This window comes from Trachypithecus francoisi, unplaced genomic scaffold, assembly GCF_009764315.1.
Source record: "Trachypithecus francoisi isolate TF-2019V2 unplaced genomic scaffold, Tfra_2.0 Lachesis_group13, whole genome shotgun sequence".
Classification (NCBI taxonomy): domain Eukaryota; kingdom Metazoa; phylum Chordata; class Mammalia; order Primates; family Cercopithecidae; genus Trachypithecus; species Trachypithecus francoisi.
The window spans coordinates 32,418,416-32,938,606 of NW_022681458.1; the positions used below are offsets into that span (position 1 = coordinate 32,418,416).

At 38.1% G+C, this 520,191-nt stretch overlaps 3 protein-coding genes and 2 long non-coding RNA genes across 26 annotated transcripts; 3 read left to right on the plus strand and 2 right to left on the minus strand.

Moving 5' to 3' along the window:
- Nucleotides 1–247,461: 247,461 nt before the first annotated feature.
- PTH2R (parathyroid hormone 2 receptor) lies at nt 247,462–392,899 on the minus strand. 5 transcript variants are annotated; one of them, XM_033230469.1, is made up of 14 exons: nt 392,380–392,899; nt 323,245–323,321; nt 312,633–312,735; nt 303,628–303,738; nt 303,394–303,515; nt 298,467–298,564; nt 297,386–297,575; nt 295,628–295,781; nt 290,597–290,657; nt 281,366–281,432; nt 260,209–260,303; nt 253,049–253,187; nt 251,288–251,329; nt 247,462–248,707 (listed from the first exon to the last, which is right to left on the minus strand). In XM_033230469.1, exons 5-14 carry the CDS (start codon nt 303,469–303,471, stop codon nt 248,312–248,314), a joined length of 1,320 nt encoding a protein of 439 aa, XP_033086360.1. In that variant the 5' UTR covers nt 303,472–303,515; nt 303,628–303,738; nt 312,633–312,735; nt 323,245–323,321; nt 392,380–392,899; the 3' UTR covers nt 247,462–248,311. The 5 variants fall into 5 exon arrangements, with proteins under 5 accessions (XP_033086360.1, XP_033086359.1, XP_033086361.1 ...); XM_033230468.1 differs by lacking the exon at nt 323,245–323,321 and adding an exon at nt 324,597–324,663; XM_033230470.1 differs by lacking the exon at nt 323,245–323,321.
- LOC117094590 lies at nt 314,884–336,697 on the plus strand. The gene is made up of 3 exons (XR_004441596.1): nt 314,884–314,894; nt 320,119–320,126; nt 335,746–336,697. It is a non-coding gene; the product is annotated as an uncharacterized LOC117094590 (long non-coding RNA).
- Nucleotides 327,083–335,398, plus strand: LOC117094589. Of its 2 annotated transcripts, XR_004441595.1 has the most exons (3): nt 327,083–327,092; nt 330,063–330,473; nt 335,385–335,398. It is a non-coding gene; the product is annotated as an uncharacterized LOC117094589 (long non-coding RNA). The 2 variants fall into 2 exon arrangements; XR_004441594.1 differs by lacking the exon at nt 335,385–335,398 and having other exon boundaries at nt 330,063–330,649.
- Nucleotides 392,900–393,827: 928 nt separating the features above from the next.
- PIKFYVE (phosphoinositide kinase, FYVE-type zinc finger containing) lies at nt 393,828–487,230 on the minus strand. Of its 16 annotated transcripts, none has more exons than XM_033230474.1 (43): nt 487,115–487,230; nt 481,423–481,603; nt 478,761–478,910; nt 478,442–478,477; nt 475,670–475,788; nt 474,793–474,964; nt 466,554–466,761; nt 463,396–463,485; nt 453,478–453,616; nt 451,168–451,325; nt 449,924–450,035; nt 447,966–448,113; nt 447,271–447,438; nt 439,612–439,671; nt 437,487–437,616; nt 436,540–436,720; nt 435,550–435,624; nt 433,419–433,526; nt 429,635–429,775; nt 428,883–429,009; nt 427,495–428,654; nt 425,621–425,721; nt 424,004–424,075; nt 423,225–423,396; nt 420,370–420,548; nt 418,429–418,542; nt 417,941–418,049; nt 417,671–417,825; nt 416,913–417,003; nt 414,514–414,574; nt 413,523–413,660; nt 412,701–412,821; nt 409,887–409,982; nt 407,649–407,732; nt 406,672–406,769; nt 404,812–404,976; nt 402,494–402,553; nt 401,633–401,809; nt 401,127–401,230; nt 399,801–399,929; nt 398,426–398,687; nt 397,941–398,015; nt 393,828–397,393 (listed from the first exon to the last, which is right to left on the minus strand). In XM_033230474.1, exons 2-43 carry the CDS (start codon nt 481,592–481,594, stop codon nt 397,278–397,280), a joined length of 6,333 nt encoding a protein of 2,110 aa, XP_033086365.1. In that variant the 5' UTR covers nt 481,595–481,603; nt 487,115–487,230; the 3' UTR covers nt 393,828–397,277. The 16 variants fall into 16 exon arrangements, with proteins under 16 accessions (XP_033086365.1, XP_033086366.1, XP_033086368.1 ...); XM_033230475.1 differs by having other exon boundaries at nt 478,442–478,474; nt 486,973–487,121; XM_033230477.1 differs by having other exon boundaries at nt 447,984–448,113; nt 486,973–487,121.
- A 3,916-nt stretch (nt 487,231–491,146) lies between these two features.
- Nucleotides 491,147–509,735, plus strand: IDH1 (isocitrate dehydrogenase (NADP(+)) 1). Of its 2 annotated transcripts, none has more exons than XM_033230490.1 (10): nt 491,147–491,344; nt 492,313–492,383; nt 494,695–494,832; nt 497,613–497,904; nt 501,099–501,204; nt 502,924–503,101; nt 504,055–504,206; nt 506,222–506,362; nt 507,025–507,187; nt 508,799–509,735. In XM_033230490.1, the coding sequence occupies exons 3-10, from the start codon at nt 494,711–494,713 to the stop codon at nt 508,887–508,889; spliced, it is 1,245 nt and encodes a 414-aa protein (XP_033086381.1). In that variant the 5' UTR covers nt 491,147–491,344; nt 492,313–492,383; nt 494,695–494,710; the 3' UTR covers nt 508,890–509,735. The 2 variants fall into 2 exon arrangements, with proteins under 2 accessions (XP_033086381.1, XP_033086382.1); XM_033230491.1 differs by lacking the exon at nt 491,147–491,344 and adding an exon at nt 491,908–491,926 and having other exon boundaries at nt 508,799–509,732.
- The last annotated feature ends 10,456 nt before the right edge of the window (nt 509,736–520,191 follow it).

Consider the following 520,191-nt stretch of genomic DNA (forward strand, 5'->3'; position numbering starts at 1 on the left):
TAAATTAAGAGCTTCTGCACAGCAAAACAATCAACCAAGTAAATAGACAACCTACAGAATGAGAGAAAATATTTGCAAACTATGCATCCTACAAAAGTCTAATACCCAGAATCTAGAAACAACTTAAACATATTAACGAGCAGAAAACAAACAACCCCATTTAAACACGGGCAAAGGACATGAACAGGCACTTCTCAAAAGAAGACATATATGTGACCAACAAGCATATGAAAAAATGCTCAACATCACTAATCATTATAGAAATGCAAATCAAAACCACAATGAGATACCACCTCACACCAGTCAGAATGGCTATTATTAAAAAGTCAAAATATAACAGATGCTGGTGACATTGAAGAGAAAAGGGAATGCTTATATACTACCAGCAGAAATGTAGATTAATTTAACCACCATGGAAAACAGTGTGAAGATTTCTCTAAGAACTTAAAACAAACTACCATTTGATCCCTCAGTCCCATTACTGGGTTTTTTACCTAAAAGAATATAAATTGTTCTACCATAAAGACACATGTATTCATATGTTGATTTTAGCACTATTCACAATAGCAAAGACATGGAATCAACATAAATGCCCACCAATAGTGGACTGAATAAAGAAAATATGGTACATATACACCGTGGACTACTACACAACCACAGAGAGGAATGAAATTATGTCATTTGCAGTAATATGGATGGAACTGGATGCCATTATTCTAAGAAAATTAATACAGGAACCGAAAACAAATACCATATGCTCTCACTTGTAAGTGGAAGTTAAACACTGAGTACATATGGAAACAAGGAGACAAACAACAGACACTGAGACCTACTTGAGATTGGAAAGTAGGAGAAGGGTGAGGGTCGAAAAACTGCCTATCGGGTACCATGCTTATTACCTGGGTGATGAAATAATTTCTACACTAAACCCCACAATACACAATTTACTAATGTAACTGTATCCCCTGAATCTAAACTAAGAGTTGGAAAGATGATAGACAGACAGACAGATAGATGATAGATAGATAGATAGATAGATAGACAGATAATAGATAACAAGAAAAACATAAGTCAAGGATTATGCAACGTTTCTAATTCTGTTATAGAACCTCCAATTCAGGCTTGTGTGCTGAATGCACAGTTGATGCCAAACATGGACACACAGGTGCTTGGAGATAGAGAAAGTTTGGTCAAAGCAAGAAATCAAGAGAGTAAGATCTCTCAAATCTATTTTAACAACAACAACAAAAAAGAAGTGTTTTTTTGTTTTGTTTTTCTGTTTTTTGGTTTTTTTAATTTAGTTAGAGAGTAAGGAAGGAGGAGTTTCAGGGAACCAAGGGAAACAGCCTGTGTTTCTTCAGTCTCAGATAACACCTTGAACAAGTAGACTTCTGGGTGTCAACAGGTGGTCTCAATATACTTAAAGGCATTCATTTCTTCTGCAAAATTTTTTTCATGACCTTCAAATTATCTTCTCCTGCTTGACATAGAAACAGTACCTCAGCAGTTTATCATAGTGTGGGAACAAGGGATGTTGGCTTTTGCACAAGCAAGCAAGTGCCTAATCAGAATTTTCATTAATTCAGTCACTAAAAATGCTAGTGTGCTGAAATCTCAAGGAGCCCAGTTACACTTTTAACCCCCAAATAATTAAAACTTAGAAAATATTGATCTAGCTTGTATACAAGGCGTATCTATAGAGAACTAGATGTTTTAAAGTTGAAAACAATTCCCATCTGAATTGTAGGAAAAGAAGGCAGACAACTGCTTTTGTTGGAAAGAACATAACAGAAAAAAAATAGATGATACCTACGCAAACTATCTATCTTATCAAGGTTGTGAAAGAAGCCTTTGTAATTGTTCAAGTTTATCTTCTCTACATCCGCATTCCTCCCCCTGACTACTTTTCCTTAAAATGGAAGGGTGCTCTCAGCTAGTTATGTAAACCAGCATCTGGTCCTGCATGCTACTCAATTCAGAAAACTTCACCAAACCACGTGGCACTAAACGGCAACCTTAAGCAGACAGAACTCTCTTCCCACTCCAGTTCTTCAGCAGTCTCTGGGGATCCAATTAATAAAAACCACTTTCAGGAAGGCTATGACTGAATATGCTCATTAGAAGGAGAAAGAGAGAGGAGTAGGCGAGAAGAAAATGGTTTGTAACTGAAATGTGATAAGATTTCTGTTCTGTTCACATTTTATATATGAGGACTGATCAAGCTGAATCAGCAGCCCAGGTGCATAAAATCACTCCATACTGAAGGAGGAATTTCTGAGGAGAGGTGGGAGTGTAGACTGGAGTTAAAAAGAGAAGAAAATCTGCTCATTCGAGAAAGTGATCTCTGCTGATTGTCCTTCCTTTTTCTGGACTCAGAAGTAAACTGTTGACTTAGCCATTTATTTGGTGCTGGTACTATCCTAACAAGAAAACAGTAATCAAGTGTCAACATGATTCCATGTCTTTGGGGTAGAAGAAAAAGTGGCACTAAGGTTATTGTGTGAACAGTATATCCACTTACGGGCCCTAAAGTAACGGTTTTGTTTAAAAATAGAAAAGTTACCTGTAAAAAATGTTGTCTTCTTTACAAGTGTAGGAGAGTGAAATAAAATTTTAGCAGCTCAAGTCTGATTCATATATATCTCAGTTTGCTGAGTCAATTGGTAAAGGAGGCTAGACAATGATGCATTTGTAGGGAGGGCTGACGAGTTTTCTTAGAACCCATGGGGTAGAAAGTAGCTTGTCCAAGAACTTTATTTGCCAGAGGGGAGACTCAGTTATAAAAGTCATGCTTGGCTATGGCTCTAGGAGTTGTCTTGTGTGAACCCAGGGACTTATGTCAAAATATGGTGGAGAGCAAAGATGCTGTGAATGAGAAGGAAACAGATGTTCATTAAAAACTCTCTTAGATATTGTATTGCTGGCAGCCATGCTGCAGTTAGCCCACTGACAGAATGTAACTCATCTGTCCAATGGAGTGAGGGACAGCATGGTGGATCAGGGAGGTGCCTGGTTCCACTGGCTGAGAAACGCAGAAAACCAGGGTCCCCACAAGGATTCTCAGAAATGACTGGTAGAGGTGGGAAACTTAAAAGCAGGTCAGTTCTGAGCAGGATGAATTCAATTATTATTTAAATTCATTTGTTGTAATAGGCTAAAGTGCAGAGTATTTGTGTACAGATGCAGGTGGATAGGAGATGTGATGGTGAGAGCCTGTGGAAGTTCTCTTCCACTTGCTTCCATTTCCTCAGGAAGATAGAAAACTAAGTCATCATCTGAGAGAGAATTGCAGGGCTGGAGGAATAACAGAGGAGAAAGTGTAAAATAATCATTTAGAGTAGAAGGGGACTGCGTAGATAAAAGATAATGCAGTCCGATTCCTGGGTACTAAAGACTCACTTGAGGTTAGTGATCATGAATGCAAAGTGAACTTACCAGCGACTTTCAAGTTTCTTTCCACCAACCCTAAAATCCTCTATACCCCTGCTGATGGAAAGCAGAAGAGAGAAGGGGTGGTTCTGAGAAGCACATGGAATTCAGGAATTTCTCTTCATGCCTAATAAGATTCCATAGAAGGGAATTCTATTTGCAGGCATCGACTCAGTGTCTCAAAAATATCATGGCCAGAGTCTGCAATTCTCTTGGTCTCAGTATGGTTGTTTTTCCTAAAGCCCCCACATCCAAGTTCTAGGTAGAAGGAAGGAGAAAAGCAAAGGTAATAAAATGCCCATCCTTCAGTAAAAGTAAAAGGAAGTAATTAATGGAAAAAATGGCATAAGAATCCCTAGATGCAGTAAATGGACTGAAGGGAATGTGTGAGCAACCTTGGGGAAAGTCTTCCAAAAACTATGAATTAGAAGACTTTCACCAAGGGCAGGAAAGTCTCCTAGCACTCACCATCTTATTAGTACCCGCCTCTAAGAGGTCAGGGAGAATAATGACACAGAGCTAATGGTCACCAACAATAAAGAGTTACTGTGATTATCAGGATAGATAAAGAAGTAACCAACTATAAAGACAGTTAGACTGGGAAGAAAGGCATAAGAGAGAAACTGTGATATTCTCCCTCTGCCTCCTTTCAATGTGGATTACTAATGCTGTGGACACAGAACAGGTTAGGTCTAGGTTTTCTCTCATGCACCGGGGAGCAAAGGTGAAGATGACTTCCAGGAAGCTGGTGAAGTGTGTGATAAAGGGAGAATAAACACTGAGTGGTTATTGTTTTTTGTCATGCAGTAAAGGTTGTGTGAAAAAAAAATATTGCACCCAAAATTGAGAGTCATTTGAAAATCTGTTATTAACCTCATGAGAATATAACAGATTCTGGAGCAGAAAAGATAAACTCTGATAAGTAGTTTTAAACAAAATTATGGAAGAAAATATAGCAGAAGCCAAATCTATCAAATATGATTGTGCACAACCCCAGCTGAATATAGAGGAGGAAATACTAGGAATATAACACAAAAAGACAAATACAGAATCCACCCTAAACGAACCAATACACTATGCATTAAGGAGGAATATTTGCCATAAATGCATCATTTGGAGAAAATTAGAAAAAACACTAAAGCTAGGAAAAACTGGATCACAGAAATTAGATAACAGAATGAGATGAGAGGTGAGAATGTAGACACAAAGAAAAAAAAAGCAAATACGGGTATTTTAAAAAGATTGAGTCAAAAGGTAAAACTTAACTACTTGCTGCATACAAGTGCTGCATTTAAAGCCTTAGTAAGATGAAACTTAAAGAAAGTACAAAATATGCCAAGTACAAGCTAATGAAAATAAAGTCCAAATCACCATGAAAATGTCAGGTAAGTTTGACCTCAACTTTAACAAAAGGTGTTTAATAAAAAGTTAAGTGAGTGAAAACCGAAGTAATTGAAGATGATACAAAAAAAAGAGCAATTCACAATGTCAGTGTACCAGTCAGAGATGCTAGCGGATAAAAGAAAAAAGTGCCATAGTAAATGTCAAAATAAATCTCAGAAATAGTAGGAGACTATGTCTCCTTTATTAACCTGTGGCAGATAGAGTAGGAAAAGATTTATATAAATGATGTAGAAAATCTGAATAATGTGATTTTCTGGCTAATCCAACCGATACACAAAGAATGGATCTTTTGAAGGATCCTTGCAGCATTTAGAAAAAAATGATTATATACTAGGTCAAAATGAAAAAAAGTAATTGAATTCAAAAGGCAGAATTATGACAAATTGCACTCTCATATACCAATGCGATAATATGATCAGAATATTTTAAGAAACACTAGAAACAAGTTAGAATTTTGAAAATAATCTCTGAAAATTTGGTTAAATAGTAAAGAAAACAATGTTCAGAATGTCTAGGACATAGACATAAAACTAATTGATGATCTTAAGCCCTTGATTGATAAATGAGTGAAAATATATGAACTAACTATTCATCTCAAAATCTTAAGAATAAAATAAATCTATGGAAAGTGAAAACAAACTAGTAAGGATATATAAAAATAAATAATTTTGTAATTAAAAAGGAACTGGAACAAACATGTGAAGCCAATATCTTGTTTCTGAAATCAAAAAAAGAAAAGAAAAATGTATGAGCTTCAGCCAGCTTCAGGAAGTAAAAAGAGTAAAAGCACAAATACATAAAATCAAAAATGAGAAAAGGGAAATAAGCACATACATCAAGAATATTAAAACAATTAATAAAAGTAACTTGCAAATTGCAATGCAAATTAATATCACCATTTGGATAATGGAAATGATTTCCAAGAATCAATACTGGTAGAAATCAAGAAAATGACTAGAGTTGGCTAAACTTTCCCTATCAACAACAAAAAAAATCTAAAGCTGCAAATTATTTCAAAGGTAAACTTTTCCAAACCTTCATAGTATGGGAACAAGTTATACCCATACTATTTAAACATTTTAGGTATTAGAAAGAAAAAGAAACCTTCCAATATTTTACTAAGCCAGAATAACACAGACACCCACGTCAGAAGACAGCACAAACATCAAACCCTAGAAGTCAATCATGTGTGTGAATGTGGATATAACAAAAATGCATAAAATATTGAGATGGCCCTCCATAATATATTAAAATTAGAATGTAGGATGTAAATCATAATGAAAATAAATTAATTCCTTGGTTCATTAATAATTTTTTAATGTAATTTAACATAATAGTGAATTGTTTGCATACCTAGGAAGTTAAATATAATACCATGAAAAGATTAGAAATAATAAAATATTTCATATCTCTTAATTACAAAAAAAAAATTAATAGTTTTCTTTAACACAAGTAGTGTTAAGAGTTGCTGAAGAAAATATTCCATTACATTTCTATAGCAACATAACAGAAAAATTCTTGGTAATAAAACCTTTAAAAGGTACAAAATATACACAAAGTTTGATGAAGATAATTGATATGATTTGGCTGTGTCCCCACCCAAATCTCATCTTGAATTGTAGTTCTGATAATCCCCACATGTCATGGGATGGACCCAGTGGGAGGTAATTGAATCATGGGGGCAGTTACCTCCATGCTGCTGTTCTTGTGATAGTGAGTGAGTCTTCGTAAGATCTGATTGTTTCATAAGGGGCTTCTCCCTTTTGCTCAGCACCTCTCTTTGCTGCCGCCATGTGAAGAGGGATGTGTTTGCTTCCCCTTCCACCATGATTGTAAATTTCCTGAGGCCTCCCCAGCCATGCTGAAATGTGAGTCAATTAAACCTCCATCCTTTATAAATGACCCAGTCTTGGATATGTCTTTATTAGCAGTGTGAGAACGGACTAATACAATAATTAAACAAATATTTTAGGAAATAAAAAGATATACCTTTTTCTTGAATAGAAAAACTGAATATTTTTACATGTCATACAGTTAAACTGATCTGTAGCATTATTTTATTTCCATTAAGTATAATAATGAGTTTGACCCTGTCAGGGTTGCCTTTTTGTTCAAAGAAAAATAAAAATCTCACCATCAACAACCAATTTGATTTGAACAATCAAATGAGAATATTTAGTAAAATTCTGATTAGGAAGTATAAAGAAGTAGAAATTTGATAAGAAGGGAAAAGAGACTCCAAATATTAAAATTCATTGTGAGGTTTCGATGAGTAAAGTCATATTTCATTTTATTGTTCTTCACCTTATTGCATTTTTTAACAAATTCAAGGTTTTTGGAAACCATACATCAAGGAAGTCTGTCATTAAACTAAAACCTTTTTGTACAGTAAAAGAAACAATTGACATAATGAAAAAGCAACCTATGGTATGAAAGAAAATCTTTGCAAACCATCTATTTGTTAAGAAATAAATATTTCTCATGCCTGTAATCCCAGCACTTTGGGAGGCCGAGGTGGGCAGATCACGAGGTCAGGAGATCGAGACCATCCTGGCTAACACGGTGAAACCCCATCTCTATTAAAAAAAAAAAAAAAAAATTAGCTGGGCACGGTGGCGGGCACCTGTAGTCCCAGCTACTCGGGAGGCTGAGGCAGAATGGCATGAACCCGGGAGGCGGAGCTTGCAGTGAGCTGAGATCCGGCCACTGCACTCCAGCCTGGGCGACAGAGCAAGACTCCATCTCAAAAAATAAATAAATAAATAAATAAATATTTAAAATATATAAGGAACTCCTATAACTCAATGGTGAGGGGTGGGGGAAAACCTAATAGCCTGATTTTAAAATGGGCTGAAGACTGGAAGAGACATTTTTCCAAAAAAAATGCAAATTGGTAACATGTTTATGAAAAACTGCTGAATATCACTAGTTATCAGAGGAATATAGATAAAAACTACAATGAGATATTACCTTATATCTGTTAGAATGGCTCTTATCAAAACAAAAAAAGACAAGTGTTGGCAAGGATGTGGAGGAATTGAAACCCTTTTACGCCGTCAGGGGGAATGCAAAATGGTGTAATTATTAGAGAAATCAGTATGTAAGTTCCCCCCAAAATTAGAAATATAACCAGCATAGGATCCAGCAATCCACTTGTTGGGTGCTATCCAAAATAAGTGAAAACAGGATCTTGAAGACACATTAGCACTCCCATATTCAATGCTGCAATATTTGTAACAGCCAAGATGTGGAAACAACCTAAATGTCTATCAAATGATGAGTAGATAAAGAAAATTTGGTATACACATAAAATGGACTATTATTCAGCCCTAAAAACAAGGAAATGCTACCATTTGTAATATGAATGAACTTTGAGGACATCATTACTAAGTGAATATAAGCCAGTCACAGAAAGAAAAATACTGCATGATTTCACTTGTCAGCTATCTAAAACAGATACATTCATAGAATCCAAGAGCAGAATTGTGTTTATCAGCGGCTGGGGATAGGGGAAAATGGAATATCATAAATAAACAGGCATAAAGTTTTACTTAAGCAAGATGAATAAGCTCTAGAGATCTGCTTACCTATAGTCAGCAATGTATAGTACACTTTAAAAATTTACGACAAAAGATCTCATGTTAAGTATTCCTACCATAATAAAAATACAGGCACACCTCATTTTATTGTGCTTTGCTTTATTGCCTTTCACAGATACTGTACTTTTCCAAATTGAAGGTTAGTGGCAGTGCTGTACCAAGAAAGCCTATAGTGCCATTTGCTCAACAATATGTGCTCACTTTGTGTCTGTCACATTTTGGTAATTGCAACATTTAAAACTTTTTCATCATTTTTATATCTGTTATGGTGATGCTATCAGTGAATCTTAGATGTTACTATTGTAATTGTTTTGAGGGTGCCATGAAGTGTGCCTATATAAAATAGCAAATATAGTTAAGTGTTGTGATTGGTCTGACTATTGTACCAACTAGCCGTTCCCCATTTCTCTCTCTCTCCTTAGGCCTCTCTATTCCCTGAGAAAAACAATATTGAAATCAGGTTAATTAATAACCCTACAATGGCCTCTAAGTGTTCAAGTGAAAGTAGGAATCCCACATCTCTCAGTTTAAGTCAGGAGCTAAAAATTATTAAACTTAGTGAGAAAGGCATGTCAAAAGCCAAAACAGGCTGAAAGCTAGGCCTCTTTCACCAAACAGTTATCTAAGTCGTGAATGCAAAGTAAAAACTTTTTTTTTTCACTAGTGAAACAGCCTTATTGCTGATATGAAGAAAGTTTTAGTGGTCTGGATAGGAGATCAAACCAACCACAACATTCCCTTAAGCCAAAGCCTAATGCAGAGCAAACCCCTCTCTTCAATTCTATGGAAGGCTGAGAGGTGAGGAAGCTGCAGAAGATAAGTCTGAAGCTAGCAGGAGCTGGTTCATGAGGTTTAAGGAAACAAGCTGTCTCCATAACATAAAGTGCAAGGTGAAGCAGCAAGTGCTGATGGAGAAACTGCAAGTTTATCCAGAAGATCTAAAATAATAGATGAAGGTGGCTACATAAACAGATTTTCAATGAAGATCAAACAGTCTGATGTTGGAAGAAGATGCAATCTAGGGCTTTCATAGCTAGGGAGAAGAAATCAATGCCTAGCTTCAATGCTTCAAACAACAGGCTTACTCTCTTGTTAGGGACTAATGTAGCAGCTAACTTGAAGTTCAAGTCAATGCACGTTTACCATTATGAAAATGGTAGGGCCAGCCAGGAATGGTCTCATGCCTGTAATCCCAGCACTTTGGGAGGCTGAGGTGGGTGGATCACTTCAGGTAAGGAGTTCGAGACCAGCCTGGTCAACATGGTGAAATCCCATCTCTACTAAAAATACAAAAAAAATTAGCTGGCATGGTGGTGTGTGCCTGTAATTCCAGCTACTTGGGAGGCTGAGGCAGGAGAATTGCTTGAACTAGGGAGGCGGAAGCTGCAGTGAGCCAAGATCATGCCACTGCACTCCAGACTGGGCAACAGAGGGAGATTCCATCTCAAAAAGAAAAAAGAAAATGGTAGGGCCATTAAGAATGATGCTAACTCTATTCTGCCTGTGCTTTATAAATGAGACAACAAAGCATGGATGACAGCAAATCTGTTTACACCATGGTTTAGTGAATGTTTTAAGCCCACTACTGAGATCTACTCCTCAGGAAAAAAAAGAAAGAAAGAAAAAGAAAAGATTCCTTACAAAATGCTGGTGCTCATTGACAATGCACCTGGCCACCCAACAGTTCTGACAGAGGTGGACAGGAAGATAAATGCTGTTTTCATGCCTACTAATACAACAGTGATTCTGCAGCCTATGGGTCAAGGAGTAATTCCAACTTTCAAGTCTTGTTACTTAAGAAATACATTTTGTAAAGCTACAGTTGCCATAGACAGTGATTCTTGTGATGGATCTTGGAAAAGTGAATTTAAGATCTTTTAGAAAGAATTCACTATTCTAAATATTATTAACAATTGTAGTTCATGGGAGGAGGACAAAATAGCAATATTAACAGGAATTTGGAAGAAGTTTATTCCAACTCTCATGGATGACTTTGAGGGGTTCATGATGTCAGTGGAAGAAGTAACTGCAGATGTGGTACAAATAACAAAAGAACTAGAATTAAAAGTAGAGCCTAAAGATGACTGAATTGCTGCAATCTCATGATTGAACTTGAATGGATGAGGAGTTAATTCTTATGAATGAGCAAAGAAAGTGGTTTCTTGAGATGGAATCTGCTCCTCGTAAAGATGCTTTGAACATTGCTGAAATGACAACAAAGGATTTAGAATATCACATAAGCTTGGTTGATAAGGCACAAGCAAAGTTTGAAAGGATTGACTCCAATTTTGAAAGGAATTCTGCTGAGAATAAAATTATATCAAACAGCATTGCATGCTACAGAGAAATCTTTCATACAAGGAAGAGTCTGTCAATGTGGCAAACTTCACTGTTGTCTTCTTTTTAAAAATTGCCACCCTAAGCTTCAGCAACCACCACCCGGATTAGTCAGCAGCCATCAACATCAAGGCAAGATTCTCCACCAGCAAAAAGATCAGGACTTGCTGAGGGCTCAGAAGATTATTAGCATTAAAATAAAGTATATACATTGTTTTTAGATATGATACTTTTACACACATAATAGGCTTTAGTATGGTGTAAAGTTTGGTATAGTTACATGCACTGGAAAACCAAAAATTTTATGTGACTCACTTGATTGAGCTATTTGCTTTATTGCAGTGGTCTAGAACAAAACCTGCAATATCTCCAAGGTATACCTGTACATACATACATACATACATACATACATAAATGCAGTTCAAAGTATTAGAAAATGCACCTAAGTAAAGGTTGGGTGTTTTATCCTTGCTCTACCTAAGTAAGTTATGAAATCTTTCCCAAAGTCTCCATTGAGACATTTTCTCAGAAGTTTAGTTTCCCAATCTGCAATTAGTATATAGATGTACAAAGCTTTATGACAACAAAACAATACACATGAAAAGCTTTTTTTATTTTACGTTACTTCAAGATGTAGACTTCATAATAGAAAGAAAATATTTGAAGAAAGATTCATGTGTTATTTTTAGCAAATGAAGTTGTGGTTCTCATTCTGTTTAAAACTGCTTTCCAAGGTAGTTTTCTGCATAGATGAATTATTCTTCTTCAGGGAAAATATGTTTAATAACTTGTTACTTAGCATCTGCCTCCTCACTTCCAATATTGACAGCACATTTGTATTCTTTTCTATACCATTTGGTAGAGGGAACAGTGACTTCTTTTTGTGCACTTAATTTCAAATTGTTAACATTACAAACAAATTTCAGTTGTTACTGTTATAAAACAAAGCCTTGAAGTAACAACAGAATACTTTATATATGAAATTGAATATACTTTCACCTCTTGCCCAAACTTAACACTAAATAATATTATCCACAAATGAAATGAAATATTTTAGTAGCTTAAAGGATGTTTTATGAATATACATTATGTTCTTCCACTGTTATCATGGATACTGGTTACTCTGGCCAAATAAACACCTTGCTTTTGTAAAATCATCCTATATTTAGAGCTTGTATTCATATCTTTCAAAACACAGGAGTTGATCAGATTTTACAAACATGCATACTGCTTTGTTCTGCATCAACTCGAGCATGATTTCAAAAAGCAAACTCTGCCAACAGCATTATGAGAGGTGTAGACACTGTACTTTATACAAAAATCAGCCAAAAAGGGAACTTAAGTGTCAAGGGGTCTCTAATGTTGTGGGAAAGAGAAATTAAGACAATCCAAATGTACATATCTCTGTGCTTCATTTCCTTCATCAGTAAAAGTGGATACTAATGTTAAATAACCACTACTAGTGCGTCCTATGCACCAGGCATGGTCGTCAGTGTTTTACTGCATTATTCCATCTAATTCTTCAGCAACCCAGGAGGGTTTAGTAACTTCCCTAAGATCACAGCATCATCTCTCACTGCTGCCTCCTCTGTGCAGCATCAAGTCTGCATCTAACCTTTTGTCCACACAGGTCATATCTTATTGACTCTATTTCTGTTAACATAAAAAGCCTCTTTGCATAAGGTTATTCTCATTGCCACATCCATGCATCTGGAATCATAATCACCCTAGCATAAGACCCTGAGATGTCAGAAGGGTATCTCAGTCACAAACCCACATAAGAACAGTAAGTCCAGATAAGTGTACAAGCCTTAAAGCAGTGTCAAGAATTTTAATTTATTTGACAGGGAGAATGAGACTGCAACAGAATACCGGAGGAGAACAAGTAGGGAAGCTACTTTTACTATAATTTTATAGATAAATTATTTCAGGTATGAAGGAATTATTGTAATGAGATAAGGAAGAAAGTTTAATCCAAGAGATATACAGATAAAGAGTCATGACATACCGACAGACTGGAAGCAAAAGTAAAAGTAAAAGAAAAATCAAAGTTAAGTGCAAGTCCCTGAGTCTAGGGCCCTGGAAAAGCAATTTTGGAGAAGAGAGACAATTTGACTGAGAAAACAAGCTTTGGTGTTGACAGTCTTCATTTTCTATATAGCCTGTGTTCACTTTCTACAAAGAAGAATATTTGATTAATCAAATATCTCATTCCCCAACTATACTAAATACCAAAACCAATATAACACTGTTATCAGAGATAAGTCCTAGAGGCTACCAGGTTTCTTATAAGCTATACATAGTGCTCTAAAATAAGAAATTATTTCAACTTTGTAAAAATTTAAATATATAATTGAGGGGTGTGTGTGGGGGTGTGTGCCTGTGTGTATCAGTGAGTGTAAGGGGAGGGGGAAGGAAGAGAGAAGAAAAATAGAAATAAAAGTAGTTAATCTTGCAATAGTATTGGTTAGAAGAAATACTTTTATTTCAGGGAAGATTTCCCATGGAAGAACATAGATTTTAGGACAGAAGATTGGGCTTCATTCTTAATAAGTGATGAGATAAGTAAACCTTACTTACTTTATTAAATAAATAGAAAGAATAATTCAAATTAATTATTCACTTGCTTCTTGATCCAGTGATAATCTGCCAAAAGTGAAACATAAGGATTTCTCTTAATTAAATTGAAAATAAATAAAAACATTTGTTTAGCTTGACTTTTGTGGAAACTTTTCAAGTATATTGGCCTATCATAATTAATTTATTCTCCCTTCTGGCAAAGCCAAATGTTCTAATTATAAACTAATTGAGAAAATTTTTATCTAATTAAGGCACAACATTTATACTTTTTGAAATAACTAATGCTTGTTGATATTCATTCATTGTTTTGGAAAAATTATATCTCCTTTTTAGGCTCACCATCAAACATGAAAATGTTTATAAAGACATAAAGAATATCACTAAAACATTTATTTAAGCAAGTCAAAAAAATAAATTTTTGTATTGAAAAAATATATGACATACTTATATTTAATCATCCTTCTCTTTCACTTATTTTACTACTTTAGTGATAATGTACTTTAAAAATGTGAGCTGAAAGAAATTACAGGTGAAAAAGTACCTGTCTCTGTTAAAATGCAAAGAGCAACTCTAGGTAACATACGTTGATTTATTCTGTTTAAGTCGAGGTAATAGCTGTTTCCAATTCAGGAGGCGAATGAACAGCAAAGACCTTGTCAGCTCACCCACTCTTTAGTCTTTGGCACTCTGCAGAATAATTGAATTGAGTTTGGCACAGAAGCACCTGCAACATATTTGCCACAAGAAAGAAGTCTGGAATATCAACTGTATCAATGTAAAAGTATATTTTGTGGTGACTTTCCAATCAGTTTGAAATTTTCACAGAAACAAATGGGGGTTGGGGGAAGCCCACATAATTTTAGAGATAAGGTTACTTCTGCTTTTCCACAGCATAAACTGGCACTTTAGGGAAATTTCTGAGATAGTGGCTGATAGACGGAACTGAGGGCTGGTCGTCTTCCCAGTTCCCCAGGCTCTCTTGGGATTAGTTAGGAACAAAGTACACCAGCAATACCACTTGAACTGAAATTGTAGTTGGCAGGACACAGAAGCTTAATGTAGAAGGAAATATTAACATTCCCAAGAAAAAAAAATCTATGTCTGGAAAAAGATAAAATACTGTTATTAGAGTGTCTGTTCAGAATCCTCTTTAGCTGTGAGCTGTGTTTGGGTTGCCTAAGATACTGGGTCTAGGTTCAAACAGGTATTCAGGCCCTTTCTGACATTTCTCTTTAAATTTGAATTATTTGGGGTATGTAAGAGTTTTATGTCTTGAAAAATGGAATGGAAGTATTTACACTTATTTCTTCAGCAAAGGCAGATTTTAAAGGGCAGCGTTCTTTTTGGAAGAGAGTTATTTAAACTCCCAAATTTTATTTGTTCAATTAAAGAGCTCTGTTTTTCCCCCATTATTGAGAAATAAAACACATTTCTGTTCTTTTTCTTCTCTGTACGTCACGGAGATGGGAGCATAGGAAACAACACCTACTCTGGTTGAGTCTCTCTCTGGTAGCAGCAAATAATCTGGGAACTTCTTTGTAGACAAGTATGAAGAAGGATGGAGTGGGTGGAATGGAATTTCACCCACAGGGCTCCTCTAGAGACAGAACTTCCTTAAGGTCTCTAATAACCATCTTTCTGCAGTACAGTTAGTTAACATTTCTGAACTCTGGACTCTATTTCTTTTGCTTCAATTCAACACTTTATTTTAAAGCTACAGACAAACCTAATGACCTCTATAGAGAAGTGATTTATTCGTTACATTCCATTGATTTAGCACTAAGCTTGTGGGGATTTCTTTAAACTTTTATTATAAATATATTTGTTACTTTCCATTTTTGTATTTAATTTTCAAAAAAACACTCTGGTAATTGTGCTAGTGATGATTGTTCTCATTCATTCTTGCCCCTGTGTTGTCTTGTTGCCTTTTAAATTCTGTTCCAAATGCCTTTTAAGTTGTATGCCACTTTGCCCTTCACTTGGACAAATAACAAATAAACTAAAGAGATGCACAGAAGAACTAACGCTAAACTATTTGCTGCAAGCTCTGGAGTGAAAGGAATCAGCAAAAGGATAGAAATTTGACATTTAAAATGAAATCAAAATAGTATCATTTATTATTATGTCATGAAAATAAAGGAATGTGTCTTCTGTTGAAAAAAAATAAAAACCTCATGCTGTAATATTTACATTAGAATTTTCATCCATAACTGGGGGGGGAGAAGACCTATTGAGTGTACTCCCCATCCTTTCAAGAAGGAGATAGATATTTTTGTTTGTTTAACTTGGATATGTGAGATGTAGTTAGTCATAATACAGTGTAAGGAAACTGTATGTTTCAGGAGAAAACTATGCATTGTCTATAGCTCACCTTTCTGTTTTATCTGGCTGTGAGTCTATGGGAGCTATTTTGCAACTCTTGTAAGCTGTCAATAACTGATAGCAATAGAAAATAATTATTGTCTATAGACATGCAAATTTCACCTTCAGGTAGAGGTTCAATTGACTTCCTAATCTATTTTTGCCTGCCTTTGCACTTTCATGTCAACATTCATTTACTCTAAATAATAAGTTTCTGCTCTTTGGATTTTTTTCTTTGAACTGATTGTAACACTTCAGTGGTTTCCTTATTAATAAGTTAAATAAAATCTTTAACTTGTGTTTATTTTTATATCTGTAAAGAGTCATGATTGTACTCACTTTATGAAAATTGTCTTTTAACAATGGTAAACACTAAGTAAATCACACAAAGGGCATAAGAGCTTTCTTTGATGAAATTCAAGCAATGACATTTTGGACTACAACTCGAAAGAAAGAAAGAGAGAAAGAAAGAAAGAAAGAAAGAAAGAAAGAAAGAAAAGAAAGAAAAGAAAAGAAAAGAAAAGAAAAGAAAAGAAAGAAATTAATTCAAGCACAAACAGCCTCATTTAAATGTACATCCCTCCTATACATACTCTTTTTATTTAATAGCATTTACTACATTCTCCCTTATGTTGGAGTTTGGTGCATACTTGACTACTGCTCTCAACCAGGTTTGTATAGTGGACATTTCTTAGTTGCTAACACAGCCTGAGTTAATCCTCCCTTCCTCTTTTTTGATAGCATCCAGATTTTTCTTTAAGAGCACATCCTCCCTCATTGTGGAACAACCATGATATCTAGCTGGGATTGTTTTTACTCAAGAACTTCAGATGTGAGCCCTAATTGGTCTAGACAAGTAATACATTTCCATCACCTTTGCCAGAGCCATTGGTTTACAGATGGACATATGAACCAAAGTTCCTCCATAAAGGTGAAACTCAAGTCTCTATTCAAGCAATTCTGGGAGCTATTGGCAGAAATAGAAGCTGATCCTGGAGAGAAGGCAACCTTACAATGAATCTGACACTACAAGGGGTGAAGTGAAGAGAAAACAAAACACAAAAACAGTTCCCAGATTGTTGGCTTTGCTGAACCACTGTGTCAAGCCACCCTGAAGCACACGTGTCCTATAGGCTTTGCAATCACATGAGAGAACAAATTTTCTTATTTTTTAACCTAGTTTGAGTTGGTTTTCATTTTCTTGCATCAAAATATTTCCTGTATGATACACATTGCAGGTTTTCTGAGATTCGAACCTCTAATACGCTATTTTCTTAATACCTCCCACAGCAAAAAGTAGGCACTCAAAGATGTTTTTAAATTGTATCACACTTTTTTCAAAAAAATTACTTGCATTCTTTCCAATTTTTACACTCCATTCTGTTGCGGGAAGTCAGGGACCCTGAATGGAGGGACCAGCTGAAGCTGAAGCAGAAGAAAATAAATTATGAAGATTTCATGGACATTTATCAGTTCCCCAAATTAATATTTTTATAATTTCTTACACCTGTTTTAATCTCTTAATCCCATCATCTTCATAAGCTGAGGATGTATGTCACCTCATGACCCTGTGATGATTGCATTAACTGTACAAATTGTAAAACGTGTGTTTGAACAATATGAAATCAGTGCACCCTGAAAAAGAACAGAATAACAGCAATTTTCAGGGAGCAAGGAAAGATAACCATAAGGTCTGATTGCCTGCAGGGTCGAGCAGAATACAGCCACATTTTTCTTCTTGCAGAGAGCCTATAGACAGATGTGCATGTAGAAAAATATTGCTGAATTCTTTTCCCAGCAAGGAATAGCCCTGGGGAAGGAATGCATTCCCAGGGGGAGTTCTATGAATGGCCACTCTGGGAGTGTCTGTCTTATGCGGTTGAGATAAGGACTGAAATACACCCTGGTCTCCTGCAGTACCCTCAGGCTTACTAGGTTTGGGAAATTCCAGCCTGGTAAATTCTAGTCAGACCGGTTGTCTACTCTCAAACCCTGTTTCCTGTTAAGATGTTCATCAAGACAATGCATGCACAGTAGGATGTAGAACCTCGTCAGTAATTCTAATTTTGCCTTGTCTTGTGACCTTTATTGCCCTTTGAAGCATGTGATCTTTGTGACTTACTCCCTGTTTGTACACACCCTCCCCTTCTAAAATCCCTAATAAAAACTCGCTGGTTTTACAGCTCGAGGTCACCATCACGGTCCTACCAACATGTGATGACACCCCTGGAGGCCCAGCTGTAAAATTTATCTCTTTGTACTCTTTCTCTTTATTTCTCAGACCAGCCGACACTTAGGGAAAATAGAAAGAACTTACGTTGAAATATTGGGGGATGGTTCCCCTGATATGACTCCATTCCAATTTTTTTTTTTTTTTTTTTTTTTGTATTTTAAAGCCGCTTTATCTCTGGCTTCTATCTTCTTTCTCATTTCCTCCAATACTTATTCCCTTAATTGTGACTAAACTATCTGTTTATTCCTTTGCCTCTTACTTCAGGTATTTCATTTTGTACTATTAGCAAAAATTATGTATATTGTTTCTAACTGGATTATAAAGCCTTCTTACTTCCAAAGCTCTTCCACAGTGGGATAAGACAGAAGAAGCCACCCACGAAATACAAACTAACTGATGTAATCTTTTCATCAGCTTTATGGATGCTCTGTGTGCCCTCGACTTTCTTGTTAAATTATAAATTATCCCATTACATATTAATAAATCGTTAGAATAAGTTGAGCTTTGTCTTCATCAATTGCTATTTTGAAAGAAAAGAACAATCTCAAACACCTATCTAAAATGAAGTTGTACAGTTGCACAATTAGGTAAGTAGAATGACAGTTTTGAGGATACATTAAACATATCTGTTGATTCAACCTCACTAATTGTGAAAGAGGTGGAGATTACACAAAACATATTCATTTCCTCTCCCTTTCTATCAGAAAACATTTTTAAAGTAACAACAAATGCTAGAGAGGGAAAATTAGAAAGATTAATAAAATGCAAGAATATTTTAAAAGATTATGTGTGAACAGTAATCCTGAAAAGACTATTTTTTTAAAGTTATGTAAACCATGCTTGTCTTTGGGTGATAGGAATATAGATAAAATTTCTCTTTTCTCTTTTTTTGTATGCAGAAAAGGCTTTTTTAAAAAAAAAAAAAAGTGCATTTAGAGACAAGCATGGCTTCTCCAATGATCCTTCTTTGCTCTTATCTAAATAACTTCATCTATTTAACTGTTCATTATAGAGTTTTGGGTCCCCTCTTAGCCTTGTGTACATGTGATACAAACTGAATGTAACACTTCATGCCTGAGGTAAAAAGCACACAAACAAACCAACAGAAAAACAACGAAAATCTGGTGAAACCAAAAAAAAAAAATGCCTATCTGTTGATTTAGATATTTATCAAGTTGAAATACTTGCATTTGTTTATAATAGCAAAAACATGCAAAAATATGTAAATGTCCTTGAAAAGGAGAATGGTTTAACATGTTGTATGAGATGCTGAATATACAAACAGACAATTTCCGGATCATACATGACAACAGAACTCTGAGCTATAACATCTGCAACAACCGTTCAGGAAGACAAACGCCCACCTCTCCAAACATCAGCTGAGAATGGTCAGAACTTGGTAAATGATTGCCACCTTCCCTACATTTTATTTCTTCTTCCAACTCAGTATGAAAGAGGGAAAGTAAAATATGCTCTCCAAACCAGCCGTACATATCATGCTTCTAGTGAACAGTTTCCAGTTTCTCCATGCCTACAATTTCCAATCAGAGCATACAGGAGTTCTTCCCTTTGGTTCACTATGAAGTTTTCTCACTTCCCTGCTTGTCCTTGAGTTATTGCCAGATGCAAGATGGTGGCTGACTCCCTTGCTATATAAACATTGACTTAATGGAATGTTTTATAGCCTTTAGAAGGAATCAAAAGACCTATATGATATATTTTAAGAAAAAAAACAAGTTACATGCAATAGGAACTCCCCTATACTTTGGAATATAAATTAGATTAATATGTAGTAAAATTGAAGAAGTGCCTGCCTTATGACACAGTTAGTTCACTCAGGTATAAGCTTTAGAAATTTTTCTTTCATATGAACACTATATATAAAATCTCAATAGCCTCATTTTTGTAAAGGAAAAAATTAAGAAATAATTCAAATGATCACCATCAAATGATTAGACCAACAAATTGTGTAATATTCACATGGTGAGGTTCTATTATGCTTAAAGAATTAATAAGCAAAAGCTGTATGCATTAATAGTGGTGGATTTCTAAACCAAAATGTAGAACAAAGAAACTTAGAAAAATATATGTAGGACGATATAATTTACATGCAGATCAAACCAGACAAAATTAAAATATGCATAATTTTGGTGTGCTGTAAAATAGTAAAGATACAAGGAAAAGCAAAAGAACATTTCAACTACAATTTAAAAGTATTGGAGGAGAAGTATAATTGAGAAGGGCATACAACTTGAAGAGTACTCATAATATTCCATTGCTTAAACAGGTGATTTGAATTTTTCATCATTCTTTAACTCTTACATTTATGCATTATCTATACTACTGTATGCTTGACATATGTCACAATAAAATATTTTTGTTACAAGAAAGTTGCATGTTCTAAAATCTATATGGAAAGGCACAGAACCTAGAACAGCTAAAATAGTTTTGAAAAAGAAGAATAAAATGAGAGAAATAATAACTCTACCTTCTGTCAAGACATATTATTATTAAAATAATAGTAATTATGACAGTGTGGGATTGGCCTTCTACAGACAAAAAATTAACTCCCACCTAAATACCAAATCTTTTACAAATACTAACTCAAATGGATCATGAACTTTGATGTGAAATATAAAATTATAAAACTGTTAGAAAAAATTATAGAGAAAATCTCTTAGAGCTAATGCTAGGCAATCAGTCCTCAGACTTGAAACAAAAAGTGTGAGTCACAAAAGAAAAAAAATTGATACATTGGACCTCATCAAAATTAAAAGCTTTTGATTTGAGAAAACCTCAGTGAAAAGAATGAAAAGACAAGGCAGACTCAGAAAAGATATTTGAAAACCACATATCTGAAAAAGGACTGATATTTAGAACACAAAAAGAACTCTGGAATTCAACAGGAAAAAAAAATCTAATCAGTAAAAGGCAAAGACATGAAGAGATATTTCACCAAAGAGAACATGCAGATGGCAAAAAAGCACATGAAAGAATTTTATTATTAGCCATTAGAAAAATGCAAATTAAAATCACAAGGAGCTATTACTACACACCTAGAATGGCTGAATGCTAATAACATCAAATGCTGGACAGGACGCAGAGAAACTGAATCTCATACACTGCTAGTGGGAATGTAAAATGGCATATTTTTTTGAAACGTTTGAAAAACTTATAAACAGTATGTTAGTATCTTATAAAGTTAAATATACTTACAATATGACCTAGCAATCCCACTGCTCTATGGTTCATTCAGAAATAAAAACATAGTCCATACGAAGACTACCATGTGAGGGTTCACAGCAGCCTTATTTACAAAAGCTGAAATCTTTTTTTTTTTTTCTTTTTTTTTTTTTATTATACTTTAAGTTCTAGGGTACATGTGCATAACGTTTATATCATGTATAACTCCCCAATGCAATCCCTCCCTCCTCCCCCCTCCCCATGATAGGCCCCAGTGTGTGATGTTCCCCTTCCCGAGTCCAAGTGATCTCATTGTTCAGTTCCCACCTATGAGTGAGAACATGCGGTGTTTGGTTTTCTCTTCTTGTGATAGTTTGCTAAGAATGATGGTTTCCAGCTGCATCCATGTCCCTACAAAGGACGCAAACTCATCCTTTTTGATGGCTGCATAGTATTCCATGGTGTATATGTGCCACATTTTCTTAATCCAGTCTGTCACAGATGGACATTTGGGTTGATTCCAAGTCTTTGCTATTGTGAATAGTGCCGCAATAAACATACGTGTGCATGTGTCTTTGTAGTAGAGTAATTTATAATCCTTTGGGTATATACCCAGTAGTGGGATGGCTGGGTCATATGGTACATCTAGTTCTAGATCCTTGAGGAATCGCCATACTGTTTTCCATAATGGTTGAACTAGTTTACAATCCCACCAACAGTGTAAAAGTGTTCCTATTTCTCCACATCCTCTCCAACATCTATTGTTTCCTGACTTCTTAATGATTGCCATTCTAACTGGTGTGAGATGGTATCTCATTGTGGTTTTGATTTGCATTTCTCTGATGGCGAGTGATGACGAGCATTTTTTCATGTGTCTGTTGGCTGTATGGATGTCTTCTTTTGAGAAATGTCTGTTCATATCCTTTGCCCACTTTTTGATGGGGTTGTTTGTTTTTTTCTTGTATATTTGTTTGAGTTCTTTGTAGATTCTGGATATTAGCCCTTTGTCAGATGAGTAGGTTGCAAAAATTTTCTCCCATTCTGTAGGTTGCCTGTTCACTCTGATGGTAGTTTCTTTTGCTGTGCAAAAGCTCTTTAGTTTAATGAGATCCCATTTGTCAATTTTGGCTTTTGCTGCCGTTGCTTTTGGTGTTTTAGACATGAAGTCCTTGCCCATGCCTATGTCCTGAATGGTACTACCTAGATTTTCTTCTAGGGTTTTTATGGTATTAGGTCTAACATTTAAGTCTCTAATCCATCTTGAATTAATTTTCGTATAAGGGGTAAGGAAAGGATCCAGTTTCAGCTTTCTACTTGTGGCTAGCCAATTTTCCCAGCACCATTTATTAAATAGGGAATCCTTTCCCCATTTCTTGTTTTTGTCAGGTTTGTCAAAGATCAGATGGCTGTAGATGTGTGGTATTATTTCTGAGGACTCTGTTCTGTTCCACTGGTCTATTTCTCTGTTGTGGTACCAGTACCATGCTGTTTTGGTTACTGTAGCCTTGTAGTATAGTTTGAAGTCAGGTAGCGTGACGCCTCCAGCTTTGTCCTTTTGACCTAGGATTGTCTTGGCAATGCGGGCTCTTTTTTGGTTCCATATGAACTTTAAAGCAGTTTTTTCCAATTCTGTGAAGAAACTCATTGGTAGCTTGATGGGGATGGCATTGAATCTATAATCACCTTGGGCAGTATGGCCATTTTCACGATATTGATTCTTCCTATCCATGAGCATGGTATGTTCTTCCATTTGTTTGTGTCCTCTTTGATTTCACTGAGCAGTGGTTTGTAGTTCTCCTTGAAGAGGTCCTTTACATCCTTGTAAGCTGGATTCCTAGGTATTTTATTCTCTTTGAAGCAATTGTGAATGGAAGTTCATTCCTGACTTGGCTCTCTGCTTGTCTGTTACTGGTGTATAAGAATGCTTGTGATTTTTGCACATTAATTTTGTATCCTGAGACTTTGCTGAAGTTGCTTATCAGCTTAAGGAGATTTTGGGCTGAGACGATGGGTTTTTCTAAATATACAATCATGTCATCTGCAAACAGGGACAATTTGACTTCTTCTTTTCCTAACTGGATACCCTTGATTTCTTTCTCTTGCCTGATTGCCCTAGCCAGAACTTCCAACACTATGTTGAATAGGAGTGGTGAGAGAGGGCATCCCTGTCTTGTGCCAGTTTTCAAAGGGAATTTTTCCAGTTTTTGCCCATTCAGTATGATATTAGCTGTGGGTTTGTCGTAAATAGCTCTTATTATTTTGAGGTACGTTCCATCAATACCGAATTTATTGAGCGTTTTTAGCATAAAGGGCTGTTGAATTTTGTCAAAAGCCTTTTCTGCATCTATTGAGATAATCATGTGGTTCTTGTCTTTGGTTCTGTTTATATGCTGGATTACGTTTATTGATTTGCGAATGTTGAACCAGCCTTGCATCCCAGGGATGAAGCCCACTTGATCATGGTGGATAAGCTTTTTGATGTGCTGCTGAATCCGGTTTGCCAGTATTTTATTGAGAATTTTTGCATCGATGTTCATCAGGGATATTGGTCTAAAATTCTCTTTTTTTGTTGTGTCTCTGCCAGGCTTTGGTATCAGGATGATGTGGCCTCATAAAATGAGTTAGGGAGGATTCCCTCTTTTTCTATTGATTGGAATAGTTTCAGAAGGAATGGTACCAGCTCCTCCTTGTACCTCTGGTAGAATTCAGCTGTGAATCCATCTGGTCCTGGACTTTTTTTCGTGGGTAGGCTATTAATTGTTGCCTCAATTTCAGAGCCTGTTATTGGTCTATTCAGGGATTCAACTTCTTCCTGGTTCAGTCTTGGGAGAGTGTAAGTGTCCAGGAATTATCCATTTTCTAGATTTTCTAGTCGATTTGCGTAGAGGCATTATAGTATTCTCTGATGGTTGTTTGTATTTCTGTGGGGTCGGTGGTGATATCCCCTTTATCATTTTTTATTGCGTCTATTTGATTCCTCTCTCTTTTCTTCTTTATTAGTCTTGCTAGCGGTCTGTCAATTTTGTTGATCTTTTCAAAAAACCAACTCCTGGATTCATTGATTTTTTGGAGGGTTTTTTGTGACTCTATCTCCTTCAGTTCTGCTCTGATCTTAGTTATTTCTTGCCTTCTGCTAGCTTTTGAATGTGTTGCTCTTGCCTCTCTAGTTCTTTTAATTGTGATGTTAAGTGTCAATTTTAGATCTTTCCTGCTTTCTCTTGTGGGCATTTAGTGCTATAATTTCCCTCTACACACTGCTTTAAATGTGTCCCAGAGATTCTGGTATGTTGTATCTTTGTTCTCATTGGTTTCAAAGAACATCTTTATTTCTGCTTTCATTTCGTTATGTACCCAGTAGTCATTCAGGAGCAGGTTATTCAGTTTCCATGTAGTTGAGCGGTTTTTATTGAGTTTCTTAGTCCTGAGTTCTAGTTTGATTGCACTGTGGTCTGAGAGACAGTTTGTTATAATTTCTGTTCTTGTACATTTGCTGAGGAGTGCTTTACTTCCAATTATGTGGTCAATTTTGGAATAAGTGCGATGTGGTGCTGAGAAGAATGTATATTCTGTTGATTTGGGGTGGAGAGTTCTATAGATGTCTATTAGGTCCACTTGGTGCAGAGATGAGTTCAATTCCTGGATATCCTTGTTAACTTTCTGTCTCGTTGATCTGTCTAATGTTGACAGTGGAGTGTTGAAATCTCCCATTATTATTGCATGGGAGTCTAAGTCTCTTTGTAGGTCTCTAAGGACTTGCTTTATGAATCTGGGTGCTCCTGTATTGGGTGCATATATATTTAGGAGAGTTAGCTCTTCCTGTTGAATTGATCCCTTTACCATTATGTAATGGCCTTCTTTGTCTCTTTTGATCTTTGATGGTTTAAAGTCTGTTTTATCAGAGACTAGGATTGCAACCCCTGCTTTTTTTTGTTCTCCATTTGCTTGGTAGATCTTTCTCCATCCCTTTATTTTGAGCCTATGTATGTCTCTGCATGTGAGATGGGTCTCCTGAATACAGCAGACTGATGGGTCTTGACTCTTTATCCAGTTTGCCAGTCTGTGTCTTTTAATTGGAGCATTTAGTCCATTTACATTTAAGGTTAATATTGTTATGTGTGAACTTGATCCTGTCATTATGATATTAACTGGTTATTTTGCTCATTAGTTGATGCAGTTTCTTCCTAGCCTCGATGGTCTTTACATTTTGGCATGTTTTTGCAATGGCTGGTACCGGTTGTTCCTTTCCATGTTTAGGGCTTCCTTCAGGGTCTCTTGTAAGGCAGGCCTGGTGGTGACAAAATCTCTAAGCATTTGAAAAGCTGAAATCTTGAAGCAACCCAAATACTGATCAATCAATGAATGCATAAACAAATCATGGTATAGTTATGATATAGAATACTACTTAGCAATAAAAAGGGATAAAATGTTAATACATATAACAACATAAGTGAGTCTCAAAAACATGTGAAGTGAAAAAAAATCATACACAAAGGACTACATAATATTTAATTCAATATATAGAACATCTATAAAGGCAAAATTATAGTGACAGAAAGCAGATTGGTGGTTGCCTGGGTTGGGAATCATGAGAGGAAATTCACTGAAGGGCAGAGAAAACTTTCTAGGGTGATAGAACTGCACTATATGTTTGTGGTAGTAGTTTTTACATGATTGCATATGTTATAGGCTGAATTGTGTCCCTGTATTAGTATGTTCTCATATTGCTATAAGGAATTACCTGAAACTGGGTAATTTATGAAGAAAAAAGTTTTAATTCACTCAAAGTTTCACAGGCTATACAGGAAGCATGGCTGGGATGGCCTCAGGAAACTTACAATCATGGAAAAGTGAAGGGGAAGCAGGCACATCTTCACATGGCAGAGCAAGAGAGAGAGAGAGTGAACAAGGAAGTGCTACACACATTTAAACAACCAGATCTCGTAAGAACTCACTCACTATCATGAGAATGGCAAGGGGGAAGTCGGCCACCATGATCCAATCACTTCCTATCAGGTCTCTCCTCCAACATTCAGGATTACAATTTAACATGAGATTTGGGTGGGGCCATGGAGTCAAACCATATCAGTCCCCATTAAAATTTACATGTTGAAGTCCTAACCCCCAGTACCTTAGAACATGACCATATTTGGAGAAAGGGTCTTGAAAGTGGTAACTAAGGTTCTTAGGAGGAACTAAGGTAATTAAGTTAAAATTAGTTCACTAGGGGGGACTTTAATCCAAAATGATTAGTGTCCTTATAAGAAGAGGAAGTTTGGACATAGACATAGATGGAAGACAGTGTGAAGACACAAGGAGAAAAAGGTCATATAAAAAACCAAGAAGAAGAAATCCTTCCCCTACAACCTTCAGAAAACCAACCTGCTTATCCTTGATCTTAAACTTCTAACCTCCAGAACTCTAAGACAATAGATTTCTGTTGTTTAAGCTTCCTAGCCTATGGTAATTTGTTAGGGGAACCCTAGCAAATTAATTCTGCATACAATTATGAAACTGTACACTTATGGTTGGTAAATTTTACTATATGTGAGTTATACCCAGTAAAGCTTATGGGGGGGGCATAAAACAGTCCCATTATCATTAATAATAATAATAATAATAATAATCGTATTATTCCTGAAGTCACTCACTTGACTCAACTTCTCACTTCTAACTGCCTTGAAAGCAGTGATTACTGTTTTTCTACCACTCAGGTAGTAAAAAAGTAAGATCCTTTTCTACTGAATAGCGAAGCAAGACCCTTCTGTCCTGCAGGTTTGAAGTACTGTCAATTTAACAAATCAAATTAGTGATGTATCCCAAGGTACCTGTACACATTTATCTTATTGTGATAACAGAGCTAGTCTGCTCTCTAAAACTGGAAAAGAAAGAATATATGGATGAATAAAATAATGCTACCCGAGGATTAGGGAGCAAGATGGCTGAATAGGAACAGCTCCAGTCTCCAACTCGCAGTGCGAGAGACACAGAAGACCGGTGATTTCTGCATTTTCAACTGAGGTACTGGGGTCATCTCACTAGGGAGTGCCAGACAATCGGTGCTGGTCAGCTGCTGCAGCCTGACCAGCGAGAGCTGAAGCAGGGCGAGGCATCACCTCACCTGGGAAGCGCAAGGGGGAAGGGAATCCCTTTTCCAAGCCAGGGGAACTGAGACACACAACACCTGGAAAATCAGGTAACTCCCACCCCAATACTGCGCTTTAAGCAAATGGGCACACCAGGAGAATATATCCCATATATAGTCTCTAGCAATACTAATAAAGAAGAAAAGAGAGAAGAATCAAATAGACGCAATAAAAAATGATAAAGGGGATATCACCACCGACCCCACAGAAATACAAACTACCATCAGAGAATACTATAAACACCTCTACGCAAATCAACTAGAAAATCTAGAAGAAATGGATAATTTCCTGGACACTTACACTCTCCCAAGACTAAACCAGGAAGAAGTTGAATCCCTGAATAGACCAAAAGCAGGCTCTGAAACTGAGGCAATAATTAATAGCCTACCCACCAAAAAAAGTCCAGGACCAGATGGATTCACAGCTGAATTCTACGAGAGGTACAAGGAGGAGCTGGTACCATTCCTTCTGAAACTATCCCAATCAATAGAAAAAGAGGGAATCCTCCCTAACTCATTTTATGAGGCCAACATCATCCTGATATCAAAGCCTGGCAGAGACACAACAAAAAAAGAAAATTTTAGGCCAATATCCCTGATGAACATCCATGCAAAAATTCTCAATAAAATACTGGCAAACCGGATTCAGCAGCACATCAAAAAGCTTATCCACCATGATCAAGTGGGCTTCATCCCTGGGATGCAAGGCTGGTTCAACATTCGCAAATCAATAAACGTAATCCAGCATATAAACAGAACCAAAGACAAGAACCACATGATTATCTCAATAGATGCAGAAAAGGCTTTTGACAAAATTCAACAGCCCTTCATGCTAAAAACGCTCAATAAATTCGGTATTGATGGAACGTACCTCAAAATAATAAGAGCTATTTATGACAAACCCACAGCTAATATCATACTGAATGGGCAAAAACTGGAAAAATTCCCTTTGAAAACTGGCACAAGACAGGGATGCCCTCTCTCACCACTCCTATTCAACATAGTGTTGGAAGCTCTGGCTAGGGCAATCAGGCAAGAGAAAGAAATCAAGGGTATCCAGTTAGGAAAAGAAGACGTCAAATTGTCCCTATTTGCAGATGACATGATTGTATCTTTAGAAAACCCCATTGTCTCAGCCCAAAATCTCCTTAAGCTGATAAGCAACTTCAGCAAAGTCTCAGGATACAAAATTAATGTGCAAAAATCACAAGCATTCTTATACACCAGTAACAGACAAACAGAAAGCCGAATCATGAATGAACTTCCATTCACAATTGCTTCAAAGAGAATCAAATACCTAGGAATCCAGCTTACAAGGGATATAAAGGACCTCTTCAAGGAGAACTACAAACCACTGCTCAGTGAAATAAAAGAGGACACTAACAAATGGAAGAACATACCATGCTCATGGATAGGAAGAATCAATATCGTGAAAATGGCCATACTGCCCAAGGTGATTTATAGATTCAATGCTATCCCCATCAAGCTACCAATGAGTTTCTTCACAGAATTGGAAAAAACTGCTTTAAAGTTCATATGGAACCAAAAAAGAGCCCGCATTGCCAAGACAATCCTAAGTCAAAAGAACAAAGCTGGAGGCATCACGCTACCTGACTTCAAACTATACTACAAGGCTACAGTAACCAAAACAGCATGATACTGGTACCAAAACAGAGATATAGACCAATGGTACAGAACAGAGTCCTCAGAAATAATACCACACATCTACAGCCATCTGATCTTTGACAAACCTGAGAGAAACAAGAAATGGGGAAAGGATTCCCTATTTAATAAATGGTGCTGGGAAAATTGGCTAGCCATAAGTAGAAAGCTGAAACTGGATCCTTTCCTTACTCCTTATACGAAAATTAATTCAAGATGGATTAGAGACTTAAATGTTAGACCTAATACCATAAAAACCCTAGAAGAAAACCTAGGTAGTACCATTCAGGACATCGGCATGGCAAGGACTTCATGTCTAAAACACCAAAAGCAACGGCAACAAAAGCCAAAATTGACAAATGGGATCTAATTAAACTAAAGAGCTTCTGCACAGCAAAAGAAACTACCATCAGAGTGAACAGGCAACCTACAGAATGGGAGAAAATTTTTGCAATCTACTCATCTGACAAAGGGCTGATATCCAGAACCTACAAAGAACTCAAACAAATTTACAAGAAAAAAACAAACAACCCCATCAAAAAGTGGGGAAAGGATATGAACAGACATTTCTCAAAAGAAGACATTCATACAGCCAACAGACACATGAAAAAATGCTCATCATCACTCACCATCAGAGAAATGCAAATCAAAACCACAATGAGATACCATCTCACACCAGCTAGAATGGCAATCATTCAAAAGTCAGGAAACAACAGGTGTTGGAGAGGATGTGGAGAAATAGGAACACTTTTACACTGTTGGTGGGAATGTAAACTAGTTCAACCATTATGGAAAACAGTATGGCAATTCCTCAAGGATCTAGAACTAGATGTACCATATGACCCAGCCATCCCACTACTGGGTATATACCCAAAGGATTATAAATCATGCTGCTATAAAGACACATGCACACGTATGTTTATTGTAGCACTATTCACAATAGCAAAGACTTGGAATCAACCCAAATGTCCATCTGTGACAGACTGGATTAAGAAAATGTGGCACATATACACCATGGAATATTATGCAGCCATCAAAAAGGATGAGTTTGCGTCCTTTGTAGGGACATGGATGCAGCTGGAAACCATCATTCTTAGCAAACTATCACAAGAACAGAAAACCAAACACCGCATGTTCTCACTCATAGGTGGGAACTGAACAATGAGACCACTTGGACTCGGGAAGGGGAACATCACACATCGGGGCCTATCATGGGGAGGCGGGAGGGGGGAGGGATTGCATTGGGAGTTATACCTGATATAAATGACGAATTGATGGGTGCTGATGAGTTGATGGTTGCAGCACACCAACATGGCACAAGTATACATATGTAACAAACCTGCATGTTATGCACATGTACCCTAGAATTTAAAGTATAATAAAAAAAAAAGAATATATAATAGGCAAGTTTCTTAGGATAACCTTTTTCAAACCCGAAGATGAAAAATGAATAATTTTTCAATACATATCAGGCAATGTCATTTTAAATTAAATTTTTGCCCTTGCGCCTACCTTTCAGTGAAAACAAACAAACAAAGCTTTCTTTGTGAGAGGCAAAGCAATATACCAGAAAGGCTCTCAGGAGATTTCTCAAAACAGCATATCAAATGCACAAAACAAAATAGTACAGAGCAACTGTTCTATAGGAGTTTGTGGTCTTATTTTATTTTCTTTGAAATTTACTTATGATTATGATCTCTCTTTTAGAAAGTAAAATCATGTCATTTTTATGTCATGATGAACAGAGAAGATAGAAAACAGATAATTAATTTCAATAAATATTCCCTAGTATATTCTCTGCATGAAAACAATAAGATGGTAAAATTTGAAGATAATATGTGGTCTTTGTGGCCGGGAGTTCCAATTAAGTGTAATCACATGCAGTTGCCATTGTTGGCTCAAGAAGATTTAACAATTATTGTTGCAGACAGGGTGGGGCATGATAGTAACCCAGGCGATTTTACTTGATTTTATTTTGCTATCCTTTTGAAAGGACTGATGATCTTCTGGGACATCTACAATATCCAGCTCCTCTGAAATTCAAGAAAACACATCACTGCAGTGATCAGGAAAAGAGACAATACTTTGCGTGAGTCAGGATGAAAAATTACTTACACAGATGCCTAAAGCATAGATATTGATGAAGAATGACCAGGAAACTGGAGGAAATCTAGAAATCTTGATCTGAACATTACAAAACTGGAGGCCAGGGTCACTGACATTGGTCTACAAGGTTAGTGGTTTAGAGAAAAGGAGGACTGTACAGAGAGATGAGAGGAAGGCCTGGAAGCAAAATGTTCCAAGTCAGGATTTTTTAAACCCAATTTATGGATTTATCTATGGCAGAAAGTTCTAAGGCGTTTCACACAATTCAAAATCAAAAGTGACAAATGTTTTTCTCTCTGCATCATTTTACTTTCTGCTTGCACATAGAAGTGTAAGCAAAGAGGAATCAATAAAGTGATTTTTTTTTAGGCAAGACATGACCTTGAGAAAACTAGTCACATGCCAGCCAGATTGTTGAAGAAAATTTTAGACATGGCAGATAGATCAGAACCTGAGAGTCAAAAGGATGTGTAACTCTCAGAAAACCAGAAGCCAAGCCTCATCCCACAACCCAGTGTTCGAGGCAACAAATCTCTGTATGCCTTTCACCTCATCTTCAGTTCCGAAAATTTGTCATCTTCACCTGAGGTGAGAATTAATAAGGAACATAGCAAGATTACTCTTTGGAGAAGGCTATTATTATACCAGTGGGTCTTAAAATGTTCTGAAGGAATTGCCAGGTTTGGTGAGAGTTTTTTGGTACTTACTGCACAGAAAATGTGGTCATGATAAATATATTTAATTTGTCTCAGAGCCCAGGGCTTCTGGATATTGCTCTCACATAGCAGTACTCATACAATAATTTTGGAAGGCTTCAGAACTTCAAAACAGTTTGGAAACTTTGTTTTCTATTATTTGGGTCTTTATTAAAGAAAAGTAAGATACTGCTGTTTATAAGACTGTTTGTATTCCGATCTTTAGGTCATAGTGCTATTAGAGTATGAAAGGGTAGGGGAAAATGAGATAAATGTGGGAGAGAGAGGGACGAATTTTGGTGGGTAAAGCATAGAAGAGTTGTCCTACATTTTCACATGATGGAAGCCTTCCTTTTTTTCCTTATTCTGCCTTTCTTCTCATTTTGAAAAATGGCATTTTAAAAAATCTTGGCCGGGTATGGTGGCTCACATCCATAATCCCAGCACTTTGGAAGGCTGAGGTGGGCAGATCATGAGGTCAGGAGATCAAGACCATCCTGGCGAACACGGTGAAACCCCGTCTCTACTAAAAATATTTTTAAAAAAAATTAGCCGGGCGTGGTGGTGGGCACCTGTAGTCCCAGCTCTTTGGGAGACTGAGGCAGGAGAATGACATGAACCGGGGAGGCTGGGTTTGCAGTGAGCTGATTTCATACCACTGCACTCCAGCCTGGGTGACAAAGTGAGACTCCATCTCAAAAAAGAAAGAAAAAATTATTTCTTTTCTGAATTAACCTATTGAAGATAAAATTTGTTTCCTTTAAAAAGTGTCTCTAGTGAGAAAATACAAACTAACCTTTCAGTGGTTTCAATTGACTCCCCATTTGACAAATAAATCAGATGTCTGCCTGACTCAAAAAAAGAAATTGCCTCTTGACCTGAGAAGAGAGATCTGTAAAGTTTGGATCTGCCTAAATATGTTGACAAGTGGGTTTCATCTTAGGAAAAAGCATGTGTAAGCAGTGTTATCCAAGACTGCAAATGCATATAAAAGAAAAACAAGTGCAGAAATAACAGTCTACTCGGAATATTTTCCCCTCTACTCAAAGTGGAGAGCAAATCACATTAACAGCTATTTATTGAAATACCTTCTGTTCTCCCTGACAGTCAATACTAAATAAAACTAACCACAGGGAGAAAATTAGAAAAGTTTAATAACGTGAAAATATAACAATACCATGGGTTACAATAATACATGTATTCATCTCTTAGGGGCTGCCGTAAACTGGGTATCTTAAACAACAAAAATTCACTGTCCCACATTCTGTAGGCTAGAAGTCCAACATCAGTGTGTCTGCAGGGTTAGCTCCTTCTGAAAGTGATGAAAGAATCTTCCCCATGTCTCTCTTCTGGCTTCTAGTGTTTTCCCAGTAATCTTTGGCATTCTTTGGTTTGTGGATGGATCACCCCGATTTCTGCCTTCATCTCTACATGAGTTTCTCCTTATGTATTTGTCTATGTCTGTGTCCAAATTTCTTTTTTTATAAGGACATCAGTCATAGTGGATTAGCACCCACCCTAGTGAACTCATCTTAATTTGATTATCTGCAAGACTCTATTTCTAAATGAGGCCACATTCACAGGTACCAGAGGTGAGGACTTCAATATGTTTGTGGAGGCTATAATTTAACCCATAACAAATATTGTTGCTTATTTGTAGTAAACACTCACTCTGTGAGCTAATTTGCTAATTAGATTAAAATACAGCCATCCCAATGACATCCTTTACAGAACTAGAAAAAAAAATTTTTAATTCATATGAAACCAAAAAAGAGCCTGAATAGCCAAGTCAATTCTAAGCAAAAAGAACAAAGCTGGAGGCATCATGTTACCTGACTTCAAACTATACTATAGGGCTACAGTAACCAAAACAGCATCATACTGGTACAAAAGCAGACACATATACCAATGGAGCAGGATAGAGAGCCCAGAGATAATGCTTTACACCTACAACCATCTGATCTTCAACGAAGCTGACAAAAACAAGCAATAGGGAAAGGACTCCTGTGATGGTTAATATCGAGTGTCAACTTGATTGGATTGAAGGATGCAAACTATCATTCCTGGGTGTGTCTGTGAGGGTGTTGCCAAAGGAGATTAACATTCGAGTCAGTGGACTGGGAAAGGCAGACCCACCCTCAATCTGGGTAGGCACAATCTAATCAGCCACCAGCATAGCCAGAATAAAAGTGAGCAGAAGAACATGCAGACTAGACTGGCTAATTCTTCTGGCTTCCAGCGTTCTCCCATCCTGGATGCTTCTTGCCCTCAAACATCAGACTCCAAGTCCTTCACCTTTTGGAATCTTGGACTTACACCAGTGATTTGCCAGGGACTCTTAGGATTTGGCCACAGACTGAAGCCTGCACTATTGGCTTCCCTACTTTTGAGGTTTTGGGACTAGGACCGGCTTCCTTGATCCTCAGCTTGCAGATGGCCTATTATGGGACTTCACCTTGTGATCATGTGAGTCCATTTTCCTAATAAACTCCCCTTCCTATAAACACCTATCCTATTAGTTCTATCCCTCTGGAGAACCCTGACCAGTACAACCCCCTATTCAATAAATGGTACTGGAATAACTAGCTAACCTTATACAGAAGATTGAAACTGGACCCTTTCCTTATACCATATATAAAAATCAACTCAAGATGGATTCTAGACTTAAATGGAAATCCTAAAATTATAAAAACCTTGGAAGATAACCTAAGAAATATCATTCTGGACGTAGGAACTGGCAAAGATTTCATGAGGAAGACACAAAAAGCAATTACAATAAAAGCAAAAATTGACAAATGGGATCTAATCAAATTAAAGAGCTTCTGCACAGCAAAAAGAAACCAAAACTATCAACAGAATAAACAGAAACCTACAGAGTGGGAGAAAATGTTTGCAAAATATGCATCTGATAAAGATCTATCCAGAATCTATAAGGAACTTAAACAAATTAACAAGCAAAAAACAACCCCATTAAAAAATGGGCAAAGGACATGAACACTTTTCAAAAGAAGACATATACACAGCCACCAAGCGTATGAACAAAATACTCAACATTACTAATAATTAGAGAAATGCAAATCAAAACCACAATGAGATACCGCCTCACACCAATTAGAATGACTATTAATAAAAAGTCAAAAAAATAACAGATGGTGGTGAGTTGTGGGGAATGCTTATATTCTGCTCACGGGAGTGTAAATTAATTCAGGCATTGCAGAAAGCAGTGTCACAAATCCCAAAAGAACAAAAACAGAATTACCATTTGACCCAGCAATCCCCTTATTGAGTATACACCCAAAGAAAGACAAGTCATTCTGCCTTAAAGACACATGCACGTGTATGTTCATTGCAGCACTATTCCCAATAGCAAAGTCATAGGATTAACCTAAATGCCCATCAACTGTAGACTGATAAAGAAAATGTGGTGCATATACATCATGAAATACTTTGTGGCCATAAAACAGAATAATATATTGTCCTTTGCAGCAACACGGTTAGAACTGGAGGCCATTATCCTAAGCAAACTAACACAGGAACAAAAAAAACCAGTATCGCATGTTCCCACTTATAAGTGGGAGCTGAATAATGAGAACACACGGACACATAAAGAGGAACAACAGACAGTGGGGCCTATAGGAGGGTGAGAGGAAGGAGAGGATCTGAAAAAGTACCTATGGGGTACTATGCTTAGTACCTGGGGGACAAAATAATCTGTACACCAAACCTCCACGACACAAGTTTACCTACATAATAAAGCAGCACATGTACCCCTGAACCTTAAATGAAAGTTAAAAGAGAGAAAAAAAAAGATGATTATCTTTCAGCAGACTTCACATGGTCAAGAAGAGAGTCTGGGGCAAGAAGAAGGTTTGACAATAGAAAAGCCCGTCAGCGTTTGGATGCTGAGATCTGTGTCTGCCTCTTTGGGCTACCTTACAGACATGCAAGACAACGGTTTTTCTCTTCAGGAAGCAGCATCAAAGAGGATTCTGAACTCTTAGAAACCACAAGCCCAACACAGCAGACAGACATGTGATGGAGCCCCACATTTGGAAAATGGTTGATTCTATTAGTTATCTGTACTGTGAATAAAAGCTGCTAGAAAAGGCACAAAAACCTGTGTTATTGGGGGGTTTTGTCTATCTTTTTAGATTTTTTTGTTTTAGAAAAAGACTTTGTTCTTCATTTGTCTTAGTTCTTTCTCCAGGAAGGCGATACTAAACATGTCACAAAATACAGATGAGTCAAAAAGAGACTTCTTTTCTGAAGACTGTCAGTAGACCTTTCGTGATGTCTTCCTGACAGGTGACACAGATTTTCGTCATCATCCCCCAACAGGAAACTATTAACAGGTTTTGTCTGTGGCAGTGGTTCTGAAAGTGTGGTCCACAGACCATCAGCATCAGCATCACCTGGGAATTTTTCAGAAGTGCAAAGTCATTGGTCCCATCCCCAGACCTCCCAAATCAGACACTTGGAGGGTGAGGTCAGGCCATCTGTGTAAGCAGTCAAAGAAATTCTGAAGTTCCCTCAAGTGTGAGAATCACTCATCTCCACTAAAGTAAAATATTGCTTTCCAAAACAATTTGAACAAAAACTATCAGACTTTTTCATAATCAGTGTTTATGGTTTGCTTTAAGTAGTATGTTTAATATTAAAGGCTATAGTGCTCCCTGGAATATTTGTTAATAAAATTTTAGAATTATTTTGTTTTAGAAAGCTATACATGTTATGATGTTTTAGTGATGCATGTTCAAACTTACTCTGAGAGGAGAATTATTCTTCCAAAAGCAGCCATTGCCAAAAAGATTTCAGACACAGCAGCTTTGTCCATCTCATTCAGATTAGAAAAGCCTTCTCTTAGGAGCTCTGAAAACTATTTACTTTGAATGTCTTGCTTTAGACAGTTTTTAAAACACAAATGTCATCTTAGACCCGCTGAATCAGAATCTTTGTGGCTAGAGACTCAGGTATTTTCAAAAATATGCACAGATGAAGCAAGGCATACCTTGTTATGAACTACAGAACAGACTTTACAAATTCTATTCTCCCCTTCCTCTAAATAGTGATTATTTTTAAAATGAAAACCATCTGGCCTGCTAAAGTCACTTGAGAGGGTAATTAGCTATCTTTAAATAAATAAATCCCTTTTGCTACTTCTTTTGAAGAATACCGCATGGAGAAAAGGCAAGCCCAGCTGAAGGCAGTGGGAAGGAGCCTAATACAGAGGAAAAGATGCAGTATCCAAAGGGCTTAGCCACATTTTGTAGTAATAATTTTTATTTATTGAGTACCTACCATATACCAGAGATTTAACTTACATTATTTTAATATATATTATCTCTAATACTTTCAACAACCTTAAAAGATAGTTACTGTTAGTTGTATTTTATAGCCTAGAAAACTTAGACACTGTAAAGGAAAGTGACTTGACCACAGGCACAAGGGTGGAAAATTGAATTTGAAGTCAGATCTCTTTAGAGTTCTTCTATTCTTTCTGTAGTGCTGTCATTCAAGGAAGTGTCAGACATTGAGGCTTTGTTTCAAAGAAATAGGCTGACAAAACCTAACAGCAGGAAATCCAGAGGCAAGTATGCAGCTAGAATTAGTGGCATAGGCTAGAAGGTAGCAGAAATCAGATCCCACTAAAACATCCCACAACAGAAGAATGGTGAAAAATAGATTATTTTTTACAGTTAACATTTGTTGAAGTTTTACAGTATGCTAGGCTCTATTCCAAACACTTTCCCTGTTTGAACTGATCCTTGTAAAAAAATTGTGAAGTAAACATTATTATTCTCTCAGTTTTACAGAGAAGTTAAGCAATTTGCCTAAAGTTGCTGGGATTTGACTTAGACCTAGTCTAGTCTCGGAGAATGAGCTCTTACTCATTATGGAAACTACTATGTCTTATTATGATGATATTACCATACAGTCCATAAAATGATAAACATGTAGACTATATCATCACAAATTTTTATAACAAATATGATATACAATTCAAAAACATTGAATAATTAACTTGTTCAGTTGCATGATATAAGTGTAAAAATTAATATATACTTTCTGTATTATGTTCAAGGGGTAGTTTTTTTTTAGGGGTTATAGTTGCTATTTCTTGCCGTGTAACAAACTAACTGAAATTTAGTGGCTTAAAACAACACACACATATCATTTCACAGTTCCTGTGGATTTTGAATCTTGGCGTGGTTTGGGCTATGAAGAAGCTGTTGGCGGATGCTGCAGTCTCCAGTCTGAGGCGGGTCTGATTTCAGGCTCACAACATGGCAGCTGCTTTCTTCAGAGCAAAAGGTTTGGAGAGAAAGAGAGAGAAGGAAAGGAATAGGAAAGCCACAAGGTTTTGGTGATGTAATGAGAGAAGTGATATCCTATCACTTTTGCCATAGTCTGTTTGCCAGAAGTGAGTCCCTAGGTCCAGCCCACACTCACGGGCAAAAGATCACCCAAAGAGAGGCTGAATACCAGGAGGTGGGACCATTGTGGCTGTCTACCATGGCACAGATGTGTTTTATTATTACTATACTGTGATGAACACCTTTCTTCAAGTTATTTTGGGGCACATTTCCCAAAATTAAATACTTTAAGCACAGCTTTTGAAGAGCTTCAAAGCTCTTAAAAACGAATGTAGTAGGCCCTTTGTATCCACAAGTTCCACATTTCTGGTTTTGGCATCTGTGGATTCAACTAACTATGGATCAAAAATATTTTTTAAAATAATTACAAAATTAAAAATACAGTATAACAATTTTGTACATAGCATCCACATTGTATCAGGTATTATAAGTAATCTAGAGATTATTTAAAGTATATGGGAGGATGTGTATTTTATATGCAAATACATCATTTTACATGAGGGACTGGAGCATCCGTGGATGTCGGTATCCACAGGGTTCCTGGAACCAATCACTTGCAGATACTGAGAGGTAACTTTATAATTACGTATAGTTGAAAGACACTTTGCATATGTTATTCTACTTGGTGCTTCAAAGTATTTTTTTGCTTCAAGTCTCACACTGATTTTTTATAAATGTCATCATGCTTTTCTTATTACTTACTATGGAAACACATATAAAAAGAGGGAAAATAAAAGATTTCACAGATTGGCCACAGCACTGAGCCCAGGACCTAATGCAATAGCACAAAGAAATTAAAGATGAAAGGAGGCTTAATGGAATAGGTGGGAAAGGGAGCCAGTTTGAAAGTACAGACATATTTATGAATTCCTATAAGCCTGGTGGATAGTCTAATGAAAATACAGAACTGAAGGCCACGTGAGGGGTTAGGATTAGAGAGCTTTTTCTTACCTTTTAGTTTTTATTACAATAGTAACATACATTCATTGCAAAATATTCAATGTTAAAATACATAAAAACATAAAAATCTTATGGTCACACAACCAAGAGATGTATGCTATTAATATTTTATAAGACACTTCATAGAAATATATACTTGTGCATACAAAAAAAATTGGTATGCAGAGACTGTGACTCTGTCTTCTAAACGGTGTCACATGATTCTCATAGGTGGTGATTATGGGTGGGTTAATCCCTTTAATCTCAGAGACTGGTGAGGGTAGGAGTGGGAAAAGAGGAAAATGTCTCTTTCTCTGCCAGTTCTCCTGTCCTACTAAAGGATAGGCCCTGGGCTGAAGGAAATGTTGTTCAGCAGAGCGTTTTAGAGTCTTTGCATGGGCAAAGGTAGTTCCTGGACCTGAGAAAAGGCCAGGGAGTTAAACTGCTTTGTATTGTAAAGGAAAGGGAATTGTGATTGACCATGAAGCCAAAGAAAACAGTTCTTCAAAATAAAGAAGCAGAAGAGATTGGGGGACACCTAAAGGACTTTCCAAAACATATATATATCTAACATTCATCTTTTGCTTTATTTTGTGATAGTCTCTTTCCTCCAGTTTTCAGTAGAAAATATGTGTAATTATATATGTGTGATTGAAAGGGGTTCCCTTCTATATCTTGGGTGACCTGGTATAGAACAGGGATACAATAAAGAAGTCAAAGAACTAAGGCTTTGAGCATTTAAATAAAATGGCCTAGACAACAGAGCTAGTACTTTGAAAAAATGGATTCAAAAGCAAGAAATCTCTCCCCAAAGACTCTTGTTCAGCAACAATATTGCTTTCCCCAATTCTGTAGTACTACTCAATAAATAGGAGATTACTTTTTAACATTCTTTTTATTTATTTATTTATTTATTTTAATTCTGGAATACATGTGCAGGACTTACAGGTTTGTTACATAGGTAAACGTGTGTCATGTTGGTTTGCTGCACCTAACAACCCATCACCTAGATGTTAAACCCCTCACACACTAGTTATTTATCCAGATGCTCTCCCTTCCCGTGTTCCTTGTTATTCCTTAAATATAATTTTGTATCCTGGATTTTTACTTTACAATATATTCTGAATATGTTTAAATGACAACCAATATGAATTTGTATTACTAGTTATCAAGCCCAACTGTAAACTAAAATCACTGCTTTACATGTGACACATTTTTTTAAAAAATTTGACGTCCAAACCACATCTATAAATTCTGATTTAATTGATGTGAATTAATCACTGGTCCACACGGAGATTCAAATCTGGATGAGTCTAAACAGAACATTCAGAGGAGGTAAAACTATAGAGAGAATATGTCACACCAAAGAGTTTGGAAATATTCACTTTGAGAAAGTGGGCAAATAAATGAAAAAATTTAAAAAGAAAAAAATGCATTACTCTTTTTGTAAGAGATGTAAGAGCTCCAGAAATATTTGGAAAGTCAATAATGTCAAGAATTGTCATTATTAAGATAAAACAAAGGCCCTGGTTTCAGCAAAAAGGGGGTAACACACTGATGGTGTAAATTAGTTCAACCATTGTGGAAGACAGTGTGGTGATTCCTCAAGGATCTAGAACCAGAAATACCATTTGACCCAGGAATTCCTTTACTGGATATATACCCAAAGGATTATAAATCATTCTACTATAAAGACACATGCTCATGTATGTTTATTGCAGCACTGTTCACAATAGCAAAAACTTGGAACCAACCCAAATGCCCATCACAGATAGACTGGATAAAGAAAATGTGGCACATATACACATTGGAGTACTATGCAGCCATAAAAAAGGATGAGTACATGTCCTTTGCAGGGACATGGATAAAACTGGAAACCATCATTCTCATCAAACTAACACAGGAATAGAAAACCAAAACACCACATGTTCTCACTTATAAGTGGCAGTTGAACAATGAGAACACATGGACACAGGGAGGGGAACATCACACACCAGGGCCGGTCAGGGGTTGGGGGGCTAGGGGAAGGATAGCATTAGGATAAATACCTAATATAGATGACGGATTGGTGGGTGCAGCAAACCACCATGGCACCTGTATACCTATGTAACAAGCCTGCATGTTCTGCACATGTATTCCAGAACTTAAAGTATTAAAAAAAAAAAAAAAAAAAGCTTTGTAAAATGCAAAAAGGAAAAATGAGGGGTGACAGATAATCTTAGAATAATAGCAATGTGGTGAGCAGGCTGACATATCAGCTGGAGGTAGGTGGGACACACACTGCAAGAAGAAGTTAAGTAAAAAGACAAATGAATAAGGAATGAAGGTAGTAAGAAAGTGAGAATAACTCCCTAAAAATTAATTAGTAATTATAGAGGAGGGAAAATAGTAACTTCGCTACAGAGAATCTAGAAGGCATCACCAAGTGATTAAAGTTAACCTCACCTTTGGAGGTGAGGATAATGGAACAACCTGACATGTGCTTCCCGATGTGATGCATAGAGAAAGACATATTATGTGATATGTCCTCTGAAAATGCTTGACCTGAATCCAACCATGAGAAAATATCAGAGAAGCCAGGGTTGACCAACATAATCCAAAATTACTTGACAAAACTGTCAAGCTCAAGAAAAAAAAAAGGCTGAAGAATTGTTCCAGATTAAAAGAAACTCAAAAGTGATAAATATAACTCATGATTGAGACTGGGCCAGAATTCCAAAGATGTCCTCCCAAGATTCCCTTTATAATATTCAATCAAACACTAAATTATGTCTGCAAAGAGAGTTCTTCCATGATGACAGATTTGTATAGGGATGTACCATAGAGGGGTGTAGAGTGTTCACAGAGGCCATTGTGAGCCCAGTGGCATAGAAGATGCTATTCAGTCAAAAGTAATACAGAAAAGCAAAAGGACAGATGATGAACACTAAGAAAAGAAACAAAGCTGGCTTTTGGATTCTAGTGTAGGAGAGGACTGTTAAACCTCTTCATTCTTTTCTAGAGAAGTAGAACCATTTTCAGTTTTGAGACTTGACTAAGGAAGTGTTGAAAAGAAAGCCCTGTACAGGGGACACCAAGAAAATCCTTGTGCACTAATAGCAAACATGAGAGTTCCCTAAGGACTGCTGGACCTACTTACAAGAAGCATCAAGTGTCAGTGTTTCTAGAGTTGGGAATGGGATTTACAGACTGGAGTTGTCCCAAAATTGTCAGGGTCCAAATGCAATCAATCCATTTAATGTTTTATTTGTTTTCTGTTACCTAAGAATTAAGTCTCTCAATATAGGTTTCAGCTTCTAATTTAATTAGACTCATTTAACACCAGATCACTCAAGTAGATAAGAAACAACCTGAATACGTTGCTGAACGTGTCAAGGCTACATTACTTTCAATCTAAATGAAAATTTTTCCTTGTATTTTATAGGTTTTATTAATTAATAACACCTGTCTGAACCAAAGAGACCAAATACTGAACAAAATAATTAGTAAGTAGTGTGAAGAAGTGTTCTCAAGCTTTGGTTCACAGACCACTGAGATTCCCAAGACTCTCAGGAAGTTCATAAGGTCAAAGATATTTTTATTATAATACTAAGGTGTTATTTTTGTTCTGCTGTGTCAACATCTGCACTGCTGGTGCAAAAGCAATGATGAGTAAAATTGTAAGTGCTTTGGCATGAGTCAAGGCAGTAAATAAAGAAAAAGAGGAAAGGAAAGAGAAAGAAGTAGCCACTATACTTACAGAATATCTTGGATAAAGTTGAAAAAATTATCAATTTCCTTAAATTTCAATTCTTTTGTCTCTGCATTTGTAATAATTTGCATGATAAAATGGGAAATAGGCATGATGCTCTTCCACTGCATACTGGCAGACAGTGGTCACTGTGGTACGCAGAAGTGTAGTGTTGTTCCCCCAAGATTCTCCTTCTAATATTCAATGAAACACTAATGAAGATACGGCTACGAAGAGAGTTTAAAGACAATAACTCTACCTGGCATTAAAACAGGGAAATTAACAAAGATACAACATACCAGAATCTCTGGGACACATTTAAAGCAGTGTGTAGAGGGAAATTTATAGCACTAAATGCCCACAAGAGAAAGCAAGAGAGATCTAAAATTGACACCCTAGCATCACAAATAAAAGAACTAGAGAAACAAGAGCAAACACATTAAAAAGCTAGCAGAAGGCAAGAAATAACTAAGATCAGAACAGAACTGAAGGAAATAGAGACACAAAAAAACCTTCAAAAAATCAATGAATCCAGGAGCTGGTTTTTTGAAAAAATCAACAAAATTGATAGACTATTAGCAAAACTAATAAAGAAGAAAAGAGAAAAAGCAAATACACACAACAAAAAAATGATAAAGGGGATATCACCACCGACCCCACAGAAATACAAACTAACATGAGAGAATACTATAAACACCTCTACACAAATAAACGAGAAAACCTAGAAGAAATGGATAAATCCTGGAGACATACGCTCTCCCAAGACTAAACCAGAAAGAAGTTGAATCCCTGAATAGACCAATAACAGGCTCTGAAATTGAGGCAATAATTAATAGCCTACCAACCAAAAAAAGTCCAGGACCAGACGGATTCATAGCTGAATTCTACCAGAAGTACAAGGGGGAGCTGGTACCATTCCTTCTGAAACTATTCCAATCAATAGTAAAAGAAGGAATCCTCCCTAACTCATTTGATGAGGCCAACATCATCCTGATATCAAAGTCTGGCAGAGACACAACAGAAAAAGAGAATTTTAGACCAATATCCCTGATGAACATCGATGCAAAAATCCTCAATAAAATACTGGCAAACCGAATCCAGGAGCACATCAAAAAGCTTATCCACCATGGTCAAGTGGGCTTCATCCCTGGGATGCAAGGCTGGTTCAACATATGCAAATCAATAAACATAATCCAGCATATAAACAGAACCAAAGACAAAAACCACATGATTATCTCAATAGATGCAGAAAGGCCTTTGACAAAATTCAAGAGCCCTTCATGCTAAAAACTCTCAATAAATTCGGTATTGATGGAACGTATCTCAAAATAATAAGAGCTATTTATGACAAACTCACAGCCAACATCACACTGAACGGGCAAAAACTGGAAGCATTCCCCTTGAAAACTGGCACAAGACAGGGATGCCCTGTCTCACTACTATTCAACATAGTGTTGGAAGTTCTGGCCAGGGAAACCAGGCAAGAGAAAGAAATAAAGCGCATTCAGTTAGGAAAAGAGGAAGTCAAATTGTCCCTGTTTGCTGATGACATGATTGTATATTTAGAAAACCCCATCATCTCAGCCCAAAATCTCCTTAAGCTGATAAGCAACTTCAGCAAAGTCTCATGATACAAAATCAATGTGCAAAAATCACAAGCATTCTTAGACACCAATAACAAACAGAGAGCCAAATCATGAGTGAACTCCCACTCACAAATGCTTCAAAGAGAATAAAATACCTAGGAATCCAGCTTACCTCCTTGAAGGACCTCTTCAAGGAGAACTACAAACCACTGCTCAATGAAATAAAAGAGGATGCAAACAAATGGAAGAACATTCCACGCTCATTGACAGGAAGAATTAATATCGTGAAAATGGCCATACTGCCCAAGGTTATTTATAGATTCAATGCCATCTCCATTAAACTACCAATGACTTTCTTCATAGAATTGGAAAAAACTACTTTAAAGTTCATATGGAACCAAAAAAGTGCCCGCATTGCCAAGACAATCCTAAGCCAAAAGAACAAAGCTGGAGGCATCACGCTCCCTGATTTCAAAATATACTACAAGGATATAGTAACCAAAACACCATGATACTTGTACCAAAACACAGATATAGACCAATAGAACAGAACAGAGCCCTCAGAAATAATACCACACATCTACAACCATCTGATCTTTGACAAACTGGACAAAAACAAGAAATAGGGAAAGGATTCCCTATTTAATAAATGGTGCTGGGAAAATTGGCTAGCCACATGTAGAAAGCTGAAACTGGATCCCTTCGTTACACCTTATAGAAAAATTAATTCAAAGTGTATTAGAGTCTTAAATGTTAGACCTAAAACCATAAAATCCCTAGAAGAAAACCTAAGCAATACTATTCAGGACATAGGCATGAGCAAGGCCTTCATGTCTAAAACACCAAAAGCAATGGCAAGAAAAGCCAAAATTGACAAATGGAATCTAATTAAACTAAAGAGCTTCTGTACAGCAAAAGAAACTACCATCAGAGTGAACAGGCAACCTACAAAACAGGAGGAAACTTTTGCAATCTACTCATCTGACAAAGGGCTAATATCCAGAACCTACATAGAACTCAAACAAATTTACAAGAAAAAACCAAGCAACCCCATCAAAAAGTGGGCGAAGGATATGAACAGACACTTCTCAGAAGAAGACATTTATGCAGCCAACAGACACATGAAAAAAATGCTCATCATCACTGGCCATCAGAGAAATGCAAATCAAAACCACAATGAGATACCATCTCATACCAATTAGAATGGCAATCATTAAAAAGTCAGGAAACAACAGATGCTGGAGAGGATGTGGAGAAATAGGAACACTTTTACACTGTTGATGGGACTGTAAACTAGTTCAACCATTGTGGAAGACAGTGTGGCGATTCCTCAAGGATCTAGAACTAGAAATACGATTTGACCCAGCCATCCCATTACTGGGTTTATACCCAAAGGATTATAAATCATGCTCCTATAAAGACACATGCACATGTAAGTTTATTGCAGCACTATTCACAATAGCAAAGACTTGGAACCAACCCAAATATCCATCAATGACAGACCGGATTAAGAAAATATGGCATATATACACCATGAAATATTATGTAGCCATAAAAAAGGATGAGTTCATGTCCTTTGTAGGGATATGGATGCAGCTGGAAACCATCATTCTCAGCAAACTATCGCAAGAACAGAAAACCAAATACCGCATCTTCTCACTCATAGGTAGGAATTGAACAATGAGTACACTTGGACACAGGAAGGGGAACATGACAAACTGGAGCCTGTCATGGGGTGCAGGAGGGGGAGGAATAGCATTAGGAGATATACCTAATGTAAATGAAGAGTTAATGTGTGCAGCACACCAACATGGCACATGTATACATATGTAACAAACCTGCACATTGTGCACATGTACCCTAGAACTTAAAGTATAGTAAATAAATAAATAAATAAATAATAGAGAGAGTGTCCCATGTTATTCAGCTGATTGCAATGTAATCACATGAGCCCTTAAAAGGGAGACAGAAGAGCCAGTCAGAGGTGAGGCAGAATCGAGGTCAGAGAGATCAGAGGCATGAGGAGGACTCAACCTGCTGTTATTCGATTTGAAGACAAAGAGAATCACAAGAGAAAAAATGTAGGAAGTAACTGAGAATTATTCCCAGCCCCTGCTAACAAATCTCATTCCTACAGCTAGCTGCATGTCACTGAATTCTGCCAACAATCTGGGTGAATCTGGAAGGGGATTTTCCCCAGGAGCCTCCAGATAAGAGCCTAAGACATCGTAATTCTAGCCTGATGGAACCTATGGCAGAGTACTCAGCCAAGCCCACTGGATTTCTGACCTACAAAACTATAAGACAATAAATGGTTATTATTTTAAGCTGCTAAATTTGTGGTAATTGTTACAGTAGCAATAGGAAACTAACACAGTTGTCCTGATAAAAAGCATCTGTGGGATTGAGTTGGTAGCTGAAATGGCTGATTTTTCCTGGAACACTTCTTTTCCAAAGAATAAATGACTTACCAACTATGAGTATTAGAATTTTTATATTTGGTAGTTTATTTCTTAAAAATGATGAAATTACACTATTGATTCCAAGAAAACAAATGACAGTATTTGTTGCCAATAAAAAATTATAGCTTTTCAATAAATTCGGTATTGATGGAACGTACCTCAAAAGAATAAGAGCTATTTATGACAAACCCACAGCTAATATCATACTGAATGGGCACAAACTGGAAAAATTCCCTTTGAAAACTGGCACAAGACAGGGATGCCCTCTCTCACCACTCCTATTCAACATCGTGTTGGAAGTTCTGGCTAGGGCAATCAGGCAAGAGAAAGAAATCAAGGGTATCCAGTTAGGAAAAGAAGAAGTCAAATTGTCCCTGTTTGCAGATGACATGATTGTATATTTAGAAAACCCCATCGTCTCAGCCCAAAATCTCCTTAAGCTGATAAGCAACTTCAGCAAAGTCTCAGGATACAAAATTAATGTGCAAAAATCACAAGCATTCTTATACACCAGTAACAGACAAGCAGAGAGCCAAATCAGGAATGAACTTCCATTCACAATTGCTTCAAAGAGAATCAAATACCTAGGAATCCAGCTTACAAGAGATGTAAAGGACCTCTTCAAGGAGAACTACAAACCACTGCTCAGTGAAATAAAAGAGGACACAAACAAATGGAAGAACAAACCATGCTCATGGATAGGAAGAATCAATATCGTGAAAATGGCCATACTGCCCAAGGTTATTTATAGATTCAATGCCATCCCCATCAAGCTACCAATGACTTTCTTCACAGAATTGGAAAAAACTGCTTTAAAGTTCATATGGAACCAAAAAAGAGCCCGCATTGCCAAGACAATCCTAAGTCAAAAGGACAAAGCTGGAGGCGTCACGCTACCTGACTTCAAACTATACTACAAGGCTACAGTAACCAAAACAGCATGGTACTGGTACCAAAACAGAGATATAGACCAATGGAACAGAACAGAGTCCTCAGAAATAATACCACACAACTACAGCCATCTGATCTTTGACAAACCTGAGAGAAACAAGAAATGGGGAAAGGATTCCCTATTTAATAAATGGTGCTGGGAAAATTGGCTAGCCATAAGTAGAAAGCTGAAACTGGATCCTTTCCTTACTCCTTATACGAAGATTAATTCAAGATGGATTAGAGACTTAAATGTTAGACCTAATACCATAAAAACCCTAGAAGAAAATCTAGGTAGTACCATTCAGGACATAGGCATGGGCAAGGACTTCATGTCTAAAACACCAAAAGCAATGGCAGCAAAAGCCAAAATTGACAAATGGGATCTAATTAAACTAAAGAGCTTTTGCACAGCCAAAGAAACTACCACCAGAGTGAACAGGCAACCTACAGAATGGGAAAAAATTTTTGCAACCTACTCATCTGACAAAGGGCTAATATCCAGAATCTACAAAGAACTCAAACAAATTTACAAGAAAAAACAAACAACCCCATCAAAAAGTGGGCAAAGGATATGAACAGACATTTCTCAAAAGAAGACATCCATACAGCCAACAGACACATGAAAAAATGCTCATCATCACTTGCCATCAGAGAAATGCAAATCAAAACCACAATGAGATACCATCTCACACCAGTTAGAATGGCAATCATTAAAAGTCAGGAAACAACAGGTGTTGGAGAGGATGTGGAGAAATAGGAACACTTTTACACTGTTGGTGGGATTGTAAACTAGTTCAACCATTATGGAAAACAGTATGGCGATTCCTCAAGGATCTAGAACTAGATGTACCATATGACCCAGCCATCCCACTACTGGGTATATACCCAAAGGATTATAAATTACTCTACTACAAAGACACATGCACACGTATGTTTATTGCGGCACTATTCACAATAGCAAAGACTTGGAATCAACCCAAATGTCCATCTGTGACAGACTGGATTAAGAAAATGTGGCACATATACACCATGGAATATTATGCAGCCATCAAAAAGGATGAGTTTGCGTCCTTTGTAGGGACATGGATGCAGCTGGAAACCATCATTCTTAGCAAACTATCACAAGATGAGAAAACCAAACACCGCATGTTCTCACTCATAGGTGGGAACTGAACAATGAGATCACTTGGACTCGGGAAGGGGAACATCACACACTGGGGCCTATCATGGGGAGGGGGAGGAGGGAGGGATTGCATTGGGGAGTTATACATGATATAAATGATGAATGATGGGTGCTGACGAGTTGATGGGTGCAGCACACCAACATGGCATAAGTATACATATGTAACAAACCTGCACGTTATGCACATGTACCCTAGAACTTAAAGTATAATAAAAAAAAAAAAAAGAAAGAAAGATACAGGCCATCAAGTAATGAAAAAAAAATTATAGCTTTAAAGCAAAAAAATAAGAAATTTGGAAAAATTGCATCTACCATCGTAAGTTTGATAACGTCCCAGTCCTGAAAAACTTTTGTATGAGATTGGTGTTAATATTTTTAAAAGTGTATTTTTAGTAGTGATAATGAAGTTTGACATTTAGAAGATCTTTATAACTCAGAAAACCAAAATTTTCCAAATGACCAATATCTAATGTTTCAAAATCTTACATGGCTAAAAGATCCAATCAAAGTGCAAGATAAATCAATATACTTTAATGTAACAGAGTTCAATAATATGATTTCTGAATTTACAATGAAACTAACCTTTAGGAAACTACCGCTTGCCAAAATTTAGTGTAGTAACAAAGAAGAATATCAAAAATTATCTGAAACACCATTGAAATACAACTCCTTTTTCCAACTACAAGTATCTGTGCAAAGTGAGATTTTCTTCATATTTTTAAATAAAACAGTATGTCACAAAAGATTAAATGAAGAAGTGACTAGAAGAATTCAGCTGTCTTCTACTAGTTCTTTAAGACATTAGAAGGACAAGGGGCAAGATGGCCAATTAGAAGCAGCTGCAATTCGCCACACTCACAGAGAGGGAACGAACACAGGCAAGTGAATTCAACACCTTCAACTGAAATATCCAGGTTCTCACATTGGAACTAAATAGGCAAGCAACTTGGATCATCGAGACAGAAAATTAACAAAGATATTCAGGACCTGAACTCATCTCTGAATCAACTGGACCTGATAGATATCTATAGAACTCTCTAGCCGAAACCAACAGAATATACATTCTTCCCATTGCCACACAATACTTACTCTAAAATTGACCACACAATAGGAAGACACTCCAGCAAATGCAAAAGAACTGAAATAACAACAAACAGTTTCTCAGACCACAGTGCAATAAAATTAGAACTCAAGATTAAGAAATCCACTCAAAACCACACAACTACATGGAAACTGAAGAACCTGCTCCTGAATGACTCTTGGGTAAATAATGAAATTAAGGCAGAAATCAAGAAGTTCTCTGAAACTAATGAGAACAAAGAGACAACATACCCGAATCTGTAGGATGCAGCTAAAGCAGTGTTAAGATGGCACTAAATGCCCACATCAAAAAGCCAGAAAGATCTCAAGTTAACAATCTAACATCCCAACCCAAAGAACTGGAGAACCAAGAGTAAACAAACCCCAAAGCTAGCAGAAGATAAAAAATAACCAAGATCATATCCAAACTGAAGGAGATAGAAACATGAGAAACCCTTCAAAAAAAAAAAAATCAATGAATCTGGGATCTGGTTTATTAAAAAAATAATAAAACAGACCATGAGCTAGACTAATAAAGAAGAGAGAAGAATTAAACACAATCAGAAATGATAAGGGGGATATCATCACTGACCCCACAGAAATACAAACAAGCATCAGATAATACTATAAACACTTCTATTCTCATAAACTAGAAAATATAGAAGAAATGGACAATTTCCTGGACAAATATACCCTTCCAAGACTGAAACAGGAGGAAATTGAATCTCTGAATCAACCAATAATGTGTTCTGAAATTGAGACAGTAATACATAGCCTACCAACCAAAAAAAAAAAGAAAAATCCCAAGACCAGATGGATTTATAACTTAATTCTACTGAAAGTACAAAGAGGAGCTGGTACCATTTCTACTGAAACCATTTCCAAAAAATTCAAAAGGAGGGAATCCTCCCTAACTCATTCTATGAGGACAACATCATCCTGATACCAAAACTTGGCAGAAATACAACAAAAAAATAACACTCCAGGACAATATCCTTGATGAACTTCAATGTAAAAATCCTCAATAAAATACTGGCAAACTGAATTCAGCAACATATCACAAAGCTTATCCACAATGATCAAGTTGGCTTCATCCCTGGGATGCAAGGTTGGTTCAATATATGCAAATCAATAAATGTGATTCATCACATAAACAGAATTAAAGACCAAAAACCACATGATTATCTCAATAGATGCAGAAAAGGCCTTCCATAAAATTCAATGTCCCTTGGTGTTAAAAATGCTCAAAAACTAGGTATTGAAGGAACATACCTCAAAATCATGAGTCATATATGACCAACCCACAGCCAATATCATACTGAATGGGCAAAAGCTGAAAGCATTCCCCTTGAAAACTGGCACAAAACAAGGATGCCCTCTCTCACCACTCCTATTCAACATAGTATTGGAAGTCCTGGCCAGGGGAAGAAATAAAGAGTATTCAAATAGGAAGAGAGGAAGTTAAATCGTCTTTGTTTGCAGGTGACATGATCCTATATCTGGAAAACCCCATCATCTCAGCCCAAAAACTTCTTAAGCTGATAAGTAATTTCAGCAAAGTCTCAGGATATAAAATCAATGGGCAAAATTCACTAGCATTCCTATACACCAACAACAGGCAAGCAGAGAGCCAAATCAGGAATGAACTTCTTTTCACAATTGCTACAAATAGAAAAAATTACCTAGAAGTACAGCTAACAAGGTAAATAAAGGATCTCTTCAAGGAGAACTACAAACCACTGCTCAGAAAAATCATAGAGGAAACAAACAAGTAGAGAAACATTCATGCTCATGGATAGGAAGAATCAATATCATGAAAATGACTATATTGCACAAAGTAATTTATAGGTTCCATGTTAATTCCCATTAAAGTACCACTAACATTCTTCACAGAATCATAAAAAAACTATTTTTAAATTCATACAGAACCAAAAAAGAGGCCAGATAGCCAAGTCAATCCTCAGCAAAAACGCAAAAGCTGGAAACATCACACTACCTGACTTCAAACTATACTGCAAGGCTGCAGTAACCAAAACAGCATGGTACTGGTACAACAGCAGACATATAAACCAATGCAACAGAATAGAGAACTCAGAAATAAGACCAAACACCTACAGCCATCTGATATTTGACAAGCCTCACAAAAGCAAGCAATGGCAGAAGAATTTCCCATTTAATAAATGATGCTGGGAGAACTGGCTACCCACATGCAGATAATTGGAACTGCACCCCTTCCTTACATCACATACAAAAACTAACTCAAGATGGATTAAAGTCTTAAATGTAAAACCCAAAACCATAAAAACCATAGATGAAATTCTAGGCAGTACCATTCAGCATACAGGCATGGGCAAAGATTTCATGATGAAAACATCAAAAGCTGTTGCAACAAAAGCAATAATGGACAAATGGAATTTAATTAAACTAAAGAGCTTCTGCACAGCAAAGAAAACAATCATCAGAGTGAACAGACCACCTACAGAATAGGAGAAAATTTTTGCAACCTGACAAAGGTCTAACAACCTTAATCTACAAGGAACTTAATCAAATTTACAAGAAAAAAAAAACACAAACAACTTCATTAAAAAGTGGGCAAAGGACATGAACAGACACTTCTCAAATGAAGACATACATGAAGCCAACGAATATATGAAAGAAGCTCAACATCACTGACCATTAGAGAAATGCAAATCAAAACCACAATGAGATATCATCTCACTCCAGTCAGAATGGCTACTATTAAAAAGTCAAAAAACAACAGGTGCTAGTGAGGTTGTGGAGAAAAAGGAACACTTACGCTGTTGGTGGGAGTATAAATGAGTTCAACCGTTGTAGAAGAGTGTGGCAATTTCTCAAAGAACCTAGAGGCAGAAATACCATTTGACCCAGCAATCCCATTACTGGGTATATACCCAAAGGAATATAAATCATTCTATTATAAATATATGTGTATGCTCATTGCAGCACTACTTACAATAGCAAAGTCATGGAATCAACTTAAATGCCCATCAGTAGTAGACTAGGTAAAGAAAAATGGTACATATCCACCATGGAATACTATGCAGCCATAAAAAGGAACAAGATCATGCCCTTTGCAGGGACATGGATGGAGTTGTCTATCCTCAGCAAACCAACACAGGAACAGAAAACCAAACACCATATGTTCTCACTTATAAGTAGGAACTGATTGATGAGAACACATGGACACATGGGCAGGGAACAGCACATACTGGGTACTTGTGGGGGTGGGGAGGGAAGGGAGAACATTAGGAAGAATATTTAATGGATGCTGGACTCATAGCTGGATGATGGAATGATCTGTTCACTAAACACCATGGCACATGCTTACCTATGTAACAAACCTGTACATCCTACACATGTATCCCTAATCTTAAAATAAAAGTTGGGGAAAAAAGTAAAAAAACAAAAAGACATTAGAAATTTGCAAACAGTAAATCAATTTCCCTCTTCTCCCTAATTAATTGTATTTGGAAAATAATTTATTTACTTAATATTAACATGTAATTAGATTACCATGTTATTTAAATAAAATAATAATTTTTAACTTCTCAGTTTCCATTTCAAATACTGTAGTGAAAGAGGTACATGAGCAAAAGCTCTTTGGCATCCTTATTAATGTTTAAAAGTATAAAGCCATCCTGAAACTGAAAAAGACATGTTGATTTTATAGGTGTGGTTATATGACTCAACTTTGAGGAGGCGTTCTGAGAAATTTTTAATCTAAATTGATATAGTTGTTTCTGAAGCTGTCTTCTTCCGTTAACTGGCTAGTAACAAAAAGGTGGCTCTATTCATGGGGTTTCTTGAATCATGAGTTGTAAAAACGTATAATTACATCCTGAATTTATGCCTGAAAATCTGCAGCTTTTGAAATTCATCAAATTTATAGAATCTAGTATGCCAACAGTAATTTAATTGAAACATATTTATAATTTTTGTCTTTCAGATTCTCTTAAAAGAGGCTATTTAACATTTGGTTAAAATGCCATTTCTAAATTTCTATTTATTAGAAAGTATCATAATGTAATTATTTGTCTCAGCGAACTCACTTCTTCAGAGAGAAGATAATGGGGATGAGTAGCTATTAGCAACAGCAAAGCAAAATGATGGTAAGAATTTTGTTTTTTGAAAAAACTGTTCCATAGTATTTATAAGGTTTATAGGCACCGGCTTCACAGTGCAACTCACTAGTATAGAAAAAGTCCTATCAATATACATTATTCACCCATAAGCTCAAAATAAAGGGATGGCGAAAAATCTACCGAGCAAACAAACAAGAACAAAACAAAACAAAAAGCAGAGGTTGCCATTCTATTTTCAGACAAAATAGATTTTAAACCAACCGTGATTTAAAAAAAAAAAAAAAAAAAAAAAAGACAAAGAAGACCATTATGTAATGGTAAAGGGTTCAATTCAACAAGAAGATTTAACTATCCTCAATATATATGTACTCAACACAAGAGCACCCAGATTCATAAAACAACTTCTTAGAGATGTATAAAGAGACTTAGATAACCATTACACAATAATAGTTGGGGACCCACTGATAGTATTAGACAGAACATTGAGGCAGAAAACTTACAAAGATATTAGGGACCTGAACGCAACACTTGACCAAATACACCTATTAGACACCTGCTGAAATCCTCACTCAACAACAACAGAATATGCATTCTCATCTTCACACACATGGCACACACTCTAAAACTGACTACACAATCAGCCATAAAACAATTCTCAGAAAATTTTTTTAAAAATCCAAATTCATCCCACACACTCTTGGAACAGAGCAATAAGAATAAAACTCAATAGTAGTGACATCACTCAAAATCATTCAATTACATGGAAACTAAACAAGCCGAATTTACACTTGAAATGACTTTTGGGTAAACAATGAGATTAATGTAGAAATCAATATATTATTCGAAATGAATAAGAACAAAGATATAGCACACCAGAATCTGGTATACAGCTAAAGCCATGTTAAGAGGAAAGTGAATAGCACTAAACACCCACCTCAAAAACTCAGAGAGATCTCAGATTAACCTAAAAAATCTAGAGGAACTAGCAAAGCAAGAGCAAATTAACTCTAAAGTTAGCAAAAGACAAGAAATAACCAAAATCGCAGCTGAACTGAATTATATTGAAACATGAAAATGATACAAAATGATGAATTCAAGAGTTGGTTCTCTGAAAGAATAAACAAGATTGATAGACTGCTAACTAGACTAATAAACAAAAAAAGAGAAGATCAAAATAAGCACAATTAGAAATTACAATGGGAACATTACCACCAGTCCCACAGAAATACAAAAAAAAAAAAAAACCCCTTGAGACTGTTGTGAACTCCTGTGTACACATAAACTAGAAAACTTAGAAAAAATGACGAATTCCTGAAAATATACAACTCCTAAGACTGAATCAGAAAGAAGTTAAAACCCTGAACAGTCCAACAATGAGCTCCAAATTTCGATTGGTAATAAAAACCCTACCAACCAGAAAAAGTCCAGGACCAGATGGACTCATAGCCAAATTCTACCAAATGTATAAAGAGCTAGTACCATTCTCTCTGAAACTATTTCACAAATTTGAGGGGGAGGGACTCCTCCCAAACTCATTCTGTGAGGCTAGTATCATTCTGATACTAAAACCTGCCAGAGACACAATAAAAGCAGAAAACTTCAGGCAATATCCTTGATGAACATAGATGTAAAAATCCTCAACAAAATACTAACAAACTGAATTCAGCAGCACATCAAAAAACTTAATCCACCACAATCAAACAAGCTTTATCCCTGGAATGCAAGGTTGTTTTAACATATGCAAATCAACAAATATGATTCATCACATAAACAAAACTAAAGACAAAAACCACAAGATTATCTTAATAGGTACAGAAAAGGCTTTTGATAAAATGCAATATCCTTTCATGTTTAAAATCTTCAATAAACTAGGTATAGAAGGAACATAATTCAAAATAATAAGAGCCAACAATGAAAAACTTATAACCAAAATTATACTGAATGGACAAAAGCTGGAAGCATTCCCCTCTAAAACCTGCACAAGACAAAGATGCCCTCTCTCACCACTCCTATGCAATGCAATGTTGGAAGTCCTCGACAGAACAATTAAGAAATAGAAAAAAAAGACATCTAAATAGGAAGAGAGGAAGTTAAACTAACTTTGTTTGCAGACAACATGATTCTTTATCTAGAAAACGTCACAGTCTCTACCAAAAGCTCCTTGAGCTGGTAAACAACTTCAGCAAAGTTTCAGGATACAAAATCAACATATAAAAATCAGTAGCATTCCTATACACCAACAATATTGAAGCCAGAAGCCAAATCAGGAATGCAATTCCCTTCACAATTGCTACTAAAAGAATAAAATAGCTAGGAATGCAACTAACCAGGGAAGTGAAAGATCTCTATAATGAAAATTGCAAAACTGCTGAAAGAAATCACCAAACAAATGGAAAAACATTTCAGACTCATGGATAGAAAAACAAATTGTTAAAATTGCCATACTTCCCAAAGCAATTTACAGATTCAATACTATTTCTATGAAACTATCTATGACATTCATCACAGAATTAGAAAAAAAAAAGTTCTAAAATTCATATGGAAACAAAAAAGAGCCCGAATAGCTAAAACAATCCTAAGCAAAAAGAACGAAGTCAGAGGCATCACATTATCCAACTTGGAACTATACAACAAGGCTACAGTAACCCGAGCAGCATGATGGTGATACAATAACAAACACATAGACCAATGGAACATAACAGAGAGCCCAAAAATGAAGGCACAGATTCAAAACCATCTGATCTTTGACAAAGTCAACAAAAGCTAGTAATGAGGAAAGGACCCCCTATTCGATAAATGGTATGGAATAACTGGCTAGCCATGAGCAGAAAATTGGAATCAGACCTCTGCTTTTCACAGTATTGAAAAATCAACTCAAGATGGATTAACAACTTAAACGGAAAATTTTAAACTATAAAAACTTAGGAAATACTATTCTAGACATAGGCCCTGGCAAAGATTTCATGATGAAGATGACAAAAGCAATTGCAACAAAAACAAAAACTGACAAATGGGACCTAATTAAAGAGCTTCTGCACAGCAAAAGAGACAACCAGTAGAGTAAGCAGTCCACAGAATGGGAGAAAATATTTGCAAACTACATATCTGACAAAGTTCTAATATCCCAGAATCTATCAGAAACTTAAATTTACAAGCAAAAAACAATCCCTTTTAAAAGTGGGCAAAGGATTCAGACACTTCTCCAAAAAAGACATACATACAGCCAACAAGCATATGGAAAAAAGCTCCACATCACTGTTCATCAGAGAAGTGCAAATTAAACAACGAGATACCTTCTCACATCAGTCAGAATGGCTGTTACTAAAAGGTCAAAAAATAACAGATGCCAGCAAGGTTACAGAGAAAAGGGAACACTTACACACTGCTAATGGGAATGTAAGTTAGTCAGCCACTGTGGAAAGCAGTGTGGCGATTTCTCAAAGAACTTAAAACAGAATTACCATTTGATTCAGCAATCAGATTATTGGGTATATACCCAAAAGAATGCAAATTGTTCTATCATAAAGACACATGCATGCCTATGTTCATTATTGATAAAGACACATGCATGCCTAAGTTCATTCACAATAGCAAAGACATGGAATTGATCTAAAAGCCCACCAACTGTAAACTGGACAAAGAAAATGTAGTATGTATACACCATGAAATACTATGCAGCCATAAAAAAGAACAAGATTATGTCCTTTGCAGCAACATGGATAGAGCTGGAGACTACTATCCTAAGCAAACTAACACAGGAACAGAAAACCAGATACCACATGTTCTCATGTATAAGTGGGAGCTCAACATTGAGTACACATGGGCACAAAGAAGGGAACAACAGGCACCAGGGCCTACTTGAGGGTGGAGGCAGGGAGGATGGTGAGGGTAGAAAAACGACCTACTGGGTACTGTGCAACATGGTGCAACCCTGTCTCTACAATAAATAAATAAACAAACAAATAAATAAATAAATAAGTACAAAAATCAGATGGGTGTGGTGGTGCCCACCTGTCGTCCCAGCTACTCGGAAGGCTGAGGTGAAAGGATTCCTTAAGCCCAGGAGACAGAGATTGCAGTGAGCCGAAATCATGCCACTGCATTCCAGCCTTGGTGATAGAATGAGACTCTGTCTCAAAAAAAATGTTTTAAGGACGTGTAATTTACTTATTTAACATACTGTACATGTACCCTGAATCTAAAATAAAAGTTAAAAAAATAGTTGTCATTGTAAGTTTTTAAAAATACAAAATATCTTCACTAAAAGAAGAAATTAAGATTGAAGCAGGGGGCTAAGGATGTTTTAAGGCTCTTTATTTTTCTAATCATGAAATTCTATAAATTAGAATGGAAGTGTAGAAGACCTGATTTATCATTTTTATCTATTACAAAGATAGATAAGTATATCTATCTTTTAAGGAAATAAGGAGGTATGGAATAGAATTGAGAGGAATCTCACACTTCTGAAGATCTTACCATGCAATATACTGAATGTTTGGTAGTCAGGCTTAAAAGGTATTATCAGAGGTCAACTGGACATAACTAAGAATAAATACATTTCTTTTCCTCCCATATGATTGTACCAAGGTGAATGTTTCTCGATGGTGGACCACTACTGTCCCTGGCAGTCTTTTAAGATTCATTTTCATTTTGTCATCATTTGATTCACAAAACTTTCCTGCTTCGGTCGAAATAGCTCATCAGTCCTCACCACTGAGCTTTTTATTCTGTAGCAAACATCAATAGAAGTATGCTGCGTGCCTGGTAGAGCATACCAACACCAGTTGGTGTCATTCTGTTCATTATTCTATAAATGGTTTCTTTGTCCAAGTCCTAAACTATTATCTTTTTATGTTTTCTTTATCCTCCTAAAATTATTCAACCAACCACATTTTATCTTTAGTACAGTCTTTTTTATCAAATAGTTAAAGGACATAAATCTATTTTATACATGAAAATTATCCTCACTTTTTAAATTTCACTTCTCAAGATCACCCAAGTCAGCATAACAAAAGAATTTGGGGGCTAGTTCTTTTTGGAAAATAGGTTGTAAACCAGGCCAAGGAGCAACTGGACTTTTAGGCAGGTAAACAAAATCTTTGCACACATTTATTTTCTCTCTCTGATTTTTTGGAATGCTCCCTACTCATCGTCCCAGTGCTAGACTGAACAATGTCCGTAAGTTCTTTTTCCAAAGTTAATAGCATTTCCTGTGAACTGCAGGAGTTAGGAAAATAAAAAGCAGCAATAGCAGCATCTCATAAGCAGCTAAAACTCATTGTAAAATCAGCAAAGAGAAAAGCAAAGGCAATGAGTGATCTCATATGATAAAAATTAATTTCTTTTTAGAGAGGCTAAATCAAGATTTGGGACAAAATAGAATGATGCAGTTGTAGGTCTTAGAAGCTGACTGACTGGAATCCCAGGAAGTAGGAGGTATTCTGTTCTTCCCAGGTACATCACAAGATGTGCACTCCTCTAAATGTGGTCTTCAGACAGGTCCTGGTCTATAAACTGTTATTAATTTGTGAGTCTATAAGGAATCTAGACTACAATATAAATCAACTACAGTACTAAGCACAGAGTTAATTTCAACTGACATTTTCTTCCTCAGGAAGACTTTCTTGATGAAGAAAGTCATGTTGTTATTTATCTTCTCATTTAAGCATCAAGGATTTACTTTCTCATTTAAGCATCAAGCTATTTTGAACAGTGCTGCACTAGACAACATCTCCCAAACTCCTTAGATGTTGTTGGGAGCACGTGACTAGATCTCCTTAATGTAATGTTGTTGCAAGTAGGTAGCTAGTCAGACATAGGCAGTGCCAGGGAAAGTCTCCCAATAGGTAGAAAAACCTGAAACTGGTGATCAGCTTCCCAATAAGATCTCAGGAATTGGGTGAGTGGGCTCAAGCATGTGCATTAAGACGCAAAATGGCAGAGTTTAACTGGTATATGACTTTACAGGAACACTCGACTGGTAAGGGAAGGACGCCTCAAGTGAGTATGTGCACAGTTTCAGTAAACACACTTTGCATGTTGCCCCTCCCAAGTGCTAGCAGGCCATTGTGCATGTGGACAGCCCACCCCAAGGAAAGAATCTGGGTAGAAGTAATGCAACCTCAGAAGCGTGCCAATGTAGAAGACCCCAAGTCAAAGGTCAAACTGTGCACTTGATCTTTCGAGTCGCCTGCATGGCCCTCTTCCAAGTACACTTCAGTTTCTTTTGTTCATGCTCCACAGCTTTTTAATAAATTTTCACTCCTGCTCTAAAACTTGCCTCATTCTTTCACTCTAGCTTATGCCTCTGGGTCAATTTTTTTCTTCTGAGGAGGCAAGAATTGACTGTCACTGCAGACCTGTGCAGATTTGCCACCACTAACATAGTTTGGTACTGTGTGACTCAGATACATACTGCTGCTAACAATGTAAGCAGAAGTAATGTGGATCAACTCCCAGCCAGAATATTTGTAGTGGACACTGCATCATAGCACCCAGATCTTCCTCCTTGGGACTGAAGCACTCATTTCTCTAGCTGTTGTCAATGTTGACAGCTTACAGATCACAGCTGAATATCCCCTTCCAGTGATTGCTTTTGTTTGAAGAGAGTGGACCCTCGCCACATGGGTTATACGTACTTCTTGGAAATAGCTCACATTCAATTATCTATTCATGTATGGGTCCTGGCTCCTTACCCTATATTTTGTACATGAGGAGATCATCTCAACTCCAGAGTTCCCTGTAGTTTGATGGAAGCTTTCTTTTTGACTATGCCTCAGCTCAACTTCTCTCTCTGTCCAGTCATGCTTCCTTCATTTCTCCATAGATTTTGATTCCAAGAGAACTACCCAGAAAACTTCCTAAACACAAATCTTAGAGCATCTTCCCAAGGAACCCATTCTGCCATAATGGTAAAAAGCAGATATTACCTCTTCTAGCTGTTTCTCTTCTCTGGGCTCACAGTCTTATGTAGAAGATTCACTAGAGACCTAGAAAGATAGAGGAGTCACATAACAAATCCTGGGCCCCAAAAGATTCCTTGGAGCCTGAGCTTACCCAGCAGCCAATATTGGACCAGGATACCTTTGCCCTGTTTATTTGTTAAGCATCTGAGATTTATGATCATTTGTTGAAACAGTTAATCTACACAAACTAACATAGAACATACATTACAGATTTATTAGTAACTAAATATTAAGTAGACATTTTTATCTTACTCCAAAGCTGGAGTGTTTTTCCTCCATTCTGTCTCACAGTCAATTGAGTTTGTCAAGTGATCTCACCTCTTCATCTTTATTTTTAGCTCTTCACGTGTGATAATGGTAATTCTTGAAGAAGCTATCCAAATTTTATTTGAAAATTATGAGCAGGTAAAAAGATCTCTTGTTTTGTGGAAATTCTAAGTTACTAAATAAAATTTTAATTGAACAGCTGATATGCTGATCAGGTGCAAAAGTGATATTTACAGTCCCAACCTTAGATTTGAAAATAACTATAAACTGATTATAGTGTAGATTGATGAGATAAGTTGAAATACAATTAAACTGCACTAATATTCCAAACTAATGTTTTTGGGGGAGAAAATGGTGCCTTAAATAAATGACTCTCTGCCATGAAGAAGGAACCAAAGATATAGTACAATGCAAATTACAAAAGGCAAATAAGAATAGACTACAATTAAAAAGAAAAGCCATATGCTTTAGACCCAAAGTACAGAGTTATGCACTATGAGTATGTGCATTTAGTTGGCTCATTAAAATTAGATGCTAAGATACACTCAGGAGTAAATAAACTTTACAAGAACGGCAAACAGTCTGAAATTTACAATTTTATGAATATCATAGAAGACATGAGACTCCTAGGTCAGAGGCAAATAACAGTTTATTATTTACGGCAACAGCAGAAGCCAAATTATCAGCATTTTTGCCCTGATTTCTTGATCCACTTTCCACATAGCAAAGTGAAGAGGGGCAGATGGCCCCTGCATGCACAATAGATCGTATTACAGGAGAGAAACCCAGAGCTTAGGGAACACAAACTATTTATAATGGGCAGTTAGCATGCACATCCTTTGTTCCACAAGGTGATACTAACACTATTTACCAAGACTGTAATCAAATCTTCCTCTGGTTCCTGGGGGAGACACTATCTTCATCATTCGAGGCTGTCTGTTATACAAACATCCTTGAAACAACAGTCTAGGACAAAAGACAGTTAGCCCTCCTGCTCACAAGCTATACAGAACCATGAGAAATTCTGAAAGAATTGTCTCTCAGAAGTCCTTAAAGAGAGACTTTTCTATGTTTGCATATCACACAACAATGTAAAACTATAAAACTCATGTTTTATGTAATTGGTACTTTTATATACTTACATAAAACACAAAAAAGTATAAAGAAAATAAACCACAGTACTTTACTTTTCATATTGTTTTTAACATTAGCTAGACTCATCTTTTAATTTTATGTCTTGAGTCTTTGGAGGACAGAATATATTCCTGTAGCTTTGAATATTTGCAGGGTTTTCCAAACATGCTAAATTTTCCTTTGTTTTATGCCAATTCTGTCTCCCTTGGAATTTTACTCTCATCTCCCAGCTACGGGGAGAGCATTTGCCCTTCTGTTTTTCTCCCTTTGTTACTGATTGGTTCGACCAAGTCTTTATGTTTTGTGCCTGCGAGAGGCTCTCATCTGTCATGATGAATACCCAATTAGTTCCTAGTATTGTCTTCCTGCTATTACTTTTCCCCCAATGCAACCCTGAAGTCACAGTAATTGTTTAATGGACCAAAAAACATCTGATGATAACACAAGACCTCTGGACATCTAGATTGTTGTGAATATCTATGAAGATTCTTTCATTTGGCTTCTGCTGTGGAGCTGGCACTATGAGATAAATAGGCTGACCTAATTAAGGCCACTAATGAGCTATTCTTCCCTTTTAAAAGAATATTTTGTCCAATTTCTTACATATACATAGTACAGCATTGGAAAGGTTCATTTTTCTAGCAGTTTTGCTTTATAATAGCATGGAGTGTCCTGGGAATGATTAAAAGCGTCATCATTGATACACAGACATGTCAGCCACCTGGCCTCTGCAGGCATATGAACTGGAGACCTACTATTTAAAGATAGTAATGAGAAAGAGATAGAAAATTACTAACCTATAATTTTTCATTTATTGATCATGGTAGATATGAAACAAAATCCTGGATAATAGCAGATATTCCTCTTAGGAAAATTTAGAGTAGAAATTTAATGGATGAAAAGATTGTAGGGCATGAGAAAAAAATATATTTCACTTGATTAATCAAATAAAACTGATGATCTGGTATCATTATATTATGAATTAGGAAAGATTACAAAATAGGATGAGTTATTATTATTTCATTTTAATAGTTTGTAACCTATGAAGAGAGAGAAGATAATAAAGATGCAAAGTTACACAGCAAATAAGACAAAAAATAGACAGCAACAATAAAGCACATATCATAAAGAATAGCAGAAAATGACAAGTTACCAAATGGCATAGATTTAAAAGTGTTTTTTGTGTTCACAAGAGGTGGTGGGCACTTGGGATTACCAGAGAAAGCCCTATCTCAACTATGCATAAGAGCTGGTTGTCTATCAGTGTTGAGAATGTATCCCAAGTGAGAAGACAGTGAAAGCGACAATAAACACAGTGACTATCTTCATTTTATACTTCTTTCCTGGACACTTGGAACATATAAATGAGCCTGAATATATTTGGGAGTTACTGCCAATTTTAACCGAGAAATAAAGTAATTATATGAAAACTAGACATTATTCAAGCAGTCTTGATATTAGAATGTATGTCATACTATATAAGTGCAAACTCAATCACATAATAAAGAATACTTTTAGAAATCCAATGTTTAATGCTGAAATTAATATAGAAAAGATTAAGCACAACAGTGGAGAAACAGGAAACCAGAGATTATTAATGGTAATAATCATGGAGTTAAACATCCAAGACAAAGTAACTTTGAAGCAAGAGGCATGTTACTAGGTTTATTAGTGAGACTCTACGACAGTGTTCTTAATATTTTTTTTTAGAAAGATGTATGCCATAATCTAAAATAAGCTTTTGTTTCTTCTCCCTTTTTCAGTATTTCCAAGTTCAGGCACACAACATTTTCATTTAATTTCAGGTGTTCATGTGTCTCCTGAAGCTCATGCACATATTCAAATATAAGGCACCCTACTCATAAAGAACAGTTAGGCCACCACCTACAGCCACAGAGTTCTGTATTGACTATTACATGTCAGCAGTCCTAAGTCCTGCTTTACAAAGTCAGAGATGGGGTATGGGGACAGGTACTAAACACCTTGGTCCTAAACAAAGGTACTAAACACCAGATTCCACTTAAAAAGGAATTTATTGTTAAGCCATTTACAGGCTTATTCTCTATTCTAAAGAAGAGAAAATAAATGCTTATCAGGGAGCACCAATAAAAAATGCCACCTTTGGTTATGCCTTTATTTCTTATGCTCAAAATTTGCCTATTGTACTTTGCACTAATTTCTATAATCATTTAAATCTTCAGTTACCATTGAAGATAATACCTTGAAATAAGTGGCGGTTGGCCTTTCTTCCTTAATTTAGCCATTTTATTCTCCTTCATCTTATCTACCTAATATATATACTTAAACATGTTATTGATCATGCAAGCAGCAGACGGAGAATCCTGCTCTAGTCAATGTTGACAAGATTGAATCTACCTCCAGCACACAGTCCACATATTCAACGTGATTTGTTATTTTACATCTTTGACTTGGTGGCAGGGAGGAAGGTATGATTTTATGCTGCTGGGTGTACAGGCACAGATTTGGAAAGTTGAAGGTTGAATTGGAAGAGAATTTGGCTTCTACAGAGTTAAGTAAAATTAGTCTGTTTTGGCCAGACACGGTGGCTCACACCTGTAATCCCACCACTTTGGGAGGCCAAGGTGGGCAAATAATTTGAGGTCAGGAGTTTGAGATCAGCCTGACCAACATGGTGCAACCCTGTCTCCACTAAAATACAAATATTAGCTGGGCATGGTGGCAGGAGCCTGTAATCTCAGTTACTCGAGAGGCTGAGGCAGGAGAATCACTTGAAGCCAGGAGGCAGAGGTTGCAGTGAGCCAAGATCGCACCAATGCACTCCAGCCTGGGCTACAGAGTAAGACTCCCTCTCTAAAAAACAATAAAATAAAAATAGAAATAGTCTGTTTTAAATGCTGTGACTTCTTTAGCATCAAAACTGCTTTATGTTGATGACTACTCTTAAATGCAAATACTTTCTGTACTGGGGGAAAGTAAATATATTGTGATAAATATCCCAGTGTGTTTTAAGGATGAAATATTATAAAAGGAAATCTCCCCATCCATCTAGAATAGTGTTGAAAGGAGGTTTAATAATTTTGCTTTGAAGATACAATTAAGTGTTAGGAAATGAAAGAAATTTTTTGAACAGCAAAGTCAACGAATTTAAAAATCAATATATAAACATTATTGTCCAAGGCCAGAAGCCAAACTTATTTAAGATTGACAAGGCAAAAGTACCTGAGTACCATAGCAAATAAGGTAGGATGAAGGAGATACAAAGGAGAAAATCATGGTTGTTACTGTCCTGCCATTACAGAGATTTTTAAAAAGTGGAGTGCCATGATTTGAATGTGTCCTCTTCAAAATTCAAGTTTCCAATGTGGTGATATTAAGAGTTAGAACATTTAAGAGGTGATTAGACCACAAGGGCTCCTTCCTCGTTAATGGGATTAAGCCCCTTTTGAAAGACACTTCACACAGCATTTAGTTAGCTTGCTCTTTTGCTCTTGGGCAGTGTAAAAACACAGCATTTATCTCTTTTGCTCTTCTGCCTTCTCTTTGTGAGGATACAGCAAAAAGGCTTTCACTGGACACTAAATGCCAGCATCTTGAACTTGAACTTCCCAGTCTCCAGAACTATGAGCAAATAAATTTCTGTTATGCATAAATTACCGCATCCATAGCATTCTGTTATAACAGCATAAATGAATGAAGACATCAAATTACATAAAATAAAAAGAAATCCTTAGCTGGGACACAACCATTCTTGCTATCTTGGCATAGAGTATTATCATTGTCTTCATAATAAATGGATATAAATGAGTGAGGCAGGCAGTGGTAAGAGTCATGTATCAGCTCACAGGCAGACTTGGAAATGTCCATGACCGTTGCATTTCCAGTGGAAGATGGCCAAAGCCAAATCTCACCAGATATTCAATTACAGATTTACCAGCTGTATTTGCATATGTTCTAAATACAATGAAAACTTAAAACAGTGAGTATCAGAGCTCTAAGAATTAAGGACTTGAAACCATAATTTCACAGAAAAAAATTGGAGCAAATTGTTGTTAAGTTTTGATATGCTTAAGAGCTGATTGATGAGATTGGGAAATTCTGGAGGAACAAAAGCACAGACATCTAATAAAATGTCGTAAGGAGGCTGCTCGCAATGCTCTTGGTAATGTTACAAAAGTATACAAGGGACATGTTGTAAGTACATTGATTAATACCCTTTAGCTTCAACTTCTCCACTAATCGTAACCTTATAGGTAGTCAAAAGCATTCATAGCAGCCCACAATGCCATGCCCTCAGGAATCATCTTTCTGATTTCTATTACCATGGATCAGTTTTGTCTAAATGTCAGATAATGAAGTCATATAGTATGCTTTATTTTGGTTTTTTTTTTTTTTTTTTTTTTTTTTTTGAGACGGAGTCTTGCTCTGACGCCCGGGCTGGAGTGCAGTGGCCAGATCTCAGCTCACTGCAAGCTCCGCCTCTCGGGTTTACGCCATTCTCCTGGCTCAGCCTCCGGAGTAGCTGGGACTACAGGCGCCCGCCACCTCGCCCGGCTAGTTTTTTGTATTTTTAGTAGAGACGGGGTTTCACCGTGTTAGCCAGGATGGTCTCGATCTCCTGACCTCGTGATCCGCCCGTCTCAGCCTCCCAAAGTGCTGGGATTACAGGCTTGAGCCACCGCGCCCGGCCTATTTTGGGTCTTTTTCTAGATTAACCTAATGTTTTAGAGATTCATCCCTATGTTTATTTTAGTAATACATTTCTTTTTATTGCTGAGAAGTATTCTAACAATATATGTGGTATAGGTGAAGATATCACAATTTATTTATTTTCCTGTTGTTGAATATTTTAGATTGTTTCCTGTTTTGGCTATGGTGAGTACAGTGGCAATGAATATCCTTGTACGATTCATTTTGAACATAAGTGTATGTTTGCTTTTACAAGAAACTCAAATAGTTTTCAAAAGTGAATTGCCACTGGTATTCTTACAAGTGATGTATGAGGTCCATTCACTCTAAAGACTCACCATTTGGTGTTTTCGGTCATTTTAGTATAATCAGTTCTAGTGGGTATGTAGTGTTATCTCACTGTGGCTTTAGTTTCATTAGAATTTAGAAGACTAAGTCTGTTAAGCAACTGTTTATGTGCTAAAAGCCAATCTGACTATCTTCTTTTGTGAAATGTATGTTTAATATTTTTATTCACTTTATAAGTGGAGTTGTTAAAGTTCTTAATTTTGGTGAAGTCTACTTTATTTATTTTTATTTATGGCTATGCTTTTTGTGGCCTGAAAAATCTGCCCACTTCAAGGTTACAAAGATGTTCTCTTACGTTTTCTTCTGTATGATTTATAGATTTCCTTATGTTTAATGTTTTTAATCCACATCAAATTAATTTTTGTGTATCATGTGAGGTTCAATTACTTTTTATTATTTTTAAAATAAGTATATAAAGTTATCCCAACACCATTTGTTAAAAATACTTTATTTGCTTGTTATATTTCATGGTAATATTGTTGAAAATATATTGTACATTTCTGAAAATATATTGATCCAGTATGAGTGTGTCTATTGGTTCCACTGATCTGTCTTTATACTGATACCTCACTGATTTAACCTTATGGTAAGTCTGAAGCTCTGGAAACATAAGTATTCCAACTTTGTTCCCTCTTAAAGATAGTTTTGGCTATTCTAGGTCATTTCAATTTCAACATAAATTTTTATAATCAGCTTTTCAACTTCTATTAAAAAATCTATTGGAATTTTCTCTTTTTCTTTTTTTTTATTCTGCTTTAAGTACTGGGGTACATGTGCAGAACATGTAGGTTTGTTACATAGGTATACACGTGCCATGGTGGTTTGCTGCACCCACCAACCCATCATCTACATTAGGTATTTCTCCTAATGCTGTCCCTCCCATAGCCCCCCATCCACCAACAGGTCCCAGTGTATGATGTTCCCCTCCCTGTATTCTCATTGTTCAACTCCCACTTATGAGTGAGAACATGAGGTGTTTGGTTTTCTGTACTTGTGTTAGTTTGCTGAGAATGATGGTTTCCAGCTTTATATATGTCCCTGCAAAGCACATGAACTCATTCTTTTTTATGGCTGCATAGTATTTCATGCTATATATGTGGCACATTTTCTTTATCCAGTCTACCATTGATAGGCATTTGGGTTAGTTCCATGTCTTTGCTATTGTGAACAGTGCTGCAATAAACATATGTGTGCATGTGTCTTCATAGTAGAATGATTTATAATCATTTGGGTATATACTCAGTAATGGGATTGCTGGGGCAAATGGTATTTCTGATTCTAGACCCTTGAGGAGTCACCACAAATGTCTTCCACAATGGTTGAACTAATTTACACTCCCACCAACAGTGTAAAAGCATTCCTATTTCTCCACATCCTCTCCAGCATCTGTTGTTTCCTGACTTTTTAACGATTGCCATTCTAACTGGCGTAAGATGGTATCTCATTTTGGTTTTGATTTGCATTTCTCTAATGACCAATGATGATGAGCTTTTTTTCATATGTTTGTTGGCTGCATAAGATGGCAATGCATGTATAGATCAATTTGTGGAGAACTATTATCTTTAACGATATGAAGTCTTCAAATCTAAGAACACAGTATAACACTCTATTTAATTATATCCATACTTTTATTGTGCTTTAAGTACTCAACAATATCTTTCATCTTTTCTTTAAATTTATTATATATTTGTGCTTGTTAATGAAAATGTTTTTATTTTAATTTTATAATTGTTTCTAGTAGTATACAGGAAGATACTTTCTGTATATTAATCTTGTATCCTACAACTTTGTTAAGTCAATTTTGGTTTTTAGTATGTGTCCTAGGATTTTCTATGCACAGGACAATGTTGCATGACCATATTGTCTACAAATATACTGTTTTTACTCTTTCCTTTTCAAATCTTACATCTTTTCTTCTTTTTCTTTTTTGTTCTTTTTTTAAAAATCATATTTCACTGACCGGTAAAATATTGCATGGAAATGGGCAGAGAGAATATTCTTGTCTTGTACTCTTAGGGGGAAAGCATTCATTAATTCACCATTATGAATAATAATGATGTTAGTGATAGGTCTTTGTAGACGATGCTTATCGGAATGAGGAAACTTCTTCTGTCCCTATTTTGCTGAGAATTTTTTCATGAATAAGTTGAATTGTTTCAAGTGCCTTTTCCACATTTCTTGAGATGATTTTTTAAAAAAATTTCTTATCATGGTGAGTTGCATTTATTTTATTTCAAATGTTAAACTAACCTTGCATTGCAGGGATAAACTCCACGTGGTAATGATGTAGTATTCTTTTTATATATTACTGGGTTTAATCTGCTGATGGTTGATCGAGTAAGATTGCATTACTGAGCTTTATTGTGCCACTAGGTTATACTGGCCTCATTAAACAGATTGATAAATGTAACTTCGCTACTTTCAGAAGGAGTATTTGTATAGAATTGATTATTTATTCCTTAATTTTTTGATATAATTCACTAGTAAAATCATCTTGGTTTGGAGTTCTCCTTGTGTGAAAATTGTGGTTATGAATTCAATTTCCTAAAGACAAAAAGCTATTTATATTTTCCTTTTTTAAAAATGTAACTTGTGTCTATCAAAGACCTTGTTAATTTTCTTCCAGTTGTTAAATGTATTAGCATAAATTTGTTTATAACATTCCTTTATTATCCCTTTATTATTTATGGAATCTACAGTGATGCTTCCTTCTTCTTTCTCTATATTGGTAATTTTCTGTAAGATGTGGTATGAGAACCTACTGATGTGGTTCTCATAACTCTTTCCTATTAAGAACTAGCATTTACCAGCCATTGCAAAAACATGCCAAAATGTAAAGACCATCGAGGCTAGGAAGAAACTGCATCAACTAACGAGCAAAATAACCAGTTAATATCATAATGACAGGATCAAGTTCACACATAACAATATTAACCTTAAATGTCAATGGACTAAATGCTCCAATTAAAACACACAGACTGGCAAACTGGATAAAGAGTCAAGACCCATCAGTCTGTTGTATTCAGGAGACCCATCTCACATGCAGAGACATACATAGGCTCAAAATAAAGGGATGGAGGAAGATCTACCAAGCAAATGGAGAAAAAAAAAAGCAGGGGTTGCAATCCTAGTCTCTGATAAAACAGACTTTAAACCAACAAAGATCAAAAGAGACAAAGAAGGCCATTACATAATGGTAAAGGGATCAATTCAACAGGAAGAGCTAACTCTCCTAAATATCTATGCACCCAATACAAGAGCACCCAGATTCATAAAGCAAGTCCTTAGAGACTTACAAAGAGACTTAGACTCCCATACAATAATAATGGGAGACTTCAACACTCCACTGTCAACATTAGACGGATCAACGAGACAGAAAGTTAACAAGGATATCCAGGAATTGAACTCATCTCTGCACCAAGTGGACCTAATAGACATCTATAGAACTCTCCACCCCAAATCAACAGAATATACATTCTTCTCAGCACCACATCGCACTTATTCCAAAATTGACCACATAATTGGAAGTAAAGCTCTCCTCAGCAAATGTAAAAGAACAGAAATTATAACAAACTGTCTCTCAGACCACAGTGCAATCAAACTAGAACTCAGGACTCAGAAACTCAATCAAAACCGCTCAACTACATGGAAACTGAACAACCTGCTCCTGAATGACTACTGGGTACATAACGAAATGAAGGCAGAAATAAAGATGTTCTTTGAAACCAATGAGAACAAAGATACAACATACAAGAATCTCTGGGACACATTTAAAGCAGTGTGTAGAGGGAAATTTATAGCACTAAATGCCCACAAGAGAAAGCAGGAGAGATGTAAAATTGACACTCTAACATCACAATTAAAAGAACTAGAGAGGCAAGAGCAAACACATTCAAAAGCTAGCAGAAGGCAAGAAATAACTAAGATCAGAGCAGAACTGAAGGAAATAGAGACACAAAAAACCCTCCAAAAAATCAATGGATCCAGGAGTTGCTTTTTTGAAAAGATCAACAAAATTGACAGACCGCTAGCAAGACTACTAAAGAAGAAAAGAGAGAGGAATCAAATAGACGCAATAAAAAATGATAAAGGGGATATCACCACTGACCCCACAGAAATACAAACAACCATCAGAGAATACTATAAATGCCTCTATGCAAATCAACTAGAAAATCTAGAAGAAATGGATAATTTCCTGGACACTTACACTCTCCCAAGACTAAACCAGGAAGAAGTTGAATCCCTGAATAGACCAATAGCAGGCTCTGAAATTGAGGCAACAATTAATAGCCTACCCACCAAAAAAAGTCCAGGACCACATGGATTCACAGCTGAATTCTACCAGAGGTACAAGGAGGAGCTGGTACCATTCCTTCTGAAACTATTCCAATCAATAGAAAAAGAGGGAATCCTCCCTAACTCATTTTATGAGGCCAACATCATCCTGATACCAAAGCCTGGCAGAGACACACAAAAAAAAGAGAATTTTAGACCAGTATCCCTGATGAACATCCATGCAAAAATTCTCAATAAAATACTGGCAAACCGGATTCAGCAGCACATCAAAAAGCTTATCCACCATGATCAAGTGGGCTTCATCCCTGGGATGCAAGGCTGGTTCAACATTCGCAAATCAATAAACGTAATCCAGCATATAAACAGAACCAAAGACAAGAACCACACGATTATCTCAATAGATGCAGAAAAGGCTTTTGACAAAATTCAACAGCCCTTCATGCTAAAAACGCTCAATAAATTCGGTATTGATGGAACGTACCTCAAAAGAATAAGAGCTATTTATGACAAACCCACAGCTAATATCATACTGAATGGGCACAAACTGGAAAAATTCCCTTTGAAAACTGGCACAAGACAGGGATGCCCTCTCTCACCACTCCTATTCAACATCGTGTTGGAAGTTCTGGCTAGGGCAATCAGGCAAGAGAAAGAAATCAAGGGTATCCAGTTAGGAAAAGAAGAAGTCAAATTGTCCCTGTTTGCAGATGACATGATTGTATCTTTAGAAAACCCCATCGTCTCAGCCCAAAATCTCCTTAAGCTGATAAGCAACTTCAGCAAAGTCTCAGGATACAAAATTAATGTGCAAAAATCACAAGCATTCTTATACACCAGTAACAGACAAGCAGAGAGCCAAATCAGGAATGAACTTCCATTCACAATTGCTTCAAAGAGAATCAAATACCTAGGAATCCAGCTTACAAGAGATGTAAAGGACCTCTTCAAGGAGAACTACAAACCACTGCTTAGTGAAATCAAAGAGGACACAAACAAATGGAAGAACATACCATGCTCATGGATAGGAAGAATCAATATCGTGAAAATGGCCATACTGCCCAAGGCTATTTATAGATTCAATGCCATCCCCATCAAGCTACCAATGACTTTCTTCATAGAATTGGAAAAAACTGCTTTAAAGTTCTTATGGAACCAAAAAAGAGCCCGCATTGCCAAGACAATCCTAAGTGAAAAGGACAAAGCTGGAGGCGTCACGCTACCTGACTTCAAACTATACTACAAGGCTACAGTAACCAAAACAGCATGGTACTGGTACCACAACAGAGATATAGACCAATGGAACAGAACAGAGTCCTCAGAAATAATACCACACATCTACAGCCATCTGATCTTTGACAAACCTGAGAGAAACAAGAAATGGGGAAAGGATTCCCTATTTAATAAATGGTGCTGGGAAAATTGGCTAGCCATAAGTAGAAAGCTGAAACTGGATCCTTTCCTTACCCCTTATACGAAGATTAATTCAAGATGGATTAGAGACTTAAATGTTAGACCTAATACCATAAAAACCCTAGAAGAAAATCTAGGTAGTACCATTCAGGACATAGGCATGGGCAAGGACTTCATGTCTAAAACACCAAAAGCAACGGCAGCAAAAGCAAAAATTGACAAATGGGATCTAATTAAACTAAAGAGCTTCTGCACAGCAAAAGAAACTACCATCAGAGTGAACAGGCAACCTACAGAATGGGAGAAAATTTTTGCAACCTACTCATCTGACAAAGGGCTAATATCCAGAATCTACAAAGAACTCCAACAAATATACAAGAAAAAAACAAACAACCCCATCAAAAAGTGGGCAAAGGATATGAACAGACATTTCTCAAAAGAAAACATCCATACAGCCAACAGACACATGAAAAAATGCTCATCATCTCTCGCCATCAGAGAAATGCAAATCAAAACCACAATGAGATACCATCTCACACCAGTCAGAATGGCAATCATTAAGAAGTCAGGAAACAACAGGTGTTGGAGAGGATGTGGAGAAATAGGAACACTTTTACACTGTTGGTGGGATTGTAAACTAGTTCAACCATTATGGAAAACAGTATGGCGATTCCTCAAGGATCTAGAACTAGATGTACCATATGACCCAGCCATCCCACTACTGGGTATATACCCAAAGGATTATAAATTACTCTACTACAAAGATACATGCACACGTATGTTTATTGCGGCACTATTCACAATAGCAAAGACTTGGAATCAACCCAAATGTCCATCTGTGACAGACTGGATTAAGAAAATGTGGCACATATACACCATGGAATACTATGCAGCCATCAAAAAGGATGAGTTTGCGTCCTTTGTAGGGACATGGATGCAGCTGGAAACCATCATTCTTAGCCAACTATCACAAGAAGAGAAAACCAAACACCGCATGTTCTCACTCATAGGTGGGAACTGAACAATGAGATCACTTGGACTGGGGAAGGGGAACATCACACACTGGGGCCTATCATGGGGAGGGGGGCGGAGGGAGGGATTGCATTGGGGAGTTATACATGATATAAATGAATTGATGGGTGCTGACGAGTTGATGGGTGCAGCACACCAACATGGCATAAGTATACATATGTAACAAACCTGCACGTTATGCACATGTACCCTAGAACTTAAAGTATAATTAAAAAAAAAAAAAAAAGAACTAGCATTTCCCTTTTGTGGCCTTTTCATTGTAAAGAATTAGGAGGCCCTTTCAGGATCTGCCTGTACTTAGCTGGCCTGATAAGGGAAGAGAGGAATGAAAATACAAATGAACTAACAAATAAATGTTAGCCAGTATATACTAGCACAGGTTAAGGGAGTACCTGTAGGATTGGATATTTTTGTTGATTAATTAAGGAAGCTGAAACATAAGACTGATAAAGGGAGACTTTATGGGCTTGAAGGCATTTTCTCAGGATGCAATATTGAATATCTTGCAAATATCTCAGTAGATGGTTCCACCTTGCTGCTAGGGTGGTTCCTGAAAGGCTGCATAAAGAGAGGACTCCTTCAGAGTGGTGTTGCAATTGCTTCAATTGCTATAGCAGAAAGTGATGGAAAGAATAAAAGGGTCAGGTAAGGGAGTATGCTGAAGTGGATATATTATGTGAGAACAAAAGACACACCCCAGCGTTATATTACACAGGAAGACCCAGAAGACATACCATTAACCAAAGTCATCCAGAAGGCACTGGCAAGAGAGACATCAGCAACATCAGTGGTGGCTTTTCAGGTCAGGACTGATGATATGAGGAAATTCACAGAGCTTGGCTTATTACTGACAATGGGTACAATGAGACCCCAAACCAGGACAGGAGGGCTAGTGGCTCTCAACTGCCCCAATTTGGGGTGTATGCATCGTTGTAATGACCAGTAAGATCAGTGTGGCACACAAGGAAGCTTGACCTTCAGAGAAATGTGGAAATGGTTAATAGAACACAGCCTCTATAGAAGAAATAGATGGGAAGCCAATAAGGGTACTGCTTAACTTATATAATCAAAAGAAAACCAGAATAGATGAACAGATGGTTGAAGGCAGTTGCTCTTATTTTAAAAATTACAATATTTTTGCACAGTTTTCAGCCTGGAATCAGTTGATAAAGAGGTTGGTTGGTCCCCAGGACAAAAGGTCTCACAACACCGTGATGTGTATACTGTGTGATCTGCATCTTTTCCCCAAAATAGTAAAACATGCTAATTATACTTATTTCTTATTCCTGTTTTCTGTTGATAAATTCCATAAGGAATCTGAGGAGTAGGTTACAGTTAGGAGTCTCTAAAATTGGCTCTCCACTAACAATTAAGCACTCAGAATTCAAATCCCAGTGAGTCTAGAAAGCCTCACCACCTCCTCTCTATATTTTCCCCATTTCTCATTGAGCCAGATACGCACAGTGTACCTTAAAAATAGCTCAGGGTCTTACCCAGCTCTCCTTAGTTGATAAAAACACCATGTTCTGAAAACATCTTTGATTCTATTTACTACAATACTGAAAAAAGTGTCTGTTACATCAGGTTTCTAACACTGGTGCCATAGTTTCATTAGGCTAGTTTAATAATTCTTTTCAAATAATCTCAAATATCTCTTATTACTTTGATAAAAATCTTGTTACAAAACAGTAATACATGGCAAAATTGAAAACGTTTCTCCCCACTTAGAACACTATTTTATTTCTTGGTATATATTTTTTATTCTGTACCTTCCTGTATACAAGAAAATGTGTAATAATCTTATAGATATTAGACATTGAAGGACATGATGGGCTATCAATCAGCTGCTAGGGAAAACTAAGAACAGATAATATGACAGGTTCGCAGTATTTAGACATATCTTATCACAAGGTCAGAAGGGAATCTTATGACAGAAGTAAATATTGTAAGTTACCATGTGCTAATCCTCAAGCAGAAAGTTAATTCCTGAGGGCATGGCATTGTGGGCTGCTATGAATGCTTTTGACTACCTATAAGGTTACGATTAGTGGAGAAGTTGAAGCTAAAGGGTATTAATCGATGTACTTACAACATGTCCCTTGTATACTTTTGTAACATTACCAAGAAGGAGGAGAAGATTAATTAGAAAAAGGCACGGGGGAACTTTCTATGGTGGTGGAAATGTTCTATATCGTGGTCATTGTTTCACATGAGTGTATGCATTTGTAAAAATCCACCAATCAGTACACTTATATTTTGCTCATTTTATACTATATACATTAAATGTCAACAAAATTGAGAAAAAGATGATTTTTCTTTATGCTGATATAACCCAGAATCTTTAATCTCATTATGTTCATCTAAAATATGTCTGAGATATGAAGGTCAGCATAAATTTATAATTTCAACCATAATTCTTGTGTTTATTTTAGATTTAAAGAGTCGTAGTGTCTTTAAAATGCCATGGTCTCTATTTTAATAGTCTATTATAAACAACCAATAAAATTCACCTTGGGTCACTCTGGTTTTGGCATCACTCTCATCATCTCACTCAGCACTAGATATGACTGCTTCTGATTTATGGCTATCAAATTGGTTTCCTCTCTAGTATTTGAAATTTGCATTTTTAAAATTACATATTCAATGATAGTTGCTGCATTAATGGAACCCACTTCCTGAGTACCAATTCTCTCACACACTTACTTATACTCAACAAATATGTCTTCTCTGTTGCATCACTATTTGCCAAATTAGCAGATGAATCAACTTTTAAGTAAAAATGAAAATGTTCGTTTTAGCCAAACATGTAAGTTTGTTCCCCAAATGGAAAATACAATGTAGTTTTTCCCTGATGACTGAAGAGCTGATTGTGTAGGAAAAATATAAACAGTAATGTGCTGAACCCATGTCCATTGTCACACCCTCACTTGAGACAGTGTAAAGCCTTATGTGGCATTGTGCCCTACACTGCCCTCTAGGGGGCCGCTGGCATACACTCCTAGAATCATTCCTGCTGCCTTGGGGTCCTTATCCTATTGTCTTATCCCTTCTGTATTTGCAAGGTCTGTGCCTTTTCCATTCCTTTGGGAGGTACTCACAAGCAAGGAATACATCTAATTCCATTTGGATTTCTTTTCTAATGTCTGCTGGCCCAGTGGTCCCCAACTGGTTATTCAAAATGAATGTTGTATAAAAATCTACTTAAAATGACAAGCACTTGTGCATCTATTACCAAACCAACCTCAGATTTGTTTAGTTCCTTTCACACTGCATCTATCTTTTTATATGAAGGATTTTTTAAATATATTTTGCACAACAAACAAAAAGTAGAATTTCACACGATTTCCAATTGAAGGATTGGGTCCCAAAATCATTGGAGATCACCTCTAAGAAATATCAGGTACACCACTAAACTCTTGAATATAATTTATGGGAAGCCAAATATTACATTTTATTAGAGCCAATGTCTACACTATTTGTAGAAGTGATCTAATAATAAGCATCTATGTCAAAGACTGACAGTTTAAGAGAGATGCTTTGGGGGAATAAAAGTACTATCTTCCATGGATCAACTGAAACTCTGCCACTCCAAATTTTTCTGAAAACAGAGCTTTTCAGTTAAAAAAAAAAATGACTCACCTCATTCACTATAGGTCTATTGAGACTGAATTTGTCATTTTCATACTTGAAAGACTCAAATCAAGTGCCTCTGATATTTTCCTGCAATTAAGAGAGCTTCATGGCATCTTTGGAGATGGTTTACTTGCTGTTGGCATCCATTTAATTAAATCCTAATAGCATAGCTAGCAAAACAAACAAAAATAACATGTGTTAGCTTTAAATATCTGGGGAAAGTGACAAAAACAAAGAAATGCTTTATTAATAAAAGATTATTTTTAATTATAAATGTGTATTTTCTAATTTGCCTTTATTTTCTATGAGAAAAGAGTAATGACAGACTGCTGTAATTACTTTCAAAGTAAAAGAATAATTAGTATTTGGGCATGAACTTCATCTTTGAAGATTATCTTTTCAAATACTATATTATATCTCTTCAAACGCATTTTTTCTTCTGAAATATTTAGTTACCCAGGTGGGGTATTATTGATACAGAATACTCAGAAGAAGTCAGTGAATAAGCTGATATCCTAGAGGAGTTTTCCTAACGAGCTTATGGGCACATCTAGCACATAGGTATTTTAGTCATAATCATAATAACCTTTTTAACTTTTCTTAATCGTGGAATATATCCAGAAAGAAATAGATAAATAGACAGAGGGATGAATTGGTGGATAGATGAACTGATGGATGGAGGGAAGGGGAAAGGAAGAACTGATGGCTGGATCAATAGATTTATACAATAACAATCATTAACGTAATTCCCTGCCACCCTTACCTAAGTTAAGGAACAGGACATCACCAATACATAGAAGCCACCCCCAACTTCCCATCCCTCCTAGATCACATCCCATTTCCTATCCTATAAAGATAACCACTATCCTAACTTCTATTATACTAATTCTTTTGCTTTTCTTGATAGTTTACCATCAATAAATTCATCACTAAACAACATATTTTAATCTTTCTGATTTTGAAATTTGTTTATAAATTCTGACTACGTTTTCCTTTGTAACTTGGTACCTTTGACCAACATTTGTTCATGAGATTAATCTCTGTTAATGTGCAGCTGTAGTTTTATGTCCACTGCCATATAGTATTCTTTTGTATGGATGTACCATAAATTATTTATCTGGTGTGTAGTTGATAGATAAGTTGGTTATTTTCAGCTTGGGACTATTATAAACATTTCAATATATTTTTCTTGGTGCACTTGTACAAAACTTTCTCTAGGATTAAAATTGGTTATAGATTATACACATTTTCAACTTTTCTGGAGAAGGCAAACTCTTTCATGCTGTGGTTGTACCAAGTTCACTCACACCAACACTGTGAGAGAGGTACCTTTGCCGCACATCCCCACCAACACATGGTATTATCAGAATTTAAAATTTTTCTATAACTGGTACATGACTTTAATTTACACTTTTCTAATCATTAGTAAAGTGAGCAATCTTCCCTTATGTTTATGAGCCATTCGGATTTTCTCTTTCATGAAAGATTCACTCAAATCTTTGCCTATTCTTATGATAGATTCTTTTTCTTATCATTTTGTATTGAGTTTATTCTGGATATTAGTTACCTTGCACATCTGTTCTTAGATTTGTTTTTTATCTAAACCTTTATGTTTAATTGACAAATAATAATTGTATACATTTATGGAGCACAATGTGATGTTTTGATATTTGTATACACTGTAGAAAAATTATATCAAATAATTAACATATTCATCACCTCTCATATTTACCATTTTTTGTAGTGAGAATATTTCAAGTCTGTTCTTTCAGCACTTTTGAAATATGTAATATCATAGGTATCATTTTTAATGTTATCTTTTTTAAAAATGCGTTTTTTAACTCTGTTGCTGGTACATAAAAATATGTCATAGGCAACAAATTTTTATAAGTGGATTTTGTATCCAATTGCTTTGTAAAACTGTCTTATTGAATCCAATATTCTATTTTCACATTCTTTTATATTTTGTTTTAGGTACAAAATCATGTTAATATTTTTTATTTTGTTCTATGTACAAAAATCATGTTATCTGGAAATAATGATGGGCTTGTACCTTTCTAATTCTTATACTTTTTATTTCTTTTTTTAAAATCTGGGAGATTGAATAGAAGTGGAAAGCAGAGGTAGCCGACTTCCTTGTCTTGTCCTGACTTCAGAGGAAAAGCTTTCAATGTTTTACATCAACACACTGAATTTTGATTTTTTTAAGATTCATTTCATCATATTAATGAATTTCCTTCTATTTCTAGTTTGCTAAGAGTTTTCATCATAAATGAATATTAGTTCTTTCAAAAACTTTTTATATCTTGCAAAATGATCATGTGGTTTACTCCCCTTATTGGTACCCATGGAAATTGCTTTAATTGTTTATACAATCTATAAATCTATACAACAATCTATACAATCTATACAAACCTACTTTTTTGTTCTTAGAATAAACTTTACTTCATGAAGGCATGTGAATTTTTTATTCAGTGCTGAATCCAGTTCTTAACATCTGTCTAGAGATTTTGAATCTCTATTCTTGGATGATATTGAATTATAGCATTACTTTCTCATTCTTATTTTCAGGTTTTGCAGGCTAGTAAATATATTAGGGAGTATTTCCTCTTCTTCTGTTCTCTGAAAGATATTGTGTAAGATTAAAAGACTATAATAGGCTTCCTTCACCAAATGAACTTTTGATTTCATGAAATACACATTTCTTATTATGATAAAGAACATCCATCAAGAGGATGCAAAATGAAGCTCGCATATTTGGAGTAAATTCTTCCCATCCTTAATGAGGGTCAAATATGAGCCCACACTGAACTAAGATGGCTACCCTAGGCATTCCCTCTTCATCATTGGAAAAGCTGAGGAGGCTCAAGCACTCAGAATTTCAACTATACCAACAGAATTTGATTCACAACCAAGACGCTTGCTATAAGCGCAATCCTTCCCAAGAAGCAAACACAAACACCCTTTGGTTCTACTTTCAAAGCATGTTTAAAATCTATTTCTCACCACTTCTATGCCACCATATGGGTCTGAGCCATCATCTCCTTGTCCCTGAATTATTGCAATTGCTTTCTAACTGCTCTCCCTGGTTCTGCTCGTGCCTTCCCATTCAGTCTATTACGAATATGACCAATAGAGAGATCCTTTTCAAATATAAGTTGAATCTTACTCACTCTCTGCTCAAAATTTTTCAAAGGCTCCATATCTCACTCAGAATAAACACCAAGGTCTTTATGGTAGACTGCAAAGCTGTCACTCCTTGTTCTCTCTCTGGCTCTTTCTCATACAACTCTCCACCTTGCTTTGCTCTGCTCCAGCCCCGATGTTCCTCTTGCCGTTCCTCCAACAAACTAGGCACTCCTGCTATAGGGCCATTGCAAGAACTACTCTCCCCACTGGGCATGCATCTCCCTGCGATGTCCTCTTGACTATTTCTCTGACCTTTGAAATGTTTGCTCAGATGTCTCCTCAATGAAGTCCTCCTTGACCACCCCATTTAAATCTGCAATGGACTTTCCCATTCTGTCTCCCAGCACTCCTGAACACACTCTTTGCTGTGCACTTTCTTTTTTCTAATCAGCTTAACATACTATGTAATACACTCAGCAATTCTGTTTGTTATTTATTGCTTGTCTCCTTCTACTAGAAAATAATATCCTCAAGCACAGTAATCCTCCTTGTGTCCCAGGTATGTAGATCGGTGCCCCGCCCATGGTAGATACTCTAAATATTGGTTGACAATGGACTGACTGATTTATTGAATAAAGTAACTACTACTGAATATTTTTGGGTTTTCATATATTCATAGTCCTTATGAAGGACTATGAGTTTTAATAATATAAGGACAATATTTTAAGTTCTCTTTTGAGTTTTAATAACACAAGGACAATATTTTAAGTTCTCTTTTGAGTTTTAATAACACAAGGACAATATTTTAATTTCTGAGTTTTAAAAACACAAGGACAATATTTTAACTTCTCTTTTGACCTTTGCTATTAAGGAATTTGTAATCATGGTGATTTAATTCTGATACAGATAAATAAGGTACACCTTTTCAGGTTGAAATTATTTAAGAAGGATTGCAAGGCAATACTTGAAAAAATTTTAGACATTAGATATTAACTGTGGTAGAACTTGGGAAGGAAATATTCACAAAGAATAAAATGTTATTCATGGAGCTATCTCATATCCTTGATAGAATAGGCAGGTTAATTATTTTGAGACCCATTAAAATGATACAAAGCTTTTCAAACACATTTTTCTAAGGAACAATACTTTTCTATTAATGCGATTTTCATCATGATGAGTGACCCCTTTGTTAAAATGACAGGAAGTCTGAGAAACATCAACAAGCATAATATATTTGATTTTTGCCCTATTCCATTTTAAAAGACAGTTCATAAAACCACTCTATATTCATATTGATGGCTGATTTTAAATTTTTCTGGTGATAAAGTAAAATAATAAAATATTTATATCTTGAAGATGTTCTTTAACTTTAAATAGATAAAACTCCTCATTTTGTGCAGAGCATTTATGTGAGCTACCTCACATAAGAGTCTAATTTGCTAGAGTCACACAGCAAATTAACAGCAGAACTCCCACCCAAGTGTAGTAAAATGTATTTTAAAATATTCTCTGCCACCACATCCTTGGTACAATAGTACTAATGTTTTATATTATTAAATTTTTGTGCTTTATTTAGATGCTAATTTAACTTTAACCTAAGCTCAGTATTTTTATTTCCCTTCTTTAAAAAGGAGTCTTCTATTTTTGAGAAGCTTGCCTTATGCAATTATTTAACTTATTAAATTTAACATATGAGAGAATCTCAGATAAAAACAAGTTAATTAACTGGCATACATTTTCCCTAGGCCTCAAAAATATTTTAACATTCTCACTGATGCCTGTATCTTGGAGATGACTCTTCTAAGAACATAAATGCCAATAGTTCAAAGAAGTGGAGTGCCCTGTAACAACTTGACTTCCACTGAAATTCTTGCTTTCTCACATTTTTTTTTCTCTTGGGCCTAACTAACTTTATTAAGGATAAAGCCTGTTATAATTAGTTTGTTTTTTATAGCAAAAAAAAAAAAAAATCCAAACTCTACCATTATTAACCCTGTTCCCTGGATTGAGATTTGATTTTATCTTAATTCTGTAAAATGATATGAAATCAGAGAGTTGATATTTGTTACATTTTGATACTTTGGTAAAATAGTTCAGTAAGTGTGAAACAGAATGAAAACTCATATACTTATATTTTAAAAAATTATTCTCAGTCAGGCACAGTGGCTCATGCCTGTAATCCCAGCACTTTGAGAGGCTGAGGCAGGTGGATCACTGGAGGTCAGAAGTTTGGGACCAGCCTGGCCAACATGGTGAAACCCCGTCACTACTAAAAATAAATACAAAAATTAGCTGGGCGTTTGGCAGGCTCCTGTAATCCCAGCTACCTGGGAGGCTGAGAAAAGAGAATCGCTTGAACCAGGGAGGGCAGTGAGTGGAGATGAAGCCCCTGCACTCTAGCCTGGGTGAGAGAGTGAGTCTCAAAAAAAAAAAAAAAAATTCCCCTTTTACCCCATTCTGTATTAATGTCAGAATTTCTTTTTTAAATTTTTATTGATACATAATATGTGTACATATTTATTGGATACTTGTGATATTTTGTTACATGCATAGAATATGCAGTGATCAAGTCAGGATATCACCCATCACCTAGGACATTTATCCATTCTACCTGTTGGGACCATTCCAAGTCCTCACTTCTAGCTATTTTGAAATACGTAGTACACAATGTTGTTAGCGATAGTCACCCTATTCTGCTATCAAACATTAAACTTTTTCCGTTTTACCTAACAGTATGTTCATATCCATCAACTCGACTCTCTTCATTCTTCCCTCTCCACACACACACCCTTCCCAGCCTCATAACCATCATTCCATTCTCTACCTCCATGAGATTGACTTTTTTTTTTTTTTAGTTTCCATGTATGAGTGAGAACATGTGATATTTGTCATTCTGTGTCTGGTTTATGTCACTCAACATAACCACCTCCAGTTCCATTCATGTTGCTGCAAATGTGATGCCAGGACTTCTTTTTGGTGAATGTATTTTCATCACAGCTGCAATTTGTGTTTTCAAAGATTAGAGATCCATATGATCCAGTGCCCTCGTTCTAACATGCATTTTTCAATGTCTTGCAAATAGAAACTTTATTTTTTATTTTTTATTTATTTATTTTTAAACAAAGTGTTGCTTTGTTGCCCGGGCTGGAGCGCAGTGGCAGGATCGCAGCTTACTGCAGCCTTGAACTCCTGGGCTCATGGTATCTTCCCGCCTCAGCCTCCCTAGTAGCTGAGGCACAGCTACTTCCTAGTTAATTTCTTTAACTTTTTATAGAGACATGGTTTCACTTTGTTGCCCAGGCTGGTCTTGAACTCCTGGGCTCAAGTGATCCACTCGCCTTCGAAACCTGATTTTTATTTTCATTATCTTTGTCAGTACATTGATGTGAAGAACAGATGTTTTATATATTTTTGGATACTACATACTTTATAATGTCTATATAAATAAACTCCAACATGTCTATATAAATAAACTCCCACATGAGTTAGACAGAAGGAGAAAGTTTAATGTTTGAAAGCAGAGTAGGGTGAGTATAGCTAACAACAATGTATTGTGTGTTCCAAAATAGCTAGAAGAGACAAATTGGAATGGTCCCAACAGATACAAATGACAAATGTCCTAGGTGATGGGTGATGGGTATCCTTTAAGTGTTTCTCTGCTAGATGCATGAATGCCACAAAAAATACTATCAAAAAAGTCATTCTCTATGTATATTTGCAGGCAGTTCACATAGTCTATACTGAAGAGTTTTATCCATTGGTGATAACAGAAATAATATTTTGTATCATCAAGTTAATATTCATGCTAATGATAACACTACATTTATGTAGTATTAACAACCTAAGCACTTTTCTGTAATCATTGTCTGAGAATTGCTACCTCCTCTTAATAAAATGATCCCACTCACAGAATTATATAGTACAGGTTTTGATTTAGTATAAGCTTTAAATGGGATTTGTTGTCCATTTTTGGTGCTTATGGCTAAGAAAAATTCTAAAATCTTGTTATACGCCATAGCAGTGTTAATACAGAAGTACAAATTCTATAACACACCTCTAATTGACCCCTCTTTGAATCTCGGTTGGCTTGCAACTGCTTCAGCCAACCTAAAATGGCAAATAATAATAACAATGCTTTGTGATTTCTACAGGGAGATGATAAAAGGCCACAAAGCCTCCACTTTGTTCTCTGGAACACTTGCTCTTGGACTGCCTTATCAGCCCTGAAACGACAATGCCGAAGATGTCACATGTAGGTCTTTGGTTTGACTGTCCCAGCTGAGCCCAGTCTTTCATCTATCCTGACAAGGTTCCACAACCTCCAAACCAGTACATTTGCCAGTTGAATATTAACATGTGACAACTGTTGATGCCGTGTGGAATAGAAGAATCACCCAAGCACGACTGCCCAAATTCCTACCGACAAAACAGTGAGCTATAGTAAAATAGATGTTGTTTAAAGCTACTGTGTTTGAGGTGGTTTGTTTTGAAGCTAGCGATGAAGTAGTGAGAGAGTACTAGAATGGAATTTGACACCTGGAAGTGGGACACTTCCATAACACAAAATTAAAACAACATGGCATTGACTTTGTGACTTTGTGACTACCAGCCGTCAGAAGTTGCAAAGCTCTTGAGAAGACTGACAGTAAGAGTTTAAAGACAGTGAGGAATTTATTGTCGTTTAAAAAAAAAAAACTGAAAAAGAAAAGATGACCCTTATTACATAATGACAAAAGTCTTAAAAACACTATAACCTGTAGAGTGTGGACAATATAAAATATATCTGATGAACTTATGGATCTAGTTAAGGAATTTCCCAGGCAGATGACAAACATGCCAAATGGTGTGGCTTCTGACTGGTGGGTGTCCCCTATTTTTTTCTTGAGTGCAGCTCCTAGAAAATAACAACTATGACAACTATGTATAAGAAATTACTTTAAAAAAGAAAAGAAGAAAACCTATTTAGTTTGCTTTCAACCAGAATTTATAGGAAATAGATAGAAACCAGGATGTGTTGGGTTCTAAAATAATGAAACTGTTTTTCATCCACAATCTCTCCAGAAAATAAAATGTTCAAAATAAAGAGTGGCCTCAGGTCAAAAAGGCCACACACACCATAAGAGTGTGGCAAATTGTGTTCCAACAACTGATAAACATCAGGTTCTATTTTATGATTTTAACTTGTTTGATAAGCATTGAAGCTATCTCCGAAAAAATAAATAAATAATAAATTTTCTAACAATAATGTTTTCTCTTGAAACATTCTCAAGGCATCCTGGGGTAAAGAAATTTGATCTTGGGTTTTCGATGATCAAAGACAAAAAAAGAAAGAAAATGGTGGTGTAAAATCATTGTTTTAGTTCACTGTATCTTTGAGAGAAGACAGATTACACCAAATAAATGTTGAAATAAAATGGAATATAAGTATTCAAATTACATATAATCAAGAGTAACTAAAATGTGCTCCCTAGCTTAGATGAAGAAGCAAGGCTGATAAGTTAGAATAAGATAAAACAACAGATAGTTACATTCTGTTCTGTCCTTTTCTGAAGACTGTTTTACTTAACCTAAGTCAAACAGGTCAAATGCCTTCAAGGATTACAAAGGCAATAGAAATTATGAAATCAATAGGTGAAATGTATGAAATTAATAGGGAGAAATATTGCCTGTGACTAACTGAAGAATGCATATACCACTTTAAAATTCTAATTGAAAATTCTTAACTATGCAAGTCATTTTATCTAAATATGAGAGTTGCTAATTGGTCATCTGTGTGTTAAAGAATTCAACATAATCAAGAAAGATGCCTCAGTCACAGAGGCAAGTTTGTGAAAGTTCATATGGAACCAAAAAAGACTCCGTATTGCCAAGACAATCCTAAGCCAAAAGAACAAAGCTGGAGGCATCACGCTCCCTGACTTCGTTTAAGTAAAACAGTAAGGCTACAGTAACCAAAACAGCATTGTACTGGTACCAAACAGAGATATAGACCAATGGAACAGAACAGAGCCCTCAGAAATAATACAACACATCTACAACCATCTGATCTTTGACAAACTGGACAAAAACAAGAAATGAGGAAAGGATTCCCTATTTAATAAATGGTGCTGGAAAAACTGGCTAGCCATATGTAGAAAGCTGAAACAGGATCCCTTCCTTACACCTTATACAAAAATTAATTCAAGATGGATTAGAGACTTAAATGTTAGACCTAAAACCATAAAAACCCTAGAAGAAAACCTAGGCAGTACTATTCAGGACATAGGCATGGGCAAGGACTTCATGTCTAAAACACCAAAAGCAATGGCAACAAAAGCCAAAATTGACAAATGGGATCTAATTAAACTAAAGAGATTCTGCACAGCAAAAGAAACTACCATCAGAGTGAACAGGCAACCTACAGAATGGGAGAAAATTTTTGCAATCTACTCATCTGACAAAGGGCTAATATCCAGAACCTACAAAGAACTCAAACAAATTTACAAGAAAAAAACAAACAACCCCATCAAAAAGTGGGCAAAGGATATGAACAGACACTTCTCAAAAGAAGACATTTACACAGCCAATAGATACATGAAACAAATGCTCATCATCACTGGCCATCAGAGAGATGCAAATCAAAACCACAATGAGATACCATCTCACACCAGTTAGAATGGCAATCATTAAAAAGTCAGGAAACAACAGGTGCTGGAGAGGATGTGGAGAAATAGGAACACTTTTACACTGTTGGTGGGACTGTAAACTAGTTCAACCATTGTGGAAGACAGTGTGGTGATTCCTCAAGGATCTAGAACTAGAAATACCATTTGACCCACCCATCCCATTACTGGGTACATACCCAAATGATTATAAATCATGCTACTATAAAGACATAGGCACACATATGTTTATTGCTGCACTATTCATAATAGCAAAGACTTGTAACCTACCCAAATGTCCATCAATGCTAGACTGGATTAAGAACGTGTGGCACATATACAACATGGAATACTATGCAGTCATAAAAAAAGATGAGTTCATGTCCTTTGTAGAGACATGGATGAAGCTGGAAACCATCATTCTCAGCAAACTATCACAAGGACAAAAAACCAAACACCACATGTTCTCACTCACAGGTGGGAATTAAACAATGAGAACACTTGGACACAGGAAGGGGAACATCATGCACTGGGTGATGTTGTGGGCTGCGGGGAGGAGGGAGGGATAGCATTAGGAGATATACCTAATGTAAATAATGAGTTAATGGATGCAGCACACCAACATGGCACATGTATACACATATAACAAACCTGCACATTGTGCACATGTACCCTAGAACTTAAAGTATAATAAAAAAAACAAATAAATAATAAACAAATAAAAAGTAATATTTTAATGACAACTCAGCTGAAAATAAACATTGAGAAGAAGCTACACAATCTGATAATCATTAGAAGTTTCAATAACATAGTAAGTCAAGAAATCAATTGCAACTGTTTAAGAAAGCTCAATGTCACCTTAATATGAGCCTTCTTGTGGTCTGCTCATTGTACTCCTTCATAACTACAATAAGAAGTCAAATAATGCAGAGTATGATTAGAGACTCCCCAGAACTGATAATTTTCAGCATTTCGGGTCCAGAAGGATAACTTGGCAAACCCTATTGATTGGTCTGACACATCTACAGGCCCTTACCCAGTCCTCAAAATAAATTTCCATTCCAAATGTAGGATGAGAGCAGAGTTCTGCTCCTCAACCCAAACACAGAGTGACTCAAAGAGGAGATGTTTTTCTCCTTAAACAAATGGCAACTTTGATGTTTTCCAGCAACTTCTGTGGTTGGAAGTATTTGTCAAATGTTTGGATGACAGCAGCTCTTTATGAAACTTGAGGTATGACAATCAGGGTTATTTTGGGAAAATCTATGGGCAATTTACTAACATGTTCAGAATAAAACCTGAACTTTTGGGTACTTGGGTTCCTAATAAATAGTTTATTTTTTGAACAAAGTGCTAATATTGTAAAGGCAAAGAAAACAAATGTCAAAAGGAAAACTGTATTTTTTAGATCAGTTTCTGTTTCTAAAACTTCATTTAAGTAGCTTATTTAACAAGATGCAGGCTGTAGAAAGTTGGAGCGTCTTTACTCTGAACATGCAATTATTTCCTCCCTATAACATTTGTACCCCTAGGGAGATGCTGTCAGCCTCACTACTAAAAGAACTCTCCCTCAGCCAAGAAAACTGGAATTTTGATGAGTATTTTTTGAATGCTGCTAAATTGTTTACAGTGCTGGAGATGTAAATAGCTTACCTCTTGGAGACATCACATTACCCTCTGACACAAACTAAATAGTGGAGTTCACTGTCTATTTCATTTCATTTTTTAGTTTTATTTCTATTTGGTCATAGAAAAAAATTAATTAGGCCCTTTTATTTTTCCTTTTCATTATGAAAAACTTCATACATATATGAAAGCAGAGAGAAAAACATAATGAATAGCTTCAACAATATTCATCTCCTGGGCACTTTTGTTTCAGATTTACCCCTATTCAGTATGCCATTGTGTGGATGCACCATAGTTTATGGAATCACTTCACTGTTAATGGACTATTGGGTGGCTTCCTCTTTTGCTAGAAGGCAATAAATAGTGTTCCAATGAATAATTTTATACATATAATTTTTTTCATACGTCTTCTGTGGGTTATAGATGCCTAGACTTAGGATTTCTTTGTCAGAAGTAAAAGTGCTTGCCCTTTTGATATGTGTAGTAGATTATTTGCTAATATGACTGCAACTGTTCTTCTCACTATATTTATATGTCCTTGCCTTGTAACTTTCCAACTCCTCCCATCAACAAATACAGTCCATTTCCCCACTTGTTGAATTAGCCCTGGCCTTGTGACTTGTTTTGGTTAATAGAATATGGCGAAAGTGATCATGTACAACTCTGATACCAGGCCAATGGGAGGTCATGAATTGTGAGGGTCAGTGTTTCTCATGCTATTTTCATGATTGTGAGCAAGTCTCATGAGATCTGATGGTTTTAAAAACAGGAGTTTCCCTGCACAACCTCTCTCCTCTTGTCTGCCACCATGTGAGATGCCTTTACCTTCTGCCATGATTGTGAGGCCTCTGCAGCCACATGGAACTGTAAGTCCATTAAAACCTCTTCTTCTTCCCAGACTTGAGTATGTATTTATCAGCAATGTGAAGACAGACTAATATACCAAGTTACCCAGGAAAGAAAGAAACATGGAAATAATGTGTGCAAGGAAGTACAGTCTATCATACACATGTCCTCCTTTGCTAAGAGCTAATGGCCACAGAGAGGTTGAGCCATGAGCAAATCCATGAACTGGAAATCTGTGTCATCTGCTCCAGAGAAGTCTGGTACATATACATTCCTATCTCTGTGCCCTTCTCCATCTTACCTCTTATCCTAGAAAATGGGAGCCATTTGTTTATCCACCCATCACCTGAAGAGCAGGTGAACAAGCACTGCTCTGCTCATCTAGACATCTCCAGCCTTTAGTCCATTAGCCCAGTACCTGAGATATAATAGATGTCCAATAAATATTTGTTGAACTGAAATAAACTGAAAGGAAATTGTTAGCATCATTAAAACTACCCATCTTAATGACAGTTATTAATATAGAAAGATATTAACATAACTTTCAGAACTTGCCAAAATATTAGTAACAATTGAAATATACTTAAGACATCTTATTAATGTGTCATTCACACAGTAATGCTAAACAAGGCCAGATAGCTTAATACAGTGTAAGGAAGATTCTAGATATTTTATAATTATTATTTCACACTGAAAATGCCGATATTGACATCATGTAAGAGAGGGCAAAGGAGCATGCAGGGAGAAAAATAGATTATTCAGCAGGATCTATACTTAACTATCTTGGCTTTATGAACACAAGCCTGTGGAGCATTTTCTAAACCACTTTTTCCAAACCCACTCTCCCGGCGTATTTACAAGTGGGGAAAGAAGGACCCAATAAGTTTCTCAGTCTATGAATTTACATATGTCTGTCCCATGTTCTTGTCATTAATTGCACTTAGGTGCTTTGCTGTTTTGCAAAATGATATGCAAGGTTCCAATAACTTAGTCCTAATAGCCATAGCGTATTGTAGTCCTATACACTTTAACCCAGTGATTAAGCTTTTGCATGGTATAGAAAGTGGGGCACGGTACCTGGCTTGAAAGTCTTGCTCCTCCACTCAGCCATGTGATCTCGGGCTTACTACCTAACTTCTAAAACTCTAGCTTCCTCATCTAGAAAAATAGGAATTGTGAGATGCTGAATATGAAACTATACATGCTATCCAGCACAGTACCTGGTAAAAACTAGGTATTCAATAACTAGATTACTTGTCCTGTCCTCTCTGAAAATGATTACTCTGTTAACCTGGGAATTCACTGTGAAACACATTTTACTGTGGCAACGGTGTTGGAAAATTTAGCTCAGCAGGTTGTAGGGGGAAAATCACAGGTTTAGAAGATTGACCCTGGTTTGAAACTGAGCAGGTTGCTTCACTTTTTTAAGCCTCTGTTTCCACATTGGTAAAATAAGGATATTGAGAGAAATAAAACCACTTAGCACAGTGTCTGGCACAGAGTAAGTGCCCAATAAATGTTAGGTTAATATCTTTTCTTCATTTAAAATTATTGTACTTGAAATTTATAGCTGACTACATTTGCTTGATAGGACACTTAAAAACTAAAAACTAACTGATTTAGTTGGTTTTTCCTGTGCTGTCATCACTGTCTGATAAAACTTTAAAAAGTAGCTTAGAGCAGAAGTTCTTGGTTCCCTGAATCCTAATAATGCTTCATAACATATTGATAGGATTTCATGCAATGCATTTCTATTTTGCATTTATTAGTAAATTATTTCACAGCTCAGGAAATGCTATCATAATACAATAACCTCAAGGTTTAATATCCACTTATAAAATCTCACTATACTAGTTCTGTTATTTTTTGCCAGAAACAAGATGGGTTAATCAGGAAAAGAAAAAGAGGGAAATCAGCCTAAGGCATTCTCCAGGAGGAGGACAGTGAGCATTTGAACTGAAACCTGGTCTGATCTGAGAAACCAGATTCTGGGTTATTTTGTCTTTTAGCCATAGAGACTATTGCCAGTCAGTATGGTGCAATATGAAGCGACTGCTGGAATCTAATGGAAATCTCCTTTTCAAGATCAGGGAATAAACACTGGAGCAATGTCTGTGCATTGAGCAAGAGGAAATGAAATTTTTTAGGAAAAAAGGTGTGACTGGACACAGAGGAGGTGGTTATTAGGATTCATCCTAAACAATTCACTTCATTTCATAAGATATTGTCAAATTCTGTACCGATGACCTCTCTTAGGAATCACCAAGGTCAGGGGGAAGAAGCAGCAAGTTGAGGAGTAGTTGAAAAGTATAAGTAGATAAGGCCCTGTCTTCTCTTCAAGGTGTGAAATATATGCCTTTTGCCTGATGTGTGTGTGCTGACTCCATAAAGGATCTAAGCCTAAAATGATGATTAATTGAGAGAAAATGATTTAGTCATCATAAAATCAAATAATAATGGCAATAATACATAATTTTAAAGACAACATCCACAGCTTAACACGTTTGAAGTTTAATTTGTTTAAATCCTAGTTAATATTTCTCTTTTCTTTCACAAACGATCAATGTGTCAAATCAGTCTTTGAATCATGTGTCAAATGTGTCAAAACCCTAAGACTGTGTCTTTGCATGCCCTAGGACTCAAAAAAAATAGATACACTAGTGTATTCATATTTGTTTTGAAATTGAAATCTATATGGTCTTTTTTAAGATCAACAAGTCCTAAGTCATCAGAATTTACTAAGGTAAATGTTTAAGCATATTATCAACCAAAAATGGACAGTGAAAAATCTAAATTGTTGTAAGGCTATTTGTTGTCATCCTTCCCATCAGCTGTTCTACTTTCCTCTCTGAATTAATTGGCTGACTGTGGTATTACAATAGTGTAGTGAGTGCTATCGTTGATGAACTTGCATTCATTTCTTCCTTTCTACTCAAAGGACTCAAATTCTGTTGAAGAATTCAATCATCCTCTATGTGGCCTGTATTAGTGAGGGTTCTCCAGGGAAACAGAACCAATAGGAGATGTGTTCAGAGAGAGAGACAGAGATTAATTTTAAGGAATTTTCTCACGTGATTGTGGGGGCTGGCCAGTCTGAAATATGTAGGGCAAATTGGCAAGTTGGAAATTCAGGTAAGAGTTGATGTAGTATTGAGTCTGAAATCTGCAAGGCAAGCCAGCAAGCTGGAAGCCCAGGCAATATTTTATATTGTAGTTTTGAGGTAGAATTGTTTCTTCTTGGGTGTATTAGTTAGGGTTCTCCAGAGAGAGAGAAGCAGTGGAATGAACAGATGATTTATGATAGATAAATAGATGATAGATAGAGACAGATGATAGATAGCTTACATAGATAGATAGATAGATAGATAGATAGATAGATAGATAGATAGATAGATAAGAATTTATTCGGGGAATTGGCTCACATGACTATGGAGCTGAGAAGTCCCATGACAGGTCATCAGCAAGCTGGAGACCCTGGCATGATTGTAGCATGGCTCAGTCCAAGTACACAAGCCTCAGTAACCCTCAGAATCAGGGAAACCAATGGCACAATTGTCAGCCTAAAGCCAAAAGCCTGAGAACCAAACACAGGAGAGATGGGTACTGGTGTAAGCCCTGGAGTTTCAAGGCCAGAGAGCCTATGTTCTTATGTCCAGGGACAGAAGACAAATATGTACCAGAAAAGAATTTTCTCTCTGTGTTTATATTCCATTTGAGCCTTCAGCCAATTGGATGGTGCCTGCATTCATTGAGGGTAGATCTTCCCCCACTTAATCTACTCAACGTCATATGACAATCTCCTCTGGAAACACCTCCACATCTAGACCCCAAAATAATCCTGTACCAGTTCTCCAGGTATTCCTTAATCCAATTAAGTTGACATCTACAATTAACCGTCACATTGAGGAAACCACAGTCTTTGCTCTAAGGCCTGCAACCAATTTGCTAAGGCCCATCTGCATTGTGGAGGGTCATCCGCTTTACACAAAGTCTATTGGCTATAAATGTGAATCACATCTAAAAACTGTCTCTACAGCAACATCTTGACTGGTGTTTGACCAAACAACTGGATACCATAGCCTAGTCAAGTTAACATGTAAAATTAATCCTCACATGGCCCATGAAGCTGATCTCATCATCAGCTCAAGGTTGTAAACTGATTATTCTAACCCAGGCATAGTTATCCCATCTCTTTCCTCAGTGGTTGCTTTAGAAGTCAGGCATAAGCCAAACAGAACATGCCATCCCTCTGCTGGCTCTTGTTTGTTCAGGAATAGTTATGTAAGTGAGCATATGCCCCCACTCAGGAGGTGCTGAGGTTTGAATGTTTGCTCCCTCCATAACTCATGTTGAAATTTAATTGCTATTTTAACAGTATTGGGATGTGAGACTGAGATGGAAGAACTCCTTTGATTCCTTTGCAGGACTCCCCATGAAGGGGGTGACTTGTTTACTCAGCCACTGCATGCTCAAACCCCTTATGGAAGAGGGAGCATGGGGTAGGTGAGCCCGGGCAAGTGCTTTTGGGCTCCAGCCACATGGCAGTGTCTAGAGATGTTACAATGCTCTTTTAGCTTTGCCATCTGCGGATAGCTAAGTGTTACCCAGCTCAGTGAAGAGTCAGGGTGACAGTCTTTTACATCCTGCTGTCTTGGTACGCAGGTCCTTGACTGGCATCCAGGAAGAATCATGTCAACCAGACTGGAAGAATGGTGAATGCAGGGATTTTCTTGAGTGATGGAGGTGGCTTTCAGGAGGGGGTGGATGGGGAACTAGAGTGGGAAGACTAGTGGGAAGACTTCCCAGTGAGAAGATCTTCCCCTGGAGTTTGACCATCCTGTGGCTGATCTCCCCTCGACCTTCAGATGCTTCTTCTCTCCTTCTGTGCTGTGCTGCTCTGCCACTCTGCCAGTGGAGCTTGGGGTTTATACGGTCACAAGTTATGGGTGTAGTGGTCCAGGGTGGTCTTAGAAAAGGCAACATTTTGGTGCAAAAACAGGAATGTCTGCTCCCATTTAGGCCACGGGTTTCCAGACTTGAGGGTGGGGACTTTGCCAGGGAACCACCCTCTTCTACCGAGTATTTACCTGCCTCCTGTCCATATCAGGACCTTTAAGAGGCATTTAGGCCATGAAGACTCTATCTCATTAATCGACTGATGCCATTATCATGAAAGTGGATTTTTATTATGAAAGTGAGTTTGTTATCATGGGAGTGGGTTTGCCCCCTCTTGCGCTCTCTCTCTCTGTTTATGCCCTACCACTATGTGATGCCTGCCATCGTATTATGATGCAGCAAGAGGGCCCTCCCCTAATGCCGGCCTCTTAATCTTGGACTGCCCAGCCTCCAGAACTGTGAGCTAATAAATTTCTGTTCATTATAAATTACCCAGTCTGCGGTGTTACATTATAGCAGCACAAACCAAACAGGCTGAAAGGAATGTCTTTCGTTCCACAATTAGTGGAGAAGTTTTCTCTTTCTAATGCTTGATTTGAACAAAGGGAGCATTTTTGCCTCAGTTGTCACTGTTAGGCATCTTGAAATTTCATGGGAAGTCAGCCTAATAATAAAGGTAACATCGGCAGAATGTCAGAGATATGGATCCAATATTTTATTTGAATCATGTCCGAAACCCACCCATACCTGACTTTCTATTGTATAAGATAAACATCTTTATTTTAAAGCTAAATTTGAGTTAAAGTCTCCCTCACATGCAGTCAAAAGCAACTTAACAGATAAAAGGAAAGACTTTCAGTTCTAGGGGACGCCCTCTTGACCTTAAGTCAGTAATTTTATTGAAACCCCCCCCCCACCATAGTGAGTAGGTCAATATCAGGCACATTAACAGGTATTTAATATGGTTAATGAGATCCAATTCTAAATCTTGAACATTTGAGGAAGTAGACTTTCTTTTTATTTCCCAGTAAATATTAATGACAATGTACACAGTTCCAGTCTTTATTGTCAATCACCTTGGTGTGCCACAAAAGAATCTGCCTAGGCTGGAGTGCAAAGTGCAATGGTGTGATCTCAGCTCACTGCAACCTCCACCTCCTGGGTTCAAGCCATTCTCCTGCCTCAGCCTCCCGAGTAACTGGGATGGCAGGAGCCCACCACCACGCCCTGCTAATTTTGTATTTTTAGTAGAGACAGGGTTTCACCATGTTGGCCAGGCTCTTGAACTCCGGACCTCAGGTGATCCACCCACTTAGCCTCCCCAAGTGCTGGGATTACAGGTGTGAGTCACCGTGCCTGGCCCAGAACTCTTTTAATCTTTCCAAAACTGATACTCTGTCTTCATGAAACACTGACTTCTCATTCTCCCTCACCAGCCCCTGGCACCCTCCCTTCTACTTTCTGTCCCTATGAGCTTGATTACTCTAGGTACCTCGAAAAAGTATTGTACAGTGAAAAAAAAAAAAAAAAAAAAAAAAAAAGAATCTGCCTAGGTTAGCCATGAGAATGCTCTTATATTCTCAGAAACATGCCTGAGAGCCAGCCTCAAGTGCTCACTTTGAGATTCATTTCTGGGCTTGCCCTAACATCTTGCCTCCCAAGGACAGCGTCCCAATGACTGAGTTCCTAAGAGACAGAAAACTCTTGTTAGTTGACTTTAGTTTAAAAATTTCCAAAAAACTTAGTCAACTAAGCTTTCACCTGCACAGCTGCTAGGACACCTTTACTAACCTCACCCCCCCCTCTCCTTTGCAGTACTGGGGTCTAATGGCTCTTTGGACACTCCCAGCTGACTCACTATTTGCTTTCACACAGGCGCTTTTCACTTTTCACCTCTCCTTGTGTGTTTAATCTCATCTTGGTGTCAGCTTCTAAGAATATCTGGACCCTGCTTGAACAAAATCAGGAAATAGAGAGAGGAAAAAAGAAACTGGAACTAGTTACATTGTTTAAATACTGAAGAGGCCTGGCATGGTGGCTCACACCTGTAATTCTAGCACTTTGGGAGGCCAAGGAGGGTGGATCATGAGGTCAGGAGTTCAAGGCCAGCCTGGCCAAGACGGTGAAACCCTGTCTATACTAAAAATATAAAAATTAGCCAAGCATGGTGGCAGGTGCCTGTAATCCCAGCTACTCAGGAGGCTGAGGCAGGAGAATCGCTTGAACGCAGGAGGCAGAGGTTGCAGTGAGCTGAGATAGTACCACTGCACTCTAGCCTGGGTGACAGAGCAAGACTCCGTCTCAAAAAAAAACAAAACCGGAATAAATACTTGACTAAAGTCATATCTCCTCCAAGAATGTTGAATTACATAAGCCAGCAAATTCAATCTAAAACTAATTTGAGTTTTCAGTACCTTGCAACAGGAAGTATTCTAAATGATAGTTATGTCTCTAAACAACACTAGATCTAGTATATTTCAGAGTGAGTTTTCACTGTATGTGAGATCAACATCCTGATGACAACTAGATTTTTAGTTTTACAGGTCATGAAAGCCCAGAAACAACCACTTTTTTTTTTTTTTTTAAAGATGGAGTCTCAGTCTGTCATCCAGGCTACAGTGCAGTGGCATGATAGCTCACTGCAGCCTCTGCTTCCCGAGTTCAAGCAGGTCTCCTGCCTCAGCCTCCTGAACAGCTGGGATTACAGACACCCACCATCATGCCTGGCTAATTTTTGTATTTTCAGTAGAGACAGGTTTTCACCATGTTGGCCACCCTGGTCTCAAACTCCTAACATCAGGTGATCCACCCACCTCAGCCTACCAAAGTGCTGGGATTACAGGCATGAGCCACCATGCCTGGCCGAAATAAACACATTGCTTTTTAAATATTTTAAATTCTACGGTACATGTGCACAATGTGCAGGTTTGTTACATATGTATACATGTGCCATGTTGGTGTGCTGCATCCATTAACTCATCATTTACATTAGGTATATATCCTAATGCTGTCCCTCCCCCCTCCCCCCACCCCACCGCAGGCCCTGGTGCATGATGTTCCCCTTCCTATATCCAAGTGTTCTCATTGTTCAGTTCCCACCTATGAGTGAGAACATGTGGTGTTTGGTTTTCTGTCCTTGCGATAGTTTGCTCAGGATGATAGTTTCCAGCTTCATCCATGTTCCTACAAAGGACATAAACTTATCCTTTTTTATGGCTGCATAGTATTCCATGGTATATATGTGCCACATTTTCTTAATCCAGTCTATCATTGACGGACATTTGCATTGGTTCCAAGTCTTTGCTATTGTGAATAGTGCCGCAATAAACATACGTGTGCTTGTGTCTTTATAGCAGCATGATTTATCATCCTTTGGGTATATACCCAGTAATGGGATGGCTGGGTCAAATGGTATTTCTAGTTCTAGATCCTTGAGGAATCACCACACTGCCTTCCACAGTGGTTGAACTAGTTTACAGTCCCACCAACAGTGGAAAAGTGTTCCTACTTCTCCACATCCTCTCCAGCACCTGTTGCGAAACAACCACATTTTTAAAAGACATCTTCACACAAGAAAATATAAGAGTCTTCATTTAAAATAAGACAAGGCAATGGTCAAAATTATCTCTTCATTTTAAAGTTTTTCATCAAAGTTAAGAAGCGGCTGTAGTCTCTTCTTTGCTTAACTCACAACAGTAAAGGAAGGGACTAGTCAGAGACAAGTATGGAACTGCCCACTGAATTTTCATGAGTCATGGATACAAGCTTCAGAAATTAAGAAATCTGGGTGTGTTTGTCATTTGTTATGTGACCAGGCATAAATGGTCCATTCACTAACTACATTAGAAAAATGACAAAGGTTCATGTCATTAAATCCCTTTCTTTATATAGTAACATCTCAATGTTTTAACAAAATTAGTTTAAAATGTACATGCACTAACTACATTAGAAAAATGACAAAGGTTCATATCATTAAATCCCTTCCTTTATATAGTAACATCTCAATGTTTTACCAGAATTAGTTTAAAATGTACATACTGGCTCTTTCAAAGAAGTCCTGCTAGGAGATTAAACAATGTTTCCAGTGAGGCTACCATTTTCTCAGAAAGGCTTTAAAGTTGTTTTCTCTTGGAAATGCCATCATAGACTTTGACACATTCTTTTTGACTACCGTTCATCTCAACAAATTTTCTACTGAGCTTGGAATCAGTTTATGAAAACAACCCAAATGTATTCTGCACCAACCAAGTCTTTTGAATGAGATGATGATTAAGTTGGATAACACTATTTTTACTCAACAACTGAAAGGAGATTATGAAGAAGCTATGTGGGAGTATTTTTTTTCCTTGTGATTTGAGTTGAGACATGAAGATTATATGGTTCCCATTTTTGAGGGAAAAAAATTCTTTTAATTGAAACAACAAATCAATAATTAAATTTCCTCCACAGTCTATCAGAATGCCAGCTTGCCATGAAAGATATATTTTTTTTAATTTTTGAAAGCTTTTTGGCTTTTAAGAATTTCCCGGGAAAACATATCTGTTTACAGGTGGGTGGTGAAGACAAGTCATCTACTGAATTCTGATACTGTATCAAAGATAACATGGTGGGGAGGTGGGAAGTAGAGGGAATTCGCATACAAAAGGAATTTGTTTGAAAGAAGAGGGGAAAGTTTGTTTAAAAAAATAAACCTTATTTGAAGTTTCACAAACGCTCCTCCCATGTTATAGGAAAGAGTAGATTTTGAGTGTTCCAAGACATGGGGAGAGAGTTCTTCCAAGTAACTGTAAATAATAGAATTGGTTAAAATTTACTTTTATTAACTTAGAAGATTTCTCTTGCTCTCTGCATTCAGAAATAAAGCTTCCTATTATAAACCTTCTTTATACTAGTGTTGATAATTGTACCTTTTAAATACCATACAACATCGGTGTCTTCAGACTTCATTCTCAGAGCACATTATATATTTTCTGGGGCCTAGGGGAAACAAAGAATGATTTCTGTTTGTTTGCTTGCTTTTGACTGACAGAGATCTATAAGCATTTTTCACAGAACTTCCAAAATATTTTTCTAAAAATTTGTGCCGAGTTTCTTTCTGAAAGTATAAGAGCGTCCTTAAAGATTGTACTATAGTAAGATTAAAAAATATATATCTATGGCTAAACTGGACTTGGTCCATTTGACATAAAATAAATACATGAGTAGATTTAAAGTATTGGGGCAGTGATTTTGGCTTTATTGTATAACTTTCACTTTCTGACAAGTACAAGCAGACTTATTTATTTGTATAGAGATTTTTTTCCCCCTAGAGTGAATCTCCAGCAGGAATTTAGCACGGGGGGCCTTTGCTAACAAACTGAAGGACATTGAGCTTTGTATGATCAGCCAGGAGCATGTGCAATAAGAAAAATGACTGAATGCTTTCCTTAGTCAAATAAGGAAACTCTGTGTAGTAACTGAGAATTCCAAAAAAAGCACATTGATCAAAATCAAACAATGCTTCTCAGTATTTTAGTTATATTTCTAAAGTCAGAAAGAGTTCAAGTTTTTCACACTTTCTAATCCAACAAAAATTTGTTCCAGATGATCACATTTTTTTAATTTCTTGCTCTTCAAATTGAATCTTAAATTTGTTCCTTTAGCCTTGATAATGCCAAGAAAATCTACTTTCTAAATAAATAGAAGGCATAGCACATATATAAGTGGCATACACAAGGTTCCACTCAATTTGTAACAGATGTGAGAACAGAGTATATTTTCTGATTTTTTTTCCTGGGACTTGGTTCTAGCAACACCCTCCTTCTGGGTGTTATTGCTAAAAGCCAAGCACTGCATAAAAATGGAGTTTCTTTTTCAAATACATTCTTCTCTATGGAATATGGATTTCTCAGTTAGTGAATTCACTAGATGTTCCTTTCAGATGAGAAAGAGATTCAGAGGACACAGATGGGTTGTGACCTTCCTTTATGTAGAAACAAGATCTATCAATGATTTCTGTCTACCCTCACTGTAGCAGAAAGAATTCTAAAATGACCCCCAAAGTGATCCTTGCCCCTTCTTGTGTAATTTATTCCTCTTGAATTTATGTAGAAAACGTGATTATGTTATTGCTCTGGGGAGTTATGTGTATGTTATTTTCTTAAGTATGGGTGTGTTATATTCTGTGGCATAGTTGACCTTATGATAGGGAAATTATCCAGGTGGGTCTAACATAATCACCTGAGCCCCTTAAAAACAGTTTTCTCTGACTAGTTGCAGAAAAGAATGTTAGAAAGATTAGAAGCATGAGAATTCAATGCATCTTCATTGGCATTAACAATGAAAGGGAACCACGTGGAAAGGACTTAAGAATGATCTCTAGATAAGAGCAGCCCCTGCCCAATAGTTAGAAAAAAAAAAAAAAATCAGAAACCTCAGTTCTAAAGCCACAAGAAACAAAATTCTGACAACATCCAAATGAGCTTGGAAATGAATTTTTCCTCAGATCCTCCAAATAAGAATGTATCTTAGCTAAAGTTTTTATGACAGACTTGTAAGACTCTAAGCAGATAATCCAACCATGTTCGCCTGGACAGTAACCTAGAGAACTGTATAACAGTAAATGTCAATTTAACATGTTGTTAAATGTTAGCCAAAAAAATGTGTTGTTTTAAGCCACTAAGTTTGTGGCAATTTATCATGTTGCAATAGAAACTTAATACACACAATCCATCAGAGACATTGAATTTTGCAACCATATATATATATGGAAATATATATATATATTTCCATGATTCAACTCAAATAATTAGTGGAGAACTTGAAATTCAGAGAAAAACAACTAGCAAATTATAGGAGAGTCCAGATCCCACAGATCGAGAGAATTTGCACCATACTAAATATTTTCTTTTAATATTTGACAAAATATTAACAAGTATATGGAATGTCTGTCTCTAAAATAAGTGCTTAAAACATATTGCTAATCATTTTCTAAAATACTGCATACAAGTCTTCAATATCATATTTCAGAACCTTTGAATTCTTTTCCTTGTTTCTGATACCTACCTATTCAGCAGGAGTCTCCATTCATACGAAGAATGCCCAGAGACCTTTATTAGGTCATCTTAATTTAAATAAACTGGTAAGAGGCAAAGTCTCAAATCTTGTCATTATCTCTGTTGGAAAACCACTAAAGAAAATCTGTTTTAGCAATCTATGAACCAAACTTCTTATTTCCAAAGCCCAGCTATAATTTTCACTGGCTCATGGGAAATTCATTCAAGAACACAGAGCTATATTTCTATTTATTTGTTCATTTTCCAGTTAATTAATGCACTTGGTCATCAACCCACAAGTACAGCACTAGCTGTATTTCCACTGTGTGCCTTCCATGGAGCTAAATGAGATGGCCCATATCTTCCCTTCTATAATCCTAGAGTCGCTCTCATTAACTTCTCTTTTATTTTTAATTCTGGTAAAATATACATAAATAAAATATGTCATCTTAACCATTTTTAAGTGTACAGTTCAGTCATGTTAAGTACATTCACTCACAATGCTGTGTAGCCAATCTCCAGAATTCATTTCATCTTGCAAAACTCTGACTGTATACCTGTTAAACAACTCTCTATTCCTTCCTTCCTGCAGTCCCTGGCTACCACCATTCTAATATTTTTATCTCAATGATTTTGACTACTCTAGGTACTTTGTAGAAGGAGAATCGTACGTTATTGCCCTTTTTGTGACTGGCTTATTTCACTTAGCAATGTCCTTAAGATTCATACATGTTGTTATCCGTGTCAGAATTTCTTCCTTTTTAAGGTTAAGACATCATTGTATGTGCATATGCTTTATTTTGTTTATACATTCATTCTCAAGTTGCTCTCACTTTTGTCTATTGTGAATAATGCTGTTTTCAACATGGCGCATAAATATCTTATTAACTTCTTAGCTGATATTATAAACAGCTGTTTATGTCCTGTCTCACCTGTTGTGATTTCCTTTGACATCGTGTTTAGTGTGTATTTCCATGTTTTAACCCAGCACCTGTTCAATAAACATTTCTTGCAAAAACAAACATCAATTGTTATTGTAGGCAATGGGAATTAGGGTATAAAAGAGAAGGTCATTTGCCATCAAATAGTTCAGTCTCCAAGAATACACAATGCAGGAAGTACATTATTATACATGTGAGAGTGCAACTACAAACAGGATGTATAAAGGGGCACCTGACGTCAAGGAAATAATCAGAAATGGTGAACAAAGGCTGACCAAGTAAAGGAAAGGAACATAAGCATTCAAAGAAGAGGAGATAGCAGGAGCAAGTGAAGGAAATCAAGACATAACTGAGACATTCATAGAAATATATACAGTTCACTATGTCAGGATGGTGGATTGAGGAGTTCTCAGTGAGGGTGAAGGTAGAGATATATGTAGAAGGCAGGTCATAAAAGTTTTAGCAGGCAATGTGGAGGAGCTTGGACCTTGTTCTTAGGATAAGGGGGAGCCAGTGAGAAACTTTTAGTTGGACCTTTACATGAGAATGTTTTCTAGTACCCACAGTGCCAGGCTGCTCAAGTGACTGATGGTTGTGAATTCTGGCAAGAAAGAAGAGAGGCTAATCTGGCAGAAAGACAACTACCATAAGTCAAAGTCAAGAAATATACAGAGACCCAGGCTACATGGCAGGGAAGGTCTGGGGTCTGACAGTTCGGCTCTGTTCAACACTGGGACTACCTCAAGGTCAAGACTATTTCTTAGGAACATTTCAGAAAGCAAAGAAAGATCCCAGTTTGTTCAGAATGAGGCACGGACTCAGGCTCAAAAGAAGATAAACTCCTATCAACCAACCAACATCATTTTTAACAGAATTAGAAAGAACTCTTCTAAAATTCATATGGAACAAAAAAAAATAGCCCAAATAGCCAATGTAATCCTAAGCAAAAAGAACAAAGCAGAGGTATAACACTTCAAATTATAATGTGAAGCTACAGTAATTAAGACAGCATGGTACTGGTACAAAAACAGACATGTAGGTCAATGCAACAGAATAAAGAACCCAGAAATAAAGCCACACACCTACGATCATCTAATCTTAAACATAGTCAACAAAAATAAACAATGGAAAAATGACTTTCCATTTAATAAATGGTGCTAGAATAACCGACCAGCCATATGTAGAAGAATAAAACTGGACCCTTACATTTCAACATATACAAAAATTAACTGAAACTGGATTAAAGATATAAATGTAAGAACTCAAACTGTAAAAATACTAGAAGAAAATCTAGGAAATACTCTTCTCAACATCAGTCTTGGCAAAGAATTTATGGCTAAGTCCTCAAATGCCAGCAACAAAAACAAAAATTGATAAGTGGGACCTAATTAAAACAGCTTTTGCACAGCAAAAGAAACTATCAATAAAGAGGCAACCTAAGGAATTGGAGAAAATATTCACAAACTATGCATTCAACAAAAGTCTAATATCCAGAATCTATAAGAAACAAATTAACAAGCGAAAACCAAACAACCTCACTTTAAAAATGGGAAAAAGAACAGACACTTTCCAAAAGAAGATATGCAAGTGGACAAGAAACATGAAAAAATGCTAATCATCACTAATCATTAGAGAAATGCAAGTCAAAACTACAATGAGATACCATCTCACACCAGTCAGAATGACTATTATTAAAAGGTCAAAAAAATTACAGATATTGGTGACGCTGCAGAGAAAAGGAAACGCTATACACTATTGATGGGAATGTAAATTAGGTCAACCTCTTTCGTTTGGAGATTTCTCAAAGAACTTAAAACAGAACTACCATTCAACCCAGCAATCCCATTACTGGGTCTATATAGCCAAAGGAAAAGAATTATTCTACCAAAAAGATAGATGCAGTGATAGGCTCATTGCAGCAGTATTCACAATAGCAAAGACATGAAATCAACCTAGAGGCCCATCATTGGCAAATTGGATAAAGAAAATGTTGTACATATACAGCATGGAATACTACACAGCCGTAGAAAAGAACAAACTCATGTTGTCTGCAGCAATGTGGATGGTCTGGAAGCCGTTACCTTAATGAATTAATGCAGGAACATAAAATCAAATACTGTGGGTTCTCACTTACAAGTGGGAGCTAAACATTGAGAACACATGGACATAAATATGAGAGTAACGGACACTGGGGACTGCTGGAAGTGGTGTGGGGTGGGGGTGAGGTCTGAGGTACTATCTATTGATTGCTATGCTCACTGCCTGTGTGACAGGATTATCCATATTCCAAACCTCAGCATCATGTAGTGTGCCCATGTGACAGACCTGCACATAAACTCCTAAATCTAAAATATAAGTTCAAATTCTTTTTTAAAAAAGAAGATTAAATTATTGTTGTTATTGTAACTGAAAGGAGCACAATGTGGATAGGGGCGATTTTTCACAGAAACAAAATAGAGCTCATTCACCAGAACATGGTCAGAACTGAATTCCTATCAAAGCTAGGAAATTTAGGAAACCCTGAATCAGGGTTATGTAAATCCTCTAAGTGTATTAGTGAGCTTCTGCTAGGTAACAAAGCATCTCAAAAATTAGTGGCTTAAAAAAACAACCATTTATTTAACTCAGTTCTGTAGGTCAATAACATGTGTTCTCCTGCTGGTCTCACTGTGTTCACTCCTGAGTCTGTGTCAGTTGCCAGCCTGAAAGCTATGCCTCTGGGGTTTGATTGGCTTTTGGTTGGACCATGTGCCTCTCATCATCCAAAAGGCTAGCTCATGCTTATTCTAATGGCAGCTCAGAATTTCAAGAGAGCCAGAAGAAGCATAAAGAGTCTCTTGACGCCCAGGCTCAGAACTCACACAATTTGTTTTCACCTTATAATGACTAAAGAGCTTAAACAAATGGACTAGTCAAAAGACTAGTCCAAATTCAAGGAATCAAGAAACAGACAACAGTTTCTTGATAGAAGACGCTGCAAAGTTTTATTGCAAGGGCATCAAAGTAGGAAAGAGAATTTGTGGTCATTAAAAAAACCTTCCACATTAACTAAGAATTAATCCCAAATGCGCAGCGGAGAGGAGTTTTTAGGTGAGTATAGACAAAGACCAGAGAATCTGACAGTCTAGTCCAGACAATCCTTGCCTGAATCTTGGGCTAGACTAATCCAGAAATGCAGTAAGTAGCCAGCCATACAGTACTAACTGAAGGGGCATTTAGAGTCCTATCTAGACCTAAGTATAGTCCTTCTTGGGCAACTTTAAAGAAGATTTATGGGCTATACATAAAGTATAGAGAACTTTTTTATTATCACCCTAAAAAAAGAGCCTGGTAGAAATGTGATACAGAAAGAAAAATTTGAAGTAGGGGAAAGAAGAACAGGGATGTGGGAAAATGTTATTCTAACCTTGATCCTCAAAGTGTAGTCCACCAGAACAGAAGCATCACAATACATGGAAGTATATTAAAAATGCAGCAGCTCAGGCCCACCCCAGACCTCTTGAGTCAGAATCTGTATTATAACCTGATGCCCAGATAATTAATATGTGTATTAAAGTTTGAATTGCACAGATCTTACGGGATAGCTGACTAGATATTTTCAGTATCCACAATGTACCAAAAGGGCTCAGATTTTATTTAGTGTGAGTATATGCATTAGAGAGAGGACAGAGAGAGAGAGATGGAAACGTGGTTATAAAGCTACCAACAGGAAAGCCAGCTGAATAGCAATGCCAAATCCCCCATTTTACTTAGCAATTTGTACTGATTCTTGATCAGACCACATAATAGTTTACATATTGATTCAAATATTTGGCAGAGTAAAAAGGGCACTGGTTTTGAAGTTAAAAGATTGTATTAGACCATTCTTGCATTGCTATAAAGAAATACCTGAGGCTGGGTAATTCATAAGGAAACATGATTTAATTGGCTCACAGTTCTGCAGCCTGTACAGGAAGCATGGTTCTAGCATCTGCTCAGCTTCTGGAGGGCCTTGGGAAGCATACAACCATGGTGGAAGGTGAAGGGGGAAGCTGGAATTTCACATGGTGAGAGGAAGCAAGAGAAAGAGGGAGGACGTGGGAGGTGCCACATACTTTTAAAGAGCCAGATCTCATGAGAACTCACTATCTTGAAGACAGAATCAAGGGGATGGTGCCATTCATGAGAAATCCACCTCCATCATCCTATCACCTCCTATCAGGCCCCACCTCCAACATTAGGGATTACATTTCAACTTGAGATTTAGGGGGACTAATAACTAAACTATTTCAAAGACCTTATTCTGAATTCCAATCATATTGCCTACCAATTAGATTTTAATTTTCAAAGTCTTCACTTATACATTGAGCTGTATCCATCAGGGTTCACTGAAAAGAAACAGGAACCCCCTCTATGCTCTCAAATATAACTAGACTTATGGGAAATATAATGATTGGCTCTTCACACCTTGGACATGATCTCCTCACTAGCAGATCATATGGGTTGCAACCTTGTGCTTTTCTTCAGGGATTCCTGGATCCATTGTGCTGAACCTTAACCAAACCTAAAAAGAATACACAAACAAATGACTAACATTGCTCTGTGCTAGAGTCCAAAATACACCACAAGGAAGCCTGTGCAAACTTGTCAGTAATGTTCATAGGAAATATTTGATTTGGTGGTTTACATCTGATTTTGATTATATTATCTGAGTTTCTCTTATTCAGCATGATCAGACAGGTTTTAGCGATTGACCAATGGGGTATAAAAGTTCTTCTTCAGATGAAACTGGCTTCTTTGAAATTAAGGTCACTGATATGTATCTTGGTACATTATGATCCAACAGCCAAGTTTATCCTGTGCAACTTGGCCCTCTCAAGTATTTACTTATATATTCTTTCTCTTGCTTCACTATACTATTCACCATTATTAAAGCCTTGCATCACTATATTCTGTAGAGGCTTATAAGTCTTCAATAATTTGAATGCCTATGATGAACACCATTATCATAACCTCTCCACAAATTATGCTTAGCTCTTGAGCTTGGCTGTATGAGTTGCACTGGCCAATGAATGGTATGTAGATAAAAGTAACAATGTACCAGTTCTGCAACAAGAGTTTAAGAGCCCTTGCATATTTCTGTCTGTCTTTTTGTACTTCCACCACTGCCATGAGAAGAATTCCTCTTCAGGTAGCTAGCTGCTATCTCTTTCACAGAGACCCAAGATTGAACATACATGGAGTGGAATTGCCCAAGTCAAGCCTAGCTGGATCAACAGCTTGAAGCAGAACCATATTGCCAAATCCAGCCTAAGTCAGTCAACTCCTGACAATTTGCAGATCTACAAGAATAGGTACATGTTGTTTTAAGCCCATGAGTCTGTGGGCAGGATGGTTTCTTACACAGTGTTTGTGAAAAATGGCTAATTAGTACAAATTCAATTAAAGAAATTAAATGCTTGCAAATTTGTTGGAAGGGCTGAGAAGTCTCTGAGCACTAAGGAATGTTCAGAGAAGATGCAAGCCAAAGATGAGGAAGCTGATGAATATCTAGATGTCAGAAAGCTTCAGGATATTTTTCTGTAACCCAAAATCAGTAACTGATAGGCAAGTAAGGAGATTCATTGCTAAATAAAATTCAGTTCTGCTAAAGTTCATGAATGACGGAGGAAAAACAGCTGCTGCCTCTCTTCCAACTTCCAAATCTTCTTTAACTGCAACTAATTGGCAAACCCTCCTGACAAGAGTTGGGAAAATGTAGTTCTTGTACTTCTGGACGCAATAGAACTAGAGGGTTATAGGAATAAATGTGGAGTGCCTGTGTGCCTTTTCCTGAATAAGTGCTGTAATTATCTTCTCAACAGTATTCTTGTAAGAATTTAATGGACTATATATACATACATATACAAACTTTATAATTTATAATTATGTAACTATAATAGAAGGTAAAAACAAAATGGCACCATTTAAATAGAACCTATCTTAAAACTAATATTCTCATTTTGCCAAATACTGCTTTCAGTTTGGAAAGACCGGTTTTGGAGCATTTTGTTTGAGAGTGAAAGCCCTGGACAAATATGGACATAATAAATAGAATAAAAAGAGAGTTAAATTGCTTGATTTGAGTAAAATAAAACATATTTGTAATTTGATTCATAGGAACTCAAAAAGAAGAAAGTTTCCTTTTTGTTTGCTTCAGAATTTGGAGAAAAGAAATACATAAGAAATGTTCAGTGAGTGGTGGGTGGAGAGAGAGAACAAGAGAGAGAGGCTGAGTCCCAGTATCCAGGCCTTTAAAAAGGAAACAACTGACTTTCTGGGAAGAAACTGAATGGTGCAATTCAGAATGTCTGATATTGTTTTTGTTTCTTTTCTGTGCTTAAGTTCCTCCATTATCTACAAATCTTCAGCAAAAGATTTTTACACAATAGTCTTGTGTATGTGCTACTTTAAGGTATGAAGGTGAAGAGGCACTTGAAGAGCAAAACACAGTGGGACTGCAGCCCTGAGAGGTAGGTGACAGGCAAGAATCACCAACTGAGTTAGGAACATGTATTTAAGACAAGTAGCAGAAAACTACCAAGAAAAAGTAAGTGCTATCCTTAGAATCCTAAAGAGAGAGAGAGAGAGAAGGAGTCTCAGCTTTCCATTTTCGCATGACATGAAGTCTGAGTTATTTCATTTGAACATAAAAGAAAAGGAATGCCCCAGGATACTGGAAGACTTGGGGATTATTAGACTATATAAGCTACTAGTCCATTTATGAATAATTAAAGAGAATAGATTTCAACAGATGAGAAGTGCTTGAGGAAGAGCAGACTGTGTTTTATCCTTTATTTCCTATTATCAAATTACATAGAAAAGAAACAGGCAATAATAAATATTCAAGTAATATTTATCTTAACAATTTAGGCATAAAAAGTGCTCCAAATATCAGAAAATATTTTAAATTTGTCTCATATAGTATCCAAGAGTAACATTATAGATCTTGTCTCTTATAGATATTACTTTAAAAATAAAAAACAAAAGCCCTAATTGCCTTAGAAATAGCTTAAACTGGGAATTGTGGATCTTATAAGATTTCAGATCTTTAAGAACTGAAGAATGTATTTTTGTATAGGGAACAAGGGGAAGAAAGAAGGGCATTTTTAGCCTTCATTAAAAATCTAGGAAATATAGCCAGAGGGATGTGCTATAAGAATAATGACTCATTGTATTGTGACCCTAGATCTTTAGATAATAGACTATAAAGGTCACAACTCATTCAACCCAAAGTGAAAAAGAATAATTCTTCACCCCAGTTTTGAATTTAAAAAATGTCTTTCTTGCTCTTTCCTGAACCAAGAGTAATTTCTTGGAAGCAGATAAAGCAGCTGGGTGATAGCCAGTTTTCTCTGGCTTCCACTCATTGGTATTAAAATTATATTTGGGTTTTGAGTGCACTTTGGGGTTCAAGAAATACTGGTTAGAAATAAAAGGACAAGAAGCCAGAGTGTTCTCAAAATGGATAATAGGCATTCAAGGTAGAAAGGATCTTTCTGGAGAGATCTTTGTCCCATTTATAGTCTTACTTCAATTCGTCTTTGTACTTTTTAATAGCTCAATTCCAAATAAGTTTCTTAATGTCATTTTTTTTTGCAGAGGAAATGAAACTTTCTCGGTTAAAAAACAAAGAAAAGGAAAATGCCCTGTTCAGTCTTCATCTAAGAGTTGATTTTCTAAAAATTGATTTTCCCACACACTGATTTCTCATCTTAGACATCCTCATTGTCTTCTACTTACAGTTGTGTTATTATTGCCTCTTAAAGGCATGAAGCTCTATTTTATCTTTCTTCTTTGCCAGTGTCCACTATGCAGTAAGAACTCAAACAAATTCTGTTGCTCAAAATAATGGACTTTGTTCTGTTGTATCATGACTTTCTGTCTTTTCTTACTCTCATCCTTCTGCCTACTAAAATGTCAAAATTTTCCAAATCCAACATCTTGATCTTCTTTATTTCTCTTAATATGTCTTACTACCTCTGTACTAAAGAAGATGCATTTCTATTTTAGGAACATAGTTTTATTAAAATATGCTAAAGAGAAGTATATGAAATAGTTTTTTCATCGTTGACCTCACCTGTTTTGAGCAATTATGAGAGAAGGCAGAAGAAAAAAACAGGTTATCAAAAAAGAAGCCAGACACTCAGATTTTAGGAGGAGAAAATACTGAATGTCATCATTTTTTTCAAATATTATTTTATTTAGCTATCTATTGTGCACCTATCTCAGACAACTTGACAGTTTGTAATACCAAGTACTTCAGGGTAAACATCAGTGGCTTCTGGTGATTAGAAGAAAGAGGAACCTATGCATTTCCTTTCTCAGTAATCTCTTTGGCATATTATAATGAAAGCAAGTGTTAGAGCAAAGTCGGACACACTTACAGACATTTATTAGCAAACAGACACAAAATAACTATGTAACTGTTCTTTTCTCCTCAGTCACTAAAAATTCTCTATCCATATGTACTCCGACAAGCCCACTGCATGAGATCCTCATTCTAAAGCTTATACAATAATAACCTAACAGGCCATCCAACTTCTTTTGTGTCAGGCAATAGGCAAAATGCAGGGTACACAATATCAAATGAATCTCCAGATCTATAAACTACTCCATAGGTGCTAATGCACCTAGGTTTAATGAACTCTTATGCCACCACCCACAGAATATGATGGTGCCTATACAATTGTTTTAGCCAATCGTGTATCTTGGACTTCACTCATTTAGCCAATGGAAAATTATTTCTAGTATTCCTATGCTAACCAGTGACTCCTGTAGAGAAGATTACTGTAATATTTAAAGAATATATGAAACCATAACTGGAGTAAGAATTACTGATTAAAGTATTTCAAATCCTACTAGCATACTATAGTATATGCTATAATATATGTGATGTTATATATTAAAGTTAATACACTAAACAATTATATTACACAATTTAATGAAGTATTATGAAGTAAATTACCATATAAGCAACGTAATAGTCTTGAATCTTAATCTGACTTTGATCACCTTGAGATAGTAGCCATATTTTTTATTTGTTTAATATTCTCTCTACTGAAGCACTGTTATTCATATATGGATTACAAACTATTTCTGTCTCAAACCACTTTTTTGGTAGTGGACATACAACAAAGTAACAGGACATGATGAATAAGGATATAACAATTGGGCTGAGAAAGAACCAGAGCCTCTCAAGGGCCTACAACAAAGGTTCTCATAACAGCAATTTTGGTTCAATTAACAAGCTTTTCTTGGCAGTGAATATGGTCAACCTTCTCTTGATCCTCTTATATTACTTTATTTTTATGTTTTCATATTGCTTTACTATATATGATTTTTTTTTGCATTTACTGTTTTAAGTAACTTTTGGAAAAAGGGAATAAATTATTTTAAAAATCGATTTTCTGTGAAGTGTCCTATAGGCAGAAACTGTGTATCTGATTTCCCCAATGAAAGCTTTGAGCTGTTTCACCTGTCGTTATTAATACTTAGAATGCCATTCTCTATGCTGACAAACTGTATACTCATCATCTTTCGGTATACATCCTCTGTGATCCTTTTCCAAATTAATACTTCTCAAATGTTTTCTTTTCCTACTCTTCAATCTCAAAGCCAAACTTCTATCTCCTATATTCATTTAGCTGTCTTCCTCAATAAATAATAAGTGCCTCAAGGAAGGTGCATATTTATTACTTTTTGTTTTAATTTACTATTGCAATAATACATACAAAAATGATATTGAATGATATTATCTAAAAGTTATTTGTATTATTTTCTGGCTTTTTAAACAAAGGGTTTGAAATTCATCTTTATATTTATGACTGATTCACACTATGCATACTTATTGAGTGATGTAATAATAACTCATATTATTTTATATTTTATCTTGAAAATAAGGCAATTAGTTTGGCATTATTATCTTTGGAGAAGATAAAGCTTAAAAAGGATAGTTTTCCCTATGTCACAAAGATAGTAAGTGATAGGTCCTTCATTCTAACTCAGGGCTATTTTACTCCAAGGCTCATATTCTTATACTGGGCACTACATAAAAATAGAGTTTAATACTCGGACAAGTACAATTTGTTTCTTACATAAGAGAAATTCAAAAGCACCAAATATAGTTCAAAGAAAACTTGCAAAGAACAAAATTAAATATACTGGAGGCAAAGAGTTAAGACATGATCAAGAATAACAAAAATGGAGGTCAAAAGCCCATGACTCTGCTATCTAAACAGTTATGTAACCATGGGTAAGATACTTAATCTTTGTGTTTCAATTATTTCACCTGTTCGGTAAGGTAGCTGAACTAGATGAACTCTAAAACTCAAAACTTTTTATAACACTGAAAGTCCACAGACTTTTTAAGAACCCAGCTCAAGTATAGAAAATGAAAATGTTTCTTCAATAATTATTGTCAGTAACCATATAGATTCAGCAAAATTATAATGAAGCTATCTTGGGATTTTTGTGTATATTTGTGTAATGTCAAACCTTGATGTTATTATCCAACCTATATTTATGATTTTTATGGTTTAGTTCCTTACTCTGCACTCCTGCTGAGGGACAAACAAAATAACGCTGAAGCTAAAAACACATAATATTTGTCTTTGGTAACACTGATTTTTGAAAACAAGATAATGTCCCTTGGAATTGCTGTGATTGATAAGTTATCAAAAATATCCTCTTGCAATGCTTTATCACACTCACTTAGGCTTTGAAATCTTAAAATAAACTTACATATACATAAATATATCAGAAAAGATTTAAAAACTCTATTTCTCTTTCTGTGGAGTGATTCACATTCTGGAAAAAGGCATTTTATTCAGATTTAAAGAAAAAATACATGTTATTTTAAAGTCTAAAACCACTACAACAACTAAAATAATATCCTTTGCTATAAATAATTATAGCTACAATCACAATAACTTGGTTTTATAAAAAGTCAACCCAAGTTTTAGTTAATAAGATCTCTAAAAATAATGTGTCTATCTTTTAAGTGGATTATTATTTTAAACCTTTAACTCTGCCTGACATTCCTGGTTAAATAATTATTTCCCAATGAACAAGGATGTGTCAATAATATTTTTTAAATAATATGTACTTTCTTCTTGAATTTAAGAAAATTTGTGTAGAGTTTTTAGTTTATTTCAAAAAACATATATTTAATGACCTCAGATGTATATTGTCAAAATGATACTATCATTTAAAGTGGAACTGAATAATACCTGAATTCAACATACAGGTGACATTTTATGCTTCATTAATATCATTGAGAACTGGTTTTTAACAAAGATTTAGATGATGGCATTCTGAGTATGCTCATTACATTTTCACAACCATAACAAACTAGAAACAGGGTAAGAGAAGGCAAGTTGTATATCGTGAAGATATGACGAAAAAGTAAAAATGATATTCTTCAATTAAGAAACACACAGATAAGTCTTGTTTTAAGGAGCTAAAGGTAATAGCAAGAACTGGGTATGTTAGCGAAGTGTCTTAAGATTATTGAAACTTTTATATAGACATATATTGGCACTTATTCTCTCCCTTTCTCCTTCCTCCCTCTGATAAAAAAAAATCAGTCTCAATTAAAACATTAAAAGTTAAAGAAAAATATCAAGATTGGAAAATGGATATCATCAAAATAAGTGTTCGAATCCCCTTTTTGATGGCTGTTAAAAGTAGTATGAATGTTGAAGAGCACTTTGACATGTTATCAATTAGAATTTGGGTTTATTTTTTATGAAGCTAGTTTAATGCATACCATAAAACACCATCTCTGGTGAATGTTTTCAATTGAGTTTTCTTTGTTAAGCCACTCAAACCAAGTGACCTATCACGAACGTATTTTTTAAAGTCATTTCTGTTTCAAGTTTGAAACTTTCAGAAGCTCTTGATTTAATTTATGTTTGGTATAATTCCACAATAGATATCTGGAGTCTGATTTACAGGGATGACTGCTGAAGAGAGTGGAGGAACTCTGGAAGAGAAAGGGTAGAAAAGGTATCCCCAAATTTTATCCACCCACATCTCTAACTGACCCCCTGAACCACATACATGCAGGGAAGAGTCATTTCAATTTCACTAAAGGAAATGTTTTTAAAACAATATTGTAGTCGCGTGTCAAAAAAAAATTCAGTTCAATTCAATCAAGATAATTACTTAAAGAATCTATGTTCATCAGAGAAAAATAACAGAAATCAGGAATTCTACAATTTAGCATTCATAAGACTCAGAACACAGTCTAAAGTGGGGATGGTTAATGGGTACAAAAAGAATAGAAAGAATGAATAAGACCTAGTATTTGACAGCACAACAGAGTGAAAACAGTCAACAATAATTTAATTGTACATTTTACCATAATTAAAAGAATACAATTGGATTGTTTGTAACACAAAAGATAAATACCTGAGGGGATGGATATCCCATTTACCATGATGTGATTATTACACATTGCATGCCAATATCAAAGTATCTCATGTACCACATAAACATATACCTACTATGTACCTAAAAAAATTAAAAATTAAAAAAGATTATATTTAAATAAAGATATAAGAGGCCTGTACATTAAGAACCACAAAATATTGCAAAGGGTAATTAAGATTTAAATAAATGGAAAGATACACCATGCTCATTTACTAAAGACTCTCTATTAAGATGGCTTTTCTCTCCCAAAATTTTTTCATAGATACAATGCGATCATAATCATAATCCTAGCAGGACTTTTTTATTTTTATTTTTTTATTTTTAAATGAATTGATAAAATATTGCTAAAATGTCAATGAAAAAGCAAAAATGCTAGAGTAGCCAAAACAATTTTGAAAAAAAAAAAAAAAAAAGAATGAGCTTCAAGGACTTACTCTGCCTCATGTCAAGGATTATCTTATCTTCAAAGATCTAGAGGTAGAAATACCATTTGACCCAGCAATCCCATTACTGGGTATATACCCAAAGGAATATAAATCACTCTATAATAAAGATACATGCACACATATGTTCGTTGCAGCACTATTCACAATAGCAAAGACATGGAATCAACCCAAATGCCCATCAATGATAGACTAGATATAGAAAATGTCATCACTTTACACCATGGAATACTATGCAGCCATAAAAATAAATGAGATCATGTCCTTTGCAGGAACATGGATGAAGCTGGAAGCCATAATCCTCAGCAATCAAACACAGGAACAGAAAAACAAAACCCACATGTTCTCACTTATATGTGGGAGCTGCATGATGAGAACACATGGATACATGGCAGTGAAAAACACATACTGGGGCCCGTAAGGAGGGCCGGGAGAGGGAGAGAATCAGAAAGACTAGCTGGGCTTAACACCTAGATGATGGGTAGATCCGTGCAGCAAGCCACCATAGCACACATTTACCTATGTAACAAATCTGCACAGCCTGCACATGTGCCCCAAAACTTAAAAGTTGATGAAAAAAATCATGATATATCCATACTGTGGAATATCTAACCACAAGACAAATAAATAAAATATTAATATAAGCAACACTATGAATGAACCTCAAATAAAAGCTAAGTCAAAAAAACATAAAATACTACATAATGCGTGAATCTAAATTTCTATGAAATTATGGCAGACACTAACAGTAGGTGACAGAAAGCAGATCAACAGTTGCCCGAGGCCCAGTTCTGGATCAACTACAAACGAGCAGAAAGAGGGTTTCTAAAGAGACAGAAATGTTCTGTATATTGTATATAACACTAAAGAATAGAGAAATAATTTCAGAAGAGAAAAAATACTATAAAATAAAATAAAAATAAGCAGAAGAAAACGTTAGAACTGAAAATTACAATTTTCAAATTGAAAGGTGAACTCATCTGAAGGCATATCAAAAGACAAATATGGCAGAAAAAAAGTGAAATTAAAGAGGGGTCAACAGAAATTACACACAAAATTTCTTTTAAATGAAAATAAAAAAAGAAAGTGTCAGGATTTGGAGGACAGTATCAAATGGTGTAATAGATGAACAATTGGAGGCACAGAAGGAAAACAGACAAAGAATGGGAAAAAATTAATATTTAAAAACAATAGGCAAGAGTTTGCCAAGATACAAAAGACATCAACCAACAGACTAGAAAATAGCCAAAACCAAAGCAGAATATATATATATGTATATAATTTTAATACATATTCAATATATATTTGGAATAAACATACATATATGTTTAAAAGGCTGTTGTCTGATTTAAAATAAATGTAATAACACTATATTGTGGGGTTTATTACATATAAGTAAATTATTTATTACATTTTACTAAATGTAAGCAAATATGTGACAAGAACACAAAGATCAGGAAGGGAGAAAATGAAGTCATAAAGGTGTAAAGTTCTGACGTTGTGAAACACCTTAAATATTAGTTGAAAATACATGATAAGTTAAAGAAGTACATTTTATTGTCATAACCACAAAAAATAATTCAAGGTTTAGGATCCATCTTTCATAATGAATACTTTGGACAAATCCCAGGCAAAACAAACCCAAATCCAAATATCAATTAAGATTCTAAATCAGCCTTGGTTCACTGAAGTTTATTAAAGCATATGAAAAAAATGTAATTAGTTTTTGAAAATTGACCATCTGCCAGGTACTAAATGAATGTTTAAATGTATTCTCTCATTTAATTTCCATGATTTCATAAAGAAAAAAACTGAAGTACTGAAGTCACATAGCTAATTACTTGGGGATCCAGAATTCAACCCTAGATAGTTTAATTTCAGCCCATGTGCTTTTAGTTACAGGTATGCAACTTCCTAAGTCTATGTAACATTTTATTCCAAGAGAGAAAACTGGGTTAGCACAAGCATATTGCCTGGGCAAAATCATATTGTATTGGGAAACTTTCATTATTTGTCTAATCAGGCACTGAGCAAAGTTTGTTTACCATTATAAAACTTGTATTTGAGTATATAACCCACATATCAATAAACCCCTTCAGCCTGGGGGTAAATGTAATCATAGTAGCTATAATAAACAGTATTTCTGCTTTTTGTTCCTGCTCATTATTTCAAGCCCTCTAGCTCTTTCTAAAGCATTTTGTGATATCTCCAGGGCATTTTTCACATATGTTCACAGATGTGACATTTGTCCCTTTATCCCTCCCCTAATGGGGATCTCCTTGACTATGTGTGCAGCAGAGGATCCTGCTGTCTAGGGTGCTGTGTGAGCCATCTCACTGTGGCCACCGCTCCTGCCACCTGCTGGTGGCTATAGCCCAGATGGCCATATCAAGGGCACAGTCCTTTAACATTCCTAAAGCCATGTGGGGGCCTGCTGTTTCTGGAACTGTCTATCTCTGCTGTATACTGGAAAGCTGGATGCCTGTGTCCCCCAATGTCTAGAGGGTTCCTCTATTTAAGCTCAACTGAGCACTGGAGTCAGGCCCTGTTATCCCAGCTCATAGTACATTTTGCCTGCAGTCTAACAGTAGTGATTCTACATATTATGGTATTAGTGTATCACAAGCACCATAGACCTAGTTCCCACTGGCACCTTGGTAGTGCTGAGGTGTGTTATTGCCAGCACACATGCATGCGTTCACACACACACACACACACACACACACACACACACACACCAGGTTATAGAACCTTGATGTGGGCTGACCTCCTGGGCCCAGGAGCTGTTTGTAGATTAAAAAAAAAAAAAAAAAAAAAAAAAGCAAATGCAATGGTGTCTTTGGAGAAAAGCAGTTGTTTCACAGAAATGCATTTCCTCACAGAAGAATCAAAAAGCATTTGACATGTTGATCTGTAGATAAGAATATTTGGTTAACTCTTTAAATGCCTTGTTTGTCTACCTCTGCAGGAATCAAGTTTTATAAAATTCATTTTAGCTTTAATATAATTAGAATGCTGTCTTTATAGCACTTCTGTTTTAATAACAACATTAATTCTGTGATCAATTAGTGAAAAAAAATAGCTTGGACTATGTTCTCCACTCCATTTTAGCTACTGAAATACTGAATTGAGGAGAGCAATCTCTTGTATCAGAATTCTCATCAATTGTCTTTCCAGCTGCCAGTGGGTATCATTAACTAAAATGCTTATATAGGATATAAGTTAAAAAAAATTCATTTGAGTTCAGCTGAACACTTCCATTTTCATTTATTTGTACAATATAGGCCCTCTGTTCAATATTGGGTAGTCTTTAGTAAAACTTGAACAATAAGAAAAGTGACATAGTTTTTTCATGACAGCATCACATAAGTGAAGTCAGAATTCTAGGTTGGAGAGAAAAGAAGCCTAAGTAAACTGTGTCTTTTATTAAGGTAATCCTAAATTAGGGCATTAGACTGTATATCAAAGAAAACACACTTAGAACCCTGCAAAGGGGGAAAAAAAAAAAAACCCAGGTGCTATGATAGTCATCAGATAATTAACAAAGTCAGGAATTATTTTCTGCACTAATTAGCATTGCATGAAGGGTCACAGCAATGGAAGAATGCAATAAGAGTACCTGATTTCTTTACTCCGTAAGAGGCGCCAATTAGAGATTTCTTTAAACCAAGTTCAGTTAGGCTAAGAGGGTTACAAGGTCATGCCACCTCAACATTTGATGCCTTGCTAACTTGGAACATTAACTGTGCCAATGGAATCAAAGAATGTGCTATGGCTTGTGACACTTTATGGTTTGTTTCATTAATCAGAGTTTAGTTCCAGAAAAAGTAGAAATCCTCTTTCTAGAATTGAAATGCTAACTAGTATTGAAGGAGAGAATGTCTTAAAATACCAGCAAGGCTGCTTGAAGAGAACTAAGCACTGTTAGCGGGACACGGCGGGAGCAAGACTAGCCTCACCACCTGCATGGGAGCTGGGTGAGGCCTATTGCTAGCAGGTTTCCCCCAATTCCCTGGTGACAGAGGCAGCCATAATCCCCTCTGGAACATCACCCCATTGGCCCAAAAACCATTCCCCCCGCCCATCCTCCGCAGTGGCTGCGGCAAGCCCTACCCAAGGAGAGTCTGAGCTCAGACCTGCCTAACCTGCCCCTCCCTGATACCAGGTATTTCTTTACCTGCCCTGGTAGCCAATCACAAAAGACATAAACTGTTGGGAGCTTTATGGCCCCACCCATCAGCTGAGAAACCTGAATACTTATCCTGGCCAACTTAGGGCAAGTTTATATCCCCTTCTACTATCATACCTGGTACTCTCTTAAAAATGCCACCTCCTGGCTGGAGGCCAACAAACTCAGGACATTACAGCAACTCATAACAGATTAATCCTACTCCAAGGAAGGAGAAAACAACAGCTAATTCCACTGCCTGCAACATCCTGGCTAACCAGAGGTCCTGAATCTGTCTGCATGACAACTTCACTGCTAGCATAACCAGCATTCAAGAAAGCCAGCACACTAAAAATATCTATAACCAAGGACAGGACTCTCAGTCTACTTCACTCCCCTGCTACCTCCACCAGAGCAGGTGCTGATATCCATACCTGGGAGACCTGAAGACGGATCACATCACAGGACTCTTTGCAGACATTCCCCAGCACCAGCCTAGAGCCTGGTACCCCTGCTGGGTGTCTAGACCTAGAATAGCAATAACAATCACTGCAGTCCAGCTCTCACAAAGCCCCATTCCTAGGGGAAGGGGGAGCACATCACATCAAGGGATCACCCCATGGGATAATAAAATCTGAACAGCAGATTTTCTACTGAAATAGTCTACCCAAATGAGAAGGAATCAGAAAAGTAACTTTGATAATATGACAAAACAAGTTTCTATGATTCCCCCAAAATATCACACTAGCTCCCCAGCAATGGATCCAAACCAAGAAGAATGGCTCTCCGTGGCTCCAAACCAAAAAGAAATCTCTTAATTGCCAGATAAAGAATTCAGAAGGTTGATTATTGAACTACTCAAGGAGAAACCATACAAACATGAAAAGGAGAAACCACAGAAAGGTGAAAACTAACTTTGAAAAACAAATTGTTTAATACAGGATATGGATGAAAAATGCTCCAGAGAAATAGATATTATACAGATAAAACAATCATAACTTCTGGAAATAAAAGACACTTAGAAAAATAAAAAATGCACTGCAAAATGTCAGCAATAGACTAGAATAAGTAGAAGAAAGAACTTCAGAGCTTGAAGACAAGGCTTTTGAATTAACCCAATCAGAGCAAGACAAAAAAAAAAGAATCAGAAAAATGAACAAAGCAGGGCTGGGTATGGTAGCTCATGCCTGTGATCCCAGCACTTTGGGAGGCCGAGGCAGGTGGATCACTTGAGGTCAGGAGTTTGAGACCAGCCTGGTGAACATGGTGAAATCCCCCTCTCAACTAAAAATACAAAAAAAATTAGCTGGGCGTGGTGGTGCATGCCTGCAGTCCCAGCTATTCAAGAGGCTGAGGCAGAAGAATCACTTGAACCTGGGAGGCAGAGGTTGTAGTGAGCCGAGATCGTGCCACTGCACTCCAGCCTGGGCAACAGAGCAAGACTCCATCTCAAAAAAAAAAAAAAGCCTCCAAGAAATTTGGGGTTAAGTGGCCAAACCTAAGAATAATTGCTCTTCCTGAGGAAGTAGAGAAGTCTAAATGTTTAGAAAACTTACTTGAGGGCCGGGCGCGGTGGCTCAAGCCTGTAATCCCAGCACTTTGGGAGGCCGAGACGGGTGGATCACGAGGTCAGGAGATCGAGACCATCCTGGCTAACACGGTGAAACCCCGTCTCTACTAAAAAAAAATACAAAAAACTAGCCGGGCGAGGTGGCGGGCGCCTGTAGTCCCAGCTACTCGGGAGGCTGAGGCAGGAGAATAGCGGGAACCCGGGAGACGGAGCTTGCAGTGAGCTGAGATCCGGCGACGGCGGTCCAGCCTCGGCGACAGAGCGAGACTCCGTCTCAAAAAAAAAAAAGAAAAAGAAAACTTACTTGAGGAAATACTCGAGGAAAGCTTCCTTGGCCTTGCTAGAGATCTAGACATCCAAATACAAAAAGCTCAAAGAACACCTGGGACATTTATCACAGAAAAAGATCATCACACAGGCACATAATCATCAGGTTATCTGAAGTTAAGATGAAGGAAAGAATTTTAAGAGCTGTGAGACAAAAGCATCAGGTAACCTATAAAGGAAAACCTAGCAGATTAACGGCAGATTTCTCAGCAGAAATCCTACAAGCTATAAGGGATTGGGGTCCTATCTTTAGCCTCCTCAAACAAAATAATTGCCAGTCAAGAATTTGTATCCAGCAAAACTAAGCTTCATAAATGAATGAAAAACAGTCTTTTTCACACAAACATGCTGAATTTGCCACTACCAAACCAGCACTTTAAGAACTGCTAAAAGGAGTTCTAAATCTTGAAACAAAATCTCAAAATACACCAAAATAGAACCTTCTTAAAGCATAAAACCTATAGGGCCTATAAAAAAAACAACACACTGGAAAAAAAACAGAATAGCTATATTGTGTTGCAGAAACAAATCCCTCAAATCCTAGTGACTGAGGAGATTGAATCTTTACTTCTCTAGCATGCTAGATGAACCATAGAAGACAGCAAGGGGTTGCCTCCTCCAAAAGCCTCTCCAGGAACACAGGCTGGAGAAAGCTTTATCACCCTTAGCTGTGTTGTCTGAACATGTGGCCACAGCAGTTGTCGTTGTAGGAGAAGGAAGAATTGCTGTCATGTATAAGTTTTTCACTGCCTCAGTCCGGAAGTGAAATATTGTTTCTGCTCTTGTATATAGTCACATGGCCCCTGGGGGGCTGCTGGGAAAGCCCACGTGGAAAAGCACATGGATTACTTAGGGAGTAACACTATTTTTTGTCACAGACATTTTTTCACACCAGTGAACATTCCTCAGATATATGATATTTAGTGTTAGGGAATGTGCCATTGTTTGTCCAATGTAAGTTTAAATTTACAATGTAACAGCTACCATTCCTATCTGTAAGCAAAACCAAAAATAACCAACCAGGAATGACTCTGTGCCTCTTGCGAATGACAAATAAGTGGCTATTTATTAAAGTCAGTCAAATATTTCATGACAATACAAGAGTCTAGGGAGAAAGGGGCTTGGTTTTCACTTGATGTGTAACAAATTACCAAAACCTTAATAGCTTAAAACAACATTTATTACATCATGGTTTCCTTGGGTTGGGAGTCTCGATACACTTAACTGGATTCTGTACTTCCCAGTTTCACTAACAGCAATCAAGGTATTAGCTGAGGCTGTGTTCTCATCTGGGATCTACTGGGAAAGATCCACTTCCAGTTTGCTGACAGATAGAACTGAGGTCCCTGTGTTATTGCTGGCTGGTGTGCAGGGACCCTCTCAGCTCCTGGTGGCCACCAGCAGTTCCTTGCCATGTGGGTCTCTCTAACGGCCCTCAGAACATGAAGACTCACTTCTCCAGAGCCAGCAAGTGGTGTCTCTAGTCAATCTGCTAAGAGGAAGTCTTATATAATGTAACCTAATACAGGGAGTGACATCCCATTACCTTTGCTGTATTCTATTGGTTAAAAGGAACTCAGAAAAAAAAAAAAAAAAAAAAAAGTCAGAGGTCCTGCCCACACTCCAGCAGAAAGGATTATAGAAAGATATGACTCACTAGGGGTCACCTTAATGTATGTCCACTACAAGAAGCTATAGACACATTCATATAACATATATGCATCATACTCCCTTGGAAAGTCAAGGAAATGCCAACCTGAATGGATACATACACATGGTAACTCTTTACTCTCTTAGAGAAACATCACAAGTTACATTTCCTCTAATACTGTACCCATCTGAATGTGTGTACCGTCTCTCTCTTGCTCTAAATTGCAAGCAGCAACTTGGAAGCTTAACTGTAAATTAATTGTACCAGATGGCAGGTGCTGTTTGCCAGCCACTGTTGTAGCAAAACTAAACACCCAATTGCAGTCTGAGAAATTATTTAATTGCCTCTATGTTAAATATGGTTCATTTATAGTTTGAGACATTTCCCAAACCCCAACCTCACCAAAAAAAAAAAACCTAAGAACTGAGAAATCTAGCACTCATAGAAGCCTGTAAGTTGTAACTTTTAAGAGGATAACAATTCTTACTTTATTGTATGTATCCAAATGTGTTATTGATCTCTGAAAAGAGATATAAGCTCTCTGTTAGGGAAACAGCTGAAGATGACATCCTATGTTGAGAAATCATTTGGTTTCATCAGAAAACCATCTGTTCTGTCTATGACCATTGTAGCCTCATTATCTGAAAGGTCAATAAGCATTTTTATGACCCTATCAACACAGTGTAGTAAAGTCCTTTTTCAGATGCTGAAAAGTAGCTTTAATTTTACCATGTTTAAGTACAATTTTGGATAATCAGAAGTATTCATTCATATCTTTGAGGAGCTTAAAGTAATTTGAAAATTAAAGAGGAGGACTTGAAGAAATAATTTTCAAATGATATGACAGGGAAATTAATATTTGAATCTTCTGTCAAATGACTGGGCTATAACAGCTTGTATACAGTATTGCCTAAGGCTGTGGGAGTAGCTAGATAACTGTTCAGAATTGCTTCTAATCTACACCTTCACAGAATTGAAAAGACTTCATTGACATTTTGATAAGGAATGTTACAAGCCAACATACAAGTTTTCTGCTGTCTTGCATCTATAGCATGACTCTGTTTTTAAAGTTAATGTTCTTAACTTTTCACTTTGAAAAAATTTCAGACTCACATGTAAGTTGTAAAATGGTATAAAGAATTCCTGTATACCCTTCATAAAGATTCCTCAAATATTAGCATCTTATCTAACCATAGCACAATTATCAAATGAGAAAATTAATATTAATGCAATAATAATAGCTAATCTAACACAAAGACTTCACTCAAAGTTTTTTATTTGTCCCACTAATGCCCTTTTCTGTTCCAGTATCTAATCTAGATCCACCTTTATACTATGTGTCGTGTCTCCTGTCTCTCCTCCAATATGAAACAAGTCCTCAGTTTTTCTTTGTCTTTCATGACTTTCACACTTGCGAATGATGCTGGCCAGTCATTTTATAGAATGTCCCTCAATATGAACTTGCCTGCCATTTCATTATTATTACATTCAGGTTATTCATTTTGGGCAAAATCTCACAAATATGATGTTATATCTTTCTCGGTGCATTCGTTGTCAGCAGATAATGTTCCATTATTGGTGATGGTGACTTTGATTACTCATTTAAGGTTTTGTATTAGTTTTCAAGGGCTGATATAACAAAGTACACCAGAGTGAGTCGCTTAAACAACAGAAATGTATTATCTCAGAGCTCTGGAAGCTACACATCTGAGATCAAGGTGTCAGCAAGGTTGGCTCCTTCTAAGGGCTATCAAAAAGAACCTGTCCCATGCCTCTCCCCTAGGTTCCAATGGGGTTTGCTGGCTATCTTTAGTGTTCCTTGGCCTATGGAAGCATCACTCCAATCTTGCCTTCATTTTTGCATGCATTCTCCCCGTACATGCATGCATCCATGTCTAAATTTCCCTGTTATAAGGACACCAATCAGATTAGATTAGTGGCCCACCCTACTCCAGTATGACTTCATCTTAACTAATTACATCTGCAATGACCCTATTTTCAAATAAGGTCACATTGTGAGATTCTGGGAGTTAAAAATTTAACGTATGAATTTAAGAAGGGGAACACTATTCAACCTATTCCAGGTGGAGTCTCTCTGGTTTCTCCATCATAAAATTACTATGTTTACCTTTGTAATTAATACATATGATATAGGGAGAAAAATTGAGACTACATGGTCTCGATATTCTGTTTTCTGTCACACTTTCGGCCACTAATTTTAGCATCCATTGATGACTCTTGCTGAAGCAATTATTAATGTGGTGTTTGCCAAGTGAAAATTTCCTCTTCCCACTATTCTTTTATATTTATTATTTGGGATGTTACTATAAAGAAAAGCTTTCTTTTCTCTCCCTTGACTTTTAAAAATTATTTATATCACTCTTGACTCGGATTTACATTTTATTCAATGGATTATAATCCATTATTATCACTATTTATTTTGTTACTGATTTGGCCATTGAGATTGACTTCAAGTTGGCTCCTATATCCTTTAACACAGGGGTTCCGACCTCCATGCCATGAACTGGTACCCACCCGTGGTCTCTTAGGAGCTGGGCTGCACAGCAGGAGGCTAGCGGCTAGCAAGCAGGTGAAGCTTCATCTGTATTTGCAACTGCTCCCCATTGCTCGCATTACTGCCTAAGCTCCACCTCTGTCAGATCAGCAACGGCATTAGATTCCCATAGGAGCACAAATCCTGTTGTAAACTGCATACACAAGGGATCTAGGTTATGGGCTCCTTAAGAGACTCCAATGCCTGATGATCTATTACTGTCTTCCATCACCCCCAGATGGGACCATCTAGTTGCAGGGAAAAAAGCTCAGGGCTCCCACTGATTCTACATTACAATGAGTTGTATAATTATTTCATTATATTTTACAGTGTAATAATAATAGAAATAAAGTGCACATGAATATAATGCACTTGAATCATCCCAAAACCATCCCCTAAACACATACCTTGTTCATGGAAAAATTGTCTTCCACAGAACTGGTCCCTGGTGCCAAAAAGGTTGGCGATCGCTGCTTTAACATGTCTCCACCATGTTTTAGCACTTTTTTATTTTTTGGCACCAGAATACGTTCCAGATCAATCTTGTTCTTTCCTTATTCAAGCCCTAAAATCAACCATTTGTCCAAGGAGTTCTGGTTCCTTTCATTAGAGAGTGGTATTTAGAACCAAGAGCTGGGTGCTAACTGCTCATTGATCCTCGGGTTTTATTGCTTTAAGTCCTGCTCAGTCCATAGGCTAGAATATATATAAATGCATATACACACATACTCAAATATGTTCCTGTATCTCTCTGCTTGAACATTTATCTTTATGTCCAACTGTTTGAAAAGCCATCAGAGCATACTGATACCTCAACTTCTAATCCAACACCACAGGGTTTCTTTTGGACCTACCCTGCTTCCTTAATTTGTAACCCTTTCTCTGACAATGAGAAACCTGAGTGAAAGGCAGCTCCACTGAAACCTGGGAGAAATGTTTCCCTTAAGTCAATCTTGTGCTCTTAATGCAATCTGTTGTGGTACTTTGCAAAGGTTTTTATTTCAATACATATATAGCAAATGACAAAATTCGGTATTATGCTGGTGTAAACTGGTGGTGATTTAGGGGAATATTTAGATAGTTTGATGCAAATTTATTCTATGTCTTTACATCATACAATTATAAGAAAAAAGACTATTATGGAAGATGTTTAATATTAAATATGTATAAAACATTCAAGCAAATACTTCAAAACCTTCAATAACTTTGAGCTTGATTCTGTGAACACAAGTTTGGGGTTTGAAATGGCTATACACAGTCCATTATTTAGAATATTCTCTTCACATTCTGAACACTGTCTATAGATGAGAAACATTGTTTTTTAAGACAGAGACAAAAATAAAACTCTTTCAACCTACAATTCAACATTAAGAAGTTACAATTGAATTTTTAAAATCTAATAGTTCTTCTTTTCATCCACTGACAAATATAGTGAAAATTATTGTGATAATGTGAATGGACATAGAATTCAATCAAACGTTTTTAAAATCAGGTATTTTAAAATATGGGGAAGCTTTAATTTGCAAAATGCATACTCATTGTCAGACTAGCCACTCCACAAGTCAGTTGGTTTAACATTTCCAGAATGACGCAGAAGAAGACTAAAGAGTCTTGGAGGGCAAAGAAAAGTATCAAATACAATATTCTTAATGAATAAGAGGTAATTTTTCTTCCCAAGGACTCTCTAACTTATTCCACTTCTCCATATTGAAAAGAATCATCTAATAGTGGTTATAGATGGATTTACCCTTTTCCTAGGGAATATAAACTAGTGCAACCACTATGGAGAACAGTTTGGAGGTTCCTCAAAAAACTAAAAATAAAGCTACTATACAATCCAGCAATTCCACTTCTAGGTATATACCCAAAAGAAAAGAAAAGAAATCCGTGTATCCAAGAAATATTTGCACTCTCATGTTTGTTGTAGCAATGTTCACAACAGTCAAGATTTGGAAGCAACCTGAGTCCACAAACAGATGAATGAATGAAGAAAATGTGGTACTTAAACACAATAGAGTTACTATTCAGCCGTGAAAAAGAATAAGATTCCATCATTTGTAACAACAAAGATGGAACTGGAAATCACTGTGTTAAGTGAAATAAGCCAGAAACAGACAAACATCACATGTCCTCACTTATTTGTGGGATCTAAAAATCAGAACAATTGAACTCACAGACATAGAGAGTAGAAGGATGGTTACCAGGGGCTGGGAAGGGTAGTGGGAGGAAGGTGGGTACTGGGGTGAAGGAGGTGGGGATGGTTAATGGGTACAAAAAATAGAATGAATGAATAAGGCCTACTATTTGATAGCACAACAGGCTGACTACAGCCAATAATAGTTTAATTGTACATTTTAAAATAACTAAGAGTATAATTGGATTGTTTGTAACACAAAGATAAATGCTTGAGGGGGATGTCTCATTTTCCATTATGTGATTATTACACATTGCATGCCTATATAAAACATCTCATATCCCAGACACCCCATCAATATATACACCAACTGTGTACCCACAAAAATTAAAAATAAAAATTATTTAAAAAAATAAAGAGACTATCAAGAAATAAACGGTCAGGGTTTAGGGAAACGAGCAAGAGGTAGTGTATCCCACACTTGTCAAGGCAAGAAACACCATGTAGATTGCCATAATCCACACTGGCCTCATTGAGGATAGCCTTCAGTGCATCAGGATTCTTTTTTCTTCTCATTCTCACCAGCATTAGTTATTGCCTCTCTTTTGGTAAAAAAAAAAAAAAAAAAGCCATTTTAACTGGGGTTAGATGATATCTCACTGTAGTTTTTCATCTGCATTTCTCTGATGATCAATGATGTTGAGTACCTTGCAATATGTTTGTTTGCCATTTGCATGTCTTCTTTTGAGGAATGTCTACTCAAATATTTTGCCCATTTTTTGATCAGATTATTAGATTTTTTTTTCTATAGAGTTGTTTGAGCTTCTCATATATTCTGATTGTTAATCCCATGTAGATGGGTAGTTTGCAAATATTTTCTCCCATTCTGTGGGTTGTCTCTTCACTTTGATTGTTTCCTTTGCTGTGTGGAAGCTTTTTAAGTTGACATGATCCCATTTTTTCATTTTTGCTTTGCTTGTCTGTATTTGTGAAGTATTACTCAAAAAATCTTTGCCCAGGTCAATGTCCTGAAGATTTTTCCCAAAGTTTTCTTGTAGTAGCTTCATAGCTCAGGGTCTTCGATTCAATTCTTTAATTTTCATTTGATTCTTGTATATGGTTAGAAGTAGGGGGTCTTCTTCTATTCTTTTGCATATAGATACTGTTTTTCCAGAACCATTTATTGAAGAGACTTTATTAAACTACAATTACTCTAAGTGTGCCATCTATCATAATGTATTGAAAGTTCAGGAAAAATATTGGTCCAGTGAGCCTCTAGAGAGGGTTTCCACCACATGTGTAATGTCACTAAAGCTGCAGCCTGTGTGGCTGAAGTATAGGACCACAAGGGTATGATTAGACTCCTTAGCAGGATTAGAGACATATACAAAAATCTGAACTCACAATAATTCATCTCCATGATGAAAAGGACTATCTATTAGATGATATAGGGCCAGTCATCTATACTACCAAAAGACATAAAATACACTCTACAAATGTAAGGAAGTATCATCTGCTAAGATTTTTCCCAGTAAAGCAATATGCAGGTAAGTAGTTTATAGTTTGTAGGAATCAGAATCCAAATAAGGTACACATTTCAAATCAGTTTATTTCTTAATTTTCTTTTAATCTATAACTTACTCTCTCTTATTCATTGAAATTAGTTTGTTGAAGAAACTGGGTTACTTCTTCTACAGTTTCCCAGAGTCTGAAACTTGATGATTATACCCACATTGCATAAGATAGTCCCATATCATGTGTTTCCCACAAATTAGTAGTTAGATCTAGAGGAGTAATCATATTCAGGGTTGAACTTTGACAAGAATATTTTACAGGTTATGTTGAGCACAACCATAAGGCATAAAATATCTGTTTGTTTCTCATTTTGCATGTTAATCTCTGCTGATAATCCTTGATTACATTCATTACTTCATTAAGGTTTCCAAAATGGTGATGCTCTGAATCTATTGTTCCTTCTTCAGTTGTTAGCTGGAAACTTCTATATAGAGAAATTTTCTCTCGTCAACTATTTAGTTGTCCTGGTGTATCAATTTATAAATGAAAGGCAAGAGAAATGCTCAATTATTTCCCTTTATTTACCGTTTTTGAAAATAATATATCATCTCTCTAGTATCCTCCAAATGTGGCCAGTGATTTTTAGTATAATAAAAAACTCATGGTATTAGTCTTAGTGATGTTCAATCTATTTCATCTTTTGCCAGTGGAAGTCTCTTAATAATGGCTTCTAAGTCCTTTGATCATTTTCTCAGTTTCATTTAGCAAGACATTCAAGGCTTGCTTTATCTACTAGCCATTTCTCCAAACACCCCTGATTTCTTCCATGGGTGATGAAAGAACTCATGCAAAAGGAGTGTGATATGATTTGGCTCTGTGTTCCCACCCAAATCTCATCTCAAATTGTAATTCCCATGTCTTGAGAGAGAGACCTGATGGGAGGTGGTTGGATTATGGGGGCATTTCCCCCATGCTGTTCTCATGATAGTGAGTGAGTTCTCAAGAGATCTGATGGTTTAAAAGTGTTTGGCAGTCCCCCGCCACCCCATCACCTCCTGCCACCATGTGAAGAAGGTATTTGCTTCCCCTTCATCTTCTTCCATGACCATAAGTTTCCTGGGGCATCCCCAGCCATGCAGAACTGTTAGTAAATTAAACCTTTTTTCTTCATAAATTACCTAGTCTTGGATAGTTCTTTATAGCAGTGTGAAAATAGACAAAATACAGGAAATTGGTACCAAGAGTAAGATACTGATATAAAGATAACCTGAAAAATGTGAAGTGACTTTAGAACTAGGTAATGGACAGATGTTAGAATAGTTTGAAGGGCCAGAAGAAGACATAAAGATGTGGGAAAGTTTGGAACTTCCTAGAGACTTAATAAATGATTGTGACCAAAATATTGATAGTGATACGGAAAATAAGGCCAGGCTGAGGTAGTCTCAGGTGGAGACGAGGAACTTACTAAAAACTGGAGGAAAGGTCACTCTTGTTATGCTTTAGCAAAGAGACTGGTGGCATTTTGCCCCTGCCCTACAGATCTGTGGAACTTTGAACTTAAGAGAGATGATCTGGGCAGAAGATATTTCTAAGCAGCAAAGCATTCAAGATGTGACCTGGCTCTTTCTGAAAGCCCACAGTCATATGCATTCACAAAGAGATGATTCGAAATTGGAACTTATTTTTAAAAAGGAAGCAGAGCATACACGTTTGGAAAATTTGCAGCTGTACCATGTAGTAGAAAAGGAAAACCCATTTTCTGGAAAGAAATTCAAGCCTGCTACATAAATTTGCATAAGTAAAGTGGAATGTTAATAGCCAAGATAATGGAAAAAAACGTTTCCAGGACGTTTCTGGGATCTTCACAGAAGCTCCTCCCTAACAGGCCCAGAGGCCTATGAGGGAAAAGTTGTTTCTGGGCCAGGCTCAGGGTCCCTCTGCTCTGTGCAGCCTTGGGACATGGCACCCTCATTCCAGCCATTCCAGCTCCAATTGTGGCTAAAAGGACCCAATATACAGCTCAGGCCATTGTTTTAAAGGGTGAAAATCCCAAGTCTTGGCAACTTCCATGTTGTGTTGGGGCTGTGGGTGCACAGAAAACAAGATTTGAGGTTTGAGAGCCTCTGCTTAGATTTCAGAGGATGTACAGAAATGCCTCCATGTCCAGAAAGAAGTCCACTGCAGAGCCCAAGCCCTCATGGAGAACGCCTGCTAGGGCAATGCAGAGGCGAAATGTGAGGTTGGACCCTCCACACAGAGTCCCTGCGGGGACACTCCCTAGTGGAACTATGAGAGGAAAGCCACTGTCGTCCAGACCCTGGAATGGTAGATCCATTGACAGCTTGCACCATGCATCTGGAAAAGCCACAGGCACTCAATGTCAGCCTGTGAAAGGAGGCTTGGGGGCTATATCCTGCAGAGCCACAGGGGCAGAACTGCCCAACACCTTGGGAGCCCATCTTTTGCATCAGTGTCCCCTGGATGTGAGACATGGAGTCAAAGGAGATTGTTTGGGAACTTTAAGATTTGATGAGTGCCTTGCTTGGTTTTGGACTTGCATGGGGCCTCTGGCCACTTTGTTTTGACCAATTTCTCCAGTTTGGAGTGGGAACATTTACCCAATACCTGTATCCCATTGTGTCTTGGAAGTAACTAACTTGTCTTTTATTTTACAGGCTTATAGGTGGAAGGGATTTGCCTTGTCTCAGGTGAGACTTCGGACTTAGACTTTTGAGTTAATGCTGGAATGAGTAAGACTTTGAGGGACTGTTGAGAAGGTATGATTGGTTTTGAAATGTAAAAAGGATATGAGATTTTGGAGAGGCTAGGGGTGGAATGATATATTTTGGCTCGGTGTCCTCACCCAAATCTCATGTTGAATTATAATCTCCATGTGGCAAGGGAGGGACATGGTGGGAGGTGATTGGATCATGGGGGCAGCTTCCCCCATGCTGTTCTCATGATAGTTGATGAGCTCTTGTGAAATCTGATGGTTTAAAAGTATTTGGCAGTTCCCCCCTACCCTCTCTTGCCACCATGAGAAGAAGGTCCTTGCTTCCCCAACCTTCCACTATGATTTAAGTTTCCTGAGGCCTCCCTGGGCATGTAGAACTGTGAGTCAATTAAATCGTTTTTCTTCATAAATTACCAGTCTCAGGTAGCTCTTTATAGCAGTGTGAAAACTGAATAATACAGAGTGATCTTTGTTACTGTGTTGGCCATTATTTCGGGGCCTTTTCATTAGATGAATTACCTCTAATTTATCCACTTAGAGGTAAGTGGATGTTTGACTTTTGCTTTGTTTAGTTCAGTTTTTAAGATGAAATGTATTCTGAGTTCATACTAATACTTATAATTCAAATTCAGACTACAGGATTTACTTAAATGCTGATATTACACCTGGATAGCTGATATGTTTTGGCTGTGTCCCCACCCAAATCTCTTCTTGAATTATAACTCCCATAATTTCCACATGTTGTGAGAGAGACACACTGAGAGATAACTGAATCATGAAGGTGGTTTTCCCCATACTGTTCTCATGGTAGAGAATAAGTCTCATGAGATGTGATTCTTTTATAAGGGACTTACCCATTCACTTGGGTCTCATCCTCTCTTGTCTGCCACCATGTGAGACATGCCTTTCACCTTCCATCATGACTATGAGGCCTTCTCAGCCACATGGAACTGTGAGTCCATTAGATCTCTTTTTCTTTATAAATTACCCAGTGTCAGGTATGTCTTTATCAGCAGCATGAAAACAGACTAATACAATAGTATTTCTCCCAAATTGAAAATTACAGTTCTCCTAATTATTCATTTGGTTTATCCTACAGTTTATATACAATGGCCTCAGAATAACAAAACCAAAACTATGCTAAATAGTGTGATTATAGAAAACAGTTGCTGGTGTTTTACAGTTCTTTGTCCCTGGGATGAGCAATCAAATTATCATGTTTTAAGTACTGGAAGTAATTAATCTATATGGTTTTACCATTAACTCAACATTAAAATTATAATTTAAAAAATTAGCAGTGATAAAAGTCAAGGTATAATTTTGTAATTATGTAATTGAATTACAGTAAGTCCTCACAACGTCAACAATAGGTTGTTGGAAACTGCAACTTTAAGCAAAATGGCATATAACAAAACCAATTTTACAATAGGCTAATTGATATAAACAAAAGTTCCTATGGCATACTTCTGGTCACAAAAACATCACCAAACTTCTAAATGAAGACCTAAAACACTTTTAATATTAAGCACTGCAATAAATGTGAGCTATACATTCACTGAAGAAAGATCGATAAAAACAAGTTAGATAATTATTTATTCAATTTTTGTTGATCCAGTAGTGATGGCAGTTGTAGCGGTAGTGCGTTTCTTAAATCAAGGAATAAATGTTTGCAAAGTGAAAATTGTAAGGAGCACCTCCTACCACCACACAGTTCAAAAACAATCACAAATATGGAGGGATTGATGAGCACTTTGATACCACATCATTTATTGTTATGCATTTGTGTGATTACTCTAGACTTTATGAATTTTTATTTTACAATCATTTGTATTCATTTATTCATTGATTTCCCAACCCACTTAATCCAGTTCAGGGTCTTAGGTGGCCAAAACTATCCCAACACCTTAGGGTGCAAGGTAGGAACCCACCCTGGACAGGATTCCATCCCATTGCAGAGCACTCACACACACCCATACTCATTCAGACTGGACCATTTAGACAGGCTGGTTAACTGAATGGTCACATCTTTGGAAGGTGGGAAGTAACAAGAGTACCTGGAGAAAACCCACCCAGATGTGAATAGAACATGAAAACTCCACATAGACAGTGGCCTCAGCAGAGAAACAACTTTTTTTCTCATTGATGTTAAAACAAACTGATGTTGAAGGAAACAACGTTAATCAAGGACCTTCTATAGAGTGTTATAATTTAAAATTTTTAAATATCACTTTAAAATTCAAAATAATAATGCAATTAAAATTATGCTTTGTTAAAATAATCATAAAATATAAAAGTGTAATTTTATTTTAGAATTACTTCCTTTCATTTTGTCTTGCCTAAAACTAATACTCCCTTTTCCAAACTCCCAGATTTTATAAGAAGTAGACTCAGTTCATGTATTCAATCAGCTCTACCATCAGGATGAACCCAAAAATAGTTCAACTGAGTAGGATGCAGAAAATAATTATTTAAACAAACTTGAATCAGTTGTTCATGTTCACATTTCTAAAACTCAGTCTTTCTTCTATTTAAGATATTTAAATGGGATTTAATTTACATGCTGAGGCAAATTATAAGAACATACACTAATAATGAAGGGTACCTAGTGTCTCAAACATCCCAGTAAGGAATCTATTCTGAATGGTATGAGACATCTCCCTATATCCCCAGAGAGCAGAATTTGTCCAATAAAGTCTACATTAGGATGTTGGAGTACTGTTCAGCAATTTCAATTTTCTGCTTTTACCAGAATAATGGAGTCAAATGACTGACAATTATTCAAATTATGTTAGCCACAAGGTATTTTCATTTTCAAGCCTTCAATGGAAACTGGTAGAAATTCACCCTTCTATAGATAGAACCTTTTTATTCAGTTAATTGGGCTTTGGTTGTCAAGACAGAAACCTAAATAATTTGGCTTTCATCATCTTTAGAACAGCAAAATTCAGCTATCGAGAATGATTGTGCTTTGAGAAAAAGTTAGGGATGAGGCAAATTATTTCTGAGGAAAATATACTCAAGAGGAATTTTGCCAAAGACAGGATTCTACATCTCCATCTCCTACAAACACATTATTCAAAACTTTGGGCAATTTATCATTTTCAGTATCTGTAAAATGGGGAGAAGCATTTTATTGGCAACCTCACTGCATTTTTTGAGATGCAAAATTGAGATCAAGAGTCTAAGTGAGTTTAATAATACCTGTCAGTGTCTCAGTGTTACTGAGATGCAGAATTCTCAATTCCTGTCTAACTTGGGGGAAAGAATTCAGCCAAGAGACAATTAGTAATGTAAGCAAAAGAGTCATTAAGAAGATAAGAGAACACTCCTAGAGAGGAGCAGGTTGACTAGGCTGGGAGCAGCAGCAGTAGCAGTAGCAGTGTTTATTTAAAGGGGCAGTATACTCTTAAAGATGAGACAGAGTAGACTGTTGAAAGAGAATGAGTCAGCAGCCCTGAGAGTTCTACACTGGGCTTTGTGATGTCTGATTTCTTCCTTGAAGTTCCTGCCTCTGTCCTAAGTACCCATCTTTTTTCTTTGTCTGGTTTTCCCACTCCTGCCCTAAATCTCTGCTGCCTCCGTCCCTGCCTAGTTCCCACCCAGGCCTGTGGGACTCTTTCTCACTATAAGTGGGTGTGCATACATGGGCACAGTGCTGGATATGAATTCTACCTCATGGCTGCCTAGCTCACTACCACCAGCCCAGGAAGTTTGTACAGCAGTCAAATCTGTACTTACTGCACCTGCATATCTCTTAAGAATTTCTCCTTTGCCCTCTTTCCGTCCTTAGCATCATGGAGCTATCTACATTCTGACAGGTTAATTGCAGAGCAAGTGATTATTGGGCATCTTAAAGGGCATTCCTTTCTGCATAGGTATTTCCCCTCCTCCCTGCTCATATCTAGCAAGAATGTTTTGGGTGGTCTCTGGGGTGAGAGATTTTCCAGACCTCCTTTTTTCAGGAGCTCCCCCAATCCTGCTTATGTCTAGCTCTCTCCCTACTCTTAACATCAGGATTATGGACAATTAGATTGTTTCTTAATTCTGTCACATGGTTGTGTCAAAGATAAACAAAGCCAAACACTAGTTAAAGTGGGAAGGGCAGATTTTAACCAGTAATATACCATAGGGAATTGCAATAGGGAAGAAGTCCGGGTGTGTACTAAACTCAACTTTGAGGTGCACAGAGATCTTTTAAAGAGAGAATGAGGGACTAGAGAAGGTAGTAAACAGGAGCTCAGTAAACCTGGAGAATTGAAAAATTGCAAGGGCTGGTCAGCGTAAATGCTGATGAGCTCAGCTATGTCTATTAAGTGGCAATTATGGAAGTTAGGGTTCTGTCCTCCCAAAGAGACTGGGAGACAGAGGCTCTATCCTTCCTGATGATTACATTTTAAAGGAATGGCTAGCAGGTCTTTCAAAAAGACAATCATGAGTTGTAGGAGATACATAAACATCTCAAAGGGACAAAGGAAAGATTTGCGGTTGTAAGCCCTTTTGAGTAAACACGCTCTAAGAAAAGATGGTCAGAGAGCCATCTTAAGGTGTTGGCTAGAACAAAGAGCAAACTCTTTTGGCAGCCTTAAGCTTTCTCGGGGAGTCTCTTTAAGGAGGGGTAGGATAAATCATTCTAGGGATGTGGACTTGAGCTGCTAGAAACAATGTTAGCTTTTTAAGTCTTGCAATGTGGTGGCAGAGGAGTGTATGAAATCATTTGCGCTGAGACTCTATGGTTTTTATAGGGAAAAATATAACAAATAAATGTGTACAAAATAAAAGAATTAATATTGTAAATATGCAAAAAGTTCCCACAAGGTAATAACAAAAGTCAAAAGTCTAAGAAAAAAATGGGCAAAAGGAATGGACAGAAAATTCATAAAAGAAGAAATTCAAAAAAGGAAAGCCCCCTCAAAAGAGTTCAGAATTGTACATATGGAGTAAAGTATACTTTCTTATCTATTATATTTGCAAAAATGGAAAAAACACAAACATCCAGAGCCAGTAAATGAGAGAAGGAATGGATACTATTGTGTGTTCACTGTTGGTAGCAATTTCAAATGTTATATTTCAGGATATATTTTCTCAAATTGAAATATGTATATAAGTTTTAACGCAGCAGTTTCAATGCTGGGAATCATCTAGAAATAAAAATACTGTGATGGAAATAGAATGAGTATTGAACAATGACTGTCATTGCAAACCCTTTAGAATAATTTAAATGTCCAAAACTAGAGAAAGCGTTCAATAAAATAAAAGGATAAAACAATGCTACAGTTATTAGCCTGTTAGAGTTAAAATGTTAAGTTTTAGAATATTTGCAGCATGAATCCATTTTTATTTTTAAAATTCTCAGTACTGTCCAGAAGCGGTGACTCATACCTACAATCCCAACACTTTGGGAGGCCGAGGCGGATGGGTCACCTGAGGTCGGGAGTTTGAGACCAGCCTGACCAACATGGAGAAACTCTGTCTCTACTAAAAATACGAAATTAACTGGACTTGGTGGCACATGCCTATAATCCCAGCTACTTGGGAGGCTGAGGCAGGAGAATGGCTTGAACCCGGGAGGCACAGGTTGTGGTGAGCTGAGATCACACCATTGCACTCCAGCCTGGGCAACAAGAGCAAAACTCCATCTCAAAAATAAAAATAAAAATAAAATAAAATTGTCAGTGCTGTAACATGAATATATGATGATATGTGTGACCATGATAAGGAAATAGTAGCAATGTAACGAGCTGGGAGGGGGTTTATGTTCACTTGATTTTTGATACTTTATGTTTTATGAATTATGCAACAAGCATATATTACTTTAGTAATTCAAATGGCTAAGATTTTTTAAAATATAAATGGTATTTCAGAAATTATAAAAATAAAACTTAAATAAAAAGCTAAAGGTAAATAGTGTAAAATTTTATACTTGTAAGATAAAGGATTTATAAATATCATACTAAAAATGTGAATTTTCTTCCCCCTCTAGTTTTATTTTTTCTCTTTGATTTATTACCCTCTTTGTTTATCTAAAGCCATAGATTTCTTCTTTTTTTCATTTCTATATTTATTTCAGTAAAGAAGGGTAGGGGGTTTGCCATGTAAAACTTGGTTTATGGTTTTTAAACATGAAAAGCATATGTTGTGTTTTCTCTGATTTTATAAAGTTCTATTTTACGGATATATCTACAGCTTTCATTATAGTAGGATAAGCAACATTACCAGTGATTATTTTGAATAAATATTTAAAATAAGAAAGGAATAGCACGTAGACCACCTTACAGAAACAGGCTGGACCTTCTACCACCCCACACAAAATTGATTCAACTGATCTACAATCAGCTGACTTTAAACAAAAAGATCATCTTTGATATCTAGGTGGGCTTTATCTAATTAGTTAAAGCCCTTAAGAACAAAAACTGAGGCTTCCTGAAGAAGAAATTCTGCCTCAAAATTGATGACACCACACACACACACCAGGAGTGTGCGAAGATATTTATTACTCACATAATGAGGATTTCTGGAAAAAACAAGGCAGACCATCAAGCAGGTCCGTCTGGGGGTACAGCAGAGAGGGACCTCTGCACAAGGATCTCTGCACAGGAAGGATGCTAATTTGTGTTAGCAGGTGCTCTGAACGCCTGAAGCTCTGCCTGAGGTTGGAGTGTAGAGGACCTCCTTGCACCACAATCTATGCCCGGGAAGGGTAGGGTGGCTCAGGCTGCTACCCCAGAAAAGTGGATGCTCTGAATGCCTGCATTTCTGCCTGGGGTGGAGCAGCATGGGCCCCATTGCACCATGATCTTAGGGAAACAAGCTGGGCACCCAACAACAGCACACATAGACTCATTCCAGGTCACCAAGATGGCCTTGAGTACAAGTCTCATTGCCCAGGAGAAACTGCAGCTGTACCAGCTCTATTCCTGCCTCAGGCCTGTGACCAGGAAAAGCGTAATTCTAGGGCCTATAGCTGATGTACTTTTCATAATTCTGGCTATACAGGCCCTTACCCCACTCCAGAGCAAGCATTCCAATCTCCAACCCAAGGCAAAAATACCTGCCCACCCATGCTGCCAATTCAAAGAATGGCTGGATTTTTATGCACCAGGATTAAAAATGGCATCCTGCTCTTGGTTCTGGGTCTGGGAAAATGTCTGCAGCTTTTCCCTGTGTCTTTCTCTCTTAGCACCTCCAAGCCTCTCCCCACATTAGTTCCAGGGCTTGATAAAAACAAAGTGCTCTTCTTTGGCCTGGCTTGCTTGGATCCCCAGTGGAAAGGTGAGTTGCAGAGGGAGGTCATTTACCTCTCTCACGTACTGGGGCTTCTTCACTCACTTTTACCAGCCAGATGCCATCGCAGGGGCTGTTTACCTGTGTTCTCTTCTCCAGGATCTACGATGCCCTTCATAATTCCAGTGGATTCCTGTTTCCCTACTTGAATTAATAACTTGTAGAGTTAACCTTTATACATTACCTCGCTATTTCCAAGTGGCAAAGACATGAGGCTAAAAAAAGCCTCTAGTGTGCCATCTTGGGGAAAAAAGAAAAGCAAAAAAAAAAAAAAAAAAAGCCCGATGGTATTTTGGAAATTGTTAATAGAAAACTAAAATTTAAATTTAAAACTAAATTTAAATATTGCAAAATTTTATCATTATAAGATGAAGGACTTTATAAATATCGTACCAAAAAATGTGATTTTTCTTCAACCTTTAAATATTCTGTTTTCATTTTTTCCCCGTTAGCTAATTACTACCTTTATTCATTTAAAGGCATATGTTTCTTCTCTTTTTTCATTTTTATTCTATTTTACTAATAAAGGAGGGTGGGGATTTTTGCCATAGGAAACTTCATTTATAATTTTTAAACATAAAAAGGATATGCTGTGTTTCATTCAGTAGGATAAGCAGCATTACCAGTGATTATTTTCAGAATGAATTTTTAAGAAGCAAACATGTCATGTAGGTCACCTTACAGAAGCAGGCTGGACTCCCTCCCACTCACCCAAAATTGGTTCAGATGTCAAAATTAATGACACCACACACCCACCAGGAGAGTATGAAAAGATTTATTACTCACATAGTGAGAATTTCTGGGAAGAACAGGGCAGACCATCAAGCAGGTCTGAAAATGACATGAGGGAGCAAGGAGTGACAACTGGCTTTGGCTTTTATTGTGGTCAAGGGGCAGGGCTATACATGAGGGTTCCTAGGCATGGATGACAGTTTATGTGGTTTGAACATCCAACCTGCACCAAAGAAGGAAGCATCTGGGCATTCTTGCCCACATCTGAGGCAGAAGAGGAAGAGAGATGGGTGGGCTTGAAAGTTGTTAGTATTTAAACATCAAAATAGAGTCAGACTTCTTATTACAGACAGAAAAACCAGTTGCCCATGGACATGAGATTTAGAAAGCAGACTGAAGTGGCACCAGTGGAACATGTTTTCTTCTGACCTAATGGTTTTAGTGGTTGTAGTAAATGAAAAAAGAAAATATATACTTTTTACAATATATAAAAATACATAAATATAAATAATATCTGTATATATAAATACATAGTTATATATACATATTTAATAGTTATTCATATGTACACAGAGATTACTAAACAATGTGTTTTGTTAAGTATCCACATTTAGATACATTGGCATTTCTTGGAGCCTAAAAAGATGTTGTAATGATAAAAAAAAATTGATTTATTTAATTGAAATAAGCATAAGGTTAGATAGTGCTGCTCTTTAACGTCACATAGTACTAGCTTAGAAGAGGACAGAGACAAATGAAAAGACCTGAAGGATATCTGTTATGTTTTATGTGTCAATTTGGCTAGGCTGCTTGTTACACAGTGATTTAATCAAACACTAATCTCTAGGTGTTGCTATGAAGATATTTTGCAGATGTAGTTAACATCTACAAACAGTTGACTTTAAGTAAAGATGATTGTCCTTGATAATGTCAGTGGGTTGCATCTAATCAGTTAAAGGCCTTGAGAACACAAATAGAAGTTTCCCGGACGAGAAGAAATTCTGCCACAAGACTGCAACATCAACTCCTGCCCTAGTTTCCAGCCTGCCAGCCTGCCCTACAGATTTCAGACTTGCCAGCCCACCCTACAGATTTCAGACTTGCCAGCCCACCCTACAGATTTCAGACTTGCCAGCCCCTACAGTCCTGTGAGACAATCTTTAAAATACTTCTCTTCATAGATAGGTAAGGTAGGTAGGTAGGTAGGTAGGTAGGTAGGTAGATAGATAGATAGATAGACAGACAGACAGACAGACAGATAGATAGATAGATAGATAGATAATACATACATACATACACATATACACATAGATCCTAGATATGTATCTCTATCCATCTATCCATCCATATATCGTATTAGATCTGTTTCTCTGGAAAGCCCTGACTGATATATTACTGTCATAATCTGGCTTCTTCTGGGGCCTACTCTAATTTGAAAAAAAAAAAAAAAGAATTAACAACATACTGTCATTTAAGTTATTTTTGTCCCATTTCTGGGAGTCATGACACTTATCCAACATACTCACAACCCTCCTCATTTATCTTATCCAAGAAAGGTCAACTAACAAAACATGTATATTTTGGGGGATTTCTGATTTCAATTTTTCATTTCAGATTTTAATTCTATAATTAAAATATAGATATTACAGATAGAGCATCCCAAATCGAAAAATCTGAACTGCTTTAAAATCTGAAACTTTTTAAGTGTTGGCAGGACTTAAAAGAAATGTTCATTGGAGCATTTCAGATTTCAGATTTTCAGATTTGGAATGCTCAATGAAAATATTCCAAAATCCAACATCCACTTCTAGTCCCAAGCATTCTGGGTAAGGGATACTCAACCATAATAAACATAATTATACCCAGAGAATAATGCCATAAACATCTATATATTCATCAAGTAGTCTTAACAAATGTTAACATTTTGCCATATTCTTTCAGATATTTTCATTTTCGTTTTTTTACATCCTAGAGTTGAAACCAGCCACGTTCACTGCCCTAATTCCATTGTGAAGCTCCTCCTCAGAGGAAACTGCTATAACAAGTTGATGTTATTTATTTGCATATTTTAAACATTTATTACATAGCTATTGATCCATAAAAATCCATTATCATTATTTTGCATGTTTTGAAAATGGTAGCATACATTATGTTTTATGGAAGCCAGAATGCCAAGATGGCCTTGTGACCCAAGGCCTAGTGCAATCTCTCTCGAGTAAGGACAGGGGCTGTGAATATGATAGGATACCATTTCCATGATTATGTTACATTATATGGGAAGGTAAAGGGATTTAGCAGACACAATTAATGTTACTAATCAATTAACTTTGAGTAAATAAAAAGGGAAATTATCCTGGGTGACCTCCCAGAACCTCTCCCTTCTGTTGTTCTTGAAAAAGCAAGATGCCATGAGTTCCACAGAAAGCTGTAAGGAAATGAATTCTGCCAACAATTATGTGAGCTTGATGAGGACCCTGAGGTTCAGATGAGACTCCAGACCCACCCGATACTCTGCACACAGCCTGTAAGACCTGAGCAGAGCGCCCAACTAAACCATGCCCAGATTCCTGAGCTCGTGGAAATTGTGAGACAATAAATGAGTATGCAGCAATATTGTATCAGTTTCCTAGGGCTACTGTAACTAAGTACCACACACTGGGTGGATTAACCAACATTAATATATTGTCTCACAGTTCCTTGATATCAAGGGGCCAGCAGGGCCATGCTCCCTCTGAAATCTCTAGGCAAATCCTTCCTTGTTTCCTCCCGTTTCTGGTGGTTTGCCCCCAGTCTTTGGTCTCTCCTTGGCTCCAATTCTTCATCTTCATGTAATATTCTCCCTGTGTCTCTGTCTTCACATGGCCGTCTTCTTATAAGGACACCAGCCATATTGGATGTGGGGCCCACCCTATGCCAGTCTGAATTCATCTTAGCTAACTACATCTGCACAACCCTATTTTCAAATGAAGTCACACTCTGAGGTACTGGAGATTAGGATTTCAACTTCTCTTTTCTGAGGGAGAAGGAGGGGGACACAGTCCAGTTCATAGTAAATATAAAATCAATACATGTATTATTGCATTATTCACATTTTTTTAGTCAACATGTGTTTTAGAGACTTAGCAATGAAGACACATGTAGTTCTCTTTCTTTTATACAGAATTCCCTTAGAGGAATACCCAGGTTGAAGCCTTAGAGAGACAACAGGAAATATCATGCACTGTTGGTGTGTAGCCATTTCAAAAGCGATTTAGCAATTCTATACAGTTGAGGTGGCTATTTGGATATATAGTCTTTGGCCTGCTTGATTTAACACTGCTCATACATCTGATTATACTCTCCGATTATGATTATGATTTTGTCAATCTCTCTTTTTAATTCAGTTGGTTTTCACTTTAGATTCTTCAAGGAAATGTTGGTGGGTACATTAAAATTTATTCTTTTTTCTTGGTGGCTTTACCTTATATTTTTAACTAATGTTCTTTTTATTCCTATTAATTTTTTTAACCTCAGAATTTATTTTGTCAGTTATTTATATGAACCTTAGTTTTCTTTTGGATAGTATTGGCCTGGCATATTTTCTTCTTGTTCTAGTCTATTAATTTGTTTTTAATTACATTTTCATAGTATCTTTTCAAAATAAAATATTAAATGCACACAATAGTATATTTATGCCAGTTATAAATAAAGCACAATAATATAGTTTACATCTAGGGACCCAGCAACCAAACCAAAAATTGGAACACCACTAAAACCTGCATCAATCCATGAGTTTCTTCACTGTTCCAGATCCCCACTAACCCGAAGTAATCATATTAGTGATGTTATTGATAAATCATATGACTTATTAGGTTATATATACATATTACATATTATGAATATATGATATATACTATGTAACATATTGGCCTGTATATTATAAAAACTACATATATAAACTATTATATATGTATAACTAAATACTTATACTTCAAATATATCATGTTTAGTTTTGCTTGCTTTTTGCTTTATAAAAATCAACAAACATTATGTTTCTAATGTTTGTTTTTGGTTAAATACAACAATAGTTCAAATATTTTAGTCTCTGTTTCATAATATTCCAGTTTGTGAACATATGACATTATTCACCATTCTTTTATCAATATTTCTGTTTCCATTTTAATTATAAACCAAGCTATTACAGTTATTCCTTCCTTCCCTCTTTCCTTCCTTCCTTCCTTCCTTCCTTCCGTCCTTTCTTCCTTCCTTCCTTCTTTTTTTAATTGCCAAGTTCTTTGATATAATATTATGGCTATTCTTAAATGCACAAGAAGTTTCTAGAATGTACACTCAGAAATGAAATTGCTGAGTCATAGGCCATGCGACTATTCAAACTTACAAGATTAATGCCAACAACAAATTTTTACCCCATCAAAAGCATATAAGCATTTTCATTGGCTCACAACTTCTCCATCACTTGGCCTTGTCCTTTCCTAATTGTAGTCAACTAAATCGGTGGAAAAAATGTCGTTATATTTTTAATCTCCGATTATTAATGAGAATTGGCAGCTTTTCTTATATTTATTAACTATTTGTTAAAATCTTCTGTGAAATGCTTATTCATGTCTTTCTATATTTTTCTATTAGATTACTTTTGTTTTTCTTAAGAAATTTTTGGAATTCTACATTTATATATTCTTGACAAGACACTACTATATATTTTGCAAGTTTCTTTTTACAGTTTGCGGCTCATCTTATTTTTCACTTTTTTTAACATAAAGGTATTTGGTTTAGTTTTAAAAATTCCTTCCTGTCTTAGAATAATACAGATTTTCTCATATTTCGTTCTAGTTATCACATGTTTTATTATATCTGGAATTGATTTTTGTACATGGTGTGAAATTCAATGTTACTATTTCTATATAACCAATTGTGCTAGCAACTTTTATTGAATATTTCCTCCTTTCTCCGCTGGACTACAATGGCAACTCTGTTACCTATCCAAGTTGCATATAAGTCTGAGTCTCTTTCTAAGTTCTTTGTCTTTTTCACTTGGTCTATTTGTCTATTTCTGTGCCACTATCTTAATCATTATGACTTTAAAATGGGGCTTGATATTTGGTAAGGCAAGTCTTCTCCATCTTACTCTTTTAATTCTCAAGTACATTATTGGCCCTATGCTCTTTTAAATACATTTTAGAATCAGCTTTTTAATTTTCACACACATAGGGAATTTGATTGATCGTATAAAACCCACAGATTTAGGGGAAATTGTCATCCTTACAATATTGAATTTTCCTATTCATGAATATACTTAGTTATCTCTTTCAACGTAGTAATGCCAATTTTTTAAAATTTCCTTATACTCTTCTACATACATACTATACACAGTGTTCATTAAAATTATCCCTATATAGCATATATAATTATGTCTATATATTGAGCTTTCTTAATAAATTTTAAATTTTAAATTGTGTGTTCAACCTATTGTTGCTGGCAGGATTTCTGGGGGCCATCTTAAAATTCTGCCTCCACAAGTTCTCTGTTATTACCCCATTCATAGCTTTTCTAAACAGATCTATGCGCAACTGATAACTAAAGAGAGCAAATGCAAACATTTTCAGATCATAAAGTGAAGTTAAAGAAAAAACTATTGAAGTTTAGCTATAATGAAATAATTACTTACTAGATCACAAGGCCTTAGCTTTCTTAACTATTTGATCAATCTTTGCTATTCCTCTACTAAGCCACTTACTCTTCTCAGAAGAGCAGCTTCTGCTCTTGCACAATGCTGGAAGTCTTCTACTCTGAATTTCAATTTAGTAAATATTGTGACATTAGGACAATGCCTCTGTCTTCAAAATAATAACAATATTTACTCATCTGTTTGGCAAGCATGCATATTGTGATCATGAGTAAAGTATGAAACAGTAAAGTGGAAATTAATTGATCTTTACCCTATTTGTGTAACTGCAGATATATCTGTTTTACATCAAAAATAAAATCTTAAATAAAATACAAAAGGAGAAAAAAACGATTTGATTGTCACAGGCACTAAAAAGCAAATGGATAATATTCTATCAGGATTCAAGAACAGTGTTAGCCACTTGATTTTTAGAAGTTCTTCATCCCCTTTAATTCTCAATAGCTAGTAAGTGTCAGCATTAGATCTTAATTGGCAATCAGGACTTCGGGTCTGGCAGGCCCTGTTGAATTTAACCTGCAAGTGCTGACCTAATTTCCCAGATGTTTGGCAAGTATCCTTGTCTTGCCACTTTCTAGTATACGTGGGCTATAACGAATGTCCTTTTAATTGCTATCCTACGGCTTTGACTAACAGATTGCTTCTGCAAGAACCCTGCAGAGGAAAAGCCAGCTTGAGAACCTAAGCTTCTACAATTTATAATAAAAGCTTATTATTCCACCATTAATCACAAGTGATTTCTGGTTTTGAATCTAAAACAGACCAGACATGTCCATTTATTCTGTGGTTGCCATGCAGAACTGCAGTACAAATTATCCCACATATCCTGCTCATGTAGTATCATTGAAGTCCTAATACTCATTACAAAGTTCTTTTGCCAGAGAAATTGTGAGGGTCAAAGATAATATCTTCTTGCCAGTTGTAGAAACTAATGATGTTTACACTCCATTCTTCTCTGCTGGGAAAGCAATGTGATGTAATTCTTTTTTTCCATATCCTTGCTACTCACAGTGCATTATGGTCAGGGGACTCAGCATCATTGGCATCAACATGGGCCCCAACCCAGATGGACTGAATCTGCATTGTAATGAGATCCCAGGTACTTATCATGCACATTAAAGATTGAAAAGCACTGCTCAGTGGACCTCAGGAGGCTATCAACCATCTCTGATTATAATTACTGCTGTAAAATAACTATAACTGTTAGATGTAATTGTTAATAATATGACACTTTTTCTGAGGATCTATATCCTTTAAGATAAGGGCACACAGAGAGGGTGATTTCTTTAAAGGCTCAAACCTGGAGATTTTCAAGCACTGTTCAGCTTTGTTCTCCTTTCCCAGGGTTGGAGACAAAGAGCAATCCATCACCCAAGGCACATAAAGGAGTGAATTTTCTGTAGTTTCTACTACAGTCATCTTTCTCCATATACTATTTTGTCTTGGTGTTGACCCTACAGCATCCGAGTAGATTCCTACACTACCAAGGTTTCATAGACATTTGCAGAGACTGCTTGGGGAAGAAAAGCAATCTTGAGCCAGTTTAGCCAGACTGGTTCTAGAGAGTCTAGAAAGGACTGGGCGACTCAGATCTTCCTGCCTTAGAAGGGGTGGATGTCACAGAGCCCAATGCCTGAATGTATACATGTTAACCAACATTTCCCTTCCCAGAATCTGTGGTCCCTCCCCATCTCATTTTCCATTTGCTGCCCAGCAAAGGACCATTTTAAACTCACTATAATATCAGATATTTCTAGGTTTGACTGCTTTCACTGAAGTACATAAAATAAACCAATACGTAAAACAAAGTCTACTCTTTCCTACCTCATTAGAGCCGTCCCACTTGAGGATAAGATCCCTTCTCTTACTTCCCTCCATGTCCCATCAAACCTACTCTGAATTTGCACATTCACATTAATGAATACATGTATAATAAATATCAGTGCCCTAAGCCAGTGGTTCTCAAACTTTAGCATCAGAGTCCCCTATATGGCTTCCTAAAACACAGATTACTGGGTCTCATCCACAGAATTTCTCATTCACCAATGGGGCCACAAATTTTGTACATCTCAGAAGTTTCCTGGTGAGGCTGATACTACCAGTCTTGGCACCACACTCCGAGAATCAGTGTTATCAAAATGAAATTCCAGGCATTGGGAATAGAATTAGAGGTTGTAGACTGGCCAGCTGCTGCACAAATGTCACTTCTGTACATTAGGTTCACCTGGGCCTGCTCATGCCCGCTAGGTTAACCAAGGTCCGCCAAGTCCAGGATTTACATAGCTAAAGCAATGATGTGCAGAAATATCCCTCCTACAACCAGTCTCCTCAACCAGGCATCCCTTTGTCCAGGCACTTCATGCAAAGACAATAAGTCACTTGTACAAGCACATTTCACAGATGTGGAACCTAACAACCACTGTACTAAGTGTTTACGTTTGAAAGTGACATACAGATAATATGGCTTTCTGCCTTGGATTTTTAATGGGGAAGGCTGGCATACCAATGGCAGAAAATGGTTAGAGTTGAAATAGCACCATTAGTATATTGTCTATTTGGTTTCTGAGACCCTCACATTAAGAAACTATCAAAGAAAAGTGGGTTTTTTTTTCTTTACTAAGATTGGTTTAAAACACACACAAAAAAATTTCTCCCTTTAGCAAAGAGCATGAAGAGGGATGATCTATTTTGCCATCTAAAATACATATTTTGAACTATTATATATCCATTAAGTATGTGTTGCTATGTGTTGTTTTCCGTAATAACATAAGAAATTATTGTACTTAATATTGAGTAAAAATATACAAAGTTAAATTTTTTTTATATGAGCACGATAAGTGCAATACTTTCTGCATTCAATCACAATACACTCATTTAAGAAGTATTTACTGAGTCTGGTATGTGCCAGGAAATGTGCACAGTTCAGAGAAACAAAGGTAGGAAGCCAATGGTAATATTTTCTCATTTCTCAGTACTAGGATATTTCTTTTGCCAGAAATGCAGGACTGCCTGAATTCACCCCTGCAAATCTTTCCTCCTTTACTGGGAAATCTAAGCAATATGTTATTAATGGCAGTACAGATGCTTCAGAGACTGACTCTCAGTTAAAATTGCATTAGAATGTATGGGTTTATTCTAAAAGCATAAGCTGACTTCATTACTTTATCAACTATAGTCCTAGCAGGAAACTAGTATAAACACAAAGGGCTGACCTGTATTGAATTAAGGGGCTAGCTACATAGGTATGGACAAAGTTAAGGAAACAAGGGAAAGTGAAGCACCCAGGGACTAGCAACCATAGGAAGCTCCTGCCACTCATAGGCCTGACAGGCCAAGGGAAAGAACAGGTATTGCCAGAATTTAATGAGAACTAGAACTTTTTAAAAAGAGACTGTCTGACTGCAGTTGGAGGAAATCCAGCCAGTGCTCAAACTATGGCCAATCTGGCCAAATTGTCTTTATTCCTACAAAGGTTGGAAGCAACCTCCTACCAGTGCTTCGCATTGACTAAACCCAACCAGAAGCCAAGTGATAGGATTTGTAGAATTGGCCTCCTGAAGCCTGTAGCAGGGCTGAGAATAGATAATTTACATACTCAAGTCATCCTTCCTCCCCAACTGTAAATTATGGGAATGGAAAATCCTGGAGTTCACATAGTTTTTCCATAAATATCCATGAGGACAGAGAGAAAAAGATACCCTGGCCTCCAAAACACAGAGGCCAACTCCCTTTAACAATTCTGCTGCAATAAATGGGAGATATGTCACAACCAAATGGACGTCTTTCCCTGAACAATCAGGTGCTATCTAAAACAGGAATTCACAATGCAGATATGTAACACAGAGACCATGCTCACTGTAAATCGAGGCTGGTCAGTGGCTCGACTCCAACTAGAAATCCCTTCTCTTTTGCTGGAAAGTATGTAAGCATAGGGCTACTGGTGTGATTAAGGTGAATTCGCTCCTCTTTTTTAGGATAAATGTAATTAGTAACTGGCGCTTATTTATGTAAAATATATCAGTCTTTTAAAATCCAGCAAAAAAGTATGGCTACTTTTTTAAAAGCACAAAGGTCAACATATACGGTTTTTAAATTCCACCTCAAAATGTTCCTGTCCTAAGCTTCTTTTGGAAATAAAATAAGAATCTGAGTTATAAAGTAGTTTTTAAATGGCTTATGCAATATGATCACAAATTAGGCAAACGTCGGCAGCAAGGATTCAGTGGACCAATTTTTAAAAATAAAATATTTTGAAAACAGCAGAACTAAGCTGCTCTATATACAGCATAACTAGGGGAAAATGTTCTTTTTCATAATGGGTTATTGATACACTGAAAATTATCAGTGACGTATCACAACCAGCAAATGTAGCAATCAAGTATTGATGCAGCAGATCTGTCTGGCTCCAAAAGCTCATATCACATACTGTGGCCAGGGCCTCTCCCACCAGAAAGCTGGGCAAGTGCACGCTCCAGGGTTCTTCTCATGAGCATAGCCTTGCCCAGTGTTGTTAAATGAACCTCCAAAGTCAGACAACCAGAATGTGGCAGACCAGGGACTCGGACCCCAGATTTTTAACTACTTATCTGCTATGACTAAAACTGAAAATGTTCTTGTGCCTTTCTTATTTGTTAAATTTAAGAACTGTGCAAAAAAAATGTATAAAATAAGTTGAGTTCATAAACATATTACGGACATACATACAAAGCAAACACAGGTTTCAGAGTGTGTTTCTTCTCTTGTAAGGTTGTTTAAACAGTAATTATTTTCACCCAAATTAGGATTAATTAAACTATGGAATCATATTCATTTGCTCTTACCTGTTTTATATTCTGGAGTTCCTACTAATGTTTATTTTGAAAGAAGTTGCATTGCTAAAACAAGAATTTAGAGAGAAATGGGAGAGATAATGGCACAATCAAATCTGATATTTACAACCTGGAATCATGTGTGTAAATGATCACTAGTTTGAAATAAATACAAAACACCCTATGATTATGAAACTGTAGGGGGTATCCCAGGAATGTGAAAATACCAAGAATTTATAGCTAATTTATTCTTTTTAACTTTTGATTACAGCATTTACCTAGCAAGTGGTATCCCGTTAAAATGTGAATCATGATGCACCTGTGGACAGTTTTCTAAATGCCCGGAGTTCTCTGCTATCACATGGGATTTTACAAGCATTCAGGTTACTGCCAAGAGAGGAACCAACAAAAACCTCAAAACCTAATAAGCAAGACTCACAAACACGTCAATGTTCTTTTCCCTAAGACCAACGACCTGTTTGGGGAGTGCTGTTTGCTGATTAATATTATTATGAGCTGTCAAGAGCTTTTCTCACCGGACTAATAATACCTCAAGTCTAGCATCTCTTTGTGAACTGCCAGGAAAAGGGGATCCTCAAATTATTCTGTCAGAGAGCCACCCTCTGGAGCTCTGATTTCATTTCTGACACTGATTTATGCTTAATCTAGGCTGAGATTCTGCATTCGGCTTGATAAAGATGCTGGTAATTGTGCAAAAGGCAATAATTGTGAGAATTTTATCTTTGTGCAGTTTCTCACATCCCTCACTGTGCAAACAGAATCCTACAGTTCTTCCCTGATCCTGACTTTTGTAACGTCGAATATGGGAAAGATGAAGAAAGAGATAGAACTGTGGAGTGCAGAGAGCCAGGAGAAGGAGGAAAAAAGGCTGAATGTCATGGCTGAGCTCCCAAGCACGGGGGGAGGAGAATTAAGAGGAAGTATTCTGAAAGAGAGGCGTCTTTCACAGCAGCCACAGGAGGTGACAGGCTATGAAGAGGAAAAGGGATTTCAGAAGGGGTTGCTGAAGATGAGACACCTTTAATATTCTTTTTGCTTTGTTTTATTTTAACTTTTAATTTAAGTTCAGGGGTACGTGTGCCCTTTCATCATTTCATCATTCAGGTATTAATTCTAGTCCATTCATTATTTTTCCTGATCCTCTTCCTCCTCCCATCCTCCACCCTCCAAAAGGCCCCACTGGGTGTTGTTCTCCTCTATGTGTCTATGTGTTCTCAATATTTAGCTCACACTTATAAGTGAGGACAAGCAGTATTTGGTTTTTTTCTTGTGTTAGTTTGCCATGGATAATGGCCTCCAGCTCCATCCATGTCCCTCCAAAGAGTATTATCTCATTCTTTTTTTTTTTTTTTTTTTTTTTTTTTTTGAGACGGAGTTTCACTTCTCTTTGCCCAGGGTGGAGTACAGTAGTGAGATCTCGGCTCACTGCAACCTCTGCCTCCTGGGTTCAAGTTATTCTCCTGCCTCACCTCCCGAGTAGCTGGGATTACAGGTGCCCTCCACCACACTTAGCTAATTTTGTGTTTTTAGTAGAGACTAGGTTTCACCATGTTGGCCAGGCTGGTCTCAAACTCCTGACCTCAGGTGATTTGCCTGCCTCGGCCTCCCAAAGTGCTGGGATTACAGGTGTGAGCAACCGATCCTGGCTGATCTCATTCTTTTTATGGCTGCATAGTATTCCATGGTACATATGTACCTCATTTTCTTTATTCAGTCTATCATTGATAGGCATTCAGGTTGATTCCATGTCTTTGCTATTGTGAACACTGCTGCAAAGAATATATGTGTGCATGTGTCTTTATAATAGAATAACTTATATTCTTTTGGGTATATACCCAGTAATGGGATTGCTGGGTCAAATGATATTTCTGTCTTTAGGTCTTTGAGGAATCACCATACTGCCACAATGGTTGAACTAATTTATACTCCCACCAATAGTATATCAGCATTCCTTTTTCTCCACAACCTCACTTTTTTTTTTTTTTTTTTCTGAGACAGTCTCGCTCTGTCACTCAGGCTGGAGTGCAGTGGTGCAATCTCGGCTCACTGCAACCTCTGCCTCCTGGTTTCAAGTGATTCTCCTGTTATGGCCTCCCGAGTAGCTGGGACTACAGGCATGCACAACCATGCCTGGCTAATTTTTGTATTTTTAGTAGATACGGGGTTTCACCATGTTGGCCAAGCTGGTCTCAAACGCCTGAGCTCAAACGATCTACCCATCTCAGCTTCCCAAAGTGCTGGGATTACAGGTGTGAGCCACCATGCCTGACCTGGACTTTTTAATAATGGCCATTTTGACTGGTGTTAGACATGATGGAGGAAGGGGATTAAAACTGGACCCCTTCCTTAGACCACATACAAAAATAAAGTCAAGAGAGATTAAAGACTTAAATGTAAAACCCAAAACTAGAAAAATCCTGGAAGACAACCTAGGGAATACCATTTAAGACATTGGCACAGACAACGATTTCATGAGAAAGACACCAAAAGCAATTGCAACAAAAGCAAAAATTAACAAATGGTATCTAATTAAAGTTAAGAGTTTCCATGCACAGCAAAAGAAACTATCAACAGAGTAAACAGACAACCTACAGAATGGTAGAAAAATTTTGTGAACTATGCATCCAACAAAGGTCTAATATCCAGCATCTATAAGGAACTTAAACAAATTTATAAGAAAAAAAACATAAAAAGTGGGCAAAAGACAGGAACAAACACTTTTCAAAAGATGACATACATGCAGCCAATAATCATATGTTTAAAAAGCTCAGCATCACTGATCATTAGAGCAATGCAAACCTTTAATGTTCTTTAAGAGATGTGAGTAATGATGCACTTCCTTAAATGCAACACTGAAGCCAGGGCATAATTCTGATCAAAGATGATTTACTTTCTCATTGTGCAGAATATAAGGTGATGATCCCTGTACTTATACTAGACACTTCACTAGATTGTGTCTATGGAAGGGCAAGCAGCAGACCTTATTCTTCTCATTAATTTATTCTCAGTACAGCTACAAAGATGGCAGGTAAAGAAGTGGGAAAGAAAAGAAGGGGGGAAGGAAGGAAGGAAGGAAGGAAGGAAGGAAGGAAGGAAGGAAGGAGGGAGGGAGGGAGGGAGGGAGGGAGGGAGGGGGAAAGGAAGGAAGGAAGGAGGAAGGAAGGAAGGAAGGAAGGAAGGACGGAAGGAGAGGGAAAGGAAGGAAGGAGAGGGAAAGGAAGGAAGGACGGAAGGAGAGGGAAAGGAAGGAAGGAAGAAAGGAAGGAAGGAGAGGGAAAGGAAGGAAGGATGGAAGGAGAGGGAAAGGAAGGAAGGAGAGGGAAAGGAAGGAAGGAAGGAGGAAAGAAGGAAGGAAGGAGAGGGAAAGGAGGGAAGGAAGGAAGGAAGAGGGAAAGGAAGGAAGGAAGGAGAGGGAAAGGAGGGAAGGAAGGAAGGAAGGAAGGAAGGAAGGAAGGAAGGAAAGAAGGAGGGAGGGAGGGAAGGAGAAAGGGAGAGGGGGAATGAGAAAGAGAAGGAAGGAAGGAAAAAACACAAACATTCAGAGATGAAGATGAACTAACATGAACTAGGAATGTAGCACCTTGGAAAGATCTTGATCTGCAGTCAGAAGTCCTGGGTCAGTTCAACCTCTAACACTAACTAGTTGTGGGAACAAGAATGGTTCCCTCACTGATGCTGTTTCCTCATCTTTAAATAGGAGTAATAATATCTACCCTATTTATTTGTTTTACTCATTGGTTTTGAGGATCAATTAAATGGTATTCAAATTCTTTGTAATTCATATGCATGCTATTTGGACTAGAAATGCTAGAGGAAATAAATTATAAAGTGCTATACAAATAGTTTGACTGGTGATAGTTAATTTTCTTCTTTTGTGCCATCAAATACTAGACCTTATTCATTCTACCCAATTATATTTTTGTACCTGTTAACCACCCACACTTCACTCACTCCCCACTACCATCCCGACTCAGGTAATGATTATTCTATTTTCTATCTACATGAATTTAATTGTTTTACTTTTTAACTCCCATAAGTAAGTGAGAACATGCCAATTTTATCTTTCTGTGCTTGGCTTATTTCACTTAACATAATCACCCCCAGTTCCAACCATGTTGTTGCAAATGACAAGATCTCATTCCTTTATATGGCTGACTCATGCACCATTTTGTATATGTACCACATTTTCTTCATTCATTCATCTGTTGATGAACACTTAGGTGGACTGCAAATCTTGGCTGTTGTGAATCGTGCTGTAACAAACATAGGATGCAGATATTTCTTCGACATACTTATTTTCTTTCTTTTGGGTGTATACCTAGCAGTGAGATTGCTGGATCTTATAGAAGCTATATTTTTAATTTTGTAAGGAACCTCCAAACTGTTCTCCGTGGTGATTGTATTAATTTACTTTCCCACCAATAGTGAATGAGGGTTCCCTTTTCTCCACGTTGGCGGTGGCAGCATTCATTATTACCTTTTTGATAAAAAGTTATTTTAACTGGGGTGAGATGATACCTCACTGTAGTTTTGATTTGCATTTCTCTGAAAATCAATTATTTTGAGCACCTTTTTATATGTCTGTTTGCCATTTGTATACATTCTTTTGAAGAATATCTATTCAAACCTTTTGCTATTTTTTAATTGAATTATTAGCTATTTTCCTAGAGTTGTTTGAGCTCCTTTTATACTTTTGTTGTTAGTCCCTTCTCAGATGGGTAGTTTGCAAATATTTTCTGTGGGTTGTCTCTTTACTTTGTTGATTGTTTCCTTTGCTGTGCAGAAGCTTTTTAACTTAATATGATCCATTTCTGCTTTGGTTGCATACGCTTGCAGGATTTTACTCAAGAAGTTTTTCCCCAAACCAATGTCCTAGGAAGATTCTACAATGTTTTCTTGTAGTAGTTTCAGAGTTTGAGGTCTTAGATTTAATTATTTAATACATCTTATTTGATTTTTATATCTGGCAAGAGACAGGGATCTAGTTTCATTCTTTTGTATGGATGTCTAGTTTTCCCAGCACCATTTACTAAAGAGACTGTCTTTTCCCCCACTGTATGTTTTTGGCACCTTTGTCAAAAACAAGTTCACTGTAGGTGTGTGGATTTACCTCTGGGGTCTCTATTCTGTTGCATTGATCTGTGTCTATTTTTATTCCAGTACCACGCTGTTTTGATTACTATAGCTCTGTAATATAATTTGAAGTCAATGTAATTCCTCCAGTTTTGTTCTTTTTGCTTATGATAGCTTTGGCTATTCTGGGTCTTTTGTTGTTCCGTGTAAGTTTTAGGATTTTTTTTTCTATTTATGCAAAGAATGTCATTGGTATTTTGACAGGGATTGCATTGAATCTGTAGACTGCTTTGGGTAGTATGAACATTCTAACAATATTGATCCTTCCAATCCATGAACATAGAATATCTTTCCATTTTTTGGTGTTCTCTTCCATCTATTTCATTAGTGTTTATAGTTTTAATTATAAACATCTGTCACTTCTTTGGTTAATTCCTAGGTGTTTAATTTTATTTGTGGCTATTGTAAATGGATTAATTTTTATTTCTTTTTCATTTTGTTCACTGTTGGTATATAGAAATGCTACTAATTTTTGTATGTTGAGTTTGTCATCTGCAAATTTACTAAATTCATTTATCAGTTCTAATAATTTTTTATAGAGTGTTTAGGTTTTTCCAATTATAAGATCATACTATCTGAAAACAAGGATAATTTGACTTCTTCCTTTTGTATCTGGATTCCCTTTCTTTCTTTCTCTTGTCAAATTGCTCTAACTAGGATTTCCAGTACTGTGTTGAATAACAGTGCTGAAAGTGGGCATCCTTGTCGTGTTCCAGATCTTAGAAGAAATGTTTTTAAATTTTCCCCATTCAGTATGATACTAGCTGTGGGTCTGTCATATATAGCTTTTATTATGTTGCGGTATGGTTCCCTCTATATGCAGTGTTTTGATGTTTTTACCATGAGAGAATGTTGAATTTTATCAAATGCTGTTTCAGCATCAATTGATGAAACCAATTGTATGGTTTCTGTGATCATATGGTTTTTGTCCTTCTTTCTGTTGATATAATGTATCACATTGACTGATTTTCATATGTTGAACCATCTTTGCATCCCTGGGATAAATCCCACTTGGTAATAATAAATTATCTTTTTAATGTATTATTGAATTCAGTTTGCTAATATTTTATTGAAGATTTTTGCATCAATATTCATCAGATATATTGGCCTGCAGTTTTCTTTTTTGGGTGTGACATTGTCTGGTTTTGGTATCAGGGTAATACTGGCCTCTTAGAATGAGTTTGAAAGTATTCCCTCCTCCTGTATTTTTCAGAATAGTTTGAGTAGGATTGGTATTAGTTCTTCTTTAAATATTTGGTAGAATTCAGTAGTGAAGCCATCAGGTCCTGAGCTTTACTTTACCAGGACACATTTTATTACAGCTCTGGTGTCATGCTTGTCATTGTTTTTTTCAGGTTTTGGATTTCTTCATGTTTCCATCTTGGTAGATTGTATAAGTCTAGGAATTTATCCATTTCTTCTAGATTTTCCAATTTATTGGCATATAGTTGCTCATAGTAGCCACTAATGATCCTTTGAGTTTCTGCAGGATCAGTTGTTTGTCTTCTTTTTCATCTCTGATTTTATTTATTTGGGTCTTCTTTTTTGCTTAGTCTAGATAAAGTTTCTCCATTTTGTTTATCTTTTAAAAAAAAACAACTTTTTATTTTGTTGATCTTTTGTGTTGTTTTTATCATTTCAATTCCATTTATTTCCACTGTGATCTTTATTATTTCTTTTCTTTTGCTATTTTGGGTTTGGCTTGCTATTCTAATTCTTTAAGATGCATCATTAGGTTGTTTATTTGAACTTTTTCTCTTTTTTTGATGTAGGCACTAATAGCTATAAACCTCCCTCTTACTAGCGCTTTGCTGTATCCTGTAGGTTTGGATATGTTGGGTGTTCATTTCATTTCTTTGAAGAAACTTTTTAATTTCCTCCTCAATTTCTTTATTGACCCGTGAGTCACTCAGGAGTATATTGTTTAATTTCCATGTGTTTGTAGATTTTGCTCTTGTTATTGATTTCTAGTTTTATTCCACTGTAGTCAGAAAAGATGCTTTATATTATTTCAATTTTTTAAATGTTTTAAGACTTCTTTTGTGACCTAACACATGGTCTATCCTTGAGAATGATCGATGTGCTAAGGGAAAGAATATGTATTCTGCAGCCGTTGGATGAAATGTTCTGTGAATATCTATTGGGTCCATTTGGTCTATAGTGCAGATTAAGTCTGTTGTTTCTCTGTAGGTTTTATGTCTGAATGTTCTGTGCAATGATGGAAATGGGGTATTGAAGACTCCAGCTCTTATTGTGTGTGCTCTATCTGTCCCTTTAACTCTATTATGTTTTATATACCTGGGTGCTCCAGTGTTAAGCGCATATATATTTACAATTGTTATATCCTCTTGCAGAATTGACTCCTTTTTCAATATATAATGACCTTGTTTGTCTCTTTTCATAGTTTTTGTCCTGAAATCTATTTTGTCTGATAAAAGTATAGCCACTCCTGTTTTTTTTTTTTTTTTTCATTCCCACTTGAATGGGATATCTTTTTCCATCTCTACTTTCAGTCTATGTGTGTCTTGATAGGTGAACTGTGTTTCTTGTAGGCAACAAACAGACATTAGATCTTGTTTTCTTATGCATTTAGCCAAGTCTGTCTTTTAATTGGAGAGTTAAGTCCATTTACATTCAATGTTATTACTGATAAGTCAGAACTTACTCCAGCCATTTTATTATTTGTTTTCTGGTTGTTTTGTGATCTTCTCTTTCTTCTTTCCTTCCTTCATTCCTATCTTCATTTTAATGAAGGTGATTTTCTCTGGTGGTATGTTTTCATTTCTTGCTTTTTTATTTATTGTGTATTTGTTGTATTTTTTTGTTTGAGGTTACCATGAGGCTTGCATATAATATCTTATAAGCCATTATTTTGAACTAGTAACAGCTTAATACTGATTGCATAAACAAGCAAGCAGAGGAAAAACTAATAAAAACTCTACACTTTAAATTTGTCCCATCACTTTTTAACTTTTCGTTGTTTCTATTTATATCTTTTTGTAGTATGTCTTGAAAAGTTGTTGTAGATATTATTTTTTATTGGCTTATCTTTTAGCTTTTCTACTTAAGATATGAGTGATTTACACAGCACAATTATAGTGTTATAATATTCTGTGTTTTTCTGTGTACTTACTATTACCAGTGAGTTTTGTACCTTCAGATGATTTCTTATTGCTCGTAAATGTCCTTTCTTTCTCATTGAAGAATTCTCTTTAGCATTTCTTGCAGGACAGGTGTTGATGAAACCCATCAGCTTTTGTTTCTCTGAGAAAATCTTTATTTCTTCTTCATGTTTGAAATATAATTTTGCCATATATGCTACTGCAGCATAAAAGTTGTTTCCTTTAGCACTTTAAATACGTCATGCACTCTTTCCTGGACTGTGAGGTTTCCACTGAGAAGTCTGCTGCCAGATGTATTAGAGCTCCATTGCATGTTGTTTCTTTTCTCTTGCTGCTTTTAGAATTCGGTGACACAAAACACTTCCTTGGCTACTCTGGTCAGTATGTTACTAGGTCACATGCCCCGCAAGACCACTGGCTCTAAGCCCAGCAGAGCACAAGTTCTTGCCCAGGAATTGCAGTCCTTGTGGTTCAGACTGCCTCTCAAGTTTATTTAGAATCCTAGAGCTCTTTGGACTGCAGTGATGAGACTTGCCAGAACTCAGCTTCCAACCATTGGGATGGGTGATTAACCTCTGGCTAGGTTTAGTCTAAATGCTCCCTCTGTGGGCAATGGCTGAGTTCCACCTGGTGTCACTTTCCACTGTCACAGGGCAACACTGAGTTCCAGTGCAAAAATCCCACAATCACTGCACTCTACCTCCCCCAAGAACACAGATTCTTTCTTCATGCCACCTGGTTGCTGTCAGGGGACCAGGATTGTTGGGGAGGGGGTGGTACAGGCAATTCAAGACTGTCTTTCCTCTCCTCTCAGTGCCTCTTTCAGGGATATGAAATTAAAACTAGGTACTGTGATCACTCACCTGATTTTTATTCTTAGGACAGTGTTTCTCCGTAAGGATAGTTGTTTAATTTGGTATTTCTACAGGGAGGATGATTGGTGGAGGTTTCTATTTGGCTATCATGCTCTGCCTCCCTCCCAAAAGTTAACTTTTAAAGTTTAGAAGTTGATATAAACTTATTATTTTAAAATTTATTATAGCCATAAGACACACTTATATGTACACTTTATTGAAATTAGCAGACTATCATCTCCAAAAAGTATAATTTTATGAGTGCTATTATTTTTTGCCATCTTCACTATATATGTGCATGTATATGTATATACAAAGGAAATATGTGACTGTTGTGCATTTTCTAAAGGTTAGTATTATAGTTTCTAATATTTTTGCTTTTCGGATATTCACTGGGCAAATGTAGTCTTGCCTGGAAAATTCCCATGTCCTAGGCTGGGTGCTGCTTTTGCTGCCCAGGAGCAAATGCCACCCCGCCCCCCGCCGCCCACTCTCTTCATTTATCATAATTTAAATATGCATGAGCCCAATTTTTACAAAATGAAGGGGAAATACAATGTTTAAAATTGTTTTACTTCTCTATTTACTTATTTTTTTGAGACAGAATCTCACTCTGTTGCCCAGGCTGCAGTACAGTGGCACAATCTAGGCTCGCTGCAACCTCCCAGGGCTCAAAGGATCCTCCAACCTCCACCTCCTAAGTAGCTGGGACTACAGGTGCATACTGCCAAGCCCAGATAATTTTTGTATTTTTTATAGCGACGGGGTTCCACCCTATTGCCCAGACTGTCCTCAAACTCCTGGGCTCTAGCGATCTGCCTGACTTGGCCTCCCAAAGTGCTGGCATTACAGGCCACTGTGCCTGGGCTACTTCCTCATTAAAAAAAAAAAAAAAACAATGTGTCCTAAATATCTTCCATGTTAGTACATAGAATTATCTCATTATGGTTAATGACTAAGTAGAATTGTATTGCTGAATGATCCACATTCAGTTAACCAATTCCCTATTGTTATTTCGCTTCTTTGTATTTTCTTGTTATTACAAATAATGCTACAGTGAACATCTTTGCACCGATATTGTTTGCAAAGATTCCCATATAATAAATTCTTGGTGTTGGGATCCCAAGATCAGTTGGGATACTTTCAGTCACAACTAAACATGTTATATACAAAACAATATTAATTACTTACCTCTCTTCATAAGAAATTCGAAGGCGGTTCTAGATTATTTCAGTGCCTCAGCTGGATCAGAATCCTGAATATATGTCTCTGCAATTCTCTTGTCCTTCTCATGGTGTCAAGCTGGCTGTAGCAGGCCTCTTATCCATACACAGCAGCCTCCCAATCTGGAAGCAAGTAGGAGATGAGGGTGACAAAATGAGCTCTTTTTGTTGTGACATATGCTTTTTACCAGTAAAGAAGTCCCCAGCAGACACTCTCTTATCTCTCTTTGGGCAGAACTGGGTCTTGTGTCTAGTCCTACCTATAGAGAAGCTGAAAGAGATACGAGAGGCAGTTACAAGATAAGAGTTGAGAGTATTGGGAGTGGCCAACCAGCAGCTCAAGCTTACTGCCCGTGGTTGTGCAGTATACAATTCTAGGGGCACTGTTCATACCATGAGTATGATACATTTCTGGTAAGGCCATAAAATATCTCGAAGAAGGACCGCTTTTTCTTGTCCACATAAAGTTCTCATGTTTTTAGAGTAGGCAGATAACTAGACATGAACAGGAGGGGGAGCCTCTGAGAAAAAGGGAGATCTAGAAAATCTCACACCCCAGAGACCATCCAAAACACGCACACTAGATAGAAGCAGAGAGGAGGAGAAATACCTATGCAAGAAGGAGCGCCCCTTAAGATACCCAGTATTGCTCACTCCGCAGTTATCCTGTCAGAAGGTAGCTAGCTGTGTGCTGCTAAGGAGGGAAAGAAGGCAAAGGAGAAATTCCTAAGTGATACACAGGCCAGGCGCAGTGAGTGTAGATGTGACTGCTATACAACCTTCCTGGGGTGACAGGAATGAGCAATGCAGCTGTTAGGTAGAATTCCTACCTAACACCAGGCCGGCACATGCACATCACTGACAGTAAGGGAAAATCCCACAACCCTGGGGTGGGAACCAGGTAGGGAAAAGCAGGGACGCAAGGCAGAAGCAGGAAAACTAGACAAAGAGAAAAGGAGGAGACTTAAGACAGAGGTGGGAACTTCAAGAAAGAGTCCATCATAATAAAAACCTCAACACAGAACTCATGGGGCTGCTGGCTCATTCTCTTTCAGCAACCCGCTCTACCTTGTCTTTCAGAGTGTACTGTCCCTTTAAAAAAACACCGCTACAGCTGGGCTGCTCCTTCCCTGCAGTATCAGCCATTCCTCTCTTGGAGTACACTCATTTTTTTCCCACAATACTCTTTGCTCCCTATTTCTCTTCAATAAAGCTCTCTGCTATCTCTGAACTGTCTCTTGGCCAAAGTCTTTCTCTCAAAATGGTTAAGGACCCAGGATTACCAAACTTCCCAGTAACAATACGAGTTAGCAATGGCCTCAGAGCAGTATCTGCCACAAGCTTTACGGATAATTCCAGACTGCCATCCTAAAATCTTAAAACCCTACCCACTACCACTAACAGCATATGAGACTGTGAGCTGTCTTCTCCATACAGTTGTCAGCATTGTTATCAATCTGTGAAAAGAAGTTTTAAATTACATACTTTTATTATTCACGAGGCACATATGTTCTCACATTAATTGGCTATGGATGTTTCTTCTATGGTTTGCCAATTTATATATTCTGATCCTCTACTCTTTGGGTTTCTATTTCAACATTCCAGGGGACATCATTTATCCTGATTCCTAGCTGCAGCCTCTTCATTCAAGATTACATGACAATTATTTACTTATTTAAATTGCAAGTTGCTTTGAAAGGTAAATTGTTAAGTTTCTGAGAATAGTAAACTATTTGCCCATTTGTGGAATGAAATAGAGTTCCTAGAAAAGAGGTGAGGTTAGGAAGAGAAAATAAATATAGGGGGGAGGAAGCTTGAATATGTCCAACCTCCCCGCCACCCCCATTCTTCACCCCACAGTATCTGTCCCTCCTGACCTAAGCAGAAATTGCTACTGACAGCAGCCAGATATGGATAGAGCCTCCAGTTCAGGTAGAGCTCGACAGAGAGTAGATGCAAGAAGTTCTCCCCTCTGGACTTGATGAATCCTAGAGACAAGCATGTGAAAACTCAGAAAAGAAGACCAAAAGGCTGGGAATGCTGAGAAGAGCTTGTATAGGCTTGATACATGGACAAAGGGGTGGGGAAAGGTGGTTTTATCCTCCATAATGTGCCTGCACAGTACCTGCAGAAGTGAGCAGAACAGATGAGTTGAAACTTTCCTTCTCTGACTCCAACAGGGAAAACCAAAACCTTTTATCCAGCCCTCTATGCTTCTTCCGCCCTCTGGAACTCAAGTCTTTCACCAGCAAAGTATCTTAATTAGATCTGCTTCTCCCAGCATTTGTCTTCCTTGCTGTAACTGCAATCTGCCATGTCCTTAATAACAACATATACTCTGACAAAGGAAGCCTGCTTTCCTCTCACACCTCAGCTCCTGTGAGCTGGAATGGGAAATCTTTCTGAAGCCTCAGTGATGCTTCTGGATCATTTCTCTTTCCTTCTCCCTCAAAAATCCAACTCGATTCAAGCACATGCACCAGACTGTGCTATTCCCTACCCCTCTTTTTCTCAACTACTGATTTTGTCTATTTTGGCTTTTGCACTTGTCTCAATGGCTTCTTTTTTACTATCCTCCTGTTATTATTCTTATGACTTGAGGATCCCCACGGAGGTTGTATCTGACACTCTGGAATCTCAAGCCTCCACCTATTGTTTTTAAGTTTAATCATACATCTGTGGTCATACCTAGACCTCATCTTCACAAATAACTATACTTCCTCTCAAATCTTGATGTGGGCGGGGGGCGGAGCAAGATGGCCGAATAGGAACAGCTCCAGTCTCCAACTCCCAGCGCGAGCGACACAGAAGACCCGTGATTTCTGCATTTTCAACTGAGGTACTGGGGTCATCTCACTGGGGAGTGCCGGACAATTGGTGCTGGTCAGCTGCTGCAGCCCGACCAGCGAGAGCTGAAGCAGGGCGAGGCATTGCCTCACCTGGGAAGCGCAAGGGGGAAGGGAATCCCTTTTCCTAGCCAGGGGAACTGAGACACACACACCTGGAAAATCGGGTAATTCCCACCTCAATACTGTGCTTTAAGCAAACGGGCCACCAAGATTATACCCATACCTGGCCAGGAGGGTCCCACGCCCACGGAGCCTCCCTCATTGCTAGCACAGCTGTCTGCGATCTAACCGAAACGGCAGCAGCGAGGCTGGGGGAGGGGCGCCCGCCATTGCTGAGCTTAAGTAGGTAAACAAGCCCCTGGAAGCTCGAACTGGGTGGAGCTCACAGCAGCTCAAGGAAACCGCCTGTCACTGTAGACTCCACCTCTGGGGACAGGGCACAGCTAAACAACAAAGAAGGAAGCAGCAGAGGCCTGTGCAGACCCGAATGACTCTGTCTGACAGCTTTGAAGAGAGCAGTGGATCTCCCAACACGGAGGTTGAGATCTGAGAACGGACAGACTGCCTGCTCAAGTGGGTACCTGACCCCTGAGTAGCCTAACTGGGAGACATCCCCCACTAGGGGCAGTCTGACACCCCACACCTCACAGGGTGGAGTACACCCCTGATGGGAAGCTTCCAAAGGAAGAATCAGACAGGTACACTCGCTGTTCAGCAATATTCTATCTTCTGCAACCTCTGCTGCTGATACCCAGGCAAACAGGGTCTGGAGTGGACCTCAAGCAATCTCCAACAGACCTACAGCTGAGGGTCCTGACTATTAGAAGAAAAACTATCAAACAGGAAGAACACCTATACCAAAACCCCATCAGTACGTCACCATCATCAAAGACCAGAGGCAGATAAAACCACGAAGATGGGGAAGAAGCAGGGCAGAAAAGCTGGAAACTCAAGAAATAAGAACGCATCTCCCCCTGCAAAGGAGCGCAGCTCATCGCCAGCAACGGATCAAAGCTGGTCAGAGAATGACTTTGACGAGATGAGAGAAGAAGGCTTCAGTCCATCAAACTTCTCAGAGCTAAGGAGGAATTATGTACCCAGCGCAAAGAAACTAAAAATCTTGAAAAAGAGTGGAAGAATTGATAGCTAGAATAATTAATGCAGAGAAGGTCATAAATGAAATGACAGAGATGAAAACCATGACACGAGAAATACGTGACAAATGCCAAGCTTCAGTAACCGACTCGATCACTGAAGAAAGAGTATCAGCGATGAGGATCAAATGAATGAAATGAAGCGAGAAGAGAAACCAAAAGAAAAAGAAGAAAAAGATGACAAAAGCCTGCAAGAAGTATGGGATTATGTAAAAAGACCAAATCTACGTCTGATTGGGGTGCCTGAAAGTGAAGGGGAAAATGGAACCAAGTTGGAAAACACTCTTCAGGATATCATCCAGGAGAACTTCCCCAACCTAGTAGGGCAGGCCAACATTCAAATTCAGGAAATACAGAGAACACCACAAAGATACTCCTCAAGAAGAGCAGCTCCAAGACACATAATTGCCAGATTCACCAAAGTCGAAATGAAGGAAAAAATCTTAAGGGCAGCCAGAGAGAAAGGTCGGGTTACCCACAAAGGGAAGCCCATCACACTAACAGCAGACCTCTCGGCAGAAACTCTACAAGCCAGAAGAGAGTGGGGGCCAATATTCAACGTTCTTAAAGAAAAGAATTTTCAACCCAGAATTTCATATCCAGCCAAACTAAGTTTCATCAGTGAAGGAGAAATAAAATCCTTTACAGATAAGCAAATGCTTAGAGATTTTGTCACCACCAGGCCTGCCTCACAAGAGACCCTGAAGGAAGCCCTAAACATGGAAAGGAACAACCGGTACCAGCCATTGCAAAAACATGCCAAAATGTAAAGACCATCGAGGCTAGGAAAAACTGCATCAACTAACGAGCAAAATCACCAGTTACTATCATAATGGCAGGATCAAGTTCACACATAACAATATTAACCTTAAATGTAAATGGACTAAATGCTCCAATTAAAGACACAGACTGGCAAACTGGATAAAGAGTCAAGACCCATCAGTCTGCTGTATTCAGGAGACCCATCTCACATGCAGAGACATACATAGGCTCAAAATGGGATGGAGGAAGATCTACCAAGCAAATGGAGAACAAAAAAAGCAGGGGTTGCAATTCTAGTCTTTGATAAAGCAGACTTTAAACCATCAAAGATCAAAAGAGACAAAGAAGGCCATTACATAATGGTAAGGGATCAATTCAACAGGAAGAGCTAACTATCCTAAATATATATGCACCCAATACAGGAGCACCCAAATTCATAAAGCAAGTCCTTAGAGACTTACAAAGAGACTTAGACTCCCATACAATATAATGGGAGACTTCAACACTCCACTGTCAACATTAGACAGATCAACGAGACAGAAAGTTAACAAGGATATCCAGGAATTGAACTCATCTCTGCACCAAGTGGACCTAATAGACATCTATAGAACTCTCCACCCCAAATCAACAGAATAGACATTCTTCTCAGCACCACATCGCACTTATTCCAAAATTGACCACATAATTGGAAGTAAAGCACTTCTTAGCAATGTAAAAACAGAAATTACAACAAACTGTCTCTCAGACCACAGTGCAATCAACTAGAACGTAGAACTAGAAACTCAATCAAAACCACTCAACTACATGGAAACTGAACAACCTGCTCCTGAATGACTACTGGGTACATAACGAAATGAAGGCAGAAATAAAGAGTTCTTTGAAACCAATGAGAACAAAGATACAACATACAGAATCTCTGGGACACATTTAAAGCAGTGTGTAGAGGGAAATTTATAGCACTAAATGCCCACAAGAGAAAGCAGGAAAGATCTAAAATTGACACTCTAACATCACAATTAAAAGAACTAGAGAGGCAAGAGCAACACATTCAAAAGCTAGCAGAAGGCAAGAAATAACTAAGATCAGAGCAGAACTGAAGGAGATAGAGACACAAAAAACCCTCCAAAAAATCAATGAATCCAGGAGTTGCTTTTTTGAAAAAACCAACAAAATTGACAGACCGCTAGCAAGACTAATAAAGAAGAAAAGAGAGAAGAATCAAATAGATGCAATAAAAAATGATAAAGGGGATATCACCACGGACCCCACAGAAATACAAACTACCATCAGAGAATACTATAAACGCCTCTACGCAAAACAACTAGAAAATCTAGAAGAAATGGATAATTCCTGGACACTTACACTCTCCCAAGACTAAACCAGGAAGAAGTTGAATCCCTGAATAGACCAATAGCAGGCTCCGAAATTGAGGCAATAATTAATAGCCTACCCACCAAAAAAAGTCCAGGACCAGATGGATTCACAGCTGAATTCTACCAGAGGTACAAGGAGAAGCTGGTACCATTCCTTCTGAAACTATTCCAATCAATAGAAAAAGAGGCAATCCTCCCTAACTCATTTTATGAGGCCAACATCATCCTGATGCCAAAGCCTGGCAGAGACACAACAGAAAAAGAAAATTTTAGACCAATATCCCCGATGAACATCGATGCAAAACTCCTCAATAAAATACTGGCAAACCAGATTCAGCAGCACATCAAAAAGCTTATCCACCATGATCAAGTGGGCTGCATCCCTGGGATGCAAGGCTGATTCAACATTCGCAAATCAATAAACGTAATCCAGCATATAAACAGAACCAAAGACAAGAACCACATGATTATCTCAACAGATGCAGAAAAGGCTTTTGACAAAATTCAACAGCCCTTCATGCTAAATACGCTCAATAAATTCGGTATTGATGGAACGTACCTCAAAATAATAAGAGCTATTTATGACAATCCACAGCCAATATCATACTGAATGGGCAAAAACTGGAAAAATTCCCTTTGAAAACTGGCACAAGACAGGGATGCCCTCTCTCACCACTCCTATTCAACATAGTGTTGGAAGTTCTGGCTAGGGCAATCAGGCAAGAGAAAGAAATCAAGGGTATCCAGTTAGGAAAAGAAGAAGTCAAATTGTCCCTGTTTGCAGATGACATGATTGTATCTTTAGAAAACCCCATTGTCTCAGCTCAAAATCTCCTTAAGCTGATAAGCAACTTCAGCAAAGTCTCAGGATACAAAATTAATGTGCAAAAATCACAAGCATTCTTATATACCAGTAAGAGACAGAGAGCCGAATCATGAATGAACTTCCATTCACAACTGCTTCAAAGAGAATAAAATACCTAGGAAACCAACTTACAAGGGATGTAAAGGACCTCTTCAAGGAGAACTACAAACCACTGCTCAGTGAAATCAAAGAGGACACAAACAAATGGAAGAACATACCATGCTCATGGATAGGAAGAATCAATATCGTGAAAATGGCCATACTGCCCAAGGTTATTTATAGATTCAATGCCATCCCCATCAAGCTACCAATGAGTTTCTTCACAGAATTGGAAAAAATGGCTTTCAAGTTCATATGGAACCAAAAAAGAGCCCGCATTGCCAAGACAATCCTAAGTTATAAGAACAAAGCTGGAGGCATCATGCTACCTGACTTCAAACTATACTACAAGGCTACAGTAACCAAAACAGCATGGTACTGGTACCAAAACAGAGATATAGACCAATGGAACAGAACAGAGTCCTCAGAAATAATACGACACAACTACAGCCATCTGATCTTTGACAAACCTGAGAGAAACAAGAAATGGGGAAAGGATTCCCTATTTAATAAATGGTGCTGGGAAAATTGGCTAGCCATAAGTAGAAAGCTGAAACTGGATCCTTTCCTTACTCCTTATATGAAAATTAATTCAAGATGGATTAGAGACTTAAATGTTAGACCTAATACCATAAAACCCTAGAAGAAAACCTAGGTAGTACCATTCAGGACATAGGCATGGGCAAGGACTTCATGTCTAAAACACCAAAAGCAACGGCAGCAAAAACCAAAATTGACAAATGGGATCTAATTAAACTAAAGAGCTTCTGCACAGCAAAAGAAACTACCATCAGAGTGAACAGGCAACCTACAGAATGGGAGAAAATTTTTGCAATCTACTCATCTGACAAAGGGCTAATATCCAGAATCTACAAAGAACTCAACAAATTTACAAGAAAAAAAAAACAACCCCATCAAAAGTGGGCAAAGGATATGAACAGACATTTCTCAAAAGAAGACATTCATACAGCCAACAGACACATGAAAAAATGCTCATCATCACTGGCCATCAGAGAAATGCAAATCAAAACCACAATGAGATACCATCTCACATCAGTTAGAATGGCAATCATTCAAAAGTCAGGAAAAACAGGTGCTGGAGAGGATGTGGAGAAATAGGAACACTTTTACACTGTTGGTGGGATTGTAAACTAGTTCAACCATTATGGAAAACAGTATGGCGATTCCTCAAGGATCTAGAACTAGATATACCATATGACCCAGCCATCCCACTACTGGGTATATACCCAAAGGATTATAAATCATGCTGCTATAAAGACACATGCACACGTATGTTTATTGCAGCACTACTCACAATAGCAAAGACTTGGAATCAACCCAAATGTCCATCAGTGACAGACTGGATTAAAAAATGTGGCACATATACACCATGGAATATTATGCAGCCATAAAAAGGATGAGTTTGTGTCCTTTGTAGGGACATGGATGCAGCTGGAAACCATCATTCTTAGCAAACTATCACAAGAACAGAAAACCAAACACCCCATGTTCTCACTCATAGGTGGGAACTGAACAATGAGATCACTTGGACTCTGGAAGGGGAACATCACACATCGGGGCCTATCATGGGGAGGGGAAGGGGGAGGGATTGCATTGGGAGTTATACCTGATATAAATGACGATTGATGGGTGCTGACGAGTTGATGGGTGCAGCACACCAACATGGGACAAGTATACATATGTAACAAACCTGCACGTTATGCACATGTACCCTAGAACTTAAAGTATAATAAAAAATAAATAAATAAATAAATAAAATCTTGATGTGGGCATCCCATGGATGAGAAAGTCAGCCCCTCTGTCTTGACAGCACTACTCTTACAAAGTTATTGAAGGAAAGTTAGAGGCTCACCACATGTTTCACAGGACAAACACCCTGACTTCTCTTCTTTTTTTTTTTGAGACGGAGTCTCGCTCTTGTTGCTTAGGCTGGATTGCAATGGCATGATCTCGGCTCACCACAACCTCTGCCTCCCAGGTTCAAGCGATTCTCCTGCCTCAGCCTTCTGAGTAGCTGGGATTACAGGCCTGCGCCACCACGCCCAGCTAATTTTGTATTTTTAGTAGAGATGGGGTTTCTCCATGTTGTTCAGGCTGGTCTGAAACTCCCGACCTCAGGTGATCCGCCCGCCTCGGCCTCCCAAAGTGCTAGGATTACAGGCATGAGCCACCATGCCGGGCCCTTGACTTCTTTCAAATGTAATTTATTAGCACTTTTTAAAAAGAGCTGTTTTGCACTTCAAGAATTTATAACCCCACATTCCACCTCTCCTTTCCTGCTGAGAATCACTAGATTTCCCTTACTCCTCCTTTTCCAAACACAAGCCAGTTCTCAGAGAAGATCAAGGTTATAATGGCACATACGGGAAAGTCAGGAGTGGTGGTTATGATCTGCAGGTGATGAGCACGCCCCTGCTTTGTTGCTGTAAAGAAGTTCTTTAAAGTCTTTAAAGTTCACAATTCTGAAATTGTGAAATTCTTCAAATTTTTAATATTATTTTCTCTAGTGACCACTATTTCTGCAATTTTTAACTCCATTTTTACTCAAAGCCCTAGCATGAATGCCACTGTTTTGTTTTTGTTTATGCATTCTTCCTTATCCAGCTGAGATTTTACAGTTCATTGCTATACTCTCTTCTTCACATTCACTCCTAACTTTCTCTGCCTTCTCTATCATACTTGGACTTTAAAAATCCACCCTAGGGAAATCTCACTAGCTGTGTCGTTCACCATAGCTTTACCGAAGCAACTGAACATGACTGGAGAAAAAGATTTTCTGGCCTTTTAGTGCATGACCACAAGCCTCAAATGGGCACGTAGCACTGATTTAGCAAGCCTGGTATATGATCCAAATAAGTTGAGTTTCCTTCCTTCTGAGATCATAATTTGAAAGCTTCTATCTTACCCTTCCTTTTTTGTCTCACTCTTACTGATGCCTTGCTTCTAATTTCACTGAAAAAAATAGTACTTACCAGACAAAAGCTACATCATCTTCCCAAACCAAATTTAGCAACCTTCTTATACATATTCCTGCCTTCCTTTTGGTTATAATGGAAGAAAGACCACTCATAAATTGGGGGAATAAATGCCAGGTGTGTGGCTTCAGAACTCTATTAGTGCTGACAGTGATTTCAGCTGTCTGCAGGACTAAAGGGTTGAGTCCTATAAGTATACTAGAAGAACCTGGAGGACAACTTTCAATTCAGTATCCCTTACAGATTATCAAAGGCTCAATTAGGAAAGAATTTAATATGTAGGGGGGATTGCCTGGAGAATTTGCACCTGTGCATGTATTTCTCCAGATACACGAAAATCTATTCTTGAGTTAACCAGACCTGTGCAAAGTTTTGTGGCTAGCTGCACAATTACATCTGTCCACTTTCATAAAAACGAGTTTTGGTGCTTTACCACAAACCTAGACTGAGTGATGTGATAAGAAACATCTTCATAAAATTTTCTGCTATGTTTACTCAAAGGAGGATTTGGGGGGGCAGTGCTTACTTTCTGCAATTGTTTTAACGTGTTCTTTCATTTCTTCCATTATTTTTTCATTTCCACTGCATGATTGCTTTCAGTACAAACAGTATAAAATCTCTTATTTTGAAAAGAAAAACCTTTCTTTGTCCACCCATTCCCCCACCAAATACTCCTTCGTTTTTCTGCTCTATATAAAGCAAAAATCTTTGAAACAATTTTTTCTACTTGCTGTTTCTATTTCCTCTCCATCTGTTCTCTTAAACTCACCCCAATCAAAATTGTATCCACATACTTGCAATGCAAGTGTTCTTGTCAATGTCACCAGTGACTATAACCTCCACTTGACCAATACAATGGTCAATTCTGAAGGAAATCAAAACATTTTACCCCAACATATATTTCTTTTACGCATATTGAAATGGCTGCTGCAGGGCCAGCAGACTCAGGTGGGGGAAATTTGCATCTAGAGTGAATCTCTCTTAGGGCAACCAGGCCTTCCTATTCTAGGCCATTTCTGGATCTAGAAAAGATTAACTGAGAATCTGGAAAGAAGCACTTACCATCTATTCTCTCTGAGGACTACTATCTATGAGGCTTCATCTATACGACAAGGCCACCTATGCTAGCCAAGCCTCTTCCTTTCTCCCTCCCATGAAATGTCTTGCCATTGAAACCTGTTTGAGCCATGCCCTAATTCCCAATTCCCCATTCCTTCCAGAACCTTGAGATGGTATATGAGCTTCTGCACCTCCCCACAGAGGTGGGTCTTCATTCTGAAGTCTCCTGTGCATACAAATAAATTTGTATGCCTTGTCTCCTGTTAATCTATCTGCCTCACATCAACAATTTTCAAATAACTTTGAGGGGGCCCAAGGGTCTTAGTTCTTAGTTTTCAACTTGCTCTATGGTTGCCCACTTCCTCCCAATTTTAAGTTGCCACAGCCTCTCAGTCACAGGGCCTCTTCCCTTCACTATCCACATGCACTAATTTCCTTTGGCCACATACTTTAAAGAGAATATACATATTGATGATTTCCAAATATATATCTCTAGCTTTGATCTCCTTCCTGACCTTCAAACTCAGGTAATCATCTATCTCCATCACATGTCTACTTAGATGTCTAATCGACATTTCAAACTTACTCTCTCAAAGCTTAAAGAAGTTTCTTCCTTCCCAATTTTCCCCCATCTCCCCATCAATGGCATCTCTGTCTTCCCGAGGCTCAAGCCGAAATCTTTAGGTCATCCCCGACACTTCTCTTTCTCATCTATGCCACAACCAATTTCTTGGTTCTATATTCAAAGACTATTCAGCATCCAACCACCTTGCCTGCTACCTCTTTGACCTAAGCCACTATGTCTTCTTGTCAGATTATTTTGCTAGAACCATAACTGATCTGCCTGTTTGTACTTACTCCCTTAAGTATAATCTCAATACAGCAGCCAAGGTGATCCTTTTAGAGTATAAGTTAGATCATATCACGTCCTTATCTAACCCTTCCAAATGGCTTTTTATGTAATTCAGAACAAACTCTTTCACTCTCCTTCTGTACATCCTCACTGGTCTTATTACTGTCCAAAGTACACACCAGGCATGCTCCCACCTCATGGCCTTTGTACTTGCTTTTTCCTTGGACTGGAAAGCTTTTCATCTTAAAAACCACATAACTTAATCCCCTGTGTTTTTCAGCATGGGTTGAAAACTTGTTATATCATCAGAGAAACCCTCGCTAACTACCAGTTTCTTATCTACCCATCCTCCTCTCTCCCATTTCTCTACCTGTCTTTCTTATTTATTTATTTATTTATTATTTATTTATTTATTTATTTATTTGAGACAGAGTGTTGTTCTGTTGCCCAGGCCGGAGTGCAATGGTGCAATCTCAGCTCACTGCAACCTCTGCCTCCTGGATTCAAGCGATTCTCCTGCCTCAGCCTCCCTAGTAGCTGGGATTACAGGCACGCACCACTACGCTTGACTAATTTTTGTAGTTTTAGTAGAGACGGGGGTTTCACTATGTTGGCCAGGCTGGTCTTGAACTCCTGACCTCAAGTGATCCACCCGCCCTGGCCTCCCAAAGTGCTGGGATTACAGGCGTGAGCCACCGCACCCAGTCCCTTTTTTTTTCTTCGTAGGCTTATCACCATTTGACACACAAAAACTTTTTAAAACTTATTATCTGCTGCTTTGTAATAGAATATAAACTTCTTGAGAGCAGTAACTCCTTGCTTTTGTTCACTGTCATATCCCCAACATCCAAAACAGTGCTTGACATATAGTAGTCACTTAAATATATTTTTGGAATGAAAGAATCACATAGTATCCCTTTATAAGCATCCAAGAGAGAAATTTTTCTGTGTACACACATTAGCATCACTCTTTCCATTGGTTTCTAGCATTGGAAAGTCAAATTTGGGGTCTCCCTTCAACCTCAATCCCAATGTCATCCCTCCTTTTTATTTTATTTTATGTCATGACTTTTCCATTAACTTTTTAATTAACTTTCTTTTTATTTTATAATATTGTAATATTAATTTTTATTACCTCCCTTAATTCCATCCATTAGATTCATAAAAGATCAGCAAGCATGTAACATGTTTTATGGTTAACAAATGAGAGAACCATTAAAATCTGTCCATTTTTATTTTGTGATATGCAGAATTCCAAGAGAACGCTTCAAGTCACTCATAAGATCCCTTTAAAAACCTTCCAAAAAGTTTTTAAAATAATTAAGTTAGAGTTAACTTATTTAATTTGCTTTACTTCTACAAAGATCATGGAAAGACCACTTTTAGGGCAGTGTAGCTAAACTCTATAGGATATTAAATTCTATAAATGATCATTTTTCATTAGCTGGAATAATTGCTAATGGTCTCCTATTAGTATTTTTTGTTAATATATTTTATTAATAATGTCAGAGATATGAGAAAGGTTTTTTCGTGAAGAGACACATATACATTTACATTCCAATATTTAAAAAATTATTTCTAATTAGGCTTTACTTATTATCTCATATGTTTTGTTTTTATTTCTTGCAGGGTAGAGGGTTTTTGGTGGTCAGAGGAGATAAATTATTTGCAAATATGTTATTTTGTTATTTTTGAGTGAAAAGAACATTGTATTCATCAAACAACTGGTTATTGACTTGTTTCAATATTCCTGCCACATTTTAATCAGTTGATAAATAAACTTACTTTAAAATTAGACTTTAATGTGAAATGTATTGAAATGTGGCTGAAGAACAAATAGTCAAAAGAAGAATTATTCTAGAACTTGAAGGTAAGTGGTCATATAAAACAAGCAAAACAAAAGAGGAAATAAAGAATAATTTTTTAAAAAAAGAATTATTCATCAAACAAGCTCCATGAATGATCACGGACCACACTGTAGTATAAAAGTATACTCCTGAGTGTGTATTTATGTACACCTGTACACAAAGCAAAACATAATAAATAAATTAGATACATGCTGTATTAGTCAGCTCAGGCTGCCAAAACAAAATACCATAGACTGGGTGGCTTAAGCAATGGAAGCTTATTTTCTCACAGTTCTGGAGGCTGAAATTTCAAGATCAGATTGCCAACCTGGTTGGGCACTGGTGAGGACTCTCTCCCTGGCTTGCAGATGGATGCCTTCTCTCTGTATCTTTACACAGTGGAGAGAGAGAGAGCAAGAATTAGTACCAAGGTAGTCGGGCACTGCTGTAAAGATACCCAAAAATGTGGAAGCAACTTTGGAACTAGGCAACAGAAAGAGGTTGGAACAGTTTGGAAGGCTCAGAAGATAGAAAAATGTGGGAAAGTTTGGTACTTCCTAGAGACTTGGAGGGCCCAGGAAACAGAAAAATGTGGGAAAGTTTGGAATTTCCTAGAGACATGTTGAATGGCTTTGATCAAAATGCTGATAGTGATATGGACAATGAAGTCCAGGCTGAGGTGGTCTCAGATGGAGATGAGGAACTTTTTGGGAACTGGAGTAAAGGTCACTCTTGCTATGCTTTAGCGAAGAGACTGGTGGCATTTTGCCCCATCCTAGAGATCTGCAGGACTTTGAACATGAGAGATGATTTAGGGTATCTGACAGAAGAAATTTCTAAGCAACAAAGCATTCAAGAGGAAGCAGAGCATAAAAGTTTGGAAAATTTGCAGCCTGACACTGTGATAGAAAAAAAAAAAAATTCTGGGGAGAAATTCAAGTCAGCTGCAGAAATTTGCATAAATACTGAGGAGTCAAATGTTAATACCAAGATGATGGGAAAAATGTCTCCAGGGCATGTCAGAGACATTCACAGTAGCCCCTCCCATCACAGGCCCAGAGGTCTAAGAGGGAAAAATGGTTTCCTGGGCCAGACTGAGGGGCTTCCTGCTCTATGCAGTCTCAGGACATGGTGCCCTGCTCCCAGCTGCTTCAGCTCCAGCCATGGTTAAAAGGGGCCAAGATATAGCTCAGACCATGGCTTCAGAGGGTACAAGCCACAAGCCTTGGCACCTCCCATGTGGTGTTGAGCCTATGGGTATACAGAAGTCAAGAACTGAGGTATGGGAACCTCTACCTAGATTTCAGAGGATGTATAAAAATGCCTGGATATCTAGGCAGAAGTTTGCTGCAGGGGCAGAGCCCTCATGGAGAACCCTGCTAGGGCAGTGTGGAAGGAAAATGTGAAGTTCGAACCCACTGGGGCACTGCCTAGTGGAGCTGTGAGAAGAGGGCCACCATCCTCCAGACCACAGAATGGTAGATCCACCAACAGCTTGCACCATGTGCCTGGAAAAGCCACAGGCACTGAACAACAGCCCATGAAAGCAGCTAGGAGGGGACCTGTACCCTGCAAAGCCACAGGGGTGGAGCTGCCTAAGGCAATGGGAACCCATCTCTTGCATCAGCATAACCTGGATGCTGGAGACATGGAGTCAAAGGAGATCATTTTGGAATATTAAGGTTTAATGAATGCCCTATTGGATTTTGGATTTGCATAGGTCCTGTAGCCCCTTTGTTTTGGCCAATTTCTCCCATTTGGAATGAGTGTATTTACCCAATACCTGTGTTCTCATTGTATCTAAGACATAACTAACTTGCTTTTGATTTTACAGGCTCGTAGGCAGAATGTGCTTGCCTTGTCTCAAATGAGACTTTGGACTTGGACTTTCGGGTTTATGCTGGAATAAGTTAAGACTTTGAAGGACTGTTGAAAAGGCATAAATGTGTTTTGAAATGTGAGGACATGAGACTTGGGAGGACATTCCACCTTAGGGCCAAGGGTGGAATGATATGGTTTGACTGTGTCCCCACCCAAAATCTCATCTTGAATTATAATCCCTATAATCCCCATAATCTCCACAGCTCAAGGGCAGGGCCAGGTGGAGGTAATTAGATCATGAAAGCAGTTTCCCCCATGCTGTCCTCATGATAGTGAGTCTCATGAGATCTGATGGTTTTATAAGCATCTGGCATTTCCCCTGCTTGCACTCACTATGTCCTGCTGCCCTGTGAAGCTGCCTGCTTCCCCTTTCTCTTCTGACATGATTGTAAGTTTCCTTAGGCCTCCCCAGCCATTTGGAACTGTGAGTCAATTAAACCTCTTTCCTTTATAAATGACCCAGTTTCAGGTATTTCTCCATAGTAGTGTGAGAATGGACTAATACAGTAAATATAAACCAATTCCTTTAAGTAAATATAAACCAATACCTATAAGGGCACTAACTCCATTATGGGGGCCCCACACTTATGATTTCATCTAACTCTAATAACCGCCCAAAGGCCCCATCTCCAAATACCATCACATTGGGGGTTAGGGTTTCAACATATGAATTTGGGGGTACATATTTAGTTCATAACACACGTTAACTGTGAATTTCTTATTTTAAAAATAAAATGTCAAAATTTAACATGTTTATTTCAAAGGTCTTTTAGAACTGTGTTACACTGAGTTTCATTTTGTGGTGGGCAGAATTTTAAGAAGGCCCCATGATGGTTAATATTGAGTGTCAACTTGACTGGATTGAAGGATGCAAAGTATTGTTCCTGGGTGTGTCTGTGAGTGTGTTGCCAAAGGAAACTGACACTTAAGTCAGTGGACTGGGAGAGGTAGACCCACCCTCAATCTGGGTAGGCACATTCTAATCAACTGCCAGCATGGCTAGAATGAAAGCAGGCAGAAGAACGTGGAGGGACAGACTGACTGCGTCTTCTGGCCTACACGTTTCTCCTATATCCGGGAAGCTGGATCTTTCCTGCCTTCAACATCAGACTCCAAGTTCTTCAGCTTTTGGACTCTTCGACCTACACCAGTTGTTTTTCAAGTGCTCTTGGGTCTTTGGCTACAGACTAAAGGCTGCACTGTCAGTTTCCCTACTTTGGAGGTTTATGGGACTCCGACTGGCTTCCTTGCTCCTCAGCTTGCAGATGGCCTATTGTGGGACTTCACCTTGTGGTTGTGTGAGTCAATACTCTTCAATAAACTCCCTTTCATACATACATCTATCCTATTCGTCCTGTTCCTCTAGAGAACCCTGACTAATTCAGCCCCCAAGATTCCCACCTACTGTTGCCCTAACCCAGTAAAATCCTCTCCCTTTGAGTGTAGGTAGAACCTCTGAACATGATGGGATTTCACTCCCATGACTAGGCTAGTAATCAGTTGACTTCAAGTAATAAAATGGGAGATTATCCTGGGTGGGTTTGATCTAATCAGAAAAGCCTTTCAAAGAAGGTGAAGTGTCAGAAAGATGCTCTCCTGCTGACCTCTAAGAAGAAGTAAACTTCACTGAGTATTAAAGCTACAAGGAAACATATACTTCTCGTGAACATGGAAGAGGGCTCAGTCTCCAGATAAGAATCCAGGCCCTGCTGCAAAACCTTGATTGCAGCCTTGTGAGATGCCCTGAGGCAGAGAACCCAGTTAAGCCATAACTGGGTTCCTGATTCACAGAAATTATGAGATCATGAACGTGTATTTTTTGGTTTGATTTGGTTTGGTTTCTTGAGATGGAGTCTCACTCTGTCGCCCAGGCTGGAGTGCAATGGCATAATCTCGGCTCACTGCAAGCTCCACCTCCCGTGTTCATGCCATTCACCTGCCTCAGCCTCCCGAGTAGCTGGGACTACAGGCACCTGCCACCATGCCCAGCTGATTTTTTTGTATTTTTAGTAGAGATGGGGTTTCACCATGTTAGCCAGGATGGGCTCAATCCCCTGACCACGTGATCCGCCCGCCTTGGCCTCCCAAAGTGCAGGCATGAGACTGTGCCAAGCTATGAATGTGTATTGTTTTAATTCCTTAAATTTGTGATAATTTGCTATGAAACAATAGAAATCGAATACATGTGTTGAATTTGAATGTTAATTTGATAAGTGCAGCAGCCTAAAGATGAAGTTAAAATTTTTAACAGGTTATGGTTACATAAGGGAAAAATAATTAGTATTGTGATAAAAAGTAATTTAAAGTTTCGATCATCTATTGAATGGCATTCTATATATTTTCTGACTATTGATTAGGCAAAATAAAAATCATTGGCATATTTCCATTTTAAATTTTTAAATAAGTTTTAAATGCTCACAGCAGGTAAAATATTTTAAAAGCCAATTAATAAATCACAGTGTCTCTAATGAACTGGTATAGCAATAAACTCATTTCTAAATGAATTCAAAAGCATCATAGATTTTATTGAATATTGAGAAACAAAATAATTATAATAATTTTGTAAAATAGGGTGTCAGGGTAGATACATTTTTCCTGAACTAAAAAAAAAAAAAGCTATTTTTGCTGGTAGAAATTCTCTTTTGGTGGAATTTATATGTGGATTCTTACCTGGTGGAAGGTCAACCCAAAATGGCAGGCTTGCCAGACTGAATGTATTACAATCCTAGCTCTGATTTAAAGATTATACCTTTTAACAGGTCTCCCTTCTAACAGAGTTAGCTTTAGAATCATGTCATTATGCATAATTCCGTGCATGTGACAGACATTACACCATATAAAAGCTTTTACTCTCTAGCGGACTAGAGTCAATTAGTATCAACAAGGAAGTTAAATTTGATAGGCTTCCTAGATTCCAGCTGTGACCTAATCACAGGTATTTTTAAGGGTCCAGCTCTCACATTTCTTAAAATAGTTCTAAGAAATGTCTCCTGCTGAATACATTCATTTTAAGACAGGCTAAGTACCAATGACACACAAAACTAATTCTAGAGAAGAGACTAGTTATAAAGTAGAACGATGACTCTGACTTTCCCATTTTAAATTTCCCTTCTTACCTTTGCTCCTTTCCTGTCTTCATTGTGGATATTTATGGATTTGCATGTGAAAATATTTCTTTATCATTCATTCCCAAGTATATACAGGTACGTGTGTTTTGCAACACTTCGTATACTTGTGATTATTAATTAATCACTTGTAAATATTTAGTCCTCATCCATCTTCTCTTCTCGAGGATTCAGCCAGGTCTGCATCTGTAGTATCTACCACAGTTTCCCCAGTGCCAAGCACAACACCCAGCGCAGAGGAGATACTGTATAAAGACTGGTTTATAGACTAGTCTTTTTTGTTCGTTTGTTTTGTTGTTGAGACGGAGTTTTCGCTCTTGTTGCCCAGGATGGAGTGCAATGGCGCGATCTCGGCTCACCGCAACTCCGCCTCCCAGGTTTAAGTGATTCTCCTGCCTCAGCCTCCCGAATAGCTGGGATTACAGGTGTGAGCCACCACGCCTGACTAATTTTGTATTTTAGTAGAGACAGGGTTTCTCCATGTTGGTCAGGCTGGTCTCAAACTCCCAACCTCAGGTGATCCACCTGCCTTGGCCTCCCAAAGTGTAGACTAGTCTTTAAGTGCTGCTTTTATAAGGTTTGGTTTTCCGTTCAGCCTTTCCTCTGATTTTATCTCTATAAAGCATATCGGACTGGGCGCAGTGGCTCATGCCTGTAATCCCAGCACTTTGGGAGGCCAAGGCAGATAGATCACGAGGTCAGGAGATCGAGACCATCTTGGCTAACATGGTGAAATTCTGTCTCTACTAAAAATACAAACATTAGCCTGGCATGGTAGAAGGCGCCTGTAGTCCCAGCTACTCGGGAGGCTGAGGCAGGAGAATGGCGTGAACCCGGGAGGTGGAGCTTGCAGTGAGCCCAGATCGGGCCACTGCACTCCAGCCTGGGTGACAGAGTAAGACTTCGTCTCAAAAAAAAGAAAAAGAAAAGAAAAATATCAGCAAATGAGAAGAAGCATAACAGTGATTTCCACTGGAATGCAAATTTTTCTAGGAGAGTAGTTCTTAACTAGGATCATTTTCTTTAAAAGACTAATTCCCAGGTCCTATTAATCAAAATATCTTTTTTTGTTGTTGTTGTTGTTGTTGAGACGGAGTTTCGCTCTGTCGCCCAGGCTGGAGTGCAGTGGCCGGATCTCAGCTCACTGCAAGCTCCGCCTCCCGGGTTTACGCCATTCTCCTGCCTCAGCCTCCCGAGTAGCTGGGACTACAGGCGCCCGCCACCTCGCCCGGCTAGTTTTCTGTATTTTTTAGTAGAGACGGGGTTTCACCATGTTAGCCAGGGTGGTCTCGATCTCTTGACCTCGTGATCCGCCCGTCTCGGCCCCCCAAAGTGCTGGGATTACAGGCTTGAGCCACCGCGCCCGGCCTCAAAATATCTTTGACAGAGGTGGAGATTGGGATATAAGCAACAGAATTTTTTAAGCCCCAGATGATTTAGCTAGCATTGAGGACTACAGCTCTAAGCTTGTGTTTCCCAAACTTTAACGTGCCTAGAATCACCTGGGGTGACAATTAAAAAATCACATTTCCTAGTCTCATTGTGTAGTGCTAGATTAGATAAATATTTCGGTTCTTCTCTCCCTCCGCACCTTTGCCATGTAAGTATGTGATACCTTTCCACTGTAAATGGGGCATACTTCCCCACTCCCTGATTTCTGTTGAGCCACATGACCTGGCCTGCTTTGGCTCATAGAATGTTACCAGATGTGGCAGAGGCACAGGCTTGAAAAACACTTGTGTGATCAAGTCTACACACTGGCACCTCTGCTATTACTGAAACTGCCTTTGCAAAAAATTGTAACAGTGGGAAAATTATGACAGTGAAAGAGATCTGATCTAACCAGTCTTCATCTTGCCTTTAAACTCCAAACTGCCCTTGGTCATTCCTGGGCTTGGGCCAAGCTAACAAGAGAAATGTAATTTATAGTGTAAATGATAACCAAAATTAAACCACCTTTGTAAAACTAATGAAAGATCACCAGTTTAGGAGAATGAGAGGATCCTGAATTCTGCTAAGATGTAGGCGTAAATGATTACCAGGCAATACCCCAGATGTCACAAGATTTATAACTTACTCCCAATTACTCCTGCAGATAACATCACTATTGTCGAGCCCAAGATTGGCCTTTTGAAATGTGTCTTCAAGTTTTTGCATTTCTCATGACTGACTAGCCCCACTCAGGCCCACAACTCTTGACCCAACTGGTTCTGTGGTCCCCACCCCGAAGTGGACTCAGTTCACAAGGACCATTCTCCACGCCCCATGATTGCCTTCCCAGACATCAGCAACACCCATTTCTTTGCTGGCCAAACTATCCCTGAAAAACCCTGGCCTCTTAATTTCCAGAGAGATTGATTTGAGTGATAAACTCCAGTCCCGCATTCAGCCAGCTGTGTGAATTAAACTCTTTCTCTATTGCGTTTCTCCTGTCTTGATAAATCAGCTCTATTCAGGCAGCAGGCAGGATGAACCCACTGGGCAGTTACATTACCATGAGAACAACATGCCTGGTTTAGCAAGCTGGCCTCAGGAGAAGAATGAGACACTGGAGCAGAGCCAAGTTAATCCAGCCAAACCCAACCTTAACCAGCCACACCTCCTCCACCCCTGACTCCCTGGTGAGTGATAAAGCCCAGCCAAATCAGCAGAGCTGCCAGCCAGTTAGCCTAGATCAGACGGTCCCTGTCAACCTGAAGATATGTAAGCAAAATGCTCCCTGAAATTTATTGTTCATTTGTAATGTAAGTAATAGATAATCAATATAATCTACACAGGAAACTGATTTGGTGACTATTTTCGACTGGTTTCCTTTGTTTACGATTGATAGAAAGCTAACCCAAACTCACTTAAAAATAAAAGAAAATGTTCCGAATTACAAAATGAATAAAAAGGGAGTCAGCACAGCTTCAGGAATGACAGATTCCAAGTATTTAGATGGTACTGTAGGAAATTTGTCTCTCCAACAGAGATGCAGCTGGGGGCCATCACCCTAAGTGAATTAACACAAACAGAAAACCAAATACCACATGTTCTCACTTATAAGTGGGAGCTAAACATTGGGTACTTGTGGACATAAAGATGGTAACAATAGAAACAGAGGACTACTATGCAGGGAGGAAAGAAGGGGAACAAGGGTTGAAAAGCTAACTTTTAGAGTACTATGCTCAAAACCTGGGTGATGGGATAAATCATAACCCAAACTTCAGCATCATGCAATATACCCAGGTAACAAATCTGCACAGATACCCCCGAATCTAAAATAAAAGTTGAAATTGAGAAAGAAAGAAAAGAAAGAAGAAAGAAAAAGAAAGAAAGAAAAGAAAGAAGAAAGAAAAGAAAGAAAGAAGGAAGGAAAGAAAAGAAGAAAAGAAAGAAGAAGAAGAAGAAGAAGAAAGAAGAAAGAGAGAGAGGGAGGGAGGGAGGAAGGAAGGAAAAGAAAAGCAGGAAAGAGAGAAAGAAAGAAGAAAGAGAAAGAAAGAAAGGAAGGAAAGAAAGAAAAGAAGGAAAGAGGGAGAAAGAAAGAAAGAAGAAAGAAAGAGAAAGAAAGAGAGGAGGGAGGGAAGAAAGAAAGAAAAAGAAAAAAGAAAAAAGAAAAGAAAGAAGAAAGAAAGAAAAAGAAAGAAAGGAAGGAAAGAAGGGAAAAGAAGGAAAGATAAAGAAAGAAGAAAGAAGAAAAAGAGAAAGAAAGAAAGAAGAAAGAGAGAAAGGAAGGAAGGAAAGAAAGAAAGAAAAGAAAAGGAAAGAGAGAGAAAGAAGAAAGAAAGAAGGAAGGAAGGAAGGAAGGAAGGAAGGAAGGAAGGAAGGAAGGAAGGAAGAAAGGGAAAATAAGTACCTCTCTCTGCACCTCTCCATGTCGACTTTCTTCTCATGGAAGATCTCTATAAGTGATGAAAACGATGGCCACCAGGAACTCCAGGTTTGAATTCTACCAAATATGCCATGCTAGGGAAAAGAAAATATTACTTTCAAGAGAGTTTTAAGAGAAGTCCAAAGGCTATAATTTTCACTGGTTCTGAAACATCTGACAATTTCAGAACCGATTATTACAACTCTGATAAACCAGGCTAGTGTATTATGCCCATTCCTTAAGCTGGTGTGGCATTATTCAAAACAAGCCACATGGACTGAGTGTAGGAGGGCTGGTTCTCAAAAAAAAAAAAAAAAAAAAAAATCTAGGTGCTGTTACCGAAAGGAGAAATAAATGCTGAGCAGCCAAATATAAGGGGTCCACAGCAGTAAGTCTTGGTTGGGGATAACACTCCAGATGGTTCTACTTTGTGGAACTCCAGCAGCATATTTTTAAAGATCATTATATTATGGATAGGATCCTCCTACTTTTGGGAATACTCAGAAAAGTATATGATGTAGCCAGTTTTTTTTAAAAAAATTACAAACTGTTTTATATGCAGAATTCATTAAGAAATCCTGGGAGTAATGGTTAAAGATTTCAGTCTTATCCCTGGGATTTTATGATTCAGGTTTTGGGATCTTCTAAATTCTTATTTCTTGGTCATGTCTTAGACTTTAGAGAGTTTATGTTTGTTGTGTTGTTTTTGTTTTGTCTTATTTTTTGTTTGTTTTTGATTAGTCTTCGTGGACACAGAGAGGATGGAGAGCCTCTTTATTATCCTAACCACTAACATGTAGTTTTGCTACATTTGGCAGGGCAGCTTGTTTTTCTCTGCTTGCCTCAGAAAAACCACAAGTTGAAAATCAAGCACTAATGCCATTCAGAATGGAATTTCTATTGTAAGATCCATGGGTTGAAATCCTGGAATCACAAGCTTAACATACTAGTTCATTTCTTCATTCACTGGAGAAACTAGCTCTTCTGTTTCAATATAAGGGTAAAACAAAAAAGAAGCAAAGAATAAACAATTCTCAGGTTAGATTAAATTCAATTAATAAATGACTTCTCCACAGCAAACTCACATTGCCCAGCAACAGCATTCACTTCCCTCCAGTTCTTTTTTCTTCAGTTCAGACCTAGACACCAACCTAACTTTCTTCCTATCAAATGTCACTCAATCAAACCTTCTCTTGAATTGTACTTTTTAAGTAGATGATGTCTCATTTAAGATTCAGTAAAATAGAAAATTTTGAAACAATTTTTATGATGCTTTTATAAAACAAAAAAATAAATGAGACAATATAAATATCGGTGATTCACCTAAAATTATTATTATCTAGAGCAATGACACAGTGTTTCATCAAAAGTCCTTATAGCAGTTGAGTGGAACTAATCAGTGCTCTATTCATTGTCATAACTGATAGGCAGCTGGGACTATGGGACAGGTAGAAGCTGCCAGACTCATTATTTATCTCTACTGCTGCATATTATTGATCAAAAGAGAATCATGGAGTCAACTCAGATTTGAAGGAAAGAGATTACACAAAGCTCAATTAACAGGAGTCAATACATAGTCATTTTCAAAAATATGGAGCAGTAGACGCATAGCAGTTACTATTCCATAGCAATTCTGAAACGCAAATGGACGTATGTCACTAATTCCTCTAATAGAGCCCTGTTCTGCTACCTAAGAGTGGCTTTTCATGGTTTTTTGCTTGACCCTTGGCTCCTGGCTTTGAACTCTGAGTTATTCTTCCTTTGCCATAAAAAATGACCCATACTTCCAACTAGGTAACTGACTGTCTACATTTCTTCTTGACAGTTGAGGGTCCAGAGGCCTCTGTTACTTTGCACCCATTAAGGTGATTCCTTGTGTTATAAAGTTCTAAGGACTCTGACAAATGGATAGTGTTATTTGTCCACCATTAAAATACCATACAGAATAGTTTCAGCATCCCAGCAAATCTCCTATGCCTCACCTATTTAATCCTGCCTACTCCACACACCCCTGACAACCACTGATTTATTATTTTATCTCCATAATTTTGCCTTTGCTAATGCCATAGATATGGAATCCTTTTCAAACCATTTTTTACTTAGCAGTATGTACTTTTTTACTTAGCAACATGCACTTAATATGCATTTAAGTATTTATCATAATTTTTCATGACCTGATAGCTCATTCATTTTTGGAATGACTAGTATTCCATTATAGGATACACCACAGTTTGATTAGCCACTCATCTACTGAATGAAATCTTGATTGATTCCAGTTTTTGGTGATTATCATAAAGCTTCTATAAATATCCACAAGCAGGTTTTTGTGTGAATGTAGGTTTTTCAGATCATTAGGGTAAATAGCTAGGAGCACAACTGATAGATCATATGGCAGCACAAAGTTTAACTTTGTAAAAACTGCCAACTCTCTTGCAAAGAAGCTATAACATTTTGCACTCCCACCAGCAATGAAAGACAGTTCCCATTGCTCTGCATCCTCACATGCAATTAATATTGTCATGTTTCTTAGATTTTAGCCATTCTAATAGGTGTAGAATTGTATATCATTGTTATTTTAATTTTTATTTCCCTATTAACAAGTAATGTTGAACATCTTTTCATATGCTTACTTGCCATTTATATGTCTTCTTTGGAGAGGTGTCTTTTCAGAACATTTTCCTATTTAAAAAATTGAGTTTTTTATTTTTATGTTGTCAAGTTTAAGAGTTTGTGGCACATTTTGGATACAACTCCTTCAGCAGATATGAGTTTTAAGACTATTTTTTTCCTATCTGAGTTAAAAGACAACTACATGAATGTCAGCAAAAATGATGAAATAGGAAGCCCTGGAATCCTCTTTCCCCCATGAACACACCATTGAATCTATCTTCAATAATGAAACACAGATTCCTCTGGTGAAAAACCCAGAAACTGGCTGAGTGGCTCCCATACCCTAAGCAAGTGTGAAACCAGCCACATTGAATCCAGGAGGGAAATTTGAGATAGCTGCTCACCATAATTCCTCTGCTCTCCTGAGCAAAATATGATCAGGAAAAAAACTACCCAAATCCCAGCTTCACTCTGAGAAGGGAAAGTGACCATACATCAAGTGCTGCAATTTTCCTGCATATTATTCAGAAGACTGGCTTCTGGCTTGTGTTTCTTGCAGTGCTGACAGGAACTGACATACTTTAGCTGCCTGGTGACTGGTGATATCAGAGATAGTAGTTTGAGCGGACAATCAGCATAGCCTATATCCCCGGGCACATAAAACAAGCAAACAAAAAGATACACTTCCCAGCTTTCCCCTGGAGGGAGAAAGAGTTGGATCACACATCAAATGCCCCAACTTTTCCAGCAGGTGCACAAAGGCTTACTTCTGTATTACCTGTTTTGGAGTACTGATGTATCCAGCATACTCTAGCCACCTGGGGTCCAGTGAGATTAGAGATGGTGGGTCAAGCTAGCAGTAATAATATTCCCTCCCCATGGCTCAGCACAGAGTAAGTGGATTAAAAATCTCAGCTCTCAACTTTTTCCTGGAGAGAGAAGGAGATGGTCTATGTATCCAACATCCCAAATTTTCCAGGAGCTGTCTGAGGAACTGGCTTCAGTCTCACTTGTCTGGACACACTGATGGGACGCAATATACCTTTGACTCCTGGGGGATGCTAAGAACAAAGAGCAAGTTGAACTAACATGAAGATACAAACATCCCCAGGATCTCTGGTTGGGTTGCTTGGTGACTTCTCCTATACAAGTCCAGTTCATAAAGACTGGGAGAGGTCATAAAGACTGTGTATTAGAGATATCTCTAATGCACAGATAACAACACAAAGAGTCAAAGAAAATGAAGAAATACAAAAATATTTCCCCCAAAAAGAAACAAATCTTCTGAAACCAACCCCAACGAAATGGAAATATATAATTCATCATTTAGAGAATTCAAAATAATGGCCATAAAGATGCTCGAAGAGATCGTGAGAGCAGTGTAAGAACAAAGTAAAAATCTTAATATAGAGAAAATAGTTTTAAATATCAGACAAAAATCTTGGAACTAAAGAATACAATAACTTAATAAAGAATGTACTAGAGGGGGGATTCAACAGCAGATTAGATCAAGCAGAAGAAAAAAAATCAGTGAGAAGGAAGACAGCTTATTGGAAATTATCCAGTCAGAGAAGCAAAAAGTAAAAAAGGATTTGAAAGCATAAATAAATCTCAATGGGCTTATGGGACACCATTAGGTGGATCAATATATGCATTTAGGGACACCCAGAAGTAAAAGGTATGCGGGAAATATTATGTTTAAATAAATAATAGCTGAAAATTCCCCAAATATAGGGGTGGGAGGAAATGTCCAGATCCAGGAGGCCCAATACATCTTATATAAGAAGAAGCCAAAGAAATCCACACCAAGACACATTATATCAAATTGTCAAAAGTCAGACAAAGAGAGAATTTTGAAACCAGCTACTTGGGAGGCTGAGACAGGAGAATTGCTTGAACCCAGGAAGCAGAGGTTGCACTGAGCCAAGATCTCACCACTGCACTCCAGCCTGGGCGACAGAGCAAGACTCCATCTTAAAACAAACAAACAAACAAAAGGATGATCTGGGCCAGGCACGGTGGCTCACACCTGTAATCCCAGCACTTTGGGAGGCCAAGACATATGGATCATGAGGTCAGGAGATTGAGACCATCTCCTGGCCAACATGGTAAAACCCTATCTCTACTAAAAATACAAAATTAGTTGGGTGTGGTGGCACATGCCTGTAATTCCAGCTACTCCGGCGGCTGAGCCAGGAGAATCACTTGAACCCGGGAGGTGGAGATTGCAGTGAGCTGAGATTGCACTACTGTACTCCAACCTGGTGGCAAAGAAAGACTCTATCTAGCAAAGACAAAAGAAGGAAGGAAGGAAGGAAGGGAGGGAGGGAGGGAGGGAGGGAGGGAGGAAGGAATACAGTGAAATACTACTCAGCGTTAAAAAATAGAGAAATCCTACATTATGTGACAACATGGATGGATCTAGAGGACATTATGATAAGGGAAATAAGATAAATAAACCATTTACAGAAAGAAAAATACTGTATGATCTCACGTATGTGAAATCTAAAATAGTTAAACTCATAGAAGCAGAGAGTAGAATGGTGATTGCCAGTGGCTGGCAGAGAGGGAAAATTGGAAGTTGCTATTTAAAGATATAAAGTTTCACTTGTGCGTAATGAATGAGTTTTAGCGATTTGCTGTACAATATTACACATATAGTTAACATTACTATATTGTACATTCAAAATTTATTAAATATAAAAATATCATGTTAAATGTTCTTACTACAATTTAAAACACAACAGAAGAAGGCAATTATAAATACTAGTTTATAAGCCTAAATGTTAAAGATATAGTGGATATAAAATTAGTAGCACAAGTGAGGAGGAAATTGAGCTATATTTGAGCAAACATATTATATATTATTGAAATAAAGTTGATGTTAAACTGAGCTAGATTGTTTTAAGTTGGGATTTTAATTATAACCCCTGTAGCAATCACCTAGGAAATAACTAAAAATATATATAGTAAAAGAAACAACAAGGGGACTCAATGAAATATAGATCTGCAGGATGAGTTAGTAAGCAGGAGATGCAGGAAAGCCAGTGATGTAGCTCCAATCTGAAGGTTAGGAGGCTTGAAATTGAGGAAGCACCAATGTTTCAGTTCGTCTGAAGGAAGGAAGAATTATCTCTTACTCTATGGAAAGGTCAGCTTCTTTGCACTATTCAAGACTTCAATTGATTGGATGAGGCCCACTCACATTAGAGAGGACAATCAGCTTTACTCCAATCTCTCTGATTTAAATATTAATCTCACCCAAAACACCCTCACAGAAACACCTAGAAGAATGTTTGACCAAATATACGGGCACCCCATAGCCAGTCAAGCTGAAATATACAATTAACCATCACAAGACCTTGGACTGACCTTTACTTTGAGCAAAAAAACTCCTCCATTTATCAGAGAGACTTCTCCTCAGTCACTCTGCTGACGTTTCTTTCCTGTCAATAGACAACTGTTTTATAGGATCTTTTTGATTTCTGCACAGCTTACAAGCAGAGGCACTGATATTTTGTTCTAGGCTATCTTTTCAAAGATTTTGCATGGCAAACAGCCTTGGAAGATAAGATAATGTCTCCATCTGGACCACAGGGCTGATATGCCTACTGTTTGTTATAAAAGATTTGAGCTGGGCTGGGCGCATCATATGTCTGTAATTCCCAGCACTTTGGGAGGCCAAGGCGGGTGGATCACCTGGGGTCAGGAGTTCGAGACTAGCCTGACTAACATGGTGAGACCCCCGTCTCTACTAAATACAAAAAAATAATAATAGTAATAATAGCCGAGTGTGGTGGCACATGCCTGTGATCCCTGCTACTTGGGAGGCTAAGGCAGGAGAATCGCTTGAATCTGGGAGACGGAGGTTGCAGTGAGCCAAGATCACCCCATTGCACTCCAGCCTAGGCAACAAGATGAAACTCCATCTCAAAAAAAAAAAAAAAAAAAAAAAAACATTGAGCTTAGGCTCAGAGTTCTCGTCCTGTGATGCAACCTCCTGGTATGCAGGCATTCATCTGGGCTCATACACATCACCCCTATGGGGCTTGGGGCTTGGGGCTTGGAGGCAAGGGGAACTGATGCAAATATTTTGATATCACGATAATAAAGTCATTTGTCTCTGACTCAAGAGATTCCTGTTTATGATAGCAGCCATGAAACTGGCAGACTACCTTGTTAGCTTGCAAGCAGGATAAAATCTCGTCTTTCACAGTTTTTTAGATTCTCTTTTTAAAAATTTACATTCTCACTCTTTTTCCCAGCCCCTACAACCATGGACTATTACTACCCACATTAGTGAATCACACCTTCTGAAGTAGATTTTCCTGTTCTTAAACTATGTACTTTTACAGGCACCATCTTATCCCTCTGGGGTCACTGATGATCTATGTCTACTAACTTACTGTTATGTAAGTTCTGAGCCAATTCCAGACTGGAATAGAAGGATGCAGCAGCTTCCATTCAAGTTATGTAAACATTTATTTAAATGATATTTTAACCATTTAAATATTCAGAGGAAAAGAACTTTGCTCCTTTTAGAAATGATTAACCCTTCCAAAAACTAGGTAGATATTATTAAATAGATGTTTTTATTGTACATGAAAGATAAAAAGGAATAAAAATATAATTATTTACTTTGTAAGTATAAATAAGAAGTGCTGAATAAGAGAAGACCACCACGGGCACACAGGTACATTGCAATGATGACCCCAACTCTTCATACCCACTCTCTTTCATATTCACTCCAGTTGCCATATGACTTTGTAGTTCCTCTTGCTAAACAGGCTAAACATACTCCTTGAGTGCAGTCTGTCCTTATGCCTTTCTATGACCTTGTCTATTCATGATTATAAATATTGGGTTAATAAATCATTAGTCTAGATTTGAACTATTTATGTTACTCAAAAACACAAAGATTCCAAAGCCTTGACTTCAAAAATCTGTGTTACACAGTGTGAAACTTTTCCTGGGCTCTGAAAATGATGCATTTCCCTTTCTTGTTTTTCTTCCCTGAAGGAAACAAAGTACAGAGAACTTTGACTCAAATTTTGAATCATATAGTGAATTGATCAATGAGAAATCATTGCCTTTGGCATAGAAACTCACTGGTCACGTGGGTATTAAACTCTTAAGAAGTAAAATGGATATCAGTGTCTTGGGATATGCAGCCTGACTTACTCTCCTAGATAATAAGTAATAGGTGCATCTCTGCTTTGTAAGGAAGTATAAATAATAAAAGAAAATCAAATGTATCCAAAAAAGTAATTTATAAAAATCCACTGATGGAAATAATAGCATTGTTGATTTCAAAATTGGCCCATAGGTATTTCCTCTCTGCTCTATCCAAACTCCAGCATAAATGAATAACCTTGACCAACCCCTTTTATAACCTTTTATAAAAAGCTTATGATATTTACTAGTAGAAAGTCCCAATCTATAAAATTCTTTTAGACACCTAGATTGTTTCATGTACATAAATCTACAATTTTTGGATTCATGGAGTCTGTCTGGTTGGAGAATGTGGTAGCCATGTAAGCTGTGTGATTAATGAAGTATAGAATGGAGGTGCTCCAAAGCAGAATATCTCTTTTTGAGAACAATGTTTCTGTGTACATTTCTCACGAATTCTAAAATCAAAACAGGTAAAGCAGAAAAAAGAGGACATTGGGGGTACTGAGTCTTATGGTTTCAGGCTCCTCTAGGAAATGAACATTTCATCAATGCTCAATCTGTTAATTACTATAAAATTTGATATTGAGTAAGCTGATGTTTCATATGACTTTTCTTTGACAATTCAGCATGTCATATTGACATGCAAAACAATTTAAGAAATACAAAATAATGAAATATAAGTTTCAGCACTACTCAAATTATTGTGTAAACATGTCTCAAGGTCCTCTGTGTTGAAAGGTCCATAGTGTTGAAACTATGCCCCAAAGAGTTAAACACACCAACAACTAACAGAAATTCTTGAGTTTGCAGGATGATAGATAAGAAAAGAAACAACTTGCAAAAACACTGAAACTCTGTCTGCTTGTAAGATAACACAACTGGCTAAAATTGGTTGCAATCAATATGGCCAGATAGATGCTGCACAGAACCAGCTTGCTGACGTCACAATCCGAATTTGCACTGCATGTTTCATACTAACTCCTCCCCAAATCTGCACATGTTACCCATGAGGTAGTGTGAAGAGATAACTGAGCACGCCCAAGGATTTTCCAAACCTCCCTTTACTTTCACCAGTCACCTATTAATCCCAGATTCCACCACCTAAATCTTGTCTGATCAAATTACTGCCTTAAAGACAGCACAGGGAATAAATTTGAGCTGGATTCCTGTCTCCTTGTTGGCAAATTTGCAATAAAAGGCTTTATTTTTCCCAAAAATCCCAGTGTCACAGTATTGGCTTCTAGCACATGTGGCAGCAAGCTCCTTAGGCTCTGTAATGGTGTAGGGATAGGAGTTTGTTCCTAGCTGATAACAAAACATTATTTCAACTACTTACATTTTCTTTGACACAGAATGTTGATGAGTTTCATAAGAAACTACTCTCACATGGGGAAGGATGGATTCTTCTGTTACTAAGGAGATTGCAACCAAATCTCAGAGATCACAACCAGATCTTAGATGGCAGAGAACATTTAGAAACACACCCAATCCAACACTTCACAAGCACAGCTTTAAAAATTTTGAGAATCACATCCTCCAGAGCAGATTTTTTTTTTTTTTTTTTTTTTTTGAGGCGGAGTCTCGCTCTGTCGCCCAGACTGGAGTGCAGTGGCGCAATCTCGGCTCACTGCAAGCTCCGCCTCCCAGGTTCACGCTATTCTCCTGCCTCAGCCTCCCAAGTAGCTGGGACTACAGGCGCCCGCCACCTCGCCCGGCTAGTTTTTTGTATTTTTAGTAGAGACGGGATTTCACCATGTTAGCCAGGATGGTCTCGATCTCCTGACCTCGTGATCCGCTCGTCTCGGCCTCCCAAAGTGCTGGGATTACAGGCTTGAGCCACCGCGCCCGGCCCAGAGCAGATTTTCAATGTGAATTTTACTGTGGACCAGCAATGTTTCTACACCCTTTACCTCAGACCTCAAGAATGAGGAAAAGATGAAGGAGAAAAACTGAGAAGAGTCAAAACATCTGTATCTAAAAGGGAGTTGCAAGAGGAAGCACAACAAAAGATATGACTTTAAGACACATACATGTGTATGTTCATTGCAACATTTATTCATAATAGCAAAGACATGGAATCAACCTAAATGCCCATCAATGATAGACTGAATAAAGAAAATGTGGCACATATACACCATGGAATACAATGCAGCCAATAAAAAAATGAGATTATGTCTTTTGCAGATACATGGATTTGGTGGCCATGATCCTCAGCTAACACAGGAACAGAAAACCAAATACTGCATGTTCTACAAGTGGGAACTAAATGATGAGAACACATGGACACATAGAGGGGACTGGGACCTATCAGAGGGTGGAAGGTGAGAAGAAAGAGAAAATCAGAAAAAATTACTAAGGGTGTGGTGCTTAATACCTGGGTGATGAAATAATCTGTTCAAACCCCCACGACACAAGTTTACCTATGTAGCAAACCTGCACATGTACCCCTGAACTTAAAATAAAAGGTTTTTTAAAAGGAACAATGCTAGAACTAAGGAAATCCAAATAAAGTATGGACTTCAGTTAATCAGGAAAAAGTAAAAGCAGCTACAAGACCTAAAAAAGAGGCTGACTACAAATGTGTGTTAAAATACATGGTCTGTGAAAGTCTTGAAGAACCTCCAACCTCCCATGTAAACATCTCTAAAATCAAAATTTGTGGTATCTGGCTTCACATCTCAAATGATCCCTTGGATTTGAGTTCCTGGTCTTTAATTCTGTTCCCAGTCTAGACAATGTACCTTCAGCACTTCTCTTTTGGAATGTTTGTGGACTCTTCCTAGCTGCCAATGTCACGGGAAGAGGTCCACTTTCTGGTCCCAGACATACCTACACATGGCTCATCTCCCATCTAGAAAGGAGAGAAGGAGAGAGATCAGGCAATTAACCCCACTTAACAAAGGAGAAAAAGATTTGTAAAAGGTAAGTAATTTTCCCACTGATGTTCTTTTTTTTTTTTTTCTTTTTTTTTTGAGACGAGAGTCTCGCTCTGTCGCCCAGGCTGGTGTGCAGTGACGTGATCTCGGTTCACTGCAAGCTCCACCTCCCGGGTTCACGCCATTCTCCTGCCTCTGCTTCCCAAGTAGCTGGGACTACAGGCACCCGCCACCACACCAGGCTAATTCTGTTTTTGTATTTTTAGTAGAGATGGAGTTTCACCGTGTTAGCCAGGATGGTCTTGATCTCCTGACCTCGTGATCTGCCTGCCTTAGCCTCCCAAAGTGCTGGGATTACAGGCGTGAGCCACCACGCCCAGCAAATGTTCTCATTTTTTTTACCTGTAACTGAAAAGATTTTGAAATGGTTGATATTAAAAAATGAGAAACATTGAATTCAAATAGAACATGCCTTTTCAACTGGAGCAATATTGTCCCCCAAAGAAGTAAGATCAGTTCTTTTGGTGGGGACAGGGCAGCAAATTTTGCTGGGTTTGTAACTTACCCAGCAAAATATTATTCTTTAGCATTCAATTATCTCATTAGGTAAAAGGTAAATCTAAATTAATTTTTTTCTCTATTTGGGACTGATAATTTTTTAAAAACAGGCTGAGAAACACTGATACAGAATAATAATTTGCTAAATACAATATTCAATTTGTGCACAATATCAATTAACTAGATACCAATACTTACAAGTGATATTGACTTTAAATCCTGCATCATTAAGGATTACCTGGCTGAAGAATTGGTCTTAATACTCTTTTTTACAATTATATAATTTTGCTGGTCTTCATCTATAATCTTTCATGTTCTTTGATCACCTGCACAGTTGATCATTGTAGTTTTTATTAGGGAATTTATTAATGACAGAAAAATCTCAGTTTTTGTTTATGACACTGCTTTAAGTTCTAATTTACATAATAGGAATGACTTTTTTGTGCATTCCTGAAGCTTATTCTCTCTCTCTCTCTCTCTCTCTCTCACTTGTTCACTCACTCTTGCTCTCACTCTCTCACTCTTTCCCTCTCTGCCCCTTCTAACTGCTGGCTTTGTTTTTTGAAACATATACTTCTGGTGTATGTGGCAGTTTTCAGCTTTAATTCAGTTTTCAAAATGCTCTTCCATTAGGCAGAGCTGTAGACACCATAATAGTCTCTCTGCCAGACTCTTAGGCCAGCTTTCCCTACTGTTGCTGATTCATTCCTGACCATTTTACACCTACTTCTTTGTGGGCTACACCTACCATTGAATTGGTTTTGAATTTTAAACTTTTAGGCTTAAAATTTTTAGTAAAAAGTTGTTTTTTGGAAGTGACTTCTGAAAGGGGAAAAAAGCCAGCTTTTCTTAAACCTGAAATAAGTTTCACCCAAACTTGCTAAAATCACTTTAAAGTGACTTTAAAGTGGGGATGAATTTGTGGAGGTCTAGATGTGGCTGATTTTACTGACATTTTAAGCGAAGAACCATTTTTCTAACTCTCTGATTTAAATGAGTCATCCATCTGTTTGTATCATAGCAATTTTATTTAAAGTTCATGAAATAAATATTTCACAAATATGTCACGTATTTTTCCTATTTCTTGAGAAAGTGGGAACACAGTAAGCAAAACACACAAAAAGATTTTTAAATTGTAACCTTTGATTTGGGAGAAACAAATTTTTAAAACTCAATTCTGAGAAGACATACTTTCATTGAGTATAAAGAGTAAGAGGACTATAAAAATAATTTAGTCCCATGAGTCTTATCATTGTTTTTGCAACTTCACCCAAAAGAAAACAATTAGATTTATTAGATATAATATTAATTGTACTAACTAAATTTTATAACATCTGCTAATTCATTTAATAAGGATCATTTTGTACCTACTATACCATATTTTGTATTTTAGGGGCCATTTTTTTTCTTTTCAACTTTTATTTTAGAATCGGGGATACATGTGCAGGTTTGTTACAAAAGTATTTCCCATGATGCAGAGGTTTGGGGTTTGGGGTATGGCTAAACTCGTCACCCAGGTAGTGAGCATAGTACCCAATAAGTAGTTTTTCAACCCTTGCCCACCTTCCTCTCTCCCCCTTTTCTTTTTTTTTTTTTTTTGAGACAGAGTCTCGCTCTGTCACCCAGGCTGGAGTGGCATGATCTTGGCTCACTGCAACGTCCGCCTCCTAGGTTCAGGTCATTCTCCTGCCTCTCAGCCTCCCAAGTTGCTGGGACTACAGGCACCCGCCACCATGCCTGGCTGATTTTTTGTATTTTTTAGTAGAAACAGGGTTTCACCATGTTAGCCAGGATTGTCTCAATCTCCTGACCTCATGATCTGCCCACCTCAGCCTCCCAAAGTGCTGGGACTAGAGGTGTGAGCCACCACGCCTGGCCTCCTCTCTCCCTCCTCTGGTAGACCCCAGGATCTATTGTTCCCATCTTTATGTCCATGTGGACCTAATGTTTAGCTCCCTCTTACATATGAGAACATACGGTATTTAGTTTTTTGTCCTTGCATTGATTTGCTTAGGATAATGACCTCCAGCTGCATCCATGTTGCTGCAAAGGACATGATTTCATTCACTTTTATGGATACATAGTATTCCACAGTGATACGGTTTGGCTGTGTCTCCACCCAAACCTCATCTTAAATTGTGGCTTCCATAATCCCCACATGTTGTGGGAGGGACCCAGTGGGAGGTAACTAAATCATGGGGGTAGGTTTTTCCCTTACTGTTCTCATGACAGTTAAGTCTCATGAGATCTAATGGTTTTATAAAGGGCAGGTCCCCTGCACACAGTCTCTTGCCTGCTGCCATGTAAGAAGTACCTTTGCTTTTCCTTTGCCTTCTGCCATGATTGTAAGGCCTCTCCAGCCATGCTTAACAGTAAGTCAATTAAACCTCTTTCCTTTACAAATTACTCAGTGTTGCTTATGTCTTTTTTAGCATCATGAGAACAGACTAATATAGCAAATTGGTACCAGTAGAGTGGGGTGCTGTTATAAAGATAACTGAAGTTATGGAAGCAACTTTGGAACTGGGTAACAGGCGAGGTTGGAACAGTTTAGAGGACTCAGAAGAAGACAGGAAAGTGTGGGAAAGTTTAGAACTTCCTAAAGACTTGTTGAATGAATTGACAAAAATGCTGATAACAATATGGACAATAAGATCCAGGCTGAGGAATTTGTTGGCAACTGGAGTAAAGGTCACTCTTGCTGTGCAAATAGATTGGCAGCATTTTTCCCTGCCCTAGAGATCTGTGGAACTTTGAACTTGAGAGAGATAATCTGAAATTGGAACTTATGTTTAAAAGGGAAGCAGAGCATAAAAGTTTGGAAAATTTGCAGCCTGACAATGCCATAGAAAAGAAAAATCCATTTTCTGGGGAGAAATTCAAGCCAGCTGCAGAAATTTGCATAAATAATGAGGAGCCAAATGCTAATCACCAAGACAATGGGGAAAACATCTCCAGGGCATGTCAGAGAACTTTGAGGCAGCCCCTACCATCACCAGCCTGCCTGCCCGGAGTCCTAGGAGGAAAAAATGCTTTTGTGGGCTTGGCCCAGGGCCTCCCTGCTGTGTGAAGCCTCAGGCCTTGGTACCCTGCCTCCCAGCCACTCCAGCTATAGCTAAAAGGGGCCAAGGTACAGCTCCAGCCATGGCTTGAGAGGGTGCAAGCCCCAGCCTTGGCAGCTTCCACATGGTGTTGGGCCTTCTGGGTGCACAGAAGTCAAAAATGGAGGTTTTGGTGCCTCTGCCTAGATTTCAGAGGATGTATGGAAACACCTGGATGTCCAGGCAGAGGTGTGCTGCAGAGGTGGAGCCCTCATGGAGAATCTCTGCTAGGGCAGTGCGGAAGGGAAATGTGGGATCAGAGCCCCTACACAGAATCCCCACTGGGGACTGCTTAGTGGAACTATGAGAAGAGGGCCACCATCCTCCACACCTCAGAATGATAGATCCACCAACAGCTTGCACAATGCACCTGGAAAAGGTGCAGAAACTCAACACCAACCCATGAAAGTAGCCAGGAAGGAGGCTTTACCCTGCAAAGTCACAAGGTTGGAGCTGCCCAAGACCATGGGAATCCACCTGTTGCATCAGTGTGACCTGGATGTGAGACCTGGAGTCAAAGGAAGTTATTTCAGAGCTTTAAAATTTGACTGCACCACTGGATTTCAGACCTGCATAGGCTCTGTAGCCCCTTTTGTTTTGGCCAATTTCTCCCATTTGGAATGGCTGTGTTTACCCAAAGCCTGTAACCCCATTGCAGGTAGGAAGCGATTAACTTGCTTTTGATTTTACAGGCTCATAGGCAGAAGGGACTTGCCTTGTCTCAGATGAGACTGTGGACTTTTGAGTTAATGCTGAAGTGAGTGAAGACTTTGGAGGACTGTTGGGAAGGCATGCTTGGTTTTGAAATCTGAGGACATGAGATTTGGGAGGACCCAGGGGTGAAATGCTATGGTTTGGCTTTGTCCCCACCCAAATCTCATCTTGAATTGTAGCTCCCATAATCCCCATGTGTCACAGGAGGGACCTGTCATGAGGTAATTAAATCATGGGTGTGGGTTTTTCCCATGCTATTCTTGTGACAGTGAATAATTCTCACAAGATCTGATGGTTTTATAAAAGGTAGTTCCCCTGCACATGGTTTCTTGCCTGCCACCACGTAAGATGTGCCTTTGCTCCTCCTTCATCTTCTGCCATGATTGTGAGGCATTCTCAGTCATGCTTAACTGTGAGTCAATTAAACCTCTTTCCTTTACAAGTTATCCAGTCTCAGGCATATCTTTATTAGCAGTGTGAGAATGAACTAATACACACAGTGTATATGTAGCACATGTCCTTTATTTAATCCACCATTGATGAGCTATTGGGTTTATTCCATGGTTTTGCTATTGTGAATAGGAGTGTATGTGTTCTTTTGGTAGAATGATTTATTTTCCACTGGGTGTATACCTAGTGATGAGATTGCAGGGTCAAGTGTTAGTTCAACTTTTAGTTCTTTAAGAAATCTCCAAATTGCTCTCAATAGTGGCTGGGCTAATTTACATTCTCACCAACAGTTTATAAGTGAGGGTGAACAAATTTAAACATAACTCTTTCTATAGGGTATTTACAATTTTTGGAAGAAAATAATCCAGACTAGCATGAAATAAATAAAAGGAAGATAACTTGATTCAAAAAATAATTTGGATGCCTAAATGCTGTAAATAAATAACAAATAGCAATGGCAAATGGGGAATAAAGGTGGTATAAAAAATGAAAGCAAGTGTCAAAATAATTTTTGGTCATAATTTAGAATATAATCATACCTTGGAGATATTGCAGATTTGGTTCCAGACCATCGAGATAAAGTGAATATTGCAACAAGTGAGTCACATGAGTTTTCTGGTTTCCAGTGAATATAAAAGTTATATTTACACTGTACTGTAATCTATTAGGCATACGATAGTATGTCTAAAAAATGTACATGCCTTATTTTAAAAATACTTCATTGCTAAAAAATGCTAACAATTATCTGAGCCCTCAATGATTCATACATAATCTTTTTGCTGGTGGAGGGTCTTGCCTCAATGTTGATGGCTGCTGATCGATTGGGGGTGGTTGCTCAAGATCGGGATGGCTGTGCCAATTTCTTAAAATAAGACAACAATGAAATCTGCTGTATATTTTGAATCTTCCTTTCACAAAAGATTTATCTGGAGCAGGCAAGGTTGTTTGACAGAATTTTACTCACAGTAGAATCTCTTTCAAAATTGGAGTCAACCCTTTCAAACCCTGCCACTGTTTTGACAACTAAGTTTATGTAATATTCTAAATCATTTTCTATCACTTTAACAACATTCACAACATCTTTACCAGCAGTCAGTTTCTCAAGAGATTTCGTGAGATCATTTTCTTTGCTCATGCACAAGAAGCACCTCCTTATACGTTCACGTTTTTTATCATGAGATTGCAGCAATTCAGTCATGTATTTAGGCTCCCCTCCTAATTCTAGTTCTCTTGCTATTTCCATTCCATCTACAGTTACATCCTCCACTGAAGTCTTGAATCCTTCAAAGTCACCCATGAGGGTAGGAATAAACTTCTTCCAAACTCCTGTTAATGTTGATATTTGACCTCCTCCTATGAATCATTAAAGTTCTTAATGCATCTAGAATGGTAAGTCCTTTCTAGAAGGATTTGAATTTACCAAGATTTATCAAAATAAACTCTTTTTATGGCATCTATAGCCTTACAAATATATATATATATATATATATCTGAATTAAGACTTGAAAGTCAAAAATTACTCCTTGATCCTTAGGCTACCAAATGGATGTAGCAGGCATGAAAACAACATTCATCTTCTTGTACGTCTCTATCAGATGTACTCTTAAGTGACTAGGTGCGTTGTCAATGAGTAGTAATATCTCAAAAGACATCTTTTGGGCAGGATGTTTCAACAGTGGGCTAAAAATAGTCAATAAACCATACTGCCAAAATATGTGCTATCATCCAGGCTTTGTTGTTCCATTTATAGAGCACAGGCAGAGTAGATTTAGCATAATTCTTTAGGGTTCTAGGATTTTTGGAATGGCAAATGTGCACTGGGTTCAACTTAAAGTCACCAGCTACATTAGCCCCTAACAAGAGATTGAACCTGTTTTTCAAAGCTTTGAAATCACTCATTAATTTCTCTGTATCTGTGAAATCCTAGATGGCATCTTCTTACAACATAAGACTGTTTCATCTACACTGAAAATTTGTTATTTAATGTAGCCGCCTTCATCAATTATCTTAGCTAGTTCTTCCAGATAATTTGCTGCAGCTTCTCCATCAGCACTTGCTGCTTCACCTTTCGCTTTTATGTTATGGATATGGCTTCTTTCCTTTAACCTCACGAACCAACCTCTCTGCTGGCTTCAAACTTTTTTTTGGCAGCTTCTTCACCTCTCTCAGCCTTTGTTTAATTAAAGAGAGTTAGGGCCTCGCTCTGGATTAGGCTTTGGCTTAAGGAAATGCTGCGACAGGTTTGATCTTTTATCCAGACCACTAAAACTTTCCCAATATCAGCAATAAAACTGTTTCACTTTCTTATCATTTGGGTGTTCATTGGAGTAGCAATTTAATTTCCTTTAAGAACTTTTCTTTTGCACTTGCAACTTGACTAACTGGTACAAGAGGCCTAGCTTTCAGCCTATCTTGGCTTTCAACATGCCTTTCTCACTAAGCTTTCTGGTTTCTAGCTTTTGATTTAAAGTGAGAGATGTGCAACTCTTCCTCTTACTTGAACACTTGAGAGGCCATTGTAGGGTTATTGGTTGACATGTCAATATTGTCATGCCTCAGGAAAGGGGGAGGCCAGAGGAGAGGAGAGAGATAGGGGAATGGCTAGTCAGTGGAGCAGTGAGAACATGCATATTTGTTGATTAAGTTGACTGTCTTCCAAGCATGTGTTTCATGACACCCCAAAACAATTACAATGGTAACATCAAAGATCATTGATCACAAATTATTATGAAAGATATAATCATAATGAAAAAGTTTGAAATATTGTGAGAAGTACCAAAACATGACAAGAGACATGAAGTGAGCACATACTGTTGGAAAAATGGTGCTGATAGACTTGCTCAATGCAGGATTACCATAAATCTTCGACTTGTAAGAAAAACACAATATGTGAAGCACAATAAAGTGAAGAGCAATATAATGAGGTGTGCCTGTACTCATGACCTTTCACTCTCTAATTCACACAACACCAAGGGAACTATTTATTTGGAAATGTCATTGTTAATTTAATTTATATAGATGTTTGAGTCACACAACTAGAATAAAAAATAAATACCTTGCATTCTAAATGTTTTCATTTGTTTATTTTAGCAATGATATTCTTAGACTTTCACACCAATGCCATGAAAACTACCTTGAAATATATGCTTGAGACAATACACCCCAAAATATATTCCCTCAAATTCTTATTTTAAGGAAAAAGTATTAGTTTTCTTCTGCTTTAGTGGGTAGATGTCATGCTCTAAAACATCAAATCTGAAACTTTTTGGTTTCAAGACCCTTTACACTCTTAAAAATCAGGAACCCAAAGGAATGTTTAATCTGTGTCAGTTATATCCATCAATATTTACCAGATTCAAAATTAACACTGTGGCATCTAGAAATGTTTATTTATAAATCATTATATGATAAAAATAGTACATGTTATGTACAATATACATAATACTAAACATTGTATTAAAATGACTATATTTTTAAAAGAAAAATAGTTGTCTTACACTTTGGAAAAAGCTATTTCATGTTGTGTTTAACAAAAGACAGTTGGATTCATATAACTGCTTTGGTATCCAATTTGTTGTGATGTGTTGTTTTTGGTGGAAGTATATGAAGAAAATCTGGCCTCACCCAGATATATAGTTGGATGAAAGAGGACCTTGTAAACTGTGGGAAAGTGACTTAAGGACACCCTAGTGGTCCTAGGAACACCCTGAGAACAGCCTGAGGCAGGCCAGCTGAAATGGAGGAACTACCCTAGTTATACAAAATAAAAGAATGTTTTCTACACTTGTAGTTCTGAGTAACCATTAAAAATTCTTGTTAGCAGGACAAATTGTGTTACTAACAGCAAGATTGGAGGCCTTGTATTTGCTCACTTTGTTGTGTTAGTTGGGGGCAACTTTTGCTTAATTCCTTCCCTTTGAGTAAGGTGTCTGCTGAAAGAGTGAAATGGCTGACTGCAACATGTGCTTTCAAGTTTCACTAACTTTCACAGAAATGGAAAGCAACGTGTTGCATCTGTATAAAAGATATTGAAGAGGACAAAAGTGCACAGAAACGAAATAACCCATGAGAAAAAAATATAACCTATAAATGGAGTTATGGAACAATTTTGCTTGTTAGGGAAAGTGCATTTAGCAACATGACAAAATATTGTAGTAGGTTTATACTAAAACATAGATATTTTCAGTCTTCAAAATATCACAGTTTCCTCTTTGTAATGTGATTTCTGCTGAGAGTGATAGAATGAATAGAATCATCCCTAAGAGTTCTATACCTAGTTCAGAGGAAGAAAAAAATCAAAATCTTGACATATGCTTAGAAAAAGGAGCACTAAAAGCTTTCATCTATGCTCACTATTTTCATGAGAGGCTTTCCATTTTTTTCCTACTTTAAAATCACTTCCTTCTTTGATTTAGCAAATATTTTATAATAAATATCTACTTCATTTAAAAATGTGAGGCTTTTGAAAGATGAAGGATACATTTAGACTTCCTTCATTTTTATAATAAAATAGTACTTAGAAGTGTAACATCAAAATCAATATGGTTTATTGGTAATACATACAGAACACTTTTATTAACACGTACACACAAGCATACATACAAACACCTCTACCTTGATCTTATTAATCCATCTACAAAATACTAAACTTTTATATTCAAATTGACAACAGTCAAAGACAAAGGGAGACCAAGCTTATCCTCACTCCCTTGAACCTAATATCAAACATGATCCCTTGGCTTCAGAATGGAGTTTTGATGGCCCCATGTTCTATGAAGTGGTGTCAGAGGGTTTGTCAGTAAATTTTCAAAAGGAAATTATTTTTTCTACATATTGGTATCAAAAGAAGAGATTTATTGCTTCAACAGAAATGTTATTTGTTATATGTGCTAATAACATGACATTCATACTCTAAAACTTACTGATGGCAGCAGCAGCCAGTCTGGAGTGGCCGCTGCCATCATGCCAGCTCAAGCAGGGAGGCACAGCCGGGGCTGCACACTCTGTGGAGCCAGTGACAAGTGGGAGGCCTGCCCCTTATGAGTTACTGGGGTGGAAATTCCCCGGGTGCAACCACAGCTGCCCAAGTCATGGCTGCGGACCTGGGTCTCCTGCTCCATGAAGCAGGTAGGAGCCCCGCCCTCCCAGGGACAGCTACAGCCATGCAAGTCATGGCTGCAGACCCGGGCCTCCCACTCCATGGAGCAGGTAGGAGCCCCGACCCCTACACAACTGCAGCTTCCCAAATTGCAGCTTCGAACTCAGGCATCCCTGAACTCTTGGGGGCCTGGGAAGGCCCTCCCTGCCCTCACCGGCTCAGAAATGTCATGCCACTTCACTCCAACCTGGGCGACAGAGCGAGACTCGGTCTCAAAAAAATAAAAAAAGAAAGAAAGAAATGCCTGCTCCTACTGCCAGGCTTTTCCCTGCTGTCAGCACCTGCTCAGATCTTGGAGCAAAGTTGGGGCTGAGCCCAGGCGCTGTCACAGCCTGGCAGGGTATGCACACACTCAGGGCAGTGCTGACACACCAGCCCTCTGTCACCTCAGCTCCCTCCAGACTTTGGCCACGGATGAGCATGGGAGGGAAGCCAAGGGGGATGGAGGGCAACTCAGCACTGGCCTGCAGGTGCTCCTTGGTACAAACAGCCTGGGTGCCATGAATGGCAGCCAGAGGGAGATAGACTCCTGGGCAGAAAAGGGCAGGTCTCTGGTGAGGCCCCACCTTTAGGCCAGGCACCACCAACCTTGTGGTGCCTTTTCTGGCCTGCCCATGGTTGCCCATGAACCAATCAGCATGCACTTCCTCCCATAAAAGCCCTGGACTCAGCCAGAGCTCAGCAGATGTGGGGATAAGCAGTTGCAGATAGAAGTACCCACTCCAGAGCCTTCTCTCTGCTGAGAGCAGATGTCAGGATGACTAGCTTCAAAGAGGAGCTACCCACTCCAGAGCCTCCTCTCTGCTGAGAGCTGCAGACACTGGAATGACCAGCTGCAGAGAGGAGCTACCCTCTCTGTTAGGAGATGAACTCATGATGGGACACCTTACCTGAGGAAAGATGCTGCCTGCTGTGGGTTTCCACTGAGCTGTTTTAATGCTCAGTAAAACTCCTGTTCATCTGGCCCACCCTTCATTTGTCTGCGTACCTCATTCTTCCTGGTCACAGGACAAGAACTCAGAAATCACCAAATGGCAAGGCTGAAAGAGCTGTAACACAAACAGGGCTGAGACATGCCCCTTGCTTTCCACATTATGGGAAAGAGAAGGAAAAAAGAGTGCAGCCCTTTGGGGGGCCCAGACCTGGGAGCTCCCCAAGCCAGGGCTGTGACTCCCTCTTTGGGATCCTGGGGTTCCAGGCATCTCCAAGCTTCTGGGTGCCACCATGTTCCCCGATGCCAGTCATGAAAGCTGTATGTGGGGCACCTGGTCTAGCCACAGCCTCACAGAGCCGGCACCCATGCAGGAATCTGGAGCTGCCCACCCCACTGCAGCAGCCAGCATGTCTGTGTACAGTGGCCGGGCCACACGCTCACGCACACATCCCTCGCTGTTCCACGCCTGACACCCTTTGTAGGCATGGGAACCAGGCTGGTAGCATGAGCCAAGCTCAGCCTGCCAGGCCAAGTGGGTGAAACGAGTCCAGTAGCTTGAGCAAAACTCGGGCAAAGGCACCACCAGCCACAAAGGTTTCCAGCCAGAACCCCAAATATCCCATAACGTTATCATTTATCTTTTTTATCAAGAAATGTTCTAATTAACTGTGTTTTATAAATTTTGATTTAAGGCAACCAACTATATTTGACAAAGTGTTCCATTATTACTCATTCATGGAGCAGTGGAGCAATCTAAAAACTAGCCAAATGACTATATCAGGGCAAACAAATATTTAAAACCTCCAGTATGATTGCTCAGTCACTTACTGCCTGGCAGAGGCAGTGTCCTTGGTTGCTGCCCAGAGGTGGACCAGACTGTGCTGCAAAAAATCTCCTGCTCTGAGCTCCTGAAGGACTCTTTTGATTTTTGTCCAGCAGTTTCTCATCCAGTAACTGTTAGTGAATATCCAGGCAGGAGGTCGGAAGTCTCCCATATGTCATAACATGACACTAAAACTTAACTAGAAGATACACTGTTAAGTTTGTTATTTTCTCAAACTGTTTTCCAAATGAAAAGATTAAGTATTATCCAGATAAAATATTTCAGACATAAATATTTCAGATGGAAAGTTTGAATGTGGGCCCACTTGTTTTAAAATGGAATACCTTGCAACCTTATGGAGGCCACCTGGCAGGCTTGCTCCAGAGCTGGAGTGGGACAAGTCCTGTGGCTTTCAACCCTGTGTAGATTCCATTTAAATGAGAACAGTTCCTTCATTGCCTAGTTTAATTCCAGTTGAACAATTTGTAATTATAGCAAATGAATCATCACTATGAACATTATTTATCAATACCTTATTGATAATAAAATTTAAATCCTCCCTGTTCACATTGTGGGCATGAATTCTACTATGGTAAAGTAGGTTTATGGTGACAACACATACAAAGCACTAAGCATCTAGCTAGCATAAGACCTTTTCCCAATAACTAGCACTATTTATTTACACAACTGATTTGCTTTATAGATAGGATCCAATGGTATTATTATAAATATTGATGTAAAAGGAGGCAATATTTTCTATCTCAGCAACAACTCTATTAAGCCTTGTGTTTTTATGTCTAGTATAGAACTCTGAACCCAGTAAGAATTCAATGGAACTGATCAATGCAAGATGAAAATACTGTCTTCCACTTCAATGCTGACAGGGTATTCGATTTAGGGACTCTCTGAAGTAGGCACTCATCAGTCACCTCTTTAACATTTAAATATATTTTATATTTTATTCCCCATTCATCTCAGGAATTTCATTTGACCGAGGTTTGATCATATTCTTGAATAAAGGGACAACACAAAAAAGAATAACTTACCAGTCCTCATTACATCCTTAGCATTCTGATTCATGGCTCTGATTCAGGGAAAAATGACTATTTTTTGTAGATTCTTAATGTCACTGCGTGTGAATATGTACATGTATTCCAATATCCTGCTTTAATTTTTTATATTTAACAGCATCTTCAAAAAGACATTAATTTAACATTATGCACATTTATCTGATGAGGATATATCATTTCCCAATATAAGAGCATTATAACATGCTCCAGGTGCTTGAGATTATTAAATCTATGCAGAAATTTTTAAAACTATTCACAGTTATTATGAAAATATTCTGACTGGTTGTGACAGCTCTTTAATTAGTTTGAATGTATTTCTGCATTAATTGGGCTTTTGGTTCAATTTTCAATTAAATCACTACATATTTACCCCATTGCATTGATGCTAAATTTGATAAATAATGTACAACTTCATTATCTATATCCATAACTTCTACCAATTTCATTCACAAATGCATAAAAGCATATAAATTGCATACACACACACCTATACCTACACACACATGCACACATGCATGCAAACACAACAAAAATGAGAAAGAAGGAAATGGTCTATGCCTGTTTCCTTTGTGTCTGAGTTTAGCACTTACTAATTTAGGGTCATGGCCTCCTTCCATTACTATAATGATTATGTGTTCTTTTCATATAACTCATAACAAGTACATGGACTTTGAATAGGAGACCTCACTAGATATGAAGAGTAAAATGATATTCCTTGGCATGTCTCAAAACCTATTAATCACCAAGTTCCTAACTGATACTGAAATCACCATTCACTTTTAATACATGATATACCTACCTCAGTGTGAATTATAAATCATTTGCACATATCCCTGTTCATCTTCAAATTTTAAATGGATTAGGACAACATTCAAGTCTTCACTTTAATGTAGCATAAGAGACCTTCTAACTTCCTAATCACAGTAGGTGAGTGTCTTTACAAAAAGAAAAAAAAAAACTGCCTTATCTTTCCTGTTATCCCTGAGAAAAGGTTGTGTGAGAGATTAGTATAGATCATGTTGTAAAATATTTTCTTGAGTTGCAATTCCAAGTCTCACTATATTCATTTCCTCTCTTCAACTAGTTTTCATTAGGATGTTTAAAGAATATGCTTTATTGTTTACTTAGCCATTTTCACTACTTTCTCTTCTAGAGAATTGTGGTTGTAAAAAGGTTACCATGGTTACACATGGTTCAGAAGTCAGTTGGTTTTGTTTTTTTTTAAACTTTCTATTCACCAAATAATGATAAGATTGAAGTTTACCAAATGGATGGATCCTTACATCTCAGGACTTTTGGGCAATGAATGTTTCTCTACAAAATTCATGCAACTCCTCACCATTTATTTAACTTTAGCAGAAGTTTCCTATTTGACAGTGCTTACCCTACCTCCTACTTCTTTCAAAAAGCCCTTCCCAACTACCAGAAACCTATCTCTCCCTTGTCCCCTTTACATTTATTTCTGCTCATTATTTCTCAAGTGTGAGTCACTGAACTATCCTTATAGGAAGCACCTGGAATGGTTAAGCGAACCAGTTCCTAGATTCCACCCCAGACCTAAAAAATCAGAATCTTTATTGTGGAATATGGTAGTTAAATATTTAACATCCCAGATACTTAATATGCACACTAAATCTGGCAGGCTGAGGTGGGCAGATATCTTGAAGCCAGGAGTTTGAGACCAGCCTGACCAACGTGGCAAACCCTGTCTCTACTAAAAATAAAAAAATTAGCCAGGTATGGTGGAGCAGCACTTGTAATCCCAGCTACTCCAGAGGCTGAGGCATGAGAATCACTTGAACTTGGGAGGTGGAGGTTAGAGTGAGCTGAGATCGCACCACTGCGCTGTGCTCCAGCCTCAGCGACAGAGGGACACTCTGTCTCAAAAAAAAAACAAAAACGGCAGGGGGGGGGCTCACTCCTGTTATCCCAGTACTTTGGGAGGCCAAGGCGGGCAGATCACGAGGTGAGGAGACCGAGACCATCCTGGCTAACACAGTGAAACCCCATCTCTACTAAAAATACAAAAAAAAAAAAAAAAAATTAACCTGGCCTGGTGGCGGGCGCCTGTAGTCCCAGCTCCTCAGGAAGCTGAGGCAGGAGAATGGTGTGAACTCGGGAGGCAGAGCTTGCAGTGAGCCAAGATGGTGCCACTGCACTCCAGCCTGGGTGACAGAGCGAGACTCCGTCTCAAAAAAAAAAAAAAGCACTAAATTTTTTTTATTGTACACTTTCAAATCATTTTTACTTTTCTAAAGTAAAATTCTATATGTCATAAATCTCACAATATATTATTGTTTGCTTTAAACAGTGAAATATCTTTTAAAAGAATCTTATATATACATTTTTTTTTTGAGACAGAGTCTCGCTCTGTTGCCCGGGCTGGAATGCAGTGGTGCTATCTCAGCTCACTGCAACCTCTGCCTCCCGGATCAAGTGATTTTGTGCCTCAGCCTCCTGAGTAACTGGGGCTATAGGCATGTGCCACCATGCCCAGCTAATTTTTTTGTATTTTTATAGAGACATGATTTCAACATGTTGCCCAGGCTGGTCTCAAACTCTTGAGCTCAAGAAATCCACACACCTTCGCCTCCCAACGTGCTAGGATTACAAGAGTGAGCTACTGTGCCAGGCCTTGTATGTACAATTTTAACAAATGTATGCTACTGTGTAACCTATACCTTTATGATGAAATAAAACATTTCCATGTCCTCAGAAAATTCTCTCATATCAGTTTCAATCTCCCCTCTCCCAGAATTTGGTTCTGGATTTGATTTTAATTTTTTCTGTGGTTTATATTAGCTTATGTATCACCTGAGGTAGTTTATCCTGTGGATACCTAAGATAAAGGCCACTCCAACTCTTTCCAAGCATATGACTGTGGCTTGTCCCTGGCTCACAGGAAAAGCTGTTTCCATTCAAAATCAAATTTTAATTAAGAACTAAACCATTCTCAGCAGATGTGTTGGATTTGGGTGCAAATTGAGTGTGACTTACTGCCTTTCAAAAATTTTACTACACCTGCTTCCTTAATCATTTCCAGCTGATAATTACATGGATTATTGAATAAGGGATGGGTGTAAGGTTAAAAGCATCTTATGTAAGATCCACAAAACTCTCACTGACAGTGCTAATAATGGGTGCTTCAATGACTAATATTACAATATTGTAGCGCTAATCATACAAATGCTGATATAACTCTATGTTAACCATAATTAACTCTTTAACAACAGCAGAATATACATTCTCTTCAAGTGGATGTGGAATATGAGCAAAGACAGACCATACAATGTTCCATAAAACAAGTCTCAATAAATTTAAAACAATCAAAGTAGTTCAAAATATGTTCACTAATCACAATAAAATTAAATTGGAAACAAACAACAGAAACATATCTGAAAAGTCCCCCAAGTATTTGGAAATTAAACAGTACACTTTTAAAAGATATATTTAGGGGATACAAGTCCAGGTCTCTTACATGCCTATATTACATAGGAGCGAAGACTGGGCTTTTATTGTACCCATGACCTGCACAGTGAACACTGTTGAACAGTACACTTTTGTCAAAGAGCAATCACAAGGGAAATTAGAAAATACTTTGAAAAGAATAAAAATGAAACATGACATATCAAAATATCTGCAATGCTAATAAGCAGTGCTTTAAAACTTCGTAATTTTAAATGCTTATCTTTAAAAAATGTATTTTTATAATTATTGTGGATATAATAGTTGTACATATTTACAGGAGCGTGTGATATTTTGATGTAAGTATACAATGTGTAATGATCAAATCAGGGTAACCGGGATATCCATGACCTCAAACATTTATCATTTATTTTTGCTAGGAACATTACAATTCTATTGTGTTCGTTATTTTGAAATATACAATAAATTATTGTTAGATATAGTCACCCTATTGTGCTACCAAACCCTAGATCTTATTCCTTCAATCTAACTATATTTTTGTACCCATTAACCAACTTCTCTAATTAAACTCATAAAGATAGAAAGAAGAATATTGATTACCAAAGGCTGGCAAAGATAGTGGTGAATGGGGTAGATGCTTAATTTAAACGCTTAATTTTGAAAAAGAGAAAGTTCTAAAATGAATGATTTAAGTTTCCACTTTATAAATCTACAAAAATAGGAGCAAAGTAAGCACAAAATAGAAAGAATAAAATAATAAAGAATAGAAATCAATGAAATGAAAAATAGTCAAACAATAAGAAAATCAAGGAAATTAAAAGCTGATTCTTTGAAAGGGTTGAAAATTTTCATAAACCTTTAGCTGGACTGAATAAAAAATAAAACATTAGCAATATAAAGAATAAAAAAAGAACATAACTACAGACATTAAAAAGATAATTAGGGGCTGGGTGTGTTGGCTCATGCCTGTAACCCCAGCACTTTGGGAGGCTGAGGCAGGTGGCTCACCTGAGGTCAGGAGTTCGAGACCAGCCTGGCCAACATAGTGAAACCCTGTCCCTACTAAAAATACAAGAATTAGCCAGGTGTGGTGGTGCATGTCTGTAGTCTCAGCTAATTGAAGCCTGAGGCAGGAGAATCGCTTGAACCTGGGAGGTAGAGGTTGCAGTGAACCAAGATTGTGCCAATGTACTCCAGTCTGAGTGAAAGAGAGAGACTCCATCTCAAACAAAAACAAAGTAAGATAACTAGGAAAATATTGTGAATAACATTACACTAGTAAATTTGCCATCTTAGATTAAGAAACACTTTGACAGACACAAATAATCAAAACTGAATCAAAAAGAAGTTAAAAAGCCAAATAACCCCATATCAAATTTTTAAATAACTGACTTCATAATTTAAAGCATTTTCACTAAGAGAACTCTATATATAGAGGCTAACCATGTAAGGAAGAAATACCAAACCTACACAAATTACATCACAAACAGAGAAAAAAGACTTCCTAACTCGTTTTATGAGACCACTATTGCCATGATACCAAAACTAGACAAAGATATCACAAGAGATGAATGGATAAAGAAAATGTGACATATATACACAATGGAATACTATTCAACCACAAAACTCCTATCATTTGTAGCAATATGGATGGAACTTGAGGACACTGTTAAGTGATATCAGCCAGGAATAGAAAGTTAAACACCACATGTTCTGTTATACATGGAAGCCAAAAAAAGTTAATCTTGCAGAAGCAAAAAGTAGAACAGAGGCTACTAGAGGCAGGAAAGGATAGGAGAAAGGGAGAGAGGGTCAGAGATTTACTGAAGGATACAAAATTACAGCTAGATAGGAGGAATAAGTTCTAATGTTCGACAGCACTGTAGGATGACTATAGTTAACAATAATATGTATTTTCAAGTAGCTAGAAGAAGGATATTGAATATTTCCAACACAAAGAAATAATAAATGTTTCAGATGACAGATCTGCTAATCACCCTGATCTGATCACTGCACATTATATGTATTGCAACATCCCTGGGTACCCCATAAGTGTGTAAAAGTATGTGTCAAAAAATGAGTTTAAAAAGAAATGAAAGCCGGATGAAAACACAAAATAAGCAATTCAAAAAAGATGTTATAAGAACACAAGACTTTAATCCTCAAGCATTTAGATGCAAACATCCTTAAGAGCAAGATATAAAAATGATAATATACCAGTGGCTGGCAAGATGGCTGACCAGGAACAGCTCTTATCTGAGGCTCCCAGCGAGATCAGTGCAGAAGGTGGATGATTTCTGCATTTCCAACTGAAGTACCTGGCTCATCTCATCGGGACTGGTTAGACAGCGGGTGCAGCCCACGAAAGGTGAGCCAAAGCAGGGTGGGACATCGTCTCACCTGAGCAGCACAAGGGAAGCCACGAGAAACTGTGCCATGAGGAACAGTGCATTCCAGCCCAGAAACTATGCTTTTCCCATGGTCTTCACAACCTGCAGACCAGGAGATTCCCTCAGGTGCCTACACCAGCAGAGCCCTGGGTTTCAAGCACAAAAACTGGGCAGCTCTTTGGGCAGGCACCAAGCTAGCTGCAGGATTTTCTTTTCATACTCCAGTGGCGCTTGGAATGCCAGGGAGACAGAACCGTTCGCTCCCCTGGAAAGGGGGCTGAAGCCAGGGAGCCAAGTGGTCTAGCTCAGCAGATCCCTCCCCGACAAAGCCCAACAAGTTAAGATCCACCAGCTTGAAATTCTCAATGCCAGCACAGCAGTCTGAAGTCGAATTGGGACACTTGAGCTTGGTGGGGGGAGGGGCATTTGCCATTACTGAGGTTTGAGTAGGTCGTTTTCCCATCACAGTGTAAACAAAGCCACCAGGAAGTTCATACTGGGCAGAGCCCACCACAACTCAGCAAAGCCACTGTAGCCAGATTGCCTCTCTAGATTCCTCCTCTCTGGGCAGGGCACCTCTGAAAGAAAGGCAGCAGCCCCAGTCAGGAGGGTATAGATAAAACTCCCATCTCCCTGGGACAGAGCACTTGAAGGAAGGAACAGCTGTGGGCAAAGCTTCAGCAAACTTAAACATTCCTGCCTGCCAGCCTGAAGAGAGCAGCATATCTCCTAGCCCAGCACTCGAGCTCTGCTACGGGACAGACTGCCTTCTCTAGTGGGACCCTGACCCCCACGCCTCCTGACTGGGAGACACCTCCCAGCAGGGGTAGACAGACACCACATACAGGAGAGCTCCAGCTGGCATCTGGCAGGTGACCCTCTGGGACAAAACTTCCAGAGGAAGGAACAGGCAGCAATCTTTGCTGTTCTGCAGCCTCAGCTGGTGATACCCAGGCAAACAGGGTCTGAAGTGGAGTGGATCTCCAGCAAACTTCAGCAGACCTGCAGCAGAGGGCCTGACTGTTACAAGGAAAACGAACAAACAGAAAGGAATAGCATCAACATCAACAAAAAGGAAGTCCACACAAAAACCCTATCCAAAGGTCACCAACATCAAAGAATGAAGGTAGATAAATCCACAAAGATGAGGAAAAACCAGCGCAAAAAGGCTGAAAATTCCAAAAACCAGAACACCTCTTCTCCTGCAAAGGATCACAACTCCTCACCAGTAAGGGAACAAAACTGCACAGAGAATGAGTTTGATGAATCAAAAGAAGGTTTCAGAAGGTGGGTAATAACAAACTCCTCCAAGCTAAAGAAGCAAGTTCTAACCCAATGCAAGGAAGATAAGACCCTTGAAAAAAGACGAGATGAATTGCTAACTAGAATAACCAGTTTAGAGAAGGACATAAATGACCTGACAGAGCTGTAAAACACAGCACGAGAACTTCATGAAGCATACACAAGTATCAACAGCTGAATTGATCAAGCAGAAGAAAGAATATCAGCAATTGAAGATCAAATGAATGAAATGAAGCAAGAAGAGAAGTTTAGAGAAAAACGAGTAAAAAGAAACAAACAAAGCCTCCAAGAAATATGGGACTATGTGAAAAGACCAAACCTACATTTCACTGGTGTACCTGAAAGTGACAGGGAGTATGGAACCAAGATGGAAAACCCTTTTCAGGATATTATCCAGGAGAACTTCCCCAACTTAGAAACACAGGCCAACATTCAAATTCAGGAAATACAGAGAATACCATTAAGATACTCCTCAAGAAGAGCAACCCCTGGACACATACTCATCAGATTCACCAAGGTTGAAATGAAGGAAAAAATGTTAAGGGCAGCCAGAGAGAAAGGTGAGGTTATCCACAAAGGGAAGCCCATCAGACCAACAATGGATCTCTCGGCAGAAACCCTACAAGCCAGAAGAGAATGGGTGCCAATATTCAACATTCTTAAAGAAAAGAATTTTCAACCCAGAATTTCATATCCAGCCAAACTAAGCTTCATAAGTGAAGCAGAAATAAGAGAGATTTTGTCACCACCACCAGGCCTGCCTTACAAGAGCGCCTGAAGGAATCACTAAATATGGAAAGGAAAAACCAGTACCAGCCACTGAAATAACATACCAAATTGTAAAGACCATCAACACTATGAAGAAACTTAATCAACTCACAGACAAAATAACCAGCTAGCATCATAATGACAGGATCAAATTCACACCTAACAATATTAACCTTAAATGTAAATGGGCTGACTGCCCCAATTAAAAGACACAGATTTGCAAATTGGATAAAGAGCCAAGACCCCATCGGTGTGCTGTATTCAGGAGACCAGTTGTACCTGCAAAGACGCACATAGGTGAAACCCCGTCTCTACTAAAAATACAAAAAATAGCCGGGCGAGGTGGCGGCGCCTGTAGTCCCAGCTACTCGGGAGGCTGAGGCAGGAGAATGGCGTGAACCCGGGAGGCGGAGCTTGCAGTGAGCTGAGATCCGGCCACTGCACTCCAGCCCGGGCCACAGAGTGAGACTCCGTCTCAAACAAAAAAAAAAAGAAATATTCACCAAGCAAATGGAAAGCAAAAAAAGAAAAAAGAAAAGCAGGGGTTGCAATTCTAGTATCTGAAAAAACAGACTTTAAATCAACAAAGATCAAAAAAGACAAAGAAGGGCATTGCATAATGATGGTAAAGGGATCAATGCAACAAGAAGAGCTGACTATACTAAATATATATGTGCCCAAAACAGGAGCACCCAGATTCATAAAGCAAGTTCTTAGAGACCTACAAAGAAACTTAAGACTCCCACACTGTAATAGTGGGAGACTTTAACACCCCACTGTCAATAATCACACAGAGAGAAAATTAACAAGGATATTCAGGATTTGAACTCAGCTATGGACCAAGCAGATCTAATAGACATCTACAGAACTCTCCACCCCATATCAACAGAATATACATTCATCTCAACACCACATTACACTTATTCTAAAATCTACCATATGATTGGAAGTAAATCATTCCTCAGCAAATGGAAAATAACTGAAATAATAACAAACAGTCTCTCAGAACACAGTGCAATCAAATTAAAACTCAGGATTAAGAAACTCACTCAAAACTGCCCAACTACATGGAAACTGAATATCCTGCACCTGAATGACTACTGGGTAAATAACGAAATTAAGGCAGAAATAAATACATTCTTTGAAACCAGTGAGAATAAAGACACAATGTACCAGAATCTCTGGGACACAGCTAAAGCAGTGTTTAGAGGGAATTTTATAGTGCTAAATGCCAACAGGAGAAAGCAGGAAAGATCTAAAATTGACATCCTAACATCACAATTAAAAGAACTAGAGAGAAGAGCAAACAAATTCAAAAGCTAGCAGAAGACAAGAAATAACTAAGATCAGAGCAGAACTGAAGGAGAGACACAAAAAAACCCTTCAAGAAATGAATGAATTCAGGGGGTGGTTTTTTGAAAAGATTAACAAAATAGATAGAACACGAGCCAGACTAATAAAGAAGAAAAGGGCGAAGAATCAAATAGACACAATAAAAAATGAGAAAGGGGATGTCACCACTGAAATACAGTGACAGAAATACAAACTACCATCAGAGGATACTAAAAATACAAACTACCCACAGAAATACAAACTACCATCAGAGGATACTAAAAACACCTCTATGCAAATAAACTAGAAAATCTAAAGGAAATGGATAAATTCCTGTACACATATTCCCTCCCAAGACTAAACCAGGATGAGGTTGAATCCCTGAATAGACCAACAACAAGTTCTGAAATTGAGGCAGTAATTAATAGTCTATCAAGCAAAAAAAGCCCAGGACCAAATGGATTCACTTCCGAATTCTCCCAGAGGTACAAGGAGGAGCTGGTACTATTCTTTCTGAAACTATTCCAAACAATAGAAAACACAGGGACTCCTCTCTAACTCATTTTATGAGGCCACCTGATACCAAAACCTGGCAAAGACCCAACAAAAAAAGACAATCTCAGACCAATATCCCTGATGAACACCAATGCAAAAAGCCTCAATAAAATACTGGCAAACCAAATCCAGCAGCACATCAAAAAGCTTATCCACCACGATCAAGTTGGCTTCATCCCTGGGATGCAAGACTGGTTCAACATACACAAATCAATAAATGTAATTCAAAACATAAACAGAACCAATGACAAAAACCACATGATTGTCTCAATAAATGCAGAAAAGGCCTTCATCAAAATTCAACAGCCCTTCATGCTAAAAACTCTCAATAAATAGGTATTGATGGAATGTATCTCAAAATAATAGGCGCTATTTATGACAAACCCACAGCCAATATCATACTGAATGGGCAGAAGCTGGAAGCATTCCCTTTGAATACCAGTACAAGACAAGGATGCCCTCTCTCACTACTCCTATTCAACATAGTACTAGAATTTCTGGCCAGAGCAATCAGGCAAGAGAAAGAAATAAAGGGTACTCAAACAGGAAGAGAGGAAGTCCAATTGTCTCTATTTGCAGATAACATGATTGTATATTTAGAAACCCATCATCTCAGCCCAAAAACTCCTTAAGCTGAAAAGCAACTTCAGCAAAGTCTAAGGATACAAAATCAATGTGCAAAAATCAAAAGCATTCCTATACACCAATAATAGACAAACAGAGTGCCACATCATGAGTGAACTCCCATTCACAATTGCTATAAAGAGAATAAAATACCTAGGAATACAACTTACAAGGGATGTGAAGGACCTCTTCAAAGAAAACTACAAACCACTGCTCAAGGAAATAAGAGAAGACACAAACAAATGGAAAAACATTCCATGCTCATGGATAGGAAGAATCAATATTGTGAAAATGGCCATACTGCCCAAAGTTATAGATTCAGTGCTATCCCCATCAAGCTACCATTGACTTTCTTCACAGAGTTACAAAAAACTACTTTAAATTTCATATGGAACCAAAAAAGAATCCATATAGACAAGACAATCCTAAGCAAAAAGAACAAAGCTGGAGGCATCATGCTACCTGACTTTAAACTATACTACAAAGCTACAGTAACCAAAACAGCATGGTACTGGTACCAAAACAGATATATGGACCAATGGAACAGAACGGAGGTCTCAGAAGTGGTGCCACACATCTACAATCATCTGATCTTTGACAAACCTGACAAAAACAAACAATGGGGAAAGGATTCCCTATTTAATAAAAGTTTTTGGGAAAACTGGCTAGCCATCTGCAGAAAACTGAAACTGGATCCCTTCCTTACACCTTATACAAAAATTAACTCAAGATGGAAGAATGACTTAAACATAAGACCTAAAACCATAAAAACCCTAGAAGAAAACCTAGGCAATACCATTCAGGACTTAGGCATGGGCAAAGACTTCATGACTAAAACACCAAAAGCAAAGGCAACAAAAGCCAAAATTGACAAATGGACTCTAATTAAACTAAAGAGCTTCTGCACAGCAAAAGAGACTATCATCAGAGTGAACAGGCAACCCACAGAACGGGAGAAAAATTTTGCAATCTATCCATCTGACAAAGGGCTAATATCCAGAATCTACAAAGAACTTAAACAAATTTACAAGAAAAAAACAAACAACCCCATCAAAAAGTGGGCAAAGGAAATGAACAGACACTTCTCAAAAGAATACATTTATGTGGCCAAAAAACATATGAAAAAAAAAGCTCATCATCACTGGTCATTAGAGAAATGCAAATAAAAACCACAATGAGATACCATTTAGAATGGGAATCATTAAAAAGTCAGGAAACAACAGATGCTAGAGTTGGCATGGAAAAATAAGAAAGCTTTTACACTGTTGGTGGGAATGTAAATTACTTCAACCATTGTGGAAGACAATGTGGTGATTCCTTAAGGATCTAGAACCAGAAATACCATTTGACCCAGCAATCCCATTACTGGGTATATACTCAAAGGATTATAAATCACTCTACTATAAAGACACATGCACACATATGTTTATTGTAGCACTGTTTAAAATAGCAAAGACTTGGAACCAACCCAAATGCCCATCAATGATAGACTGGATAAAGAAAATTTGGCACATATACACCACAGAATACTATGCAGCCATAAAAAGGGATGAGTTCATGTCCTTTGCTCATCCCTTGAAGCAAAGGATGAAGAGGATGAAGCTGGAAACCATCATTCTCAGCAAATTAACACATGAACAGAAAACCAAACACCAAATGTTCTCACTCATAAGTGGGAGCTGAACAATGAGAACACATGGACACAGGGAGAGGAATATCACACACTGGGGCCTGTCAGAGAGTGGGGGCCCAGGGGAGGGATAGCATTAGGAGAAATACCTAATGTAGATGACAGGTTGGTGGGTGCTGCAAACCACCATGGCACATGTATACCTATGTAACAAACCTACACATTCGGCACATGTATCCCAGGACTTAAAGTATAATAATAAAAAGATAATAATAAAAATGATAATATAATATGACCAAAAAAAGTTTTCTTAGTGGTTTAACATCAGGGAACCAATTAATATAATTCAGCAATTCACCATTTTGTTGACTAAAATATATGTCTATATGTGATATACATCTCAATAGATGCAGAAAAAAATATATTTGACAAAATGTATTATCTATTCCTGATAAAAACTCTCAGCAAACTAGAAGAAATTTTTCTAATTCTGACAAAGGGAATCTATGAAAAACCCACAGTTCACACCATGATCAATAGTGAAGGAATGATTGCTTTCTCCCTAAGACTGAGAAAAAGTCAAAGATGTCTACTCTCACCACATCTACTCAACATTGTTCTTGAAGTCCTAGCTATGGCAATTAGGCAAGAAAAGGGAAGAAAGTACATACGTATTAGAAAGAACAAAGTCAAATGTCGTTATTCACAGCTGACATGACTGTGTAGAAAGACTCCTTTGTTAATGATATCTCAATAAGGCTGAAAAAAATATGTAAAAATTGTAACTCTCAGTGTGTATAGTAAGGTTGCCCGATACTAGGTTAATATTCCAAAATCAAAATATTTCTACAAACTAGCAATAAACACTTGGAATTTGAATTTTTAAATGTCACTTATAATAGCATCAAAAAGCATGTAATTGGCCAGGTGCAGTGACTCACACCTGTAATCCCAGCACTTTGGGAGGCTGAGGTGAGTGGATCACCTGAGGTCAGGAGTTCAAGACCAGCCTGGCCGACATGGTGAAACCCCGTCTCTACCAAAAATACAAAAAATTAGCCAGGTGTGATGGCAGGCACCTGTAATCCCTGCTACTCGGGAGGTTGAGGCAGGAGAATCACTTGAACCTGGGAGGCAGAGGTTGCAGTGAGCCAAGATTGCACCACTGCACTCCAGCCTGGGTGGCAGAGCAAGACTGTGTCAGAAAAAAAAAAAAAAAGCATGTCATACTTAGGGATTAATTTCACAAAATGTATGTGAGATCCATGCACAGAAAACTACAAAATATTGCTGAGTGAAATCAAAGAAGATGTAAATACATGGAGAGATATAATACATTGGTGGAGCAGAAGACTTAATATTGTTAAGACACCAGTTCTACACAAATTAATCTATGGATTTAATACTATTCCAATCAAAATCTTAGCAGTCTTTCCTGCAGAGGTTGAAAGTTGATCCTAAAACTTATAGAGAAATGCAAAGGACTAAGAATAGCCAAAGTAATTTTGAAGAAGAACAAAACTAGAGGAACGACTCTTGCCTGGTTTTTAAAATGTATTATAAAACTTATTTTTGGCATAAAGGTAGATATATAGATTCATGGAACAGAACAGAGAGTACATAAATAGACCCACAACAACATAGTCAATTAATTTTAGACAATGCCACACAGGTAATTTCAATGCACAAAAGAGTAGTCTTTTTCAATAAATAGTGTTGTTACAACTGAATATCTACATAGGAAAAAATAAGCAGTGAACAATTCCTCATATATATGTATACATATACACAAATATATATATTTACAAAATATGTATATATATAATTTATATATATACACACATATATATACACACAAATATAAACTCAAAATGAATAATAATTCTTAACATAAACCCTAACACTCTTAGAAGAAAGCATAAGAGAAAATCCTTGACCTTGGGATAGAAAAAGATCTTAGGCCACAAACACAATCAAAAAAACTGACAAATTGTACTTCATCAAAATTTTGAAGTTCAGCTCTTAAAAGGTATCATTTAGAAAATAAAAAGACTAGTACAGAGAAAATATTCATAAAACCACAAAACATATTTCTAAAAATGAATTGTATCCAGAAATATTAAGAATTTATATGACTCAACAATTAAACAACAAATAAACTAATAAGATGAAAAAATGGCCAATAAGCACAAAAAAGGATAAAATCATTAGTCATCATAGAAATTCTAATTAAAACTACATTGATATATCACTATGTTGCAATTCAAACCAACATCTCTTGATTTTGAAAATGCCAAGGTAGCCATTTCCACTGTAGAGAGTATGGCAACAGTCTTAGCCACAAGTTCCCCTTCAGGAAGATATTGAACATGGGGAGGGAAGGCAGCTTTGAAGTTGTAGCTGGTTATCAGCAGCAGCTTCTCAGCTGGATGCAGAGCCATGTCTTCAATGTACTCCTCATGCTACCTCATATCCATTAAGAGGCCCTCCTTCCACTGATCCTAGAGATGGATACCACATGTGTCATCCCCAGTGACCAGAACATTCCCATCCACCAGCAGAGAGTTGTTGATGGGGGCACTGGAGACACAAATGCAGAACTTCTTGAAGAATCTTTCTCCCAGTGGGGATGTCCCATTCCTTATCCCTCACCTCTATGCACATACACATAACTGGCTCCCCTTACCCATAAGAAAAAGAAAAAAAAATTAAAACCGCATGTTAATTTAATGACAATCAATTTTTGACAAAGATGTGGAACAACTTAATTTTCATGTATTGCTAATATGAGTGTAATATAACACAACCAACACTACTAAGTAGTTCTTTATATAGTTAAACATACACTTAGTTAAGCATACCACCTAGCGATTCCACTCCTAAGTATTCACTCAAGAGAAATAAAAACACATGTTCACACAAAGACCTGCTCGTAAGCGTTTTTAGCAGCATTAGTTATAATCACTGAAAGCTAGAAACAACTCATGTCAATCAACAGGAAATTAATTTTGAAAAAATTATTGTATATCCATGCAACAGAATGGAATACTATACAACAATAAATGTAATATGGTGTGGATCCATGTTCCTGCCCAAATGTCATATTGAATTTTAATCCCCAATGCTGAACGTAGGTCCTGGTGGGAGGTGATTGGATCAAGGGGGCAGAGTTCCCATGAATGGTTTAGCACCATCCCCTTGGTACTATCCCCACCATCATGGGTGAGTTCTCATGAGATTTGGTTGTTTAAAAGTGTGTGGTACCTCCCCCTTTCCTCTCTCTTGCTGCTCTGGCCATGTGATATGCTGGCTCCCTCTTTGCCTTCCACCATGATTGTAAGTTTGCTGAGGCCTTCCAGAAGCTAAGCAAATGCCAGCATCATGCTTCCAGATAGCCTGCAGAACCATGAGCCAATTAAATCTCTTTTCTTCATAAATTACTGAGCTCAGCCATTTTTCATAGCAATGGGAGAATGGCCTAATACAGAAAATTGGTACTGGGAGTGAGGCATTGCTATAACAATACCCAAAATGTGGAAGCAATTTTGAAACTGGGTAATGGGCAGACATTGGAATAGTATGAAGGGATTAGAAGAAGACAGGAAAATGAAGGAAAATTTGAAACGTCTTAGAGACTTGTTGAATAGTTGTGAGCCAAATGTTGACAATAATAGAGACAGATGGCCAGACTGACGAGGTCTCAGGTAGAAATGAGGAACTCATTGGAAACTGCAGCAAAGGTCATGTGTTTTTTGCCTTAGAAAAGAGCGTGGCTGCATGTGTCCCTGCCCTACGAATCTGTAGGACTTTGAACTTGACAGTGATGTTTTTGGGTATCTGGCAGAAGAAATTTCCAAGCAGCAAAGTGCTCAAGAAGCAACCTGATTGTTTCTAACAACCTATGCCCATATGTATGAGCAAAGAAATGACCTAAAGTTGGAACGTATATTTAAAGGGGAAGCAAAACATAAAAGTTTGAAAAATTTGCAGCCTGGCCATGTGATAAAAAAGAAAAGCTCATATTCAGGGTAGAAATTCAAGCAGGCTGCAGAAATTTGCATAAGTAATAAGATGCCAAGTGCTAATAGTTAAACCAATGGGGAAAAGGCCTGAAAGGTGTTTCAGAGACCCTTATGGCAGACCCTCCTATCACACGCTTGGAGGACTAGGTGGGAAGAATGGTTTCACCGGCTAGGCCCATGGCCTGCTGCCCCACAGAGCCTTGAAACACTGCTTCCTGTATCTCTGCCACTCCAGCACCAGCCATGGCTCAAATGGACTTAGGTACAGCTCAGGCAGCTGCTCTGGAGGGTGCAAGCCATGAGCCTTGGCAGCTTCCCCATGACATTAGGCCTGTAGGTGCACAGAGTACAAAAGTTACAGCTTAGGAGCCTCCACCTAGATTTCAGAGGATGTATGGAAAAGCCTGGAAGTCCAGGCAGAAGCCTGCTATAGGGGTGGACTTGCCCAAGGCGTTGGGAACCCACCCCTTGCCTCAGAGTACCCTGGATGTTGGACATGGAGTCAAAGGAGATTATTTTGAAGCTTTAAGATTTGATGACCACCCTACTGGGTTTCAAACTAGCATGTGGCCTGTAGGTCCTTTCTTTTGGCCAATTTCTCCCTTTTGGAACATGAGTATTTAATACCTATACCTTCTTGTATCTTGGAAGTAACTAACTTGTTTTTAATTTTACAGGCCCATGTGCAGAATGGACTAGCTTTGTCTCAGATGAGACTTTGGACTTTTGAGTTAATGCTGGAAGGAGTTAAGACTTTGGGGATTATTGGGAAGGCATAATTGGATTTTTAAATGTGAGAAGGACATGAGATTTGGGAGGGGCCAGAAGCAGAATAATATGGTTTGAATCTGTGTCCCTTACCAAAGCTCATGTTGAATGAGGTGGGCCCTGGTGGGAAGTGATTGGATCATGGGGGCAGAGTTCTCATTAATGTGTTAGCACCATCCCCTCAGTGCTGTTCTCATGATTGTAAGTGAGTAGGTTATCATAAGATCTGGTTGCTTAAAAGTGTGTAGTACCTCCCACTTCTCTCACTCTTGCTGCTCTGGCAGTGCAATGCACTGGCTCCTGCTTTGCCTTCCACCACTATTGTAAGTTTCCTGAGGCCTCCCCAGAACTGAAGCAGATACTACACCATGCTTTCTGAACAGTCTGTGGAACCATGGGCCAATTAAACCTCTTTTCTTTATAAATTACCCAGTCTCAGGTATTTCTTTATAGCAATGTGAGAACATCCTAATACAAAATGGAACAAAGTACTGATACCTTAACAATGTGGATGATTTTCAAATACATTATGCTGAACAAAAGAAATAAGCATGGCATGGGATTATATTCATGTGATGAACTCAACGATTACCCAGTTGTAGTGAGGAGGGAGTAGTGACTGCAAATTAGCTTTTGGGGATGATAAATGCTAACAATTGTGACCATGGTGCATAGGAATATGCTTTCATCAAAACTCACTGTACTTGAAAATAGGTACATTTTTACTATATGTTAGCATTTTTTAATGGAACCACTAGGAAACTTAGCATGAAAATGTGAGTTTTCAGATTTCTTCTCGGTTTTGTTTACAATAGTATAAAGACAAACCAATTTAAATTAAATTATGTTACAATCACAATGGAATCATTTGGAGACAGTAACAAGTTAATCACAAAGAAAATAGATTGTATTGGTTCAGCAGTGGCTTAGGAGGGAGTTTTACATCACCCAGTCGTTTCTCCTCCTGTTAGCATTTCACTCAACTATATCACAGGTATAGGCATTTGATTATAGAGGCAAAGTTCATGTTTAAAGTGATATTGGCAAGTTATGCAACAAAATAGCATGTATGGTTTATCTTTGTTTTTCTTGTCTTCCTATTTTGACACAGTTTTTCATATTTACACAAATTCAGTACACACTGAATTTTAGCTTATGTTTCATAATTTACATGATTAAATGTATATGTTATATTTCATGCATAATTGCCTTTTAGAAACTTACATACTATTTATTTCTTTTGAACATCATGGCTTTTTATTGTGATCCCTAAGTTCATTACATCTTCCTTTCTCATGATATTCTATTAGAATAAAGAAGGCGGCACTTAATTGAAAGAACTATTTATTAAATACATTTAGATGCATCAATAAAAATTCATACTTGGATATCTATATATGGATTGCTACATAATGACATTAGAAATCTAAGGAAAAATACATAGTAAAGGAGGGAAAGCAAGGTGAAGTTAATTAAATTTGTATTCATTTTCCTGCTTGGGCAATGGTTAGGCGTGGTGTGAAATACTTGTCTCAGCATTCTGAATGACAAAATAAAATGACTTTTGATATATCCAAGCTTTCAAACATTTTCACTATTTGGAACTGTTCCACAATTGCTCATTTTGCCTTCAAACACTACCTTCATAATTATAAAATTATGCATGTTCACAGTCCAGTGTCAACCTTGCTTCAGTGACTTGCACAAAATAATTATTAATAAATATTTGCCAGTGGAAGAATGAAAATTATCTTGTTTATCTCTCCCATTGATTTTCTAGTATTCTGTCTGATCTTAATATAAGAAGTCTCTTCTAACAGACTGATAGAAACTTAAGGCTATTTCTCCTGGATTTCCTAATTGAGAAGGCAGATTTGTGTGCATGTGCAAATTTCTCTAGTTGTTTCTTACCATCTATCTGCTAGCCTGGTTTTAAGTTTCTTTAAAACACTTATAGAAAATCTCAAACATATAATCTTCATTAGCATCATTAGAATAGTCTTTAGATTCTCTATAGAATTCCCAAATTTATTGTTGCAAACTTGAGACAATCCTAAAAGATGTACATATAAAAAGTTATATTGATGAGCATGCATGTGCTAAGACCACCAGCAACTATGACAATGAATAATATATCAAATTTGAAGACATTTCTGCTATTTGGTAGCAAATAAAGATTAGCAATTAAAAAAAACTACTTACAACCTAGCAAGTGGGAACTCAATTTTAAGGAAAGAGGTTTAGGTCTGAGAAGGTCCCATGAAAAATGTAATGGGATGCGAAGTGGGAGTGATATTCCTTGGTGGAATTGGTGAGGAATGTGAGGAGGTGAACTTCAAGCTTAGAACATTAAGAAGTCACCACAGAAGTGGGAAGTTAATGAGATTCTGGAAGTTATAAGTGAAAAGAACTTCAAATACTATGAGATATTCTAGAATAAGAATTCTGAGTTATTCACCCCTTTATTTGCTGTATCTATAACAGAACCGGGCACATAAAAGGCATAATTTTAGTTGAATGATTACTATGTGAATAAAGTAGGAATCCATCCTCATTACCAACCCATAACTGGGTTAGAAGAGAGGGTAGGATTTGTTCACAAGAGAGGCATATGAAGCTCACCTCTCCAGTCATGTATTTTCTCTTTCTTGCTCATTATCTTCAGATAATACTGATTTTCATTATGTTTTTAGAATATCCAAAGCTATTTCATGCTGAAGAATTTTCCACATATTTTGTCATCTGCCTCAAATATATTTCCATAGCTAGTTCTTGTTTTTTCCATTTTTTGTATCTTAACTCAGAAGCAACATCCTCAGGAAGAGGCCTTCCCTGAATTACGGTATCTTAAGCATCTCTTCCAGCATTACCCTCAATCATGTCACCCAATTAATTCTCTTCACAGCAGCCAACTCAATCTGAAATTATCTCATTAGCTCTGTATGATGACAGATTCAGGCACATGTCATAATACTCAGCACAGTAGGGAAAAGGTCTCTTCCCCAGAAGCCCAACCTATTTCCCCTTGATTATGGCCTCATTGCCAACATTTATTTCTTTACTATCTGCACTGTCTTTTCCCAAAGAACACAAGCATCTTGAGAATAAAGATCTTATCTATTTTGTTCACTGCTTTAATCCCAGCTTCTTGAACACAGCGTGGGACATACTACATACTTGTTGAATAAAATAAACTTCTAAATAAAGTGTGACATATTTCTATATCAAAATCCTTTCAGTTGAAAATGACAGAAAAACTTTGGCAAAAAAAGCTTATTGGTTTCATCATTAAAAAGTTTATATGTGAGAAGGAGGAGTTCGTACCTCACACAATGTCACCAGGATGCACACATCAGCTTTGCCTCTCTGGGGCTGGCTCTACTGCCAAGCTCTGTATGATGACAGATTCGGCCACATGTCTTAACACTCAGTCCACTAGGGAAGAGATCTCTTCCCCAGGAGCCCAACCTATCTCCTCTTGATTATGGCTTCATTGCCCACCCAATAATTAGCCAGAGGGAAGGGATAAGCTGCTTGACTGAAGCCTAACAGGTCCCACCTGGGACTTAAACGTGGAGCCAATCTCACCTAAATCATCTGCCTGAACATAAGGGAAAAGTGGTTTCCTAAAATAAATTTGTTGCATTCATACTAGGAGAAGGAACTGACCCTGGGAAGCAAACAAAAATGTCCTCTAAGTATGTCTTCTAATCCTTTAATTGCCATCAGTCACAGTTTGAATAAGACCTATGTTTTGTTTAAATGTTATTTAGCCTTACACAGTTTTTATATTTTTTATCAGAGTTAAAAAAAAAAAAAAAACAGAAAGAAGTGCAGAGGGTCTATTATTTAATATTCCTTTATTATTATGGATATTTCTACAGCTCCTAATGGCTGGATACTACTCTGCCTGAAGGCCTCCAAACAGAGGAGAGCAGCACCTCTACCAAGGTTCATTCCTCCCTTTAACAGCCTTAAATTAGTAAACTGTGACTTTTTTCTTTGAGCCTAATACATAATGCTTAGGAAAGTCTCAGTGGTATAGCCAGCAGAGCTCTAGAGGAATAGGCTGCTCAGTAGACAGGGTGGTTCGCTGCTGGAGCTAGGGATTTGCTGGAGCCAGGATATAGAATCTCCCTTCAGAGGTAATCTCCTCACCTTTCCTTCAGCTCTCATCCTCAGCTACTTTAACTTAAAGAGATCTAATAGCCCACTTTTCATTAAAAAGTGGATTTTTGCTTTATTGATTATGAAAATATTTTCTGCAACTTCAAGCTATACTACAAGGCTACAGTAACCAAAACACCATGGTATTGGTACCAAAACATATAGACCAATGGAACAGAACAGAGCCCTCAGAAATAATACCTCACATCTACTGACAAACCTGACAAAAACAAGAAATGGGGAAAGGATTCCCTATTTAATAAATGGTGCTGGGAAAATTGGCTAGCCATAGGTAGAAAGCTGAAAATGGATCCTTACCTTACTCCTTATATGAAAATTAATTCAAGATGGATTAGAGATTTAAATGTTAGACCTAATACCATAAAAACCCTAGAAGAAAACCTAGGTAATACCATTCAGGAAATAGATGTGGGCAAGGACTTCATGTCTAAAACACCAAAAGCAACGGCAACAAAAGCCAAAATTGACAAATGGGATCTAATTAAACTAAAGAACTTCTGCACAGCAAAAGAAACTACCATCAGAGTGAACAGGCAACCTACAGAATGGGAGAAAATTTTTGCAATCTACTCATCTGACAAAGGGCTAATATCCAGAACCTACAAAGAACTCAAACAAATTTACAAGAAAAAACAATGCCATCAAAAAGTGGGCAAAGGATATGAACAGACATTTCTCAAAAGAAGACATTTATACAGCCAACATGAAAAAATGCTCATCACTGGCCATCAGAGAAATGCAAATCAAAACCACAATGAGATACCATTTCATACCAGTTAGAATGGCAATCATTAAAAAGTCAGGAAACAACAGATGCTGGAGAGGATGTGGAGAAATAGGAACACTTTTACACTGTTAGTGGGACTATAAACTAGTTCAACCATTGTGGAAAACAGTGTGACGATTCCTCAAGGATCTAGAACTAGAAGTACCATTTGACCCAGCCATCCCATTACTGGGGATATACCCAAAGGATATAAATCATGCTGCTATAAAGACACGTGCACACGTATGTTTATTGCGGCACTATTCACCATAGCAAAGACTTGGAATCAACCCAAATGTCCATCAGTGACAGACTGGATTAAGAAAATGTGGCACATATACACCAAGGAATACTATGCAGCCATAAAAAAGGATGAGTTTGTGTCCTTTGTAGGGACATGGATGCAGCTGGAAACCATCATTCTCAGCAAACTATCGCAAGAACAGAAAACCAAACACCACATGTTCTCACTCATAGGTGGGAATTGAACAATGAGATCACTTGGACACAGGAAGGGGAACATCACATACCAGGGCCTATTGTAGGGAGAGGGGAGAGGGGAAGGATAGCATTAGGAGATATACCTAACATAAATGATGAGTTAATGAGTGCACACACCAACATGGCACATGTATACATATGTAAGAAACCTGCATGTTGTGCACATGTACCCTAGAACTTAAAGTATAATTAAAAAAAGAAAATATTTTCTGCAGAAGCTACTTTATTGCTCTCTGCCTCAATTACCTCATCTGTTAAATAGGGATAATAGTATTTATCTCATAAAGTTGTCATAAGGATTGTGTATGTATGTATGTGTATGTGTGCATACATATATATACTCAAGAAATATGTATAATTAGAATATTCTCTGTAAGTGTTAACTAGTATTACAAACTGATTTACCTAGACAGTGGCAGTCACAGATATTTTGTGGAAAAGTAAGAATTGTTTTGCATGAAGTTGTTTCAAAAGTAAACAATATTTCCAAATAGATCACACATGGTGAGTGCTAGTAATTCAAAATGTTGTTTTAGTAGAGCTATTTCTTCTAAAATTAATAAATTAATTGACTTTCTGAATCGCAGTTTTTGTACTAAATAGGCCTGCTATCTGATAAGACCAGAGAGCAGAACCTCAACTGACAAATTTGTCTGATGATAGATCATCAGGCTAGGCTAGGAATTTAGTCATAAATGGCATCATACAAATGTATGATTAAATTCTAAAAAACCATCTGGAGAAGGTGAGCAGAGCCTAGAAAAGGCACAATTCTTGTTAGTGTTGCAGCTGTTTTCCTTACTTGAGTGGTCTACTGGCCAGAAGCAGCACAGGTGCAGTTTGGCCACAATTCACATATATTATGTGTGTGATAGCAATGTTGGAATTATTAGGGAATGTAAAACAAAAATGATTAATATGCTTTGGGCTCTAATGGAAAAAGTAGACAGCATGGAAGAAGAGATGAACTGTGTAAGCACAGAGATGGATATCCTAAGAAAGAACCAAAAGAAATGCTAGAGATCAAAAACACTCTAATAGAAATAAAGAATATCTTTGATGGGCTCATTTCTACACTGGATAAAGAAAGAATCTTTGAGCTTGAGGATATAGTGATAGGAAACTTTAAAACTGAAAAGGAAAGAGAACAAAATGTGGGGGAAAAGCAGAACACAATGTTCAAGAACTGTGGGATAACTACAAAATCTGTAAACTGCACATAATGGGGATACCAGAAGGAGGAGAAAAATAGAAACAGAAGAAATATTTGAAACAATAATTATGGGGAATTTTTCCAAAATTAAAATCAGACACCAAACCACAGATCCAGAAAGTTCATAAAACACAAAGCAAGATAAATTCCAAGAAAAAAAGAAACCTCTACACCTAGGCATAACATTTTCAAACTATAGAAAATCCAAGTTAAAGGAAAAATCCTGAAAGAAGCTGGCGAAGAGAAACCATCTTACCTATAGTGGAGCAAAGATAAGAATTAGGTCCAACATTTCCTCAGAAGTCATGGAAGCAAGAGGAGAACGCAGCAAAATATTTAGTGTTAAGAAGAAAAAACTCCTTTGTGAGGCCGAGATGGGCGGGATCACGAGGTCAGGAGATCGAGACCATCCTGGCTAATATGGTGAAACCCCGTCTCTACTAAAAAACTGCAAAAAACTAGCCGGGCGAGGTGCCGGGCGCCTGTAGTCCCAGCTACTCAGGAGGCTGAGGCAGGAAGATGGCGTAAACCCGGGAGGCGGAGCTTGCAGTGAGCTGAGATCCAGCCACTGCACTTCAGAGCCTGGGCAACAGAGCGAGACTCCGTCTCAAAAAAAAAAAAAAAAAAAAAAGACGAAAAAAACCCACCAACCTAGAATTCTGCACTAATCAAAAGAAAGTGGGAGTAGCTATATTAATTTCAGACAAAGCAAACTTCAAAGTAAAAAAAGTGATCAAGGATAAAAGGGGACCATTACATAATAATAAAGAGGTCAATTTTCCACAAACACAAAAACAATCCTTAACGTGTATGCACCTAACAACAGAGCACTAAAATATGTGGAGCAGAAATGAATAAACCTGCAAGAAGAAATAGATTAATTCATTATTATGACTGAAAACATCAACACCCCTCTATTATAAATGAACAGATCCAGCAGGCAGAAAATCAGTAAAGATGTGGTTGAATTCCACAACACCATCAGTCAATTAGATATAATTGACAAGTGTAGATTACTTCATCCAACAATAGCAGAATATACATTCTTCTTAACCTATGGAATATTCCACAAGAGAGACCAACATTTTGGGTCATAAAATACACCTTCACAAATTTAAAATAACAGAAATCATGCAATGTCTACTCTCAGACCATAATAAATTAGAAATCAATGGCAGAAGTATAACCAGAAAATCCCCCAAATACATGAAGATTAAAAGCAATACACTTCTAAATAACACATGGGTTAAGAAGGAATTGAAAAGTATTTTGAACTAAGTAAGAATGAAAGCATAATTTATCAAAATTTGTGAAATGCAGCAAGAGTAGCACATAGGAGACTTATAGCATCAAGTGCATATATTAGGAAAGAATAAAGACCTATAATCTATCATCTAAGCTTCCATTTCAGGAAACTACAAAAAGAAGAGTGAATTAAATCCAAAATAACCAGAAGAAAAGAAACAAGATGGGGAGTTTGATAAGAATAGCATTGAATATATAAATTGCTTTGGGCAGTCTGGTCATTTTAACAATATTGATTCCTCCTATCCATAAGCATGGAATATTTTTACATTTGTTTGTGTAGCCTCTGATTTCTTTCAGCAGTGTTTTATAATTCTTGTTGTAGAGATCTTTCACCTCCTTGCTTAGCTGTATTCCTAGGTGTTTTATTCTTTATGTGGCTATCATAAATGGGATTGTGTTCTTGATTTGGCTCTCAGCTTAGATGTTATTGGTGCATAAAAATGCTACTGATATTTGTGCATTGATTGTGGATTATCACCAAAGCAATCCTAAGCAAAAGGAACAAAGTGAGAAGCATCATACTACCTGATTTCAAAATATGCTTTGTACTGGTACAAAAACAGACAAATAGACCAAGGGAACAAGATAGAGAACCCAAAAATGAAGCTGCGTACCTAAAACCACCTGATCTTCAACAAAGTTGACAAAAACAAGCAATAGGGAAAAGTCTCCCTATTCAGTAAATGGTTCTGGGATAACTATCTAGCCATATGCAGAAAATCAAAACTGAACCCCTATGTCTCACCATATAAAAAAAACTCAAGATGGATTAAATGTAAGACCTCAAACTATAAAAACCCCAGAAGAAAACCTAGGAGATACCAGTCTGGCCCTTGGCTTTGGCAAAGATTTTATTACTAACTCCCCAAAAACAATTACAACAACAACAACAACAAACTGACAAGTGGGGTCTAATTAAACTAAAGAGCTTCTGCACAGCAAAAGAAACTATCAACAGAGTAAACAGACAACCTACTGAATATGAGAAAATATTCAAACTATGCATCCAACAAAGGTCTGATATCCAAAATCTACAAGGAACTTAAATAATTCAACAAGCAAAAAACAAATAACCTTATTTTAAAATGAGCAAAGGACATGAACAGACATTTTTCAAAAGAAGACATACATGCAACCAACAAATATATGAAAAAACACTCATCACCACTAATTATTAGAGAAATGCAAATCAAAACCACAATTAGATACCATTTCATGCCAGTCAGAATGGCTACTATAAAAAAAGTCAAAAAACAAAAGACGTTGGCAAGATTGTGGAAAAAGGAAACAATTATACACTGTTGGTGGGAACGTAAATTACTCCAGCCTCTGTGGAAAACAGTGTAGAGATTTCTCAAACAACTTAAAACAGAACTACCATTCAAACCTGCAATCCCACTACTGGATATATACCCAAAGAAAAATAAATTGTTCTGCCAAAAAGATACATGACTCATTTGTTCATCACAACACTATTCATAATAGCAAAGATATGGACTCAACCTAGATGTCCATCAATGTTGGACTGGATTTTTAAAATGTGGTAAATATATGCCATAGAATACTACGTAGGCATAAAAAGGAATGAAATAATGTCCTTCTCAGCAACATGGATGCAGCTACAGGCCATTATCATAAGTGAATTAATGCAGAAACAGAAAACCAAATACCACATGTTCTCACTTATAAGTGAGAGAGCAAGAGCTAAGCATTGAATACACATGGACACAAAGATGGGAATAATACATACTGGGACTCCTTGATGAGGGGGAGAGGGGGTGGAAGATGGGCTGAAAAACTACCTATCAGGTACCATGTTCACTACCTGGGTCACTGGATCATTTGCACACCAAACCTCAGCAACATGCAATTTATGCATGTGACAAACTTGCACATGTACCCACCCCTGCATCTAAAATTAAAAGTAAAAGAAAAAATAAATTTAAAAAATCTACTTAATGTAAAAAAAGAAAATAAAAAAATTAGAGCAGAAATCAAAGCAATTAAAAAAAGGAAATCAATCTGACAAAAACAAGCAATGGGGAAAGTATTTCCTGTTTAATAAATGGTGCTCGGAGAACTGGTTAGCCATATGCAGAAAATTTAAAGTGGACCCCTTCCTTACACCTTATACAAAAATTAACTTGAGATGGACTAAAGACTTAAATGTAAAACCCAAAGCTATAAAAACTCTAAAAGACAATCTAGGCAATACCATTCAGAACATAGGCAAGGACAAAGATTTTATTAAAAAAACATCAAAAGCAAGTGCAACAAAAGCAAAAATTGACAAATGGAATGTAATTAAACTAAAGAGCTTCTACACAGCAAAGAAACTATCATCAGTGCAAACAGGCAACATATAGAATTGAAGAAAATTTTTGCAATCTATCCATCTGGCGGTGGCTCACGCCTATAATCCTAACACTTTGGGAGACCAAGGCAGGTGGATCTCCTGAGGTCAGGAGTTCAAGACCAGCCTGGCCAACATGGTGAATCCCTGTCTCTACTGAAAAATACAAAAATTAGCTGGGTGTGGTGACAGGTACCTGTAATCTCAGCTACTCGGGAGGCTGAGGCAGGAGAATTGCTTGAACCCGCGAGGCAGAGGTTGCAGTGAGCTGAGATCACACCACTGCACTCCAGCCTGGGCGACTGAGCAAGACTCCAGCTCAAAAAAAAAAAAAAAAAAGTCTACTATCCAGAATCTACAAGGAACTTAAACAAATTTACAAAAAAAACAAAACAAAAAAAAAAAAAAGCTCAATATCATTGGTCATTAGAGAAATGCAAATCAAAACCACAATGAGGTACCATTTCATCCCAGTCACAATGGCGAGTATTAAAAAGTCAAGAAACAACAGCTGCTGGTGAGGCTGTAGAGAAATAGGAATGCTTTTACACTGTTGGTGGGAATGTAAATTAGTTCAACCATTGTGGAGGATGTTGTGGCAATTCCTCAAAGACCTAGAACCAGAAAAACCATTTGACCCAGCAATTCCATTACTGGGTATATACTGAAAGGAATACAAATCATTCTAAGATAAAGATATATGCACACGTACGTTCACTGCAGCAAAGTGAACGTATTGCTATTCACAATAGCAAAGACATGGAATCAACTCAAATGCCCATCAATGACAGACTGGATAAACAAAATGTGGTATATATACCTCATGGAATACTATGTAATCATAAAAATGAATGAGATCATGTCCTCTGTAGAGACTGGATGGAACTGGAAGCCATTATCCTCAGCAAACTAATGCAGCAACAGAAAACCAAACACCTCATGTTCTTACTAATAAGTGGGAGCTGAACAAGGTGAACATATAGACACAGGGAGGGTACAACACACACTGGGGGCTGTCAGGGGGGTGAGGGGGAGGGAGAGCATCAGGAAAAATAGCTAATGCACACGGGGTTTAATACCTAAGTGATGGGCTGATCTGTGCAGCAAATTACTATGGCACACGTTTACCTATGTAACAAACTTGCACATCCTGCACATGTACTCTGAAACTTAAAACAAATAAATAAATAAATAATAGTTTTTAAAAGAAAATAGGAACTCAATAGAGAAAATCAGTGAAACCAAAAGCTGATTCTTTAAAAAGATCAATAAAGTCTATGAGCCTCTATCCAGGCTAAGAAAACAAACTACCAATATCAGAAATGAAAGAGGGGACATCAATATAGGTCTCATGCACATTAAAAAGATAAAAAAGTAACAACCCTATGCCCACAAATTTGACAACATAGATAAAATACACCAATTCTTTGACAGACACAACCTGCCCAAACTCACACAAGAAGCAACAATTGTTGAATAGGCCTATAATCTATTTTAAAAATTGAATCAATAATGAATAACTTTCCAAAACAGAAAGCACACAGCCCAGACAGGTTCAATGGCGAATTCTACCAAACAGTAAAGGAAGAAATTATGCCAATTCTCTACAATCTCTTTCAATAGATAAAAGCAGAGGAAATACTTCCCAACTCATTTTATGAGGCTGTCATAACCCAAATACCAAAACCAGACAAACATTGTAAGAAAAGAAAACTACAGATGAATATGTCTCAAGAACATTTATGCAAAAATTCCAAACAAAATATTGGCAAATCAAATCCAACAATATATTAAAAAAATTGTAAGTCACAACTGAATGAGATTTATCCCAGGTATTTAAGGCTGGTTTAATATTCAAAAATCAGTTGATGTAATCCATCACATCAACAGGCTAAAAAAGAAAAAGCACCTGATTATATCAATAGATGCAGAAAATTCAAACACAAAATTCAACACCAATTTCAAAATAAGGAACTCTCAGTGAAGTAGAAATAGAGAAGAACTTCGTTAACTTGACTACAAACCACTGCTCAGTGAAATAAAAGAGGACACAAACAAATGGAAGAACATACCATGCTCATGGATAGGAAGAATCAATATTGTGAAAATGACCATACTGCCCAAGGTAATTTATAGATTCAATGCCATCCCCATCAAGCTACCAATGAGTTTCTTCACAGAATTGGAAAAAACTGCTTTAAAGTTCATATGGAACCAAAAAAGATCCCACCTTGCCAAGACAATCCTAAGCCAAAAGAACAAAGCTGGAGGCATCATGCTATCTGACTTCAAACTACACTACAAGGCTACAGTAACCAAAACACCCTGGTACTGGTACCAAAACAGAGATATAGACCAATGGAACAGAACAGAACAGAAATAATACCACACATCTACAGCCATCTGATCTTTGACAAACCTGACAAAAACAAGAAATGAGGAAAGGATTCCCTATTTAATAAATGGTGCTGGGAAAATTGGCTAGCCATAGGTAGAAAGCTGAAACTGGATCCTTTCCTTACTCCTTATACGAAAATTAATTCAAGATGTTTTAGAGACTTAAATGTTAGACCTAAAACCATAAAAACCCTAGAAGAAAACCTAGGTAATACCATTCAGGACATCGGCATGGGCAAGGACTTCATGTCTAAAACACCAAAAGCAACAGCAACAAAAGCCAAAATTGACAAATGGGATCTAATTAAACTAAAGAGCTTCTGCACAGCAAAAGAAACTACCATCAGAGTGAACAGGCAACCTACAGAATGGGAGAAAATTTTTGCAATCTACTCATCTGACAAAGGGCTAATATCCAGAACCTACAAAGAACTCAAACAAATTTACAAGAAAAAAACAACCCCATCAAAAAGTGGGCAAAGGATATGAACAGACATTTCTCAAAAGAAGACATTCATACAGCCAACAGACACATGAAAATATGCTCATCATCACTGGCCATCAGAGAAATGCAAATCAAAACCACAATGAGATACCATCTCACATCAGTTAGAATGGCAATCATTCAAAAGTCAGGAAACAACAGGTGCTGGAGAGGATGTGGAGAAATAGGAACACTTTTACATTGTTGGTGGGATTGTAAACTAGTTCAACCATTATGGAAAACAGTATGGCGATTCGTCAAGGATCTAGAACTAGAAGTACCATTTGACCCAGCCATCCCATTACTGGGGATATACCCAAAGGATTACAAATCATGCTGCTATTAAGACACATGCACACGTATGTTTATTGTGGCACTATTCACAATAGCAAAGACTTGGAATCAACCCAAATGTCCATCAGTGACAGACTGGATTAAGAAAATGTGGCACATATACACCATGGAATACTATGCAGCCATAAAAAAGGATGAGTTTGTGTCCTTTGTAGGGACATGGATGCAGCTGGAAACCATCATTCTCAGCAAACTATCACAAGAAGAGAAAACCAAACACCGCATGTTCTCACTCACAGGTGGGAACTGAACAATGAGATCACTTGAACTCGGGAAGGGGAACATCACACACTGAGGCCTATCATGGGGAGGGGAGAGGGGGGAGGGATTGCACTGGGAGTTATACTTGATGTAAATGACGAGTTGATGGGTGCTGACGAGTTGATGGGTGCAGCACACCAACATGGCACAAGTATACATATGTAACAAACCTGCACGTTATGCACATGTACCCTAGAACTTAAAGTATAACAAAAATATATATATATGCCCAAAAAAACCTATAGCTAATATTTGACTTAATGATGAGAAACTTTAAGTTTTCCCACTAAGATTGGTCAAGGTAAGGAAGGATGACCCTCTCACTGCTACTTTTCAACATCGTATTGGAAGTCCTAGGTAATGAATTAAGACATTCAAAAGAAATAAAATGTATACTGATTGGAAAGAATTAATTAAACTATCTTTGTCCACAGATAACATGATTGTCTATATAGAAAATCTTAAAGAATTGACCAAAAAAACCTAATAAGTGGTTATAGTAAGGTTGTGGGGTACAAGGTAAAAGTCAATTGCATTTCTATATGCCAACAATAAATAAGTGACATTTGAAATTTAAAACACAATAACATTTACATAATCATCCCCCAAAAAATAAAATACTTATGCATAAATCTAACAAAATATGTGCAAAATCTCTATGAGAAAAACTACAAAAGCCTGATGAAGGAAATCAAAGAAATACTAAATAAGTAGAAAGATACTCCATTGTCAGGATAGGAAAACTCAATATTGTCAACATGTCAGTTCTTCCAAAATTGAACTACAGATTCAATGAATTCCCTATTAAAATTCAACCAAGTTTTTTATAGATAATGACAAATTCATTCCAAAGTTTACAAAAAGAGGCAAAAGATCCATGATAGTCAACATGACATTGAAGGAGAACAAAGTTGGAAACCCACACTATCCTACTTCAAGACTTACTATAAAACTATAATAATCAGGACAGTGTGGTATTGTTGAAAAATAAATAGATTAATGGAACAGGAAACAGAACCCAGAAATAGACCGACATAAATAGAGTCAACTGATTTTTGACAAATAAGCAAAGGCAATACAGTGGAGAAAACACAGCATTTTCAACAAATGGTGCTAGAACAACAGGACATTCACATGCAAGAAAAAACAAAAAGAATCAGACATAGATGTTACACCCTTCATAAAAATTTACTCAAAATAGAACACAGGCCTAAATGTAAAATGCAGAACTGTAAAGCTCCCAGAACATAACATAAAAGAAAACCTTGACAACCTTTGGTATGGTGATGACTTTTTAGATATGGAACCAAAGACATGGTCAATAAAAGAAATAATTGATAAGCTGGACTTCATTAAAATTGAAAATTTTTACTCTATGAAAGACATTGTCCACAGAATGAAAAGATAAATCACAGACTGAGAGAAAATATTTGCAAAAGATGCACCTGATAAAGGGCTTTTATCCAAGATATACTAATAATTCTTAAAACTCAATAATAAGAAAATAAACACTCCAATTAAATAATGGGCCAAAGACCTTAACAGAAACCTCACCAAAAAGTATACAAATGGAAAATAAGCATGTGAAAAGATGCTCCATATCATATGTTGCTAGGGAAATGCAAATTAAAATAACAGTGAGATACCAATAAACCATACTCGGTACGATACTGCAGTGGTGGACTGTATCATTACACATTTGTCCAACCCCATAGAGTGTACAATACCAAGAGTGAACCCTAATGTAAACTGTGGACTTTGGGTGAAAATGATGACCTAATATAAGAACATCTATTTTTAAAAATATACCACTTTGGTGGAGGATATTGATAGTGAGAGGCCACGCATGTGTGGGGACAGGGATGTATAGGCTATCTCTATACCTTCCTCTCAATGTGGCTGCGAACCGGAAACTGTTCTAAAAAAATGAAGTCTTTAAAAAATTTTTTAAAAAATACTGTTGCTTAGACCCATCAGGGATTCCTCACCACCTTTACTGGTGTAGTAGGGGATAACAGCCCTTCCCGATCTTCTTCTTCCCTGCCTCTCCAGCCTCACTGCTTATGTCTACTCCTTCCCAGACCACACTTCGACATGAAACCTTGCAGTTCCCCATGTGTACTAAATTCTCCCACACTTTTGTAGCTTCCAATCTAAATTTCAACTGCCTGGAACGTCTTCCTCACTCACTTCCCCGCCTGCTCACTTCTTATCTCTTTTAGAGATTCCACTTTACCTCCCCCAGGAAGTCTTTTTACTCTATATCTAAACCAAGTTCCCCTCTTTTGCACCCTCATACCTGTGTTCTCTCGCAACAGTTTTAAATTCAACTGTGATCATTGCAAAGGTATGGAATCAGCCTAAGTGCCCATCGACCTATGAGCGGATAAAAAGTGTGGTATATATACCCACCATGGAATACACTTAGCCATAAAAAAAGAATGAAATAATGTCTTTTGCAGCAACTTGAATGAACTGGAGGCTATTGTCCTGAATGAAGTAACTCAGGAATGGAAAACCAAATAATGTTCTCACTTATAAGTGAGAGCTAAGCTATGTGTATGCAAAGGCATACAGAGTGATATAATGAACACTGGAGACTCCGAAGGGGGGAGGGAAGGAGGGACTTGAGAGGGGATAAACTACCTATTGGGTTCAATGTACACCGAAAGTCCCCAACCCCCAGGCGGACTAATACCGGTTCATGACCTGTTAGGAATTGGGCCTCACAGCAGGAGATGAACGACTGGCAAGTGAGCAAAGTTTCATCCATATTTACAGCCACTCCCCATAGCTCACATTACTGCCTGAGCTCCACCTCCTGTCAGAGCCGCGGCAGCATTAGATTTCATGGGAGTGCAAACCTTACTGTGAACTGTGCATTCGCGGGATCTAGGTTGTACGCTCCTTATGAAAATCGAATGCCTGATAATCTGTCACTGTTTCCCATCAACCCGAGATGGGATCGTCTAGTTGCAGGAAATAAAGCTCAGGGCTTCCCTGATTCTACATTATGGTGAGTTGTATAATTATTTCACTATATATTACGATGTAATAATAATAGACTGAAGTGAATAAATGTAACGTGCTTGATTCATCCTGAAGCCATCCCCCCGCCCCTGACTTCAGTCAGTGGAAAAAATGTCTTCCACAAGACCGGTCCCTTGTGCCAAAAAAGTTGGGGACCACTGATGTACCGATGTACACTATTTGGGTAATGGGTACACTAAAAGCCCAGATTTCACCACTATACAATTCATCCATGTAACCAAAAACCACTTGTATCCCTAAAGCTACTGAAATTTTTTTAAAATTTAAATAAATAAATAAGCAGTTGAATTTATAAATCAGAGAGCATTCTGTTATTTCTGTGTCTTAAACTTACAATTTTTAGTCACAGTTCAACAGGTGTTGATTAAACAAAAGAGTAAATTGACATATCCCTGTTGCTCAGTTGGCAGTTTCAAAAATTATAAACATACAGCCTAACACTCTACAAAGAATAAATTCTCCACCTTACTTATCTCCAACTGTAATCAATAAATGTATATGTGTATGAAAATTATAATGAGAGGACAGTGGAATTATTGTAACTTTTATTTACAAAGAAAATCACGTAAAATAGACTGCATGATAGAAACTGATAACTTCACAAAGGGCAATTATCAAACAGGAAATCTGCAGAGAGGTACTTGTGATATGCTTGATGATATTACAAATATTACAACCAATACAATAAAATTATAGGAGCTGAACTCTAAATATGACATTTTACCAACTACTTTTCAGTGTAATAGAAATTCAGCTAGAATAAAAATGGCATTCAAAAGATCTGGAGGGTGGGAGGTGGCAATGAAGTCTTACCAAAAAGAATTGTGATGAAGGGAAGATTCCTAAAGCTAAGGCCATAGACTAAATTTTCAGAGTTTATCATTTTCCCCCAAGGGCCTCAAAACCCTTATATTTAAATAAAACATTGCTAAATTCATCTAAGATCTAATATCATACAGACAAATTAAAACTGGAAAAATTGTAGTGTAGTTACTAGTGTAGAATTTGAAAGAGGCAGAAGGCTTGGTATGGGAACAGCTAAAAATAAGTATTTGACATTTTCAGATAAAAACGTTCAGTAATTTTTAGTTATTCTCAAATATAGAATAGATATTGTATATATTTATAAACTAAAGAATCTTGGTGTGTGATTTTTGTGATATGTCAGCTCAATCATACCAATATTTGACATGGAAAAACTCAAGTGGAGTTGGACTATAGTATTCATGATTTACTAAATTTATTCCTAAACTGCTAAAGTGAGATTTTTAAAAATAAACTTCTTATTTTGGAATAGTTTTAGATTTATAGAAAAGTTACAAAAATAGTACAGATTTTTTATATACCTGACCTCTAGTTTCTTTCATGGTTAACACTTTACATTACCATTATACATATGGCACATTGCTAACAAACTCCATGCTTTATTTGGATATACCAGTTTTAACATTAATATCTGCTTTCTGTCCCATCACCCACCTAAAGTAACAAATATACTAAATCTAACATTTAGTTGTCATGTGTCGCCAGTCTCTTCTGACCTATGACAGCTTCTGAGTCCATCCCTTTTTTCTTTTTTTTTTTTTTTTTTTTTTTTTTTTTCTGAGACAGAGTCTCACTCTGTCGCCCAAGCTGGAGTACAGTGGTGAGATGTCGGCTCAATGCAACCTCCGCCTCCCAGGTTCAAGCGCTTCTCCTGCCTCAGCCTCCTGAGTAACTGTGATTACAGGCTCCTGCTACCATGCCTGGCTAATTTTTGTATTTTTAGTAGAGATGGGGTTTCACTGTCTGGGTCAGGCTGGTCTTGAACTCCTAACCTCATGATCTGCCAGCCTTGGCCTCCCAAAGTGCTGGGATTACAGGCATGAGCCACCATGCCCAGCCATCTATCCCCTTTTATCCTGACCCTGACAGACTTCAGGAGTACTAATCAAGCATCCTCTATCTAAGTATGACCAACTGTCCCTCAATCTAAGTTTGTCTGAGTTTTTTGTTTTTTTGTTTTGTTTTGTTTTCATTATTAAACCAAAATAAAATAAGATTTTTTAAGGGAAATACCAGTTGTTTAAATGGTCATATGTTAAGAAGTTATTTTACGTGGGCAAAAAAAAAAAAAAAGCTGTGAAAAACTTCTTGGTTTATTCTGCTCATAATCAGACCCCAAAACTAGATCCAACAAGATTAAATCAGGCATTGCAGTTTTTGAGGTACGTGCAGATTTTAAGGACTTCTTATGATTTAGTAAGGCATTCTTTCCAAGTTACTTTGCCTTTGAAAATGTTGGATGCCCTGCTAGCCAATTGGAATGGAGCTGGAAAAGAGTGCCTCCAGTGCCCCTGAAATTAAGCTGAACTGGGGGTGCCAGGCTTTTGCGTGCTCAGTTTGGCATTTTTCTGAGGCACAGATTTCTGTTGCCACGCTCTGGGGAGGTCAAGCAGGGCAAATGTTGGAAATATTTTTGGTCAGCAAAAATCTACTGTATGTCCTAGAGATGGGAAAAAATGTGTGCAAATGACACCTTTATGTACTAATCTCGCTTTGTATTTCACCATTTAAACCATTAATCAAATAAACCATATAAGCTCCCAAAATAAAAGTAGTTTTAATAGAGATTAGGTGTCTAAATAGGAACGGAATTTAAATGTTAATAGTATTAAAATAAGAGTCAGTAAGGGATAAGAATGTTAGCCATTTTCCCCAGCTTCTGCACCATTTATAGATATTCCATTGCCCTGGGTAGTTATTATAATAGTGAATAAATGGAAACCTACATAAAATCTGTCTTTAAATGTGATACAGATGAGTAATTTAAAGATAAGGTTGTTCAAAGTTATTTTTACAACAATACGTGGGCAAATTTCCATGGTCTTATGACGCAGTTTAAGAACAGAATTCAGATTTTTATATCTAGTCATACATTTTGGATGGGGTTGAAAGGAGAATTTAGATTTAATGGTTACTTTTTATTCTTATAGTCACAAAATACTGGGAGATAAGAATGTTTATATCTAAAACTATAATTATGTAATTATTGATTTTCACATTCCCACAATTATAACAGCAAAATAGTTTAAATGCATTCTTACTATCTTCTTAATGATTTGGTTTATTATTGCACTTTTCATAAAGAAAGTAAAGATCACATAGGTGGGAGAATGCTCAGGGGCCTTGGAGTCAAACAGAACTGGGTTCAAATCCCAACTCAGACATTTTAATCTGCAGTAAGTCATCTAGCCTAATTGTTTCTACATTTTTGAAATGGGGATAATTGTTTGTTACAATCATTATATGATAAAATATGCCCAAAATACTATGCTCAGTTTCTAAAATAAAGCAGGTTACATTAATTGTTTTTCTATTTTATTCCTAAACAACCATAGGGAAGCCAATTTTTTAGCCTAGCACTTCTCTGGATGCACAGGTAAGAGATTTACTGAACAATTGATTCCCTGTGTGTCTTAGGGAGAGGGCCTGAGACTTGAATAGTCAGAGCAAGTCTAAAGAGAGAAGAAAACTGATATCCAACCCATAAAATAAGATGCTTTAAACTCTTCAGAAAAGATGACAGTGTCTTCCACAGATAAGTACTTCAGAGTGATGATTTAGAAAGTGAATCTTTGAATAGTGTGGTTGGTATGTACAGTATGAATACAGAAATTGTGATGGGTTTCCCTCTTAATAGGCTCATTTAAACAGAGTAACTGTTGATATGTCAAGCTACAATTAAATTCCAGTATACCTAAGGATATTTGGTTGCTTGATTTCATTAGTAAAAATATATAGATATCATTCCTCAACAATATTTTAAAAATGATTGCTTAGTTGTATATAAGTGCATCATCTAAATCAGAGGACACAGAACAAATGTGTCCAGAGACCAGGCAGCTAGAGTTACATTTTATTCTGACAGTCACAAAATACTGCCCAGTGCCCACCTGGCCATAGTGGAGCTCTTGACCTGTCTGAATAGCTAGCCATCAGTCAACACCAGCTCATGGTTGTTTCATTAAATCCTCGGGTATTTTTATAAGTCAGGAAGTATAATTTATGAGAAATAGCTCAAATTTTAAATGATGGCAAGTAAATAATATATTTTCAAGCCCCTTGGCAGAGCAAATAAAATATAAGTATGAACTAAATTTAGCTCATGAGCCAGTAGTTTGCACCTTTGGATCTAGATCAGCCAATCCTCAATAACTGTCCAATATTTTGTAAGTAAAATCAACAGACTGGCATAACTCGTTGTCTGTGTGGTCTAATTGGATGCAGACATTATTAAAACCTAGAAGGAAAAAAACCTCTGCACAAAATAAGATTAAGCCAGGCACAGTGTAGTGCGCCTGTAGTCCCAGCTACATAGGAGGCTGAGGTGGAGTATCCCTTGAGCTCAGAAGTTTGAAACCAGCCTGGGCAGCATAGCAAAACCTCATCTTTGAGGGAGAGATTAAAAGCCCTAGCAACTAAGTTATTTGTTCCTTGAGAAAACAGATTATGCCTTGTTCTTTTTTGTGGGTCACACTTTACATAGTATCTATCCCATAATAAGCTCTAAGTAAACGTTTGTTGACTTAACAAATAAATAAGCTTTAAGAAAAATCTTGGTAACTCTGAGGGCTTTATTATACTTGTTCATGTAAAGAAATATTCTATCTTCAAAGGCAGCAAGAAAATAGAAGAAAAGGAATAGTGATGTAGCCTTAGAATTTGGAGTTGGCTTGAAAAGCAAGAACTCTGTATTTTCTATATTATCAAAATACATCTTTTCTAGTAATTTCTATAATACTGCAGTGACTAATGAGAGCTTTTATAATATAAAGGGGTAAAATGAGATTTAACTTAAAACAAGAACCTAAACCAAGTATTTGTATGGAATTTTTATATTACAAAGTGCTTTCAACATGTGATTTCCCTTAACACAGAACATCACTCTGAGCTAGACAGATATTGTCTTCATTTTAAAGATGGAAAAACTGAACTATACAGGAAGGTAAGTGATTTTATAAAGCCTTGCATAAAATTAGCAATATAACTTAATATCTGACTCAGCTCATGATGGTTCTCTCCTAACAGGGAGGTACCCCGGGGAACTAACAATATAGAATTCAGTCAGGTGAATTACATATGCACAATGGTACCTTCCTAAACAGGAAGTGTGGAAATGGCCTCTGCTATGGCACAGAAGAGGAAGGAAAGAAAAAGCATGGAAGGGAGGTGTAATATTTTTCAAGAAGGTTTGTTGATATTGGAGAACTTTATTCATCATGACACTACTTGCCTATTGGTTAAGTCATTCAGCAAAATGACAAAGATCAGTTGGATCCATGTCATTTTATCTGGAAACATATTGTTCTGTGATTTTTTTTTTTAATTTCCTAGGTGTACGTCTTCTCCACTAGAGTGGAAATTTTATGAGGATCAGAGGCTAAAACATACCACAGTGCAAGACTCCCAAGTACTCTCTATTCAGAATTCATTGAATTTTTTTTTTTTTAAACAGAGTCTTGCTCTGTTGCCCAGGCTGGAGTGCAGTGGCACAATCTCAGCTTACTGCAACCTCCACCTCCTGGGTTCAAGTGATTCTCCTGCCTCAGTCTCCCAAGTAGCTGCGACTACAGGCATGTGCCACCACACCCGGCTAATTTTTTGTATTTTTAGTAGAGATGGGGTTTCACTGTGTTGGCCAGAATGGTCTTGATCTCCTGACCTCATGATACGCCCACCTCGGCCTCCCAAAGTGCTGGGATTACAGGCGTGAGCCATCACGCCCGGCCTTATTGAATTTTTGATGGGTTAATAGGCTACATATATACCAGTGATAATACAACATAATGATTAAGAACATGGGACTTAAAGTCAATAGAGCTGTCAATGACCAGCTGGGCGACTTTGGGCAAGTTAACTCCACCCCTACAAGTCACACTGTCATCTGTAAAAGAGGCAACAGTAATAAGACTTACTGCATAAATTATAGTGAGGATTAAATAAATGCTTGTAAGAACCTAGCAGCATGCCTGCTGATACATAACATGCCCTCAATAAAAGTTTTCAAAACTGCAACATACTGAAATTTCAAGTTGAATAAAGTACAAAAGCTAAATGTTGATATGTGTACATTTACAGAAGGGAAGTTTGGTTGTTTCTCAAAAATAAAGTGAGATATTGAAAGAAAAATTTTAAAAAGTGATCCAAAATGTATTTTTAAAACAATTTTTTAATTGATCCCACATGCCATGTACAATGTAGTCATAGCTCAGACAAGAAAAAGATATAGATGCAGTGTGATTTGCTATCAAAATAAATTACAAACAAAATCAATTTGCAGACAGAAGCTCAATAACTGAGGAAACCTTTCTACACAACATGGTTTACAAAGAAGAAAGGGTGAAGACCTGAGGTCTGGCTGGTCACAAAGAGGACATTCAAAAGAAGGGATGTGTGAAATATTCTTTTTTGAGAAATTTTCCTTGTTCCTAGAAACATGTGTAATTGTTATAAATGCATTATTTTATCAATGTCCAGCCAACTAATTTTCCAGCAAGTACTTGTTCTTATAACTTTTATCTTCCCACATAGTTTTTTAGATCCTAATTGCCCCTATGCACAGGCAAAATATATGCAATGATAGAAGTACATTAAAGTAAGAAATAAGAGAATACTAGTTTCTAAAAGGAAACTGATACACACTAAGTGATCTTCATTATATTTAGGGTGATATATACGAGAGAAAGCTACCACCAAGCAATTGAAACTTTTTTCTACCCAAAAGTAGCAGGAAAAAAATGAACAATCACAGAGAAAATACCATACATTAATTTAGTGGAAAACTTGATGCCAAGAGAAAGTAATAAACTACTCCACTGACACTTGCCTTTTCACGTCTTTAGTATTTACAGGAGCTGATTCATGGAGCCTAAAAACTTTCATTGAGTAACACCTTAACTCTGAATTTTCAGCCTCTGAATTCAGGCATAGGAATATCAGCCAAACCCTCTCACACAACCAGCCATTGGACCGGCCCATGAAAGTCAGCCACGAATGTCCATTCAGAGAACATCCTCAATTTCTCCTTGGCATCCTTTAGTGTCTGGGTTCAATTCCATAGGCCTGGAAGACTTCTCCATTAGAATATCATCTCCCTGCCTCCCACTACCTTCCTTGGTCTCCTCATGGAAAGAGTGTGGCAGGCAGTCCAGCTCTGAGTTACTCCAGACGTAGCCGGGTAAAGTGATGTGGCTGTCAGGCTGTCTGCTGGCAATCTTGGCAGCTTTGCCGGAGATAAGCACCATGCGTGTGCTGGCCGCCACCTGTGACTGGCTGCTGGTGCTGTGCGTCACAGTGGTGAGCATTGAGCCGCATCTGCGGCTGCCACATGGTGGTGTCCTTTTCCAGTCCACGGAGAGATTCCACCGACTCCACATCTTCTTCACCTCTGCCTGAACCTGAGCCACAAGAAACAGGTTGTGCATGAGAAATCCTAAAGGAGACCCTGCAGCCTTGATACAAGGAGGTTTGCCTTGATTTCAAAGACAGCAACAATCATTGATTGAGGTTCCTCTACATGCCAGGGACTTCATATATGTATTTTCTCTCAACCGCAAAAAAAACCTTCGAGATAGGTGTTAGTTTTGGAGGTGAGCAAATTGAAGCTTAGAGAGAGGTAAAGAGACTTGTCCAAGATCAGAATTTAAATAGAAGTTTAAATGCAGCCAATAGAAATATCTGACATACGGGAGAGGGAAAAAAAAGATTCTGGGTTGGAAGAGAAACTCAAGATAAACAGTGCCAGTGAGAACTTCAGAACTCCTGCTTGGCACATGACAAGCCCATTAGAACCCCTGCACTGAGACCCGCCCAAACTCAAGCACGGCTTCTAGCAGCACAACGTGGCTTCCCTAGGATGATCTCAGCCATTGATAGTCCTGCCTGAGAAAGCTCAGTGCCGCCAGGAGAATTTACTATTTGCTGTAGCTAGCACACACCTGATGATAGGCCCATGACTCCCCTTTCTTAGGGCATTTACTAAAAAGGGCTCACAATTGTAAGTATGCAGCTCTTGTAATTCAGAAGCATCTCTCTCAAAGACCTGAGAGCCATCCCTTCAAAATATAATCATCAAGAGGGATAAGGCCTCTTGTCTCCCAGCCTCCGTGGGAAGATAGAATTCTAACTTAACTGCCTGCTTGGTAGCACAACTGGCCTAAACATGTTGATACTGACCAAACATTTTTTCACTTCTCTGACTCTACTGAGCCCTTACAGTCCACCTCCCTCATTCTCCCTTTAAAATGCCCAAATCACCTCTGTGTGAATTGGAACTGGGCTCAGCTCTTTCCCCTACTGTCAGCAGTTACTGAATAAAATCTGTTTTTACCACTTAAATTGCTGATGTCTTTGGCACCAGCTGAGGCTGAGCAATGGCATAGAAGGTACTCAATTTGAGATGTAACTGTCATGCTATCAATCTGCATCGGCAGCCTGAAGGAGTCAGAGTGAGAAAAGAAGGTTCGTGGATAGAAAAGCAGGCACGGCAAATGCGTTCTTAACAGGGTGGGGCTCTTATTTCCATTCCTACTACTGAAGATTCATTTCTACTTCAATTGCCACTTTTCAGAAAGGAGCTTATTTGGAATTTCCATGGGAAGCAGTGGAAACCTGGTATGCTGATGTCACCTGAAACAACAAACTTCTATCTGTTCATCTTGACAAAAAAAATCAACACCTGACTGACAGAGCAGAAGCACCGTCATCTTGGACAAATGCCACCACTTTAAGTTCCAGCTCCCTTTCTAACCTCATGCATTTTGAGGAAATCCCTTCCCTTCTAACAACAAGCAGCCAGAAAGAGCAGACAGTAAAACGCTGGTAAGAAAGCTCAGGCACAGAGGAAGTAGGGAAAGTCTCTTGGGTAACCACCAAACTTCACAGTCTACAATGGACCCCAGTAAAACAGTGGGTTTTAATATGCCCATTCCTTTCCCTTTAGGTGCACTAAGATAGGGAAGGTAAAAGCAGACTCAGGGGATGGGGGTAGGAGGGGGTGTGCAGGCAGCTGCAGGAAGATATATGGGAAAAGACACACAAAAATTCACCTTCCCAGATAAGCAAGACAAAGAAGCACTCCAAGACTGTTATAAGCTCTCCTGCCCTGAACCCTTAAAAACTCTTAGTCTGTAAGAGAGAACGTTTTCTGACCTAACTTGGCCAGAAGCCCCTCCCAGGGTTATTCTCCAAAATAAATCCGTCTTCGACTGTTGAGTGTTTTTTGTGTTTCTTTCCTCTTTCTTTAACTCTTACACTGAACTACTTACCCCTCCTGCAAAATAAGGTAAGAACAATACAGAAGTAAGTCAGGAAACTAATTTAAGCTCTTTCTGCAAGTACTGGACTAGCATGCCACAATGTCCAAACCCCAAACATGGTCAGAAGCATCAGCAGGTCTACCGCAATCAAAGTATCCAAGCACTGCTGGGGCCTGCAGCAAGCTTAAAATTTGAGAGAAGAAACATGGCAGCTCATCCAACAGCAGGGCATATTAAAAGTTACAAGGTAAAATGTATTATTATCTAGTGTAGTTACTTCTTTCCAGCCAACTCCTAACTGAACTGAAATTGTCCCACTATCATCTTACAGTCCAAAAAACATCAAAATTGTTGAAAGACTTTGTCCCAGGGAAACTTTTATTTGAGTTTTGTACAGAACTTGAAATGGAATAGAAGTATTAACTGGAATACGATGTTCACTGTCCATCCAAGTGTCTGTTTGTATTCCAACAAGGTTGCTTTTTAATATCAGAGTCTACAGATGAGTTCACATTTAAAAGTGCTAGAAGAGGAAGACTTTAGGTTATTTACACTAATTTTTTCTTTTCTAGAATAATTTATGATTAAAATAGCTTCCTTCTCCTCACCCATTCCATCCTGTAAATCCTGGAAATTCTAAAGAGATTCAGGATACATTGTGATGGCCATTTACAAGCTGAAGTGAGACCTGTGGGATGTCCAAGGTTCCTACAAACCTACCTCTCCATTGCAGTAGCAGTAGATGATAGACACAAAGAAACCCTGCAGACAAAAGAGAATGTTAGCCCACTGCCAACTCATAAAACTCACAGCACTAAAGCATCTTGTGTCAAAATGTGTATGTCCAAAAATTGTTTTTTATGATTCCTTCAGAGAATTATATACAAATTATTCTCTCCTAGTGTTTCCAAATCCTTACGTTTACATTAAATTTGTTTGACGTCTTTCCTTGGTGTCAGCTGAAGCAAATAAGTCGTTAAACATAAAACACTCCAAGACACACAAGGAATAGGTTTCTATCCTATTAGTTTCATTTATGTTGTGACCCATGGATCACATAATACCTGTCCTCTGCTTGGTAAAAGGAAGTTATAAGCTGTAAATGCTGAAAACTACAAACATAAAATACATGGTAAGAATACAAAGAAACCTTTTATTTCATTCATTCAAAAATAGGTATTGAGCTTATGCAGTGTGGTAGATGTTCAGCATGACGGGGCAGGGATAAACAATGTAAACAAGACAGACAAGTTCCCTGTTCTAGAAAGGAAGAGACATGGATAAAATATAAACAAATAGCACAGGAGAAAAATACAAAATGATAAGGGTTATGCAAGAAAAAAATGAGTGATTTTAAAAAGAGTAACGTAGTGGATATATTAGATGAACTCAAAAAAAGTATCTATGAGAGTGATATTCAAGTGGGTTTAAGTGACAAGAACAAGTAGCCAGCTGTGAAAATATATGGGGAAAAAGCAGTCTAGGCAAAGGGAATACAAGTGTGAGCCCTGGAGGCAGAGGTGAACTTAAGCAACAGAACATATGGAAGCAATATTGTGCCCTAACTTAATGAGCTACATGGAGGCTGGTGTGATACAGGGTGAGAGGCAGACAGGTTCCACGACATGCAGGGCTGTGTATGCCAAACAGTGGTATGTGAGTTTTAGTCTGACTGCAACTGGAAAACTTCGGGTATTTCTGGCAAGTATATGACATGATCAAATTTATATTCTTAAGATTCTCCAGACTATCATATGTGGACTAGCAAATGAGTAAGCAGGACAAAGAGTAATCCATGTGAGAGATGATGGTAATTATAGCTTCAAATGAGATAAAATGTGTGCCAGCAACCTCTTCCTCAGTTTTGTCTCCCCTCCCCACTCCTTTTTTCTCTTTCCTGCCTTCACCTTCTTTTATTTTTATTTATCTTCCATACACACAAGCAGAGTTCCTCATTCTTGTAGGTGTTATATATTTTACAGCAAGACATTTCCTTATCTCTCTGTCCAGGCTTTTTTTGTGTGAGGAACAGCTCCAGACTGCTCCTGCTGTGAGCAGAGGATTAACCTGACCTCTACAGGACAGAAAAGCACAGGCACTATAGAATATCGACCTTTCTGCCACCCCGACTCCCCAGACAGGTGCACCAAAGCCAGAGAGAGGGCAGAGCAAAAGGTTGCAAAGGACCAGAAAAAGAAGAAAGAAAGAAAGAAAGAGAGAGAGAGAGAGAAGGAAGGAAGGAAGGAGAGAGAGAGAGAAAGAAAGAAAGAAAAGAAGAAAGAAGGAAAGAAGAAGAAAGAAAGAAAGAAAAGAAAGAAAGAAAGAAAGAAAGAAAGAAAGAAAGAAAGAAAGAAAGAAAGAAAGAAAGAAAGAAAAGAAAGAAAGAAGGGAGGCAGGGAGGAGGGAGGGAGGAGGGAGGGAGGGAGGAGGGAGGGAGGGAAGCAAATTACAAGAATCAGATGACTAGGCAGCACCCTTTACCTGAAAGGAGTTGAAGAAGAGCTCACAGTGCATGCGAATCTCCCACCCGAGCCCAGTGAAGGAGTGAGGCAGGCACACGAACACGATGTAATGCACTCCAAAGACCAGGACCAGGACCAGGGTCGATTTGGCCAGTTTCCTAAAGGAGAACAGCAAGCCTTTTCATTCATTAACTAGAGTGCCTTTCAGTAGAGACAGCGTGCTGGAGGAAAAAAAAAAAACTTAGCAGAGCTCATGGGGGTGGGGCTGACCCTTCTTTTTATCTTTTCTTGAGACAGCGTTTCACTCTATCTGTCTCCCAGGCTGGCATACAGTGGCGTGATCACAGCTTACTGCAGCATCGAGCTCCTGAGCTCAAGCAATCCTCCTGCCTCAGCCTCCCAAGTAGCTATGACTACAGGTACTTGCCACCATGCCTGCTATTTTTTTATTTTTTTTAGAGACAGGGTCTCGCCATATTGTCCAGGCTTGGGCTTACCTTTCCCTATCTCTTTGGATCCCACTGCTTCTGCTGGTTTTTTCGCTTCTCTCCTCTTTCTGTCACTTACATACTAAATCAGGTAGTTTATTCTCACTCCCTATAATTGCTATCCCCTAAATCTCTTCAGTCTCATTTCCACTCTTCTTGCTTAAAGGATACTATTTACATAAAGTTGTAGAATGCCTTTTTTCTGTCCTAAGTTTCCTTTAACCATCTGAGATGTAAAGAAGTATTACTTCCATCCAGATTAACTACCTTTACTTTCATAGAAGTAGTTCAGCTTATTTTGTTCATTTTAAAAATCATTATTCCCTTGTTTCTTCTTACATTTGTATCTCCATTTTTCACTGATGATGCTTATTTTGGGAGACATTTTATATTTTTCTATGAGCCATATGTGGTCAGTTCATCTTGCCTTCTCTGAATATTCTCTACCAAATACTCTGTCTCAAAGTGCCTATAGGTCTATTTTGTCTATTTTTTTGGCAAACTAAGTCATTTGATATATTTTCATCATTCTCCTTAACTGCCTCTTTCTATAAATTTTCTTAAGTATTTGGAAGAATCCCAGGCTTTCCAATATGATGGTTATTCTAAGTGGGCCTTCATGATCACCCACCTGCTATTTATGCCCCTGTTTTATCCTTTCCTTCTAGGTGTAGGCAAGACCTGGGACTTGTCTCTAACCAGTAGATTATGGCAAAGATGACAGCACGCCACTTCTGAGATTACATTGCATAAAGCTGTAACTTTCATCTCACTAGCAGACTGGCTCTCCTGCTTGGTTCAATGAAGCAAGCTACCATGTTGTGAGCTGCTATACTGAGAGGCCTATGTGGTAAGGAAAGGTGGCATCTGGACAACAGCCAGCAAGTAACTGAATCTTACCAACAATCGCATTAACTTAGAAGTAGATTCTTCCCCAGTCCAAACTTAAGATAAGACCACAGTCCCAGCTGAAAAATCAGTTGCAGCCTGGTAAGAGATCCTGAAGCAGGGGATTCATACCTAGATTCCTGACCCACAGAAACTGGGAAATAGCAAGGGAGTTGTTTTAAGCCACTAGGTTTGTGGTCATTCATTTTGCAGCAATAGATAGCTAGCACCCTCAAGCATACTATTTTCTGGGAGGTTTTCCTGAGGTGGATGACATTATACTTTTTATTCAAGAAATTACCAAATCTGGCTTCTTCTTTCATACTTATTGCAAATATCTCCCTTTCTTTGTGAAGTATTTACACTCTAATAATCTCAAACAATTGATCTTCTTCCTTTCTCACTAGTCTTTCCTCCAGCTGCTTTATTTATCTATTTTTCTTCTTGGAAATAAGCTGTGTGAGTGAGTAGAGATCACATTAGACTAACGCTGCAGAGATCTTAATTCAGGTTCCAGACTTGATATTAACTACCTGTGTGATTGTGATTTAGTTTTATCTCCAAAATGAGGAAATAGGGCCTAGAAGTCCGTATGAATGATAATATTCTCAGGCTCCACTGAGAACCGTCTTCCATGTACATACACTTTCCTATCATAACCCTCTTGACAATAGGAGCTAAAGTGTCCCATAAAATCATATTGAAATCATATTGAAATGCCTAGTGTAGATGTAGGTGGGGTTGCACATTTGCTCCACCTCATTGTCCTCTGTCTGTCTTATCTCTTACTAGTGCCTGAACCATCTGCTCCACCCACTCGTCCTCACATTCAGAGCTTCCCTGCAGCCTATGGGCTTTCTCCTACGCTGCTCCTGGTCCTCACACCTCATACTTCAAGTTACCTATAGTCTATTCAATATGAAGATTCTATCTTAAATCTGTTCCATCCAAGGTAAGATCTCTGATAAACAGCGGGTTCCTCTGACCAAACTAGTCCTTTCAACTGTCAGGGCTCCCTGGGGTGTGCTTGTTCTCCTGAATCCTGATGGTGAGTGCCCTCTTTCCATCACTGCCTATCTGGGCAGGACACTGAGTGCCTTCATGGCCTTTTAGTTCAGCCTAATCAGATAAAAGGGGACAGCATTAACTCACTTGCAAAACCCTGAAAGTCTTGTCAAACATCACTCTGAAACAAAAATTATATTTCCTCCCTTAAGATGAAAGGGTAAATCCTCCCAGAGACTGTTCTCAGAATCAAGCTGCTGATTTTTCCTACTGTGTATGACTAGGAGCCCAAAACTAAGTGAAAACAAAAACTACACCAATGGAGCACATTGTGAAATTATCACAAATGTGAACATTAGGGACAGTTTGGTTCAATGCAGAGTTAAGGAAAAGTTGCTTTAGGCAACCAAAATGTAGTGAGTATCCTGCAGGCTCAGCCATCTGGGTTTTCTCCCTCTTTTTCTAGGACTAAGCTCTTTTATAACTCCATGGAGATAGAAGTTCATTTATAGAAAACCGGCAGTAATTATATTCATCTTCTATTGTATAACAAATTACTATGAATTTAGTGGTTTAAAACAGTACTCATTCATTCTCTCTCTGTTTCTATAGGCTAGGAGTCCAGGCACATACCCTGGGTCCCTGGCCCACAGTCTCTCAAGGCTGAAATTAAGGTGTTGGCTGCATTCTTACCTGGGCCTCAGGGTTCACTTCTAAGTTCATTCACATTGCTAGAAAAATCTCAGATTCTTGCAGTTGTAGGGCTATTTGTTGGCTGTCAACCAGGGGTCACTCAATACCCGTAGGTTTCTCTCAGGTTCTAGCTATAGGCCCTCACAACATGTCAGATTGCTTCCTCAAAGTCAGCCAGAGAATCTCTCTCCAGGCTCACAGGATGGAATCTTATATAACACATCATAATCACAGGAATGACTATCCTAACATCTTTGTCATATAAAGTAAACTAACCAATGGAAAGGCTATCCCATCATAGGTCTTACCCACACCCAAGGCGAAGGATACTGGGGGAGCAGGGATTTTATAAGGCTTATACACCCAGGGGCAGGAATCTTGGGGGCCAGTATAGAAATATGCCTACCACAGTGATGCAAATAATTCCTGCCCATAGAAATACAAATTCTGTTCAGTGGAATGTAACTAATTATAGCCCTGTGAATATTGATGAGTTTTGCTAGTTTGCATATGCCAGACAAATGTGTACATGGGTCATGGGTCTGGCTGTTCACTTAAAATGGACATTTACTCTCTATTCAAATCATGTAGCAATCCTGGGCACTGATATTTTTGAGCGTCCATATGGTCACCCATGCACATGGTACGTTTTTACACCCTGGTTCTCTGAAAATGCACAGCTGTCTAATAAGATGATTCAGGGATGTACCAACTGATAGTGGTCTTCTGGCTTGCTGAAAACATGGTGTGCTCTGTGTCCAAGGGCAAAGCCATGAGAGGAATGCAAAGAAGTCAGGTGGTTTTGGGACTCAGTGTTCTGTTCAGAAAATAGATTCCTAATTCTGTGCTCTCTCTCCCTAGGTGATTTCTCTCCAGGTGAGCAGCTCTAGAAAATCTCTGATTTTCTTTTAAGAATCAATTTAGTTTTAAAAAGAAACTACTATTGCTCTTAAGCCTTTCTTGATTGATCCCCCGTGGCCTTGAATTAATCCTTCCCTCCTTTCTGTATACATAGCACTTTGTATGGGCATCTCTGTTGGTACTTTCCTCATTTTATTTAATTAAATCAATCATAATATCTATCACTCCCACTCTCTCTGTCTCTACCCATCCCCACCTAAATTGAGGATTCAAAGAGGGCATTCAGCAGATGACGCTACTGGCCATCAAGCACCATGCTCCTGTTACATCCCATGCTGGTTGCCTCACTTTATTCTAACAACCATGGGAGAGAGCTATTACTGTCCCATTGCCAAGAGAGGACAGAGGCTCAGAGAAAGAAAGTATCCACTCAGTGTGATGAAGTAAGTGATGGATGCGGCCTTAAAACCTCTCCTCTTTACTAGCATGCTACATGATAAATACTGGTTGGATTTATTCTAAAAATAATAAACATTAAATATGAGTTTTGTCTAACATTAAATGGGAAGTCAAATTAGTCAAAACATCCAAGTATTCTTTTTCACCAAATCTTGCATTTTTTCATATCTCTTGTTTTTCCAGGCCTGGCAACTTCTTCTTATTTTATGAAGTAATTGAGTTGTAATTTAAAAGGAAAAAAAATGCATTATCTGTGTTATTAAATCTAATAGATGATTGAATTTTACTCATACAATTTTGTTTTAAGGTAAATTATTGTAAACTGTAGTTATACACTATGTCACCATTGAGGGAAATGGGTCAAAGGATATATGGGATCTCTCTGTATGATTTTTGCAACTGTATGTGAATCTACAATTATCTCAAAATAAAAAATTATTTTAAGAACTGATTGATTAATTCCTTTCCATTTTAAACCACCATGCCAACTAAGAGATTTTATGTACTTTTCAGAAGTCTGCCTTTTTTGTATGTGAGTGCACATTCACCTGGAGAGATTATCACAGCTCTGAAAGGTGTTTTTAGTTTTTCATAGTATTATGCATGGAAACATGCTTTGTAACTGTTTTAGATGCCACCATTTGGAAATTTTGTATTGTTTTATTTTAGCAAGAATATTTGAACATTTGTTAGACAAAGGAAATAACAGAATGGAAGATAAGTGTAAAGGTAAAAAAATTAGCTGATATAAATTTAAATACTCAATTAACCCTCATTGTAGGAATGTCACTGAGACAGGGACACAGATTTAATTTTCCTAAGCCTATTTAAAAAGTGAGATGCTATTTGAACTTGAAAATCTATGGCCTCAGAAACAGAATATGGAATTGAATTCTCAAACTGGTGTCAAGTAGGTTCCCACATTTTTCTCTGAAAAAAAGAGTCACTTTTCACTACATTTTTATCTGTGGCTTAACTTTGGACATAATTAAGGATATTAAATATGTTTCAGCCATTAAAAAATGTATTTGGCTGAAAAATACTTTTTCTGACTTCCATTAGTCTAAACTGTTCTAATTAACAATTTGATACTTGAAATCTTCTGGGCACCAGATTATTTCAAAGTTATTCTGAATTCTCAGTAGTTGATTATTTCAATCCTTGATAAATTATTCTCTTCAATTGTTCTGGGAAATAATCCTCCACGAATTAATTCAAAATGTTGTCTATTCTATCCATTTTTAAAGATAGGTCACTCTTTGTTCCCTCCAAATTTTCTCATGTCCCTTGGGCAACACTTTACTAAAAATATTAGTTCATGTCATTCAGAACTATAGAAATACGCAGTTTTGTTCAGAACTAGAGAAGTAAGTAGCTTCCAAACACCACTATACTCTTCCACTTTATGAAGAAGAGTGAAAAGTTATTTACATTTCTTATTATTCTATCCTTTGGCCTGTGTCTTCACAGATGGGATGTGATGTGAGAGATAAGCTGTGTTAGTATAGCATAGACCTTTCACCGTAAATTCATGCACAATGTATAATACTACCACTGACAGCACACGAAAAATAACTGGCACTGGCAGCTGCTGATTTGTTAATACTGTGCATCCTATGGGCATAGGATACTGTGAATCCTGCAGGCCATACCTGTAGTCTTTGCAGCTCAACAGTAAATACGACCTAAATGGTGGAGAGGACTAAATCAACGAGGACTTATGGAAGATTCGTGAGAGAAGATCAAAATGCTGACTACGTTTTTCCTCTCTATGTCTGAGATAGCATTTCATAACAATCTGAGGCAGAAATAAATAGTTAACTGAAGATTATAAAACCAAATCCACATCTACCTGATAAATGGATGTCCAGTTGGATAGATGCCACTAATATTCAAAATTTCCAAAATGATCATTATGAGAAATGCACACAACCTGAAGATAGTTTGATAACGATCACAAACACTCGATTGTCCTTTTCCTCATGAAAGGCTGAAGAATGGACCTCTCTCAATCAATACATTTGCATATTTAGTGAGAGACAGTTTGATGTAAACATTAGAAACAATACAGCAAATCTACTTGATCTTTTCAGTTATGACATATTTGTAGAATGCAAATAAAATTGTCTGCCAACATCATCAAGATACTTTCTGTGAGTTCACATACGGTTGATGGGAACATCCCAACCTGCTAAAAACAGATTTTAAAATATACTTAGAATTTAAGCACAAGAGGTGGTCTTTGGATTTACTTATGTTTTCTTAATATATATGCTTTTCTGATAAATCACACAATAAATATACATTCATAAATTTAATCTCTTAAAGGTATTTCAAATCAATTTATATCTGTTCTTTACTTGAAATAGTAACCAAAGGCTGGGCACGGTGGCTCATACCTGTAACCCCAGCACTTTGGGAGGCCAAGGCAGGTGGATCACCTGAGGTCAGGAGTTTGAGACCAGCCTGGCCAACATGGCAAAACCCCATCTCTACTAAAAATACAAAAATTAACTGGACATGATGGCGCATGCCTGTAATTCCAGCTACTCGTGAGGCTGAGGCATCAGAATTGCTTGAACCCGGGAGGCGGAGGTTGCAGTGAGCTGAGATTGTGCCATTGCACTCCAGCCTGGGCAACAGAGTGATACTCTGCCAAAAAGAAAAAGAAAGAAAAAGGAAGGAAAGAAGGAAGGAAGGAAGGAAGGAAGGAAGGAAGGAAGGAAGGAAGGAAGGAAGGAAGGAAGGAAAATATTTCCTCTGATGGTGCCTGTCCTGAAATTACCTGTATTGCTTCCTTGTGTCATGCCCAACTGCATTGGTCTCCCAGATTTTGGTAGCTAGAACTCTAACTGTATTCAGAAACAGAATAAAATTCAGCTGAAAAAGAAGGTAAGATTACAAAGAATTATTGTTAGTCTTCAAGATTTTTATAAACATTTACATAAGTTGAAATTTTTTCCGTTCAAATAAGAAAAATTACCCATTTCATAAATGTGAACAGGGGAACCTGAGATCAGATATTGGAAGGCTAGTGATTCTTGATTCACCCTCATGAAAACACAAAGAAATATAAAGTTTCAACAACACTGAAAATACCAGAGGATGATCTGCCGGGATCCACGGGGCCTTTCTAAACTGAAGTTTAGATGAAGCCCTTTGGCAAACTGGCAGGACAAAGGGTAATAGTTATTATATAAATGTAATCAACTGTCCTCTTTAAAATGAATTCCCAGCTATGTCTCTTCTTTAGGGAGAGGAATAATAGAGCTATTTCGGGGATCCACTCTGTCTATGATGTATGAAAAGTATTGGGTGAAGGTGATATGAGGTGTTTTTTTTTTTAAGGGAAGTAAGATGCTATATAAGAAAAGGCTCCCAGTGTAGTCAATTAGATTGATTTTTTTAAATGTTGTAAGTGTGAATACCACTAGAGATAATCAAGTCCTGGCTTTTAAAAGGGGAGGGAGGGGAGTGTCGAAGGAATAAATCCCTTTCTGTCTGAGGTCCTCAAGGATCAGTGAAGACGTTCCAGATGAAGATGAAGAACACATGTCTCCAGGTCTGGGGTCATAAGGAGATTGAGGCCTGAAATTCTGGGAAATGTCTGCTTTCCAGAAGGTGCTAGTGCTTAGGAATAATGGAAATGTAGATTGCCAACAGTAAGCACTGTGTCCCTGCCAGAGCAGGGGCAGAAGAGAAAGTCATCAAGTCCTGCAGTCCTGGGGATAACTTGTCTTGCAGAGTCCTCAATCTCTTCTGGAAGTTAGGGAATTTGGTTATCAGAAGATTTGTGTGTCTCAGTCCCAAATTCAGCTGACTGTCTGTATCAGCCTTGAACACACCACCAAGCTCTCTGCTATCCTACCACTGACAACCCTGTGAGCACCTCTCAACAATCACAACTTTCTACAAGAACTGAGGGCTAGGTCTTGAGCCCCGCACATGGGGGAAAACAAAGTTGTGCTGTGAGCTGATGAAAGGAAAGGGATGTTTCCAGGCTGACAACAGCTGCCATTTATTGAACATTTTCTAATTTAAAACCTTACATGAGCATGGAGGAGACACTTTTATTTTTTTACATCCATTTGTTATGGATGAAGAAACTTTATCTCAAAGAGATTAACTGTTTTAACCTGTTTTAACCTGGAATACCCACCAATCGGCTGGAATTCGAACCAGGTCTATGTGAGTCTCTATCGTGAATCCTTAACCACCATCTGATACCTTCTGTTCAGGAGGACAAAAAGATGCAAAACATGAGAGCTGAGGATTTCCATCTTCACCCACTACAACTCGCAGGCCGCAGACAGATTTGTTTTAATGAGAAGTTGAAAAGCTACTTGAGTACTGCTCAGGTCACTGAGAAAGAAGCACATGAGTGCTACTTTCTGAATGACAAGATTTATTTCATGCCCCATTAATTATTGTCCCTCTAAGACAACAGCCCCCGGCAACAGGATGTAGCTAGGGTGAAGATACTGGGGAGTGATGCATGGAACGGTTGGGTGAAGGACTAAGTGCTAGGAGCTGAAGCTGGGAGACCTGTGGGGCAACGTCGGCTGGATTGCCATTTGTCACGCCTCGTCCTGGAAAAGGAAGAAGTAGAGATGGCTTCTGATGAGCCAACCTTAAGCTTCACCTTATTAAAAGGCAAGGGACCAAGTACTTAGTCCTTTAGTAAACTACACTAAATAAATCTGCACCCTCCACTCCCAGAAAACTGACTAAAGGAAATACATGCCAAACAATCCATCCATTTAATAACTGAGAAGATACGTTCAAGGCCAACCAAATTGATTATGGAAAGAATTAAGAATTTTAAAATATTAAGGCTGAGTAAAACTTGATGCCTTAAAAGATAAGTAACAAACACACACATGCCATATATACACACATACTGATACAAGCAACAACAGCTGGATGAAATTCTAAATAATTATTCTGAATAACTTAGAAAAATATAGACTATGGGTGAATTAGAAACCACTTTATTGACTACTAACCATGGCAAATGAATTGACTCTTAGTCTCACAGCATCTCTATGAGACAGGCATTTTCTTGTCCCCATTTCACAGATGAGGAACCTGAGGCACAGATTCCACATATTTTTCCTAGCCACACAGCTAGCAAGTGGCAGGGCCTTAATGCAGCCCATGCAGCCTGTATCCACACCGTACACCCTTAACCACTGCACTATAGTGTCCATAAAATAGAACTGAGTTAAGAGTAGACTGAGATGGAGACAGAAATTTAAGAGCAGGATGGATTAACAAAAGATTATATGGAATCTAAAATATAACCAAGTTTTAAAATCAATATTAGAACAACGAACAGTAGATCTGACAAAGCAAAAAAAATGAATTCAGCAATTTAGGAGACACTTGAAGAATCCTCCCAAAGGGAGGGAAAAAGAACAAAGATTTGAGAGTTTGAGAAAGGGCGTTCGAGTGAGGATGTGGCCAGGGATTTAAGAGTGGAAATTGCTACACTTTTGGCTTTGATGATGGAGGAAGGGACCAAGAGTCATGGAATGCCAGCAGCCTCTAGAAGCTGAAAAAGATTAAGATTCCCCCCAGCACCTCCAGAAGGAAGGTAGCTCTACTGACACCGTGATTTTAGGACTTCTGACTTTCAGAACTGTAAGAGAGCAAATGCATGTTCTTCTAAGCCACTAAAAAAAGAAAAGAAGAAGAACAAAGACTGGTGTGAGGAGGTATATGAGGTGTAAGATACCTATCTGGAGGATGTGGCAGATTACTTCTCTTTCTGAAGAAAAGACAACAACAAACAGAATAAATCAATAAAAACATAACAGAAGAAAAATCTTGCACTAAAGGAAGACTTGAGTCTGCAAATGGGAAGGTGGCATTTTATACCAGGCAAAAGAAATAAAAGAGAATAAGACAAAGAGGAAGTTTCTGGTGAGATTTTAGTAGTAGTAGTAGTAGTAGTAGTACTAGTAGTAGTAGCAGCAGCAGCAATACTAGTAGTAGTAGTAATAGTAGTAGTAGTAGTAGTAAATTTTTTAAAATTAAGACATAATTCTAAGAAAAACATCATTAAAGAGTTCTTGCATATTTCATGTAAATTCCCGTAGGAAAAATTTTGCTTGAAGCAAACTACAGACAAAACAAAGCAAAGAAATCTAAAAAAAGAAAGAGGGCTTAGAATAACATGACCTTTAATAAACATTAAGGCCAATAACACATAGAATTAATTTTTTGTAAATATGTTTTTAAAATAACGCAAACATAGAAATCAAATTATTTTGCAATTAAAGATTCTTTTTTTAATTCCAATAGTTTTGGGGTAGAGGTGGTTTTCTGTTACATTGCTAAGTTCTTTAGTGGTGATTCCTGAGATTTTAGTGCACCCATCACCGGAGCAGTGTACACTGTACCCAACATGTAGCCTGCAAGTAATTATTTAAACAAATGTAAAGATTTGTTCAGAGTGAACCACAGATGAACTAAAACAAAGAAAACATTTCAGCCATGGAAGCGCAGGCTGTCCTGTCTCCGAGACTTGGTTACTGGAGTTTTCTTTGCCTGGATCCTTTACTCTCTCTACTCACTCACCCTTCCTAGGTCAGTTATCAGGGTTCAGGCTGAATGTCACTTATTCTCAGAAGCATTTTTCATGTTTAAATGTTTGCCTCACTCACTAAGCTTTAGCTGCGGGAGAAGAAACTGGTGTCTGTCTTCTCCTCTACTCTCTCTTCTCCAGTGTGTCACACAGGGCCTGCAACATTCTTGGTGTTTAATCAAGATTTGTCCAATGAGAGTGAATACAAAAGTGAATAAGATGTGCACACTGTAAACACTATTTATATTGAGGTTAATCAGCACATCCCCCTTCAATGTAGAATTTTCACTTCTAGGCATAACTCACAAAAGATGTAATCATAGAAAGAAGTAAAAATTTAGGCATAGAAAAGGTAACTTGCAGTGAGCAGACTTTCTCTGCAGCATCTCCAGGGATAGAAGCCTGCCCCTCAGCATCCCGTGCCCAGGTGGGAAGATCCTGACTAATTATGGGATTCTTCAATAGACCCACTTGTCTAACAGACCTAGGGTCACATCATCCACCCCAGCCTCCTGGAACAATAAGGTTCTCCCTCACTCCCTTGCTTTATATCTTAACATGTTTAGAATCAGGGAAGCCAAGAGAGATGCTATGTGTTAGTTGCCCTCAGAGACATTCTAAATACGTCATATCTGCTCAACCCATGTATCGGCTTATTTTTCAATATCACAAACATAAGAATTTTTTTGCTTTGCTTATTTGCATATTGGTAGTAAATGCTGAACTTTTACATAACAGGTAATAAACTCCCTGATCTCTATCAAATACTATAATTTGATTTTCTGTATCACAAATATAAAGATCAAAATATATAGTTCGTTTCTAATCAGTCGGAATTCAATTTATAACTTGGAGACAGTTTCTATGGCAAATGTTAGAGCTTTAATTTCATTTAAAGTTTTATTTCTAACTGATTTAGAAAAGAAAAGGAGTTCTGAAGGGGAGATTTTTCTCTGGGGAAAAATCAGTTTGGTATTTATAATTGTGTCAATGATCAGAGATCAAATTTTATCCATTTTTCTTAAAACTCCTTCCTTCCCAGTCAACCCTTGTTTTTGGTGACTGCACCTCTCCCTGCAACTGGAAGGAAATGAATCACTCACCCGACAACAGCTAAGAAGCATGTACCTTGTTTGTCCCTTTCTTTTCATATTTTGAAAAGTACACTAGATAGAATATTTTTACAACTTATCACCTAAAATATTTCCTAAAGCCCTTTATTAGAAATTCCATCTTATTTCTTCTGCCAGAGTTCCCTAAGATACCCTGTGACAAGTACGGAAAACAAAACATTTATTTAAAAAACATTTTAGCTCTGTGTTTAATGCACTCTATGTAGTATGCAGCTTCCTCAGGAGTCGCCTACTTGCTTAGTCATTCAATGTCATTCAATATTCAAATTTAATCATTACTGATACAATGAGCAAAACCAAGATAAACATCACAAACTGTTTATTGACCAGAAAGATTAGTTCTCAGCTTGGATACACAATGATGATGTGAGGCATGATGAAACAAACATCTAAGAGTAAGTAAATACATGCCAATAAAAAGTGACCTGAAAAAGAAATAATCACAAATGCCCCATATACTTCTCATACCTGTCAACATCTCTAATGCAAACCACAAGCTGTCAGTTACATTACTTCTCTGGAGGGTTATTTAAAGGTTAAAATCTCTGCAATAATGTTATCAGATAAACATTGGACAAGCTATCCCCAAAATGCTTCCCAACTTGAACATTCTTTGATTCTATGAATTATTTTTATGGAGTTGCCAGAAAAGGAACTACTGCCTGAACGACTGCAAAAAATAAGCATATGAATTCTAAAGTCTCAATGAGTGACAGACCCTAATTCCCTAACAGGTTTTATGGTTTGTTTGTTTTTTTTAATGCCAGTTAAGGGTTGCTTTAAACACTGAGTTTAGGATTTTCTCTTTTATTACTCCTATTCTATAAGCACAGCTTAGACGTATGTATATAAGAAAGGTGACCCTGGAAGAAGTTTCTATTATTCAAATATAAAAGATATGTCATTAAATTAGTTATACATTTACATTTTATGACAATATTTACCTTTTCTTGGGTCTTTAAAAAAATAGTTCTTATTGCACATTCACATTTTAATTCAGCTAAGATGAATCAACTCATTATAAAGGAAAATATTTTGAGACTTTACAGCATCTCCAAAGAAATAGATGTAAATGAATGGAATATGTGGGACTAACTCTCATCAAATAGCAAAAAACATGGATTGTCATCACGCTTGCTGCCCAAGCTCACCAGCTGCTGACGCTGATCTCCTTCCATTACTCATATCAGCAGCTGACAGTTATTTATGGTTGTTATCATTTTGATAAAACTCTTTAATTCCTGTCTCTTTCTTGGAAGGCTGCATCAAGAGTACAGTCTCTCATATAGCTGTCAGAATCAAATAGAACTATGCATTTAAAGGTGAATAGTACCTCTCTTAGACATTTGCGTCTCCAAGCTAGTTCATCTTATCTACCCATCATAATACCTCTAGAGTTTTCTTTTTAAAACCCAAATCTGATCTGCTTACTAACCTGCTTAAAATATTTTGATGTCTCATCACAATTTTAAGGAAAATTCCAACGTACTTTAGCACGACATGAGTCCACTCCCATCCAACTTCACAGTCTGATCTTCTGCACATTCTGCAGATGCATTGTTCCTTCCAGCCATAGAAAACATAACATGCCCACTTGGCATGGGCTAATCTCTATGCCAGGAAAACCCTTCTCTGCGATTTACCTATTAAGTGATTTAGGTAAGTGATTTCTACTCTTCCTTCATACTTTTCGTTCAAATCTCACCTTCTTGGTGTTTCCTTTATTAAGCCCTTCAGACAGAGTTTGGTGCTGTCTCTTCCCTATTCTGAACTTCATGATGGTGTCAGAAAGACTTGGATAAGCTTATATCACTACTACATGAACCACCATTTCTGTTACTACACCCCTACTATTACCATGCTATCACTAGTAGTAGTATTAGTAGTGTTACTACCTGTATTATAGGCTATTATTTATTGAACGCTTTTCATAGGTTATACTAAGCACTTTAATAATCTTACATAGTCCTCCTAATAACCCTATGAAGTAAATATTAGAGTATCCAATTTCCTTTTTAGAAAACTTCATTTTAAAAGAGGCTAAATCATAGTACAGTCAGCAACTGGTAAGAGTTCACACAGGATTCATACACTTGTTCACATAACTACCAACCCTATAATAAAAACTATTATGAGTTGCACCTCCTCCACTAATGACCTGTATGACCTTGGATGTGAGTTTGACTGCTTGTAGACTAGTAAAGTTAGTGAGACTCAACAAAATCTAAGAGTACCCCCAGCTCCAAAACCCTATAATTCTAAGTCAAATACTTCTCTGTGTGCCGGTATTGCCAGTCATAAAATTGAAACAATTATTTATATAATATATAATAACTGAATATAGTTATTTTAGTTAACTATGAAGGAAACTATATTGTAAATGATTGTAAGGTACCTACATGTGGCATGCTTATCAAATAATCTTATGATCCACTATAAGTAATATTAAGTATATATTTATATTTTCATTCAGCCAATATTTCCTAGGCACCAATAAAGGGCAGGCATTCTAGGAAAATAAAAGAATAGATTATCCCTACCCACGAGGAGCACACAGGGAAGACAGAGCTAGTAAGTAAAATGCAGTGGGGTACACTCCTTCTAAAGTGTCTGATCACATGAAACACAACTAGCCTCCCACAACCATGGGAACGCCCACTGCTTACACCGGTCAGGACTTTTGTATAATTTCAGGTTTCATTGTTAAAGGAATTTGTCCAGTTCAGTGTTCTCCATATAAGTCATTTAGGGTGCCACCATCATGATTTTGCCATATTGATATTACTTACCTACTAATGCCTACTTCATACCTTTCTTCAATCGACTTTCATTAAATTATTAAAATTTAAATTTCATACCATTAAACATAAATAAAGAACCAGTAGAAGCTTTTATAAATAAGAGACAACTGTGAAATACATATGATGGAAACAAAAAGCCTTATGAAATGTTATCTAGATTGGGTTGCCTGTCCTACCTCCCCCTATGCCCAAAGAAAGACACTACACATGTGAGTGTTGTTCAAGACCAGGACCAAAATAAAACTTTCTCCTTGATGTGTTCAGAAGGGTTGGAAAGGGACCAAAATTCATATATGATTCAATATTGCTTAATGATCTTGCATATACCGCCTAAGTCCTCTCATGCACCAGGGTATGTGCCCCTACATATGGAAACACTGCCCTAGCTTAAATCCTATGGCAAGAAAGAGGAAAACCTGTGGGCTCTGGAATGGCATTGCCTGGGTTTGACCTTGGCTTCAGCATTTTCTAAATTTATAACCTCAGACAAGTTATACAACCTTTCGTGAACCCAAACTGGGAATAATAAAAATACCCACTTAAAAGTTATGTGAGGATCAATGCAAAAAAAAGACTCTGAAATATGCTTGAAACAAAAAGGGACTCAAACATTTATTATCAGATGATTAATAAAATATAGGAGATTAACTTTGTTAAGAGACAAAAGAAGACTGTATTAGTTCACTTACATACTGCTGATAAAGACATACCCAAGACTGAAAAGAAAAAAAAGGTTTACTGGACTTATAGTTCTAGGTGACTAGGGATGCCTCACAATCATAACGGAAGGTGAAAGGCACATCTCACATGGCAGCAGACAAGAGAAGAGAGCTGTGCAGGGAAACTTCCCCTTATACAATCATCAGATCTCATGAGACTTATTCACTATCATGAGAATGGCACAGGAAAGTGACCCCATGATTCAGTTACCTCCCACTGGGTCCCTCCCACAACATGTGGGAATTCAAGATGAGATTTGGAGGTGAGGAACTTGTTGAGAACTGGAACAAAGGTGACTCTTGTTATTTTTTATCAAAGAGACTGGTGGCATTTTGTCCCCACCCTAGAGATTTTTGGAACTTTGAATTAGAGGGAAATGATTTAGGTATCATTCCACCCCTGGACCCTCCCAAATTTCAGGTCCTTACATTTCAAAAGAAATCACACCTTCCCAACAGTCCCCCAAAGTCTTAATTCATTACAGCAACAGTTCAAACTCCACAGTCCAAAGTCTCATCCAAGACAAGGCAAATCCCTTCTGCCTATGAGCCTGTAATATCAAAATCAAGTTAGTTACTTCCTAGATACAATGGGGGTACAGGCATTGGGTAAATACAGCCATTCCAAATGGGAGAAATTGACCAAAACAAAGGGGCTACAGGGCCCATGCAAGTCTGAAATCCACTGAAGCAATCAAATTTTAAAGCTCCAAAATGACATCCTTTGACTCCATGTCTTATATCCAGGTCACGTTGATGAAGGAGGTGGCTCCAATGGCCTTGGGCAGCTCTGCCCCGGTGGCTTTGCAAGGTATAGCCCCCCTCCTGGCTTCTTTCACAAGCTGGCATTGAGTGTCTGCAGCTTTTCCAAGCACATGGTGCAAGCTGTTGGTGGAGCTACCATTCTGGGGTCTGGAGGACAGTGGACCTCTTCTCACAGCTCCACTAGGCAGTACCCCAGTAGGGACTCTGTGTGGCAGCTCCAACCCCACATTTCCCTTCTGCACTGCCCTGATAGAGGTTCTCCATAAGGGCCTTGCCCTTGCAGCAAACTTCTGCCTGGATATCCAAGCATTTCCATACATTTTCTGAAAACTAGGCAGAGGTTTCCAAACCTCAGTTTTTGACTTCTGTACACTCACAGGCTCAACACCACATGGAAGCTGCCAAGGCTTGGGGCTTGCACCTTCTGAAGCCATGGTCTGAGCTCTACATTGGCCCCTTTCAGCCATGGCTGGAGCAGCTGGGACACAGGGCACCAAGTTCCTAGGCTGCACACAGCACAGGGACCTTGGGCCCAGCCCACAAAACCACTTTTTCCTCCTAAACCTCCAGGCCTGTGATGGAAGGGGTTGCTGTGAAGACCTCTGATATGCCCTGGAGACATTTTATCCATTGTCTTGGGGATTAATATTTGGCTCCTTGTTACTAATACAAATTTCTGCAGCCAGCTTCAATTTCTCCTCAGAAAATGGGATTTTCTTTTTTACTGCATTGTCAGGCTGCAAATTTTCCAAACTTTTATGCTCTGTTTCCCTTTTAAAACTAAATGCCTTTAACAGCACCCAAGTCACCTCTTGAATCCTTTGCTGCTTAGAGATTTCTTCTGCCAGATACCTAAATCATTTCCCTCCAATTCAAAGTTCCAAAAAAACTCTAGGGCAGGGACAAAATGCCACCAGTCTCTGATAAAAGATAACAAGGGTCATCTTTGCTCCAGTTCCCAACAAGTTCCTCACCTCATCTGAGACCACCTTAGCCTGGATTTCATTGTCCACATCATTATCAGCATTTTGGTCAAAGCCATTCAACAAGTCTCTAGGGAGTTCCAAACTTTCCCACATTTTCCTGTCTGTGAACCCTTTGAACTGTTCCAACCTCTGCCTGTTACCCAGTTCCAAAGTCACTTAAACATTTTCAGGTATCTTCTCAGCAGCGTCCCACTCTACTGGTACCAATTTACTATATTAGTCTGTTTTCATGCTGCTGATAAAGGCATACCTGAGAATGGGAAGGAAAAAAAGGTTTAATGGACTTATAGTTCCACGTGGCTGGGGATGCCTCAAATCATGACAGAAGATGAAAGGGCACTTCTCACATGGTGGCAGGCAAGAGAAGAGAGCTTGTGCAGGGAAAATGCCCCATATATAATCATCAGATCTCATAACACTTATTCACTCTCACGAGAACAGCCCAAGAAAGACCTGCCCCCATGATTCAATTACCTCCCACAGATCCCTCCCATAACACGTGGGAATTCAAGATGAGATTTGAGTGGGGACACAGCCAAACCATATCAATTTTGGTAAAGATAAAATTTGAGCAGGGCCTAGAAAGACAGTTTGATGACCTATCACCAGATGGTGGATGAAAGGATGGGTAAATGGGGATAGTAACACAGCACGAAGGAAATACTTACATAAAGACAAATACCACAGTTCCTCCTTTTCTTTTCCCTAACCTATAAATTCAAGATCTCAGGTTTCTGCCAGTACCATACAACTCCTCACACCATAATACTGGCATTCTCAAGGCCCTCTCATAAGTACCCCAGAGTGAATCTGCTCAATTTCCCAGTCTGTATTTTTATGTCTCTGGTTTTATTTTGTTTCAGCTGTTACAGTGCCTCTTGGTTGACATCAGTGCAAATGCAGGTGCTCATGTCTCAGTAAGTGTCCCAGCTTGGTCAGAATGTATTGAATCAATCAATCTCACCTTTCCCACTTCTTCCAAGCAAGCTGTCCTGCCTGCAGCATCTCCTGCCTTGAGGTGGAGTATCCCTACGCCTTCTCATGATGCTCCAGGAAGCCCAGAACCAAAACAAAGCATCACGCTCTGTTGTTAATTAGGAAATATTTCTGTTATATTTTGATCTTACAGGGGAAGAATTAAAAAATCATCCTCAAACCAACATCAAGATGACACAGGTGTCTGATAGATGATTACATTTGGGGACATTTATTTTCAGAACAAAATTTAGTATTTTCCAATGACTCTAGTTCTCTTAAACATAATTTTAACACACTTGAACAAAACAGAAAACAACAATTCTATAATTACAGATCTTACAATTCCAAAATTAAGTGATTCCTTCCAAACTTATACTGCAGTCTATGGTTATCTCTAAAAATCAGTTATCTTGACATGACTTCTCCAGACTGCTCATACTTAACAAATTCCTTTACTCTCTTAAATTTAGTTTACCTCATATATTGCTTAGAAATTCTGACCATAATTTATCTAATTTTACTCCTACATATACAAACATCAAATTAACAGAATCTATAGTATTATAATAGCCAAAAACAGAATTAAGTAAGGGATCTAATTTGGATTTTAAATTCTGGGCAAATAGTTTCTTTGTTAGCACATATGATGCATATATTTACATAAAACCATGTCACATGCAATGCACGACTACAAAACAACTTTATATCCTAAAGTTAAGCTATTTTTAAAACTATGAACATAGCTATATAAATGGAAAGATTTTTCCCCTAAATTCAAGACACAGTTTGACAGGTTTTGGAATGCAAGTGAAAAGAACGTGGTCACAAAATGCATGTTAAAGTCTTTGTTTCATCACACTAGTCATGTGACCTTTATCTGTGTGAGCTGTAGTTTTCTTTTCTAGAAATTGAAAAGATTGCATAAAATGAACTCACAAGTTCTGTAATTTTACTTGCTTTGTGTTCTTATTTTGCCTCTTTCCTCTTCCCAGTTCCCCAGGATATCTATTTTATATGCATGTTTTGTTTTTCCAACAAGTATTTATTGAGTGGTCACTCTGTGCCAGGAAACTAGCTAAGCACTAGGCATCATAAGTTTAGAAAAAAAAAAAAAAATTATCCTTGTTTACATAAACCTTGCAGTTCGGTGGACAAGATGGACATTCAACAGTGAAAGACATGATATACCATGATGTTGAGAAGAAAAAGCCTTTCTACAACCTGTAGATTACAATTGGTAATCTAATTTAGATTGGAGGGCATCAAGGTCACAAAGAAAAAGTAGTATTTCAAATGAAGCATAGAAGGAAGCACATTCCAACCTTCTAGAAGTACAGTGGGGCATGTAGAACAGCCCTAAGAAAAACAGAGGTGGACAAGGTCAAGCAACTGACTGGTAAACAACATAGCCAGGGTGTGGCATGTAAAGAGGCACAAGCACGAGTGAGGCATCTTTGCTGGATTATCAGAGATGTTAGATTTTATTATAAGTGCATGGAGTTCACTGGGTGGGGACATTGATCCTGAAGTCAGCACCTGGCTCCATCACTTAATATTGGGTATTCTTGGACAGTTTCTTATTTAGAGTTATTTGTCGGATTAGATATATTGATGTATATAAAACGCCTAAAACACTGCCCAGCACATTGTAAGAACTATGTCATGTTTGTTGTCATTATTATCTTCATCCTTCCTGGCTTCACCACACAGAACAACTCAGAAGAAGGAGCACCACACTCTGAACATACGGAGCTTAAGTTCTCGGCTTATTTCTCCCTTTACAGACAGGTTCAAAAGTAAAAGGAAGGATGTAGGCTTCATGGTCCATAAGAATGCGGGCCTGAAATCCCAGGAGGAAAATACGTAGGAGAGTTTTGTTGGAAATCACTGCAAGACTATTTCATTATCAGATTAACCTAGAGATGCCAGTTGTTACATAGGAGACAGAGTGAGGTCAAATACAAATTTAAAAATAAGAGGCTTTATTCTCCCTGTTGAAAATGGGGGAAGAGATTTCACTTTCCCCCTTTTTCTTAGAGCATTTACCTTAGAAAGCTTGTATGTACTTTCTCATCTCTTTGAAATGTTTATAAATCCTTCTGAAGATTAGATAGGCCTTTGGACAGCTTTATGGCCCAGGAATGTCTTTCACAAGGACCTAGGAACCATCTTTTTGAAATGTTAACATCAAGAGAGATAGCATCCCCATCTCCCGGTTTTTGTAGGGTAGGAGCTTAACTTCTGTACGCACCTATCTTGAAGTGGCAAAACTTCCTCCTGCCATAAAGAAATGACAAACTTGTTTTTCCTCCAATAAAGCTACTTAGCCATGACAAGTGGTCACCCCAATTACCAGGTAAAGTTCGGATGAATCATGGGTGTCATATAGTATTGTCAAGTCCCTCTTACTTGAGAACTAGTTATTTTGTCTCTTGAAAGCATACATACAATGAGTAGTAACTGCTTGGCTACACAAAGGAGTGAGACTTCTTTCTCTTTGCAATCTCTTAGCAGATTGCGTGTAATGCACACCACATTCTGGTTTAATAACTTAATACTAAAAGTGTTTTTCTTCTGTATTACCTATGTGGAGAAGATTTTTAGATTAGGAGAAGATTTTTGTTTTAAATTATATTTCCCCAATAGTAGAAAGCTAGGGAAAAAAAGAAAAGAAAAGAAAACTTGCTCCCACCATTATAAAATACAAATGCTGGATAATCTGACAAAAAGTTTTTAAACTTTTTTAAATGCATCAGAGAACAAAGTTATAGGATGAGCAATTAACCCAAAATTTAAGGAAACTCTGACATCTCCAAGGAGGATGGAATGTAAGCACTTGCTTCCCTGGGGCAGATGCCAAAAGCTAGCTGATGAGAAGAATTCGGCTGAAATGTTGAACAAATTGTACAAACAATGAACTATCCAAAAAAATTAAGAAAAAAATCAATTTACAATAACAACAAAAAAGAATACAATACTTAGAAATGAGTACCAAAAGCACAGGCAAGAGAAACAAAAATGAACAAGCAGGATTACATTAAAATAAAATGCCTCTGCACAGCAAAGGAAACAATCAATAGAGCGAAAAGGCAACCTGTCAAATGGTAGAAAATATCTGCAATATTTATGTATTGAATATGTTCAATAAAAATTAACGTATTAAATAAGGGACTAATATCCAAATGATATAAGGAACTCAGACAACTGAATACCAAGAAACAACCCAATTTTAAAATGGGCAAAGGAGCTGAATAGACGTTTCTCAAAAAAAGACATACAGCTCTAGCTCACCAATCCCTAGCTGAAGGAGAAGTGGGGTGAGTTAGGCAGTCTCTATGCCATACAGATTGCCCTCAAAACAACCTACAAAAAAACTACAAAGGCCAGTGTGCCATCTACTGGATGGGTGATGAAACTTCACCGGTAACAACCTGGATACCAAGGCACTTGGTGAAATTAGATGTTATCAGAAATCCACTGAAAGCCTAATCCATAAACTTTCCTCCTAGCGTCTGGTGCAAGAAACTGCTAAGGACTTCAAAACAGAGCAGCACATCCAGAGCACAGCTACTGGTGCTTTGTGGGAAACAAATGAGATCTATCATAATGGCCTTTCTGGAGACACCGAGCCGTGTGTAATCCAGGCCAAATGTGTAACAATGATGCCAGAAGACATCCATGCTGCATTCATGGAGAACTTGCTTGACAATCCACTAAGATGGGAAACATTCCATTCTCAAAGAAAAAAATAAAAAGCTCTTCTTCCTCTTACTGGTATTTCTGAGCATCAGATTCCCCCTGCCGCCACCCCCATGGAGTCAAAAGGCACCTAAGTAAATGACAGTCAGTGAAAAAATAGGGAACAGAAACCAGGTATTGGCAGTCTCTCCATTTTCATTTTTGTGTGAATTTGTAATATAAATGCATGGAAACAAAGTATTAATGCACACCAAATGTTTCAGCTGAACAAGTTTCAGCAGTTCACCTTTATAGCAGTTATAAATAGCTGTTAAATTTTTCTGAACAAGGCCAGCATTTGGATTTTTAAAAAAACAAATTTCTTGACAGCAACTAACTGGCGTTAGTAGCACTTTTATCATACAGTAAATTCCATCCATTCACTATATTTTTCTGAATAATTCTACATGCAAGTACATGTTTTTAATGTTGTTTTGTGCTGTTCCTGTCAGTTTACTACCAAAATGCATTAAGCTATTTTTAAAAAGCAGAGGAGTTGGCCCTGTGGTGGCTCATGCCTGTAATTCCAGCACCTCAGGAGGCTGAGGCAGGTGGATCACTGAGGTCAGGAGTTTGAGATCAGCCTGGCCAATGTGGCGAAATCCCGTCTCTACCAAAAACACAAAAATTAGCTGGGCATGGCGGCACGTGCCTGTAATCTCAGCTACTCGGGAGTCTGAGACAGGAGAACCGCTTGAACCCAGGAGGCAGAGGTTGCAGTGAGTTGAGATCGCACCACTGCACTCCAGCCTGGGCGACAGAGTGAGACTCCATCTCAAAAAAAAAAAAAAACTTACAAATAGCCAACAAGTATGTGAAAAGGTGATCATCATCGCTAATCATCAGGGAAATCAAAATCAAAATCACAAGCTATCACCTCATACCTGTTAGAATGGCTTAATGGGGCTGGGCAGGGTGGCTCCCACCTGTAATCCCAGCACTATGGGAGGTGGAGGCGAGTGGATTGTTTGAACCCAAGAGTTTGAGACCAGCCTAGGCAACATGTCAAAATCACATCTCTACCAAAATACAAAAATCAGCCAGGCATGGTGGCACATGCCACCTAGGACTCATGCCATGAGTCCTAGTTTACTCAGGAGGCTGAGGCAGGAGGACCGCCTGGGCCCAGGAGATCAAGGCTGCAGTGAGCCGTGATTGCACCACTGCACTCCAGCCTGGGTGACAGAGTGAGATCCTGTCTCAAACAAACAAACAAACAAACAAACAAAGAATGGCTTAATGGCCGTTGGTAGTTCAAAAAGACAAAAGATAAACATTAGCTAGGATGCAGAGAGAGAGAAAAAAAAATGTGTACCCTGTTAGTATGAATGTGAGTAGGTGTAGTAATTATGGGAAAAAGAATTCAGGGTTTTGCTTTGTTGCCCAGGCTGGTCTTGAACTCCTGGCCTCAAGCGAGCCCCTGCCTATGCCTACCAAAGCACTGGGATTACAGGCATGAGCCACCACGCCCAGTCTATTCCTATTTCATAGATGGCAAAAGTGGACCCTGAGTTTTTAAAACTTGCCCAAGCCTAGCCTGCCCAGAAAAATTTCAGCCTGCACACTCGACAGAAGGGCAGGCCTGGGATGCTAACAAAGACAGCCTGGCCCAGAGTCTATGCTGTAACTACTGTGACACATTTGGCGTCACTCCCAAGAAAGGGCAGACCTCCTTGGTCCTTCATACTGTGTCCATGTGCATCTCAAACGGGCTGGACAGACAAATCATGCGCTGGTGTGGCAGAGCTTTCCCCGTCTTTACATCTTCAAGCAGACCTGGAGAGAAGAGCGCTCGGGTGCCCAGCAGGTTCACCACAGTGGTGCTAACTTACTGTCTGCCTGGTTTGCCAGCAAGTCACAGGGAAGATCATAGAATGTACTTAGGAAGAAGTTTCTTTTTAATCAAGTATTTATTGCATTTCATAACAGGAACTCACATAGGAAGCAAGAAAGCGAAAGTGAATATAACATTATGTGTACTTTTCTCACCTCGTGTTTTATTGTGTTTGAATAGAAAGTGAATCACGGAATGGTTTACCTGGAAAATTACAAAAGTGAGAGCTTAATAACTTTTTCAAAATGTAAATATCGATTTCTCGATTATAAAGTAGAGCCTTCCGATGCCCCTAAAATGGAGAATACTAAAATGTTTAACAAAAGGGTAAAAATAAGCTCTACTCCTACCAAAAAGAGTTAACAATTATACCATTTTGGGTAGATAACGTTACAGCCTTTTAAAAAATAGTCACACCGATGGTTTGCCAGGTTTTATAGGAAACAAGGAGAGCGGACATTCTGCAATCAGAAGTGCCTATGCACAAACAGAGAAGCCATCATGGTATCATCCTAGGGGACCGTGGAGCCTGGGAAACCAGATCATCCCTGGGAGTCCCCTCATGTCTGAACAGCCCATTACTGATATACAAGATACAATGTGTTAGCCTTATTGCTGTCCAGAAACCAACATTATTTTTATGACTTTATGGAGACATTTTTTTAAGTTCATGTGTTGCAGGGAGTAGGAGAAATCTACCTGGAGTGTGGGCAAGTTATTAACACGTGCAAAGTAAAAATGATAATAGCTAATGCTTATAGCGCTATGTGCCAGCCACTGTTCCGAATGCAGCCCAATGATTACCTCTTGTCATCTACTCTATTATTCCCATCTTATAGATGGCAAAAGGGAATTGTGAGTTTAAATAACTTGCCCAAGACCAGCCTGTACCATAAAATTTCAGCCTGCACACTCGACAAAAGGGCAAACCTGAGATTCTAATGAAGGCAGTCTTGCCCAGAGCCTATGCTGTAACCACTGTGACACTGTCAAGTGGTCAGAAAAGGACTGTCTGAAGAGGTTGTCCGTAAGCTGGGACCTGAAGGAAGAATGCACAAGCAGGGGGAACAGTATGGCAGGCATACAGAACAGCACAGGTGGGAACAGTGCAGCACGTTCAGGGAACTAAAGAAAGCCATTGTGCGGAGCTGAGGCAGCGGGAAGGAGATGAGGCGACATGAGATGGGGGAGGAAGAAGGGACCAGGTCATGGAAATGAGGAAAATGTGTATGCCAAGTGTGAAGGGACAGTGCTCAGAATTCCACGCCCTAACTCTCTCAGACCTATATCCTTTCCACTTCACATCACTGTGGCTTAAACCCCCACCCAGCAGACACCCACAGTGGTTTCCCCACTGCCAGCTTCAATGAAGACCTGAGATCTTTCCAAATGAAAAACCTGATTCCTTCACTTTCCAATGTCTAAACCTTTGGTTGTCACCCCTTGCAGGATTAGGTGTCAATTCTTTAGTGAGGCTTAGAAGCCCCTTCAGGGTCTGGCCCAGCCTCCTTTGCAGTCTCAGCTCCTGATATTATTCCACACCCACACTCAACCTTGGCACAGGCCGTTGGAATGCTCTCGTACCACTTGCCAGCCTGCAATGAATACATTTCCCCCATTAATCACTACCACCTTAGCTCAAGATTTTGTGTTTATTATTTACTTCCAATGCAGATATTAAATTATTCTTTTTCCCGAATGTCAATCATGCTTACAGAGCTCTAGTCTTTGGCATTCTAAGTGAAATAATCATTGTCCTTGGAATCCAGGTTTTAAAACATATCAACTTGGGTTCACTACGTATAATCCAAACTCCTGGATTTCCAGGATTTCTGTGTGTGCTTCAAGCTGATGCTCTGCATCAGTGCCACAGGCAATCTAACTACCTGGTGTTACACATCACAGAATTATCCACACAAGCCTTCCATATTCTTATTCCCAGGAGGGCCAAATCTCTCTCCTAGGAACTCTGTATTCTTGAGGTGTATCTTCTTGTCTCTTGAGGTATTCCCCTCTTTTGAATTGAAAACTATACCTTGGAGTTTTTCTTTATAATTCTGTTTTTCCTTTCCTTTAGTTTTCCACTTGCTTTTTTAGTTTTTCTCTTTCATAACTCAGCCTTCTCTAAATTATTGATTAAAATAAGTAAATTATTTATTTCAAATCCAATTCTTGACATTTTACGAAAACTTTCAGATACACTAGTAGATTGTAAGTTAAGAACCTTCAAGGGAATTATGATAACACTAAACTATAATAATGAAACAAAAAGGTAACTCTTAGTGAACAGAAAGATATTCTTGAGTATCAGGTGTGATTTTTGAGATTAAATGAACTTCATAATATAGGAAAAGTACTTCAGAATTCTTAGCTTAGAACTGTCATAATTTTAACTCAAGAAGAGGAAAATGGCCTTCCACATTAATTTTCTTCAAAGTTTATTGAGTGTGCCATCACTTCTATTTCTCCTCCAAAGGCGAATCTTCAGAAACCCTTTAATCACCTAGCTTTACTGTTTCACATTACAAGTTACAAACCTCAGAAAATAAATTTTTCATCCATGTTGATGATGTGAGTGACTTAGATCTGTAAACAAACTATAAAGCTTTGGATAAAAATCAGTCATTTCCACAGAAAATGCCCTAAGATTTCCTTTTCTCCACTGTTCTTTGCTTCAGTTCCTGATAATTTTACAAGGATCTCCTGGAATTCAATAGGTCCTTCATTTTCATCAAATGTAAAATCAAACTTAATCATTATGATTAATCATTATATAATCATTATATTAAAATGTGGGTAAATTTGAGAGCATTAATTAACTCTTATTGGTAAGTCTCAGTACAAGACACTGAAGGCAAAGAAGAATAATAAGATATAGATTGTTCCCTTAAAAAGATAATAGTAAGATATGGAGAAGCAAACACACAGAAGATGAACTAGAAAGGAGGAAAATAAAAGCCTTGAAAGTATAAATAAGGATTAAATACCAACGAATGAAAGGGAAATCTGAGCAGTTAATTTTTATCTTTAAGTTCACTGATGTCTCTCAGGGATATAGTTACAGATCTAGGATTGTTTATCACTGGATTAATATAGTAGCATTTCATTTACATAAAAAATTAAAATTACAGGTGTTTACACATTCAAGCCATTCATTCATCCATAATCCATTTTTGAGCTTCTCCTAGGATATATGGAATTGGGACCAATTTGTTAATAGGATGGTTTAGCAAGGACACAAAATAGCTTCTCTAAAAGTGTTCTGTATTTTATTTCCCTCTCTAAACATTTATTTCAACGGACTTCTAAACTGAAGATTCCTTTTGATCTCTCCTATTTTCTTTACACATTTTTCCTATGAGGTAAATAAGCTTTTATCTGATTCTTTGGATGAGGCTACAATACCTCAACTACATTAATAGCTGCCCTTCTGACAAAGTGGGTGACACATTGTCCAAAAGAAAAAAAGAGGAATATGAAACTGGGAAACAAAGAAAAACATCAAAATTAGTTAATAATCAGGTTGCTACGTTGTTTTCTACTTTAACATTTATTATCAGGATAGTAATTGTTTTTTTAAAATGCTTGTAATATGTATTACCTACATGAACACAAGGTGGTATAATTTCTTTAACAAACCAAAAGAAACTGACACCTTAAAGTCTTCAAAGAAGATCAAGAGTAAATATTTTGATAAGTTTTATTAGATGTGAAGAAGTGTGTGATTTTGTTTTCCTTTGCAACACAGATGCAATGTGCATTGGAAATATAGGCAGACAAGGTTCAGTGCAAAATGCATTGTGGTCTTTCTCCCTACTATCAGGTTAGTGAAAAAGTAATTGTGTTTTTTGCCATTACTTTCCATTTTAATTTTCTATCTAATATCTATTAGATAGAATTATGTGAGATATTTCCTGGTATAGGATGTACTTAACTCCTTGGGGGAAGTGTGTCAAATAAAAGCTTTAGGGAATACTTTATACATCATATTACCATTCTTCTGTCTCAGTAATTTCTCTGCTTTCCTGCTATTCCATCTTTCCCTCCCTGCCACACTGACCTACTACCAGGTGGTCAGAATGTTAAAGTGGTAAAATAATATAATGGGTGAAAAGGAGACGTAGGGCCTTCCAACTCCCTAAACATAGAAATGCTCACAGATATTTTGAAGTCTCAGAATTGACCCAAGTGCTAACTGATTAAAGGAAGGCTTTCATGGGTCTCAGTGTCAGTCACAATAAGGGTCTGATCTCTGTCCCAGACTCTCCCAACAGATGTTGCTGTACATGTGAGTTTCTCAAATCTATTGTAGAATGCAGTGACAGACACACTTTCTCTGGGTTTTAGCAGCAGGTTAATTATCCATCTCTTTTTTAATTATACAAACTTTTAAACTTACCCCAATAGCTGCTAAGATTGGTGCTTGATAGATCCACTTGATGTCTCCAGCACTAAGTTCCCAGCACCTGCGACATTGAAAAAAAAAACTGTCATGAATAAATTGGCAAAGCAAATAGGTAGTAAGAATTAAGTAGAATTTTAAGTTTTACCAAAAACTCCAGCCCCACACTTCCAATTAAGAAAGAAATAGACAAAGAAATCTTATCGTAAAACACCCAAGCCAGCAGGGCAGGGAAAAAAAACATGTGGCAGGTGTTGATTTTCATATTATTAGCTACCCCTTGAAGATGAGTAGAGAATTATAAATATTAGTGAATTACTTTTATTGTGACAAAAGTTAAAAACCATGTTTCCAGAGCCACAAAAAGTAATAGTCTTCTAAAATGTCATACAATTCATACTTCACTTTTACTATTATTGGAATAAGCCATAATAATTTAAATTCATTGATAGAGAAAGTTCTCTCTCTCAGACATTACAGCAATTCTATTTTACTTCATAAATTGTAGATTCCTTACAATAATGCAAGTTATTCTTATCCATAGTAATGCAACAGAGAATGAATGCAAATTATTCTTGTCCATAGAAATGAAAATTAGCTGTGATGTTCAGTGGAATGTAATTGATTAGTATCCTGAGAATATTGAGTAGTTTTTGCATTTATTTGTAAATTTTGGTATTTATTGTACTGAATGTAAATGTGGTTCTTTAGATTTCTCCTTTGAACCAACCATAACATCTTAGTAGTTCTCTCATTAATTAATGAGGTTAAAGTATCTAGAGAAATGCAACTCAAACCCACAATGAGATATCATCTCACACCAGTTAGAATGGCTACTATGAAAAAGTCAAGAAATAACACACGCTGGCGAGGTTACGGAGAAAGGGAACCCTTATACACTCTTGGTGGGAGCGTAAATTAGTTCAACCACTGTGGAAAGCAGTATGGCGATTCCTCAAAGAGCTAAAAGAAGAGCTACCATTCAACCCAGCAATCCCATTACTGGGCATATACCCAGAGGAATATAAAGCATTCTACCATAAAGACACATGTTTGCAAATGTTCATTGCAGTACTGTTCACAATAGCAAAGACATGGAATCAATCTCAATGCCCATCAGTGATAGACTGGATAAAGAAAATGTGGTACGTGTATACCATGGAATATTACACATCCACAAAAAAAAAAAACAGGATCATGTCTTTTGCAGGAACATGGATGGAGCTGGAGGCTATCATCCTCAGCAAACTAACACAGGAACAGAAAACCAAATACCACATGTTCTCACTTATAAGTGGAAGCTAAATGATAAGAATTTGTGAAGACAAAGAAGGAAACAGCAGACACTGGGGTCTACTTGATGGGGGAGGGTAAGAGGAGGGGGAAGAGCAGAAAAGATAACTATTGGGTACTGGGCTTAATAACTGGGTGATATAATATTATGTGCAACAAACCTCTGTGACGCATGTTTATTTATGAAACAAACCTTCACATGTACCTAAAATAAAAGTTAAAAAAAAAAATCTTTGACAGGTGTTCATTTTCTATTTGTATAAGATCCATGACCTTATCTTAATTTTAAAAAGTTTGTTTTTAACAGTATTTAACTTAAAAATTATATAATTTGCCTATTTTTTATATTTGGTGCTTCCCTTCCACCCTAACTTGAGTTTAAGTTCTACACGGGCAGAGATCACTGTTGTTTTTGTGTTCTGATGTACTGCAAGTCCTAGAACAGTATGTAGGTAGTCAATAAATATCTACTGGATTGAATTGACATCAGCTGAATTCAAATTAAGTTTTACTCATGCTCACCCAATCTCCCAATCTGGTTTGTACTAGTAAAGATCTTACACTAGAATAAATAGCACAGAAATGATAAGAAACTAGCACCACTTGGCACTTTAATATAGCACTTGAAACAGTCTTTTTAAACTAAAGACACATAAATAAAAGTCTTAAGTTTATTTCTCTTTTCACAAAACCCAGTATTGATTGTGGCAATGATAAATAATAAAAAGAAATTTGTGGGATACAATGATAATTTTTAAACTCTAGATAATAAACATAACAAAGTTACTTTTTTATTAATGAGCAAGTTATAGATAATAAAATACCATCTTGACTATTCCTTACGGGTTAAACATTTTCAATACACACTAAGAACTACATTTTTTTAAAGTTTAACTTTTACATATAGGAATATGTTCTCATTTTTAAAGTCAAACTATATAAAAAGACAGCCATTGAGACGTCTCAATCCTCCCCACATTCCTGTCTGCCTCCTTACAGATAACATCTTCTATTACCTTATTGTGTATGCTTCCAATGCTTCTTCATGCATATGCAAACAAATACAAAGGTTATATTCTTACTTTCCTCTATCATACAAAACTGTCATGTATGCACTATTCTGCAATTTGCTTTTTCCTTTTACAACTGTATTTTTTATTTCTTTGCATATCCATACCAATTGAGCTCAGTAGCTCCGCACTCCACTGGGAGAATATACCACAGCCAAATCAACCGGAACCCTACACTAAAATGTAATTCTGGTTCAGCCAAACTGAAATGCGCATATTCAATGGACCTGAAGTTTGAATAACATGGAAATTTAAGAACAAAAATGTTACATTTGCATATTATTGAACATTTTCTGGCATTATTTACATGTATCTGTTTTTCACATTATTTAACCAGACAAGAAAGATAAAAGACAATGTTACTGAGTTATGCAGAATCACACTACCCTAAAAAAGCATTCTACCATAAGGAAGGTGGCATATATCATGTGACTGTAAATTGAACATTGATTCACTTAGCCAAGATCTAAGCTACAAGGTTTTCAGATTCCATAAATTTTCTTTTCAGTTTTTGACATTTGGTAATATCTTCACAGTCTTCTTTCTTTGCTTTAATGGTATTTTGTCATGGTGTCTCCTAACACATTGGGATTCAATTATGCAATACAGGCTCTATAAAATGCTTGCATTTGGAAGTAGGTCAAAACCAGCTACCTCTAAAAACATAAAACACTTCTCTTTGATGCTTTTCAGTGTCAAAGTTTCAAATTTGCCCTGTGATATAAGAAAGGAAGCTGAGATTTCAAACCTTTTAAAGAAAATGCTATTAATGCTTGTTTTTAGTTAATTCTTCAATGTTCCCACTCACATTGTCTTTGTTAACATGTCCCCGAAACTACTCTCTGTTCAAATTTTTAATAATAAACTTTAACCTTCCAGGAAATGCAGTTCTGGATGGTGAAGCAAGAGATACAAAGGTCTGACTAGAAAGTAGGACTTCCTACAGTCAGGGTTGAAGTGGGTTGTTCTGCCCAAGGAATCCAGAGAATTGAATTGGCTGAGTACTACCTTCTCTCCAGAACTTATACAATCAGTAAGAGTAGAAGAAGTGAGAGAAGCTGACCCCAAAAGCCTGTGCAGATGTTCTAGAAATGTCAGGCAGCTTCTTGGTCCTTTGCAGCCCCCACCTTTGCTGCTGGATGGTGAAACAAAAATATAGCAAAGAAGTAAAGAAGTTATGGGTTTCTCCTCTCACTGGCATCTCTTATCTCCTTTGAATGAAGCAAAAAGAAGATAATAAGATTATCTTGTAAGGTGTTTTTGCTTTTGTAAGTAAAAAGAAAGAGAACAAAATTGCTCACTGTTTAATTTAATTTGCCCAACCTACTTGATTATCTTAGCTGACCTTAGTAAAATAACACCCTTTTTTTTTTTTTTTGAGACAGAGTCTCCCTCTGTCACCCAGGCTGGAGTGCAGTGGCATGATCTTGCCTCACTGTAGCCTCTGCTTCCCCAGTTCAAGTGATTCTCCTGCCTCAACCTCCCAAGTATTTGGAATTACAGGCATGCACCACCACGCCCAGCTAATTTTTTTTTTTTTTTTTTTGCATTTTTAGTAGAGATGGAGTTTTACCATGTTGGCCATGCTGATCTTGAACCCCTGGTCTCAAGCGATCAGCCCGCTTTGGCCTCCCAAAGCAATGGGATTACAGGCATGAGCCACCACACCCAGCCCAAATAACACCTAATAGAATTTTAGATCTGAAAGAGACTTCTTTTGTATGTCAATAGAGTTTAACGTATCGTTTAAAACTGGGTCTGATATGCTTATCTCTAAATGGCCAAGATGCAGAGAAAATCAGAGGTTTCACTTCGAAAAGCCAGATTAGAAAACAGTGAGTCTCAAATGTAAGACATGAATATGAACCCCATCCATCCTTTGAAGATATTTAACTTCTGTTCTCTCCCGCGAATGTTGTCACATGGCACTATATAGGTCAGATAACACCCAAGAAAACCCACAAAAACTCCATCTATAGAAAAGCTGAATTTTATGTGAAGTTGAATCAGGCAATTTTGAAATCTTCTCAGGTAAGTAGTAATATAGCTTATGTTTATAGGCAAAATTAAATATAAAATGACCCTTCATCCAATTATCCCAGATTTGGGCACTGTAAAATTCAAGATTTTATTCTGAGTAAGTTAGGAAGAAAGTGAAATATTTTGCACGGTGGTCACATGATGTAACTAATTGAATGAATGAGTCAAAATTCTGCTTCAGTCTAGCTGTAAGCTTTGAGAATGTGTCCTGATGTCTCTGGATCACATTTTACTTATCCCTAATACAGGAGGATTGAACCAGAAAATGCCTTCAGTCCTATCATCTCTGAAATTCTGTATCTAGGTCATACAGTTACACATCTCAGAATACGATCATGATAGCATTAATTAGTACCTTTTTACTGATGCCACCTCCCTCCCATGTAAATCAAATAGCAGCTGTTGCAAGTTTTCTTTGTGATTTCCAATCTCACTGTGTATATATAGCAATAATGATGTCAATGTAGATAACATCAACCCTCCATTGTTAACAAATTCAAATAGCATAAAGGGATCAAAGCAAGGAAAAATCCAAAGCCAACAAGTTTTAGAATTGAGGGAAGCTGATGAATGGGGAGCTTTGAAGCAAGTAGGAGGAAGGCTACTCCTAAAGACAATGACTCTGTACAGTTCCAATTTTCAGAAACAGTGAGTGACGGGTTCTTTATAGAGTTTAGGTATTCACAGCATGTGATATTTTTTTTCAGTGTATAGCAGACAAAATAATTCCTGAAGGAAATATCTAGTAACTCAAAACAATATATTGGCTTAAATAAAGTTCCCAGGAGATAACAAAAAAGGAACTGCTATCACAAAGCGTACACAATCTATGGATATTAAATTGTTCTCTATTAACATGAAAGAATTCTTGGCATTACTGCATATATAGGTTAAAACTGCCTCTCTTTAAATTACCTTTTCTTTATCATAAGTGTGTTAATCTGCTTGACATGTGATAGCAAAATACCACAGGCTGAGTGGCTTAAACAACAGACGTTATTTTCTCAGTCTGGAGACTAGAAGTTCAAGATCAGGGTGCCAGCATGGTCCATTTCTGGTGAGACCTCTCTTCTTGGCTTGTAAGTAGCCTCCATCTCGCTGTGTGCTCACATGACCTCTTGTTTGTGTGCACAGAGAGAGAGGGAGAGCCAGCCTCTCTGGCATCTCTTCTTATAAGGACACTAATCCTTTCATATCAGGGCCCCACTCTCATGACCTCCTTTACCCTAATTAGGTCCTTATAGACCCTATCTCCAAATACAGTCACGTTGGGGGTTAGGGCTTTAACATGTGAATTTTGGGAAACATAATTCAGTCCATAGCAATAAGCTTGACCATGAGAGCAAAGCGCAGGTACCCGGATGCTTTTCTACTTTTTCCTTTTCTTTCTTTGACTCATCATTATTTAAAATAGAAATAATACCCAAAAGATGAATGTTTTCATGTTCATTCATCATATAGCCCCTCAAGAGAAACACAGACAACCAGGGGACTCTGGTCAAAGTCCATTTGAGACAACTGAAAGCCTTTACCAGGCAGCCTCCCTGCAGTCAGGCATGGAGGCACTTGAGTCAGACAGAAGCAAAGGGCGATTTACAAGCTATCAGACACTTATAAGGAATGATAGGAGATGGACGGTCAAGATTTTTTCTATTTATATATGATGATCGGGCCTTAAAAGTTACTGGTTCTTTACCCACAATGAAGGTAACATTTATGGTTTGTCTAAAATGTGGAGTTTACAAAGCCCTTTCGTAATGGCCTCTCATCTAATTCTCAGATCTGTCCCCTGCTAACTCACAGCATTAGTCACAGCCAAGAATATTATTCTCATCTTACAGATGGAAGACTGAGGCTGAGAATAACTGCTGCAAGTCCTGAATGGAAGAAAAACCACATCTCCTTATAACTCACAACTTTTATTAACTCAAACTTTATCATTGCTTAATAGATACTGAGCAAAGAGAGAAAAAATGGTCAGCCGAATCTAGAAGAATTGATCAGCATGCATTGAAGAGTTATCTACTGTAAAACAGGGAATTTCATTTATGCCCATTTGGAATTCATGGTTTGTTGGAAAAATGAGACAGTTACACTTGCACATTAAGAGAAATAAGATGGTAGATAAGAAAGGAATAATTATATAATATGTATACTAAATGCTGCAGGAATATGATAAGGAAGATTTATATGGTAGAATAGTAGATTTCAAACACACTAACAAGGTAGAACATTTGTAGTTACAGTTTTCACCATAAAATGCAGATATATTTAATTTTATCATTTTATACGTGAAATGCAGATATATTTAATTTTATCATGTGAATGAGAAAAATATATGCCAGGAGACAACACTGCATATATACATGCAATATAAATACACAGGCATGAGCTCATATGTCAACAAAAAATGGGAATTGTTGAAAAGTCCATGGTAGGTGATAACCTATTTCTGATTTACAGAACAGAAAGAACTAGAAGTTTTACCTCTCTGAGGTAAAAAGACAAAAGTCTAGACATAGTGAAGATAAGAGAAAAATTGTCTAGTGTACTCTGGACATTTTCCACTGTGCACTCTTGATTACCAGACGTGTTAAATCAACTGAAGAGTGAGAAGCTATCAGTGATATTATAAAAAGAATCCCTCTTCAACTCTACTCCTCCACATATAATAAAAATTCCACTTATCTCAATAGAAACATCTTATCTGCCTGTAAGTATTTTCTGAATGCCTCTAGAGCCTGAATGTCTGAGATCAAAGTCCTTTTCTATCATTCATGGCTGTGCAACCTTGGACACAACTTCTCTGACCTCAGTTTCATAGAGTTGATAATGAGTTTTAATTTACTTAATTTTGCAAAATTATGAAGTACCTGGAATATGGTCAGCACTCAGAAATACCAGCAACTGTTTTAATTATTACTTTTCTCCAACATCAGAACATAATTCCCATGTTCTGGTAATTATCTTTACAAAATGCAAATTTGCTGTCATTATCACTGAACAAAGACCAAACATCCTAATTTGGCCTATGAGGGTCTATAGGGCCTCCACCCCTCATCTTTTCTGCAGCCTAATTTGTAAGCTCTAGCTTCAGCAGAAGCAGGGTTCCATCGACTTGACAGGATAAAAATCAAAATATTATAAGCTAGGATTAACGGAAGGATGAGTTTGGCTTTCTAATGAAATAACAATATACAAAAATGCTGTTTTTTAATTCTTTAGGCATTACCTGTGAATACAAATTAATGAAGCAAAAGAATAATACTTGTTAATGAGTATTTAGCACTTACTACCAGTATATTCCAAACTTTGCATTAGGTATTTAACACACATTATCTCATTTATTCTTACAACAACTCTGTAGACAGTAGTATTCATTTTAACTGCATTTGATAGCTGAGAAAACTGAGGCTCAGAGAGGTTAGGTTGTACATCTGCTGTTCCAGAACCAAGAAGTAGCAGAACAAGCCTATAAGACACCTGTACCTGAGCTCCTTCTCACCACACTCCCATTGAGTACCAGGTACTACGCTAAGTGTTCACAATAATGTATTAATGCAATTTATACATTATTATCTCTGCTTTATACATGAGAAACTGATACACAAAGAGATCATGTGTTTTGGGTCCCTTGGTCCCAAACCTAGCAAAGCAGTTAAATCAAGATCTGAACTCAGGTCTGTCAAAATGTAAAGAAAGGATTCTTTACTATTCAATGCAAATGTACCCTTTATACTTAAATGGTTCTTTAAACGTATTAGGTGTACCATGATACATTAAAATGAATCCTTAAAAATGATACATTTTAAATGATTTACAGCATTGTTGCCCTGTACTTTAAAATGATACATTAACTTAGCCCGATGCTACCTGGAAGAACTTAACGACTCACAGTTAGAGATAAATTCCACTTCTAATGTATGTTTATCATTTTAAAATATTTAATTCTGCTACAGAAGATATGATAACAAATGGGAAGGATGAAACCCACAGTTTGCATTAAACAGAGATGAGTTAGTAGACCACATGTGTGTAAAACACAGGTACTAAAGATACATGAGGCAAATGGGCTCTAAATATTCATTATATACTAAATAAACAAGAGCCACGAACAATCCCTGACACACAGAAAGTTCTTAATATTTTTGAGGGCATCGTCAGCCAGTGATTGATGCAATTCCTTCCCACGTGTCCTTTTCCCAAGGGCCACAAATAAAACCCAGAACTTCTCTGCAGGCTAATTCAGAAGCTACCACTGTGGCCAGTGTACTTGCCCCTCCATCTCTATGAGGGAGTAAGTATGTGTCACTGGCCCAGGGCACCAGATTCTGTCTGTAGTTCCGCTTCCTGCCACCTTATCCCTGGTCCTCATAACCACACCATCCGCAGGGAAAGCTGATGTGGCAGAGAGAGAGCGGAAGTATGAAGGCTGCTGATGTGGCAGAGAGAGAGAGGATGTGTGAATGCTGCCTACGCTAGGAATCAGGTAGTGTGGTTCTTCAATCTGCTTGCACTAAATCCTAAGTGGATTCTCTTACCCATCTCTTTCCACTTGCTTCTTACACTACATTTTAAATTTATTTCATAATCTATGGAGGTCAGGCACCTGCATCTAGTCTGTGAGTGTTTCTGCTCCATGACCTCTGGAATAGACAGCTTGCTGGTAATGTGTTGGAAGTTACCATTGCATCAAGGTAATTTTCTTTGTGGCATCCCTAAAGAGCAATGGCATCAAGAACAGTAGCTAGTGTGAATTCTGAGCAGGAAGCCTGCATCTTGAGGACATCTGAGGTTCTCTCTTTTCCTCTTCCTTTTCACTCACCTCGCATCAGCCAGGGTTGCCCGTGCCACAGCCCATGCTGCAACAAACGCTGCTGGAAACCCTGCAATCAGAAAATGATTCAGAGACTAGATTTATTTTAAGATTAAGGGATTTTTTTCCTCAAATTCACCATACATAGGAATATACTACTAGCAGTTCAGAGAGAAAAATAGACATGAAAATTTCTGATATGTGAACAAGAAAAGTCCACTTAATTTTCAATCGTGTCAGTTTGAGAAATTATCAAGAATATTAATGTTATTTGTTCCTCTAGTCTGAAGATAAAAACTGGCCTAATTTTTATTTGAGGGGTGTAGGGAAAAGCCATATTTGGAGAAGAGTGAAGTTCCTAGGGTTGGAAGTAGGCAATGGTTAGCGCATTTGACTTTGACTCGTGTCACGCTGACCATCATATGTTCTCAAAGACTGAAGCAACAACAGACTCCTGAGAAGCTGAGGGATGCTGTTGTTTAAAAACTTAGAACTTTTTCATCCTAAAATAGAAGGCCTATAGAGGCAAGTTATAAAAATCAGGAAGCTTTAACCAGTTTAGTCTCTTCTTTTAGTTCATATTGGCGCAAGAGAGAAGCATTTTCATGCATTAATTAAAAGGAATGCATGAAATGCATTCCTTTACAGTCTTCTAATCGAGATATTTGTCCTTCGTAAGTGCTAAACACCTTCTGGGCTTGCAACATCAAATCCATTATACCAACTTTCTTTTGCCCCCCAGTAAAAGTTCACTGTCCAGCTCATGTTGTAGTTTAAACTCTGACATAACACACACGCAAAATCGTGAACCATAACTTTTATGCAACACTGCAGTAGGGGACTGAAAGATTTAAGAGATGACTTTTCTTATGTGGCCTTTATGAAAGAGGTTTAAATAAAGGATATACAGAAACCATAAGGAAAACATTTTAGAATCTAGGAAGCACCTTACAAAAGGGGAAAACAAAATTTTGGTCTAGGCAAGAACATTTTTTATCACGCATACTTTTAAATTCTTTACCTTTAAAAAAACACATTTGTAATTTTTTAGATATTCTTTCTTAGTAACAAAGTGAACAAAAAACAGGCTTAGAAAAAGAAAATTTTCAGAAAAAGATGAAAATAATGATATGCACAATCATGTCTTTGGTCTCCTTGGTGACCATCTAACTTAAATTCAGCCTGCCTATATTTCTACTGAATTTTATGATTCTATATTCCAATTTTATTTCTTGTTTCTATAGTATTCTTTTTTTAATCTGCTCAAATTCTGTGTTCTAGGAATTTTTTGTCAAAATAGATCTACCTAATTCTGTTTATTTCTTAGGTTCAGTTTGCATATTCTATGTATCTATCTATCACATTTCTCCATTAGTCATTTATTAAGTGTCTACTTATGTATCAAAGATTGTTCTAAATCATATAAATAATGAACAAATAAACAATATCCCTGTTTTCTAAAACTTATATTCTGGTGAAGCAGTCAAAATTAACAAAGCAACTTCAGTTGCTTTTGGTTATGAATTGGTGCTATGAAGAATAAATAAAAGTGATACTGTGTAATGGGGAGGGGACAGCGGCTTCTGGTAGGATGGTTAGATATAAATGCACCATACAGCCTGGCATAGATCCTACCATATGGCCTGACATAGATCCCTCAGCTGTTCTGTCTTAGTTATCTTCAAAAAGTGTCTGCCTGTCTTTCATCAATTTTCACATTTTATCATTCTTATATCTGCATCTTCTGCTTCCTTTACAGTCTTCTAATCAGGCACTTCCTAAATGCTGTTCTATACAATATTTACTAATGGTGCTTGAGTTGGCATTATGTTTTAGATGATAATTACATCAAATATGATACATAGGCACTATGTCTATGGAATTGGCTTTTCTCATCTTCTTAGAGAATCTTATGCATAACACTAGCATAAAGACTATCACGGAAGAATAAAGAACAGAAAACCACTTTGGGATCCTTTAAGGATTTTTGATCACCAGTCTTAATATGACATTGTTACATAATTTAGAACACAGAAATAAAGGCAAAAATACTTGACATGTAAATGTTATTTTAAATTTAAATGTTAAATTAAGTAAATTTAATATAAATTTAAATGTTATCCAATATGTGCATTTACTGAAAGTTTAGTTCTTTTTCTTTTTTTTTTTTTTTTTGAAACAGAGTCTTGCTCTGTCACCCAGACTGCAGTGCAGTGGCACGATCTTGGCTCACTGCAAGCTGTGCCTCCCAGGTTCACGCCATTCTCCTGCCTCAGCTGCCCCAGCAGCTGGGACTACAGGCGCCCACTGCCACGCCCGGCGAATTTTTTTGTAGTTTTAGTAGAGACGGGGTTTCGCCGTGTTAGTCAGGATGGTCTCGGTCTCCTGACCTCGTGATCCGCCTGCTTCGGCATCCCAAAGTGGAATTATTTTCATAAGACATGTCAATACAATATAAGTAAGTTTTGTGAAGACAAAACTTTAACTTTAAAATAACTATAAATTTAAAATGTTGAATATGATACATATGATCACAACAAGAAAACAAACAAACAAAATAACTTGAAGGGTCAGAGTGCATGCATCTTGTGTAGGAGACTTTAACACTTCTCTGTGTTTAAACACTTACTGCCAAGTGGATGATCAAAAAATGTTTGCTGGATTAAGATATTTTATAAAAGGAATAAAATGGGAGTGTGGAACCATCTCCTGATTATTTTCATGGAACACATTATGTGAAAATATTCTATGTAAGATGGTATTACTAGGATAGGTGCTTTTATATGATGATATGTACATACTGGTGTTTCATCTGACAGTTGAAAATTAAGGATGGCTGCTAATATAGAAGTAAATTACCATATTTAGTAACAATAAAAAAAGACTTACCTTTTACATACAGAATTAAAATAGAGGAAAATGTGTAGTTGAAATAAAATGGAACTAAGAATAAAGCACCTTATTTATGGGAAAACTGAGACAAGGATGGGGAAAATTAACAATGTGCTTGGTTGAAAGAACAGAAACAGTTATCACTAGTATTCACCTTTACTTCTCTATATATCTTGTCTTATAATAAAAAAATGTAAAAACAGTCATTTTAAATATTTGCCTTTAATTTAGTAAAGGTCAGATATGACACCTATTCTTCTCGAGCTTGTCCTTTCCTTTCCTTCCAATTTATTTTTATGAATCATCACAATCAGATTGCGCATGGTCGCTCACACCTGTAATCCTAGCACTTTGAGAAGCCAAGGCAGGAGGATTGCTTGAGGCCAGGGGTTCAAGACCAGCCTGGGCAACATAACAAGACCACATCTCTAACAAATAATAAGAAATAAAATAATAAAACATTTAAAAAGGAAAGGATCATCACAATCAATATAGTGTAACTCCACACATCACTACAATGTGACTAACAGTAGTATTTATTTATTTTTTTTTTTTTTTTTTTTTTTTTTTTTTTTTTGAGACGGAGTCTCGCTCTGTCGCCCAGGCTGGAGTGCAGTGGCCAGATCTCAGCTCACTGCAAGCTCCGCCTCCCGGGTTTGCGCCATTCTCCTGCCTCAGCCTCCTGAGTAGCTGGGACTACAGGCGCCCGCCACCTCGCCCGGCTAGTTTTTTTTTGTATTTTTTAGTAGAGACGGGGTTTCACCATATTAGCCAGGAAGGTCTCGATCTCCTGACCTCGTGATCTGCCCGTCTCGGCCTCCCAAAGTGCTGGGATTACAGGCTTGAGCCACCGCACCCGGCCAGTAGTATTTTATTAAAGTGTGAGCAATGATGAAGAAATTTGAAAAATAAAATATAACCCAAATAAACAAATGTCTATGTTCATTATTGAATTTTCTATCAACACCTTTTCCAACTCCTAATAATTATCTGGGTATACAGATATAATTTTGATTTGAAGGAAGGCAAACTACCACAAACTGTCAAGAAAATTTCCAAAGGATCCTAAAAAAGCAAAATATTATCTTTTTTATTTTTACAACTGCTAGTCAAAGATAAGAAAGAGCCTTAAAACAGATGAGCTGTCTACAAAAACACAGTTTTAAATGTGATGATTATTTCATAATAAATAAGTATAACAATAAATTGATTTTCTTTGTCTTCTTAAAGGTTATTAATTAGCTAGTAGAAAGTTCAGCATTCTTTACTTCACATTTCAATTGTTAAGAAAAAAAATTAAGGCAAAATAGGGCAAACATGTATTCTTATTTTGGAGAGAAAAAAACTTCAAATTTAGTTATGAGCTACTTAGTGAATTTTTTTCCTATGCTGAGCACCTCCTAATTTAAATATTAAAATAGCAATTGAGATCTGCAACTGTTAATCTCCAACTTCTTCTCAATTTTAACCACATATGAGTTTTAATTTCGCTTAATTTTTAACAAGCAAACAATTTCTTCTCTCCATGTCATGTTGAGTCAGTGCCTAATCCAGTAATCCCCCTTGTACTGCTAAATCATTTTTGGAATGAGCACTGAATACTTTTTTAATTACTTATGCCAAAAGGAATTTGAATAATTTCCTTCTAAAACACATGGTAAGTCCACACAATTAGTTTGTAATTTGTATTTGTTAAATACAGTCAGGATGGCCCTACAAATTCATTTCTGGCACTCTCATCATATGACCTAGAAATACAAACCAAAAATATATCATTATAGCTTAGAAATTCAAAAATAAAAATTTTTGAGATAAAATTATTGATAAAGTAGAACACTGACATTTAGTTTTACATGTGTATGGCTTACAATGAGTTCTCTTACATTTCCTCCAAAGAATCCTCTCAAGAATCTGGTCTAAGAACACTAACCACAAACAATTTTAAAAGTTCGTCACCACTGGGAGAATCATAGACTTGATCTTAATTATTTTTGTCTAAGAATAGAACAATAAAAGAAAGGGAGATAAAAATAAGAATGGGAGGGATTGTTTCCGGAAAATGGTTGTAGGGATGCTAACAATGGGCATGACAGAATGTCATCATATCCATCATCCAGTTTGGAAGGAATGGAGATATAAATGCCTTACCCCAGCCTATCAAGATGAAGCCCCATAGATATTTGGTGTCCGAAAAGAAAGCCACAAAAATGAGACTATGCAGGTAGAGACCTTCCACCAGGATCCAATAATAGTTTGTAGCCAGGAAGTAAATAAACATCACAACAGCCATCTTGCACCCGATCTATTACAAATAAACCAGAATTGCATCATATTAGAACTCTTCGTTGTACTGGATGCCAAGATTAGACCACTAAAAAACAAGTCTTCAGTTTCTTTTTCAGGTTAATATGTCTCCTTTACACAGTAAAGTCAAAACTATTGACAGGCCAAAACAGTTATTTTAATGCATCATTTTTCGAGACATGAACTTGATTCTATTCTTTTTTTTTTTTTTTTTTTTGAGGCGGAGTCTCGCTCTGTCGCCCGGACTGGAGTGCAGTGGCCGGATCTCAGCTCACTGCAAGCTCCGCCTCCCGGGTTTCCGCCATTCTCCTGCCTCAGCCTCCCGAGTAGCTGGGACTACAGGCGCCCGCCACCTCGCCCGGCTAGTTTTTGTATTTTTAGTACAGACGGGGTTTCACCGTATTAGCCAGGATGGTCTCGATCTCCTGACCTCGTGATCCGCCCGTCTCGGCCTCCCAAAGTGCTGGGATTACAGGCTTGAGCCACCGCGCCCGGCCGATTCTATTCTTAAAATAAGTTTTTTCTTTAAGAAGTTACCCAAAAAAATCACCTTTTCTCAATTTTTTCACTTTATAAAAATAATACATGACCATCACAGAAAATTAGGAACACATAGAAAAGCATAAAGAAGAGAATGTTACCCACATTTCTAGCTTGAATTTATTTTATTTTGGTCTTTTTATGCAGCTATTGCTGCAAAACAAGCTGCCTCCAAAGTTAGTGACTTAAACAGTGAATATTTAACATATCTCATAAATCTGTGGATGGGCTGGGTGGTTTGTCTGATCTGGGCTAGGCTTGTCTGGGCTAGGCTCACTTATTAGAGGTCTACTCTCAATTGGTACACTGTTGCTTCCACTTCCTTCTGTTGAAGAAAGCAAGTCACAGTGGCAGCCCAAAATCAGAATCAGCAGGGGTTATAAAGTTACAGGGCAAAGGCAAAGATCCAGATGGGGTATTAATTCACACTATCAAGACAATCCATCTACTATACCTAATTTCAGATATATTGCTTCAATGATCTAATTGACTGAATCATTGGATCAATCTACTTACTACCACCAGGACATTCAAGAGCAGAATCAAGTAACATAAAATTTTATACTGGAACAAGTCATTTAGTTTAATAAAGGGACTAAATATTATGGGCTTTTAAATTGCAAGCTTCTGGTTTTGTTTCTGATATTTAGTTATTTAGTTAAATAAACTGATATTTAGTTTAATAAAGGGACTAAATATCATGGGCTTTTAAATTGCAAGCTTCTGGTTTTGCTGATGGGTTTTTACTTTCAAAAGTGGTGAGGCCCATGACAATTGCTGTGGTGCCTACACTAAATACCATTCCAATGTTGTGCATTTTGCAGTTTTCATTCCAGAATATTCTTGAGGAAAAAACCCAAGAACTTTTAATAAAATGATGATTGATTAGACATGAAAGGACAGAATTGAGGTAGAAAACATCACTATATAAATTGATAATCCATTGTAGTTAGTTCAGAGATAAGCAAAAGCAAGTTAACATATGTGTAGTGGACTGTAAAATTGTACTTATTTGTAATGTTATACAAATTAGTAATGAGAGAAAATGGTGAAAACACTTACATATTGTGATTTGTCCACAGAAGGTGCTTCAATGGAATTTTGTGGGTCATCCTGCATTATTAGGGACTCCAGCTCCTTTACTCCTATGTGAGTGTGGACTACTCTGTCTTTGACAAAGATGCTTGTAGCTCTCAGCATGAAAGACACAAATAAGTGCATGTGGATATAGTTCCTAGTGCAATGCAATCGTCTATGGAGAGAAATATTCAGTATTCAAATTTGGATAAAATTTAAAATGGGGAAAAATAACCAGAGCGACTGCTGCCACCACCAGCCAGCCTGGTCCCCTCCAGCAGGGACTGGTTCAAGACTCCAAACAAATTCCAAAATCTGCACATACTCAAGTCCTTTATATGATATACTGCAGTATTTGCATATAACCTATGCACATCATCTTGCTACTTTAAATCATCTCTAGATTAGTTACAATACCAAATACAATGTGAATGCTATGTAAGTAGATGTTATACTGTGTTGTTTAGAGACAAATGACCCCAAAAATAAGCATGAAAATGTTCAGTACAAACACAACCAAACTTTTTTTTTTCCTGAGTATTTTCCATCCACAGTCTGTTGAATCTGGGGATGTGAAATCCCAGTATATGAAGGGCCAACGGAATTGGTGCTCAAAATTTTGTAATGATTTAGATTAAGTTGAATGGAACTGGACACATGTTAAAGTGTATAAAAAATAAACCATAACAAAAGCAATAAATATTGTTTCTTTATGTGCTGATATCCAATAATTTGGGGGATTATTTCAGATGAATTTTTGTTCAATAGCACCAAAATCACTTGGGAACTCATTCAACTAGATGCTGTCTCACTTTACAACAAATATACTGCAATACATACTTATTGGCTTAAAGGTTTCATACTACTTTGATGCTTTAAGTTTTTAAACAAAGAACCCTGAATTTGTCATGAAAAATTAATTGTCAAATAATATAATAACATCAGGCTGAATTTGAAAACTTGCATTTGAGGAAAACATTTGGAAAATATTGTGAGACCACTATGTCTTCTCTGGATAGAAAAGAGAATGTGTCCCTTCACGGAGAAAGTGATGGGCATCGCTCACCTGAAGTAACCAATGATGAGAATAGCCACAGCCAAGGAACCAAAAGAGATGGAGTAGCCAATAGTATACATTACATAGAGGCGTTCAAAGAATTCTTGCTGCAAGGGAAGAGATGCTCATGTATGATACAGGACTATTTTACCAACAAACTGGCAAAGAAATAGCATGTCATTTTTGGAATCTTATTTCTAATTCTCTTTAACTTTTTTGAGCTGTAATTAGAAGGCAATAAAATGTAGAGATCTGGAATGAGCGTTTTGACAGGTTTTGACAAACCAAGTTCATTCGTGTCCCTTGCTAGTCAAAAAAACACCCACCATCCACCCCCAGGAAACCACTGTTCAATATCTGTCACCACAAATTAGCTTTCTCTGTTTACATACTTCATACACTTCTTGGCTACTCTTAGACTTCTTAGGATTACATGATACAGTATATACTCTTTTGGTCAATATACTGTTTTTTATATTCATCGATATTGTTACCTGTATAAATGGTTCATTCTTTTTCAATTATTTCATTTTAAAATAATTAGATATTTTAAAATATAAAAGAAGTAGAAAATAGTGTAAGAAAAGCCCCAGGTTCCCCTCACCCAGTATTCTCCAAAGCTTACATCTTACATAATTTTACTAAAATATCAAAATCAGAAATTTAGTATTGATGTAATGTGCATATTTATAGTTCTATGTCATTTTATTATATGTACATTTTCAGAATCATTACTGTAATCAAGTACAGAATGATTTCACCAGCATAAAGTTCTCCCTTGTTCTGTCCCTTTATAGTGACACCTCCCCCTCTCCACTATCCCAAACACCTGGAAACCCTTAATCTGTTTTCTATCTCTATAATTTTGTCATTTCATAAATGTCATATAAGTAGAATTATACAGTATGGGATCTTTTAAGATTGGACAATGGTGTAAAAATGTGATTGGACAAAAAGGATATAAACTAATACTAATAGACCGAATGGGGAAACCCAGCAAAGGTTTTCCATGTTTCGATCAGGCCAATCCAATGAAGTCTCGATAAAAGGGCCAAGAAAATGGGATATAAAGAGCTGCTAGACAGCTGAACTTACAGAGGCTTTCAGGAAGGTGAACAAGAACTCATCCATTTACCAGAAGGGTGATGCACCCCAACTCCGCCAGAACAGAAGCTCCTGCACTTCAGACTCTTCCAGACTTCACCCTATGTGTCTCTTCACCTGGCTGTTTATTTGTATCCTTTAAAATATCCTTTATAATAATATATAGTAAATGTAAGTGTTTCTCTGAGTTTTGTGAGCTGCTCTATCAAATTAATCAAGCCTAAAGAGGGGTTTGTGGGAACCCCAACTTGAAGGTCATTAGTCAAAAGTTCCAGGGGCCTGGTCTTGCAATTGGCTGCTGCTTTGAGCTTAGTGAGAACTGTGCATCTCTAGGAGATTTCTCTCAGCTTCCCTGCCCTTCTCCTGGCCTATGGGCTGTATCAGTCATGCAGTTAGCAAGGCCCCATGTGCCTCAAGAGATGCCTCTCAGCTCCTCTGTCCTGATCCATGCCTTCAGTTAACTGCTGCCTTTCACTCTGTGAGAGCCCTGTGCACATCTCAAGGAATTTCTCCGAGCCCTCTGCCTGCCCCAGCCTTTGGCATACTTTCCCCATGCACTCATTTAAGACCTCACAGCAAAGAATTGCCTGGTGGATCATAGCTCACTAAGACTAGGGCTTACTCCTTGGGATTCTAAGCCTTTATGCCAGCCCTTGTCTGCTAAAAGTTGGTATAAAAGTTTCTCTTTTCTCTTTATCCCCTTCAATGGCCTGTTTTCTCCCCTTGTACTGTGGTCCTAGAGATACACGCAGCCATGGGTCCCTTCTCTCATAGGAAGGGCTTGCCCAGTTCTGGAATTTAGTTCATTTAGATTTCTTGGTATCCTCAACTCATTTTTACAGATTATTAATTTTGCATCTAACCCTACTTATTGTTGCAACTGCCTACAATCTGACTGGAAGAAGGAAGACTTTGCCTCTTGTTTCTTTTAAAAAATATTATTTACTACTTATTATTTTCTCTTAATAAAATAGTAAAACTTTTCATAGAAAATATCTGAATACTGTGTAAAATACAAAAGAGAGGGAAAAAAATCTTACAAATTCTTTTTTTTTTTTTTTTTTTTTTTTTTTGAGACGGAGTCTCGCTCTGCCGCCCAGGCTGGAGTGCAGTGGCCGGGTCTCAGCTCACTGCAAGCTCCGCCTCCTGGGTTCACGCCATTCTCCTGCCTCAGCCTCCCAAGCAGCTGGGACTACAGGCGCCCGCCATGTCGCCTGGCTAGTTTTTTTTTTTTTTGTATTTTTTAGTAGAGACGGGGTTTCACCATGTTAGCCAGGATGGTCTCGATCTCCTGACCTCGTGATCCGCCCGTCTCGGCCTCCCAAAGTGCTGGGATTACAGGCTTGAGAAATCTTACAAATTCTAACCAATCAGAAAGAAACACTGTTAGTACTTCATGTACTTCACATATATCTTGAAGTTGCTGTTATTATCTTAAGAGATGGCATCTCCCTGTGTTGCCTAGGCTGATCTTGAACTCCTGCCCCAGCCTCCCAAGTAGCTGCAACTACAGACACAGGCCACCATGCCCAGCTAGCACTTCATGTATTTCATTTCATTCTATTTCTGTGAAGTATTGCCTATTATTTTAAGCATCTGCATTCTCAATTTATGTACAAGTTTATTCCTGAATTTTTTGTGAGACAAAATAATTGTCCAAGGCTGCAAACTCTATATAACATTTATATGCATATATTTGAGCTTATTTAACCAGTTCTTCATTAGAAATGTAAACTTGTTGAAACATTTATTATAATAATTATTTGTTTGATGAACATTTTTTCCCATTCAGTTGCCCCGTTCTAAATCCTTATGCTTGATTTTAGAAGTAAATTTATAAGATCAATAAATATGATTCCTTTGAAGTTTTTAAATATATACTGCTAAATTGCTTTCCAAAAGTACATCTAGCCATTGGATAGGAGATGTATTATATGGTAGTTTCTACTGTATGCTACTGTTTTAAATATCACACTCTAAAAAATTTAATAATCTTGTCACTTATCATTAGAATTCCTTCCCTTTTTTACTAAAATAATTATCCCATTTTGCCATTCCAACTATATGAAAATGTAGAGAAAAAAAATAGTGCTCAAAAATATCTTAGTCCTGTTTTCCTGACAAAAATGTGGCATTTATTCTAAATGTACACTTTTTTAGTTTTTTGCTTTCCCTTCTTTATAAAAAAATTTTATTAGCCATTAATAATTTATATCTCATAAATAAGTAATATCATTTTGCCCTACAGTGTGTCAAAACTTCAGGAGATATCTAGTGATCTTGTTAGACATATTTTGTTTTCTTGGGTTTTCCCAAATTATTACTTAAAGGTTCCAAACAATAGAAAACATTCTTTGTGTTTTTAATTAAGGAGATTAAATTATACTAACACAATTCTTCAAATTTTCTATTAACTTTTAAATCATTTTACATAAACTAGTACATATATTGAGTACATCAACCATCTTTAGTTATTTTTATTCTTAAAATACATAGTAATCACAGAAAATGGTTTTAAGATTAGAGTTCAGTATAAATAAAACCATGATTTAATTTAATGGCCATTAACAGCTCTGAAAGGTTTGCACTTTTCATCATGTAATGCAAAAATAAAGATAATCACAGAGTACACTAAGTATCAGTGAATGTTTATTTCTATCAATGAGACTGAAATTATTTTGAAGCATTTTAGCTTAACTGAATGTTGATGTTAGTTCCATTGTAGAGTACCTAACAATCTCCTCATATTGATTTATTTTATCTAAGAAGCTTTTCAACAATTAAACAGATAACTGAAAGTCTTTCAGCCAATTCCTAAAGAACTCATTAAGGTAGAAAGTTAAGATAGGAAGTTCTATTAACGCAAAATCAAACAAAGAAACTTTCAACTCACTACTTCTCTTGCTGCTGTTCTGCCTCCCTACCTCCCCAAAACATCACCAGACATAAAGAAATAAGTCAGAAATTTGAAGAGTTTTTGTATGATGGACTATTCTCAGAGTTTTCATAAAGATCATTTATACGCTAATTTATCACATTAACTCTTAGCATCATATGCATATATCATCATGCATTTTTACTCACGAGGTCTAAGTGGCATAAATTTAAACATGACTTTTAAACCAACTTTTATAACTTAAAAGTAACTCTCTAAAATATCCCAAAGTTTACATATGATTTCTATATTGGAAACAGCCCTGATGTGAAATTAGGATGTAAGGGCTCTACTTTAAACCCTGTTGTCACCGAGCTATGTCACTTTGACTAACACCTAATCTCTGGTTCTCAGTTGACTCACATCTCTGAAATTAATATATTGTGCTGGAAGATTTATATGACGCCTCTTGCTCCCGCTTAATCCTACAACTCTAGTCTTTTATATGCTAATGAAATCATCTATTGGTAAATCTTATGAGGTGGAAAATACACCTCTAAAATGCAAAGGTCCTTCTGGAATATACAGATGAGATGTAGCCATTCATACGTAACTAAGAAGAAATCATGAATCATGTTACTAACTACCTACTGGGATTTTTATTCATAATACAGCATAATGTAATGCAATGTAAACAATGTAATGTAACATAATAAACATAATATACACACAGGTATAAGTATGGATGTATGTATCTCAGTCCGGTAGCTCTAGGCTATAGAAAATATCAGAATGATTGATATGCATCTGAAAATATTGCAACATTGCTTTTATCTTTTATGATCCTTGTGTCGTGGAATAAGAGGGTTTTTATATATAATGGTTGGCAATTGAGAATTGCATTAAAACATTATTCTGCTTTCCCTTAGGAATTCACAAATAGAAAAATTCCATTACCTTTCCTATGCTGATATCTGGCTGCAGAAAGCGAAGGCAGTCTGAATAATTGGCCCATGTTTTATTTAAGCTGTGCATAAAATCCCATGTTCCATTGGGGTTACAGTGTCGGAAAGCAACTCCTGTAAAGACATGAAAGATGCTGAGATTGCTCAGTTCCCTTAGAATCTATTACCAAGAAAAAGGATTAGTAAATGTTTGTTTTAAATTAATCATTTCATAAAAATTCACTACCTTTATGGTTGAAGTCATAAATATAAGGAGGGCATGGAACAGCCGATATTTTCCCCACTGTTCCTCTGGGCCAGCAAATGAGTCCATCCCATTCAGGGAAACAATTTCCTTCTAATGAGAAAAAAATTGAAGCAAATAAGCAAAGAAAAACGTAGTTGGAACCAGAGAACAAATGCATTCAAAATACAAATGTTTAGGTCATTGTCTGTAGCAAAATTAAAACAAGTTGGTAGTTTTTGAAACTAGATAGGATAGATATGATGTAAATGTCCCAAAATTCAACTGTGTGGCTTCATCAAAGGTCCGTTCATAGGAACATTTGCTTTGCATACATCAAAAATACTCAAATTATTCTAGCATACTAGTTATGATAGCTATAGCAATTAATTTATAAGAAACATTGGAAATCACTGTGAACTACTTCTGTGGTAAAGTTTTTCTGATCATCATAGTTATAGCTACATTTTTACACTAGATTCTTGAAAACTGTTTTTAAAGAACATAACACCTAAAGCAGCACACTTCACTGGCAAGCCCCAAGACTCAGGTTTATCTTTTTTACCAATACTTTTCCTTGAGTCTAACATTCATCTCAAATGACATTCTCATAAACTCTACTCTTCTCAAGATGAATCCAGAACTTCATCACTTCCCACAACATCCACTGCCACCACAATAGTCCAAGCCACTTCATCTCCAACCTGAATGAGTGCAACAGTCTATGACTGGCCCTCCTGATTCCAACATTTCTTTCTGCAGGACAGTTCTCTGGGTGGCATTGAATGAACTCAATTCTCCCTGCCCCTTTTTCTTGTAGTTCTCAAGAATAACTGTAGAATGTGCTAGGAATGCAACATGCTGAGATAAGGGGTGAGGAACTGCCTGGAACAGTCCAGGCTCAGTTGCAGGCCCTCCCAGAAATAGGATGTCTCCAGATATTAGCCCAGTGCACTGTGTGTTCCCTGAGGTATATAACCAGGGTTGGGCTGTTTTGTGGGGTCCCTCTGCTGTGGTGCACACAGGTCATGAGCAGTTGAGATTCCATCCAGCCCAGGCAGCTTTCCCAAACCGTGGGGCACCAGTTCTCAAGGACTCCTAGGCTTCTGTTGTTCCTTACTGCCTACCTGTGAGTAATAAACCCGTTTCATATAACTCATGTGCTGGGTATTCTGCCTCACTGGACTCAGACAAGTTGGTAACTAGTGCACAGTAAACTTGCTTCACACTTTCTTTCCTTTATTTTTGACACAATAGCCCCAAATCCTCCAACAGCTCCCCATCTCAAAACATAAGTTTCTATAAGGCCTGAAGTGCCCACAGGATCTGCCCTCTCACCCAGACAGACTTATTCCCTTACCTCCTACATATTTGCACTCAAATGTCAACTTCTGAGTAAACACGCTCATCTAAAATTGTATCCCAAAATGTTCCTTATACCTTTTCCTGCTGTATTTTTCACCTGAGTTCTCATCACCTTCCAGTATTGGGTGTTATTTTATTATTATATTCCTAAGTCACAGGATTTAAGAAACCTGAGGGTAGAGATTTTTGCCTGTTTTGTCTCAAGCTTTAGCCACATTCCTGGAATGCATCTGGCACTTGGTGGAGGATTAACAAATATTCAGTGTCAATTCTCTGTGCTTTTGCAGGACTCCTTTCCATTAGTGATGACCTGAACTTCCAGGAAGACAGCCTGTCAGCCAAATTATACCCCAACTTCTCAAAAAGAGATACCTTCAATGACTGCTGTATTCATTTTCTGTCACTACTGTAACAAATTACCACAAACTTCACAGCTTAAAATAACAGAAATGTGTTTTTTCACTATTTCTATAGGTCAACAGTCTGCTGGGCTCAGCTGTTTCTCTCCTTGTAGACCTGTGAGGCCAAAATCAAGGGCTGGGCAGGGCTGCATTCCTCTCTGGAGGCTCTGAGGGAGTATCTCTCTCCTTGTTCATTTGGGTGGTTGGGAGAATTCAGCTCCTTGCAGACATAGAACCAAGGTCCCCATTTCCTTGCTGTCAGCTGTCAGCTGAGAGCTGTTCCCAACTTCCAGAAGCTGCTTGCTTTCCTTGGCTCATGGCCCCCTTCTTCCGTCTTCAAAGTCAGCAAGGCAGGTTGAGTCCTTCTCACATTTTTAATCTCTCCTCCTCTCTTATTTTCTGCTTCAACTCTGATTCTTTTGCCTTCCTCTTCCACTTTAAGGAGCCCATATGGTCACATGGAACCCACCCAGATAACCCAGAATAAGCTCCCTCATTTTAAGGTCCAGAACCTTAATTCCATCTGCAAAGTCCCTTCTGCCATGTGACACAGCATACACAGGCACAACAGCAGGTATTAGGGTAGAAGTTACTTGCCACCACAAGTACTACCCATTATAGCTCTCCCAATTTTTTAGTTACCAGTTACACTAACTGTGCTGAGGACTTTTGTTCTAGCTAATGTTCATGTTGTCAAGATGTTTGCTCAGTTTTAAACAGTCAGTATAACAGAACCTTACAGAAACACTCATCTCTACAGAAAAAAATCAGTTATAAACCCAAAATTAACTTCTTAGTGTCCACCATATCACACAGAAACAAATACTTGATTTGCTTTGTGCATTGCTGAAGCAATAAGAAAAGAAAATGTCTTTCCAAAAACATTTTCTTGGAAAAAGCCTTGCTTTACTCACATAATAAAAGCCTGAGCTTTACATATCACAGGCAAGGCAGGAGCCCATCCTACTGGCTCCTGCTTCTGGTGCACAGCTCCACCTGCCTCTCTTTCCACCATTATATGCTTTGTTGTTTGTATGTTTTCATTTTCATTTATACAGAATGTAATGACTCCACCTCTCCCAACAACTTTGCCCTCAACACTGTATCTTGATATCTTTCAATTCACCTTTTCATTAATAAGTCACATGTCTTTATATATCCAGACTGCCCAGTCAGTATGTGCCCAGTATCTATTGTGTATTCTACATGAATTGGACCTGAACACACATTCTTATTTCTTGGCAACTAGCTATCCCTCCAAAATGTATGCTGCAATGTCATGTGCTATTTTCTAGCAAAAGCCAATGGCCAGTTTATTCTATAATTATATACTTTTTAAACTGCTATGAAAATTTTTTTTCCTCCTACTCTAAAAGGGACAGTTTTTCTCGTTCCCTACAAGATACCACCTCACACATGTACGCACAAGGACATGCTGCCCAATTTTTAGAAAACCAACAGTCTCCCAAAATATTTCTGTAGATCATGCTTATTTTTGTGGTTGCTCTTTGACAAAGACAGTAGTGAATATTCACAAAAGGTTGAAAAAAATGAAGACACCATGAACTTCACATAGAAAATATAAATTTTTTTTTGAGACAGAATCTCACTCTGGAGTTAGTGGCATCATCTCAGCTCACTGCAACCTCTGCCTCCCGAGTTCAAGCAATTCTCCTATCTCAGCCTCCCGAGTAGCTGGGACTATGGGCACCTGCCACCACGCCCAGCTAACTTTTGTATTTTTAGTAGAGATGGGGTCACACCATATTGGTCAAGCTGGTCTCGAACTCCTGACCTCAGGTGATCCACCTGCCTCGGCCTCCCAAAGTGTTGGGATTACAGGCACGAGCCACTGCGCCCGGCCAAAAATAAAGATCTTAACTAGCATTCTCTCCTTGATCATCATTGCCATCCAATGTGAGTTAATACTTGCATTATTTGGCAAGGATCTAATTAATTGACTAATGGCTCCCAATCTCTCTTTATAAATTAGTACCATTAATTATAACTCTGTAATTATTTTTGTGTGCCAGGACAAACTAATTATGAGTGAAGCTTGTCAAAACATGACATTTACACAGAACAATCTAAAATTTGGAGAATGTTTTTCTCTTTTCAAATAAAATGTGATCACACTTGAAATAATAATATTTTGGATCAATAATATTTTGGTCTTTGTTTTTTAAGTACTTGAATAGTTTTATAGCTGAATAGTTGCATTTATATGTCCTTTTCTCTCTTTCATAAACATTAGGAAAACTTTTATGTTCTTACGTTCTTTTATTAAAAATCTTTCATAAATAAAACAGAAAATCATATACTCATAACCTAGCATTGGCAGCTGCTAATATTTTGCAATAGTTAATCTAATTTATTTTTTGCTACAGATTTTCAAAGTATACACAGTCTGACAGCTCACTCCTAAATATTTTGATACTCATCTCTTAATTTTAGAAGAATGTAAAAATTAAAATTTCTTAAATTAGCTACAGAATTCAAAACGTCATTCTAGTGTTTTACAACTTTAAAGTAAAGAGCACTTGAGTCAATTTATATATAATTAGACATTTTAATTGAAAGGTAAACCAAAGTTTGACCACATTTAATTCTGTCTTATTTGCATAGAAAAAGATCTCTATGCAAATAAGGATCTTGAAAAAAGTGTTTTTTCTCTTTTAGTATTTGTTCATCTACATGCTTCACATCTTTTGCATCTTCACAAATTTTAGATGTGACCTAAGTTTACAACCAGTTAATTTATTCTTTTTTGTATAATTCATATGATGTGTGACTGATGCACACTTGCTTATCCTGGCTCATCCTATTTCCTCTTTTGAAATGTCTTTGTGATGGTTAATATTAGGGTCGACTTGATTGGATTGAAAGATGCCTAGATAGGTGGTAAAGTATTGTTTCCGGGTGTGTCTGTGAGGGTGTTGCCAGAGGAGACTCACATTTCAGTTAGTGGACTGGGAGAGAAAGACCCACCCTCAATGAGAGTAGGCACCCTCCGGTTGGCTAGAACAAAGCAGGGGAAAGAAGGTGGGATCAGCTGGCTTGCTGAGTTTTCATCTTTCCCCTGTGCTGGATGCTTCCATCCATTTCTCCTGTACCTGGACATCAGACTCCAGGTTCTTAGGCCTTTGGACTCTTGGACTTACATCAGTGGTTTGCTGGAGGCTCTCAGGTCTTTGGACATGGGCTGAAGGCTTCCCTGTTTTTGAGGCTCTTGAACTTAATTGAGCCCCTATTGTCTTCTTTCTTCCCCAGCTTGCAGATGGCCTATCATGGGAATTCGCCCTGTGATCATGTGAGCCAATTCTTTCTAATAAACTCCCTTTCATATATATGAATATCCTATTAGTTCTGTACCTCTAGAGAACTTTGACTAATACAGTCTTACTTTCCCCTCATCACATCTTCTTTACTTTTAACTACTTCTTTACTTTTAAGACGAGATCATTATTCTTCCAGGAAGCCTTCCTTGATTAAGATTCATCTTCAGTGGTTCTACAGTTGTTAAAATACCTTTGTTCTTAAAATTATACACCATCCTGAAAGATGCCTGCCTTCCCTATTAAACCATTAACCCCCCAGAGAAAAGACAGAATCTTATTCATACTTTTCAGAGCTTACAACAGAAGTAAAACACTCTGGGCATATAATAATACTTGTTGAACTGTTAAAGGGACACTGATGATGTCATGTTGGCCTAGGTGATCTCTGAAATATCTTCTAGCTCAACAGTTTATAAGATTTCATAGAAAACAGCTTACTCAGCCATCATAGATAATAATGCTTTCAAATTTTTTCATAATGATGTATCTCCTTGTTAGATTTCCATATCTAAGATATTAGGATCAGCATTCTTTAGAAGTTGCATGAGTGATTCCCTTTTCAGACACTACTAGACTAGCCATTCAGAAAGCTTCCTTTTAGTACAAGATATCTACAAAGGCTATATTAACGCAAAAGCCTTCTTTCTTTAAATATGGCTTAGCTGGCTATAAAGTAAAGGAATAGATTGTAGGCCAGAAACATAGGAGCAGCAAGCTCTACATTTGGGGTTTACTTTAGAGGCTTCTACTAACCTGTTTACTTAAGAGTTTTGGTGGTGTTCAGGAAACAAAAGAAGAGCCTGAGGCCTGATGGGGTGGAGAAATTGAACAGGAGATCCCTCTAGAAAGTCAGTATCCTCAAAAGATGACACTTCTCCCACTAAGTGGGTGAACAAGAAATAAAACCATCCTTCAGAAAGAGATTGGTTTGTGTCATTCTTGGCTACATTTGGAGTTGGAATAGAAAAGAGCGGGGGAGGGAGGAATTCTTCTCTATACATTTCTAACCACAAGCCCATATTCATGTGTGATCTAAATTTAGTTTAAAATGGACTTAGGTCAATAATTCATCTAGGCACCTTGCAGGTGCAAACACAAATTTTCTCTAAAGAAATGCACTTTAAACAAGAACCTCATGAGTTACTCATTACAAATCATTAGACACACAAGGAAACAAGCTACCATGTGTGGTAGTCAGCATTGACCAGCAAAGTCTATAGATACTACGATTATCATATGCAGCATATAAAGCATGTCTAGGGAAAAAAAAGAAGAGATTTGAAAGAATATTGAAGGAGTAAGAGACTATCAAAATTGAATAAGACTTCAGAAAATATAAATATAATCAAAATTTACTAATGGATGGATTGAACGGTTGTTAGACAAAGCTGAATAAAGAGCTGGCAAACTGGAAAATATATTTGAAGAAATTACCAAAACAGCAGTAAAGAAACAAAGAAAAGGAAAATACATAAGACACTGACACACAAAGGGTAGTATGAGGAGGTCCTATATTCATCTTCTTAAAGTTCCAGAGGGAGATAAGAGAGAGAATAAAGGAGAGCAAAATTTTAGAGGCAAAATAACTAAAACATTCCCATCACTGAATAAAGATACAGATACTCAGATTCAGGAAATCCAGTGAATCTATACCTAGAAACAGAATGAAACTGCAGAATATCAATGTTAAAGATTTCTCAAAAAGAGGCAGACAGAAAAAGCTAATCACCAGCAAAGGCTGAGAATTGATTTGTCAGTAATAACAATGGAAGCAAGAAAAAAAAAAAAACAGTATCTTAAAAGTAAATAATTTTTAACCAAGGATCATATGTCCAGAAAAAGTATCTTTCACGGTTGACATTGAAATGAAGACATTTTCCAACAGACAAAAACTGAGATCACTATAAACATATTCTAACATAAAGATTCAAAAATAAATAAATAAAGGACATTTTATTCAAAGAAGAAAAATTATAAGACAAAATTAAGGCAGAACTAAAAAGCATATAATTTGGAAGCAAATAAAGTATCTCAAACTGTATACATTATTTGGAAAAAGGAAGCGAATGACAAACTTTAAACTTTCTGAAATTAAATATGTGAAAAATTTCTAGGATAACCACTAAAAGCATTAAATATAATACATATCTTCCATACTACTTGCAGGTGGCAGGGGATGGAATAAAATGAGTAAAAGGTCTCACTCAATCCAAGAGAGAGTTGGAACTAGGGAAGTGGAAGGGCAGAGGAAGAGCTGGTGAAATAGAAAGCCCAAATAAGATTTTAGAATTAAACTCAAATACTGTATATTAGTAACTACAATTAAAGTAATTGAGCTAAATTTTTCAGTTAATAGAAAAGATTATCAGAATGGATAACAAGAAAAACTCTATGTGTGTCCTGTGTGTAAAAGATACTCCTGAGATGTAAATATACAGAAAAGTTTAATAAAAGAATTAGGAAATATGAGTTGTTATTTAATGGGTACAGAGCATCAATTTAGATGGAAAATTTCTGGAGACTGATTGCACAATAATGCGAATATACTTAACACTACTGAGCAGTACAATGAAAAAAATTTTAATGGTAAATTTAATGCTATGTATATTTTGTCACAATTGAAACATTTTTAAAGGATTGGAAAATATATACAAGGCAGATACTAACCAAGAAAGAAGGAAACTAGTGTTGTTAAATTTTTTAAAATATAGTAATTTTAAATTGTACATATTTTTCAAATATGAAGGGAAAGTATCCTAGAGATAAAGAGGGCTACTGCATATCTACAAAAGGTTTAATTCACCAGGAAATCTAATATTTCTAAACTTAACCTCATAACATATTTTCAAAATATATGAAGTAAAAATATCCAATGAATTTTTCAATGAAAAGTTGAAAAATTCATCATCATAGTAGCATATTTTAAGATATTTTATCTCAGAAAATAATAGGTCAAGCATATTTTTAAAATAATTATGGATGCAGAATATATGAGCCACAAAACTAACAAGCTTAATCTAGTGGACACTATGAAACATTGCACTCAGGAACTAGAGGACATACATACCTTTGAGGACCACATGGAACGTTATCAAAACTGACAACACTTTTTTTTTTTTTTTGAGACAGAGTTTCGCTCTGTCGCCCAGGCTGGAGTGCAATGGTGCCCTCTCGGCTCACCTTAACCTCCACCTCCCGGGTTCAAGCGATTCTCCTGCCTCAGCCTCCCAAGTAGCTGGGATTACAGGCATGCGCCACCATGCCCAGCTAATTTTTGCATTTTTAGTAGAGATGGGGTTTCACCATTGTTGACCAGGCTTATCTGGAGCTCCCGACCTCAGGTGATCCGCCCACCATGGCCTCCCGAAGTGATGGGATTACAGGAGTGAGCCACCACGCCCGGCCGTCCCAATGCATTTTTAAAACTCAGTGTCATGCAGACCACATTCTCTGATCATAAACAATGGAGAAATCAATCACAATTATTTGTTGGCATTTAGAGAAGTACGAAGTAGATTTTGAACTTCATACTTTATAATAGAGGCAATGTCCACAGGGACAGAGCCTACTCCTCCAAGCTTACTGCATGTTCAAGGGCAAATCAGTATGCATGGTCTCTACAGGCAGACAAACCCTGAAGAAAGGACTAAGGGACAGACTGATGTGCACATGCCCAATTGCTATTCTCAAACCCACTATCAGGCAAGTCACTTTTTCCACAGGGAAGGAAAAGCATGTAGGGTAGAGATGAAAAGAGTGTTGTTATTCTGCTGTACACCCCTCCACATGGAAATGTGGATTGACTGATAAGGATCTCCCTAACACTAAAGAAGGAAGGAAATGTGCAATCTTTATGAGAACGAATAGGAGGCACAAGGGTAGCAAATTTTCTTGGCATCTTTACCTCCCTCCTGGAGTTGAGCTGTGATGTTGAGTTCACATTGTACTTTCGCTTTCAGCACAAGGACAATCTGCTCCTCTATAGTAATGGTGCCATCAGAATCCAGCTGTAGAAATGAACAAAATACAAACATTTTCATCATGCTTTTCCAAGTCAGGATACAAGCTTTCATTGTTTCACCTTCTAATCTAATTGAAAATGAGTTTTGATATCAAGCTATTTGAAATAGTCCTTTATCTGAATCAAAACTGAAAATCCATCAATGTGTAAGATTTTAGAATAATTTTACTTTTACCTGATTAGCCTTTTAAAAAATCTCATACCAGAAGAAGTGAGAAAATTTTAATATAGTTAGGTAACTATATTAGAGATAATAGACTAAGGAAAAAATAAAATAGAGATATTATACTAAGAAAAAATACTAAAAAAAATTATATTAGAGATAATATACTACTAAAAATAAAAATACTATACAAAGAAAAAACTAATTTCCTGCAATATTATGCTTCCATCTAACATGATACAATTTATTTAGTACCAAGAGTGGTTGGTTCCTGAGGAACAGAACCTTAAAGAGGAAACAATCTGTATTTATCACCTGTAGCTGTGTAACAAAACATCCCAAAACATTGTTGTGATTTAAAACAACAAACATTAATTTGTTTCACAGTTTGGGAGATGCTTAGCTGGGTATTATTTTCTAAGATATTTATAGCACAAACAGACGCTCAGTGAATAGTCAGATATATAGTTTTGGAAATTTCTGTATTATATTCATAGCTCAATGCCCAAACTTATGCTAATGATTTCTTTAGAAAATGAGAGAATAAGTAAAAACTAATTTGGGGGGTTGAAATATATACCAGAGTTTATCTATCAGTATAATACAACACAGATTCTGAGTTATAAGTAGATACACTGAAAGTGAGCCTAAAATCTCACATATCAAAAAGAGAGAATGAACCGGAAACAGATGAGTCTCTGAGTGGGCACGACAGGAAAAATTGACTCCTTCCCATTCGTCCTCTAGAAACAGTCAGGCACCACTGAAGTTTTTGTTTTGTTTTGTTTTTTTACTGGCTGTTTTTTCAGTTAAACCGTTACTTCCTTTTACTTCAATCCTAGAAAACACTGTGTAAACTGTGACCAAATTTCAGAACCATACATTTGATTCAGAGAAATTTAACTTCAATTATCAAAGGTGAATATTTCAAATCACCCCTTGTACCATTTTTACCTGAAAATATTCTTTTTTATTTCTTTCTGTGCATATGCCACCTTTTTATTGGGATAACCTTTTCAGGAACCTGTGCCTCTTATAAACTATAGTTTCTAAAGATATTTTGTTCTAAAACATCTGGTCAGTTTAGCCAGGAGCAAGTATGATCAGAATGTGCTAAATCACGATCTGTTAAATTGATCTTTAGTCATTGTATTAGTCCATTCTCACACTGCTATGAAGAAATACCCAAGACTGGGTAAGGAAAGAGATTTGATTGACTCACAGTTCCGGATTGCTGGGGAAGCCTCAAGAAACTTACAAACAAGGTGGAAGGCAAAGGAGAAGGAGGCACCTTCTTCACTGGACAGCAGGATGAAGTGAGTGCAAGCAGAAGAAATGCCAGACGCTTACAAAATCATCAGATCTCCTGAGACTCACTATCAGAACAGCATGGGGGAAACCGCCCCCATGATCTGATGACCTCCCCTGCTCCCACCCTTGATATGTGGGGATTATGGGATTACAATTCAGGATGAGATTTTGGGTGGAGACACAGCCAAACCAAATCAGTCATTTCCAGTAAAAGCAAATAAGTATTTGTTTTTTATATTGCTTTCTTTTATTCCTTTGTTATAGATACAAGAATGACATTAAAATGATAGTATACTTCAAATAGAAGAGCAGTTTACATTTTCAATGTCTGTTTCTCCAAAAGCAACAATTGCACCCAAAACAAAATGTTACATTTAGAAAAATAGATGTTAGTAATTTTTCCTGGACAAGTGATCGTTTATGATTTGAAATAAAATGTTAAATTCCAATCTGTCACATATTTGATAGGCAAGAGAAGCCCTAATTTGGTAGTTTGTACTTTATTAAAAGCCCCTAACATTGTAAATACAGATGCCAATTTTAATGTTAAGATATGAAAATCTTCATAATTAACCCAATATTCTCATTTATTCAATTTTTAAGTAACCGTAAATCCGTAAGTTAGATTAATTTAAGAGGCATTCTGGAACTTCCACTTCCAGCATGATGGAGTTGATGGGCTTTCCCCAATTCCTCTCAGTAAATATAAACAAAAGCCCTACACTTTACATATAAAATGAATATAACAATATTCTAAAAGGCAGAGAGAAGATGCAGAGCAGGCTACAGATCCTGGAAAACAACATAGTGGTAAATTCCCTGGGTTTTCTTTCTGCCTTCTACATCCCCAACTTGGAGTAAAAGAAGTTGGAAACTCTGGAACACCAATAGGCACAGGCAAAAAAATTTTAAAGTCTCAAGAGAAGCCTGCTGTCTAGCCAAGGAAGAAAAACACAGCCTGGAAAAACACCACAGAAAAAGCTGCAGCCCACAACTGGGGCTTAGACTGGGAGGGTTCTTGGCTCTGCCCAGGGAAGAATTCAAAGACAAGCTGGTGGTGTTTGACAGCAACTTTTATTGAAGTGACAGTGTACAGCAGCAGCAGCAGCGGTACTGTTCCTTGCAGAGCAGGGCTAGGCAGTCTGCCCAGAGTAGCAGCTCAGAGGCAGCTCTGCAGTCATATTTATACCCACTTATATGCAAATTAAGAGGTAGATTATATAGCAATTTCTTTAAAAAAGGGTGGTAACTTCCAGGTCATTGGGTCATTGCTGTGGAAAGGGGTGGTAACTTTCAGTGTTGCCATGGCAATGGTAAACTGGCATGGAACACTGGAGGATGTGTCTTATGGAAAGCCGCTTCCACCCTGTCCCTCTTTTAGCTAGTCCTCAATTTGGTCCAGTCTCTGAGCCCCACCTCCTACCTCAATATCTCAAGGATTCAGCTTTCTATTCCATCTCATTCCATGTGATTTGCAGGTCATGAATCATTGCCTGCACAATGATGTACTCTCCTTAAAAAGTCATAAAAATTATAATTTTATGAATTATTCAATCTTATGTAATTATTTTGTTCGGCTTGATCTTGATTTGCAGTTTCATGAACCCATTAGTTTTTTCATTAGAGTTTTAGAAATTTTTATTTAGTCAGTTGATCTCAATGGCTACAACAAGTCTCACCCAATTTCCCTGTGGTCTTTTGATTTGCTTAGTTTGTTGCCCTCAGGCTTGGCCTTTCGGTTCAAAACTATTGTACAAAATAAATTCATTATGCTCCTCTTGGTTTTGCTTTGTATTATTTCCTTTAAACTTTGGACCTAACTGTGTCATGACCCAATTCTATAGAAACAACACTCCTGATAGAATAATGCTGGCCCAGTGCTTCAAATGATAACCAATACTTATGGAACCAACAAAATTGAACTTAACAGTGGACTCTGGGAAGATTTAACCTGAGAGTCACTTTCTCCAGGTCAGGCTTGTTGCTCAAATGTGGCTGAAAGTGTTATGATACTGACTCCTAGTCGCCAATTACTTCTTCCCAGTGTGAGACCAGACCAACAATCCAGGACAAGTGCATCTCAGCACCAAGGGACAATTAAAACCAACCCACAGTAGAGTCGATCAGTGATGCTTTCAGAGAAATATGGAAGTTGTAAGATCCAAACTAGAGTAACTTGTGTCAAGCCTTGGCAAGCAGAGCAGGGCAGAACCATGAAGGCAGGGCTCTCACACATGATTTGCTGGATAATGGGAACTATCACAAGAAATTTTTCCAAACCACAGTTTACTACATGGACATCTTACACAAGGACAACTCGCAACACAAGGACAGCTAACCACTTATACAAGAACACTTGCCTGTCACACTGTCTGACAAACTCAACCCAAAACAAGGGACCCCTATAACCTCCCAGAATGGTTTAAGAGCAAAGTAAAGAACTAAAGCATTCCCTCTCACTGGCCCGTAACAAGAGTAACTCTCACCCTAATACTGTGCTTTACCAAAGGTTTCTGGACACCCCACCTTTTCTCCACAACCTGCATATGAGGAGCCTGGACTTCCACCCTTCCTGACAGTAACAGTGTCCCTCTACTTCTCAGCTGGAGGTGAGTCAGAGAAGATCTAGTGGAGAGTCAGCCTAGCAGTAACAAGGCTCCTCCCATTGTGGTGTCAGTGGAGGCCACATGAGGAGCAGAACTCATACTCCCACCCTTCAGGACCATGGAGCAGCCCACCATAGGTGTCAGTGATAGCTGACAGGGGAACCAAAACTTCTACTTCCACGAGTAGTAATAAGGTGATAATCCCACTTCCCCAATTATATTAGTACCAGATAAAGTAGAGCAAACAAAATTACCAGAGACTAAAAGAGGGACATTATATAATAATACAAAGATCACTCCATCAAGAAAACATGGCCCTCCAAAATGTGTTTGCATCAAAAAAACAGAGCTGCAAAATATTTGAAGCAAAAACTGATAGAACTGAAAGAAGAGTTAAACAAATCCACAATTACAATTGGAAGCTGCAACCCTCTTACTCAACAATTGATAGAACAACTAGAAAATCAGCAAGGATATAGAACTCAAGAATGCCATCAACCAACAGGATCTAATTGACATTTACTGAACACTTCACCCAGCAATGGAGAATACACTTTCTTTCCAAATACATATAGAACAAATACCAAAGTAGACCATATCCTGAATCACAAAACAAATCTCAACAATTTTTAAAGAATTGCAAGCATACTTCTCAGACCACAATGTTCTCAGACTACAATGGAATCAAACTGGAAATCAATAACAGAAAGATAACAAAACTCTCCAAACACTTAGAAACTAAACACACTTCTAAATAATCCATGGGTCAAAAAGAAAGTCTCAAGGGAAATCAAAAGTACATTGAACTGAATGAAAACACAAAAACAACATATCAAAATTTGTGGTACAGACCTAAGGCAGTGCTAAGAGAAATGCATAGCACTAAATACACCCATTAGAAAAGAAGAAAAGTTTTGCATCGATAATATAATCTCCCACCTCGAGAACCTAGAAAAAGAAGAAAATAAAACCAAAGCAAGTAGAAAGAAGGACATCATAAAGAGGAGAAATCAATGAAACTGAAACAGAAAAACAATACAGACTATCAGTAAAACAAAGAGCTGGCGATTTAAAATTACCAATAATATTGACAAGCTTCTAGAAAGTCAACCAAGAAAAAAAGAAAGAATACACAAATTAAACTATAGAAATGAAAAACAGATAGTGGTTGCCAGGAGTTGAGGAGTGGCAAGTGCAAAGGAAGGGGTTTGGCTATAAAGAACATCAGAAGGGATCCTTCTGGGAAGAAAATGTTCTGTATCTTGACTGTTATCAATGTTATTATCTTGGTTGTGATATTTTACTGTAGTTTTATAAGAGGTTATCATCTTACAAGTGATAAGGGGGAAACTGGGTAAAGGATACACGTTCTCTCTCATTAGTTCTTCCAACTGCATGTGAATTTACAACTATCACCAATAAAATCATTTTTTAAGAAAAGAAGCATTCTTCTCTAACTTAAAAAAACCACAAAATGTTACCTTATTCTAGTAAATGAGAATCTACCACAAGGTGATCATAAAAAAAGATATAGGGGGGGCACCCAAGATGGCTGAATAGGAACAGTTCCAGCCTCCAGTTCCCAATGTGAGGGACACAGAAGACGGGTGATTTCTGCATTTTCAACTGAGGTACCAGGTTCATCTCACTGGGGCGTGTCGGACAGTCAGTGCCGGTCAGCGAGTGCAGCCCGACCAGCGAGAGCTGAAGCAGGGCGAGGCATCGCCTCACCTGGGAAGTGCAAGAGGGAAGGGAATTCCTTTTCCTAGCTAAGGGAAACTGAGACACACAACACCTGGAAAATCGGGTAACTCCCACCCTAGCAAATGGCACACCAGGAGATTATATCCCACACCTGGCCCAGAGGGTCCCATGCCCACGCAGCCTCCCTCATTGCTACCACAGCAGTCAGAGATCTAACTGCAAGGTGGCAGCGAGGCTGGGGAAGGGGCACCCGCCATTGCTGAGGCTTAAGTAGGTAAACAAAGTCCCCAGGAAGCTAGAATTGGGTGGAGCCCACCACAGCTCAAGGAGGCCTGCCTGTCTCTATAGACTCCACCTCTGGGGACAGGGCATAGGTAAACAAAAAGCAACAGAAACCTCTGCAGATGTAACCATGTAGGGACATGGATGCAGCTGGAAACCATCATTCTCAGCAAACTATTGCAAGAACAGAAAACCAAACACCACATGTTCTCACTCATAGGTGGGAATTGAACAATGAGATCACTTGGACACAGGAAGGGAAACATCACACACCAGGGTCTATTGCTGGGGGTGGGGGGTGGGGGGAGGGATAGCATTAGGAGATATACCTAATGTAAATGACGAGTTGATGGGTGCAGCACACCAACATGGCACATGTATACATATGCAACAAACCTGCATGCTGTGCACATGTACCCTAGAACTTAAAGTATAATAATAATAATAAAAGGTATATTAAAACATTTTAGATATGATTATTTTATAATTTTACAAAAATATCTCTTTCCTAAAGTGAAATCTACTTAACGAATACAGTGGAAAGTTATTATAACATTTATATATTAAGTTTTACTTGAATTTGGAAAGGATTAAAAGGATATGTTTTTTAAAAATGAATTCCCTTCTAGGCTAGTGTGGTGGTTAATTTCATGTAGCAACTTGGGTGGGCCATGGGTGCCCAGATTCCATTTGTTTCTGGTGTGTCTGTGTGTCTGTTTTCATTCAAGATTAACATTTGAATCAGTAGACTCAGCAAAGCAGATTGCCCTCCCGCAGGGTAACTAGGCCTCTTCTAATTTGTTGAAGGTTTCAATTGAACAAAAGGCAGAGGAAGAAGGAATTTGCACCCTTATTTTCCCTTCCCGGCAACATTTCACCTCATCTTCTCTAGCCCTCAAAGTGAGATTTAGGCCATCAGTTCCCCTGGTTCTCCAACGTTCAGACTTGGACTGAATTATACCACTAGCTTTCCTGGATCTTCAGCTTGCTTACAGTAAGGGAGGAGACCACCCCTCATATTGTCTTATGCCCAATTTCTGCCTCCATAGAAAGAAGAAGTAAAAACTAAAAGGCAGAAATGAAATCCACAAGCAGACAGCCTGGCGCCACACCCTGGGCCTGGTAGTTAAAGATCCATCCCTGACCTAATCGGTTAGGTTATCTATAGATTACAGACATTGTATTGAAAAGCAATGTGAAAATCCCTATCCTGTTTTGTTCCGAATTACAGGTGCATGCAGCCCCCAGTCATGTACCCCTGCTTGCTCAATCAATAATGACCTTCTCACGTGTACCCCCTTAGAGTTGTGAGTTCTTAAAAGGGACAGGAATTGCTCGCTCGGGGGGCTCCACTCTTGAGACAGGAGTCTTGCCGATACCCCCGGCTGAATAAATCCCTTCCTTCTTTAACTTGGTGTCTGAGTTTTGTCTGCAGCTCGTCCAGCTACAACAGCAAATCCTAGTACTTCTCAGTCTCCATATTGTGTAAATCACTTCCTCACAGTAAATCTGTTTGTATATATATCCCATGGGGGTTCTGATCCCTGAAGAACTCTAATACAGCTAGCCCTTCTACTTTCCATAGCCTGAGAGAAAACTGAGCTGGTCATAAGAAGGAATTTTGCTTGGAATTCAGGGTTTCTCATATACTCCAATATGAATGGGCCAAGTAACAAATCAGATCAGTTTTATGATCTCTCTACTCCATGTTTTCCCACAGGCCTCAAAAAAGTTCACATGAACTTATAATTATTTTATTTTCCTTTTCTTAAACGCCAATGTCACTCTCACGAGTGTGATTCCCTTGAGGGTAGCTGAAGCTTTTATGTTCTAAAGGAGGTTTAACAATGAAAATATGTTTTTAATTATTTAGAATGTATTGTCTGTAATATTGCTTTAAAATAAGGGAATCTGTTATAATAAACAGTATAGTTTTCAAAAATATATTATTGAATCATCTATTTTTAAATTATGAACCATGAAACTATTTTTGTTTAGTCCTTTTTTAAGTCAACATAAAAAAAGAAAAACAGATAAGATATACAGCATAAATACATTATACAAACACACACAAGGAAGCATGCATACTCACACAGATACACACACACACAATATGAAAATGGCTTCTTAAGTTTTTAATCCTTTCACATAATGAACTCTAATTCAAACTAAATCTGGAGATCAGTTGATTTTGCACATTTGGCTACAAATTCTAAAAATTCCCATGACCCTGTTCATGCAAGAAGTAAATTGAAAATGATTTAAGAAAAACATGTACCTATCTGTGGTGTGGCTCACACATAGTTAAATGAAAACATTAAGAATGCAATCACATTGAGCTGTCATCCTTCAAAGCTATTGCTCATTCTTTTCTCTTATATTTTAATTAACTACATGTGAATTTATTACAGATATTTGTAGAGCTCCAATTACTACTTAGAAACAAAGCACAGTTAAATTTTTAAGAGTCATATAATGATTACAGAGACAAAGAACCGATTAGCAGATGCCAGGTGTTGCGGGGAAGGGAGAAGGAAGTAGTTGTGGCTATGAAAGGATTCCTGTGCTAGAACTATTCTATATCTTCACTGTGGTGGTGATCACATGCAACTCTACATGTGATAAAACTGTATAAACTAAATACACGTGCACACACATAAGTATGCATAAAACCAATGGAATCTGCATAACACAGAGGGATTATATCAATGTCAATTTCCTGATTGTAATATTGTACTATAGTAATGAAAGATGTTACCACTGAGACAAAATACATGAAAGGTATTTAGTATCTGTATTATTTCTTACATTGCAAATAAATCTATAATTCTCCCAAAACACAGATTTTTAAAAATTCATCTGCTAAAGTTTTTCAGGAATTGTTTAGTTTCATGACTACAACCATGAAAAACACCAACTAAATTTTAAGTTAATTATAAATTAAGTGCAATATAGTATTTGAGCTAAAGTAAGGTCAAATATGTTAAGACTACTTCATTAGCAAAAAGAAAATTGAGTGCAAAAGAAATCATGCATTAGGTAGTCCCTCACAACTTTTATAGGTTCCTGAAAATATGAGACATTTCCTTTATCCTCCTTTGATAAATATAGGGTATATTTCTTCATTTATTTAATGTTTATCTTTTTAAGCTTTAGTAAAGCTTTCTTTTTGTCATACAGGTTCAGCATAATTCTTCCGTTCATTTCTAGTTATTTTATTTTTGATCGCTATTACTAATAGGATATTCTTATTATGCTAAGTGGTAGTTTTTTAACACATAAGGAATCTATTTTATTTCCTATTTTTAATGTCATTCTTGGTGACATTACTGAACTTTTTTTAGTTTTAATAGTTTCTAGTGAATTCTAGTGACTTTCTTATAAAAGTATTTTGCTAACATCTGCAAATAACAGAATCAACAGAATAAAGCCAAAATTGCTCATAAGGTATTTATTTTAACATAAAGTTAAAATTGATTTTTCATGTTTTGCAATGATAAGCAAGACTGATCTACTTCTGTGATATTTTGCCTTTCTTTCTCCCCTCAAGATATGGCAGACTTGCACAGTTACTCCTGGATTTTCTATTTAGCTTTTCTTATTTTATCCAGCTTATTCTAATGATGTTCCCCTCCTATTAGACCATAGATTCCCACCTTTGTAGCTGGGCGTGGTGGCACATGCCTGTAATCCCAGCTACTCAGGAGGCCGAGGCAGGAGAATTGCTTTAACCCAGGAGGTGGAGGTTGCAGTGAGCCAAGATTGTGCCATTGCACTCCAGCCTGGGCTAGAGGGAAAGACTCCATCTCAAAAAAAAAAAGATTCCTGTCTTTGAACAGTACTTCTCTCTTAACAAGTACTTGTGTTTTTATGACCAGCTTTATTGTAACAAACAGACCTGGAATTTTTCAAATAAATAAATCCATGTCTTTTCAACACCATTTCTTGCAAATGAACTAGATTGCCTCCAAGAGAAAAAACATCTAGCTATACCCCAGTTACAAATTTTGGCACAGGAATTTTCTCTCTCTTCTTTCTTTATACACATGCCTAGTTACTTGGCTTCCAGGACTATAGCAAAAAAGACTAATTTTACAATGTATGTAAAATGGATCCTTAATGCATTTCAAGAGATAAATAATGAAATCTAGGAAGGACATTTTGGCAGCTTTAACAAATTTCCTGAAACTAATATGAGATTCATCCATCACTACTGAATTATAAACCCCTTGTAAAAAAAAAAAAAAAAAGTACCAAAGATCAAGAGACTCTTGTTAGACCTAAAACTAAACTATTTTTTTCTTCATCCCTTCTTTCTTTTCCAGTCTTCATTGAGAGGTACATTGCATTAGTCAGGGTACTCTAGAGGGACAGAACTAATGGAATAGATATATATACATAAAGGGGAGTTTATTAAGTATTAACTCACCAATCACGAGATTCCACAATGGGCCATCTGCAGGCTGAAGATCAAGGAAAGCCAGTCTGAGTTCCAAAACTGAAGAACTTGGAGTCCAGTGTTCAAGGGCAGGAAGCATCCAGCATGGGAGAAAGATGTAGACTGGGAGGCTAGGCCAGTCTCTCTTTTCACATTTTCTCTGCCTGTTTATATTCTAACGATGCTCGCAGCTGATTAAATTGTGACTGCCCAGCTTAAGGGTGGGTCTGCTTTTCCCAGCCCACTGACTCAAATGTTAATCTCCTTGGGCAACAGCCTTACAGACACACACAGGATCAATACTTTGTATCCTTCAATCCAATCAAGTTGACCCTCAGTATCAACCATCACATACAGAACAGCAGATAGCTTGAAAAAGTAGTTCACCTAATTTCAACATTTTAACCCTGAGCTCAGAAAAATCATAGTAAGCTTTATCATGGCTAAGCCATAGTAGGGCAAGTCAAAGTATGTGGCTTCTATTTCTGCCAAAATTTAAATAACTGATGATAATTAAGTTCGTAACGGTGAACAAAGTTGGCCATTGGTATTATTGGTTCAATAACACGATAGATTCAAATATTTCCTACAAAGCACTTCCAGATAAATAATACAATAAATAACCATTGATTTTAAATGTTTTATATTTTCATGAGCTTTGGATTGGTCTTCCACACAAAGGTTTAACACCATCATTTTTAACACGTCTTAGCACACTCCATTTCAGGTTGAACTAAATTAGTCATTTTCTCAAATTCTTTGAAAATGTTCTCCCACGCAGACTATTTTTCAAGGCAAAGGCTTCAGTAAACCAAACTCAGCACTGACTCCTCAAATAAACAACTGATTAATATCAGTAACATTTGTTAACTCATCCAGAGCCAAGGAAAACCCCTTAAAATCATTTGCTTTGTTTTTTAATTGATTATTGGTGTTGCTACAACATCCTCAACTCTATTCTTTTCAAAAGGTAAGTAGTTTTAAACCAGTTATTTTCTCTAGACACATTTCATGCCTGCTACAATCAAATATGATTTAACCCATTTATTAGTTCACCATTGGTAAATGACTTTCCTTGCTTAGCTAACAAATGACAACCTTACTTTGAACTTTACTTTTATTGCAGCCTCATTTTTTAAAAGAAGTTATGTGATGAGATATCCCATCTTAAATGTTCTAATTTTTTCTGACTGAATGCTGTGCTATCAGCTGGGAATATTGTAATGATTGCTTAATCTGGGAATGTCAACATATACTGTATTCTATTAGCACAGCTGTGGTGTCACTGAATAATAAATACGATGCTTTTCCATTTTATTTGATAGCAAAAAAAATCCACGTACACTGTGTCTTTAGAAGCAGAATATTTAGTCCATTTTTCTCTTCTTATATTGACATGATGGGTTATCCCTGGTAGTGAAAGAAGTACAGTGAAAATGTAGAGCAATACATGTAGCACTTGAAATGTGTCAAGTTATGACTGAGTCACTGCAATTCAGAGTGCACCAAACAGCCATGTGAAGCGGTGCTCTGTCTAAACTACTCAACTCTGTTATGTAGCATAAAAGCACCATAGACAATAAGTAAGTGAATGAATGTGGCTGTGTTCAAATAAAATTTTATTAACACTGAAATTTTAATTTTATTTAATTTTCACATCTACAAAATATTATCCTTTTAAAATACAATAAAATCCCCTTTTAAATGTTTTAAATCTTAGAATAGTTTTAGATTTACAGAAAAAAATTAAGTTATATGATAGTACAGAGTTCCCATAAACACTCAGTTTCCCCTTATTTAAATCTTATATTAGTAGGCATATTTGTCATAATTAATCAATCAATATTGATATATTGTTATTCACTAAGTTGGTACTTTATTCAGATTTTCTTACTTTTTACCTAATGTCCTTTTTCTGTTCTGGGGTCTCATCAAGACACCACATCATGTTTACTTGTCATGTCTCCTTAGGTTCTTCTTGGTTATGATAGTTTCTCAGGCTTTCCTCGTTTTTAATTATCTTAATAGTTTTGAGGAACACTAGTCAGAAATTTTGTATAACACCCCACAGTTTGGTTTTTTCTATGGTTTTCTCATTACGGAACTGGGCCAATATATTTTGAAAAGGAAGACCACAGAAGTAAAGTGCCACTCACCTATCAAGAGTGCAAGCTATCAACATGACTTTACTCTTAATGTTAACCTTGGCCCTTCTTCTGATTTTTATTCAATGACTTAAAAATGTGAAAATCATTCTTAGCTCATGAGGCATAGACAAACAGATGATGGAATGAATATGGATAACAGACCCTAGTTTGCCCATTTTTGTTCTAGTGAATAAAAATTTTGGAATAAAGTTTGAGAACTGAGGATATATCAACCCAAAATTACCTATTCTAATAGATATTCTAATAGAAAAAAACTGAAAAAAAAATTCACTATCCTCATTAGCTGACAAAGGACTCAAAAGATAATCAGAAAAAGAAATAGTGCATGGGTTATTGCTTTTACTGAACTTGGGGGAATACTATGAGGAATGTAACCATGTAGGATATATTATATCTATACATGGACAAGACTGAATACAAAAATATCACTAACTACTATTGTCACCATATATATTAAGAAAATGGGCTATGGAGTGAATGTTACCTCCACTTTTAGTTGTTTTTTGACAGAGCAGGAGCACCGTCATCTTGGACAAACACCACCACTTTAAGTTCTAGCTCCCTTTCTAACCTCACGCATTTCAAGGAAATCACTTCTCTTCTAACGACAAGCAACCAGAAAGAGCCTACAGTAAAACAAAGATAAGACAGCTTGGGCACAGAAGGAGGGGGAAAGTCTCTTGAGTAACCACCAAACTTCACACTCATACAATGAGCCCCAGTAAAACAGTGGACCCTAATCAGCATATTCCTTTCCCATTAGGTGCACTAAGATGGGGAAGCTAAAAGCAGACTTGGGGGATACGCCTGCAGTTGGAGGAAGATGTATGGGAACAAACACAAAAACTATCCCTCCCAAATAAGCAAGACAAAGAGGCACAGAAGCAGTCCAAACCTGTGATAAGCTCTCCCACCCTGAACCCTTAAATACTTTTAGTCTGTCAGAGAGCATGCTCCTGACCAAAAACTTGCCAGAAGCCCCTCCCAGGTTTATGCTCCAAAATAAACCTGTCTTCGAGTGTTGAGCCACTTTTTGTGTTTCTTTCTTCCTTCTTCAACCCTTACAGCTTTTAGTTGTGACATTGTTCAAGGTGGCTAATTAGGTAATACAGATAAACAAATGGTTTTCAGCAACACATAGAAAACTTCAAGAATGTAAAAATAATGCATGTTCCATTTAGTCAATATTTTATATTCCATATGTTAAAAATGTTCAAAAATATAAAAATAATGGTTAATGAAGGAATAATTAAGTATAGCTCTTACACTATTGAAATCATAACAGAGCTCAAATTCCATTTTGAAGTAACTAACTTTATAGTTCCTCAGCACTGAATCTTTTTTACACTTACATTCCTTAAAGTCTAATTTTTCTTTCTGTACATCAGTGACACTTGATAGTGTCAAATGCTGTCTCTGCTAAGGCTGGCTCTTGGAGTTTCTGTAATCATGACTTCTATGTAGCTGTGTCTGAAATTGCTAGAGTGGTATCACATGGGTAGAACATACTATGATAACAACACTCCAAGATGAAAGGAGGACCACTCTCTCAAGATTCAAGTGGTGGCTCTTTGTCATTTGTAATACAATTTAATGAGTTCAAATTGCTAGTCTTCTACATTGTTTATAAACATTCTCTCTCTCTCTCTCTCTGTGTGTATATGTGTGTGTGTATGTGTGTGTGTGTGTGTTTGTGTGTGTGGTGGTCACTTTTTAAACAAATAAGGATGAAATAACTACATCTGTGTTTATATTTTATATGAGCAAAAAAAATTATGGAGAAAGAGGTGGAAGATACACAGTATTATCTGAGTGGGATGGAGAGGAGATGGGCCTGTAGTGAGAGAGAAAGAGAATGAGTACATAAGACAGGAAAATAGTCATAGGAAAATGGAAAAAAGTGGATTGTATAATGTCAAGTGAAAATATATATATAAAATTTCATTTATGACATAATTGAAAGTATGTATTAATTGAGCAGGCACATAGACAAAGACTCAATAGAAATGTGGGTAGTTTTTGCTTTTGATCCCTGTTATATGTATATAGTAAAAACATTATTTTTAAAGCTACCACTGTTGATAACCTGAAAAAGTCTGAATCTCTGGCATGATGGAACTTGATGCCTTATACTCTTGACATATGACAAAATGAGACCCAGAATTTTGCCACTTATCTGTGGCCACCCAGCTAATTTAGAGTAAAACATGGACTACAGCCAGGTATCCTATCTTCCAGTACAATGTCCTTACACAGCACTACCTCTGCCTTTCAAGGCTATTCTATGGCAGCTCTACTCAGTGATGGAGTTCTTTTCATGAGGAAATGAAATCAGCCAATGATTATCACTCTAGAAATAGTGTTGACCTGTTTTGGACATGAGAAATCATCAAGAAGATCGTTTCCTGCCAGCAATCGCAATGAGGATCTGAGATTACAGAAAATCAGGCTGAAGGCCAAATTATATATCTACACATAATAGCAACAATGGTCAATGTTCTATTCATTTCTAACTAGTGTCACTCCCTCTAGGCAATACATCTGTCATGCAGCACAGCTGTGTGATCCTGGGAGATAATAACAACTGGGAAAAGTAAAATGGTAATATCCATCAGCAAGAAGGAAACAAATTTTGAGCAAAAGCAATGAGGAAGGTAGATATTAATCAAGTACTTATATTAATAAATGTAATGTTATAACAGCTATCAGTGTTATGAAGAAAATGTCCAATTGCTATCAGAAAAATGTGGGTTCTGAAGGAGAAGCCATAAGAAATAAAAGGAAGAGAAAATAGCCTCGCAAAATTCTCACACACATAACACACCCCATTTAAAAGCCTTCAAGTGTTCCCACTAATGCTTAGAAATATTCTTAATCTAATAATCATTACATTAAAAAGAACTTGACTGATCTTCTAATAAAAGAAGAGGAAAGAGCTGACATATTTTGTTATCAGGTACCTTACAGCTTTTTGTTTGTATATTTTTAAATTCAAGACTCACATTCTATGAGTAGATGTCACTATAATGCTTATTCTATGAGTAAGTCCTATTTTACAGTGGAGCCAATGGAGACACCAAGAGATGAAATTAACTACCTAAAGTCACATGGCTGTTTAAAAACTTAATTAATAACCCAGAGAAAAGTCAAAAACAAAACAGAGGGGAAAGAAAGGACAAGATGGGTTCTAGCAGATGACAAAACCAACTGAAGTTCAAGACAGGAAAATAAGTGAGATGCATGAATGCTGGTTGAAAAAGTGTTTGTGGCAATAAACACAGTATAGAGATAATCAACAGTCAAGTTTCCATTTGATTCTGCCAGAGATAGTCCCTAGTTTCCACTTTGGAGAAGCTGCCTGTATTCTAGGACTTGGCATGATCTCAGCTCACTGCAACCTCTGCCTCCAGGGTTCAAGCGATCCTCCCACCTCAGCCTCCCAAGTAGCTGGGATTACAGGCATAAGCCACCACGCCCAGCTAATTTTTGTATTTTTAGTAGAGATGGTGTTTCACTACATTGGCCAGGCTGGTCTTGAACTGTGCCATTGAGCCCAGCTGTCCTCATTCTTAACTCCACCAGCAATAGTTTTGACAGTTCTGTTTATTATTACCACAATTTCCAATTAACACATGCCTTGAGATGCAGAGTGCAGACCTACTTGATTTGTTGATTTATCCCCTTTTATCTCTATACCCCACTCCTACTTCTCTACCTCCCATATACAAGCATTTATGTGAGACACACACACACACACACACAATCTTTTATCTGAATATGTTCATAAAACATATATTACTGTTTATATGCATGTATTTTAATGTATGTAAATGATATCATACCATATATCCTATTGTTTCTGTGTCACATGCATATTCATGTGCCTGCAGCATATTCAGTATTAAAGCCTGAGACTAGTTCGGACTCTCCTTCTGTTAGGTCAAAAGGGGCCCGATTGGTCTCTGCTAATGTGGAGGTAAATCATATTATGGCTAGAGGTCATGATGGTAGGAGAAGTCAGAGGTGTTCTTGTGTTGTAATGAGTGAGTGAAGGTTGAATGAGCCGCTTATTAGCAGAATTGATAATAAAATAATGGCGAGAGTTACTTCATATGAGATTGTCTGGGCTACTGCTCGTAGTGCTCCGATTAGTGCATAATTTGAGTTTGATGCTTATCCTGATCATAAGATAGAGTGGACGGCTAGGCTAGATGTGGCTAGAATAAATAAAAGTCCTAGGTTAAGGTTAATTAGGGAATTGGGTATGGGGAGAGGTACTCATAAGAGAAGGGCAATGGTAAAGGCTAGGGCTGGTGCAATAACATAAAGAGTAGTAGTGGAAGTTGAAGGTTTTAATGGTTCTTTGGTGAAGAGTTTTATTGCGTCGGCAAAGGGTTGTAATAGCCCACAAGGTCCTACAATGTTGGGTCCTTTACGTAGTTGTATGTAGCCTAGTAGTTTTCATTCGGTAAGTGTAAGAAATGCTATAGCAACAATAGCGGGTAAAGTGACAAGTAGAATGTTTGTTGTGAACATGGTGTTAAGAAGAGGAGTTGAACCTCTGATTGTAAAGTCTTAAATTTTATGCAATTGCCGGGCTCTGCCATCTTAACAAGCCCTGTTCTTGGGCTGTATATGTAGTTTTTTGTTAAATTGAGACTAGGTCATTTATGGAAGGAAGGCACTTTATGAAGTAGGCCTTATTTCTCTTGTCCTTTCGTACAGGGAGAAATGTAAAATAGATAGAAACCGACCTGGATTACTCCGGTCTGAACTCAGATCACGTAGGACTTTAATCGTTGAACAAACGAACCCTTGATAGCTGCTGCACCATTAGGATGTCCTGATCCAACATCGAGGTCGTAAACCCTATTGTCGATATGAACTCTGGAATAGGATTGCGCTGTTATCCCTGGGGTAACTTATTCCGTTGATCAAATTATTGGGTCAATTGTAGATATTAATTCGCTTTAACTTGTTCAGTCTTGGCATAGCCTATTCGGAGGCTTAGTTATGCTCCGAGGTCACCCCAACCAAAATTTTAAATGCAGGGTCAGGATATGTTAAACCCATAGGTTTATGTTGTTGTGATTGCATTAGTAGATTGAAGCTCCGCAGGGTCTTCTCGTCTTATTATTTTATGCCCGCCTCTTCACGGGCAGGTCAATTTCACTGGTTGGAAGTAAGAGACAGTTAAACCCTCGTGTTGCCATTCATGCAAGTCCCTATTTAAAGAACAAGTGATTATGCTACCTTTGCACGGTCAGGGTACCGCGGCCGTTGAACATGTGTCACTGGGCAGGCAGTGCCTCTAATATTAGTAATGCTAGAGGTGATGTTTTTGGTAAACAGGCGGGGCTATATTTGCCGAGTTCCTTTTACTTCTTTTAACCTTTCCCGGATAGCACGCCTGTGTTGGGTTAACAGTATTAGTAATACTGGCTTGTTTATAATTATTAGTATTAGGCTGTTAAGTATCGGTGAGGTTTTCGATCCGATTTAGGCTTATGCGTAGGAGAATTTATTCATGTTACTAATACTAGCATTATTACTTCTATAGTGTAATAGATTAATCCAATGTGATGTTAGGAGTTCAGTTAAGTGTTTGGAATTTCTTTGAGTGTTTAATGTTGAGCTTGAACGCTTTCTTAATTGATGGCTGCTTTTAGGCCAACTATGGGGGCTGGAATTTTTACTCTCTATATAAGGTTTTTTCCTAGTGTCTAAGGAGCTGTCCCTCCTTAGACTAACAATTAAGCTTACAGGGGGATTGGTGGTTCTGCGGGTAGGCTTAAGGTTGAACTAAGATTCTATCTTGGATAACCAGCTATCGCCAGGCTCGGTAGGTGTATCACCTCTACCCAAAAATCTTCCCACTATTTTGCCACATAGACGGGTGCGCTCTTTTAGCTGTTTTTGGGTAGCTCGTCTGGTTTCGGGGTATTTGGCTTTAGTTCTCTTTGCGAAATAATTTCTAGCTGGCTCATTATGCAGAAGGTATAGGGGTAAGTCCTTGCTATTTTATGCTTAATTTTTTTTTTCATCTTTCCCTTGCGGTACTGTATCTATAGCGCCAGAGTAAATTTTCTATCACCTATACTTTTATATTTGTGAATGGTTTAATATATATATTTATTTGGTAATAGTATTGATTGGTTTTTGGGCTAGTGTTGGCTCAAGGTAATCAAATGATGTTGATATCTTCCGGGTGTAAGCAGGATGCTTTGTATTGAGCTATACCTTGATTTATCCAAGTGCACCTTCCAGTACACTTACCATGTTACGACTTATCTCCTCTATATAAATACAGGGGTGTTTAGTTAAGCTAATCCTTAATTATATTTGAGGAGAGCGACGGGCGGTGTGTGCGTGCTTCATGGCCTAGTTCAACTAAGCACTCTATTCTTAGTTTACTACTAAATCCTCCTTGGACTCTTAAGTTTCATAAGAGTTATCGTGGGTTTTCTGTAATAGAAAATGTAGCCCATTTTTTCCCAGCTCATAGGCTACACCTTGACCTAACGTTTTTGTGTGGGCATTTGTGCTTACTTTATATCTCTTGTTGAGGTTTGCTGAAGATGGCGGTATATAGGCTGAGCGAGAGATGGTAGGGTGGATCGGGGTTTATCGATTATAGAACAGGCTCCTCTAGGGGGTATGGAGCACCGCCAAGTCCTTTGAGTTTTAAGCTGTTGCTTGTAGTGTTCTGGCGAGTAGTTTTGTTGTTTTAACTATTGAAGTTTAGGGCTAAGCATAGTGGGGTCTCTAATCCCAGTTTGAATCTTAGCTATTGTGTTTTCAGAAATTTTAAAGCCACTTTCGTAGTTTATTTTACATTGGCTAGGGTTTTACAGTTTAGAAAGAGTTTAGCTTTATTTAGTTGGATTAATCTAAAACACTCTTTACGCCGATGTCTATTAGCTCGGGTCAATCGTATGGCCGCGGTGGCTGGCACGAAATTGACCAACCCTATATTAGCATAGCTTAGTTAAACTTTCGTTTATAGCTAAATACTAGTCACTGCTTTTTCCCGTGGGGGTGTGGCTAAGCAAAGTGTCTTGAGCTGCATTAAGCGTGCTTGATACTTACTCCTTTTAATCATGGTGATTTGTAGGGTGTCTTCACTGGGGCGAGGATACTTGCATGTGTAATCTTGCTAGAAGTTAATAGAAAGGCCGGGACCAAACCTATTTGTTTATGGGGTTTTATGAACCCATCTAGGCATTTTCAGTGTCTTGCTTTGGATAAGTTAAGCTACATAAACGGAGTGCTATATATTGTGAATATTATCTTTTGGGGTTGTGGGAAGAAGGGTGGGGGTGTTGAGGGGGTGGTAAGTGAACTAATTTTTTATTAGTTGAGAAAGTGATAGCTTAGGTGTGTAAACCTAAAAGATAAAAAGTGAGACTTCGGCTAGGCAGCAAGCTTTTGTTTTTGGGGTTTGGCAAAGGCAATTTATGTGGGAGTGGTCGGAGTTGGGGGAGGGGGGGTTTGTGTATAGTTTGTTGTGGCTTAGATTGGCATGTGGTTTGAATCGGTGTGGTGTGTGACTAACTATCTGTATGTCCTACAAGCATGAATTAAATAACACCTTGCTAAGGTTCGTGTGGAGCTAGAATATTGAACGTAGGTGCGATTAATAATGGCATGGACTAGGAATCAAAGACAGGCGCTGCGGGACTGATTGTGGCGAGACCGGCATTCTGCAATGGGGTCGCGTGCAGACCAGAGATAAAAGATACCAAATGCATGGAGAGCTCCCGTGACTGGTTAATAGGGTGATAGACCCGTGATCCATCGAGATGTCTTATTTAAGGGGAATGTGTGGGCGATCTTGATAATATGGCCCTGAGGTAAGAACCAGATGTCCATTAGATGTCATTTATAGCTACCCCCACGAGTTATGGGCCCGGTGCGAGGAGAGTAGCACTCTTGTGCGGGATATTGATTTCACGGAGGATGGTAGACAAGGGACACCCAACTGACAAGATATATTCGTGTTGGCAAGATTGGGTTGGGTATGCTCGACTGTAATGTGCTATGTACGATCAATAATTGAATGTACTATGTACGATAATGAAGACATTAGGTTGGTTGATATTCCAATGGGTGGAACCAGTACTTTGAGACTTTAAATGTTATGTATTACAGTTGGTTGTTTAAGAGAATATCCTTGCTTGTAAGCATGTTGGCGAGAAGTGCTAGTAAATATGTAAATTTATGTTCTATGGACGGTTAAGCATTTATAGTACTATATAATATTCATGTGGACAAGCAGTAATGCACGAATTACATAGGGACATATAAAATTAGATTGTACTAAGTTATTTTGAGGGCTATACCCCCTAGAATACAGAAAGTAGTTTAAATAGAATGCCAGTTTTGGGTATTGGTGGTGGAGTTAAGTACTTTCTTTCTGAGTTGCCTCAGGGAAGAGTGTCCGTTTCCAGTTTACAAGACTGGTGTATTGATTTATACTACGGAGGCAGGTTCATTTGAGGAGACTATTTTCGATTAGGGAGGCTAGTGGCATTAGGATTAAGATTGTAGTAAAATATAGTATGGATGCTACTTGTCCAATTATAATAAAGGGTTGGTTTACCGGTTGGCTTCCGATTCAGGTGAGGGTTAATAGGGTTGTAACTAGAAGTCATAGTAGGAATTGGCTAAGTGGGCAGAATGCTATGCTTTGTTGTTTAGATTTATGGAGTATGGGCATAATTGCTAAGATAAGAATGGATAGAAGGAGGGCCAGTACACCTCCTAACTTATTAGGGACGGATCGCAGGATTGCGTACGCAAATAGGAAGTATCACTCTGGTTTGATATGAGGTGGGGTGTTTAGTGGGTTAGCCGGAGTGTAGTTGTCTGGATCACTTAAAAGGTCGGGTGAAAATAATACTAGGATTATTAGGATAAGGAGGAGGAAGATCAGGCCTAGAATGTCTTTGATCGTATAGTAGGGGTGGAAAGGAATTTTGTCGGAATTGGAGGGGATTCCGCAGGGGTTGTTTGATCCTGTCTCGTGTAGGAAAAGTAGGTGAAGAGTTGTTAGGGTTGCAATAATGAAGGGCAGGGTAAAGTGGAGGGTAAAAAATCGTGTGAGGGTTGGATTATCAATAGAATAACCACCTCAGACCCACTGAACGAGATTTGTTCCGATGTATGGGATTGCAGATAATAAATTTGTGATAACTGTGGCGCCTCAAAATGATATTTGCCCTCATGGAAGTACATAACCCATGAAGGCTGTTGCTATGGTTATGAGTAATAGTGCAATGCCAATATTTCATGTTTCAATGAGGAGGAATGAGCCGTAGTATAGGCCTCGGCCTACGTGTAGGAAAAGGCAGATAAAGAATATGGAGGCGCCATTGGCGTGGAGATAGCGGATGATTCAGCCGTAATTTACATCTCGGGTAATATGTGCGATTGAGGAGAAGGCAGAGGAAGTGTCTGGTGAGTAGTGTATTGCTAGGAATAGGCCGGTAATAATCTGTAAGGTTAAGCAAGTTGCTAGGAGAGAGCCAAAATTTCATCATGTAGAAATGTTTGATGGGGTGGGTAGGTCAATGAGGGAATGATTAATTATTTTTATAACTGGATTGGATTTACGTAGGGGGGTCATTGGTGTTTTTATAGTTGAAGTACAACGATGGTTTTTCATATCATTAGTCATGGTTGAAGTCCATGTAAGAACGATGTCATATATTTTATTTTTGTTAAGTGTATTATTGGTTATGGGGTTTGTGGGATTTTCTTCTAAGCCTTCTCCTATTTATGGGGGCTTGGCATTGATTGTTAGTGGTGTAGTTGGTTGTGTAATTATTTTAAACTATGGAGGTACTTACATGGGCTTAATAATATTTCTGATTTATTTGGGAGGTATAATGGTTGTTTTTGGTTATACTGCTGCGATGGCTATTGAGGAATATCCTGAGGCATGGGTTTCAGGGTTTGAAGTGTTGAGTAGTTTATTAGTTGGATTGGCAATGGAGGTGGGGTTGATTTTATGAGTTTTAGATTATGGTGAGTTAGTGGTGGTGGTTAATTTAAATAATATAGGAAGTTGGGTGATTTTTGAGGGAGAGGGGCCAGGGTTAATTCGTGAAGATTCTATTGGTGCAGGCGCTTTATATGATTATGGTCGTTGGTTAGTAGTGGTTGTTGGTTGGACGTTATTTGTTGGTGTTTATGTTGTTATTGAAATTACTCGAGGTAATAGATTATACTGTTAATAGTGTAACTAGGATGAGGGAAATAAGGAAGGAGAGGAAATAAAGTTTGATCATGCCTTTTTGGGTGGTTATAGTAATGGAGGTAGTAGCGTGGATATGTGAGATTGTTTTGGGTATTGATTTTTCTAGTCAGATTGAGTCTAGTAAGATAAAGGCTAGGTTTTGACTTATAATTAGATTTTGGTAGGGGATTATTCGGTGAATTGTAATGGGGAAATATCCTAACATATTAGAAAATTTGAATATATGTGATGGGGTGTATATTTTGAGGTTGTTGGTTATAAGGGTTAAGTCTAGAGCTATTAGGAAACCCAGGATGGTTACGCATAGAGCCAGGAGTTTTAGGTAATGGGGTATGGTTAGTTGGGGTGGTGTGGTGGGGAAAATATTATTAGTGATGAGAAATCCTGCGAGTAGGCTGCCTAGTGTTAAACGTTTTATTGGGTTTAGTAAAGCTGGGTTATTTTCATTAATGTGGGTTGAGGTTGAAAAGCGGGGTTGTCCTGTTAGTGCTAGGATAATAGTTCGGGTGCTGTAGGCGCTTGTTAGGGAGGTGGCGATAAGAGTAGTAGATAGGGCTCAGGCATTAGTATATGACGTGTTTGCGGTTTCGATAATAAGATCTTTGGAGTAGAAGCCTGTGAGAAAAGGTATACCTGTAAGTGCTAGGTTACCAATGGTTAGAGAAGTTGAAGTGATGGGTATTATTTTAAACAATCCACCTATTTTTCGAATATCTTGTTCGTTATTTAAATTGTGAATAATAGAGCCAGAGCAAATGAATAATAGGGCTTTGAAGAAGGCATGAGTGCAGATATGTAGGAATGCTAGGTGTGGTTGGTTAATGCCAATGGTAACTATTATTAATCCTAATTGACTTGAGGTGGAGAAGGCTGCAATTTTTTTGATATCGTTTTGTGTTAGGGTGCAGATTGCTATAAATAGGGTGGTAGTAGCCCCTAGACATAATGTAAGACTTTGAATCAATATACTATTTTCTATTAAGGGGTGAAAGCGAATAAGTAAAAACACCCCTGCTACCACCATAGTGCTAGAATGGAGTAAGGCTGAAACTGGGGTTGGACCCTCTATGGCGGAGGGTAATCAAGGGTGGAGGCCAAGTTGGGCTGATTTTCCTGTTGCTGCTAGGAGAAGTCCTATTAGTGGTAAAAGATTTGGGTTAGAATCTAGGATAAATATTTGTTGGAGGTCTCATGAGTTACAATGAAGAAGAAATCATGCTATGGCTAGGACAAAGCCGATATCACCAATACGGTTATACAGAATTGCTTGAGCAGCTGCTGTGTTGGCGTCTGTTCGGGCATGTCATCAGCCAATTAGTAGAAAGGATATAATTCCAACACCCTCTCATCCGATGAAGAGTTGGAAGAGGTTATTAGCGGTGATTAAAATTAATATGGTAATGAGAAAAATGAGGAGATACTTGAAGAACTGATTAATATTTGGGTCTGAGCTTATATATCATAGTGAGAACTCTATAATGCACCAGGTAATAAATAGTGCAATCGGGGTGAATATTATGGAAAAATAGTCTAGTTTAAAACTTAGTGTTAGTTCTAGGGACTGAATAGTTGTTCAATGTCAGTTTGAGATAACTATGTCCTGGTCTAATAGAATGTATAGGGTTATGGGAAAGAGACTGAAGATAAAGGTAAATATTATAATTGTTTTTACGTAATTAGGATATAGGTGATTTTTGTTGGGTTTAATGAGGGTAATAATAATTGGGAGTGTTAGGTAAGTTAGTGTCAGTATAACAATGGAGGCGTGCATTTATTACTTTTATTTGGAGTTGCACCAATATTTTTGGTTCCTAAGACCAACGGATATCTGTTATCCTTTAAAAGTTGAGATAGCCGTTTTGTTAAGTACGGAGGCATGGATTAGCAGTCCTTGCAAGCTTTCTCGGTAAATAAGAAGGGGTGGGCTTCTGTATTTAGATTCACAGTCTAATATTTTGGTTAAATTATATTTACAAGAGGTGAAGCCTATAATAATATTGGGGTTGAGGGATAGAAGGATGATGGGGGAAATATGTATAAATATCAATATATTTTCTCGTGTGAAGGAGGGTTTTATGTTTATAATGTGGGAGGTGAGTGTTCCTCGTTGTGTTGTAATGAATATGTGTAGAGAATAGAGGGCGGTAATTAATATATTTAGCCCTGTGAGCATAATGGTGACATGTGATCAAGAAAATAAGGTTGCTATTACCAATAGTTCTCCAATTAAATTAATGGTGGGGGGTAGGGCTAGATTGGTGAGGTTTGCTACAAATCATCAGAAGGCTATTAGTGGAAGTAGGGTTTGAAGTCCTCGAGAGAGCAGTATAATGCGACTGTGGGTTCGTTCATAGTTTGAATTTGCTAGGCAAAATAGTATAGATGAAGTAAGGCCATGGGCAATCATAAGGATAATAGCGCCAGTAAAGCTTCAGGGGGTTTGGATGAGGGAGGCTATAATTACTAGGGCTATATGGCTTACGGAGGAGTATGCGATAAGTGCTTTTAGGTCTGTTTGTCGGAGACAGGTTGAGCTTGTTTTTACGATCTTGTCCATGCTGATTTGTGCACATTTAAGCCATTGCTTTTTATTGCTGCACAATACCCCATTACAAACACCCAGATTGTCCCTAATTCTCTAACATCACAGAATTACTATGAGAATCATTATAGACCTGGGTGAGAAATTCCTTGGGATAGAGACTCAGGGACGGAGATTGCTGGGACAGAGGACATGTGTATACAAAATCTCACTAAGCCTTGCCCAGCTGATCTCCACAATGAGGGTACCAGTAGGAGGGGTGGGCCCCAGAGGTAAAAGCCAGAGTATAAATCATGGCTGCTTGTGTGAGTTGAGTATATTATCTAACATCTCATAGCCCCATTTTCTCATTTATAAAAATGTGAACAATTACAGTACCCATCTCATAAAGTTACTGTGATAATTAAAAGAGAGAATCAAGTACTTAGCACAGTATTTGGTACTTGGCAAGTAGCATCACTGATTACCATTTTCCACACCCAGAAAGAGACTTCTGATTGCCTTCTGATGGGCAACCTTTCCCCCAGGGTTCTCCATTGAGTTGGACAAAACTTTGTCAGATTCGCTTGCTGGTCTGAGGTTACCCCTGTCCATACCTTCTCCTTCTCCCTTTCAACTTTCACAAGCATTACCTCCTCCCCTAATAAATCTCTGGCACCCCAATTCCGTCTCACATTCTGTTACCAGGAGCATCCACTAACACAGTAAAAGAAAATACTGAACATGTTTATCTAGTGGTCCTCATTACCACGTGATAATCTGACTATAGAAAATGCATTGTTGGGCTCTGTAATGATGTATGAATGCATAGGTTTTGAATTGTGCATTGAGACAAAAGTATATCTTTACCAACCAGAAACCACAGAGACCCTTAAAACAGTTGATGAGCGCTAGTCTATATCATCTATTTTGTGGTGTGATCCAATGTTTACTGAATACTAAATATTTACTCTACACAAGCTCATTCTGCCTGTGAGTTCCCTTTGGTTTTCTATCAATATATTACAATTTTTTTTCAAATATCTGTGTTAGCTACCAATATATTCATCATTAACTGGGTACACTAAAAAAAAATTAACAAAGCCAGGCTCATTTTTCATAAATACCTTGTCTCTCATACTTAAGCTAATAATATCAGCAACTGATATTTGAAGTAAATAATACCCAGAATATATTTAGTCTCTATTATACTCCAGGTTAACTAATGGAATTTCAGAGTAGAAAATGACTGTAACCTAAAGTAATAAGCCAAGAATTATAGAATTAAAAGAATCTTAGGCCAATATGACTCTTTTGAAGATGAAGAAACTGAAGGTCAGAAAATGTATCAGTTTGTCGATATAAATCACTTGAATTTAACCTCCAGATTTTGTTTAAAATGTCAAAAATTTGGCAAATGTAATATAATACCACAAACTGTCATTTTATGCAATTCATAATCTATAGCTATAAATGGAAATCCGTGTAAAGCAATAATTCTCAACCACGAGTGATTTTGCCTTCCAAAATATGTATAGCAACATCTAGAGACATTTTTGGTTGTCTCAGTTAGGGGGAGGGGTGCTACTAGCATCTAGTGGATGTAAGAGACAGGGATGGCGCTAAATACCCTGCAATATACAATACAACACCCCCGCCCCCACCAAAACAAAGAATTATTATATATAGCCCAAAATGTCAATAATGCCAAGGTTGGGAAACCCTGGTTTAAAGTTATGGAAAAAGTATTCAGTGTCCTGATTGTTTTGTTGAAAGCAAAAGAAAATATTCTGCCCACAACCCCATGGTGATTTCTTTTTTCTTTTTTCTTTTCTTTCTTTCCTTCCTTCAAGACAGGGTCTCATTTTGTGGCCAGGCTGGGGTGCAGTGGCATGATCACAGCTCAGAGCAGCCTCGAACTCCCGGGCTCAAGAGATCCTCCCATCTCCCAAAGGTCTGGGATTACAGGCATGAGCCACCACACCAAGCCTTTTTTTCGTATTGAACTAAATAATACCTCCCCATTTCCTTATAAAAAGTAATCTAGAACACTAAATAAAATAAATGGTTAGTTGCCTCTTAGGTATAAGAAGATGCCATTTTTAAGCATATTATCTAAATATCTTACAAGATAGAAATGTAGGAAGTATAGTAGAGATTACCAGAGTTCTATAACGGTCATGGAAATTTATCACCAAATTTTTTTCCATGCATTCATATTCCTTCTGGTAACTTGATGAGTTTTTTCAGGTTTAAGTGTACCTTACTTTCAGGTATCCATTGCTAATATTATTAGTCAATGTATGACACACAAATTGCTTATTAACAAAATTTATTTATCAACAAAATAAATCTACATGAAGCATCTTGGTCATGTTAAGTAAAGCCCACTTTTAGCATGGCACCTATTCTAGAAATCCCATTTAGTTTTAATGTCTCTGGTTATGCCTATAACAGATAGGTTTTTAAAACTGCACTTTTAGAATAATTGAAATTTAAATTAGTCATCTGAAAGCTGAGAACACAGTATTAAGTTTAGACAGTATCAATACATAAATCACTGCTTTACATTCTCACGGTGAAATAACTTTTTTATTGGGCCTTCATTTCATGGTCTAGGTGCACCCCCTACCGAACCGGAGAGAAATACCTTGATTCAGTTTAAATTCACAGGGCTCTTGAACTGCATAACATCCACCACAAAACGCATCTCTCTAGCTCATCTGAAAAGCTGACTGTAAACCCTACATTTGATTTGACTCAAAAAAAAAGTGCGTCTGAATTGTGCCTTGCACATTAAAGAGGCTTCATTGTGAAAGATCGCCCAGAAAATCTCTAAATGATATTAGCAGTACGAAAGTGACAGCCACCGCTTCTTAACATTAATAAATGAGCTGTATTTTGGTATTTTTATTCTGTCTCCTAACTTGAATGGTATGTGATTCTGTATCACAGACAGCCAATTATTCTTTCAGATAGTGGTCACAGTCGATCCTGTAAGTTTAAATTCTCAAAAGCGATGGTAAATTACCAGACAAAAGCCGTTTCAATTAATTAAATGGGGACCACGGAGTTTAAGAAAAGTTTCTTCACCTTCCCAGCCTCACACTCCTGATCCACGACTCCGCTCTTCTGAAATATCCCCTTACTTTGCGGATGCCAGGATGCTGGTCTAAACAGTGCCGGCCCCAGAACATCACTCCGCTAAAGCAGATCTTTGAAGCTCCACTAATTGCCTGCCAGCACCTGCCGGGTGCGCCTCGGTGCCTGCCGGGGCGTGTGTGGATGTGTGAACAGGAATGAGCTCTTGCGCGCACCTGGCCTCCGTGTTGCTAAAGCCGAATCGCCGCCGGAGGCTCCGCGAAAACAGGTGTCGCGGAGCACTGGCTCTTACCTGGGCTCTGGCCAGGAGGCAGCTGGCGAGCATCAGCCAACCCCAGACGTGGAGTAACGCCCCCAATCCGGCCATGCCCGGAACGGCTGTAGAGAAAAGCAGGGACCCTCCTCCAGAGCCCGGGAGAAGCTTCCAAGTAACCAACTTGGCTGGGCCTGGGCAAACTTGTGGTCAGTAACGATGCGCAGCTGGGGTGGTCGGGCCCGGGCCACCGGCCGAGGTGCTTGGGGTCTTGTCACCGGAGCCACGCGCTTCTCAGAGCCCGCGTCCTGCTGCGCGGCGATTCGAGAGGTTCGTCTTGTCTTCCGGAGAGACTGGCCCGAGTCCTGCACTTGACTCGCAGCCCCGCGCCACCTGCCGCGGGAAGGGGGCGGCTCCCGCGCCAGGCGGATCCGGGTGCGCCCCGTGCGGCTGCGCTCGCTCTCCTCCTCGCGTCCCGCAGCCCCGGGGGCGGGGGGCAAAGGATCCCACGGCGCTGCTGCCGCCACCCCTGATTCACAATGCTTCTGCTTCCCTCCACTCCGTCCCGGCTTCCAGGGCCCTGTCTCTAGGGGCCCCCTGGGTCTTCGGGGAGTGGTCCAGAAGTTCCCTACTGTCCTGCGTGCGCTGACCATCGGCCCTAGGACAGTCACAGGATGACTAAAGGCTCCCAAGGCCAGGTGGGCCCTGCGTCTGGGCTGTTCGCCGGACAGTCCTAAAACCCTCTAAAATGCTCTGTTTAATTTTCTCCTAACCATTATAATACTGGGTGTGTGTTAAGTAGAAATAATTATATGTATTTCTTGTGGTTTAAAAGTTCTTTGGGCCGGGCGCGGTGGCTCAAGCCTGTAATCCCAGCACTTTGGGAGGCCGAGACGGGTGGATCACGAGGTCAGGAGATCGAGACCATCCTGGTCTACACGGTGAAACCCCGTCTCTACTAAAAAATACAAAAAACTAGCCGGCGAGTTGGCGGGCGCCTGTAGTCCCAGCTACTCGGGAGGCTGAGGCAGGAGAATGGCGTGAACTCGGGAGGCGGAGCTTGCAGTGAGCCGAGATCGCGCCACTGCACTCCAGCCTGGGCCACAGAGCGAGACTCCGTCTCAAAAAAAAAAAAAAAAAAGTTCTTTGGTATTGTGCTTTGAATTCTGGCATTTAAAAAAGACAAGTAATATTCTTTTTTTTCCTTTTTTTGTTTTGTTTTGTTTTGTCTGAGATGGAGTCTCCCTCTGTCGCCCAGGCTGGAGTGCAGTGACACGATCTTGGCTCACTGCAACCTCCACCTCCTGGGTTCAAGCGATTCTTCTGCTTCAGCCTCCCCGAGTAGCTGATACTACAGGCACGCCACCACGCCCAGCTATTTTTTTATTTTTATGTATTTATTTATTTTTTTAAGGAGAGACGAGGTTTCTCCATGTTGGCCAGGTTGGTCTCGAACCCTTGACCTCAGGTGATCCACCCACCTCTGCCTCCCAAAGTGATGGGATTACAGGCGTGAGTCAACGCGTCGGTCTAATATTCTTTAACACTTTGTGTGTGGCTGTGTAAGCACCTTGATTTGGGACAAAGCCTATTCCTATATTTTCCTCAGAAGCATAATTATCAAGATGCCAGAGAATGCTTTAGACATTGAGTCTCCCAGGATCTGAGACTGTTGGAAAAAGGCGATTCCCATAGGTGAAGCCCAATAATTCACAATAATCTGAGATTTCTCACAGATTGACTTCATTTGCTGCCAAAATGAAAACTGGGTTTGCTTATAAAATTTATAGATTATTGATTGCCAGCCAGCTCTAAAACATTTAAAGGGGTGACATATTTCCATTTCTACATGTCTGAAAATGTTCACTCCTATCTCTATTTTAATAGTGTTGTTTATATCATGTATATGTATTATAAACAATTTCATGTGCTTTTTTGAAATAGCAGAACCTAAATTATACAACATACATACCTTGGCACATGCCTGCAGAATTACCAAATAAAGTTTACTTTCCACTGATTTCATCACCGATTTAAAGTTTTTGTTTTGAGCTTTTGTTTTTTGTGTGTTCTTTTTGGGGGCAGGTGTTGAAACTCTTTTTCAAAATAGAACCCTCTATAGTTGCTATTATCTAAAATCTTCAATTTGATTACATGATTTAGAATTGTTACATGTTACATTACCCTATTCAATCAAGAAAATAATGATAATGGTAGTAATACTGATATATAACATTTTTAAGTGCTACTACATTCAGTTACTATTCTAAGTACTTTCCATGAAATTAATCTTTAACTCTGCGAGGTAAGTATTATCGTTATCCATATTAATAGATGAGGAAATAGACACTTAAATATTTGTCCAAGGTCCAGATATTCCATCATTGTGGCACTGCTCGTCATCCATTCTATTTGTGCAATAATATTACTACAAATTTTTATCATGTTCCTTAGGACTCACAAAACCAGGAACGCTTTTCCATGCAGCTTTTCTTTTCATTTCATTGTTCTATCTCCCAAAAATTGAGAATAATTTACTGTGCATAACAGCATGGGTTCTAGGCCAAGAAAAATTTCATGCTCCACTTTAGGAGTCTGGCAGTGTCTGAGAACATTTTTGGTTGTGTCACAGTTTTGATATGTCACACATGCTACTGGCTTGTGGTAGGAAGAGGCTATGGATGCTGCTAAACATCCCACAATTCATAGGACAGCCCCTCAAATCAGAGAAATATCTGGCCCAAAATGTCAATAGTGCCAAGGTTGAGAAACCCTGCATTACAGCACAAAGGTTACCGAAGACTACTGCTATTTGCTAACTAGACGTTCAATCAAATACGTTCTATACCTTGGAACTTAAAACCAATTTTTGTTAAATGTATGCTATTCAAGTGGTCCATTCATACTAACAGGTACAAATCCACAGTTCAAGACTGAAAGTATTGAAAGCCTTGATTTGACTGTGGTAATTGAAAAATGTTAGGTAAAGTGAAAAAATATACAAATTGCTGTGATATCCAGATATTTGTGGCTCTTGTCATAAAATATGTAATTGCTTATATCATGGGTAAATTAGGAATAATTAATTAACATTATTTACAAGCTAACAACTTTAAAACAAACCTTTATGCAAAGCTGATGAAATGACTTACCTGCCAAATTGCTGCAAATGAAATCTTGTCAAGCCTTAAATCAATGAAAGGCAGGTGACAGGTCTTATCATCCAATTACAAATGAAAAATGGAATTTTGATGATAAAGAGACTCAATTCTGAGCAAATCACAGTCAAAATGACATTTTCTGGTTATTTCTGGCAATGTTTTGCTTTGGATTTTTGCTGGTGTTTATTTATTTGTTAGTTTGTTTTTCTTTTGCAGGACCACCATGTCACATGCTGGTCAAGGCATCAGAATCAGCTGCTAGGTTTTACCTCAGGTCATTACTGAATCTCTAATGATTATTCTTGAACCTGTGTTTCTTTGTAAATCATTGACTATTATCTTGATATAAAATTTTTAATGAAATTTTTGTTAAAAATATATGCTCAAATTTAAGGCTAATTGTGAATATTTACAAATAGAACACATGGCCTTGGTGAAGTGTTTCCCTACTCTCTTGTCTTGGTTGTTACTATTTTTCAAAGTCTTGACAATTTACCAAAGATGGACATATCATTATTGTTTTAATTTTTAGTATATTTTTAAGTTTGACTATTTTAGACATTCATTGGCCAATTGTATTACAGCCTTTTAAAATCTCTTGTTCTTGCCTCTTGAAGGAAGAAAGGCTTTGAAGTCTGGCCCTGCCACGTGCTAGCTGCGTAACCCTGAGCAAATTACATACTGGCCTCTCTTTGTCTTAATCTCCTCAATTGTAAGATGGGGGAAATGAGACAACCTCCTTTACTCAGCTCCAGATGTTATAACAAAATACCATAAACTGGCTGGCTTATAAACAACAGGGATTTATTTCTCACAGTCTGGAGGCTGGAAAGTCCAAGATCAAGGTGCTGGCAGGTTCAGTGTCTGATAAAAGCCTGCTTCCTCATTGACCACTGCTCTCTTCTCATTGCAACCTCAAATGGTAGAAGGGATGAGGGATTTTTCTGAGGTCCCTTTTATAAGGGCACTAATCTCAGAGCCCTCATGACCAAATCACCTCTCAAAGTCTCTGCCTAGTAAACCATCACCTTAAGGACTAGAACTTCAATATGTGTATTTTGGGGGATCATAAACATTCAGCCCACTGTACTCCCTCAAAATTTTGTTGGACAAGTTAAGTGAGTAAACAAACATAAATCCAGGGAAATGCTCAATAAGTATTAGCTAGTATCATTAGCATTGTTTGGTGAAGATGAATATTATTATTATTATTATCGTGATCTTAGTCTGTGAATGGGCCAAGGGCTGTGGTAAGTTTGGAGTATTCCCTATTTATGTAGAAAAGCACTGTCTATATTTACAATATAAAATATTTTTCTGACATAAATACCAAAATGTTTTCCAACTTTGTTTTTGGCCTAATTTATAATATCTTGGTCAGTGCAGAGGTTTTTTTTAAATTTATGTATCTAAATCTAGCAATCTTTTCTTTTATAATTTCTTCCTTAGCTTTTATGGAAGAAAGGAATTGCATACTAAAAAATAGAAAATCTTTTCATCAGATCTTTTTACTAGTTCTTTTCTACCGTTTCATAATTTTACATTTAATGTTTTAAAGTATCAATTTTTTAGGTAATATAACAATTTCTCCAAGTACCTAACCAGTTAATGCAACATCACTTATTGAAGAATCCATCTTTTTATTGGAAAAGATATTTTGAAGGGAGGTGGAGGACAAAAGTTTGCTAATGCCTCTGAAATCACAACTTTAGTTTATGTAAGGCTGCTCTGATAGAAGAGGCTTAGAAATCAAAGTAGGGTTTGCAATCGATTGAATAGAGCATCTCTCCAGTTTATCCAGGGTGGAATACCATTCATCAAACTCAGATGTGAAACACCTCCATCAAATGCTTGGCAATCTTTCCTCTGAGTGCCTGACTGTTAAATTTGGAAAGCTGAAGAACTTAGGCCTCTGAAGCTCAGTCCTGAGGGTTTTCTCGCTGGAACTCAGGAAGTAGGCAGATAACAACAGAGAAGTCTGGCCATTCAAACACAGGTACTTCTTGGGGTACATCTGAAGAGAAAAGGTACTCCCCAAGGCGAGGGTTTTTGTCTTGGGTCCAAACTGATGTGCAGTGGCTCGTGTGCAAGTGTCTTCCTCTCTGTTTAATTAGGAAAGGTTGTTATTACTAATAACAACTTGCCTCGGCCGGGCGCGGTGGCTCAAACCTGTAATCCCAGCACTTTGGGAGGCCGAGACGGGCAGATCACGAGGTCAGGAGATCAAGACCATCCTGGCTAACAGGGTGAAACCCCGTCTCTACTAAAAAATACAAAAAAACTAGCCGGGCGCGGTGGCGGGCGCCTGTAGTCCCAGCTACCCGGAGGCTGAGGCAGGAGAATGGCGTAAACCCAGGAGGCGGAGCTTGCAGTGAGCTGAGATCCGGCCACTGCACTCCAGCCTGGGCGACAGAGCAAGACTCTGTCTCAAAAAAAAAAAAAACAACTTGCCTCATAAGGCCCATGTAACAATTAAATGAGATAATGACAATGTCGAAGAAACTTTTATCAGCTGTACAGTTATACAAATGACAGTAAGCTTGGTATTTGCATAATACTTTCATATACACTATTACATTCCATTTATAATTATTAATATATGCAAAGCCTATTATGGAAATACTCAGTAATTAATTTGTAGCTTAAGGGAAATAATGAAAAGGAAGCAATAGCCAATCTTAAAGTTTCCCTACTGAGGATTAAAGAAAATTATTAACAAATTCAAGGCCCATCTCAGTCAAGATAAAGCCTGAAGAAAATTAAGAAGTTGGACAATTATGTGCTTGGCACCATGCCATTTCCTCTCTCTTAAATCTACGCTACCCTACTTGTTAAATTCCTAATGTTCTGCCTTTGTTTCTCAAATAATTAGATGAGAACTTTCTTCTCAGTAGCCAACTAACAGCCCCAACTCAAGCTTGTCCTCCTAAGACTTAATGTTCTTCTCTCTGTCCTCCCCTTACACTCTCTGACTGTAGAAGTTTTAAAATATGTCCCCAAAACTCTTGGACACACACTTTTCATTGAGAGGTGAGGGTCTATGTTTCCTTCCTGTGATTATGGGCTCTATGACTGCTTGACCTATAGAATATAGTAGAAATAAACGCTGGCCTTAAGAAACTGGCAGCTTCTACTTCTAGGCTCTAGGACTTCCTTTCAGTCTTGGAAGCCAGCCACCATGCTGTGAGGAAGTCTGAGACACCCATAGAGAAACCGAGTGCAGGCAACTGAAGATCTCAGGTCTCAATCCTAACCGCTGTTCCAGGCAACAACCAGTGGCAACTCATCAACCCTGTAAGTGAGCCATGTTGGAACTGAATCCTCTAACCCAAGTTGAGCTGCCTCAGTTGATGCCAGCTTAAGTAGAGAAGAGCCCTGTCCAAATTACAGATTTCTGAGCTATGTAAGTGGTTGTACTTACTTTAAGTCATTAAGTTTAGGGTTAGCTTGCTACATACCAATAATAACTGAACACCGTCCTGTCATCGACCTCCCGTGCTTGCAGTGTGAAATCTAGCTGCTGGCATCTCATGTAAGAGCAATATGATTTCATTAATTGTTAGATCACTTAGCACCAGGATTTAATCCTGTCCAAATGCTAACTGGACAAATAGCCCCTTCTGCTTTTTGTACCTCCATTTTGTCTTTCTAAAATGAAATGGATTTCTCAGAGTTGACACACTCTTCTGTCAAGAATTTAGGAAAGCTGTAAGTCTTCTCTAGAAATCCCATAGGATTTCACTATGTGAAAAAATTGTTAACTTCTTCCCAATACTTAAATCATGACTATATATGTATAGCATATTTCTTCAATAAAAACAATCCTAATAATGAAAATCTTACTGCCTCCATGGAAAATGTCTGACTGAGCTAGCTAATATCATGGATTAAATGGCTATAATTTGCTGGATATAACAATAGCTCATATTTTTAACATATTACCCATTTATTTCATAAATCTGCATTCCGCAAAACATTTGCATCCAGCAAAATATCCTGATTCCCCAAACAAGCCTTAGAGAGACATAAACTAAGATACCCATTTTCGTGGTAGTACCCATTTAGATGAGGAAACTACAACTCAGAAAGAAGCTAAATGATGTGCAGAAGGACACGCAGCAGCCAGGGAAGACTTCAGCTTAGGTCTTCTGTTTTCACATTTTTCACTTTTTCTACCATTCTACCGAGCGCCTATAGAATGTGCTTTAGCATTTCCTTAGAACTTCACAGATGTACTAAGCACCTTCTCATGCATTTTCTCATTTCCCCCAACAGAGATAACTTCCCAATAGAATTACATTTTTAATCCTTGTTAAACCAAAGGATCAGTCAACACTACAGGCAGTATGACATATCTATGAGCAATTTATGTTGAGTCTTGCAGCATACGAAGGCATATGCTCCCAAGAATGTACCAAATAACACAAGAAAGAAAAATTTCACCTAGATAAGAAAAGTAACAACCCTTTAATTTGGAGATGGATTAGGAAAGAACATTGAAAATGTCAATCTAGTTGTTTCTTTATCACTTAAAATAAGTACAAGAAGACTTGAAAAATAAAAATTGATTAAGGACTTTTTAAGATGTAGGGAGCTATGACATTTTGTTAACAATTTATGCTAGGTACTTTTTAGACAAGAAAGATCACCGTAAAAAGTAGATAATGATAAAAAAAAAGGGGGGGGGGAACATACTGGTTTTCCCCTAAAGAATTTATATGACAAAGCAAAATATCAAATGGACAAAATAATGTAATATGAAAATAGCTACAGGCTGCAGAGGGAGGGACTGATTACTTTGGGGCTAAGGTTACTTGAAGAAGTCTTCCAGGATAGTGAGAAAATCTGCAAAGCTTCTCAGAAGCTATGACAAAGGGGAAGGGCATTTTAAGTGTTTTGAATGGCAAAAGCACACCAGGAAACTGGGTGTGTTATATAATGTGCAAAAACAGGAAGAAAACTGCCTTGCTGGTAAAAATGGGAAAGTGAGGTGGAGTAGCAGGAACTGGGGGTCCTTCAAAGCCTGGCTAAGACATGGCATTTGCAATGGTATGGCAGACAGTCATGTGCCACCAAATGGCTGTGATACAAAAATGTTTTTGTAGGAAAAGGCGTTCTCTTGGCTCTTGTAGAACAGATGCAGTGGAGAGGAACCAGGGAGCTGTGTAAGGGGACAACTTGTAATAACAACACACTGTGGCTAGGGTCTAGTAGGCACTAGAGTTTCAAGGAGAACGATCCTGTCCTGTTTCCAGTGCACTCCCAGAGCCTTAAAGACAGCAGAAGTCCTCTAAGCCTTGTGTGGTGAGAGAGGATTTCCAGAGGAGTCATCAGAACTGAGTGTGAAGAATGGCTGCATGTGACCCAATGGAGGATGCTGAAGATGGCACTCGAAGCAGAGAAGAACATGTGCAAAGCAGGAGACATGCAGAACAGGAGGGATTCTAAAACAGCAGGTGTGCCGCAGAGGAAGAAGGGTGGCTGCAAACCCTGAGGAGGAAAGGATTAAGTCAAAAAAAAAAAAAAAAAACTCGGAAAGGAATAAAAAGGAGAGACACCATGAAGAAAATATTAACAGGACCTGGTCACTGAGTAGTTTGGAAGGTAAAAGGAATGATGGGGGGGGGGGGGAACCTTTTTGCATGTCTCAGAGGCCAAAAGAACAAGACTAGTGTTGATAGTAGTGGGAAGGCAGGAAAGGGCACTGTTTTTACAGGGGACAGATGCTAATTCCTAATTCCTAACTCTCCTCATGTTCCATTTCAAGTAATATTGGAACATACAGGTGGCAGGTAGGGGAGAATTTGGAGACTTTCGAAAAGAATGTGAAATTGAAGAGTAAGGCTCAGGTAAGTGCTGAAAACAGATTTGGGAATAGTTCCCATACAGATGGAAGGTGAGACTGTGAAGAAACTCAATGTTTATGGGACTATGAATGATTTCTTCTTAGGATTCATACACATACATCCAATATTTCTGAGCATGGCATAATCCTATTGTATACCTCCTTCTGATATCTGGAATACAACCAATGAATTAGCATAATAATCATAAGCTAGGTCTACTGACTCTCATGTGTCATACCAAGTTGGTTTCTATTCTAGAAGTATGAGGTCAGTACTTGTCAAATATATACTGAGGTCTACTATGAAATTTGCTTTTATTCTCTCCACAAACAGAACTTTTGTTTGTGCAATAAAAGTTCAAGAGCTACATATACATCTGGTTAAATACTTACTGAGACATCAAATATAATGTTTATTAGTTGAATGTAATGCACATAAATCACATTTCCAATAAAATATACATATGCTTTGGAAATTAAAGAGACTAGTTTAGCAGTTATATAGTGAACTCTTGCTGACCTAATTTGCAAAATATTTAGATAAAATTAAGTTATTGTCTGATTCATCCATGTCTAAAATGATTTTCCCTACATTAAAATAAATTAATGAGATCTGTATAAAAGGTTATAGATAGTACCACAAACCTAATACCAAAATAACCACTAATATAATCTACTCTGAACCATCCCTTAGTGATCTGGATGTTGCTATTTTCACTAGGTTACCAGGTTAAACTAGACATCTGAAAAAGACATTCTAATGAGAAATTCAAATAGCTCTCACTACCCCTGGAAATATAAGAATACTCCACCGAAAGACACATCCTTTCATTGTAGGCAGTCCCCAAAGAGAGGTGCTGATGACTAATTTAATGACTGGGAAGATATTTATGCTGAGTATGTCTCAGGATATTATAACAATATATTACAAAGGAGAAAAGGTCTACCACAGTCAATTCTACCACTTAAACTTGAAGACTTTAGACATTACTATTTAGAATTCATATTTTATTTTGTTTTCAATAAACAAGCACTCTACTAGCCTCTGGAAATATAACCACTACAATATAATATTTTAGTAAGGTATAAACAGAAGCATTTTCTGAAAAACAAAATAGGTCAAATCACTGAAAGAAGTAACTTGGGTTTTAGGAAGAGTTTAATTTTCTAGGTGCTATAACTGGAGACCTACTGAAATAAAGTTTTACTTTCCATAGGGTTATTAATGAAAGTTTAAGGCCCCAGAGACAAGGTGAGTATCAATAAAAAGGGCTGAAAGGACATGAGCATAGAGGTTCATAGCTCCACACTACATAGTGGGAAGGAAAAGGTGAACAGCATGTGTGAACTTTTCTCCATCAAAAAGGAAAGAAAAACCTCAAATAAATCTCTTGGTAAACATGCTGTGTTGGGAGTCCCCAAAACCACCACCATCATGCTTAATGATTTGCTAGAAGGACTCATAGGACTCAGATGTTATCTTATGGTTATGATTCCTTAGAGTGAAAGGATACAGATTAAATTCAACATAGGGAAAAGTCACATAAGGTGATGTTCAGGCAGAACCAGGAACAAGCTTCCAGGGGTCTTCTCCCAGTAGAGTCACACAGATGCACTTAATTCTCCCAGCAATGATGTATGACAACTTGTGCAAAGTGTTGCCAACCAGGGAAGCTTATCTGAGTGCTGGTGTCCAGGGTTTTTAATCACCTACTCGGAACCCAGCCCCACCATAACCCCACCCCACGCAAAAACAGACATTCCCCATAGATCACATTGTTAGCATAAACTACCTGGTCAAACAGGTACAGCATAGCCTAAGGCTGCAGAGACACAAACCACTTTTATCCATCAGATTATGCTGAGGACTTAGAGCTCATCTCCCAGAAACCAGCCAACGGCCAGGCCTCAGGAGTGGCCTTTCTTTGGGATGTGCAGGGTTTGAGCAACCCAGACCTACTGAGCTAACCCTTCCCGGCACACATATGAATAACCAAATTTTTCAGTAAACCCACTAAGTATTTACTAGGAATGGAAAGATAATGGAGAGTATAAAATGCTTTTAGGAGCACACATCTTGATTGTGTAGGTTTTTATTATAAATAAACTTCGAATTCACAGGTTTATGGATGATATGGGAAACTAAGAGATGATTATGTAAACAATGAATAAGGTATGAAGAAGAGACATTGCATAACTGGAATTATTCCCTCTGTTTGAACAATGTCTCTGCACATATTGCTTATAAAGAAGCTTGTCTGTTAAATCTAAAACTTATCCTACTGCATGAGAATAGGGTCATTTTGGAAATCTGTGCCAAATGGTCTCAGACTTCTCCAAGAAAAGACTGTTTCATTTGTGCCTGGTGTTTACCTGATCCTTTGAATTCTGAGTCAAGTTTGGTGCTCGTTAAGAGCTGGAATTCAAGAGAGTCTAATTTTATAATTCCAGTATATGTGTTATCACAAAAGATACAGGTAAATGAGACAACTCTTTTTTGCCTTAAGATTCAAACAGCATAAAATCAAGATAGTAAATAAATTAATTGGTAATACAATAACTTATGGAAAGAGAGAAATCACTTTAAACAGTTTTAAGGGAATTGATCTAATTACATTCTCCAAACCACATCCACACACCTCATATAAAGCTCTAAAATGATTATCTAAGTAAAATACAATGCCCCTAAAGAAGCTTTTCATTTTGAACACAAGAGCATTGTGTTGAACACAAGAATATTGTCTTTCTTCTATGCCTTTGCAGTTTCTTGGTCAAAGGACACACATCTAATTATCCACCAAATCACCAAGATCATCGGAAATGATTGGAACATTGACAGTAGCTGCTACAAAAAGTAAACAGTTCCAACCAACCATTACCATAAACTCATAGAAACTTTTTGCTCCATTTCTTGCATGAGACATGTTTGACTTCCATGGCCATTCTGGCATCAGATCCTTGAAGAGAATGCCAAGGAGTGATAAATGTGACATGGACTCTATTTATACGTTAAAAATTAAGTAAACCACCATTTCACTAACGATAATGAGGATGTATCTGCTCTGGGACTTAGACTATTTCATTCTGAGACAAAAGAAACTAACTTTTTTTTAATGAAATGCCTAGGGTGACAAATTCAGTCTTTTGCATGACTTCTGTGGCTTAAAGAATATTAATATCAAAACCCAATGAATTAATTTTCTATTATTTGATTTTAGTTTTAAGTTTCATGAATAAATTGCTTTCTAGTAATCATTATGTTATAGGAGTTATTAAAAAATTATTTTAGGCAGATAAAGAAGAAAAGGGGTCCTTAGGAAGTTTTTCTTTAATGCAGCTCCAGAAATGTTTCTTGCCTAGCAGAAAAACTCTGGCTCTTAGACCCCGGCAGGCAAGCTTTGATATGCAACTGCAGGCCATTAGAAACTAGGTCCACCAAACATGGCGATTCCTGGCATCTTCTTGTGCCCACATGTACGTGGCAACATGGCCACCCCCACATACCCCCACATGTGCAGAACATCATGGCGCCCTTCATTTGCATATTAAAAGCTAGGGTGGGAGGGCGAGTTTTTTCCACCGGCTACTTGAATGACATACCTGGTCAAATCAATCCTCTGGGTGCTATGCCAGTAAGACAGCACCTCCTCCAGCCTCCTCATATAAATAACTGTTTTTCACTGCACTCAGGGCTCCCTCTTTCAGCTTAAAGCCCCCCCACCTCTATCTCTGTACAGGGGGAGCCTCTTCCTTCTTTCTTGCCTATTACAATTCTCCACTCCCTAAAACCACTCCACAGGTGTCTGTGCCGTTTTATTCAAACTGACGCGAGAATAAAACTGTCTGTGCCGTTTTATTCAAACTGGTGTTTCTCCAGTCATCAAAGCCATATCATTTTGGTGCATTGGCCAGGAATCCAAGGTACAGCATTCTTCAGAGTGTTAAGTATGGGAGTAAGCTAAAAATCTGTTCTGTCATTCCAAGGTGCTCTTGGCCTCTTTTTTTTTTTTTTTTTAATTATACTTTAAGTTCTAGGGTACATGTGCACAACGTGCAGGTTTGTTACACATTTATACATGTGCCATGTTGGTTTGCTGCACTGATCAACTCATCATTTACATTAGGTATTTCTCCTAATGCTATCCCTCTTCCAGCCCCCAACCCCACAACAGGCCCCAGCATGTGACATTCCCCACCCTGTGTCCAAGTGTTCTCATTGTTCAATTCCCACCTATGAGTGAGAACATGCAGTGTTTGGTTTTCTGTCCTTGTGATAGTTTGCTGAAAATGATGGTTTCCAGCTTCATCCATGTCCCTACAAAGGACATGGACTCATCCTTGTTATGGCTGCATAGCATTCTCTGGTGTATATGTGCCACATTTTCTTAATCCAGTCTATCATTGATGGACATGTGGGTTGATTCCAAGTCTTTGCTACTGTGAATAGTGCTGCAATAAACATACGTGTGCATGTGTCTTTATAGTAGCATGATTTGTAATCCTTTGTGTATATACCCAGTAATGGGATTGCAGGGTCAAATGGTATTTCTAGTTCTAGATCTTTGAGGAATCACCACACTGTCTTCCACAATGGTTGAACTCATTCACACTCCCACCAACAGTGTAAAAGCATTCCTATTTCTCCACATCCTCTCCAGCATCTGTTGTTTCCTGACTTTTTAGTGATTGCCATTCTAACTGGCGTGAGATGGTATCTCATTGTGGTTTTGATTTGCATTTCTCTGATGACCAGTGATGATGAGCAATTTTTCATGTATCTGTTGGCTGCATACATGTCTTCTTTTGAGAAATGTCTGTTCATATCCTTTGCCCACTTTTTGATGGGGTTGTTTTTTTCTTGTAAATTTGTTTAAGTTCTTTGTAGATTCTGGATATTAGCCCTTTGTCAGATGGGTAGATTGCAAAAATTTTCTCCCATTCTGTAGGTTGCCTGTTCACTCTGATGATTGTTTCTTTTGCTGTGCAGAAGCTTGTTCGTTTAATTAGATCCCATTTGTCAATTTTGGCTTTTGTTGCCATTGCTTTTGGTGTTTCAGACATGAAGTCCTTGCCCATGCCTATGTCCTGAATGGTATTGCCTAGGTTTTCTTCTAGGGTTTTTTATGGTTTTAGGTCTAACATTTAAGTCTCTAATCCATCTTGAATTAATTTTTGTATAAGAAGTAAGGAAATGATCCAGTTTCAGCTTTCTATGTGTGGCTAGCCAGTTTTCCCAGCACCATTTATTAAATAGGGAATCCTTTCCCTATTTCTTGTTTTTGTCAGGTTTGTCAAAGATCAGATCACTGTCGATGTATGGTGTTATTTCTGAGGGCTCTGTTCTGTTCCATTGGTCTATATCTCTGTTTTGGTACCAGTACCATACTGTTTTGGTTACTGTAGCCTTGTAGTGTAGTTTGAAGTCAGGTAGCGTGATGCCTCCAGCTTTGTCCTTTTTCCTTAGGATTGTCTTGGCTATATGGGCTCTTTTTTGGTTCCATATGAACTTTAAAGCAGTTTTTTCCAATTCTGTGAAGAAAGTCATTGGTAGCTTAATGGGGATGGCATTGAATCTATAAATTATCTTGGGCAGTATGGCCATTTTCACGATATTGATTCTTCCTATCCATGAGCATGGAATGTTCTTCCATTTAGTTGTGTCTTCTTTTATTTCATTGAGCAGTGGTTTGTAGTTCTCCTTGAAGAGGTCCTTCACATCCCCTGTAAGTTGCATTCCTAGGTATTTTATTCTCCTTGTAGCAATTGTGATTTGGGGTTCACTCATGATTTGGCTCTCTGTTATTGGTGTATAGGAATGCTTGTGATTTTTGCACATTGATTTTGTATCCTGAGACTTTGCTGAAGTTGCTTATCGGCTTCAGGAGATTTGGGACTGAGGCAACGTGGTTTTCTAATATACAATTCATGTCATCTGCAAACAGGGAGAATTTGACTTCCTCTTTTCCTAATTGAAAACTCTTTATTACTTTCTCTTGCCTGAATGCCCTGGTCTTGGCCTCTATTTTAAAACAAAATCAAATAAATCAATGGGCATCCATCAGATGAGTACTCATGCTTAGCATCAGCTGCTTGGATGTGAGGCTTGCTGGTGAAAACATGGAGAACCCCACAGTACCCCAGGGTCATTGGTAATGTTGGCCATGTTTTGAAACAGCTTCTTTTCGCAGGGAGACCTTGCCATTGTGTGAGGCTGGGAGAAGTTCTGAGGTAACTGAGAATTTCTGGCCAGGGCAGATTTCTGACCCTGGCATGATTCAAAGGCCTCTGGACTGGGCCCAGCCTCCGACAGCCCATTCTGGGTGTTGGCAGAGAATCTTCAGCTATCCTGTTGCAAAATTCTCCTTCCTTCTCTATCCACAGTCTCATACTCTTTCTCTGTGTGAAATGTGCATGGATTTGTAGAACCTAGGAAAGTAATCCTGTTAGGCAAGATCAGAAAAATGCGGTTGCAGTCTTCTAGGAACAGAGTTCTTCCCTTTCCCCGGTGGTGAGGTTTCTTGCCACCACATCGCGGGCGAGCACCCAGTATTTCTAAGCCAACAGCGCCACCTAGTGGAAACAGAAATCCTCTACATGAGGCACATTTTTTTTTCCACAGCCATACCGCAGCTTTCTTTTGCACCATTAGAGATCAGACTCTAGGCCTCTTCTGGGAACAGGAAAGTTCTGCCTTTAACAGTTAGGAGTAAGATGTCTTCCGCAGCCAAATTTTAGTCTCGTTATTGTCCCATCAGCAGGAAAATAAATGGCCATTCAGTTTCTACGTTCCTTTAAGGCACCTATTCTGTCTCTGATTAAGACAGTATTTAATTAATAAGTACTTAATAATAGTATTAATTAATAATTTTAATTACTTAAATAATTTAATTATGTAAATAAAATTAATAATTTTAAGTCCAGAAGTTAACTGGAACAATTTTTCTAAGGGTAAATGCTTTAGCACGGGCCATAATAGCAGGATATAGAGTTCAATCTAATCTAGCACGCCCCCTCCCTTAAAGAGGCCTTGCTCAATTACGCAGTTTTTCTTGAGATCCATCTTTTCAGGGAGGCACACAGGTCACACAAGTCTAGGAGGTCAAAGGGAAATAAGCAGAGGACTAAGGCTGATTAGGGAAGCGTGACTAGGCCCCAAAGTCTAGTTTCTCTGGTGCCATGGCTTGGAGGGTCATGCCTGCAGTCATGGGTGGCACATTTAAATGGGTGCCGGGATCCAGGAACCAGGGAGAGAAAACAATTGAGGGGGACACCCCCTACTGTTTTCTTCTCTATCCCAAATCACATACTGAAAGGAAGGAGACTGAAAGAACATTTTTATTTTCACTTCTCTTTCTAGATGAGTAACAGATTGTCTTCAGCAATGCACCGCCCTGGGGTATATTTTAAAGCTCTGGGACTCCTTCAACCCTGAGACTTTGAAGAGCAAGCACCTCATATTCTGTTGCACAAGGGCATGGCCTTCTTACTATCTTGGGGACAGGCAAACCTGGCCTGCTGAGGGGGAGCCTTGATTTTAGTATTATCCGAAAGTTAAAACTTTTCTGCAATCAGAAGGGCAAATAGACTGAGGTCACCTATGTACAGGCTTTCTTTGCCCCCCAAGACAACCCAGACCTTTGCAAGTTCTGTACAATTGACCCAGTTCTTTTAGCAGCCACAACAGGCAAGCCCACAGAGAATAGTTCCCCAGAGCTAAAGCAGGTTCCAGAGGAGCAATCAGAGACAGCTATTGAATGTCCCAACCCTTCCAGTCCCCTTCCAATCATACCATCCACTCCTCCAGCTCTACCTGCTCAGGTATATCTTACTCTCTCCCCTTCCTCTTACCTGTGCAGGAAATGCCTGATGGGAGTGGTACCATAAGGGTTCAAGTTCTCTTATCATTACAGGACCTTAAGCAAATAAAGTGAGACTTAAGCCAATTTTCTGATGACCCTGATAGGTATATAGAAATTTTCGAAAATTTAACTCAGGTGTTTGATCTCACATGGAGGGATGTTATGTTGCTGCTAAGTCAGACCCTCGCTGCAGCTGAGAAGCAGGTAGTTCCGCAGGCAGCAGAAAAATACAGAGATGAGCAACATGCCTCCTATAGCAGACCCAGGAGAAAAAGAGGAGAGAGGGAAAGTGAGCAAGAGGTGGAAACTCCATTCCACTAGGAAGGGAAGCAGTTGCCATAGACACCTCTGATTGGAATCCCAGTAACTCAGGAGATGAATGGAAAAGGAAGCCCTTTTTCTAATAGAGAAGGCCTATGGAAGACCAGGGCCAACCCTTTCAATTACTCTGAACTGTCCATGCTAGACCAAAGATGAGATGAGAATCCCACAGCCTTTATGGAAAGGCTGAAGAACACACTAATGAAACACGCCTCTTTATCCCCTGATTCACTTGAGGTACAGCTCATCCTGAAGGACAAGTTCATCACACAGGCATCGCCCCACATTAGAAGGAAGCTACAGAAGCAAGCTGTAGGACCAGAGAGCACCCTAGAAAACCTCCTGAGAATAGCCCTTTAATCTTTTACGATAGGGATCAGGAGGAGGCCCGAGAAAAGGAGAGGAAATACAAGAGAAGAACAGAGGCTCTAGTAGCAGTGTTGCAAGCTTGTAAAGTCCAGAATCCCCGAGGTGCATCCACTAGCTGTTACCAATGTGGCCAGCCAGGGCATTTTAAGAAGGAATGCCCAGGCAGCAATATGAAGCTTCCTTGACCCTGTCCAGCCTGTGGTGGAAACTGCTGAAGATGGGTCTTTCCCTGGAGGCAGAGGTCACTGTGTTCAGAACCAGTCTCACAGATGGTCCAGCAGGACTGACGGGTCCCAGGGCTCAAACTCCCGTCCCAGCAGCTCAGACTGCCATTACAGCACAGGAGGATTCTGGAAATTGAATGAAGGAAGGTAGATCTTCTTCTGGATACTGAAGCCAGTCTCTCTCTTCTCCTCTGTAATCCAGGCCTCCCCTCTTCCTATAGCATGACTGTAAGGGGCGTCTCAGGAAAAACTCTAACCTGATATTTACCTTTAACCCTTAGCTGCAGGTTGAGGGCTTACTATTTACACATGCCTTTCTAATCATGCTTAAAAGTCCCACTCCTTTATTAGGTAGAGATATTCTAACTTGCATGGGAGCCAGTATCCTTATAGCCCCAGGACAAATTCTTTGTCTCCCCCAATGGAAGCTAACATTAATCCAGAAGTGTGAGCAATTCAAGGAAGAATAGGTTGAGCTATAACTTCTAGGCCAGTCCAAATCTATCTTAAGGGTCCCACTTCTTTTCCTAACCAGAGACAGTAACCCGTAAGGCCAGAGGCTAGGAAAGGGCTAGAATCCATTATTAATAACCTGAAGATGCGGGGCCTCCTCAAACCCTGTAGTAGCCCCTGCAACATCCCAATATTAGGAGTGCAAAAACCCAGTGGGGAATGGAAACTAGTTCAGGATCTTCACCTCATTAATAAAGCTGTAGTTCCAATCCATCCAATGGTACCTAATCCCTATATCCTGTTAACTCAAATACCTGAGGAAACTAAATGGTTTACAGTCCCAGATTTAAAAGATGCCTTTTTGTGCATACTGTTACATGCTTACTCTCAATATCTGTTTGCCTTACAAGATCCCTATGGCCAGACCACCCAGTTAACATGGATGGTTTTCCCTTAGGGATTTTGAGATAGTCCTCACCTGTTTGGACAGGCAATGTCACAAGACATCTCTGAGTTCTCTCATCCTCAGGTTAGGGTCTTGCAGTACGTGGATGATATTCTGCTCTGTGCCCCAACTGAGGAAGCTTCTCAGGAAGACATTGAAGCTCTTCTCAACTTCTTAGCTAGCAGAGGATATAAGGTTTCAAAACCCAAGGCCCAGCTCTGCAAAACCTCAGTGAAGTACCTAGGCTTAGTGTTGTCTGAGGGGACCAGGGCATTAGGGAAAGAGAAGATTAAGCCTATCTCCTCCTTCTCCCTCCCCAAAACCCTCAAGCAACTAAGAGGATGTGGGGGCATTACTGGATTTTGTAAACTGTGGATGATACCTGGATGTGGTGAAATAGCCCATCCATTATATAACCTCATAAAAATCTCAGGGAGTTAAAACTCATCTTTTAACCTGGGAACCTGAAGCTCAAAAGACCTTTGACCAGCTGAAGCAAGCCTTGCTCAAGGCACCAGATCTCAGCCTTCCTGTAGGGGAGGCCTTCAGTCTGTATGTATCAGAAAGAAAGGGGATGGCCCTGGAAGTTTTAACACAGGCCCAAGGTTTAACACCAGCTCAACAGTCAGTGGGTTATCTATCAAGAGCCACCTCAGAAAATTATCCCAAGAAAGTCACCTTCCTTGGGTCACTCTTCTTTCTATGGCCTTACTAGAAATAAAAAATATCCCTTCAAAATTAGGTCTTAGCCCTTTTAAGATGCTGTATGGATGGCCTTTCCTTACCAATGATTTTCTATTAAATCAAGAAACCTCTAAGCTAATTAAGCATGTAACTTCTCTGGCTCACTTCCAACAGTAATTAGCACAATTCATGAAAGCCCAGCCCCAGGAAATTGGACCACCTCTGTTTAACTCAGGAGATTTGGTACTGGTGAAGGCTCTCTTTTCCCTCTCTCCCTCCCTAAGCCCAAGCTGGGAAGGGCCTTACACTGTTCTTCTTTCAACTCCCTCAGGAATAAAAGTTACAGGAATCGAATACTGATACACACTCAAGTCAAAGCCTGGAGAGCTAAGGGACCAATCCCTGACAAGCCCAAAGGAATGACCTGAATATCTGTGAAAAAAAAATAGATCTTAAGCTGAAAATCACAAAGGATAAGTAACTGAGTAAGAACTACTCATCTTACTCAGTCTCACCCCTGCCTCATCAAATACTTTTTGTCATTTCTACGTCTCCCTTTGAACCAAATATTAAAATTTCTTTTTAATGGAAGTTATTTACTATGCCACCCTTGCAGGAATTGTTACACTCACTCTACTATTTGCAGTAGAACTATATACTGTAGCACCCTCAGGGTGGAATATCAGAGAATCTCAATTACTATAGCATTTTGCTTCATTATTATCCTCATAGCAGGAATAAGGGTTACTAACAGAAAATAAACATGAGTGTTTTACTATCACTGAGTCTATTAGGACTTTTTATTGGACTTAGTAATATATCACACCCTTTAGCTCCTACAATATCCACGATGGCCCATTTGTACAAGACTAATTGTTGGGTCTGTCCTAAGTAGTTCACTCAATTCAATGACACTGAGGAATTTTACAGTGACCCGGAACTCATCGTCTTGGGGTTCCCTTTATTGGCTTTACCTTTAACCCTTACAGACATATCAGGCATAAATGGGACATGGTATGGGAACACTTTCAACCGGGTGACTAACTCCTCTCAAGAGAACACTCCACCTACAGTGGCAAAGAACACTCTCTCCAAACATAAACTTCACACCCTCAGACTGGGAAAAGTTGACCAAGTAATAGCAAATGTCTCCCTCTGCTTTAAAAGTAGCAGGAAAGGACCACACTTGGGAGATCTCAGATATTGTAACATCACACTTGTAATTGCTGATAGTTCAAAAATTTGAGGAGGAGGGTGCAACAAGGGTGATCTAAAAGGATCAGAAACTCTAGTTGGGGGCTTTCAGAATCTAGCCTCTCCTTCTGGTTGGAAGTCCCAATGGGAGTGGCATGCTCTAAATAACCATCTTGACTCTAATGTAAAAAATAACACATGGGCCTCTACAAACATGCTCCCTCATGGAACTCGAGACCCTTCTATAATGTTTGCTAATAGTAGCAGCTTACAGATCTACGGGCAAACTAGAGACATCTGGAATGACAGCCCTTGCCACAAGGATTATCTGAGATACTGGCCAGGACATCTTATGTCTCTAATTTTTCAAAACTCCATTTGTCAGGTGGACCCTTCTCACTTGACATGTCAAATTCCAAATGGCTTCATAAATGACTATCCTAAATATGGTGATTCTTCTCCTAAGGATGCCCCTATTAAATGTAAAGAAGGAAAACTTCTAAGAAAAATCTGCCAGTGTAACTGTCCCTTCAAGGAACAGGACTATATTTTCTTTATGGCTCCTGGATACACTTAATCCTCACAAAACTTTGGAAGGGAACTTGTACTATAGTCACACGAGTTACTGACTTTTTTTTTTTTTTTTTTGAGACGGATTTTTGCTCTGTCACCTGGACTGGAGTGCAGTGGCATGATCTCGGCTCACTGCAGCCCCCACCTCCCAGGTTCAAGTGATTCTCCTGCCTCAGCCTCCTGAGTAGCTGGGACTACAGCTGTGCACCACTATGCCCAGCTAATTTTGTATTTTTAGTAGAGAGGGGGTTTCACCATATTAGTTGGCCAGGATAGTCTTGATCTCTTGACCTCATGATCTGCCCGCCTCAGCCTCCCAAAGTGCTGGACTCACAGGTGTGAGTCAACACACCCGGCCCCATTCCTGACTTATTATTTTTGAATTCTACTGAGATGGCAGCATCATCAGGGAACATCCCCAACTTAGACTCTTTTCTAAAAACTGCACTATCTCAAATACACCGGACAAAGAGATCTACCATTTCTATGCCCTCATATATAGATTTAACTGAAAGGGAAGACTGGGGAGGGCATCCACATAACAATCCCATCTTTAAAAAACCATGGATGGGAAATTCTATAGCCAGAGGTACAGTCTGGTTTATGGGCATCCCTTTCCTTAAAAAATCAATACTTAACATCTCTATTATGATGCAATGAGGAAGAAAGGCAACTATGGGGGCCATAGAGGCACAACAGCAATCTATAGACTCTTTAGCCTCAATAGTAGCACAAAATAGACGGGCCTTAAATGTCCTTACAGCTGAAGTAGAAGGTACCTGGGCACTTTTAAATGAAATGTGCTGCTTCTGAATTAACACCTCTAGTAAAGGAGAGGAAAATCTACAGGTACTTAAAGATCAAATTAAAATTATTGACAGACTAAGGGAAAATGCAGGCTTCAGCCGCAGGTGGCTACAATCCCTCCTTAATGAATTCCAGTCTTCTTTATGGAATTGGTTAACCCCTTTATTAAGCCCCCTCTTGCTTATATGTCTTGTATTAATATTTGGACCTTGTATACTCAATACTGTATCTTGAATTGTTTCGTCTTGCCTAGAGGCAGTCAAACTCCAAATCGTGCTGCAAACCGAACTATGCATGGATGCGCCGTTCTTCCAAGGACCTTTAGATCAACCCCAGGAGGAGTCCTAGTTGCTGTTCCCCATTTGATGCCCCTTTTCAGCAGAAAATAGCCAGAAAGAGTCATTGCCCAAAACCCCCTAACAACAGTTATGGTGACATCTCTTCAGACAGTGAATGTTATAAGAGTTATTTAAAAATTATTTTAGGCAGATAGAGAGGAAAAGGGGTCCTTGGGAAGTTTTTTTTCTTTTAAAGCAGCTCCAGAAATGTTTCTTGCCTAGCAGAAAAGCCCCAGCTCTTAAAGACTGGCTGGCAAGCTTTATATGCAAATACCGGCCATTAGAAACTGGGTCCACCCAAACATGGCAATTCTTGCCATCTTCTTCTTGTCCCCACGTGTGTCTGGCAACATGGCCTTCCCCACATATCCCCCACATGTGTAGAACATCATGGCACCCTGAATTTGCATCTTAAAAGGCTAGAGTGGGAGGGCCAGTTTTTTGCAGGCTACTTGAATGACATATCTGGTCAAACCTCTGGGTCCTATGCCAGTAAGAACCATATCCTCCAGCCTCCTCATATAACTGGCTGCTTGCCACACTTGGGGTTCCCTTTTTTGGCTTGGAGTCCCCCTCCCTTTGTCCCTGTACAGGAGGGCCTCTTCCTTCTTTCTTGCCTCTTAAATTTTCCACTCCTTAAAACCATTCCACTTGTATCCGTGTCGTTTTATTCAAACCAGCGTGAGACCGAAGACCCTGGTGTTCCTCCAGTCATCAGAGTCATATCATTTATATGCATGAGTATTATTATTCATTGGATAATAAATATTTAATTTCAATAAGTATCTCCTGATACTTGTTTGGAGACCCAGAAAAAATGTGAGTACCCGCTCAAAGATAACACTAATAATAATTTATCTTTCCAACAAACATCCATTAAACACCTACTATGTGCCAGAAGCTTTTCTAGGTTGTAGTAAAACAGTAGTTTAGAAAACAATCAACCCCCGCCCCCCCAAAAAAAGAAAAAACGGAAAAGAAATCTCTCTTCAAAGATCTTTAGGTTTTGCTCATTAATTTGTGATAAAAATTAAACGTGTGAGAAAACATCACAAATGTGTGATAAAACATCAATGTTTGGCACACTATGTTAAAGGTAATGAAAGGGTCACCTTGATCATGATTCATTACTTCCCCTCATGGGCCACACATAGCCTAGACATAGGGAAGGTACTATTCCAGTGTCTACCCATTGAAAACAACTGGCAAACTAACAAGAGCTAACTTCGATTTGTAGGCTTGAAATTGAAAGATGCATTTAATGATTTGTCCTCCAGTGCTTCCGTTATCTTTTGGCATTTATGAGTTCATAAGCTGCTATGGTTTCTGCAAATATAACTGGCAGTAATCCACAACTGATTGAGTTAATTAAGCATAACAATTGTCCAGAGCTAAGACTAATGAGAAGGAAGAATTTTAATGAAATGATGTGTAAGACCACAGAGCTGCACCAAGGAGTATAGACAATCTGGAAATGTTTCCTCAATAGAGTGTGTGTGTGTGTGTGTGTGTGTCCTTTTAATGCATCATCATTCTGTAAAATATGGCATATTCCTAATGTTCAGAGTAATGGAAAATATGTTGTTAGAAACTTAGTCTTTTCCTATAGATTGACTGTGGAATACTCTCTGATGCTTAAATTCAGATATAATGAAAACATCTTCACAATATAAACACCCTCTTATTGCTAATTAGAATCTCTTGATAATAAGAAGGGGCACTGATGCTGATGCTAAGGTTACATTGTTTTCTACGTATGTGCTATGCTCCAGTGAGTCTGGCTATGAGATATTTGCTGCTTACATCCATAAGTGCTTACTGAGTGCCAGATCCTGGATTAGTATTCTCTCCCCTGGTGTAAGCACTAGCTAAAAATAGCCTTTAGATTTCCTGGGGAATAGAATTATAATCAAACATCAGGAGAAGCAGAAGTTCAAGGATATGGGCAGTGAAATTGCATGTATCATATCCTAGTAGTTTGGCCATAGTCCTTGACAGTTTTCTTTCTAACGTTGTATTTATTTCCCCACTTCTACTCAGCCTTACAGTGATTCTTATCTCAACATGTCTATTCTAGAGTAATCACTATTACATTGTGTTTCAAACCACACAACTCATAAAGACATATTTTATGCAAAGATAGAAGGTTTCAAGGGTTACAGTATCCCTGGATAGGGAGATAAATATTACCTATATTATTCTCAAGTCTTGATGGAATGGGACACAGGTATGAACGTGACAGAAGAAAGAGATGTCATTGTAGTGCTGAAGGATAATGTGGAACATTACTGAAGATTAGACTTTTTTGGAAGTATCTGTGGAATTATAGCTTTGTTGGTATTGGGACCAATGCCACTGAAGCGTGAAGTTTTAAGCCATTGCTAGTTAATTTATTATTCCATCGACAACTGTTTAGCCTATCTCCTCAAGGAAGAATGGTCCAATGTTTACAGACTAGCACTGAGAGGGGGGTGCCCTGCACCCAAATCTAGGTTCTGCCACTGCCAGTATCATCTGTGATCCTGGAATAAGATATTTAACATGAGAGCACCCATTTCCTGATCTTTGTATAAAAAGGGGTTGTTGTGCTGACGTGATCAGTGATTGAGACATACAGGTCTCTGCACTTCAAAGAATAATCACTTAAGATTACAACGTTGTGACATCCTCTAGCTATAGTAGTATGATGGCATAATAGGGAAGCATATCACCTGAATGTTATTTTGCCTCAATTATTTTCATAATGGAAAGTGATCATCTAATTGGAAAAAACAGAGTCACATTTTTTTTTATTATTATACTTTAAGTTCTAGGGTACATGTGCACAACGTGCAAGTTTGTTACATATGTATACATGTGCCATGTTGGTGTGCTGCACCCATTAACTCGTCATTTACATTAGGTATATCTCCTATTGCTATAAGGCCCCAGTGTGTGATGTCCCCCTTCCTGTGTCCAAGTGATCTCATTGTTCAATTTATTCTAATTCTAAACATTGAAACAGAATCAGTTTGTTGTATGTGACTTAAGAGATTGTCTGGTAATATGTGGTTGAAAATTAGAGAAAAGACCACTGCAAAAAGATGACCGCCCAGGATAGAACTGCAGCACTTCCGTGACTTCACATTGCTCTGATACCTCTGAACCAGGTCAGGCCTTCCCTATTATGACCACAGATCTTTATGCAGCAAAGTCTAGAAGTGGAAATGCTTGCTCAAAACATAAGAACATTTTAATTTCTCCTTTTGAAGTTATCACCCGAATGTGTAATTGTTTTATGGGACTATGTGCGTTTTTTCATTTAAATAACAGTTCGTCTATCTAAGAAAAAAAATTCTCTAAAGAAAACTGTGTGTGTTTAAAGAAACTAGCATTCAGCAGCAGCACTGAATTGACAATCTTTTTTGCACAAATTCTTATCAAGGGACCCATTCCTTGTTTACCAATCCTGCATACCAAGATCAGGCTAAGAACAGCTTTCATTATGTTTCTTCTCAAATCTTCAGAGCCTCAGGTTAGCACTCCTCAAACTGGATATCATGATCCTTCATACTTGCATGCATTCCTCCACACTATCATGTCCTATTCCTACAGGCTTGTCAGACACAAACACAATTCTTCTGAAATCCGCTGGCATAACTTCTTTATGTGAGATGTCCTCTCCGTCTCTTTCCACCAATCCAAACCCTCACCAGTCATCACCTTCACCCAGAAACCTGCTCTAACCAGTTCAGCCTACACTGAACTCACTTTGCTAAACTGCTATTGCACTTGTTTTCTGTGCCACACACGCTATTGCTTAGTCACTTGCTCTCTTGTTTGAGTATTTAGCAATTTTTCACACGGACATCTCTTCCAAGTTAAATATTAGGCAGAAACATTTATCCCCTATTCCTACTTCTACACAAAGGGTCGTAACTAGAGAAAGCCTCATCTTTCCTCATGCCCCCATGCTCCATTCACTCCTCCCGGACTGTTCATCATGGCAAACACTTCTGTTGACGGTTCTCTTCATGGCAAACAGACACTCAGCATAGAGATCTGTCTTGACTAGAGCATGCAGATCCTCACTGATGATCATTGTGGTATTGGGATTATACCCGAGTCTCAGCAGGGAAGTGATATTCAACTGTGTTCATTGTGAATCATCAATGCTAGTCCTCACACTCATGCATTATGTTTAAGTTCAACTGTTGGCTGGTAATCGATATGTACCTCATGCATTACTTTAATAAAATGTATTTCTAGATTATTTTCTAGGATCATTTACAAGACAGAAGAGATTTAGATAAATAGACAAGTGTTTCTTTGCTGCATAATATGGCCAGAATTAATCAAATTTTGGAGAACTGTTGGAGTTGTGATTGAATGTTCTATGAATTTTCAAGAAGCTTATTTAAACATTTAAGCGTGTCTGCCTTTTGCAAATTCTACCAGAAAATTTAAGGAATTCTTTACATCTTCCAAAGTGCCTTGGAGTCCCTGACAATATTGTTATTTCTCAATTGCCCATATATGCCACTCCCCTAAAGCTCTGCCTTGTAGCTACATGTGAGCTGTTGAGCAGAGACAGGAGATACACTGTTATTTCACATCCAGGCCCCTTAACAAATTTCTGCCCACAGGACAAACAGGTATATTCTGAACAAATAATAAAAGGAAAATCATCCTTACTTTAGATCCAAGTTACATTTAAAAAGAAAGAAAGAAAAATATTTAGCACCTTACAGCCTCTAACTACCTCCCTTGAAGTAGCTTTCCCACTGATGAATTTCTAGATAACATAACAGTTTTACTAATATAAAAGACTTAGTATAGAAATTGAGGGATTGGGCTATGGGTAGATCTGCCCACTAAGACAGAAAAAGTGAACTGGTTAGCGCATTTCTTGGAATAGACTAATAATGCAAATGTTGTCAGACCCCCCACATCCCTCAAGGGGACAGCTATGGGATGACAGAGCAAGGAACTTGGAGTGGGATCAATGCTGGAGGCTCAGCTTTATGAAACAGGGCACACTAGCAGCATGCAGTGTGCCTCAGAGAATATCACAGTGTGCTGGTCAATGCCAGGCTAATAAACTCTAAGTTGAGTTGGCAGCTGGGGTGACAGGTACAGCCATGCAGGAGTCCATAAGTACAGAGTAACACCAAAACTTCCCTGGAACAGCTTAAGTTCTTCCTGAAGTCTCTGATAGTTCAGTAACTAGAGCAGAAAAGGGCCTAAAAGGAGGTGAATCTACCAATTTATTTGTGAGGAGTAGGGAGGATCAGACTCAGAAATGAGGTGGGATAGGAAAAGCAAAACTTTCTGATGCACGTTTTCTGTGTACCTGCTCCTTCCACACCTTCCATGTATTACCCAGACAATTCCTACACTGACAGACCAGGACGCTATTATTAGATTCTCTTAGGTTGTAGACATATAGCATCAAAATTGCTAGTGTTTTTCTTGTCTTCTAAAACATCAAGTATGTAGAACCATTTTGAAAAACAGTTTGACAGTTTCTCTTCATTTTAAGTATACAGAGTATTTACCATATGGTCTAGCAATTCCACTCCCGTATATTTACCCAAGAGAAATGAAAACCTATTTCCACACAAAGACATGTATGTGAATGCTCATAGAATAGCTAAAAATTAGGAACTCCCAAGTATCCATAAATATGTATGGATAAACACACTGTGTATAGTTATACAATGTAATATAGTACTCAACAATTTAGAAACTACTGATAAAATAAATAAATAAAAACTACTGATAATGCAACAATATGGATGAACCTCAAAAGCATTATGCTAATTGGAAGCAGCCAGACTCAAATGCTATGTATTAATTCTTCTTGACTGTGGATACCACTCCCCTAAATCTCTGCCTTATAGCTACATGTGAGCTTTTGAGCAGAGACACCAGATACACCTTTATTTCCCACCTTTATCCACATCCACGCTCTTTAACAAATTCCTGCCCATGGTTCAAGAATCAAATGTGCAGATACAATTCCCTTTATATGATATCTGTTTGCAAGACTGAAGTCCCTGTTATCTTGCTGGGATTAGTTTAGTTCAGCCCACGATAATCTCTCTTTTGACTAACTGAAAGTCAACTGATTAGAGCAATTCACTGTCACTCGAGGGGGAGGGTATTGATGGTAGAAGGGTGTGGGTCATTTGGGAGTCATTTTAGGAGTCTATCTGCCACAAATAATTACTATAAAAGGCTTCTATTGTTGTATTACTCTTTCAGATGCAGCAGTGTAAGTGTAATTAGTAAGTGCAACTTATTCAAAATTTAAGTGCATGCTGGACACCTTGGCTCAGGTCTATAATCCCAGCTACTCCAGAGTGTGAGGCAGGAGGATCACTTAAGCCCAGGAGTTTGAGGCTGCAGTGAGCTATGATTGTGCCACTGCACTCCAGCCTGGGTGACAGAGCAGGACCCTGTGTCTAGAAATAAAAATGTAAGTAAAGAATATTTTGTATTTTAAAAAGATAAGTTTAATGAAAGAGTGTACATATTGTATTACTATCAATTATGACAATATGCTAATTTCTAATAAATGTTAAAAATGGGAAATAATAAACACTGTGAAGATACCTGCAAACTTCAAGTAGATTTTTTTTAACTAGATATAATACATTTAGAGGAAAAAGGAAAACAGAATTCATATGCTGAAATAGGTTCTTTACATATATTTTATCACTTTAGAGATGAAGAGACTGGGGCTCTGAAGGGCTGAAAAGCTTTCCCAAAATCACAGAGCCAGTAAGTGGTGGCCCCAAAAATAAAAATTTTAAACTATATAACATATGTGAAAATGAGACAAACAGATTGTGTGATATATCTCAAGAGTGCAGGACTCTATGTTTAGGTCCTCAACTTTTTGACCTTCATTCTCTTGGGGTTCAAGAGGAATTGGAGCATATGTTTTCTCACCAATATGCAGAACAAATGAAGACATATACACAATGATGTAGCAGATGGGGGTCAGCATGTCACCTTCCTTACTGACAAAGTCAGTACTGGAGAGAGTGGCTTAGGTCTACCAGCTAATAGTCCCTATCTGATGAGTGCAGGCCTTGAAACAGTCCACACAGGGGAAAGCTAGTGCTCTAGGACAGACACACTCCACAACACCTGGGTGAAGAGAGCAGAAAGAGACCTACATTTGTGGGCTTTTATTCAGTGAGTTCCATCCACTAGAGAAATGTGGTCAATGACTGCACCTACCAAGCAGGCAACTCACTCCATTACCAAGGAGAATAGTATGGATCAGGGCAAGAGGCCAGGGGTACTTAGAGAAAGTCTTTGTTTAAATAGGAAGGGGGGTGATAATTTAAGTAGGCAAGACATTGTATGATATACAAAGAATCTACTGATCTTATTTCCAATAAAATATGGAGTATTTTTCTCTCAATTATGAGGATAAAATTCCTGACATACATGACTCACAGGGTTTTTATAAAGCCAAAGACAAGGGAAGAAAAAGGTATTACTAAACTGTAAATATCACTGTTAATTCAGATACCATCAAATTCGCATACAAGTATCTTGTGAATTTAAAGTTTATGTCCTGTCACTTGGGGCTGCTTCCTCTGTTATATAGCTTGCCTTAGCAAGTTCCTATTCAATACGACAAATTATATAAACTCTCATTGAATGGAAACTCGCTAAGAATAATTGACATGTTAAATGGGAAATAGCTAAGGAAAATAACATTTATTGGGAAGCTCCTCTGTGCCAGGGAAACCTGACACATGTTATTCATTGACCTCATGGCTGTCCTTAGGCATTAGAGAATTCCTTGGCTCCTGGGGTCATACCCACGTTCATAGAGCTAGTGAGAATGAAATCAGAAAATGCAGATGCCACTGGATAATTGGTTTGGGATGATTCTGAGCCTTTGAATTTTTCTGACCCTGGAGATTAGGAATCAGGAATGCTCTGTGTAACACATCTTTACAAAGGGTCTCTTTTTTTTTTTTTTTTTTTTTCGAGACAGAGTCTCGCTGTGTCACCCAGGCTCACTGCAACCTCCACTTCCCAGGTTCAAGTGATTCTCATGCCTCAGCCTCCCAAGTAGCTGGGATTACAGACGCACACCACCACGCCCAGCTAATTTTTGTATTTTTAGTAGAGATGGGGTTTCACCATGTTAGCCAGGCTGGTCTCAAACTCCTGACCTCAAGTGATCTGCCCGCCTGGGCCTCCAAAAGTGCTAGGATTACAAGAATGAGCCACCGTGCCAGGACCCAAGGGTCTCTTTAAGATCGATTTTTAATTATTAAAACCCAAATGTGTTAAGCTTCATTGCTTTGCCTTTTTGATGACTTTGAATGTAGCAAATATCTTTCCGATGAGTAAAAGGCAGTTCCATTTTTATTTTTTTATCACTGCAGTTGATTACTTGCAGAAACACAGGCTGAATTAATTACTAAGTATTTCACTTACTCCAGGAACTCTCTCTTTGTAAATCATTAGAGAAGTAACTATGACACTCTGATGCTCAATTGTGTAAAGGTACATTTACCCTGATTCTTTTGTGTCCCATAATATCCAATATTTCAACAAAGAGCATTATCTACTTACTTTATTAATATACATTTTCTTCCCATGAACACTTCCAGAAACCAGCTGCTGCCCAAATAAAATTATTAAGTCCCAGCCTGGTGCCAAATATGATTATTTGTTATAGACTAAGTGATAATGGTGGTATGAACTGCAGAGTCACACTTTGAAAACTGCCCAAGAAACTGTGTGATGTGCAGAGAACATGTGTTTCGCTAGCTATCTTTAGTTTTCAACTGTATCTTCAGTTAACACCATGTACTGATGTACCACACGCTGTGGTATGCACTTTCTCTCATCTTCACAACCACCTTGCAGTGTAGCTATCATTATCCCCATATCTAACACAAGTAAACCAAGGCTTCATGACGGTAAATGACTTGCCCAGTGTATAACTCAGGTGCACTGTCCTCCTCTTGCCTACCGCCTGAGTCCATTCAGGCTGCTATAACAAAAATACCTTAGACTGGGTGACTTAAACAACAAATATTTATTTCTCGCAGTTCAGGAGACTGGGAAGTCTGAGATCAAGTTGCTTGTAGATTTGGTATGTGGTGAGGGCCTGCTTCCTGGTTCACAGAGAGCTGTCTTCTTGCTGTGTCCTCATGTGGTAGAAAAGGGTGAAAGAGCTCTCTGGGGTCTTGTTTATAAGGACATTAAATTTACTCAGGAGGGCTCCACCCTCCCGAACTAATTATCTCCCAAAGGCTCCATACTTCCTAATACTGTCACACTGAGGGCTAAGATTTCAACCTATGAATTTTGGGGAGAACTACTGAAGGCAATCATCTATCAATCTTACCTTACACACTTGAAAAAGGCATTTTTAATTGAAGAGGGTAGGAGTAGGAGCACATAATAGGGGCAGATAAAAGAGGGAGTGATGTGCTGCAAAGAATAGAGCCCATATATAGGAATATGTCCAAGGCATGTGCTCAACATTACAAGACCAAGAAATAAAATGATATGTCATTGGGTAGAAGCTGGGTTTTGAAAGATGATTTGGATGTGTGCTTTCTTTTTTCTTACTCTTATTACTTAATTGTGTGGGTTAGGAAGCAAGTCCAAAAATAATAGCAAAAAATGGGTACTCTTAAAAATCAATTTATGTAATGTAAATAAACTTCTGCTGACCAATTCATGTGGTAACATAAAATTTTAACTTTAAAAAAGGGCTAGTTTTACAAAAATATTTCACCTTCAATCAAAGTCTCTTTGATGAAAATCACACATTTGCCAACCCAGATGTTATTTATTTATAAAAATATACATAAAAGTGCAACGGTAGGTGTTTTAATTTAAATAGGAACTATTTTATAACCTATAACAATATGGATAAGAAAATTCCTTCTCAAGTTTTCCTGGTTCGTTTCCTTTGTAATACTTTGTAAAGTGCTAGTTTACATTTTTAAAAAGCCTAGGATTTCAACCAATACAGTTTAACACTATATGATCTTGGCAAAAATGCTTTCATTACTGACTGAAAAAACACAGAAATAACATGAGGCTAAATGTTAATGGTACGGTAAACTGGCATGCTGTTACACTGTGTGAAATGGCGGCGAAGAATTTATTCATTCCTTTTAGAATACTTAGTGCTTAAATAAAAGGCCATGCCCCGGTTACCTGATGGGCGTTTATTGTGTGGTGGAGGGAAAGAAAAGAAAGTCTGAAACCTATTTGGGCTTTATGGAGAGCTAGAAAACTCTTCCCTATTCATGAGAGGATGGGAACTCAGAGTGCTAAAGAAGTGCTGGAGACATGGGCATTTTGTCATCTCCTCTGGAGCCTGCTCTCTCTTACTCCCTACTCTGCTGAGCACCCCACTCTCATGATCCAGCTTCCCTGTCAGTTCCTCCCTCTAGTCTCTGGTTACACACACAGAACCTGCTTCTACTGCCTTCTCTGGAAATCAAAATGACCAAGAAAGAGAATGTGACTGCATTCATAGGCATCATCCAACATGGAGCCTTTCTGTTGAACAGAGTTTTCAAATCACATCACCTCACAGGCTGCTGGGCTCTGGTACATCTAGACTATGCAGAGTTGCTTCGGGGATAAGAAACTGTTGGATCACACAGAAGAAACTGCTTCTGGCCACTTTATTCTAAAGGGAAAACAACCATGTCAAGTTCCTTGCCTTGCCTCTAGTTCAACTATATAAAGAAATGTTAGGAGAGTCAAAAATGAGTAAAGATAGGTCGCTGCCTTCACAGAGCAGACAGTTTCAAATTATTAATAATGGACTTTGAGTGGAATGACATTTAGGTGTCTTCACAGGAGTTTTACACTGTCCTTCTACCTTAGCTAATAGAGTCTTCTTTCCTGAGCCATACAGCATATTCCCTTCTCAGGGAACTTGAAATTAAGTGTTCAAGTTAAACTTTCTTCTTCTCCTTGAGGTTCACAGGGGGGATGCATTATTTTACAAAGAGATTTTACAAAGTTTACATGTTAAAAAGAAAACATCTTGGTCTCAGATGGCTTATAAAATAGATACTAGAAACCAAAGACTTTTGCAACCAGCATAACTCTCTGAAACTAAAAAAGTAAAAACAAATCTCATCTCTAAATTCACTTAAATATCCTTCAAACAAATGAACTAATTTTTGTCATGTTGCTAATTAAATATTCTGAGAATGTTTACCTCTGTCAACAAAATAGACCTCATCAGTATTCACCTCACATCTTAATGATTATTTTACATCCAGTGCCACCACTAAACTGCAAGCTCCTTGAGGCTAGGAGTGGCATCTCTCATCTCTGCAGCACTGGTTCTAGCCAAGAATACATGTTCAATGCATGTTTTTTGATTGAATGAGTGAAGGTCTTTCCTGGATTTAGTTGCTTTTAAAAGTGAATGTCATTTGGGCCGGGCGTGGTGGCTCACGCTTGTAATCCCAGCACTTTGTGGGGCTGAGGTGGGCAGATCACCTGAGGTCAGGAGTTCGAGACTACCCTGGCCAAGACGGCGAAACCCCGTCTCTACTAAAAAATACAAAACTTAGCCAGGCGTGGTTGAGGGTGCCTGTAATCCCAGCTACTTGGGAAGCTGAGGCAAGAGAATTGCTTGAACCTGGGAGGTGGAGGTTGCAGTGAGCCGAGATCATGCCATTGTACTCCAGCTGTGCAACAAGAATGAAACTCCGTCTCAAAATAAATAAATAAATGTCATTTGAATTCTAAACAGTAATCGATGTGCATTTAGGCTATTAGATTTCAAACAAGTGCTAAACCAAAGATGACTGTCACAGGAACAATCATTGAGGTGTAGAAGGCAGACTGCAAGGAGTAAGCAGAGTTAGTGTGAGGTAGCAGTGAGTGGTGTACAACTTCTCAAAGTTCTGTAATAGAGTAACTAAAACAGAAGTTAAAGGCATAGGAAAAATAAGGGGTACTTTTTGGAGAAAGAGTCAGCCAAAGACAGGAGAGTGATGGATCAAGAGGGAAAAAGAACCATCAGAAATGGCAGTATATTCTCTTTTCACTTGTCTGTCTTTTAAATTTAGAACAGTTGGTTCTTTGATATGGAGAAATGTAAAAGCATTTTGATAGTCAAAAAAAAAAAAGGGCAAAAAAGACCCTCTCAATGTCATTAAAATCAAAGTCTTTAAGGTGGGGCTATTCCTATATGCAGTATAATCACTTATTTTTACAAACAACCTTGAATCTACTATCGCAATGATATAGGGACAAAAATACATAAAGTATATGAAGTGTAATTGCTTTCAAATAAAAAGCTTTTAGTGCTACTTTCATTTGGAAAAAAGCGAATTATATTCTGGAATATAATATATTAAACTATTTCTAACTTAAGCCTCCACCTCAAAACTACAAATTCTGAGATGTAACAAAGTATTGTCAAAGAATAACATAGAAGACATTTAGGGTTCAAATAAAGATGTTTGGGATTGAGCTCCCTTAGTCCCAGTGGTCCTTCCAGAGTTTCCTCTGCTCCAGATTAAAATGTGGAAATTTTAGAGTTAAGTACTTCACAGCCCTCTAGTGGTCACTGCTCACCACTACAATTTAATTTTGATTCATCTTGACTCCAGCAATACCCTCTTCCTCCAACCACATGAGCAGGGACAATTGTTACAGCACCTTGCTAAGTGCCATATAAGAGCAGACAAAGTCCTAAAGGTGAGAATTCATCAAGTTAAAAATTTCCTCCACCCTGGCACACATATTTTGGTAAATCTGAAATTTTTTCAATGCAACAAGCAGCAAATAACAATCAGGGCGGGCCAAATTCAAGACAACTAACTCCAAGGATGCGCTAAGGGACATTACTACAGCAATATTATCTATTATCTCTCCATAGCTTTTATTTTTCAGTTTAACAAACCAAAAAAAAAAAAAAAAGATTTACAAAAAGAAAAAAATTCTTTCAATAGGTGAAAACATCAGAAACAATTCCTAGGCCAGCAGCTACTGATTTACTCATATAACTCACTTTATGGCTTATCTCTTTCAAGACACTTCACTTTGGCTCTCTACTTATTTTTCTTCTCTTTTGTTTTAGCCAAAAACATCAGAATACATGTTCCAGAACATAAGTATTTATTTATTTATTATTTATTTATTTATTTATTTGAGACAGGGTCTCACTCTATCACCCATGCTGCAGTGCAGTGGTGTGAGCTTGGCTCAGTGCAGCCTCCACATCCCGAGTTCAAGCGATCCTCCCACCTCAGCCTCCCGAGTACCTGGACCTACAGGCATGTGCCACCATGCCTGGCTAATTTTTTGTATTTTTGGTGGAGACAGGGTTTTGCCATGTTGCCTAGGCTGATTTCGAACTTCTGAGCTCAGGCGATCCACCTGCCTCAGCCTCCCAAAGTGCTGGGATTACAGGCATGAGCCACCACGCCCAGCCAGAACATGTTTTCTTTGGGGTATAAATTGGGGATGGGAACATTGTTCCTAATTTTATCATTAATGTAATTCTTCGTGTGCTCTTTTCCTTTATGTACCTATAATAGACAGGAGTTGTAACTATTGCCAAGAGTAAACATTTTCCCTGCATTTCAAATATCTTTTTTTAGTTGACATGCCCTAGTTTATACATCCACTCCCTCTTATATTAGGTATTCGTTTGTAGTGTTTTGCTATTACAAATAGTATATTACTTAACAATTCTAAAAATGTACCTACTTGTGAACATTTTAATTAAGTGAATGCCAAAAAGCTAATCAAGCTTAGGGTATATTGTTACAAAGTATTCTGGACAAGAAAACTACTTATATGTCCTAACACACACTTCCATGGCCTAGAATAGATTTAAACTGTAATAAACTTGCCCAAAACCAAGGTCTCATCCAGCTCAGGATGATGAGGCTTGACCAAGCATCCTTTCTGGAAAATATTCTTTAGTCTTTCAAATGACAATCTCTTAAATCAATCAAGTGATGTATTACATGGGATAATCTAACAGTGCTTATCACATATAAACACTTAATAAATGTCAACTACTCATGCCTGTAATCCCAGCACCTTATCGGGCCGACGCGGGCGAAATCACAAGGTTAGGAGTTTGAGACTAGTCTGGCCAACATGGTGAAACCCCGTCTCTACTAAAAATACAAAAAATTAGCTGGGAGTAGTGGCGGGCACCTGTAATCCCAGCTACACGGGAGGCTGAGGCAGGATAATCACCTGAACGCGGGAGGCGGAGACTGCAGTGAGCAAAGATCACACCACTGCACTACAGGCCAGGCGACAGAGTGAGACTCCATCTCAATCAGTCAATCAATCAATGTCAACTATTGAGATTTTCCATCTTGCATTTCTTCAACATTAGTGGTGAACTAAAAAGGAAACAAGTAGGGAAAGTTTGGGAGCAAAACTGACATCTTGTCCTACCCCATTATGAGTATGTCATATCACAACACACAGTGAGTGGCAAAAACCTAATACTTTGCTACCTATGATGACTCAGAGTCATCTCATCCAGTGCAAGACCAGTAAATCAATTAAACTTTGAGCATTTCCTGAAAGTTACTGCAACCCTAACAAACAATGTTATGCCTGACTGCAATCTCTACAGATATACCATAAAAGCACTATAAGCTTGGTCATGTTGGGAGGAAAACATTTCATCTGTCAACTTAGATCTGAGCAGTCTAGGGCCTGTGAATTAGTGGAAAATACATTAACAGGAGAAAAGTTTATTCTCCATGCCTGAGGGAGCGCTCTATAAGGAGTCACTTCCCAAAGAGCCAGTGGTAAGGGTTTATATACCAGCTGAGGCTTCAGTGAAAAAGTATAAAAGGTTCTGATAAGACTCATTTACACAACTTTATTTTTTAAGGTCACATTTGCAAACATCTGTCACCTCACTGTCTGGAAACTCCCTCACAAGGAGTTTATGATAACAGAACTCTTAGCTCTGCTTTCAGTCAGATAAGGCTTCTTTCCGCGATTGTTTGTCCAAATGTTTTCAGTTTAAAGGAATCTTTACGCCTTTCTGGTGGTGATATGGTTTGGATATTTGTCGCCTCCAAATCTCATGTTGAAATACAATCCCCAAGTTGGAGGTGGGGCCTAGGGGGAAGTGTTTGAGTGAAGGGGAATATCCCTCATGAATGGTTTGGTGCCATCCCCATGGTGATAAGTGAGTTCTGGCTCTGGTTACTTCACATGAGAGCTGGTTGTTTAAAGAGCCTGGCACCCCCCAACCCTCTCTCCTGCTCCCTCTCTCACCATGTAAGATGCATGCTCCCCCTTCACCTTCAGCTATGATTGTAAGCTCCCTGAAGCCCTCACCAGAAGCTGAGCACATGCTGGTGCCATGCCTATACACTCTGCAGAACTGTGAGACAATTAAGCCTCTTTTCGTTATAAATTTCCCAGCCTACAGGTATCTTTTCACAGCAATACAAATGAGCTAACACAGGTGGGTATAAATTGGGGATAGGAGGTGGGTTGTTCATTCCTTCATTTCCCCCATTTGAAACTTCACATGAAGTTTCACAAAGATTGGATAATTTCCTGTGTAGAAAAGACTCATATTAGGAGTTGGGAGGTAACAGATCTGCAAAATGAAAGAACATAGATTACAACAGAGAAAAATCTGAACACACTGGTCCATACTCTGTTGAACCAGTCTCCCAGTTGTGGGAATAGGTCGGTTCATCAGTTAATTGGACTATGCCTTATTTACCTAATGTAGAATGTTGACCTTTCTTTTTTCTTTTTTGAGACACAGTCTCGCTCTGTCACCCAGGCTGGAGTGCAGTGGTGCAATCTCTGCTCACTGCAAGCTCCGCCTCCCAGGTTCACGCCATTCTCCTGCCTCAGCCTCCCAAGTAGCTGGGACTACAGGTGCCCGCCACCATGCCTGGCCAATTTTTTGTATTTTTAGTAGAGACAGGATTTCACCGTGTTAGCCAGGACGGTCTCAATCTCCTGACCTCATGATCCGCCCGCCCCAGCCTCCCAAAGTGCTATAATTGCAGACGTGAGCCACCACGCCCGGCCAACCTTTCTTTTTAAATGGTATAGATTAGACATAATTTTTCCTTTCTAATTTATATAGAAGTAGCATTGTTGCCAGTGATTGTACAAGCTCCCTTCTGTTGGGCAGTCAGCATATCTAGGACACAATTTTGGAGTACAACAGAGGCTACACTGCTAACTTGTAAATGGCATGCTTCCCAGTCTGTATAGTGGCACCAGATTCTTGTTCATTACTTTGGAATGCTTAGGATTGTTCTTTCTACATCATACATTGCCAGGCTTTGGAAAAGCCTTTTCGTTACTTAGAACTTAGGGTTGCAATACACAAGTGGGTTGTCTATGATGTTTCATCAGGTTTATCTACATGGCATTAATTTATATATAAAAGAGCCCCAGTTGTAATGTGGCTAGTATTCAAAGTGGGGTATCTGGTAAGGGAAGGCACCAGATATCCAAGTTCACATTTCTCTGACCACTTAGGTAGGAATCTTTTATATATCTTATTGCCACATAAAAATGAGACCAGGCCAGGCACAGTGGCTCACGCCTGTAATCCCAGCACTTTGGGAGGCCGAGGCTGGCGGATCACTTGAGGTCAAGAGTTTGAGACCAGCCTGGCCAACATAGGGAAATCCTGTCTCTGCTAAAACTACAAAAATAAGCTGGGCATGGTGATGGGCATCTGTACTCCCAACTACTCAGGAGGCTGAGGCAGGAGAATCGCTTGAACCCAGGAGGTGGAGGCTGCAGTGAGCTGAGAGTAACAGAGAGATTCCGTCTCAAAAAAAAAAAAAAGAGAGAGAGAGAGACCAGTGTTGGTTTAGACAAGGTCACAGTGGAACCTGTGAACAACCAAGTTGGAATTCTGTGTCTTTCACGACCCTTATCATCAATCATGTTGGCATCTGCACATCCTCACTTCCAGTGTGCTTCTGTTAGGCTATGAGGGTAAAACAGGTTGTGAAACACCTGACAGAGAAACCCTTTAATTTAGACTTGGTAACTATAGAAATGTATTTTATTTATTGACCAAGTTAAGGTCCATCCATCCAACTGTAGTCACGAGTGTTGGTCAAGCCAACTAGGGAAACACTTGAGCTATTCCATATCCCACTATTTTTTCCTACAAACCAGGAATATTATCCTGTAATCTGATATTCACTCACATTGAAATACTTAGTTATAATCCAAGTAACAATGATAGTGCAGGGTTGTTTAGTGCCATCTGTGAAGCCAAACCACAGAATTTGCTAGCAATACATTTTTGAAATGTTACCCAGAAAAGGTCCAGTACTCTATTTATTTTCAATGTAGAGAGATTTCCTTCTGATAGTCTTACTTGGGTAAAGCACTGACCTTGAGCTTCCATGGAGGCTTCCCAGTGCCAAATTAATCTACCAGAGGAGGAGACAGAGTGACTTTGTCTTCCTGTTTATGGATACCATAGGCTTTTATATATCCACTGTCCAGAATGGGTTCACCAGGTATATTTGCATTGGTAGGAACAAAAACTCTTCTGCGCTATGTAGACATTCACCTAACCAGTAACCAGATTGACTATTTAAGGTGGCCAGGGTTTGAAAGATTGGAACAAGCAGGTGCTCAGGTAGTGCCAGAATTGTCAAAAAAAAAAAAAAAAAAAAAAGTTAAGGTTTAGTTGAGGAAGATCCACTTTGAAAGGGATACCAGTGTACAGGAACGGCATGGAAAACAGAGAGGTGAACGGTGGGGCAGTAAAAGAATACTTGCTTTGTCAGTTAGGATGGCAGCTAAGTCTATTGCATATAAGATGGAGGCATGCCTGATGGTAATTAACATGAGAAAAGTACTGTGGGACATATCTGGGTTGACATGAGAAAAATGTTATGGGACAAAAAGATTGTCCTAAGATACCCACAACAATCCCATCGTTTTCACAGTAATATAGGTAAAAAGGATTGTCAAAGTTGGGTAGTCCAAGGGCTGAGGTGTGGACAATGTTTCCAAGGAGGCTGGTGCCTCAGAGTATCAGGTAAAGTGCTCTGTGGTTGTATCTAAGACACCATATAAAGGTTAGATATGGGCAGCAAAATTGGGAATCGATTGGCAATAGACAGTTGCTCCTAAAAGTTCACGTAATTGTTTATCTTTGACAGATAATGAATAAAATTGATTCAAGGCATTTTAGGACGAGTTTTTGAGTACCCTAAAATATTTTATGGCCTAAGTAGGTAACAATCTTTTGTACCCATTGGCATTTGGACCTGGAAGATTTATAACCTTAGTCAGTCAGTGCCTTCAGGTGAGTAAGGGAGTCCAGAAGAGCACCCTGTTTGCTCTGGTTGCAAAGTAGTAGGTCATCAACATATTGGAAACAAAGAGAACCTTGAGTAATTGTCATGGAGTCTAATTTGACTTTGAGAACTTAAATATTGAGAGGTATTCACAATATACTGGAGGTATGCAAGTCCATGTTAACTGTTTCTTCTTAAATTTGAGACTGAGCACAGTGGCTCATGCCTGTAATCCTAGCACTTTGGGAGGCCAAGGCAGGCAGATCACCTGATGTCAGGAGTTCGAGACCAGCCTGGCCAATATGGTGAAACCCCGTCTCTACTAAAAACACAAAAATTAGCCAGAAATCACTTGAATCTGGGAGGCGGAGGTTGCAGTGAGCCGAGACTGTGACACTGCACTTCAGCCTGGGTGACAGTGAGACTCTGTCTCAAAAAAAAAAAAGAAAGAAAAAAAGAAAAACTTTAGCAGAATTAAATTTAAAGGAGTGAGGCCAGGTGTGGTGGCTCACACCTGTAATCTCAGCACTTTGGGAGGCTGAGGTCAGGAGTTCGAGACCAGCCTGGTCAACATGGCGAAACCCTGTCTCTACTAAAAATACAAAAATTAGCTGGGCATTGTGGCACGCACCTGTAATCTCAGCTACTCAGGAGGCTGAGGCAGGAGAATCGCTTGAACCCAAGAGGCAGAGGTTGCAGTGAGCTGAGATTGCACCATTGCACTCCAACCTGGGCAACAAGGGCAAAACTCCATCTCAAAAAAAAAAAAAAAATTAAAGAAGTTTAAATGAGCAATGAATGATTCACAAATCAGGTAGCCTCCCGAGCCAGAATAGGCTCTGAGACTCCAGCACAGCCACGCCGTGGAAGATGATTTATGGACAGAAAAAGGAAAGTGACATACAGAAAACAGAAGTGAGGTACAGAAACAGTTGGCTTGGTTAGAGCTGAGCGTTTGCCTTATTTGAATACGGTTCGAATAGTTGGCTACATTTGATTGACCAAAACTTGGTAAATGGCACAAGTGTAAGCTACAGTCTGGTTATATCTCCACTTGTTACAGTTCACAATATACAGAAAAACCTTTAGGTTGAACTTAAAATATGTAAGAAAGCAGCTTTAGGCTAAACTTTATTTAACAAGAGGAAGTGTGAATCAAGGTACAATGGTATCAAGAAGAAAGCTGAGCAGAAGTCAACTATTATAAACTAGGCTGCACCAGCAGGGATTGAGGTAAGGAGGATGGCTGGCCTAAGAATTATGGGATGGTGAGGAATGATGAAGGAGTTTATGGCTATTAGATCTTGTACAAATTGAAAAATATGATTACCTCCTGAATCAAATTTCCCTTCTTTCTTTACTAGCAACCCAAGGGTACTGCAAGGTGAGAAGGTAAAAATAAGGACACCCCATTATAAAAGAGGGGCCCATTATAGGTTCAATTCCTAATTCTGCATCTCCAGATAGGAGGTACTGAGCTACAGATAAGAAATGACTATAAGGGAAGACTATGAACTATACCAACAAATGGGATGACCTATAAGAAATGGATAAATTTCTAGAAACACCAAACCTGCCAAGACTGAATCATGAAGAAATAGAAAATATAAACAGACCAATAACTAGTAAGGAAATTGAGTTGGTAACTAAAAACTTCCCAACAAAGAAAAGCCCAGGACTAGAACATTAAAAGACACAGACTGGCAAATTGGATAAACAGTCAAAACCCATCAGTGTGCTGTATTCAGGAGACCCATCTAACGTGCAGAGACACACATAAGCTCAAAATAAAGGGATGGAGGAAGATCTACCAAGCAAATAGAAAACAAAAAAAGGCAGGTGTTGCAATCCTAGTCTCTGATAAAACAGACTTTAAACCATCAAAGATCAAAAGAGACAAAGAAGACCATTACATAATGGTAAAGGGATCAATTCAACAAGAAGAGCTAACTATCCTAAATATATATGCACCCAATACAGGAGCACCCAGATTCATAAAGCAAGTCCTCAGAGACTTATAAAGAGACTTAGACTCCCATACAATAATAATGGGAGACTTTAACACCCCACTGTCAACATTAGACAGAACAATGAGACAGAAAGTTAACAAGGATATTCAGGAATTGAACTCAGTTCTGCACCAAGCGGGCCTAATAGACATCTACAGAACTCTCCATCCCAAATCAACAGAATATACATTCTTCTCAGCACCACATAGCACTTATTCCAAAATTGACCACATAGTTGGAAGTAAAGCACTCCTCAGCAAATGTACAAGAACAGAAATTATAACAAACTGTCTCTCAGACCACAGTGCAATCAAACTAGAACTCAGGAATAAGAAATTCACTCAAAATTGTTCAACTACATGGAAACTGAACAACCTGCTCCTAAATGACTACTGGGTAAATAACGAAATGAAGGCAGAAATAAAGATGTTCTTTGAAACCAATGAGAACAAAGATACAACATACCAGAATCTCTGGGACACATTTAAAGCAGTGTGTAGAGGGAAATTTATAGCACTAAATGCCCACAAGAGAAAGCAGGAAAGATCTAAAATTGACACCCTAACATCACAATTAAAAGAACTAGAGAAGCAAGAGCAAACATATTCAAAAGCTAGCAGAAGGCAAGAAATAACTAAGATCAGAGCAGAACTGAAGGAGATAGAGACACAAAAAACCCTTCAAAAAATCAATGAATCCAGGAGCTGGTTTTTGAAAAGATCAATAAAATCGATACATTGCTAGCAAGACTAATAAAGAAGAAAAGAGAGAAGAATCAAATAGATGCAATAAAAAATGATAAGGGAGATATCACCACCAACCCCACAGAAATACAAACTACCATCAGAGAGTACTATAAACACCTCTACACAAACTAGAAAAACTAGAAGAAATGGATAAATTCCTGGACACATACACTCTCCCAGGACTAAACCAGGATGAAGCTGAATCCCTGATTAGACCAATAACAGGCTCCGAAATTGATGCAATAATTAATAGCCTACCAACCAAAAAAAGTCCAGGACCAGACGGATTCACAGACAAATTCTACCAGAGGTACAAGGAGGAGCTGGTACCATTCTTTCTGAAACTATTCCAATCAATAGAAAAAGAGGGAATCTTCCCTAACTCATTTTATGAGGCCAGCATCATCCCGATACCAAAGCCTGGCAGAGACACAACAAAAAAGGAGAATTTTAGACCAATATCCCTGATGAACATTGATGCAAAAATCCTCATTAAAATGCGGGCAAATCAAATCCAGCAGCACATCAAAAAGCTTATCCACCGTGATCAAGTGGGCTGCATCCCTGGGATGCAAGGCTGGTTCAACATATGCAAATCAATAAACGTAATCCAGCATGTAAACACAGCCAAAAACAAAAACCACATGACTATCTCAATAGATGCAGAAAAGGCCTTGGACAAAATTCAACAGCCCTTCATGCTAAAAAACTCTCAATAAATTCGGTACTGATGGAACGTATCTCAAAATAATAAGAGCTATTTATGACAAACCCATAGCCAATATCATACTGAATGGGCAAAAACTGGAAAAATTCCCTTTGAAAACTGGCACAAGACAGGGATGCCCTCTCTCACCACTCCTATTCAACATAGTGTTGGAAGTTCTGGCCAGGGCAATCAGGCAGCAGAAAGAAACAAAGGGTATTCAATTAGGAAAAGAAGAAGTCAAATTGTCCCTGTTTGCAGATGACATGATTGTATATTTAGAAAACCCCATTGTCTCAGCCCAAAATCTCCTTAAGCTGATAAGCAACTTCAGCAAAGTCTCAGGATACAAAATTAATGTGCAAAAATCACAAGCATTCTTATACACCAGTAACGGACAGAGAGCCAAATCATGAGTGAACTCCCATTCACAATTGCTTCAAAGAGAATCAAATACCTAGGAATCCAACTTACAAGGGATGTAAAGGACCTCTTCAAGGAGAACTACAAAGCACTGCTCAATGAAATAAAAGAGGACACAAACAATTGGAAGAACAGTCCATGCTCATGGATAGGAAGAAACAATATCGTGAAAATGGCCATACTGCCCAAGGTAATTTATAGATTCAATGCCATCCCCATCAAGCTACCAATGACTTTCTTCACAGAATTGGAAAAAACTACTTTAAAGTTCATATGGAACCAAAAAAGAGCCCACATTGCCAAGACAATCCTAAGCCAAAAGAACAAAGTTGGAGACATCACGCTACCTGACTTCAAACTATACTACAAGGGTACAGTAACCAAAACAGCATGGTACTGGTACCAAAACAGAGATATAGACCAATGGAATAGAACAGAGCCCTCAGAAATAATACCACACATCTACAACCATCTGATCTTTGACAAACCTGACAAAAACAAGAAATGGGGAAAGGATTCCCTATTTAATAAATGGTGCTGGGAAAACTGGCTAGTCATATGTAGAAAGCTGAAACTGGATCCCTTCCTTACACCTTATAGAAAAATTAATTCAAGATGGATTAGAGACTTAAATGTTAGACCTAAAACCATAAAAACCCTAGAAGAAAACCTAGGCAATACCATTCAGGACATAGGCATGGGCAAGGACTTCATGTCTAAAACACCAAAAGCAATGGCAACAAAAGCCAAAATTGACAAATGGGATCTAATTAAACTAATGAACTTCTGCTCAGCAAAAGAAACTACCATCAGAGTGAACAGGCAATCTACAGAATGGGAGAAAATTTTTGCAATCTACCCATCTGACAAAAGGCTAATATCCAGAATCTACAAAGAATTCAAACAAATTTACAAGAAAAAAACAAACAACCCCATCAAAAAGTGGGCAAAGGATATCAACAGACACTTCTCAGAAGAAGACATTTATGCAGCCAACAGACACATGAAAAATTGCTCATTATCACTGGCCATCAGAGAATTGCAAATCAAAACCACAATGAGATACCATCTCACACCAGTTAGAATAGCAATCATTAAAAAGTCAGGAAACAACAGATGCTGGAGAGGATGTGGAGAAATAGGAACACTTTTACACTGTTGGTGGGATTGTAAACTAGTTCAACCATTGTGGAAGACAGTGTGGCGATTCCTCAAGGATCTAGAACTAGAAATACCATTTGACCCCACAATCCCACTACTGGGTATATACCCAAAGGATTATAAATCATGCTGCTATAAAGACACATGCACACATATGTTTATTGCAGCACTATTCCCAATAGCAAAGACTAGGAACCAACCCAAATGTCCATCAGTGACAGACTGGATTAAGAAAATGTGGCACATATACACCATGGAATACTATGCAGCCATAAAAAGGATGAGTTTGCGTCCTTTGTAGGGACATGGATGCAGCTGGAAACCATCATTCTCAGCAAACTATTGCAAGAACAGAAAACCAAATACCACATGCTCTCACTCATAGGTGGGAATTGAACAATGAGAACACTTGGACACAGGAAGGGGAACATCACATACCAGGGCCTGTCGTGGGGTGGGGTGGGGGCCGGGGGAGAGACAGCATTAGGAGATATACCTAATGTAAATGATGAGTTAATGGGTGCAGCACACCAACATGGCACATGTATACATATGTAACAAACCTGCTGTTGTGCACATGTACCCTAGAACTTAAAGTATAACAGAAAATTAAAAAAAAAAAAAAAGCTTTTGTTCATCAAAGGACACAATAGTGAAAAGGCAACCTATAGAATAAGGGAAAATATTTGTAAATCATATATCTGATAAGACAATAGCATGCATAATATATAAAGAACTCCTACAATGCAACAATAAAACAATCAAATTACTCTATTTTTAAAAATGGACAAAGCAACAAAAACAAAAATTGACAAGTAGTACCTAACTAACCTAAAGAGCTTCTGCACAGCAAAAGAAACTATCAACAGAGTAAACAACCTATGGAATGGTAGAAAATATTCACAACTATGCATCTGACAAAGGTCTAATATCCAGAATCTACATGAAACTTAACAAGCAAAAAACAAGCCCATTAAAGAGTGGGCAAAGGACGTGAGCAGACACTTCTCAAAAGAAGACACATGCAGCCAACAAGCATTTGAAAAAATGCTCTACATCACTAATCATCAGAGAAATGCAAGTCAAAACCACAGAGAGGCCGGGCGCGGTGGCTCAAGCCTGTAATCCCAGCACTTTGGGAGGCCGAGACGGGCGGATCACAAGGTCAGGAGATCGAGACCATCCTGGCGAACACAGTGAAACCCCATCTCTACTAAAAATACAAAAAACTAGCTGGGCGAGGTGGCGGGCGCCTGTAGTCCCAGCTACTTGGGAGGCTGAGGCAGGAGAATGGCGGGAACCCGGGAGGCGGAGCTTGCAGTGAGCTGAGATCCGGCCACTGCACTCCAGCCTGGGCGGCAGAGCGAGACTCCGTCTCAAAAAAAAAAAAAAAAAAAAAAAAAAACCACAGAGAGATACGATCTCATATGAGTCAAAATGGCTATCATTAAAAAGTCAAAAAATAACAGATGTTAGTGATGTTGTGGAGAAAATGGAACACTTAGACATTGCTGATGGGAATGTAACTTAGTTCAGCCACTGGGGAAAGAGGTTTAGAATTTCTTAAAGAACTTAAAAGTGAATTATCATTCGACCCAGCAACTCCATTACTGGGTATATACCCAAAGAAATGTAAATTGTTCTGCCACAAAGACACATGCACACATATGTTCATCATAGCAATATTCACAATATCAAAGACATGGAATCAACCTAGATGCCCATCAGCAGTGGACTGGATAAAGAAAATGTGGTACATATACACCACAGAATACTATGCAGCGATAAAGAAGAATGAAATCATATCCTTTGCAGCAACATAGATGCTGCTGGAGGCCATCATTCTAAGCAAGTTAATGTGAGAACAGAAAACCAAATATCACATTTTCTCACTTATAAGTGGGAGCTAAACATTGAGTACACAAGAAGGGAACAATAAACACTGGGGCCTACTTCAGGGTGGAGGGTGGGAGAAGGGGGAGCGTCAAAAAAACTACCTATCAGGTACTATGCTCATTTACCTAGGCGACCAAATAATCTGTACAACAAACCCCCATGACACACAATTTATCCATGTAACAAAGCTGCACATGTACCCCCAAACCTAAAATAAAAGTTGTAAGGAAAAACAATAGGCAAAAGACTTGAATAGACATTTTTTCCAAAGATGATATATAAATGACCAACAAGCATATGGAAGGATGCTCAACACCACCAATCATCAGAGATGTACAAATCAGAACCACAGTGAAATGTCACCTCACGCCAATTAGGACATCCATTAAACACACACACACACACAAACAAGTGTTGGTAAGGATGAAGAGAAATTGAAATCCTGTGCACTCTTGGTGAGATTATAAAATGGTGCAGCCACTATGGAAAACAATATGGAATTTCCTCAAAATATTAAAAGTAGAACTACCAAATCATCCAGCAATCCACTTCTCGGTATTTACCCAAAATAACTCAAAGCAGAGTCTCAAAGAAGTATTTGCATACCCATGGTTACAGCAGCATTACTCATGATAGCCAAAAGGTGGAAGCAACCTGTGTCAGAATTCTCCAAAGAAAAAGACATATATATGATACCTATGCATCTATGATATAGATATATCTATATAGATATGAGACATCTATATATAGATTAGATATATAGAGATGAAATAGATACATAGATGCCATATGTGAGACATCTATATAGAGAGACATTGATATCATATATATGAGACATCTATTTATCTATGGGATTGATATATAGATATCATATCTATATGAAATAGATACATAGAGGAAATTTATTATGGGGATTAGCTCACATGATTATGGAGGTCAAGAAGTCCCACAATATGCCATATGGAAGCTAGAGAACTAGGAAAGTTCATGCTGTAATTCAGTTCAAGTCCAAAGGCCTGAGAATCAGGGAAACACACAGTGAAACCGCAGTCTGAGTCCGAAAGCCTAAGAACCAGGGAAACCACTGGTATAACTTCTGGGGTCTGAAGGCCTGAGAACCAGAAGTTCTGATGTCTGATGGCAGAAGATGGATGTCCCAGCTCAAGGGCACGGGGGTGGTGGGGAGAGAATTGGTCCTTTCTCCACCTTTTTGTTTTGTTCTGACCCATCCACATTGATGAGGGCAGATCTTTATTCAGCCTGCCAATTCAAATGCTAGTCTCTTCTGGAAATAATGTTTCACCAGCTATCTGGGCAGCCCTTTGCCCAGTCAAGTTGACACATAATTAAACATCACACAACCCAAACATTTGAAGAAAAATTAATGGATAAACAAAATGTGGTATATACATACAAAGGAATAGTCTTCATCCTTTTTAAAAAAAAAAAAAAAAAAAGGAAATCCTGACACACTACAACTTGAATGAACCTTAAGAAATTATGCTGGCCAGGCGCGGTGGCTCAAGCCTGTAATCCCAGCACTTTGGGAGGCCGAGACGGGCGGATCACGAGGTCAGGAGATCGAGACCCTCCTGGCTAACACGGTGAAACTCCGTCTCTACTAAAAATACAAAAAACTAGCCGGGCGAGGTGGCGGGCGCCTGTGGTCCCAGCTACTCGGGAGGCTGAGGCAGGAGAATGGCGTGAACCCGGGAGGCGGAGCTTGCAGTGAGCTGAGGTCCGGCCACTGCACTCCAGACCGGGCGACAGAGCAAGACTCCGTCTCAAAAAAAAAAAAAAAAAAAAAGAAATTATGCTAAGTGATGTAACCAGGCAAGAAAAAACAAATACTTATGAACCCATTTATATGAGGTAATGTAAGTAGTCAAATTCATAGAAACAGAAACAGTAGTTACCTGGAGCTTGGGAGTAGGGGCAAAGACGAGTTACTTAGTTTTGCAAGATGAAAAAGTTGTGGAGATCTGTTTCACAACAACACAGTTACGCTTAACACCATTGGATTTTACAATTAAATAATGGCTAAGATGGTAAAATTACATTATGCATTTTTTACTTCAAAAAACCAGAGCACTGGTTGGGTACGTCCTGCCCAGAGTCTGCAGCTGGAGTACTCTGAAAAGGAGAGCAACTACAACCTCCCACAGCTGACTGCAGGAACCCATCGCTGCCAAGCCTGGAGCAAGGGCCGCACCCAGATGGCCACCATCTATCTGCCTCAACAACCACAAAGTGCACAGCTGTAAGAGTGGGGCCAAGTGGGCCAAGGTGCCCGAGCTCAAGGAGCACAACGGGCAGGTAACAGGCATCAACTGGGCCTCCAAGGGTAACCTCATCATGACCTGTGGCACAGGCCACAAGGCCTCTGTGTGGACGCTGACGGACTGGGCGGGTAAGCCCACACCCACTGCCTGCTGTGTGTATTGGGCCCACAGGACAAGTTTGCTGTGGGCGCCAGCTGTGTGTTATCGCCATCTGTTATTTCCAGCGGGAGAATAACTGGTGGGTGTGCAAGTACATCAAGAAGCCCATTGGCTCCACCGTCCTCAGCCTGGACTGGCATCCCAGCAACGTGCTCCTGGCTGATGCCTCCCGTGACGTCAAGCACAGGATCCTCGGTATACATCAAGTGCGTGGAGGAGCGGCCGGCACCTCCACCATGGGACTCCAACATACCCTTTGGGGTGCTGATGTCTGAGGCCAGTGGTAGATGCGGCTGCGTGCTCAGGTTGGCTTCTCAGTCAGCGGGTGCCACACGGCCTGGGTCAGCCACGACAGTACTGCGTGCCTGGCTGATGCCAACAAGAGGAGGGCCTTGCAACCCCGGTCCCCAGCTTCATTACAGAAGGCAGCCTGGTGACAGCAGGCCACAACTGCTTCCAGGTGCTGTTTTACCCTGGCACCTGGTGGGTGGCTGGATGGACGAGGCCAGGTAGAGCTAGTAGCGTGGCTTGCCACCCGCCAGACTCCAGAGCCTCAAGCAAGCGGGAGGGCGGCAGGGCCCCGGGAGCGGCCTCCACTTGCCGCACAAGCACAGTCTCAGACAGGTCTGGCCCAGAACCGCGGTCCTGCACCCCAGGCATGCCCAGCGCCTGAGCGAGGACCTCAGGACCAAATGACCTGCGAGGAGCACTCTGCCCTCATCCCAGCTGCCAGGGAAGGGGCCCCGAGGGGCTCGGGGAGGCCGCGGCTCCGGGTGTGACACGAAAGTTCCTAGGGACCAGTAGGAGACCCCGTGGGGGCTGCTTCCGAGGAAGGCGGGAGGACAAGTGGAGAGCTCTTCTTACCTGTTCAAGGAACCTGTGCCTTCTTCTTGAAGAAATGCTTTCGTTTACCGTAGAAAAAGAAAAGAAAAAGAACTAGGCTGGTGACAAACTGCTTCGAAGCATAAAAAGGTCATTTTCAAGGGAAAAATCATTTTTTAAAACTCTCCATTTTTAACAATATTAACCCAGGAATTTTATCAGATAATTTCTCTCCAAGAAACCTGTGGGTGTATGGGGACTGGAGAGCGGGCTGCCTCCCGAGCCACATCCGCTCCTCCCGCCCAGCACGAGAACATGGAGGCAGCGACTGGACGCCCCGCAGATCTGCCACCTCCCGGTCTCCCTGCACAGCTGGCCACCAGCCCAGCCACCTCTCAGGGCACGCTCTACCCAGTCACCCTCGCCTTCCCCTGCATGAACCCAGGCAGGGGGTGGGCCTCCCAGTTTCGTGCCCACAGGTGTGAGTTCCTGTGAAAGGGAAGCCTCCCCTCACGTAGGGGACCTGTGGTCCCCTGAAGCACGGAGGCACTGGCAGAGGAGACCCCTGCCCACCCACAAGCTCAGCCAATCGCAAATGGAAGAGGGCGGGACTTCTTCCTTTAGTGCCCTATCAGAAGAAAGAAGGGCAATGCTGCTTGCCCATTATTGGCTGAAATGAACCGTGGGTTTACCTAAGTTACGGATTCTCCAGTGGTTAACCAGGAAGAGAATTAACAGAACAGAAAGCGACACTGCCAGGCCAGATGAAGCAGAATAGTCTGGAGGCAGGGAGCCTAAGGCCGATTCACACTGGCTCTCTAGAACTAAATCAAAAGGAAATCCCCAGCTTTCCACACCGAAGTAACAAAAGGACTGGAATACTCCCTTTGCAAGCACCCTCCTCCCTTTTCTGCATGGCAGACTGAAAAGTTAAAGTATCTCTGATTGGTTGCTTTCTGCAACCAGACATTGGCATAGGAGTGTAACTTTGTACCTTCACTTCAGCCTCTGATTGGTTGCTTTCCACAACCAATCAGATGCTTGCATAGGCTGTAACCTTTGTAACTTGAGCCTCTGATTGGTTGTTTTCCATAACCAGACGCTTGCATAGGGTTTAACCTTTGTAACTTCACTTCAGCCTGATGGGTTGCTTTCTGCAACCCATCAGCCTGATTGCAGGCCACTAATTCATCCACACAGGGTGTACACCAAGTAACCAATGGGAAATTCCTAGAAGGTATTTAAACCCCAGAAAGTTCTGTAACGGGAGCTCTTGTGCCCCAGTGCTCCAACCCTGTGGAATGTACTTTTGTTTTCAATAAATCTCTGCTTTTGTTGCTTCATTCTTTCCTTGCTTTGTTTTGTCCAATTCTTTGTTCAAAACGCCAAGAACCTGGACACCCTCCATCAGTAACACAGAGACTAGGCTTGCACGACAAATTCCATTTCCTTTTGTTGTCAATTTCTTCAAGCAGATTCAAAACTAAGTTGAGTAAGTAGATTCTCAGTTTATTAAGATTTCTTTATTTACATTACAAGTCTCCAAAAGTTCAAGGCAGTTATCTTTTAAATAACATATCAATCATATAAAATAGCTAGAACCAAAGTAGAGAAATATATACAATATAATACATTAAGTAATTTCAATATAGTGGCATTTTTCATATTAAATTAAAAGAGGCTACTATGATTTACAATGTCATTTCTCTAGTTTAAAATTCAACATGTCAAAAGACATAATGTACATTTTTTACAAAACTGACAGCAGTATTAAAACTGCTAATGATTGTAGTTTTTATTTTTTCTATAATACACTGCACCTGTGTTACAAAAACAAACAAACAAAAAACAAAAAGGGATTGCACTAGATGGTTTAAATACCGCATAAGTCAGTATATTAATACTTGAGGAATAATGAATGGCTTGATCCGTTTTATGATCAGGCTCATTCACAACACTTTTCACTCTTCAAGCTCAGCATACTCCTACAGGTAATTACTTCCCTCGGCAGTTTTACACAGGGTCACTGCAAATGGGTAAAATGTCATGAAGCTGATGACCACAAAGCCATCACAAAAGCTGATGTCAATATAACCCTAGTATTTACAATACCTAATACGAGCCAAAGCTAGAAAACCACTCACTGCAAAATCATGGAAAAAATTATAGTTTGTAAGAAATTTTGAATATAAAGTATTCAATAGACTACAAAAGAGCTTGCAACAGCTTGTTCCCATTATTTTTCTTATGTCAGAATTAGAAAAAAGTAAATCCTTCCTATTTTTTAATAAGTTTTGATGGCATCAAAAAGCTTCACATTTATAAATAAGATTTTTGTACAAAGCAACATGTTACTGACATAGTTTTCTCTTGCTACTATCAATTATTCTTGGGACTCATATTGTATGTTAAGGAAGGAAGTATTAAGATTTCTTCCTCATTCCTAAATTTTCAGAATTAATATACTCTAGGCCTTGAACGAGAGGAAAACAGCCATTTAATACTTAACACTGAGTAGGACAGTATTTGAAATATCTCATATCTATGATAGTGGCCTAAACAAGAGCAGCAAGGGACCAGACATACAGTTCTACCACTCAACAGAAACAGTTAAATTTTACATTTCCCCTTCATTAATACTGTCCAATTTTAAAAGGAGAGATTACCTTTGCAAGGCAGCAACTACTGTTTCAGAATGTATTATATTGAAAATTTTTGCCACAAAGTTACCTACTAGACAAAAGTACTTTAAAACATAGTTGTTCAAGCCATGGGCAAGGAAAACAAAATCAACAGGACACATTATTGTCAGAAGCCATTCCTATTGAGCATTCCTGCTATGCACATAGAATTGAAACTAAAAACAAAGAAACAACCTGATTGCACCTAGTGGGAGACACCTTATACTTCAAGTGTTCATGACTACAGGAAATGGACAGGATAAGTAACACTAAGTATCCTCACAGAAAAAATGAACAGAGACAAGACAGTGTTGGCATTTTAAATCAGATACAAAATCCATTGTTCCTGGACACAAAATAAGTGAATAATGTTCCACATGTATTTTTTTACTTCTGTACAGCTCCTTTACTAGTCTTTGATTTCAAAACTAAAATCCTCAGTGTTTTGTGTATCTTTAAAAGGCACATACACATTTTCAAAAGGGGTCAAGCGGAACTTAGCATCACATTAGTCGTAAGTCCTTGGTCAACTTGCTTCCAGTTCAAAACAAACCACATTTTTAATAAGCACCAAATACCAACCTACTGCCTTCATTCTCTAAAGCAAATTTTCTATAATGTTCCTACTCAAGTATTCATCATACTGTGTAACTGAACTTGTCCAGATTTCTTATTATGTGAAGGCTAACGTGCTATTATTATAGGCAGTCCAAAAACAGTGAAATCCTTACAACTTTGTAAATCCCCAAATTATCCTTGTTACAAAAAGAAGAGGAAATATTCTGGGGTTACAGTATTTCCTCAAAGATAGTTTACTACTTCTGATCACTTTTTAAACAAAAATGCTATTAAACAAGAAGTTCCTTACTAAGACAACTTTCTTTTTTGTTGTTGTTTCATTTTGTTTTTTTGAGACAGAGTCTTGCTCTGTTGCCCAGGCTAGAATGCAATGGTATAATCCTAGCTCACCGCAGCCTCTGCCTCCCAGGTTCAAACAATTCTCCTGCCTCAGCCACCCAAGTAGTTGGGGTTACAGGTATATGCCACCAAGCCTGGCTAATTTTTTGTCTTTTTAGTAGAGACGGGGTTTCGTCATGTTGGCCAGGCTGGTCTTGAACTCCTGACCTCAGGTGATCTGCCCGCCTCGGCCTCCCAAAGTGCTAGGATTATAGGCGTGAGCCATCGCACCCGGCCTATTTCTTAACATTTCTTAGCAGTCAGAACTAGCCATTATGTAGAAAGTTGGAAAGCGGATGTCCAAGTGGAAATTTTTTTATTTTATAGATGCCACTAATAAATTGCTGGTTATATTGAAAAGACACTTTGCCTCTGTGAAAAAAACAAGTGTTTCCCTCTCACTCAATTTCTTGGATTGGGCCTAATTTATTTTATATTTTAAAAATCCTTCATTAATAATTACTTCATTAGGGTTTAGTAACTACAGACTCATTTACTAATGATTTACTATGATACCCTGAAAATAGAGAAAAAACCCTAGAATATGAGCATATGCAAGTAAATGCAGTTTAATATATCAATTGCACAAAAGTTTTAAGCAAGTTGTAAAAATATCGCAAAAAGAAGGCTTAAAGTTAATGGCTGTAGCCTCCTGTCATCTACAGAGAAAACAAAATTTTAAAAACATCAAACATACTCAAAAACAGGCAAGCTGGAAAGATAAAGAACATGACAGGATTCTCAGTTTAAGTCAAATTCCTCAATAAAACAATAAATGCCCACGTGTTTAACTGGCCATTAATGGAATAAATCAGAATTTTTGTAAAGGTTTCAGAAATTCTAATAAGTAACATTAAATTATTACAGAAAAACCCAAAACAAATTCAGCAGCTCTACAAATGCTTTCTAACCAGAGAATGTGTTAAATGTGATGCCAGGATAGTCAATTTATGAGACATTGTTTTCTTCTTAAAACAATAAGCTAGCAAATTTAACCCATTTTTTTACCCTATCTACTCATCTCCAACTTTAGCCCTTTGAAACATGTCTGTATTTTAGCTTAAGAAAATTTTCAAGCCACTTCCCAACCTATAGACAGCTAATCCACAGGTATCAAAAACCAAAGTGCAAATTCATGGAGTTTTTACCATTCCATTACGGACAGTCTAAAGAGCCACAGAACTGAAAAGCCTTTGTATACAGTGGTGAACACGATGAAGAAATAAAACATGTAGCTTATTTTTGGTCCTTTGTTCCTGTTCCCTTTTCCTTCACAGTCCATTTCAAAATATGTGCTTGATTTCAGCAATTCAGACCCAAGCCTGTCCAGTGGTCTGGTACCATTAGGAAATACTTGTCCATTGCCTCGCAAAACCTAGTCCTGTACAACTCCGGAGACACCACTGTTGGCATTTTACCTAAGATTATGAAAGAGAAAAGGAGGGGAAAGCTGTTAAATAACTGATTGGGCAACTGAAGTCAACTGACCATGTTCTTTATATAAACTGCCTTAAAGATACACATGCAGAAGCAGTCTAAGTGAGCAGGAAAGGATATCTGCTATGTCATATGTCATGGGACAAGGTCCTACCTGGTAGGAGTTTCTGTTTAAAAAGACTAGCTCCTGTCTAGAGATGAGAGATGTCTAAAAGCACAAATGAGGCTAACAGTGCTTAGAGAACTTGGAAGTCTCAAGTGTTAATTAAAGACAATCTCTTATTCAGAACATCTGGCTTTTTAAGAAATCTTTTTGAGAACCTCTGACATTTTAACTCAAATTTACACCCAGTATTTCCCCACCTATACAATTCTCATTATTGTTTGGTCACTTTAGAAATGACAATGAAATCAATGATAATCACTTATTTTTTACAACTAAAAAAAAAGAATCAGTATCCACTTTTAAAATTTTAACTGATAAGAAATACATGTGAACAATTTAAACAGAACAAAAATTCTGCTCACCTTGTCCGCCTAAAATTCCTGTTGATTTCACAACCATCTCAAGCTTTTTGTCCCATGTAAATGTTCGAATATAATCTGGGGGTAGGAGTGAAATTAGCAATAAAGCTATGTTAATAAATATAATCAAATGACAATAGCAATGACTATTACTACTACTTCTATGATAGTTAACTTTTACTGAGTGCTAACAATGTGCCAAGTGCTGTTCTCAGGGTTTTCTCCACACTAACTTGTTTAATCCTCACAACAATCACAAAGGGCCTCATTTATAAGTGACTTTTTGAATTCACATATTTTTGGTAAAGATAATGAAAACGAGGAAACTGAGTAGAAGAGACTAGAATAAAAAACTGTTATTTGTGAAATTTCAAATGAAAGTTTGTGAAAATATTCAATAAGCTATTATTAGACCAAGTTCAACAGAATCTTTAAAATTTGACTCTGACTTCAATTATGAAATATAAGTAGGATACTCATTGACTTACCTATAATTCCAACTACTAGCTCATTGCTAGTATCATCTCGCCCAACCAGCAAAGAATAATCTATAATGAGGTGGCTAGAAAGGAAATGGGAGTCACTATGGATCGAGGTTCTCAGCACAGCTTTGGAATGAGAACGAATGTATAAAGGGTTGTCTCGAACCATCTTTAGGAGATTTTCATCTAGCAGGACCACATCACAACTCTCTTTTCCAGTGTCAGTTTTTACATTCCGATTCCTAAGAGAGCCCTTCAAATCAAAAACCTAGCAGAAAGAAAATGCTTTGTCACTTATGTATGGGTTGCCACAAATTATTAGTTAATGTAAGTAAATCAAAAAGGCAGAAAGACTCCTTATAGTCAATTACATACACTCCAAAGTTTAACTGAAAATTGAATCATAAGTTTTTAAATGCATGGTGATATCATTGTACAGTACATAAAATACACAGTAATATAATTCTATCATTTAAAATTAACACCTAGGTACTCAATTACTGAAACATTTCCGAAATACACTGGCCAATTTAATCAACTTTAAGATACATTAACAAGTAACTCCAGAAATATATCATTGGATCACAAAACAGTAAGAAAGAGAGAGAGAGAGAGACAGAGAGAGATGCAAATAGTCTTAAGAAACAAAGTTTTGATACCAAACTCTGGACACTTACTTACAGCAATGTAGAAGAGCATAACGTAGGAATATTTGGGTGGTAGGAAAAGCAATGCACTCAAAGGACAGGGGACTTGAGTACCAGGACCAGTACAACCTGTAGTATATTCTACGACCAATGCTGGTCAGTTGCTCCTGGCTCACTACGACATTAGGGAACTAGTGCCAGAATATAAATCAATTACATTATTAAGTATATTGTTTAGTTCAGCTGACATTTTTCTCATAGAAGGTGTTCTCAATGAAGAAAGTAGTGCACTGAATTACATTCTAGCATACACGTTCCTTATCTCATCACAGACTAGAAACAGTTCAAGGACTAGCTCTTTGAAGAGTACTGTTTTAGAATCTAGACTAACCTGAGTCTAGGAATAACTGAGTGATTTTGATTAAGTACTTAATTTCTGTACGCGTCAGCTTCTTAATTTTAAAAAAGATGTGGGAAGTAGATCTGCCTTCTTATTCTACCAATTCTGTGATTCTAGAATATTGGATATGCTGTATTTTAAGACCGCCCCACAAGAATAATTCCTCTTCGTTCTTTCTCCAAGGCTGAGCAAGTCAAAAGTTAAATATGGGCTAGTAACCAAAGTTTAATATTTACTATAAAATAGGATATTACTCTCTGATTCACTGTATTTAAGAACCAAAGGTACAAAAGATTCCAGTAGCTAAATGCTTCACAGAGTCCAATACCCTTACCTGTGCCATCTTTCTCCCATAGAAAAGATTTTCCATGACAAGGAGATCTAACTTCTTCTCAGTGTTGTTCTGCGAGTTCTTATAACCAATTCTGTAAACTCCAAGAATTTTGGCCAATGCCGTGGGCCTCTAATCAAGAGAAGGTCAAAATAAATTCTTATCAAAAAGGGTTATTTATAATTTAATACCAATGTAAGGATTATCCAAGTAATAACTGAACATAATTTCCTATTAATATGACCAAAGGACTTTGAAAAAAACTCAAACTCTTGAATCTCAGAAGTGAGTATACCAGCAATGCCAATAAAAATATTAGATCCTTAACATTCTCCCAAGGAATAATCTTTCAGTTGATCAAATTCAAAAACTTCATTATGACATGTAATTTCCCCCAATACTATACAATAAACCATGATAACTTCAAAAAAACCCCCAAAACTATGTAACTCTTTCATGATTCTAAGATTACAGTTGGGTTGGGGTGGGGGGCACTGGTGGCTGCTCAATGACAAGTGAGCAAACCTGGGCCACTGGCTGCCTCTCTTTCTAGCTAAAGGAAGCATCCCCTTGTTTCTCAATACACGTTTCAAATTTCAGTCTCAGCAAAATTACCAACTACTGAATGTGCACCTAATTTCATCCAGTCTTAATGTCTTAAGTGATTTTTTATATAAACTAATTAAAGGCAACTTGCTCAAGATCATTTGGTTCCTCACTAACAAATGCAGGAAATACAGAGTTTAAGATCTCTGAGACCTATAGTACCTCAATAGCATAACAGAGATCAATTCATGTCCTGCATATATCTTACCACAGAGAAAACTGCCATTAGGACTGTTACAGTTTGGATGTTTGCCCCTGCAAATCTCATGTTGAAATGTTATCTGCAATGTTGGAGGTGCGGCCTGGTGAGAGGTATTTGGGTCATGGGAGTGGAACCCTCATGAATGGCTTGGTGTCCTCCTTGCAGTAATAAGTTCTTGCTCTGAGTTCACGCAAGATCTGGTTAGTTAAAAGAATGCAGCACTTCCCCCTACCCTCAACCCTACTCTCTTGCTCCATCTCTCACCATGTGACATGCTGGCTCCCCTTGCCCTCCACCATGACTGTAAGTTTCCTGAGGCCCTCACCAGAAACAGCCGCTACCAGAATTATGCTTTGTATACACAGCTTGCAGAACCATGAGCCAAATAAACATCTTTTCTTTACAAATTACCCTGCCTCAGGTATTTCTTTATAGCAACACAAGAACCGACTAACAGAAAGACTCAGGATGTGAACAAAGCCACCAAACTTTGATTACAGACCATGGTTTTAGATTTCTACCTTTTGTTGAACAGCATTTGTAATATAATTGAAGTAATGTGGTGCAAAGTCGAGGAAAGACTGGACTTCCAGACGAGGCATTTGCTTCAAAATAAATCTATCATCTAAAAGGCAGAAATTTTATGTGTTTACTCAATCACGATACATACTGTAATCTATAATACATCATTCCAAAGATCCTACATGATTGGGTTGTTTTATGATTTTAAGGGAAATTTTCTAATGTCAGTGAAAATTTTGATCAGAACACAATTCTCAATGAACTGAAGGGATCTGGTGGATTTATGTAGTCAAAGACCCTTTACTTTTGTCAATAACACATCTAAGTTCAGTTCTAGAAGATCTACTTTTTAAAACTACCAAACAAAACTTTATAAACACCTCTGTTAAACCTAGTAGGTCATAGTTATGAAAGTTCTTATTAAGCAATATCCTTCCTGCTGCACTTTCTGAGGGAAAGAGATGGAGACTACTGAACCAATCAATAAACAATGAGAAAGGCTCACCTTCAGTTGCATAGAAGGCAGCTCCTGATTTGCCTCCCCGGGCCTGCCAGGGGGATGAGTGGGAGAGGGAACGAATGAAATCTTCCTCACTGCTGTCCAGAATCACTTCACGCATCTTATGAAACTCTCCCGCATAGTAGAGCCGACAGTAAAACTTGGCATTAGCATCGGAAAATTCTATAAACAACAGAAGTTTTTTAAAAAAGCTTTACAACTCAGAAAATATCTTTCCTCCTCCGCTCCCTCATCCCCTGCCCTGGCCAAATACAACCATTTAAGTTTCTCCATGATGGCATTTTGCATGTTAGACCCAAATCCCTATTTATCACAATTTTGTTAAAGTGATCTTCAGGGGGAATTAAAGAACATCATATGACCATCCTTACATATTTTCCAAAAAAAGAGAAAAAAATGAAAATCACACACAAAAAAATATGACTGAGTTCTAATTTTACCCTTGTTACCTACCATATTAACATCATTGTACTTTATAGCAATGCTTAATAAATATCTTAAAATTTAATGTACATATTATTCTGGATAATACATTTCTGGCACCCATATACACAATTCTAAATCCAATTGTCAAAATTCTGTGGCTCTAGATTACATAAGTAAATGTTTAACTATCAGAAATGAAAGCATAATTTACAAATAAATGCTTTTGATAAAATTTCTTTATACATTAAATGTATACTTTATAAACTATAGATTAAATATACCTCACATCAGCACACAGACTTAATATTCATTTCAAGAACTGGGACATTTATTCAGTATGAAGCTAGAATTCTCAAATAAAAGAGTTGGCTCAACTGTAGTCCCTCTCCCCAAACCAATGATATAATATCTCATACTTACGAAGTTCCACATGAGGATTTACGAGTTGTTTCTTTTGTGTATCTCCTCCATCTACTTCATCTAAAAGGTTTAATATCATTAGTAAAGCCAAGGTTTTGAGTAATTATCAGTTCATTTTGTCCTTTCCTTTTTCCTTGATGTAACAAAAAAACTTAGCAAATTAAAAGCAAAAATATCCTAGTCAAGTCACTATCAAGCAAGCATAAGATATACAATAAAACTGTCTAAATGATTACACTAAAAATGTTAAGTTTTTTTGGAATTTCAGTTTTCAAATTAGAGAAATAGCGAATTTACGTTGAATACTTTTTCTTACAACTGAATGATTCCTACAATGGCAATATAGTAACTCAGTTCTTATACCAAGAAATTCCATGCTTTCCGTATTATGACTATTTTCCCCATGTGTGTAGAATAATGTTTCCCGAATCGTTTGCATTGCTTTATCATGTACTAAGCTATATAAAATATATATATTATTTTATAAAATATAATTTTAAAACAAAATTATATACCAGTTATATAATATAACTTTATTATTAGCATATAACATATATAATTATACAACATAATTAACATATAATACAATTATATATTAATATACTTAAAATATATTTTTATACATAAAATATACTAGAATCTATGTCAGAGCTATTTTTTTAATATGTGACTGACTTGCATTGCAAGCCTACTACTTTCTGTTTAATTATTAGAGATTTGAAATACATCTTAATATCTAGAAGAACAAATAGTCCCCTAAGTTTCACATTTCAAAATAATTTTTGAAGCATCTAGGCCTTCCAAGGGTGCCATTATAAACAGCTACAGCCCAATAGCAAGCAGCCTATAGAATACAAAACAGATGGCCGGGCGCGGTGGCTCAAGCCTGTAATCCCAGCACTTTGGGAGGCCGAGACGGGCGGATCACGAGGTCAGGAGTTTGAGACCATCCTGGCTAACACGGTGAAACCCCGTCTCTACTAAAAAATACAAAAAGCTAGCCGGGCGAGGTGGCTGGCCCCTGTAGTCCCAGCTACTCGGGAGGCTGAGGCAGGAGAATGGCGTAAACCCGGGAGGCGGAGCTTGCAGTGAGCTGATATCCGGCCACTGCACTCCAGCCCGGGCGACAGAGCAAGACTCCGTCTCAAAAAAAAAAAGAAAGAATACAAAACAGGTATCTTAATTACTAGTCAAAGTTTATTATAGCAGTTGTTTTTTTTTTTTGTTTGTCTGTTTTTTTGAGATAGAGTCTTGCTGTCACTCAGGCTGGAGTGCAATGGCGCAATCTCCGCTCACTGCAACCTACACCTCCTGGGTTCATGTGATTCTCGTGCCTCAGCCTCCCAAGTAGTTGAGATTACAGGCATGCGCCACCAGGCCTGGCTAATTTTTTTATTTTCAGTAGAGATGGGGTTTCTTTATGTTGGCCAGGCTCATCTCCAACTCCTGGTCTCAAGTGATCCACCTGCCTCAGCCTCCCAAAGTGCTGGGATTACCATACTGGGCCCAGCAGTTGCTATTTTTAAACTACTAATTCATAGGACACCAAACTATTTCTGTATAGAGACAGAGTAAATATTTCACTCTGAAAAAGTTCCAACTACTCAACTTGCCAATATAAAGTGAAAGTAACCAGATGATAAGTAAATGAATGGGTGTTTTCCCAATAAACATTAATTTACAAAAAGAGGTCATCATAGTCTGCCTATTCCTCATCTAAACCTATACTCAAACACAATGAGGTAGATACACACACGCACACACATACACACATTTTTTTTTTTCCGGTAGAGACAGAGGTCTCACGTTATTGCCCAGGCTGGTCTCAAACTCTTGGCTTCAAGTGATCCTGATGTCTCAGCCTCCCAAAGTGATGGGATGATAGACATGGGCCTATCTCACCCAGCACTGGACATAATTTTTAAATGTCAAAATGAAGGGCAACATAAATAGCTGCAACTTTACAGGGACTTAAAAAGAAAACATTTGAGTATATATATGAGTTACATATTGACAGATGTTTTTACATGTGGAATGTCACATCCACCTTGGAAGACATTGTTTTTGCCACTTTACAGGTTATGGAAACTAAAGATTTCTGATTCTACCACACAGTACATGATGGCAGTGAAATCTGAAACTAGTTGGACTCTCTCAGTGCCATGCTTTTTCCACTCTAACACACTGACAAGTGAGAACAGAAGGAATGCCCCAGTTTCAGCACTAAGAATTATCTATTTAAGGCTGTAAGAAATATATGCAACTAAAATAAAAAAATCAAAGCCTAGAATAAGCATATTTATTCTTCTTTAACACACCTTGAGGCTCAACGCCTTGATTCTCGGTCCCCTCCTTGCCCGTCTGCCCAACCTGGTAGTAAGCACTATCTGCTCCACGTAAGGTCTCTCTCTTTTGGGAAGAGAGATCGGGGCTTTTCCCTGCTGTCCCTCTGAAGAAGGACAACATTCCAGAAGCCTTTTTGGCTAAAAATAAGAAGTTACATATTAATTTGAAGTACAGGTCACTGCAGATGGAAAATAAAAATTTTCAACTTATTTCTTTATTAGCAGTAACCACTATATGAAGTTAATCAATCTGAGTAATGCAGATACTTTTGTTTGCACAATGTCCCACATGTTGTTACTTATTGTTCCACATGTTGTTTTTGCATAATCAAGCACCCTTTTTAACAAAAACCACTATTAATAAAAACATAAAAAAAGATGGAGGGTTAACACTCAGCTAGATGAATATAAAAATATGGGGAATTATCTAGAAAGCCTTTCAAAAATATCTTTCAAAGGCAGTCACAGCTTAAGCAACAGGATTAAATTAGGGCTGAGTTCTTACAGTATTGCAATATAGTTAACTAAACGAACACAAAACAATTTCACAAGCTACAAGAATTCAGTTAAAGGTAACATCTTTGTGTCATTTGTGTTCCTACACAGGAAAAGATAAGATTTCCTTTTTAGCATCTTTCAAAAAATAAAAAAGGCCATCAAACAGCCAATAATTTACTAAAGCTTGCTCTATACTTTTACTCCTAGTTTTGAGCTTAATTCATCATACTATTAATATGATTCTAATTCTTGCAAATCTACCATTTACAAAATTCACAGAAAATGTCAATCATAAATGTGCTTACTTGGGTAACAGACACTAGTATTGCCTCCTTAATATCCACTCCTACCTGGTTCCCTACTAACAGAATGCCAACTTAGGGGAAGAGGGGAGTGGGGGGTGGGGTGTGTGACTATGTGTACAGAACCAGGAAAGGATCATGATTTGTATAACCCAACTGGGACAATGCTGCTCCCTACTTTCTCTGTCTCTTTCAGTCAGGAGTGGCCATGAGCCCCAGTTCTGACCAATGAGACTAAAGGAAGAGCCTCTACATTCCTAATGAAAGAAAACAGCTGCAGCTTGCAACACCCTGGTTTCTGCCTCAAATTCAAACAAAAATGGAACACTTTTAACATGAGGAAAACTTAAAGGAATCATAGAGAAACTATTCCCCTAACGGTGTAACAATGCTGAGCAGCTAAACATATGCCAGCAACTGCCAACCTCCAGGTTTGGTTATGTTAGAAAAATAAGCTGTCATTTGTTTAAATCCTTACAGTTGAATATTTTGTTACTTGTAGCTGAATGTATTCTCGACAAAGTCAGAGAAACACAAATTCAAATCCTAGCTCCACCACTGTCTAATCTTAAGCAAGTTACTAAATCTAAATTTTAACTTCCTTTCTGAAAAATAAGGATATGTCAAATAATTCTTACGTGGTTATTAGGGGGATTAAAGGAGGGAATGCATGAAAATTTATTTTCATAGTGCCAGTAATATTGTAAAACTAAAAAGGAAAAAAATGTATCTTGCATCTTAGGTTGTATATTTTAAACTGAAAGCTCTTCTAGGAAGCAGATCCTCCTTTTTGCATAGACCAAAGAGCTTCTAAAAGTTTCCAATCCAATACCTTGAACTGACATTTGAGATAAGAATCAATGAAGAAAAGCAAAACACCTGAAGACATACAAAAATATCTAAATTTATATTTCAGAGATCAGAAGTCGTAAATCATTGCCAGACGGTACTAATTGGTTTTTATGTATTTTCTTTTTCAAACCATAATTATAGGTAAATCTAATTATAAATATTCCTCCATGTGTAATCTTACTTGGTTGTGGTTCTGTTTCTGCTGTACGGTTTGTCTGTCCTCCACTCATTTCAGGTAATCTGATAGGGCTGCTACTCTTTGGTCTGCTATCTAAAGTACTAAAATGAGGGGAAAAAAAAAGGAAAAATTAGTTTTATACAAGTCAAACAGAAAATAGTAGGTACTCTACACTAATTACGTTGTATACTGATTTACTTCCTACCTAACCCTACCTACAATATCAAAAGTCTGATTCATAATTTACATAAACACAGGCTAGAACACAGAAAAAAAAGTCTGAAATATCTAATATCTACTAGACTGAAAGTGAAATGCTGTAACCATAAAAATATATGGAGGAATAAATTATGTTTCCCAAGTCCATTAACACTGTATCAGCACCCATAAATCAAACAATTACAGAAAATATCAATACCTTTCTCTCACACTAGTTATCACAATGATAATTCAGATAAAATTTTATCATGTTAGTAGAGTTGGAAGCTCTATTTCAGTAAGAATCATAATAATAAGCATGTGACAATTTCTGTCTAAAAGTCTAAAATACTGAACATGCCAAAAGAACTGGTTTGGATTTGGTTTTTGAAGTATTAGGACTTTTACTTATTATAAACAATTCACAGATACTTTAAATTGCCAAGTCAAGCAGTAGCTTACCAATTTTACAATTTTATAAAAATAAAAAATAAATACCAATTTAGTTTTTAAATAAAAACTTTTTCATTTTTTTCAAAAATGTCATTAAATCTGAATATACATTTAACTGCTATTGCAAGTATCATAAAACTGCATTCTAAGGGACTGTTTAAGTTCTTTTGCTATATTTGAGCTTTGTTGTCTCAATTATTGGCTGAATGAGTGCCATTATCTGAATCCTAGAAATTTTTATGCTGATAAAATGCTATAATAAAATTGAAGTACAAGCATATAGAAAATGATAACTAAATTAAAATAGTTTCTACTCAATCATGAATCACCTATTTGTTGGAAGCCCTTCTTCAGCACCGTTCCACTGAGTCGCTTTAGACAATTCCTCTAAGGCATTTCGGTATTCTTTACAACTTAGGGTAAAAATAGGTTGAAAAATGTTAAACATTAACTTAGTCTTTAAATCATATGCTTTACAGTAAGTTTTGCATTATAGAAGCGCAATCATTATAACTTTCCATAATTAAATAATTTTGGTTAACAAAAGCAATCAAGTAGAAGCTCCATGAGGAAGGTCAATGTCCTCATAGAAGGTAATACAAAATATGACCCACTGACTCATCAACCAGTATCAATATCCTCAACAAAGATTTTAAAAGCCTATTTACTAATATTTACATCAAATGACTTCAGGGACTGAACAGGTAACTTAAAAGTTTGAAGCCTCAGTGTTTAGTACAATAGAGAAAAAAATAATTTGAGAGTGCTTTTCCACTTAAAGTACTAAACTCTAAGGGAAAAAAATGTTTAATGTTCTATTAACCAAAAAGAAAAAAACAAAAACAAAAAAACCTGACTCTTAGACTAGCAGTCTGGGAGCCCTGCTTTAGATAAATGTCATGCAACAAGAGAGGCATGTTAGGATGTATTATTTTTCTAAGACATTGAAAAAAGATGATCTCAACTAGAATCCTTACTTCCTAATGGTATAAAAAATACTTTTGATTTGGCTGACTCTCCTACCTTTCTTACCTATTAATATATTACGACTAATAAATAAAGTGAGAAGCTTATACTATGTTCACAAAGGCCAAAGGCAAAGGTTAAAAAGGTATCATATGGAATCTTATAAAGGAAAAAATTCCTCATTATTTACATAGTAAACTCTAAACTCCATAAAAGCAGAGGCATGTAAATCTATCTTATTTACTCCTATACATCTAATATCTAGCATATCACATTTTGTAAACATTCAAATATTTGTTGAATAAATGGACTCCTTGTAACCACTATCTAAAAAGAAAAATTAAACATTGTAATTCCTTCCAGTGGGAAAAAATTGCTTTTGCTTTAAACGTCTTAGATTCTACTTAAACTAAGTTCAGCTACCACCAAGATATTCTTAAAATTTAAAAGCTTTGCCCTTTTAGACATACTATATATATTTTTAAGTGGATATATCGTTAAGATACATAACTGTATAAACTAAAAAGTCAGAAATATCTACGGAGTAAGGCATAAGAACAGCATTACAGAAGTACCTCCTCATCCATAGTTTCACTTTCCATGGTTTAAATTACCCAGAGTCAACAGCAGCCCAAAAACATTAAGATATTTAGAAAGAGAGAGAACGCATTCACGTAACTTTTGTTATAGTTTATTGTTATAAAACTGTTCTATCTTGTTATTGCTGTTGTTCATCTCTTATTGTGGCAAGGCTAATTTATTAATTAAACTTTATCATAGGTATGTATGTATAGGAAAAAACATAGTATTTACAGGGTTCGCGTATTCAGACATCCATGGGGGTTCTTAGAACATACCCTCCATGGATAAGAGGTGACTGCTGTTTTCTAAGTAGAAAAATTTTACCTCATATGTAGAAAATGAGTGAATGGTACAAAAAACATATTCAGACTGTACAAGGCAGGATGTTCCAAGTACTATGCCAATAAGTAAACTGAGGGAAGGGATACAAGGGAAAACATATTTTAACAGAATGGATAGAGGATTCAAGGCTCTGTAAATAACTTGCCAGGTCAATTTAGTTATTAGGAGCTTACTTAGGAATCATCCTTTACTCCATTATTTGGGTACAGAGAAGATTTTTATGGACAAAAAGAACAAGCTGCCAGGCGCGGTGGCTCACACCTATAATTCCGACACTTTGGGAGGCCGAGGCAGGTGGATCACTTGAGGTCAGGAGTTCAAGACCCACCTGACCAATATGGTGAAACCCCTTCTCTACTAAAAATACAAAAATTAGCCGGGCATGGTGGTATGTGCCTGTAGTCCCAGCAACTTGAGAGGCTGAGGCAGGAGAATTGCCTGAATCCAGGAGGCACAGGTTGCAGTGAGCCAAGATTGCACCACTGTACTCCAGCCTGGGCAACAGAGTGACACTCTGTCTCAAAAAAGAACGAGCTATCATGACTATCATAAAGAGCATATATTTTTACTTATATTTAATCATTCTGCTTTATGTGAAAGATTCCAAAAATAAGGGATTAACAGACATACATAAAATACATAGATATCATCATAAGTCAAAGTCCCATGAATAATACCTGAGAGCAAAAGCAATGATGGAGCTGGGTTCCTTCTCGCAGACTGCAATGGGCACTCGTTCATGTTCATACATTAAATAGTGTTTATCTGGATCACTATGAAAATTTTTAAAATACATAAGTTAACTAAGTACTGTAGAGTTAAGAATATAATTAAGAAAGCCAAAATGGGCCAGGCGCGGTGGCTCAAGCCTGTATTCCCAGCACTTTGGGAGGTCAAGACGGGTGGATCACGAGGTCAGGAGATTGAGACCATCCTGGTCTACACGGTGAAACCCCGTCTCTACTAAAAAATACAAAAAACTAGCTGGGCGAGATGGTGGGCGCCTGTAGTCCCAGCTACTCGGAGGCTGAGGCAGGAGAATGGCGTAAACCCAGGAGGCGGAGCTTGCAGTGAGCCGAGATCGTGCCACTGCACTCCAGCCTGAGGGACAGAGCTAGACTCCGTCTCAAAAAAAAAAAAAAAAAAGCCAAAATGTGTACAGATATAACTTGAATCATTAAGAAAGAAAAAGATATGAGAAAGTTTTTGAAGGCAATTAGAAAATTATCAGAATTAATCAGGTTTCAAATCAGAGGGTTCTGCAATAGTCACTCCAAACAAATCTTTCCATACTGCCAAGACTCTGGCCATACTAACCTCAAAAAAAAATCTACAATCAACAGCAGAAGTCTAAGATATTTTGTTCCATTATAAGCTAGAGAGAAAAAGTCTTCCAGAAATTGTGGAGAAGACACACTACTAGTTCAATAATAAACAATGCAACACAGCCACTCTACCATTATCATACAAAAAACCCAGTGTAGCTCCATTTCCACTTAAATTTTGCTCCCTTGACTCCGACCCTAACTCACCTAGGCACTGTTAGGCACAGTCAATTTTTATTTAGGTGCTATTTACTGAACACTGAACATGCCAAGGATACAATATGAAGAAAAACTATTTTTAAGGATCTTACATGTGTGAGATGTTAACAATATAATGGTGAAAAAAAAAATTGGCACCATAGGGTTTATAGTGTAGTGGGGGCAAAGAAACAGACAATCCTATAAATAAAGAAATATAATCTCTGTGGTAAGTGCTATGAAAGAATTGCTATAGAATGAATGTTTATCCCCCCAGCCCCCACAAAATTCCTATGTTAAAATCTTAACCCCCAATGTTATGGTATAAGGAAGTAGGGCCTTTAGGAGGTAATTTAGGTCATAAGGGTGGAGTGTTCATGAATGGGATTAGTGTCCTCATAAAAAAGATCGGAAACAGCTCTCTCAGCCTCCTTCCACCACATGAGAACACAAAGAGACAATAGCAATCTACAACCCAAAAGAGGACCCTTGGCAAAACCCAACTATGCTGGCACCCTCATCTCAGACTTCTAGCCTCCACGACAGTAAGAAATAAATTTCTGTTGTCTATAAGCAACTCAGTCTATGGTAATTCATCATAGCAGCATGAACGGACTAAGACAGGAATCATAAGAGCATATAACAGAAACCTACTATAACTGGAGCAGGAGGTAAGGGGAGGGTCTAGTACATTCTTCTTAGAAAGAACAGGACTGAATGATTAAAAAAGAATGTGTTTCACAAACAGCAGTTTAGAGAGAAGAGAAACAAATAAAAAGAAAAAAACTATATTAAAAAAAATTAAAAAGAGCCAGGTCCTGTAGCTCAGTGCTTTGGGAGACTGAGGTGAGCAGATCACCTGAGGTCAGGAGTTCGAGAGCAGCCTGGCCAAGATGGTGAAACCTCATCTCTACTAAAAATATGAAAATTAGCCAGGTATGGTGGCGCACACCCCCAGCTACCTGGGAGGCTGAGGCAGGAGAATCACTTGAATCTAGGAGGCAGAGGTTGCAATGAGCCAAGATCACACCACTACATTCCAGCCTGGGTGACAGAGTAAGACTCTGTCTCAAAAATAATAAAAATTTAAAAAATAAAAATAAATGTGAGAACATGAACAAAGACCATAACATAACAGGGATCCCAGCCCAACCAAGAAACTCATATATTCAGGTCTAAAGTAGAGAAAAAAGGGAACTTTTATATTTTACTATCATGTAACATATCACATACTGTACTGTGAGTCCTAACTGTATCTTCCCCAAGATTATGAGCTCCTAAGAGCGATGACTGTTCCTTACAAATCTTATTCTACATCATAGGGCACTAAAATAGGCACTAAATAAAAGTGTAAATACTGACTGAATAAATGCATCAGTCAGTTAATAAAAAAGCAGAAGTCCTTATTACAAAAATGTCCACTTTTTGGATACACTTGTTCCATAACAAGGGCAGCATTTGAGAGCCACATCGGTCAACCAGTGGAAGAAAAATAAACTTTCACAGGTAGTCAAATTTGAGGGAGCCCCATACAAAAAAGTTGACATGAAAACTTGGACAAGTCACTGTAGTTCATCATCAGTGCTGGGACAATGCCATGTCCCAGCAAATCATTAAACGAGTAATACCAACCTCATATATTACCAGCAATATGTTTTTATAATTATTACATCAGTAGATACAGCTATGTATCTTTGAAAAAAGATATACAAACAAGTGTTTCCAGAACAAGTAATTCAAACATTTATAAGTAACACTGGCTAGTGCTTTCTTTATCCATTCATCTACTGTTTTATAATGATTATGTGTTGTACAAATTACATTGTATCAAAAGACATCTCTTTTACTATGATGAAATAAAATTAGGATTGAAAAATCATGCATCAGATAAATATATTAAAATATGCAGCAAGTAATTAAGGAAAAATAACCCCACTGCTAAGAGCCACTGGTTTTAACAATACTTACAAAGGAAATGGAATAGGATTATAGCTATTTCCTGGAAGCAAATTTGCAAAGATGGCTTTCATGGTTGACTTTTCCTTCACTTGGCTGTCTGTGGATCCCAGCAAATGCCCATCAAACACATCTAAAATGAAAAATAGTTTACTTATATATTAATATTCAGGGAGAATAAAAAATATAAGCTGCTGACTTTGGTTCTTTTCCTTTCTGGAATATGGACATATGTATACTATACCAATAACAGTTTAAAATTTCTGATCAAGGGAAAAGACCACTATGGGATAAAACAGGTAACAACAGTGACGCATACACAGCATTGATTCCAAGGGACACCTGTTTTTTTAAACATCTCCGAAGCACTGTGGCTATTATACCTGAGTTAAATAGCAGTTTTAAAGTTAATTTCAAAGTTTATGCTATAATTTAGTAGTCACTGCCTAAACAGAAAGCAAGGCATGAATCTGTTATCATGAAGCAAACATCTGTCCTTAGAGAAATGGTTGTAATTCTCTTATTTTCGTACAAAGCAGTAATCATGTGCCTTATGAAACCTAAGAAAGGAAGATCCCCAGAAGGTAGATGAGGATAAGTGACATTTTGATACCTTATATTTACATGTCAATTAATGTAACTAAATGAAGTAACAATATGGTAATAAGCTAAATCTAAAAAACACTTTTGGTAAGTAAAAACAAAAATTCTATGGGATAAGAGTCTTATGTCAAAGAATCAGCAGTTTTTCCTTCTTGGTGACACATGTAAATCAATGATACATCTTTCAGTCTTAGATTCAGTGAAATATGGTAAAAGTGACTTATCCTCTACCTTCAGAACTGCTGGCTGTATCTAGCTCAGGGGGCCCTCCTACTGACTGCTCAGACATGACTTCAGGTGGCGTAGGCAACTGGAGATGAGTAGAACTAGTGGAGCTCTGGCTGGACAAAGTTGTTAAGAAGCGATCCTCTAAAGAAAAACACAATCGTAAATGAGTCATTTACGTACATATTAAGTCCATGTCTACCTAATATTTTTTAAATGCTCATTCATATTCCTACTTCCTAAAAGGTAAAATTTTCACTTTTTAAAAATCATCTAGCTACAAAAATCATGTAGCTCATGTCATAGAAATGGACACAAAAATCCAGAAAAATTATATATGACTTGACTACAATCAAATCCTGGTAGCAGTACTGCAACTGTCAACCAAGACTGACTCCTATCCAACACACTAGCCATTATACCACAATGCCTACCTAAATATTAGTTTTTTAGTTTAATAGAGAATGAAATTAGGACACTGTGAGAAAGGCTTCACGCTTATTCTGGGAGAGAAAAAACAATTATAATAGAAAAATGCCAAGAATTAAAAGTTGAGCTCCTGGTTCTACAGTCCATGTAAGTGTCCCCACAAAGTTTCTATGATGACACCAAGTTATTCAATGAAATACTGTGAAAGACATCTTAAGTCTAGACAATATTTTAGTGACATTAAAACTGTAAATTAAACTTTACAAGATTTTTGCAATGAAACCTGAGGACTGACTTTGTAATAAGCAAAACAAATTCAATTTACTTTTTTCTGTTTTTTCTTCCCCTAATAGCAGCCTTCTTTATATTTCATGTATTTCTATAATCTGATTTATCTTATTGCAATAAACTGTATGATAATCTGATAGGATTACAAGTGCTCTACAGGAAGGAAAGAAAGTCTATGAACAACAGAATTAGAAAAACTGCTCAAACAGTTTAAAACAACTTATACAATAAGAAATTTCTTTAAATCCAATGGCAAGTGATCACCAGACTCAGGACCAACCTTTTTCTCCATTCTGAAGTCCTGGAGAAATATTCCGTGGAGATGCATCCATCGCACTTACCTGTAGAGATGTAAATACTTTATTCTTATGGAAAACATGAAAATCACATTCAAAAAAATTTTTAATCAGTGAATCTTAAACTTTTTGGTCTCAGGACCCGTTTACACCCTTAAAAATTACTAAAAACCCCCTTAATATTTTTAATTAGCTTTTGTTTACCTTAGAAATTTTTACCTTATTAGAAATTAAAACAGAGAAAGTTATTAAATCTGCATTAACTTATTTATAAATAAACTCATTAATATAAATAACATATTTAAACATGTAACATACTGTACACACTATCTACCCTTTAGTCACTTAGTAGCTGTCTTGGTTATCAGATCAACCATCATAGTACGGCAGTGCTTGTTTTCAAGTAACCCTTATTTTAATGGTCCCAAAGCGCAAAAGCAGTGATGCTGGTATACTATTATAATTGTTCTCTTTTATTATTACTATTGTTAATCTCTTACTGGGCCTAATTTATAAATTAAACTTTACCATAGGTACACATACATAGGAAAAAAACAGTACATATATGGTTTAGTACTATCTGCTGTTTCATGTTTCCACTGAGGTGTCTTAGAACATACCCTCCTTGGATAATGGGGGACCATCCACTGTAAATATTAAGGACAGTGCTACAGAATTTCAAATCAACTTTCAATCTTTCAAAAAAGATGATCATCTGTTCAATAATTTTGTATTTTCAATTCTGTATCTATCTACATGCTTACACTACTAGCTTTGCAGTTTCCTCAGTGAGCAAATGGAAAGGCCACCAGAAGTCTGTGCTAGTCATTAACAGCTCCACACTAGTCGGCAAATACCAACACAAAGATCATCTTCAGTAGCCTTAATTCTTACTCTCACCTAAACTTCCTTTTTGTCTCATAAACATCTGTGTGTTTCTACACAGTTGTTTATGAGACAAAAAGGAAGAATTCACTATATATTACTAAATAACAAAAATATCTTAAGTACCTGGATCCATCATTCCATGAAAATATTCTACAAATACTATACACTGTACAAAAAGAAAATACTCCTTCAAAGTCCTCATGATATGAGAACATGAAGCCCTTATAATAAGCTGACATTAATTCATGTGAAATGTGGTGTCATAGGCAGAATTCTAATATGGCCCCAAGATTCCCAGCCCTTGGTGTACACATATCTCTTCTCCATTAATCACATACACATTCCCTGACTTATGATGGTCTGACTTAAGATTTTCCAACTTTACAATGTCACAAAACCACTATGCATCTGGTATGCTCCTCAGCTTATGATGGGGTTACATCCACACAAACTTATCATAAATTGAAAATAAGTCAAAAACATACTTTTGGATGTTTTCAACTTATGATGAGTTTATCAGAACATCAACCTCTCAGAAGTTGAGAAGCATCTGGACTAATTTAGGTACTTCTGTAATTTTGCAGATGTAATTAAAGCCCCAAATCAGATGACCTCAAAATAGGAAAATTATCCAGATGGACCTGATATAACCACATGAGTCCTTAAATCTGTGTCTATAGATCAAAGACAGAGAAAGTAAGTGATTCAAAGCAAAAGAAAGGTTTGACACATTGCTCCAGGTTTTGAAGATGGAGAGTACTGAATGGTAAGAAATGCAGGCAGCCTCTAGGGGTTAAGAATGGCCTCCGGTGGACAGCCAGCAAGAAAACGAGGACATCAATCCTACAACTAATAGAAACTGAATTCTGCCAACAACCTGAATGAGTAGGAGATCCTGAGTCTCAGATAAGACAGAAGCCCCAGCCAAAACCTTGAGTTCAGCTGTGTCAGATTCTGAGCAGAGAACCTAGTCATGCTTGCCAGTCTTCTGACCCACAGAAACCGTGAAATAATAAATTTGTGGTTTTGGCCAATGTTTTGGATGATCTATCACCAAGAAAAGACTAACACATTTGAAAAAGAACTGATGCAGTTCAAATACCTTAAGAAAAACCTCTTATTTAAGCAGAGAGATTTTAAAAACACCCAAAACTGCAGAGTATAAAATAAATGAGGACCCTATTATATACTCAGAGTATCTACGACTTTCCTTTGTAGCACTTGCTGTCACCATGATGCCACCCCCGGTGATGCCAGCAAACTGTAGCTTTTAAAAACACTTCAAATAAATAAATTATAACCGATCATTTTATTTCAGGTTATAACATGAAAGTAATCCAGGTCATAGTTCCTTGAAACCTCACAAATTCAAAATGGAAAACCCTGCTGGATGTCATTACTAAAGTATGTATTAAACTATCCCTGCTAAGTATTATAAATGGAACTAAGTATATTTCTATCGATTAAGGACCAAAGATAAGATTACACTTCACACCTTGCTTTCTTCCCCTTGTCTCAGTCTTCCAGGACTTGGAGGAACTGAAGGTCTCTTTCTACCCTTTTCCTGTTGGAAAAGGTCCTGCAACCTGTGGCCAAAAGAAAAAAAAAAAAATATATATATATATTATATATATATATATATATATGGTTTGTTTCTGCACCTTGAGTGCTATTTATAAATTTTCTCTTTACAACTTTGAAATCACAAAGTTTTCCTGTTTGAATTAACCATAGTCTTTAAAGTTATATATAAATAAGAGTAAGTTTTTGCCATATCTAATTAACCAGGAGCATTTGTTATCGACCATTCCTATCGACTATAGTTGTAAAAAAAAAGAATAGCAAATTATTATAAAGAAAAATACTTCTAAAAAATAAATATTGAAATAAAGGCATAAGATAAACATACCAATATATTTGAAATTGCTGGCCAAAAACCAACAGTGACTCATGGCATACTGCTTCAGTTAAAAACAATTCAACAGCACACACATCTGAACAACACTGTTTCAAATTATATTAGAAACAGCATCAAAGGCTGTTCTCCTCTTTGGTTTTTACATCTTCATAAACTACCTAAAATATAGCACATATATTTTAAAATATAAAGAAAGGAGGGTGATGGAAAACAAAAGCTTCTTTAACTAGAGCACAAAATGAAACATCCATAATTAAAGATTTTTAAGTTGTAAGATATCATATTAGAACAAATGCAGCAATAATATTAAAGAAAACCAGACTGCAAAATCACACCTGTTATTCCAAGCTTGCAGCACTTCACAGAGACTTTGTTTCTTGGCAATGAGTGACTCAAAGACCGACTGTAGTTGCTGAGGGGTATCTACAGAGGAAGACATGAGCCTTGCTTGCATCTTCTCAATACAGTTCTTAAACTCGCCTTCTTCCATCTACAAGGAACAGAAACAATTTCTGGAGACAGAGACCTATACAGACATACCCCAAAATAAACTTCTATTAAGTTAATAATTAACTTTTGAATTTTCTACCAAAGAAAGAAATTACCTCTTTCTGTGCAAAGATATCTTCCATTTTTTCCTCTCTTGTTTTACTAAATGTATCAGTTTTCAAAGATGCAAGTCTTTCATCAATGGCAAGATACACCTGTGAAACTCTAACAATAGAGAGAACATTAAACACTTTAGAAAGGGTGAATCAAATTTTCTATTTCACATAAATAGAAAAAAAAGTTACATGCAAAACGTAATTAAAATAATGTTTTACCTAATTAAGAATTACATTCAGTTTTGCAGAGCAAATAAGACCTAAAAGAATGTACTTCAAAATTTTAAGTTGTTATGTCTAAGAGAGTTTGGCTTCTTTTTTATTATTTTCCCATAAAGTCTACAATTTTCTTTTTGTACACCAAGCATGCATAGCAGACAATTAGAAAAGCTATTTACATTTTCAAAGAAAGTAAAATGAACAAACCTGATACTTTAAAATAGCTGTAAATAAACAAACAAAAAAATGATAAAAGAAACTGAACTTACTTTTGAAAGAAGTCCTTCAGATCCTGAAGAAGGGACACTTTTAATGGGGCCTGACGCTTAATGAATATTTTGGGGAGTGGAACACATACTTCAAGAAGCCGAATGGGAGAATAACTGACAGAAAAAAATACAAGGACCAGTAGAAAATGAAAAATAGTTTAATATCTTGAATAGAGCTGTATCATGATGTTCAACTAAATCCTATGAGGCATAAGAGAAAGTTTCTATAAAATGGCATTTTAAAACAATCACAAAGATATTAAAGATAATTTTTAGCTCTTACAATAAATATCCTCCCCAATTCTGGAGGGATTTTGTTTTATCTTTCATTACACTGTAGTACCATCATTTATCCCTTGAAGTTATCCTTATCTGCTGTAAAACCAAAAATGATGGCTATAAACCATCCCTATTAATAAGGAAACTAAAATACCTACATCTAATTGTAGGTATTCAGTACCTCTCCAGCGCCTGAAGATTTTTCATGAGTCTTTTGTTTCCTTTCCACCTGAGGGTTTATATTGACCAACAACTGCTACAACCTCACTCCCCGGCAAGGCCCTACACGCACGGTTAAAAGCTCTTGCTTAAAAAAGGAAATAAGCTCTAATTAGCAAATATCTCCTGAGGGTCTATTATGTGCCAGACACTGTTTTAGGTGCTGAGGATATAACATTAACAATTCCTGTTCTCAAAATTCAGGAAAAACAAGATTCAGGTAACAAATAAAATAAATTCAAGTAACAAAACATATCAGAGGTTCAGTACTATGGAGAAAAATATAGCAAGAAAGAGAAGCAGAGTGCTAGGATGGGAGAGTGTCAGGGCAGGTGAAATGTGAGCAAAGACTTGTAAGAGGCAAGGAAGCAACAAGCAGATATCTGGGAATGAGCAATTCAAAGAGGGAGAACAAGCACAAGGCTCCCAGGCAGGAACCTACTTGACATACCTGAGGCCCAGTCAGGAGGCCAGTGGGGCAGCAGCAGGATGAGTGAAGAGAGAGTAGTAAGAGATAAGAGCAGAGAGGTCCTAGGCAGCCAGAGCAGGTAGACTGAAGGCCAGTTAATGGACTTTGGCTTTTACTCCAGGTGAAACAGACACCCTTTGGAGTGTCTAGAGCAGAGGAGTGGCCTTAGCTGACCGCCCCTTAAAAGAACCACTCTGACTGCTGTGTTGAGAAGAGGCTAAGGCCAAAGGGAGACTGGCTAAGGCTACTACAATAATCCAGGTGAAAGATAACAGAGGCTCAGCCCAAAGTGGTAGTGGTGGAGGTGGTAAAAAGTGCTCAGACTCTGGATATATTTTGAAGGCAGAATCTGAAGGTTTTCTCAAATTATTTAATACCACAATGGCAACTATCAATTCTTTGAACACAGACTTTTAGTTCTAGAAATATGTGATTATCTTTCTGATGGTTAATGTCTTGGCAAACATTCTGACAGACTTTCAGATGCCATCAGATGACAAAACAATGGTTAAGAGTTAAGCCAGGGCCGGACATGGTGACTCACACTTCTAATTTCCACACTTCGAAAGGCCGAGGCAAGATGATCACCTGAGCACAATTCAAGACCAGCCTAGGTAACAATGAGATCCTGTCTCATAATTTTCTAAAATTTTTATATTAAAAATTTTTTTTTAAAAAGAGTGAGGCTGGTAGTAGATTGACCAGGATTCAAATCATGACTCCATCACTTGAAAGCTCTGTAAGTGTTCAGATCGTAAGCTCTGTAAGTGAGGATAATAACTATTTCGTAGGGTAAAAAGTAAATAAAATAATACTGAAAGTTCTTAATACAGTCTGGTCCTCTGCATTTATAAGTGTAGAAATGGGGAATCCCACAAATTAATTCAATCTAGTAACAAGTGAAAAATGTTAAAAAAAATTCTTAAGGGATTATGAGATCTGAGATCATGTACAAGATTCCTAGGATTTCTTACCTGAAAGACGCCACCATCTGGTTATAGGAGAAATACTGGTGATAATCATGATGGATGGAGTGACCACAGGGCTCAGCGTTGGCTCTGCGAGTATACTGGTGCCCATAAAACCTAAGTTCAAGGTATTTTGCAAATGACATAGACCAGGACTCATTGGAAAGAGCAACAACTGGTGTTACCTGAAATTCAGCAAAAATAGTTTACCTAATCACATATTGAGAATCTCTTTTTTAAAAATTAACATTTTCTTTTCTTTTTTGTTTTTTTCCTTTTTTTTTTTTTTGAGACGGAGTCTCACTCTGTCACCCAGGCTGGAGTGCAGTGGGCCGGATCTCAGCTCACTGCAAGCTCTGCCTCCCAGGTTCACGCCATTCTCCTGCCTCAGCCTCCTGAGTAGCTGGGACCATAGGCACCTGCCACCACGCCCAGCTAATTTTTTGTATTTTTAGTAGAGATGGGGTTTCACCATGTTAGCCAGGATGGTCTTGATCTCCTGACCTCATGATCCACCCGCCTCAGCCTCCCAAAGTGCTGAGATTACAGGTGTGAGCCACCGTACCCGGCCAACATTTTCTTTTCTAATACAAATGTAACATATACTGACTGCAGAAAATTGAGAGAAGAACGAAAAGTTCAAAGGTGGGTGGAGTTGGGGGTGGTGGAGGAGAGCAGCATCACCAATAAACCCACCAACAACATCAATATACTAGTATATGTTCACTTTCGATGGATTTTACTACACATATATAACACACACACATATACATATACATATATACATACACACATGGACATGCACACAGCCAGTATGTTTGTAAATAAAAACTCCTATAATTAGTTTCATAATCTTTTACTTAGCAATATATCGTGAATATTTGCCCACATAAAATATTCTTGCACAACTTTTCAAATGGCCACAGAGTATCCTATTAAATGGACATGTATTTAACCAATCCTTATTGATGTGCCTTTAAGACATTACAAGTTTCTCCATACTGAGATGATGTCCTGATGAACATCGTTGTATATACATATTTACAAATATCCACAATTATTCCCTTGGGACAAATTAATAAAGGTGGGAATTGGTAGGTCCAAGGGCATAAACATTTATATGGTCTTTGATAATTTTTGCCACATTATCTTCCAAAACAAGTGCACCAGTGTATACAGTCTTCAACAGTATTTAAGAATAACAATTTCCCCCACTTTCTCACCCAATCCTAGGAATTAGAATTGAAATTTTTGAAATGTAGTCCCATAAAGAAATATTTTTAAAGAGATTTTACCGGTTTTATTTGTGCTTATTTGACTACTAATGAATAACATTTATTTGTACATGTTTAGTAACCATTTGCATTAAATTGCATTGTCATGTCCTCTGCCCATTTTTCTATTAACATGGCTTATAGAAATTTGATATTACATATATTTATGTTTAGTCATATATGTTCTATTTTTCCTTGACACTGGAAGTTTTTCATTTTAGTGTAACAAAACTTACCTTTTCCTTTCTAGCATAAAAAAACACAAGTTTTTGTTTTAAAATAAAGTGCATATAGCAAAGCATGTAAGTCATAAAGATCAAATTTAAGTTATTCATTTACAATGATGGTCAGTCTACCCAGTTAACATATTCTACAACAAACTATTATCAGCTATCTACTAGGAACTAAAGTCTGTAAGAACAAGTATGAAACTAAGACTGAGAATTGCTAGAAATAATTTTATGTCTGTATGTTTGCTAATGCAGGTGCAACTTTGATTTTGCCCTTCTCTACCACTGATTAATGTAGGTCATGCTATTTTATATGTAATTCCCACATGTGCCGTCCAAAAGCACACTTCAAAATAACCCAATTAAGGCCAGGCGCCATGGCTCACGCCTGTAATCCCAACACTTTGGGAGGCTGAGGCGGGCGGATCACCCGAGGTCAGGAGTTTGAGACCAGCCTGGCCAACATAGTGAAACCTTGTCTCTGCTAAAAATACAAAAATTAACTGGGCGTAGTGGCGCACACCTGTAGTCCCAGCTACTCCAGAGGCTGAGGCAGGAGAAGAGCTTGAACCTGGAGACAGAGGTTACAGTGAGCTGAGATCACATGACTGTACTCCAGACTGGGCAATAGAGCAAGACTCCATCTCAAAAAAAAAAAAAAAAAAAAAAAAAGAAATAACCCAATTAAGGCAATGAGTTAAATTTGGAACATTTTATCCAGATTGCAAGCAGTCTGGATAAAAATAATATATTAAAAAAAAAAACAATATTGGCACCAAATATGTGCCCCAGAGTTAGAAAAGAAAGGCACAAAGAAAACATAAAACACATGTCCTTTTCTCAAGAATGTACATAAAAACCAGTAGAGATCAATTTCAACATGGTCTCATCTGTATGTGGACAGAAATGTTGATATAGGCTCAAATCTGTTATACAAATATCCTAATATACTGCAGTTATTGCTGTACAAATCTGTCTCCTTCCCTAGAGAACAGAAGTCACTCCGTATTCTTTTTTTTTTTTCCTAGGGCCTAGCACAGTATCTGGCACATAAGTGGTGCTAAATGTTTGTTGAATGAACAAACATAATTGAGAACTGTCAAGATACAACCTCAAGATACTTTACTGTACCAGGTACTTGTATTTTATTTAATGACTGATACATTCCTAAGAAGAGATCTTCAAAAAACAAATACTAGATTGAACATACAGCAATGGAAGGTAAAATAACAATGACAAATAGAGCTCAATGACAAATGACGAATCCAATATAATACAGGAAACCTTGCCCTCAAAAAAAAACTATACAAATCAAGAAATAAATGGCAAATAAAATATAGTAATAGGGTCTATTTACCTGTTTGCAGATTCTACACCAGGAATATGTAAGAATTGTATGTTGATATCCAGGTACTGGAGAATCCAACTCCTTCAGGATTATCTGCACACAGCCTTGGCCATGAACAAAGCGCCGAATATGATGTACCATGGGGGTATCACAGAACATGCTTGGACACTGATAAGAAGGCCTTTGACAAACAAAAGAGCCCTTCTCACATTAAGCATGAAACAGAAATCAGAACCACTGTCAAAGTGCAGCATGACTAGTGGGCAATCTGCACAAGGTACTCATGCTGTTCTGAGCCTGCAGCTGAACATTCTGTCTTCAGCTATAGCATGGTGACGGTTTCCACTTGTTAAGCACCTTCTATTTGCCAAACAATTTTAAAACATTTCCTTTTACCTTCTGACAATTCTGGGGATTGTTATTCCCTATAAAGGGGACTAGTAAAGGGCTTTGTCATGTAAGTGGCGAGTGATGATGCTAAGACTTAAACTGAGGTCTAGATGATTCCAACATTTTACCTCTCATTTGAATCACTGTAAAAAACAAATATCTGAAAAATGTCAAGGGTAGGGTAATTAGATGGGCAGAGATATGAGGAATGTTCTGGATAAGAGATCTCAGTTTAAATATGAAATAGATTACTTCTTTGAATTATATACTCTGATATGCACTATGAAAGTGAGGATCATGTAACAGTCACCTGACATCCAACTCATGTTTACGTTTTAGGTTGAAATTTTCAGCGTCAAAAATGTGTAATGAAACAGAAGGAAGAAATATGTTCTTACCTGAAACAGTATCTCTCTAAAAATATTCCTAATGTAAGATCATTCTTTCCATAAAATTCCATTGTTACAATCCTAAAAGAAGAAACCACCTCTTATAAGAATTACCATGCACCAAAGACATTTCATGAGACCACACATTATAATTACCTATTAAATGTATGATACTTTCAATGAAGTATTAAAGCAGGTAATGTTCTTTGTTGTTATGAAACAGGTTTTAGCTCATCCAATAAAACAAGTTTAGACTTGCCACACTATAGCAATTTTTTCACTCCCAATCCACTAGTATCTTATGAAACTAATGAGAATGCATAAATTATAATATTAATTGAGTAAAACTGATTTGAGTTAAGAAGAGGTAAAGGTTTCCTTACAAAGGCTTAAGCCCTGTCAACACAAGGCGGGTCCTGTCTCCTACTCTCTTGACCATGCCTTTACTGAGCATAGAAAACAGCAGTTCTTGCTAAAGTGCCAGTTCCTTTTTATCTAACCTATAAATGCTCACAAGACGGTCTGGCTATATAACTGCTGAAATCCACATCTTATTCAAGCCTTGACCTATAAACTCCAGAGAAAATTCCTATGGGCTCTGCCAGCCCCAAGTCTGCCTGCTGAAGCTATACTACTGGAAGAAAACATGAGCTCACTGTTGGAAATAAGTGTTTCAGGTATCCAAAATTAAAACACAGAATATGTTTTGACATGGAAACAGTGCCCCCAAAAAGGCAGTTATGTTCCACAGTAGTTTTAAAACTAAAGGTGAACTACGTAATGTAAGGCTGTGTACATCTGTGTGAGGTTTTCATGACAGGAATCTGAAACAAATAATTTAAAACATAAAATATACTTCAGTTTTTATCAATCTACTTAAAATTAAGTTTTAGACTAAAACCCATTAATAATGCAAAAGGTTGACTGCTTTTATAAAAATTATGCCTGAAGGAAACCTGCCTAAATTGTACATACTATCATCAAAATGCTTCTAAACAAGCTTTTGTGTGTCAACTTTCTCGCCTTTTTACGTACAGGTTGGGCATCCCTAATCTGAAAATCCAAAATCCAAAATGCTCCAAAATCTGAAACTTTTTGAGTCCTGACATGACACCACAAGTGGGAAATTCCACAACTGAAACCTTTGTTTTCTGATGGTTCAATGTATACAAACTTTTGTTTTATACATAAAATTATTACAAATCTTGTATAAAATTAACTTCAGGCTACATGTACAAGGTGTGTATGAAACATAAATGAATTTCATGTTTAGACTTGGGTCCCATCCCCAAGATATCACATTAAGTATATGCAAGTATTTCCAAATTTGAAAAAATATTAAATCCAAAACACTTCTGGTCCCAAGCATTTCAGATAAGGGAAAGTCAACCAATACAAATTTCTCTTCTATCCCTCGCATTTTTTTCACTCTTAATGTACTCTCATTTACTTCTCATGAACAAACATGTATTTTCACATTTACTTCACAAGTTTAAAAGTTCTATCAATTCACATATGACCATGTACTTAAATACAGGTCCTAATGACTGTTTTGTTTTTGTTTTTGTTTTTAATTGCTGGAATTCTGTTTTTAAGTGGAATAGTGTAAGGTGAAAAAAATCCTACCAAGGGCTGACACAGGCACTAGGAGCATTGCTGGACTGGGCAGAAGAGCTGCTGAAGAGCACACAAAGTCTCTGGTGGTTAATGGGATTCAGACAGTCCACCTAAAGTTAAAAGAAGTAATGAATGGATGAGCAAGTGACTGCAACCACATTCAACCCCACTGCACCAAATACACTCCACTCTATTTGTAAAGCCCCCAATTATCACTGTAGGGGCTCTGGTCAAGACTTACAACTATAGGAAACTAAATAAAAGGAAGAAGGGCAGTTAGTTTTTGAGAAAAGACAACCCAAAAAGTTTAAGTTAAACTTAAAAGCACAAAATGATGTCTAGATAGCTTGTTTTCTTAACTTACTCTTTAATTTACAAAACTGCACTAAATTATTTTAGAAGAAAAATTAAATATATTCATATTTAACAATCTGAACTGATGGGATATAATAACATCAATCTGAGACACCCAGAAGTCTAAATTCTAAGGTGTATATTTATCTATGCTTATGCCTGTTTTTGATCATTACAAAGGGAAAACCAGCTCTCTGTTAAAATTGAAATAGTATAGGAGCATATGAAGAAGTTCATAAAACACACAAAACCTCTCCTCCTATGATTCTCCTCTATCACTGAAGCTGAGCAGTTTGACTCTGTGGTTTTAAAATATCTATTCTTTTTGCTAGTTTACACACCTGTCCCACATACACACATCACTTCCTACCTAAGTACATACAGGGGGTTTTGTTTTTATAAATATGGAATAATGCAAAACATATTAAAATATAACTTGCTTTTTAACACTTCAAATATATTATGGACTTTATCCAAGTCATTAAATGACTTGAGATCTTGCTCATCATTAAACCGTTTCAATAAACATCTTTGTACATATATTCTTACAAAATGAAAGCACCCTTATATAAGCACACTTAATTATTTCTGCAGGATAGATTATAAAAAGTTGGAGTCCTGGGTCAAAGGCATATACATGTATGTGTAAATTAATAAGAGACTTTCCTATCACTTTCTATAAATTTATACAAATGTACATACACATACATTTGTATAAGCTTACATAAAATTTATGAAAGGTGTTTTTCCATGCCATCATTAACCATGGGTCTTTTATCACTTTCCTTTTTGCCAGTCTCACAAATAAAAAATTATTTAGCACCACTATTATTTAGCACTTCCTTGACTACTAGTGAAATTGAACATATATTATTTAGCACTTCCTTGACTACTGGTGAAATTGGACATCTTTTCGTTTTATTAACCAATTGCATTTCCTCATCTAGCAATGGATTTGTTAATTAGTTTTACTGCTACTATTATCAATAATAGATCTATAAACCTTCCTTAATTTGCTCTCAATTTATGCCTAGAAAGAAAAAGGTCACTGTCATAGTTAAATAACAAGGTAAAATGTTTTATGTTAAAGAAAAAAAATAGAGCTAACTTTTTTTAGAAAACAAATCTATTTCCTGCTAACTTTTTTTAAAAAAACACATCTATTTCCTACAATAAGTTTCCATCTCTCACTCCCTGACACTAGGATCCAGGATTATCATACTACATCCAAGTCATGTTGTCAGAAATTTTAAGGAGCTCCATCACACTTCCGTTTACTTCAAGGATCTGCCTAGCTTACTATAAGCTCATCTTAAAACCCTGAAACCCAGTTTCATTACAATTCTGCTTCATACGTATTAAAGTAACACATAAGCCAGCAGACTCAAGACAAAAACAAAAATAGCATAGGAGAAGAAATAACTTCACAAATCTGCAGGCAGTCTGCCAAACTGATTTTTTAGCCTGCCTTAGAGGAGTCATTCAATACATCCTAACGTACAGGAGCATCAAAAAGTGGTCTGGCTCACCTTTGTTGACCACACAGCATCACTCGGAATAAGCCCTCTCTCTTCATCACCCTCATTTTTGCTTCCTGATTTGCCACTTGAAGTACTTGATGCATCCTTTGAATGAGCAAAAGGGTCTGAATTTTTGGGCTGAATTCTTCCTCCTCTGGCTCGATAATCGGCCAGCATTCTACTCAAGCTCTGGCTATCGCCCAGATGCTCAGCAATTCTAGTGCTCACTAGCTCATGTGAGGGTAAGACTTGAATACACTTGGCCTGAATACTTCCGTTCATGCCCTGAAGTCCAGAGAGATCCCTGAGCAGCTGTTTCTTCCTCCTGTTCTCCATTTCTTTGAATTCTTTATTGAGGAGAGGGGACCAGTAAACCTGTTCTGGAAAATAATCTCGGGTAGAGCATCTCATCCCCTTTTCAGTTAAAAGAAAGGGTTCTCGGAATGTGATTACTGGGGAGATACAGAGGATCACATCTTTCAATTCTTGCTTAAAGGCCAAAGAATAAGTCTTTCGTTTATCTTCAGAGGAGGTGACTTCCTCAGTAACATATAATCCAGTGTCATCCTGTAGAGGGTCTCTAAAGGCTCTTATCTGGCTTTTGGGATCCTGCAGCACAACTGTTTGCTGCAAACTCTCTGGCTGCTCGCTGCCTAAAGCATCTTGTTGGTCATCCACAGGGAGTGGCAACAACGATTCCGGTACAGGTGGAAAGAAAGCACAAGGGAGACCCGCCGGGCAAGTTGTTGTGCTATGTTCCTGATGCTTCACAGAGGTAACAGCCTGTGGAACATTTTTATTTTCCTGCTCACCCTTCTCAAACACAATCCTCGATTCCAGCAAACTGCTATCATCACATGGCAGAGACTCAGGAGGGATGTCAGGATCCCAGGGGAGGGAACCTCCACCGTACTGCTCTTGGACAGCCCCCTCATGCCCTCGTCCCTCAATCAGAGAATGGAATGAAGGCTTTTGCATTAACGTGGGAGGCATAGCAAATTCATCCATGAGAAAGGAGATTTCTAGTTGAGAATGATAAGCAACACAGATCATAAATATTAGGATCTCCTTAACTCGAGCCAGCTCATAATCAGAGCCTCCTCTCAGCTTGATTGTACAGCCTAGGTGCTGTGGACAACCTTCAAAAAACATCAGCGTCTTGGTTTGCTCTACAAATAAAAACAAACAAAAAGTTAGGATGGTGGAGGTGGCAATCCAGAAATCCAAATAGAATTAATTCACTCTCTTAACATCTGTAAAAGAAAAACTCTTACATGAATAAGACCGCAGTTGCCTATCCTCACCTACTATTAATAGATATTTCCTAGTAAGTAAACATTGTAGTAGTGATAAGTTAACTCTTTTCCTCAGGTCAACCTATGCTAAAGATCACTCACCATTAGGTAACTGAAATATCTGCATATAAAATTTGTGACAAGTGCCCAGGTGTGGTTTCGTAAGCAGCTGGTCCATCGACATCACTAAATCACCTTGGGTCATTCGACTGATTCGTTCCAAAACTTGCTACAAAACACAAAAACATTATATTACAAAACTAGAGAAGAATAAAAATCTTTATAAATTTAATCTGGAAAAGTGATGGAAAAATTAAAAAATAACATTCACAATAAATTTCCTTTTTAATAAATATATGATGAATTTTTTTATTCCGGATTCTTCTATATTTAGTTGCTTAGTAATCAATATGTGCCCACTGAAACCTTACTCATATTAATAACATTATCAAAATGCATTTAAGCATCATGGATTACCACAAGATGCTGTGAGGAGAAAAAACAACTTCCTAGAATTGGCCCCTATTCTGCAGAAGGTAAACTTTTGAAGGGAGAGAACATTTTCTGCTTGAGCAATTCTCCAACGATAACGAAGGATCAACAAATACCTAGTGATTAACTAATGTCCATTTCACTTTTGGTCTTGTAGACATCAATAATAAGCATTACATAATCAATTACACTTTCTTCCAGTCTAAGATTCTCAATCTTAATGAAATAGGTGCCGTATCTTCTGTCCCACTTTCAATACGTATGGAACAGCAAAGACTAAGATTCTTGTATACCTACCATACGAACATATAAATTTAAAAGCTGCAATTTTTTAAAATAAATAGAAAAATAAAAACACTCACCGATTTTACATTAATGACCAAAGTAATACCATGTTCCAATAACATGTCCTGGGCAATCCGAGACACTGTTTTCTCAACTAGAACCAAGGTGGGTCGAACATCAACTATTCGCTGAACATAATTCTTCAAGAATTCTCTTTCCTAAGTAAGATAAATCAGAAATATCACACCTGGTAAAACGCAATATCTGGGCATATTAAAATATCGAGATAGCTTCACTATTATTATCAATCTTAGCCTAAATTTTCTTCATCCACAAGTAAGTCTGTAAGCAAATTAATTCAAACAAAGTAAGAATCTCATTGGTCATTCTAAACTTGATTATGCTGACAAGAGTTTCAGAAGAAATTCCATTCTCCAACTAATTTTCCTTGAAAGCTTTTCAATTCTTAATTTAAAAGCCAAGAATGCAATTAGCTAGTTCAGAGGTTAAAAAAGCAAGAACAACAAAAAAACCTAACCTCAAAACTCCCAAAATAAAAGCCATTTCTAAGTTTTTTGTTTTGCTTTGTTTTTGTTTTTGTTTTTAAGAGACGGGGTCTCATTCTGTCACCCAGGCTGGAGTGCAAAGGTGCCATCATAGCTTACTGTGACCTCAAAGTCCTGGGCTCAAGCAATCCTCCTGCTTCACTCTTCTAGGACTACAGGCACATATCACAATGCCTGGCTAATATTTTCTATTTTTTTTGTAGAGACAGGGTCTCACTATGTTACCCAGGCTGGTCTCGAACTCCTGGCCTCAAGCAATCCTCCTGCCTTTAGCTCCAAAAGTATAATGACAAGTGTCAGCCACTGTGCCCAGCCCTAAGTGGTTTTAATATGGTTATGAATTCTCTCCTCCTCATTCTGAAACCAAAATGAGTTATCTCTTTTTCTGGATATCTGAATAAATAACTCTTTAACAGATGCTACTTCAGCAACTTCCTAATTCCAATTTCCCAACAGATCATATAATACCTAGAATAGCCACAGTTAAAGATCTCAAACATAATGCTAATATAATTTTATCACAAAGGTTTAATTTCAAAAGAAATGAATATTGTGGCTGGGTATGGTGGCTCACGCCCATAATCCCAGCACTTTGGGAGGCCGAGGCGGGCGGATCACCTGACGTCTGGAGTTCAAGACCAGCCTGGCCAACACAATGAAACCCCGTCTCTACTAAAAAATACAAAAATTAGCCGGGCGTGGTGACAGGCACCTGTAATCCCAGCTACTTGAGAGGCTGAGGCAGGAAAATAGCTTGAACCCGGGAGGCGGAGGTTTCAGTGAGCCAAGATTGCGGCATTGCACTCCAGCCTAGAGAACAAGAGCAAGACTTCATTTCAAAAAAAAGAAAAAATAAGAAAGAAATGAATACTGTAAATAACAACCAGAGTTAAAACAATACAACTCACTAATTGCTTCATAATATTTCTGGGCTCCAGATGGGAGACAACTAAAGATGAGCATATTCGCCACTCCTACTCCATGTGCCCAAAGAGTTTTCTGAGCAAGACTGTATTCACGTCCCTTACCACCCACAATGGATGAGCCTACTCACTGCAGTAAACTTGCCCTATTATGAAGTATATTGCTTCTTGCCTTTGTTTTACTGATACTATTTATTTCAAATTCTCCTATTATTAACAAAATGGATTTTTTTCCTAAAATGTGTTAATTTCCTACTCTACTTACTAACTTGTAATTTAACAGCATTTAAAATAATTTTATTTGTGCAGCTCTAATAAAGTACAATCAGAATCCGTTTTTTTTTGTTTTTTTTTTTTTTAGTTTCTGCCTGTGGTAGTACAAATAACTTTCCTTCCAGTTCCAATTCTAATCAACTATCATGACTACTCATGAAATACCATGTCAAAAAGGAGGCCTTGTCCAAGCTCAGCAAGGGAAGAGTATCAGAAAGTAGGCCATAAGCACAGCAGTGGTGAACCAAGAGATCTAGTAGACCTGGCCTTGTAAAGAAAGTACAAAGTCACAGGCTAATTATCTCCTTGACCTTTGTTTCTCATCCTCCTTTTTCTGAATATCTATCTTTCAGCTTCTTCTCTGATTCGTTATTCCACATCAGATAAAAAAACTCAAATGAGGTGGTACTTTCTATCAATTCAGAAAAAGCTCAAATCAGCTGATATTTTCTATCAATTTAAACTAAGAAGTTTAAGTAGGGCAGGAGTTAAAGGTATAATAAAAACTATGTTTGAAAGTTTTGATGAACAAGATGCTTTGTTAGTGAGTTAAACCATGTTTCCTAAGTACAACCCCCCAGAGCATACCTCTCTAACAAAAAATCTTTAGTCTATTAACCTGATAGTAAAAATAGAGTAAATAATGTGAATAAATTTAGCTATAACTTTAAGTAAACAAACACCTGTAGATTACAATTAACCTAGTTCATCAATTCCAAGACATACAATTTTACGAATTTTAACATCTCTGCAACCAGGATGCATCTCAGTCAAAGCAATTCTGATCTGATCATGTGAAAGTCTTCTGCTGACAATCTTCTGTGGAATCAACAAAACCTCCAGCATCAAATTATCTTAGGTTCCATGAACATAATTATTGTATTTCCCTTTATTCCTTTAGAGTTCTCTACTAAAATGTCTAGTCAAAACCCATCATTTTTACTGATGGCACAGCTGAATTCCAAAGAGAAAACAGCCCCAGCTCACAGAGTTCTTAAGTAATACAGCAGAGTTTTATAAAGCACTGTTCCTTTTACTACAACTCAGTTTCTCTTATTGTTATCTATGAAATTAGGACAAAAGTGATTGCTCCTACCACTCTTGAAAAAATGTATTTACCTAGGAATTTTCAAGTAATACTTTTCCTAAATGTTTCTGGAACCCAATATAAGTGTTTCCACTGTAATATAATATACACATTCCTAAAAAGCTTCCATTTTGAATAACCACAAAACAAAATTAACAGCATTTATGGCAGAAAAGGAGGTGGGGCAGAAAACTTAAAACCTATGCAACTTTATATCTTCAGCACTAACAAAAATAATAACTGGTACCTTAAGAGGAATCACGGAGAGCCTAGGCAGAGAGCTTCGTATGGCATGAGGCTGCCTCAAGTGAAATTAAATGCACAAAAACTATTGCAATGCTACTACTGGAAATGGAGCTCTGAGCAGTAAAGCTACCAAGAACCAGAGATGTGGGTGTACCTCCCTGGGGAAAGGGCCCTGCAAGTAAAAGCTCACTTTTACTTTCTTAAAATAGAGCTGGAAGGGTTTCTGCCTGTGTAGCAGCTGAGCTGAGACTGTTTTCCTTTCCGGCTGAGGGTTATAACCTACTGCAGCTCTTTGGGGCCTCCTTGCTTAGGAAAAACCACTTAGAAACCAACACAACTTCCATCTGACATTATTCTGTTTGCCAACTACATATAAGCTAACTGGTGTTCTAGAAATGTGTTTTAGTAGCATAAACTGTATCACAAACCCGAGATTCCATTAGAAATCTGGTAAGTTCAAGAATTTCTCACAGTCTGATTTACTGTGAGAATTAAATACTTAATCCTAACTAGTATTTGGATTAAGTGGGAAAGGGAAACCAGTATTTGGATTTTCACCTTTTCTTCCTTATATTCTTGAACAGTTACATGTTACCTTTAACACTTTGAAACTTTAAAAATAATGAGTGACAGAGGTTTTGGTAAGCTATCAAGTTTGCCTATCCAATTTAATCAGTTAGAATTAAGTCAAAATCATTAAGAATTTATAAGCATCATGATACACAAACATCCCTCCAAATTATTATTTTCGGTAGTAAATTCTTACCTGAAGCACAATAGGATCAATGCAAGTAAACTTAGTTTCTTCTCTGTAGAGATACTCAATGGAACACTTTAACAGAAGAATTTTGGGGTTTTTAATACAAGAATTCATCTACAAAAAAAGAACAGTTTGTTAAAGTTTTTAAAGGTTTGCATTTTACAGCCCTCCTTTAATTATAACTTTAAATCTATATTGTTCATAATTCCTACTAACAACGTATCTCATATTAATATTAAAATACTCTCATTTAGTTCTTTTACGGTATTAAATTATTTCAAAGCAAATAATATGTTCAGAACAACGCAAAATTCTTCAAAAATTGGCTTTGCTTTCTTAATACTACTTTAATCTTCTATTCTCTTAACTTTTTTTTTTTTTCATTTCTGATGTTGTAAGAAGATACATCATGCCCTAAGTGTGCACGGAGGGAGCAGTATTTAATAACGGGTTACTTCACAAACTCCAAGAAATAAGCAACTTTAAAAGCATATTTCAGTCTTTCTAAAATTCAAGAGGAGAAGAGGGAGAAAAGAATTAAAATGCCTCCTGAACATATTTCTAACAGAAAACATTTCCAATCATTAAGGCAGCAAGCTAAAATAGGTAACATGAAGTTCAAAAAGAAAATGTGAAAGCATCTCAAGAAGCAGAGACTCAAATAATATACCCTAACCTTACAGCTACAGGCAGAATAGCAATTGAGGTTTCAGGCTGACCAAGTTTATGGACCCCAAACAGCAAACAGTTCCAAAAACAGTGACTCACTAGCTGGGAAACTCAATTCAGGACACTTTGTAGCAACTACAAATCAAAGACTATCTCTAATCAGTGGGACAAGTCAGTCACTCATGCGTATGTTTCCACCACACCTACATACAAATTTTCTTCACTTTCTGAGAAGGCATAACATATTTACCTCTTAATTCAACAAATATCATTTAATTTGGTTTAAAGTTCTCCTTTAAAGGGTAATGTGTGGTTTTAGTAAGACTCTATGTAGAAATACTGACTAATGTGGAATTATTGCAATAAAATATGCAATAAGTAAACAATTGAAGCCAAGCATATTTTTATTTATCTATGGTCACTAACAATTTTCATGAATCTTTTTTTTTTTTGGAGACAGAGTCTCGCTCTGTCACCCAGGCTGGAGTGCAGTGGCATGATCTCAGCTGACTGCAACCTTCACCTCCCGCGTTCAAGCGATTCTTCTGCCTCAGCCTCCCAAGTAGCTGAGACTACAGGCACACGCCACTATGCCTGGCTAATTTTTTTGTATTTTTAGTGGAGATGGGGTTTCACCCTATTGGCCAGGCTGGTCTCAAACTCCTGACCTTGTGATCCACCTGCCTCAGCCTGCCAAAGTGCTGGGATTACACACTCGGCCTAGTGCCTACTTTAAATACGGTACCACCATTTCCCTAACATCCATACACTCCCATTGCCCTTAACTTACTGAATGAGAATTTCTAGGGGTTAGGCTGGGAACACACATTTTTAAAAGGTCCACATGTGATCTCAATGTATGTACACTACACTTTGAGAATCAAAAGACTTCAGAATAAAGTTCAAGACCTTTAATGAGATATAAAGCCCTTGCCTGTTTCCTCCAGCTTCATTTATATTGCCCATATTACACCTTAGGAGCTCAGAGTCTCCTTAATACCCCAGGTTATCTCACTCCACTCCTTTGTGCTAGTGCTACAAAGACATAAGGTGAGAAAGATAACAGAAGAAAACTGACAGCTCTGTAGCCTAGCACTAGAAGAGCTATCAGCTTTAGAATGCTAAGCCTCTGGAAGGACTCCAGCCTACTAAAGAAACCCTGTCTCCCTACAATGTAATGGGATCAGGAGATAAATAATGCTAGTATCTTATCATTCTGTTGATCTAGAAGCCTGATCCTCCCCACTTCCTCCTTCTGTCTGGTGAATTCCCATTATTCAAATTCCAATCCATTCATCCTCAGCTCTGGGAAATCTTCCCTGAACCTACCAAATTTCACCCCTATGGCAGACACAGCTGCCTTTCATTGTCCATTGTCCATTTCTTCCATGACTAAGGTGCCCCAACTTGTTACCTAAGCACACAGCCATGGTTTGCTGAACTTCACTGCTGAACTGAATCACATTACCTTTTTATGTGCAATGTTCTTGGTACAAACAAAGCCATTGACAACCACAGAATCAAACTTCTTTCCACCTGGGATCTAATGGAACAATTAAGAAAACAATAAAATTCAATAATAACATGCTTAGAATCTAGTCAGATGTATGCTATTATTTCTTTCCATTTTTTTTTTAACTATTGTGTAATCAAATAAGAACAAAAAATTTCAGGAAATAATTGTTCCTTTCAACCAATGATCAACGGCATCTCTGCATGACTCTGTTTTCCCATCCCCCGTTCTCTAATGTACTATACTAAAGTGACTCTAAAGTACTCACTGACTGAATAAACTAGCGCCATGTGGCAGTTAACACTACTGTTTAAGTTAAATATCACCGGGAAAAAGCACACACAGGACTCCATTACTATCTAAATCAGAGGTGTCCAGTCTTTTGACTTCCCTGGGCCTCATTGGAAAATGAATTGTATTGGGCCACACATAAAATACACTAACAACAGTGGATGAGCTTAAAAAAAAAAAAATTACAAAAAATGTCATAATGTTTTAAGAAAGTTTATGAATTGGTGTTGGGCCGGATTCAAAGCACTCTTGGGCAGCATGCAGCCCACAGGCCACGAGTTGGACAAGCTTGACCTAAATAAAGCAAATTACCCACTGCTTTTCCTCAGAACAGTGATCATAATCTGTGAGAATAGGGTTTCTCATAGCTGACGTGTCAAGAAGAGGAAGCAAGTAAGGAAGAACCTGTATCGGTTTGAGTTCCCAACCCATCTCCGATATAACTCATCCTTTCCATTCACCTCTCACTTCCTATGCGTGGCTTCCATGACTCCTAAGTGCACTGCTAACAAACAAAGCAGACAGCAAAACCTCCTACTCCTCATCTAGCAACCCTCAGGGTAATGACTCTTTTTAGATTACCATTAAGAGAAAAATTATAATCAGTCCTGCCTCATCACTTCCTAGTATTAGCAAAACATTAGCAGAGCTCACTTTTTTGATGTGGACAAACTGACGGATATCCATGTCATCATCCTGGTTCTTGACATCAGGTCGGACTGTCTGAACAACCTGGCAGACCAATGACACAATGATGTCCCTCCAAGATGATGACAGCGAGTCACTATGGAGCAACTGCTGGAGTAGTGCCATCATGTGGTTATGATTAGCTGAACTATAAAAATATTATAAGAAAAAAGTTTGCATAGTTAATACTGCCAGATACAATAATTCTGATGATAAAACAGTCTACAAAGAAATAAACATTTCAATTATGGTTCACAGATAAGATTTTCTAGGTCAATATCATTATTTCATTATATCTGTACCTTAAGGATTTTGCCTATAAATGAAATCTGAATATCTTCCACTAAGAAGTTCCCTGCAATTGACTGAAATGAAATTTTAACACGTAAAATTGGGACAGACAAGCAGAGTTTGGGGCTCTTGGTTTTTCTGTTTTTTTCTCTAAGACAAAGTCTTGCTCTGTTGCCTAGGCTGGAGTACAGTGGCGTGATCTCAGCTCACTGCAACCTCCACCTCTTGAGTTCAAGCAATCCTCCTATCTCAGTTTCCCGAGTAGTTATGATTACAGACCCACACCACCACGCCTGGCTAATTTTTGTATTATTAGTAGAGACGGGGTTTTACCATGTTGGCCAGGCTGGTCTCGACCTTCTGACCTGTGATCCTCCCACCTCGGCCTCCCAAAGTGCTGGGATTACAGGCATGAGCTGCCGCACTCAGTCGGGGCTCTTGGTTTTATAAGAAATGTAATCACAAGTCAAAATAGGCTTTATTTCCTAAGTAATCTTAGTATTTTTTACTTTCTAAGGAAAAAGAAAAATACCTCCCTTTTTAAGAGGAATGATGCATATGCTTATCAAGTCACTGAAGATAATAAAAGTGAAAAATTAAAATTTAAAATTTCATTGCCTTACAGCAACCTCTCCATGGCTTGTTTCTCCCCATTCTCCTCCCTCAGGAGCTCCAGGTTGTTATGATGCCAGCCCAAAGGTGTGAAAGGCAGCTCTTTGGATTTTTCCTCTACTCGACGATTAAATAAGGATTCTAAGTACAATATAAAATAAGAAGTTATTACTTCATTGTCCTGTTTTATAACACCTACTCATGTATTTAGAAATGGCCCTTTCTCTTTATAAATGTTTTAAGTTAGCCAACATAAATTATTGGCGTAAAAAGGCAAGAACATGTAATAAACATATAAAAAAATGCATAAGAAAATACAAATACATAAAATACGCTAAAAATACAGAAATGCAAGAATTAAGAAGAGCAGTAATTGGCAACCGCCAAAATTAGAAACAGAACTGTGAAAATCAAATGTACGTAACTAAAACTCTCGAGCCAATAATTATAAGCACAGCTTCTGAAAAGCAAATAAAATGAAACTTTTGCTTCTCTTTTTAATTTTTAAAAAGGAGGGTGTTAATATCCCCTTTAAAATCACAAACTGGGCCGGGCGTGGTGGCTCACGCCTGTAATTCCAACACTTTGGGAGGCCGAGGTGGGGTGATTGCCTGAGGTCAGGAGTTTGAGACCAGTCTGGCCAACATGGCGAAACCCCATCTCTACTAAAAGCACAAAAATTAGCTGGGTGTGGTGGTACATGCCTGCAATCCCAGCTACAAGGGAGGCTGAGGCAGGAGAATCACCTGAACCTAGGAGGAAGAGATTGCAGTGAGCCAAGGTCACGCCACTGCACTCCAGCCTGAGTGACAGAGCGAGACTCCATCTCAAAAATAGAAAGAAAAAAAAAAAATCACAAACTGAAAAGTGCATTCAACAGAAATCTAAATGCTGGCAGAACACATGATAGCGTGGGTGATGAATTTTCAAGAAAGAAGCTCAGCTCAGATATCCTAAAACAACAGATGACAGTGTAGAAAGTCTATTCAGACAATCCTCAATAGTGTTTCTCTTTCAATATTGGCACAGAGGTTTTTTAACAAAATTTTAGCAAGACAGACTCAAAAACATAAATATTAAAACATAATAAATAGCATTTATGTAGAATTTGTGTAAAATCTTTAAATTTTTTAAAGATGAGTGAAAACAGATCAAGACAAAAAATTAATAATAAATGCTTAACGAAAAAAATATGTTCACTAAATAACTGTTGAATAATCTGACCAAATAAGTGGAAAGAAGTAGGAAATGCTTACAAAAATTCTCTAACCTGTCCCCCTCTTAAAAGCAAAACAAACAAAAAAACTTCTACCAAACAGCCCAGCAGATTACACAGTAAAGTATATGTCCATGACACGTGAAATACAAGAACTGCGCATTTCAATTACATAAAGGGCCACTCTGTAAACTTCTAGCTGAATCAGATGCTTGGAGGTGAATTTAGAAGCACTGTCAAGCTATCAGATAAGCTGCAGTGGCCTCCTTGTACCAGCTTGCCTTCTCTCTTTGATTTGAAACTCTGGGAGCCAAGAAGGAAGGGAAATTTTCTCCCATTATCTGAGGTCTAACCAGTGGAGTACTATGGACCAATTAAGAATGTCTTTACTCTAGGAAGCTAAGCTAACTGGCAAAGGAATAGGAGAAGGCTAATACTTTTCTATTCTTCTTTTGCGTCCAAAAGAAATTTATCAGCAGAGTTAGTTCTTTATCCTCTCCTGCCTACTTCTCTTCCTCACTCCACAGGACAAGCAGCATCCTTAACTGGAGATCTGCCTGTGGGCTTTTTGACAAATTTGACAATCCTTGATGAGATGTATATCAATACTTAATATTATATTCACAATATAGTTAAGTGTAAACTATGTCTTTAAAAGAATTAAGTTCAAATTCTACTCAAAAGTTTTAAACAATTACTTTTCACATCAGAGACCTCCTTCTTGCAAACCAAGTCCAAGTTTACATTCTTGGTTCTCAACACTCTCAAAATCACTATACATATTAAAAATTGTGTTCCCATACTACCATAATCAAATATATTTTCAGCACCTTCTCTGTGCCAATCCATGTGCTAAGCCCTAAATATATCCTCATGAACAAAAGAGACACCATTCCACATACAGCTTTTTATAAAATTACCTTTGATGAAAGCGTCGCTTATTGAGAGCTGTTGTCCTCCAGTGTCAGAAATCAAATACTCTGCATACCAGGGAGACAACAGAGAGGAGGAAGGAAAGGAGAGACATATGACTATAATATGTCAGCATAATTATATAGCAAAAACACCCACACACAAAATATTGCTCATACTAAACCCATCACTGCCCAGCAAATTCAAGAAAGTTTTGGGTCAAAATGCCTCTTGATACTTGTTCTATGCACTTCATACCAAACTTAAGCAGACTTGCATTAATAACGCAATAGAGCCGTGAAACAATTCTCCTTAATTCAAATGTCAGATAGAGAAACGTTTTTCTCTTACCAAAACCAACCGGTTTATGAACATTAAGATCTTCAGATACTTGTACGACCATCTTAAAGCATTACAGTTCTTTTCACATGTAACTTGATGATTTAACAAATAATCACTTTGCCTATGCACAAAGTAGTTCACAGAGAACCCACCTGATAAAACAATACAAACTTTTTTAAAATTTCAGAATATAAGCTATAAAACAAATTAATACAGAAGTGACATTGGCAGGAAAAAAGATAAAACTCATCAGTATTTGTACTAGTTCCGAATAAGCATTTTTGTTTTTCAAAAATTATACCAAACACTGCCGAATTTTTGCTAGACATTAACTGAACACATTCTGAAGGCTTTTAATAAATAAAAAAGTTTTCTTACTAGTGAAACTTACTCTTTACTTCCCCATGAACTTTCTCTAGGTCTGTGACCAAGCATAGCTTAAATGGGGTTCTTTCCACTATGCAAATTAAAACACAATACATGTTAACTCCTTTAAGGTAAAGGTTCTCCACAAAATTTTCTCCAAGTTCATTTATAAACAACTGGGCTTTAAAAGTTACTATGTTTATAAGCCAATATGCTCATCCTTCCAACCAGGAAACAAAGAAAGTATTTTATTTAGAAAGTTCAAGTGCACTATGCCAAATACAATAAAATCGAGCATATGGACAAGACAGATGTTATACTTTATTTCTACTCTTCCCTTACAGAAATGACTAACACCAAATTCTCTCAGTTCAATTAATGTACTGTTCTTTACCAGCCTTCTTACACTAAAGCTTAATTGTATCTATGAGACTCCAGAAATGGTGGATTTTCCCCATTTAGTTATGAAAAAAATTAAGCCTACAGAAAATGCTGTATACCATCCACCTGAGTTCAACAATTGTTAAGGATTTGCCATATATGTGTATGTTTCTTCCCTCCAATTATTCAAAGTTACACACATCATGACACTTTACCACTAGGACATCAGCACAACTCTCATAAAAATAAGGGTATTCTTCTCTACAGCACAGTATTATTTACATATTTGAGAAAGTTAACAATGTCTTAATAGCACAGAATTAGCCCATACTCAAGTTTATCCAACTGTCCCCAAAATGTTTTCTAACCAACAGTTTTTTTTTCAAGCCTCGATGCAATCAAGTTCACACATGGCATTTGGTTCCTGTATCTCTTCATTCTCTTTTAATCTAGAACAGATCTCCTGTCTTTTTTCCTTTTCATAAAATGAACTTGAAAAGAAGCCAGGTTATTGTTCTGTGGGATGTCCCACATTCTGAGTACAATCGTTTTCTCATGGTGTGTTTAACTTGCTCCTCTATCCCATGTTTTCCTGTACACAGAAAACTGCATCTAGAGGTTTACAGAAGCCATGGTTTTCACCTTCTTCTCTAGGTTCTACTTGCTAACTTTCCAAGAATAGTTCAAAATCCTGCTTGCAACACATAGTAAAATATATTATAATTGTACCATTCCCTAAGACTAATAATGAAAAATTAAGTTTGAAAATAGGGTTTTGTCACTTTAGAAAGCATAAGTAGTATTTTTTAAAGTACAGATATTTCAACCAATTTTATAAATCCAATTTTCCTCAGCCTTAAACAATATAGGACAATCCATAAGAAAATATTTAATAAGTACTACCTTTAATTTCAATGTAAAGATAAAAAAAAAAATTCCCATTTGTTTTTATACAAAGGGAATGAAAACCAGAGGCAGAAGAATTCTATTATTCTTTCACATAACTACCAGTCTCCCTGGAAATCTTTATTTTCTGGTAATCAGTGTTCATCTTGACTGTAACACTGAGCAAACTATTACAACTTCACAAGAAAAAAAATGTAACAATAACTCTTGTTAGTATGTTAAAAACTAACTAAGAGAGAACTATGAAAGCCAGCTACATTTATTAAGAGATTTATGAACTCTTCAAATTATAAGGTTGCAAATGACCTAAGACGTCAATTTAATAATTATGTTCTTCCTAACGCTGGAACCTTCTCTATAATATTCTCACTGAGTAGGCTAAAAGATTATAATTTCTTTTTAATTCTAGATCTAGGTTTTTCATTTCACAGATTTAGAACTGAAAGAAAATTTAGAAGTCCCCAAGTCTATGTAACCCATCACCCAATGTGGGCATCTGTCCTCAATAACTATGACAAGTGAACATTCAGACACAACCTGGACACGTCCCATGCACAGTGGCAAAAGTTCACTACTCCTGACTACTGAATCTATTTCTTCCTTCAGCCATATGCAAAATAAATATAATTTCTTTCAGGTACTCTTCAGATGCCTAAAGGCAACACCAAGTCTTCTTTTCTCCATTTCAAATAGTCCAGATTCTCTTATCATGGTTTTCAGATGTCTTAGGATCCTGGCAACCTCGCTCTATTCATAAATTAGAACTGAACACAAAACATTAAATTGGATCCTGATTCTAGACATTATATGGCCACTAACGAAATCTACTATTGCACTGGGGGGTGCAGAGGGGTTGATACATCACACTCTTAAATTTGCAAATAACTAAAACTTAGATCTTTATCACATAAATTATTAAGTGTGACTTTCTCCAAAGTACTAATAGTAAATGTGTTAAGCCTTATTATTATATTATGTTTAACTGTGTTAACTATCATCTTGTTAGTCTCAATGTATTGCTTGAGAAAATCAAGATTTTTAAATGTCAGTTCTGCTATCCAACACACTAGCCATTCTTTCCAGATTTTAATTATTTGTGGATCTAAAAAACATTAAAAGTGCTGACCAAAAAAAAAAGTGGTGAACAACACTAAATACAGAGAGTCAAATCCCTATAACATAACCTAGGAGCATCTGCTTCCTGTTGACATCAAATTATTAATTATCCTTTCAATATTTTGTACAACAAGCTACAAATCCACGTGTTAACACCAGTAGTGGGCCAGGTGCACTGGCTCACGCCTATAATCCCAGCACTTTGGGAGGCTGAGGCTGGCGGACTGCCTGAGGTCAGGAGTTCGAGATCAGCCTGACCAACATGGTGAAACCCCGTCTCTACTAAAAATACAAAAATTAGCCAGGCATGGTGGCTGGTGCCTGTAATCCCAGCTACTTGGGAGGCTGAGACAGGAGAATTGCTTGAACCTGGAAGGCGGAGTTTTCAGTGAGCCAAGACCAGGCCATTGCACTCCAGCCTCGGCAACAAGAGCAAAACTTTGTCTCAAACAAACAAAAAAACAAAAAACAAAAAAAAACCCCCAAAAAAAACACCACTAGTAGTGGTATCATAAACTCTTACATTCACCAAACACACTACACTCTTTGTGTTTTTCATATTAAAAGCTCACACTAAGTAGAATGGTGGTTACCAGCGGTTGAGGAAGTGAAGGGAATGGGGAGATGATGGTCAAAGTGTAAAAAGTTTCATTCAGACAGGAAGAATAAGTTTTTGAGAAATATTGTACAGCATGATGACTATAGTTAATAACGGTGTATTGTATATTTCAAAATTGCTAAGAGTAAATTTCAAAGGTTCTCACCACTAATAATAATAAGGATTTTTTTTTTTTTTTTAAGATAAAGTCTCACTCTGTCATCCAAGCTGGACTACAGTGGCAAAATCATGGCTCACTGCAGCCTCAACCTGCTGAGCTCAAGTAATCCTCCCACCTCAGCCTCCCAAATAGCTGGGACCACATGTGCATACCACCACACCCAGCTAATGTTTTTGTATTTTTTGTAGAGACGGGGTTTGCCACATTGCCCAAACTGGTAGTTTGTTGTGCAAAATATTGAAAGGATAATTAATAATTTGATGTCAACAGGAAGGGGATGCTCCTAGGTTATGTTATAGACTCAAGCAATCCGCCTGCCTCAGCCCCTCAAAGTGCTGGGATTACAGGCATGAGTCACTGCACCCTGCCCCAACAAAAGTGATTTAAAATGATGAATATGTTCATTAGCTTGGTTTAATAAACATATCCATCATTTCAAATCCTTACTTGTTCCTTAATGATTCCATATTTTATACATATATTGTAACATCTTTTTATATCCCATAAATACAATTATAATTTGTCAATTTACAATTTAAAAAATAAAGCTTATACAGACTCCAAAGCCTGTGCTTTAAACAAATAAATATGACCATTGCTTTTGCCTCTTTTAACATATTTCAAGTACGAAATTGTCCTCTTTGTCTACAAAGCTATTGAGAGATCATTAAATGTCTTATTAACATCAACAAAGATAGTATCTCTCATAGTCTTCTGATTTATCAATCTTGTATCACCATAAAAAATGGAAATGGGGTTGTTTTGGAATGACTTATTTTGGTTAACCAACACTGGTACCCAGTTACCACCAATTCCTTGTCTAAATACCACAGAACATTCTGTTCATTACACTTCTCTATATTTTTCCAGCTTCCAATGTCACATCAAGAACCCATCTTTAAAAAAAAAAAAAAAAATGCATCTATCACTACAGTCATCTAGACTCTCTCCTATTCTTTGCAACTCTTCAAAGATAACAAACTCTGGCTCCATGATCCCAGATCCAAAGTCTTTTAATAACCTGGCATATAGTTTGCCTAAACCTGGCAACGGACTTATTTAAAAAACCATTAATTCTCTATCTCTTTATTACCCTGGACTTCACTTTCCTCTTAACCACGTGTATTCTTTCCTGATAAGATTAGTCTAAAGAGTGGGGAGGAAAAAAAGCCTTCTTTTAGTCATCAATCAATATTACATAACTTTCCCAAATAACTAGCCTAGTTTTTCTTTCTACTAAACTTTAAATCTTTCTCAGATATCCTTGGCATTTTCTCCAACCTTCAGTGCAAGCTGGACTTCTATTATACTGTCATTTTTCTTAAAAGTGCTGTCCCCTCTTTCAGATTTATTCCCCTATGTAAGGTGCCACTTACAACTTTGATAGACAATCTGTTTAAAAGATTGAGGGCCAGGCACAATGGCTCATGCCTGTAATCCCAGCCCTTACGGAGGCCAAGGTGGGTGGATCACTTGAGGCCAGGAGTTCAAGACCAACTTGGCCAACATGGTAAAACCCCATCTTTATTAAAAATACAAAAAATTAGTCAGGCATGGTGGTGTGCACTGGTAATCCCAGCTACTCAGGAGGCTGAGGTGGGATAATCACTTGAACCCGAGAGGTGGAGGTTGCAGTGAGCTGAGATCGCACAACTGCACTCCAGCCTGTTGTCTCTTAAAAAAAAAAAGGGGATTGAGATCAGGGAGGTTCCAAAGGAGTCATATTTTTGTTAACTGCAGGTGTTTCTCCTGTCAATTTCCTTGAAGACACAATCTCGGGTTGTTACCATAACAATGTCATTTTTGGAGCCTCCTGTTCCATTCCACTCCACATGTTCTCAAGTTAGGTTTTCAAAAGTAAGTATCTAACTGTGCTCAGCAGTCTATCCTTTGCTATTACAAATTCTATGATGACAGGTCACTCTTCAAGATTTTCAGAACTCCTTTAACGTTCCAAGAGGTGAAATCATCAGCAAGTCAAAAGTGTACTTCACATTCTGCTTACAGCAAAATGCAATTGCCAACAGATGTGTCCAGAGAACAGATGTTCATCATCTGTGTGCCCCTGACCCACATCTGTAAGTTTATACTCAAAACCTTCATAATATCCCCCATGTGACCACCATCTATAGTTAATTCTCACACAAGTGTCATATCTGCTTTTCCATCCTTTCATACTCACCCAAATATTCTCCATCATTTTTCCAGTTTCTGTTTTGAGGATTTCCATAAAGATGTCTATCTTACTCATGTTCAATGCTAGTCAACTCTCCTCATTAACAGACCCTCTCTAAATTTCTTATTTTTAAATAACATGTTCCTTTTTATTACTATAACTCTTAAGTACCATTTTACCACATTTTGATAATAGCTAATACTGACAATTACGAGAAATTTGTTGGAGAAATATAAACTTGTATCAAATCATTTTAGTATAAATGTTTGGTTCAAAAGCTTCTGTTTTCTGGCCGGGCGCGGTGGCTCAAGCCTGTAATCCTAGCACTTTGGGAGGCCGAGACGGGCGGATCACGAGGTCAGGAGATCGAGACCATCCTGACTAACACGGTGAAACCCCGTCTCTACTAAAAACTACAAAAAACTAGCCGGGCGAGGTGGCGGCGCCTGTAGTCCCAGCTACTCGGGAGGCTGAGGCAGGAGAATGGCGTGAACCCGGGAGGCGGAGCTTGCAGTGAGCTGAGATCCGGCCACAGCACTCCAGCCTGGGTGACAGCGCGAGACTCCGTCTCAAAAAAAAAAAAAAAAAAAAAAAAGCTTCTGTTTTCTGATCTATTTTTAGGCTCAAAATAGAGTGCACAAAACTTAGGCAAGCATTTCAGATCTAACTAAGGAGACAATTCTACTTTAGACAGTTACATGTTTAAAATACAAACTCCAGGTAAAATCATGGAATAAAGCGCTTCATCTTTATAATATTGATTTTTCAGTTATTACGACATAATGAAATCCCCCATTTATTTATTTACTTATGTATTTTTTACTTATTCACTTCTACACAATCCCATGATAGGACTATAATTTAAATTGGCTTTTAATTATATCCAATAAAGTAAGCCTCATCATCCATTTTAAAAACAGGCATTTCTTATGTGCTGCTATGTTAGATTTTAGTAATGTTTACCTCTTTCTCCTTTTACACAAAATGTCTTTTGAATATGGTCACTACTATTTTTGAGCCAGTAGACTAAAGCATCAAAAAAGATAGCTAAAAATAATGAATTCATTTTACATTAGAGAAGAAATTGTTTTAATAAATATAGAATATACATACTAAGCATTATGAATTATTGTGGAGGTATTTTGGAATGTGTGAATGATTTTCCCCCAATCTGGTTCAAGCATCTTAATGAGTTTAGTGAAGTATTATGTTACTGGGTAATGGCAAAGGCAAACAGGCTTTAAAATGTTAAATGAAGAAAGAGAAAAGAATAGAGCAGAACATCCATGTTATAAATGCAAAGAAATGCCACCTTGGAAGTTGCACATTATGGGAAGAGCAGTCAGATGTGGTTCCTTTTAAAGACTACAAGCTTTAAACTGGGCATGGTGGTGCTGAGGAAGAAAACAAGAAATAAAAGGAATCAACCAAAAAAGGTATGGGGAGGAGGTGTGGGAGAAATGAGAAAGGGTAGAACAAAACCCACACCAAATCCCCTCAGCCACATGGGACAGAGGAAGCCAGAAAGACAGGCTGGCATGAGATCCTATGGCCCAGCTGTCCAGCCTGTGTTTGGATTCCAGATGGTGACTACCTCCTACCTTTTTGGTCAGCAGGGTGAGGGGGCACATGTGGGTACTTGGAGGGCTTCTTGATATGGAAGTTCACGTTGTCCAGCTCCACGTTCAGGCTGATAGAAGCGGCTGAGTCACTGTCCACTGTGGACTGGAAACTGCTGACTGATGTGCGCTTGCTAGGACTGGCAGAATCTTTTAGTGTTGGGAAGGGGAAAGAAATATAGGGAGAGGAGGGGAGTAAAAATGGGTTTTATCAGGGTATTGGAGGAAAGGAGAAAAATGCTTTTTTAATATACAAGCCCAATGTGCAATACCAAAATGGATACAGTATTTTCACGTACTTCTGTGTAGACTTAATAAAATTTGAACAAGTAAAATGTAAAATCAATTTTTAAAATGAAGAAATATATTGGAGGTTCTGCAGAGAGAAAGTCTGATATCATAGTGAAGAGATGAGAAAGTTGTCTGCTGCCATATTATTAGTTCAGTTATTTTTAAGCTGCTGCAAACTATAGACTATGGTAAAATCTAGAAATGTCAGCCTAACAAGTTGGTTTAAGAAAATACTGTATCTAAGACAAAGACTGCTATCAGATGTTTCCATTTAGTTGGAGCCATAAATCATAAAGCGGAATTATTTCAACAAACAAGGTAATCATTTTATCATTCATACACAGTAATGACCCATCAAAACTAAAATGTTAGAAAGTTAAACTCACTAGCCAAATTATCGTCACCTTCTTCAGCTATCTGTTCTGTGTCACTGTCATCAAACTTTATGTCTTTAAACCAGGATGGTTCAGAGTGTCCTTCCACGGAGTTCACTGAGTCACTGTCTGGAGAAGGCGTCTCAGAAAATTCTGTACTCTGAAAGGATGAAGACAGGATCCAAGCAATTGGCCCTCAATGGCAACAATGTTAAGGCTGTCACACTACAAATAAATTGTAGTCCAATATTTCTGTGAACTTAACAATTGAATTTATATAAAAATAAACAAATTAACAAAAACTAAATTATAAACCAGAATCATACTGACGATTCCACTCTTTAAAATTATAATTTTCGTTAACTAGAAGACTTAAGTTGTATATTAAGAACAAAACATTTTTTTGATACAGATTTTAGAGTGTTTCATTTCATGCCTTAATCCTGAGAGTGAAGATAGCTTAGAATTTATTTTAGCTCTGGGGAAACTCTCTCCAGAACACATATTGGAAAATAAATTTTAATCAATCACACCACACCAGTATTTGGAGTCATTTGTCTCTTCTAAACATTGACTTTCCAATTTTAGTTCACAAAGGTGTTACTAAACATTACACAGCTGACCCTTGAACAAGGGTTTAAACTGCACGAGTCTACTTATATGTAGATTTTTTTTTTCTGCCTCTGCAGACAGCAAAAGCAATCTCTTCTTTTCCTCCCTCCTCCTCAGCCTACTCAACATGAAACAATGAGGATGAAGACTTTTGTGATGATCCATTTCCACTTAATGAATAGTAAGTAAAGTTTCTCTTCTTTATGATTTTCTTCATGTTTCTGTAGCTTACTTTATTGTAAGACTATGGTATATAATACACACAACATACAAAATATGTATTAATTGCCTGTTATTGATAAAGATTCCAGTCAACAGTATGTTATTAGTAGTTAAGTTTTGGGGAAGTCAAACATCGGTGAATTTTCAACTCTTCAGGGGGTCAGTATCCCTAACTCTTAAGGGTTGGCTATATATACATGTGTGCCTGTGTGTGTGTATATATATGTATATATATGTTTATATATGTGTGTATATATAACCCACATATTTTATCAAATAACATAAACCAAGAGTGAACATATATCTTTTTTTGAAGTTATATTTTTAAATAACTTCCACTTCCCTAAAGCAAAAAAATATATATTCATCAGTATACCATTGTTTTTGTTTGTTTGTTTTGAGATGGAGTCTTGCTCTGTCACCCAGGCTAGAGTACAATGACGCAATCTCAGCTCACTGCAAGCTCCACCTCCCGGGTTCATGTCATTCTCCTGCCTCAGCCTCCCAAGTAGCTGGAACTACAGGCATCCACCACCACGCCTGACTAATTTTTTTGTATTTTTAGTACAGACGGGGTTTCACCGTGTTAGCCAGGATGGTCTCCATCTCCTGACCTCAGATGATCTGCCCGCCTCGGCCTCCGAAAGTGCTGGGATTACAGGTGTGAGCCACCGCACCTGGCCATCATCACTATTGTTATACAATAGGGCTAGAGCCAAAATTATTTCAATAGATGCCATAAAATTTTTCATTGTATTATTTATACTCTCAGTTAGTTCTAAAAACATAGGCATAATAAAACCAAAAACCATTAAAGTTAAATGATAAACAACTATAAACACCATAAAGCCAAATTTAAGAACTACCACACCAACTAAAAAAAGTGATTCTTACTTTTTTCCTTTTTATTGTCTGATCAAATTTAAAGTAAACGATAAAATGTTTGATTCTAATGGCAGCTTTTTCATTATTGCTGCCTGCCAAGTAAAAAAAAAATGTTTTAAATTTCCTCAAACAGCAGGAAAAAATGTTAGAAAAAATTATCTTCTAATAAACTACTTTTTATTCCCACTGATGAAGAAAGACTATAAAGTAAGCTTGCTACATTCTAACTGGCAGTAAACACTGAAAAGTACCTGCAGTGGTCTATACAGCGCATACTCATCTCTGAAAAGCTGGTCGTGATGACTAACACAATCCAGCCAACGTCCATCAACCATTGCTTGTCCAATCGCTATAGCTTGTGCCCTGAATCAAGACCCACAAAAATGAAAAGTTTTAAAAGTCAGTCAGAACAGTTAAGTACCAGATAAGACACAACCTTAAATTTTTTTTTCAGTTCTAATCAGAGTTAGAATTTCATATGGCCCTTGGATAAGTAAAGGACAAAACAAGAGACAGTTAAAGCATATTAAAAGATTCTTCCAGGTACTATAGTAAAGGACAAGAAACTACTGGTAAGGCAGTCCTAACAAAACCTAATTTTAATAACAGCAAGCATTGACTGAGTATTCAATGCATGCACAACCCTGTACTTAACAGATTTTAAAAATGTTGAGAAAAGCTCCTACCTTCAAGGAGCTTAGTTTTAATAAGACAATACCAAACATTACAGATACAGGCATAAAATATATATACATATATATATGAAATAGACACTTAATGACACGTTACATTATATGGCATTTCACAATTCATAAAGCACTTCAGCCAATATTATTTCATCCCCCACAGTTTATTCACAGGACCACATAATTGTCCTCATATTGAAGAAGTCTCAAAGAGATTGAATAATGTGACTAAAAGCACAAAGCTAAAAAATATATACAGCCAAAATTGCAACCAGGGCTTTACTGCTTAAAGCTATTTCTCTCTTTACTTCTTTACGTACCTTTTTCTTCCCGTGAGAGGAGGAGTAACTAATCTGAGAAAATAGTAAAAGCTAGGGTATATGTGTATCTGAAAAGCAGGACCTGTTACTCTTTTTTATAAATGATTTATGAGGCAAGCTAGGACCCAACAGGCATAGCTCACAGACTAAATACTCAACACAGGTTACAACCTGTCTAGATTAGTGAACAGTAGCTGAGGAATTCTTTGGCCTTAGGTTCCAGCTACATTCTCTAATCCTGCTTTGCTAGACAGTCCTTCTGCTTTTAATAAGGTAAATTAAGATCCCATTTGGCTCCTTGTACTCCTTGCATCTGTTCTCTGCTGGTTTAAACTCAGACTGGAGGAGGGTTAAATAATTAGCACACTAAACCATCAATCAGATAAAACAAAGAGCACCCTAACTCTACAAAGAAATCTATAACTCTTACTATCTTCAAATATGTTTTTTCATTCAAAACATAGAAACCTCTTTCTAAGATCAGAATACCTTGTGGCAATGTGCCCATTTCGGATTAGCCAGTTGACTAATTCCTTTCCTACAATGCAGTTGGGATGCGTTCTCAACCAGTAGCGGTGATCCTGAAACTCCATTCCACTGCTGTGATGGCAGATTTTTTTCCACAGGTCCTTTAACTGAACACTGTCCTGCAATCACATTAACAGCAAGTAGTTACTCTTTAGAAAAATGCTATATACTTTTTCAGATGTTTTCCTGTGATTTTGAGACTCATAAAAGGAAACCTAATTTGGATTTCTTTATGGTAGCTAACTCACACAATTTAATACAAATGACATATACATGGGAACAGCTTGAACTCAGCTCATCTAATTCCAAACATAACTTTTTCTCTTGAAAACCAACTATTTCAAATATTTCTTTTTTCAGTCAATGGCACATCTCCTATTTATGTATTCTTCTTTGGAGATGGGGCAAGGCAGAGGGAGACAATAGTTAATCACACTAACCTAAGGTAACTGTTCCTAGAGGCTTTCACTCCACCACATCTCACCATGTACCCAACTGCCAGATGACTTTAAATTTTTTAAAGGAAGACCTTCAGTAAATTACTCCCTTCTCAAAAAATTTCTGAATGTTCCTCAGCAACTAAAGGTTCAAATCTACACCTGTAAGTACAGAATTCATTGCCTTCCACCAGGTAGTCCCAAATAACTTTCCTTTCTCATTGCCCCCAGACTCCTATTTAAACTCTCTTCCAATTAAAAAATCCTACTTTTGGCCATGGAAAACGTCGTGCTTATTCTTACCTCTATATCTTTCTTCACACCTTTAAATAAGATTCACCTTCCTCACTGCCTATCCAAAACTATTCCATCTCTCAAGGTCCAGTTCAAGCCCTTCAGTTTAAGCCTTTTTCTGATTCCCTCATTAGTAATGAGCTGTTTTTTGAATTCTTACATGACATATAGTCATATTATCTGACACTTTTTTATTGTTAAATTATTACTACTTCCACTATTAAGGATCTTCTCCCTGATCTTATTTCTACCTTTTGTGAGTCTGTTGGTTTGTTTGTTGTCTTAGAGACAAGGTCTTGCTATGTTGCCCAGGCTGGAGTGCAGTGGCTATTCATGGCCATGATCACAGCACCCTACAGCCTCAAACCCCTGGCCTCAAGAGTCCTCTCGCCCTAGCCTCCCAAGTAGCTGGAACTACAACTGCTTGCCACCACACCTGGCTCTTACTTCTACTTTTGAATTATAAGCTTGAGGACACAGCCATATCTTCCATTTCTCTGAGTCACTCTTAGAATTGAACACAGTATTTTATGCACAGATAAATTCAATAAGCAACTGATTTCATATAAACATATAGTATTAAATATCTGAAAAGTGTTACATGTGTATAACAAACATGCTTCAAAGCTTAAATAGCAATATGGGACCTAAGAGTTAAGCTCTCTTATTATGTAGGTAACTGAATTCTGATTTTACCAGACAAAAGGGATAAAGAAAATACTGGCTAGGCATGGTGGCTCACACCTGTAATCCCAGCACTTTGGGAGGCCCAAGGCAGGCAGATCACAAGGTCAGGAGATCGAGACCATCCTGACCAACATTGTGAAACCCTGTTTTGTATTTCTACTAAAAATACAAAAATTAGCTGGGTGTGGTGGCACGTGCCTATAGTCCCAGCTACTCAGGAGGCTGAGGTAGGAGAATCGCTTGAACCTGGAAGGGAGAGACTGCAGTGAGCCAAGATCCCGCCACTGCACTCCAGCCTGGTAACAGAGCGAGACTCCATCTCCAAAAAAAAAAGGAAAAAAGAAAAGAAAAGAAGAAAATATTAATGCAATGAGTACAGAATACTTGACCCATCGCACAGGTGATCCTAGTAAAACTGAAGCTAAGCACTTCTGTTTAACTGATACACTATTTCATTTATATGTTTCTTTTTAAAAAGACTCAGTGACAGGCTGGGTGCAGTGGCTCACACCTGTAATCCCAGCACTCTGGGAGCCAAGGTGGACAGATCACTTGAGGTCAGGAGTTTGAGACCAGCCTGGCCAAATGGTGAAACCACGTCTCTACTAAAAATACAAAAAATTAGCCAGGTGTGCTGGCACGTGCCTGTAATCCCAGCTACTCAGGAGGCTAAGGCACCAGAATCGCTTGAGTCTGGGAGGCGGAGGTTGCCAGGAGCCAAGATCACACCACTGCACCCCAACCTGGGCGGCACACCGAGACTCTGTCTCAAAAAGAAAAAAAAAAAGACTCAGTCACATAAACATTCTCTATGCTCAAAACTAGCAATAGGTCAAAGATACTGGACCAGTACCAGAAGAATTTTGCGTTCATCCTCAGTGGTCTCTGTCCTAACATATGTTCGGTTAGCCTGGGGACTGACAGATGTCTCATATGAAGGTACCATAGGAGAACCAGATCTATCCAGTGACAGGTTAGTAATGCTGGCTGATCTGGAAATAAAAACAAAAAGTGAAATCACAGGTGTAAATTCTTCTTCAATAAATAGAATTACAGAGAAAATTCATTTTTAAATAAATGATTATTTACCAATGTTAAGGGTACTTTTAAAAGTATTTATGATGGTTATGCATGATACTATCATTGGAAGAAATCTGGTAAAGGATACCAGAAATTCTCTGTACAATATTTGCAACTCTATGAAAGTCTACATTTTGCAATTCTATGTGTGTCTAAAACTACTTGGAAATAAGTTTAAAAGAAAGTAGCTATGGAAAGATTACAGGAAAACAATTATATAGCTCATATATCAGTAATATTTCAAAGGGAATAGATAGAAAGTCTTCCTGTTAAAATGCTGTTAGTGGATTTTTTTTTTTTTTAAATAACAAATATAAAGACTGAAACTAAATGCAGAAATCATCTTGCAGATCAGGGTCAGGAAACTATGGCCCACAGGCCAAATCTAGCCTGCTTCCTGTTTTTGTATAGCCCATGAACTAAGAAGGTTTTATAGTTAAACATTTGCAATGCAATCAGTCTGATGAAGGGAACACCAATTTTGATGTCCAAATAAGCAAAATGTTATTACCAAAAAAAGAATCCCTTTCTTCTCACTAGTAGACCTATATTTAAAATATTGTCCTCAAGTATTATTACATTATGCTATTTTGTCAGTAAAAAAATTACAAGAAATTTGTTTCTTCTCGTAATATCAGTATTCATACATATCCTTTATTTTAACTCTTGGTAAAGTTACCAAACAAATGACTTCGAAGTGGAATACCAATTGCATCAAGGAAACTTTAATTTATTTAAAAGAAAAGGTAACTAGAAATTTAGTTGGCTTCTATCTAGAAAAAAATTAAACCCAATTTTAGCTTCTACATAAAGATAAAAGGCAAAAGCACCTATGATGTGTTAGACTATATATATAACTCATTCATTAGGGCAGTATCTGTATCTTCCCACATTTAATCTTCACAGCATCCTATGGAATATGTATTACTAGCTCTATTTTACAGATAAAGAAATCAAGAATAAGGGATTAAGTAATCTGCCTAAAGTAGCTCGACTAATACGTATCAGGGCTGCCACCTACAATTAGGTGGCAATTGAAAAATCATATTTCCCCAGTATAAGATAAAAATATTTTTTAAATAATTTAAGAAAGTATTCATAGGTTTAGCAAAGTGTCAGTTAATAGGAAACCACTGATATCAAATAGTCAATAAGCAATTTTTTTAAATAATTGGTTATTTATTTCTTGGCATAGTCTTTTAGTGAAAGCTTGCTATTACGTCTTAATTTAATCTCTTTTCCAAAGGGTACATTATCCATACATTCTATTTCTCTATCATTCTAACCATCCCTACACATATTCTAATATAGAGGCAATAATAAAAGAAAATTAGTCAATTTTGCTGTCAAAAGCTCTAATAAGTAGGCTAGTAGCAAGAATACTGATTAAAATTATATTTAGAGATAGCACTCACTGACTAAATTACATCTTTCCTAAAGACTTACATCAATCTTAGCATTAATTCAAAACATATACATTGTAAATTAGCACAGGTAGCCCTACACTTCTACACATGCCAACAGGAATACTGTAATTTTCCCCATCTTTTTAAAAACCATCTCTCGACTCCACATCCCTTTGTTGCATTTCCCTCTACTTTACAGCAAAACTCCCATCTCCAGTAACTCTTGCATTATCTCTTGAACCCCAAACCCACTGACTGCCTATCAAGATTACCAATGTGTCGTTAAATCCAGTAGTCAGTTTTCACTCTTCATCTTACTTAACATATCAGCAGCATAACTCCCCTTCCTTGAAAAACTTTCTCCACTTGACTAATAAGATAAATACCCTCCTGGTTTCCCTGTCACCTCACTGGCCTCTCCCCCTGTCTCCTTTTCTGGCTTCTCTTGATTTCTCCAATCTCAGTCCTTAGTCCTTATTTCCTTCCTTCTCACACTCATTCTCTTGATAATCTCCATCCAAGTTCATAGCTTTAAATACCAGGCACACGATGACAACATCCAAGTTTATATCTCTACCCTGTAGCCCTCCCCTAAATTCTGGATTCATATATCCAACTATTTGACATCTCACTTGGATGACGATATCGCAGATTCACACATCTAAAACCAAACTGTTCCTCCCACTTGGCAATTCCACCCCTCCAACTGCTCAGGCCAAAGACCTGAGTCATCCTTCATGTCTTTCTGTTGAAGCCTACATCCAGTTGATTAGCAAATCCTATTAGCTCTACAATCAAAATATATTTAGAATTTGTCTATTTCATCCAGGCATAGTGGCTCACACCTATAATCCCAGCACTTTGGGAGGCTGGCGTAGGTGGATCACCTGAGGTCAGGAGTTTAAGACCAGCCTGGCCAACATGGTGAGACCCTGTCTCTATTAAAAATACAAAAATTCGCCAGCCATGCTAGCAGGTGCCTGTAATTCCAGGCTAGCAGGAGGCTGAGGCACAAGAATCGCTTGAACCTTGGAAGCGGAGGTTGCAGTGAGGTGAAATTGCGCCACTGCACTCCAGCCTGGGCAGCAAAGTGAGACTGTCTCAAAAAAAACATGTCATGTCATCCTTCCACACTCCACCCAAAACTCTCCAACAAGGGAAATGTTTTCAGAGTAGAATGTCAACTAATAAACGTAAAAGCAATGATAGACTTAGAAAAGTCACCATTTTGCAAACATAGTAACATTGCATTTCAACAAGTATCATAAATGAATGCTAAAACTATTGACTGAAAGATTAGTAAGATATAGGGTATTCATGCAGTTTCAAAGTATCTCCCCCACATATTAATTACTAATTACAAAGGATAAAATAGTAACTTTACAGTGGAGAAACCCAATATGCAAGAGATCAAGTCAGCAACACCAATGGGATAAACTTGTATTGTGTCCTTTATAACATAACAGATTGAGAAGGATGTAGCACTCATGCAGTATTTCTGCCCCAAAACTGCACAGCCCAAATCTAATCATAGGAAGCTTTTGATAAACTTAAATTGATGGGCATTTTACTAAACAATTGGTCTATCCTCTTCACAAAGAAAGACTAAGATACTGTTACAGAGTAAAGAAAACCAACACATATGACAAATAAATTCAATGTATGATTCTGAACTGGATCACAGATTGAGGGGAAAATCAGTACAAAAAAACATTATTAGGAAAATTGGCAAAATCAGAATACCTGCAGTATATTACATAATAGAAATTTACCACTGTTAAAATTTCCTAAATTTGTTATGTAAGAGAACATGATTGTTGTGAGGAAAAACACTGAAGTATTCAAAACTAAAAAACAGGACTTTCTACTTCTGGTCTAGCACGTGAGCATCTTCACTCCATCTCAACAACTAAAACCTGAACAAACAGAAAAATCATCAACTGTTCTTAGGTCCATTAGAGAAGTGAGGTCGCAAGCCAAATCCTGCTCCAAATACTGCAGAGACAGACAAGCAGATACAGAAGATCACAACTCACTGGAGCAGAAGCTTCCATGGGAATCAGTACTAGGGTAGGAAAACCTAAAATCAAATTGACAAATTCCTCAAGGCTCAGTGTAGACATACCAGAGATACAAATTCTAGGTGAACCCAGTCATGGGGGTAGCGGGGATGTTTTTGGGAGTTTCACTTCCAGATCTACCATGTCCTCACAGTGAATGTCAGAAAAATTCCCTCCAGCTTCTGGCTTCCAGCAGAGGGAGAGAATAAACAATTTAAAAATATGTCAGATCATTCTGTTCTTCATAACAATTCCGCCCTGAGGAGAAACTATTTTACCAGAGTCTACTAACCTGCTGGAGTTATATCAGAGCTTAACCTACCCAGGGAGAAGGAAATCCCCAACCGCAGCCCCTTCTAGCCTTCCACACGGGGGAAGAAAAATCCCCAACTCCAGCCCCCTCCAGCCATTCTGTCTCACCTAAAGGGAGAAAAAAAAAAAAAAAAAAAACAAGAAGCCCTGATAAAGTTTACAGTTCAGCGGCACAGGCTCACTTTTGAGAATGACTCACAGAACTAGAGACCACTTCACCTCCCCCTCACATCCTATCACTACATCACTAAAGGCCTATTTACCATAGTTCCCGTTACCCAGTACATATGTCCACCTTTCAACAAAAAATCACAAGGCATAATGAAAGCCAAAAAACACAGTTCAAAGACACTGAACAAGCATCCAAAACAGGCTCAACATGAATGTGGGAATTATCAGTCTAGGAATTGTTTCTAAACTATAATTCATATGTTAAGGGTGTTAATGGGAAAAGTAAACAACAGGCAAGAACAGATAGATAATGTAAGCAGAGAGATGGATATTCTAAGAAAGAAACAAAAAAGAAATGTAAGAGATCAAAAACACCATAACAATAAAGAGTGCCTTTGATGCGCTCTTAGCAGACTAGACAGAGGTAAGGAAAGAATCTCTGAACTTGAGGCTATCTCAAGGGAAACTGCCAAAACTGAAAAGCAAATAGAAAAAAGATCCAAGAACTGTGGGACAGCTACAAAAGGTATAATATAAATGTAATAGGAATACCAAAAAAAAAGAAGAAAGAGAGAAAGGAACACAAGCAGTATTTGGAGCCATAATCACTGAGAATTTCCCCCAAATTAATGTCAGATGCCAAGCCACAGGTCCAGGAAGCTCAGAGAACACAAGCGTGGATAAATGGCAAAAAACTACACTTAACGCAAAACTAAGAATATTCAAATGGCAGAAAGTCAAAAATAAGGAAAAAAGATCTTGAAAAAACCACCTTAAAGACCAAGTGTGGTGGCTCACACCTGTAATCCCTGCACTTTGGGAAGCCAAAGCAAGAAGATCGCTTGAGGCCAGGAGTTTGAGACCAGCCTGGGCAACACAGCAAGACCCCACCCTCTATTTAAAGAAAAAAAAGAAACCTTACCCATAGAGGATCAAAGATAACAAATACATCTGACTTCTCCTCAGAAGCCATGCAAGCAAAAAGAATGAAGTGAAATATTTAAGATGTTGAGAGAAAAAAGCTGCCAACCTAGAATTCTGCACCCGATGATACCCTTCACAAGTGAAGGAGAAGTAAAGACTTTCTTACACAAATGAAAACTGAGGGAAATTTTTGCCAGTAGACCTGCCTTGCAAAAAATGCTGAAAAGGCAGAGAGAAGGAATATGATATAGGTGAGAAACATAGATCTATTAATACACAAAGAAAAGCATCAAAGAAGGAATAAGTTAAAGTAAAAATTTTTCTTTTTCTTACTGTTAGTTGATGTAACAGATAACTATTTCTTCAAAATAATAGCAACAATGTATTCAATTATGTATATATGCATGCTTATATGTAAGTGAAATGAATGCCAATGATACAACAGATGGGAGGGAAAAATTGGGAGTATTTTGTTATAAGGTATTTGCATTACCTGTGAAGTTGTATAGTATTATTTCAAAGTAAATGTGGATTAGTTGTAAGTTACATTGCAAACTCTAGGGCAATCACTAAAAAAAGTAAAAATAATATAACTGCTATCTTTTAAAAAGGAGAGAAAATGGAATAACATAAAATAATTAAATACATAAAGGTGGAAAAGGTACAGAAGACAAAAACAGGAAGAACGAACAAGAGCAACAAGTAGAAAACAGTAACAAATACGGCAGATACTACTCTAACTATATCAGTAATCACCTTAAATGTCAATAGTCTAAATACACCAACTAAAAGAGATAGTTAGAATGGATCAAAAAATAAGATCCAAAAATACATTGTCTACAATAAACCTAATTTAAATACAAAGACACATACAGATTAAAAAATAAGTAAACGGTCAAAATGTCACTATTTACCCCACAAATATGTAAAATTATTATGTGTCAATTTTAAAAATTAATTTCTAAAATTTTAAATTAAATCAAAACAGGATACATGAAAGAAGTAAACAGATGGAGAAAGATATACCACATTAACGCTAATTTAAAAAAAACATCAGGAGCAACTATATTAATTTTCAGACAGAACAGACTTCAGAGCAATCAAAGATAAAAAGGGAAATTACATAATGATAAATCAATACTCCAAAAGACAGAACAATCCTCAATATGCATGCTCGCTCCTAACAGAGTACTAAAATGTATGAGGCAAAAACTGATAGAACTGCAGGAGAAATAGATGAATTCATTATTATAGCTGGAGACTTTAACCCCCCTATCAGAGATGGACACATCCAGCAGAGAGAAAATCAGTAACAACATAACTCAACAACACCATTAATCAGGTGGATATAATGGACATCTTATAGACTGCTTAATTCAACAACAGAATACACATTCCTCTCAAGTCACATGGAACATTCACCAAAACAGACCACATTATGGGCTATAAAACACACCATAACAAATTTAAAAGAGTAGAAATCATACAATATCTGCCTTCAACAACCAAAATGAAATCAAACTAGAAATTAGTAACAGAAGGACAGCTACAAAATCCCAAAATCCTTGGAGATGAAACAACAGACTTACAAAAAATATACATGAGTCAAAGAAGAATATCAAGAAAATTTTTTAAATATTTGTAACAAAATGAAAATGAAAATACAACTTATCTAAATTCGTGGAATGCAATGAAAGCAGTGCTTAGCGGAAATTCATAGCACAAAGTCCATACATTTAAAAAGAAGATCTAAAATCAATCATCTAAGCTTCCACCTTAGGGAACAAAGGGGTTAAAAAGCATATTAAATCCAAAGTAAGCACAGGAAAAATAATAATAAAGATTGGAGAAGAAGCCAATAGAGAAAATCAACAAAGCCAAAGCTGGTTCTTTGAAACAATCAATAAAATCAGTAAGTATCCAGGCAGGCTAAGAAAAAAAAGGGAGAAAACACAAAGTACTAATATCAGAAATGAAAATCAAAATAGACCTATTTCTCTTAAAGAAACTGAATCAATAACTGGTAACTTTCCAAAACAGAAAGTACCAGGCCCAGATGCATTTACTGGTGAATTCCACCAAACATTTAAGAAATAAATTATGTCAATTCTCCACAAAATTTTCCTGAAGATAGAATCAGAGGGAATACTTTCTAACTCAGTCTATGAGGCCAGGATTTCCCTAATACCAAAACCAGACAGACATGACAAGAAAAGGAAACCACAAACTATTATCCTCAACAAAACAGTAACAAATCCAATCCAACAATGTATAAAAAACTATATACACCACAACCAAATGGAATTTATCCCAAGTATGCAAGGTTGTTTAACATTCAAAAATCAATTAATATAACCCATCACATCAACAAGTTACAGAAGAATAACTACATAATCATATCATTGATACGGAAAAAGCATTTGAAAAAATCCAACACTCCTTCATTATAAAAACTCAGTAAACCAGGAATAGAGGAAACTTCCCCAACATGATAAAAAATATCTACAAAAAACAACACACAGCTAACATCATACTTAATGGTGAGAAACTCAAAAGTTTTCCCACTAAGGTCATGAACAAGGAAAGGATGTCCCCTCTCACTACTCCTTTTCAACATTGAATTAGAAGTCTTAGCTAACAAAATAAGACAGGAAAAGGAAATAAAAGGTACACTAGGAAGGAAGAAACAAAACTTTGTTCACAGATGACAAGACTGTTTATATAGAAAATCCAAAAGAACAAACTCCTGAAATTAATAAGTGATTATAGCAAGGTGGCAGCATACAAGATTAATACACAAAAGTCAATCACATGAGATATTACACACCCACTAAAATTGCCAAAATCCAAAACTGACAACACCAAATGTGATGAGGATGTGAAGCAACAGGAACTCTCATTCATTGCTGGTAGGAATGCAAAATGGTAAAGCCACTTTGGAAAGAAGTCTAGCAATGTCTTACAAAATGAAACATAATCTTATCATAGGACTCAGCAATCATGTTCCTTGGTATTTATCCATATGAATTGAAAATTACACCCACAAAAAAATCTATACTCAGATGTTATAACAGCCTTGCTCATAACTGATAAAACTTAGAAGCAACCAAGATGTCCTTCAGTAGGTGAGTAGATACATAAACTATAGTGTATCCAGACAATGGGATATTATTCATCACTAAAAGAAATGAGCTATCAAGCTATGCAAAGACATAGAGAAAACTTAAATGCATATTACTAGGTAAAAGAAGCCTATCTGAAAAGTCTACACACTGTGAAATTCCAACTATATGGCATTCTGGGAAAAGTAAACCTATGGAGATTATAAAAAAGATTAATGACTGTCATGGGTTAGGGAGAGAAAGGGATAAATAGGAGGAGCCCAGTAGACTTTTCTGGCAGAGGAACTATTCTGTAGGATACAACAATGACAGACGTATATCATTATACATTTGTCCAAATCCATAGAAGATTCAACACCAAGAGTGAATTCTAATGTTAACTATGAACTTTTAGATGATAATCATGTGTCAAAGTAGGTTTACTGATTACAATATGCCACTCTGGTGCAGGACACTGATAGTCATGAAGACTGCGCATGTGTGGGGACAGGGGCTACAGAGGAACTCTCTGTACTTTCTGCTCATTTTTTTCTATGAACCTTAAAACTACTATAAAAAAAAACTTAAAAAAGGATAATGATGTCTGTAACTTACTCTCAAACGGTTCAGAAAATATGCACATATGCATATACAATATAAAAAATGATGGCCAGGTGCAGTGGCTCACACCTGTAATCCCAGCACTTTGGGAGTCCGAGGTGGGAAGACTGCTTGAGGTCAGAAGTTCAAGACCATCCTGGACAACAAAGTGAAAATCCATCTCTATATTTTATTAAAAAATAATAGGCTGGGCGCAGTGGCTCACGCCTGTAATCCCAACACTTTGGGAGGCCAAGGCATGCAGATTACGAGGTCAGGAGATCAAAACTATCCTCGCTAACATAGTGAAACTCCATCTCTACTAAAAATAAAAAAGAATTAGGTGGGCATGGTGGCAGGCACCTGTAGTCCCAGCAACTGGGGAGGCTGAAGCAGGAGAGCAGCATGAACCCAGGAGGCGGAGCTTGCAGTGAGCTGAGATCGCACCACTGCACTCCAGCCTGGGCAACAGAGCAAGACTCTGTCTCAAAAAATAATAATAATAATAAGATAAAAATTAAAAAAAGAAAAATGAGAAAGCAAAGAGACAAAATATAAATTAGCAAATCTTAATGAAGAATATATGAAGATACATTTTTCTATTCTCGCAACTTTTCTGCATGTTTGACATTTTTTCAAAGCAATTAAAAATTAACAAAAAATGTAAAACTCTCCAACAGCTTCCCATCTCACTCAGAGTAAATGGCAAAGTCCTTAAAATTAACTCTAAGACTGCTCTATTCCATTACCATAGGATTCCTTGTTATTCCTTGCCAGGTGTATTTCCTCTCAGGAATTTGTTATTCCTGTTTTCTTGGGACACTCCTCCACAAAATGTCCACATGGCTCATTCCCTCACATCCTTCATGTCTTATTTAACTAGAAGAGAAAGGATGGTATAGGTTCCAAACCCGGAAGCCAGTGGAGAATATTGGAAAGAGGAGTCACTGAGAGAATGGAAACAAGAGCTGAATAGCAAAAAGAAAATGATAGTTTAATTCAGCTTTTAGAGCTAAGAAAGTATACGACAATCAATCCCACCCTTTTTATCCATTTGTTCTGATTAACATGAAAAGAAATAAACATCACAGCACAGTGTTTTCATTCATCAGTTTACCTATTTCGAGCAGGAGATTTCCCAGCATCCTCTTGCACAGATACAAGTCTTGCTGAAAGAGGAGTATTTGAGGAATCTGGATGAATCAAACTATAAAGAAAATAGGAAAATACTGAAATAATTCAGGACAGTAAAAGGGAATTTCAATGAGGCACTTTAACATTAAAAGCAGATTAAATCTTTTTCCCTGCAATAATGACATTATGGATCATTTTTTTCTTCCTTTAATTAGGGTGTAGACGGTATGAGTAATAGGTTTTGCAATGCATGGCTTTTAAGAATATAAAATGCCAAAAGGACAATTTTTAAAAGTTTTTAAGTATATGGAATGTAAATAAAATTACTTGGATGGGTGCTTTCGAAACTTCTAACATTATAAATACAAGATGAAAGTGATTTTGGAGGGAAATCTGAGTTCAAATATTTTATTCTCAGTCCCCACAACCCACTAGAATAGCAACATAGAGTCAGAGAAACCTAGGTCCAAGTGTAGGCTCTACCTCTTACTAGCTGCGTGACCTTGGGTTCATTACTTAATCTCACTAAACCTCAGCATCCACATCTATCGAAAGGAGAAAATAGTGCCTGCCACAGAGATATGCTGACTAAAAGAGAATGAACATTAAGCAATTAGCACAGAACCTAAAATTTAACTATCATTCTACCTTTGACATCCATTGTACATCTCTCAAGAAGCTTTCTTACCTGATTTGTTTTATTAAATCACATCTGCCAATTACGAGGGCCAGTCACAACTAAAAAGCATTACTAACTAAAGTAAACAAAAACTTAAAAATCTCTATACTTTGTATTGTTTAATTAAACATAGAATCAATGTTTAAAATTTGTAAGATATATGTAAGGTATAAAAAATCACAATGCCATAAACACCAAAGTATTCATCAAGCAATGTAAGAAAAGGCTGGGCATGGTGGCTCATGCCTATAACACCAGTACTCTGGGAGGCGGGCAAATCACTGCAGCCTATGAATTCGAGACCAGCCTGGCCAACATGGCAAACCCTATCTCTACTGAAAATACAAAACTTAGCTGGGCATGGTGGCACACGCCTGTAATCCCAGCTATTTGGAAGGCTGAGACACAAGAATCACTTGAACCTGGGAGGTGGAGGTTGCAGTGAGCCAAGATCACACCACTGCACTCCAGCCTGGGTGACACAGCGAGACTCCATCTCAAAATAAATAAACAAATAAAAACTGATGTAAGAAAAAGAAACTTCGGCCAGGCGCAGTGGCTCACACCTGTAATCCCAGCACTTTGGGAGGCCGAGGCAGGTGGATCACCTGAGGTCAGGAGTTCAAGACCAGCCTGGCCAACATGGTGAAACCCCGTTTCTATTAAAAATAGAAAAATTAGCCGGGCATGGTGGCGGGCGCCTATAATCCCAGCTACCTGGGAGGCGAGGCAGGAGAATCGCTTGAACCCGGGAAAAGGAGGTTGCAGTGAGCCAAGATTGTGCCATTGGACTCCAGCCTGGGCAACAAGAGCAAAAAAAACTCCATCTCAAAAAAAAAAAAAAGAAAGAAAAGAAAAAGAAAAAGTACACTACCGCTGACTGTGAAATTCCCCTACCCAGTCCTAATCCCTTCCCTTCCCTCAGTGAAACCACTGTTATAACTTTCATATCTATCGTTGTCTTTCTTTTCTTTAAGTTTTACCACATTTCAGTCCCTAGACAGTGTACTAGTTGCGTGTATTTTTAAATTTTATATAAATTAAATTTTACTGGTTACATGATTCGATGATTTTCTTTTTTTTTTTTTTGAGGCGGAGTCTCGCTCTGTCTCCTGGACTGGAGTGCAGTGGCCGGATCTCAGCTCACTGCAAGCTCCGCCTCCCGGGTTTACGCCATTCTCCTGCCTCAGCCTCCCGAGTAGCTGGGACTACAGGCGCCCGCCACCTCGCCCAGCTAGTTTTTGTATTTTTAGTAGAGACGGGGTTTCACCGTGTTAGCCAGGATGGTCTCGATCTCCTGACCTCGTGATCCACCCGTCTCGGCCTCCCAAAGTGCTGGGATTACAGGCTTGAGCCACCGCGCCCGGCCGATGATTTTCTTTTCTACTCCACTTTATGTCCCTGAGATTCATACATATTGAACGTAGCTGTAATTAATTCATTTTTTACTTCTATTTAAATTCATTACATATTAATTTCTCAATTCCTTAAGGGGTAACTGAGAAATTAACTTATCAGAGAGATATTAGTTAAAACTATAAGCTCTTTGAAATGACCAGATTTGGTATTATGCTTAACACAATAATTCAGCTAAAGAAAATAATCAGAGGCCAGGTGTAGTGGCTCATGCCTGTAACCTCAGCAGTTTAGGAAGCTGAGGTGGGAGGATCGCTTGAAACCAGGAGTTCAAGATCAGCCTGGTCAACATGGCAAGACGCCGTCTCTTAAAAAAAAAAAAAAAAAAATTAGCCAAGCACAGTGGTGTGCACCTGTTGTCCCAGCTACTCAGGAGGCTGAGGCAGTTGTCCCAGCTACTTGGGAGGCTGAGGTAGAAGGGATTCAAGGCTGCACTGAGCTATGATCACACCACTACACTCTAGCCTGGGTGACAGAGCAAGGCCGTCTCAAAAATAATAACTAATAATTTTTAAAAATCAGAAACTGATGAAACTAAGATTCTAATTCAAACAATTCCAGGGAACTTCCAAGAGTTAGCACCCTCTACTACCAAGCAGTGCAGTATACTTAGGAAAAAACATGACGTAGCAGTGCAGTATACTTACAGAAAAACATGACATATTCCTTCAGAAGGAAAAAAAATCTAACTTCATTTGGAAATATGAATACATACTGTATGGGCATTCTTCTTCCCACAGAAGGCTACATTAGAAATTAATAATCTCAAGATTATATACATGCCATGCACTGTCCTTGGTGCCTGGGGTAGAACAGTGACAAGAAAGGTGTAAAGTCTCCTCTCATGGAGCTTACATTCTAATTAGCCAATATCATCACTATCCATAAACATCTGCAAACATTCTGGAGGCAAGCCAAAGAAAAAGGAGAACACAGTGAACTGACAGGAAATAATTCAAAGATAAGTGTTAACTGAAAGCACTCACAGGTCAGACAACTATCGGTATTTCTCAATTTTAAATAAAATTATATTTAAGGAACAATACCTTTGCCAGGCCAAATCATCCTCTAAAAATATGTTACGGCTGGCTTTCCTACTCCCAACAGGTGTTCGGGGTTCACTTGGATCAAGTACAGACACAGAGCAAGCAGAATCTGAAAGAGCATTCAAGTCTTCCCCAATAGAATTACTGTCTGTGGAATGAGCATAACTTAGGGCTATTTTTCTACAATATGTGCAAGCTCGGAGGTCTCCTAGGAGAAAGAAAAAAAAAAAAAACAAGGAAAATGAAGGAAAAGATAGCAGTAACATATTGCTTAACGTAACTTTTTTAACTCCTTGGGTCAACAGTTCATCTAATAACAAGGAAATGTCTTCAAGTACAGACTCTCAAAAGAAGATATTTTAAAAAGTGAAATAATTGTGTTAGCTCTATTACATGTATTTAAGGGCCATTTTGAATTCTGGCACAAAAAATAAAAAGTTAAAAGAAAGGCCGGGCGCGGTGGCTCAAGCCTGTAATCCCAGCACTTTGGGAGGCCGAGACGGGCGGATCACGAGGTCAGGAGTTCGAGACCATCCTGGCTAACACAGTGAAACCCAATCTCTACTAAAAAATACAAAAAGCTAGCTGGGCGAGGTGGCGGGCGCCTGTAGTCCCAGCTACTCCGGAGGCTGAGGCAGGAGACTGGCGTAAACCCAGGAGGCGGAGCTTGCAGTGAGCTGAGATCCGGCCACTGCACTCCAGCCCAGGTGACAGAGCGAGACTCCATCTCAAAAAAAAAAAAAAAGTTAAAAGAAAAAAAAAAGAGCCATCATTATGATAAATCCATCCAGGTGTCCAAACTACCGCAAACATTTATAATGAGTTTAAAATGTAATATACCAGGCCGGACGTGGTGGCTCAGGCCTATAATACCAAAACTTTGGGAGGCTGAAGCAGGTGGATCACCTGAGGTCAGGAGTTCAAGACTAGCCTGGCCAACATGGTGAAACTCCATCTCTACTAAAAATACAAAAATTAGCCAGGCTTGGTAATGCATACCTGTAATCCCAGCTACTCAGGAGGCTAAGGCAGGAGAATCGCCTGAACCCAGGAGGTGGAGGTTGCAGTGAGCCAAGACTGTGCCATCGCACTCCAGCCTGGGCAACAAGAATGAAACTCCATCTCAAAATAAATTAAAAAATAAAATAAAATAAAATGTATATCCCAATGATACTAGAAAATTTTGCTTAAAAGAGTATTTTTTTCCCAGGTTGTAAAAGTGAAATAAGGGATCTAGGCCAGCCACAGTGGCTCACACCTGTAATCCCAGCACTTTGCGGGGGCCAAGGCGGGAGGACTGCTTGAGGGCAGGAGTTCAAGAACAACCTGGCCACCATACCGAGACCCTGTTCTATAAAAATATAAACATACATAAAATAAAATTTTGAAAAAGAAATCTAACAATGACATGAGTTTCAAGGAATGACATTTTTTAATAGAATAAATAAACCAACACAAATGGAAACAACACATTTTCCACAGGCAAATTAATTAAGGAGGAAATATTATTAAGGTCTTTATTGTGAAGCCCTGAAGAGTACCCTCCACAGAATTTCAAAAGCAAACTAATAGAAAATGGGCTTACATGCAATATAATATATGAGAGTAAAAACTATAAAAGAATTATTATAAAAAAAGTTAGGGCCAGGCGCAGTGGCTCACTCCTATAATCCCAGCACTTTGGGAGGCTGAGACGGATAAATCACCTGAGGTGAGTAGTCCAAGACCAGCCTGGCCAACATGGTGAAACCCTGTCTCTACTAAAAATACAAAAATGAGCTAGGCATGGTGGCGGGCGCCTGTAATCCCAGCTACTCGGGAGGCTGCAGTGGGAGAATCGCTTAAACCTGAGAGGCAGAGGTTGCAGTGAGCCGAGACTGTGCCACTGCACTCCAGCCTGCCTAACAAAAGCGAAACTCCGTCTGAAAAAAAAAAAAGGATAGAAATGAAATATCCTTGAGAGGACAAACAAGGTTAATATTTCTAAATACATATTTTTTGAGGGTGCAGACCTGTCCAAATATAAGTTTTCATTTCTACCCTATTTTTCTATAACATTGTTTTGAGTGATTCTGTAACATTTTAGGTATTAAAAAAGGAGGTAAAATAATTAAACCTTACTAAATAACGTTGTTTAATAATTCTACCTAAAATTTTCCCACTAATAATAGAAAACTTAAGTGATACAAAATAAAAGACTTCTAAAAGTTAACTGTATCGTGTTTTCACCATAATCACTACCAAAATGGCCTTTTACTTTTTCATTTTAAGACTACTATTATATAGTACTCAGTTTTATTAAATTATGCACGTAGGCCAGGCATGGTGGCACGCACCCGTAATCCCAATACTTCGGGAGGCCAAGGCAGGCAGACTGCTTGAGCACAGGAGTTTGAGATCAGCCTAGGCAACATGGTGAGATCCCACATCAATAAAAAATACAAAAACTAGCCAGGGCATGGTGGCATGCACCCTGTAGTCCAAGCTACTTGGGAGGCTGAGAGGTGCGAGGATTGCTTGAGCCCAGGAGGCTGAGGCTGCAGTAAGCTGTGATCATGCCACTGCACTCCAGCTTGAGCAGCAGAGCGAGACTCGGTCTCCAAAAAAAAAAAAAAACAAAAGAAGTGAAAATTACTCCCTGCAGAAAGACTTTCAATTTACTACAACAAAGACTTCATTTGTTTCTTACACTATAAAGGAAATCTCCCCTAACCAGTCAGCTATTAGAACTAAAATTATCAAATCAATAAACAGAGCTAAGCCTAATCAGGAAAGTTTTCATTTCATGAAGAACTTTCATCAGCAAGAGCCTATTAAGCGCATGCCTATATGGTGTGATGGGAATACAATGACTGATGAGATACAGTCCTGCCACTTAAAAACTCATAGTCCACTGGAGGCAACACACATATAATCAAAAAGCTGCATGACAGATGGAGATACTATTGCTACTACCATCAATAACAATACTTTACTGTTCATTAATCCCTTTCCATGTACTAGACATTTTTCTAGGTATTAACATTTATTCAGTGTCACAATGTATAACTGTGCCTAGCATATATTATTGCAGGGGTCCCCAACCCCAGAGCCATGTACTGCTCCCCATCCATAGCCTCTTAGGAAGCAAGCCGCACAGCAGGAGGTGAGTGGTGAGCAAGCAGCACACAAGCTATACACAGACAAGCATTACCTCCGGAGCCTCACCTCCTGTCACATGAGCGGTGGCATCAGATTCCTATAGAAGCGTGAACCCTATGGTGAACTGCGCATGTGAGGGATCCAGGATGAAACGTTCCTTACGAGAATCTAATGCCTGATTATCTAAGGTGGAACAGTTTCATCTCAAAACCATCCCCCATCCGCCACACCAGTCCATGGAAAGACTGTCTTCCACAAAAGTGGTCCCTGGTGCCAAAAAGGTTGGGAACCACTATATTATCCCATTTGTGATTAACCTGATGTGTCAACTTGGCTAGATTGGTTGTTTGGTCAAGCTGAGATGCTGTGACAGTTATTTTTTTTGGATGTGATTAATATTTACAATCAGCTGACTTTAAGTAAAGCCGACTGTCCTCTAGAATGTGAGTAGGTCTCATCTAATCAGCTGAAGTCCTTAAGGACAAAGACTAAAGTTTTCAGAAGAAAAAGAAATTCTGTCTCAACACAGCAAGATAGAAATCCTGTAGGAGTTTCCAGCCTACTGGCTTGCCCTGAGAATTTCAGACTTGCCAGTCCTCAAAATAACTTGACCGATTGTTAAACATAAATTTCTCTCTATATTAAGTGTGTGTTTGTGTATCCTACTGGTTCTGTTTCTCTGGAGAACCCTAACACATATTTTGGCACCAAGAATGGCTCTAGAGCAACAGAATCTTAAGGATAAGTTTTCTGAATTGGTTCTTACATTTCTGGAATTGGTTCTCTAAGCTGATTAGATTTAAAGGCACTAATGACTCTATTTCCAGTAGTAAAGAGAACACTGATAGTCCATTGTGTAATGTGGCAACAAAGACATGCAAAATATCACCTATAGATACTCCGAATCAAACATTAATACTTATAAAAGGCAAAGTGCTGGGTGACCAAGTATTTAATACCTTAGAACGGTTTTGTCAAGCTAACAAGTATAATGACATGGGCTGGATCCTCCTAATTGCATTAGACAAAAGTAAAAAAAGAAATGGATTATCTTAGGGATTCAAATTCCCAGCTGAAGAACTGTATAAATTATCTGAAAGTTTCTAGGTCTTCCTTGAAAGAAATCCTTACCTCCTGCAGTTTCAGTGCTAAGATTGCTAAAAATCAAATGACACTCTCATCCTGCAAGTGGCTGAACTGAAACACAAACTGAATCACCAACCTTGAAGTTTGTCTGCTATTAAAGTGAGGGCATTGATTGGGAAGGGATGGAAATATATAGGAAGATCCTGATGAAGCTGGGGATACTAAACACCAAAATTCTGAGTCTTCTTTGCCAGCAGAAGCAGTCTTTCCACTGCTTCTGCAGTGGATAATGAAGGTATGGGATAACAATGGAAAGAATGGTAAAGTTGGATCAAGCTGAATTTACTGATGTGGGCCCACTAAGCAGATTCTATATTTATTGTCGCAGCTCAAGGGGTTAAAAGGGTCTCCAACAGTCTGTTTAGATGACTGGCTGAAACACAGACCAAAAGGTGGCTTACACTAAATGGGGTTGAAATGTCAGAAATGCCCTATTATATTATAGAAGAAGGCATCCAAAGGTTAGGGGAGCTTGAAACATTAAAAGTAGTTTTACCATGTGAGACTTGCTGACTCACCCAAGGGGGCCATACCTTTCAACCACGACTATGAGAAATAAATTTGTGAGGGGAGGCCCAGCATCCTTAAAGAGCTTTGTGGTTGCTCTTCTTTGTAGATCAGAAATTACAAAAGGAACTACTGCTACTGGGTCAGGAAACCTAAATGCAATGGGGATCACTGGATCCCAGGGTGGCAGGGCCAACAGGCAGCACTTTAATTGCCAAAGACAAGGTGGGCATGGTTACTGTAATAGACATTAGCATCAAAGCAGTAATCAGAATAAATTAAGAGATTTATAGCATTGGCTAGTTGATCATAATGTCTCCACAAGTGAAGTAGATGGGCAATCAACAAAACTCTTACTTGATTTGTATAAGAGAAATAACTCTACATCAAGTAGCTGTAAGTCCAACTTGAATAATGAAAACCGAGTCATATGATCTTTTAATCAATTCCCAGACTTGAGCCATTTACCAATTTACCATTTACCGATGATCCAGAACTCTTCTTCATTCTGAAGAACCCCACTACACTGCCAGAAATGTACACTGTTAATCTTTCTACCAGCCATCCCCAAAGAGACCTATGCTTGTACCAAGGCAACTGGACACTGAGGAGAAGGAAATACTGAAATTTTTCATGGGTTATTAGACACCCACTCTCAACTGACACTAATTTCAGGAGACCCAAAACATCACTCTGGTCTGCCTGTCAGAGTAGAGACTTACAGAGGTCAGGTGATCAGTGGCGCTTTAGCTCAGGTCTATCTCACTGTGAGTTTAGTGAGTCCCCAGACTCACTCTATAGTTATTTCCCCAGTTCTAGAATATAGAGATAGAACAGACAACCAAGAGAATCCCTACATTTGTTCCCTGATCTGTATTTTGGTACTTCTGGCCTCCAGAACTACGAGACATACATTTCTGTTGTTCTAAGCCACTGAGCCTGTGGTACTTTGTTATGGTAGCCCTAGGAAGCTAACATACCAACCATATTAACAAGAAAGGTTTTATCCTGAGGGTAATGGGAGCTCTGAAAGAGTACTATGCAGGGAAATACCGACATGATCAAATTAGCATTTTACAAAGAATGCCGACTAGGATATGAAATATGAATTCAAGGTAGGGAGAAACTAAAGGTTAAAAAAAAAAAAGTCTTTTAAAAGCTGTAATCGTGGTCACTGTAGCCTTAGAGTACAATTTGAAGTCAGGAAATGTGATGCCTCCTGACTTGTTCTTTTTGCTTACAATTGTTTTGACTACTCAGGCTCTTTTTTGGTTCTATATGAATTTTAGAATAGTTTTTCTAATTCTATGAAAAATGGCATTGGTAGTTTCATAGGAATAGGCTACAGTAACAAAAACAGCATGGTACTGGTACAAAAACAGGCACGTAAGCCAATGGAACAGAACAAAGAACCCAGAAATAAAACCACACACTTACAGACATTTGATCTTCAACAAAGTCAACAAAAATGAACAACAGGGAAAGGACTCCCTATTCAATAAATGGCACTGGGATAGCTGGCTAGCCATATGCAGAAGAATAAAACTGGCCCCTATGTTTCACCATATATGAAAATTAATTCAAGATGGATTAAAGATTTAAATGTAAGACCTCAAACTATGAAAGTCCTAGAAGAAAACCTATGAAGCACGATTCTGGACATCAGCCTTGGGAAACAACTTATGACTAAGTCCTCAAAAGCAATTGCAACAAAAACAAAAATTGACATGTGGGACCTAATTAAACTACAGTGCTTCCGCACGGTAAAAGAAACTATCAACAGAGTAAACACACAAGCCACAGAAGAGGACAATATACTTGCAAACTATGCATCTGACAAAGATCTAATATCCAGAATATATAAGAAACATAATTCAACAAGTAAAAAACAAATGACCCCATTAAAAATTGGGCAAAAGACATGAACAGACACTTCTCAAAAAAAGACCTACAAGTGGCCAATAAACATGAAAAAATGCTCCACATCACTAATCATTAGTGAAATGCAAATCAAAACCACAATAAGATACCATCTCACACCAGTCAGAATAGCTGTTATTAAACAGCCAAAAAACGAATACTGGTAAAGCTGCAGAGAAAAGAGAATGCTTATACACTACTGAGGGTAATGTAAGTTATTTCAGCCACTGTGGAAGACAGTTGGAAGATTTCTCAAAGAGCTTAAAACAGTACTACTACCATTTGACTCAGGAATCCCACTACTGGGTATATATCCAAAGGAGAATAAATAATTCCACCAAAAAGACACATGCACTCGTATGTTCATTGTAACACTTTTTATAATAGCAAAGACAGAATCAACCTGGGTGCACCAATGGTGAAATGGATAAAGAAAATGTGGCATATATAGACCATGGAATACTATGCAGCCATAAAAAAAAAAGAACAAAATTATGTCCTTTGTAGCAACATGGATGCAGCTGGAGGCCATTATCCTAAGTAAATTAACACAGGAACAGAAAACCAAAAGCCACAAGCTCTCACTTACAAGTGGGAGCTAAACACTGAGTACATAAGGACATAAGGATGGCAACAAGAGACAAGGGGACTACTAGAGCAGGGAGGGAGGAAGAGGAGCAAGATTTGAAAAACTAACTACTGGATACCATGCCCACTACCTGGGTGACAGGATCAATCATATGCAAAATCTAAGCATCACTAAATATACCCAGTAACAAACATGAATCTAAAATAAAAGTTGAAATTATTACCAAAAAAAAAAAAAAAAAAAGAAATACAAATAATTTTCAAACAAAAAAGCTGCTGTAAAAGCTAATGGGGTTCTTGACAGATAATGGGATTCTGAACTCTGTAGTAGTTTAGGTGTTAAAAAAAAAACGAGCAGACAGAAAGATCTTCACAATAACAAAAATAGCATGAGAGAGATGCCAGGAGTGTTCTTTTTCAGGTAATTTCTGCCTACCTTCCACTCCCAAATCACTATATAAATCAACACACCATTGTTCAGTTTTTTTCTGTTTCAACAAATAACTTAAATTTTCTGTACTGCTGAAATCTGACTACGCTCCTTATGGAAGAATCTGAGTAAGACACAATTCACTGCCAAAGCTCAGTGTCATGTAACGTCAAGGAAGATCTGTACTTGGTAAAATGAAAACTCTCATTGTGACTTAAATTACTAATCTACTCTAACGATCTTGTCTAATAAATTTTAATGTTCCCATAGATTTTGCTAGCATCTACAATAAATACACTGTTACTCTGGTTATTTATGATAAGTCCCATCTACTGTATTATTCAATAGTAAAGTTCTTAAAAGCAAAGCTGTGTCTCCCTCACCTTTGTGTCCCCATGTCTTACACATAAAGCCCAAAATGAAAATTGGCTTAACACTATCCTGTATTATAAGTGTTTTATAGTTATGACCTTTAAAAATTGTAAACTGGCAATAAAATGCATTTACCTGTATAGCCCATAAATTTTCCAGGGATTTCTTGATTACAGCAACGACTGCAGAAAATCTGCCCACATAGTCGGCAATGGTGTCTGCGCCTAAAGGTTGTAAATTTCTCACTACAGTCATAGCACTCTTTACATTGGCTATCTGGCATCCAGTATTGTTTCAGGTCACTATCCTATAACAATAAAAATGTGTGAAGGCTTCTTGAAAATACTGATTATTAATAAGCAATGGCAAATGAAATCCTCAAAGCTTTCTTTTGCAGAAAACAAACTAATTCAAAAATTCATATGGGAATACAAAAGGTCAAAATAACCAAGACAATCTTGAAGACGAACAAATTGAAGGACTTAATATTACCAGCCATCAAGACTTATTCTAATGCTACAATAATTTTAGACAGGGTACTGGTAAAAGGATAGAAAAAAATATAGGTATGGAACAGAAAAAGAGAGCCCTGACACACCCTCACACATATGTGGACTTATGGTGAAATTTATAATGCAATCAGTGGAAGATGGTCTTTTCAAAAACAATGGTACTATATCCAACTGGACATCCATGAGGAAAAATGGAAGCCTGACCCCTATACTTGACAGAAATAATAAACCTTCTTGAAGAAACCATAGGAGGATATCTATTGCCCTGAACTAGATAAACACTTCTTAAACAGAACACAAAAAGCACTAAGCATAAAGGGAAGAAACTGATACATTAGACTACAATAAAATTAAGAACTTATGTATAAAAATAGGGTGCTCACAGTTGGAGGAAGTACTAATTAAACTTTCTTTCAGTGGCATTAATGCCATTTTCATTAGGTATGGCATGATCCCCATAAGCGCTTAATAAGTAATCTTCCAAAGCCTCCAGACAGTACCTGGCTTTTCCCTTCCATGATTTCCTTGAGGCGTTTTAATACTGTGCTGAGGCTTCGAAGCTGAACAGCTGTACGAGGGTCATGACCTCCAAAGGTAGGTTCTGCTTTCCTTCTTGTGTCTGAGTTGGATTAAAAAAAAAGCAACCTTGTTAACAGTCCCTAGTATCTATATACAACAAGGTATATATGTGATGGAAACTGCCTCTTATGGTTAGCATATAATTATGTTCTCCCATCCAGTTATATGAATTGAGAGTTAAAACAAGTCTTTACAAGGGTAAGAGGCTACTGAAAGTATTTCTTCTCATGTAAAATGCTGTTTTACAAGCGAGTAAAGGCTGCCTAAGACAAGCATTGTCTAAGACCATTGATGGTTTTCAGGCCTGAAATGGGAACATCACTTAAATGGTCCAAAATTCATTAATGACTTCTTAAGCCCTTTGGTCCAACCTATAATAAATGCTTCTAGAAATTTAGCAGAAGAAAAAGCAATCAGGGAGGGTTAACTGAGCTTGTTCTCTAAAGTCAAACAGGTAAGCAGTAGGATCAAACAGTTTAGTTCTGTCTGCAGACCATATATCCAAAGTCTCATGCAGAAGATGGTCAGAAAGAAGTTTAATAGCTCAGCCTTCAAAGATTCTGACAGACTTCACAACATCCAGGATGGTAAATTTTGCCATGGTAGAACTTGACCTATGTCCAAGCATATTAAAACTGCCAGAAAATTGCTAAAACTCCAATCTTATCCCTCCCTGTCACTTCCCCAACCCTGTAGCTCCAAATTGGAAAGGATCATTTATACCCGACATAGCAATACTGAACCAAATCTATCACTAATAAGCCCAAATTCCAGCCTCATAGCCAAAATAGGATATGCCCACCAAAGCTGTCACCTATTATTTCCTTAATTTAGACCAAAGTTACAACTGAAGTTTCTGCCTATTTCTGGCAGTTACAAAACCTAAGGATGAAGCAAAGATAGTTTGACAAAAAGGATGAATATCCTATTAGCTTAAACCCATCAACCTGATAACCTACCGCAAAGTAAGCTGGAAAATACCCCACTCTGAATCTTCCTCAGATTCACCATTTGCTAGATAGGTGTTGTTTTGGCTGGGTGGGAAAAAAAAGAATTACAAAGAAATGAGAGGTTGGGATCTAAAGTTTACAAAGAATTTCCCAAGATTATGTAATCACTGAAGTAACTATCAAAATTGTACCTATTTTAGAAAACTCTGGAAACTTCTATCTTTCTATAAAGTTATATCTTAGTTTTAGCACATACCTCAGATGTGTTGCTACTGTATTAGAATAACTAAACTTGACTCTCAAAACAAAAAGCAACTCTCCATGATCTACAAGTTGAAAAAGAAGACAGATGAAGCTACTGGAAACATAACGGCTGTGCTCCTGAGCATCAGGCAACAACTTGTGAAGTCCCTTGCATTTAGCCAATTAGGAATATAAGAAAGTATTAATAGCATCATCCACTGAAAAAGGATGAATGAGACCCTTCTTGGAACCAAGAGAATCATAGATGTTGGCTGAAGATGAAAGAGACCCAGAGAGAAAATCTGGTCTAGCTTTATGCCCTTAGGCAAATAGCCTTAGCTGCTTCTCTTGCAAAATGAACATCAGAAAATTAAATAACTTTCCTAAGGTCGGAAAGCTAGCAAATTGTAGAATTACAGCCTTTTTAATAGGGAAAAGAACGTGGCTGGCCAACCACCACCAGGCTTCTGAAGCTCAAATGCCTTGAAGATAGAATCAAATAATCAAGTAGACTTGAGAAAGACAATAAAGAAACTAGACATTAAAGGCTCCACCTGGAGATATTAAAGTTCAAGTTGATCATAACACCAATGGCAAGGTTTGGCAGGCTGCCAATTAGTAACTCCTAAAAGATTACTTTCTAGTCTAACTTGATTTTAGGTAAAACAAATCCTACACTCAATTCAGCACAGGATTGAGTCAAAAGAGCTCCCTCAACAAAAACAGTGTTGTTGTGGGTCAGACTCAAGAGCTAAGGAGAGTTTACTGAGGCTAAAAGTTAAAATAGAGATTATGTGGAACAAAAGCAGAGCTCCTTTCTCCCTCTCCCACTCTCCATCTTCTGATTCTTCCCTCCAAATGGCTGATGTAACCCTGGCTGAGGCTCACTGCCCTAGAAAACCTGTGCAGGTAATGCAGCCAGCTCTGTGCCAGTCCTTGGGTAGAAACTCTTCTTTTGCTTGGTTTATCTTTGCTCTGGCTGACCAATTCTGAACTCACAATAAACTATCCTTCTGCCAACCACCATTACCTGGGGGAAGACCAGCCAGACCAGACGGTATCTAGTGTTCAGGGGCATCTAATTCCCAATGCTGCATCCCTTCCTCTCTACCATGCCACCTCCCACTTCCTTTCTTTCGTCACCTTGACCTGGGCAAACCACTCCACCAAGTTGAAAAATCTGACAGAAATAAAACATAAACCACCTCTCTTTCTCTAATCTCTCAATTCTGACACCAGTCCCCAGCCCATACTCATCAGAAGAGCATGAAAATGAAGGAGATGACTGTGTAGCAGACCAGAATGGAAAACAGACAGATGAGAGGAGCTCAGCCTATTCAGCCACACTGACAGTTTGCACCCCAACAAGGACAGAAGGCCAAGAGCAAGTGGCAGCCCACTAATGGAGTTGACAGAGTTCTGCAGCCAGAGGCATGCATATCACATTTCACTAGCGTCCCAAGAACATATGCAAAATTCATTTACAAAGTGGAAACTAACCTGTGTTCTCCTGGGGATGCTGCAAACTGTTCTCTGCTGAAACCCAAGCAAGTAATTAATCAAAAAATAGTCAAGAGATCTGTGCCTTGCCTAAATTAAAGTTTAATGAGACGTTTAAGAATTTTTTCAGGTGTCAATAAATTCTTTCACTACCTAGGTAACAGTTTTATTTACTCTGAACGATACCTGACTATTCCAAATAGTACCTAACTACTCCAAATAGCAGGAAAGTTAAGTCCTGCTATAAACAACTAGGAAACACAATGACGGCGGGAAAATCTAGCATATAGAAGGGAATGAAATAAGAATACTGTTTTACCTAATGCTGAAGAGCGCCGCTGGAGTTCCTCATTAAGCTGTTTTTTATAAGGTGTGGGTGACCTAACAGACTGTGTCCTTGAAGGGAGCTGAGGGCTGGTCCAACTTCCACTCAAAGGCTGCTGTTCTCCCTGGCCTCCTTCTGCTCTCTCTGTAGCAAGGGAACACTTGGCATTACTTAAAAAACTAAGACTGAGAGTTCAGCAATGAGAAGGAAGTAGATGAAATTTTCAGGCAACAATGTATACATGTATTATATGCATAACTAAAAACTATTTTTTTTTCTTTTTCATTTATTTAATTTTAAATACAGGCAGGTCTCCCCATGTTGCCCAGACTGGTATTGAACTCCTGGCCTCAAGCAATCCTCCCACCTCAGCATCCCAAAGTGCTGAAATTACAGGCATAGGCCACTGTGCCCAGCCTAGATTTTAAAAAAAGAAAATTCAAAGAAGGGGGCAAAACTACAGGCCAATAAACACACCTTGGTATATATGATCTTCTATTTGTTTCACTTTTCATTAGAAATTTCTTATGCATATTAAAGGAAACAAAATATAAGCTTCATATGAAGGCAGGGATTTTTGGGGTCTGTTTATGTGACAGATCCCTTACACTATTAAAACAGTTTCCAGCACAAAGGAGGTACCCAATAAACATTTGCTAAATAAATAAAAATTGTATTGCCTTATGACAACTCAGTGTAACGTGGTATGATAAACAGGATCCTGGAACACAAAAAGAACAAGTGGTAAAAACTCAAGAAATCTAATAAAATATGTAATTTAGTTAATAATCTATCAATAATAGTTCATTAATTGTAACAAATGTACCAGACTAATGTAAAATGTTTATATAAGGAAAACTCGGTATGGGAGTATATGGAAATTCTATCTTCCCAATTTTTCTATAAATCTAAAACTCTTCTAAAAAATAGTTTATTTTTTTAAACATCATTGTCTTAAAAATGTACTAAAGGGTTTTCATAGCACTTTAAACATGATCATAAATAAAATCCAGTTAATATTATTAAAGGTTCTACTGAGTTAATTAATACTATTAACCTCCCCAAATGCTTTACGACAAGAATTACTTTCTAACATACTTCAAGTAATACAGACAAAGGACATAGGCCACGCTTTTTTAAATTCTTGTCCCAAGTAAAAGACATATTACTTAAAAAGAGCTCATTTTAAAAGTATCTTTTCATTTGATGTCATTACATGTACACCTTAGTCTAACAGGTTTTTTTTGTTTTTTTTTTTTTTGAGATGGAATCTCTCTGTCGCCCAGGCTGGAGTGCAGTGGAGTGCAGTGGCGCAGTCTCGGCTCACTGCAAGCTCCGCCTCCCGGGTTTACGCCATTCTCCTGCCTCAGCCTCCCCAGTAGCTGGGACTACAGGCGCCCGCCATCTCGCCCGGCTAATTTTTTGTATTTTTTAGTAGAGACAGGGTTTCACCGTGTTAGCCAGGATGGTCTTGATCTCCTGACCTCGTGATCCACCCATTTCGGCCTCCCAAAGTGCTGGGATTACAGGCTTGAGCCACCGCGCCCGGCTAGTCTAACAGTTTTAAGTCAACAAGAACCCTAATGACAGCTTCCAGTTTTTTAAAAGTATAAACCTTTCCTCCCACGTACTGTTCCTTTTAGTTTCATTGCTTTAAATATTTTAGCTATTAACCCCCAAAAGAACAAAGTCCATTCTATGAACTAATTTGAAGTATATTAACAAAAAAAGGGCCAGGCGCTGTGGCTCACGCCTGTAATCCCAACACTTTGGGAGGCCGAGGCGGGCAGATCACGAGGTCAGGAGATCGAGACCATCCTGGCTAACACGGTGAAACCCTGTCTCTACTAAAAAATACAAAAAATTAGCCGGGTGTGGTGGCAGGCGCCTGTAGTCCCAGCTACTAGGGAGGCTGAGGCAGGAGAATGGCGTGAACCTGGGAGGCGGAGCTTGCAGTGAGCCGAGATGGCACCAATGCACTCCAACCTGGGCAACAGAGGGAGAATCTGTCTCAAAAAAAAAAAAGAGAAAACAAGAACAACAAAAAGAGACGACTACTTTCTTCATTAAAAGAAACCTCCTTTTAACATTTAGTTTTTTATTATTTTTTCTTGAAACGGAGTCTCGCTCTGTCTCCTAGGCTGGAGTGCAGTGGCGTGATCTTGGCTCACTGCAAGCTCTGCCTCCCGGGTTCACGCCATTCTCCTGCCTCAGGCTCCTGAGCAGCTGGGACTACAGGTGCCCACCACCATGCCTGGCTAATTTTTTTGTATTTTTAGTAGAGATGGGGTTTCACCATGTTAGCCAGGATGGTCTCGATCTCCTGACCTTGTGATCTGTCCACCTCAGCTCCCAAAGTGCTGGGATTACAGGTGTGAGCCACCACAGCTAGCCTAACATGTAGTTTTTAATCCAGATCTTTAGTTACCAATCATTAATGATATTACAGTGAAAATTCTAGCTTTCTCTTCAGCAGTAAAACCTGGTGACCTACGATTAAAGCTATCAGCTTGTTAATATTTCACTTTCTTACAGACCCCACATTAAAGCTGAACAGACTACTGACCACTATATGATCATGGTGAGCTACTGGAGACAAAGGAGTATTTCAAAGAATCAAACCTGAATCAAACCTCTTATATTTAGTATGTCTTACCTTTGTTAAAACGAAAGAGATTTACAAAAGAACTATAAGCTGATTTAAAAGGGGGCTCATCTTGATCAGGAGTCAAAGGTTTAAAGTGTGTGAGATGAGAAGGACTAGTAGGAGATCGAGGCAAATCATTAGCAGAGTCCAGTGTTGGGGACGTCTTATCATCTGTGGCCATTTCATGAGTCTAAAAAACAAAAGAAACAAGCAAAAGATCTAAGTTCCTCAGGAAGCTCAAAAATTGATTCCAAACAGCATCCAAATATCTAGAAAATCCTACTCTGTGAAAATTCAGATTTATGAAAACAAACAGTAAATAAATCTAGCTTCATATATTCCAAAGGACTGAAAACACTGCTGTCTAAATCATAAGAGCCTCAATCATCTAAAACTATGATCTGATAGCCAACTCAATTTTGAACATTACTATTCAGATTATAGAAAATATTTAAATTGGCCGGGCACGGTGGCTCAAGCCTGTAATCCCAGCACTTTGGGAGGCCAAAACGGGCAGATCACGAGGTCAGGAGATCGAGACCTTCCTGGCTAACACGGTGAAACCCCCGTCTCTACTAAAAAATACAAAAAACTAGCCAGGCGAGGTGGCGGGCGCCTGTAGTCCCAGCTACTGGGGAGGCTGAGGCAGGAGAATGGCGTAAACCCGGGAGGCGGAGCTTGCAGTGAGCTGAGATCCGGCCACTGCACTCCAGCCCGGGCGACAGAGCGAGACTCCGTCTCAAAAAAAAAAAAAAAGAAAATATTTAAATTAATAAAAATTTGGAGGTAAAGCATTAATGTGAGCAGGCAGAAAGAAAAATAAGCATTTTCACATCATTTCTCTCTCTTTCATTTTAACATGTTTCAGAAGAAGGGATACACAACAGCTTTTTAAAGTTATGGGGGGAAGCTAGTTATACAACACACATATAAATTCTTCAGTCTTATTTTACTTATTTCAACTTTTTTTTTTTTTTGAGATGGAGTCTTGCTCTGTCGCCTAGGCTGGAATACAGTAGTGTGATCTTGGCTCACTGCAAGCTCCGCCTCCCAGGTTCAAGTGATCCTCTCACCTGAGCCTCCTGAATAGCTGGGACTATAGGCGCACATCAGCACATCCAGCTAATTTTTTGTATTTTCAGTAGGGAAGGGGTTTCACCATGTTGGCCAGGCTGGTCTCGAACTCCTGATCTCAGGTGATCCACCTGCCTCAGCCTCCCAAAGTGCTGGGATTACAGGCATGAGCCACCATGCCTGACCTCAACTTTTACATTTAAAAAAATAATATAAAAATCATTATATTTCTAAGACAAGGACATGAAAGTCATCCTTTAATGACATTTCTACAAAACTTTAACAATTACCTCAAGCTACACTTCATTCAAATCAACAAGTTGTTCCCCACTATCTTTGCTCCTAAACACACGAACCTGTAGTTTTTCCTCCCTTTAAGCCTCAATTTATAGAGACATTAAGAAGAAGATCTTCTTAAAGGCCTTTTTTCTAAATAACCAAAAAACCATATTTCAACCAAAGCAATAAAGCTAACCACATCACCAGATGGAAGTTACAGAAAAGTACTATTTTCTGCCATATTGATTCATATTTCAAAGAGAAGAACCATGGATAACTCAAATCATTAACATACTGTAGACTGGGCTGGGCACGGTGGCTCACACCTATAATCCCAGCACTTTGGGAGGCCGACGTGGGCAGATCACCTGAAGTCAGGAGTTCGAAACCAGCCTGGGCAACATGGTAAAACCCATCTCTACCAAAAATACAAAAATTAGCTGGACACGGTGGCAGGTGCCTGTAATCACAGTTACTCAGGAGGCTGAGGCAGAAGAATCACTTGAACCCAGGAGTCGGAGGTTGCAGCGAGCCAAGATCACACCACTGCACTCCAGCCTGGGCAACAAGAGCAAAACTCCGTCTACAAAAAAAAAAAAAATACCGTAGTCTGGCCCAGACATGGACCCTGCAGGAGATGAGTGCCCCCATCCACACACTGTCCTTTGGCCAGCAGACATCATGCCTCCCAAGGATATTCTGGGGAAGAACCAACAGGGCTCTCCATCTCCAAAGCAGCTGCCAAGCCAGCAGCAGCATGAGCCCCTCCAGCCAAGACCAAAGCTGAGCCAGCTATCCCATCCCCCAGGCCCCTGAGAAAATCCAGGAGCCTCAAGTCGATCTCTCCAAAGTGATCAAGTTTAACAAGGACCACCTGGAGGAGTTCAAGGTGGCCTACAAGCTGTTTAACTGAGTGGGGGCTGGCAAGATCCTGTACAGCCAGTTTGGGGACATGATGCGGGCCCTGGGCCAGAACCCCACCAATGCCAAGGTGCTCAAGTTCCTTGGGAACCCCAAGAGTGATGAGCTGAATGAAGTCCCAGCATGTGGACTTCGAGACTTTCCTGCCCATGCTCCAGGTGGCAGCCAAGAACTGGAACCAAGGCACATATGAGGAGTACTTGGAGGGGCTTCATGTGTTTGACAAAGAGGGGAATAGCAAAGTCACCAGAGCAGAGCTCAGACAAGTCCTCATCACCCTGGGAGAGAAGATGGCTGAGGAGGAGATGGAGACTGTTCTGGCAGCACATGAGGATAGCATTAACTAGGAGGCCTTCCTGAAACACTATGAGGCCTTCCTGAAACACATCGTAAGCATACTGAGCTCTGTAGATCCCTACGGCCCAGACACTGGGCCCCCGCAGGCAGAAGCTTGTTCCAACCACCAGGAGGCTACCTATTGTTTCAAAATAAGGACAACGTTCTTCCCTTGGAGAAAACAATATATATACTATAGCTTATAACCTAGTCTCCACTTTACAAAGATGACATTACAGTCTTGGTAAAATGCTTTTCACATTCAAAATCATATCTACCATCTCATTTTCTTCTTACAATCCCGGAAGGCACACACAGCTGGCTTTATTACATTTTACCTTTGAGGCAATCAAGGTTCACTGAACCTAAAACAACTTTCTTGGGGGTCAGACAGTAGTAGAACTGTCACTATACCCCAAGTCTCACCCCAAAAGTAAGTATTACATCAAAATTACTTTTGTAGCTCTTCACACTTTCCTTTTAACCTATCCGCATTCTCTACTTAAGGCTCTGTCTGATCAATAATTTAATTAATAAATTAAGGCAGAAAGGAAACCACTGACTTAAACAGAATTTGGCAATACATGTTTATTTGGGGGGGAGGGAAAAGAAAAAGAGGAAGAGGAAGGGGAAGGAAAGGGGAAGGAGAAAAGGAAGAAGAAGGGGAAGGAAAGTTTCTAATATCTTCCATTGAGAAGAATAATCAACAATCCTTCTGAAGTGTCATGACAATTCAGCAAAAAGTGTTGGGCAGTAAGCTGATGACTGATCAACTATACACTCAAAAAAAAGTTTGTGTGGTTATTTATTTAAAAAAAAAAAAAAAAGAGGCCAGGCACTGTGGCCTCATGCCTGTAATCCCAGCACTTTGGGAGGCTGAGATGGGAGGATCGCTTGAGGCCAGGAGTTCCAGACCAGCCTAGTCAACATAGCAAGACTTCATCTCTATTTTATTTAGGAAAAAAAAAAAAAAAAGAGCACTGGAGAGAAACAATAATGTGATGGTCGTAACAACCACCCCGGAAAACAGCCTACATTCTGCTTTAACACAAGTAACATCAGAAGCAGAGATGGCATTCTGCCTAAAGAGTCTTAGAACTACTTTTAAAGGTTATCTACACAAAAATTATACTTGGCTTTGGAAATAAGAAGATAAAAATTCCCATGAAAACACTTACCAAGTGTAGCCGCTGAAATATAAACCCAATCATGTAGTTAACCCTAATAATTACATAATGATACTGGCCCTGAAAAAATTATCTTACAACTCTCACTCTTTAGCAGCTTAACAACGCTTTAAAATATAAATTAGGACTCTTTCCTGAGAGGTAATCAGTCCTATTAACCCACCTACCCAAAGCCTTCTGATATGTCATCAATACTTTAACTCTTTCTAATTAAGGCTGCTAATACATGCAGACCTCCTACAAACTATGAGAAGCCAAATCAGTAAAGGCCGGACGTGGTGGCTCACACCTGTGATCCCCACACTTTGGGAGGCCGAGGCAGGAGAATCCCTTGAGCCTGGGAGGCAGATCGTGCCATTTCACTCCAGCCTGGGCGAGGGAGGGAGACCCCAGGCCCGGTGGCTCACGCCTGTAATCCCAGCACCTTGGGAGGCTGAGGCGGGTGAATCGCCTGAGGTCAGGAATTCGAAACCAGCTTAACTAACATGGTGAAATCCCGTCTCTACCAAAAATACAAAAATTAGCCGAGTGTTCTGTCGCGCGCCTGTAATCTAGCTACTCAGGAGGCTGAGGCAGAAGAATCGCTTGAACCCGGGAAGGCAGAGGTTGCAGTCGGCCGAGATCGCGCCACTGCACTCCAACCTGGGGTACTGAGCGAGGCTCTGTCAAAAAAAAAAAACAAACTGGAAATTTAATAATTTAGGAAAGTTGAATATTGGAAATGTTAGCTTCTATCAACAAAGATTTCTTGTTACATTTTTTACCAACACGCCTAAAAGAAAACCCGAGCACGATCCAGAACGCAGAAAAAGGGAGAATATAGGAAATTAGTCTTGCTCCACAGAAGAGATTTAACCTACACAATCTTTGTCACAAACACGGAAGGAAAGAAGGAAGGAAGGAAGGAACATTTTTTGTAAGAATACTGACAGAGTGGGAGTTTTGGAGTGCCAAAGGGACTCAAATAAATCAGAAATAAGTACACCGTACCAAGCGACTACCTCTATTGTCAACACGGGACATATTTTTGAACATAGGATGCACTGCGTCAATACTAATGAATGATATATACACATCACATACACACGAATAACTTGCTTTATACAAAATTCTATCACTTCTTTATTTCTTGACTGTCTCAGGAATAACCTCTGATTGGGCAGAAAACCCCTAAGTCCTAAAAGTTTCCAATACATTCCATTCTCATCCTTTTGTTGGGAACATTCTAAGCAAAGGGTAAACACTAATTGGGAATAAGCCTCCTCAAGAGACTCTGAAACGTAAGTTGAAATGGAATCGTCTCAAATAGCAAAGGCAAGCATTTAAGACAAACACACATTTTAACCCCACGGTTGGTATCGTTTCTGCAGCTCATGAACTTTCTTTTCCAGCCTACGGATGCGCCTCTAACAAACTCAGAACTCACGCACTCAGAGGGAAAAGCAACTGGACTCTTCCCCTCCTAAATAACTTCAGGCGTATAAGGGTCGAGAAAGAGGCAAAGGAACTTCAAACGTTTCCAAGGAAATCTTAAGGGCCCCACCCGGCTTCCGTCACCACTCGCCAGACGGGTAAACAGGAGGACGAGCTAATTCTAAAGCCAGGTTGTCTGCCCTTCTTTGCTCAGCCGCAGCCAGGGCCTAGCCCCGGCTGTGGAACCCTGGTTCTCACCTTCACCTCAGCTCTGGCCCAGCAGCTCCCCATACCGGCCTCCCTCCCATGCTCAGCCCGAGCGGGCTAAGCTCCAGGCCCCCTCCCTTACCTGCGCCTCCCGCCCCGGCCTCGCCGGTTGCCCCCCGCCCCAGCCACCGCTTCACCGGCTCAGCCCCCGGAAGTCGGCCCCCGAGCCCGGCGGTGGGCTCCTCAGGCCGCGGACGGTTGCGGCAGGAAGCGAAGCTGCTTACATGGTTGCTGCGACTTCTCGCTTCCCCCCCTCCCAAGGCTCCGCCCTCTGTCTTCCTGTCCCCCAATCCACAATCTTTCCCGGGGGCGGCTCCTCCCAGCCGGCCCGACGCGCGGATCAGATGCTCAGGCAGAAGGAGTCCAGCCCAGATGGAGTCGTCCTGATCTTTTGGCCGAGATTAGGCCGCTTCAGCCTTCCTGGAAGAAGCCAGGGGGACTGCGCTCGTGAGCGTCACGCGTGCGGGGTCACCGAATGGGTGCTTGGTGCTCTGCACGGGTGCTGGCTGGACTGCGATTACCGTATGTGTTCGATACTGTGGGCACTCATAATGTTATTGAGTTGTTGACAGTTCACTCGTGTAGCGCTGAACCAGAGTTAGCGAGGACTCTGTTTCCAGACTTGCATGACTCCGCCAGTAACCAGCCATATGATCTTAAATTGCTCATTTATTTAGGCCTTAGACCTCAGGTGTGTAAAGTCGGATTAATAAAAGGACTCACTTCTTAATATTTTATTGAAATTAAGTAAATGCACTTAAAGCGAATGGCACAGTTCCGTGACCCGGAGTAAATGATGTTGGCTTTATAGTTAATTTTTTCATTTAGGTGTTGTGTTGCAAATACTGATGCAAATAAAGTTACCAAGCCCTATGTTGCTCAGCTTGGCTAGCGTTATTCGTTATTTCTGTCCTGCTAAGAGCGCAGTGCGGTTAACTGCAGAAAACACGCCCGCCGCAGTTGTGGGGCTTGGTAGGGGAGTATGGAAAGGAGACGAAACCTAAAGGGAAGTGCAGCTTTAAATTTTCCTGAAGAGTTTTGTCAAATCCCAACCCAATTTTCCTTGAGTTGGAAAGTACCATCGAAACCTCCAGGTTGATTCCAGTGCAAATCCCAGTCACCATCCTCAGCTGGGCCCTTCAGCAGTCTTTCTGGGGAGTCTGTAGTCAGCTTCTCCCATACCTCATTAGTGCCGCGCCAGACCACCACCACATCCCCCACATTACCGTGACTATCATTCTCAGCAGAGAATCTTATTTTATACTCAAGTGAAAAATCCCAAGTTATCTGAGCATGACCCTTAACAAATCTAATTCCCCCCCACCACAACATTTACCTACATCCACATCTGCCCTGGTCTGCCTTTCTCCCTCATCTCACTGAGGAAGGGGCCTCTTCTTCCCCCAGCTCAATCCTTTTGGCCCCCAATTCACCCTCTCCTGTCTGCGAGCTTGCACCATATCTGCAACGTCCCCTTTTCCAATGACTCTTCCTCCTCAGCCCGTAAAGATGCTCAAGTCTCTACCTTCCTTTAAAAAAATTTAAAAAAAAAAATTTACGATAAGCAAAAAAGGCCCTCGTAATTACCACCATATGTTAATCTTTCATAAACCTACATGAAGTATAAAATAGGTACAGAGATCATATGAAAGGAATAAATCGCCCAGCCACAAAGACTGTAGTGTATGTAGAAACTCCATCTATGGTTTTTAAAAAAAGAAAAAAGTACACTCCACAAATATTTTTTAGTCCCTAATTTAACCTGCAGTGTGTTAGTTATATAAGCACACTGCACTAAGGATAAAATTATGAACATATCCCACTGCTTCACTTGACTAGCCTAAAAAATCAAAATATATGTGAACATTACACAGTCCATGTCCTCAAGAAGCTTATCATCTAATATCTATATTAAATTGCTTACAGTTTAATTTCTGTGGAAAAGAGATTGAAAACTGGGCTACTGTTTTTGGGGAAAAAACATCATTTTAGATTCTCACTTCACACTAGACATCCAAAATTAATTCCAGAGGAATTTTATCTGTAGAGAGATTATTTGTGTATATATCCTCCTCAAAAACTTTCATTTAAGCACAGATTTAGGATTCTTGCTGAATCAATTATTGTTTGATGATATTATACTTCTATTCCTCTATATGTATTAGTAGAATTTTACTGCAACTAATAGCTTTCCATCGTTTTCTTTCTTTCTTTATATTAGTTAGTATGACTTTGGACTCATTTTTCTCCAACATGTTATAGTTCATTACTGCTACCATTCATTTCTATGCTCCAGGTGTCCCTGCCTTGGCCAGTGAGAGCCCCTTCCAGCAGACTCCTGAGTCCATTTGACATGCCTCCATTACTTTTTGAGCACATCTTACTTTTTGTTCTTTTTCTCTCTCCACCACCCCTTACCCCTGGCAACCATGATTCTACCCACTGCTTCTATGAGTTCAACATTTTTACATTCCACATATATGAGATCTTGTGGTATATTTCTGTGCCTGGCTTATTTCACTTAACATCATGTCCCCAGGTTCATCTATGTTGTCACAAAAGACAGAATTTCCTTATTTTTAAGGCTGAATAATGTTCCACAGTATATATATACCACATTTTATTTTGTTATTATGTTTTTTGACATGGAGTCTGTCACCAAGGCTGGAGTGCAGTGGCACAATCTGGGCTCACTGCAATCTCCGCCCTCCATCCCCCACCCCGATTCTCCTGCCTCAGCCTCCCGAGTAGCTGGGATTACAGGCGACTGCCACAGCACCCTGTTAATTTTTGTATTTTTAGTAGAGACAGGGTTTCACCATCTTGGCCAGGCTGGTCTTGAACTCCTGACCTCGTGATCCACCTGCCTCAGCCTCCCAAAGTGCTGGGATTATAGGCACGAGCCACTGTGCCCAGCCCCACATTTTCTTTATTCAGTTGTTCACTGATGGACACTTAGGTTGATTTCATATCTTGGCTATTGTGAATAATGCTGCAATAAAGATGGGAGTGCAGATACTTCTTCAAAATAGTGATTTTGGCTGGGCACGGTGGCTCACGCCTGTAATCATAGCACTTTGGGAGGCCAAGATGGGAGGACTGCTTGAGGCCAGAAGCTCAACACCAGCCTGGGCAACATAGCAAGACCCCATCTCTATAAAAGGATTTTTTAAAATTTCAATAAAAGAAAAAATAGTGATTTTATTTCCTTTGTATATATACCCTGTAGTGGGATGACTGGATCACATGATAGTTTTATTTTGAAACTTTTTGGCAACTTCCATACTGTTTTCCATAATGGCTATACTAATTTACCTTCCTACCAACAGTGTGCAGGGGTTTCCTTTTCTCAATTTTCTCTCCAATCTTGTTATCTTTTGTCTTTTTCATATAGCCATTGTAATAGGTGTGAAGTGATATCTCTCACTATGGTTCTAATTTGCATTTGTCTGATGATTATGTTTGTGTAAAGTGAAACATAAATCTAGCCTATGTGCACATCCAGGCACAGCACCTTCCCTGGAACTTATTCATGATACAGAATCCTTTACTCACATTTCCCTGCTGACCTTCTCCCCACCATCACCCTGTTGCCCTGCCACACTCCCCTCACCAAGATAGTAAAAATAGTCATCAATAATACTGAGGGAACTCAGAGACCAGTGCCGGTGCAGGTCCTCACACGTTGAGCACCAGTCTCCTGGGCCCACTGTTCTTTCTATATACTTTGTCTCTGTGTTTTGTTTCTTTTCTCAGTCTCTCGTCTCCACCTGAGAAATACCCACAGGTGTGGAGGGGCAGGCCCCCTTCAAAAAGCTCATATACCTCTCCAAACAGTTCTACAGGAATAAATGGAGGTTGGCTGCCAGTACCCCTTAAGCCACCTCAAAAACCAAGTTGACAGGCTGTATGCTTTTTTCTTTTCTCTCGGGAAAAATACCCGGGGGCGCCCTGTCCCCTTAACTTCAGTGCCGACCTGGAAACTCATTCCGTGGTGCTCTAGATTATTACAAAGTTCTGGGTGGTGCAGCCCCAGCGCGCCCCGCTCCCCGGCCTGCAGGTGGCATACGAGTCTCTCCGCTGTCAGGATTCGGGACTGAATCACTGCGGCGCGGAAACCCCTTCCCCCAACAGGATCACCGGGAAAGTGGCACCAAGGAGTCTACATCCTTGGCTGTGGCCACGCCCCTCTCGCCGACTCCGCCCACCCCACGGGAATTGACTCGTGGCGATTGGAGGCGTGGGGGAGGTGGGCTGAGGAGGCGGGGCCTGGGAGGGGACAAAGCCGGGAAGAGGAAAAGCTCGGACCCGCCCTATGGTCCCGGGTTTCTGCAGTCTACTTCAGAAGCCGAGGCACTGGGAGTCCGGTTTGGAATTGCCAGGCTGTGTTTGTGAGTCTGAGCTTGTGAGCGGCTGTGGCGCCCCAACTCCTCGCCAGCATATCATCCCGGCAGGTAACCTCTGGCTCCGAGGGGCGGCCCCGGTCCCTGGCTGTGGTGGGGTGGTTCTAATTCCCCAGAAGGCAGGAATGGGGTAAAGGAAGAAAGCGCAGATCTTGGGTGTGGAGGGAGTCGAGGCCTGCGGGCAAAGAAGGGAAAAAATCCAGGTATTGAGAATGGGAAAAGAAAAAGGGGTAGGAGGGGATGCTGGATGCTTGGATATGCAGAAGGCCTGCTTTTGGGCATGGGAGGAAGAAATTGGGCGGTGGGGAAGTTGGATGCAATGACAAGGGGAAAATCATGTCTGCACTTAAGTTGGACAATCGAGGGGTGGAGATTGCAAGAATGCATGTAGAAGACTAAGCCTGGAGTGTAGGAGGAAGAAAACGTGCAGCAGCTGCGGGCTGGATGCAAAGAAGGCTGTTAAGCCGAAGACGGGCGTCTGCAGGGAACTCAGGCGGCGGGGAATAGCCCTGAGGCCGATCCCTCGCGCCCGCCAGGGGGCGTGGGGGGGGCGGAGCTCCAGCGGCCTTCCGAGGGGTCGCTAGGCCACACGGGGCCAGAGGGGGCTGGGGGAAACACCCCCGCCAGTTCCGGGTGCGTGGAGTTTAAAAGGTCCCAGCACCAGTGAGGGGAGGGGAGGGGCGGGCGTGGAGACCTGGAAGGAGGTACCGATCCAGCTGTGGTTACAGCCCTGTTGCACAACGGCCATAAGGACGGGTGCAGGCCAAGAGCAAGGACGTGCAAACCCCCAAGACCTGCTAACGGGCAGCGAAGCGGGGACACTCAGAGAGAATTGTGCTCCCGTGACCTTTATTTGGGAAGTGCCTGCGGGGCCTAAAACTGGCCTTTGTGCCTCCGAATACACTCAGCACTGTACTTGAAACCAGATAAACTGGGCTGTCTGGCAGGTATTAAAAACAGCCAAATTCTCCTGTGAGTGTTCTGTATGTTAACACTTTCTATTCCTTGTTTTGTTTTAGGAGATAAACTACATTCAGTTGAGTCTGCAAGACTGGGAGGAACTGGGGTGATAAATTCATTCACTGTCAAGGTGAGAATTAGCAATTTCCTCCCTTCTGTACTTTCTTTGATGTGGCAGTACAGTGTTTAACTGGTCTTGGGGGCAGGCCGAGGCACTGCAAGGGAGTGAGTAAGGAATGTTTCCAACAACGAATTCCAACAGCTTGCTTGTTTCTTTTAATCCAGTGCCTTCTCTGCAAGAGAACATTTTCGCCCAGAAATTATTGTAGTTCATGAACGCGGCAAAAAACAATCTGGCCAAAAATTTGAGGTTGATGAAAATAATATTAAATGGCTCTTTTTTTCATTAAACTATTCTGTATTGTTATTTCAGGTTTATTTTCTGGAATTGCACAAGTATGTTAGGAGATAGGATTCAGCTACTTTAAGAGTAAATGAGCTGGGGCCTGTTGGTCTTGGAACAGCCCTTCCTTCTGAAGTTGGGGTTGGGGTTGGGGTGGAGACAAAATCTTGAGGGGCAACAAAGGTGGAGAAGTCAGTCCAGTGGGGCCTCGAGCCCATCCCACAGAAATCAGATCCAGAAGAAATACAATTATGTTCCACGTGGTAGTAACAAAAAAGCTTCACTGTTTTACTTAAAAGATGGTAAAAATGTCATGGCTAAGTAATGTGAGGAAAACCTGAAGCGTTTGAAGTATGCATTATGAGATAAAGAAAGATTATTGCAGAGAATACAGTTGCTTTAACTGAGAAGGAAGTAGTGAACTAAAAAGATATCAGTCTTTTCATTTTAGGTACAATATTTGACCTCTATTAACTGTATTTGCCATCAGTGATAAATTGCCATGTCATGACTGTTGCATCATACTATATGGGGCATGGCCATGGAAGTGTAGTATCAGGAACAGATAAGTTCACTGCCTCCTTTTTTGCTTTGTTTTAAAATAAGGATCAGTGTGACAGTGGAATCAAACATGAACTGAATCATATGCTTTCAGCTGTACTACAAATTATACTTGACGTTACAGATGGGAAGTAATTGGCTCATCCACACCATTCTGTTCATTTCTTTTAGTCTAGTTCAGTTCCAGAAGGTTCCCCAAAGGAATCTCCTAAACACTAGTAAGAAAAATTCTAGAATTGCAAATTTGGAAAGTGAAAATGGGCCTGGGGATTGGAAATACATCCAGGCTTGTCGAGAAACAGGCTTACTGTCTACTAATCATTATATTTTTATTTAAAGACCAAATTACTTTAGCTCAATTTTTAAAGAAAGATTATTTTAGGTCTCTTATCTAATAAATTTTTTAAGTCAATTCTCTTGACTTTTTTAGTCCTTAAGAGAATAAAAGCAATTTGTAGCTGTGTTGTTGGATTAAAAAAGAGTTTCGATTAGAGCATCATTAGAAGGAATAGATAACTTTTAGCAGGCTCAGGGCTTCTTTTGCCTCTAGGGACAAGTTGGGACATGGTCTTCATTGAAGCCTCACAGTTTCATTTCTTCCAAAGGGTCCACCCTTGCACTTTCTGAGAATCAGATTGATTTGTATATGCTACCACCCTATCCTTAAAGTGCTGTCTTCCTAGGACAATGCACAGATTGTCCTGTCACACTCACTAGCAGCTTACCCTTGCCTGTGAACAGCCAGAAGAAGATGACAGGGACATACTTTGGTCCTGGGCAGTGGCACTACTGTATAGAGATTCTTCTAATTGAGAAATCACTTTGTTCTATTTAGCCCCACATCTCAAATGTCTGAGTTATCTCTAGGAAAACCGTTCCACCGGGAATTCTTCATCTCGCCTTTACACTTAAAGTTTCCCTAAATATGGGTCACAAGAACCAGTTGAATCTCCTCATGGCTAGTTATTTTTATTAAATAACAAAAACAGCTTCTTAAAAGAGGGGAAATACTAGCACTCACCACTCTGCTCATCTTGAGAGCCCAGTAAAATGATGAGCTGTGCTGAAGTGTTTGATAAACATGAGATTGTGGAAATAATCTCATTTCACAAGACAAACCAGCAGTTGAGCATAATGATTGCATTATGAAGGGCATGTTATAGAGTCAGGCTCTCCCACGCTCCAGCTAGGTGGCCTTGGGAAAGCTCTTTTTCCTTTAACAAAGTAAAATGGGAAAATGATGTCCGTTTTTTAGGATTGTTATGAGGGCTAGCTCAGACACCACATGTGAAACATAATACAATACTTTGTACAGAGAAGATACTCAATTCTAATGGTAAATAGAATCGCTGTTACCTCAACTGCACATAAATTGAATTGCATGAATTGTTCTTTTAGTAGTCACCACGTTGTTTATATATTTAGTTTCCCAATTATAATGAAATAAATGACAAGGCATGTATTTTTTTCTTTTTAGGTTTATTGAAGTCAAAATGTCCAAAAAAATCAGTGGCGGTTCTGTGGTAGAGCTGCAAGGAGATGAAATGACACGAATCATTTGGGAATTGATTAAAGAGAAACTCATTTTTCCCTATGTGGAATTGGATCTACATAGGTAAATGAGTTACCCCTCCGTGTAGCAAACTCAGAAAGTATAATCTGGCTGGGCATGGTGGTACACACCTGAAGTCGCAGCTACTTAGAAGGGAGAGGCAGGAGGATCCCTCAAGGCCAGGAATTCAAGTCCAACCTGGGCAACAGAGTGAGACCCCATCACTTTAAAAAAAAAGAAAAAGAAAAGGGACGGAGAAATAGGAAAAAAAAAAAATGTAATCTGAATTATTTTGAGGTGAAGTTAGCTTTTTTAATATAGATATAGCTATGTTTTGTGAATAAGGTTTGTTTTAAGCCTAAATATATTCAGATGAATCTTCTATTTTAATTTTAACATACTGCTAGAAAAACTTGATTTATCATCTAAAAGTCAAGAATTATAAGGGAAAGAATGATTTTCAGATTCTTCTAACCTTCTGTTTCCTGTGAAGATTTTATGTGTAATAAAGCAGTGGCAAAGAGTAGTACAATGTATTGAGAAAAGGGAAATAAGAGAGGATGTAAGAAACAGTAAACTAAATGCAGTTAACACAGTTTTGTCATTTCAAACTCAATTTTCTATCACTCTGCTTAGTCAATGGACCTGTTTCCTTTTCATTCCTCACCTTTTGCCCTTTTCATATAATTGTAGTGCAGAAAGAATTCATGAAGTTATTTAATTGAACCCCTCCTTTCCAGCAAAAGTTCCCTTCAATCCTGTGTCTCTTTGCCCTGCGTGTAAAGTGCTTGGGGACAGATGCAAAAGTCTATGTAATTCTCTCATTTTTTTCGCTGTGTTTTTTATAAACTTGCTTCTATTCTTTCTATCTTTAGGTAGAGATAGAATTTTTTAAAGGGTAAAGTGGCTGAAGACTGGCATAGTAAAATATTGAGCAACACATTTCAGCCAAACTATTGGCAACTCTAAGTGTGTTTGCCTCAGCCCAGAATTAGTCATCAAAATTTGTCCTAAGGACCTGATTGAGTGGAGACATTTAATTCACATAATGTCATTAAACATACTTTTTAATTATTCTAAACCTAAGCTGCTGATGTCTATATTGAAATCATGGTGAGATATAAATGCTTGCAGAAGTCAACCAAACATATAAGAAATCAGGCATAAAAACATCTTCCAACTAGGTTAAATAACAGCATTTTAGGAACTCCTTTTTCAGGACTTTACATGACAGTAGGTGAACTGGCAGGGTTCTTGTCCTTATAATGGCTGCAGAGATGCTTTGAGCCTCTTTAGTGTAGAATCATGAGGAGTTTTAAAGGGGAGTCACTATGAGTAGGAGGAAAAAAGTTGGTGGCTGCAGACTAGATAATTTTTGGAGGCTCAAACAAGTTTTAAATTTTTCCAAAATTGCTATGATTATCACTGGTTCTTTTTGAGGAGAATGGAGCAGATAGTTTGTTTTATGTAGGCTGGACAGTGGTCCCGGTAATTTGTTCCTTCCTTTCTTATCTTGTTAGAAATGTTAAGAAGACAAGCAAAAAATCTACTAATTTGCTGGTAGTAGATTCTCCTCATGAGAAATGGTTCCTAGGAACTTGAAAATTACTGATCATACCTCCTGTTGGAGTTGGGATTGGATCAGCATTTCCTGTGTAAGAAGATAACAAAGGACATGACTTTGCTAGATTTATATGAATTATCTAAAGTCGAAGCAGCTGGGAATTATTTTTATCTGGAAATAAGTCAAGATTACCATCTCTTTGTTTGCATCATGAGTTGGGTAGGAGATCTAAGAAAGGAAGATAAGGAAACCAAAAAGAAATCTAGAGGCATAATAGTTCAGCAAGTTTTAAGAGCTGAAAAACTTTTCTTTAAATCTTTGGAGAACAGAATACATTGTTACATTATTTTGTTTTCTTGCATTTTAACAAATTGTTACATGCTTCAAGTAAACCTTTGCAGTCATTTTCTATGTTCCCTGGACAACCAACATTCTTTCAGCTCTGAATGACCTGCAGTCTTAGTGTTGGTGTATATTAAGCTATAACTCTCTGGTATATACAAAACCATGATGATTCCATTACTTACCCAATAAACTGTAGGCTTGTTTCCAGAACAAGCACTTGCTCAAGAATTAGATAATTAGCTGGGCGTGGTGGCGCATGCCTGTAGTCCCAGCGGCTTGGGAGGCTGAGGTGGGAGAATCAGTTGAACCCAGGAGGCAGAGGTTGAGTGAGCCGAGATCATGCCACTGCACTCCAGCCTAGGCAGCAAAACAAGACTCATCTCAAAAAATAATAATAATAATTAGGGAAAGGCTAATTTTATGACTGGCATTAATGAAGGAGCCATTAGCATTTTTGGCATCAACTGTCACATCTTTACCTCCTACCACTTTAATGTCAAAATACAAAAAATCCTTTAAGCCCTCCCACCCCCTTTTGTTTTTAAAGAACAATATTTACTAAGGGAAAAAGGTGGCTCTTAGGCTTACACTTAATTATACTAATTATATGGAGAGAAACCAGGCCGTTATTTCCTCTATCTGTTGAAAAACAGGAGGCAAAGGGCAGAGTTTGTTGGTTTCCATTCAGTTTCCTGATAGACAGCTTCCCATTACAAGAGGAGGGGCAGCCCAGCAGTCTAGCCACTCTTAGTTCTCTTTTTAGTTGGCACCCATGTTCTGTGTTTAGGGTATGCTAATGCTAAAACTTGGCAGATTTTGGTATACTTGGAGCCTTCACTTTCTGCATAGGGGGCTCTATATGCCATCACTGCAGTTACAGGTTATAACTATCCGTTTGTCTGAAAAATTTTGCTTCTAATTTTTCTCTTTCCAGCTATGATTTAGGCATAGAGAATCGTGATGCCACCAACGACCAGGTCACCAAGGATGCTGCAGAAGCTATAAAGAAGTATAATGTTGGTGTCAAGTGTGCCACTATCACTCCTGATGAGAAGAGGGTTGAGGAGTTCAAGTTGAAACAAATGTGGAAATCACCAAATGGCACCATACGAAATATTCTGGGTGGCACAGTCTTCAGAGAAGCCATTATCTGCAAAAATATCCCCCGGCTTGTGAGTGGATGGGTAAAACCTATCATCATAGGTCGTCATGCTTACGGGGATCAAGTAAGTCATGTTGGCAATAATTTGATTTTCCATGTTCTTTTTTCATGGCCCAGACTTTCCAACTTATATGTGTTTTATTCTTATCTTTTGGTATCTACACCCATTAAGCAAGGTACAAAATTGATCAATGCATATATGTATAACTGTATATTTACACACATTTTTTCAAACATACTGTTTTTTTTTCCTTTATCCTTTTATTCAGTTATACCATAGGATATTGCCATTTTTATGTTTGTAATTTCATATGGTTCAACCAGATCTGTGGTTTTCAACACTGGCTGCACAATAGGATCCCCCTACAAGTTTTTTTGGTGGTTTTGTTTTGCTTTGCTTGATTTGTTTCTTTGTTTTAGTTCCAATGTTGAGTACCACCCTACACAAATTGAAATCTGAATTCCATGGGGTTTAGTCATTTTAAAGCTCCCCAGGTGAATCTAATATGCAAACTTGAGAACCACCAAAGATTGTATTAAACATGATCCCATCATGCATAAAAGAAAAAACTGGCTGGGTACCATCGTTCACATCTGTAATCCTAGCACGTTGGAGGCCAAGTTGGAAGGACTGCTTGAGGCCAGGAGTTTGAGACTAGCCTGGACAATATAGTAGAACCCTGTCTCTACAAAAATGAAAAGTATTTCAATAATTACATCAATGGCTCATGGAAGAGCCAGTTTTGTTGTTTATTCATATTTAAAGTGAGTAGGCAATGCTGAGTGGAGTGGCATGTGCCTATAGTCCCAGCTATTTGGGAGGCTGAGGCCTGAGGATCCCTTAAGCCCAGGAGTTCAAGGTTACAGCTATGAGCTATGATCACACCACTGCCTACACAACAGAGCAAGACCCTGTCTCAAAAAAGAAAAAGAAAAAAAAAAACTGACTCGGTAGTTGAAAGCAGCCTTACTAAAGCATTCCTTCCTGCCTGGAAAAACAGTATTGCTTCTTTACTTCTGTACCAGTAGGCTTGTTGCCAAATTAAGCAAAAAACTGCCAAGTAAACAAAATCAAAGTTCAGTGTTGAAACTGAGGTTTCAGACTTTCACAGAAAGTAGTTTATGTCTTAAAAGGACCTTAAAAACAGGAATCTCTGATGTTGAAACCCAGAGGTTTTAATGTAGCCATCATTGAAAACAGTGTGTTGAGGGTAAACAGTTTAGTCCTTGAGGAATCAGTTAACTTTGTTCCACCCTGTGGCTAAAACTATCCTTTCATCCTGGCCAGAGCCTTCAGAAATAGCTCCCAGGGGCCCAGGCAAGGGAAGGTAGATGGCAGTGGTGCAAACTCGCTAATCTTGCAAACGTCACCCTAGATTCTTTCAGGCTCAGTCGTGCCTTTTTTGTGTGTGTATCCTTTTTGTGTTTTGTTTTTGAGACAGTCTCGCTCTGTCGCCCAGGCTGGAGTACAGTGGCGTGATCTTGGCTCACTACAAGCTCCGTCTCCTGGGTTAAGCAATTCTCCTGCCTCAGCCTGCTAAGTAGCTGGGGATTACAGGCACCCGCCACCACACCTGGCTAATTTTTGTGTTTTTAGTAGGGACGGGGTTTCACCATGTTGGTCAGGCTGGTCTCAAACTCCTGACCTCGTGATCTGCCTGACTCTGCCTCCCAAAGTGCTGGGATTACAGGCGTGAGCCACCACACCCGGCCTTCCTTTGTTTCTGTTTTGTTTTGTTTTTAATTATTTTGGCATCAAAATATTTGTAAAAATGGCCATTGTATTTATTAAAGTCCAGAAAGAGAATTTCAAACCTCAGGTTGATTCACAGACTGTTTAAATATACATAAACCTATACAATGCATTTATAGTGCTTTGGTGCCTCAGTTTCTCCCTTTTCAGAAATAGTAATAAATTACCACTCATATTTACTTTACAGACTTTATATGTCAACAATTTTCTGTGTAAAGTAGGTATTTCATCTTCATTGTTAGCTGTTCTTCTACCAACTGTATTTAGTATTCCTTTTTTTTCCCCCCGCCCCGAGACGGAGTCTTGCTCTGTCGCCCAGGCAGGAGTACAGTGGCACAATCTCGGCTCACTGCAAGCTCCGCCTCCCGGGTTCACGCCATTCTCCTGCCTCAGCCTCCTGAGTAGCTGGGACTACAGGCGCCCGCCACCACACCCAGCTAATTTTTTGTATTTTTAGTAGAGACGGGGTTTCACCGTGTTAGCCAGGATGGTCTCGATCTGCTGAGCTTGTGATCCGCCCGCCTCGGCCTCCCAAAGTGCTGGGATTACAGGCGTGACCCACCACGCCCAGCCTGTTATTAGTATTTCTGTACACATATAGATATGGCCAGCGCCTGCTGGTACCTAACTCTGCAAGTATCTGATTCAAGTCATTGAAGAAGATACAATGCAGCAAAGACTTCTGGATGTCTAGTATATGCCAGGCATATTATTCCACTCAGTAACTGAGGCCCATAAGGGAGGTGTCTGTCCTTGAACAGCCCTTTCCTAAAAATCATCATCATCCCATTGTAGCTGCTCCCAGAATGATTTGATTGCTCCATATGAACAAGTCCTATAACACTAGTAACAATGATACCATGAGAGACCGAGCTCCGATGGCCTAAGTAAGGACCAGACCTCAAGTCCTTTGACCCTGGATGCAGTATTTGTACTATATCATAGTTCCCTCCTTGTAAGGCTGATGTAAGAATCAAATGAGATGATGCAAGTTAAGCACTTAAAGCATCTGGCATAGAGTAAGGACAAAGCATTAACTACCTCAGTATTACAACTAGTATTGTTATCATCACCCTCTAGGGAGACTTCCCTGGCTTCCATGCCATGGTCACCTCTTTTCTTCTGTCATCCTATAGTCTTTTTTGGGGAGGTCTATACCCTCTTTTAGCATTTGAAAGCTCTTATATTGCTTTTCACTTGTATATGTCTTTATTGAGTTGTAAACTTCCTAGAGGAAAGTGGCTTATGTTATTCTCTGTCCTCTCCAGATCAGTGCTCAGAAAACTTTCCTGTACATCATATAGGCACCTAATAAATATTTATTGATTTGGGGGAACTTCTGGACCTCTTCATCCACATCTCCTAAAAAAAAAAAAAAAAAAGGTAGTTTGACATACTGCCCTATTTGTCTAGGTGTCTTCTAGGTCTATATTGTATGAATATTTTCCTTATAATTCCTGCTAGGGTATTTTTTTTTTCTTTATACCTTTTTCCCCCCTACATAGTACAGAGCAACTGATTTTGTTGTTCCTGGCCCTGGAAAAGTGGAGATAACCTACACACCAAGTGACGGAACCCAAAAGGTGACATACCTGGTACATAACTTTGAAGGTATGTATGACTGTAGCATAAGCTTCATCTTTTTATTTTAAACAAATGATTTAGATAACATTTTTATTGCTTTTTTAAAGTTAGTTATGTGGCTGCCTAAAAATATAATCTGAATCTACAGTGTTTTTGCAAAACCCGAAACCTGACATAAAAAAGTAATTTGCTTCCATGCCTTCCTGTGGCATGATTAAAGGCACAAAAGGGTTAGCCACTTAATTGGAAATGCCTTTAGGCAAAGACAAGGAGATAATTATGCATTTATCTTAAAGCACAGAGAGAAGATTGGCAGAAATCTGTTGTGTATGAATTATATACATTAAATATTAATATTCTCAAATCACCTGGCATATAATCCTGCCCTTTGCTGTGATAGGGTTTGTATCTGGAAGAGGTTGCATTATATATTTGCTGAAGTTTTCTTCTTGCCCTTCTGGGTATTTATCCTGTGAAAGTGGAACATTTGCTTTTTGCCTTTTCTTTCCCAGCTACCCTGCTCCCTTTGATGGCAAATCCCACCCAAAAGTTGTTGAAACTATTAGTGGGCCCTTTTCCTTCACTACTGAAGTTGTTGAAAGCACTCACACAAACAAAAAAACCCAACGCTCACCTAGCTTTTGTTTTTCTTGCCTCTTCCAAATAATATTGTTTATTGGAATCTGGTTCTGCAGGTTTCGGCACCTTTCACCCTGAACCCAAGTTAACCCTGAGCGTTGGCATGGATTCAAGTTCTATCTTTAATAACAGAATTCAATAAGAGTTGTAAAACATGGTGATTACACGTAGCATAATTATTTCTACTTATTTCTACCAACTATAGTAGGAGTGCTCCGTATCCTCCAGGAGATTATAAGAATTTTCATTCAGTATTTGAAATGCAAGTTTTTCTCAATAACTGAGGATTGAGTGTACCCCTAAGGTTTAAAATAGATGTTGAGAATTGTAAAGGTAGGTATGTTTGTCCATTCTTGCGTTGCTATAAAGAAGTACCTGAGGCTGCATAAGTTATAAAGAAAAGAGGTTTAATTGGCTCATGGTTCTGCAGGCTATGCAAGCCTGGCTTCCACACCTGTTCCTGGTGAGGGCCTCAGGAAGCTTCCAATCTTGGCAGAAGGTGAACAGACAATAGGTGTATCACATAGCAAGAGAAAGAGAAGGGGGAGGTCCCAGACTCTTTTAAACAACCAAATTTCAAGTGAATTAACTGAGCAAGAACTCACATAAGCACCAAAGGGGATGGTGCTAAGCCATGCATAAGAGATCCAACCCCATGTTCCAATCACCTCCCACCGGGCCCCACCTCCAACATTGGGAATCACATTTCAACATGAGATTTGGAAGGGACAAATACCCAAACCATATCAGTATGTAGAAGAAGTTTCAAAAATATTTGCCTTTTCTTACATGTATTTCTGCTTCATACCAGTTTTTGGTATTTCTGCATCTTCAGGATTTTAAAGACTGTATGTTTTTTCATTTCTATTGTACTTCCAAAGCAAGTTAGAATGTCCTTATCTAGAACTGGCTTTTAACTCATTATATGCCTCAGAAATTTGTAGAATATTCAGGTTGGAAACCTGTCTGGGACTTCTGAAGTCTAGTCTCAGATGTGAGAGCTGAGAAGTAGGTCATTTGGTTGTGATAGGTAACTTTAGCCTTATTACAACTACACTACATTTATTCTTCTCCCTTTTTTTCCTCTCATTGGTTTCTCCTCTACAGAGGGTGGTGGTGTTGCCATGGGGATGTATAATCAAGATAAGTCCATTGAAGATTTTGCACACAGTTCCTTCCAAATGGCTCTGTCTAAGGGTTGGCCTTTGTATCTGAGCACCAAAAACACTATTCTGAAGAAATATGATGGGCGTTTTAAAGACATCTTTCAGGAGATATATGACAAGTAACTATAGTTCTTTTTTAACATTTTCCTTGTTCTCAAGTAAGCTGACATTTGTCATATAGAGTATGTATCTCCCTGCCCCTATGATTCTGGGAAAATTGAGTGAAAATCATCACTGTCTCTTAAAGATAAGGGCAAAGCTGAGGTTTAGCAGGAGTGAAACACAACCACTCAGAGTTGCTTTTAGAAGATAAACATGTTCTTAAATAAGGGCCCCACATGAATTTTTTTCAGAGCCAGGTTCTTTAATGTTTAAATAAAAGTACCCTGTTAGTGATAGGAAGTTCTAATTTTTCATGTGGCAGTTTCTACATCAGACCCATTTCCATTCTTTCTGAAGCCCATTGTTAGAATTTAAAACTCTGTTTTAGTGGAGTCATTTGAGCTTAAGTCTAAGTTTATAACAACACTGGCTTCCACAGCACAGGAGGTGAGCATGTGTTAATATTTAAGACTGGCGTAAGTCTCTTTAGGTGCAAGTGTTCAGGCCAAAATGTTCCTGAGTCATTTTGATTCCTCCTCCTGCTGCCCATCTATACCAAGCCCAGAAACTGTCCAGAATATGTTTTAGTTTCCTGAATGACACCATGCAGTAGAACAGCCTTTTCAAAAATACATTTTTAAAATAAGCTGAATCTCAAGAATCTGATCTATAGTATAATGAAAACTGAAAAGTGAAGTAGTCATTGGGATACTCTACTGTCTCACTTAATTCTCACAGCTTCCCTGCAAGGTGGGTAAAATTGTTCTTACAGATGGTCAAATTGAGTTTTACAGCTAGAAAATGATTGGGCTGGGATTTGAGCCAATATCTGTCAGATTCCTGAGTTTCTGCTGCTTCTACTAAAATATATGCTGCTTCTTGTGTGTCCTATCTTCTCTTTGGGACAAACAGATGATATCCGTAACAAAATCAATTTTATTATTATTCTCTTTTCTCTCTTATTTCCTAGGCAGTACAAGTCCCAATTTGAAGCCCAAAAGATCTGGTATGAGCATAGGCTCATTGATGACATGGTGGCCCAAGCTATGAAATCAGAGGGAGGCTTCATCTGGGCCTGTAAAAACTATGATGGTGACGTGCAGTCGGACTCTGTGGCCCAAGGTACGGAGGTGGAGCCTGGCCTGTAAGAACTGGGTCATTCCAGGGTAGTTCGCTAATTTGGGGAGGGGAGTTTTGTAGTCCTTTGTTGTAAAATCATGGAATGTTAAAACTCCAGGTCCACTGTCTTATCTGACAGCTAAGGAAATGAAGCTCAGAGTAGAGAAGTGATTTACTCAAGACCACATGGGAAGTAAATGCGTGGATTGACACTCTTGGCTCCAGCCTTAGATGTTAACACAGTTGTTCTCTGGTAACCCTTTTCCCCACTTGAAGTTTTAAAGCCTACCTGATCTGAAAAATCACTCCCTTTCCCTGCCCTCCTTGTCCTTTGGTGAAAATGTAAAAAACCAGGGCACTCAGGCAAGGAGGGATAAAGTGAGGAGCCTGATCATGTCATAACCAAGCTTTGGTGCCTGCAAAGCTCATTTATCTAGCAGCAGGACCTACTCATGTCCCTCTGCCAGCTGCTGTTCTAGTAGAATATAAAACAAATGTGTTTGGCCGGGCACAGTGGCTCATGCCTGTAATCCCAACACTTTGAGAGGCCAAGGCAGTGGATCACTTGAGGCCAGGAGTTCGAGACCAGCCTGGCCAACATAGCAAAATTCAATCTCTACTTTAAAAAAAAAAAAAAAAATTAGCCAGGTGCAGTCACATGCCTATAGTCCCAGCCACTCAGGTGGCAGAGGCATGAGAATTTCTTGAACCTGGGAAGCAGAGGTTGCAGTGAGCTGAGATGCAGTCTGGGCAACAGAGCAGGACTCTTGTCTCAACAACAACAACGAAATACAAGGGTTTTTGTTTACTACTTAGCTTATACACAAATAAATTGAGCAAAGAACCCTAGGACTGTTTACAGAAATTCCAGGAGAAGTTTCATGCATGGGGTAAGGGCCAAATCAACAGAAACACAGCACCTGGTTTCCTCAGCGCCAAGTTGCCCTTCAGTTTCAGCTGCCCATGGTAGCTGTGTGAACTTGAATCTCCCCAGATGAATGTTTGTTAACTTTAATTATGTTTGTTTTTCCCAAGAAGTACTACTTTTTCATTCTCTTATCAGTGTTAAGCATCTCCTCTCAGTTTGAAAATGAGTAGATCAACCTGGTTAAAGTTAACTTTTATGTCAGATAAATGAGTTACATAATTCTCCTTACCCTGCTTCTGTTTCTCTACATCCTCACAATCATTTGTACTGAATGCAACAGGGGAAGGAGTGTTGTTGCTTTGTGATGACTCCGTGGTTGATTATTAACTTCACAGTTGATGTTGGGAGGTAGCAAAAATGGAGAAAAGAAGAAAATCAATTATATAGATATAAGAGTTGTAATGTGGTTCTTTCAATAAGAAATTACAGAAGAGAATTGTTGTATTGGGGGTATGAAAGAGAGCAAGAAAGGGCAACTGGGATGTTCTTGGATCAAACCGATCCTGTGTTTACCTGCCTTCTCTTCCCAGTCCCAGCAAGTGTATGAGCAGCTTGAGGGTAGGAGACAGCTCTCATCCATCTTTATTTCCCCAGAACAGCAGAGCATTGCACATAAGAATAACAGTAATAGATTGAGCTCTCACTGTGTCCAGTACTATTCTAAGGACTATATATATATTGTTTTCATATATATTTATGAATATATGTATATTTATCTAATCCCACAGCAACCTAGTGAAGTAGGTGCTATTATTACTCCCATTTTACAGATAAGAAAACTGAGCCGCAATAGCTATGAAGTCATAGAACTAGAGTGGAATGCAGGCAGTTGGACCCTGAGCCCTCCATCAAGGAGTAGGTACCCCTGAGATAAGTGAGGGGAAAATGCAGCCTTTCCAGATCCATTGGCTTTGACATCTGGAGCAGGGATCCTGCCTTCTGAAAGGCAGAATTATTGGTGATTCCATGTGCTCATGTTTACTTTGCTTACCAAGACCTATCAAGATAGAGTCATTCATGCTCTCATTTCTGAGAGACTCAGTGCTCTTCATGCAGTTGGACCCAATGCTTCATGCTCCGCTACTTACAGGGTATGGCTCTCTCGGCATGATGACCAGTGTGCTGGTTTGTCCAGATGGCAAGACAGTAGAAGCAGAGGCTGCCCACGGGACTGTAACCCGTCACTACCGCATGTACCAGAAAGGACAGGAGACGTCCACCAATCCCATTGGTAAGATGGTGTTTACATTGATTTCTCACCAGAGAGTGCTCTCCAAAGGATATCTCCAAAGCAGCTCAGATGTGTTGCCTTGCCTGCTCAGTGTTTTGTGTGCAAAGTGATCACTAAGTAGCTGATCTGTTCTACTAATAAGATCTATTTGAATATGCTTCTTAAAATATACAATATATGCTTTTCTGTTTTGTGGGAGAACATAGGTTACAGAGAATTATCAACAAGCATTTTCCTTTACCCGTGGTGCAGTGAAATGTCACATAAGGCTACAAATTTAAAAGTCACATGGATAGATCCTTTCAACCAGTTTCATGGATAGATCCTTTCAACCAGTTTCAAAGATAGCACTTTAAAAAGAGATTACAACCTGGAAAAAGGAGACCAATATAGACAAGAGATAGAAAAGAATGTGACCTTTTTCAAATTAGAAAATGCCTTAAGTTTCAAGCACTAGTACCATGCCATGAAAATGTGTTTTCTTAAAGTTTCTATTTGGTAAAATATTTCTAACTTTCCTAAAACTTCTGGTCCATGTTGTTAGTATCTAAAGAAGTCTGTCACCTAAACAAAAAACTATTCTGTTTTTGGGAACTATGAGACATTTGGAAACCTCTGTAACTAGAATGATGGGAGTGTTGGGTATTTTCCCCCCCTTTTAGCTTCCATTTTTGCCTGGACCAGAGGGTTAGCCCACAGAGCAAAGCTTGATAACAATAAAGAACTTGCCTTCTTTGCAAATGCTTTGGAAGAAGTCTGTATTGAGACAATTGAGGCTGGCTTCATGACCAAGGACTTGGCCGCTTGCATCAAAGGTTTACCCAAGTAAGTATAAGATGCCCTAGTGTCTGTGGTCAAATTAACACTTATCCTCATTGGGCTCAGAGCATCAGTGCTTTCTGGAATTATATAAATTGTTATTCATCATCTAGTTCGGGAGTCAGCAGACATTATCTGTAAATTGTCAGATAGTGAACGTTTCAGGCTTTGTAGGACATACGGTCTTTTTGCAACTATACAACTACTCAACTTTGCCTCTGCCATTGTAGCAGAAAAGCAGTCATAGACAATACAGAATCAAATGGTGTGGCAACACCCCAATCAACTCTTATGTTCGAAACCAGGCTCGATTTGGTTCATGTGCTGGGCTGTAATTTGCTGACATCCTATCTAGTTGACAATCATTGAATGAAAAATTCTATTTAATTTTAAGAAGCAGATTATAGACAAATAGAAACAAAGGTACTTCAGAGGCTATTTTATTCTACACCTTTATTTTCTTTAACTTACCGATGAGAAAAGTGAGCAGCACAAGTTTAAGGTGTGCAATTGATCATAGTCCCTTAAGTATCTGTAACCAATATTTGGGCAAATATTTGACAGCCCATATGTTTACTGAGCATTTTTCTGAGAACATGGTAGCCAGTATCCTGGAGGGATTGGCTCCATATCTCAACCAGTGCATCCACAGAGGTCCCAGGTAGGATCAGTATACCCCATAATGGGGATATACTTGATCACTGCATATTTCTTAATTTAAATTTTCAGCAAGATTGCAGTGTTTGAAATGGTCTTATCAGTGGAATACCTTTGTAGCCTATTTAATAGGCACTTGTCAGCAGGATTATGTTATCCAGTCTATTGTCTTTTGTTTTTCCTTTTTTTTTCTCTCTATTGAGACACAGTCTTGCTCCGCGCAGGCTGGAGTGCAGTGGCGTGATCTCAGCTCACTGCAACCTCTGCCTCCCGGGTTCAAGCGATTCTCCTGCCTCAGCCTCCCAAGTAACTGGGACTTCAGGTGCGTGCCACCACGCCCAGCTAATTTTTTTTTTTTTTTTTTTTTTTTGCATTTTTAGTAGAGACAGGGTTTCACTGTTAGCCAGGATGGTCTCCATCTGTTGACCTTGTGATCTGCCCGCCTTGGCCTCCCAAAGTGCTGGGATTATAGGTGTGAGCCACCAGGCCTGGCCCGTTTTTGTTTTCCTTAAGACACTGATAGAAGTAATAACATATCCTTTTTTAAGGACATGTAACGGTTTGTGGGAAGGTGGGTAAAGGTTTGGCTATGCCCTGAATAAGTTTTGTTATGTTTAAGAATGAGGAAGAAGTGGGATGATTTTGATCTCAGCAGCATTAGTCTGAACTGAAACTCCGTGATAATTTCACCCTCAAAGCTACATAGCAAGAAACCTAACTGAGTATGTGTGGATGAGTCTCTACTGCAGGTTGCCTAGAGAGCCTGAGTACTAAGCCTGGGTCAGCCCCAGGAACCTTGAACATAGTCATTGTCTATAAATTTTGTAGCTTACTAACGTGAATGCGTTTTCTTCCAGAAACAAAGAGAATACTATTTTAAGTAGCATTTCTAGGACTTTACCGCTACCTGCTACCATATCAGAGACAAACTAAATTTTCTTTTTTTTCCTCCCCCGTTAGTGTGCAACGTTCTGACTACTTGAATACATTTGAGTTCATGGACAAACTTGGAGAAAACTTGAAGATCAAACTAGCTCAGGCCAAACTTTAAGTTCATAACTGGGCTGAGGAGGATAAGTGTCTTTTGGTAACTAGGTCTATAGGTTTACATTTTTCTGTATTACACTCAAGGATAAAGGCAAAATCAATTTTGTAATTTGTTTAGAAGTCAGAGTTTATCTTTTCTATAAGTTTACAGCCTTTTTCTTATATATACAGTTATTGCCACCTTTGTGAATGTGGCAAGGGACTTTTTTTAAAATTTTATTTTCTAGTACCAGCCTCGGACTTTGGTTAGTACTGATTTGTATTCACTGTCACTTTTTCTCATGTTCTAATTATAAATGACCAAAATCAAGATTGCTCAAAAGGGTAAATGATAGCACAGTATTGTTCCCTAAAATATGCATAAAGTAGAAATTCACTCCCTTCCCCTCCTGTTCATGACCTTGGGCACAGGGAGGTTCTGGTGTCACAGATGTCCCGTTTTGTGAGGTAGAGCTGTTAAACTTGCACGTGACTGGAACAAAGTATGAGTGCAACTCAAATGTGTTGAAGATACTGCAGTCATTTTTGTAAAGAGCTTGCTGAATGTTTCCAATAGACTAAATATTGTTTAGGCTGCAGGAGAGTTTGGAATCCGGAATAAATACTACCTGGAGGTTCGTCCTCTCCATTTGTCTCTTTCTCCCATGGCCTGGCCTGAATATCATGCTACTCTAAATATAGCATATTTCATCCAAGTGCAATAATGTAAGCTGCATCTTTTTTGGACTTCTGCTGGCCTGTTTTATTTCTTTTCTGTAAATGTGATTTCTCAGAAGTTGATATTAAACACTATTCTGGTCCTTATCTTATCCTGAACTGTTGATTTTAATTAAAATTAAGTGCTAATGACTATTATTCTGCGTTTCTGTTTATTGGATGCCAAGCACCATGCTACATCCTAGCCATAGGAGTGTCATCTGAAAAAATTTTCTGCTCTTAAAAAGTTTACCATGGTGGAAATAGGTAAGTAAATAGTAAAATGTAGATCCTGCAGTGAAAGGAAAGAGGACCAAAGAGGGAACTAAAGGAAGAATTAAGGAATATTAGAGAATATATTCTATCTATGCACATGCTAAGGAGTTTAGTCATTATATATATATTATCTTGTAAATGATTAGGGAGCCAGTGAAGACATTTAAGAAATAAGGGACTTGATCATATTTTTATTTTTAAAAATAGCACTCTGGGAAACTTGTATAAAAAAATGGATAGTGGCTTTGGGAGGCCAAGGCAGGCGGATCACAAGGTCAGGAGTTCCAAGACCAGCCTGGCCAATACGGTGAAAACCCATCTCTACTAAAAATACAAAAATTAGCCAGGCGTGTTGGTGCACGTCTGTAGTCCCAGCTACTCGGGAGGCTGAGGCAGAAGAATCACTTGAACCTGAGAGGCAGAGGTTGTAGTGAGCCAAGATCACACCACTGCACTCCAGCCTGGGCAGCAGAGCAAGACTCCATCTCAAAAAAGAATGGATAGTGGGGGGTGGGGAGGAGGGTGTTGGGTGCAGCTGAGGAAGGAGGACCAGTTAGGAGGCTGTTGCAATACTTAAGGTGGGAAATGATGAAGATCTGACCAGAACAGTGGCACCAGGAAGAGAGCGGGATAATCCCTGGGATAACGAAGTTGAATGGATGGGTCTTGGCAAGATCAAGGATATGTGGGCATGGAGGGACAGGAGCCAAGTCAAAGATGCTTCCCACTTTGTGGCTTCACACCTGGGGAAAGGCTGCTCCACATCCTAGCATCTCTGGGAGGGAGGCTCTGGTGAGCTTTTGCGCTCTTACACATCAAAAGTCAGTGAGTTAGGGTGGAGATCCTTGGTAATTTCTAGTCTACCTTCCTGGCAAGCTTGGAATTGGGCCCCAGACCCTGCTCTACACAAATCTCCTTGAAGGCCCAATGAAACATGGAGCTTTTCAGAATCCGATGGCATGGAGCTTATTCAAAATGAGCTTTTGACCAACTTCCCTCAGCACTACCCCCAAAATACATCCCAATCCAAGCCCACAGTCCCAGAACAGCCCTGTTGAGAAGAGATTCTCATAAAGTAGGGGAGGCCCATGTGGCTTGGGCAATTTATTACTGACCAAATTGAAGTTAGAATCCAAACCATGTGAGCTCTCCTGGCAAGGGAAATAAAAATCAATTTTCACATAAGATAACCGGTGTCAGGTCACTGAGGTGGTAGAAAAAAAAAAAAAAGCATTGCTTCTAGTTAACATCAAGAAAGAGGCAATAAATATTTTCATCTCATGTATGATTCTGAAGATTTTTCAGTAAAAGATTTTGTAACCTATATAATCTGTAGTTTGTAAAAGGAATAGAGATCTACATAAATTAGAATAGAAAACATATAATCATTGTTTCTCTGGTGGCTTTTTGCTGATAAATTCAACTAGTCTTTACCTCAATCTAATGACATGCCAATGACTCATTTTAACATTAATACCTGTAAGTTTTTTTAATAGGATAGATTGGGATTATAAGGAAAAGGAATGTAAATTCTTTTTATGTGCCTTCATACTATCTCATTTAATTCTCACCACAGTCTAAGAAGTTGACTGTATACCACTGATATTTTTTATGAGAAAGCAAAAAATTAGAGATGTTATTAATAATTAAACATGGAACTGATATTTTCTTCCAAAAGGCCACAGGTCTTTCGCTCTTTGGAAAATAGATATTTTTTTTCTCTTTTGAGATGGAGTCTTGTTCTGTTGCCCAGGCTAGAGTGCAATGGCATGATCTTGGCTCACTGTAGCCTTCACCTCCCAGGTCCAAGTGATTCACCTGCCTCAGCCTCCTAAGTAGCTGGGATTACAGGCGCCAGTCACCAAGCCCGGCTAATTTTTGTAATTTTAATAGAGATAGGGTTTTACCATGTTGGCCAGGCTGGTCTCGAACTCCTGACATTCTGCCTCAGCCTCCCAAAGTGCTGGGATTATAGGCGTGAGTCACCGCACCCAGCCATAAACATATTTAAAGCCCTCTGATGTCCATTATACTGGTTAAATGTAGTATTCTTCAGATTGTTAGATATTTGGCTTCTTATAAAATTCAAATTGTTTTAACATTTTAAACTTTACATCCAAAAAAAAAACTGTCAAATAAAATGTGTTTTGCACTCTCCTCCTCTCATCTAAACTTACTACTCAGCTGAGCACAGTGGTTCACGCTTGTAATCCCAGCACTTTAGGAAGCTTGAGGTCAGGAGTTTGAGACCAGCCTGGCCAACATGGTGAAACCCCGTCTCTACAAAAAATACAAAAATTAGCCAGGCATGGTGGCTGTAGTTATTCCGGAGGCAGAGGCAAGAGAATCACTTGAACCTGGAAGGCAGAGGTTGTAGTGAGCAAAGACTGCACCACCGCACTCCAGCCTGGGCAACAGAATGAGAATCTATCTCAAAAAAAAAATAATTTAAAGAAATAAACTTATTACTCTTTTTTCAGATTTTTGACTGGTAACTTCTTCATAACTGTTAGAGCATCCATTTCCTCTTTCATTAACAAGATTTTAATAAATTTTAAAAGTGTTTTGGGCCAGACATGGTGGCTCACACCTGTAATCCCAGCACTTTGGGAGGCTGAGGCGGCCAGATCACTTGAGGTCAAGACCAGCCTAGCCAACATGACGAAACCCTGTCTCTACTAAACATACAAAAATTAGCCAGGCATGGTGGCAGTCACCTGTAGTCCCAGCTACTCAGGAGGCTGAGGCAGAAGAATCACTTGAACCCAGGAGGCGGAAGGTGCAGTAAGCTGAGATTGCACCACTGCACTCCAGCCTGGGCAACAGAGTGAGATTCCGTCCTCCCCGCCCCCCAAAAAAAGTGTTTTGTTTCTACTGCTTTGACCAAAGTTGCAAAATACATCAGTGGCCATTTTGAACTGGAACTTGGGACTCACATTTCAGGTTTGGGTAGGAGATGAAAGCATCACATACAACAAAATGATGGCATTGGACTGGGTGATTTTAAATAGTTCCTCCAGCACTCACAAGCATCCTCAGAGTTGATCCGGTGAGTGAAAATCAACATTTGGCCTAATGTCTATCAGGATCAGCATTTAGCCAAGAACCCAGTTAATGTTCTAAAATAATTAGCAAATGAACAGATGCTGACCAATACATTCAGAAGCTGATGGTTCATTATGTAACAACCAGAGGATCAGAATTGTTGACCTGGGAAATGATTACTCTTTAGCATAACATAGAAGGCAGCAGGATCCAGGGACAGGGAAAATATGAGTTCCAGACTTCAAAACTCTAAATTGTAGGTAGTGTTTCTTTTTTTTTTTTTTGAGACTGAGTCTTGCTCTGTCACCCAGGCTGGAGTGCAGTGGCGCAATCTTGGCTCACGGCAAGCTCCGCCTCCTGGGTTTACGCCATTCTCCTGCCTCAGCCTCCCGAGTAGCTGGGACTACAGGCGCCCGCCACCTCACCCAGCTAGTTTTTTGTATTTTTAGTAGAGACGGGGTTTCACCATGTTAGCCAGGATGGTCTCGATCTCCTGACTTCGTGATCCACCCGTCTCGGCCTCCCAAAGTGCTGGGATTACAGGCTTGAGCCACCGCGCCCGGCCAGGTACTGTTTCTTAAGAATTTCTTACTGAAAATATTTAAAATTTAATCTTAGCAGTCAGAATCACAGCTCCCCTGTGTTCTTGCTTGATACATAAAATCCTTCTACAACACTAACAAGTGACCTATCATCTACTTAAATATTATATAATAATTATTTCCCCCAAATTAAGGGTCTTGGCTCTTCTTATTAAGAAGAAAATTAGAAACTAATATAAAGAATGATAATGAAGACTATGGATATTTATATCAATACGGATAAAAGTTTTGCACTCACATTAGAGATTTTCACAACCCCTATTTTTAATATTAGGGAGAATCCAAACTGTGAATTCCTCTGGAACAAGAAACTCAAAGAACTCTGAATTTGGATGATATCTCAGACTCTGCAGGAGGGGAATTTTGCAGATATTGTAGCATTGTTTATGAAACTGGCCCAATTGTCCCATAAAACTAATATTTATGGTTTCTTCTGAATAAACAGAGAAATTGGCCCTCCTAGTCTTAAAACTTGAAAAAGTTACATTTGTCTTATCTGAGTTCCTTTCTCAGGAAATAAACCATCAGGCCTCTCAGGCATCAAGGAATTGGAATTTACCAGATCATTGCATCTGGACAAGGAAACATCAGACCCCTCACCCATCATGATTGTTGAGGCAATTCCCTGCTTCCTGTTGACCAACTCCTCTCCCTTACCCCTCCCTAATTCCTGTTTCCCTGAATGTAATTACATTTCTTCCCTACTTTATAAACCCTTAATTTTAGTCAGGTAGATGGATTTGAGACTGATCTCAAATAAGTGGGTGAGACAGATTGGGTTCAACTCTGAATACAGCATGGGTAAGTGGGAGTTTACAGCCAAGGAGCAGGGTGGGGTCAATGGATGGAAAATTACCAAGAGGAAACATCAGGGGTGAGAGGGATTCTGGCTAAAGCAACCAACAAGATTCTTGCTGAAGAGAGACCAGAATGATCAGACATCACCCAGGAGATGGTGGAGGATGAGGAACATGATGACACATTGAGAATGATCAGATATCAATAATGGGAGGTCCTTGCTAAAGTGACTTGTCAGGGTCCTTTGCTAAAACTGGATTTTACAAGAAAATACACAGATGGAACTAGCAGAAGATTCAGAAGCCTGACTAAAGTTTGGCCAAGCAAAACTGTATCTTGGTCAAGTAATACAGCATCCTTCTCTGTATATGTTAATAAGGGAAGAGGAGGAAGGATGCAGAATGTTGGTTTGTCCTCACATTGGTGAAATTAGCTTTGCTTATTTAGTGAAGGTGGTAGCTGCCTTGTGAATTTACTGTTCTCTCCTTTGTAAATGTAAGCAACATGTAGGGAGATGGTATGCACACTGATCATCATCAAGCTTCACCCATTGTTTCAGCGTCCATTGATGATTTTATAACTCCATCATACCTTCTATAATTATTACACACATTAGCATAAAAAGAGTATATATTTATATTACCGTAAAGAACAGCTTTCTCTTCCCTCCATTCCTCTATATTGGTATTCTTGGTATGGACTCACATATTCTTTTTTTTTTTTAGACAGGGTCTCACCCTGTCACTGATGCTTGCATGCAAGCATGGCATGCTCACAGCTCACTACAGCCTCAACCTCCCAGGCTCAAGTGATCTTCCCACCTCAGCCTCCCTTAGCAGCTGGTGAGAGGTGACAACGTGCTAGCAGCCCTCTGCTTGCTCTCAGTGCTTCCTCGGCCTCCGCGCTTGAGGAGCCCTTCAGCCCACCACTGCACTGTGGTAGCCCCTCTCTGGGCTGGCCAAGGCCGGAGCCAGCTCCCTCTGCTTGCGGGGAGGTGTGGAGGGAGAGGCCCTGGCGGCAACCGGGGCTGCGAGTGGCACTCACGGGCCAGCGCAAGTTCTGGGTGGGCCTAGGCTCGTCGGACCCCACACTCGGAGAGGCCAGTGAGGGGCTTAGTAGCCGGGCCAGCAGCTGCGGAGGGTGTGCCAGGTCCCCCAGCACTGCTGGCCCACCAGCGCCACTCTCGAATTCTCACCGGCCTCAGCCGTCTCCCTGCAGGGCAGGGCAGGTCTCGGGATCTGCAGTCCGCCATGCCCAAGCCCTGCTCCCACTGTGGGCTCCCGCGTGGGCTGAACCTCCCCTATGGGCGCGACCCCCTGCTCCACAGTGCCCAGTCCCATCTACCGCCCAAGTGCTGAGGAGTGCAGGCACACAGCACGGGACTGGCGGGCAGCTCTGCTGGCGGCCCTGGCATGGGATCCACTAGTCAAAGCCAGCTGGGCTCCTGAGTCTGGTGGGGACTCAGAGAACTTTTGTGTCTAGTGGGAGGATTGTATGTGCACCAATCAGCACTCTGTGTCTAGCTCAGGGTTTGTGAATGCACCAATCAGCACTTTGTATCTAGCTAATCTAGTGGGGACTTGGAGAACCTTTATGTCTAAAGGATTGTAAATACACCAATCAGCACCCTGTGTCTAGCTCAGGATTTGTGAGCGCACCAATCACTGCTCTGTATCTGGCTAATCTAGTGGGGACTTGGAGAACCTTTATGTCTAGCTAAAGGATTGTAAATACACCAAGCAGCACTCTGTGTCTAGCTCAAGGTTTGTAAACACATAAAGCAGTGCTCTGTGTCTAGTTAATCTAGTGGGGACTTGGAGAACTTTCATGTCTAGCTGGAGGATTGTAAATGTGCCAATCAGCACTCTGTGTCTGACTCAGGGATTGTAAACACACCAATCAGCACCCTGTCAAAACGGACCACTCAGCTCTCTGTAAAATGGACCAATCAGCTCTCTGTAAAATGTACCAATCAGCAAGATGTGGGTGGGGCCAGATAAGGGAATAAAAGCAGGCTGCCCCAACCACCAGCAGCAACCCCTACTGGTCTTTCTCCACCATGTGGAAGTTTTGTTCTTTTGCTGTTTATGATCAATCTTGCTGCTGCTCACTCTGGATCAACGCTGCCTTCGTGAGCTGTAACACTCACCGTGAAGGTCTGCAGCTCCCTCCTGAAGCCAGCGAGACTATGAACCCACAGGGAGGAAAGAACTCCAGATGCATCACCCTTAAGAGCTGTAATGCTCACCGTGACAGTCCATAGCTGCTTTCTTGAAGTCAGCAAGACCAAGAACTCACCAATTCCGGACAGGCTGGGACAGCAAGCATGCACCACCACACCCCAGCTAATTTTTGTGTTTTTTGTTGAAATGGGGTTTTGCCACATTGCCCATGCTGGTCTCAAACTCCTGGATTCAAGGGATCCCTCTGCCTCAGCCTCTCAAAGTGCTGGGATTCAGGCGTGAGCCACCGCATCCAGCCTGGACTCACAGATTCTTATTTTATTCAGTGGACTGTAATTTACCACCGTCTTCATGTATTTTGATGCTTAGATTATCAAGCTGGGTTGTGTCAGGATTGTAACATATTCTGCAGTTAATTTGGGTATACTGTCCTGTATATTAAGCCACCTAGTAGTATGATTCGCTTTTCTTAAGTGAGGCTTCCTCTGAGAAGAGCTTTCACATGCCATCCTTCTTTTCTACCAACAGAATGTATGGGTCCATGCTTTCCTTTCCAGATCTAACCACACAATGTCTCAGCAGAAAGTATTGTTGAAAGACTGCCTGTTTCAAAATGGATCCCCAGAGACTGGAGCCTTACTTAAAAGACAAGTCTGGGGTAAAAGCAAAGGAAGGTACTAGGGTCCTAGGATTGTCACCAGTTACTGACCTTTTGGAGAGATGGGGAGATCAACTTTCAAATTCTATTATTGAGACTAAATTATGGAGTCCACACGATGGACATTTAGGTGGTAATGGGAATACGGACAGAGTATGACTGGGTAGGCACCTGAAGAACTTCTAGGGCAGCTGACTGTGTTCCATTTCTTGATGTGGGTAATGATTACAAGAGTACCTTGTAATGGTTTACTATGTTATACATTTGTGTGATTTACTGCATCCTTTTTTAATAATAAAAAGTTTTAAAAAGTGTATTAGGAAACCGGTTCTTAATCCCTTGGACTAATTGCATAGGACCACATTCTTCTGGAACAAATTCAAAAACTTTCTCTGCAGTGTCAGTTTACCCTCCTGACAAAGCCTTTTGGTTTGCCTTTGATAGATGACACAATTTCAAATCATCTGTAACCTTTCCAAATAAAAACTAGGAAGCCCCTCTCCAGGAAGGTGCTCTGCCCTGAAATTTTAATTGGACTGTATACTAAGTATTATGAGTAAAGACATTTAAGGGTCTTTCGTGGGCTTTTGGACTTACATTCCTTTACCTGAATGACTTCCTGACACTTTCTTGTCTGGAGTATTTGGTTTTAAAGCTTTCATTTGGTTTCTACATGAGAATTATCCTTTTCCTAGTTGGTCTTGCTTTGTATAATGCTTTGCACATTATTTATATGTGCAGAGACTAAACTTCAAGACATTCTAACCGAATCACGTTTTCCTATGTTCAAGTCACTAAAGTTTTACCAATTTAAAAATTTTATCCTCCTTTTTTTTCCCCCCACTTCAGAAGCGTTTCAGTCATTTCCTACAGGGTTTAACTCTGAATTTTTTGAGTGAACTCCAAAATGTTTAAAATATATGATTAAAAACTAACTTGCTGGGCACAGTGGCTCATGCCTATAATCCCAGCACTTTGGGAGGCCAAGGTGGGTGGATCACAAGATCAGGAGTTAGAGACCAGCCTGGCCAATATGGTGAAACCCCATCTCTACTAAAAATACAAAAATTATCTGGGCATGGTGGTGGGCGCCTGTAGTCCCAGCTACTCGGGAAGCTGAGGCAGAAGAATCGCTTGAACCCGGGAGGCAGAGGTTGCAGTGAGTCGAGATTGTGCCACTGCACTCCAGCCTGGGTGACAGAGCGAGACTCCCATCTCAAAAAAAAAAAAAAAAAAAAAAAACTAACAGCTTAACTTTGACCCTGAAATATTATTCTAATATTCTAGAGCTATTCTTACCTATTTAAAATGTTCCAAATTTCCTGGCTGTAGTTACTCCCTTTGTTAGAATTACTCAGCAAGTTTACCTTTCTTTTGATCATGTTTCTATTTTTATTGCTTGAAATACCTGGCTTGTTGGTGACTTATTTTTTCCTGCAAATTAATTACCGTGCTCTTGTACTATTCCATGAAGACTTACAACTTGGAGCTCAGCCAATGTTTTGAATCTGGCCTTTCCATCTGCATCTACTTCCTTACAGAAGGGGTTTTTTCCTTTCTTCGATTTTTGAACCTAATTCATCCAACAAGTAGATTGGAGCATGTCCCCTAATCCCGACACTATCTTGGTGAATCAGTGTCCCATAGGACCCACAACCTCTAGGTAAGGGTACTTTTATCGGTCAGGCTACTGCAATTGTACCATTGCTGAGCGTCAGATAGCTTGGATTTTGAATCATTGGTTTTGTTACAGTGTTTTAGTATGATTCTTTACTATTATAATGGGAATGCTTTTCAGAACTTACTTGGCGTTAACTTGGGTCTCATTTTCTATGAACACATTCTTCAAATATCCTAAAGCTATGGCAAGATAAGCAACATCTTGATCTGTACAATGAGTGCTTTAATTCTTGTGCTTTTCCACAGTTGTGATTACCTCATGTAGTTCAGCGGTATGACTGCCACATCGCTCACATACGCCATTTCCTCTGTCAATTACTAGAAAAGTATCAGGCCTGATGTGTCTGCCTCATAAAACTCCCCCTGAGCACTGTGGAGAATTGTAGGCACATGGCTTCTCTGGAATGACAGTATATTAGCTTCCACATTATTCATTCAGTAGTCAGAGATTTCACGGATAATCTCCAAAATAAAATGAAGGAAATGCATTTTAAAGATCACTCTTTTTGAGTCTGGATGAATGAATCAAGGGACCACTGTCAAAAATACAGAAGTTCCAAGAAGATTGCTGGTTCCAAGCAATGAGCTCAGTTATGAACCCAATGAGTGTGAAATAGGCAGAACCCCCAACTGGAGGATTTCAAGCAGTATTTGAAGATGAAGGATTGAAGCCAGGACCAAAGATATAGACAGCAGTTGAAGTCTTGAAAATAGACACTCTCTGACAAGCATAGCAAAACAAGAACAATAGGTGGTCAATGATTGGCTACACTTAAGAAATAAGAAGAATCAGTGAAGGACACAGAAGGAACAACCTGAAAGACAACAGGGGAGATCAGTGTCAAACGAAGTCAGAGAAAAAGCCGATTTATGTAGGAAGGAGTAAACATCCAGCTCAAATATTAGAAGAGGGCTGAAGATGAAGGCCAACTGAAAAATTATCACTGGTGACTCTGGAGAATCATAAAAAGCATCTGAAGATTTTTAAATAAATGAGGTTTATCACATTCCTATCTTCTGAACTGATTTTTTTTTTTTTTTTTGAGACAGAGTTTTGCTCTTGTCACCCGGACTGGAGTGCAGTGGCATGGTCTCGGCTCACTGCAACTTCCACCTACCAAGTTCAAGCAATTCTCCTGCCTCAGCCTCTTGTATAGCTGGGATTACAGGCACACACCATCACACCCAGCTAATTTCTGTATTTTTATTAGAGACGGGGTTTCACCATGTTGGTCAGGCTGGTCTTATAACTCCTGACCTTGTGATCTGCCCGCCTCAGCCTCCCAAGGTGTTGGGATTACAGGTGTGAGCCATCACGTTCAGCCAGCTTTTTTCTTTAAGGTGGGGTCTCACTCTGTCACCCAGGCT

What these genes read in the sequence shown, in the direction of transcription:
- PIKFYVE (XM_033230474.1), bottom strand. Translation starts at nt 481,594, where the DNA reads ATGGCCACAGATGATAAGACGTCCCCAACACTGGACTCTGCTAATGAT. An exon ending in AGTTTGTCCACATCAAAAAA is followed by an intron (nt 435,625 to 436,539) that starts GTGAGCTCTGCT and finishes TTGTTCCATTAG; the next exon opens with ATCCCAGGTGGAAAGAAGTT. An exon ending in AATCCTATTCCATTTCCTTT is followed by an intron (nt 409,983 to 412,700) that starts GTAAGTATTGTT and finishes AAATTTTCATAG; the next exon opens with TGATCCAGATAAACACTATT.
- IDH1 (XM_033230490.1), top strand. Translation starts at nt 494,711, where the DNA reads ATGTCCAAAAAAATCAGTGGCGGTTCTGTGGTAGAGCTGCAAGGAGAT. An exon ending in GTCGGACTCTGTGGCCCAAG is followed by an intron (nt 504,207 to 506,221) that starts GTACGGAGGTGG and finishes CGCTACTTACAG; the next exon opens with GGTATGGCTCTCTCGGCATG. An exon ending in TGCATCAAAGGTTTACCCAA is followed by an intron (nt 507,188 to 508,798) that starts GTAAGTATAAGA and finishes CTCCCCCGTTAG; the next exon opens with TGTGCAACGTTCTGACTACT.
- PTH2R (XM_033230467.1), bottom strand. Translation starts at nt 341,672, where the DNA reads ATGGCCGGATTGGGGGCGTTACTCCACGTCTGGGGTTGGCTGATGCTC. An exon ending in TTATGACTTCAACCATAAAG is followed by an intron (nt 303,516 to 303,627) that starts GTAGTGAATTTT and finishes ATGTCTTTACAG; the next exon opens with GAGTTGCTTTCCGACACTGT. An exon ending in CTGTGGACAAATCACAATAT is followed by an intron (nt 295,782 to 297,385) that starts GTAAGTGTTTTC and finishes TATTTGTAATAG; the next exon opens with ATCGGGTGCAAGATGGCTGT.